This window comes from Microcaecilia unicolor, chromosome 4 (genome assembly GCF_901765095.1).
Source record: "Microcaecilia unicolor chromosome 4, aMicUni1.1, whole genome shotgun sequence".
Taxonomy (NCBI): Eukaryota; Metazoa; Chordata; class Amphibia; order Gymnophiona; family Siphonopidae; genus Microcaecilia; species Microcaecilia unicolor.
Window position 1 is genome coordinate 335,331,235 of NC_044034.1, and position 511,912 is coordinate 335,843,146.

General features: G+C 45.3%; 3 protein-coding genes across 4 annotated transcripts; 1 reads left to right on the plus strand and 2 right to left on the minus strand.

The window, feature by feature from the left end:
• Positions 1-299: 299 nt before the first annotated feature.
• Positions 300-291,167, minus strand: KAT6A (lysine acetyltransferase 6A). The gene is given in 18 exon segments (XM_030202065.1): positions 300-5,618; positions 7,893-8,184; positions 25,109-25,579; positions 25,972-26,176; positions 37,049-37,280; positions 62,803-62,896; positions 74,810-74,971; positions 107,785-107,926; positions 121,425-121,540; positions 143,208-143,326; positions 171,003-171,307; positions 175,008-175,143; positions 198,722-198,803; positions 198,946-199,061; positions 212,426-212,454; positions 212,456-212,532; positions 288,501-289,421; positions 291,080-291,167. Coding segments are annotated over 17 exon segments (5,763 nt in total). The 5' UTR covers positions 289,098-289,421; positions 291,080-291,167; the 3' UTR covers positions 300-3,030.
• Positions 291,168-319,732: 28,565 nt separating this feature from the next.
• Positions 319,733-387,824, plus strand: AP3M2 (adaptor related protein complex 3 subunit mu 2). Of its 2 annotated transcripts, XM_030199642.1 has the most exons (9): positions 319,733-319,890; positions 323,982-324,327; positions 336,156-336,327; positions 337,133-337,270; positions 369,619-369,704; positions 369,931-370,064; positions 377,429-377,636; positions 379,554-379,698; positions 387,244-387,824. In XM_030199642.1, exons 2-9 carry the CDS (start codon positions 324,055-324,057, stop codon positions 387,342-387,344), a joined length of 1,257 nt encoding a protein of 418 aa, XP_030055502.1. In that variant the 5' UTR covers positions 319,733-319,890; positions 323,982-324,054; the 3' UTR covers positions 387,345-387,824. The 2 variants fall into 2 exon arrangements, with proteins under 2 accessions (XP_030055502.1, XP_030055503.1); XM_030199643.1 differs by lacking the exon at positions 337,133-337,270.
• Positions 387,825-401,235: 13,411 nt separating this feature from the next.
• Positions 401,236-465,453, minus strand: PLAT (plasminogen activator, tissue type). Its single transcript, XM_030202067.1, has 14 exons — positions 465,329-465,453; positions 446,639-446,734; positions 438,101-438,143; positions 423,503-423,634; positions 423,259-423,369; positions 420,695-420,869; positions 419,623-419,714; positions 418,395-418,569; positions 415,686-415,771; positions 415,264-415,459; positions 412,397-412,533; positions 412,129-412,269; positions 404,207-404,355; positions 401,236-402,425 (listed from the first exon to the last, which is right to left on the minus strand). Exons 2-14 carry the CDS (start codon positions 446,699-446,701, stop codon positions 402,267-402,269), a joined length of 1,659 nt encoding a protein of 552 aa, XP_030057927.1. The 5' UTR covers positions 446,702-446,734; positions 465,329-465,453; the 3' UTR covers positions 401,236-402,266.
• Positions 465,454-511,912: the final 46,459 nt, after the last annotated feature.

Here is a 511,912-nt window from a genome sequence, read left to right on the forward strand (position 1 = left end):
TGTCCGTACAGCTTGGTGGAAAATCAAAGAATGAACAGCTTCCGCACGACAGCAGGTGAGAAGACACATGCAGTGAGGTGCAATGCTTCCAAAAGCTTCCAGAAAATGAGCTAAGGAGCATTCCCATGTGGGCTCCAAAGGACGATGTCACCCATATTTAAGAATATATCATCCTGCTTGTCCTTGGACAAATCTAATTCATCATAAAAGCTACTCTGAATACTACCTCTACAACAAACATGTCTCTGTTCCAAAAGAATTAAAAAAAAAAAATTACACATGTAAGACCAACATTCAAAATGGCTCAACATAATTTATTTTTATGTTAAAATGTACAGAGTTCTTTTGAAAGTACTTGCTAGAAAGGAAAAAAGTGATATTACATACAAGGAGAGGAAGGGAAATCCCTTGGCCCAGGAGCGTATGACACAAAGAAATACAAAGGCATCTAGGCACCCTTCCCCTTAGCTTACAAGTCACCAAGAGCAAAGTACAAAGAGCTTACAAAACAGGAAAAGCAAATATAAACAGACAGGAATAGACTGGCGTCATTTGTACATGCGGGTTTAGAGGCATTTGGAGCTCTAGTCACACACTCTAGAGATCTGTTTACAGAGAAGTTTTATCTTTCTTAAAATAGTTTTCAATATTCTACAACAAAGATAAAAAAATTTTAAAGATGGAATGAAATGAAAAAGCTCTTATTTAAAAGGCATCAAAGTCACTAAAAAGTGAGAGGTCTTTATTTTAGATTACCCAAGTTATCTGGCTAAAAATACATTTTTTAAAAATGTTTAAAACAGAACTGCAAAAATGAGATGTACATTACTGTTTGGGATAATTTTGTTACAGAAAAAAATATATATAGTTAAATACACATGGGTAATGTTGCTTTTGGAAAAGAGAGTTGCCCAACTGATTAAAAATAAAACAAATTAGGCCCAAATATGTTCATTATCCTGCAGTAAGCACCCCTCTTCACATGAAATATTTGAAGGGTCTCTCATCCCTAATAAGGAGACAGTTATGTTGCTAAATATCGTACCTCTCAGTACGATATGGCACACCACTATTCCTTTGGGAATGGCCTGAGAATTGAAGTTGTAGATTCACCTTCCCTCAGGCATGAAGAGATGAGAAGTACGAATGTGTGGGCACATCCCTTCCCACATGGCATGCGCAGAACAGAGGTGAACTGTATGTATATTGTCTTATTTTTTAAATAGTGTCAGAATTCAAGCACTCTTGGAAGAGACAGAGATCTGAGACAAGAATAAGGGAGGAAAATGCCAGAAACTGAGTAGAATCTGTAGCAACAGTGGGTGGGTCAAGTTGGCCTTACTTGCTGGCAATAATTTACCCTCCATAGTATCTATACAGAACTGGTGTGCAATTTGGATGTGTACCTCTTCACCTGCACAAAAATGTGCCTTTATAACTCCCTCACAAGTGTACACAAATTACATGTAGTTCGGATGTACTCTGCCAAATCCTCACACGCACTATCAGGCTATTTTAAAGTGAAATAGATGTCAGCATGCTCACAAAGGTGAAAAAAAGGTGTATTTTGGGAGGAACTGATTCTGCATCTCCCTCTTACACCCGGTATAATTAATTGTTTGTCAAGAGTCATCTCCAAGGAAGATGGGAAAGCCCATGAGACTCTTTGCTTACTTTGTGCGTGTGGTTTCTTTTTTTTTTAAATAGCTACTGGCTGTGGGGATACTAAAATGGACACTTCCAGGTAGAAAGAAGCAAAAATCAAAACACTGTTCTCCATCTTTTATATGTAAATTCAAACAAAAAAAGTAATACACCTCTGAAGAGAATCCTCAAAAGACCTGTAATATACATATGAAATCCTAGTACCTCAGCAGAAGAGAAAGATGAGAAGGGCCTCAGGGAAATATCTCTGTGTTGGCATAGAATGGAGTACAAGGTTGCTTTGAATTCAGAAGCACTCATTCCACAAAGTCAACAGTTAAATAAACATCAAGATGACTGTCAAGAAGAAAGGGGGCACTACAGGACAGGAGCAGATCACTGTCTTTCAGTAGGCCACTATAAGATAGAAATAGAGCACTGTCTCTCCCTGCAAAACATAAAGGGCTGAACAAGAAGGGAGTGGAGCACTGTCTCTCTTGAGAACATAATGGAAATAGATAACAGGGGTAGAGCACTGTATCTCTAGGAAGGACACAGGGGGCTGAGGATTGCATGACAATCTCTTCAGTGTGCAGAAGTGACATTCATTATACATCCAGGGCTTGCACAAGGCTTACAGCAGCCACAGAATATAACAAATGGTCTCTTCTGACCGTGAGAACACATACAACAATGTGGAATTATGCTTTTCCTGGGAGAAGAGACTTTCAAATTCAACCAAAAACACTGACAGAAAGAAAACATCTCATAACAGAGGCAAGAAAGGTGACCTTCTCCAACTAGTTTTAACAACACAAAGAGCTTGTTGTACCCCCTCTATTAGGTAAACAGAGAGAAATGTCAGATGATTACACTCCATCTGATGGATAAGTGCCTCCTGCTGGAGAAGAGAAACCTAAGAGAAGGATATGAGTTCAGGGCTCCTCCCCTCTGACAAGAGTAAAGAGATACACGCTGGGCGAAGCACACAGCAGGGTGTGCAGACAAAACATTCAAAATTAAATAAAATACACCTAATTCTTTTTCACACAATTCTGTCCATTTGTGGGGTTTTTGCTTTTTTGACATAAGGCTTTTTATTAAAGATTTTGTGCATGTCTTTTTTTCCATAAACTGTTTGAAAAGGAATTAGTTGAAACTGTTTTACCTCAGTGAAGACAACAAACAAAACCCCAAAAAATAAACAAAAAAATAAAACTAGGCTTTCTAAAAAATAAAATAAACCAAAGCCTGTCCTGGGAAAACCCTCTAAATCTACAATAATATTCGGACTGGAAAAAGATCTGTGTGGCTTGGGTATGTCAGTATAAAAGGTTCCATTATTTATATATATATGTCAGTTTATAGGTTATTAGTTTGCCTCACTCATCTCCTCATGTAAGGTCCATTGAGCGACTGCTTGGGCACCCCGGCAGGATTCATGTAGCTGTGATGGGGTGGGCCAGTGTACATCATGTTTCCATGAGGGTTTGGCTGCATAGGCTGCTGGGTATAGGCCTGACTTCCCATCATTCCCATTTGCATCTGCATAGGATACTGTGCTGTCTGGTTCATATAGGCAGGGTTGCTATGATAACTGCTGTTCATCATAGGCTGTGTCATTCGATAACTGTTCATGGCATTTAAGGTGTTCATATTCATGGAATTAACATTATAGGGAGTTGATGGCATTAGGTTTACCCCCATGTTCATGCCACGTTGTACAGCTAGTGTACGAGGACCTGTCTGCATTGCCACTGCTGGAGGACTGCGGCCATAGAGCTGCTGCTGGTGAGATGTCGCAGAGGGCAGTGGTGCTGATTTGGAGCGAATGGAAATATGCCCCTTGACCGGCATTTGCCCCTGCAACCTCTGAGTGTGGGGAATTCCAATATTGGTGGCAGACATGTTGCACTGGAGCAAGGGGGGTGTGAGGTTCATTGGAGTGGAAGCAAGATTTGGTGGGGGTGTCATGGTGGATTGTGCTTGGGGGCCCCCAGCTAACGGATGTGATGGAGCTAGCTGAGCCAGCCCTGTGTTGGACAAAGAAACATTGGTTGCATAGGAAGTCACTGCAGGAGAGTGACTGTAAGGCATGGCATGTGGGTCCATAATGGTGTTTGTCAGCTGCTGGAGCTTGGCTAAGCTAAATGTGGCTGATGGCTGGGAATAGCTGCCAGCACCAAAGTCTCCTGGATATATGCTTATATTGCCAGTACTTCCAGATTCTGGAATTTCCATGATCATGGGTGTTGGGGTGAAGCTATTGTTCATACTGCACTGTGACAAAGGTGGTTGTTGCTGGGGTGGGGGTGGAGGCTGAGGCTGCTGTGATGGAGGTGGTGGCTGCTGTTGTGGTTGCGGGGGTGGCTGCTGTTGCTGCTGGTTACTTGGAGGTCTTTCTACAACACAACTCTGAGGTGATTTAATATTGCAGTTTGCAGTAGATGTCACACTGTTCTGTTGCATCATGCTACAACTGTTGCTGATATTTGCCATTTGCTGGGTGACAACACAACTGTTCTGTGTAAGGCTGCTGGAGGAAGATAATCCCCCATAGGAACAGCTGCTTTGAGAAGAGCTGTTTCCACAAATGCTGCTTCCCATTGTGGAGTCATAACTGCTTGGATTCTCATAATTCTCAGTAGTGCTTTCAATGCTGCCCAGGTCACTGAAGCCACTATCTACCACCTGCTGCGAGTGGTCGGAAACAGAAGGCACATCCATCATGGGGCTGGTCTCCATGTTCTGCATAGAGGGTGCGGACAGGGATCCTTGATCTGGGCTTATCTGGGTATAACTACTTTCAAGGGGTGGCACACTTGGACTGTTGACAGAACGTACTGATTGGCTTGGGTGAGACTGAACAGAAGAGATTGGGCTGTTGTGTTCAGAAGTATGGCAGTCTTCCACCATTGATATTTGTGGGTCTTCTTCAGCTTGAGTATAACTCTGCAAGGTCTGACAAGCTGCCAGTGTTTCCTCACAGTCTTGATAAGCACCATCATGGTCACTGCTCTCTTCCTGGGTCAAGGACTGGACAGCTTGGACAGTTTCCAAATCCAGCTCACTATGACGAATCTCTTCCTCTTCTTTTAAGTTCACCAAACTTTCTTTAGTGTTCTGTTCTTCTTCAAGATCCTCTTCGGAACCTGCCACATGCTCTGATGAGACCACAGAAATATCATGAGAAGGCTGTTCCTCTTCAGAATCTGGCTCTACTCCATCTTTGCTTTTGATGTCATCCCTACTGCTCTGTGTGCTTGTGTCTAAAAAAGACTCCTGAACATCATGTTCCTCCTTGACCTCTTCACGGACTGATAATTCATCAGTATCATTCTTTGTATACTCAAGATTACCATCATCCTCATCATCAGCATCATGGTCCTCATGCTGGTTAACCACTGCTATTACTACCTCTTCTTCCTCATGGTCATGTTCTTGCTCTGCTTCTTGTGATTCCACTTCTTGTGGTTCCTCTTCAAATTTCCTGTGCTCTTCCACCAGTCTTGGTTTTTCCTCAGGTTCTTCTAGATCAGCCTCTTTCCCTTCTGCCATTGGTTTTCCGTTGCTGTCCACAGATGATGTAGTTTGGACTTCACTGCCACCTGCATCTTCCTCATCTTTTTCCTCTACGTCTTCTGCATGCAAGTTTTCAACTTTCCTACCCTCTGCTAGTACCATGTTATCCTTTGTCACCTCCAAAAGTTCTTCTTTTTCCTGTGCTTTACGCTCTGGTTTAGAAATAGCCATTACTTCTGCTCTGCTCATATAAGATGATGCTACTGGAACTTCTCTGTTTAGCTTAAAGCCTGCTTTACGTCCTGGTCTCTTCTTCCAGTGAACAGGTTTACGGCTTTTACCTTTTGGCCATCCCTTTTTCTTTTTTATAGGAGTGGAAGCATCTGGCTGAGGTGGGGCATCATTCAATTCTCGTGACCTCAATGCTGATATAGGCTTCAAAACAGGCGAACCTGAAAATAACAACGAAAATTACTAAAAAGTAAATCAAAAAAGAATCAAATTCAGGACTAAATTTCTCTTTCAGCATCTCTAAGGTTAATAGGGTGAGCCCATGCATTTCCATTCAGCTGATACTGTAAACACTAAAGTAGAAAAATACATTCTAATGCCTGTTTTTTATTGAATCTAAAGTCACTGTTTATAGTTTAAGCTTTCTATCTTCCTTGCTCTTAAGTAGGAATCATGAAGCAGAAAATTTGTACAAGAATATGCAATTAGTTCCTTTACTTAGCTACTGGTCTATGCTATTGCAAATAGGAACAGTACTGATATGTCTGAAAAGCCAAAGTATAATGGCTTTATACTGAGAACATGGCATAACAAATGTATTAAATCATATTTTTCTGTGAACACGCAAGTGGTATGCTGCTAAGGGTTAATGAATGACTACATTGCAAGTGTCAGAATCAAATCATCCTTCTCTAATACTAGTAAACATTTCCACTCTGGCTGAAATATGCTGTTAAAACAGATAGAGAGAGTGAAGGGGAAGGAGGAAGAATATGAGGATTACATAAAAGTCAGGTTACCATGCCTCAAAAGGTATAACACTGTACAAAGCTAAGGTACAGTGGTAAATGAAAAAAAAATGCTTTCACTTAAAACTTAAGGGTGTTCTTTTTGGTATCCCATAACCCACAGCAGGGCTCACTGAGAAAGCCCCCTTGGGCGCATGCAGGTTCCTAACAGGTGAGAGCATGAGAAGAAAATGAATGTTCTTTTGGTATACACAAAGTTCAGAATTAATTTTCTCTTTCAATCCTGATGTTTCAGAGAGGTTTATAAGATCTGGATTAAAGACCTGGGCCTGTGATAAGAACAAGAGTTCCAATTGGTAGGAAAAGAAAAATACCTTACCCTACCCAGATTTTTCAGAACATTTTGAAGACATGACCACACACAGGTCGATATGTAAAAGTATAATCAGGTATAGCTTGCTGGGTGAATTAATAAACTCTGGCCATACATTATATGGCCAAAATTTATCTAAGTATGAAGGGCCATAGGCATTCCGAGGAGTGGAGCCACAAGTTATGCAAACAGCAGCAATATTCAGTCTTTAAGGAGATGTCTGGGTTACAGTTAGAATTATTAAACGTTAATTTATTCATTTAAAGTTTAGGACTGCATATTCAGTGGTCATTTTAAATGGATAGGCTGAATGAAAATTCACTTAAAAGCTATCTAGAAATCTTATCCAGATACTTTTGAGCACCAGCCATCCTGATGAAAACTGACCCCACAGCATCTGATCAGGCCAAATCTGAAATTTGGAAGCAGTTATATCACATCACAACTTCAGTTCTTGTTATCATCCATTCATTTACTTCTCACAGACTCTCAAGGCCCAGTAGACAGCTCAAAAGATACAATCCTAAAGAGAAATACTCAACAGTGTAATAACTATGTGGCAACAAGATATAGAAACCAGAGAAGAGGGGCTAAAATAAACCCAATATACAAGTAGAAAACCATGCTGCCATGAAATCTACCACTATGGGTAAGCTGTTCAGTTTTCTCTCTCTCACTCACTCTATTCACCAATACCCACAGACAATTTTATCAGGCAGTTTTTCAATGAATTCATTAATATTTTGTGGAAGCTCTGTATTTATCAGCAGGTTTTAGGAGTCTGAATGAGAAGAGAATAGATTGTAGCATGATGCCACAATACAATATCTCACAAGTTTAAAATATTGGCTAATTCAATTTCTATTCTGCAATTTACAAAATAAAACTTATTTCAGCTCTAGTTCCTGAAGGCTACTAGTAAGGACTATAAATTATGTTGCAAATTGTAATTTGTGTGAATTCCAGTGCAGTAACATGCAAGGACATCATAAAAATGCATTTTATGAGGGTAATTTACTCAATACATTAAAATCAAAATAAAATAATTTATCTGGAGAATTTTATGGCTATTATACTAGCTTATTGAGTTTAGTTTCTAAATGAGCAACTAGGTTATGAGTTTAGATTCTAAACAAGCATATTAAAACACAGAGTAACAGAATAATCATGTAGTTTTTCTGTCCTGGTTTCATAAATTCTAAGAAACCAGGATACAAAGTGTTTCTTTTCTGACGAATAGGGTAAGAACAATAGTTCTTTTTTTTAACTAAATTAATATTGTTACAAAATAGGATAGAGAAGAAAATTTGACAGATCTCCTTTAAAATACACCTGAAAACAAAGAAAGGTGCAGAGAAGCAGAAGAGATGTACCATCAGCATTGTCAGATTCCTCATCCCCCCGGACCTTCCTCTCGCACGATCTATGCCTGAGAGAGGTCTGCAGGGATAAACAAGGGAGATAGCCTGGGGAGATGAGTTCACTATCCTCTTCCTCCTCCTCAATTTCAAACGTAGGCTCAAGTCGGGGCATCGGCCTTTCAGAGCCAGAGTCCTCAAATGGCTCATCCAGCACCTCTGTGGTCTCGGAGATGGTTTCTGTAACAACACTGCTATTGTGGTGCTTACGTTTTCGGACTCGTCTCTTCCTATGAAGGATGGGTTTCTGTAGAAGCAAGATGTTATTTAGGACAGGTCACTAAATGATAACATAAAATCTAGAAGCTTGGAAACCAAGTTGCACACTCATACACTTATTTACAGGGGTAATTCGTCTTAAATGTCCCTATCAACAAATGGAGTAATTTGAAGACTGGGAGCTGTACAATAACAAAATGAAAACCTAGATTATGAAAAGACGATACTCAACAGCAATGGTATTGATTGCATCGGGCATCAAAAAAAGCACTGGGGTAATCGCCAGGGAGCAGCAGTGACACCCTCATAAAATAGTTGATGCAACAGATTCAAGTTTCCAAAAAGGCTGGGATGGCCTGCATGGAAGAACTAAGGTTGCAATTTAAGCTTCAACGTGCATGGGGAGGTAGGATTTTTTTTAATTTTTTTACATCATCTTCACCTGCCTGGGAGATTCTGGATTACAAAACTTATAAGAAGCAAAGCTGAAAATGGAAAAGCCTGATTAGTTTACAACAGAGGTGGTGGTGATGACCATCATTGTAACAGATTTTGGGCATGCTTGGGACAAATACAGTATAGAACGAAAGGGTTGGAAGGTCAGATATCGCTGGGGAGAGTGCTGGTGTTGGGTGGCATATAGAAATATATAGGTGCATTTACTTAAAGTGAACAGATTTCAATTGGTCAGACTGGATGGGCCATTTTGAACTTTTACTATATTAATAAAAACCGACAACCGAGGTAAACATTATGTTGAATTTAGACAGCTGTGGATTACATCCATGACAGCCCAGCTTCAAGTGTGCTGGTCCTCTTATTAATTTTGCTTCTTGAGCTTCAGCATTTTAAAATCTATTTTCTGCCAACCTTATCAGCAGGCTCCATAAAGCAGGGATCCTTATTCATATCTTTAAGGCACTGCACACTTGTAGAAGTACTTGTTATCAGTAACATTTTAGACCACAATTTTATTGAAAGGGACATTTCAACATAACTTATTCTATCTCATTCAAGACATTTGGGAAGATGGAAATGAAGCTGTGCATAGAATTATCCCAGATCTCTCATATTCAAATCTTGACTCCATCAGAGATAGAGACACACTCATACGCTTATATTTCTACAAAATGTTTACAAACAGTGAAGATTTGAAGAGGCTGTAGATGAATAATTAGGGAATAAAGAACATCCATGTAAGAATTTTATCAGTGTCACAAATGGAAAGACAAATTTCTCACTTGTAACAGATGTCTGCCATAGATAGCAGGACTGATCAGGCACACAAATGGGTGATATCATCTGATTCCACCAGGACAATTCTCCCAGAACTTAGAACTTTAACTGTAAAGCTCTGAACATATATGACCCTCACAGTTATCTCCCTCAGTTAGTTCCATAGATCAAGAAGAAATGAAGCATTTGGGGAGGTGGAAGGAATTATAAGTCTGCTGTCCACAGAAAACACATGTTAACAGGTGATAAACAATGCTTTTTTTTTGTTGTTTTTTTTTTCAAGTAGGATTGAGTCAGGCACACAACTGGGTGATTCCCAAGCAGAATACTGCTCATCTGAAGGATACTCTATCTTACCACAGCAGCTAGATCACAGGTAAAGATGCAAGAACTGCTGATTCATAGACAGGCTGGTCACCCACAGCTTGACTGAATGTACAGTCTCTGACTGAAGAATGGTCCACGCTAGTAGTGGGAAATGAATATACGGAGTGAAGCTCAAGTAGCTACTTTGCATATCCTGTTCAGTGAAGCAGTTTCCTTGAGAGCTGTATTAGCTGCAGTGGCTACAATTTGGTGAAGTCTGACTTACTAGCCAGAGGAGCACCAGTTTGTAATAGAAATAAATACTACTACTACTACTACTATTAAACATTTCTATAGCGCTACTAGACTTACGCAGCGCTGTACAAATTAACATGAAAAGACAGTCCCTGCTCAACAGAGCTTACAATCTAAATTGGACAGATGAACAGACAGCTAGGGGTGGGGAAATTGCAGTGGTAGGGGTGATAAGTGAGGGTGTTGAGTAAGAGAGTCATGGTTAGGAGTTGAAAGCTGTAGCAAAGAGGTGGGCTTTAAGCCTAGACTTGAAGACAGCCAGAGACTGAGCCTGACGTACTGGCTCAGGGAGTCTATTCCAGGCATAGGGAGCAGTGAGATAGAAGGAACGGAGCCGGGAGTTAGCAGTGGGGGAGAAGGGGGACGACATGAGACATTTACCCAGCGAATGGAGTTCACGGGGAGAAGTGTAGGGAGAGATGAGAGCGGAAAGGTACTGAGGAGCTGCAGAGTGGATGCACTTGTAGGTCAAAAGTGGAGTGGAGGAGTGGCATAGTGGTGTAGGGTGGTGGACTTTGGTCCTGAGGAACTGCGGTTCGATTCCTGGCACCAGGCAGCTCCTTGTGACCTCTGGCAAGTCACTTAACCCTCCGTTGCCTGCCGCATTGAGCCTGCCATGAGTGGAAAGTGCGGGGTACAAATGTAACAAAAAAAAAAAAAAAGGAGAAGTTTGAACCGTATGCGGAAGAGGATAGGGAGCCAATGAAGCGACTTGAGGAGAGGGCTAACGTGAGTATAGCGACTCTGGCGGAATATAAGACGTGCAGCAGAGTTTGGACAGATTGAAGAGGAGATAGATGGCTGAGTGGGAGACCAGTGAGAAGCAAATTGCAGTAGTCTAGGCGAGAGGTGATAAGGGTGTGGGTAAGGGTTTTGGTAGCGTCCTCGGAGAGAAAGGGCGAATTTTGTTAATATTATAGAGAAAGAAACGACAGGTTTTGGCAATCTGCTGAATATGAGCAGAGAAGGAGAGAGCGGAGTCAAAGATGACTCCACGGTTGCGCGCAGACGGGACAGGGAGGATGAGAGTGTTATCTACCGAAATAGAGACCGGGGGCAGAGGAGAGGCAGGTTTAGGGGGAAAGAGGAGAAGCTCAGTTTTGGTCATGTTTAGTTTCAGGTGGTGGCGAGACATCCAGGCAGCGATGTCAGACAGGCAGGCCGATACTTTGGTCTGGATTTCAGCTGAGATATCCGGTGCGGAGAGGTAGATCTGGGTATCATCAGCATAAAGGTGGTATTGAAAGCTGTGGGATGAGATCAGAGCACCAAGGGAAGAGGTATAGATGGAGAAGAGGAGAGGTCCTAGGACAGATCCTTGGGGTACACCGACTGTTAGCGGGATAGATGTGGAGGAGGAACCACCAGAGTATACGCTAAGAGTACGTTGGGAGAGATAGGAAGAGAACCAGGAAAGAACAGGGCCCCAGAATCCAAGAGAGGATAATGTATCAAGATGTAAGGTGTGATCAACAGTATCAAAAGCAGCAGATAGGTCGAGGAGGATGAGAATAGAGTAGAGACCTTTAGATTTGGCCAGTAACAGGTCATTGGAGACTTTGGCAAGTGCCGTTTCAGTCGAGTGAAGAGAGCGAAAGCCAGATTGGAGCGGGTCAATTTGCTAATGTTCATTTGATTAAGGGAATACCAATTCTTTTGGGGTGGAAGGAGACAAAACAGCTTTATAGACTTTCTGATCAATTCAGATCTTTTGAGACAGTGAGCACTCACGGAGGAATTTCTCATGTTATTGCTTATGAAGGTTTAGGACAAAACAGAGGAAGCACTATTTCTTTGCTGACAGATGGGACCATCTTTGGTAAGAACTCAGGATGAGTATGTAGAATGATTTTGTTGTGATGAAATTTAATACATGATTCATAGATTACCAAAGCCTGAAAGTTCACTTTTCTAGTTAGACTAACTGTAACTAGAAAGAACACTTTCCAGAGTAAATGTCTGAGAAATGGAGATTCCATTGACTCAAAAAATGGTTTCATGAGAAATGAAAGGACAACACTAAGGTCCCACGGCACACGCAACCTCTGAAAAAAGCCCATCATGAATCTGGAAACAACTGAACATTGTGAAGGTGGAAGTTTATTAAGGGGGGGGGGCATGGATTTTATTGTTCTCAACTGATTGTTATGTTATTGGAATCCACCCAGAACAGTGGATTGGGGGGGAGGGGAATCAATTATTTTACATAAAGAGACTACAGCAATATAGGTGGTACAGGTAACAGAATATAGTGTATGATATTCTTTGCCTAACCCATACGGCCTATTATATAGGACTACCCCCTTTACCTCACATCTCTAACAATTCGCTACACTCCCTCTTGGGCCCTAAGATCTTTGGATTTCCATTGACTAGTGTTGCCAGGCCCCAAGTTTGCCTACTGTGAATCAACAAGACATTCAGCTTTTTACTATTTAGTCGCTAAACTCTGGAATGACCTGTCCTCTCATATCCATATGGAATAGTCTTTCCAAAGATTAAAAACTAACTTGAAAACTCATTTTTTTGTCTGGCCTTTGGCAAAGCTTAGATATGCCAGACTGGTATTGTCTTGTCCTTACCCGCATTTAGTTATGTGTCTGTGTCCTCTGATGCAAACGATTTAGCTCTCCTACCCTGAACTCTGGTGTTCCTTTCCTATATATTTTTAAACTTGTTAACCACCTTGACGTACTCATTGGAATTAGGTGGTACAATAAACCAAATACAATTTGGAAGACTTAGACACTGTGAATGTGTGTGAAATATCAGGTGGAGAATCTCTCCCTTTTAAAGGAATAAGCATGCCTTGTAGAAGATTTCCTTGCTGTGACCAAAAAACAAAGTTATTCACCTGTAGCAGATGTTCTCCAAGGACAGCAGGATGAGACTGAGTAGAGACACTACCCAGTGTTCCATTTTTAGAAGCATCCTACCGCACATGTAATCACGTCCCCACCTGCTGTTGTCATGTGGGACCAGGCAATCTAATATAAGGTAAAATTATGTATCATACCTGATAATTTTCTTTCCATTAATCATAGCTGATCAATCCATAGACTGGTGGGTTGTGTCCATCTACCAGCAGGTGGAGATAGAGAGCAAACTTTGCCTCCCTATATGTGGTCATGTGCTGCCGGAAAGACCTCAGTATGTCGATATCAAAGCTCCATCCGCAGGACTCAGCACTTAGAGAATTACACCCACAAAGGGACACTCTGCCCAGCTCACCACCGCCGAAACGGGGGAGGGGAATTAACCCCAGCTCATCCCCACACAAGTGGGGGAGGGGAATCCATCCAGCTCATCCCCGCGGAGCGGGGGAGGGACACCACCCCGCGATGCGGGGGGATCTGGCTTATCCTGCAACCGCAACCGCGGGAGGAGCTGACTGACCCTAACACCGCCGAAGCGGGAGGGGTACAAAGCTGCCCTACAGCCGCACGAAGCGGGAGGGAGTGCCGGGCAGAATTTAAGTCTCAATCAGCCCCGTAAAACGGAGGGGAGAGGAATGCAGCAGCTCACTGTAACACAAACTCGTCTCAACTCTTTGAAGAATCCAAGTGAAAAAAAAACTTGAACACGAAGTCCTCCTGAAGTAACTGAAGACTAAACTTGAACCTAAAGTCAACCCGAATATAACCAGTACAGATATCTGCTGGAGGGCTATGGATTGATCAGCGTATTGATTAATGGAAAGAAAATTATCTAGGTCTGATACATAATTTTACTCTTCCATTCATCATGCTGATCAATCCATAGACTGGTGGGATGTACCGAAGCAGTACTCACCCAGGGCGGGACCTTAGAAATCCCTGACCGCAACACTGAAGCTCCAAACCAGGCCTCCGCCCGAGCCGCCACAGTCAAGCGGTATTGTCTGGAGAAGGTATGGGCCGACGCCCAAGTTGCCGCCTTGCAAATCTCTACCAGGAGACGGACCCGGCCTCTGCGCATCGAGGCCGCCTGAGCTCTAGTGGAGTGGGCCTTCAACTGAATAGGCGGCACCTTCCCCGCGGCCACATAAGCCGCTGCAATGGCTTCCTTGACCCATCTTTGCCACTGGTAGGCTTAGCAGCCTGCAGACCCATACGAGGACCTGCAAACAGGACAAACAGATGATCCGACTTCCGGAAATCATTGGTCACTTCCAAGTATCTGATGATGACCCGTCTCACATCCAGATATTTGAGAGCAGAATACACTTCTGGGTAGTCCTCCCTACGAAAGGAAGGGAGGACAGAGCTGCTGACTCACATGGAAGCGAGAAACAATCTTGGGCAGGAAGGAAGGCACTGTGCGAATAGTCACTCCTGCCTCAGGAACTGCAGAAAAAGCTCTCGACAAAGAGAGTGCCTGGAGCTCGGAAACTCTTCTGGCTGAAGTGATAGCCACCAAAAGACTGCTTTCAACGTCAGGGTCTTCCGAGGATGCCCTCGACCAAGGGGTTCAAAAGGCGGCTTTGTAAGGCTCTTAGCACCAGGTTGAGATTCCACGCAGGCACCACTGAGTGCAGAGGAGGGCGCAGGTGATTAACTCCCTTTAGGAAACGCACCCCATCTGGCTGCAAAGCCAGGGAAGCACCCTTCAGGCGGCCCCTGAAGCATAGCCAGGGCCGCTACCTGACTTTCAGGGAATCTGAGCGACAGGCCTTTCTCCAGACCTTCTTGCAGGAACGCCGCCAGCACTGAAGAAATTGGAGCAGTAAATGGAGAAAGTGAACCTGCTTTCACACCACGCTGCAAAGGTACGCCAAACCCTGGCGTAAGCAGTAGAAGTAGAGCGCTTCCTCGCTCTCAGCAGAGTGGCGATGACCTTGTCTGAGAAGCCCTTCTTCCTCAGACTCTGCCGCTCAATAGCCAGGCCGTAAGACCAAAGGGGGAGGGATCCTCCATCACCACGGGACCCTGATGTAACAGGCCCTGCTCCACTGGCAGTCGCAGAGGTTCGTCCACTGAGAGCCTGATCAAGTCCGCATACCAGGGACGTCTGGGCCAATCCGCACCCACCAGGATTATCCGGCCCGGATGCTTTGCCACCCGGTCTAGCACCCTGCCCAACATGGGCCAGGGCGGGAACACATAGAGAAGCTCTTGTGTCGGCCACTGTTGGAGAAGAGCATCTACTCCCAGGGATCGAGGGTCCCGTCCTCTGCTGAAAAAGCGCGGCACTTGGCAATTGGCCGATGACGCCATCAGATCTAGGCTCGGCTGGCCCCAGCGCTTCGTGATGTCCAAGAATGCCTGAACAGATAGCTGCCACTCTCCAGGCTCCAAGGTATGGCGACTGAGAAAGTCCGCCTTGACATTCATGACTCCGGCAATGTGGGCCGCTGACAGCTGTTCCAGGTTCGCTTCCGCCCACTGGCATAGATTCATGGCCTCCTTGGCTAGAGGGGCGCTCTTGGTACCTCCCTGGCAGTTGACATAGGCTACAGCCGTGGCATTGTCCGACAGGACCCGTACAGGCTTCAACGCCAGTACCGGGATGAACTCCAAAAGCGCCAACCGAATGGCTCTGAGTTCCAGGAGGTTGATAGACCACTTTACCTCTGCAGGAGACCAGAGCCCCTGCGCTGTCCTTCCCAAGCAGTGGGCTCCCCAGCCCGACAAAGAGGCGTCCGTCGTGACGACAATCCACTCCGGGGTCACCAGAGGCATTCCTGCAGACAACTTGACTGTCTGCGTCCACCAGCTCAGCGCCTTGCGCACTGCTGGGTCCAAGGGAAGGCGCACAGCATAATCCTTCGACATCGGAGTCCAGCGCTGCAGCAGAGAGTGTTGTAGTGGTCTCATATGAGCCCTGGCCCAGGGCACTACTTCCATCGTGGCCGTCATAGAGCCCAACAGCTGCACATAGTCCCAAGCCCGAAGAGGAGAGGCTACTAGGAACTGGTCCATCTGAGCCTGAAGCTTGACAATCCGATTGTCTGGCAGGAACACTCTGCCCACTTGGGTGTCGAATCGAACTCCCAGATACTCCAGGGACTGAGTCGGGCGCAGCTGGCTTTACTCCCAGTTGATGATCCACCCCAGGGAGCTCAAAAGAGCAACCACCCGGTTCACAGCTTTGCCACACTCTGCATAAGAGGGGGCTCGGATCAACCAGTCATCCAGATAAGGATGGACTTGTACTTCCTCAGGAAGGCCGCGATGACCACCATTACTTTGGAGAAGGTCCGCGGAGCAGTAGCCAACCCGAACGGGAGGGCTCTGAACTGGAAGTGTCGGCCCAGTACTGCAAAACGCAGAAAGCGTTGATGAGGAGGCCAGATGGGAATATTCAAGTACGCTTCCTTGATGTCCAAGGATGCCAGGAACTCTCCTGCCTGCACTGCCGCTATAACAGAGCGGAGAGTCTCCATGCGAAAGAGCCTGATTGACCCCTTGAGGTCGAGGATAGGCCGTACAGAACCTCCTTTCTTTGGTACCACAAAGTAAATGGAGTAACGTCCCTTGCCAAGCTGATTTTCAGGCACCGGAACGACCGCACCCAGGCGGATCAGATTGTCCAAGGTCTGCTGCACTGCCACAGCTTTGACCGGAGACTTGCAGGGAGAGAGTTCAAACCCGTCTCTTAAGGGTCGGTAGAACTCTAGCTTGTAGCCGTCTCTGATGACTTCCAACACTCAAGTGTCTGAAGTTATAGTGATCCACTCGCCCAGAAACAAGGACAGCCGTCCTCCAATCTGCACTGGGGCGTGGACCAAGGCCCCGTCATTGGGTACGAGTCCCTAGGGGAGGACCGGAGGGAGCACCTCCGGGACGGCGGTCTCTGCGAAAGGAATGCTGCTTGGGGGAGAATTTCCTCTTGAAGGAAGAGGGGGCAGAGGAGCCCGACCTGCCCGGGCGGTACCGACGGGCTTCCTGAAACCGTCCTCTGGAGGTACCGGGGCGAGCACTAGCCCGAGCCCTGACCTCTGGTAACCTCTTGCCCTTAGACGTGCCGAGATCGGTCACGATTTTGTCCAGCTCGACCCCAAAGAGCAGCTTGCCTTTAAAAGGCAATCTAGCCAGGCGGGATTTAGAGGCGTGGTCAGCAGACCTATGCCTCAGCCAAAGCCACCGCCGCGCAGAGATTGTCTGAGCCATGCCTTTAGCTGAGGCCCTCAAGACATCATACAGCAAGTCTGCCAAATAGGCTAAGCCTGATTCCAGGGCCGGCCAATCAGCCCTCAAGGAAAGATCCGAGGGGGAAGCCCGCTGCACCATAGTCAGGCACGCCCTGGCCACATAGGAGCCGCACACTGAGGCCTGCAAACTTAAAGCAGCCGCCTCAAAGGACGACCTTAAGGCCGCCTCCAATCTTCTGTCTTGGGCGTCCTATAGGGCCGTGCCACCTTCCACCGGCAACGCCGTTTTCTTAGTCACCGCAGTGATTAAAGAAACCATGGTAGGCCACAGATAGGCCTCACGTTCACTTTCAGGCAAAGGATAGAGGCGGGACAAAGCCCTAACCACTTTAAGGCTCGCTTCCGGGGCATCCCACTGAGCCGAAATTAAGGTGTGCATGGCATCATGCACGTGGAAGGTTCTATGCGGGCGCTTCGTCCCCAGCATAATGGCAGAGCCAACAGGGGCTGAGGGAGAGACGTCCTCTGGAGAGGAAATCTTCAAAATGCCCATGGCCTGCATTAACAGGTTGGGCAAATCCTCTGAGCTAAAGAGCCGCGCTGCAGAGGGGTCATCCGCTCCATCCGAGCGGGGATCCGTCTCCTCCAAGGAATCCGCAAAGGACCGTTGGGAGAACTCAGATACGCTGCCCTCATCTACATCGGAGGAGACAAAGTCCTCCAAGGCCTGGGAATCAACCCGAGGGCGTTTACCTCCGGGGGCCTCAACCTCTTTACCAGACGAGGGAGCAGGGGCAGCGTTTTGCGTAAGGAAGGCCTGATGCAGCAGCAAAACAAACTCGGGGGAGAAACCCCGCATACTGTGCACTTCCGCAGCCTGGGCTACAGCCCTAGACGCACCCTCAACCGGCGCTCGCAAAAGCGGGGGAGAGACATGCTGCGCATCCAAGATGGCGTCCGGCGCGACACTCCGCGAAGGAGCCGCGCGGGAAGAACGGCGCTTAACTTTAGCCGCTTTTGTGCCGTCACCCAAATTAAGGGCGTTCATGGCATCAATGTCTCCCACCTCAAGGGCGGCCCAAGAAGAAGCCGTCCGAGCCGCGTGGCCGGCCAATATGGCGGAGGCGAGCCGCGGGGGATGGGCGTTTATGGCGGGAAAAACCGCCACACCGGAGGAAGGACCGGGACACTCATCGGTCACGAAACTGTCACCCAACAAGGGCGAATCAGACTTTAAGACCCCCGCATCCCCTCTGGAAGCGCACACGCGATCCGGGGAGCGACTCTTTGCGCCCTCGCCCTCCGACGCCATAGGCCACGTGGAGACCAATCGGGGAACCCCCTGCCCGCTATAAAAGGTAAAAATTACCTGCTGTCCGCTCCGAGCTGTAACGACCTGGTGTCCCAGTGAGTAGCTGCAATAAACGTTTAAATAAACGTCGAAATAAACGCCTTTAAGGACGTTCAAAAAATTTTTTTTTTTTTTTCAAACGGAGCCAGCGGGAGGGGGGAGAAAAGGAGGGACCTGGCGCCACCAGGTTTGCACTTGCTCAAGAAGAGCCCTCAACCCCAGGCACTCAACAAAACCTAAAAATTAGGCTTGGAGGCCTAGCCAGAGCTGCTGCTGTGTGTGACCACCACCTGCTGAGATAGAGAACATACTGAGGAGTTTCCGGCAGCACATGACCACATATAGGGAGGCAAAGTTTGCTCTCTATCTCCACCTGCTGGTAGATGGACACAACCCACCAGTCTATGGATTGATCAGCATGATGATATGGAATAGCTGATAGACTGCAACTCCAAGGGGAGGTAGGAGGGTCAGTCAGAATAAGCATCCTGTAGAACCTAGAGAACACCTACTATAGGTGAGTAACTTTGCTTTCTTCGAGGACAAGCAGAATGTGGTATTCTGACAGATGGGAGTCCCTATCAGGCTGTCTGAAAAGAAAAAAGGGGTAGATATGGCCTGAAACAGGCAAGGCTTAATGAACAATGTAGGAACTATAAACAATGGAGTTGGATTCTAGACTCTGAATAAATTCGGCAGGACTTGCTGACCAAACCAGCTGCTGCATTGGGAGTCCTGTTCTAGACAGTAATGAGGTATGAATGTGTGGACCGAGAACCACATTGTAGCTTTGCAAATCTCATCTACAGAGACTGATCTCAGGTACCAATGTTGTCACGGTTCTAATATCATGAGCCATGACATGACCCTCCAGTGTTAGCCCAGCCTGAACATAAGTGAAGGAGACACTGTCCGTTAGCCAATTGGATGTGGTGTATTTACCGATGGCAACTCCCATCCTGTTGGGGTCAAAAGAAAAAAATAAGTTGGGTGGTCCATGGGCTTCAGCCCATTCCATATAGAAGGCCAAGACTCTCTTGCAGTCCAAAGTGGGTCATGTGCTTTCACCAGGATGGGCACATGGTCTTGGGAAAAATGTTGGTTAGAACAATTGATTAGGATTGAATTACAACACTACTTTAGGACGAAACTTGGGATACGCACAGAGAACTATTCTATCATGATAACATTTTGTGTAAGGTGGATCATCTGTTAGAACTAGAGCCTGGCTCAATAACCCTGTGTGCAGAAGTGGCAGCTCCCAAAAACAGAACCTTCAAGGTGTCAAGTACCCAAAGGTGTCAAGTTGCTCAAAGAGAGCTTTCATCAGATGGGTGAGAATAAAGTTGAGATCCCTAGACAATGGTGAGGGGGGCTTGATAGGTGTTTTAGTAACAGCCCCTCATAAAGCAAACAACTAAAGGCTGAACAAAGATAGGCTTACTCTTTACAAAGTGATAATAAGCTCCAACTGCACTAAGTTAAACCCTCACAGTGCTGATTTTCAGACCAGACTTGTAAAGTTGTAGATGGTATTTAGGCGACTGTCAGTGTTGGTCTCTTTCTCCCTCCACGCCTTTTCCCTTTTATTTTCTTTACTCTGGTTGTTCTCCATTTGCTTTTCTTGTCCTGTTTTATTTTATTGTGATTTTATTATAATTACTTTTCTGATTTTGACAGGCTTCTCAAAAGTGGTATATCAAACGGCTAAATAAACTTGGTATTCAAGCAGTTTTCATTTAGGACATCAGAAAGAATCTATGAGTCTCTAGATGTTCTTGCAAGCTAGTTCTAGGAGCATGGGAAACCATATCTGTTCTGGCCAAAACAGGGCAATAAGAATCATGGTTCCTCTGTCTTGAGTTTCAGGAGAGCTTTTGCTATAAGATGTGTTGAAGGACACATGTAAAGATGGCCCTTCCCCCAACTGAGAAAAGCATCCAACGCTAGTCCACTGTGTGATCCCAGTCTGGAACAGTACTGGGGGAATGTGGTTCAGGCGACTGGAAAAGAAGTCTACTGAGGGGGTGTCCCACTATTAGATGATCTCACGGATTATGCCCATGTTCAGTGACCACTTCTGAGGTTGCATGACCTGACAGCCTGTCTGCCAGATAACTGTTATTCCACGTCAGATAACTGGCTTTGAGAATCATCCTGTGGGAAATGGCCCACCTACCATATTCTGACTGCTACCTTACACAGGAGGTATAACATGTGCCTTCTTGCTCGTTGACTGATTGCCTGTTTGAATGAGAATAATTTGATGTGGAAGTCAATCTCTGAAATCCTTCAGAGTATTCCATATGGCCCTTAATGCCAAGTGATTGATCTGTTGCTGTTTCTCCAGAACAGAGCATTGACCCTGGGTGTGGAGCCCATCCACATGAGTTCCCCAGCTTAGGCTGGATGCATCTAGAGGGCATGAAATGAGATTGAAGGGGGGCAGACTGAAGAAAAACGTCAGGAAGTATTTCTTCACGGAGAGAGTGGTGGATGCTTGGAATGCCCTCCCGTGGGAGGTGGTGGAAATGAAAATGGTAACTGAATTCAAACATGCGTGGGATAAACATAAAGGAATCCTGTTCAGAAGGAATGGTTCCTCAGGAGCTTAGCCGAGATTAGGTGGCAGAGCCAGTGGTGGGAGGCGGGGATAGTACTGGGCAGACTTATATGGTCTGTGCCAGGGCTGGTGGTGGGAGGCGGGGCTGGTGGTTGGGAGGCGGGGATAGTGCTGGGCAGACTTATACGGTCTGTGCCCTGAAGAGGACAGGTACAAATCAAGGTAGGGTATACACAAAAAGTAGCACATATGAGTTTATCCTGTTGGGCAGACTGGATGGACCATGCAGGTCTTTTTCTGCTGTTATCTACTATGTATCTGTCATCAGCATCTTGTGGGGTAGAGGAATGGCAATTCCTTGGTCAAATTTCTGCGAATTAGCCACCAAGACAGAAACCTCCTGAGGGAAAGTGTGACAATAATGACATCCATTAGATTCCCTGTGGCCTGGGACCACTGGGAAGCTAAAGTCCACTGGGCAGTCTTCAAATAAAGGCATGTCATGGGTGTGACATGGACAGTTACGGCCATGTGGCCTAGTAATCTCAACATTTGCAGAGCAGATACCTGCTGGCTCTGCCAAACCTGTAATGCCATGGAAATCAAGGTTTCTGTGCACTGGTCTGGGAGAAAGGCTCTGGCCTGAATTGTGTCTAGCAGGGCTCCTATGAATGCTAATTTTTTGCAGTGTTTAGATGGGGTAGTTGATAATCAACCCTAGTAGCTCCAGAATCCAATTAGTTTCTGCGCATGGATTCTTGTACCCCCTTCCACTGATGTGCTCTTTACCAGCCAATCATGCAGGTAGGAAAATGCGTGGACTCCCGGTATGCGAAGACACTGTGACTACTGCTAAACATTTTGTGAAGATCCTGGGAACTGAGGCCAAACAGCAGGACACAATACAGGCAATGGTGTTTCCCTACTCAAAATCTCAGATACTTCCTGTGACTGGGATGTATCTATAGGTGGGTGTAAGCGTCCTTCCCAAACAGCGCTGGAAGCATCTGTTGTGAAGACAGGTAGGGGAGGATGGAGGGTATAGTGTTCATTTTCAACTTCTCTTTGCATAGGACATCTCTCTTCTTAGTAATTCTGAAGTACTTGGAATAGAAGCTCCAATCCTTTTCCATTGTGATTGACTAGAAAACTGTGACCTTTTCCTAAAGCAGATGGTATGAGTTTGAGATATCCAAGACCAAGTCAGGGGTCAATTTGGTGGCAGAGAAACTCTGAGGTGGTAACCCATTTTGAAGATGTTGAGAACCAGAAATCAGTTGTGATTTGAACACTATCCCCTACAGGTATGGGAGGACAAATGGGAAAGCTGTTGTGGTTGCTGACTTAACTTTACTACTGAATAATGAGAAAGCTGGACTTTACTAAAACTAGGTGCTGGCTCAACTTAATGTATGAAGTTCATGTTTTTAGATTCAGGCTGAGTTTTTAGTGTGGACTGCCACAGTTCTGTAAGAGGCCATGGATCGGAATGGCCACTGTGGACTTTAGTGTTTTATATACTTCAAGAGGTTAAACACATTTAATGAGGATCTGCTGCCTGTTATAATAGAAAAGGAGCCTCTCTGGATATGAGCTGAATGAATTTCAGATAAGTCGAAGTTATTCAACTGTAGTAGATGCTCTCCAAGGACAACAGGCCTAGTATGTTCACATGTGGGCGACATCATCTGACAAAGCCCAGTACAGACGCTACCTAGCATGCATAGCTTTAAGAAACTTCTGACAGTGTTCCACCATACATGTGAAGGTGCCTTCCTGCCTGACACGCACCTACAAGAAACTTTTTGAACATCTTTTGACAGTACGAATGTGGTTGCTCAGGTAGAGGCAATGAAACAGATGCAGAATACTCAAGAACTACTACGGCAAGGACTTGTGTGGATGCCAGTGATGGTTGCCCTGTTGATCATTGCAAAGGAGATGTCTGTGTCACAATCTCACAGCAAGATGATGTCTGCACTGGTTCTGTGCTTTCAATGAACAGCGATTTTTGCACTACAACAATCTATATCTGTATGTGCTGGTGGAAATGAGTGGGTCAGGTTGGAGTCTCTTTGATGCAGACAGCACATAGGTGCATGGGGGTGAATGGGTTTTTGCTCTAAAAAATACCTAAGCTGAGGTGCATGTGCTTTTCCAGCACTTTAGCTGGGACCTTTGAGATTAACATGAAGACAACTGTGTTTTAAACCTGGAAAACTCTGACAAGGCTCAGGCAGTAACTAGTGAGGCAATTAAATTTGCTGATGACACAAAGTTATTAAATCACAAGAATATTGTGAAAAATTACAAGAGGACCATACGAGAACTGGGCTTCTAAATTGCAGATGACGTTTAATGTGAGCAAGTGTAAAGTGATACATGTGGGAAAGAGGAACCTGAATTATAGTTAAGTAATGCAAGGTTCCACATTAGGAGTCACCGACCAGGAAAGAGATCTAGGCATAGTTGATGATGATACATTGAAACCCTCTGCTCAGTGTGCGGCGGCCGCTCAGAATGCAAATAGAATGTTAGGTATTATTAGGAAAGGAATGGAAAACAAAAATGAGGACGTTATAATGCCTTTTTATCACTCCATGGTGCGACCACATCTCGAATAGTGTGTTCAATTCTGGTCACCAAATCTCAAAAAAGAATATAGTGGAATTAGAAAAGGTACAGAGAAGGGTGACAAAAATGATGAAGGGGCTGGGATGACTTCCCAATGAGGAAAGGCTAAAGCGGCTAGGGCTCTTCAGCTTGGAGAAAAGATAGCTAAGGGGAGATATGATAGAGGTCTATAAAATAATGAGTGGAGTGGAACGGGTAGATGTGAATCGCTTGTTTACTCTTTCTAAAAATACTAGCACTAGGGGGTACACAATGCAGCTACAAAGTATTAAATTTAAAACGAATCGGAGAAAATATGTCTTCACTCAACATGTAATTAAACTCTGGAATTCGTTGCCAGAGAATGTAATAAAAGCAGTTAGCTTAGTGGGGCTTAAAAAAGGTTTGGATGGTTTTCTACAGGAAAAGTCCATAGTCTATTTTGGAATTTTGTCAGGTACTTGTGACCTGGATTGGCCACTGTTGGAAACAAGATCCTGGGTTTGATGGACCTTTGGTCTGTCCCAGTATGGTAATACTTATGTACATCTTGAAAGATCTTTTGTTGATGGACCTTTAGAGTCACTGCACAGAGCGATATAGGCAACATCAACAGAGCAGAACCTACTAGAATGCTCAGAATTAGCCGCTCTCTCTGCAGTGATGCTCTCCTCTCTTCCTCCTGGGCCAGCAGAAGTCTGCTCTATCTTATAATGACTGCAGAAGCAATTCAGGGGGTCTTTTTGGCTTTGCAGAAACATCCTGCCCTCAGTGCTTGCAATAAGCCTGATTATATTCTGAGCCCAGATATATCGGGCATATTAAATGGGTGATTTTTGGATCTTCCTTAAATACTGAGGGCATCTCCAGCTTCATCTGTAACATTTTTGACAGGAACAAATCTAAAACAACAACCCCACCCCTTTTTCTTCTTAAAGACAACAAAAAGACATCAGAGACAAAAAGAAGTAAAATTTCTTCAAAGACAAGACAGCTGTGTTTCAACATTCATCTGACAGAGCAGAAAAGACAAAACTGAAGGGACTGAGGAGACCACAGCGGAAGCTTAGAACTTTAGATTTAGTTCTGAACTCTGGGAGTGCTGTTCTGTCCCAGAGCCACTGAAAGATGTCACCCACTTGTGTGCTGGACTCAATCCTGCTAGTAGGTAGAAAAACATCTTCACCTGAAAACCAAGCTCATTATAAGGTTCACTGAGAAAATTCAGCAAATTACAGGCAAACTTGAAGGACCTACTTTTTTTTTTTTTTTGCAGAAAATGAGATAAGAGTATCTAGATGAAGTTTGACCCTAACACCAACATGACACAAAACCTTCCACAAAGATTGAAATGGCAAGACTGTCCACTACAGAGATAGGAAAGTCAAAAACTGCAAGATGATATAAGAATGTTTTTAAGTATCATCATAAGTGTAGTACTAAAAATTATTCTGTGGAGAACTAGTCAATGTCTGAACATGAAACATTAAACATACCTTTCGTTTTAATGTTGGTTTGGTGAGTACAGGTGGAGAATCTGACAGAGGGCTATCGCCTTCTTCACTGCTCTCACTGAAACACCTGGGGAGAGTCCGGTCACCATTGCGGAACCGTCGAGGCAACCGCTTCTGCTCCTCCACAAACCTGTTCTTTAAGTCATTTGTGCTCCTATTCAGATGATCTTTGCAGATCTCCATTCCTTCACTATAACGTCTCTGCTGACCTGCTGCCTTCTCCTCCAACAGCCTCAGTAGCTTTGTTTCTTTTTCACTAAAACAGGATTCACTGCGCTTTTTTCCCTTTGGTGGTGACTGGCTGTTTGCAGGAAGACTATCCATAAGAATGCCTAGTTGCGGGTGGTGGGGATGTGCTGGATTGCTTGGAGGAATGCTGTCCACTTTCTTTTCATTCTCCATAGATGAACAGACACCCTGCTCCTTTCTCTCTCGAGAAACACACTTCAGTGGCTGAAACAGTACCATCCAAAACAAAAGTATTAAAATTCATTTATACCATAGTGTCTCCCCAGGATCAGTTATCATACATCCTTGCTTCCTATTATAACAGCACCTTGAAGACTTTAGATCAGTGCTTTCCAAACTGTGGGTTGGGACCCCAAATAAGGTCACAAAACCCGTGTTTGGGATTGCAGCCTGGGTAGTTTTTCCATAGGTGCATCACTATTCTGCACTTCCAGAGGAAGGAGAGGGTGCCCACAATATTATTTGGCCACAATAAGACTGATAAGCACTGCTTTAGATCTTGACCAAAACTCATAACCTGTTGGGTTTCTGCACTTAAAAGTGCTTCATAGAAAGACATGACTCCCAACTGCAAAGCACAAATATCTCATTCTTACACTGGTATCTTGCATATCCGTTTCCTGCTCCTCTTCATGTTCGCCCTCTCCCATCTCCTCTTCCTCTTCATCTGAGATGACAGAATTTGAGACAATAACAGGTGTCCAGCGAAGGCATTCAGGATCCATGTCAACGGGTCGTGGGTTTACCAGGAGCTTTGTCATATGCTCTTGTATCAGCTTCTCCCGGCGAATTATCACAAACCTGAAAACAGGAGGGCAAGATTACCAGAAAAGGAACAGTGGTGAGTAAACTCTTTCTATTCAGGGGCAGCAGTTCATGAAAGTAAATCACTGCCATGTTTCATAGAAAGTGCTATCTTTCTCTCTGGATTTTATCCGGGTGCAGAGACAAAGTTAACTTCCTCTATTCTCATTCAATGGGCAGACTCTTAAGGAATTTCCTTGGGAAAGGTAAGTATCTATTGGGGTAAGACATAGTTTATACCATTGATTTCCCTTACAAACCTGCCCCCCCCCTTGATATTTAAAATTTTCAAGGCAGCTCCTTAAGCACAGCCAGAATAGCCAGCCATTTCTGATCCAAGAATGAGGTAAGTTAACATACGATATATATTTACTTCAGACTTGAGGACTGACACTACAGCATACTGCCCTCAAGATAAGGAAAAAAACAAGAACACCTGCTACAGGTAAGTAATTTGGTTTTCTACAAGGACAGGTAGGATTGCAAACATAGAAAAATGTAAGCAGATAAAGCCCTATCCAGTCTACTCATCCATGCCATCTACTCTCCCTATAACTCTCTTAGAGATCCTACTGTCCTCACAATTCCCTAGCTATAGGGAAAACAAAAAGAGTAAAGGTACTGTCCTCGCTTCATCATCCACCTAACAGGAGATTTTACTGGTGTCCAGTGGGTGGAGAAAGAGTAATCCACAGTCGTTCCTGTGCTGTTAGGTAATTAGGTTCAAAATGGTGCCATTGACCTCTAGTGGTAGGATGCCATTTTGAACCCAACAGGTCAGGAGAAACTGGAAGTTGCTTCTAATCCACCTGATAGGGAACACATGGCAGGTTCCGAGGTGAGAGGGAGATGTTTTGAGAAACAATGATGCATGTGGGACTTGGGGGTCAAGGTGGAGGAAGATCCTAGAGGCAGGGAGGTTTGGAAGCGAGTTTTATTTTCTTGTCAACAGTCCCTATAAAATGCTCTGTTCCTTAGCATAGCACAGATCAATCCAGGACTTGTAGGTTAAGCCCGTCTACCAGCAGGTGGACATATAGGGCACTGAGTTTCACCATGCATTAAGAGCCAGCCCACAAAGAATCAACTCAGTACCCTCCAGCCCACAAAGAACCAACTCAGTACCCTCTATCCCCAGGAGGTGGAGGATGTGCTGCCCACATCTCCCGAGTCTTAGACTGTTTCCCCTGATTTGAGCCACTTCTTCTGCGCCAGATTCTGGTGTCAGTAAGGAAGGCCTCTCTGGAGTAGGGTCAGCTCAAGAATAACTGGTGGTGCTGGGTCCCAGCCGCCCATTCCCTCCCTGCCAGCAGGTGGACATAGAGGGCACTGAGTATCACTGTATATTAAGAGCCAGCCCACAGAGAACCAACTCAGTACCCTCTATCCCCAGGAGGTGGAAGATGTGCTGCCCACATCTCCCGAGTCTTGGACTGTTTTCCCTGATTTGAGCCGCTTCTTCTGCGGCAGATTCTGGTGTCAGTAAGGAGGGCCTCTCTGGAGTTGGGTCAGCTTAGGAATAACTGGTGGTGCTGAGTCCCTTCCCCCCATTTCCTCCCTGCTCCCTTTCTGGCTGGTCTCCTTCCTCTAATAATAAAAAAACCCAACAAATAAAAGAGTAAGCCCAAGGATTTCTTTTTGAGCCAGTTTGGCTGTATTGCCTGACAGCCCCTTCAGTGGGCTGCTTTGGGGAGGGGTCCTTCTCAGGTGAGTACCTGGTTCCCTTGTTCGGGCTTGGCAGATTGAGGCTCCCTCCGAGGCAGTGAAACTATGTCCTCGTGCCTTCATTGCAAGGTGCACAAATCCCTTTCGAGGCAATGTCCCACTTGCTCCTTGGCTCCACGTCGGCAAAAGGCCCCGGAGAGGGGTAGTGCTGCATCACCGCGAGCAGGGAGTGAGCAGGATCAGGAGCCGCGTGCTGGTGGGCAGTTTTTGTCAGCTGGCATGGGTCAGGCAGCCATCTTGTTTTCCCACGCAGAACTTCCTGTGTTGTATCAGGAGGCTGGACTGGAGTTGGGGCTTGATCAAACGGGGGCCGTTGGTGACTCTTCCTCCTCTTTGGCTGCCTCTGCTCCGGTGGGTTCTGAGCTGCACAGTCTTGAGGAGAGCCATTCTCCCCCAAGGTTGTTCTTTTGATACAAAAGTCTTCTCCTGCTCAAGAGGACTCAGCGAAACATGGGTGGTACCTGTCTGGTGGCCTGATGCATGCTCAGCAGCAAGTGTCCCTATCCTTTAAGTGGCAACAGGCTTTCGGGCTGCAGAATGGGACTCAAGAGTCCTTGGCGTCAGAAGCGCCTTCCGGACACCCTTCCTCTCTTTTCTGGGCAGCAGGATCAGGAGAAGCCCTTGAAGGAGGGTGAGCTTTCTCAGGATGCAGGAGATTATCCCTCTGTGGCCCGAATGTTCCAGAAGGAGGGGCTCACAGCCTTAATTACACAGTCCCTGGAAATCCTGGACATTTCTTCTCTGGTGTTCCAGTCTTCTGCAGCACCCTCGCATTTCATCATGTCTGGGTCCAAGAAGCCCTCCAAGACCTTTCATATTCATGAGGCCATGAAAAGATTATCTTGGCCCAATGAAATACCCCGGATTCAGGGTTGAAGGTGGCCTGTTGCTATGGCACAGCTCTACCAGCTCATTCCTGAGGAGCTGGAGAAGCTAAGCTGCCAGTGGTGCATTCATTGGTCATGGCAGTAACAAGGAAGGCTATAGTTCCTGTGCAGGGAGGAACAGCTCTCAAAGATGTGCAGGATAGGAAGATTGAGGTGGTGCTGAAGATGGTCTTTGAGGTGGCTGCCCTCTGTCTTCAGGCCATGGTGCCTGGTTCTTATTAGAGACCTGCATGGGAACGGGGTTTGCAAGAATCCTAAGGAATCCCCTCTAGGGCTACAGGGTTCCCAAGGGGATGGAAGCAGGCTCTGCCGGGTTCCAGTAGAAGTGTAAGCTGCACCTGCGCCAACCTCCCACCTACCAAGTACCAAGTTCTTAAGTGCCACCCTCCTCCTCCTCTTTGCTTTAACAGCGCAGATGTACATGTAAGTCTTCAAGTGTAACTTTCTTTAAATCAGTCCCTTTATTTTCTAACTCCTCTTACACTCTTACCTATCTACATGTTCCACCTTGCTTATACACTACATTGACTATTAAAATGTTTTACTACACATTCTGTGACATTGTAAGTAGTATACTATGCCATACTTTGTATTGTTATTTGAAAATTTTGACTGCTGTAACTGTCTATTGCTTATGTTTGATTTATTCTTACTGTACACTGTCTTGAGTGAATTCCTTCAAAATTGTGGTAAATAAATAATAAGTAATTAACCCTCTCTGCTCCTGGGCTGATGCACAGGCCTCAGCTCTGACACAGACATGAGCATCAGAGGTCACCTGACCTATTGACCTATTGATGCGTGCATGTGGTTATCTCTCAGCACACAAGCGCCAGCAAATCAGAGACAAACTTTACATGTGCACACCAGAGTGTTCCAACTTCCAATTATTTCTTGCCTGCAGTGCTGTGGTTCGAACCCAGAGACCGAGAGAGCCGACCAGAATTTTTTTTTTTTAAGGTACCATTAAATTCTTGTGGGGATGGGTAGAGGGATACATAAGATTCATGCGGAGACAGGTTAGATTTCTGTCCCTGTGCAACTCTCTAGTTTTTATGTAGCCAGGGCCTATCTTAAGCTGGTACAATGGGCAGTGGATGCCTCCGTGAAAGGGGACTTGGATTCACTGGATTTGCCTACTCTAGAAGCGGGTCTTGCCTGTCTTGCGGACAGTCTTTATGATCTGCTTAGGGACTCTCCAAAGCAGGTTGTGCTGTCTCTGCCCGTTGTTCTCTGTGGCTTTGAGACTGGGCAGCGGATGTCACATCTAAGTCCACTCGTACTAAGCTCCCCTTTTGGGGCAAGCTTTTGTTTGGGGAAGACTTGGAGCACTTGGTTAAGGATTTGGAAGAGTCTAAGTCCCATTGCTTGTCTGATGATCGCCCTAAGTCTGCTTTCCGTTCTTCCCAGGCGAGCTCCCGTTTTCAGGAATCCAGACGCTATAGGCCAGGTCATTCTTCGGCCTTCTCCAAGTCAGCAGCAGTAGACTTCCTTTCGTTCAGACAAGCAGTTCGGGGGTCAGGCACCCATCCAATACTACCCACTTCTCCCAATGAAAATGTCCAGGGTCCCTCCTCCAGAGTGTGGATAGGTGGACACCTGTCCAAGTTTTACAAGGAGTGGGCCTGCATCTCTACGCACCACTGGGTCCTAGAGATCATTTGGGAAGGCTACAAGCTGGAGTTTGCCTCTCCTCTCGCAGACTTTTTCTTGAGTCCCCGTACAGTGCTCTATCAAAGAAGCAGATGATTCGCGACACCCTAAGGGGTCTCTTGCATCTGACAGCTGTGGTCCCAGTGCTGCCTGAAAATGAGGGCCGGAACAGGTATTCGATCTATTTCATGGTTCTCAAGAAAGAAGGTTCCTTCCGTCCTATCCTGGACCTCAAGCGGGTGAACGAGGCTCTGTGAGTGTCATTTCTGGATGGAAACTGTTTGCACGGTAGTGGATGCCGTCCAGCCAGGGGAGTTTCTAACCACTCTGGACCTCAAGAAGGTGTACTTTCATATCCTCACTTGGCCTCTGCATCAGTGTTTTCTTAGTTTTGCGATTCTGGGGAAGCACTTTCAGTTCTGGACCTTACCTTTTGGTCTTTCCACAGCTCCTAGAACCTTCTTCCAAGGTGATGGTGGCAGTGTTCCTTCACCGTTAGGGAGTCCAATTATACCTGGACGACTGGTTGATCAGAGCATCCTCTTATCAGTGTCTTCCCTCCCCTCCATCTCTGTCCAACATGTCTCCTCTTCTCTGTCCTCCACTCTATCCATGTCCAGCATTTCTCCTGTCTCGCTTGCCCTCCCCTCCCATCCATGTCCAGTGATTCTCCTTTGCCCCTATCATCTCCTCCCATCCATGTCCACTGATTCTCCCCTGCCCTCCCCTCCCCTCCCAATCATATCCATTGATTCTCCTCTGCCCTCCCCTCCCAACCATGTCTAGTGATTCTCCTTTGCCCCCTATCTTCCCCTCCCAACCATATCTAACGATCCTCCCCTCCCCCTATACAGGGCTATCAACATGAACATTAAAGTCACCTAACATTAAGAGATTCAGGAATTTAACAGACGCATCTGCTAAAGTCTCTCAGACAGTTTTCCAAGCAAGAATAGTTAAAGGCGGCAGGCAGTAAAAGAACAAAAGCAAGAACAAATGGGAAGGCGGTAGAACTAGAGGACATGAATTGAGGTTGAAAGGGGGCATACACAAGAAAAATGTCATGAAGTATTTTTTTCACGGAGAGAGTGGTGGATACTTGGAATGCCCTCCCAGGGGAGGTGGTGGAGATGAAAACAGTAACGGAATTCAAAAATGAGTGGGATAAACACAAAGGAATCCTGTTCAGAAGAAATGGATCCACAGAAGCTTAGTAGAGATTGGGTGGCACCACTGTTAATTGGGAAGCAGTCTGTGCCCTGAAAATAGAAAGGATAAGTCAAGGTCAGGTACACATATGAAGTAGCACATACGAGTTTATCTTGTTGGGTAGACTGAATGGACTGTACAGGTCTTTATCTGCCGTCATCTACTATGTTACTATGTAACAGGGCGCTAGAAGCTAACTTAAAAGACAAGAACCTCAAGGTAAGATAGTATAGCCACTGGAAGTTCTGTGACCAGCAAATTCTGTGGGAAGATAGGAGCAACCCCATCTCTTTTTTTAGAGGATCTTGATAAAGAAAAGTATTGAGTATCTACGAGACAAACAATGGGAAAGGTGGGACTTCTCCAGTTTCCTCAACCAAGTCTGGTAAGGCACAAATGCTGAAAGTGAGAGGTATAAATGAAATCATAAATAAGAGAAGTCTCAGACCACAGAGATCTACAATTGATTAAACCAACTGTAGCAAAGACGTATCACTGGGAGTAATAGAACGTGTCATGCAATCAACCAGACATCTTAACCACCCAAAATTGAGAACTGCTGAGGCCAGTGTGCCTGAAATATACTGGAACAGGCAGATCTATAACAATCATCACACAATCAAAATAGTTCCATAATATCAAGAAGTAAAAAGGGAAAACCAAACCTATGCGAGAAAAGAAAGGCAAATGGAAAGTTTCATGGAAAGTAAACACTTTTTCGGAGTTCACCTCATGCTCAGTCACATTGTCAGTGGGTGTATGCTTTCTTTAGGTCCAGAGAAGATAACTAATCTTCTTTTAGAAGGAAGGAGCCCAAGGAAACCATCCTGAACTTTTCTCAAACCAGAAGCTTGTTCATAGCCATTATATGCAGGATGGAACAGAATCCATTTCCTTTGTAATGAAAAAAAATATTTGGAGTAGAATCCTACTCTCATTCTCCTAGTGGAATGAGTTTAACTGCACTGGTCTCTAAGAGTGAGGAGAGTTCCTTGATAAGTATTTCTCATACCAAGAATTTGACCAAGGTCCTCTTGGAGAGCAACTTGATAGTTATGTTGAATGGGAACAGTTTGTATTCATAAGGGACAATCTGTATGACCCAGTAGTTGGAGGTTATAAGGTGCCATTAGTTTAAATAAAATCTCAGCGTCCCCTCCTATTGGAAGGATACCTGGCATGGATATCAGAATTCTTATGTTTTCACAGAGCCATTTAAAACTCAGTCTTGGGTTTTGACTAAGGGGCATGATGAAGCTTTGGATCTCTGCTATCTGAGAGGAGAACAAGGTCCCTGCTAAGTATCACAAGAGCAGAAGAGTGGCGATAGGTAGCCTTGAGGTTAGTAAAGTCTCCTTAGCCCGCCCCCCCCCCCCCAAACAAAGATTGATATTGATGCTTCTCAGCCTCTGCTTAATGCATGTCAGTAAACTTCAGTGTTAATAAAGAAGCCAAATTCTTCTTCATCCAATGTAGCTCTTGAACCCTTTGGATAGTTTGTAATCAGGCCACAGGTACTGCAAGCACCAACTATGAGCACCCACACCAGATATATCCTGCAGCACAGCCTGCATTTTTTAAAGCTGTCTGGGACTTTCTTCTGGGCGATATCACCAAGAAAATAACTGCAGCAAACACCAAAAAGATACGACTGAAGGCAAATGTGGAAAAGAAAACTTGCTGAATAAATGTAAAAGGGCCATCATCACACAACAAAAAATATGCATGTAAAGAGCACTTATATGAGAAACACCTACTACTAATCACTATTGGAGCTATAGGCAGTCAAAAATAAACAATAATCTGAATCCAGACTCCTATATATATTCTTGCGTCAAATATACGTTTATATGTCTGCTAGGGGAAAAAGCCTCAATCCCGGCGTGTACTCCTTGTGTTGTGAGACAACGGATGGGAGCACCGCCCGATCATCACTGGCTAAAAAACCCCTGTTTTAAGTAACCCATTGGATTATGAAGAACTAGAAGAGGATCCCACAGAAAAGTTACAACAAGAGATCTTCTCGTTAACTGGGACAGGTTTTGCACGTAGCTATATCACACAAAAAGAATTTGCATTCTTAAACAAAAAAGCCCCACGTATTCCAGCTTTTTACACCTTACCTAAAATTCATAAAAGTCTACAAAACCCCCCCGGAAGACCAATAGTCTCGAGCCGTAACTCCATATTAGAGCCATTGTCAATATATGTAGATACTTTTCTACGTCCCTTTGTTCAAGAAACTAGATCTTATATCAAAGACACTACAGATTTTTTAAGCAGGATACAAATGCTGGGTGATCTTCAAGACGATTGGAGATTGGTGACAATGGATATAGTTAGCCTTTACACTGTTATTCCCCAGGAAGAAGCTTTAGAGGTAATAACACAATTCCTGGAAACACGAGTAACGAATTCTGTTCCCACAGAATTTATAACTGACCTAGCCGCTATGGCTTTAAAAAATAACTATTTCCAATTTGAAGGTCAGCTATTTAAACAGATAACTGGGGTAGCCATGGGGGTTACTATCGCCCCTTCGGTAGCCAATTTATTTGTTGCCAGATTTGAAGAAAAATTTGTATACACGTCCACGTGGTTCGCGAAAGTGAAAATCTGGTTAAGATTCATAGACGATATATTTTGCATTTGGACAGGAACTGAACAAGAACTGAAGGAGTCGCTTGATTATTTGAATGCTTGCCATCCTACACTACGCTTTACATACGAACAAGATTTATATAATATGTCCTTTCTGGATGTATTAATGACTAAGAATAACAAGAAATTGGAGACCACAGTGTTCCGAAAATCAACAGATAGAAACACATTTTTAGAATACAGCAGCTGTCATCCGCAGAAATTGAAAGACAGCTTACCGATATCCCAATTTCTACGTTATAGGCGCATATGTTCCAGTGAGACAGAATTCAAAGAAAAATCAAAAATTCTAAGAAATCGTTTACATGAAAGAGGTTATCCTATGAAGGTCATCAAAAGCGCATATAGAAGAGCGAAATATAACAATCGGGAATATCTTCTTCTCCCCAGACAAAAAGAGGCAGAAGAAGAAAAAGACAATGTCACGTGCGTACTAAAATATACGAGTGAAACACTCCAGTTCGCCAAATTAATGAAGAAAAATTGGCATATAGTTCAAACTTTGCCGGAATTGCAAGATATCAATTTAAGATTGGCGTACAGCCGAGGCAGGAATCTTAAAGAGATTTTGGCACCAGCCATCCCTAGAAAACCTTACATACCGGATTCCCAGACAGTGGGACATAGAAGCTGTGGACAATGTAACATGTGTGATATAATGATTAATACGAAGGAGTTCTTAGACCCAAGGACTAACAAACTACATGTTTTACATCACAACACCACATGCAGTTCGGAATGGGTTGTGTATGCCATTGTATGCCCCTGCCAGAAAATCTATGTGGGACAAACATCAAGGAAATTTACTACGAGACTTACTGAACACAAGAGTAACATAAATACACAAAAGAAGACCGCCCCTTTAGCTATACACTGTGTCCAATTCAATCACACTTTTGATATGCTTAGATGTATCATTCTACAACATATCAAGTGGGATATACAGGGAGGAGACAGAAAATTGGTCCTCCTACAACAAGAGCAAAGATGGATATATCGTTTACATTCTTTACAACCAGACGGTTTAAACATTCGAATTGAATGGAGTCAGTTTTTTTGATTGGTTCTGCTCTTCAGCAACTGTTATGAATAGACGAGATACCCTTGTTCCAACAGTAAGAAATTTGACGCAAGTTAGCCCCGCCCAACAGGCAGTTGGGCGGAGCTAAAACATAGCGTCTGATGTCATCTATTATAAATACGGGCGCCATCTTGAACAATTCACATGAATGAACGCAAAGAGCCGATTGAAGTAAGATTCATGGAGTTGGGGTTGGAGGTGAGACTGTATGTACAAATAAGCGCCAAATCTGATTTATATTTTACTAGATGCAGTAGATTGACCCACGGACCCTGAAGAAGTAGGCGAAACTTGGGCCGAGTCGGGCCGTGGATTGGGTTCAAATCACTGTGTTCCGGTTTACTGCCTAAGAAAAGTTACAGCAGTTAAGCTAAGTAACCGTCAATCTGACTTGTTTTGAAACATATTAAATAGAAGCGGGTTACTTAAAACAGGGGTTTTTTAGCCAGTGATGATCGGGCGGTGCTCCCATCCGTTGTCTCACAACACAAGGAGTACACGCCGGGATTGAGGCTTTTTCCCCTAGCAGACATATAAACGTATATTTGACGCAAGAATATATATAGGAGTCTGGATTCAGATTATTATCACTTATATGAGAAAACAGAAAATTTCTCTGAAATACAAAGGAGACGGGTGACATCATGCCAGCACATATGCAATGGATTGCCAAAAGGTAATAAAAACTATTTCACTGTTTCCAAAACTTGTATCCAGTATGACCCCATTTTAATGCTTAAAAATTCATGTGATCCCAGATGATGATGATGGACAAAAAACAGAACTCGTACTTCCTCCTCCTGCCACTCATTGAATCCATGAAGACAGCAGCAGGAAGAGCCAGCACAAAGCCCTGTGTGTCAATGTGCCCTCAGACCCCAGCACTCTGGACAGGTTAACAGTCTAACAGAAACTGGAAGGACAGGGCAGGGCCTGTGAACATTAACTGATTCATAAGCCTCATATTAATTGCCACTACTGGGCATAGATTACAGCAATGATCGGGAAACAGGGGCGGGGTGGGGGGGGGGGGGGAGCAGCCTTGTTTCAGTGACCCCATCTAATGATGTGACCCCCATTTGGGGTTTCAACCCACAGTGTGGGAACCACTGAGCTAGGTGTAACTTTTGTTTCTGCAACTGAAAAGCTTGTCCTGTGAGAATAATTTGAATTCTATTTCCATAATTAAAAGAACTAGTGCTGTGAAAAGAAAACTAGGAGAATAAGATAAGTATATACATCCCTTCATCTTTTTAGTTCTCCACCTTACTGCAGCCAACTTTAGGATTATTCCTGCATGGACATGAAAAAAAAAACCCCAAACAAAACAAACCAAACTAAAAACCTCAACAGAGAGCTTCTTAACAAACTTAACAATAAAGGCATTTTAACACACCACCTCTTTTAGGGGCATTTACTGCTTTGGAGTGCCCTCCTAAATTGATTGGCTCTTTGGTCCTCGCAGCAATAAATTCTCTACCACTTTTTTTTTTTTTAATGCTTCCCCAGCTGACAACTCTTTCTTCTATTTCTGCTTATTCTTTGCATACAAGCAGAGAAAATGGTTTTCTCTATCACATTACTAAACTGCTCTTTTGGAATAAGATCAGACTCAGCAATCACCCAGACCAAGGAAAAAGAAATTCCACATACCGGCCATTGCGGACATCAAGCATATGTAGATGGTGCAGTGTGGAAGTCATATCCTGTGGGCAAATTCCAGTAAGTTTGCTCAATTTTTTAATGCTGATTTGCTTGTCATGTTGGTGATAAAGGCACTCTAATATGACGCTTTTCCAGTAAGCCATGTAGGAAAGACGGCCCAAGTCAGACAGAGGCTTTTCAGGTGACCCTGCCTGGCCCTCCCGCTTCGACAGCAGATAACCTGAACAAGTAGTGAAAAACACAGATATATACAAAAGCCTTTACACTGAGTGACTATTTCATAAAATGATTTTATTATTTCTCATTTAATAGGTATGCACTTGCTGTCTCCCAAGACACAGCTGAGAAAAAGTCACTATGCAACAATGATACTACATATAGAATTTAAGGTACAGGAATACCATGTTCTGAAGACAGATGTGGTTTGTGGACCATACCAAAGGGACAATGTAATAATAATGTGATTTAAAAAAAAACCCAAAGTTTGAAAAAATATATAAATGTTAAAAACTATCATGTTAAAAAAAAGTTGCTTCCAATATAATAAAATAATGCAATGCACTGCATCTTGTAGTTAAAAGAAAAAAAAATCATCACTGAAAAAAGTTCAGAAAAGTTCAGATAGTAGCAATGTAAAAAAGTGAGAGAAAATGATTTGGGAGGTAAACCTTCATCCACCTGCGATCTATTAGGAATCCAATATATTGGAGATGTGACAGACTTCTCATAGTTTATGATTATCAATAGAAATCAAACAAAATAAAACATGGAAAAGAAAATAAGATGATACCTTTTTTATTGGACATAACTTAATACATTTTCTTGATTAGCTTTCGAAGGTTGCCCTTCTTCGTCAGATCGGAAATAAGCAAATGTGCTTAAGAGTGGACTAACACGGCTACCACACTCCTCTACATAGTTTATGATGAAACCCAGTGTCTTGGTGGTGAACTGTTATGTGGCTTCTTCAGGTTAAATTTTTTTCCCCTACCCTGTCCTCATAAAGAAAGATAAAGATTTCCTTTTTTGTGAAGATGCCCAAGGCTGCTGGCAGTACTCAATTTTTAATTCTTGCAAATGGGGTTAATCATTATGTGAGTATACATATCCTTGATATCCAGAGAGCATAATTAGTCTTAAATATCTAGGAGGGAAAGGATGGTGCAGAGTATGAATTCATTTTTTTGAAAAAGGAATCTGTTCAAGTTTCTCAGGACAAAGGTCAGCCTCAAACCTCCCAGTTTCTTTGGATTTGAGAGATATTTAAGTACTGTACTCTGTTGTCAAAACCTTTTCCTTATATGCTTCAGTTATAAACACTATTTAGTCTGTCGTGTACATCCTTATGAAGATCAGATGACCTGAGCCAAACAAGTCGTCTTACTCTGATCATGGACAATGTGCAGGCTGAAGTTTTGAAAGCCTCATATCCCAGCCTAATTAAATCCTTCAACAGTGTTCAGCATCAAACGGCTGGTCTTCGAATTTGTCCTTATTTTGCTTTGGAATGTACAGGTGCATACACTGCACCAAATAAAGCTAGTGAGCTGCAATCTGAGTTGAGCATAGCACCCTCACACACTTTCTTGCCAATGTAGAGTTCTCAGACCTAAAGGAGGCAGCTTTGGATTTCGAAAGCTAGTCAAAAAATGTATTATTAAGTCAGTCTAATAAATACCACCTTATTTTCCATTTTTGGTTTATTTTTATTTAATAAGCATTGAGAAGAGTAAAACTTTGGTTCCAAGCCAACATTCTGTATCCAGCATTGCTTTTTTCTTCCCTGACTGCACAGAATGCTTCAGTGCCAAGCACTCTTTCTCTAACACAGAACAGCTCCCTTCTGTGCTGAGTACATTTCCTTCTGTTCAGTGTAACCTTTCATAATCTCTGCACAGAACTTCTTCTCTGTGCAGATCTGGTCGCCGCGTCTCAAAAAAGATATAGTGGAAATTGAGAAGATTCAAAGAAAGGCACCAAAATGATTAAGGGGATGGAACTCCTCTGATATGAGGAAAGACTTAAGAGGTTAGGGCTCTTCAGCTTGGAAAAGAGACAGCTGAGGGGGGATATGACAGAGGTGTACAAAATCCTGCATGGAATATAACGGATAATTACACAGTAATACTTTTAAAACAAATACGAGAAAATATTTTATTTCATTCATTGACCAGTTAAGCTCTAACCCATTGCTGGAGGATGTGGCAAAATCTGTTAGTATACCTGGATTTTAAAGGTTTGGACAAGTTCCTGAAGGTAAAGTCCATAAACTGCTATTAAGACAGACATGGGGAGAGCCACTACTTATCCCTGGTGTTGGGTAGCTATCTATCCTATCCTGTCTACTCTCTTTTATCCTAGTCATATATTATCTAGCTCAACTTATCATACACTACTAAGCCCAACTTTACATTGCTTTACTACTGTTTTATTAAAATTCTATTAACTTTGTATTTCAAATTACTATGTAAGCCGCATTGAGCCTGCATTGTGTGGGAAAGCGCGGGGTACAAATGTAATAATAATAATAATTGGCCAATGTTGGAAGCAGGATGCTTCCAACATGCATCGGTGTGACCTAGTGTGGCACATTCTTAATGCTGTCTGCACTGTAGGTTATTGAAAGTTATATGTCAGCAAACAAACCGTTTAGCAGCTGATATCTGCACTAAGGATCACTGGATTCAGGATCTGGCTTCCTTGCTTTAAGGAACTATCATTCTTTAAAGGATTTTGACTTCTACTTCTCTCTCTTTCAATAAAAGGACTTAGGCCTGCGAGGTGTCTCATCTGTCTATCCTACTTGAGAGATGCAGAGAAGACGACACCCTGGTGCAATCAGAGCAGTGCAAGACATCACAGTCCAGTTCCAGGTAGTGGGAGCACTTCTGGTGGGTGTCTATGACCAACAGTTTCCAGTTGAAGAAGAGCAGCCTGAAGTTGCCCAGCATATTGAACAAGCAGTTTACAAAGCCACACTCAATTTTTAAGGGATTTTAATTTTTAAACAGTGTCTGGGGATTGCTGAATGAGGAGAAAAAAATGTGATAAGAAGAGAGAAAGAGAACACAAACTGTATCTGGATGATAGCTTAGACAATGAGACTGAGAGGTCTCATGATGCAGGAGCTCTCATACATGCACTTCTAGATTTTTCAGAGCATTGACAGAAGTATCCATGTTTGCACTGTCAGATTTCTGTGGCTGGTACATGCTGCTTGACAATTAGGAATTAAAAAGTGGAGGGGTAGCCTAGTGGTTAGGGTGGTGGACTTTGGTCCTCGGGAACTGAGGAACTGAGTTCGATTCCCACTTCAGGCACAGGCAGCTCCTTGTGACTCTGGGCAAGTCACTTAACCCTCCATTGCCCCAGGTACAAATAAGTACCTGCATACAATATGTAAGCCACATTGAGCCTGCCATGAGTGGGAAAGCGCAGGGTACAAATGTTAAAAAAAAAAAAAAACTACCACTTTAACTAAAAAAAAACCTCAACAAACCCACACCTTTAATATCAGGTCTGTGGAACAGCTGAGTTTTTGTAAATGAGTACCTAAAGTGTTCACAGGTACTTCTTTTTAAAGCATAACAGACATATGCAAAACAAAAATATTAATAAATTGATTCTGAGAGGAGGGACACAAATCTTATAATGAAAAGAAAAAAGGTCAATAAATTCCTGTCACATGACTGATGGAATTACAGGGCTTGGGTCATCACAGCTTGCCAAAAGGCTATTCACAAAATAAAACGTTCACTACTATGTATTACTATTTTGAATTTATGACACATATCTCATCTCCATATACATCACTTTTCTTAAATGTTAACAGTCCATAAAAAATGTTGCATGAAACAATTTGACCTTAAAATCTTAGTATTATTTTAAAAAAGTCTTTGCCTTGGGATTATTCTAACCATCTCAAATCATGAAGATACTATTTGTAAATAAGATGCATATCATAACAAATAAATGTTCACTTCTGATTAGGTCCATGGCTATATGCACATTGCCTTTTTCAAGGAGGAACTCTAAGAGAAAACTCATGTGTCTAAATACAAAAACTGAAAACTATGCTGTTGCCTGAAAGTAGAAATGTCAGGCAACTTTTGCATGAAATGAGACAGACATATTTCAGTATACTGGTTTAAGACCATCACCTTTAACAGTTGTGTTGTTTTGATACTTTACTATGTTACTGTTCAAAAATTAAAATTTGATATATTATTTCTGATTTATAACCATATTAAACTTCACTCCTCATTTTCTCTGTTTAAGCACATTGAAAATGTACTAAATCGGTTCCTTAAGGTACTACTGTACATCATAACCAAAAACCGTAAGTTTCCTTTCTGGAAGCACGTTGTCAGTGGGGTGATATAACCCACCTGATAGGTGAAGCAATGGCCTCTATTTCACATATCATCATGACATGGGTCCCAATCTCTCTCTCTCTCACATAACTCCCCACCCCAGGCTTTATCCAGTCTCTCTCTCATCCCCTCTAGCCTTCATCCAGCCTCTCTCTCATCCCCTCTAGCCTTCATCCAGTCTCTTGCTCACTCTCTCTGATTCTTCCACCAATTTCCTTCACCTTGCTAGCTTCAAATGAAACAATACATTTCCTACTTGCCAGCAGAGATTCAGCTTAATGTACGATTCAGCCGCACAGTACAGGAAGTTCAGGTACTCTCACGTTTTCAAGTCCCATAAGACTTGAAGCTGCCTGAGTACCTTAACTTCTGCACCACAAAGAACAGGCTTACAGTGAGCTGAACCGCTGTGGGCAAGTAGGAAACATTTTCTGCAGCAGCACACAAATAAATACTAATTTGGAAGCAAGAAATCTCAAGCACCAGGGTGTAATTTCTAGGCGCCATAGTGACCTGGTGTCTGTGATTTGTCGATCCTTGCATAAGATATACATTAAAGATTTGTAAGCATGTGAAAGCTATAGCATCTCGTTATTATGAAGCATATAAGGCTTTGGTCTTTTGTTACCTTGAGTGCTACCAAAGGGTCAGGTTTTCAGTATATACCTAATGCTGCTTACACGATGACTATGCACACGAGAGATTTGCATACAAAGAAGGTAGTAGGCATATGGATCTCTCTCATGTACCTTCATTAGCGATATTCTAAAAAAAAACTGATCCACTATTAACCCTTGAGAAAAGGAAGACATAAGTATTGCCATACTGGGACAGACTGAATGTCCATCAAGCCCAGCATCCTGTTTCCAACAGGGGCCAATCCAGGTCACTACTACCTAGCAAGATCCCAAAATGCTACAATACATTTTATGCTGCTTATTCTAGAATAAGCAGTGGATTTTCCCCAAGTCCATTTTAATAATGGTCTATGGACTTTTCCTTTAGGAAGCCATTCAAACCTTTTTTAAACTCCGCTAACTGCTTTACTACATTCTCTGGCAACGAATTTCACACTTTAATCACACGTTGAGTGAATAAATATTTTCTCAGATTCGTTTTAAATTTACTACTTTGTAACTTCATCATGTGCCCCTGTGTCCTAGTATTTTTGGAAAGATTAACAAGCGATTCACGTCTACCTATTCCAGTCCACTCATTTTATAGACCTCTATCATATCTCCCCCTCAGCTGTCTTTTCTCCAAGCTGAAGAGCCCTAGCCGCTTTAGCCTTTCCTCATAGGGAAGTCGTTCCATCCCCTTTATCGTTTTTGTCGCTCTTCTCTGTACCTTTTCTAATTCCACTATATCTTTTTTGAGATGCGGTGACCAGAATTGAACACAAGGTGTGGTCGCACCATACAGCAATACAAAGGCATTATAATGTCCTCATTTTTGTTTTCCATTCTTTTCCTAATAATACTTAACATTGTATTTGTTTTCTTACTCATCGCTGCACACTGAGCAGAGGGTTTCAACGTATCATCAACGACGATGCCTAGTTCCCTTTCCCGGTTGGTGACTCCTAACGTGTAGCCTTGCATTACGCAGCTATAATTCGGGTTCCTCTTTCCCACATGCATCACTTTGCACTTGCTCAGATTAAAAGTCATCTGGATATACGGCTTTCACATTGACAAAATGCAGCAGTCTTGTTTGTATAGTGGTGCTTCCAGACTCTACTTTTTAATTTATCAGCAGACCTATAGGTTGTCTAACTTATAAGCATATGGCAATACACCAATGTCCTGATATTCTATTTAAAAAAAATGTTTAACCTGATTTTAAATGTGATTAAAGATCAAATTTTCTTCAAAATATGTAAATTAAAGAAAAATCTGCAAATCATTTTCTGAATTCAATCCTTTTGGTGCCATATATAAATATGTTACTGCTCCATTTGTAAAAGAACTTTGGATATAGTCCCACTACTTCATCTTTGAAAGACAAAAAAATTTTAAATCTTCTAAAGGCATGAGGAGCCAATTGCCAATAAGTACATAAGTACATAAGTACATAAGTAGTGCCATACTGGGAAAGACCAAAGGTCCATCTAGCCCAGCATCCTGTCACCGACAGTGGCCAATCCAGGTCAAGGGCACCTGGCATGCTCCCCAAACGTAAAAACATTCCAGACAAGTTATACCTAAAAATGCGGAATTTTTCCAAGTCCATTTAATAGCGGTCTATGGACTTGTCCTTTAGGAATCTATCTAACCCCTTTTTAAACTCCGTCAAGCTAACCGCCCGTACCACGTTCTCCGGCAACGAATTCCAGAGTCTAATTACACGTTGGGTGAAGAAAAATTTTCTCAGATTCGTTTTAAATTTACCACACTGTAGCTTCAACTCATGCCCTCTAGTCCTAGTATTTTTGGATAGCGTGAACAGTCGCTTCACATCCACCCGATCCATTCCACTCATTATTTTATACACTTCTATCATATCTCCCCTCAGCCGTCTCTTCTCAAGCTAAAAAGCCCTAGCCTTCTCAGCCTCTCTTCATAGGAAAGTCGTCCCATCCCCACTATCATTTTCGTCGCCCTTCGCTGTACCTTTTCCAATTCTACTATATCTTTTTTGAGATACAGAGACCAGTACTGAACACAATACTCCAGGTGCGGTCGCACCATGGAGCGATACAACGGCATTATAACATCCGCACACCTGGACTCCATACCCTTCCTAATAACACCCAACATTCTATTCGCTTTCCTAGCCGCAGCAGCACACTGAGCAGAAGGTTTCAGCGTATCATCGACGACGACACCCAGATCCCTTTCTTGATCCGTAACTCCTAACGCGGAACCTTGCAAGACGTAGCTATAATTCGGGTTCCTCTTACCCACATGCATCACTTTGCACTTGTCAACATTGAACTTCATCTGCCACTTGCACGCCCAATCTCCCAGTCTCGCAAGGTCCTCCTGTAATCGTTCACATTCCTCCTGCGACTTGACGACCCTGAATAATTTTGTGTCATCGGCGAATTTAATTACCTCACTAGTTATTCCCATCTCTAGGTCATTTATAAATACATTAAAAAGCAACGGACCCAGCACAGACCCCTGCGGGACCCCACTAACTACCCTCCTCCACTGAGAATACTGGCCACGCAATCCTACTCTCTGCTTCCTATCTTTCAACCAGTTCTTAATCCATAATAATACCCTACCTCCGATTCCATGACTCTGCAATTTCTTCAGGAGTCTTTCGTGCGGCACTTTGTCAAACGCCTTCTGAAAATCCAGATATACAATATCAACCGGCTCCCCATTGTCCACATGTTTGCTTACCCCCTCAAAAAAATGCATTAGATTGGTGAGGCAAGACTTCCCTTCACTAAATCCGTGCTGACTTTGTCTCATCAGTCCATGTTTTTGTATATGCTCTGCAATTTTATTCTTAATAATAGCCTCCACCATCTTGCCCGGCACCGACGTCAGACTCACCGGTCTATAATTTCCCGGATCTCCTCTGGAACCCTTCTTAAAAATCGGAGTAACATTGGCTACCCTCCAGTCTTCCGGTACTACACTCGATTTTAGGGACAGATTGCATATTTCTAACAGTAGCTCCGCAAGTTCATTTTTTAGTTCTATTAATACTCTGGGATGAATACCATCATGTCCCGGTGATTTACTACTCTTCAGCTTGCTGAACTGACCCATTACATCCTCCAAGGTTACAGAGAATTCGTTTAGTTTCTCCGACTCCCCCGCTTCAAATATTCTTTCCGGCACCGGTGTCCCCCCCAAATCCTCCTCGGTGAAGACCGAAGCAAAGAATTCATTTAATTTCTCCGCTACGGCTTTGTCCTCCCTGATCGCCCCTTTAACACCATTTTCGTCCAGCGGCCCAACCGACTCTTTGGGGCGTTTTCTTTTATCTTGCCTATAGAGAAACAATACTCGATCATGAGTGTCTTACCTTTGTTGTCTTTTTCCTGTATAGATTAAATTGCAGTGAATGACAAAATTTGTGGATCTCTCCTATATGCTGATAGACAGTGACAGTGAAACCCCTTTTTGTTTGGTGGCGCTCAAGTTCTACCCCAGACCTTGCCTCTAGCTCTGCCCCTATGATATACTCAACCATGTCTAACAGTGGACCCGGCAGATATATACATTCCAGAAACTGACAATCTAATAACTAGATAAAAAAATAAAATTAATTTTATTCCCTAACTTTGCTGTCTGGCCATTTTATTGGCTACTATTGGAAGTGGAATATTAGGCTAGATGGATCATCGGTCTGAGCCAGTATGGCTATTCTTATGTTCTTAAGTTTATTTGCTGAAGTCTTTTCTGAGCAGACCATATACCCTTGATATGAAGCCCACTAAGTAGAGCTCTCCAGCCCAGTTTGGATGCATTTGTCAGGTTTTTATTTTTTTTAAACTGGAGGACTTTAGAAGATAAGGACTGATGACAGATTAGACTTCCTGGAGATTCTCTGTAAGGCCACTGGGTGAATAAGGTCCATTGAGCTTGTCTTAAATGGAGGCATGCCACTGGAGTGAGTGGACTGGTGATGTGGCCTAGCATCCTGAACATCTGCCTACCTGACACTTGCTGACTCCTTTATTTCCTTCATCAAAATCAAGTTGGTTATCCTTGGCTCTGGAAGAAAGGTCATAGGCTTGAGTTGTGTCTAGCAAGACTCCTATGAATTCCAATTTTTGTGTTGATTTTATATGTGATTTACATAATTTATGATGAACCCTAGTAGCACCAATACACAAATGGTTGAGCGAACAGATCTTTCTGCCCCGTTCTGAGCTGTGTGCTTGAGCAGCCAATCATTGAAATAAAGAAACACATACACCCCCAGTCTGTGCAGATGTGCTGTGATGACTGCTAAATATTTATAAACACTTGAGATGCTAACATGAGATCACATGAGACCAAATGGCAGTATGCAATACTGGCACTGATGTTTCTCTATAACAAATTGCAGGTACTTCCTGTGGCATGCATGTATCTGAATGTGAATGTAGGTGTCTTATAGTTCCAGAGAACACAGCCCCCTCCCCTTCTTGAAGAAATAAAAAAAGGGAACCTAAGGAAATAATCCTTAACTTTTGTTTTGTGAGATGTTTGCGCAGGGTCCTCAGATCTAGAATTGGGCAGTATCATGATCAGACAATACGTGGAATAAAATCCCTTCATGATCAGAAAATACTTGGAATAAAATCTCTTCCTTCTTTCCTGCAGTGGAACAGGTTCAATCACTTTGGCCTGAGAGAGAGAAGAGTTCCTTTTTAAGTATTTCCCAATACTGAGAGCTTAATCAGCCTCCCACCTATAGGAAAACTGTCTGGAACAGATATGGGAACTGAGGACATGCTCTTGTGGAGACAGTCAAACCCCCATCCCTGGTTTTGGCTATGATGCGGCCTGGAACTTTTGGGCCCTCTGCTGTTTGGTATGACAGTAAGAAACCTGCTGAGAGTAGGAGGAGCAGGAAGGTGAAGGATACCTATACTCATAGGACCTCAGTTGCCCTCTATACTGAAACCTCCTAGAGATGGAGACCAGTTTAGAAGTGGGCCTGGAGAGGGTTTTAAGCGTGTTCGTATTCTACTTGATGAGAGTAGCAACTTCAAGATTCTCTCCACAGCATAGAACATCAGCAAGCTTTTCCTGCACAACCATTCTAAGCCCCACAGTCAGGCAAGTTTGTTTATGCCAATCCAAATGGTAGAAGCTCTCCATGATATCTCAAAAATATCATAAGCAATTCGGGCTATGTATTTTCCACACTACTTTCCTTTGGTAGGCTTATATATAGTAAGAGTGTCTGCAAACTCCCCAACACTGTGCACTATGTTCTACAAATATATGCCCATGAAGAGCTGATGGACTGTTTTGTGGGATGAGAGCACAGAATTCTGAAACAATCTATTCCCAAAAGATTCCAAGTCCGGTCCGCCTTCTGAGGGTACACTAAGGAGTGAGTCTTGGAACTCTTGGCTTTTTTGACAGCAGATTCAACCACTATGGAATGGTGAAAAAGATGCTACTTTCTCAAATCCAGAAGCCTTCTGGACTCTATACATAGAATAGACCTTACTAATAAGAAATACACAGAGTAGGTGATCTCCCCATATTCTCATCCATATGTCCTTCAGGATTCTGTGAACAGGGTTGCACAATTCGTAACAGTCTCAAAAGGAAAAAACTAAATTACACCGTGAAGAAACTTGTGGCTCAAATGTAAGACGTGAATCAAGACTACCACCTAAATAACGGAAGATGGACATCAGATGGATCTGAACACTTGCCTTTCTCTTTTTCTTTTCTGTTACAAAATTAATGACACTAACCTTATAACCAAATCAATTGGCTAAAGTCATTAAAAATTGGGGAGGACCTCGGGTGATACCTACCTTACAGGACACACAGGGGAGACTAACTAACAGTAGAGAAGACATAGGGCATCTGTTCACCGAATATTTTTCTGGATTATATGCAGCCCAGCCACAGGTGACCAAACAGCAAATACACACATACTTAGAGGGGCTGGGTTTAGACAAATTAAAAGATGTGGAGGTGGAACGACTAAACGCCCCAATAACCACACTAGAGTTGCAACAGGCCATCAAAACCCAAAAACTCAGATCGGCACCTGGCCCGGACGGGTTTACAGGGGAGTATTATAAATTATTACCACCAAACGCATTACTGGCACTACTAGACTACTATGAAGACGTGATTAACCAGGGCCAGTTCCCTAAGTACGCTAACAAGGCATTGATTACACTGATCCCCAAGCCTGGGAAGGCGCCAGATAAAGTAGAGTCTTACCGGCCAATATCACTATTAAATGTAGACACCAAGTTGCTTGCTAAAGTACTAGCAGAACGTTTAGCAGATATTTTACCTAACTTGATAGGGCAAGAGCAAGTAGGATTTGTGCGACATAGACAGGCAACACAAAACGTACGGAGGTTATTAATGGCCATGGCAACCTGCTCAGAGAAAGCATATCCCGCTGTGGTGGTGGCCCTAGATGCACAAAAACCATTTGACCAGGTACGGTGGGATTACCTATTTGGTACATTAGAGCACGTGGGCTTTTCAGGATGGTATTTGCAAGCACTTAAAACACTATATTGTCGCCCCGTGGCAAGTGTACTAGTTAACGGAGTCCGAGAGAGAGGGTTCGAGATAGAGAGAGGCACAAGGCAGGGTTGCCCCCTCTCGCCTCTGCTTTTTGTATTATCCTTAGAGCCGTTGCTGCGAACGTTGAAGAAAGAGGACGAAATCAGTGGCATTCTCCTGGGGGCCCGAAGTATCAAGGTGCTGGCATACGCAGATGACCTCCTACTGATCCTGACAAATCCAGAGCGATCCATAAGGGTACTGATAGATAGAATTAAGGAATTTGGGCAGCTCTCGGGCTTTAAATTAAACTTGACTAAATCAACTGTGATGGAGATTGGCCCAGGCAAAGGGGGAAAATGGGGAGGAGGGTTCCCCTTTCAGAGAGCTGAGGAACATATCAGATATCTGGGAGTTGAGATCACAGCAGATCTCGATATCTTATATGACCTCAATGTTCAAAAACTTTTCTGGGAGACAAAAAATAATTTAGAAGCATGGGCCAGTCTCCCTCTTTCGTTGCTAGGCCATATTGCCTTATTTAATATGATTGTAGCTCCCAGATGGCTGTATGTTTTACAAATGCTCCCCTTATATTTGAAAAATAACACTGTACGAAAGTTGCAGTCCATGATACAGAAGTTCCTCTGGCTGGGTAAGAAAGCTCGCCTTGCATTTACTACACTCTGTATACCGGTGGAGTATGGTGGGCTGGGGCTGTTGAATATATGATACTTAAACATTGCAAGCGGGATGAGAGCCATTAGTGATTGGTTTCGAGGCACGCAAGATTTCACAGACACTCCAATGGAGTTGGAACTCACTGGGGGGGGGGGGGGGTACATTTTAGCAATTACTTGCATTCCGCAGGGACCCCGGTGCCTAGCATTTTGAAATCCACAAAAATCATGCCATGTGCAGTGTCGGTTTGGAAATGGATTTGCCATCTACACCACTTTTCTTCAAAGGTAACTCCATACCTTTCGATCTGTGATAACATAGCCTTTGCTCCAGGACAGATGTATGCAGTTTTCCACAGGTGGAAGAGACGAGGAATAGTATATTTATTACAAGTACTTAATAACAAGGGACATATAAAGTCCTTTAATGATTTGCAAGCAGAACATGGGATACCCCAAAAAGAGCGGTTCTTTTATGAACAATTGAAAAACTATGTGACCTCGTTGCCCTGGGAGTCCTTGACGGAAGATGTCCAGGAAGAGTTGTCTGCTGCATTCTCCCTGGGGTCCCAGCAAAAAGTGCCTTTATCCTATCATCACCGCCATATAAAAGACACGGTGGAGGAACCGGATTATGCACGTTTAATGGACAGCAGACTTGCACACGGAAGTTAGTGCAAGCCAGATCAAGACCCATGTGCTGACAATCAGGCGAATTACATATCAATCCAAGCATTGGGAATTACAATACAAATTTGCATTGCGCTTATATGTGCCCCCCAAAAGAGCATTTTACATGGGCCTTTCCCCCTGGGGAGAGTGCCCGAAGTGCAGAGCAGAAGGGGCAGACCTGGGACATATGTTCTGGCTATGCAAAGTAGTGGAGAAATTCTGGAAAGGAATAATCCAATACGTAAACTCAATCTGGAAGCAGGGCTGAACTTATCATCCGGCCCTCCTGTTTGGACAGCTAACAAATAGCCGACCCACAGTAAAAGGCTTTACAGCATTTACCCAGCGTGCTGCAATTGTGGGCAAGCAAGTTATATTGACAGAATGGTTGTCAATAGGGGGCCTGACACTGCAACAGTGGAGGACGCAAATGTTACAGATACTGCGCACAGAAAGGATGGGAGTAACAGACATCAACTCACAAACTGGAGAACAATTTCAGCAACGGTGGACCCCCTTTTGGAACACTCTAACTCCCCCGGCACGTAGCCATCTTCTAAACTTGTAATAAACATACAAAATCAGATGACAGACTATCAAGAAGGGAAAGGGTGTGGGGAGGAGGGGAGGGGAGTTGGGGGAGGGTTTTTGTTGAGGGGATAAAAAGAAAATGGATGGTGAACAGTTGTAAATGTTATAAAATTCTGTTTATAATTGCTTGTCACATCAATAAAAATGATTCAAAAATAAAATAACCAAATCAATTTTTTAAAACTGTTCTTTGCATAGGTCCTTTTGTAATTTTTCATAATCCTCTTGCGATTTAACAACTTTGAATAACTTTGGGTCATCAGCAAATTTAATTACCTCACTATTTACTCCTATCTCTAGAACCCCACTACCTACCCTTCTCCATTGGGAATACTGACCATTTAACCCTACTCTCTGTTTTCTATCTTTTAACCAGCTCCTTATCCAGAATAGAACATTATCTCCTATCCCATGATTTTCTAATTTCCTCAGGAGTCTTTCATGATGTATTTTGTCAAATGCCTTTTGAAAATCTAGGTATACAATATCAACTGGCTCACCTTTATCTACAGGAAGCAGGGGGGTAGAAGAGGATGGTAAGCAGCTCCCAGAAGATGGGCGCAAGAAACATAGGCAATATAATCAGGTATAGTTTATCAGGATGTCTTGCAGCATCTATCAGCAGGAATTTTTTTGTATAAAAACGTTTTCAACTTTTTCAAAAGCTGTCGTAGGCACTGTTGTGTCATGTGTCTTTGGGCAATGTGTTCCATCACCTGGCCGCATTGTATGATCAGCCTCCTTTAGGTTTGGTAGCGGTAGTTCTATTAGTGACGTGATAAAGCTTGGTGCAGCACCATATACAACCTAATATGCTCATATTGGTAGCCACTGGAGATACTGCAGCAATGGCATAGCACGGTCATATCTGGATACACCGCAGATCAGGCGAGCAGAGGTATTTTGAGCCATCTGTAGCTTTTTGAATATGTAATCTCTGCATCTCTCATATACCGCATTGCAATAGTCTATCTGGGACAGGACAAACTTTATATAGCACTGCGTATGCCTTGTAGCGCTATAGAAATGCTAAATAGTAGTAGTAGTAGTGGACTAAGATGCAGAAGGTGTTTTTTGAAAAGTAGGCTTTTAGTTTTTGCAGTTTGCAGAGCAATCTGAAAATGTTCTATTTCAGGTGGACACTTGTGGTTCTAGCGTTAGGTGCTGGTCAAGAAGTATTTCTAGCACTTTGATGTTAGTGCCTACAGAATATTCTGTTTGAACGATGTAGAATTTATTGCTTATTATTGGTTTGAAAGGGCTGGTTATCATCATGAACTTAGTTTTGTCTCTGTTAAGTTTCAGCTTGAAAGCCATGGCCCAGATATCCATCAGGTCAAGCACTCGTTTGATGTCTTGTAGTATAGCTGTGATGTCATCAGCAAAGGGGATGCATATAGTTACATCAGCTGCATAGATGTATGTTTTAAAGCTGTGTGTTTCTAGTTTGTGGCCTGGGTGGTGGGGATATGAATATTAAATAATGATGGAGAGAGGGGGAATCTTGAGGTACTCCACATTCTAGGATCCATTCTGCTGACAGGAATCATAACATCCTCACTGTGTATAATCTATGGCTCAGGAATCCCTCAAATCAGGATAGGACCCCTTTTCCTATGTTGTCTAGCATGTTTATAAACAATCCATGGTCTACCATGGATTATATCAAATCTGATTATGTTCTCATCACTGTTATTGTTTGATTTGATTACTTAATATACCACATAATACAGTTAAGTTTTAAAGTGGTTTACTATAAAACAGGAACAAGTTTTCTAACAAATAAAACTAAACAATAAAACAATATAAGTGGCCCTAACACATTACCTCCTGAACCAGATCATGTACTCCACTAGGTCTAGAATTGTTCCCCCTCTTGTTGGTTCCAGAACCAGCTGCTCCATAAAGAAATCCTTGATTTCATCAAGGAATTTTACCTCTCTAGCATGCCCTGATGCTACACTTACCCAGTCAATAGTGGGGTAATTGAAATCACTCATTATTATTGTGCTCCCCAGGTCGTTAGCTTCCCTAATTTCTGATAACATTTCTGCATCTGTCTGTTCATCCTGGCCAGGTGGATAGTATTTCCCCCCTTTACACATGGAATTTCTAGCCATAAGAATTCCAAGGTAAAATTATGTATCATACCTGATAATTTTCTTTCCATTAATCATAGCTGATCAATCCATAGACTGGTGGGTTGTGTCCATCTACCAGCAGGTGGAGATAGAGAGCAAACTTTTGCCTCCCTATATGTGGTCATGTGCTGCCGGAAACTCCTCAGTATGTCGATATCAAAGCTCCATCCGCAGGACTCAGCACTTAGAGAATTACACCCACGAAGGGACACTCTGCCCAGCTCACCACCGCCGAAACGGGGGAGGGGAATTAACCCAGCTCATCCCCACACAAGTGGGGGAGGGGAATCCGTCCAGCTCATCCCCGCGGAGCGGGGGAGGGACACCACACCCGCCGATGCGGGGGGATCTGGCTTATCCTGCAACCGCAACCGCGGGAGGAGCTGACTGACCCTAACACCGCCGAAGCGGGAGGGGTACAAAGCTGCCCTACAGCCGCACGAAGCGGGAGGGAGTACCGGCAGAATTTAAATCTCAATCCAGCCCCGTAAAACGGAGGGGAGAGGAATGCAGCAGCTCACTGTAACACAAACTCGTCTCAACTCTTGAAGAATCCAAGTGAAAGAAGAACTTGAACACGAAGTCCTCCTGAAGTAACTGAAGACTAAACTTGAACCTAAAATTCAACCAGAATATAAACAGTACAGATATCTGGGAGGGGCTATGGATTGATCAGCTATGATTAATGGAAAGAAAATTATCAGGTATGATACATAATTTTACCTTCCATATCATCAAGCTGATCAATCCATAGACTGGTGGGATGTACCGAAGCAGTACTCACCCAGGGCGGGACATAGAAATCCCTGACCGCAACACTGAAGCTCCAAACCGGGCCTCCGCCCGAGCAGCCACAGTCAAGCGGTAATGCCTGGCAAAGGTATGGGCCTTCCCTGCGGCCACCTAAGCCGCTGCAATGGCTTCCTTGCCCATCTTGCCACTGTAGGCCTAGAAGCCTGCAGACCCTTACGAGGACCTGTAAACAGGACAAACAGATGATCCGATTTCCGGAAATCATTGGTCACTTCCAAGTATCTGATGATGACTCGTCTCACATCCAGAAATTGAGAGCAGAGTATTCCTCTGGGTAGACCTCCCTACGAAAGGAAGGGAGACAGAGCTGCTGAATCACATGGAAGCGAAAAACAATCTTGGGCAGGAAGGAAGGCACTGTGCGAATAGTCACTCCTGCCTCAGTGAACTGCAGAAAAAGCTCTCGACATGAGAGTGTCTGGAGCTCGGAAACTCTTCTGGCTGAAGTGATAGCCACCAAAAAGACTGCTTTCAACGTCAGGTCTTTCAGAGATGCCCTCGACAAGGATTCAAAAGGCGGCTTCTGCAATGCTCTTAGCACCAGGTTGAGATTCCATGCAGGCACCACTGAGTGCAGAGGAGGGCGCAGGTGATTAACTCCCTTGAGAAAGCGCACCACATCTGGCTGCGAAGCCAGGGAAGCACCCTTCAGGCGGCCCCTGAAGCAAGCCAGAGCCGCTACCTGAACTTTCAGGGAACTGAGCGACAGGCCTTCGTCCAGACCTTCTTGCAGGAACGCCAACACTGAAGAAATTGGAGCAGTGAAGGGAGAAAGTGAGCCTGCTTCACACCACGCTGCAAAGATACGCCAAACCCTGGCGTAAGCAGTAGAAGTAGAGCGCTTCCTCGCTCTCAGCATAGTGGCGATGACCTTGTCTGAGAAGCCCTTCTTTCTCAGACGCTGCCGCTCAATAGCCAGGCCGTAAGACCAAAGGGGGAGGGATCCTCCATCACCACAGGACCCTGATGAAACATTCCCTGCTCCACTGGCAGCCGCAGAGGATCGCCGACTGAGAGCCTGATCAAGTCCGCATACCAGGGACGTCTGGGTCAATCCGGACCCACCAGGATTACCCTGCCGGGATGCTTTGCCACCCGGTCTAGCACCCTGCCCAACATGGGCCAGGGCGGGAACACATAGAGAAGCTCTTGTGTCGGCCACTGTTGGAGAAGAGCATCTACTCCCAGGGATCGAGGGTCCCGTCCTCTGCTGAAAAAGCGCGGCACTTGACAATTGGCCGATGACGCCATCAAATCTAGGCTCGGCTGGCCCCAGCGCTTCGTGATGCCCAAGAACGCCTGAGCAGATAGCTGCCACTCTCCGGGCTCCATGACCTTCATGACTCCGGCAATGTGGGCCGCTGACAGCTGTTCCAGGTTCGCTTCCGCCCACTGGCATAGATTCATGGCCTCCTTGGCTAGAGGGGCGCTCTTGGTACCTCCCTGGCGGTTGACATAGGCCACAGCCGTGGCATTGTCCGACAGGACCCGTACAGGCTTCAACACCAGTACCGGGATGAACTCCCAACAACACCAACCGAATGGCTCTGAGTTCCAGGAGATTGATAGACCACTTGCCTCTGCAGGAGACCAGAGCCCCTGCGCTGTCCTTCCCAAGCAGTGGGCTCCCCAGCCCATCAGAGGCGTCTGTCGTGACGACAATCCACTCCGGGGTCACCAGAGGCATTCCTGCAGACAACTTGTCTGTCTGCGTCCACCAGCTCAGCGCCTTGCGCACTGCTGGGTCCAAGGGAAGGCGCACAGCATAATCCTCCGACATCAGAGTCCAGCGCAGCAGCAGAGATTGTTGTAGTGGTCTCATATGAGCCCTGGCCCAGGGCACTACTTCCATCGTGGCCGTCATAGAGCCCAACAGCTGCACGTAGTCCCAAGCTCGAATAGGAGAGGCTACTAGGAACTAGTCCACCTGAGCCTGAAACTTGACAATCCGATTGTCTGGCAGGAACACTCTGCCCACTTGGGTGTCGAATCGAACTCCCAGATACTCCAGGGACTGAGTCGGGCGCAGCTGGCTTTCCTCCCAGTTGATGATCCACCCCAGGGAGCTCAAAAGAGCAACCACCCGGTTCACAGCTTTGCCGCACTCTGCATAAGATGGGGCTTGGATCAACCAGTCGTCCAGATAAGGATGGACTTGAACTCCTTCCTTCCTCAGGATGGCCGCGATGATCACCATTACTTTGGAGAAGGTCCGCGGAGCAGTAGCCAACCCGAACGGGAGGGCTCTGAACTGGAAGTGTCGGCCCAGTACTGCAAAACGCAGAAAGCGTTGATGAGGAGGCCAGATGGGAATATGCAAGTACGCTTCCTTGATGTCCAAGGATGCCAGGAACTCTCCTGCCTTCACTGCCGCTATAACAGAGCGGAGGGTCTCCATGCGAAAGTGCCGAACTTTCAAGGCCCAATTGACCCCTTTGAGGTCGAGGATAGGCCGTACAGAACCTCCTTTCTTTGGTATCACAAAGAAAAAGGAGTAACATCCCTTGCCAAGCTGATTTTCTGGCACCGGAACGACCGCCCCCAGGCGGATCAGATTGTTCAAGGTCTGCTGCACTACCACAGCTTTGACCGGAGACTTGCAGGGAGAGAGTACAAACCCGTCTTTTAAGGGTCGGCAGAACTCTAGCTTGTAGCCGTCTCTGATGACTTCCAGCACCCAAGCGTCTGAAGTTATTGTGGTCCACTCGCCCATAAACGAGGACAGCCGTCCTCCAATTTGCACTGGGGCGTGGACCAAGGCCCCGTCATTGGGTACGAGACCCTGGGGGAGGACCGGAGGGAGCACCTCCGGGACGGCGGTCTCTGCGAAAGGAATGCTGCTTGGGGGAGAAGTTCCTCTTGAAGGAAGAGGGGGCAGAGGAGCCCGACCTGCCCGGGCGGTACCGACGGGCTTCCTGAAACCGTCCTCTGGAGGTACCAGGGCGAGTACTAGCCCGAACCCTGACCTCTGGTAACTTCTTGCCCTTAGACGTGCCGAGATCGGTCACGATTTTGTCCAGCTCGACCCCAAAGAGCAGCTTGCCTTTAAAAGGCAATCTAGCCAGGCGGGATTTAGAGGCGTGGTCAGCAGACCAATGTTTCAGCCAAAGCCACCGCCGCGCAGAGATTGTCTGAGCCATGCCTTTCGCTGAGGCCCTCAAGACATCATACAGCAAGTCTGCCAAATAGGCTAAGCCCGATTCCAGGGCCGGCCAATCAGCCCTCAAGGAAAGATCCGAGGGGAAAGCCCGCTGCACCATAGTCAGGCACGCCCTGGCCACATAGGAGCCGCAAATTGAGGCCTGCAAACTTAAAGCAGCTGCCTCAAAGGACGACCTTAAGGCCGCCTCCAATCTTCTGTCTTGGGCGTCCTTTAGGGCCGTGCCACCTTCCACCGGCAACGCCGTTTTCTTAGTCACCGCAGTGATTAAAGAATCCACGGTAGGCCACAGATAGGCCTCACGTTCACTTTCAGTCAAAGGATAGAGGTGGGACATAGCCCTAGCCACTTTAAGGCTCGCTTCCGGGACATCCCATTGAGCCGAAATTAAGGTGTGCATGGCATCATGCACGTGGAAGGTTCTAGGCGGGCGCTTCGTCCCCAGCATAATGGCAGAGCCAACAGGGGCTGAGGGAGAGACGTCCTCCGGAGAGGAAATCTTCAAAGTGTCCATGGCCTGTACCAACAGGTTGGACAAATCCTCTGAGCTAAAAAGCCGCGCTGCAGAGGGGTCATCCGCTCCATCCGAGCGGGGATCCGTCTCCTCCAAGGAATCCGCAAAGGACCGTTGGGAGACCTCAGATACGCTGCCCTCATCTACATCGGAGGAGACAAAGTCCTCCAAGGCCTGGGAATCAACCTGAGGGCGTTTACCTCTGGGAACCTCAACCTCTTTACCAGACGAGGGAGCAGGGGCAGCGTTTTGCATAAGGAAGGCCTGATGCAGCAGCAAAACAAACTCGGGGGAGAAACCCCCCAGACTGTGTACTTCCGCAGCCTGGGCAACAGCCCTAGACGCACCCTCAACCGGCGCTCGCAAGAGCGGGGGAGAGACATGCTGCGCATCCAAAATGGCGTCCGGCGCGACACTCCGCGAAGGAGCCGCGCGGGAAGAACGGCGCTTAACTTTAGCCGCTTTTGTGCCGTCGCCCAAATTAAGGGCGTTCATGGCATTAATGTCTCCAACCTCAAGGGCGGCCCAAGAAGAAGCCGTCCGAGCCGCGTGGCCGGCCAAGATGGCGGAGGCGAGGAGCGGGGGATGGGCGTTTATGGCGGGAAAAATCGCCACGCCGGAGGAAGGACCGGGACATTCATCGGCCACGAAACTGTCACCCAACAAGGGCGAATCAGGCTTTAAGACCCCCGCATCCCCTCTAGAAGCGCCCAAGCGATCCGGGGAGCGACTCTTTACGCCCTCGCCCTCCGACGCCATATGCCACGTGGAGATAAATCGGGGAACCCCCTGCCCGCTATAAAAAGGTAAAAATTACCTGCTGTCCGCTCCGAGCTGTAACGACCTGGTGTCCCAGTGAGTAGCTGCAATAAACGTTTAAATAAACGTCGAAATAAACGCCTTTAAGGACGTTCAAAATTTTTTTTTTTTTTTTTTTAACGGAGCCAGCGGGAGGGGGGAGAAAAGGAGGGACCTGGCGCCACCAGGTTTGCACTTGCTCAAAAGAGCCCTCAACCCCAGGCACTCAACAAAACCTAAAAATTAGGCTTGGAGGCCTAGCCAGAGCTGCTGCTGTGTGTGACCACCACCTGCTGAGATAGAGAACATACTGAGGAGTTTCCGGCAGCACATGACCACATATAGGGAGGCAAAAGTTTGCTCTCTATCTCCACCTGCTGGTAGATGGACACAACCCACCAGTCTATGGATTGATCAGCTTGATGATATGGAAGATGTGTTTTATGTCTTGCAAAACATTTAGTCTATTCAAGGCTCTCTTTAATGTATAATGCTACTTCTCCACAAATTAGATCTACCCTATCACTGAGATATAATTTGCACCCTGGTATGACAGTGTCCCATTGGTTACCTTCTTTCCATCAGGACAGAGATGCCTATTATATCTATCTTTTCATTTAGTGCAATATATTCTAACTCTCCCATTTTATTTCTTAGGCTTCTGGCATTTGCATATAGACATGTGGGTTAGAAATTCCATGTAGAAAAGGATGGTGATAGGAGTGAACTACCGTCCGCCTCGCCAGGATGAGCAGGTAGACGCAGAAATGATAAAAGAAATCAGAGACGCAAACAAAATGGGTAATGTGATAATAATGGGTGACTTCAATTATCCAAATATAGACTGGGTAAATGTAACATCGGGACACGCTAGAGAGGTACAATTCCTTGATGAAATCAAGGACAGCTTTATGGAGCAGCTGGTGCAGGAGCCGACGAGAGAAGGAAAAATTTTAGACTTGGTCCTTAGTGGAGTGCATGATCTGGTGAGGGACGTTATGGTACTGGGGCCGCTTGATAACAGTGATCATAATATGATCAGTTTCGATATCAACCTTGAAGTAACTATACACAGGAAGTCAAATACGTTAGCGTTTAACTTTAAAAAAGGAGACTATGATAAAATGAGAAGAACGGTAGAAAAAAAAATTAAGGGGACAACTGAGAGGGTAAAAACTGTACAACAGGCATGGACGCTGTTCAAAAATACCATCCTGGAGGCCCAGGCCAAACATATTCCACAAATTAGAAAAGAAAGACGGAACTCCAAAAGACAGCCGGCATGGTTAAAAAGTGAGGTAAAGGAAGCTATTAGGGCTGAAAGAAATGCCTTCAGAAAATGGAAGAAGGACCCGTCTGAAAATAACAAGAAGCAGCATAAGGAGTGTCAAAGCAAATGCAAGGCGCAGATAAAGAAGGCCAAGAGGGATTACGAAAAAAAGATAGCATTAGAGGCAAAAAAGCATAGTAAAAAATATTTTCGGTATATTAAAAGCAGAAAGCCAGCAAAAGAATCGGTTGGACCGCTGGATGACTGAGGGGTAAAAGGGGCGATCAAGGAAGACAAAGACGTAGCGGAGAAATTGAATGAATTCTTTGCTTCGGTCTTCACCGAGGAAGATTTGGGTGGGATACCGGTGTCGGAAATGATATTTCAAGCGGACGAGTCGGAGAAACTTACTGACTTCACGGTAAACCTGGAGGACGTAATGGGGCAGTTCAGCAAACTGAAGAGTAGCAAATCTCCTGGACTGGATGGTATTCATCATAGAGTACCGATAGAACTGAAAAATGAGCTTGTGGAGCTACTGCTAGTGATATGCAATTTATCCTTAAAATTGAGCATGGTACCGGAAGATTGGAGGGTGGCCAATGTAACGCCCATTTTTTAAAAAGGTTCCAGGGGAGATCCGGGAAATTATAGACCGGTGAGTCTAACGTCGGTGCCGGGGAAAATGGTAGAGGCTATTATTAAAAACAAAATTACAGAGCACATCCAAGGACATGGATTACTGAGACCAAGTCAGCACAGCTTTTGTGAGGGGAAATCTTGCCTGACCAATTTACTTCAATTCTTTGAAGGAGTAAACAAACATGTGGACAAAGGGGAACCAGTTGATATTGTGTACCTGGATTTTCAAAAGGCGTTTGACAAGGTACCTCATGAAAGACTACAGAGGAAATTGGAGGGTCATGGGATAGGAGGAAAAGTCCTATTGTGGATTAAAAACTGGTTGAAGGATAGGAAACAGAGAGTGGGGTTAAATGGGCAGTATTCACAATGGAGAAGGGTAGTTAGTGGGTTTCCTCAGGGGTCTGTGCTAGGACCGCTGCTTTTTAATATATTTATAAATGATTTAGAGATGGGAGTAACTAGCAAGGTAATTAAATTTGCTGATGACACAAAGTTATTCAAAGCCGTTAGCTCGCGACAGGATTGTGAAAAATTACAGAAGGACCTTACGAGACTGGAAGACTGGGCAGCTAAATGGCAGAAGATGTTTAATGTGAGCAAGTGCAAGGTGATGCATGTGGGAAAAAAGAACCCGAATTATAGCTACGTCATGCAAGATTCCACGTTAGGAGTTACGGACCAAGAAAGGGATCTGGGTGTCGTCGTCGATAATACACTGAAACCTTCTGCGGCTCGGAAAGCGACTAGGATGTTGGGTATTAGGAAAGGTATGGAAAACAGGTGTGAGGATGTTATAATGCCGTTATATTGCTCCATGGTGCGACCGCACCTCGAGTATTGTGTTCAATTCTGGTCGCCGCATCTCAAGAAAGATATGGTGGAATTGGAAAAGGTGCAGCGAAGGGCGACTAAAATGATAGCGGGGATGGGACGACTTCCCTATGAAGAAAGACTGAGGCTAGGACTTTTCAGCTTGGAGAAGAGACAGCTGAGGGGAGACATGATAGAGGTATACAAAATAATGAGTGGAGTGGAAAACACACGTCAACGAAAAAAGGACGCGCGAGGTCGACTTTCCGGGGCTCGACACGGCGAAAACACGACCGTACCGAGTGCGGACAAAAGAAGACTGGCCGGCTCGAGCCGGTTTCGGGCAGGAAGACGGCCGCGCGGGCGCGCGAGGACTAGCAAAGGACTTTGCTAGTGAAGATTCCGATTGGAGGGGCTGCCGTGGACGTCACCCATCAGTGAGAACAAGCAGCCTGCTTGTCCTCGGAGAAGCGTCTGTTCACGCTTTCCAAAAATACTAGGACTAGGAGGCATGCGATGAAACTACAGTGTAGTAAATTTAAAACAAATCGGAGAAAATCTTTCTTCACCCAACGCATAATTAAACTCTGGAATTTGTTGCCGGAGAACGTGGTGAAGGCGGTTAGCTTGGTAGAGTTTAAAAAGGAGTTAGACGGTTTCCTAAAGGACAAGTCCATAAACCGCTACTAAATGGACTTGGGAAAAATCCACAATTCCGGGAATAACATGTATAGAATGTTTGTACGTTTGGGAAGCTTGCCAGGTGCCCTTGGCCTGGATTGGTTGCTGTCATGGACAGGATGCTGGGCTCGATGGACCCTTGGTCTTTTCCCAGTGTGGCATTTCTTATGTACTTACTTATGTACTTCTCTGTTTTGGTATTACCTTTTAAAGATACCATGTTCTGAACCATGCGCTTTTGCACAACTGTCGGTCTTCCCCCAGTTTCTAGTTTAAAAGCTGCTCTATCTCCTTTTTAAAAGTCGACACCAGCAGCTGGTTCCACCCTGGTTAAGGTGGAGCCCATCTTTCCAGAATAGGCTCCCCCTTCCCCAGAATGTTGTCTAGTTCCTAACAAATCTAAAACCCTCCTCTCTGCACCATCGCCTCCATCCGTGCATTAAGACTCCAGAGCTCTGCCTGTCCTGCGCATGGAACAGGGAGTACCTCTGAAAATGCTACCCTGGAGGTTCTAGATTTGATCTTTCTAAAGAGCCAGTAAATATGGAAAGGTGACGGCAAAATGGCAGCACCATGCCCAGTGCATCCCAAGAAGCACCAGGCAGGGGTGGGGGAGGGGCACCATTTTGAAGAGGGAGAGCCCAGACACAGGAGGGAGTAAGCATTCCTCCTGCCTCCTACCATGAGGTTATGTGGAGGGGTTTGGGGCTGGGATTCTACTAGATCATCAGGGCCAGTTGTGACTATGAAGGTCGGCCTCAGCTCAGCTTGGCATGGCCTGGTCTGGCTGGGGGTCTGCCAGGTCAGTGGGCTCGTTGGACCACCAGGCTATTTTTCTGTGAAGGTGGGGGAGTGGCGAGAGGTGTCCACTGGATCACCGGGAATTTTTTAGGTTGGGGTGGAGGCTTGAGCACATATTTTTAGGGAAGCCTGTCCGGGGCAGGGCAGTCAGGTTGGTGGGAGACAAGGGGTGCTGTTAGTTCCAGACCAGGCATTAGGTTTCCAGCCCTAATGAACACCCTTAAATGGATCTACATACATTTAAATGTGGTTTGCGACCATTTGAGCATCCAGGGAACACTAATGCCAGTGCTAGTCTGGTGCTAATCGCCTTTAGCGCAGCCGTCAGGTTTTGAGCATCAGCCCCTCAGTATGACAGAAAGTGAGTAAAACTGCAAAGTATAAAAGAGTGGGCTAGGACCAAGAAATTAATGTAAACAGAAGTTCCACCCATTTAATACAATGTCTTTCCTAGAGAAGGAAGAAAAAAGGTGTTCAGAAAGAGGGAAATAAAGCATCACTGCAGACTGGAGGCACTTCAAATTTCAGAATTCACCATAGAACACTAGCAACAATCAATTCACTCACCAGTGAAAATGCCATCAGAGCAGAAAAAGAAAACAACGGAGGTAAAAGTTTTAGGCTACTCACTGAAATCAATGAGGAATCTCCCATAGCCCTTACGCTGATACTGGGGAAGAATCATAATACAAGAGACATTGTATTTCTGCTGGCAGTGCTTTTCCTAAGGAAAGAAAATGCAGAAGGTTTAAGACAGCACTCTGTATGGAAAAAATAATCATGGTAATGGAGCTGGTAATTATCTAATTTATTTATTAATTTCTGTACTGCCTCTCTAAATCAAAACAATTTAACCAAAGCTGTTGACAAAAAGATGATCCACAATCAACATCGCATAAAGCATCAATGAACATACAATAGACTATATTGCTCCAACAACCCACATAGAGTGCTTTAAAAGCACCAGGGCCACCCATATGACAGAGTTAATGCTACCCTACACCATCACATCTGGTCTGGAGGGATGCTAAGGAATTATCTATTTATGCCGAGGACAGTCATTTAAGTGCTAATTTCACTACACTGTGTAAATGTTGGCCCTGGAGTGCTGGAACAGGCTCTATGGAGAAGTATGCCAGGAAATAAATTTCTTGGCTTTCCAGAAAACAAAAAAGGAAACTGAGATGTTTTCTTTTGCATAGTTTATGCAGCTCATTTATAAACCGAAGGTCAAAGGTTCAATGGTTTTGTGTTATTTTTGTTATGTTATTTATATGTATTGTGTTACTTTATGTTGTATATCACTTTGAACAGAGTTTGCTTGGGCTAGGGGAATTAGGGCTGCACCTAATATTTGCATTCTAAGTGATTCGGCCCCAAATAGTGCCCCAACTACATTATTTGTATTATCTAGTAATAAGCAAAACTGGAGAAAACAAATTAGCTTATATAAAAGACTAATAAAAACTACAAAGAGGTAATATTATTCCAAACTGATTGTTTTAAATTATCTGAATGCAAAAATGTTGTTCAACGTAGTGAATCAACTGTTAAACACAGGGAAGGCACTGCAATTAGGAAATGAGTGTGTGCCATCAGCTCAAGAGTTGGCAGATTCTTTAAAGCCAAAAACTGACAAGAAACACTTAATATTACCATCCACATCATTTGAGATGGTAACAAACTATCTGGATCAGCCAATGTCAACAGCGCGATGGTTTCCTGATAGGATTCTGGTCTTTTTTTTTGAGCCAGATAACCTTGTAGAGACTGAAAAGCTGTTGATCAAGTATTCCACTTCTCACTGTAGGCTAGATATTTGCCTCATGTCTCTCTTTAGATCCTTCATCTACAGTATTTTCAGGATGATTTATGACCTGGCTAAATTAGTGCTTGGAACAGGGTCATTATTCTGGCTATTTGGGCCATATTATTCTTACACCTATTCCAAAAAAAAAAACAGACTGGACCTATGGCTCAGGCCAGCAATTATAGACCAGTAGTGTCCATCACTCTTTTTGCAAAGATTTTGGAGGCAATAGCTACACAACAACTACTTATGGCGTATTTAGAGCATTATATTTTATATACTCCACAATCAGGTTTTAGAAAAGGTTTTAGCACGAAAACAGCTCTGGGTGCTCTAATATCGGAGATGAAATATTGGTTGGTAGAGGCTGTCAGGTTCTACTGATTCAATCTGACCTGGCTGCGGCGTTTGATGTGATTGATCAAAAGATACTTTTATGTATATTGGAAGAAGCTGGTATTGCAGGACAAGTTTTAAACTGGTTTAGGGGTTTTTAACCCTTAGAACATATCAGATTAGAACAAAGAATGAACTTTTACCATTGGGTTTGAAGGTAGGGTACCCCAGGGTTCTCCTTTATCGCTTACTTTTTCAATGTAGTGATAACATCTTTGGGTAAAGTATTGGACAGATATGCAATAAAGCGAAGATACTTACCTGTAGCAGATATTCTCCATGGACAGCAGGCTTCATATTCTGAAAAGTGGGTAATGCCCAGTCTGGCTTTTGCCATAGTAAAAAACAGACAGCTTTGTGGAGCGCAAGCCACACACCACTGCACATGCCTGAGTGCTTTCCCGCCCGTCGTGCAAACGCAGTCTCCTCGGTTTAATACTAAAGCAAAAAGTAAAAATAACCAAGGAGACTGTTCCAAGGGGAGGTGGGAAGGACTGTGAGAATATGAAGCCTGCTGTCCTCGGAGAATAACTGCTACAGGTAAGTATCTTCGCTTTTTCTGAGGACAAGCATGCTTCTATCAAACATATAAACGGCGAGTGACCGAACTCACTCGCAAATGCGCAGTAAAGACCCTCTCTGTCCCGCCCCCGCATCAATACGTGATGACGGGGGGGGGGGGGGGAGGGACAGAGAGGGTCTCTACTGCGCAAGGGGAGGGACGAAACCGCCGTCACTACCGCTTCCCCCCCCCCCAAGGTCGCTGCCACCACTCCCCCTCCACCCGGGCCAGGCTCTCGCTCCGCTATAGAAACAGCGTCAACGCAGCACACAGCTCAGATGAGCTGCCGTCTTTCTTCTCTGCCTGTGTCCCGCGACACAGGCAGGGAAGGAAGGCAGCTCATCTGAGCTGTGTGCTGCGTTCCCGCGCTGTTTCAATAGCGAAGCGAGGGTCCGGACCGGGTGGAGGGGTGGCAGTGACTCAGGTGGGGGGGGGGGGGCGTAGTGGTGACCTCGGAGGGGCAGCAGCGAGCTCGGCGGCGGGGGGGCCTTGCAGCGGCGAGGAGAAGGGGCCTTTCAACCCCCCCAGTCCTATACTAGCCCGTTTTTACGGGCTCAACGGCTAGTATTCTCATAAGTGGGGAATCCCTAGCATCCAGGAACACCAAAAACAACAAACATTGGTTAACTGGGCCATGCAGTGGCGAGGACATAACACAGATTAACCTGAAACTATATACAATTTGAATGAAAGTGCTGCCTGGAACAGAATAAGAACAGGCCTAGGAGGGTAGAGTTGGATTCTACACCCCAAACAGATTCTACAACACTGTCTGACCGAACCAACTGTCATGTCGGGCATCCTGCTCAAGGCAGTAGTGTGATGTGAATGTGTTGACTGAAGACCATGTTGCAGCTTTGCAAATTTCTTCAATTGAGATTGACCACAGGTGGGCTACCGACGCAGCCATGGCTCTGACATTATGAGTCATCACATGATCCTCTAGGTCCAGCTCAGCCTCGGCGTAAGTGAAGGAAATGCAATCTGCCAGACAAGCTGAAATGGTGCGTTTCCTGATGGCGACCCCCATCCTGCTGGGACCAAAAGAAACAAAAAAGTTGGGCAGAATGTCTGTGTGGCCTTGTCCACTCCATGTAGTAGCCAATGCTCTCTTGCAGCCCAAGGTGTGCAAGCTGCTTTCGCCAGGACGGGCATGCGGTTGGGGAAAGAATGTCGGCAAGACTACTGACTGGTTCAGATGGAACTCCAACACTACCTTCGGCAGGAAATTAGGGTGCATGCAGAGTACTACTCTGTTGTGATGAAATTTAGTATAAGGTGCATCCACTACTAAGGCCTGAAGCTCATTGACACTACGAGCTGAAGTAACAGCCACCAAGAAAGTGACCTTCCAGGTCAAGTACTTCAGATGGCAGGAACTCAGTGGCTCAAAAGGAGCTTTCATCAGCTGGGTGAGAATGACGTTGAGATCCCATCACACTGGTGGAGGTCTGACAGGGGGCTTTGACAAAAGCAAAACCTCTTATGAAGGGAACAACAAAAGGCTGTCCATAGTTGGGCTTACCTTCTACATGTTAATGATAAGCACTAATTGCACTAAGGTGAACCCTTACGGAGTTGGTCTTTAGACCAGACTCTAGCAAGTGTAAAAGGTATTCAAGCAGGGTCTGCGTAGGGCAAATAAGGGGATCTAGGGCCTTGCTCTCACACCAGATGGAAATCTCCTCCATTTAAAAGAGTAACACCTCTAAGTGGAATCTTTCCTGGAAGCCAGCAAGACCAGGGAGACACTCTCCGAAAGACCCAAGGAAGCGAATTCTAGGCTCTCAACATCCAAGCTGTGAGAGCCAGAGACTGGAGGCTGGGATTTAGAAGCGACCCCTTGTTCTGTTTGATGAGGGTTGAAAAATACTCCAATCTCCATGGTTCTTTGGAGGATAATTCCAGGAGAAGAGGGAACCAAATCTGCCACAGCCAGTACGGCGCGATCAGAATCATGGTTCCGTGGTCTTGCTTGAGTTTCAAATGTTTTGCCACTAGAGGTATCGGAGGATACACATACAGAAGACCTGTTCCCCAACAGAGGAGGAAGGCATCTGACGCTAGTTTGCCATAAGCCTGATGCCTGGAACAGAACTGAAGGACCTTGTGGTGATCTGAGTGGCAAAAAAGCTCTATCGCGGGAGTGCCCCAAGCTCGGAAGATGCCTGTATTAAGAGCACTCGTGCGGTTGCATTATCCTGCTCAGCCTGTTGGCCAGGGTATTGTTTACACTCTCCAGATAAGTGGGTTTAAGGAACATGCCGTGTTGGCAAGCCCACTGCCACATCCAGACAGCCTCCTGATACAGAGGGCATGATCCAGTGTCCCCCTACTTGTTGATGTAATACACTGTAACCTGACTGATATGAGCTCCCCATCCCAGGACAGATGTGTCTGTTGTCAGCACTTTTTGTGGCTGAGGAATTTGGAATTGAAGTCCTAGAGTCAAATTGGATTGAATTCTCCACCACTGAAGGGAGAGTACGAGCTCTAGGGACACCTGAATGACATCTTCTACACTCCCCGAGGCTTGATACCACTGAGAAGCCAGGGTCCACCGAGCTGATCTCGTGTGAAGACATGTCATGGGTGTAACGTACACTGTGGAAGCCATGTGGCCCAGCAATCTCAACATCTGTTGAGCTGTGACCTGCTGAGAGGCATGAACCTTGGATGCCAGCGAAACAAGATTGTCCGCTCTTCTCTCCGGGAGGTAGGCTTGAACCTTCTGTGTGTCGAGCAGGGTTCCTATGAACTCCAATTGCTGGACAGGGTGTAAATGGGACTTGGGGTAGTTTAAAACAAAACCTAGTAGCTCTAGCACCTGAATACTCATCCACATGGACTCCTAAGCACTGTCCTCTGAGGTGCTATTTACCAGCCAATCGTCGAGATACAGGAACACATGGAGTCCCAGTCTGTGTAGCGACACTGCAATTACCGCTAGACACTTGGTGAAGATCCTGGGAGCTGATGCGAGGCCAAAAGGCAATATGCGATACTGAAAGTGATGTGCTCCCAGCCAAAATCGATACTTCTGGTGGGCTGGAAGTATCGGAATGTGAGTATATGCATCCTTTAAGTCCAGAGAGCATAGCCAATTGTTTTTCTGAATCACTGGGAGAAGGGTGCCCAGGGAAACCAACCTGAGCTTTTCTCAGAATAGAAATTTGTTCAGGGCCCTTAGGTCTAGGATGGGAGGCATCCCCCCTGTCTTCTTCTGCACAAGGAAGTACCTGGAATAGAATCCCTGTCCTCCTTCCCTTCGTGGAACGGATTCGACTGCATGGGCCCTTAGAAGGGCAGAGAGTTCCTCTGCAAGTACCTGCCTGTGCTGAGAGCTGAATGAATGAGTTCTCGGCAAGGAATTTGGAGTTTTGAGATGGCAATTGAGGGCGTATCCAAGATGGACTATTTGAATAATCCACCGGTTGGAGGTTATAAGAGGCCACCTTAGGTGAAAAATTTTAGCCCCCCCCCCCCCCCCCCCGGCAAGTTGTCTGGGACGGACGCTTTTACTGCAGCTATGCTCTGCTGGAGCCAGTCAAAAGCTCATCCCTTGTGACTGGGGAGCAGCAGGGGACTTAGGCATACTCTGTTGACATGAATGAGCGTGCTGGGGCTGAGCCTGAGCAGGCTAGCGAGCCAAAGGTATGTACCCAGAATAGTAGTAGGGACAGCTCCTTGGCTTGTCAAAAACCCTCCTAGCTGAGGAGGTAGGTGCAGAAGGCGCCCAGGGGGAGAGAGAAGATATTGTATCAGTATGCTTCTTGATTTGGTCAGTGACCTCCTCAATCCGTTCTCCAAAAAGGTTATCCCCCTGGCAAGGAGCATCCGCCAACTGCTGCTGAACAGTGTTCCAAGTCAGAAAAACGCAACCATGAGAGTCTGCGTATTGCTATACTTTCAGCAGAGATCCTGGATGCTACATCAAAAGTGTTGTAAGTACCCCTGGCCAAGAACTTTAGACACGCCTTCTGCTGCTTGATCAACTGGCGAAAAGACTCTGCCTGCTCCATCAAGTTCGAACAGCTGTCGCACCGAGTTTCGCAAGTAGATGCCTTTGAAGAGCTGGTAGGATTGCACATAGGAGATGAACAGTTGTAAGCTCTTTGAGCAGGGACTGTCCTTCTATGTTGAATTGTACAGCGCTGCGTAACCCTAGTAGTGCTTTAGAAATGTTAAATAGTAGTAGTAGTAGTAGTAACTGGCGAAAAGACTCTGCCTGCTCCATCAAGTTCGACAGCTGTCACACCGAGTTTCACAAGTAGATGCTCTTGAAGAGCTGGTAGGATTGCACATAGGAGATGAACAGTGAAACCTGGAACATCTTCCTTCCAAAAGAATCCAGGGTTCTAGCTTCTCTGCCTGGGGGCGCCGAGATATAGTATCTAGTACTCCTGGCTCCTTTGAGAGCGGACACTACCATGGTTCACTGTGGAGCCGATACTGGGTGTCAATCTTCTTCGGCACGACATGGACCGACAGAGGGGACTCCCAGTTCCTGACCAGGACTTCCTTGAGTAACTCGTGGAGAGGGGAGCATCTTGGCCCTGAGCTCATCCTCCACTTTCAAAGGAAACGGAATGGCATCAGCCATTTCCTGAACAAAAGCTGAAAGGCTCTCCGGCGGAGACTATCTCCTTTTAGATGGAGGGAGGATTCCGAGGAGATCCATACGACTCATCTGAAGAGAAGTTTATGGGATCCTCCTCTGAATTGGACAGTATCTCCCTAAAGAGATCACCGAGAACGAATCTGCCTCAATGCTGAGAAACTGTGCCCTCAAGAGCGGCATCGAGAAGTCAGCTCCCGTCTCGACATCGGTGAAGCTTCCTTCATTGACATCGAGGGGGTAACAGTTTGGATGGCAATCAACACTGAGGCTGCACCGCAAGCTGAGGGCCAGGTGGGGCTGCAATGGGAGATATGATAGGTGCAAGCACCCCTGATACCGATGCACACTGCTGCATGAGGTCATCCAGCAGCTCTGGAAGCAAGGCTTGAATGCACTCATCTAGGGCTGGACACTGGGAAAAGCTGGGGTGCTTGTAGAGGCGCAGGTTGCAGAATCGCTGGGGTGAACGAGGGAGCAAGATCTCGGATGCTTGGAGACAGGTGAATTGGCACATCCTGTATGAAGGGAGAGCGATCCTTCTGGTGCTGATGCTTCTCAAGTGCCGAATCCTTTGACGCCCCAGAACTCCTGGCACCACGCAACGAGGGTGACTGATGACTATGCTTCTTGGCCTTCGCCCGAACCATGTCACCAAGGCTCCTCAGTGTCAATGTCGCCTTGGGATCGGGTCTGACGATGGACGGCACTCAGGGGCCTGCATAGCAGGAGGACTCAAGACAGGTGGAGTTCCATTCGACATCTCACTGCTCCCAGTGTCTAAGGGTCTAGAAGCAGCCATGCTTACTGATGCCAACATTGAGGAACTGGACTTTGCTCCAAAAATCCTCTTGGGAAACCTGCAGGGCTATGGTCAGGCCCAAGACACTGCAGACACCAAGAATGGATGTCCTTTCCCAAGATAGTCCAATTGCACACCAGGTACAGCGTGAAGCCACTGGGAATCTTCGACATGGACGGAAAAACTTTGCCGATGGTGCCTTGAAAAAGAAAGGGAAAGACATGACCAAAGTCAGTGCCTAAAAATGGCCTGATGATGATGGAAAATAAAGAAACTCTAAACTCGGCAAAATAATAACTAAGGAAAGATAAAGGATGGGTTTGTAAGGCCCACAGAAAAGAGCCACAAGAGAAGCAGAAAAAAATACCGAAAGCACTAACAGCTCTCAAAAAGAGAACTGAACAGACCTTGTTCGTGCGACGGGCAGGAAGGCACGCGCATGCTCAGTGGAGCGTGGCTTGCACTCCACAGAACTCTCTTTTTTACTATGGCAAAAGCTGGACCAGGCGTTGCGGATCGGCATCACCCACCTGAGAGAATATAGAAGCCTGTTTGTCCTCGGAGAAAAATGTTATATATGTAGATGATATTATTTTATAGATACTGTTTGAAGATTCGATGGTTGACATTGATTCTAAGGCCCAATTTTGTGTTAAGCTGGTGGAGGACTGGGATAACAACACACAAGCTAAAATTGAACTTAGAAAAGACCAAGTTTTTTTTTTTCAACCCTCAACAGGTTGCTTTAAGTCAGACTATGCATAAATGGCTTTTGTTTCCCAGTTGAATCTGAGCAAAAGATACTGGGAGTGGTTTTGGACACCAAACTTTTTTTGAGAACCATGTGGTCCTGTTAACTAAAAAGTCCCTCTTTGTTTGAGAAGACTGAGAAGTCAGACATTGTTTTAAACCAGTGCAGTTTAAACTGATTGTTCAAGCAATATTTTTAAGTCAACTAGATTATTTTAATGTACTTTTTCTGGGTTGCACGCTAACTCTGTTGAAAAGGCTGCAGATGCTACAAAATATGGTGAATAGGGTGGTCTACCCGATGGGAAAGTTTGATGCGGTAACACCATTGGCTACCAATTCAAGCCAGAGTTTATTTTAAAGCTTGTATGATTATTTTTAAGATACTACATGGCTTGGTGCCACAGTATAATGCTGTCATTGATAATTTTTCCTAACTCTTATAGTATTACAAGTAAAAAAGGCCTGTTTCTGACAGAAATGAAACGGGCGCTAGAAAGGTTTTCCTCGAAGTGTGTATGTTTGAGAGAGAAAGTGTGTGTAAGAGATGGAGTGTGTGTGTCAGAGAGAGAATGAGAGTCAGAGTGTGTTTGTGTGTGAGATAGAGAGAGAGAGAGAGAGTGTCTGTGTGTGTGAGACTCTGTGTGTGTGTGTGTGTGTGTGACAGAGAGATAGAGTGTGAAAGACAGGAGAGTGTGTCAGAGAGAGTGTATATGAGAGACAGTGAGTGTGTGCCCCCGCCTCTCGCAGGGCCCCCCTCCCCACCCCTGGTCTCAGGACCCCCTCCCCACCTCCCTCTCCCCTGCCCCCCTCCAGCCATCCATGTCCAGCGACCCTCCCCTCTTCCTCCCCCCTCCAGCCACCCATGTCCAGCGACCCACCTCTCCCCCTGTCCCCCCTGAAGCCACCCATGTCCAGCGACCCTCCCCTCCCCCTGCCCCCCCCTCCAGCCACCCATGTCCAGTGTCCCTCCCCTCCTCCTCCCCCCCGCCCCCCCCCCCCCAGCCACCATGTCCAGCGACCCTCCCCTCCCCCCGGTGCATCAAACCCCCTCGCCACCCACAGCTGCCACTGGTAACGCTGTCCGGCCACTACTGCTTCTCCTGCTGAGCAGCAGCGACCGCTACGAAAAGAAAAAAAAGCAATAAATGTTTTCAAACCTCAAACGCAGCACCGTAGACAGCCATCAGGCATTGGCTGTCGGCTCTGCAGCCGCTCCTCCTCTCACCTCCACATCACTGCCCCTGGAGTAAGACCCCGGAGGAGTGCAGCAACGTGAGAGGCAAGAGGAGAAGTGGCTGCAGAGCCGACAGCCAATGCCTGTCTACGGTGCCACGTTTGAGGTTTGAAAACATTAATTGCTTTTTTTCTTTTCGTAGCAGCCGCTGCTGCTCAACAGAAGCAGCAGCAGCGGCTGGACAGCGTTATCAGTGGCAGCTGCGGGTGGCAAGGGGGGTTGATGTGCTTTGGGGGGGGAGGGGTTTGATGTGCCGGGGGGGGGGGGGGCTTGGGTGATGAGCAGAGGGGGTGTTTGAGCGGCGCACTCATAGCTGATTCCCAGGCAGGGGGAGGAGTAGGGAAACACACGGAGCAAGTTGCTACACGTGTTTCCCTACTCCTCCCCCTGCCTGGGAATCAGCTGTCAGTGACGTCAGCCTGGCTACGGAGCCTAGCTCAACAACTCCAGGAGCCACAGACACAGGCACTGAAGGATTGCGGTTGCTCAATCTGAATATCCATCAATTTTGTGTTAAGGGGACCATAGGAGGTTGCAGTACATCGTTTTTTCACATTATTTTGTTCGTCATAATACTGCTGCATGTGGTCAGTTATTTCTTGCGACCCCTGACGCAGGTGCTGGGCGCCGAAACATGGACCGTGTTGGGTCCATTTAAGTATTGTTTCATCATCGTATACCATTAAAGACTTGATCCTTTTTCTTTGGAGGCCCTTGGTGCTTTTTGTTGTGTCTGTTACATCTGCTAACAATATGGCGTGAGTATGCCTAAATGTTGGCCTGCAAATGCTGACTTACCGAGTATGCCATAACAGATTTAGCTTGCAAATTTGTTGCTATAAAATACTAGCATAGCGCTCAGGTTTTTGGCATCTCATTTTAGTGCCCTTTACAGAATTGCCCTCAATGTGTAATCTTATTGGAATATTTTTTCTGCTGCTGAAATCATCTATTGCTTATGTCCATATTTTTCTTGCTGTACACTGCCTTAGATGAATTTCTTCAAAGAGGAAATAAAATAAATGTGTTTGTTGCCTTGCCTGTTTTTTTTTTTTTTTTTTTTTTTTGGGGGGGGGGGGGGGTTTAATCTTAACTTTGATATTGAATCACAAGTATTCTTCATGTTTTTATATCATTTTTGAATGTTGTTGCAATCTGCTCAGAATCATAGATGAGCTGAACATAAGTCACTTAAATAAAACCAATACCCTTTCTACATTCGCCAAACTCCTTTCAGTCAAACCCAATCAGCACCTCAGTTATCACTTTGTCCATTCAGTCCACATTATACTCACGTCCTTCTGAAGAATCACTATTCTCTCATACTTTTCACAACCCGAGGCCCCTTATACTTCTCCACATCCACTCATTCAACTCCCCCTCTGCCCAAGAACCAATTTATTCACCCTATCAACACTTTCCCCCAGTCTCCCTTATACATATTTCCTAATTCTGTCCCAGAAGCCACCAAACTGAAATTAAATTCCAATCAGGACAAGGTAAAAAAAACAAACAAACCCTGATGTTCAGTGAGAGGTACCATTATCAATCATCTGTATGTCAAAAAGAATTAGAATTATAAAATTTAGAGACAAATAAAACAGGATATAATATGAGAGCAGTTAGAGCACGTACTCTGCAACCTAAGTCTTTATTATAATAGCACTTGTCCCAGCATCCCAATATCTATCATGTCAGTACTTAGCTCTGCCTCGTTGCTCGCAGGTACAACACAGAAATTAGAGTGGCATACACCTTCCTAACACAATTAGAGATGTAGGCAGGGTTGGAAAAAAAGAAAACCTAATATATATCTATATTTATATATATCTATATATCTATCTCTCTCTATATATATCTATCTATCTATATATATATATCTATATCTATATATACACACACACACACATTCAATGCCCTGCTGGGACTGCAGAGGAGCAAGTGTACAACTGAGGAATAAAAAACTAACCCTGATGAAAAATGTGAATTATTATTTTGCTGTACTACCCGTTCAGATATTACAGGCTCTGGTTCAACTGTTCTTTTTACATGCAACTCAAGTTAGAACATGCAATAAGTTGCAATCAGCAGAAAATGGATCAGACAGAAAAGGTGGTATCATTGCTATGTCTCTGCAACCAGCTTTGATCCTGCAGGGCACTTAATGAGTGTGTTTACTCCAGAAGTCATGCTACCTAGTACTCTCAAGGGAACAGCAAGTCACATTTGCACATCTCTTGCCCTAGGCTTATAGCCAAAGTGTGATTCCCAAAGAAAACACACATTTAATACAGTTCAGCAACATTAAAAGTAAATGGGATACAGGTGCTAGTCAGAGTCTGTGAATGCTTCCTGAAAGCAAATCAAAATTGTTTCAAAGGGAAAAAATATTTACGTTTACAGACTGAAGGTAAGGAAAGTAGACAATTGATGACAGTTTGACAAAGCACTCACATGCTCACCTTAGAGAAGTAGCCAACAAGGTGGCATCCTTTCACATCATTGTGTGTTAAGACATAGAACAGAAATGGCTCCACATCGTAATATAGTGTTTTATGGTCCAGGAACAGCTTGGCTAAAAGACACAGATTCTGGCAGTAAATGGTACTGACGTTTCCGTCAACCTAAAGGCAATAAAGAACAGATCAATAGGTAGCATCTCATCTAATGCTAGATGGTCACCATTTCCATCCACTGACAGCATAACAATATCATTCTCTTTAAAAAAAAAGGGGTACTAGAGAACCTGTACCAAAAAACACTTCTAATGTAGGTAACCAAAGAAAAAGGTGCCTGCTTGTAACAGGTGCTCTGTGTGTGATATTCACTGCTGCTGACACAGAACACATTTCCAGGAAAACCTAAAGATCCCGTTATGCATGTGTGGCAGTCCTCACATTTCTTCAATTGCAGAGCATTTCTCAGTTCCGTTAAGCTAAAAAAACAACACTCAAAAAGGGAGAAGTTAGGTATGACAATCTGTCTGTGAAATGATTCATCAACTCAGACTGAAATCCTAACAAAGGATTTTCTTCAACAAATAGGGAAACAAGAATAAAAATATCACCAACAGGCTGGATCACCTTTTTTTTGGTGTATTAAAATTTCCATTTTTTAATTTTAAGACGACAATTCCAGGTAGAATACTGGGCCCTCCACTGCCTCACTTACAAAATTAGATTTATATGCCTGGTAGGGTACAGAACTAACAGCAACTTGAATGTAATTTGCCCTGAACTATCAATGAAAAGCGGCGAGTTAGACACAAATAAATAAAACAAAAAACTTAGAACAATGATAGTCACCATTTTTATAGCAGGGGTCATACTGGGGGGGAAAAAAACAAAAAATCTTCAGATGAGAGCCAAGCTTGTTGCTGGGCAAAGAGGGTGGTACATTGGGTGCGTGGGTGAGGAGTCCTTCTTTGAAGGGTTCCCCTTCTGATACAGCTGGTTTGGCTGCTTAGGCACATTCTAAAACTCTCTATTCCCTGTACTTGGAATTAAAATATGGAACTCTCTACCTATTGCATCAGAACAGAAAACAACTATCTTACCTTCAGGAAGAGGCTAAAAACCTCTCTCTTCCTCCAAAGACTGCTTCATAACAATCCACTGACTTCTACCTCCTAGTATCATCCATTATCCTTTCCTAAATTGTTTTTGTCTCATGCATTACACCAATGGTCTCTAATTGTTCTCATACCTCACACTAACATTATTGGCTTTTGTCTCAGCAAGAATGTAAACCGCAGTGAACCCTGGAAAGGCGATATTATCGGTATACAAGAATTGATTTGTGTAATTAAAATAAAGCACCCCCCCATGCACACACAATTTTCTTTTCTCCTAAGCTCTCTCTCCCTGCTCTCTATTTGTCGAAATTTGCTCAAAAATGTATTTAGTCTGATAAAAAAAGGTATCATCTTATTTTCTTTTATTTCTATTTATGACATTTAAAGTGGACTAACACGGCTAGCACACCATTCAATCACTTGAGTTAAACATGCTTAAGTTCTATCACATTGAAGTGGCTTCATAGGAGGTTTCAAATAAAGCCAACACCACATGAACCTTCCAACTACAGGCTATATAGAAATCTGTCTTCCTTCTATAATGATTGCACTAGTTAACTAAACTAGCATGTAGAGAGCTCTAAGATTCTGTTCTAGGAGAATAGCAGAGACCTCAAGTGGCTCTACAAAAATACTGGACTTAACTTTCTAGTACAAGGGCACAGCCGAAAACCTAGGAAGAGACCCCTACTGGAGAGAAATTAAGAACATAAAAATAGCTATACTGGGTCAGACCAATGGTCCATCTAGCCCAGTATCCTGTTTCCAACACTGGCTAATCCAGGTCACAAGTACCTGGCAGAAACCCAAAGAGTAGCAAGACCCCAGACCTCGCGAATTCTTTGTTTTTCGCTCCTGTTTCCTCAGACATCATACTACATGTTACTATGTATGTTACACAGTAAGCAAACAGTAGTCTTTGGCTAGCCTAGCCATTGAACCAGGAAAAAAAAAGGAGCGGAAAGCAGTGACAGGGGTATATAGGCCACTATACTTGCCTTCAGATGTACGCTGGAATGAAGAACCAACTTACCACCACTCCGGTGGAGGAAGGTACTGGAAGAAGCAGTAGGAGAAATTGGATGAGTTATAGATGAACTTGATCCTGAGAAGGAACAAAGGACAAGGAGGACTTTCTTGGGATCTACCAAGATCCCCATTTGGGGAAAAAATACAACTCAGAGAAGGTACAGCCTTAAAAGCATTGCATAGGAGCCTCTAACATGTGTAGAGTCTCTAAGAAACACAAAAAGAGCCTGTGTTATGATGCTATTTTGTTTTCCTGCCTCTGCCTGTAATTTTGCAATTGTGTGAATTCTTCTCTCATTGTGCTTAAAAACTAAGTAAATCCAGATGGTTCAGTGCCCAAATTCTGGCCTGGCCTGAATTACTAGATACCAGAGAGAAGTGGAACGAGTTGATTACTTTTGCCAACAGCCCCCCCAAAGAATGCTAACTATGATCTAAACCCATCGACAAACCTGCCTAAGACTTAACTTGGGTGAAATTACACTTGCACTGTTTAACGGAGTTGGTCCTAAAACCAGACTCTGAAATTTGTAGATGATGTTCACAAAGATTTTGTGTGGGACAGAAGAGATCTAGAGTCTTGTTTCATTCCAGACAGCAAACTTTCCCATATAGCTTGCATTTTAAGAAGGCATTTGACAAAGATCCTCATGAGAGACTTCATAAAAATTGAAGGAGTCACTGAATAGGAGGCAATGCGGTTTTATGGATTGCAAACTTTCAAAAAAGACAGAAAACAAGAGTAGGACAAAATGATCAGATATCCAATGGAAAAGGATCAGTCGTGGAGTTCTCCAAGGGTCTGCACTGGGATCATAACATATTCATAAATGATCTGGAGAAAGAAGTGACAAGTGAGGTGATCAATAGAAACGCTTTCTTAAAAAACTGCCTGGTCCTCCTATTCACTCTAAAGAGGGTACAAATACTAGCAGCTTGTGCCAGTTAATGAACCACGCCTGACCAAAATTATTGTATCTGGGACAGGACGAAAAGGCATACCCCAATTATCTCTGTCCACCCATACATTTAAAACACTGCATAGTTGGAGGCACTTTTGCTACATAAACCTGACACTGGGAGAAGAGGCGGCACATCCGGTCCTTCTACTGGAGCTCTTGTAGGGGCATGTTCATAGTTAAAAAGGGGATGTCTCTCACCAATGCCTCTAAAAGAAGGGCCAACAGACAGATTCCAATCTGCATTCCAATGTGCTGCCAATGCTGAAAAATCATACGGGTCTTGTAATCCTAAAAGACTAGCATAGTCTACCTACTCCTCAAGATAGAGGAGTTCCATTAGTGTTTCTTTTGTTTCCCCAGTTAAGGCCCCTGCATGGACTCTTTGGATATAATATCTAAGTTGCACATATGCAAAGAAATCACTGGCACCAAGTCCAAATTGAACTCTCAGATACTGGAAGGTTCAGACGATCCCTCTCCCGCCCCAGACACCTTTAAAGATATATTGTTTGTGACATAGCCTAGCAGCAGCTTCCCTATGTTTACTCCTGTCTTCCATGGGTCTTAAAGATTTTGCATCCCTATTTTCTGTTTCCACCCTTTTTTTATTTAAATAAAATACACTTTCTGCACCATTACTGAATGTATCTTTATCCCTTTGTTGTCCCACTCTATGTCCCTTTGTATTTTTCCTATCTTTCTTTTACTTATATTATAAACACTTGCATATTTTTTGGATTTTGTGGTATATCAAATAAAGATGATGATGATGATAAGCATTTAAATGTGTAATCCATTTTGCCCTCCAAACTTCAAAGGCTTTATACTGCAACCCTAAAGAAAAGCCCCTATGGCCCAAAATTGGGACCCAAGCAGAACCTTCTGGCTTAATTTTTCATCAACAACAGAGTAACTGCTAGATATTCTTTAAGGTGCGACCAATTGATGGGTGGATATCTACAGTGGCAATTTCATGGCTGAGACATGGAGTATATACCGTCAAGTTTACAAATACTATAACTGCTCTTTCCAACACCAAGGGCATATAATAGCTTTTGCCCTTAAACCAATCATTACAAGATGAAGAAGTTTAGCTATATTGTAAAGTTGAAGATCTGGCAGTTGGTACTGGAACATATGGGGGATGGAGCCATACTGGACCTAATGCTTACAAATGGTGAGAGTATTTTCGATGTTATAGTTGGTGATCATCAAGCATCCAGTAACTGCCACATGGTATGGTGCAATATTAAAACATATGCGAAAAGAGTTCATTCAAAACCAAGGTTCTAGACTTCAAAAAAAACCCTGACTTTATCAAGATGGTGGAATACAGTTGCCTCCATGTCTGACAACCCCTGTATCAAGGGGATGCTAGAACTATGGAGAAGGTCCCAAGCTACCTTGTTGCAGGACCAAGTGTTCTTTGAATCAACACATATAAGATTTGCTAAGGACACCCTAGGATGGAGGGTCCTGTTTTTAGGAGGTGGGAATCCATTGGGCTATTTACTTTAGGCCAGCTGAAGGCCAACTTGTAGAGTATAAAGAGCTGATGAAGAAATATGGTGTCCCTCAGAATGAAGTATTTCAATACCATCAGCTACAAGATTTTATACATCACAAGGCCAAGCTCGAGATAGCCCTAAGGAGGGGAGGGGGTGCAAGTGGGGAGGCATATCTAGCTATATAAAGCATTACTATTACAGGGTTCTCCATCAATAAAATACATAGCAGAGTGGGAACAAGATGTAGGGCAATGATATGAACAGAAAACATTGGGTAAGATGTTTACTCACTTGCTAAAGTTTCTGTACCTAGCAATATGATAGTAAATGGATACAAGATTCTATATAAGTGATGGTATACACTTGGTGCCTATGTTTGGGTCTGGAACTGGTCTATGTTGGTGTAACTGTGGTGATCAGGGAACCCTCCAGTATATTAGAAGGCACTGCCCCCAGGCACAATTTTTCTGGACACAGCTCCCATATTGCAGAGATGCTGAAGGGTAAGAGCAGAGCCACAGGGAGAGGTCATGAAGGCATCAGGAACTAGACGGGCAAACTCCATGGAGTACCCCTTCTTGACCACCTCCAGAACCCCCTGATATGAAGTGATGCAGACCCACTCCCTGTGGAAGAGAGACAGTTTGCTTCCCACCAGAAACAATGAGGGACCTGGCGCATCCTCATTAGGCAGGCCGAGCAGCTGTAGTCCCATTAGAGGGACTCTAGGGCCTGGCTTGCTTGGAGCCTCGAAAGGACCCCCACTTGAAGGATCTACTCTGCCCCCCCACCCCCCACCTGAGCTGGAGGGCACCAAGTGGATCTGAAGCAGCCAATCCTCTTGAAGACAAGGATCACTGTGCACCCTTGCTGCAGCCCAGGGAGATGGAGAGCCATGCTTCCCCCATATCCTTCACCAAAATCTTCAAGTCATCACCAAACAGCAAAGGGCATGCGACTCAAAAGCTTCTTGGAAGCTACATCCACACCCAGTGGCAAAGCCACAACCAACAGTGACCCTCGATGCCAATGGGCGGGAAGCTAGATGGACCAGATCGTATAGGACGTCCACCTATAAAGGCCTAACTGGATTCCAGGCAAGAATTCTCCGGGGTCTCTAGCAACTGCTGGAATGAAAGCAGAATTAAAAGCAGAATGGAGCTACCTACCTGCCACAAATAGCGACTGAATGCTGGGGCCATCACTGAAAAAGCCAAGCAGAGATGCTGCTCCACATTCTTTTCATGGAGCTCTCTGAGCCCCCTTGGACAGGTACATTGGTTGCCTTTGTGACCACTGTAACCAGGGCATTCACCTTTGGGAAAACCTAACATTTCTTCACCTGCTCAGCAAAAGTATAGAGAAAAGCAAGAGCCCTAGCGACCCTGAGGGGACTATTCAGGGACTCTCATTCCATCACTATCAAGAAGATGAGGGCCTTATGGTGCAGAAAATGCTCCATAACACCAAAGGGTCTGATGTGAGAGGCTTAAGCATAGCCAAGGTCCCTGCAACATCATGTAAGAAATAAGACAGCTTCTAATGACAAAAGGGCCAGAACACATGGAGTTATTCTGCCATAGCCTCCCGACAGGGAGGGACCTCGGAACCAGAGTCCACAGGGAACTGAAAGCCTGAGAGGACCTTTGAGTCCTCCTTCGCTCCCTCCGAAGAACTCAGAACCACACACAATGACCATATACTTTCTTCAGCGATGAGACCCCAAAATGGGGCCTCTACTGATCCCTTCGGGGCCCCACACGAAAAGGATGAGGAGGTTAGGGTAAGGGCTAGGATTAGTTCCAAGAGGGGAACTGTGCAGGGCCCACTTAACCATCTGGGTCAAGATCTGGAGCCAAAAAACCACCAGAACCCCTGCTGCAGGTAACTCGAGCTAATCTTTAGTAAAAGACCCTCCAAATTGTCAGGATTGCTGGATTAATATGAAACCAGCTTGACATACTTAGATTAATATTAAACCAGCTTCTGACTTCTGAGAACTCCCCCCCTTCCCTCAGGAATACCAAATGGTGCTCAGTTGCATGCTAGCCCTGTATTTTCTTAATTACTCCTGATTAGCATACCTTTTGTCCCTGTCAGGATTGCTGGATGTCAGGATTGCTGGATTAATATGAAACAAGCTTGACATACTTAGATTAATATTAAACCAGCAATCCTGACACAAGTGGGGGGTTTTTTTTAAAGCATTTTTGGCTCCATCAGTGATTTTGACCCTACATAAAGTCAAACTACCATTTTGGTGTGATTTTAACATTTTTAAGCAGGAGAGCTGTACCCAAACATATTTTTATGCTTTGAAATTATTTTTCAGCAAATGTTTGTTTTCTTTTATGCTTGCTTGTTCAGGTGCTGTTGGCTTTACTTTGGTTTTTAAAATGTGATGCCTACAGTTTCTGCTTTAAAATTGCAGTTTTAAAACACTTTTAAGCAATTTTCAAGTTGCATCTTAGTCACCCTCATGCTGGTAAATTGCTATCTTTAGTGAGACTGATATACCTTGGTCCTGCAATTTGTTTTACATTGGGTCTGTGTCTGGCTGCTGGTGTTTTGCTTATACTATGGCATGAGTATTAAGAACATAAGAGTTGCCCTTCTGGGTCAGTCCAATGGTCCATCTAATTCAGTACCCTGTTTCAAACAGTGGCCAGATTCCATGCTACTTAATCCCAGGGATTACTAGTGGCTTTCCACAGATGTACCTCAACAACGATTTATAGACTTTTACCCTAGGAATTTGTTCAAACCTTTTTTTAAACCCAGCTATATTAACTTTAGAAGTCACCAACCAGGAAAGGGATCTAGGAGTCATCGTTAGTGATACATTGAAACCCTCTGCTCAGCGTGCGGCAGCAGCTAAGAAACCAAATAGAATGTTAGGTATTATTAGGAAAGGAATGGAAAACAAAAATGAGGATGTTATAATGCCTTTATATCGCTCCATGGTGCAACCGCACCTCGAATATTGTATGCAATTCTGGTCGCCGCATCTCGAAAAAGATATAGTGGAATTAGAAAAGGTACAGAGAAGAGTAACGAAAATAATGGAGACAGGACGACTTCCCTATGAGAAAAGGCTAAAGTGGCTAGGGCTCTTCAGCTTGGAGAAAAGATGGCTGAGGGGAGATATTACAGAGGTCTATAAAATGAGTGGAGTGGAATGGGTAGATGTGAATTGCTTGTTTATTCTTTCCAAAAATACTAGGACCAGGGGGAACACAATGAAGCTACAACGTAGTAAATTTAAAATGATTCGTAAAAAATATTTCTTCACTCAACGTGTAATTAAACTCAACTCTTCATTGCCAGAGAATATAGTAAAAGCAGATAGCTTAACGGGGTTTAAAAAAGGTTTGGATAGCTTCCTAAAAGAAAAGTCCATAAGCAATTATTAAAATGGACTTGGGGAAAATCCACTGCTTATCTCTAGGATAAGTAGCATAAAATGTATTATACTATTTTGGAAACTTGCCAGGAACTTGTAACCTGGATTGGCCACTGTTGGAAACAGGATGCTGGGCTTGATGGATCTTCGGTCTGTCTCAGTATGGCAATACTTATGTAAGTGTTTTTACCACTTGCTCCAGCAAAGAGTTCCAGAGCTTAACTATATGCTTAGTGAAACAATAGTTTCTCCTATTTGTTTTAAATGTGCCACTATCTAATTTCATAGTGTCCCCTAATCTCTGCACTTTTTAAAAGAGTAAACAATTGATTCACATTTACCCGTTCCACTCTATTCAGGATTTTATAGATTCAATCACATCGCTCCTCAGCCGTCTCTTCACAAAACTGAAGAGCTGTAACCTCTTTAGCCTTACCTCATATGAGAGTCCTTCTATCTCCTTAATCATTTCAGTTGCCCTTCTCTCTACCTTTTCCAGTTCCCCACTATCTTTTTGAAATGCAGAGAACAGAATTGCACACAATACTCACTGTGTGGCTGCACTATAGAGCGATACAGAGGCATTATGATATTCTTTAATCTATTCTCTATTCCTTTCCTAGAATTCCTAACATTTTGTTTGCTTTTTTTGGCAGCCACCACACACTAAGCTAAAGATTTTAACATATTGTCTGTGATGACCCCTAATCCTTTCCTCAGTGGTGACTCCTAATGTGGAACCTAGCATCATGTAGCTACAATTTAGGTTATTCTTCCCAATGTGAATCACTTTGCACTTGTCCACATTAATTTGCCCTTTGGATGCCCAGTCTTTCAGCATCCTAAGGTCCTCCTGCAATTTCACAACTTTAAATAGTTTTGTGTCATCTGAAAGTCTCATCAACTCACAAATTGGCCCCATTTCCAGATCATTTATAAATACTGTATGTTAAAAAGCACCAGTCCCAGAATATATCCTTGTGGCACTCCACTATTCACCATCCTCCACTGAAAGAAAATGAAGTTACTCATCTGTAGCAGGTGTTCCCTGAGGACAGCAGGACATGTATTCTCGCACATGGGTGACATCATCCAAAACAGCTCCGGAGTGTGGCTTTAAGAAGCTTTTGGCAATATTGCACTGCACATGAACAAGTGCCTTCCTGCCTAGCATAAGCACATAGGACCAGCAGTACCTCCTAGGAGAGGTGAGAGGGGATGTGAAAATACACATTCTGCTGTCCTCGAAGTTACTCACCTGCCACAGGTGAGTAACTTCGCTTTCTCCAAAGATAAGCGGGATATTGTTTCTCATGTATGGGAATTCCAGCTACTAGGCTACCAAAAACAACAAACCAAGCACAATAGGGACTTGCAGTGGCAAGGCCAACCAGAAACCAATCAATCTTAGCTTATATAGTCTTGTTGTGAGCGTGCAGTTTGAAACAGAATAAAAATGGGCCTAGGAGGGTGGAGTTGGTTTTTAGACTCCAAACAAATTATGCAGAACTTTCTGACCAAACTGACTGTCGCAACAGGTATTCTGCTTAAGGCAATAATAAATTGTGAATGTGTGGACTGACAACCACTTTCCAACTTTTCAAATCTTTTCAATGGAGGCTGATCGCAAAGTGAGCTACTGATGCAGTCATGGCTCTGACATTGTGAGCCGTGACATGAACCTCAAGAATCAGCCAAGCCTGAGCATAAGTGAAGGAAATATAATCTGCCAAGCCAATAACACAGTGTGTTTACTGATGGCTGCCCCTATCCTGTTTGGGCTGAAAGACACAAAAAGCTGGGTGGACTATCTATGGGCATCAGTCTGCTCCAGATAGAAGGCTAAAGCTTGCTGGAAGTCCAAGGTATACAGTGCGCTTTTATCAGGATGGGCTTGAAGTTTTGGGAAAAGTGTTGGAAGAACTATTTATTTATGTTGACATTTATACCCCACGTTATTTATTTTTGTTACATTTGTACCCCGCGCTTTCCCACTCATGGCAGGCTCAATGCGGCTTACATGGGGCAATGGAGGGTTAAGTGACTTGTCCAGAGTCACAAGGAGCTGCCTGTGCCTGAAGTGGGAATTGAACTCAGTTCCTCAGGATCAAAGTCCACCACCCTAACCACTAGGCCACTCCTCCACTCAAGTTTAATGAGGCTAATAGTAAATAAACAACAGACAAGGTTTACAAAGCCATAAACAAAGTATCAAATATAGACCACTGATGGCCAGTTGCAATCTAAGATACTCTATCAATGGATATCGGTCTTTTACGAAATACCAAGAATCAGGCTGACCCTTGATTGCAACTGGCAGTGAATTCCACCACTTAGCACCCTGGTATCTAAAGTCTGCTGAGTGAACTGACTTATAACACACTCTCTTGCAATCTGGAAGATGAAGTCTAAGGTAGTCCCTAGAACCAGAGGTTATATATTGCATAGGGGAATAGTTATTAAGGGCTGCATATAATCCTGTGTCATGCCATATAATATTTGAAAGATAAAAACACATAACCTAAAAACAACCCTGGCTTTAATGGGCAACCAGTGCAGCTTACATAATAATGGAGTGGATCTATCAAAACGTGATACCTTGAGGTCAAGCCTAGCTGCAGAATGTTTGACCATTTGTAGCCTTTTTAGGATACCCTCCTTACATCCAGCATAGATGGAATTGCAGTAATCGAACTGAGTTAAAACCAAGGATTGAACTAGCAGTCTAAAGATGTCTGGAGAGAAATATGATCTGATTCTCCTCAGCTTCCAAAGAGATCTGAAGAACTTTTTCACTACTGAGGAAACCTAAGGCTCAAACGTGAAGTGACTTCAATTAATACATTCAGTACCCTAAGCGTAGAGTCTAGGGGGTATGACATGTTGTCAACAGTAAAACTATTATATGTGGTATGGTCAAAGGGATTGGTTACCACAAGAAATTTAGTCTTATCTCTATTTAGCTTACTTTAAATTCGGAAGCCCAGGATTCCAACAAATCCAGGCCAAGCCTAGTCTTAGGGACAATTTCTTGAAGACCAGTCTTGAAAGGGATAGAGATTGTGACATGGTCCACATATATAAAAGTGTAGAACTCCACTGCCTCTAGCCTTTCACCTAATGGAGCCATCATAACATTGAATAGGACTGGAGAAAGCGGCAAGCCCTGTGGCACCCCACAATCAGAAGACCAGGAAAGTGAGAGAGAACCTGACAACTTCACCTGATACTATCTAGATTTTAGGAACTGTGGAACCAATGGTGGACTTTCCCACACAATCCAAACTGATCCAACAAGCCTAAAAGTAACTCTAGTTCAACAAGGTTAAAGGAACTTGACATATCAAATTGATATTACATACTCATGTAGAGCCGATAAGCTTCAAAGAGGGACACAAGCAGAGAAGCTAGATAAACCTTCCTCCTACAAGACTCTAAAGGTCCTAGCATCTCGCCCAGGGGGCACTAAGGTGTTGGTTCTAGAACTCTTAGCTGTTTTGAGAGTGGATTCAACCATAACAGAATGGTGGGGCAGATGGGGCTTCTCAGATCTGGGAGCCTTACGACTGCACTGAGAAAGTGATCTCCCAATTCTTCATCTGTCCCTGTCATTTCCCTCAAAAAGCCAATGGAGAGTTCTTTTAGTTGGGACTTTCTTCTCTCCTGAGGTGGACAGGGATCTGAACAGACCGAGGGAGTCCTCCTCCAAGAACTCACGTAGCTCTACATCAGATACTCAGAAACAATTAGAATCAGATTCAGCATAGTACTCTGAGTCTGTGTCTGACTCAGGCAACTAGAATGATGTCTAGGCTCAGGGAATGAGCGCTGAGGGGCAGGTCCTGACCTGGACACTGAGGGAGCTTCCTTTCCTGACGAGATGGAGAACAGCACTGCCTCTTCCGAGGCCAATACTGGTGTCAACGAATGGGCAATGAATAAGGCATGAGTCCTCAGGATCAGCTGGGGTGGAGCCATGGCCAGTATCAATGACCTCGAAGCCTTGGCTCATGCAAGGCCAAGATCCACTCCAACTCCTCCAGCAGCATGGCTTGGAGCCATTCCTCTGACAGGGTCAGTGTCAGTTCAGTATAGTCTGTGAAGATGCCAGTGCCAAACTGAAAGTCTGCTCCCAGTGGTTAGGAGACTGGCGCATTGGTACAGACTCCACTGAGAGAGAGAGGGCCTTATCACACTGACACTTCTCAGGTAATGGAGGTGCCAATGACCCAGGGCTCAGGGCACTGTGCTTCAAAGGGGACCAACGTCATTGCTTCTTAGCTTTTACCCGATGCATGACATTGGGGTCCCTCAGTGCCAATGAGGATAGCAAATCTGGACGCGCCCTCTGTGTCGGGTGCAATGTACACTGGCTCGACAAGGTTCCACCAGTGCCCAGTGTCAAGGCAGGGGAGGACCTCCTTAACGCCGGTGCACCCCCAGTGTCTGATGCAGCTGTTCCCGCCATAGGGACTGATGCCTATGATGATAGTGATGTTCAGTTTCTCGTGCAGTGACTCCCTATTCTTTTGAGTCCATTTCTGCATTTTTAAACAGAGAACATAATTAGAGGCCTTGTGCTCATGACCTAGGCATGACAGAAATCAATTATGGGGGTCAGTCCCAGAAATGACTCTTTTGCACCTAGAGCACTGCTTAAAACAACTGGGAGTTTTCTGTTACTGAGGGAAAAATAGCTGATACGAAATCAAACAGCTCAATTATGTGAGATGAAGAAAAAAAAGAAAAAAAAACTACCCCAGCCAGAGCTTAGGCCTAAGTGGGTCTCAGGAGCTACAAAAAGAATGAGAACGCTTTAACTGGTTGAAAATTCTAAGAAATAAAGGGAGTAGGGAGAGAACATGAATAAAACATAATGAGGAAAACAAATCTCACTTACTGCGAAGGAAGGCACTCAAAAATGAACAAAGAGTTGATGCACTGAGTTCACTGAACATGACCTCTCTTGCTCCATGGAAAATCTAAGACCGTTGGTCCCGTATGCTCAAACTGGGCTGGGCCAGGTCAACATCGTGTCAGGTGAGAAGTCACACCAGCTCCTCCTGGAGCATGGCTCAGAACTGCTCCTCAGAGACAGGCACTGGTAAAGGCAGGGGTTCAGTTGGAGTAGTCATGTCTACAGAAAATATCAGGGCTGAATCAGAAGACTACTCCCAGCCCAGAGGAGGCTGGTACATCGATGCCAAAACCTTAGAGAGGTAGCTACCTTCTCAATGTGGATGCCCCTGTACTCCTGGTGCCATGCTTCGAAAAGGGACCAATGCTTTGAAAAGGGACTCTGCCCAAAGCATGGCACTGAGGTGCCTCAGCACCAACAAGGGTGACACTGAATCCTTGCATGTCCTCGGTATGGGAGTCCCAGTGGGCACTTCTGATGCTCTATGTAGAAGCAGAAACCTCCTCGATGCTGATGCATCCCCAGTGTCCAATGCAGCTCCAGGGGCATGAGAACCAATGCCTCTGTTACTGACATCCATGCTCCTCATTGTCTCTTAATGGTTCTTTTCCACATCTGGTGACAGAGTTTGCAAAAAGAGACATTATGGTCATGCCCCAAAGCATGATAAACAGCAATTATGAGTGTCTATAACAGATATAGGCTTGCTACACCAGGAACACTTTAAAAAACTACTGGGTGTTTTCTGGGACAAGTTGGGGAAGATAGCCAAAGGAAAATCAATGACTCAAAAAAATAAAACAAAGGGAAAAAAAACATACCCCGACTGGAGCGCTCACACCTAAAGGGGGCCGACAAGCTAACGAAAATAAGCAAAACTTAAAACGTACCATACAAACCTAAAGAAAATAAATGAGAGGTGAGAGAAAATATTGGGGCCACTCAGCGCTTACAAAAGAGAGGTCAAAAAAAGGGGCTCAGACAACACAGCCAACAAGCTCCATAGATGAGAGAAGACTGGCTCGTCTGGGGCGGTGGCGGCAGGTGGGAAGACGTGCGCCTGTGCAGTGTGCAGTTCCAAAAGCTTCTAGAAAGTTACTCTGTGTGGGCTGCCGGATGACATCACTCACATGTGATAATATGCTGTCCTGCTTTGTCCTCGGAGAAGCATCATCTCACACTCATTTTGAGCCAACAACAGAACTCAATTTGACCCTCTAGAGGGAGGTCATTGTTGAATTCTTGTACCTTTTTCACATGTTAGATAAGGAAAAATTAGCTCTCACCTGATAATTTTCTTTCCATTAGTCCCAAAGGATCAATCCAGAGACTTGTCGGTTATGTCCCTCTACCAGCAGGTGGAGATACAGAGAACTTCAGAGGTTTGCTATATGTGGTCCTATGAAGCCATCTCAACCTCAGTATCGATAGCAAAGCAGTGGAAAAAAGGAAATTCCCAGAAGTGAAACTCTCCTGCCTCTAGGAAACAACATAAAGAACTTCAACCGCCACAGCGGGAGAACCAGCGAAGCTATCACTTCACAACTCATAATGATGGATTTTTCTTTTCTTTCTTTCCTTTTTTTTTTTTAAACCACACGAAAGAACTTCCGCCCAACAGACGAAAACACCAAAACAGAAACCGAACAATCGCTGAAGCCAACAAAAGGGTGAGCCTCTGGATTGATCTGTTGGGACTAATAGAAAGAAAATTATCAGGTGAGAACAAATTTTTCCTTCCATAACGTCCCACAGATCAATCCAGAGACTTGTGGGATGTACCAAAGCAGTCCTCAAGTACGGCGGGACAACCCCAACCCCGCGGAGATAACCAAGGCACTGAATACAGCGTCCTGCCGAGCTGCTACATCCACTCTATAGTGCCTAGTAAAGGTATAGGCTGACACCCACGTAGCAGCCCTAAAGATGTCTTCCAAGGAGACCAAGCGTGACTCCACATGTGAGGAAGCTTGTGCATGTGTAGAGTGTGCCCGCACCTTTTAACGGAGGTGACCTCCCTGAAGACACATATGCTGAAATTATGGCCTCTCTAAGCCAGCGGGCTATCGTGGCTTTGAAGGCCATATCTCTTTTCTTGCATCCCAAAAAGCACAGAGATGGTCCGAACACCGAAAGTCATTCATAACCTCCAAATACCGAAGAAGAATGTGCCTAACCTCCAGAAAACGAAGGGCTCTGAAGGGCTCTGAAGTGCTCAGGAGTCTTCCCAGCGAAAAGCCGGCAAATGCAGCAACTGACCCAGGTGGAAACGAGATATCACTTTGGGCAGAAAAGAAGGAACTGTCCTATTGGACACATCTGCTTCCATGAACTGGAGAAACAGGTCTCTGCAAGATAGGGCCTGTAACTCCGAAATCCTCCGTGCTGAAACAATAGCCACCAGGAATACTGCTTTCAAAATGAGGTCCTTCAAAGCCACACTGGCCAAGGGCTCAAAAGGAGAACAAGGTTCAAGTTCCAGCCTGGCACCACTGGCGCATGGGGCGGTCACAGATGGTTTACTCCTCTAGAGAAATGAACTACATCAGGATGAAAGGGCTGTGGCCTCTGGGGAAAACGGGTCTTCTGAAAGGAGGATCCATAGCCAGGGCGGTAACGCCATGGGTCCCTAAACCGAGTCCGGGGTACTCCTGCCCTCGATGGTCTAGGCTTATCCTCTGGGAGGCGCTGGCCTCTGGAGTCACCCAGGGCTTTAACAATCTTCTCGAGATCCTCGCCGAAAAGCAGCCTCCCCCTGAAAGGCAACCTCGCCAGACGCGATTTCGATGCTACATCCACTGCCCAATGCCACAACCAAATCCACCGGCATGCTTTGACCGCAAGTGAAACCCCTTTTGCAGATGCTCTCAAAAGGTCATAAAGAAGGTCTGCAAGGTATGCCACACAGGACTCCAGCACCGGTAGAAAATTGACCAGTTCCTCCGAGGAGGAGGCCTTCTGAACTCATGAAAGACACACCCGCACCGCATACAACCGACAAACAGAAGCTTGAAGTCTGAGCGCTGCTACTTCAAAAGAAAGCTTAAGGGGGGACACTACCTTGCGATCCTGAGGATCCTTAAGTGCCGTGCTGCCCTCCACTGGGATAATGGTCTTTTTGTGACCACTGTAATCAACGAATCAATGGTGGGTAACTTAAGGGACTCCAAGTCTGTCACTGGGAGAGCACAAAGGTGACTCATCGTCCTAGCTACCTTCAGTCCACTGTTCGGTGTATCCCACAGAGCCAAAATAAGGACTTTCATTCTCTTATGAACGTAAAAATATCTAAGTGCACATTTAGTGCCAGACATAACTGAGGGAGAAGGAGCCAAACATGAAGAGGCCTCCGGGGGGGGGGAGGGGGGGGGATCTCTAAAATTTCTATTGCTCGCACAATAAATGAGGGAAGTTCCTCCCTATGGACAGGCACACCATGGTGGGGTCATCGCAGTCCTCTGGCGGCAGATTAACCTCCTTGTGAAGTCCACAGACTCCGAAGGAGAACCCTCAGACAAAATGGGTTCATCTACATCCGAGTTCTCTTCCAGGTCCAAATCACTGACCTGAGGACGCTTAGGCAGTAAGGACAGTGAAGCTGAAGGAGAAGGACCCTGCTGGGCAGAAGTAGAGGCTGTCTCCAGAGAACCCCCTTAGCAATTTAGAAGGAAGGCTTTATGAATGAGTAAAATAAATTCTGGAGAAAACAGTTCAGCCACCACTCCATAAACCTCAGCCGCAATGCCCCCCCCCGCCCACCTCCCTGCCACTGGGGTCAAGTTCCGCAGAAGAAAGATCCACTGTCGGCTGCTCGAGTGCCATGTGTGGGGCCGAATGTGACTGAAGATAAAAAATTATGCCTGCCGGTGCGCACAGTACAGCCTGTACTGAGGCTCCTGCAAAAAAATTCCCTGGCGCGACTTCCGGTGACGTCATGACCGTGAGAGGTTGAGCACTGCGATCTCTCCGGCTCCCAGCCTCCTCTGAAGCCGATAAACGGTGCAAATTACAAACTGGCTAGCAATATCTAGCGAACTGACGTCTCCTCAAACAGCTGATCAACTGTTTTAAATCTCCGGTGGCGAAATGACGGCGAAAAATGCCCCGAAAGATAGACTCCGCACGAGGGTGGGAGAAGAGAAAATGGCGCCGCCCGCGAGCCCGCCCGGCCAGACGATCTCGTCCGCATGGATCGCGGAAATTACAACGGAAATGACAGCGGTGCTGGACGATCTACTGAACCGCCGGTTGGCCCCGATTGATAACAAACTCGAAAGAGTGCAAACACAACTCACAGATCTGTCCAAGGACTGTGCTGCCTTTCAATCACGGGTCAGCGAGGTAGAGGACAGAGTCACGGTGGTTGAAAGCATGCAAAACCAGACGCAGGGAAAACTGCGGGTGCTGGAAGATAAGGTTGAAGACCTTGAAAATAGGTCCAGAAGGAATAATATCAGGATGGTTGGTCTCCCAGAGAGCATACAAGAACGGGGCCTGGAGACTTTTTTGGCGAGGTGGCTGGCTGAGGAACTACAACTCCCAGAAGCCCTGGGACCGATTCATATTGAGAGGGCTCATCGACTGGGGCAGAAGGCCACAGGAACTGGTAGGCCCAGAGTTATCATCATGAGATTCTTGGATTATGCACAGAAGCAAGATATCTTTCGGCGTCTTAGAGCGGGGAAATCGTTGCAATATGAGGGGCTGCAGGTTCGATGCTTCCAAGACTATTCTGCAGGCGTGGCAGCAAAAAGGCGCCAATTTTCGACAATATGCTCCAAGTTGTTCCAGAAGGAGATACGCTTTGCACTGCAATACCCGGCAAAGCTGCGAATAACTCATAATGGAACATCAAAAATCTATGAAACAGCGGGTGCAGCTCAGGAGTTCCTACAGCAGTTGGAAGCAGCTGCCCTAGAGGATCGCTGAGGGAGAAACCGAGATTGCATTTGCTGGCAGCAGACCGGAGTGAGGAGCGACGGTGAGACGAGGAGTTGAACTATGGATAGATTTTCCACAGGGCACAGATAGGAACATTGAGTTTTAAGAGTGGTTGGAAGCTCTGTGGGGACATTCTTTATATGCTTTGGTTCCAGGTTCATGATCTGCAGTTGGGTTTTTGTATGCACGAGTTAAATTGTTGGAAATCTGTTATGGCTGAAGGAGGGAGGGGGGATAGACGTAGGAAGTAATGGTCCAATTTATGGGGTCTGAATCCAGGGTACAGGGGGGGGATAGGGACGGGGGGAGGGGGAGTAAAGGGGAAAGGATAGAGGGAGGGAATGGGTTGGGAGGGGGGGCAGGGTGAGCCAATTCAAACTTAATTTGTGGGGAAATATCTACTAAGGGCTCGATCTCCCAGAACACGCAGATTGTGTGTTGTAAGAGAGAGTGGAGGGTGTCATTGAAGGGTAAAGTACAAGAGGAGCTACAAGATATGGTATATAACCATCAAGGTGATAGGAACACAAGTTTTGGGGGTGGGCAAAGGCTGGGATGCCCCCCCTTAACAACATCTCAGTTATATGATTTGGGGTACATTTCATTTCATCTGGCAGTATGGTACAGATTGTAAGCTGGAACGTGGGAGGGGTAACGTCGCCTATAAAAAGGTCCAAGATTCTGCAGCAGTTAAATAGACAACATGCTGATATCGCTCTCTTACAGGAGACGCATTTGTCGCGAGCGGAACATGCTAAACTATGTACTTGGTGGGTAGGTGACTGTGTAGCAGCGCATGCGCAGGGGAAAAAAGGAGGTGTTGCAATTTTGTTTCGTAAAAATATTGCTACAGCAATCAATCCACTTCTAGTGGACCCCGCGGGGAGGTATGTCATTTTGGAAGCCACAGTGGGTAAGCAAAAACTGTTAATATGTAACATCTATGCCCCCAATAATTATGACAAACGGTTCTTTCAGCCAGTGATAAATTTTCTCCTTAAACAATCACACTCAGAGATCATGGTAGGGGGTGACTTTAATGCGGTTTGGGATCCAGCAATAGATAAATCAATGCCTAGCGTCTCTGCGACCTACTACAACAACAAAGGTTTGTTGAAGTTGAGCCAGCTGTTAGATTTGATAGATGTTTGGAGGGTGCTTCACCCAGGTGTGAAAGATTATACCCATCTTTCGCGAGCTCATTCAACTCAATCCCGCATTGACTATGTCTTGGTCTCCCGAAAGATGTTTGGGGGAATTCTAACAGCGGAGATCGGACCCTATGCAGTGTCGGACCATGCGTGGGTCAGGGTGGAGTGGCATCCCCGGGGCCAGGTCAGACGGGCCAATAGGTGGCAGTTCCCCACAGAGTTGTATACTGACCCCATTTTAAAGGGACGCCTTCAAGTTAGATGGGAGGAATATGTCACATATAATCAGGCACATAGGCACGACCCGATTCTATTCTGGGAGGCAGCTAAGGCCGTGCTGCGCGGGGAAATCATTAGTCATACTCACCATGTTCGGGTAGCGAGAGATCGGGAAATACTACGTTTGAGTAAACAACTCTGTAGCGAGAGAAAACGGTTCGGGGAGACACATGCGGCAAACCATAAGCAACAAGTGCTCGAATTACAAACGGCACTGAACGAACTTTTGCAGAGACGCGCTTGGAAATCGCAGATTTACTATCGCTACATGCTTTATAAACATGGAAACAAAGCGGGCAAATTGATGGCCAAACTTCTTAAGCCAAAATGGGGAAACAGGAATATTCTCACCCTTCGGGGAAAGGGAGGGGGCCTCACAACCTCCGATAAAGATATTAGCAATATTTTTCAGTCATTCTATAAAGATCTATACGCACCCCCGGAGGATATGGGCCTTGACAATCAGATGTACTTGAATAATCTCCATCTCCCTAAGCTTACACAATTAGAACGAGAGGGCCTTAATCAATTAATCACGGAGGAGGAGGTGTCCCTGGTAGTGGCACAGAGCCCATTGTTAAAGGCCCCCGGACCGGATGGTCTGCGCGCAGAATTCTACAAATTGATGGGAGCGGATATCATATCAGACCTAACCAGATTTCTCAACCACATGATAAGCGTAAAGGCAATGCCCCCTGATCTAAATAAGGCCCAAATAATAGTGCTGCTTAAACCAGGGAGGGACCCGGTAGAACCGGCATCATACCGCCCCATATCGCTGCTCAATTACGACACCAAGTTGATGGCAAAAATCTTGGCCAATAGGTTGGCGAGGCTGTTGCCTCGCCTTATACATGACAGTCAAGTGGGCTTCGTAAGAGGCCGGACAGTAAGTAAAAATTTGAGGGCAATCCTGACATCCGTAGAACATAGCATGTGCAAGGGTATGGCGTCATTGCTAATTAGTTTTGACGCCGAAAAAGCCTTTGACAAGGTGCACTGGGCCTTTCTCTTTGATGTATTGGCAACCTATGGTTTCTCGGGCAGATTCGTAGAGGCGATTCAAACTTTATATGATAACCCTAGCGCCACGCTATGGGTTAATGGGGCAGAGTCAAGGAGTTTCCCCATTAAGAGAGGGACCAGACAGGGCTGCCCCTTATCCCCACTCCTCTTTGTTTTGGTGTTGGACCCCCTTATTAGAGACATTTTGGAGAATCCCTTGATCAAAGGAGTAAGATTGGGCACTCAGACATTTAAAATTGCAGCCTTTGCAGATGACCTTTTGGTACACCTCACATCCCCAAAAGAGTCGCTCGAAACGTTGTTAGAGTCTTTTCAAGAGTATGGAGATTACGCGGGCTTTAAAATTAATTTAGATAAATCCGAAGCTTTAGCATCCTCGGATGAGTGCAGAGAGACTTGGGGGAATGACTTCCCTTTACGGTGGGCTAACCACTCCTTTAAATATCTTGGTATTAAACTAACAATGAATACAGCAGAATTGCAGCAACTAAATGTCAAGGCCCTTTTAGACTACACCAGACACAAACTTGACTCTTGGAAGGGACTACCGTTGTCTTTGATGGGACGCATACATTTGATTCAGATGGTGATCTTCCCGCGCTGGCTATATGCTTTGCAGACACTGCCCGTCGCTTATCAAAAAAAGATTTGAAAGATATAAATAGCTTATGGTGCCGATTTTGCTGGGCTGGGAAGAGGGCAAGAGTACGACAGGCTCTGTTAATAGGCGGTTGGAAACAAGGGGGCATTGGCTTCCCAGATCTATTCTTATATAACCAAGCATGTCTTCTACGACACGTCAGAGATTGGCTTCTTGAGACGCACTGCTATACACCTACATTGTTTGAGAGAGCCTATTTCGCACCGCATGATATGATAGCCCTATTTCACCTTTCGTGGGATAAAATACCTCCCCACTTCAGACGCAGCATCTTGCTTCACCCTCTTCGAGCAACATGGCAGTGGTGGGTCGGGCAATTAGGGGGTCATTCAAATGTCTCTGATCAAATCCCGATTGTAGGGAATGCAGCATTTGTAGCTGGAATGGGTGGCTCGCTATTTGGAGGCTGGGGACAGAGAGGCCTTACAAAATTGGAACACTTGCTGCAAGATAATGGGGACCTATTGCCATATGAAGCTTTGCAAGTCAAGATAGGATTGGGCTGGGGGGCCAGATTTGCCTACATGCAACTTAAACATTATATGCAGACATTGAATCAGGCTGCCTTAAGGGGACAATTGGGAGAAAAGATTCGAGGGTTTTTTGAAGACCTGGCGGTTGAGAGACATACGATTTCAGATTTATATGGAGCCCTGGTCCGGGGGGGAATAAAAATACAATATGAAGCTATTAAATTAAAATGGGAACAGGATCTTGGGACGTCCTTGGCGTCATGGGATATAGCGGCTTCGTTGAAGGGAATCCGACAGTTAGTTAAGGATGAACGATTGAGAGAGTGTGGCTATCGAGTGATCCTGCGGGGTTACATGACCAAGACACAGCTGGCTCATATTCAGAGGTCAGAGAGTACAAATTGCTGTAAATGTGGTGGCGGCCCGGGTACATTCTACCATGCTCTCTGGCAATGTCCAAAAGTGCGGACATTTTGGCAATGAGTCCGTAGCTTTCTGATAAAGCTGGGCAATAAAATCCAGGGAACCGACAGACAATTTCTGCTGGATCAGTCGAGAGCCTTTGCCCCTCTGAGGGCGCCGGCGGCTCTTCTGTGCAGGAAGATGTGCTTGGTGGCTCGCAAGTGTATTATGCAATACTGGACTTCTGAGGAAGCTCCAGCTTATTGGCATTGGAGAAACCAGGTGCATCTTCTAGCCTCGTGGGAGTCCCGTGATGCTAGAACATCACCCAAGCGCAGAAAGCAATTCCTTCAAGTTTGGGCCCCTTATCTACAAATGCTGAGTCCGAGAGGGAGAAGCTTGCTTGTTAACTCCAGTTAAAGGCCCTAGAGGTTCGTTTGACACACCTGCCCAGTTTTGGAATACGGGAGGGAGGGTGGGGGGTTGAGCTGAGGGAGGGGGAGGGAGGGGAGGATAGGGAACATCAGGTTGGGTAATTAGTAGCTCGCTGGGCACAGTGCTGATATATCAGTTTGAGGGGACTACAAGTTATGTTTGTTTTATGCCATGGTTACATAGTGGGGGAACCATAGATTGGTGTATAAAGAAGATGGGAGGCAATTATTTTACTATGGGATAGTTTAAGTGCCTAAGGAGAGATCAGTAGTCCAATGTATCTGGGTGGGGTGGATGGGTTTGGGTGCACTGTGTACAGCTAATGAGGGATTGCACGGAGGAAGAGTGTATAGGCAGGGGGCTATCTGACACAAGGCCCTTTTGCCGTTTATGATGTACTCTTTTGACTAAATTGGTTATGGTGTTATAGGTCTTAATATGTAATGACTATTTCCTTTTGTGTATAATGTTATATAAACCTCAATAAACAAATTTAAACATAAAAATTCCCTGGCGCTTCTGCACCACTACCCACCTGAGGGGAGTCCCCATCACATTGTTTACTCATGGTGCTTTGCCGCCGACAGGCCTCGCAATCCCCCAATGCTGCTCTCTGGCTCCCACACCGGGAGCAGCATTTTGCGGTTTCTGAGGGGGCAGAATTAACAAGAACGGCAATCCTCCATTGCAAACAGGATACCCCCCCCTCCCCCCACTGCGTGGTACTACTCCATATGATAAATTTAAAGAGGCAAAGCTTACCTGGAGCCGCTTTCTTTCTTTCTTTTTTTAAAGCAGGAGAGAAACTGCCGGCTCAAACCCCTTTAGGGCCCCCAGCCCAGGGGAGATGGAGAAAATGTCAGGGGAAGACAGGGAGGACCTGGCACCACCAGGTGTACATCAGAGCTCCACAGTCGGAACCTCAACCCCTATCCAGGCTCAACCGGGCCAACTGGGACTCCAAGAGCCGGATCAATCCAGACTGCACAGGTATGACCCCCCCCCCCCCCCCCCCCCCCCCATCTGCTAATAGAGAGAATACTGAGGTTGAGATGGCTGCACAGGACCATATACAGCAAACCTCTAAAGTTCTATCTCCACCTGCTGGTAGAGGGACATAACCCACAAGTCTCTGGATTGATCTGTGGGACGCTGTGGAACTATAAATGAATGGGAAAAGACTAGACCATAGTGTGGAGAAAGTCCTTCTCCTCCACTGCAAACTCCAAACTCCATTCCTTTTATCTTGCTGCACAATACGCCTGGAACAGACTTCCTGAATCAGTACGTCAAGTTCCAGCTCTGGGTGTCTTCAAATACAGGCTAAGAGCCCACCTTTTTGAGGAAGCTTTTAACTTCTATTCACTTGCTCAGCACCCATCTCTGTTTTATAATTCCCGCCTTCCCTTACTTGTCCCGTTTGTCTGTCTTGATTAGATTGTAAGCTCTGTCGAGCAAGGACTGTCTCTTACATGTTCAATGTACAGCGCTGTGTATGTCTAGTAGCGCTATAGAAATGATAAGTAGTAGTTTTTGAGAAAAAGGTATCTTCAGATGGAGACCCTCTTGCCTGTTTGAAAAAGTATCCCAAGGGAGTTCAGATGAGAATTCTTATCTGGAGCATATCTCCTATGACTTATAAGAAACTAGCTAGGAATACTCAGAGCCATTCTCTATGTAAACTAAAGGTGACTACTGAGCTGACCACCTTTCAGTGCCAATAAACAAGTAAGAGGGGATCAGAGCCAACCACAAACAATGTTCTGGAAAGACTTCACACTTCCAACAAGAAATAGCCACGAACGGGACCTGCAAGGGACTGCGGGCCAAGCTTTTGTCCAGGTTCCACTACAGAAAGAACAGGATAGTGGGAATATCTGCCATAATGCAAAAGGGCCCTCTTCTTCCAAAAGGTTTCAAATAGCTTAAAGAAGCATGTGATGCCTAACAAAGGCTTTAAAAGCTTTCAGAAAATTAGAAGTTACCACTGGAGAATATCAAGTGCCAAACTGTAAGACAGAATGGAGCTGGATCCTCCATCAGGACTTGGAGTCAAGGGAAGGTGGAAAGGAACTCGGCATTTAATCAGTCTCCTAAGCTAATCCCAGGTTATGGCCGAGACCAGGGCATCCCAGTCTCGGGATGTGGTAGAAGGACTCATCATGACCCAGCAGCAGAAGATACAACTGGACTATCAAAATGCTGCCTTAGGACTGCCATCTGGAGATTCCCACTCACTGAAGATTATGGGCCTTATTCTATAAAGGTTATGCTCCTAATTTATGAACATAATTTACGCTCCTAAATTTATGCTCCTAAATTACAAGCATAACCTCTTTTGGAACACAGAGTATGCTCCTAATTTAGGAGCATAAATTAAGCTCGTAGATTTAGAAGCATAAATTTTAAGAGCATAAATTTAGGAGCATAACCTTTAAAGAATAAGGCCTTATCTCCCAGATTCTATATAGTGCGCCTAGAGATGAATGCAAGCTAGCAAGCTAATGAGCGCTGATAACAACACTTAACAAGCAATAATGAGCACTAATTGGCACCGATTAGAATTTATGTAAACAAGTCGCTAAGCGTATTCTGTAACGATATGCACCAAACTTCTAACGCGTGCAAGCAAGAAGGGGTGTGGTTTCGGGCATTTCATGGGTGTTCTGAAATTTACGCGCCTAGTTATAGAATATGCCCAGTGTGCCTAAATCTATGCGCTGGGACTTACGCCACATTTTCATTTGTGTAAATGAATGCACGTAGATTTAGGCGCAGAAATATCAACTAAACATATTTTATAATCGGTGCCTACATCTAGGCACTGATTATAGAACACGTTTACTCAGCACTGATTTCAGCGCCGATTTGTTAGACATCATATATTGAATGCCCCCTATATGCCTAACTGCTGAATGTAAGGGATATGGGTTCTCCTTGGGCGACACTTGAGTGGTGGACTCTAATACCCAAAGCAAGGGCACAACCAACATAAATAAACAAAAATAAGTCTTCCTTTCTGAAAAGACTAATTACTGTTGAGTCCTTGCCCTCCATGGAGGATAGTTTTCTTTTCTCCAGAGAGAACATGTGCTTTCTAGCTCATGCCCTTCCAAAGGGTGGATAGGGGACACACTGCCCAATTTACAACTGGTCAGGAAGGCCTAACCCACTTAGAAACAGATCCTACCTGACAGGTACATAAGTACATATGTAATGCCATACTGGGAAAAGACCAACGGCCCATCAAGCCCAGCATCCAGTACCTGACAGCGGCCAATCCAGGTCAAGGGCACCTGGCAGCTTCCCAAACGTACAAATATTCTATACATGTTATTCCCGAAATTGTGGATTTTTCCCAAGTCCATTTAGTAGCGGTCTATGGACAAAACAGTCCAGTTTCAATTTAAGTGCATGCCTAACAGTACTCAATGCGATATAATTCTCAGAGGATGGTGCCACAGGAACCACCTACCCTAGGTGACCTCAACAATGCCCTAATTCTGCTACTGAGACTGCTGCTGGAAGAGGCCCCCTCAAGTGGCTTTCCCCTTGATTGTGCTCTTGTAACTGCCTTTTGTTTTCTTTTTTCTTTATTTTTCATGCAGTTTAAATAAGGGCACTGAACCTCCATCAGCACATCAAGACTAGCCAGAAGGAAGAGAGGGTACGGACAATGATGGAGGGAGATCATAAGGGTGTTGTGGGAGGGGTGGGGAGAGGATGTCGGAAGAGAATTCTGCATCAGACCATAGGAACCCAATCTGGAAAGGACCATTAGGGCCAGCACACTCTCTGTGCTCAATCATACTATCACCACACTAGGGGTCTGTGAGCCAATCTATCATACCTGCTACATCAGCAGCCTTAAGCTACCTGGGAGCCTGTCCTAAGTAGCTCACTCAGTGAGGGAAATCAACTGGTACCCTTGGAGCTTAGGGTCCATTTCAACCAGGGGATGCAGTCTGAACAATGTTGCCCTGGGAGACTGCTAAGAACCCTGCTCCACCAGAAGTGAAGGCCAAAAGATATTGCTCTGGGAACCTGGAGAATTCTGCTGTACCAGTCCAGCACACAACCACTATCTTCTGGAGACAGAGAATACTGACAAGTGTCTCCTATGCATCTCTCCTATATTACAATATTGACATCACTGGAAAGGTGTGGTATTGTCTCTATTTGCTGGCAAAGTGGCATAAACCCACATATCTGTACTGGTCTAGCAGGATGACAAGGAATAAAATTTGATCACACCTAAAACATAAGAATATTAAGAGGTGTAGAAAACAAATGCTAATCCACCATCTCGCTTGAAAAGAATTGCTTTCAATAAGGAAGCAATAGGTGAGAAAAAAAATACGTTCATTGCTCTTGGCAGAAATTTACAAACTGATGTATGCTGCACAACCGTGGAGACACAGGGACTACTAAATGTACAGAGGGGTCTTCTGGCTTTTCCTGGAAACCATATGGACGTTCCATACTGGCAAAATCAATGACATCACCCATCAGTGTAACTGCTAAGTCACTGTCTTCTGAGAACACTCGGACCTCAAAAACAACAAAAATAAAAACTACCTCTCATGAAGATTCCATAGAATAAGGTAAAATTATGTATCATACCTGATAATTTTCTTTCCATTAATCATAGCTGATCAATCCATAGACTGGTGGGTTCTGTCCATCTACCAGCAGGTGGAGATAGAGAGTAAAGCTTTTGCCTCCCTATATGTGGTCATGTGCTGCCGGAAACTCCTCAGTATGTCGATATCAAAGCTCCATCCGCAGGACTCAGCACAGAGAATTACACCCACAAAGGGACACTCTGCCCAGCTCACCCACCGCCGAAACGGGGGAGGGGAATTAACCCAGCTCATCCCCACACAAGTGGGGGAGGGTAATCTGTCCAGCTCATCCCCGCGGAGCGGGGGAGGGACACCACCCCGCCGATGCGGGGGGATCTGGCTTATCCTGCAACCGCAACTGCGGGAGGAGCTGACTGACCCTAACCCCGCCGAAGCGGGAGGGGTACAAAGCTGCCCTACAGCCGCACGAAGCGGGAGGGAGCGTCGACAGAATTTAGGTCTCAATCCAGCCCCGTAAAACGGAGGGGAGAGGAATGCAGCAGCTCACTGTAACACAAACTCGTCTCAACTCTTGAAGAATCCAATTGAAAAAACTTGAACACGAAGTCCTCCTGAACAGGAACTGAAGACTAAACTTGAACCTGAAATGCAACCAGAATATAAACAGTACAGATATCTGGGAGGGGCTATGGATTGATCAGCTATGATTAATGGAAAGAAAATTATCAGGTATGATACATAATTTTACCTTCCATATCATCATGCTGATCAATCCATAGACTGGTGGGATGTACCGAAGCAGTACTCACCCAGGGTGGGACAATGACATCCCTGACCGCAACACTGAAGCTCCAAACCGGGCCTCCGCCCGAGCAGCCACAGTCAAGCGGTAATGCCTGGAGAAGGTATGGGCCGATGCCCAAGTTGCCGCCTTGCAAATCTCTTCCAAGGAGACGGACCCGGCCTCTGCCATCGAGGCCGCCTGAGCTCTAGTGGAGAGTGAGCCTTCAGCCGGATAGGCGGCACCTTACCCCGCGGCCACATAAGCCGCTGCAATGGCTTCCTTGACCCATCTTGCCACTGTAGGCTTAGCAGCCTGCAGACCCTTTCAAGGACCTGCAAACAGGACAAACAGATGATCCGACTTCCGGAAATCATTGGTCACTTCCAAGTATCTGATGATGACTCGTCTCACATCCAGATATTGAGAGCAGAGTACTCTTCTGGGTAGTCCTCCCTACGAAAGGATGGGAGACAGAGCTGCTGATCACATGGAAGCGGAGAAACAATCTTGGGCAGGAAGGAAGGCACTGTGCGAATAGACACTCCTGCCTCAGTGAACTGCAGAAAAGGCTCTCGACATGATAGGGCCTGGAGCTCGGAAACTCTTCTGGCTGAAGTGATAGCCACCAAAAAGACTGCTTTCAACGTCAGGTCTTTCAGAGATGCCCTCGACAAGGGTTCAAAAGGCGGCTTCTGCAAGGCTCTTAGCACCAGGTTGAGATTCCACGCAGGCACCACTGAGTGCAGAGGAGGGCGCAGGTGATTAACTCCCTTGAGAAAACGTACCACATCTGGCTGCGAAGCCAGGGATGCACCCTTCAGGCGGCCCCTGAAGCAAGCCAGAGCCGCTACCTGGATTTTAAGGGAACTGAGCGACAGGCCTTTCTCCAGACCTTCTTGCAGGAACGCCAACACTAAAGAGATTGGAGCAGTGAAGGGAGAAAGTGAGCCTGCTTCACACCACGCTGCAAAGGTACGCCAAACCCTGGCGTAAGCAGTAGAAGTAGAGCGCTTCCTCGCTCTCAGCATAGTGGCGATGATCATGTCTGAGAAGCCCTTCTTCCTCAGACGCCGCCGCTCAATAGCCAGGCCGTAAGACCAAAGGGGGAGGGATCCTCCATCACCACGGGACCCTGATGCAACAGGCCCTGCTCCACTGGCAGTCACAGAGGGTCGTCCACTGAGAGCCTGATCAAGTCCGCATATCAGGGACGTCTGGGCCAGTCCGGACCCACCAGGATTATCCGGCCCGGATGCTTTGCCACCCGGTCTAGCACCCTGCCCAACATGGGCCAGGGCGGGAACACATAGAGAAGCTCCTGTGTCGGCCACTGTTGGAGAAGAGCATCTACTCCCAGAGATCGAGGGTCCCGTCCTCTGCTGAAAAAGCGCGGCACTTGGCAATTGGCCGATGACGCCATCAGATCTAGACTCGGCTGGCCCCAGCGCTTCATGATGTCCAAGAACGCCTGAGCCGATAACTGCCACTCTCCGGGATCCAAGGTATGGCGACTGAGAAAGTCCGCCTTCCAGGTTCGCTTCCGCCCACTGGCATAGACTCATGGCCTTCTTGGCTAGAGGGGCGCTCTTGGTACCTCCCTGGCAGTTGACATAGGCCACAGCCGTGGCATTGTCCGACAGGACCTATACTGGCTTCAACGCCAGTACCGGGAGGAACTCCAAAAGCGCCAACCGAATGGCTCTGAGTTCCAGGAGGTTGATAGACCACTTTGCCTCTGCAGGAGACCAGAGCCCCTGCGCTGTCCTTCCCAAGCAGTGGGCTCCCCAGCCCGTCAAAGAGGCGTCCGTCGTGACGACAATCCACTCCGGGGTCACAAGAGGCATTCCTGCAGACAACTTGTCTGTCTTCAGCCACCAGCTCAGCGCCTTGCGCACTGCTGCGGTCCAAGGAAGGCGCACAACCTAATTCCTCCGACACTGGAGTCCAGCGCTGCAGCAGAGAGTGTTGTAGTGGTCTCATATGAGCCCTGGCCCAGGGCACTACTTCCATTGTGGCCGTCATAGAGCCCAACAGCTGCACATAGTTCCAAGCCCGAAGAGGAGAGGCTACTAGGAACTGGTCCACCTAAGCCTGAAGCTTGACAATCCAATTGTCTGGTAGGAACACTCTGCCCACTTGGGTGTCGAATCGAACTCCCAGATACTCCAGGGACTGAGTCGGGCGCAGCTGGCTTTTCTCCCAGTTGATGATCCACCCCAGGGAGCTCAAAAGAGCAATCACCCGGTCCAAAGCTTTGCCGCACTCTGCATAAGAGGGGGCTCGGATCAACCAGTCATCCAGATAAGGATGGACTTGTACTCCTTCCTTTCGCAGGAAGGCCGCGATGTCCACCATTACTTTGGAGAAGGTCCGCGGAGCAGTAGCCAACCCGAACGGGAGGGCTCTGAACTGGAAGTGTCGCCCAGGACTGCAAAACGCAGAAAGCGTTGATGAGGAGGCCAGATGGGAATATGCAAATACGCTTCCTTGATGTCCAAGGATGCCAGGAACTCCCCTGCCTCACTGCCGCTATAACAGAGCGGAGAGTCTCCATGCGAAAGTGCCGAACTTCAAGGCCCGATTGACCCCTTGAGGTCGAGGATAGGCCGTACAGAACCTCCTTTCTTTGGTACCACAAAGTAACTGGAGTAACCGTCCCTTGCCAAGCTGATTTTTCTGGCACCGGAACGACCGCACCCAGGCGGATCAGATTGTCCAAAGTCTGCTGCACTGCCACAGCTTTGACCGGAGACTTGCAGGGAGAGAGTACAAACCCGTCTCTTAAGGGTCGGCAGAACTCTAGCTTGTAGCCGTCTCTGATGACTTCCAGCACCCAAGCGTCTGAAGTTACCCTGGTCCACTCGCCCAGAAACGAGGACAGGCGTCCTCCAATCTGCACTGGGCCATGGACCAGGGCCCCGTCATTGGGTACGAGACCCTGGGGGAGGACCGGAGGGCGCACCTCCGGGACGGCGGTCTCTGCGAAAGGAATGCTGCTTGGGGGAGAAGTTCCTTTTGAAGGAAGAGGGGGCAGAGGAGCCCGACTTGCCCGGGCCTGGGTTACCGACGGCTTCCTGAAACGTCCTCTGGAGTTACCGGGGCGAGCACTGGCCCGAGCCCTGACCTCTGGTAACCTCTTGACTTAGACGTGCGAGATCGGTCACAATTTTGTCCAGCTCGACCCCAAAGAGCAGCTTGCCTTTAAAAGGCAACTTAGCCAGGCGGGACTTAGAGGCGTGGTCAGCAGACCAATGCTTCAGCCAAAGCCACCGCCGCGCAGAGACTGTCTGAGCCATACCTTTAGCCGAGGCTCTCAAGACATCATACAGCAAGTCTGCCAAATAAGCCAAGCCCGATTCCAGGGCCGGCCAATCAGCCCTCAAGGAAGGATCCGAGGGGGAAGCCCGCTGCACAATCGTCAGGCACGCCCTGGCCACATAGGAGCTGCAAACTGAGGCCTGCAAACTTAAAGCAGCCGCCTCGAAGGACGACCTTAAAGCCGCCTCCAATCTTCTGTCTTGGGCGTCCTTTAGGGCCGTGTCACCTTCCACCGGCAACGCCGTTTTCTTAGTCACCGCAGTGATTAAAGAATCCACAGTAGGCCAAAGAAGGCCTCCCGTTCACTTTCAGGCAAAGGAATAGAGGCGGGACATAGCCCTAGCCACTTTGAGGCTCGCTTCCGGGACATCCCATTGAGCCGAAATCAAGGTGTGCATTGGCATCATGCACGTGGAAGGTTCTAGGGCGGGCGCTTCGTCCCCAGCATAATGGCGGAGCCAAACAGGGGCTGAGGGACAGACGTCCTCCGGAGAGGAAATCTTTCAAAGTGCTCATGGCCTGCACTAACAGGTTGGGCAAGTCCTCTGAGCGAAAAATCCGCGCTGCAGAGGGGTCATCCGCTCCATCCGAGCGGGAATCCGTCTCCTCCAAGGAATCCCCAAAGGACCGTTGGGAGAACCCAGATACGCTGCCCTCATCTACATCAGAGGAGACAGAGTCCTCTAAGGCCTGGAAATCCACCCGAGGGCGTTTACTTCCGGGGGCCTCAACCCCTTTATCGGACAAGGGAGCCGGGGCAGCGTTTTGCATAAGGAAGGCCTGATGCAGCAGCAAAATGAACTCGGGGGAGAAACCCCCCAGACCGTGCACTTCAGCAGCCTGGGCCACAGCCCTAGATGCACCCTCAACCGGCGCTCGCAAGAGCGGGGGAGAAACATGCTGCGCATCCAAAATGGAGTCCGGCGTGACACTCCGCGAGGGAGCCGCGCGGGAAGAACGGCGCTTAACTTTGGCCGCTTTTTTGCCGTCGCCCAAATCAAGGGTGGCCATAGAATTAACGTCTCCCACCTCAAGGGCGGCCCAAGAAGAAGCCGTCCGAGCAGAGTGGCCGGCCAAGATGGCGGAGGCGAGCAGCGGGGGATGGGCATTTATGGCGGGAAAAACCGCCGCACCGGAGGAAGAACCGGGACACTGATCGGCCTCCAAACTGACACCCAACAAGGGCGAATCAGACTTTAAGACCCCCGCATCCCCGCTAGAAGCGCACACACGGTCCGGGGAGCGATTCTTTGCGCCCTCGCCCTCCGACGCCATAGGCCACGTGGAGACCGATCGGGGAACCCCCTGCCCACTACAAAAAGGTAAAAATTACATGCTTCTCGCTCCGAGCTGTAACGAACTGGTGTCCCAGTGAGTAGCTGCAATAAACGTTGAAATAAACGCCCTTAAGGACGTCCAAAATTATTATTATTTTTTTTTCAATGGATCCAGCGGGAGGGGGGAGAAAAGGAGGGACCTGGCACCACCAGGTTTGCACTTGCTCAAGAAGAGCCCTCAACCCCAGGTACTCAACAAAACCTAAAAATTAGGCTTGGAGACCTAGCCAGAGCTGCTGCTGTGTGTGACCACCACCTGCTGAGATAGAGAACATACTGGGGAGTTTCCGGCAGCACATGACCACATATAGGGAGGCAAAAGCTTTGCTCTCTATCTCCACCTGCTGGTAGATGGACACAACCCACCAGTCTATGGATTGATCAGCATGATGATATGGAAACATGGGAAATAGAGGTACCATAAAATATTTTGCCTCAATAAACACCAGCCTTTCATGCAGGAACAAAAACAGTCTGCTGTAATAAACACCAATCACTGATGCAGGAATTACAGAATGCCTTGCTCATCGTCTTGGAAAATGTTCTGTACAAATAAATGCTAGGTTCTCTGAATGGGGTACAGCATAAGGTACAGAAGACAGTCTGGGCTATACATTTAAAAGATATTATATAAATATAGTTTGTGATACCTCAAAAACAGAGGTACTGTCCTTTCTGTAAATCTCATTGGCTGGAGGATGGAACCAGCCACACTTCTTCATGTGTTGCTTCAGGATAGTTCTGCTTTTCATGTATTTTAGACAAAATTCACAGAGGTACAACTTTGGTAACCTGCAAGTTTAATTACAGAGAAACAAGAATGGTTCACAAAATACAAAGAGTTGTAAATGTTGAGTAAAATGACAATTCAGGACTTTAATTCACTATTAAAAGAACAGCCACTATAAAACTAGATGATCTGACTCTTTTTTCGAATCCTTGGACAAGAGAACCAGAGACAAATGAAATTGAGAAATACTATAGGACTTTTTAATAAATGTACCCCAAATCATCATCTAATGGCATTCTCTGTCCCTCTTCCCGCCAAAGTATCCCCAAAACATTCACCAATTAGAAGCAGTGCAGCTTTGCAGAAGAAAGGTGAGTGCACTCCTACCAGTACAAGACAGAAAATAAGGACCAAACAAATAAATTATGAGAGATACCTTCTTACTGGACTAATGCAATACATATCTTGTGACTTGCGTTTGAGAGCTATGCTTTCTTTACTGGGCCAGTGAAGGAGGCATAAATCTCAAAAGATAGTCACAGATGTATTGAGTTATCCCTGTAAGAAGGTATTATCTACAACTCAAGGACCTGTATTTCTACATTATCAAGAGGAATCACACACCAACCACAATAATTTTACTCATTAAAAGACTAAATACATTATGTTTATTATCAAAATTCTTGAATTTTGCTGACATCTCTGTCCATAGCATCTTATAAATCATACAAGACAGTACAAGAGAATGTTCAATTTTTGAAGAGTACAAAAGCTGTATGAATCATGGGCCAAAAATCAGGTGCAGGGTGCAGCTTGCAAAAGAAAATTGGCCAATGTGAGAAAGACGAGAGTTTGAACAAGAAGATGTTGTGTATGAAGTAGTGCGGATGAAATACAATGTGTATGATGAGAGAGAGAAAGAAGGGCGAAGGGGTAAAAGTCACAAAAAGCAAGGAACATTTGCAGAAGGAATTTACAGTAAATGTTAATGGATAAGGAGAAAGTGAATGGATCTGAGTAAAATGTAGTATCCATGAGCTGACGAATAATGTGCTACATAAGTTGAAGACTAGTGAAGGATAAATTGAAGAAAGTCAAGTCTATATTGTGGAATGAAAGCTTGATTTGCTTGCTGTTGGACAAAAGTAAAAGCTGAAAACAGACTATTCAGTGAGGAAAATTCCACTTAACAAAATACTTATCCACTTAGCTGTATGCGGTTTTCCAGCTGGCTTGCCACTGTAAAGTTAGGCACTGTAGGCTATTTACACAATCCTGCTTAAAAAGGATAAAGTTATCTGGATAGAGCTGAATATTGATGCTATCCAGATAATTTTTTGGTGCCCTCTGCATGTCCCTCATTCCACCAAGAATGCTTTTCCAGTCATCCTAGTCCTAAATGCATAACTTTTGATTGTACATCTGAAGCCACTGAATTTTCAGCCCAAATGATTCACACAGTTAAAGTCAATTTAACTGCATAAATCACTATCAACAATTTGGAAACATAAATCAGATAGAAAATGACAACGGAAGATGGAAGGCGGATGTAACCATCTGGACTGGCTGCCTAATTGGCTAGCTCCAGGCAACCCCGCAGGAATTTCAACCGCGTGAATGGTGCCAGCAATACGGACTTACCAGACTTGCAACCATTGGCAGAGGAGTCACAGGAAGATCTTTCAAATGCAGACTCTCCAACAGATCCCGGCACCAAACCCTTAGAAGAAATTTGATCTTGGACGCATGCGATAAAATCGGATTTGAAAGCAGCACGCACTGAGATTGCCACTCAGAGGACCGACTTACAAGGAGAAATTAGGATCTTGGCCATAGAGCAGAAGAGGTGGTCATGGCTCGATGAGCAATCTGATGCACTGAAAAACTTGGATAAACAGCTACAGGACACTAAGAATATCCATCAACAAATTTTTTGACAAGTTAAAAGATCTTGGGAATAGGACCTGTAGGTGCAATCTACTCTTCTGGGGCATCCCAGAAACTCCAAACTATGGAGACTGAGTCAGCAGTTAAAAAAACTGTCAGCGCTCTGCTTTCAGAGAATCAATCTGGTATGGACTCAGACTCAATACATATTGAAAGGGCACACAGGGCACTGGGTGCACTAAGAAACAACAAACCCAAGGATATTATAGCCTGCTTTGGCGATTATAAATTACAGAAAAGATATTGCATAAAGCCAAGGCTACTAAGCATTTTTTCTGGGATTCTTATTTGATCAAGATATATCAGGACTTAGCTACAGCTACTCTGAAGTGGAGATCAGAGTTGACGCCACTTACACAACAACTGAGACCTCAAGGAATTAAATACAAATGGCAATATACCTTTGCCCTGCCCTTTTATAAGGATGGTAAATTACACTGCACCCATACACTTTCTGAAGCACAAGAGATACTTCCAGAGTCAGACCTCTCGGTGCCGGAGGACCCCCCCCCCCCCAACCACAGAGGGCCACTTTGAGCATAAGAGGGGAATCCAAATGGCAATGAGCAGCCACTGGAAAAGGACGCCTGAAACGTCAGAAATAGTATGTCTAGTTACAGAATGCAGTGGCAACATGAGACATTGCTAATTTGATTTGCATTCTTGGTGGATTTGTCCTGGTGGGGCTACATTCACTGCATGAGATGTTTTCCAAATATCTTCTTGTGAGGCCTACTGCAGCCCCATCAGCGATGTTATTGCTTCCAGATATTTGCCTATAAAGTTGAAGGTTTGAATGTGTTTGTAAAATAAGTTACTAATAGGCTCTCTTATGTTTTATATTTTATAATTGATATTAGTTGGGAGTTAGCTTCTTCAATCTGGCACCTCACTGGTGGAAGGGGTTTGGCCAGAAATGGTGACGGTAGAGAGTGGGGGAGTGGTTGCTTCGGAATCCTAGGGGGCAGAACAGGTACTATGTAGAGTTTTTCTCACATAGGCAGAGTGGTAGTAATGTGACACAAACACAGAAAATGGGGCAGGCCTGCATTTTAGGGTTATGTTGATGGGCCTTTGAACTTTTTTTATCCTTGAATATCAAGGGTTTAACTTTATCAAAAAAGCACCAACTTCTGTTTAAGGCGTTGGTGTGCTTGAGGACTGATGTGTGTTTTGCTCAGGAGACACATCTTTTACCTTCCTATGAACAGTTATGTCAACATGGAAAATACGTTGACATATTCTTTGTTTCCAATCATTTGCAGAAAAAAATCCAAGGTGATCCTAATTGCATTGCCCTCTTCTCAACCTTGGTGGGTTAAAAGGGTAATTAGAGATAAGGTAGGGAGAAAAATAATTTCTTTAGGCACCGAGGTATTTACCCTGGTCAATATCTATTCACGTTGGGGTACTTTTACCAAGTTGAGGTAAAAAGGGCCCTGCGGTAGTGGCGGGTGCCGTTTTTGCCATGTGCCATGGTCCTTTTTTTACTGTAGCAGGTAAAAAGCCCCTAAAAAAGACCTGGCCATGCGGTGATTATTCTTACTGCGTGGCCATGGGGGGGGGGGCACTTAACGCCACCCATTGAGGTGGCAGTAAAGGCTCCCACTGTAACCTGGTAGTAATGGGACAGCGATTACTGTTAGGTTAGTGCCGCAGTAGAAATTACGGAATTATTTTCTGTAGCAATAGAAATGGCGTACACTTGAGGTGGAACTACCGCCGGAGGCCGCATTGGGCTGGCGCCAACCCTTTAGTAAAAGGGCCCCCTAATGAGGAACAGGGGTTTTTCTTTGAGAGGTTTAGCTCTCCCTTGCTCCAGTATATGAAAGATGGTCTATTGCTGGGTAGGGATTCTAATTTGATATTACAATCCAGTTTAGGTAATACTACTACTACTACTACTACTTAACATTTCTAGAGCGCTACTAGGGTTACGCAGCGCTGTACAATTTAACAAAGAGAGACAGTCCCTGCTCAAAGAGCTTACAATCTAATAGACAAGTGAACGGTCGGTCCGATAGGGGCAGTCAAATTGGGGCAGTTTGGATTCACTGAACGGTAAGGGTTAGGTGCCGAACGCAGCATTGAAGAGGTGGGCTTTAAGCAAAGACTTGAAGACGGGCAGGGAGGGGGCTTGGCGTAAGGGTTCAGGAAGGTTGTTCCAAGCATAGGGTGAGGCGAGGCAGAATGAGCGGAGCCTGGAGTTGGCGGTGGTGGAGAAGGGTACTGAGAGGAGGGATTTATCCTGTGAACGGAGGTTACGGGCGGGAACGTAAGGGGAGATGAGGGTAGAGAGGTAGTGAGGGGCAGCAGACTGAGTGCATTTGTAGGTAAGAAGGAGAAGCTTGAATTGAATGCGGTATCTGATCAGAAGCCAGTGAAGTGACCTGAGGAGAGGGGTGATATGAGTATATCGGTTCTGGCGGAATATGAGACGGCAGCAGAGTTCTGAACAGACTGAAGGGGGGATAGATGGCTAAGTGGGAGGCCGGTGAGGAGTAAGTTGCAGTAGTCCAGGCGAGAGGTAATGAGAGCGTGGACGAGAGTTCGGGTGGTGTGTTCAGAGAGGAAAGGGCGAATTTTGCTGATGTTAAAGAGGAAGAAGCGACAGGTCTTGGCTATCTGCTGGATATGCGCAGAGAAGGAGAGAGAGGAGTCAAAGATGACTCCGAGGTTGCGGGCAGATGAGACGGGGAGGATGAGGGTGTTATCAACTGAGATAGAAAGTGGAGGAAGAGGAGAAGTGGGTTTTGGTGGAAAGACGATAAGCTCGGTCTTGGACATGTTCAGTTTCAGGTGGCGGTTGGACATCCAGGCAGCAATGTCGGATAAGCAGGCCGATACCTTTGCCTGGGTCTCCGCGGTGATGTCTGGTGTGGAGAGATACAGTTGGGTGTCATCAGCATAGAGATGATACTGGAAACCATGAGATGAGATCAGGGAGCCCAGGGAAGAGGTGTAGATTGAGAAGAGAAGGGGTCCAAGGACCGATCCCTGGGGAACACCAACAGATAAGGGGATGGGGGTGGAGGAAGATCCATGAGAGTGAACTTTGAAGGTGCGGTGGGAGAGATAGGAGGAGAACCAGGAGAGGACAGAGCCCTGGAACCCAAATGAGGACAGTGTGGCAAGAAGTAAGTCATGATTGACAGTGTCAAAAGCGGCGGATAGATCCAGGAGGATGAGGATGGAGTAGTGGCCTCTGGATTTGGCAAGGAACAGGTCATTACAGACTTTAGAAAGTGCTGTTTCTGTCGAGTGAAGAGGGCGAAAACCGGATTGAAGCGGATCAAGGATGGCATGAGAGGAGAGAAAATCAAGGCAGCGGCTGTGGACTGCGCGCTCAAGTGTCTTGGAGAGGAAGGGTAGGAGGGAGATGGGGCGGGTAGTTGGAGGGACAGGTAGGGTCTAGTGATGGTTTTTTGAGGAGTGGCGTGACTACAGCATGCTTGAAGGTGTCGGGGACAGTTGCAGTGGAGAGAGAGAGGTTGAGGATATGACAGATGGAGGGGGTGATAGTAGGAGAGATGGTGTTAAGTAAGTTGGTGGGGATGGGATCAGAGGAACAAGTGGTGCATTTTGAGGAGGAAAGAAGGCGGGCGGTTTCCTCCTCGGAGATATCAGGAAAGGAGGAGAAGGAGGTCTGGGTTGGTTGGTTGAGGGAGAGGGTTGAAGGGTGAAGAGGAGGAGGTGGCTTGGTAGTGAACTCAAGGTTGATCTTTTGCACCTTGTCGCGGAAGTAGTCAGCCAGTGATTGAGGAGAGAGTGACGGGGGGGTGGGAGCGGAGGGCACTTTGAGGAGGGAGTTAAGGGTGGCGAAGAGACGACGAGGGTTAGAGCTGAGAGAATTAGTCAATTGGGTGTAATAGTCCTGTTTGGCAAGGAATAGTGAGGACTGGAAGGAGGATAGCATGAATTTGTAGTGAAGGAAATCTGAATGGGTGCGAGATTTCCTCCAGAGGCGTTCAGCAGATCGGGCGCAGGAGCGAAGGTAACGGATGCAAGGGGTCAGCCAGGGCTGGGGATTAGTACGCCTTGTGGGACGGGAGGTGGATGGTGCAAGGGTGTCCAGAGCAGAGGAGAGAGTGGCATTGTAAGCGGAGACAGCCTCGTCAACAGACTCGGAGGACATGATGGAGGGGAGGAGATTAGAAATACTAGATGATAAGGTGGGAGGGTCAATAATCTGGAGATTCCTGGAAGTAGTGGTTAATGTTGGGCGGAGCTGAGGGGGAGGGTGAAGAAGTGTGAAGGTGATCAGGTGATGATCAGAGACAGGAAGAGCTGAGGTGTGGAAATTGGAGGGTGAGCCGGAAGAGGAGAGGACGAGGTCAAGGCAATGGCCATCACGGTGAGTAGGGGTGGTGGAACATAGCTGGAGGTTGAAGGAGGATGTTAGAGTGAGGAACTGAGAAGCGTGAGAGTTGGACAGGTCATCAACGTGTATGTTGAAGTCTCCGAGAATGAGGGATGGAGATGAGGGTTCAAGAAAAACAGAAAGCCAGGCATCGAAGTCGGTGAGGAAGGAAGGAGGGATTTATCAGGGGGGGCGGTAAATGACTGCCACTCTGAGTGGCAACGGGTAGAATAGACGGATGGAGTGGACTTCAAAGGATGAGAAGCAGTGAGACTGTGGTAGGAGGAGGGGTTGGAAGCTACAGGAGGGCGAGAGTAGTAACCCGACGCCTCCTCCACGGCCAACTAGGCGGGGAGTATGGGAGAAGAGATAGCCTCCATGGCATAGAGCCGCAACTGAGGCAGAGTCGTCAGGGGAGAGCCAGGTTTCAGTTAGGGCAAGCAGGTGAAGGGAATGAGAGATGAAGAGATCGTGGGTGAAGGGAAGTTTGTTGCAGACCGAGTGGGCATTCCACAGTGCACATGAGAAGGGGAGGGAAGAGGGGGGGAGGAGGGGAATAGATATGAGATTGGAGACATCCCGGAAACGTTTGCATGGATAGGACGAGGACAGGTGTGGGGGACCTGGATTGGGATTGATGTCTCCTGCGGATAGCAGGAGGAGGAGCAAGAGAGTGCGGAGGAGGGTGGGGGAGGTAGGGCGACGAAGGCGACGAAGACGGGATGCGCTTAGGAGGAATGGGGATGGGTTAATGGCAGGAAGGAAGTGTTGAAGGTTGAGAGCTAGGAAGGAGGAGGGGGACAGGAGAGATGGTGAGGTGGTGAGGGACGGGGGTGAGTAGGGTATTGCAGTAGTGAGCAAGATGGGAGAGGACATGGGTGGGCAGTGAGTTCCAGTGGTAGACAGCGGTAGGGGGAGGGGAAAAAGATTAGGAAGGGACAGGGCAAGGAAGAGAATGTGTAAAGGGGCCATAAGTAGTAACTGAGGTGTTACGGGTATATATGTAGTGACTGAGGTGTTAAGCGATAGATAGAACGGCAGAGCTGGATTAGAGGCTTAAAACTGGAATGGTAGGCAGCAGGCAGGTAGGCACTGCCCAGTAAGAACAAGTCACACCCACTATGTTTGAAAAATGTGGGAGGAAAGGAGGTGAAGAGCCTGACACAGAGACAGAGCAGTTATCTGCAGGCAGATTAGGTTGCTTGGGGGGTTATAAGAACTATCACCCTAGGGTGTGGTGGGTAAGGGGTGGGTGGGAGGGATCTAAGTCTAAATGTACAGACAGAGCTGCAGCACAGCCAGTTAATCTGTAAAAAAGGTGGATTTCTCAGAAAAACTGGTATAGAAGGCTGCCCCTCTAACAGAGAATCAGTCACACCCACTAAGTTTGAATTTGTGGGGAGATTCAGAGACAGAGCTGCTAAGTCTAAAATGTACAGACAGAGCTGCAGCACAGCCAGTTAATCTGTAAAAAAGGTGGATTTCTCAAGAAAACTGGTATAGAAGGCTGCCCCTCTAACAGAGAATCAGGTCACACCCACTAAGTTTGAATTTGTGGGGGAGATCAGAGACAGAGCTGCTAAGTCTAAAAGTACAGACAGAGCTGCAGCACAGCCAGTTTCTGTAAAAAAGGTGGATTTCTCAAGAAAAACTGGTATAGAAGGCTGCCCCTCTAACAGAGAATCAGGTCACACCCACTAAGTTTGAATTTGTGGGGGAGATTCAGAGACAGAGCTGCTAAGTCTAAAATGTACAGACAGAGCTGCAGCACAGCCAGTTAATCTGTAAAAAAGGTGGATTTCTCAAGAAAAACTGGTATAGAAGGCTGCCCCTCTAACAGAGAATCAGGTCACACCTCCCAAGTGGTGCAATGTGCTCATAAAGATCGAGCTCAGTTTCAGAGTTTTCTTTTTTTTTAATTATTTATTTTTAACTTTTACAATTATAATCAAGCAAAGCTTGTTTGAAAAGCAATACATTTTCACATATAGTTTAGTCAGGAATACAATATTATTAAAGCAACGGTTTTTGAAATTTCTCGCTCAAGTCCACATATTTGGAGCAAGATATTAAGAAATGGAATATATATTAGGCAAAAATTTCAAGATTAAAGCAAACAAAAAGCTAACAGGTAACATTGCTCAGTGTTAAATTTCTCAATTAAAGGGAGAATAACATTTTAAGCACCCCTATTTTGCCTTGATGCTAGAAACACTGTTAACTGAGCTGGGTCAAAGAAAATATATTTATTCGATTGGTATCTCACTATGCATTTACACGGATATCTCAAGTAAAATGTAGCACCCAGCTGTATGACCCCTGGTTTCATTAGAAGAAATTGTTTTCGACGCTTTTGCGTTTCTCTAGAGATATCAGGGAATAATTGTATCTTTTGACCAAGAAACAATTTGTCTTTGTTTTTAAAGTACATAGTCATTAACCAGGACTTAACCAGTGTTAATGCAACTGTTGCAATTAGGGTAGTTGAGGTAACAGGTTCAAGATCTGTATTTTCAAGTAAATCTGTGACATTCAAAACTTGTTCTTCTTGTTCTGGTTTCTTCTGATCCGCCTGCTCTCTTAATGGTAATAAACCTGGGTGAAAGGAGGAATAATTTCTTCCTTAACACCAAAGATCTCAATTAAGTATTATTTTAACATTTCCCTAGGAGATTTAGTAAGTTGCTTTGGAAAATTTAGGAAGCGAAGATTATTACTTCTAACAGAGTTCTCAAGAAATTCAGTTTTTCTTCTTAAAGAAGTCAAATCTTTTACCATAATCTCCTGCTGGGTCTGCATTATTTTCATTTCCAAATCCTTTTTAAGTTCTAGTTGCTCCAGTTTTTCAATTTTTAAATCCAAAGATTTTATATTTTGTACTTGTGTTATCATTTCTTGATTTAATTTCTGAATTTGAGGTGATAGAGATTTCCCTAGGTCCACTATTAGAGTTCATAAGGAATCTAGGGTAACTTCAGCTGGTTTTTTTGTTTCAAAAGAAAAATGCAAAGGTGGTACCTCTTTCTCAATCGTTGTCCCCTGGCTCGTGATAGCAGCGTCTCCCACCTTTGTTGTATCTGGTGTTGTCGTGCCCATCAAGGCTTCCAGATTACCAGCAGGCTGATTTAACTCCTCCTGGCTCCGTTCACACCACACTTAGGAGGGACGCTCGGAGTCACCTCTGCTGGTGTACTGCTGCTCACAGGTTGAGGGGGCGGTTCCCTTGTGTCGGGGCTGAGCGTCAGCTCTAGCCCTAGAGACGCTTCAGTGCCTCCATTAGCACCAGAGCGTGTCAACGAGCCACCTTCTGACATTACTAACACTGGAGTAGATGGATTTACAGCAGTCTGCAACAATGTGCGAATATCCTGTGAAGAAGGAGCCTGACGGGAGGGGGCATTGGAGGCTGATTTGCCCCGTCTCTTCGGCATCTCAGTAAGTCAAATCTTTCAGAGAGCTGTAAGAGAAAATGCTGCCTGCTAGCAGTTTTGCTCAGCGGCCATCTTGCCTTTCAGAGTTTTCTTACACATTGGGACTTTACTCCCAGGTACACACTCTTGTATCGACTATTAGTTTGGGGACTCATCCATATTACGCAGAGTTCATGGTGCTCAGATCCAAACATGCCCCATACTATTGGCTTTAACTAAGCCCCCCCCCCCCCCCCCCAATTCAGGAAAAATCCGCTACTGGTGCTTAGATGACACTATTGTGCAGGATCCTAATAACGTCACCCCAATAGAAGAAGATCTTATAGAATATATTCAGCTGAATGACACTGGATATGTATCCTCAGAGGTCCTATGGGAAGGGCTTAAAGCGGTAATGCGTGTTAAGATAATTGCCTTGCAGGCCTGTTGACGGAAAACCTGCTAAGCAAGAGAGGGGCAGTTACAAGATCAAATTGAAAATTTAGCCCAGCAACTGAAGAGGTACTCTAAATCCCCAATCCTGGAGGAGTGACTTCATAGAGTGAGATTAGAGCTCCATCATGTTCAATTAGTACAGATTTCTGAAAACTTGCAGAGTGCGACAACTACAATCTGAATTTGAGAATAAGGTTAGTTGCCTCTTAGTTAATAAGTTTAAAAGTTGGCATGCGGTAATCATATCTATTCAATTTAAGAAGAGACCTGGCACCCACGCACCACCACCAAAGATATATAAGATATATTTAGGCAGTATTACACTTATTTGTATCAACCAGATATATCGCCTAGAGATGCAGATATCTGTCATTATCTTGATAAAGTAGTGCTGCCAGCTATCCCTCAAGTTGAGCTACAGGCCCTGTTCAAACCTATTGCCATAGATGAGATTCAGTGGGCCATTCAAGACCTTCCTAATGGAAAGGCTCTAGGCCCAGATGGATCTACAAATAGGTTCTATTAATGTTACAGCAAGTATTTTGCAGCATTGTTGCTCAGGGTCTAGAGGGTTTCAATGAACTACCATACTCTTGGAACTCAGCGGCAATTTCAAGGATACAAACAGTCATTCGCAGAACCCTTCACTTGTTACACTAGTCTAGGTCCAAGGGTATCCCCATGCTTTTGCTCTACCTCAATGCAGAAAAAGCATTTGATTGCATAAATTGGCAGTTTATGTTTTTGGTTCTGGAACGGGTAGGGATTTCCGGGTATTATTTAGCATTTCTAAAAGTTAACGGCACCCATAGAGCTCCATTAGCATTACACAGGGGCACAAGACAAGGCTATGCCTTATCCCTGCTGCTTTTTGCTATCACGACTGAGCTTCTGGCACAGCTTATTAGGACCCACAGGACCCATTTGACTGCTGGTCAAATGGAGCATAAAATTATGTTATTTGCTGATGATATTCTTCTCACCTTATCGAACCCATGAAAATCCTTGATGCAGGTACAATTGGAATTACAAGAGTATGGCAATGTCTCAGGCTTTAAAATCAATGGGGCTGATATTCAGACTGCACCAGGCAGTCTGTCTAACTCCTGCGGACGGCGGTGAATCTGAATATTCAGTGTTGGGTTGTTTCTCGTGACCGGCACTGAATATTTGGTTTATTTTTGGCCAGTTTAAACTTAACTGGCCAAGCCAACATTCGGCACTGGGTGGTTCAGTTTATAGGAGCCAAAGAAAGATCTATTTGGGTAGCCCAATTTGGCCACAAAACTTAAGCTGGCAATGAGCTGAATATTTGTGGATAGCCAGTTATCATGTGATATAAATGGTTAGCCACTGAGTGCTGACTGTGAATATTCAGCAGGAGATAACTGGCTAGCTCCCACTGAATATTCGCAGATAGCCGGTTATGTGCTATTTAACCCGAACAGGAGGGGATGGGAGTTCCAGCTTTCCAGCTCTATTAAGGGAGCCCAGCTTCACAGTGGCTTCACAGCCTGACAAATATATGGGTTAAATTAAAACAAGAATGGCTAACGCTGTACCACTTTAGGCTTTATGACTTGGTATAAAATTCAAGCTAATTCTTTTCCAGACATAACTTATTGTCTACATATGGCAATAAACTATGCACCGGGTTTTGCTCCAGGGATTCTAAACCCTGTCTTTGGCATATGAGATTCACAAAAACTCGGCACATTAGCCCATATCTGGGAATAAAGGGAAATATTACCTTTTTCTGAGCTACTGGGAGAATATAGGTGCTTATCACATCATGTTTTCCACTACAGACAAATGCGGGATTACCCCCAGCACAGGGCCAGGGGGGTGGGACTTTGGGTTAGCAGAGACATTATTGGAGCGGGCACTGAGGTGGAGCAGTGGCAGAGGCTGTATAACCTGCTTGTATGGTGAATGCTCTCCTTTGGCACACTGCTAGTATACTGTATTAATTGAAAGAAGACAGTGGAAATAAGCATCCAATATTTCTATAGCTACCTACTTAGTAGAAAACGAACATAAAATCTTGTATAGGTGGTATTACACTCCCCAAAGGCTTCTTAAAATGTTTAAGCATGGCTCTGGACTGTGCTGGAGAGAATGTGGAACACCTGGGGATATGTACCATATCTGGTGGTCTTGCCCTAAAGTGAAACATTATTGGGCTGAGGTATTGACTTTGGTTTACCAGATACTCAGGATAAAGTATCCAGCCAGGGCGGAATATTCTTCGCTGCATTTCAAGCCTTTTGGAGTAGAGAGAGAACACCACAAAGTAGCAAACCAGCATTTTTTACTTTAAGCAAAATAGGCCTGGCAGCAGCTTGAAAACAGCCTAACACACTTTCTTTGCAGGCAGTGCTTCGTAAGATGGACTATGTTTGTCAAATGACTAAACTGACAGCACTCCAGACCGGTTAATTAATAACTTACATAAACATATCTAGGCTCTAGGCTAGATGAATCGGGGTAACAGTCAGCGTGGTAGTTCTTGCTGCTTGTTTTTGAATGTGTATTTGAGAAACATTAGCTGGTCCTGCTGTTTCATGACCGTATATCTCTTGGGGCTTCATGCTGCTTCTGTGTGTTTGGGGGGGAGGGAGAGATTTGTTGTGAGGGTGGGGAGTACATGGTTTCTGTTTTAATGTTATGTTTGGGGTTATGTGGCTCTTAGAATGGGCAAATGTATGGTTGGCAATCAACGGAAATGACAATGGAAGAACCCATAAGATAACTAAGCTCTGGGAAAGAGGAGGACCAATAAATGAAGGCAGTAATGCTTAAAGAAGGAAGAGGAAAAAAGGTTTTCAAGAGGAGACCACTACTTCAATCAAATTCGGCTTAAGAGGTAACAAAAATGAGAAATACTAGACACACTGTAAAAGTAGCACTTGCAGCCTGTGGGGACTAAATACAGGGGGAGGGATCTTCAGCTACTAAACATCAGCAACACACAGAGGTAGGATTTAGAGTGCACATGCACCAGGCTCCTAAGGGAGCTGTGGTTTATGGTCTTATATCAAGCACTATTGACTGCTGGATTACAGAGGAAAGTAGCTGAGAAAAAAGAATGGCAGAAAAGCTTAAGAAGCTAAAGACAATTCATTGTAGCAGGTTCAGAGTAAGTGGGAAATCAAAATGAGCAGTAAGCAACTGACAGACCCCCCCCCCCCCCCCCCAATAAATAAAATCAAGAGACAGGGAAGGATGAATAGTATCAGAAAAGTAATATTATTAGGATTTCACTGCAAAATTCATGAACAGGTCTGATTTTTGGAACATCAACAATGCTATTCCTCAGAACTATCTGAATACTACGGCTCCAGGACAGGCTCTATACTAGATATATTTATATATAACCTTTATTACCGTGCATATTCCTGTGGGTATGGGGATGAGTACCACGTCTGTATTTCATACTTTCCAAACTCGATAACAGATGGACAGCGGACATGTGGATCAGGTGGACCTATGACCCCAACTTTCTGCATAACATTAAACAAAATAAAAATGAATTATTAGCATAAACTTGATTATCATTTTTAGCACACAGGAGAGAGAACATAAGCCAGAAAAATTCATCTCATTCCCTGATTTAAGTCTCAGGAAAGGCTTTAATAAGATGATAATCTTAAACAACAGTTTAAAGTCAGCAGGGACACAGCTGACTCTCTGGGAGGGGCAGAGATGCAGCAAATAGTTTCCTACTGCTACCAGGTTTGTTATAGCCACAAATACTTGCCATAAAAGGAACAACTTCTCCCTGGGAGGCCACAAAATCCTACTAAATACAAATGCTATCTACTAAATTACATTCAACATTATCTTCTATTATCAATAATCTGATGCTTTCTTCTCTCTTGTACTGACCTCCAGGCCATACACTTCTAGATGGGCTGCCCCTCACGCTTATTTTTGCTTAGATGCCTAGAGCCTTGTAAATCTATCATGCTGCAAAACTGATGTATAATGATAGCATTTTCAAATTAAAAAAAAATAATAATCACTGTATGGTTGACCTTCCCTTTCAAATGATATAGTGATTGAAGGCCGGTTTCTCTTTTTTTCTTTTTCTTTTAAGTGTCATTTTGTTGAATTCAGGCCTGGAAAGGGAGAGAACATGGCTGCAGCTACTGTGGTAGGCCCCTACAGTGAACAAGCAGCACAGGAGAGGCATCTCAGAGGAATCACCTCTCTTGGGCTGTAAGACTGTCTTAAGCTATTCCCAGGCATGCTCTCTGGGGTGCGGCTAAAACATAAGCATAAAAGGAAATAAAAAACTAAAAAAAAAAAAGACAGTCCAGTGTACTTACCACTAGGCTACTACATTCTTGTTAATTGTTTGTATATTTTGTTGTAAGTATGGTCATCAATAAAGGGAAAGGGGAATGGGACTTAATATACCACCTTTCTGAGGTCTTTGCAACTACATTCAAAGTGGTTTACATATATTCAGGTACTTATTTTGTACCAGGTGCAATGGAGGGTTAAGTGACTTGCCCAGAGTCACAAGGAGCTGCAGTGGGAATCGATTCAGTTCCCCAGGATCAAAGTTGAAACATAGAAAAAAACAAAGAAAAACATAATATCCTAAATTCTGTATAGCTTGCAGGTAGGATTAAGTTCCGAGAGGATGCCATCAGCTAGAGAATCAACAACTCTAACCACTTATCTTGACATATATGAAAAATTCACAGGTGCTTTCTATTAAAATCCTTATCATACACAGTTCCTCCAGCAGACAGGAGTGCTCCTAGAACAGAATCCTATAACCATTACTTGTTTCAAAAATGTGGTAGGAATTGATTATTAGTTTTATCTTATTGTGTGATTGTTTTTAAACGTAATTCCTGGCTTGTCCAGCTTCTTTGTACGGAACCCATATCAAACTGCAACGTACTGTGGGCTACAAAAACAAAATGTTATAACCTTAGATATGATTGGGACTAGAGGATAGACACTCATAAAACAGCAATACACTGCTGAAACAGCAGGAAGGAGAAACACCTCTCACTGAGCAGTAATACCCTGTTTTAACAGCAGATAGGAGGAACTCACAGAGCAGCAGTATCTAGCCATAACAGCAGAGGTGAAGGGGAGAGACATTTAAGCGCTATAACAGAAGACAGGACGGAGGCCCATTATCCAACCTTAACAGCAAAGGGAGCACTTACAGAAAACAAGAAGAGTATTCATTTCAGTGTACAGATTTCTTTTGGATATTTACATGGAATTCATGGTTAACTATTAGGCAGACTAGGCAGTTGCCTAAGATGATAGCTGAAGTCAAAGCAAAATAGATTCCTAAAAACCTGAAACTTAAAGAACCTTTAGCACTGTCCTCATATAAAAACAAAGTATTAAAAGCATGATGTCCAATTATGTATAGTTACAGGATTGCACTGGCAGAGGTGGTGTTGGGGCTGATAATTGTTCAATTTAAATATTAAAACCTTTACATTGATACTGATCAAATTAATTTCTATAGTTTTTACTTTTCACATTTTTCAACTAACCAAGTGACATCCTCTAAACAGTCCTAAAAGCATGGCATGCAGCTTCCTCTGTATCTACTGAGGGGGTATATACAATGGACTCAAATTAATGGGTCTATCAGAAGGTACCCCATTTAATAAAAATTACCTCACATATAAAAGGGTAAAACGAATGGTAAGAAAACTGTATTTGGGTTCTGTTTACCAAACCTGTGGAGAACTAACACAATTATACAAATAAGAGGTACCTTCTGTTAGACATTCACGTAAACTCCTATGACTCATCCCATGTACATTTTATACTATTCTATATTGTCTGATGTAATGACTAGGTAATCCAAAGGTTATGAAGTACATACACAAAAGAAATCATGTAATTTCAATCTGCTTTCATCAAATAACAGGGTTCACAGATGCCTGCCATAGCCACACGTTTAATTCTTGTAGACGAATGTAATAGACAACTCAGGAATACAATATTTAGAAACAGTAAGTCATATCAGCTGCCTCCAGAAAGCAGTCCTAGTAACTGTCCTGAACCTCTCCCCATAGGAAAAGGCCCATGCTCTTCTTAGCAGTAGCATAAAAGACTTAGATTTTCTGCTGTACAGCTCCTCATTTGTATTATTGAAAAACAGCCTAGTAGGAAGTCAGCCAGTTCTATTTGGCTTGCACTAGAGGACAGGTACACGACTAAAATTACACTTGCTAGATAAAAACGAGTTTCAAATTTTCTAGATTGCTGGCTGTGTTTCATCATGATGAAATATACAAAACAACCATCTTGATGTAGGAGCATAATTGTTGTAAACAGATTATGTTAACTTTTTAAGCTACATTATTCTTCAAAAAGGAATGTTAATGCTGTTATACAAAGATAAGAGATTTGTCACCTATACATCATAGCATAAAACTAAGTTCTAAGCAAGCCAGAAGCTGTCATGCAAACTGGAGCTCATACAATTAGCAAATAAAGATACAAAAAACCAGCACAATCAATGGATTAAATATGCACCTGCAGTGGTGGTGGAAAGAGATTCTTCCTGCTGTATCAGGATCTTGGCCTTTCACCCTCCCCACCTCTCCTCTAGGTGAATCCCCAGGGTGAATGTGGAGACCCAGCTCCAATATAATTGTTTGCACATGGCAGCGGCAGAGAGAGGGGCACAAAAGGAGAGGTGCGACAGACCTTGAGCTGCCTGCTAGCGTTTCCTACATTGTTTGCACTCCAAGCTTGTTGTTTCCTCTGCTCTGCTCTACCCCTCCCGACCACATGTTCCCTGGCTCACACACTCCCACGGCCTTCCACACTCTACATTCCGTTTGCTCAGGTGCAAGGCTCAGAGTCTCAGCGGCAAGTCTTCTGTGGGTTTAACTCAATCCCTGGCAAAAACAATAGAGCAATTCTGCTTTGTAGACAGACTTTAACCTTGAAATCCCCCACCCCTTTAACTATACACTATATACTCTAACAATTTACATTCTATTCAACAGCATACCAGATGTTGTTTAAGGTCTAAGTATAGGATTAGCCAAAATTAGTACGATAGATCTTCTACTCTGACCGCTATCTAGTTTCACACCACCTGTTGAATTAAGCACCTGTGAAACAAAACTCTGCTGCGCGACTCATTTTCCACCAAAGTCAGCTATGCCCACATTAGCCCTCTGCCTTAAGTCACTTCACTGGCTCCCTATCCGTTTCCATATGCTATTCAACTTCTCCTATTGACCTATAAGTGCATTCACTCTGCCGCTCCCCAGTACCTCTCCACTCGTCTCCTCCTAGTTCCCCCTCAAGTACTTCGTTCTGTTGATAAATCTCTCTATTCCGTCCCTTTCCTCCTCTACTGCTAATTCGAGACTCCGTTCCTTTTATCTCACTGCACCTCAAGCCTGGAATTAGACTTCCCAAGCCTGTACATCTAGCCCGTCTTTAGCCGTTTTCAAGGTCCAAACTCAAAACCCACCTCTTTATCACTGCTTTTGACTCCTAATTCACTTACCCTGTCCTTTATCCTCATCTCTCTTTATTCACTTACCCTTAATTGTTCTGTTTACCTGTCTTATCTAGATTGTAAGCTCTTTGAGCAGGGACTGTCTTCTGTGTATGGTGTGCAGCACTGCGTATGCCTTGTAGCGCTATAGAAATGTTAAGCAGATAGATATTTGGCACAGGGAGTGCTAAGCCAAGTGAATGGAACTGGAGGCAAGCCTAAAAATCATAGCAAAGATGTTATAGTAGGAAGTTGGAGGCTCGGTGGAGGGAAGTTGGGGAGAATAGGGAGGGGATAACAGAAGCTGGAAGCATGAGAGAAATTACAGTGGGGGGAAAAACAATGAAGCATGAGAACTGAGAGCAGAAAGGGAAACCAGACAGCTCATGGAAAGAGTCACCGACAGCATAATTGGCACTATGAGGAGGGGTGTTCAAAAAGCTCAGAAAATGAGGAAATGTAGAAAGCAGGCAGACAGATAAGAAGTGCAAATGCTTGATCAAGTAGAAATGACGTAGAACTGGGGGAGCCTGGCCAATAGCCTGCTGTGGGAGACATTTCAGAGTACTGGGTCTATAGCCCAGATGGCAATGTTAAGAGATTCTAGAGCCTCAGAAGCTTTGGCAGTGGTGGTATCTCAGTTAATCTTTTGTAACAAAAGATGAACATGTCACATGTTTGGTTTAGTTGGAACTTATTACTTTCCATTATTTATTAACTCGTTTGTATGTCACTGCTATTTTTACATTAGTTTCATTCCATCTATTATTGAGGAGCTAGAGGGTAAACAAGAAAAAACATGGATCAGTAAGAGATTTAGTTAAAAGAAAAGATAGACTGTTCTGAATCATGGAATGTTCAACCCAAAGACTTATCTGCAACACAGATAAAGGTAAAATTTGGTCTTCCCTGCTATTTCTTTTTCTTGAGTCCTCCTAGACCAGTCCAGACTGCTGAGTTATATTCCTCTACCTACAGATGGAGACAGAGAACATTTTTGGTGACATCACCAATAAAAGAAGAGGTGCAGACTGGAACATGTCAGTATGCTAATACCAACACTGATCTAAAGAGGCAAAAACTCACAACAAACCACAAAGATTAAACTACCCCCCCTCCAATCGAATCCTCCACAAGGATAACTAAAATCCATACTGTCAGAAGCTAAATACAAGGCAGATGTGAGGAGAGCTGCCTCAAAAACCCCAGTCGTCCCAGGTAGGACCCAGACTGGTCTAGCAGGAATCAAGGAAAGGAAATAGCAGGTAAGAAGAAATTTCACCTTCCTCATCATCTTGCTAGACTAGATTGCTGGGATATACCAAAACTTTATCCTTCATAAGGGAGCTTGACAAGACTATCTCAAGAGCCGCCATGCAAAGCCTCCACCATGCCTGGACCTGCCATCAGTTCTGTAATCCTTGACAAAGAGTGCAGTGAAGACCAAGTTGCCACTCTACAAATGTATTTACGAGCTTCCAGCCCAAGCCTCTGCCCACAAGGTTGACTGAGACTCCATAGAATGTGTTTGAAGACCTCCCAGAATCACCTTCTGATTCAGAATGTATGCCCACTCAATCACTCCCTTCATCCACTGTGCAGTGGATGATTTTGAAACCAAATCACCCTTGCACTGTCCACTAAACACAAACAGCTTGTCAAACACTCAAAATGGATGTGACCTCCAAATAGTGCAAGGACACTGTGAGAACATCTAGATTGTGCAGTCTTTGCACTGACCCGACCCCCCTCTGTCCTGGAATAGGCAGCAGAAGGATTGGTTGGGATAGAAGGGCAAAACCACTTTAGGAAAGAAGGATGGAACTGTTCAGAGACACAGTCCACAGTGAAAAAGGAATATGGATCCCTGCAGAAGCAAACCTGCACGTCAGAATTTCACTTGGTGAAAATACAGCAAACCTACAGCCACCAGTAAAACCGTTTTCAAGTTTAAATCCTTTTCTTGATTAGCTTTCGAAGGTTGCCCTTCTTCGTCAGATCGGAAATAAGCAAATGTTGGTAGATGACAGTATATATAAGTGAAACATCAAAGCATTCCAGTGACAGTCTAACAGGATGGGGGTGGATAGGTGAGAGACAGAAAGAGTCGGGTGGATGAGGGACAGGGAGATATGCATGGAGACAGGAGGGTGACAAAGCAGTACAATTAGAAGTAAGCTCCCAATACAGACTCAAAAAGAAAAAAAATGGCACACATCCTTGCAATATATCCAGCTGCAAAGTATGCCAAAACATTTCACAGGACCCCACGGTCATTCACAAAGGAAAAATATTCAACATTAAGGAATCTTTCACGTGCTCATCTTCCAATGTGGTATATATCATTCAGTGTAAAAAATGCAGAAGGCTGCTACATCAGAGAAACAAGTCAAATGCTTAAGAAGAGATTTAATTTACATAGATACCATATGAAAAATGCTAGTACCAATAAAGATGTCACATCTGTGGGGCAGCACTTTACAAAACCAGAACACTGTACTAGTGATTTCATGGTAAGAATCCTTAAAGGGAACTTTAAAACAATACAGGAACGTTAAGACCTTTGAAGTCAGAATGATTAACTATTTTGACACCCACCAGACAGGACTTAACAAAGATCTGGGTTTTCTAGCCCATTATAAACCATAAAATTGTACTGCTTTGTCATCTTAGCCAGGAGTTTCACGTCTATGTTTAAAAAACAGATGGGTCTACAAGAAGCAGCTTCCTCCCAGGGCTTATTAGGCTTTGGAATAAGTGTGATTAAGGTGACATCATCATCTAAAAGAAAAGGACCCTGTCTGCACTACTTCCTGATAATAATCTAAAAGGGGCCCTACTAATTGAAGTTGTAAGCCTTTATGAAACTCACTTGTATAACCATCCGCCCCTGGCGAGGTATGAGTACGCAACAACTTAATCGCTGCCTGAAGGTCCTTGGCCTGTAATGGCACATTCAAGACATCCACTGCTTCTGGGAACAAAGTAGGCAGACCCGCCCCAATCGAGTAACTGCCGGGACCCATCAGAAGGTTGAGTACTCTCCACAATATACAATTGATGGAAGTGGTCTAAAAATATCTCTGCTATTTGATCAGTACGATTGGTGATGGACCCCAATCCACCAAGAACCACCCCAATTCTGAACCAGCCGAGACATAGTAACCTATGGAACTTTGTAAGTCCAAGTGCTTTGAAAATAAGCCCCATGGCGTCCAGCCTTGTTCCAGAATTTATAAAATTTATATTTCCGATAAAGAAGGTCACGTGTAGTTTTTTCATGAATGAGGGTATTTAAGGCTATCTGTGTGTAAATCAATGTGTCCTTCAAGGTTTACGCCCTCTTAACTTGATGTAATTTTTTTCCTACATTAACTATACTAGCAGCCAGTTTCTTGTTTCTCAAGCTGACAAATGCAGTTATATCACCAAGCAGAACCACCTAGGCAGTATCCCAGCAAAATGTTGGCTGCATATGGTGCTGCCCATCTCTCTCACAAGTATTTCAGAAAATCAGGATTCTTTGCCAAGTAGGCAGGAAAATGCCATCCCCTATTTATCTGATGAAAAACAGGCACCTCAAGATCAACTCACACCATGGAGCGACCTGATATGATCTCAGGGACAATGACCTCCGCCCCCACAGATGAAAACAGTGCCTGACTCGTTAAAATATAGTCTAGGTGGGAGTATGAGCCAAGGCCCTGGAACAACAAGTACATTTGTGCTCCATGGGATGGAGAAACTGCCAGGTATCTAGCAAGCCCAGGAAAGTAGCGAAAGAACAGAGTGCTTCTTTTCTAGTAAAGCCTTATCCATCAAACAATCCATATCTGCATGCATTACAGTATTCATGTCCCCCAAAACTACAAGTTCTGCATCCGCATAGGAAGAAGATGGTGAAGCAGTGAAGAATACAAGAAACATTAAAAGGCGTAGGGCCATATATCACTAAAAGATAAAATATCCTGCTGTGTGCCCACAGTTTCAAAAAGAGATACCTCCCCGCCTGATCTTTGAAAAATACTTCCACCTGATAAGGGAGGGAGCATCTCAATAACACTGCCATTCCCCCCACCCGTGACGCCCCCCTAATGAACTATAAAAAAACATTCCCCACCCAAAGCCGTTTAAGCTTTCATGTTCCACATCACCAAGTCTGGTCTCCTGGACACATGCTATATTTATTTATTTGTGGCATTTATACCCGCGCTCTTTCCCGCTCAATACAGGGATAGAAACAATGTATCAATGTATCAAAGAGATGACAAGGTATCATATAGATAATACAGAGATGGAAACAATATATCAGAGAAATGACATAATTACTTAGATTAGGTTCCGTATGGTACGATGTATCACAGCAATGATACAAAGTATAGAACAAAGTGTCGCAGGGATGGTATAATTTCATAGAGTAGGATAATTACATTGAGTGGTACATTGGTAAGGGATGTGAGGAGGGATTGGAGTGTGGGTGATATATAGGAATGGAGTTGTGTTTGAAGTTATGACGGGTCGTAGGCTTGTTTGAAGAGGTAAGTCTTCAGCAGTTTTCGGAAGGGTAAATGCTCAGTGGTTTTTCGGATGTGTCGAGGTATGGCGTTCCAGAGTTGGCTGCCAATTACAGAGAAGTTGGATGCGTAGTAGGTTTTGTATTTAAGGCCTTTGCAGTTAGGGAGATGAAGATTGAGATATGTTCTAGAAGTACTGGTCCAGTTTCTGGCTGGTAGATCGATCAGATTGGACATATAGTTCGGGGATTCGCCATTGAGGATCTTGTGGATCATTGTGTGGACTATCTATCTCCTTCCAATTTAAGGCTGTTAATATCTTTGCTCTCTTAATGGGAGAGGTGATTCCACAAATGTTCCAGGTAGCTACTGTAAGCACCAGAACGATCAGGGCAGCTGCCCCAAGGAACAGTAGTAGGAAATGCCATTCCAAATATAAAGAACCCGGGACGCCCATCCCAGTGTTCTACCAAAACACACAACGCCAAGAAGTACATTTCAGAGGCTGCACCCTTATTGAAAAATAAAAACTGCTGTGCACAGGTTTGGAGCCATTCACCCACCCTAACCCCAATCCCCTCCCCTAATCCCTCTCATTCTCCTATCCCCTCTAAACACGCCATTCAAACTATCTTTCTCACACTAAACTTCCCCCAACCCCCCCCCCCCTCCATTCTCCCCCAACTCACCGCATAATCATTCAACAAGACACAGAAAGACCACTTGGTGTGCCAGGAGTCCCGCACCCTCCAAAACACCCATTCAGTAAACAATAATCATATAATAGAGTTGTAAATATCAACAAGTAAATTTCATAGCAGTATTGTACTGAAGAATACAGAAAACAATATTGCCCAACAGTATTTATACAGACAATAGTCGAACAGGAATATTCAGGAGCCAGCTGACTCAGAGGTCGGCTGCTGTCATATACTTGCCCGAACCACTTCAGGAGAAGCATAGGTACGCCATTGACCATTAATATAAACTTTTAGGGCTGCAGGATAGAGCAGCATGAAACACTGCGCATGTAAGGCAGCACAAATGGATGAAACTTTCCGGTGGCGGTCTTGAAGCGAAATGGAGTAGTCCTGATAAATATGAATAGGCGCTCTGTCATATCGCAGCGTTGCTCTCTTCTGCCAATATCCTTGTAAGATTTCTACTTTGTGTAGATAATGATGCACCTTAATTACAACCACTCTGGGCCTTTGTCTGCCTTCCTGCAGATGACCCATGCAGTAGGCTCGTTCCAGACTGAAGGGCCCTGTGCTATTGGACAATGAAAATTCCGATGCCAGCCAGAGATCTAAGATCGAGGGGAGTGCACTATCCAAAACCTGTTCTGGGAAATCAATTATCTGCAAATTCTCCCTCCTCAATCTATTCTCCAAGTCGTCTATTTGAGCTGCTTGGTGCTGGAGTTGGCTCTCGATTGCTGATAGCCTCTCCGTCTCATGTACCGCTTCATCCTCCATATTCGAAACACACTGCTCCAACTCCTCAGTCCTTCGCATGGTCTCGGCCAAAAGTGATTCAAGGTTAGTTAATTGTCCTGATAACTGGCCCAAGCGAGGTTCCAACACCCGCTCAGTTAATTGGAGTAACTGAACCTCAGTGAAAACTAGTGCCATCGAAGGCAGCGGCCCCGACATCTTGTCTTCACACATATAGGTTTTACCGTTCTCAGTTTTAAGACCCTTAGGAGACATTGCATTTACAGATTTCTTCAAGTATTTGTCCATGTAACTAAAAGAAGTCAAGCTGTCAATAGAAGCACAAAGAGATAGCTCGGAAGCAGTCAATTATGGTGCTGAGAAGGTGAGGGACCCGAGAGGCAGAAGACACGTCCTCTCCCCTCACTATATCACGTGGTTTCCACCATGCTTGATTTTAAAGATAATTACATATTACTAATAGTTCTGCAAGTTCATTTGTCAATTCTATCAGTACTCTGGGATGCATACCATCCAGTCCAGACGATTTGCTACTCTTCAATTTGTCAAACTGCGCCATTACATCTTACAGGTTTATAGAGATTTCATTCAGTTTCTCTGACTCATCAGCTTTGAATATCTTTTCTGGCACCAGTATCTCTACCAAATCTTCCTCGGTAAAGACTGAAACAAAGAATTCATTTCATCTTTCCACTATGGTGTTGTTTTCCCTGAGTGCCCCTTTTACCCCTGGTTAAAAGATAGAAAACAGAGAGTAGGGTTGAACGATCAATATTCTCAATGGAGAAGGGTTGAAAGAGGGGTTCCTTAGGGATCTGTGCTGAAACCGCAGCTATAAATGATCTAGAGATGGGAGTAACTAGCGAGGTAATTAAATTTGCTGATGACACTATGAGGCATATATTCAAAGCACTTAGCCTTCCAAAGTTCTATAGAAATCAATGGAACTTTGGAAGGCTAAGTACTTTGAAAATATGCCTCAAAGTTATTCAAAGTTGTTAAACCACAAGAGGATTGTGGAAAAATTGCAAGAGGACCTTATAGTTTCTATGGAACTTTGGAAGGCTAAGTGCTTTGAAAATATGTCTCACTGTAACATAGTAAATGAGACTGGGCATCCAAATGGCAGATGACATTTAATGTGAGCAAGTGCAAAGTGATGCACGTGGGAAAGAGGAACCCAAACCAAAGCTATGTGATGCAAGGTTCCACATTAGGAGTTACCGTCCAGGAAAAGTACCTAGTTGTCATCATTGATGATATGTTGAAATCCTCTGCTCAATGTGCAACGGCGGCTAAGAAAGCAAATAATATGTTAGGAATTATTAGGAAAGGTATGGAAAACAAAACTGAGAATGTTATCATGCCTTTGTATCGCTCCATAGTACAACTGTACCTCGAATATTGTGTGCAGAGATTGGTTATGCTACATCTCAAAAAAGATATAGTGGAATTAAAAAAGGTAGAGGAGGGAGACGAAAATGATAAAGGGGATGGGACGACTTCCCTTATAAGGAAAAGCTAAAGCAGCTAGGGATCATCAGCTTGGAGAAGAAATGGCTGAGGGGAGATATGATAGAGGTATACAAAATACTGAGTGGGCTGGAACAAGTAGATGTGAATCAATTGTTTACTCTTTCCAAAAATCCACTGCATATTCTAAGATAAGCAGCATAAAATCTGTTTTCCTGTTCTGGGATCTTGCCAGGTACTTGCAACCTGGATTGGTCACTGTTGGAAACAGGATACTGGGCTTGATGGACCTCCGGTCTGTCCCAGTATGGCAATGCTTATGTTCTTATGAACTGCTGAGATTCTGGTGACCACCAAGATTGAGGGCATGCTGAAGGGGATATATGCATCTGTACTCAAGAAACCACTTCCAAGTTTTCCACCATTGTGCTCAGGAAGGTAAAATTATGTATCATACCTCATAATTTTCTTTCCATTAATCATAGCTGATCAATCCATAGACTGGTGGGTTGTGTCCATCCACCAGCAGGTGGAGATAGAGAGCAATCCTTTTGCCTCCCTATATGTGGTCATGTGCTGCCGGAAACTCCTCAGTATGTCGATATCCAAGCTCCATCCGCAGGACTCAGCACTTAGAGAATTACACCCACAAAGGGACACTCTGCCCAGCTCACCACCGCCGAAACGGGGGAGGGGAATTAACCCAGCTCATCCCCACACAAGTGGGGGAGGGGAATCCGTCCAGCTCATCCCCACGGAGCGGGAGAGGGACACCACACCCGCCGATGCGGGGGGATCTGGCTTATCCTGCAACCGCAACCGCGGGAGGAGCTGACTGACCCTAACACCGCCGAAGCGGGAGGGGTACAAAGCTGCCCTACTGCCGCACGAAGCAGGAGGGAGCGCCGGCAGAATTTAAGTCTCAATCCAGCCCCGTAAAACGGAGGGGAGAGGAATGCAGCAGCTCACTGTAACACAAATTCGTCTCAACTCTTGAAGAATCCATTGAAAAAACTTGAACACAAAGTCCTCCTGAACAGGAACTGAAGACTAAACTTGAAGCTGAAATGCAACCAGAATATAAAGAATACAGATATCTGGGAGGGGCTATGGATTGATCAGCTATGATTAATGGAAAGAAAATTATGAGGTATGATACATAATTTTACCTTCCATATCATCATGCTGATCAATCCATAGACTGGTGGGATGTACCGAAGCAGTACTCACCCAGGGTGGGACATAGAAATCCCTGACCGCAACACTGAAGCTCCAAACCGGGCCTCCGCCCGAGCAGCCACAGTCAAGCGGTAAAGCCTGGAGAAGGTATGGGCCGATGCCCAAGTTGCCGCCTTGCAAATCTCTTCCAAGGAGACGGACCCGGCCTCTGCCATCGAGGCCGCCTGAGCTCTAGTGGAGTGAGCCTTCAGCTGGATAGGCGGCACCTTCCCCGCGGCCACATAAGCCGCTGCAATGGCTTCCTTGACCCATCTTGCCACTGTAGGCTTAGCAGCCTGCAGACCCTTACGAGGACCTGCAAACAGGACAAACAGATGATCCGACTTCCAGAAATCATTGGTCACTTCCAAGTATCTGATGATGACTCGTCTCACATCCAGATATTTGACAGCAGAGTATTCCTCTGGGTAGTCCTCCCTACGAAAGGATGGGAGACAGAGCTGCTGATTCACATGGAAGCGAGAAACAATCTTGGGCAGGAAGGAAGGCACTGTGCGAATAGACACTCCTGCCTCAGTGAACTGCAGAAAGGGCTCTCGACATGAGAGTGCCTGGAGCTCGGAAACTCTTCTGGCTGAAGTGATAGCCACCAAAAAGACTGCTTTCAACGTCAGGTCTTTCAGAGATGCCCTCGACAAGGGTTCAAAAGGCGGCTTCTGCAAGGCTCTTAGCACCAGGTTGAGATTCCACGCAGGCACCACTGAGTGCAGAGGAGGGCGCAGGTGATTAACTCCCTTGAGAAAGCGCACCACATCTGGCTGTGAAGCCAGGGAAGCACCCTTCAGGCGGCCCCTGAAGCAAGCCAGAGCCGCTACCTGGACTTTAAGGGAACTGAGCGACAGGCCTTTCTCCAGACCTTCTTGCAGGAACGCCAAAACTGAAGAAATTGGAGCAGTGAAGGGAGAAAGTGAGCCTGCTACACACCACGCTGCAAAGGTACGCCAAACCCTGGCGTAAGCAGTAGAAGTAGAGCGCTTCCTCGCTCTCAGCATAGTGGCGATGACCTTGTCTGAGAAGCCCTTCTTTCTCAGACGCTGCCGCTCAATAGCCAGGCCGTAAGACCAAAGGGGGAGGGATCCTCCATCACCACGGGACCCTGATGTAACAAGCCCTGCTCCAATGGCAGCCGCAGAGGATCGTCGACTGAGAGCCTGATCAAGTCCGCATACCAGGGATGTCTGGGCCAGTCCGGACCCACCAGGATTATCCGGCCCGGATGCTTTGCCACCCGGTCTAGCACCCTGCCCAACATGGGCCAGGGCGGGAACACATAGAGAAGCTCTTGTGTCGGCCACTGTTGGAGAAGAGCATCTACTCCCAGGGATCGAGGGTCCCGTCCTCTGCTGAAAAAGCGCGGAACTTGGCAATTGGCCGATGACGCCATCAGATCTAGGCTCGGCTGGCCCCAGCGCTTCGTGATGTCCAAGAACGCCTGAGCAGATAGCTGCCACTCTCCGGGATCCAAGGTATGGCGACTGAGAAAGTCCGCCTTGACATTCATGACTCCGGCAATGTGGGCCGCTGACAGCTGTTCCAGGTTCGCTTCCGCCCACTGGCATAGATTCATGGCCTCCTTGGCTAGAGGAGCGCTCTTGGTACCTCCCTGGTGGTTGACATAGGCCACAGCCGTGGCATTGTCCGACAGGACCCGTACTGGCTTCAACGCTAGTACCGGGAGGAACTCCAAAAGCGCCAACCGAATGGCTCTGAGTTCCAGGAGGTTGATAGACCACTTTGCCTCTGCAGGAGACCAGAGCCCCTGCGCTGTCCTTCCCAAGCAGTGGGCTCCCCAGCCCGACAAAGAGGCGTCCGTCGTGACGACAATCCACTCCGGGGTCACCAGAGGCATTCCTGCAGACAACTTGTCTGTCTGCAGCCACCAGCTCAGCGCCTTGCGCACTGCTGGGTCCAAGGGAAGGCGCACAGCATAATCCTCCGACACCGGAGTCCAGCGCTGCAGCAGAGAGTGTTGTAGTGGTCTCATATGAGCCCTGGCCCAGGGCACTACTTCCATCGTGGCCGTCATAGAGCCCAACAGCTGCACACAGTCCCAAGCCCGAAGAGGAGAGGCTACTAGGAACTGGTCCACCTGAGCCTGAAGTTTGACAATCCGATTGTCCGGCAGGAACACTCTGCCCACTTGGGTGTCGAATCGAACTCCCAGATACTCCAGGGACTGAGTCGGGCGCAGCTGGCTCTTCTCCCAGTTGATGATCCACCCCAGGGAGCTCAAAAGAGCAATCACCCGGTCCACAGCTTTGCCGCACTCTGCATAAGAGGGGGCTCGGATCAACCAGTCGTCCAGATAAGGATGGACTTGTACTCCTTCCTTTCGCAGGAAGGCCGCGATGACCATTACTTTGGAGAAGGTCCGCGGAGCAGTAGCCAACCCGAAAGGGAGGGCTCTGAATTGGAAGTGTCGGCCCAGGACTGCAAAACGCAGAAAGCGTTGATGAGGAGGCCAGATGGGAATATGCAGGTACGCTTCCTTGATGTCCAAGGAAGCCAAGAACTCCCCTGCCTTCACTGCCGCTATAACAGAGCGGAGAGTCTCCATGCGAAAGTGCCGCACTTTCAAGGCCCGATTGACCCCTTTGAGGTCAAGGATAGGCCGGACAGAACCTCCTTTCTTTGGTACCACAAAGTAAATGGAGTAACGTCCCTTGCCAATCTGATTTTCTGGCACAGGAACGACCGCACCCAGGCGTATCAGGTTGTCCAAGGTCTGCTGCACTGCCACAGCTTGACCGTAGACTTGCAGGGAGAGAGTACAAACCCGTCTCTTAAGGGTCGGCAGAACTCTAGCTTGTAGCCGTCTCTGATGACTTCCAGAACCCAAGCGTCTGAAGTTACCCTGGTCCACTCGCCCAGAAACGAGGACAGGCGTCCTCCAATCTGCACTGGGCCATGGACCAGGGCCCCGTCATTGGATACGAGACCCTGGGGGAGGACCGGAGAGCGCACCTCCGGGACGGCGGTCTCTGCGAAAGGAATGCTGCTTGGGGGAGAAGTTCCTTTTGAAGGAAGAGGGGGCAGAGGAGCCCGACTTGCCCGGGCGGTACCGGACGGGCTTCCTGAAACCGTCCTCTGGAGTTACCAGGGCGAGCACCACTGGCCCGAGCCCTGACCTCTGGTAACCTCTTGCCCTTAGACGTGCCGAGATCGGTCACAATTTTGTCCAGCTCGACCCCAAAAAGCAGCTTGCCTTTAAAAGGCAACTTAGCCAGGCGGGACTTAGATGCGTGGTCAGCAGACCAATGCTTCAGCCAAAGCCACCGCCGCGCAGAGACTGTCTGAGCCATACCTTTAGCCGAGGCTCTCAAGACATCATACAGTAAGTCTGCCAAATAAGCCAGGCCCGATTCCAGGGCCGGCCAGTCAGCCCTCAAGGAAGGATCCGAGGGGGAAGCCCGCTGCACAATCGTCAGGCACGCCCTGGCCACGTAGGAGCCGCAAACTGAGGCCTGCAAACTTAAGGCAGCCGCCTCACAAGACGACCTTAAGGCCGCCTCCAATCTTCTGTCTTGGGCGTCCTTTAGGGCCGTGCCACCTTCCACCGGCAACGCCGTTTTCTTAGTCACCGCAGTGATTAAAGAATCCACGGTAGGCCAAAGAAAGGTCTCTCGTTCACTTTCAGGCAAAGGATAGAGGCGGGACATAGCCCTAGCCACTTTAAGGCTGCTTCCGGGACATCCCATTGAGCCGAAATTAAGGTGTGCATGGCATCATGCACGTGGAAGGTTCTAGGCGGGCGCTTCGTCCCCAGCATAATGGCGGAGCCAACAGGGGCTGAGGGAGAGACGTCCTCTGGAGAGGAAATCTTCAAAATGCTCATGGCCTGCACTAACAGGTTGGGCAAATCCTCTGAGCGAAAGATCCGTGCTGCAGAGGGGTCATCCGCTCCATCCGAGCGGGAATCCGTCTCCTCCAAGGAATCCCCAAAGGACCGTTGGGAGAACTCAGATACGCTGCCCTCATCTACATCAGAGGAAACAGAGTTCTCTAAGGCCTGGGAATCCACCCGAGGGCGTTTACTTCCGGGGGCCTCAACCCCTTTATCGGACAAGGGAGAAGGGGCAGCGTTTGCATAAGAAAGGCCTGATGCAGCAGCAAAATAAACTCGGGGGAGAAACCCCCCAGACTGTGCACTTCAGCAGCCTGGGCCACAGCCCTAGACGCACCCTCAACCGGCGCTCGCAAGAGCGGGGGAGAAACATGCTGCGCATCCAAGATGGCGTCCGGCGCGACACTCCGAGAAGGAGCCGCGCGGGAAGAACGGCGCTTAACTTTAGCCGCTTTTCTGCCGTCGCCCAAATGAAGGGCGGCCATGGCATTAACGTCTCCCACCTCAAGGGCGGCCCAAGAAGAAGCCGTCCGAGCAGCGTGGCCGGCCAAGATGGCGGAGGCGAGCAGCGGGGGATGGGCGTTTATGGCGGGAAAAACCGGGACACTGACCGGCCTCCAAACTGACACCCAACAAGGGCGAATCAGACTTTAAAACCCCCCGCATCCCCGCTAGACGCGCACACGCGGTCCGGGGAGCGATTCTTTGCGCCCTCGCCCTCCGACACGTGGAGATCAATCGGGGAACCCCCTGCCCACTTCAAAAAGGTAAAATTACCTGCTTTCCGCTCCGAGCTGTAACGACCTGGTGTCCCAGTGAGTAGCTGCAATAAACGTCGAAATAAACGCCCTTAAGGACGTCCAAAAAATACTTGCTTACTTATTTCAATAAGTGATACTTTAGCAGCGTTTACCCAATCATGGATAAACACTATTAAATAATAATACAGTGCTCAGCTGTGCATATTATCAATCACTCCGAATGATTGACCATATAGTATAATTTTACATACATCATTGCACTGAGTCCCTTCCTACCTCCAGTATATAACATAAAGTACTTAGTAATGATGGTTAACATTCATTTTAGTGACCATGTAGTACTTATCTGGAGATGGTGTATTGGGTCTCCGTGTTCCACAACGAGACGTGATTTCTTCAATCGGAGTGAATAATAAACGTGACTGTGTGCTCGTGCTCTCTTAAAACAATCCCACAAGTTTCCCAAACTTGTTTTTCATCTGGTCGTAGGTACTCCCTTCCTATTATAGATCTTTTATTATTGCTTTGGTTTCCAGGGTATTCAAGTATGTAAGAGTGTAAATTCATTCAAATTTCTATCAAACCCATGTCACGGGCTACTCAGACTGGCCAGGGACGATTCAAAGGCAGGGATAACAGTTACAGAAAGGGATAAATGCTCATCCAGTCCAGAAAATTAAGGCATACTAGCTGGCTAAAGAGGGTACTTGCATTGCATTTTAGATGGAGCCGTGAATACGGTCTCTCGGTCAGTCAGTCGTTATTAATGGAGAAAGATTAAACAAAAAGAAGGAAAATCCACAGACTGTCATGAATAAAGACCAATGGAACAAGAAGCTTTGAATACCCTGGAAACCAAAGCAATAATAAAAGTAAGTAACAAAGAAATTCAACTGCAAAAACTAGACATCAATCAATCACAATTACAGGAGAAAAAGACCTCAAAATGAACACCATCAGATTTGTTTGTGTATCGCAGTAAGAACTAATTATCTCCAACATAGGTCAGAAATACCTCCTATAGTAATAATTATTTTTAACTCACTTGAAATTGTGCAGCTTCCAATGTTTATACTTTAACTAGTAAAAGAGGCCCGTTTCTGATAGAAATGAAACGGGCGCTAGCAAGGTTACATGCCCCCCTCCCTACCTCTCTCTCCTCCGAGTTGCAACCCCCCTTCCCTCCGAGTTCCATGCCACTACCTCCCCCTCCCTCCCTCTCCTCTGAGTTCCAGGAACCCCTCCCCCTCGAGTTCCAGGAACCCCTCCCCTTCAAGTTCCAGGAACCCCTCCCCCTCCCCTTCGAGTTCCAGGACCACCCTCCCCTTCGAGTTCCAGGACCCCCTCCTCCTCCCTCCCTCCCCGTTCCATGCCCCCCCTCTCGTCCGAGTTCCAAACCCCGCACCTCCCTCCCTCTCTCTCCCCTCCGAGAGCAGGCACGACCTGTCCGCCTGCCCCTCGCCTTCCTAAGTGCCGGCTGTAATTTAAAACTTGTTACAGATCCCCGCGCCTCTCTCCCTCCCTCTCTCTCAATGGCAGCCCGACCTGCATTGGCCGCTCCCTCCCCCTTCGAGTTCCATGCCCCCCTGTCTTCGGAGTGCCACACCCCCGCGCCTCCCTCCCTCTCTCTCAGTGGCAGCCTGACCTGCGTTGGCCGCCCTGTTCTCGCATTCCTGCACCTGCCCCTCGCCTTCCTGCATGCCGGCTGTAATTTAAAAGTTCTTACCTCGGTGTACGCCGGCAGCAGTCAAAGTACAGCACACATGGCGCTTCAGCGTGCCTTCTCTTCTCTCTCAGCTCTGCCTCGGGTCCCACCCTCATTTCCTGTTTGCAGAAGGGCGGGACCAGAGGCAGAGGAGAGAGAAGAGAAGGCACGCTGAAGCGCCATTGAATGCTATACTTTCACTGCTGCCGGCGTACACCAAGGTAAGAGCTTTTAAATTACAGTTGGCATGCAGGAAGGCGAGGGGCAAGCGCAGGAGTGCGAGAACAGGGTGGCCAACGCAGGTCGAGCTGCCACTGAGACAGAGGGAGGGAGGCGCGGGGGTGTGGAACTCCGAAGATGGGGGCATGGAGCTCGCAGGGGAGGGAGGGAGCGGCCAACGCAGGTCGGGCTGCCACTGAGAGAGGGAGGGAGGCGGGCGGCCCTGGAACTCGGAGGAGAAGGGGGGGCCTGAAATTCGGAGGAGGACGGGGGGGGGGGGGGGGGGGAGGGAGAGGGCGATTCTCCGTCGATTTAATCCTCGCCTCCAACGTTCTTTTGCTGGCTGGTGCTGGTTTCGCTTTCCTCTCATTGATCCGCCCTCTGACGTCATGACGTTCCAACGCGAGGATGGACCAATGGGAATTGTGTTACGAACCCAGGCATTCAGACAGAACGTTGGAGGTGCAAATTATTATACAGGATACTGAGAATCGATATGTAAGTCTAACTTGGTACATGAATGAAGGTTAGTTTTTATTTTCTGAGCACAGCTTAACTTTCACTTTGAAATTGTTGTAAGTTCTGCTTTTGGGAAATTTTTTGAAAAGGAGTCTATTAGAATAATGGAGCACTCTGAACTGCACAACATAATACAAATTAAAAGAATCATAATTTCAAGTGTTTAAAAGAGTACATTTAATTAGGTTATTAATACAGGTTTTTCTGATCTAAAATGGAGAAAATTATCCCTTAAAAAGATACAGAAGCAAATTTGAGAGCATTAATCTCAAGGTATTTTCCTTTTATAAAGATACCGATGTCTTCTTTCTATGGCTGAATTTTAGGCTGGTGTTATTTTTCAGCTGAGTCCCTTTGGTTTGTTTTATTAGTAATAAAAGGAAGCCATGACCCCACTATCGACACATAACCCCATCACACTTGAAGAAAACTTTCTACAAGATTTTACATAGAGAAAATAAGACTGGAATTTTTAAGCTATGTCACAAAGGGGCCCTTTTACAAAGCGTGGTAAGCCCAACGCGGGCTTACCGCACGCTAATCTAGAGCTACAGATGCCAGCGGTAGCTCCAGCCCCAGCACGTGCCATTTCTCGTGCTAAGGAAAATCGGCCCATATTGTTAGTGTAGCATTAACCCAGCAGTAATCGGGCAGCACCACACACTATCCAGTTACCGCTGGGTTAGCACAGGAGCCCTTACAGACACTCAATGGATGGTAGTAAGTGCTTCCCCTGCATGGCCACATGGTAAAAGCAATCTTACCGCATGGCCATGACCATTTTCAGCCTTTTTTTTTTTTACCCGCTGCAGGTAAAAACCAGCCCTGTAGCTTGGTAAAAGGACCCCAAAGATCTTCCCCACAAAACACATCTCTCTCTCATTTTCAGAGAACAAAGACCTCCCTAAAAAGAATGAAATATACACAGAACAGATCTTCCCTGAAGGTTCACCACAAAGGAATAAAACACACACATTCACAAACATGAGATGTTTCACTGCAAGATCCTTGAAAGACCTGTCTCATACTTGCAGAAAAAAGGGGGACTTTCCTTGCAAGGTATACAGATAAAAGGAGAGAATTCCCCAAAAGGTCTCTCTCTCACACACACAAAGAGGATGCTCTCTAGAAGGCCCTTTTCACAAATACAGGGGAGGATCTCTCACACACACACACACACACACACACACAAAGAAAAAGGGTACATTATTCAGAAAGGTTTCTCTCACAAGTGAACATTTCACATACACAAAGACAACATTTCCCAATAGGTCAATCACACACACAAGGAAAATCATAAAGCAGTCAATTCCCAGAAAGACCTGTTTCATACATGTAGACACATGCAAAATACATTCACTGAAAGATCCATCTCCTACTCCTGCCAGAATTCTGCTCCAAAAAAATAAAAATTTTGCGCACAAAAATTTGCAAATTCTGCAAGTTTGTCATAATTTAACCGATATTATAGCCCCCCATACACAGATACCATCCATATTTTTCCCAGCTCCCTCCCTGCAGCCATAACATCCATATTTTTCCAGACCTCTCCCTCCACCCACCCACAGCACTCACCTGCGACAGTTTCATGAGGTTACCACTTGAAGTCTCGGCAGCCATTTTGAAAAAAGCAGAGGCACGAACCAGAGAGCAGTGGCAGTGGGCAGGAAAGAGTGGGTCTCTTTACTGCCCTTGAAGAGGCCACTAGACCACCAGGGTGTACTCAGATAGGCACGGGAAGGTAGCGGGGAAGCCAGCCAGCCAGCACCGTGGGCTTGGGAGGGGGGGCACCAAGGCTCAGGGGATGGCAGGGAGGCCAGCCAGCCAGCCAGCCTTGAAGAGCAGATTCTGCACAGCTGAGGAATTCTGCGCTCTGCAGATTCACAGAATTCCCACAGGAGTAATCTCCACATAGGAAAAGTTTGCTACCTGTAGAGCCTGCTCCTGAATATCTTGAAACAACTCGACTTCTTTTTCTGTCACAACATCGTGGCTTCCAAGTATCGGTTCATCAACATCCTCTTTTAGATCCCAACCATCTTGATTGTCTGAAAAACACAGAAAGTATTATACTATTCAATAATACTGGCCACAAGTACTGTGTATTCCATAGGCCCCATCATTCCTCATCCTGTTATCAGTATACTCCACATGTTTGGATCGGGATTTGAAACGTAACTACTTGACTTTTCCAAATCTGAATGCAAGGCAAGTTACAAGCAGTACACAAGGTATTTCCCTGTCCAAGCAGACTTACAATCTAAGCTGCACCTAAAGAAATGGAGAGTTAAGTGATTTGCCCAATGTTACAAGGAGCACTGGTGGGAGAAGCAGGATTTGTCCCCTGCTTTCCTAATTCTTAGTCTGCTATCTTAACCCACTATGTTACCACTTCACTCTCTTTCCCACTTTAAAATTACAACTTTATTTACTAAAAGCCACAGTACATAGGTTAGACAGAAGATGTAAGGTGTAAATGTCACACTGCACAGTCCACAGGCAATGAGGGTACCTGTGGTTAGTTTTAGGTGAATTCTTTATGTCAAATATATGAGGACTGGATCAGAAGTGAACTGCTATTCAACTTTTTGAAACCTGCAGTTGAAAATACTTTATTGAGGGCCAAGACGGCATTTGGAGAAGACACACTGAATGAACTCCTCGTGTTTGGCTGTTTGGGAGGCAAGCTGATCCTTTCTGAGCTCTGATGAGGAAAAGGAAAGGGAAGACCTGAATTCACTCTCCAACTTCAGGCCATTTTGTTGGACAGTCACTGCCCTGCAAGCTTAAAAAAAAAAAAAAAGAAATAAAACTTGAAATCAAAAAATGTCACACATGAGCCACCCTCAAACTTGTGACTTTCAAAGGCAAACATCCTCAAGGAAGAGATACTCTGTTTTTTGACAGCACAAGTTGTGCTTCAAAAATCATGTATTTCTGAATTTTTAAAATGGACCTAATAAAAACATGGTCTGAGAAATATTGTACAATTATAAAGCCACATCGCACTATTAAGAGTACCATTCTAGGTGATCCACTCAAAATTAAAGGAAAACTTGTTAATCTACCTTTTGGTTCAAGTTTTTATTTTTTTTTTTAACTTGCAGGGCAATGACTAAATAAGCTTATGTTTTTAATATTTTATGTAGGGCTGTACATTTAACACAGTCAACGCAATCCTCTGTCTCCCCGTCTTGTCTCTCAGTCCTCTCCCCCTCCCACTGGCTTACTCATTTTAGATGGTCTGGAACTTGTGCACCGATCCTGTTTCTCTCTTCACCGTGGCTGTAGTGGCAGCAAGCAAAAGACAGGTACAGGGACGTTCCCCTCTGCATGCTGCATGGTCTGGAGCTTGTGCGCCGATCCCCATTCCTGTTTCTGGGTCCAGCAGAGCCAGCGACAGCAAGCAAAGGGGAACGTCCCTGTGTCAGTCTTTTGCTTGCTACAGCCACAGTGAAGAGAGAAGCAAGGGATCGGCACACAAGTTCCAGATCATCTAAAATTAGTAAGCCAGTGGGAAGGGGAGAGGGCAGGGAGACAAGTGGAGACATGGCAACACAGGATATGGAGGATGAGGAAAGACAGGGCAGTGCACACTATGGAGGAGTGAAGAGAAACAGAGTAGTGCACACTATGGGGATGGGAAAAGATGGGGCAATGCAGGATATAGAGGAGACAAGGCAATAATAGATGGTTGGGGAGGGGAGAGAGGAAGAGGGAGCTGGGGAGTAGGGATGATGTTTTGTTTTTTTGATAGTGGTGGTGGGGAAAAGAAAAGAAACGGAATGATGGCAGATGGTTGGGGGGTAGGACCAAGTGACAAAGTAATGTTGGATGGTGATGGGTGATATTGAACAGTGGTGGGGAGAGAGACAGAGAGATGATGGTGAATGGTTAGAGAAAAGAGAGAGATCGGTCGATGGCGGATGATGGAGAGAGAAGAGCAATGCTGGATGGTTGGGGAAAGAGGGAAAAGAGAAAGAGAAAAGGGTGATGATGGATGGCAGGAGATCGATGCGGAAATGGGAGAAGAAAGAAAGAAAGAAAGAAAGAAAGAAAGAAAGAAAGAAAGAAAGAAAGAAAGAAAGAAAGAAAGAAAGAAAGAAAGAAAGAAAGAAAGAAAGAAAGAAAGAAAGAAAGAAAGAAAGAAAGAAAGAAAGGAGGGAGGGAGGGAGATGGTGGACATGAACAAAAGGTAGGCGAAGGGAAGAGAGGGGAAATGCACATAGATGGCAGGGAAAGGAAGATGAGAGAAGGAAGGATTTGCAGCCCATGGAAGGAGGGAAAGGGAAGAGTTGGAAACTAGGTAGATATGAGGAGGATGCAGAAAAATGGAAGAAAGTTGGACATGAAAGATGGATATAGGGAGGGAGTGAAGGAGAAAGGAGGAGAGAACAGGTATAGTGAATGGACAGGAGATTGTGACTCTGGGCAAGTCACTTAACCACTCCATTGCCCCAGGTACAAATAAGTACCTGTATACAATATGTAAGCCGCAATGAGCCTGCCATGAGTGGGAAAGCGCGGGGTACAAATGTAACAAAAATAAATAAATAAATATAAATCTTGGAAACTGAACTCTAAGTAGAGACAGGGAAGCAGAACCAGTGACAGGGAACAAGGTGATTAGAAAAATAAAATCACCAGACCACAAAAGTAAGAAAAATTCACACGATCATACATTTTAATCACAGCCGATCGTGCGATTAAACCCTTTAATCGATGGGCAGCCCTAGTTTTTATGTAATAGTCCAACTCCATCTGTTGTCTACCAAATGTATTTTTATGGTAGATCATGACATCAGTCATTTCTGACAGGTCTTCTGTTTTGGCAAGATTTTTCCTTTAAATGGCCATAGAACAATGAAGGTTTCTTTGGAAGAAGCAACTTGGGACCTCTGCTGGTGAACTTTATTTATGCTTCCTAGAGAGGTAATTAGTAATTTTAACAAGAGCTGTTTGCTTTTAGGTAACTGTTAATAGATAACTTATATTTTAGAAAGCCTGATTTACAAAGGTTATACTGTGATGTAGAATCTTATAGTTTTTATTTCTCTAATATAGAAATATTTTTTAATTAAGCATTTTGAATATATTTTAAGCATGACCAAATCAGTGATGTGCCAATGAAAAGTTGTAACATCAACTTGCTATTATGGGTTTTCTTAAAATTGTGGTAATTGCTGTGGTTGATTTTGATTTTCAGGTTTTGTTGGGAGGATATGATCTATTTTATATGTTACTAAGGGATAAAGAGGCAACTGTTTCCTCAGGTTTTGTGTTGAAAGTAGTATGTACGGCAGCAGTCTTCACTAATTTTTAAGTTGGAGCCACTTTGGATTCAATGAGTTGAAGGAGAGACACCAAATACCTTCCCAGACAAGGTCATGACACTGCTGACCAATGTACCATAAGTACATAAGTAATGCCATACAGGGAAAAGACCAAAGGCCCATCAAGCCCAGCATCCTGTCCCCGACAGCGGCCAATCCAGGTCAAGGGCACCTGTCTATGGATTTGTCCTTTAGGAAACCGTCCAAACCCTTTTTAAACTCTGCCAAGCTAACCGCCTTCACCACATTCTCCGGCAACGAATTCCAGAGTCTAATTACGCGTTGGGTGAAGAAATTTTTTCTCCTATTTGTTTTAAATGTACTACACTGTAGTTTCATCGCTTGCCCCCTAGTCCTACTAGTTTTGGAAAGTGTAAACAGACGCTTCACATCCACTCCACTCATTATTTTATATACCTCTATCCTATCTCCCCTCAGCTGAAAAGCCCTAGCCTCCTTGGTCTTTTTCATAGGGAAGTCGTCCCATCCCTGCTATCATTTTCGTTACCCTTCGCTGCACCTTTTCCAATTCCACTATATCTTTCTTGGGATGCGGTGACCTGAATTGGACACAATACTCAAGGTGCGGTCGCACCATGGAATGATACAATGGCATTACAACATTCTCACACCTGTTTTCTATACCTTTCCTAATAATACCCAACATTCTATTCGCTTTCCGAGCCGCAGCAGCACACTGAGCAGAAGGTTTCAGTGTATTATCAACGATGACACCCAGATCCCTTTCTTGTTCCGTAACTCCTAACGTGGAACCTTGCATGACGTAACTATAATTTGCGTTCTTTTTTCCCACATGCATCACCTTACACTTGCTCACATTAAACGTCATCTGCCGTTTAGCCACCCAGTCTCCCAGTCTCGTAAGGTCCTTCTGTAATTTTTCACAATCCTCTCACGAATTAATGACTTTGAATAACTTTGTGTCATCAGCAAATTTAATTACCTCGCTAGTTACTCCCATCTCTAAATCATTTATAAGTATGTTAAAGAGCTGCGGTCCTAGCACTGACCCCTGAGGAACCCCACTAACTACTTTTCTCCATTGTGAATACTGCCCATTTAACCCCACTGTTTCCTATCCTTCAACCAGTTTTTAATCCACAATAGGACATTTCCTCCTATCCCATGACCCTCCAATTTCCTCTGCAGCCCTTCATGAGGCACCTTGTCAAACGCCTTTTGAAAATCCAGATACACAATATCAACCGGCTCCCCTTTGTCCACATGTTTGTTTACTCCTTCAAAGAATTGAAGTAAATTAGTCAGGCAAGATTTTCCCACACTAAAGCCGTGCTGACTTGGTCTCAGTAATCCATGTCCTCGGATGTGCTCTGTAATTTTGTTTTTGATAATAGTCTCTCCCATTTTCCCCGGCATCGACATCAGACTCACCGGTCTATAATTTTCAGGATCTCCCATGGAACCTTTTTAAAAAATTGGCGTTACATTGGCCACCCTCCAATCTTCTGGTACCATGCTCGATTTTTAATTTGCATGAAGTCTTTATTATCAATTAAAACAAACCATACAAAATACAAAATATTAAGTATATAAACAGAATCCAAGGCGCAAGAAAATACACCACTTGGCAATGTTCTAATTTGCAAAAATCATCAAAACAGAACTTCAATTGTTTATGTATTTCTCCCCCTCCCCTCCCGAATCCACAGATCTCCAACCCCCCCCCCCTCCTTCCTACCCCCCACCCCCCGAAACTAAACAACTCCCATCCCAAGCCCCAACCATAACCGTTATATACTATGCATATGTGAGAAAAGGCTCCCAAATCTTTTTCCATTTGTGTGGTTGATTACGCTGCACAGCTAGAAGCCGCTCCATCTCACAAACATATCTCATTTTATATAGCCATCGCATTAGCGGAGGAGTCTTAGACAGCTTCCAACAGAAGGCTATTACTATTCTACCCGTACTTGTGCATAGCGTGTCAGCACCTGTTGTTCATATGTAAGGCTTGCCTCTTTGGCTGAGAACAGAAAAAAGGCAGGTTTCCAAGGGATCGAACATCCCAACCATTTTTGCAACCTACTCTGGATCGATTTCCAGAAGGCCCTAATCTTTACACAGGTCCACCAGACATGTCCCATAGTGCCCTTAACGCCGCAACCTCTCCAGCATAAACCCGAAGATGCAGGGTATATACGCTGGAGGCGATCAGGCGTCAAATTCCACCTGTACAAAACCTTTATGGCATTTTCCCTAAATGGTACATACGTGGACACACCTACGGCCGCTCTTTCCAGCCTCTCCCACTCAGCCTCTGTCAGCGTCAGGCCCAGCTCCCTCTGCCAGCTCCTTCTGTGCAATGTATACCGTGTGTTGCTTGCAATCGTAGACAGCTATATAGGCGAGAAATTAACTCACTCGTCGTGTTAAGAGTCCACACAAAGTGCTTCCATAGGTGATTTTTCCCTAGCAACCACCTCCCGAACAGCTCTGGTATTGAGAAAATGAGACACCTGTCTGTAAGCGAACTCGTCCCTGTCTAACCCCGGGAACCTAGCCACCGCTTCACTAAAAGGGAGCAATACGTCACCCTCAAACAACTATCCCCATGTTTTCAACCCCTCTGCATACCATCGGGTAAATACTCCCTTTTCTGTCCCAGGGTAAAACACCACGCTCGATTTTAAGGATAAATTGCATATCACTTCCAGTAGCTCCGCAAGCTCATTTTTCAGTTCTATCAGTAGTCTAGGATGAATACCATCCAGTCCAGGTGATTTGCTACTCTTCAGTTTGCCTAACTGCCCCATTACGTCCTCCAGGTTTACCGTGAAGTTAGTAAGTTTCTCCGACTCATCCGCTTGAGATACCATTTCCGACACCGGTATCCCACCCAAATCTTCCTCAGTGAAGACCGAAGCAAAGAATTCATTTAATCTCTCCGCTACGTCTTTGTCTTCCTTGATCGCCCCCTTTTATCCCTTGGTCATCCAGCGGCCCAACCAATTCTTTTGCCAGCTTCCTGCTTTTAATATATCGAAAAAAAATTTTACTATGTTTTTTGCCTCTACTGCTATCTTTTCTTCGTAATCCCTCTTGGTCTTCTTTATCTGCACCTTTCATTTGCTTTGACACTCCTTATGCTGCTTCTTGTTATTTTCAAACGGTTCCTTCTTCCATTTTCTGAAGGCGTTTCTTTTAGCCCTAATAGCTTCCTTCACCTCACTTTTTAACCACGCCGGCTGTCTTTTGGACTTCCGTCTTTCTTTTCTAATTAGTGGAATATGTTTGGCCTGGGCCTCCAGGATGGTATTTTTGAATAGCATCCATGCCTGTTGTACAGTTTTTACCCTCTCAGTTGCCCCTCTAAGTTTTTTCTTAACCGTTCTTCTCATTTTATCATAGTCTCCTTTTTTTAAAGTTAAACGCTAATGTATTTGACTTCCTATGTATAATTACTTCAAGGTTGATATCAAAACTGATCATATTATGATCACTGTTATCAAGCGGCCCCAGTACCATAATGTTCCCCACCAGATCATGCACTCCACTAAGGACCAAGTCTAGAATTTTTCCTTCTCTCGTCGGCTCCTGCACCAGCTGCTCCATAAAGCTGTCCTTGATTTTATCAAGGAATTGTACCTCTCTAGCGTGTCCCGATGTCACATTTGCCCAGTCTATATTTGGGTAATTGAAATCACCCATTATTATCGCATTGCCCATTTTGTTTGCGTCTCTGATTCCTTTTATCATTTCTGCGTCATCCCGCTCATCCTGGCGAGGCGGACGGTAGTACACTCCTATCACCGTCCTTTTCCCTTTTCTACATGGAATTTCAACCCACAGTGATTCAAAGGTGTGATTTGTGTCCTGCTGAATTTGTAATTTATCTGAGTCAAGGCTCTCATTAATATACAATGCTACCCCTCCACCAGTCCGGTCCACCCTATCACTACTATATACTTTGTACCCCGGTATGACAGTGTCCCCGCTGGTTATCCTCCTTCCACCAGGTCTCAGTAATGCCTATTATATCCAATTTTTCATTTAGTGCAATATATTCCAACTGTCCCATCTTATTTCTTAGACTCCTAGCATTTGCATATAGACATTTCAGAGTATGTTTGTTGTTCCTATTTGCATGATGCTTAGTGCTTGATACTATTGATTTCCCATCTTTTGTCTGATCTTTAGTTGTATTTAAAGGCACCTGGCCTACCACTGTCTCCTGTGCAACCTCACTATCCAGAAACCCTACCTTCCCTGTTTGTGATGTATCCTTGCAAGATACCTTTATCCCGAACCATGTGCTGTTGTGCGACTGTCGGCCTTTCCCCCATATCTAGTTTAAAAGCTGCTCTTTTTTGAATGCTGACGCCAGCAGCCTGGTCCCACCCTGGTTAAGATGGAGCCCGTCATTTCGGAATAGGCTCCCCCTTCCCCAGAATGTTGCCCAGCTCCTAACAAATCTAAAACCCTCCTCCCTGCACCGTCTCATCCACGCATTGAGACTCTGGAGCTCTGCCTGCCTCTTGGGCACCTGCGCATGGAACGGGTAGTATTTCAGAAAATGCCACCCTAGAGGATCTGGATTTGAGCTTTCTTCCTAAAAACTTAAATTTAGCTTCCAGAACCTCTCTCCCACATTTTCCTATGTCATTGGTACCCACATGTACCAAGACAGCCGGCTCCTCCCCAGCACTATCTAAAATCCACCCCACTAGCCCGCTTTCAAACTTTTTATTGGGTGTATCCTAAAGGAGGTGGGCATTTCCAAATGTGTACTTTTCATCTATTGAGGAATGCCTTGTATTTCAAGCATGTGGCTCTTCTTCCCATCCATTTCCCTCTTTCTGTCATAAACTTGGTAAAAGAAGCAGAGAATAGCAGATTTAAAAAAGCCAGAATGATGATGAGGGTCGCCCCAGAGGTCTCCAAGGGACACCAATGGGGCTCGGGCATTGCACTGAAGAACACTAATTTATGGGAGTGATCCAAGATATCGTGTGTCTTTATTGCTTGAACACACAGTTATTTCAATGTTTTTATCAGCTATTTTTTGAGTACATGACTTAAAAACAGCGCGGGATACAAATGTAACAAAAAACAAACAAACCTCTTTTCCAAGAAACTTTTTAATCATTTGATTTTATATTTTTATACTTTTAGTACTTCCTGGCAGAGCTGATCTGGTGGAGTATCTCATTAATCAATCTTTCTGATATTTCACCTGCTTGGAAACTTGACTGTTTTTTTTCCTGTTATTTTAATGTTATTTACATTTAAAGTACTCATTTCTTGTTTTTAATTTGTTTTATATATACCTTTCTAATGCTTGACTATGGAAAAAATTATTCTTACCTGTTAATTTTCTTTCCTTTAGTCATACTAGACCAATCCAGGGCCTGTGGGTTGTGCCCATCAATCAGCAGATGGAGGCAGACTAAAGACTTGTGGGCTCTGCCCTATAAGAACACCATGCAACCTGAGATTTTCAATACTTCAAATGACAAAACAATAGAAAGATTATTCTCTTTCATAGAAGTGTCCAATGAACAATATTCCTAAACCTAAAATACTAAACTTTAAAACAGTAGAAGAAACTTTCAAAATTAAAAGACAACTCTTTGGGAAGAACCAACCAACAACAATCTTCAAGCAGTTGCATAGAAGATAAAAACTGAGTGTTTGCAGAAGATGTGTGAGGGTTCCTGGACTGGCCTGGTAGGACTAAAGGAAATAAAATTAACAGGTAAGAAAAATTTCTCCTTCCTTAGCGTCCTTACCCGACCTGTAGGATACAGCAAAGCAATCCTTAAAAAGGGTGGGATTTTGAAATCCCTGCTCAGAGAACCTGGGCATCAAAAATGGCATCTGCTCCAACTCCTACATTAAGCCTATAATGCTTTGAAAAGGTATGAAAGAGCAACCATATCTCTACTTTACAAATGTATCCAACTAGCCTCAACCCAAGACGCTAATATCCCTCTTGTGGAATGTGCCTTCAAACCATGTGAAGACTGTTTTTCCCCTGTAGAATATAGGCCAAAGAATTAATTGGCTTCTGGTTCACAAGAGAATATTGTTTAAGTTTTTTGTATGATTCTTCTATTTATGGCCATACATCAGAACTGATGACCAATTTAATCTGTGCACCTCTCTCTAGATCTTCCTCCAGTTTAAGGTAACATAGTAACGTAGTATGACAGCAGATAAAGACCTGTATGGTCCATCCAGTCTGCCCTATAAGATAAACTCATTACATATGGTATGAAGTGATACATCATATGTATATCTGATCTTAATTTATCCTTTCCATTTTTAGGGCATAGACCGTAGAAGTCTGCCCAGCACTGGCCTTGTTCTAAAATTCTGAAGTTGTCGTCAAAGCCTCTCAATAGCTCCACTCCAGCCCATCCAAATCTATTCAGCCTCGATCAGGGCACAGAATGTACTGTCAAGCAGGGACTATCACTTCATGTTCAAGTGTACAACGCTGCGTACGTCTAGTAGCGCTTTAGAAATGATAAGTAGTAGTAGAAGTCTGCCCAAACCTGGCTTTCCTACCTAATCTCCGCTAAGCTTCTTTGGATCCTATCCTTTTAAACATGATTCCTTTGTGTTTGTCCCATGAATTTTTAAATTCTGTTATTACTACTACTTCTTATAATTTCTATAGTGCTACTAGTTGCATGCAGCAATGTACATGAAGAGACATCTCTACCACCTCCAACGAGAGCACATTCCAGGTATCTACCACCCTCTCCATGAAAAAATACTTCCTTAGATTATTACTGAGTCAGCCCCCTTTCAACCTCAATTCATGCCCTCTGGTTCTACCCCCCCATCCCGTCTCTGGAAAAGGTTTGTTTGCAGATTAATACCTTTCAAATATTTGAACGTCTGTATTATATCACCCCTGCTTTTCTTTTCCTCCAGGGTATACATGTTTAGGTTAGTAAGTCTCTCCACAAACATCTTGCCATGTAAACCCCATACCATTTTCGTCAGTTTTCTCTGAACTACTTCAAGTCTTTTTACATCCTTAGTGAGATAAGGCCTCCAAAACTAAACACAATACTCCAAGTGGGCCCTCACCAACGACTTGTACAGTTGCATCAAATCCTCCTTGCTTCTGCTGGTTCTGCCTCTCTATGCAGCCTAGCATCCTTTTGTCTGCAGTCACCGCCTTGTCACACTGTTTTGAGATCTTCAGACACCATCACCCCAAGGTCCCTTTCCTGAGCCGAACTTAACTCTGCACTTCTTGGCATTAAATTTTAACTCATTAAAATGCTAACATGGGGATCACATATAGAAATACTGGAGTAAAAATATTGCAAAGAAATACATGCAGTTAATCGGAGCATGCACTTAACCGTTGTAACCCAAAGAAGCTTGACATCTGATAAACATATGTACAGTACTGTTTATTATATGTACAGTAAACAGTCTCCGTTAACTGACGTTAGGCTTACTTGAAGTAATCAGTCATAGTCCTCTGTAGACTGTGTCTGTGAGTTCCATAGATAACGTCTGCCAGATGGTAAAAACTGTCATAGCACTGACATCCAGTGGCCTCCAGATAGGCCCGCACGGTGTTGAGACTCTCCAGCGCTCCTGCAAAAGTGACAGGAGGTTGTTGAATTTCGTCAGCATGTGCCTCGCTGCTCATTTCATCATCTGTTTCATCATCAGCCGTTGCCTGTGTGTAGGCGCATATCACGACATCAGTGCTGTCATCAGCTGTTTATAGATTGTAATCAACAGCTACGTAGTGATGAAACTCCTCTTCAGTAACACCGGCTGGGATGTCAATAGCCTGTTCATCTGACGCGTTTGCAACAGCTGCATCTGTTTCATCCCTCTCCACATCCCTAACAAAGCTTGCCCGCTTGTAGCAGTTCACAATGGTTGCCTGTGTAACATGATTCCAGGCTTCTTTCTGCATATGTAGGGAATCCAACAGTGATAGATTACGAGCCAGTTAAACAGCACATTTATCCTTGCCAGTCTGGTCATCCATAACGCTCAACAGACGATGTAGCATAAGAGCTCGATAATGTTGTTTGAAATTGGCTATAATGCCCTGATCCAAAGGTTGGATCAGAGAGGTAGTGTTTGGTGGCAGGAATACCACCTTGACGTTAGACAGCCTGACATCATCACTGTGACATCATCACAATTATCACAAAGCAACAAAATCTGATGCTTTTGTGCCCGCATTCTAGTGTCTAACTTCTTCAGCCGCTGCTTCCAAATTTCCCCAGTCATCCATGAATTTGCATTAGCCTCATATGACACAGAAGTCGTTTAACATTCTTGAAGCAACGGGGCTGTTTGCTCTTTCCAATGACGAGTGATTCCAACTTCTCAGTCCCATCCATACTGCAGCAAAGGAGGATCGTCAGTCGGTCCTTCGATGTTTCACCTCCTGTAGTTTCGGATTGTTTGAATGCAAGTGTTCCATCAGGAATCGCTCGCCAGTAGAGACCGTTTTCGTAAGCACTGAAAATGTCACAAGGTGCAAACTCGTTCAGGATGGTAGGAAGAACGGAAACAACCCAATTTTCAGCACCAAAGTCATCAGCGTCTTGTTTTTCACCATGTTGTTTCTTGAATTTTTTTTTTTTAATTTATAGAAGTCTTTATTGAACTTATGTTGATACAAGACAGATTATAAGAAAACAGAAGTCTTAGTACAAAAATGAACAGTAACAATAAGTCGTATCAATCTACCATAAATCCCAAGGTAACTTCGACGTTTTTTGCCGTTTTTATACACTAGTGAAATCCCCTCCCACCCAAAACAAAAACCCCCGTCCCTTCAACCCCCCTCTCGACGCCCCCCCTCCCTAAACCCAACTCTATTACTCCCTCCTGTCATTCAGACTAGTAACATTCTCCCCTACGCCACACCTAAGAAAGGCTTCCATATCCTCTCCCACCTAGGCAAGGTCTTACATTTAACTGCTGTCAATCTCTCCATTTCACACATATAGCGTAACTTAGTAAGCCAGCGGTGGCACTAGAGGTGATTTCCAACTCTGCGCCAGGTTCATTCTCGCTGTCTGCAAGGCCCCCTTCACCAAAAGCCACTCATGCCCTTCAAGGCCTTCTGGTCGCTGCCCCAGCAGGAAGACTAAGGAATGCCACCGTACAGGTTTGCCCAGCCACTTCTGAAGCCGCGCCTGCACATCCTTCCAATAGGCTTGGGCCTTTGGACATATCTACCATAAATGTCCCATAGTACCTACATCCCCACATTTCCTCCAGCAACCATCAGTCACCTGCGCAAACATATGGTGTAAACGCGCTGGTGTAAGGTACCACCGGAAAAGCACTTTAACTGCATTCTCTTTCATAGACACAGACCTCGTGGAGCGCATAGTCCCCTTCTCCAGCTGCAGCCATTTTTCGTCAGCTAAGGTGAAGTCTAGCTCCTGTTCCCACCGTCTCCTATGTAATAATGAAGGCTTTTGGAGCGCCACCAGGGATGCGTATAAAAAGGTGATCATACCCCGCATACTCTAAAACCGCACACAAATCTCCTCCATCGGGTGTGCCTCCCTCCTAAGACAAGTAACATATTTAGGTCCTTTTAAAAAATGCACAAGCTGCAGGTTGGCGTAATAGTCACTTTGCCGTAGCTGAAAGTCTTCCTTCAAAGTATCGAAGGGAATCAAATCCTCCCCCACATGCAACTGCCCCAATATATCTAAGCCGGACTCCGCCCAACGTGCAAAGGTAGGGTTCCCCACTCCCGGCCCGAAGAGAGGGTTGTCTGCCATAGGCACCAATCCCGAAACAGGAGGCCGATGCTCAGCATACATGTGGTCCCAATAGTAAAAGGTAACTTGTACAGTCGGGGGGAACCGAACCACCTGTCCTCTATATTTATTGGGTAGTCACATCAGATGTCCCAACCTACGAGTCCCCACCATAGCTTGCTCAAGGTGTACCCAGAGTTTATGGTCCTCCCCCCTAAACCACTCAATCGTCGATCTAGCCTGGGCAGCACAGTAGTGCCAGTAAAGGTTTGGCACTGACAGACCTCCAAGTTGCTTGTTCCTATATAGAACAGCCCGTGGCAGGCGGGGTCTCTTCTGGTTCCATACAAAGCGTAACAAACGGTCTTGTAGAACGGACAAGAAAGACCGTGACAGTCTTAAAGGAAGAACCTGAAAAAAATACAATAGCCTAAGTAGGATAGTCATTTTAATAGCCGCAATCCGACCTAACCAAGACAGCCCCGTGTGAGTCCATCTGTCGAGATCATTATATATCGCTTTCTGAAGTGCCGGGTAGTTAACCGCGAACAGCTCAGATGGTTCCGCAGGTATCTGTACCCCCAAGTATTGTATGGACCTAGTTTTCCATTTAAAGACATACGAGGCTTTCAACGCCTCACACGTCCTCGGTGACACCCCCACAGCCATACCCACCGACTTGTTCGCATTAAGCTTGTAGCCCGAAACACTCGAGTATCCCTCTATCTCCTGCATCAGGTTAGGGAGTGAAATTAATGGATTGGTCAATGACAGTACCACATCATCTGCGAATAACGCAACCTTATGCTCTTGCCCCCTCACCTTAACCCCAGAGATGTCTACGTTCTCTCGGACAGCAGCTGCCAGTGGCTCCATCGCCAAAGCAAACAGCAGTGGAGACAACGGGCAGCCCTGCCTGGTACCCCTCCCCAACAGGAACGCACCCGAATTCCCACCATTCACCCTAACACACGCCTGCGGGTGAGTATAAAGCGATTGGATCCAGGTTCTAAATAAAGACCCTATTCCAAATCTATGCAGAACCTTATCCAGAAACCCCCAATGCACTCGGTCGAAGGCCTTCTCCGCATCCAAACCCAACAACACCAACGGACAGGCCCGCGACCGAGCCACATGTATCAGATCTAAGGTTCGACTTATATTATCCATTGCCTGCCTCTTCGGCACAAAGCCCACTTGATCCGGGTGGACCAAGGTAGGGAGCATCTCACCCTAACGATTCGCAAGCACCTTAGCCAGGATTTTTACATCAGTATTTAGGATTGAAATTGGGCGATAAGAGGCACATTCCTTACTATCCTTGTCAGGCTTAGGTATGACTGCCATCCAGGCTTCCAGCATAGTTCTAGGGAGTGCCTTCCCGTCTCTCACCGAGTTGATAACCAATGTGAGGCACGGTGCCAGTTCTCGGGCAAAGGTCTTGAAAAACTCATTAGTGAAGCCATCCAAACCAGGCGCCTTACCCGTCGGCAAGGCCTTAATAACCTGCGATTCCGATAGTACAGCCAATCCTCGAGCTTCCAGGTATCTGTCCACCTCCCCCACCTGCACGGCAGCATCCTCCCTATAAAGGGACTCGTAAAATTGAGCAAAGCGCTCCCTGATCTTGACAGATTTATATAACATAACCCCACTTGCATCCTTCACACGCACAATATGTCTATCCGCTCTCATCCTTCTTAATTTCATAGCCAACAACCTCCCAGGCTTATTAGATCTTTCATAGTAGATCTGTTTCAATCGAGCGTGGACAAACTGCAAACTCTCCTCATGCAGAGCAGCCAACTCCAATCGCACATCCTGCAGCTTGCGGTAATCAGACACCCGACCAGAAGCTCTATACCTTGTCTCTAACTCACCAATTTTCTCCATGCATTTCATCAATCATTCTTTATGAACCCTGTTTCTTCGACTAGTGCACTTAATAAAGTGTCCTCTCGACACTGCTTTGAAAGCATCCCATACAATACTCAAGTCTGGACCCGATCCCATGTTTGTCTCAAAGTACTCCCTTAGGACTGGAAGGAACTCCTCAACTATCTGAGGGTCCTGTAACAAGCAATTGTTGAATGTCCATCTCCTGTCCCGCCGTTCCCCCTCTAACGAGGGTATGACCAACCAGGCCGGAGCATGGTCTGAGATTGTAATATGGCCTATGTCGGAATTCCCCCCTCCCTCAGACAGGGTCCTGTCAAGAAAAATGTAATCTAATCTGGAGTAGGAATGGTGTGCTGATGAATAAAAGGTATAATCCCTGCCTCCAGGGTGACACAGTCGCCACCAGTCACACAGGCCCATGTCTTCCACTAAGTTTCTTAGAGCCCGGGAAATGTTTCGATCAGCTGGAGCAGGAGGTGCAGACCTATCAAGCCCCGGTTGCATCGTGGCATTAAAATCGCCAGCCACGATCACCTTACCTTGTGCAAACTGCTGCAACACCTTATGAAGGTACCTAAAAAAACCTTCCTGGTGGTCATTAGGTGCATACACACTAGCCAAGATATATTCCTCCCGCTCCAGCTGCACGTGCATAAACAGGAAGCGACCCTCAGTATCTCTCCTAACGTGGAGTACTTGTACATGAACATCTTTATTAAACAATATAGCAACCCCTCGCTTCTTATTCCCCTTGACATCTGAGGCACAATACACACTTGGGTATAGATTAGAAATCAGTAACCCCTCATGTTTTCTTATCAAGTGCGTTTCCTGTAGGAAGACCACCTTCGAGCCCAGTAAGCGTAATTCACACTGGAGGGCGTGACGCTTATATGGTGAGTTGAGCCCTTTTACATTATAGGTGAGTACCTTAAAGTCAGACATTATGTCACTTTTATATAGCCATCGTGTGTGGCAAAGGGAGAATGACACTCAAACCCACAATCACCCTTTATCCCAACCACCCCTCTCCAAAAAAAGGAACCCCCCCCTATCTCCACCCTCCTATAACCCCTATTACACCATCCCAAAACTTGCCCAATACCCTTTCCCAACCCTCTCATCCCCCCCTGATGACCACTAGGAAGGAACATGAACCCTTACCTAGGAATGACAGAGGATGCACTCACTCTCCCGTTCTGGCTCCCAGGACCTACCCCTCCCACCCCCCTCCCGTGCTACCCAAACCTCTGCTAGACACTCAATACTCCCGCCCAACAAGTAGTTAAACTAAACACACTCCTAACCCCCTGCTTCCACTCTCCCTTCCAACCCAGCATATCCCAAACATCAAAAACCTTAACTTTACTATAGAAATAAATCTAACCAACAGCCAGAAAGCTCCACTTTGCCTCAGTGGAGACCACCTGAACAGAAAAGGCAGGTAAAACATAAGTACATAAGTACATAAGTAGTGCCATACTGGGAAAGACCAAAGGTCCATCTAGCCCAGCATCCTGTCACCGACAGTGGCCAATCCAGGTCAAGGGCACCTGGCACGCTCCCCAAACGTAAAAACATTCCAGACAAGTTATACCTAAAAATGCGGAATTTTTCCAAGTCCATTTAATAGCGGTCTATGGACTTGTCCTTTAGGAATCTATCTAACCCCTTTTTAAACTCCTTCAAGCTAACCGCCCGTACCACGTTCTCCGGCAACGAATTCCAGAGTCTAATTACACGTTGGGTGAAGAAAAATTTTCTCCGATTCGTTTTAAATTTACCACACTGTAGCTTCAACTCATGCCCTCTAGTCCTAGTATTTTTGGATAGCGTGAACAGTCGCTTCACATCCACCCGATCCATTCCACTCATTATTTTATACACTTCTATCATATCTCCCCTCAGCCGTCTCTTCTCCAAGCTGAAAAACCCTAGCCTTCTCAGCCTCTCTTCATAGGAAAGTCGTCCCATCCCCACTATCATTTTCGTCGCCCTTCGCTGTACCTTTTCCAATTCTACTATATCTTTTTTGAGATACGGAGACCAGTACTGAACACAATACTCCAGGTGCGGTCGCACCATGGAGCGATACAACGGCATTATAACATCCGCACACCTGGACTCCATACCCTTCCTAATAACACCCAACATTCTATTCGCTTTCCTAGCCCTCAGGCATAGTCGCTCAGTCCTGTCAAGTATCAGTCCGTGCCTTCTTCGCCTTGTCCTGGACTCGCTGCCACTTCTGGAGCTTAGCACGTGTAACAGGGGCCAACTCCGCTGATGGACCTTCTGTGGTCACCAGACCCTCGCGGCGCAGAATCTTCCAGACTTCTTCAATGGAACGGGTCCGGTGCAAAGTACCCCCAGCAGTGAAGCAAAGGGCAAATGGAAACGCCCAGCGATAGGGGATTTCTTTCCCCCATCAATACCTCTAAAACAGGTTTCATCTCTCACCTCAAAGACAACGTGTGCGCTAATAGATCTTGGAAAACCCGGATTTGTGCATTGTTATAGTCAATATATGGCAGTTGTCTCGCCTTCTGTAGCACCAGCTCCTTAGTAGTAAATGTGGTAAAGCAGACCACTATATCTCGCGGTCTGTTGTCCTGCCGTCTGCCCAGCGCTCTGTGTGCACGTTCAATCGAGATGTCCACATTGTCCACCAGTTTACCAAATAGCAACTTTACAATGGCACCAACATCTTCACGGTTCTCAACCTCCGGGACGCCCCGAAACCGCAAATTGTTTCAGCGCCCGCGATTTTCCAGACCGTCTACTTTAAGTTGCAATTCCGCATTTAAAGTGAGCGCTTTAGAGAGGCGCGTCTCAGTCTCATTCAGTTTTTCCGCGGTTTCATCAACTCTCACCTCAAGGTCTTCCACGCGGCCTCCGAGCTCTCGAAGATCGACGCTCAGCCCATCCATCTTTTCCAAGATCTCCTCCTTGGAGGCCTTAATCTCGGCACGGATCTCCGAGAGAAACTTCGCTAGTTCTTTGGAAAGCCCTCTCTTGGAAGCCACTTTGCCCGTTCCGAGCACTGATGACGCAGAGTCCGAGTCCGATTGCGAAGGAGGTGCAGAAGAAAGCACATGGCGCCGCAATGCTCGGCCTGCCTGCTTATCCGGGAGACGATCACTCTCCTTACGCGCCGCAGCCATTGTCGCCAGCAGGAAAGAACCCCCTTCGGTTGTTTCTTCTCAGTTCAGGAACAGTGGCGGAGTATACACAAGTTCAATGCTACAGCAGAAGATCGCTATTTTTAGCTAAATGAAGGAAGGTTGTGTCGGAGCTATGGACCTAAGCCGCCATTCAGGTTCGTGACGTCACTTCCTCCTTGTTTCTTGAATTTTATGTTGTTCCTCTTCTTCCAGCCATCCAACAGTGACTTTGAATTCAGTTAGTCCAAGACTTTCAGCTAGCTGATTAGCTTTCACCATAGCAGTGGACCACTGACAAGAAACTGTCTGCTCATGACTTGAGAAAACCACCGAAGAGCATCTTCTACATCCTCATCTTTTCCCGCCCGTTTTCGTTTCTGGTGTGGATTTGTATTGTTTTGCCAGTCTTCCAGAAGCTGGTCTTTCTGCTTCAAGATATGTGAAATTTGACTGGAATTGACACCATATTCTTTAGCAACAGATGCTTGACTTTGTTTATTGTCCAATTTTTTAAAGAACTTCTATTCATTCAGCCAATATTAAAGTCTTACAGTTGCGCGACGACGACTCCATTGTACACTCTAAACAACATTCTTTCGCTTATTCTGCCTGTGGCAGTTAACCAATGAAATTTCAAATTTACCACCCCTTTGTCAAGCGCCAATCGGCTTCCATATTCCGTGCGTGCGCTTATGAAGAGTCTTTCCTGCAGAGGACGGTCTTAAACCATGCATATAAGAGAATCTTGCACTTGTCAGTGGTGCACTAAACCGAAGTTTGTCCCCATAGAAACTGATGGCGCCAAAAACGGGGCCGAAGTACGACATGCAGTTAAACAGAGCATGCGCTTATCCGATGTGCACTTAAATGGAGTGCACTGTGTGTGTGTGTGTGTATACATATATATATATATATATATATATATATATATATATCAATACTCTAGTCTAATATAGTAACAGTATCAAAATATTTATTAACAAAATACACATAATCACACTCCTATCACATTCACATCTTTCACTCATGCCACTGACAGCAGGATATAATTATTGCTGAAGGTAACAATAACACATATACACTTTCAACTAAATGTCAATAAATATAATCAATGGGTAAATATATACCAAATCTACCCAATTAAAAGTCACCAAAAAACACCAAAGTTGCAGAAATCCCAGAATCATTTATCTGCATTTGTCCGGTAGACCTTCATGATGATAAATCAAACTTTGGTCTTGGTGACCTTCACTACCGATGTCTCCTTTGATGTGTTGAAATCACAAAACTCAATTCCAAAAATGGGCAGGTGAACAAATGGTTGAAATTGCCGAAATCTTCAAATCAGTTGAAATAAACTCTTAACAGCAACCCACCATCTTTCAGCTGTCATTAAACCTGTTGTCAAATTTCAATTGCTCCTCTGCTTCCCAATGTGAGACTGCATTTCGTGTATCTTCATCAGGAGTCCCTCGACAATTCTTCTAATGTTTGGAGATCCCTTCTCATGGTTTCTACTCCCTCCAGGGTATCCACTCTATTGGCTATCTTCATGTCATCTGCAAAAAGGCAAATTTTTCCTTCTAACCCTTCAGCAATGTTTCTCACAAATATATTAAACAGAATTGGCCCCAGCACTGATCCCTGAGGCACTCCACTACTCACCTTCCTTTCCTCTGAGCCGATTCCATTTACCACCACTCTCTGCCCCCTGTCTTGACTTGGGGAAAATCCACTGCTTATTTCTGGGATAAGCAGCATAAAATGTATTGAAATTTTTTTGGATCTTGCCAGGTATTTGTGACCTGGATTGACCACTGTTGGAAACAGGATGCTGGGCTTGATGGATCTTTGGTCTGTCCCAGTGTGGCAATACTTATGTACTTATATCTCTATATATAAAAGGCACCACCACCAACGTTCTAAATGAAGCCTCCAGCCGGAAGTGTGAAGGGGGAGAGATATCTGGTTTCCCCATGAGTGTCTGCCCCGCCCTCGCTCTCTCTGTAACACAAACAGTGAAGGAAAACACAGCAAAGCACGAAATCAAATCGCTCTCTCTGTAACAGTGACGGACTCAGATGGGGGAGGGGAGAGAGGGCAGAAGCCCTCACTATCGCTGTAACACAAACACAGCACAGCAAGAAACTTAACACTGAAGGACTCGACTCCGAGGGGGGAGGGACAGACAGCACAGGGGAAGGGAGAGAGGGCAGAGGGCAGGGACACACACACTCCCACATGCACACAGAAGAAAACCTTGCTAGCCCCCGTTTCATTTGCATCAGAAACGGGGCTTTTTTACTAGTGTACTTATAAGTTTCCAATCCAGTTCACCACTTTGGGTCCTAAGTTCAGCCCTCTCAGTTTATTCATGAATCTTCTGTGAGGGACTGCATCAAAGGCTTTGCTGAAGTATACAGTGGGGGAAATAAGTATTTGATCCCTTGCTGATTTTGTAAGTTTGCCCACTGACAAAGACATGAGCAGCCCATAATTGAAGGGTAGGTTATTGGTAACAGTGAGAGATAGCACATCACAAATTAAATCCGGAAAATCACATTGTGGAAAGTATATGAATTTATTTGCATTCTGCAGAGGGAAATAAGTATTTGATCCCCCACCAACCAGTAAGAGATCTAGGCCCCTACAGACCAGGTAGATGCTCCAAATCAACTCGTTACCTGCATGACAGACAGCTGTCGGCAATGGTCACCTGTATGAAAGACACCTGTCCACAGACTCAGTGAATCAGTCAGACTCTAACCTCTACAAAATGGCCAAGAGCAAGGAGCTGTCTAAGGATGTCAGGGACAAGATCATACACCTGCACAAGGCTGGAATGGGCTACAAAACCATCAGTAAGACGCTGGGCGAGAAGGAGACAACTGTTGGTGCCATAGTAAGAAAATGGAAGAAGTACAAAATGACTGTCAATTGACAAAGATCTGGGGCTCCACGCAAAATCTCACCTCGTGGGGTATCCTTGATCATGAGGAAGGTTAGAAATCAGCCTACAACTACAAGGGGGGAACTTGTCAATGATCTCAAGGCAGCTGGGACCACTGTCACCACGAAAACCATTGGTAACACATTACGACATAACGGATTGCAATCCTGCAGTGCCCGCAAGGTCCCCCTGCTCCGGAAGGCACATGTGACGGCCCGTCTGAAGTTTGCCAGTGAACACCTGGATGATGCCGAGAGTGATTGGGAGAAGGTGCTGTGGTCAGATGAGACAAAATTGAGCTCTTTGGCATGAACTCAACTCGCCGTGTTTGGAGGAAGAGAAATGCTGCCTATGACCCAAAGAACACCGTCCCCACTGTCAAGCATGGAGGTGGAAATGTTATGTTTTGGGGGTGTTTCTCTGCTAAGGGCACAGGACTACTTCACCGCATCAATGGGAGAATGGATGGGGCCATGTACCGTACAATTCTGAGTGACAACCTCCTTCCCTCCGCCAGGGCCTTAAAAATGGGTCGTGGCTGGGTCTTCCAGCACGACAATGACCCAAAACATACAGCCAAGGCAACAAAGGAGTGGCTCAGGAAGAAGCACATTAGGGTCATGGAGTGGCCTAGCCAGTCACCAGACCTTAATCCCATTGAAAACTTATGGAGGGAGCTGAAGCTGCGAGTTGCCAAGCGACAGCCCAGAACTCTTAATGATTTAGAGATGATCTGCAAAGAGGAGTGGACCAAAATTCCTCCTGACATGTGTGCAAACCTCATCATCAACTACAGAAGACGTCTGACCGCTGTGCTTGCCAACAAGGGTTTTGCCACCAAGTATTAGGTCTTGTTTGCCAGAGGGATTAAATACTTATTTCCCTCTGCAGAATGCAAATAAATTCATATACTTTCCACAATGTGATTTTCCGGATTTAATTTGTGATGTGCTATCTCTCACTGTTACCAATAACCTACCCTTCAATTATGGGCTGCTCATGTCTTTGTCAGTGGGCAAACTTACAAAATCAGCAAGGGATCAAATACTTATTTCCCCCACTGTAAGTAGATCACATCTATCGCACATTCTTCATCCAGTTCTTTGATCACCCAGTTGAAGAAGGCAATAAGATTCATTTGACAGGATTTTCCTTTGGTAAAGTCATGTTGCCTTGGATCCTGTAACCCGCTGGCTTTTAGTAAGGCAACTATCCTTTCCTTCAGCAGCGATTCCATTACTTTTCCTACCACTGATGGTAGCTGTAATGCCAGCTGTAATTTCCCACTTCTCCCCTGTCTCTTTTTTTTTTTTTTTTTGAAGAGAGACATCAGCTCATCTCCAATCCCGCAGAACCTCTCCAATCTCTAAAGATCTATTAAACCAATCCTTAAGTGGTCCTGCCAGGACTTCTATGAGCTCCCTCAATATCCTGGGATGTATTCCATCCGGTCCCATAACTTTATCCACGTTCAGATTATCAAGCTGTTTATAAACGCTTTCTTCTGTGAACTGCACTATATCTACTCCATTCACAGACATATCCTCGGCAGCCAATCGGGGATCCTCCTCCAGGATTTTCTTCCATGAACATCAAAGTGAAGTATTTGCTTAGCACGTTCGCTTTATACTCATCACTCCCAACATAGCTATTCTCAGTATTTTTCAGTCTTGCAATTCCATTCCTATTTTTCTCCTTTCCCCAACATATCTAAAAAGGGTTTTATCAGCTCTCTTTACATCTTTAGCTATTTTTTCTTCTACCTGCGCTTTCGCTAGTCGTATTTCCCTCTTTGATTCTTTGAGTTTAATCCGGTAATCTTTTCCGTGATTCTCTCACTGCATTCTTCTGTATTTTTTTTTTTGTTACATTTGTACCCCGCGCTTTCCCACTCATGGCAGCCTCTTTTGCCCTTATTTTTTCAGCCACTTGTTTAAAGAACCATATAGACCTCCTGTTTCTCTTGTTTTTGTTTACTTTCCTTGCGTAAAGAACAGCAGTCTTCAGCTTGAACTACTGCACTTCTACTTCTCCGATTCCTACCCCTGCCATCAGCTCCTTCTTCAAGTATTCCCCCATTTTACTAAAATCAGTATGTTTGAAATCCAGTACTTTGTGTTTTGTGCATCTGCACTCAGCTTTTGCTCTTACCTCAAACTATATCATGTGATGATCACTATTACTCAGGTAGGCACCCACATGGACACTAGAAACACTTCCTCCATTTGTGAGCACTAGATTCAACATCGACCTTTCCCTCGTGAGTTGTCACCAGTTGTCTGAGCAAGGCACTTTGACAGGCATCCACAATCTCTCTACTTCTTTCCGATTCTGCCAACAGGACGTTCCAATCCACATCAGGCAAGTGGACTGAAGGTTCTTTGTCCTCTAAGTATTAAAGGGGTGAGGTTTTCTAAGATGGCTTTATCTTTTCTTCCTTTGCAATTTCCAAATGGAATCCTTTAACTTTGCTCATTAGATTAGAATCGAGATATTTTGCTTTTTGTAAAAAGCTTAAGACTTTTTTATTTAATAATTATTTTTAAATGAGGTTTTTTTAATTTTATGAGAAATTGGTGCAAACATGTTAATTCTGTGATGTTGTACTTCTGTGCCATTGTTGTGAACCGCTTTGCACCCAGGTATGGGGATATAGCAGTATTGAAGAAATATATTAGTATTTCTTGATTCAACAGGCAATAGCAGCGTTGAAAGCTGCCTCACCTTTTCATGTGGTGATATGACATCTATTGTCACTCCAAATGTTGCGCGAAGTCAGCAACTGTAAAAGCACTCCTTTTAGTTTCAGCTTTCATTAGCTGAGATCCATGTATGCTGAGAATATTTTACTTTCATTATTTAAATTATTATTATTTATATATATATATATATATATATGCTGGCTAGGATGCTATTCAGGTGATTCTAAACAATTTCCAGGCTCTGTTGGGTATAATGAAGATACAGCGTTTTAATCAAATTTGTGACATGCAGAAGCTAGATTCTATGAGACAGGAACCTGCAGTGATTGTTTGCAAGCATAAGTACTGGTCAGCTTACAATGTTAGTAGGGAAATATTACAATGAACTGAAGTTTATATATTAGAAAATAATTTGAGAAATGTACTGCTCTTGATTGTAATTTTTCAGAGCATATACGCCTTACATGTAGAAACATCGATGTGCTTTTCTTTATTCTGAATTGTGCATCAGGCTGATATAATGTCCATAGTGTAGACCAGTGTTTGGACTCCTTTACCCTATTTTAATAAGAATCTATACCATGCCTGCCCTTTAACTAAATACAAAATGGGAAATATCTCAATGCTACTTTCATCTCAATGCTACTTTCTCTTGTTATCTGTGTACGTTTGGGTCAGGGCCACTGAGAGACAAAGCCGTGCCCAGGACAAACAATCTTAAAGGCCCTGCCCCCACCCGCCACACCATCCGTCAAAAGTAGTTATTGGCTGGCAGGCAGCAGCAGCAGCAGCAGCAGCAAATAAGAGAGACTGCTCTGCCAGTCACAGGTCCTTCTTACTGTCATGTCCTGCTTCCTGTGAAAAAACTTCCTGTTTCCACAAAGGTGGGACGCAGTGGGAAGAAGGACCCATGGCCAGCAGAGCAGTCTCTCTCAACTACTGCTGTCTGCCAGCCAATGCCAGCCGAGGCATGAAGAGGATAGGGGGGAGATGGTTAGAAGGGAGGGAAAGATTCTGGGATCTCACTGATCCAGGCCAGGGGAATCTTCCCCTCCCTCTCTCTGTGACCCTAATTTGAGTAAGCATAAAAGGCTGGTAATCAAGATTTTTTTTTTTTTAACATGTTCTCACAAAGGTCCTGTCTCGGAGGATATTTAACTACATCTGAATTGACTTGGGAACCTAAATGTGCCAGGCTTGTTTGAGAAGTGCTTGTTAAAATGTCTCTCCTAGTTGTCAGCCTTTGCTTGCAGTTCCTGGGACTAGAGAGTAATGATCTTCTGTGGGTTTTAGCAGAGAGCTGCCAACTGCAAGCTCTGACAATCCCCAGTGGGCCTCACTGGTTCACATTTACACAATCAAACTTTAGTTTTCAATTTCGGTTTCGGCCAAAAGTGGTTAGGCAGTTTTGAAACTGAAAAAAGCCATTTCGGTTAGCCTCTATTCGTAATCCTGTGATAGCTGGGACCATCAAGTTAGTAATGAGGCTTATAATGATCTCATGTGAGCCTGAGCCCATAGCATCATATCTATGGTTGCTGTCATTGACCCAACAATTTGCATAGAGTCACTTTTTAAATCATGAGAGAAGAAATCTGAGACTGCAGCTTCAACACTCTGTCTTTTGGAAGCAAAACCATTCCCAGCCTAGCATCAAACTTCAATACTCCAGAACTTGAGAGGGAACCAGACTGCTCTTGGGACAACTGATTATCCAACTTAATGACTGCAAAGATCAAAGAACTCTGGATGTTATCTCTTCGCTCTCTCACAAAGAGCTAGCTCAAATCAGTCAACTGTCTAGGAAAGGATGGATTCTGATTCCTTCTGGCCAAAGAACAGCTGCTACAACTATCCTCACCTTAGAAAAGACCCTGGATGCTACTGCCAGACCAAAAGGCTTTTGCCCAAAATCACAAATCTCAAGGATTTTTGATGCTGTGGCCAAACTGGAATATATACATAAGCCTCTAAGACCTAAATATGTCAAAAATTCTCCTCGTTATATTGCTGCTATGACAGATCTTTAAAGTCTCCAAAAAAAACCAAACAGGATGCTAGGAATTACTAGGAAAGGGATGCAAAATAAGACCAAGAATATTATAATGCCTCTGTGTTACTCCATGGTGTGATCTCATCTTGACTATTATATTCAGTTCTGGTCGCTGTATCTTAAAAAAAAAAAGATATAGCGGAATTAGAAAAGGTTCAAACAAGAGTGACCAACATGATAAAGGGGATGGAACTCTGCTCATGAGTAAAGGCTAAAAAGGTTAGGGCTCTTCAGCTTGGAAGAGAGACAACAGAGGGTTGGGAGCTATGATTGAGATCTACACAATCCTGAGTGGTGTAAAACAGGTAAAAGTGAATTGATTTTTTCACTCTTTCAAAAAGTATAAAGACTAGGGGACACTCAAAGTTACATGGAAATACTTTTTAAAACAAATAGAAGGAAATATTTTTTCACTCAAAGAATAGTTAATCTCTGGAACTCGTTGCCAGAAGATGTGGTAACGGTTAGCATATCTGGGTTTTAAAATATTTGGACAAGTTCCTGGAGGAAAAGTCCTTAGTCTGCTATTGAAATAGACATGGGAAGCCACTGCTTGGCCTGGGATTGGCAACAATGAATTTTGCTACTATTTGGGTTTCTGCCAGGTACTTGCGACTCGGATTGGCCACTGTTGGAAGCAGGATACTGGGCTAGATGGACCACTGGTCTGACCCAGTAAGGCTTTTCTTATCATGATTCCTAGCCTTACAAAGGCAAAAAGTCTTATACATAGCCAACACAAAGTCGGGAGGAAAATCCACTTTGGAGCGTCCCTGCAACACGTCGGCACTTTGCTGAGACAAGGAGAGGGACACTGGCTCTAACTGTGAAGGCTGTTCTGCCCAGATGTGACTTCTATATGGCAGAGGTGTGCCTCAGCATCGCTAATTCCTGCCAGGTTCCTGCCTAAAGAACTTCCTGTAGGCACATTCCCAGCTGCAGAATCTGAAGCCCCAGATTCTTCTCAGCCGGCACAATACTCGCAGCGAGCATAGTGCTTGAGGCGTTCCATACTCATGGCTGCCGAACCATGTGGCATGTTCCAGACCGCAGGAGCCCAGGGAACCCCATCGAAGAACAGACTGCCAGGAATTCCTGCAGAGACCAGGAACAGAAGGCACTGTAAGGAGAAAGCTGCCTGGGACCAAACAAGACACTGCCTCTGAGGGTTGTTTTTTTTTTCTATTCAGCAGACCCCTCAGGCCATCAAGGCTGTCTGTCGGGGGAGGGGTGTGAACCCAACCATCTGGGTGTAACACTCCCTGAGGCAAAAGAGATCCCCATGGGCCTCAGCCCCAGTCCAGCAGCACAAGGGCTAAAGAACACCAAGAGTTTTGTTTTTGTATTTCAATTTAACTTTCATTATATTCCTCTTCTTTTTCCCCCAAGGAAAGGGAAATGGAAATCCCCTAGGGCCTAACCATCCAGGAGTACACTGGCTTACTATTTCCACCATCTGCTGTAGACTGAGAAACTGACTGGCTTTCACCAGACTGCACAGTTCACTTATAGGCTTACTTGAAAGTCAGTGAGTTTCCATCTGCTGGTGGAATTGAATAACCATCTCTGGAGGGCCCCTATAGATTGTATTTTGATAACCATGGGGAACACAAAAATCCTAGGGCTTTAATGTCATTCAATTACCTTAGCTGATCTACTTCCTGTGACAGAACAGCCTTATATCAGATTGTCTCACCTCGCCAGGCAGGATACCACAGCCATAGATGAAGGATGTGAAGCAGTACACCTACTGACATATCACACAGAAATCTCATAGCATTTGCTATCCCATCTATCTCACCCCCTCTTCCGAAGATAACCTGTCGTTATTAAAGAGACACTTCTTATATCACTAATATGATTCTAACCTGTTGGCCAATCTGAAGAACTGCATTTCCGCACTCCTTTTCTTCGGATCCTGTATTGCTCCGAATAGTCCACCACTTCCCCTCGAGGTTTCCGCCCATCGGGTGAGGGAGTGAAGAACTTTGTGAGGCCATCAATTAGCCCTTTGGTTTTCTTGTTAAATTTCAATGTATTGCCATCTCTGCTTGTGTGTGAGGCTTCTGGTGGCTCGTGATATCCATCCTCTGATGACGCTGACTGAATAGAGATTTTACGTTTCCGGCCCCGACCTGGACCAGTCTGAATTTTGCTGAAGGGTGCTTTTGATCTAAGAATTAAAAAAAGAAAGTAGATTGACAGAGTCTCTTTTCACAAAGCTTAGCTGCCTCAAATTCAGCTTTCACATAGAATAAATGACTGGTGCTATTGCTCTCAAGTTTTACACATTTTCTAATTCAATCCTTTGTTTGCATCTGCTATCACTTGTCCAATATATGTTCACGTACATACAATGCAGCTACAGTTTTATGTGCAATCTGCACATTTACCAAAGATACTCTTTTAGAGAGTAAAGAAAATTGTCCCTTCTATTGACAAAGGTTATCACATTGCTGTAAAAATTTCTGGAAATGTAGGGACAATCTAAATTCCTAAACAGTCTAAATGTATATATGCAGGAGGTGGGGACTGAGACAGTATGGGTGGCAATGGTGAATGTATTTCTTTACTTACTTCTTTAGCACTATTAGACAGAAGTGGAACTCCCTTTTCCAAGTTGATTTCTAGTTACTGGAAACACACACTTTCCCCATTCCTCTCTTCCACCTGGATTATAACCTTCCTTGCCAATTCTCTTCCCTACAGATTCATACATTCTTTAAGTGCACTCCTTAAACATCCTCTCCCTTTTTTCACAAAACCAAGCACCTGTTGTAAGCATGAGATGAGTGAATACAATGAGTTTTGTTCCTTTTTAAAAGGTGACTACACTATAAAACCTGCTAAAGTTGAAGCCTTGACAATAGACGCTACTCCTCAAACCTTTCAAACTTGTGTTAATTCAACTGTATGCATATCATCTGGACCACACCCTCACACACACATGATTTCACTTAGAAATTTTTTACTCTGTATTCACATCTTTGATGTTATAATTGAAATCCAACCTCTTTTATCCAAAAATGGTAAAGTGCAGAATGTGAAATTTGCTCTTACCTATTAATTTTCTTTCCTTGAAAGACCTGCTAAACCAGTCTAAACCTATTGGCAACGTCCACCTACCAGCAGATGTAGGCAGAGGCTTGAAGATTCCAATAACATAATCGATATAACAGACAGTGCAGGCAGAAATATTCCAATGTCAAAGCCACCCAACAGAGGGGACCAAAACAAAAGGAAAAAACAAAAGAACCAAACTGCACCCAGAACAGAAGCCCCATAGGGATAACTTTGCAGAACTGACTATATACAGGTAGGGTCCGGTACTCTACAAAATCCCTCAGTCTTCACGGGTGGTTCTGGATTGGTCTAGCTAGACTTAAGGAAATGAACAGGTAAGAACAAATTTCACCCTCCTTATCATCCTGTTAGACTAGTCCAGACCTATGGACCAAAGCATTTATCACATAGGGTGGGAGGAAGACCGCACCTACTAGGACTGCCCTACCAAAGGCATTGTCCCACCTAGCCCAAATATCAAACTGTGCCCCTGCAAATGTCTTCCATGAAAACGGCCCCCGTTTCAACCCAGGACACAGCCTGCGACCTGGTAAAGTGAGCCCAAGGAACTTTATTTTTTCTGTAGGCTGATTCAACAATCAACCTAATCCAGCGCACAACTGAAGACCGAGTCTGCATGTACTTTCAAGTAAAATAAGAGGCCAAAAAAAGAAGATCCAACACTCAAAAAGGATTTGAGACATCCAAGTAGCATAGAAGCATCCTGCAAACTTCCAGCTTATGGAGTGTCTGTGACAGTCCCAACAGCAAGGACTTTTGAAAGACATGGAGAGAAACTGTATGGTTCAAATGAAAAGGAGAAACCATTTTCAGCAGAAAATAGGGAACAGTACAAGCGAAACATTAGAAAGACAAACAAGCTTAACAGATGGCCATAAGGAAAACTTGCCCCTTGCCTGCCAATGTGGAGCTGGCAAGGGACAACAGCACCACACTGAGATCCCTAAGGTGCACCACAGGCCAAGTGGGGCCAAATCAACTTAACAGGATGCAAAAAATGTACAACATCCTTCTGATCTGCAATACAGGAACCACCAGCTTTCCCTCTGAAGCAGGCAAATGCTGCCAACTAGACCCTTAGTGAATTAAGCATCAGGCTATATATGTCTGCCCACTACGAAGGGCACTCCTCAGCCAGAGAGCCAGGTCTCAAAAACCCTCCAGACCCTGACAAAGACCATAGAAATGAAGGATTTCCATGCTTTCCGCACTGTGGCAATGACTAAGGATGAAAACCCCACCTTTCTCAAGACACTGCCTTTCAAGGGCCAATTCAAAAGCCAGAAGAGAATTAGATCTTCCATGAAAAGCAGCCTTAGGAAAAGAAGCGGAAAACAAAGAGATGGATCAGGTCCACTTACAATGGAAACGAGAACAATCTGGCATGATCAAAATGACCAGAAATGGGTGCATAGCAATCCTGCATATTATCTAAACTATCAGAGGCATTAGGGGCTGAAGCTCAGGCCACAGCTCCACAAGACCACCTAGCCTCATTGACTCAGACTCTCTCCTCCAGCTAAAGAACCAAGGGCATTTGGAATTCTGGCACATTGCAATCAGGTCAGATATGAACTCTGGGTCCAACAACAGCAGGCATGCCACCTGTCTGAGCAAGGTTGGGCAAGACTGCTGTGCCTCAGTCTGCTATTCTGTTCCTTTCCTTTTTTTTTTTTTTTTAAACTATTCTTGTCAGGGAAGAAACAGCACTAGCCTCCAATACTCTCTCCCCCCCCCCCCCCCCCCAGAGAACGGGGGAGCAGGGAATTACCCTTAGTGCACGGTCCTGTGGGCCCTGACACAGCCTGCCATACAGAGTGAATGTCCTAAATCAAGGTTCTGGGCTGTCAAAGAAGAAATAACAGTCCTCCTCTACCTCAACCACTGGTCTGGTTGTGGCTCAGGCCTGGGAGAGTCCCCAGTTGAGCCTTCAAACACAGATCCATAGACTGTAGCCCGAGGCTCAGGAAGTCTTACCCAGAAGTTGAGGAAAAAAAACAAAACAAACTACTGCACCAGTCCATATGCCCCATCTGCTGGAAGTAGAGAAATACTGAAAAGCTTTTGGCTGCACCATCTGTTATACTGTTCATATCACTGGAATCTTCAAGTCTCTGCCTTTATATGCTGATAGCAGGACATAACCCATAGGTCTGGACTGGTCTGGCAGGATGATGAGGAATAAACATTTTATAACTTAAATATAATACACAGTTGCCTTATACACAAGTATAAAATATACATTCACACATTTATGTCAGCTCATATATTCATCCAAACGTTCAAACATTCCTAAAAAGACTTTCCATGTGCATGCAAACCATACCAAACACATTACTGAACACAACTCTTCCCATACACCTAAACCTTCAACAATGAACTCCCCATATATTTACTTTCTCCAACCACAAACTTCCCACATGCATATGAACAGGCTAATCCCACTATTCCTCTCCACCACAAACAATGGCATTCCCACGCAGTCTATTACTGCCTATAAATATCACCCATTGCCAGCATGTGATAGGCAAATTGGACATTTTCCAAGTTATGGTGGCAACACAAGGACAGTTAAGTAAATTGCAGGTATGTATATCTATTTAAACTTAGGACAGAGTATAATGGGTACAATATTTTTAAAATGTACATACTAGAACCTTATTCAACTCTGAATGAAGCTTAGACAATTTCTACAATTTTAAAACCAACCCCACCCCCCCCCCCCCCCCCCCCCCCACTCTAGCTTAAACATATGTCTTCTTTTCACTAAGCTCCTGGGTGCTACTTACACTGTAGTTTGTTTCTTTAACCTGTTCTGTGGTCGTCCAATGGGATTAGCATAGCGTTTTTTAATCTGTGCTGCCTTTTTGTGCAGAAGTTTTCTTCCTTTTTTCCGCGGTCGACATATCTGACATATCCACATTCCTTAAATTAAAAAAGTACCACAGTACTATTAAAAAGGGATAGAATGACAGGATGAGAGCTACATGAATGAATGAGACAGTGCATAACAGGATTAAAACAGATAACCAGAAAGAAAATGTGACAAAATTAGAAGGTCCACAGCATGACTGAGATAGAAGAATGGATTACAGAAGGTTAACAGCTTTAAAGAATATGACAGAATGTGAACAATATGCAGACTAAGTAACAGACCCACAGAGCAAGTGTGCAAGTTGAATGATTGAGTTCAGAGAGTACGAAAAAGTTCACACATGTGTGTGATAGGGTACTGGAGAACAGAGTCAGTAATAACTCAAAGTAATCTGGCCGGTACTGCAAAGCAAAGTTACTCACCTCTAACAGATGTTCTCCAAGGACAGCAAGCTAGGTATTCTCACATGTGGGTGATATCATCTAATGGAGCTCAGTGCAGACGCTGGTTAGCATAGATGTTTCAAGGAAATTCTAGCAGTGTTTCACCATGCATATGTGGGTGACTTCCCATCCAACACACAAGCGTGGGTCCCTCAGTCAGGTAATATAGCTAAAGGAATACAATTTCTAGGAGACGTGGGAGGGTATGTGAGAATTCCTGGCTGGTTGTCCTTGGAAAACACCTGTTGCAGGTGAGTAACTTCACTTTAAGAAGCTCAGTTGTATTCTTATATGTGGGAATCCCTAGCTATCAGGTAAACGAAAACAACAATGCTAGGACAATAGACACTCGAAACATTAGAACATAAAAATATACATACTGGGTCAGGTATCATGTCTGTCCAGCCCAGTATCCTTCATCCAACAGTGGCCAATCCAGGTCACAAGTACCTGGCAGAAACCCAAATAGCAGCAACTTTCCATGCTACCAATCCCAGGGCAAGCAATGGTTCCCCAGTGTTTATCTCAATAGCAGGCTATGGACTTCTCCTTCAGGAACCTGTCCAAACCTTTTTAAACCCAGATACGCTGATATTACCATATCCTCCAGCAACAAGTTCCAGAGCTTAACTATTCTTTAAGTGAAAAATATTTCCTCCTCTTTGTTTTAAAAGTTGTGTAAAAAGCTGCAATATCAGGTAAAAAAAAAAAAAAAAAAGCTGTCAAATGGCACATTTAATACATGCATTGAGAGAACAGTATGGAAGAGTCTTCATGATTTTCTACATGAAGCATGATTTTAGTGGGGTACTATGCCATTTGCTTTTTTTTTACTTGATATTGCAGCTTGATACACTTCTCTTATTTTATTCAGTCTTGTTCAGGGCATGACCTCTGACCCCTACACACACAGTCAATACATGTACTCATGCAGCTGGGGCAGATTCACCACAAGCTGCTAGCACATTGGAGAAAGTTATCTGTGTAATATACTACTTATTTCTATAGCGATACTAGACGTACACAGCGCTGTACACTTGAACATGAAGAGAGAGTCCCTGCTCACCATGCTTTGGGGCAGGTTTATCAAATCTGTGCCTTAAAGGCTGACCTTTAGATTTGCTTTGGGGCAGGTTTATCAAATCTGTGCCTTAAAGGGTGACCTTTAAATTAATTTATTATAAAATTTTATAAGGGAATTATTTTATGAGAAACTAATTAATTGTATGATTATCCCTTATTTGTCTTTTAGCTTTCTTATCAATGGGTGACACAATTGGATCACATCTCTTGGGTATGTGAATGTTTTATTCCAACTCTTTTTACAATCTATGCGAGGAGTTGGTCTTTTATCTGATAGTATCATTTTGGATAGTACTGTTCTTGTTTGTGGTTTTATGATTTGACTATTTATGTATTTATTTAATATGTTTATAGTTTTCACTAATTCATTTTCATGTATATGAACAGTTTTATGAAGCCGTTGATGTAGCCCTTAAGAAGGCGAAACATGGCCATGTTGGGCGTTTGAGTTTTATATGTGTCAGCTTTTATGTGGTGAATAAAACTGGATCCTTTTTACTATTAATCTGCTAGTTTACTGCATATTCTAGCATTTCTATATAGACAGTTCTGTGTTTTCTCCTTGAATCTACAAGATGCTTAGAAGTTAAAAACGATAATTTGCATCCTTTACTCTGTTCTCCCGTTAGATACTTCTAGCTTTCTTTCACCATTAATAAAAAGCTCACTATTCAGATTCCCTGAATATCCTGTTTCAACAGTACCCTTCAAGGATACCATGCACTCCTGCATAAGGAATGTCAAGTCAAATGCAAAGCGCTGATAAGGAAAGCTAAAAGGGACTTCGAAAAAAAGATTGCGTTGGAGGCAAAAACACATAGTAAAAATTTTTTTTAAGTATATTAAAAGCAGGAAGACGGCAAAAGAATCGGTTGGACCGCTAGATGACCGAGGAGTAAAAGGGACAATCAGGGAAGACAAAGCCATAGCGGAGAGATTAAATGATTCTTTGCTTCGGTCTTCACCGAGGAAGATTGGGTGGAATACCGGTGCCGGAAATGGTATTCGAAGCTGACGAGTCGGAGAAACTTATGAATTCTCTGTAAACCTGGAGGATGTAATGGGGCAGTTCTACAAACTGAAGAGTAGCAAATCTCCTGGGCTGGATGGTATTCATCCAGAGTACTAACAGAACTGAAAAATGAGCTAGAGATGGGAGTAACTAGTGAGGTAATTAAATTTGCTGATGACACAAAGTTATGCAAAGTTGTTAAATCGCGGGAGGATTGTGAAAAATTGCAAGAGGACCTTACGAGACTGGGAGACTGGGCGTCTAAATGGCAGATGACGTTTAATGTGAGCAAGTGCAAAGTGATGCATGTGGGAAAGAGGAACCAGAATTATAGCTATGTCATGCAAAGTTCCACATTAGGAGTCACGGACCAAGAAAGGGATCTAGGTGTCGTCGTTGATACGTTGAAACCTTCTGCTCAGTGTTCTGCTGCAGCTAAGAAAGCAATTAGAATGTTAGGTATTATTAGGAAAGGAATGGAAAACAAAAATGAGGATGTTATAATACCTTAGTATTGCTCCATGATGCGACCGCACCTCGAATATTGTGTTCAATTCTGGTCGCCGCACCTCAAAAAAGATATAGTGGAATTAGCAAAGGTGCAGAGAAGGGCGACGAAAATGATAAGAGGGAATGGGACGACTTCCCTATGAGGAAAGGCTAAAGCGGCTAGGGCTCTTCAGCTTGGAGAAAAAGCAGCTGAGGGGAGATATGATAGAGGTCTATAAAATAATAAGTGGAGTTGAATGGGTAGATGTGAAGCGTCTATTTACACTTTCCAAAAATACTAGGACTAGGGGGCATGCAATGAAGCTACAATGTAGTAAATTTAAAATGAATCAGAGAAAAGTTTTCTTCACTCAACGTGTAATTAAACTTTGGAATTCACTGCCAGAGAATGTGGCAAAGGCGGTTAGCTTAGCGAGGTTTATAAAAGGTTTTGGACGATTTCCTAAAGGAAAAGTCCATAGACCATTATTAAATGGACTTGGGGAAAATCCACTATTTCTGGGATAAGCAGTACAAAATATTTTGTACTTTTTTGGGATCTTGCCAGGTATTTGTGACCTGGATTGGCCACTGTTGGAAACAGCATGCTGGGCTTGATGGACTTTTGGTCTCTCAGTATGGCATGTACATATGGTAAAATTATGTATCATACCTGATAATTTTCTTTCCATTAATCATAGCTGATCAATCCATAGACTGGTGGGTTGTGTCCATCTACCAGCAGGTGGAGATAGAGAGCAATCCTTTTGCCTCCCTATATGTGGTCATGTGCTGCCGGAAAGACCTCAGTATGTCGATATCCAAGCTCCATCCGCAGGACTCAGCACTTAGAGAATTACACCCACAAAGGGACACTCTGCCCAGCTGACCACCGCCGAAACGGGGGAGGGGAATTAACCCAGCTCATCCCCACACAAGTGGGGGAGGGGAATCCGTCCAGCTCATCCCCGCGGAGCGGGGGAGGGACACCACCCCGCCGATGCGGGGGGATCTGGCTTATCCTGCAACCGCAACCGCGGGAGGAGCTGACTGACCCTAACACCGCCGAAGCGGGAGGGGTACAAAGCTGCCCTACTGCCGCACAAAGCGGGAGGGAGCGCCGGCAGAATTTAAGTCTCAATCCAGCCCCGTAAAATGGAGGGGAGAGGAATGCAGCAGCTCACTGTAACACAAATTCGTCTCAACTCTTGAAGAATTCATTGAAAAACTTGAACACGAAGTCCTCCTGAACAGGAACTGAAGACTAAACTTGAACCTGAAATGCAACCAGAATATAAACAGTACAGATATCTGGGAGGGGCTATGGATTGATCAGCTATGATTAATGGAAAGAAAATTATCAGGTATGATACATAATTTTACCTTCCATATCATCATGCTGATCAATCCATAGACTGGTGGGATGTACCGAAGCAGTACTCACCCAGGGCGGGACATTGAAATCCCTGACCGCAACACTGAAGCTCCAAACCGGGCCTCCGCCCGAGCAGCCACAGTCAAGCGGTAATGCCTGGAGAAGGTATGGGCCGAAGCCCAAGTTGCCGCCTTGCAAATCTCTTCCAAGGAGACAGACCCGGCCTCTGCCATCGAGGCCGCCTGAGCTCTAGTGGAGTGAGCCTTCAGCTGGATAGGCGGCACCTTCCCCGCGGCCACATAAGCCGCTGCAATGGCTTCCTTGACCCATCTTGCCACTGTAGGCTTAGTAGCCTGCAGACCCTTACGAGGACCTGCAAACAGGACAAACAGATGATCCGATTTCCGGAAATCATTGGTCACTTCCAAGTATCTGATAATGACACGTCTCACATCCAGATATTTGAGAGCAGAGTATTCCTCTGGGTAGTCCTCCCTACGAAAGGAAGGGAGACAGAGCTGCTGATTCACATGTAAGCGAAAAACAATCTTGGGCAGGAAGGAAGGCACTGTACGAATAGTCACTCCTGCCTCAGTGAACTGCAGAAAAGGCTCTCTACATGAGAGCACCTGGAGCTCGGAAACCCTTCTGGCTGAAGTGATAGCCACCAAAAAGACTGCTTTCAACGTCAGGTCTTTCAGAGATGCCCTCAACAAGGGTTCAAAAGGCGGCTTCTGCAAGGCTCTTAGCACCAGGTTGAGATTCCACGCAGGCACCACTGAGTGCAGAGGAAGGCGCAGGTGATTAACTCCCTTGAGAAAGCGCACCACATCTGGCTGCGAAGCCAGGGAAACACCCTTCAGGCGGCCCCTGAAGCAAGCCAGAGCCGCTACCTGGACTTTAAGGGAACTGAGCGACAGGCCTTTCTCCAGACCTTCTTGCAGGAACGCCAACACTGAAGAAATTGGAGCAGTGAAGGGAGAAAGTGAGCCTGCTTCACACCACACTGCAAAGATACGCCAAACCCTGGCGTAAGCAGTAGAAGTAGAGCGCTTCCTTGCTCTCAGCATAGTGGCGATGACCTTGTCTGAGAAGCCCTTCTTTCTCAGACGCTGCCGCTCAATAGCCAGGCCGTAAGCCCAAAGGGGGAGGGATCCTCCATCACCACGGGACCCTGATGTAACAAGCCCTGCTCCACTGGCAGCCGCAGAGGATCGTCGACTGAGAGCCTGATCAAGTCCGCATACCAGGGACGTCTGGGCCAGTCCGGACCCACCAGGATTATCCGGCCCGGATGCTTTGCCACCCGGTCTAGCACCCTGCCCAACATGGGCCAGGGCGGGAACACATACAGAAGCTCTTGTGTCGGCCACTGTTGGAGAAGAACATCTACTCCCAGGGATCGAGGGTCCCGTCCTCTGCTGAAAAAGTGCGGCACTTGGCAATTGGCCGATGACGCCATCAGATCTAGGCTCGGCTGGCCCCAGCGCTTCGTGATGTCCAAGAACGCCTGAGCAGATAGCTGCCACTCTCCGGGATCCAAGGTATGGCGACTGAGAAAGTCCGCCTTGACATTCATGACTCCGGCAATGTGGGCCGCTGACAGCTGTTCCAGGTTCGCTTCCGCCCACTGGCATAGATTCATGGCCTCCTTGGCTAGAGGGGCGCTCTTGGTACCTCCCTGGTGGTTGACATAGGCCACAGCCGTGGCATTGTCCGACAGGACCCATACTGGCTTCAACGCTAGTACCGGGAGGAACTCCAACAGCGCCAACCGAATGGCTCTGAGTTCCAGGAGGTTGATAGACCACTTTGCCTCTGCAGGAGACCAGAGCCCCTGCGCTGTCCTTCCCAAGCAGTGGGCTCCCCAGCCCGACAAAGAGGCGTCCGTCGTGACGACAATCCACTCCGGGGTCACCAGAGGCATTCCTGCCGACAACTTGTCTGTCTGCATCCACCAGCTCAGCGCCTTACGCACTGCTGGGTCCAAGGGAAGGCGCACAGCATAATCCTCCAACATCGGAGTCCAGCGCTGCAGCAGAGAGTGTTGGTAGTGTCTCATATGAGCCCTGGCCCAGGGCACTACTTCCATCGTGGCCGTCATAGAGCCCAACAGCTGCACATAGTCCCATGCCCGAAGAGGAGAGGCTACTAGGAACTGGTCCACCTGAGCCTGAAGCTTGACAATCCGATTGTCTGGCAGGAACACTCTGCCCACTTGGGTGTCGAATCGAACTCCCAGATACTCCAGGGACTGAGTCGGGCGCAGCTGGCTTTTCTCCCAGTTGATGATCCATCCCAGGGAGCTCAAAAGAGCAACCACCCGGTCCACAGCTTTGCCGCACTCTGCATAAGAGGGGGCTCGGATCAACCAGTCGTCCAGATAAGGATGGACTTGTACTCCTTCCTTTCGCAGGAAGGCCGCGATGACCACCATTACTTTGGAGAAGGTCCGCGGAGCAGTAGCCAACCCGAAAGGGAGGCTCTGAACTGGAAGTGTAGGCCCAGGACTGCAAAACGCAGAAAGCGTTGATGAGGAGGCCAGATGGGAATATGCAGGTACGCTTCCTTGATGTCCAAGGAAGCCAAGAACTCTCCTGCCTTCACTGCCGCTATAACAGAGCGGAGAGTCTCCATGCGAAAGTGCCGCACTTTCAAGGCCGATTGACCCCTTTGAGGTCGAGGATAGGCCGGACAGAACCTCCTTTCTTTGGTACCACAAAGTAAATGGAGTAACGTCCCTTGCCAGTCTGATTTTCTGGTACCGGAACGACCGCACCCAGGCGGATCAGGTTGTCCAGGTCTGCTGCACTGCCACAGCTTTGACCGGAGACTTGCAGGGAGAGAGTACAAACCCGTCTCTTAAGGGTCGGCAGAACTCTAACTTGTAGCCGTCTCTGATGACTTCCAGCACCCAAGCGTCTGAAGTTACTTTGGTCCACTCGCCCAGAAACGAGGACAGGCGTCCTCCAATCTGCACTGGGCCATGGACCAAGACCCCGTCATTGGGTACGAGACCCTGGGGAGGACCGGAGGGCGTACCTCCGGGACGGCGGTCTCTGCGAAAGGAATAATGCTTGGGGGAGAAGTTCCTTTTGAAGGAAGAGGGGGCAGAGGAGCCCGACTTGCCCGGGCGGTACCGACGGGCTTCTTGAAAACCGTCCTCTGGAGATACCGGGGCGAGCACTGGCCCGAGCCCTGACCTCTGGTAACCTCTTGCCCTTAGACGTGCCGAGATCGGTCACAATTTGTCCAGCTTGACCCCAAAGAGCAGCTTGCCTTTAAAAGGCAACTTAGCCAGGCGGAACTTAGATGCGTGGTCAGCAGACCAATGCTTCAGCCAAAGCCACTGCCGCGCAGAGACTGTCTGAGCCATACCTTTAGCCGAGGCTCTCAAGACATCATACAGTAAGTCTGCCAAATAGCCAAGCCCGATTCCAGGGCCGGCCAGTCAGCCCTCAAGGAAGGATCCGAGGGGGAAGCCCGCTGCACCAACGTCAGGCATGCCCTGGCCACATAGGAGCCGCAAACTGAGGCCTGCAAACTTAAGGCAGCCGCCTCGAAGGACGACCTTAAAGCCGCTTCCAATCTTCTGTCTTGGGCGTCCTTTAGTGCCGTGCCACCTTCCACCGGCAACGCCGTTTTCTTAGTCACCGCAGTGATTAAAGAATCCATGGTAGGCCAAACAAAGGCCTCACTCTCACTTTCAGGCAAGGATAGAGGCGGGACATAGCCCTAGCCACTTGAGGCTCGCTTCCGGGACATCCCATTGAGCCGAAATTAAGGTGTGCATGGCATCATGCACGTGGAAGGTTCTAGGCGGGCGCTTCATCCCAGCATAACGGCGGAGCCAACAGGGGCTGAGGGAGAGACGTCCTCCGGAGAGGAAATCTTCAAAATGCTCATGGCCTGCATTAACAGGTTGGGCAAATCCTCTGAGCGAAAGATCCGTGCTGCAGAGGGGTCATCCGCTCCATCCGAGCGGGAATCCGTCTCCTCCAAGGAATCCCCAAAGGACCGTTGGGAGAACTCAGATACGCTGCCCTCATCTACATCAGAGGAAACAGCGTCCTCTAAGGCCTGGGCATCCACCCGAGGGCGTTTACTTCCGGGGGCCTCAACCCCTTTATCGGACAAGGGAGAAGGGGCAGCGTTCTGCATAAGGAAGGCCTGATGCAGCAGCAAAATAACTCGGGGGAGAAACCCCCAAACTGTGCAATTCAGCAGCCTGGGCCACAGCCCTAGACGCACCCTCAACCGGCGCTCGCAAGAGCGGGGGAGAACCATGCTGCGCATCCAAGATGGCGTCCGGTGTGACACTCCGCGAAGGAGCCGCGCGGGAAGAACGGCGCTTAACTTAGCCGCTTTTTTGCCGTCGCCCAAATCAAGGGCGGCCATGGCATGAACGTCTCCCATCTCAAGGGCGGCCCAAGAAGAAGCCGTCCGAGCAGAGTGGCCGGCCCAAGATGGTGGAGGCGAGCAGCGGGGGATGGGCGTTTATGGCGGGAAAAACCGCCGCGCCGGAGGAAGACCCGGGACACTGACCGGCCTTCCAAACTGACACCCAACAAGGGCGAATCAGACTTTAAAACCCCCGCATCCCCGCTAGAAGCGCACACGCGGTCCGGGGAGCGATTCTTCGTGCCCTCGCCCTCCGACGCCATAGGCCACGTGGAGATCAATCGGGGAACCCCCTGCCCGCTATAAAAAGGTAAAAATTACCGCTCTTCTCGCTCCGAGCTGTAACGACCTGGTGTCCCAATGAGTAGCTGCAATAAACTTTAAATAAACGTCGAAATAAACGCCCTTAATGACGTTCAAAATTTTTTTTTTTTTTTACGGAGCCAGCGGGAGGGGGGAGAAAAGGAGGGACCTGGCGCCACCAGGTTTGCACTTGCTCAGAAGAGCCCTCAACCCCAGGCACTCAACAAAAACCTAAAAATTAGGCTTGGAGGCCTAGCCAGAGCTGCTGCTGTGTGTGACCACCACCTGCTGAGATAGAGAACATACTGAGGACTTTCCGGCAGCACATGACCACATGTAGGGAGGCAAAAGGATTGCTCTCATCTCCACCTGCTGGTAGATGGACACAACCCACCAGTCCTATGGATGGATCAGCATGATGATATGGAAGTACTTATGACTGTCAGCTTCCCCCTCCACCCCCCCCCCCCCCCCATTTAGTTTACAAGGAGGCTCATTTCAAAGCACATAGACTTACAAAGTTCCATAGGTTTCTATGCAACTTTGTAAGTCTAAATGCTTTGAAAATGAGCACCAGCTACCCTATCTCTTTTTTAAATGTTAGCGTCAGCAGCATGAGTCCATCCTTTCGGAACAGGCTCCCCCTTTCCCGGAATGTTGCCCCATTATATGTATGTGTTCAATGCAAAGAGTTCCTATATGTCAGAGAATAAGTTTGTTCTCTTGAGACTAGAGTAGCAGGGGCACGGAAGAATCCCTCATCCCTACACCATCATCTCAATCATGCATTGAAATTTCGGAGCTCTGTCTGCCTCTTGGGTCAAGCACATGGAACAGGAAGCATTACAGAAAATGCTACCCTGGGGGATCTGAATTCAGTTTCTACCTAACAGCCTAAATTTTGCTTTCAGAACCTCCCTCCCATATTTTCCTGTCATTGGTACCCACATGTAGCTGGCTCCTCACCAGCACTATCTAAAATCCTATCTAGGTTATGCGTGAGGTCCACCACCTTCGCACTAGGCGGGTAAGTGACCAGGTGATCCTCAATCCAGCAGACACCCAGATGTCTACATGGCTAATGATCGAATCACCAACAACAGCTGTCTTAACCCTCACATGAGCAGAAGCCCCTAGAGAGACATCCTTGGTGCGAGAGGATATTGCATCCCCTGGTGAGCAGGTCCTGGCTACAGGATTATATCCTACTTCACCAGGGTGATGCTCTCCTTTTAGGAGAGCTCCCTCCTCCAAGGCAGCACAGAGGCTGCCAGACTAGAGGTGGGACTTTTCTATACATCCCTGTAGATCTCCTGTATGTATCTCTCTGCTCCCTCAACCACCTCCAATTCTGCTACTCTAGTCTCAAGACAACGAACTCATTCTCTGACAGCTAGGAGCTCTTTGCATGAGCATATGACACTGGATTAGCAACCCCTCTTGCTGCTGGACTGCTGTCTATATCTTAGTATTATTGAGTCATTTAATTAAAACTTATTAAGGTACTAGGGAAATTAAAATAATACAAGAGCCTTAAGATTATATGGTATATTATGCTCTTTATTAGTGTTTGCTTCTCAGCAAGTAATGAAATGTACTTAAAACTCTGTAATGAAAACTCACCTCTTGTTATCCTACAATAATTGACTATAAATTAAGACTATTTATTTATTTATTTATTTAGATTTGCTCACACCTTTGTCAGTAGTAGCTCAAGGTGAGTTACATTCAGGTACACTGGAGGGCTCACAATCTAATTTGTACCTGAGGCAATGGGAGGGTTAAGTGACTTGCCCAAGATCACAAGGAGCAGAAGCAGGATTTGAACCGGCCACCTCTGGATTGCAAGACCGGTGCTCTAACCACTAGGCCACTCCTCCAGATGTGCTAGGGGTGGGCAGAAAGATGTTGGGGAGGGTGGGCGGGAATGAAGACTGAACTAGGCCCTGTTGGGCCTTCATATTAATCGTAGCGCTTAAAAATTTGATCTCGATCAATTGTGTGATTGAAACTTTTATTCAATGTGTAGCCCTAATGTATATAGTTTAAAGTTAATTGACTTTGAGGCCTTGACATTAATTAAGGTACTGTCAGGAATGTAGAATAACTGCAGAGTTCACTAGGGCAATGTGATTTCTGTGCTAACTTTCAAAGGGTCTTTTTGAAGCAGTCCCCTTAGAATCTAAACTATATATTAATATGAAGACTTCTCCTCCCTGCTGTACAAAATTGTGAAAGACTGAAGGACCCACGCTCACATGTCAGGCAAGAAGGCACTCGCACATTTGTGGTGGAATGCTGTCAGAATTTTTTGAAACATCTATACCTAGCCAGCGTCTACAATGAGCTCCATCGGATGACATCGCCCCACATGTGAGAATACAACTGGGCTGCTTGTCCTTGAAAAAGATATTATTAAAAGAATCCGACAACCATAGACAGAATATGAAAGGGCTGATGTTACAGAACTGGAGATTTTATGAGAAATGATGTACAGAATCAAACACGGGCGTTTGTCACTATCATAGTTTTTTGGCCCTGCAGTTTTCCTCCTACATTTTTAGGTATGCAGCTCAATTGTAACTTGCCGTGGTTAGTCTGTAGAAAGGTGCAAAAAACATATGATTTAGTCATAGTCTATTAGGCTATGGCATTCGGGCCTTCATTCACAACTACCCAGAGGTTTCCCTATTTCAGAACTCTTCTCCCCTTCCCAAAAATCTAGCTCAAAGAATGCAGAGAATCTTCGGGCAGGGGTTCAAAGACTGTAGCTCCCTCTTGAACCCAGTAATCATGCACAATGAGCATGGCCACCAGGTATCATTACTGCGTCATGACTGGTCTTTCTTATCCCAGGAGCTCTAAACACTGCCTCATCAGCATCCCCAGATATCAGCTGGTATGAGAAGCAGAAGATATACTCAAGAATCAAAATCCAGTTCTCCACAAGCCATCCTAAAAAAATGTTCAATAAAAATGTGGTACTCAGACTGTCTCCTTAAGAATTAAATTTGTTTCAGGGATCATATTTATTCATTCTACTATATTAGTAGTGATATCTGGAATCTTAATCAGTGGAATACAAAATCCAACATTGAAAATGTGTGAAGGACAATGTAGATCATCTTAAAGTTCAAATGAAATTTCTGTACTTGATGCTGATGCCCTACTTTTTCCACTCCCCCCATTCCATTATATCTGTATTTATGATTTATTGATATGTGTGAAATTATGGATGTATTTTATATTTTGTGTGTCCTTGTAAGCTTATTAGCCACACTGAAATTAAAATTGTGCTGGAAAATACGGGGCACAAATGTCATTAAATCAGATTTTCAGTGAGCTATTCTTGCTGCTTCTGCTTAATGTCAGTAAACTGATTTTAATATACAAACTAAACAGAAAACATATTTTTATTTAGATTAAAGAGAGAGAGAGAGCAATTGGAGCTATGGCTGAACACTGTGTACAGGTTTGAATCTTATTTTGTTTAAAATCAGGGTACAATTAGTGTGTACTGGTTTGAATCTTGTTTTGAATAATGAGGTACAATTGGTGCAAAGTGAGAGAATGCAACATGGAGCTACCTAAAGGCAGGTTTCCTCAGGGATCTTCCCTGTCACCAGCGTTGCTCAACATATGACTGCATTCCACTGGCTAAGTAATTAAGGAGTTTTAATGGAGTACATGACATACCAAATTACATTCACTTTATTTGCCTTTATGGTCCTGAAGTTTCAAGTCATGGGGAGCTGATTACATAACAAGCTTATGCTGAATTGAAAAAATACAGGGGTGCTTTTAGTAAGGAGAAATTAGGCCTTACCTGCTAATTTGCTTTCCTTTAGTCCCTCCGGACCGGCCCAATTGTGACTGATGGGTTTGTGCACGCCTTCCAGCAGGTGGAGACTGAGATTCTGACTGAACAGTGATTCAGTAAGAACCCTCGCTAGGTACAGAAAGATCAAGTATATCATACCAAGCATGAGAAAAACAGAGACATATTCTGTGCACCTGGGAACCTGAGCAGCCACCAGCACCAGACTACCACAGAGCCTGTGCCACAAACTGATCGTGCCCCTCCTCAGAAAGGGACTAACAGCACTGCAGGAACCTGTCCAGGAAACCAGTGTTCCTCTCATTTGACTTAAAAAAAATATATATTATTAAAGAACAGTGAACGGACAACACGACTCTCCTTAGCAAGATAGCCCAAAACTCATCAAAACCGCAACAACCGCAGAAAGGAATGGGAAGGTTCTGGGCTGGTTCGGAGGGACTAAAGGAATGCAAATTAGCAGGTAAGGCCTAATTTCTCCTTCCTTAGCGTACCTCCGGACCGGCCCAGATTGTGACTGATGGGAAGTCCAGCTGTGAAACCTGCGCCCCAAACACGCATCTTGACGACTCTGAACATCCAAACAGTATGCGTAGAGTAGGACTGCAAAGAGGACCAGGTTGCCGCCCTGCATATTCCAACGGCAGAACCAGACAACGTTCGGCCCAAGAAGCCGCCTGACCCCTAGTACAGTGAGCTTTCACACCGTCGGAAACCAACCTGCCTGCCAGGAGGTAAGCAGAGGCAATCATCTCCTTAATTCATCTTGACAGAGTAGGTTTAGAAGCCACTAACCCCTTACAAGCTCCCCCAATCAACACAAACAAATGATCTGTCTGACAGAACTCATCTGTAACCTTCAAGTAATGCTTGAGGACTTTCTTATATCCAAACACTTCAGACGAAGCTGCTCCTCTGACCCGGAAGAGCCTAGAACCGGCAAAACCACAAACTGAGAGACATGAAATCATGACACAACTTTAGGAGAAAGGAACGGACCAGCCGCAAGACTACTCTATCTTCAGCAAACTCCAAAATGACGAATGACACAAAGAGCCTGCACTTCGACACCCTCCTAGCTGAGGCTATGAACACTAGAAAAACTACTTGCAAAGTCAAATCCTTCAAAGTACAGGAAGCCAAAGGCTCAAAGAGAGGATGAGAAAGAACGGAGAGAACCAACTTAAGGTCTCACAAAGGAAAAATCATCCGTGAGGGAGGAAGTACCAAACCTGCTCTCCTTAAAAAACGGACTACATCTGGATGAGATGCTAGGGACTTTCCCCCTGAAAACGCCCCTGAAACAGGATAAGGCCACCACCGGACTTAAGGGAAGAGAGCGCCAAACCTTTCTCCAAACCCCGCTGCAAGAACACTTCAGGATCTGAGCCACTATAGCCCGAGATATATCCAAATCGGCACACCACGCCTCAAACAGTCACCACGTCCTAATATAGTTAAGAGAACTGGAACAACGTCTCAAGCAAAGCATCGTGGAGACGACACTCACGGAATAACCTCTCTTAGCTAGCCGCACCCGCTTAAGAGCCAAGCCGTAAGACAAAATCGAGCCAGGTCTGGATAAAGCACCGGACCCTGGACCAAGAGGTCAGAATCCCCTGGAAGCTTGAGAGGAGCCTCGAGCAGACGCCGGAGGTTGACATACCAGGGCCTGCGTGACCAATCTGGCGCTAACAAGATCACGTGACCCGGATGCGACTCTACCCTCTGAAGCAGGCGACCTATAAGGGGCCATGGAGGAAAAGCATAGAGAACAGCCAACAGCCAGGACTGTAGAAGTGCATCGACTCCCTGCGCTTTAGGCTTCCTTTGGCAGCTGAAGAACTTTTGGACTTTCACGTTGGATGCCAAGGCAAAGAGGTCTGTGACCGAAAGCACCCAGCGATCCACCACTAACCGAAACGCGCTGTCGCTGAGGGTCGACCTCCCGGGATCCAGAGTGGTGTGACTGAGAAAATCTGCCAGAACAGTCTCTACACCCGCTACATGAGCTGCCTAGCTAATGAGCTGCACCATTTCCTGCTTGTCAATTGACATAGGCCACCGTTTAGTAGAGGGAGAACACTTAGAGAGGCAGACGTATTGCTCTGATCTCCAAGAGATTTATCAAGCAGGATGTCTCCTCCCGTGACCAAAGACCCTGGGCAAACTGCCCGACAATGAGCTCTCCAGCCCAAAGGGCTGACATCTGTCGTGACCACTATCACCTGCGGAGGATCCACAAACTGGACAAACTGGATGTCTGGAGACACAAGCGAAGACTGCCTCGTTCTTGCGCTGGTGGAGACAACTTTTGAAGGGAGAATCCCTCTGTGGCAACCACCTGGAGAGAAGAGACCGTTGAAGAGATCTCATATGTGCCCTGGCCCACAGCACCACCTCTATTGTCGCCACCATGGAGCCCAAAATCTGCAGATAATCCCACGCACACGAGAGCACAGACTGAAGAAATCGACAAATCAGTATCTGCAACTTAAGAATTCTGTCCTCGGTAAGAAACACTCAACCTCTCTGAGTGTCGAAACACACTCCCAGATAATCCAAGGACTGAGATGGCTATAGCCGACTCTTCTGCGCATTGACCATTCAAACGTGGGACTGGAGGAAACTGACCACCCTCTCTATGACCTGTAGACTCTTGTGGTACAATTTCACTCTGATCAGCCAATCATCCAGATAAGGATGAACTAGAATCCCATCCCTCCTGAGGGCTGCTGCAACTACCACCATTACTTTGGTGAAAATGTGCGGAGCCATCGTCAGACCAAAGGGCAATACTTGAAACTGAAAGTGCTGGCCGACAATTGCAAAGCGCAGGAACCACTGGTGCAATGGGCGAATTGGAATGTGGAGATATGCTTCAGTAAGATCTAAGGCTGTGAAAAACCTCTCTGGAACGTACGCCACTATGACCAACCGCAAAGCTTCTATCCAAAAGGAGGAGACCTTCAGCGCCCAGTTGACTTCCTTGAGGTCTAAATGGGCTTGAAAGAGCATTTCATTTTGGGGATGACAAAATAAATGGAATAGCGTCCCTGTCTGAGCTCCACTGAGGGAGCTGAACAAATAGTCTGGAGGTTGAGAAGCCTTTCTAGAGTGTCCCAGATGATGCCTGCTTGAGACTAGACCGACAAGGAGACTCCAGAAATGCGTCTGATAGAGGACGTGCAAATTCTAAGGTGTACCCTTCTCGAATAACCTCCAGAACCCACTGGTGGGAGGTGATTTGGGCCCACCTCCAGTAAAACTGCACCAAATGCGCCCCCCCACAGGTACATTGGGAGGGTCGAGCAGAGGATTGGAAGAATTCCTCGAGTCTCTGCCCCCTCTGCGAGCTCCCCAAAGGATACTGGAAACTCTGGAAAAAAACAGGATCTTTGAGTCTAAGTCTTTTTATTCGCCCAAAGTGATGAAATTCATGACCCCGACAGGACAACAAGCCATGCCCTATGGACTTAGGCCTATCTTCGGGAAGCCTCGGGACCTTAGTTTCCCCCAAACTATGAACCCGCTATCCAGGTCCTACCCAAATAACAAGGAGCCCCAAAAAAGAAACTTACGAGCTTAGAGTTCGAGGCTGCATCCACCGCACAGCCTCGAAGCCAAGAGATCTCCTTGCAGCTACTCCCACAGCCATAGACTTGGCCGAAGCCCACCAAGAGATCATACAAAGCATCAGCTAAGAAAGCTGAACCCATCTCGAGTTTAGCCATCTTAGCATCAATGGCCGATAAATCATCCGAAGACCTATCAAGGATCCTTTCTGACCACGAAAGCACACTCTGGCTACTAGGGAACCGCAGACGGCTGCATGCACAGCTAAGGCCGACACATCGAAGCTACTCTTTAGCAACGCCTCCATACAGCGGTCTTGCATGTCCTTCAGCGCTGTGCCCCCATCAACAGGCACAGTAACACCACTGCATCCACTACAAACGTTTTTAAGAGAGATTTGTCTGCCTCAGGAACCGGATAGAGACGTACATAGATCTGGCCAGTTTGAAGGCCGCATGAGGAACATCCCACTGCGCTGTGAATGACACCGTTGATGTCCTGATGCATAGGAATGGTCCTGCCTGGCTTACGGACCCCTTTGATTAACAAGTCCACCTTGTGTGGCTCCGAAGCAGGGGCATCTTCCTCCTCAAAATGCAATGTACAGGAAACCAAAGAAATTTATTCCTGTAAGTCCTCTTTGTGAAAATTTTAAGAACCGAAGGGTTCTCACCAGGAATAAAGGAATCAGCTTCTGAATCCCCCGGATCAGGCTCCCTCATCCAAACTGCCTGCCAGAGAGCAATCATGGTCCTCTAACGCTGGCATGTCCAAGTCTGGGTTAGACCGTAGGTCATCCTCCAGAGCCCTTGCAGCTCTGGACCATTTAGAAGCTACCAATTGACCCTCTGCAGGCTTTTGTACATTTATAAGACAAATTCCAGGTGAAAGCCCCCTCTAACCCCGTTGAAACATGGGAATTATCCTCCAAAGCCACTCAGGGAGCAAGGACTGGCACAGAAACGGGCTGAGATTACTGGGCTCTTATTGGCTCACTCTGTTCAGTCAGAATTCTGTCTCCACCTGCTGGAAGGCGTGCACAACCCATCAGTTACAATCTGGTCCGGTCCAGAGGGATGCTAAGGAAGTTTCTTCTTATCCTGTGCCACTAATTAATTATCCAAAGCTTGACAACGTCACTGTCCCTCTCTCTAAGATTCAAACACTGGCTGAGGCAGATTTCTATATGCTTAGGTCAGTGCTGAGATTACAGGCATTAATTTCAGGGCAATAATGCAGGCATTAGCAAGGTCTGGGGCTGCCTAATTCTTTATGCATGTTCTACAGATCACCTGGACAGGTTAACTGGTAAAAAGACAGAAAAGAGAACATGGGGTTAAATGGTCAATGGAGAAAGGTAATTTATGCCTGCTCCAAAGCTGGTGTAAATGTCAGCAGCTTCATTCTAGACCTGATCTCTGCTGCTTCTGCTGAAGTATTTTATAAAATACAGAGACGTATTTCAACGCACTTAGACTTACAAAGTTCCATAGTAACCTATGCAAGACTAAGTGCTTTGAAAATGAGCACCTATTTCTTTATAAACTAGGCTTGAAATAGGAACCTTCTGGCCTTCACACACAGGCAGCTGCTATAAAATTATCCTCAAAATTGTTCAATACAGTTAGATCACTTGCAGACTATAAGGAAATGCAGGGGTCCTTTTTGTCATTATCACTTTTTACTGAAGTGCACTGAAATCTGCACGTGCTAAGCCCAGATTTACTGCGGCATCCTTTTAGTACATTTTCTATTTTTTTAATTTTCGGGGTCCCATGCTAATGTTCGCATTAGCTTATAGTAAGTGAAAAAAGTTAATGCAGAAAGCCCTTAACACCTCCTATTTAGGAGGCACTAATTGCTGTTGTGTTAAACTATTAGAACATGCTAATGTGAACGCACTAGCTGGATAACACTTGTGATATTTTGCCTGCTAGCTATTTTTTTGATGGGACATACCACAGGTGGAGAATGGGTGTGAACACTTCTAGGTATATTAAAGCAGGAAGCCGGCAAAAGAATCAGTTGGACTGCTAAGATGACCAAGGAATAAAAGGGACAATCAGGGAAGACAAAGCCATAGCAGAGAGATTAAATAGATTCTTTGCTTCAGTCTTCACCGAGGAAGATTTGGGTGGGATACTGTTGCCGGAAATGGTATTCGAAGCTGACGAGTCGGGAAAACTTAATGAATTCTCTGTAAACCTGGAGGAATGTTAATGTGGACAGTTCTACAAACTGAAGAGTAGCAAATCTCCTGGCCCGGATGTTATTTATCCCAGAGTACTGATAGAAGTGAAAAATGAGCTTGCGGAGCTACTGTTAGAAATATGTAATTTATCCTTAAAATCGGGCATGGTACCGGAAGATTGGAGGGTGGCCAATGTAACGCCAATTTTTAAAAAGGATCCAGAGGAGATCTGGGAAATTATAGACCGGTGAGTCTGACGTCGGTGGCTGGGCAAAATGGTAGAGACTTAAGAACAAAATTACAGAGCATATTCAAAAGCATGGATTAATGAGACAAAGTCAACATGGATTTAGTGAAGGGAAATCTTGCCTCACCCAATCTACTACATTTCTTTGAAGGGTGTGAACAAACATGTGGATAAAGGGGAGCCGGTTGATATTGTGTATCTGGATTTTCAGAAGGCGTTTGATAAAGTACCTCATGAAAGACTCAGAGGAAACTGGAGAGTCATGGGATAGGAGGTAGTGTTCTATTGTGGATTAAAAACTGGTTAAAAGATAGAAAACAGAGAGTGGGGTTAAATGGTCAGTATTCTCAATGGAGAAGGGTAGTTAGTGGGGTTCACCAGGGGTCAGTGCCGGGACCATGCTTTTTAACATATTTATAAATGACCTAGAGATGGGAGTAATAGTGAGGTAATTAAATTTGCTGATGACACAAAGTTATTCAGTCATAAATCACGGGAGGATTGCTAAAAGTTACAAGATGACCGAAGAGATCCAAGATGGTGAACGAAACGGTGTGAGTGTCGGAGCTCCTGAATACCTAGGATGGAAAGACGCCAGAATCCCGATTAAACATCATGGGGAAAGAGGAAGGGGGAAAGCAAAAGCTCTTACCTCCCTGAGCCAAGCTGTAAACCCCGCCAGTGCGACAGACAGTCCTGGAGTCTATCAGAGTAAGGACGCTCAGAGAACGGCTTCCTGCATCTACAGGATCTGCCTCTTTGGAAGCGGATCACAGCACCGGAGTCCTCGTTGAGTCCTCTTCTACTATAGCTCCCCCATGACCAGGAAGTGATATGGTGCGGACGGAGGGACAGAGGACTGGGGCAACTGATGGTGTGTCACCCTGTCAGCTGAATTGGGAGGACCCGCAAGCACCTCAACACCGGCAAAGATCACATCGCAGGAACAAATTTCCTCGCTTTTGGCTCAGCTTTCACTCCTGAAGGAAGTCGAGGAGTATGACTAGCAATAGTAACGTTAGAAACGCTCTGGGACGCCATTCAAGGCATTCATACTTCCTTACAAACAGCTACAAATCCCTTAATGGAGAGATTACTGAATTGAAACATAAACATCAAGAATTTGTTGGAAACGTCCAAGAATACACAGATAAGGTAACAAATTTGGAAAGAGAACTTACTAAATCACAAATGTAACAGCCACATTAATCAAGGAGAGGGAACACTCAAACACGTAAATTAGAATTTCTTGAAAATCAAGTCGAAGGAATAACTTAAGGTTTATAAATTTCCCGAAATCTCCATTAATTCCAGCAGTGGACATGTGAGAAAATACTTTGGTCAAGTTTTTGGGTATACCGGCAGAAGGTTATCCACCTATTGCTAGGGCACAATACATAACAGGAACAAAAAAAACAACAACTGATGATCAACCGTAAGTGCACCAGACTTAAATCTAACTGAATTCCTAGAAAGCTCCTTGGAGACTGTGAGCCGAAGAGGACTACATAATTGTTACCTTTGCCTTAGAATGGATAGAAACAATATTTTCCGGACTTATTTTCGTCATGCAAATGTCTTTTTTATGGGATCAAGGATCCAAATTTTTCCTGATTTAGCCAGGGAAACGCAGAAGAGAAGAAGAGAATTCTTGTCTTATAAACAAGAGCTCTCAATTTAGGAGCTGTTTTTCAGTTAAAATTCCTTGTACTTATTTATTACATTTGTACCCCGCGCTTTCCCACCACAATTGTAGATGTCTGCTATCCCTAAATGCACACCATTATGTTTCTTGACCCAAAATAATTTTTACAATTTATTCAATCACAAGAAAGTGTTGATAAGCCTTTAGTTGTACCCCAGTGAGAAATGCTGTAAGTAGGCTAGCAGGATTAAGTTAGCTCTCCAAGTTTCTTTATTAATTTTTCCTTTTTCTTTATTTTTCTTAGTACTTGGATCATTGTTTAGTGGACAAAGATTATAGAGAACAATATTCCCTTTGTAAGTTAAATGTTATAGTTTATTGATTTCCTGAATATTTCCATTACATTTATGTGGGAATATAAATGTAAAATGATATAAATAAGGTATAAAAAAAATTACAAGAGGACCTTACGAGACTGGGAGACTGGGCGTCTAAATGGCAGATGATGTTTAATGGGAGCAAGTGCAAAGTGATGCATGTAGGAAAGAGGAACCCGAATTATAGCTATGTCATGCAAGGTTCCACGTTAGGAGTCACGGACCAAGAAAGGGATCTAGATGTCGTTGTTCATGATACGTTGAAACCTTCTGCTCATGTGCTGCTGCAGCTAAGAAAGCAAATAGAATGTTAGGTATATTAGGAAAGGAATGGAAACAAAAATGAGGATGTTATAATGTCTTTGTATCGCTCCATGGTGCGACCGCACCTCGAATATTGTGTTCAATTCTGGTCGCCACATCTCAAAAAAGATATAGTGGAATTAGAAAAGGTGCAGAGAAGGGCGACAAAAATGATAGAGGGGATGGGACGACTTCCCTATGAGGAAAGGCTAAAGCGGCTAGGGCTCTTCAGCTTGGAGAAAAGGTGGCTTAGGGGAGATATGATAGAGGTCTATAAAATGAGTGGAGTTGAACGGGTAGATGTGAAGCGCCTGTTTCCGCTTTCCAAAAATACTAGGATTAGGGGGCATGCGATGAAGCTACAATGTAGTAAATTTAAAACAAATCGGAAAAAAGTTTTCTTCACTCAACGTGTAATTAAACTCTAGAATTCATTGCCAAGAGAATGTGGTAAAGGCGGTTAGCTTAGCGGAGTTTTTAAAAGGTTTGGACGGCTTCCTAAAGGAAAAGCCCAAAGACCATTATTAAATGGACTTGGGGAAAATCCACTATTTCTGGGGTAAGCAGTATAAAATGTTTTGTACTTTTTGGGATCTTGCAGGTATTTGTGACCTGGATTGGCCACTGTTGGAAACAGCATGCTGGGCTTGATGGACCTTTGGTCTTTCCCAGTATGGCAATACTTATGTACTTATGAATGATTCATCTTGGAGAAAAAACAACTGAGGGGAAATTTGATAGGAGGTCTATAATGCCATGAGTAATGGCTGAATGCAAATCAGTTGTTTACTTTTGCATAAACAGATAAGGGGACACAACTCATTTAAAATCGGAGAAAATATTTATTCACCCAACATTAAATTAAATTTTAGAATTGCTACCAGAGTATGTGGTAAAGGCAGTTAGTACAGTGAGTTTAAAAAGAAATTTGGACAAGTTCTTGTGCACAACGGTGGAGCTGACACTAAGAAAACTGTTATTAAAAAGGCAGACTTGGGGAAAGACATTGCATATCCATGGAGGAAAGCAGAATGAAGCTATCTATTTTTTTGGGATCCTACCAGATACCTGCAATCTGGTCTGGCCAGAGTTAGAAACAGGATACTCGACTTGAAGGACCACGAATCTAACCCAGTATGGCCATTCTTATGTTCACCATACATTAATATTGGGTGCAAGTTCTGGACCGGATTTCTGTTGCTGAAGGAAATCCACAGGCTTCCCAATGCAAGAATGATTAAATTTAAAGTAGTTTTGCTGGTACTTAAATTGCTTTGGGATGAGTTTACTTCTTATTTGAGTTGAGCTCCTTCTTTTTAACAGCCAAGTTATTTGATTTTTTTATTGTAGATTTACCTGCCTTTCTAAATCTGAGCTTGAGATGAGTTACCTGGACATAATATACAGTAAGTATTTCCCTGACCAAAAAGACTTACAATTTTATTTTTGTTATTTTTATTTTTGTTACATTTGTACCCCGCGCTTTCCCACTCATGGCAGGCTCAATGCAGCAGGCAATGGAGGGTTAAGTGACTTGCCCAGAGTCACAAGGAGCTGCCTGTGCCGGGAATCGAACTCAGTTCCTCAGTTCCCCAGGTCCAAAGTCCCCCACCCTAACCACTAGGCCACTCCTCCACTCCAATCTAAGTTTATGTTGTGGGCGCACCCCCTCCCCCCCAAGTAAGAGAACTGCTCTTTGCCAAAATCCAACGAGTAGCAGCCAAATGATTAGAGCAGCATGCTTAGAACTAGGGAAGCCAGGGGTCAATCCCAAGTACACTTGTAGTGGACTTAGGCAAGTCACTTAATTCTTCATTGCCTCAGGTACATACTTAGATTATAAACTCTCTCTGAGGACATGAAAATATCTATAGTACCTGAATGTAACTCACCTTCAACTACTACTGATAAATGTGTAGGGCCTGTTCATGCATGAGGCCAATTCTTTGGAAAGGGATGCCTTTATAAATTCTCCAAGAAAAATATCTTAAGCTTTTTATTTTAAGCAAGCCTTTGACAGCAACTTAGATTTTTAATGTCTGTAGAAACTTTGGACATTCAGTTAGGTGTACGGGGGCAGGTGTTATTTTTACCTTTATCATTTCTGTCAGTTCACTTGTACAAACACACACACACATATATATATATATTATACATACACATACATATACGCATACACATATATACCACACATACATACATATACGCATACACATATATACACACATACATACATACACATAACCTGAAAAGTTCAAAACGCCATACAGAAATGAGAAGATCCAAAACATATATTTCTCTTGGGAAACATTACTTTCCCAAACCCAAACATGTAAAATGCTTACCTTTCGGCATTCTAGTAAGAGGAGGATCACAGCACTCCATGTGAAAACCTCGGTCACAAGAGTCACAGAACAACATGTTATCCTACAAAAGACAGACAGCAGATCATCACAGTGCCCACAGCATAGTATAATTATCAGTAATGATGCCCAGAACGTCACACTTGAACTGAATACCATTCATGACATGCATTCATCTTACAGACGACCCAGTCAGTAAAACTTACTGCATTTTTTCCTTGGTCTCGACACGAGCTGCATGTTTTGCACTCAATACACTGCCACCGCAAGGCTTTCACTCGAACTGTTAACTCTGGGGAGAACTTTAAACAGGATGGATGACCTGAAAAAGAAGATACCATTATGCCATGAGGATCATTGAGGGTTCTATAAACTACCACTGATTACTGAAGAAAGGCAGAATTAAACCAGTGAATGGTGAAATGAAATTACAAAATCTATAAATATCAAATAATTTTCAACAGAGAAAGGTGACATTTGAACTTACCTGTCAACTTTCTTTTCTTGAGTCCCAGTCCAGATGAGAGGGTTATGTCCCCTTGCCAGCATATGAGTCATGAAAAAAAAAAAAAGCTCAGCGCTGACCACGCCCCTCAAAAAGACATCCACCAGGAAGTTCACCCTGATTCCAGCCGTGCTACTTCCAGGTTCTTGGAGATCTTGCAGACCCATCTGCATATTCCTCCAGCATTCCCCAGGGTGACTCCCAGGTCTACCCCGATCCACTCAGGACCTCCGCTCCAAGTGCCTAGTGCTTACTGCAGCCTCCTACCAGATGCGGTGAAGGTCTTGCAGCTCATCTGCATGTTCCTCCCAGTGTTCTCTGGGGTGACTTCAAGGTCCACCCAATCTCCTCAGGGCTCCCGCTCCAAGGTACCGCATATGCCTGACTCGCAAAACATTTTATCTCTTCAGATTTTTATTTTCTTTTTTCCTATTTTTTAATGGCACCAGTACAATTTCTCTTCTGATACTATCCCTTCCCAATCTCTTTCTCCATCTGAAACCACTGCATACCTCAGGACTGCATTGCCCATCATCCCTTTTGTCTTCTCCCTTCCTCTCAGCTCTAAGCTTCAACATTTTCTTCCTTTCATTCAACCATCTCTAGTGCATCTCATCTTCACCGCTGCCATGCCTCTCCTACTCTTCTCTTCACTCTTGCTCTCTGCTGCAGATATCAACACCAATCCAGGTCCTCCAAATCAGCTCTCACCCTACTTGTCTCCAATCTTATTTCTGTTCCTCTCCTTTCCCCTACTCTGCCTTTTTCATGTGGCCTGTGGAATGCAAGCTCTGACTCCAACAAGCTTTCCTACATTACCTCTTTATCTCTCGTACTCTCCATCTGCTTGCACTAACTGAGATTTGGCTTTGCCCTGAAGACTCTGCTTTAGCTGCTGCCCTGTGTCATGGAGGCTACCTCTTCTATCATACACCTCGCCTGGTTGGCCACAGAGGTGGTGTCGGGCTGCTTTCACCCTTTTGCAGATTTCAACCTCTTCTTCTACCTCAGTGTCACTGCTTTTCTTCCATCTATTCACTCCTCTACCTCTCCAAGTAAAAGTCATCTACAGAACCCCTAATAAGTCTATTTCCTCCTTCTCACTGACTGATTCCTGGCTTTCCTTCTTTCTCGAACCTTCATCTCCTTCCCTCATTCTTGAGGATTTTAACCATTCATGATGAGGATCCCTCTAACTCTTTTGTCTCTCAGTTTTTCCCTGTAACATCCTCTTTCAATCTTCAGCTGTGCTTTACTACTTCTAGTCACCAGAATGGCCACTGTCTTGATCTTGTCTTCTTCTCCAACTGCTCACTTTCCAATCTCTACACCTCGGTTCTTCCCCTTTCTGACCATCATCTGGTAACTTTCACACAAACACCCTCCACTCCCCAGTCCCGTCCAATCTCCACAAAATATTTAGGAATCTTCAGGCTATTGGTCCTTGCACTCACTCCACCAGTGTTTTATCCCTCTTCTCAACCACTATGTTATCCAAGTCTGTCAATGATGCCTGTCTCTTCCTATAATACTATTCTCTCCTCTGCTAGGGATAATCTTGTTCTTCCCACTCCCATTCTGTAAGCCTCGGCTTACCTCTAGAATCCACTACCAAGTTCCTGTACCTGATCTGCTGAACATATCTGGCTAAAATCCCGTGTCCATGCTGACGTCATACATTTCAAATTCTCAAGACCTTCTTCCAGTCTGCTCTTTCACTTGCCAAACAAGACTACTACATCCATTTGACAAACTCTCTTGGCTCAAACCCTTGATGTCTCTTTGCCACACTGAACTGTCTCTTCGAAGTGCGTTTACATCTAATCCCCCGCCTTCACTTTCTCCATAGACTATGGCCGATACTTCCATGACAAGGTTCAAAAGATTAACCCTGAGTTCTCAACCAAGTCACCTCCTTCTCTCCTTCCTCCAGTCCATCCTGTCAACCCCTGCCACCTTTTCTCCCTTTTCTGAAATCGCTGAGGAAGCCGCTATTTTCTTTCCTCCTCCAACTGACTACCTGTTCCTCTAATCCTATTCCCACCCATGTACTTAGCACTCTCTCTCCTACTGCCATCCCTTCTATCTGTCATATCCTCAATCTTTCACTTTCCACTACCACTGTTTCTGATCCTTTAAATATGCTGTAGTTACTCCATTCCTCCAAAAAACCTTTACTGAACCCTACCTGCCCTTCAACTATTGCCCCATCTCCCTCCTCCCTTTTTTATCCAAGCTACTTGATCGTGCTGTTCACCACCGTTGTCTTGACTTTCTTTCATCTCAAGCTATTCTTGAATAACTTCCATCTGGCTTTCAACCTCTACATTCACTTAAACAGCCCTTGCTAAATCTCCAATGACTGGTTCCTGGAGAGATTCAAAGGTCTCTTATCTTCATCCTTCTTGATCTGCTGCTTTTGACACTGTTGATCACACCTACTCCTTGATATGTTGTCCTCACTTGGATTTTGCGGCGTTCTTTCTTGGTTTTTCCCTCCTCAACCTCTCCATCATACTTTTAGTGTATGCTCTGGTGGATCCTCCTCCACTTCTATCCCAGAATCAGTTCGGGTACCCTCAGGGGCTCTGTCTTGGGACCTCTTCTTTTCTCAATCTATACTTCCTCCCTTAGTTTTCAGTATCACCTTATACTGATGACTCCCAGGTCTACCTCTCCACACCAGAATTTCAGCAGGATTTCAGACCCATGTCTCAGCTTGCTTGTCTGACATTACTGCCTGAATGCCTCGCCACCATCCTGAAAATAAACATGGCCAAGACTGAGCTTCTTATCTTTCCCTCTAAACCCACCTCTCCTCTTTCCATCAGCTCGTAACCTTGGGGTCACCAAAATTCGTCCCTTCCTTTCTAAGAACACAACCAACACCTTTGTCCACACTCATCACCTCACACTTAGACTACTGCAACTTGCTTCTCACAGGTCTCCCACTAAGCAATCTCTCTCCCCCCCTTCAATCCATTCAAATTCTGCTGCACAACTTATATTCTGCTAGTGTGTTATGCTCATATTAGCCCTCACCCTCGTTTCATTGGCTCCTTATCCGTTTCCGCAGACAGTTTAAACTCCACTTACTGACTTGCATGTGCATTCACTCTGCTCTACCTCTTCACTCTTACCTCTCCCACACTCCTCCCAGGAGCTCTGCTCATTGGGTAAATCTCTCTTAGCTGTACCCTTCTCTTCCCCTGCCAACTCCAGACTCCGTTCCTTTTATCTTACTGCACGTATGCCTGGAATAGCTTCCTGAGTCAGTATTATTATTAGGATTTATTTAGTGCCTTTTTGAAAGACTTCACTCAAGGAGTGTACAGTAAGAGTAAATCAAAACATAAGCAATAGACAAAGCAGTAAAAATATTCAAATAACAACACAAAGTATGGCAAAGTATACTACTTACAATGTCAACACAATTGTGTAATAGAACATTTTAATAGACAGCAGCGTAGGGAATAAGCAAAGACGGAACCTAAGATAGATAAGAGAATAAGAGGAGCTAGAAAATAAGGTGACTAATTTAAAGAAAGTTGCACACAAAATCAGGGTGATAATTAAATGTTATCTCAGCTAGGGTAGGAGTGGGTAACGATCCTGCTGCAGTATGTGCAGCCCTGTGTGTGTTGTGTGTGTGTGTTACTTCTTCCATTAAAGGCCTGGTTGAAGAGCCAAGGCTCTCACCTGCTTTCTAGAGTAGAGATTACTTTGTATTAAGCGGAGCCTTTCAGGGAGAGTTATTCGAGAGCGTGGGGGCTACTCTGGAGAAGGCTCGCTTGCGGCTATCACATCATCTAATGTCTTTGGAGAGGATGTGTTAGGGACACTCCTTGGGAGGACCTTAGTGTCCTTGGAGGTGTGTAGAGGGTCATCCTGTCTTCAAGTATTCTGGCCCATTTCCTTTAAGGGCCTTGAAGATCAGACATATAGTTTTAAATTTAGCCCTGTATTGTACTGGTAGCCAATGAAGGTTTTGTAAAAATGGTGTGATGTGGTCACGTCGCTTGCAACCTTTATGAGTCTTGCTGCAGCATTCTGAATCAACTGGAGCTGGTGCAGAACCCTTTGTAGTCAGACCATTGTACAGTGCATTACAGTAATCCAGTCTTGATGTTATCATGGCATGCACAACTGGGATAAGATTTTACTTCTCGATGTAAGGAGAGAGGTGGCATAGCTGTCATAAATACTAGCAGCAGCTCTTGAAGGTTGCTTGGATTTGGAAAATCGGAGTAAGTGTTGAATCTAACTGTAGTCCAAGGTTCCTGACTTGTGATTTGAGGGGGAGTTCGTACTTCCAAAAGAAATTTTGATATCAGGTTACGTGTCCACTTGTGACAGGGTCCCAGAGAAGCTCGGTTTTACTTGGGTTCAGGCAAAGTTTTCTTGTGCTTAACCCATTCTTGAATTGATGTTAGACAGGTAATCAGTTTATTCAGGGCTGTAGGGTAAATCAGGTTCTAGGGGTATAAGTAGCTGCATAGATGTAGAACTGAGTGTCCGTTGAACTAATCAGCTCGGCTAGTGGTTTAAGGTAGATACTGAACAGAATAGTTCAGTATTGATCCTTGTGGTATCCCACAGGTCAGTGCCCATGGTGGCGATGAGGTGCTTGGTTGACCTGGCAGGCTGTGCAATGCATTGAGAGAAGTATTGTTTTTTGGTGCTGTTAAGGCTTGGAAGTACTTTGTCATGTGCTTCCTACAGTTTAGCCTGTTTTCATCCAGGTGATATTTCCACCATCTCCTTTCCAGTTTCCGTCCTTCGCGTTAAGGAGCTGAAGTTCTGGAGAAAACCAAGGTGAGCGTTTGTGAGTGGGGCATAAGAACTTTTTTAGTGGTGCTGTTTTCTCTAAGGTCTTGGTTAAGTGTGTATTCCCAAACATCAATTGTTCTGACACTGTATTGTCTTTTCATCCACATGGGGATAGTCAAGACCTCTAGGAAATTCTCAGCTGCCAGCTTTTTCTTTTTTCTCTGATCTCTTTCCAAACTCTGGGAGGTGCCATTTGTTTCAGGTGGTCACTTACAGAAAATTTAATTAGAAAATGGTCTGACCATGATAGAGGTGTTATTTCAATACTGCTATCCAGAATTCTGGGATGTCAAACCCTTTTCAGAACACCCCTGACACACCATGACCCTCCAAGTTACATACTATGGAATTTGGGTGCCTGGCGTTATAGGATGGATCAACTTTAACGGGCACACTTTAAAAATTCATCTCATTTCCAAAATGAGGGCAATTATATGTCCAACAATCAAAACACTTGTCCCAGCCGTCTTATGATTTATAACAAATTCTTTGTTTTCCACAGTTGCTTGAAGAATTCTATATAAAACATTTTTTTTCGCTAAAATTAGCTTGTGAAATCAATTGAATGACTCTATGTAAGGACCATTGGCTGGCAAGCAGCATGTTTCACTACCGCTGCATCAGGGTTCGGTCCACGCATTGAGTGCCATAACCAAAATACTGCTTACACAGCGACCACAAAATGCATTGGGCATGGGGGGGGGGGGGGGGGGCTTATTTCTCTGGAGCCTCCAGTCCTATCTGGCCCATTTTCAAACGCGATGCGTCTTTTTTTATCAAGTTTTCCATTTGCTCCCAGATAGACATTCTAGACCCTTTGTATAATTCTTTCCAACTTCCATTAGGTTGGAAAGAATACAAGTATGGAACGCCTCAAGGAACTTTTTCCAACCTACTTCATGTAAATGTGTGTTTGTGCAAATGTATGCTTTCTGTAATCAGGAGAAGAGATGAGAGGAGAAAGGCAGTTGGAAGTGTAATTCTTAATCACAATATTATAGTGAATCAGTGTATGTATACTGCAGCCATTGGAACTGTATTAGGACATTTTTTGGAGAATCTTAGTTCTCTTCCACCTCCCACCAGATGCAGAATTTCACTTCTACAGCACAGAAAACTTCCTTCAGATCATCTCCTCCCTTCATATAACTAGAGTTGTCTTCCAGTCCTCTGCTCCACTGCCTTCCTATTGTACTAAAGTAATGTGATTAAGTTTTTACATCCCCTCCCCGTTATCGCATATATGTCACACTGAATGGTTTCTGATCTTTAAACCAAAATGTAATATTGACAAAGGGTACCTGAGTAAACAAAACACAGTTTGTTTTTTTAATTATAAGTTCACTAATTTAAGGAACAAAGTTGTTCAACACCTGTATCACCCCTGTGAAAACTAACTGTCCCCTCCTAATCAACCAATTGACTAAATTTAATTGCCAATTAGATTCAGCAGATTCAACACAGCCAGCCCTGCTGAATCAAAACCTCACTATAAATTGAACCTTACTGTGAAAGTGAAGAATCACCACAAAGTTTTTACAATATATTAAGCCATGATCAAAGGAAATTTCAGAAGACATGTAGAAAAAAAAAAAAGGAGCTGAAATATATCAGTCTGGAAAGGGTCATTTTCCAAGCGCTGGGACTCTATTGAGCCATAGTGACAGCCATTATCTCCAAATGGAGAAGATTTGGACAATGGTGAACTTTCCCCAGGAGTGTCCAGCCTGACAAAATTACTCCACAGGCACAGCAACAACTCATCCAGGTGATCACAAAACATCTTAGATATTCATCCCTAGAACTGCAGACCTCTCTGTAGCCTCAGCTAAGGTCAGTGTTCATGACTCCACAATAAGAGACTGGGCAACAATGGATTCATGGGAGCATAGCAAGGTGGAAACCACTGCTATCCAAGAGTACATCAATGCTTGTCTCATATTCGCAAACATACAGCTGGATAATCCTAAAGCCTTTTGGACAAAGTTCTATGGACAGATAAGTCAAAAGTGGAACTTCTGACAACACAGATCCTATTACATCTGGCAGAAAGCAATACAGCATTCCACATTAAGATCATCACATGAAAGGTCAAACATGATGGTGTGGAGACTCTTTGCTGCCTCAGGACCTGGAAACTAGCCATTATTGAAGGAACCATGAATTCTGCACTGTATAAGAAAATTATTAGGGAGAATGTCCAGCTATAGCTGAAGTGTAACTGGACTAGGCAGCAAGACAATGATCCAAAACACAAAAGCAAGTCTAATGACTGAGGAGAAACAGAATTAAAGTTCTGGATTGGACTAGTCAAGTCCTGACTTGAACTCAATGGAGATGCTGTGGCAGGATCTGAACTGAGCAGGTCATACACAAAAGCCTACTAATGTGTCTGAATTAAAGCAGTTTCTGCAAAGAAGAGTGGGCTAAGATTCCTCAATGGTACAGTAAAATTCTGATATCACATTATAGGATGTGTTTCCTATATTGTTTGGATTATTATTCCCGATAATTGTGATGTAACTAGTTATTAAGTTTATGGGGCAGTAACTTTCACATGGATATGGATGTTGGATAACTTTGTTCCTTTGAGCCTGCAAATAGGTGGGAAAATGTGGGGTACAAATGTAACAAATAAATAAAATAAATAAATATCAAATTATTTTTTTTTTAAACTCTGTTATGTGTTTACTCAGCTTCCCTTTATCTAATATTACATTTTGCTTAAAGATCAGCATTAAAAGGTTCCAATCAAGTCAAAAGCTAGCCATTAGAATAACAAGTGCTAAACGATTTGATAGGGTCTCTCCTCTCTTACACGAAGCTCACTGGCTTCCATGTGAATTTCAGAGAAAATTTAAACTTTTGGTTCTAATATTAAACACACTTTCTTTAGGGTGACCACAATACTTATTTAATCTTCTAACCCCCTATTATGCTACTTGTTCCTAGAGAACTTTGAACCAAAATCAATTGGTTATACCACATCTTTCATGGGCAAGACTGGACTCAACCAGGAATTCTGCCTTCTTTATTTTAGCCCAAAAAACAGGTAGGCAAGCGGTCTGCTAAATCTCGAAGGAAGGAAATTGTGGAGGTAGACATGATGAGAGGTAGATGGAATCTTAAAAATCTTTATTAGTTGTAGAATTAAACGAACACCCAACACGGCCGTGTTTCACCCTACATGGGCTGTTTCGGAGCATAAACAACTGTAAAACACAATATGATACACAATAAAAAAAACTGGCAAATCTCAAAAACACCAACATTTGATATTCAAAATAAACCATAACCCAAAAGTTTTATATTCAAAATGATGCAAAAACTATACATTAAATTAATAATCCAACAATATGCATGATAAATTAAATCATAAGACACAAAAGATGTGCAGACTCCCTGCTTTCATTGTATATTATATTGTGTTTTATAGTTAAGTTTATGCCCCTGAAGTAGCCCATGTAGGGTGAAATACAGCCATGTCGGGTGTCATTTAATTCTACTACCTATCAAGATTTTTAAGATTTTATCTCCCTCTCAGGCCCTGATGATCAAAGGTAAATGCAGGCCCTAGAGGCCACTAATGTCGGACTAGCGCCCACATTTGCCTGTGTCCCCTTGATCATCGGGTAAACAGCACCTGAGTGAAGCAATAGCACAGAGCTCATTTAAATTAGATTTCTGTTTGTATTCTGCCCCTATGATTTTCTGTCGTTAACAGTGCTCTGGTTGTAGAGGCAGAATAGCGCCTTAACCCTACGCCAGCTCAGAGCTAGAATTAGGGTTAAGGCTCTGTTCCTGCCACCCCCCCCCCCCCCCCAATCAGAATCCTAGCCCAAGCTACCACCATGTCCTGGAGGGGGCGGAGGGTCCTTTGGACCTCCGGACCCTCTCCAAAAGCAAGGCCCTGGTGGCCTAGTGCCTCCCCCAAGCTCCCAGACCCCCCTGGAAGGCAACACGGGGGGGGGGGGGGGGGGCTGGAGTTTCTCCCTTATATGGCTGTGAAGCCCCGGGCAGGGCACTGACATCTGGAAGTGCTACTCCCTCCTCCAATGCGGAGGTACTGGGTGGGGGGGCGAGTTGGTCACTAGACCACCAGGGAGGATAGGAGGGTTGGGTCGGGACACCAGGTATGTTTCATTGGGGTGTTGGGGGGTTAGGGGAGCTAGAGATCCACCAGACCTCCAGTCCCCAAGTACCACTGTCCCGGGGAGCAGTATGTGGGAGACTGGGGGGGGGGGGGGGCACTAGGCCACCAGGACCTTGCTTTTGGAGGGGAGTCCAGGGTGTTTGACAGGTCTGGGCTAGGCACAATCCTCCCACACTTTCCTAGGATGATCAACGCTAATAATGTGCTTAATTTGAATGTTGTTAGCGTTGATCATTGGGGAGTTAATTCCCCGCACTGTTTTAGGGCGCTGTTTGAAACAGCACAGGGTATTGATCATCAGGGCATCATTGTATCTACCTCCACAATTTCCTTTTTTTTTTTTTTAGGGCCTGCAATATGGAATTCTCTCCCAAATTATCTCCAGTTAGAAACAGATTAGAATTCATTTAAGAAAAGGTTAAAGACTTATTTTTTTTCTCCTAGCTTTACAGGTCTTTAGTCTCCCTAGGTACAATGGGCCCGATATTCAAAAGGGTTTAACTGGGCAACAGAGGCTCCTACCCAGTTAAATCCTGCTAAGCAACCCATCACCCAATATTCAGCAGCACTTAACTGGTTTGTGTCACTGAATATCACCACTAACTGACCATCTCCTAACCAGTTAGGTTAAGGGCGGGCCAGGGGCAGAGTAAGGGTGCAGCATCCTTAGCCAGTTAAGCAGCGATTTTCTGTCCGTTAACTGGCTAAGTATATCGGCCGGCTACCCGGTTTAACTTCCAGGTGACCACTGATATTCAGATATTCAATACCGGAGCCACGCATGGCCCAGCATTGAATATCCAGGTTCAGATTTGCCCACAGCTGTGAGCAACTCCGACGCCAATACTTCAGCAGACTAAATACGGGCAGAATGATTATATGTGATGACTTCAATATTTTGATTGTTGGCAATGTAAACAATATTTATTTTTATCTATATTTTTGTTCCTTGGAACTGAACCACTTTAAACCTTCCGATTAATTTTACTAGAATGCTGCTATATCAAAAACTGTATATAAATAAATAAATAAATAAATAAGAAAACTGTTCCGTTTGATATATGCAATAACAGGAAAAGGGATAAAACTGTTTCACAACATTGTACAACTACATATATACACAGAGTCTCTGCTACTAGTTACAACAAAGCAGGCAAGGTAGGATCACTCACCCGGTGGGTAGCGAGAGGCAGTGGGGGTATACCAGAGAAATGCAGATAGAGGTTTTTTTTTACTCTGAAAATGCCCAGACGTTCACCCAGCCTTCTATCTTCTGGACATTAATGCAAAATGTTGCTGACTTCTGAAAAAAGCCAGATAGTTGGCAATTCTAACAACCCAGGCCCCCCTCCCCCCCCCAACCAAGTACACACAAAGTATGTGCAAAATTTGCCAAGGACTTATTCTGGCCCTGACCACGGCACATAGGGATAATTGTGGAGAACAGTGTTGCAAGTGGGACAATTTGAGGGCTGGTGGGGCAGTACAGTACAGTGGTTTGGGGTTTAGGGCAGATTGGGGGGTATTGTGTCAGTTGTGGGTATGGCAGTTCTTGGGAGCAGAGTAGAGTGCAGGATGATGGGTCATTTGGGTGAATAGCTTTTTGCAGTGCGTAATTTTAGCAGGTGGGGCAGTTTGGTGGTGTGCAATGCAGGGGATTTTGGGGGGTTGAAAGCAGTTGCATGGGGTTAGATTTTGGAGATGGAGTGATTGTGGGAACAATTTGGGAGTGGGACAGTTGGAAGGGGTAAGCTTTGGGGTTATAGGGGCAGTTTGGGTGACTGGGAAGGAGTAGGGAATACCACCTTTTAAAATGCCTTTCCCTGTTCTCTCACCACTACATTTTACTTTATCTAAATTCTATGCTGCAAAAGATGAAACTTATTGTTTCCATAGAACGTACTGGGCCATATTTTGGAAACCCTGTTCCAATTTGATCCATTTTCAAGCTCAATGTGTCGTTTTACTGTTTTTTCCAACATGCCAGTTTCAACCCATTCCACCAATTTTTCTACGCTACTGAAGCGCACCCTCCTCTTGCTATAGAAGATGAACTGGGACATTTTTTCAGATCTTATTTTTCTGGAACACCCAGTCAATTTGGCCCATTTTTAAACTTGTGTGTTATCATTTATTCCCTCATGCCAAGTTTCATTCCCTTCTGTTACATTTTCAGAGACCAATTTGCCCCTAGGCAGACATTCCAACTCATTCCATTTCTTTCCACTTACATCAGATTGGGAAGAATAAAAAAGTCAAAATGAGAGCAAGTGAAAAGATACTCTGAAGCCAATCACTGCCAGGGAAACCCGTTCAAATCCCACTGAAGCTCCTTGTGATCTTGGTTAAGTCATCTAAACTTCCATTACCTCAGGTACAAATTTAGACTGTAAGCCCTCCCAGGGACAGAAAAATACCTACTGTACCCGATTATATACTGCTTTGATGGCCTGAAGGTAACAGTTGGAAGTAGAACCAGTGAAGGGCAGACTTCTACAGTGTGTGGCCTCAAAATTTGCAGGGAGAAATAGGATATACACATTCTTGGCCTGTGCTTTGAATGTGAGAAATTATGATTGCAGGTGCTCCTTAATCTCTATGGGAAAGGGGTAGAATAAATTTGACACTACTGAAATAATGATGCTAGGTAGTGGTGGAGGAAAGGAAGACAGTCTTATGGTTGAAATCAACAATATTGTGGGGTCATTCCATGCCAAATGGTCCTAAACCTTCCCACCATCATGTCTCCAATTTTGTTCAAATGTTATCTGTTGCGCGAGTCAGGTTTAAACGAAGTTTCCCAAATTTGAGGTCTCTAACTGCAATAGGTTGCAGATCTAGACCCCTTTTCTGAAAGGTTGTCAGTCCATGAGCACGTTGATATTTACCAAGATGTCATTTTAGGGTCTATAAAATCCAAACACATTTATAGAATGGCTAAAAAAAATTCAAATCCTGTACAGTTTTTGATGCTAATTCCGATGAAATACATTTTAACATTATGGATGCAAAATCCAGTCAAATAAGTTGACTCAAAGTATGCATCAAAATTGGTTGCGACTCATCGGAACATATTTGGAACAATATTCAGACCGCAACAACTTCCATGCAAACAAAGATACGGACTTGAAATTTTGAACAAGGATTATGCTTGTGCTGGACATAATACTGCCAGATTTGCAACTAACCAGCATCTATAACCGCCCTGCAGGATCTCTTCAAAGTTGGCACCCAAGTACCCAAGTTCAAAGCCAATTATTAATAAAGAGTCTGCCTGAATCAGCTTGAGAACAGTATCATCTGAAAGAGAAAATTGTGCTCTACAACACTGGTTTTTTGTTTTGCAATGCCACCATTAAGTAGGCATTGCATCTTTGTTTGCATGGAAGTTGTTGCGGTCTGAATATTGGTCCAAATATGTTCCGATGAGTCGCAACCAATTTTGGTCTTTCTGTACATCTTCCGTTCTTGTTGTTTTTGGATTTTATTAGACCCCAAAAATGGCATTTTGGTAAACGTCGCGCGCTCATGGACTGACAACCTTTCAGAAAAGGGGGTCTAGATCTGCAACTATTGCAGTTAGAGACCTCAAATTTTGGGAAACTTCGTTTAACACCTGACCCGCGCAACAGATAAATCTGAACAAAACTGGAGACCACTTGGCATGGAATGACCCTGTGGTATTAGGTTTCTAAGACCACTGCACCATATAACTGCCCATAATGCGCTTGGCAAGGGCAAGTTGCCCCACTGCCCTGTTTTTGATGCTAGTGTTTAATCCGTAAGTTTGGGAACTCACACAATGTGCCAGATACAACTCTGGACATCTTGGGTAGACCTGGATGAACCATGCAGGTCTTATCCTGCTGACATTTACAATTTACTACACAAGAAATAAATTAGATAAAATTAAATATCAGCAACAACAAGGGACCAAATATAAGCGTGTTACTGGGAGTGAAACTACTGCTCAAAATATGAGTGTCAGCCTTCTTACTATGACAATCTCATACCATTTTCTCTCTCATACCAGCATGTCAGATGTTATTCTTGAAGGATCTGTGAAGGTCAGACCTAACAGGGCTTCTATCCACCTGGTACAATTAACTTACAAAAATCCCAGTTTAAATTATCTGTCAAACTATGCAACACTGCATTTCTCTAAACATCATCACAGCAAATGGACAACAGGGCTTACCACTATTGCCACAGTCAGCACAGGATAAAGTCTTCAGGCTTCCTTTCTCGGTTCTGTTCTTTTGTAACCAAGACAGAACTGCAAATTGGGATGGGCTCAGCAACCAGCTATGAGGAAGAAGTTAAAAAAAAAAAAAAAAAAGGAACAGCTCCCAATTAATAAATACTCATTGAGTGCTACAGAACTCTTGTTTATTAAATTAGCCACATGGCAATCAACAAGGCCCATTTCCTTACCCTAGGATCGTAACATAAATAGCATCATAGAAAGAGCAGTGTGTTTGTAAAGTTCTATGTATTTCTGCAGAATGTTCTTTTCAGGCCCATAGGTTGGTACAGTCACCAGCTGATGTTGGGACCAGTGAGTGATATGCTTGACTGTTTGGGGGGGGGGGGGGGGGGGGAGATTAAAGCATTTTATTTTGCTCAGGCTGTTTTAATGTTCTAATAATCATAATAATAATATAAAAGACCAAGTGCCATGATGACATTCCCACTGTGTGATCTGTCCTATGAAAAAGCAAAGAACTAGAACGGTGGAAAATCTCCTAAATTTGCAACAGTTAAGAAAATAATGCATTATTCATAGGATAATTTAAAAAAAAACTTTAAACTGCACTCTGCATTATTTATAGGACTTTAAAAAACAAAAAAATGATGTCTTACCTGATAATTTGTCTTTCCCTTAGTTGAAGAAGATGAATCAGAGACGTGTGGGTTGTGTCCATTTACCACAAGTGGAGATAGAGAGTGCTGACTGCACTCCCATATAGGATGGAATCTCTTTGGTCACTCAGTATTTCTCATAACAAAGCAAATGGAACAGAATTACCATATATCCTCCTTCCCCACAGGGAAATGTGCTAAACCAAGAACTGCAAACAAGGGACCATCCATCTAAAATGTAAAAACATAAAAAAGGTAGCAACAAAGTCCAACAGAAAAAAACAACCGATAAGAACCACCGCCAAAAACAGGGTGGGCTTCTGGATTCATCTACTGAGACTAAAGGAAAGAAAATTATCAGGTAAGACATAATTTTTCATTCTGTAACGTCAGCAGCAGGTGAATCCAGAGACTTGTGGGATATAGGAAAGCCAACCTTAAATAGAGTGGGAACTGGAATCTCCAGAGGATAGCACAGATACACCAAAAAATGCACTGAAAGGAGTAGAGTATCCAAAAGGGAACGACTGGAGAAGGCACACAAGGAACACCCTGCCACTATCTAATATGTGTTCTCCATTGAAAACAGATGGGCTTCTGACCAGGAAGGTACCACAGTCCAGAAAAGAAGGCACCTGAAACACGGCTCAAAGAGGCTAACTCACTAGAAGACCCGTGGATGTGGTAGCTCCCTTGACCGAGCAAGGTAGCGAGGCTGAGAAAGTCATCTTACCTCTAGAGGTCCCCAGGAAAGCATGAACTAAAGATCAGAGCTTGTTGTCATGTCCCAAAAGTGTAGAAGTACATGTTGAATGCCTAGCAAGCAGGAAAAAGCAAAGATTAACAGAGATTAAAGAAAGAAACCCCCCAAACAAGGAAGAGGAGATTGGGAGCACCACCACCATAACAGGAGAACTATGGTGGAGCTCGACAGGATGAAGACCAGAGTTCTGAAAACCTGCTTGGTCTGAGATTGTGATCTATGAAACCACCCAAGCCATGCCAGACGACAGCACGTGTATCTCAAAAAAACAAGAGTGAGTGAGAACCCCAATGGAAAGAACAGCGAGATATGCCCTCAGGAAGATGTCGCGCCATGAGTCACCGAGATCTACCACCAACTTTGTAATCTGTACCAAACAAGCCTGCCCATAAAGGGAGTTTAAGCAACCATTATGTTATGCTGCAACAGCGCATAACAGAATGGCGCAAGCAGAGGAAATGATGGGCTGTGACCATCGAAGACATCTTGTCAATTGAAACCCGAACCAAAACAATACAAGGAACTGGAAAAGACACCAGCCCCAACTCCTCCCCCACCCCCCTCCCCCCCCCCCCCCCCCCCCACCCCCCACCCCACCCCCCGGAAACTCAGGCAAAGGTTGATCGTTGGACTCCTGGAAGAATTTGAAATCTGGTGCAGCTAGCTAAGGCATGCCTTAGCAACATAAGAGCTGCCGATAGGCACTTGCCGAGAAAGAAAGAACTTCAAACTGGTCTGAGAAAGAAGCACTGGGAACCCCTAGCTGTGTTCGAGTTTGGCTGAGGGACCGAGAAGAGAGAAACAACAGCTGAGAAGGAGACAAAGAAGTGTGGCATCTGGCCCATGGAAGAACAAAGATAGAGGCTCTTGCCCTCAAACCTTGAACATAGTCTTAGACCCAAAGACTAGGTAGGGGAAGTAGACCCTGACCTGGGCGTGAATCACTGGAGATACACCACTAGCCTCTACTCTCCCAGCCCAGATCCCGGGGACATCAGCAGCTCTCCAAGAACCATGCGTAGGCTTTCTTTCTTTTTTTTTTGTAACAGACTCAGTTGTTGTGAGGAAAGAAACAAGAGAGGGGCTAGAGAGGGTAGAAGGGTGGGGGAGGGACCTGAGCTGACCAGGTGTACCCCCCTAAAAGCAGCACTGCTCAGTTGCACACCCCTAGCTCAAGTGAACTAAGAAACCCAGAATAGAAGCTGTGTACAGGTGAAAACCAGGAGCTCATGAGAGACCATCCATCTGCCTGCTGGAGATAGAGAACTAATGACAGACCAAGGCAGTGCAGTTTCAGTTCAGCGCTCTATCTCACCTGCAGGTAGATGGTCACAACCCACAAGTCTCTGGATTCATCTGCTGATGACACTAAGGAAAACATTTTAAACAGCACTTTGAAAATATTTATATCCACTTCTAAAGAGGGAATACAAACCGGATATCAAGTTTCTGCCATGTATTTGTACTGCAACATTTATATAGTTCTTAATACCCAAGAAAGAATGTTTTAGTGACAGCGGGGAGAGTGGAAGTATATGGATGCACATTTTGTGCCCTATTCCTCTGCTTTGATTTCTAGTCAGTACAAATATGCTGGAAACGGGCAATGCAAGTGAAGGACAGGTTTTAGTGCTCTGCACAGAAGCAGGAAGACAAGTGTATATTGTGGGAGGGAGGGGGTGGTAACAACACAGAGAGATGTGCTCCCCTGCTCTCCAAACCTTCTAGGTGCTGAATCCCCCTACAACCCTCACATCTCCCTACTTCCTATCCTATCAAACCAGGTGGCAAACTACACCCATTACAGGCTTTGGGTGGGGTTTGAGTGTTTGGTCAGCATAGCACTGGTAGGGCTAACACAGTTATTCAATGCCCAAACAGGAGACAGGCTACTGGTAAGACTACAAAGCATGTACTCCTGGAGGAATTACGTGTATATGTACAAAGTGAATTTATTATTACCTGATAATTTTCTTTCCTTGTTTCCTGTTAGATCAGTCCAACCTATTGGTTGTGCTTCCTATCAGTAGATGGAGGCAGAGAATCTGGAAGTTCCCAATGACATCAGCAACAACATAAGGGCTGATAAAACCCTGGAAACTTCCCATTATATTACCGATGAAACTGATACACAAAACTAACATAGGCCAAACTACAACAATGTTAAGATTCTCATGGAGCATTTCTCTGCAAAGATAAAACAACTCACAAATGAGATCCCCAACAACAAAAGCAGACACTCTAACAAGCAAGGAAAGTCTTCAACAACCGCAGTATTCCTGGGCAAGAAACGGACTAGTCTAGCAGAAATCAAGAAAAGAAAACTAACAGGTAAGAATAATTTATTTATTTCAAATTTATATTATTTTCAAAATTTATATCCCGCTTAAAATCAAAGCACTTTACAGTATGAAACATTCACAATATCAAACTCAACAACTTCATCTTCCTATCGTGCTGGACCAGTCCATGCCAATGGAATGTACCAAAACACTAGGAACTTTGGGAGGAAGACAACAAACAACCTACTGAAGGCACCATCCTCTCTTGCAAGTACATTCAATCTGTAGTGCTTAACAAAAAATGCAAAGACAAATACCCTGCGCATATCTTCTGGAGCAATTGCCCTATTTTGAGCCCAGTACATAAGTACATAAGTACATAAGTAGTGCCATACTGGGAAAGACCAAAGGTCCATCTAGCCCAGCATCCTGTCACCGACAGTGGCCAATCCAGGTCAAGGGCACCTGGCACGCTCCCCAAACGTAACAACATTCCAGACAAGTTATACCTAAAAATGCGGAATTTTTCCAAGTCCATTTAATAGCGGTCTATGGACTTGTCCTTTAGGAATCTATCTAACCCCTTTTTAAACTCCGTCAAGCTAACCGCCCGTACCACGTTCTCCGGCAACGAATTCCAGAGTCTAATTACACGTTGGGTGAAGAAAAATTTTCTCCGATTCGTTTTAAATTTACCACACTGTAGCTTCAACTCATGCCCTCTAGTCCTAGTATTTTTGGATAGCGTGAACAGTCGCTTCACATCCACCCGATCCATTCCACTCATTATTTTATACACTTCTATCATATCTCCCCTCAGCCGTCTCTTCTCCAAGCTGAAAAGCCCTAGCCTTGGTCTCATTTAGTAAGACCCTCTGCAGGGCCTGCTGAAGAGCCTGAAGAAACAGAACAATTTACAAAAGCTATTTGTGACTTTAAAATAACATAGAAGTATCAGGCGAACATTCAACTTGTACAAGGTCCACAGTATACTCAACTTCTACTTACAGGAGAAGACAAGTAGACAGACAGTCTGGTTAATGTGGAAGGAGGACACCACGTCTGATTTAAAAAAAAAAAAAAAACCACCACCATATGCAACAAAACCAACTTTGTTGCAAAAAGACAAATAAAACATCCTACTGAAAATACCTGCAATTCAGAAATTCATCTGGCAGAGCAAATGGCTATCAGAAAGACAGATTTCAATGATAAGTCTTCCAAGAACACTTGCTTTAATGGTTCAAAAGGTGGACCCACTAGTACATTAAAAACAGATTGAGATCCCACTGTGGCCCATCTGTCAATGGGGGAAACCTAATAAGACAAACCCCACAAAAACTGAGGACTATCTGGTAGGGACACCAGGAAACATCCTTAACTCAACCCCTAAGCAGCTAGCGCAGCTACCTGAACCATGATAGAATGTAAGGCCAAACTTTGATCAAGATTTCCCTTAGGAAGGCCAAAAAAGATGGGCTCCCCAAAGACCAGACAGAGAGACCCTGCAACTCAAAGCCATGATTAAATAGACGTCAAACCCAAATGTAGGCCAACAAAGTTGAAGCCTTACAAGCTTGAGCAAGGCTGAAATCACTGACAACCTTGTCCTTTCAATGGCTACACCATAAGTCAAAAGGGATCCATGATGGGACCTTGATGCAGGAGCCCTCAACCCTGAGATAATATCAGAGCGATTTCCACTAGAAGCCAGACTAGGTCACATACCAATGCCTTTGAGATCAGTCGGAAGCAACTAAGATGACTACGTAAGTGTCTTGCTATCCTGCACAATACAACTACTACAGTAAAGGGGAAAACAGCCAAGATCACCTGCACGTTGATTTCTACAAAACTGAACAAGAAGACCAACCTCCTGAGCTACAGTTCCATTCCAAGTTCCCGAGGGGAGATTTCATTCGAATACTGTGTACAATTCTGGAGACCACACCTTCAAAAGATATAAACAGGATGGAGTCAGTCCAGAGAGCGGTTATTAAAATGGTCAGTGGTCTTCGTCATAAAGCATACGGGGACAGGCTTAAAAAATCTCAACATGTATACTTTGGAAGAAAGGGCCGGAGATATGATAGAGACATTTAAATACCTATGCAGCATAAGCGCACAGGAGGCGAGCCACTTTCAACTGAATTTGAAAGGATGAAGGTTGAAACGGGATAGACTCAGAAGTACCTGAGGGAATACTTCTTCATGGAAAGGGTGGTCAATTTGTTAAATGGTCTCCTGGTGGATAACAGTTTCTGCATTCAAGAGAGCTTGGGACAAGTACATAGGATCTTTAAGAGAGTGACTGGGAGAGTAGATGACATGGATGGGCAGACTGGAAAGGCCATATGGGTCTTTATATGTCTATGCTTTTCTATGTTTCTATTTGTTGATAAATGTCACCACCACGGCACTGTCAGAGAAAACCTTGGCCGCCAACCAGCTGCTGCTCCATGTCACCTCCAAATGTGACCAGAGACCCTAGGCTACCTGACCCTGGCAGTGACCTCTTCAAACAGACAGAATGATGTCAGAGGTCATCACCATTCAAGCAGGGGGTCTTTATTTCCATTCCCTGTAGCACACTTTGCAGAGAAATCTATCAACAGGGCTCCTTCTTCACTAAACCTGTCACAATAGACACACTTCTAAGTCTTGCAACTTCATTGACAATTAGCAAAAGAGAGCATGTTGAAGAGAACACATGAGAGCTACCACCCAGAGAACCACCTCCAAGACAGCAGTATTTGGAATACATGGACCCCAGTATTTGGAAAAAAAATCCCAAGTTTGAGGAACCTCCCAAGAACAGAATATCCACATATGCATCTAAAAGTTGGTCAACTTCTTCTGAGTCAAGAAAACGTTCCCTAAAGCAGTGTTGAACCTGGCTCCTAAGTATGTGAGTGACTGTGAAGGAACAAGATGACTCAGGGTAATTGACCACCCAATCCTGAATCTTGAGAATCTGCACTACTTCCTGTAGAATGCCTCCTTCAAGTTGGCCTGAATCAGCCAGTTGAACAGATATGAATGAACTAGGATACCTTCATTTCAAAGAAATGCCACTACCACCACCATTACCTTGAAAATGTCCTGGGGGTCACTGCTAATCCACAGGGGAACACTCTGAATTGAAAGTACTGACTGAAAATGTGGAATTGAAGGAACCTCCTGTGAGGATCCAAAATAGGAAATGTGAAATATGTTTCAGGGGTTCAGAAATAGGAAATCTGAAAATATGTTTCAGAGGTTCAGGGACATCAGACACGCCTTCAGCTTGACCACAATGTGGAACTGAGAGATGAAAAAGAAAAACATTTACACAATTGAGATCCAATATGAAAGAAATAGAGAGATGCATGGGATGGGGTTTGCAGGGATCCTCTCTAGGGCCACAGGACTCCCAAGGGGATCACTTCGAGGTCCGTAGGTATGGGCGCAGGTCCTGCGGGGTTCCCACGGTAGTGCAGTGCCACATAAGCCTACCTCCCTATACTTACTACTACTACTACTATTTAGTACTATTTGCTTCAACCAAATTGTACTCATTCAAAATTGTACTCATTCAAATGGACAATCAGGTTGTGATATATTACACCAATAAGCAGGGGATACCAGATCATACCCTATGTGTCAGGAGGCCATCCGGTTGTGGCAATGAGCTGTCCAGAACAAGAATATTTTCAAAGCCACATATCTGGAGGGCAAATCCAACAGCATGGCCAACAGACTGAGCAGCGCAGTACTGCCCGAGTGATCACTTAGCATGGGTGTTGCCCGCGAGATTTTCTGCGTGTGGGGCACCCTCTCGGTGGATCTCTTTGTACTATCACACAGTCCCTCAGTACTGTTTCAGGCTAAGAGCACATGACAGACTAGCATCGGGTGCATATCTCCTCCATTGAGGGAACAGCTTTCCATATGCATATCCACTCGTGAGGAAGACTGCTGAAACTCAATCAAGACCAGGGAACCAAGATTCTGATATCCCCACATTGTCCCAGGCAAATCTGGTTCCCTCTTCTTCTGGAACTATCCTCCAAAGAACCTTGGAGATTGGAGTATTTTCCAACCTAGTTACACTGAATATGTCTGGAATAGGTAGAATGTATTATCAGCAAAATTCAGAAATTCTCTCTCATATACAACCTGTTTGAGGGCAACTGTGGCAGGCACATGAAAAAAGTGGAGGAAAAAAGACTTCAGAAAATTCAGAAACTCCTCGTTCTCAAAGGACACGTCTTTGGTATAATGAGGGAACCGTTCCAATCATATGTCTTCACAAGAAAACTCCACTATATAGACTTTCATATAAGCACTGCTATGCGCCACAACAAACACTTGTAACGGAGACTCAAAACTCACATTTTTCAAACTTGGAAAGAGTACTTAACTCAATTAATGATGTCTTCACCAGTCGTAGTCCAGTCTCATATATCGTACTCTTAAAGTCCATCAAATCCCGACAGGGAAGCCCTGTTTCGCTATTAGTTAGTTGCTTCAATTAGATAATTTGGCAACATCAGTACAATATGCCAAAAAAGACCAGGAGCTGTTGCATCTTTTTCTTACTCGCTGGCATAGATCTATGGAGGCATGTTTATCCTGTGGCAAGAATTATACTTATTAATCCTCAGTCACAAAAACTTTCTCTCGTATTGATTTTTGGCTAGAGGCAGGTTTATCCTGTGGCAAGGGATTATACTTATTACTCCTTGGTCAACAAAACTTTCTCTCATATTGATTTTGCTCAATCCCATCAAATAGTGACTCGTACTCGGTCGGACCATGCCACAGAATTGTTGCTTACATCAATGCAGCAAGCCCCCCTCCCCTGAGATGGTATCTAGATGAAAACTTTGCTATCGGATGAAAATAATATTACTAAAGCTTGAGCGCCACCTCCGTGATTACCTTCAGCTTAACAATGGGGAGGCTTCCCCGGGAATATTAAGGGAGGGCCTTAAAGCTGTCATGCAGTGTCATTTATAGCTTTCTGAGCTCACCTGAAGAAAACACGTTGTGTGGCAGAGGAGACCCTTTGGACATGCTTGGTAAGTCTGGAACGTCAAATTAGGAGGTGGGAAGGTCCATCACAGCTAGAGGATCAGGCACATAAGCTTCAGCTTGAGCTGCATGATCTACAATTGGCGAATATCTCAGAGCAATTGCTGCAGGTCCACCAGGCTCACGTTGAACTTGGTAAAGCCAGTAGGCTTCTAGCCCATAAACTTAAACAACAAATAGTTCATACTCATATTCCTTGTCTTTCGTGACGACCAGGGGGCTCTACATACTGATCCCAATATCTTATAGAGCAAGTTTGTTCAGTTCTATGATAGCCTTTATCCCTCGGATATTAATCCCTCATAGACAGTATCTCCTGTTATTTAGCAGGGTGGTGTTACCACAGCTTACAGAAGGAGAGCACCAACGCTTTCTAATCCATTGACATAGAAGAAATCCATCAGGCGATTCGAGATCTACCTACTCACCCACCGTTCCTATTTTCTCTGGTGTCCCACATGGTTCAATTTTAGCCCCTACATTGTTTAAATGTTTCCTGGCCCCTCTTCTCACTTGATCCAGTCCAACAACTGTTTGCCTTTCTGCTATGCGGATGATATTCAGATTCTTTATCACCTTCCTTCTTCATCCACTGATCTCACTGAACTCAATCACTGTTTGCACACAGTCTCCCTATAGCTTTCTAAAATCACACTTATTCCTTAAGCCCAAGAATTGTGAATCCGTTCACTTTCCAACCTCCATACACTCAAAGACCCTTTCACCTCCTCTGTTACAGTTCCCTCTTTTCCTATGGTTGATAATCATTTACTTCATTTCAAGGATTCAGTAAAAATCCTCAGTGTTCACACGTCCGATACCCCACCTCACCTTTAAGAAGAAAATTAATACAGTCATGAAAACTTCTCTCTTGCCTTTATAGAATCCAATGTATTCGTTCCATCTTCACTCTCTCTGCCATTCGAGCGCTGTTACTCAGCTTAGTCATTACTCACGTGACTATTGTGACTCTCTCTACACAGGTCTTCCTCTGTCCTCCCTTACACGGCTCCACTTATCAATCCACTGCGTTTGACTACTCTTATCAGTCAAAATCTTTTGATCAAATCACACCTCAACTCTGTAGGAACACTGGCTACTACTCTCGCTCCTCGTATTCAATAAATCTTGCTACCCCCCTTGTCTTAAATCTCGACCTTCTGCATCCCCAGACTACTTATCACACCTCTTCATACCCTATGAACACTCGATCTCGTCACTCTTCTAAACTGGTACACTTGGTTGCCTCCTCCATCTGTCATTTGCCGTGACATTTACCTGTTCTACTGCTATGACATAAGTACATAATACATAAGTAGTGCCATACTGGGAAGACCAAAGGTCCATCTAGCCCAGCATCCTGTCACCCGACAGTGCCAATCCAGGTCAGGGCACCTGGCACGCTCCCCAAAACGTAACAACATTCAGACAGTTATACCTAAAAATGCGGAATTTTTCCAAGTCCATTTAATAGCGGTCTATGGACTTGTCCTTTAGGAATCTATCTACCCCTTTTTAAACTCCGTCAAGCTAACCGCCCGTACCACGTTCTCCGGCAAACGAATTCCAGAGTCTAATTACACGTTGGGTGAAGAAAAATTTTCTCCGATTCGTTTTAAATTTACCACAGCTGTAGCTTCAACTCATGCCCTCTAGTCCTAGTATTTTGGATAGCGTGAACAGTCGCTTCACATCCACCCGATCCATTCCACTCATTATTTTATACACTTCTATCATATCTCCCCTCAGCCGTCTCTTCTCCAAGCTGAAAAGCCCTAGCCTTCTCAGCCTCTCTTCATAGGAAAGTCGTCCCATCCCCACTATCATTTTTTCGTCGCCCTTCGCTGTACCTTTTCCAATTCTACTATATCTTTTTGAGATACGAGACCAGTACTGACACAATACTCCAGGTGCGGGTCGCACCATGGAGCGATACACGGCATTATAGACATCCGCACACCTGGACTCCATACCCTTCCTATAACACCCAACATTCTATTCGCTTTCCTAGCCGCAGCAGCACACTGAGCAGAAGTTTTCAGCGTATCATCGCCGATGACACCCAGATCCCTTTCTTGATCCGTACTCCTAACGCGGAACCTTGCAAGACGTAGCTATAATTCGGTTCCCTCTTACCCACATGCATCACTTTGCACTTGTCAACATTGAACTTCATCTGCCACTTGCACGCCCATTCTCCCAGTCTCGCAAGGTCCTCCTGTAATCGTTCACATTCCTCCTGCGACTTGACGACCTTGAATAATTTTGTGTCATCGGCGAATTTAATTACCTCACTAGTTATTCCCATCTCTAGGTCATTTATAAATACATTAAAAAGCAACGGACCCAGCACAGACCCCTGCGGGACCCCACTAACTACCCTCCTCCACTGAGAATACTGGCCATGCAATCCTACTCTCTGCTTCCTATCTTTCAACCAGTTCTTAATCCATAATAATACCCTACCTCCGATTCCATGACTCTGAAATTTCTTCAGGAGTCTTTCGTGCGGCACTTTGTCAAACGCCTTCTGAAAATCCAGATATACAATATCAACCGGCTCCCATTGTCCACATGTTTGCTTACCCCCTCAAAAAAATGCATTAGATTGGTGAGGCAAGACTTCCCTTCACTAAATCCGTGCTGACTTTGTCTCATCAGTCCATGTTTTTGTATATGCTCTGCAATTTTATTCTTAATAATAGCCTCCACCATCTTGCCCGGCACCGACGTCAGACTCACCGGTCTATAATTTCCCGGATCTCCTCTGGAACCCTTCTTAAAAATCGGAGTAACATTGGCTACCCTCCAGTCTTCCGGTACTACACTCGATTTTAGGGACAGATTGCATATTTCTAACAGTAGCTCCGCAAGTTCATTTTTTAGTTCTATTAATACTCTGGGATGAATACCATCAGGTCCCGGTGATTTACTACTCTTCAGCTTGCTGAACTGACCCATTACATCCTCCAAGACTCTGGAGCTCACTTCCTGTTCACCTCTGTCTGGAATCCACCTTTGCAAAGTTTAAGGCAGAACTGAAGACCCACCTGTTTGCACTTGCATACCTTGCTATCCATTCACTGTTATGCTCTTTATGTACATTTCTTTTCTTTATTAGGCAGTTTTAAGACTTTGCTGTAAACCGCATAGAAGCCACCTTGGCCGTTTGTGGTATATCAAGTTACTGTAAATAAATAAAAATTTTAAAAGTACTGGTAAGACACCAGGGACTGATGGCTTTACTAATCGGTTTTATAAGACCTTCAGGGGCCTGGTGGTTCCTGTGCTTTTGCAAGTGCTCCCCAAGCCTCGATCAGTGTAAATGGCCAATATTCTCCCTCTTTTGAATTATATCGGGGTACTTGGCAGGGGTGTACTCTGTCACCTCTTCTTTTCGCTTTATCAATTGAACCCATGGTTAGTACGATCTATGCGCATTCAAACATTCAGGGCTTACATCAGGGCCCTGTTGAATCTAAGATTTTGCTTTTTGCTGACGCTGTTCTTCTGGCTTTGACTGACCCGGTTTCCCTTCCAGCTGTGGTGACAGAATTGCAGAGATATGGCTGCATGTCGGGGTTTAAAATTAACACGAACAAGTCTAAGATTTTGAATATCACCCTCCCAGATCACCAGGTGACTAGTTTAAAATCTTGCTTTCCCTCTTGGTGGGCACCCGATATATCCGTTATCTAGGGGTCAATTTGACCAATAGTCTGGATGGTCTGTATGTGGCAAATTTTCCCTTTAAGGTTCGGGACCTGCTTTTTGAGCTGAAGTGCTGGGAAAGCTTAAACTTATCCTGGATAGGCTGTATCCATGCAATTATTTATTTGTTACATTTGTTTCCCACATTTTCCCACCTATTTGCAGGCTCAATGTGGCTCAATGATGCTGCTTTACTTATTTATGGCCCTTCCTATCTTACTTCTGCAGAAGTTTCTTCGGGATCTGCAGTGTAAGGGTTTTGTATTTATCTAGTGGAGAAGGCCGCCTCGGGTTTGCCAGGATGTATTATACAAGCTACAGGCTGAGGAGTGTATGGGAGTGCCCCCCTTTTTTTCACTATTACCAAGTGGCACACCTTAGGATATTGGCAGACTGGTTCCGGGGTCCTAGTAAAACATAGAAAGACCCTGAGCAAATCTGACTGGGCCCGTTCCCCCTGTGGGCGATTCCATGGCTTCCACATCAGAAGCTCTTGGAAATTACTAAGGGGGCCCCACCCCTGCTTCACTGGCCCCTTTCGTTGTGGAGCCAGATCTGAGCCCAATTTTACCCAGATAGAACCTTTATCCTCCATATGGACATTTGATCTGCCCAAAATCAATATATAGACTTTTATTTCAGCAAAATCCAATGTCGATGACACAAGCTGAAAAACAACCTAATGTTCATAACCCTGTCCCTCAATATCGAAAACAATATTATTCACTTCTAATTAAATGGAGGAAAAGACTTCAAATGTTCTGGCGTGCCCCTTTTACTTCTCGATGATCTAATGGTCCCATGGATTCCCACGCAGGCTTTCTGATTATGATATACCTGAAAAAAGTTATTACTATGAGTTTTTGCTTCTGTGGCAAGTCTCTCTTCATATTCGCTTTTAGCCATCTTTATCAATGCTTTGCAGACAGTGCTTATGTTGCTTCTTGTTTTCTTCAATCAGATCATTTTTCCATATTTTCAAAGATGTTCTTTTAGCTCTAATAGCCTTTTATATCACTTTTTAACCATGCTGGCTGTTGTTTGCTCTTCTTTCCACCGTTATTAATATGTGGAATACATCTGATCTGAGCTTCCAAGAACGTATTTTTAAACCACACCTATGCCTGGTTTAAAGTCCTAACCTTTGTGGCTGCTCCTTTTAGTTTTTTGGGTTTTTTTGCTTTTTTTAAAACTATTTTCATCATTTTATTATAGTTGCCATTTTTAAAGGAGATTTCCTTAGTGACTCACTCCAGTTAACTCAAATTGGACCATATTATGATCACTGTTTCCCAGCAGAACCAACACCGTTGCCTCTCATACTAAGTCCTACATTCCACTAAGGACCAGATCTAAAATAGCTTTCCCTCTTGGGTTCTTGGAGCAAATGGTCTAGGAACCAATATCATTAGTGTAAGGTCCTTAAGAGATGTTGTTTGCAAGGATTCAAACAGAGGAATGTTAACATCCAGAACATCAGTTTAAAGTTCCAAATGAAATTAATCAATGGCCAGGTGGCCAAAGATGCATTGCTCCTTTAAGGAAACGGACCACGTCTGAGTGACGTAAAAACCATGCAACATGCATGCAGGTCAGGGCAGCTACCCATACTTTCAGCAAGCTGACCATCAGCCCCTTCTTTAGACCTCCATGAAGAAAAAGACAGAATACAAGGTGATGTATGTTAAGAATGCTGTTATTGATAAATGGCAGGAGACAAAGATTGATTTGATCTAACAACCAATTCTGCCCCCCCCCCCCCCCCACCACTCATGTGCTTGCTTGTTCAAATTGTCCGCTGTTAGTAACATAGTAAATGACGACAGATAAAGACCTGTACGGTCCATCCAGTCTGCCCAACAAGATAAACTCATTTTGCATGGTATGTGATACTTTATATGTATACCCGAGTTTGATTTGTCCTTGCCTTTCTCAGGGCACAGACCATAGAAGTCTGCCCAGTGTTATTCTTGTACTAAGTTCTAAAGCTAACATCAAAGCTCCTTAAAATTTACACTCCAGCCCATCCCTATCTGTTCAGTCACAATAAGGGTGTAGACCATTAACAACATGATGATGATGACGGCAGATAAAGAACGGTCCATCCCGTCTGCCCAACAAGATAAAGCTTTGCTTCCCAATTACCAGTGTTGCCACCCAATCTCCGATAAGCTTCTGTGGATCCATTCCTTCTGAACAGGATTCCTTCGTGTTTATCTCACTCATTTTTTAATTCCATTACCGTTTTCATCTCCACCATCTCCCGCGGGAGGCCATTCCAAATATTCACCACCCTCTCTGTGAAAAAATACTTCCTGACATTTTTCCCCGAGTCTGCCCCCCCTTCAACCTCAATTCATGTCCTCTACTTCTACCATCTTCCCGTCTCTGGAAAAGGTTTGTTTGCGGATTAATACCTTTCAAATATTTGAATATCTGTGATTTAAAGAGATCTAAAGAGCATCTTGAAACAGTTTCATTCCATAATGTTAAGCAATCCGGGTCATCCAAGACATGTGGCTCCTTATTCAATCGAAGTCCTCTGGGAATCCTTTGCACATGACAATACTCTACTAGAGCAGCAAAGTGTATTTTTCAGCTCTTATAAGCAATTTATTTAACGTCTGAATCTCCGGACAACATAGCCTGAATGGCCAGTCTTTTAACCTGGAGCTCGACAGTGAGACCACAAGAGCATCTGTCAGGTAGTTGAAAAATTCAAGGGCATCGCTCTGCTTAATGACATTGAGGACCCACTGGTCTATTATGATCTGGGTCCACTCCTTAAAGAACTGCAACAACCAACCCTCTATTTGCTCTTTTAAGGAGTGGACCCCCTGCCCATCACTGGGCACCTCTGGAACCTCCAGAAACTTTAGGACCCCCTCTAGCTCCACCTTTCAATCTGCCCGAAAAGGCTGACCCCCTAGACTGTAATAAGTTACATTGAAAAAAGGTCCCCTTGCATGGGCAAAATCACCTTGCATCTTGAAAGACTTTAGGGTTTCATCTCCACCAGATCCTTCACTAACTTCTCTGAATCCTTTCCAAACAGAAGCTTTACCTGAAACATAAGCCTGCTCAAACAAGTCTTAGTGGCTAATTACTACTCAGTTTCACAACCACAACAAACATCTGGCAGAGACTGACACTGTCATATCTCTCACAGAAATCCTTGTTAAATATATGGCATCCATTATACAAGCTAAACCTGACTCCAACTGAGTGGCTTCCTTAGAGACTAAAAGTCCATCCTCTGCCAACCCTATATGGCGCCACAGAGTCTGCTGATCATGCATGTCTACTACTTCTACTTATCATTTCTATAGCGCTACTAGACGTACGCAGCGCTGTTAGAAGAGGTACAACCCTCTACAGGAATGGTGGTCTTCTTGGTCACTATCATGACCAGAGCATCAATCTTGGGCGTCTTCAGCTATTCTTTCTTTTCCAGACTAAAAGGTACAATTTCTCTATCACCCTTCCTACACTCAGCCTGGTTTCTGGAGTATCCCACTCTGCCACAACAAGTGTCTTGATTGCCTAATACAAAGGACTTTGTGGGCATTCGCAAGCCCTCCAAGATCAAACTCAGCCGAGAACTCCTTCAGCAGCTCCTCCATTATACTAACTGCCTCCAATGCCTGAATAATCATGGATGATAGTTCCTCCCTCTGGAAAGACTGATCAGCCATAGAACCTCCCATCCTATCCAAGACCACAAGAGCAGATGATATACAGACCTCCTTCACAAAGAGAAATAGATTTAATTGAAGATATTCAAAATATAGCTATGAAAGGGAAAGTACTACTAAAAAGTGATTTTAATATGCTGGACGTTGATTAGGGTATCCCTTTTGCAGGGCTGTCTAGAAATAGCAAGATCCTGGGCTTTTCTACAGGGAGAACTATTCCAGCAGTTGGAAATGAAACCCATGTGGGATAGGGCCATACTGGCCTTGCTGCTTATGAATGGGGATAGTGTTTCTGATGTTATAGTGGGTGATCGATCATCAGGCATCCAGTGATCACCAGATTGTGTGGTTCAATTTTAAGGAAGCGAGGAGAGGGTTCATTCAAAAGGAGAAATGAAGACTTGCATGATCATTTTCTTTCCATTAGTTCTTCACACTATTCCAGGACTTGTAGGATAGTTATGTCCATCGACCAGCAGGTAGAGATAGAGAACCCTGAACTGAGGTGCTCTATATATACCCAGTCATCCAACCCAGTGCTCCAGTATTTACGTAGATAAGCAGTAGAAACAAGACCAAGAAGCTCTACAACAACTTTAACAAATACAACCAAACCAAGTGCAGCTCTCCGGAACCCCTGTAGAGAGATGAGAGCATCGCAGCCCCGTACTATTCTTCATCGCCTAACCACAGACCCACAGGTGGGCTCATGGAAGAGTGTGAAGAACTAATGGAAAGAAAATTATCAGGTAAGTCCTAATTTCTCCTTCCATTACTTCCCACAATTCCAGGACTTGTGGGATGTTCAAAAGCAATCCCTAACCAGGGTGGGGCTCTGGCCCTGCCACCCAGAGAACTGATGCCTCAAACACTGCCTCCATACAGGCCGCAATATCTACCCGATAATGCTTTGTGAATATGTGCAGTGTTGACCACACCACCACCCTGCAAATGTCCACGGGGACAAAGAGGCGGATTCCGCCCAAGAAGTTACTGTCCATCTCATAGAATGAGCCTTCACCATCAGAGAGGCTTGTTTACCCTTCAACATATATGTTGAAATGATAGAATCCTTCAGCCACCTGGCACCGGTAGATTTAGATGCCATCAGACCCAGTTTCTGCTTGCCAAAAAGGACAAAAAGGCGATCTCTGGAATTCATTTGAGACCTCGAAATATCGAAGCAGAACTTGGCGGATGTCCAGGAACTTCAGAGAGGAAAATTAAGCCTCCTCCTCTTTCTTGTGGAACGCCAGAAGCTCTACCGATTTGATTAACACGGAACAATACCATCTTAGGCAGAAAAGAAGGCACCATCCTAATTGAGCCCTCGCCTCCTAAAGTGGAGGAAGGGAACCCAACAACAGCGTCTGGAGCTTCAAAACTCGATGCACCAAAGCAATAGCCATCAGGAATACAGTCTTGAGCATGAGATCCTATAAGATGGCTTTCCGGAGAAATTCAAAGAGCAGCTTCTGAAGAGCTTGCAAGAACTAGGTTGAGATTCTATTCTGGACACAAAGCATGAAAGGGTGGCCGAAGGCATCCAGATAAGCTGCCAATAAGAGTGTCTGCAGACAGCTTCTGAAATAAGTCAGGCTGCCACCTGCACCTTCAAGGAGCCAAGGTCAAGCTTCCTGCACCCCTGACTGAAGGAATGCCAAGATATAGTGAGCGCAGCCAGCCATTCAAACATTCACCACATCCAGACATATGCAAAGGAGGCTGAGCACTTACAAGCCTGCAACAGAAAGCAATGACTGACTCCGAGTAACCCTTCCTCCTCAACCTCTTTCAATGGCCAAGCTATAAGACCAAAGGGGAAGGGATCCTCCACAAGCACCGGACCCTGCCGCGGCAGGCCCCAAGTCTGAATAAGGTGAAGCGGGTCCCCATTCAGCAGTCTCACCATGGCCTGTATGGCCAATCCTGAGTGATCAAGATCACCAGGCCCCAGTGCTGAGCCACTCTCAACAGCCTGCCAACCATCGGCCACAGCAGGAAGACAGTGGTGCCCAGAATCTGGCCACCATTGAAGATGCATGTCTAGGACCAGAGCCCACAGCTCCCTTAGACAACTGAAAAACCGTGGCACTTTGTCATTCGCCCTCATTACCATCAGATCTAGAGAGGGGACCCCTCCAGAGCTCACCATGAACTGAAATGCCTCTCCGGACAGCTCCCACTCCCCCGGATCAAGAGAGTTCCTGCTGAGGAATTTGGCCCATCCTTGGCCACCTTTAAATCTGGACTGAAAGCCCACCTCTTTAACATTGCTTTTGACTCGTAACCACTTGTAACCACTCGCCTCTACCTACCCTCCTCTCTTCCTTCCCGTTCGCATTAATTGATTTGATTTGCTTACTTTATTTATTTTTTTGTCTATTAGATTGTAAGCTCTTTGAGCAGGGACTGTCTTTCTTCTATGTTTGTGCAGCGCTGCGTATGCCTTGTAGCGCTATAGAAATGCTAAATAGTAGTAGTAGTAGTAGCCTCCACATTTAGAAACCCCGTAATGTGAACTGCCAATAGGCAAAAAAGATTCTTTCCCACCCAGACCATGAGTAGATCAGCCTTCAATGGCAGCTGCTTGCTGCATGTCCTCTCCTTGCTTGTTGATGTAGGTCATCGTTATTGCGCTGTTGGAGAACACCCCGCAGAGTGAGCCAAGGGTTTTGGTTTATCCTCAGGCAACCGTTGAGACTTAGACTCTCCCAGCTCTTTCACCAATTTACTAGGGTCCTCCCTAAACAGCCACTTGCCCCTGAAGGGCAATTTCACCAGGTGGGCCTTAGAAGCTGCATCCACTGCCCAGTTTATCAACCAGATTTGCCACCTGGCAGCCACCGCCAACAACATACTCTTGATGAATGTCCACAACATTTCATACACGGCGTCTGCCAGATAGGCCATGCCAGCTTCCACCTGTGTGGCCTGGGCAGCATCCTGCAAGCCAGTCCACTGGTGCCAATGCAGACAGATTCTCGCCACAAAGCAGGAGCAAACCGCAACCTGAAGCCCCAAGACCGAAGTCTCAAACTCCTGCTTCAAGGCATGATCCAGCTTCCTGTCCTGCAGATCCTTAATGGCAATGCCTCCTTCAACCAGACAGGTAGTTTCCTAGGTGATTTGTCACCAAAGTGTCCACCTTGGGCAGGCTCAGTTTGTCTTTCTCTTCAGGCACCGGGGGTAAAGGCATGCCACGGCCCTCCCCAACCTGAGGCTAGTGTCCGGAGCGATCCATTCCACTGTCATGAAGTCCTGAATATCCAGATGCATGGGGAACACACTGGATGGCCCCCTAAGCCCCTGAATAACGACCGAGGACTGACTCCCAGGGGGCACTAGTGGGGGCTCCTCAATCAAGAGGGCCACCAGACCCTCAGAAATAAGAGAGCTCAATCCCATCCTTATGAAATAAGCAAAGAACTCTCGGATCTTCCCCTTGCTCAGGAGGGAGCTCGCCCTCCTCCAAGAGTTCTCATAGAGAGGGCCCCTGTGAATACAGCAAGGCCACCTCTGACAACAGGGACCCCTGGGAGAACACCTCCTCCTCAGGATTTCTCTGAAACTCCAAACATGACTGCTGAAGGAGCATCCAGACCCCCACCAGCAATGGCCTGCTGTCCTCCCTGGTAAAAAAGCCTGGTGTAAGAGCAAAACAAACTCCGGAGAAAACAAAAAGAGTTCTCTGCACCAGAAGTAAGCCTGAAGCCCCATTCTGAGAGGCCCCCTGAGACAGACCTCGTGCCACTCTCCCCTGCCACATGCGCCAACATGACCACTGTTCCCACCTCAACCTGAGGGGAACCACACTGCCCAGATGCCAGGGAGCCCGACACTATCAAACTGGCCTGCTGCTGACTCAGCTCACTTGCACCAGCCCCAGGTTCTGGCTCTTCCATGCCCCTCAGGAACGCCAGCCTGCACACTATGCAGCAGCTCGAGGATGACTTGCAGCCTCCACAAGAGCAACGTTTGAATCCCTCCCCCAGAGCTGCCATGCTGCCCAGTGCATCCCGGACTCTTGCGCTACTCCATTTCTTTTCTTTTTTTACTGGCACCAAGACTGAGAAGCACTTACTTGCTCCAACGCAGCCCAGTCCAGACCGCGGCTCTGAGACAGGGACACTCTGGGCAGTTTCAGCGCCTTCTCTCCACAAGGGTCCCCCCCCCCCCCCCCCCCCCCCCAACCACTGAGCTCCTTTCAGTTTTGCCCTCAGCTTTTCTGGTTATCCAGACAAAAATTCCTTGAAGTAATCTCCCATTTGAACAAAGTTAGTCTTTTTTGAAGTGTAGAACCTTCACTCCCCTTTTACCTCGAGGCACCACCTCAAGGGCTGCACCACAATTCCAAGCCAGTGCTGCTCAGCTCTCCCCTACTCCTCTAATAAAAGCACTAGATCCAAACTGCTTTTTGTTTTTGTCAGTAAGTTCTTGTACAGGCCTCGCAACCAGCTAGAGAGCAGGAAGGGGAAGACAAGAGAAAACAGTCTCCGTGGGGACCTGAGTCAGGGATCCAGCCCCACCAGATATGACTCTTCAAGGAACGCCACCCACCAGGCTCGACTGGGAAACCAGTTGACCCATTGGGCCAGGAGCCAAATAGTTAGCCCATCCACCTGCTGGAGATAGAAAATACTGGGAGAACTGGGCTGGCTGACTAGGTATATATGAAGCAGCTCAGTTCTAGGTTCTCTATCTCAACCTGCTGGTCAATGGACATGACTAATCTCATAAGACCAGGAATAGTGGGAAGTAACATAATGGAAGTGAAGGTTCTACACTTCAAAAAAGACTAACTTTGTTCAAATGGGAGATTACTTCAAGGAATTTTTGTCTGGATAACCAGAAAAGCTGAGGGCAAAACTGAAAGGAGCTATTTTAAGGACAACAAAACATTTTGTAAGAAAAATAAATAAAAGAGAAAATGAAAGCCGCTTTGGTTCTCAAAATATAATCTTTAATATATCCAGAAATGTCTTATAATGTCTTTTGCTTTAACACTATCATGTATTTCACCACCATGTAACCCAAAACCCTCTGTAAAACCAAATGTATATTCTCTTCTATTTCCAGTATCCATGATGAACTGTAAGCCACATTGAGCCTGCAAAAAGGTGGGATAATGTGGGATACAAATGCAATAAATAAATAAACAGCTGAAAAGGTAAGGAAAACAAGGTTAGCCTACATAAACTACAAGAAATCGCAAAAAGAGGAAGAAACTCGACAATACCTGGAAAAGCTAAGAGAAGCTGGTAAAGTAGAAGGAAAGCAAATATATAAATGGAAGAAGAAAATGGCCAATACGGTCAAATAAAGGGACAAGACATTTTTTAAATATGTTAGTAATAGAAAGAAGTGCATAACTGGCATTGTGAGATTCAAGTCTGAAGGGAAGGAATATTACATTACATTAGAATTTATAGCTCACTTGGGAGGAAGTGATGTCACCAGACAGCATGGTCGCATGAGAGCTGAGCTCCCGCTTCCCCGCAATAAATAAAGGCGACTAAACCAAATCAAAGTAAAAAAGAGAATTAGCTTACCCGAAAAAGAGACCCCGGAATCATTTGAGCTTGGAAGACTCATGAGCCAGAGGCCCTTGGGAGTGGACCTAGCGCGCTTTGCCTTCTTGAAAAGAGCGGAGAAACGAGGAGACAAAATGGCGGAAGCAGGGAAATCGCCAGAACCGCCGGGTGCAGCAGAGTCCCGCCAAACGGACACTGCTTTAAAACAACATGAAACAGCTAACTTAACATCGGAGATCCCTCTGGAGCTGAAAAACAGGCTACAAGAAATCAGCTCAAGTCTGCATTCGCCGAGGTCCGAAGTAGCAACGTTGGGGACCGACCCTCAGAAGTTAAATCCGCGAGCTGGGCACAAGACTTGAGGAAATGGAAACTCAGTAGAGAGCCATAGTGAAGCACTGGGGGCAGTGGACCAACAGCTGATAGATATGCGAACGGAGCAACAGCAACAGATGGAAAAGCTGGAGGACCTAGAAAATAGAGGCCGCCGGAACAATCTAAGGTTCCGGGGCCTGCCAGAGACACCCACACACCAAAATTCTGAAGAGGTGGTCCAGAAGATGGTAGTGGAGCTGCTAGGGCCGAACGGCGCATCTATAAAGGAGGCGGACGTCCAGCTGGAAAGAGCACATAGAGCATTGGGCTCTGCGCGGAACAATGCCCCTAAGGATATTATAGCATGCTTCTCCAGCTATAAGCTTAAAGAGCAGGTGCTGAAAGCGTCGCGCCAAGCCCAAGAGTTTACATGGGTCACCTATAAGATTGAGATTATCAAGATCTGGCAGCGGCGACCCTAAAGCGAAGAAGTGAGCTAAGACCTTTCACAAGGTTGCTGCAAGAACTGAACATCCAATATCGCTGGCGGCATCCATTTGCCCTGGTCTTTTATAAAGAGGGTAAGATGCATCAGGTGAAATCGCTGGAGGAGGCAAGGGCGGCATGCCCAGAAGCTGAGATGGATAAAGATCTAGCAGACCCACGCAGAACTCAGCGGCGTAAGACACACACTGCCCCTCCAAAATGGAGAAGAGTCGGTAAGCAGCCAAAACGCCTGCAGCGACAGCAATCAGCTACAAGAGTAACCTGAAGGCCTGAATAAACGTGAGGGGCAAGCGCGCGGGTAATGGACACCTACAATGGCATAAAAGCCGAATGCACATTTGAGACTGAAAAGAATGGTTTGGTTATGTATATTGAAAGTTAACCATTGGGGTATGCGGTAAACGACTTATTTCTCACTTTCTCTCTCATTAGGTGCCTAGTGGTATACCATGAGGCGCCATAAAGGCAAGGGGTTATGTTGGGAATGGGGGAGGGGGTTGTATGGGGATGTCCTAGAGAAGAAGGGAACAGAGGGAGGGAAGGAGGCTCTAGGTAGGAATAGGGGAATGAAAGGGCTTATTATGGGGACAGTAAAAGGGAGAAGGAGCTGGGAGTCTGGAAACCAGAGCCAATGGCTGACAAAGTGGGTAACACTGAATGTTAAAGGATTAAATATCCCCAGGAACAGGCAACTGCTGTTTCGGGAGCTGTGCCGCCTACGGGTGGACATAGCACTGATCCAGGAGACCCACCTTAAGCACAAATATGAGCATCTATGTTCTCACTGGCAATACCCATCGATATATTTTGCCTCAAGCTCTGATGAGACCAACAGTAAAGGAGTGTTAATAGTTCTACGAAACTCCAAACCGTGGGAAATCAAGAGGATAGTCAGGGGCAAGGAGGGAAGATACCTGATACTACTTCTGTCTTTAGCAGGGAAAACCTACACTGTAGTCAATATCTATGGGCTCAACACTAGTCAAGGGGAATTTTACCAAGAGGTTGACCGACAGATCACCCAACATGTGGAGGGAACCCTTATAACAGGTGGAGACTTTAATATTACATTACAACCTCATAAAGACAATTCTTCAACTAAGGTGAAATACGCTAAACACAGTAGGCAACAATTGCCAGACCTGATAAAGCGCTGGCAACTCACTGATCTTTGGTGCAGGGACCACCCCACTCAGCGTCAGTACACACACTTCTCAGCGGTCCATCAAACGTCCTTGAGGATAGACATGTGGCTTGGTGATGCGACAGTTTTAGGGCTGATAGACTCACAAGAGATTCACATGGATTAGACCATGAATTAGACAATACACCATTCTTTTTAACTCTGTAGCATCTACTTTGCAGAAACCATAATAAGGCTCAACCAGAGACCCCCATCGCATCTAACGTACGTAAGAGACCAATATGATCTACCAGATCGAAGGTGCTCGACAAGTCAAATTGGAGGACAAGCATTTGTTTACCTTCACTTAAAGCTAGCCAGGCTGAACCAGTAATGAGCCCATCATGGTTTCAGTACTAAAAGCAGAGTGAAAACCAGATTGCGATGGATGAGTAAATTATAGCTATCTTAATACTCAGATGGCCTGTAACCAAACCTTCCATCAACTTTACAAATAAAAGAATCAATGCAACAGTCTATAGTTGGATAAAAAGTAGAAGCAGATGAGGATAAAGCAGAATCACTTAACAAATATTTCTATTCTGTGTTCAGAGGGTCAGGAGCAGCACTGCAGAAGACAAATGAAAATAGGAATAGAAGTACAGTAGACCCTGAATGATTTTAAGAGGACTGTGTTCATGAGGAGCCAGCTCAACTAAAATTGGACAAAGTAATGGGGTTAGAAGGCATACATCCAATGGTACAGAAGGAAATTATGAACATCTAGTGGCTCTACTGTCAGACCTTTTCAATGCTTCTCTAGAGTTGTGAGTGCTCCTGGACTGGAAAAGGGCAGCTGTGGTCCATCTCCACAAAAGCAGAAGTAAGGAGGAGGATGGGAATTATAGGCCAGCTAGTCTCACTTCTGTATTTGTGGTTAATATGGTAAAATAGCGAATGCTACATACCTGTAGAAGGTATTCTCCGAGGACAGCAGGCTGATTGTTCTCACTGATGGGTGACGTCCACGGCAGCCCCTCCAATCGGAATCTTCACTAGCAAAGTCCTTTGCTAGCCCTCGCGCGGCCCGCGCGCACCGCGCATGCGCGGCCGTCTTCCCGCCCGAAACCGCTCGAGCCGGCCAGTCCAGTATGTAGCAAGACAAAACTCTGAAGGGAAGACACAACTCCAAAGGGGAGGCGGGCGGGTTTGTGAGAACAATCAGCCTGCTGTCCTCGGAGAATACCTTCTACAGGTATGTAGCATTCGCTTTCTCCGAGGACAAGCAGGCTGCTTGTTTCTCACTGATGGGGTATCCCTAGCCCCAGGCTCACTCAAAACAACAACCAAGGTCAATTGGGCCTCGCAACGGCGAGGACATAACTGAGATTGACCTAAAAAATTTACCAACTAACTGAGAGTGCAGCCGGAACAGAACAAACAGGGCCCTCGGGGGGTGGAGTTGGATCCTAAAGCCCAAAACAGGTTCTGAAGAACTGACTGCCCGAACCGACTGTCGCGTCGGGTATCCTGCTGCAGGCAGTAATGGGATGTGAATGTGTGGACAGAAGCCCACGTCGCAGCTTTGCAAATTTCTTCAATGGAGGCTGACTTCAAGTGGGCTACCGACGCAGCCATGGCTCGAACATTATGAGCCGTGACATGACCCTCAAGAGCCAGCCCCGCCTGGGCGTAAGTGAAGGAAATGCAATCTGCTAGCCAATTGGTATGGTGCGTTTCCCTATAGCCACTCCCCTCCTATTGGGGTCAAAAGAAACAAACAATTGGGCGGACTGTCTGTGGGGCTGTGTCCGCTCCAAGTAGAAGGCCAATGCTCTCCTTGCAGTCAAAGTGTGCAGCTGACGTTCAGCAGGCAGGAATGAGGACGGGGAAAGAATGTTGGCAAGACCATTGACGTGGTTCAGATGGAACTCCGACACGACCTTTGGCAGAAACTTGGGTGAGTACGGAGGACTACTCTGTTGTGATGAAATTTGGTGTAAGGGGCCTGGGCTACCAGGGCCTGAAGCTCACTGACTCTACGAGCTGAAGTAACTGCCACCAAGAAAAGACCTTCCAGGTCAAGTACTTCAGATGGCAAGGAATTCAGTGGCTCAAAAGGAGGTTTCATCAGCTGGGTGAGAACGACATTGAGATCCCATGACACTGTAGGAGGCTTGACAGTGGGCTTTGACAAAAGCAAACCTCTCATAAAGCGAACAACTAAGGCTGCCTGAGATCGGCTTACCTTCCACATGGTAATGTATGCACTGATTGCACTAAGGTGAACTCTTACAGAGTTGGTCTTGAGACCAGACTCAGACAAGTGCAGAGGTATTCAAGCAGGGTCTGTGTAGGACAAGAGCGAGGATCTAGGGCCTTGCTGTCACACCAGACGGCAAACCTCCTCCAATGAAAGAAGTAACTTCTCTTAGTGGAGTCTTTCCTGGAAGGAAGCAAGATGCGGGAGACACCCTCTGGCAGACCCAAAGAGGCAAAGTCTACGCCCTCAACATCCAGGCCGTGAGAGCCAGGGACCGGAGGTTGGGATGCAGAAGAGCCCCTTCGTCCTGCGTGATGAGGGTCGGAAAAACACTCCAATCTCCACGGTTCTTCGGAGGATAACTCCAGAAGAAGAGGGAACCAGATCTGACGCGGCCAAAAAGGAGCAATCAGGATCATGGTGCCTCGGTCTTGCTTGAGTTTCAACAAAGTCTTCCCCACCAGAGGAATGGGAGGATAAGCATACAGCAGGCCCTCCCCCCAATCGAGGAGGAAGGCATCCGATGCCAGTCTGCCGGTGGCCTGAAGCCTGGAACAGAACTGAGGGACTTTGTGGTTTGCTCGAGATGCGAAGAGATCCACCAAGGGGGTGCCCCACGCTTGAAGATCTGGCGCACCACTCGGGAGTTGAGCGAACCCACTCGTGAGGTTGCATAATCCTGCTCAACCTGTCGGCCAGACTGTTGTTTACGCCTGCCAGATATGTGGCTTGGAGCACCATGCCGTTCCGGCGAAGCCCAGGTCCACATGCTGACGGCTCCTGACACAGGGGGCGAGATCCGGTGGCCCCCCTGCTTGTTTACATAATACATGGCAACCTGGTTGTCTGTCTGAATTTGAATAATTTGGTGGGACAAGCCGATCTCTGAAAGCCTTCAGAGCGTTCCAGATCGCTCGTAACTCCAGAAGATTGATCTGTAGATCGCGTTCCTGGAGGGACCAGCTTCCTGAGTGTGGAGCCCATCGACATGAGCTCCCCCATCCCAGAGAGACGCATCCGTGGTCAGCACTTTTTGTGGCTGAGGAATTTGGAAGGGACGTCCCAGAGTCAAATTGGTCCAAATCGTCCACCAATACAGGGATTCGAGAAAACTCGTGGACAGGTGGATCACGTCCTCTAGACCCCCAGCGGCCTGATACCACTGGGAGGCTAGGGTCCATTGAGCAGATCTCATGTGAAGGCGGGCCATGGGAGTCACATGAACTGTGGAGGCCATGTGGCCCAGCAATCTCAACATCTGCCGAGCTGTGATCTGCTGGGACGCTCGCACCCGGGAGACGAGGGACAACAAGTTGTTGGCTCTCGTCTCTGGGAGATAGGCGCGAGCCGTCCGAGAATCCAGCAGAGCTCCTATGAATTCGAGGTTCTGCACTGGAAGAAGATGGGACTTTGGGTAATTTATCACAAACCCCAGTAGCTCCAGAAGGCGAATAGTCATCTGCATGGACTGCAGGGCTCCTGCCTCGGACTTGCTCTTTACCAGCCAATCGTCGAGATATGGGAACACGTGTACTCCCAGCCTGCGAAGTGCCGCTGCTACCACAGCTAGGCACTTTGTGAACACCCTGGGCGCGGAGGCGAGCCCAAAGGGTAGCACACAGTACTGGAAGTGGCGTGTGCCCAACTGAAATCGCAGATACTGTCTGTGAGCTGGCAGTATCGGGATATGTGTGTAGGCATCCTTCAAGTCCAGAGAGCATAGCCAATCGTTTTGCTGAATCATGGGGAGAAGGGTGCCCAGGGAAAGCATCCTGAACTTTTCTTTACGAGATATTTGTTCAGGGCCCTTAGGTCTAGGATGGGACGCATCCCCCCTGTTTTCTTTTCCACAAGGAAGTACCTGGAATAGAATCCCAGCCCTTCTTGCCCGGATGGCACGGGCTCGACCGCATTGGCGCTGAGAAGGGCGGAGAGTTCCTCTGCAAGTACCCTCTTGTGTTGGAAGCTGTAAGACTGAGCTCCCGGTGGACAATTTGGAGGTTTTGAGGTCAAATTGAGGGTGTACCCCTGCCGGACTATTTGCAGAACCCACTGATCGGAGGTTATGAGAGGCCACCTTTGGTGAAAAGCTTTCAACCTCCCTCCGACTGGCAGGTCGCCCGGCACGGACACTTGGATGTCGGCTATGCTCTGCTGGAGCCAGTCAAAAGCTCGCCCCTTGCTTTTGCTGGGGAGCCGCGGGGCCTTGCTGAGTCGCACGCTGCTGACGAGAGCGAGCGCGCTGGGGCTTAGCCTGGGCCGCAGGCTGTCGGGAAGGGGGATTGTACCTACGCTTGCCAGAAGAGTAGGGAACAGTCTTCCTTCCCCCGAAAAATCGTCTACCTGTAGAGGTAGAAGCTGAAGGCTGCCGGCGGGCGAATTTGTCGAATGCGGTGTCCCGCTGGTGGAGAGACTCTACCACCTGTTCGACTTTTTCGCCAAAAATGTTGTCCGCACGGCAAGGCGAGTCCGCAATCCGCTGCTGGATTCTATTCTCCAGGTCGGCGGCACGCAGCCATGAGAGCCTGCGCATCACCACACCTTGAGCAGCGGCCCTGGACGCAACATCAAAAGTGTCATAAACTCCTCTGGCCAGGAATTTTCTGCACGCCTTCAGCTGCCTGACCACCTCCTGAAAAGGCTTGGCTTGCTCAGGGGGAAGAGCATCAACCAAGCCCGCCAACTGCCGCACATTGTTCCGCATGTGTATGCTCGTGTAGAGCTGGTAAGACTGGATCTTGGACACGAGCATAGAGGAATGGTAGGCCTTCCTCCCAAAGGAGTCTAAGGTTCTAGCGTCCTTGCCCGGGGGCGCCGAAGCATGTTCCCTAGAACTCTTAGCCTTCTTTAGGGCCAAATCCACAACTCCAGAGTCGTGAGGCAACTGAGTGCGCATCAGCTCTGGGTCCCCATGGATCCGGTACTGGGACTCGATCTTCTTGGGAATGTGGGGATTAGTTAAGGGTTTCGTCCAGTTCGCAAGCAATGTCTTTTTTAGGACATGGTGCAAGGGAACGGTGGACGCTTCCTTAGGTGGAGAAGGATAGTCCAGGAGCTCAAACATTTCAGCCCTGGGCTCGTCCTCCACAACCACCGGGAAGGGGATGGCCGTAGACATCTCCCGGACAAAGGAAGCAAAAGACAGACTCTCGGGAGAAGAAAGCTGTCTTTCAGGAGAGGGAGTGGGATCAGAAGGAAGACCCTCAGACTCCTCGTCAGAGAAATATCTAGGATCTTCCTCTTCCTCCCACGAGGCCTCACCCTCGGTGTCAGACACAAGTTCACGAACCTGTGTCTGCAACCTCGCCCTGCTCGACTCAGTGGAGCCACGTCCACGATGGGGGTGTCGAGAGGTAGACTCCCTCGCCCGCATCGGCGAAGCTCCCTCCGCCGACGTAGTCGGGGGAGCCTTCCTGGGAGGTGGCCGCTGCCGGCACCGCACGCGGTACCGACGTCGGGGACCTCAACCTGGGCGATGGGCCAGCCGGCGCCACGCTCGACGGTACCGGAGGCGCAAGCACCGCCGGTACCGGAGGGGTAGGGCGCAACAGCTCTCCCAGAATCTCTGGGAGAACGGCCCGGAGGCTCTCGTTTAGAGCGGCTGCAGAGAAAGGCTGTGAGGTCGATGCAGGCGTCGACGTCAGGACCTGTTCCGGGCGAGGAGGCTGTTCCGGGCTGTCCAGAGTGGAGCGCATCGACACCTCTTGGACAGAGGGTGAGCGGTCCTCTCGGTGCCGATGCCTGCTGGGTGCCGAATCCCTCGGCGACCCAGAGCTCTCGGTGCCGACGCGGGGAGGAGACCGGGGTCGATGCTTCTTCGACTTCTTCCGAAGCATGTCACCGGAGCTCCCCGGCACCGACGAGGAGGACGTAGAATCCATCCGTCGCTTCCTCGGGGCCGAGGCCGAAGAAGGTCGGTCTCGGGGGGGCTGTACCGCAGGAGCCCTCAGGGTGGGAGGAGACCCACCCGAAGGCTCACCGCCACCAGCAGGGGAATGGACAGCCCTCACCTGCACTCCTGACGATGCACCACCGTCCGACGACATCAGCAGACGAGGTCCCGGTACCACCGGCGTCGATGCAGCTATCCGATGTCTCGGCGCCGATGCAGAGGCCCGATGCCTCGATGCACTCGATGCAAGGGCGGCCGAGGAAGATGGTCTCGACGCTGACGACATCGATGCACTCGAAGATCCCGGTGCCGATGCCGACGAAGAGCCCGAGAACAAAACGTTCCACTGGGCTAGTCTCGCTACCTGAGTCCGCCTTTGAAGCAGGGAACACAGACTACAGTTCTGAGGGCGGTGCTCGGCCCCAGACACTGAAGACACGACGAGTGTCGATCAGTGAGCGAGATAACCCGGGCGCACTGGGTGCACTTCTTGAAGCCGCTGGAAGGCTTCGATGTCATGGGCGGAAAAATCACGCCGGCGAAATCAAAGTCCGAAATGACGGAAAAAGAGCACCAAAAACTTTAGAGAGAGAAAATCTCGACCGAGGCCGAAAAGAGGCCTACCCCGACGACGAAAGAAAACTTATCGGGGCCAAAAGCTGGAAATACGGGGAGGATTGAAACGGAACCCGGTGGAGGGGTTCCGGAGCACTTCCCGAGTAGAAGAAAAGCTTTTCCGAAGAAAAAAACACGTTCAACAATATGGACGCGCGAGGTCGACTCTCCGGGGCTCGACACGGCGAAAAATACGACCGTACCGAGTGCGGACAAAAGAAGACTGGCCGGCTCGAGCCGGTTTCGGGCGGGAAGACGGCCGCGCATGCGCGGTGCGCGCGGGCGCGCGAGGGCTAGCAAAGGACTTTGCTAGTGAAGATTCCGATTGGAGGGGCTGCCGTGGACGTCACCCATCAGTGAGAACAAGCAGCCTGCTTGTCCTCGGAGAATAGGTTCTTACCATGATAATTTTCTTTCCTTTAGTCACAGCAGATGAAGCCATTACGTATGGGTTGTGTCCATCAACCAGCAGGAGGAGATAGAGAGCACTCAACTTTTCACAGTGTCTCATGGCCAGCTAGCTCCACTGCCTCTTCGGTATTTGAAGCTTCCAAAGCAGTATGGCAAACCACAATGGGAATAACATGAACTTTCCTCATAGCGAACAATGGCCCCTTAACAAGGGCATGAACTCAAAAAAGGAGGGAATGAACTCATCCTCCTGAAGGGAATAAACTCATCCTCCACTTTGTATAAACAGAGGGAATACTTGCATCCTCCTGGAGGGAATAAACTCATCCTCCCAAAACATGAACTGGAGGGCATGAACTCATCCTCTATAACTGTAACAAGAATCCTGAAGACTGTTTTCCGACTCCCCAAGGAAGGAATATAACTTCAGGAAACAAGAACAGCACCTAAAATCAGAATCACTGAAATACAGACAATCATACAGGGAGGGCTCATGGATTCATCTGCTATGACTAAAGGAAAGAAAATTATCATGGTAAGAACCTAATTTTCCCTTCCTTGTCATCAAGCAGATGAAGCCATTACATATGGGATGTAACAAAGCAATCCCTAAATAGGGTGGGAACAAGCCACACCACGCGCTAGCACCTGTGCTCCAAAACGCGCATCCCTCCTGGCAGCCACATCCAGCCTGTAATGTCGGGCGAAAGAGAGCTTAGAAGCCCATGTTGCAGCACTGCAAATCTCATGAAGAGAGAGTGCTCCAGTTTCCGCCCAGGAAGAGGAAATCGCTCTTGTGGAATGTGCCTTAAAGGCTTCTGGCGGAGCCCGGCCAGACAGCAGATATGCTGACAAGATAGCTTCTTTGAGCCAACGGGCAATAGTGGCTTTAGACGCTGAAGACCCTCTGCGAGGTCCTGCAAACAGCACAAAAAGATGATCAGAGGTCCTGAAAGAATGTGTAATTCGCAGATACTGCAACAGAGTCCTGCGCACATCCAAAAGGTGCAACTGCCCAAATGAATCTGGAAACTCCTCCTCAACAAAGGAGGGAAGAAAAACAGGCTGGTTTAGGTGAAACGCTGAAACCACCTTAGGCATGAAGGAAGGCACGGTCCGAACCGTGACCCCTGACTGAGAATTGCAGAAAAGGGTCTCTACAGGACAGTGCCTGGAGCTCTGACACCCGTCTCGCCAAGGTAATGGCCACTAAAAAGAAGGCCTTCAGTGTCAAATCTTTCTCTGAAGCACGTCGAAGCGGTTCAAAGGAAGCCTCCTGAAGGGCCTTCAATACTAACCCCAGGTTCCAAGCTGGACAAGGTACCCACACGGGAGGACGGAGCCGAAGCACCCCTCTAAGAAACCGTGTCACATCTGGATGAGCAGCTAAGGACACGCCTTCAACCTTGCCACGCAGGGAGACCAATGCTGCCTCTTGCACCCACAGGTAATTATAGGCCAAGCCTTTGTGTACACCATCCTGCAAAAAGTCCAGAATCGGCGAGACAGGAGCCCGCAACAGAGAAAGCGCTCTTGAAACACACCAGACTTCAAACTGGCGCCAAATCCTGGCATAAGCCACGGAAGTGGAGCGCTTACGGACCTGGAGGAGAGTGGAAATTACCTTATTTGAGTAGCCTTTATCTCTCAATTGCGCCCTCTCAATCACCATGCCATAAGACCAAAGCGGCAGGCGTCCTCCATGGCCACCGGACCCTGTGACAACAGGTGCGGAACCAGAGCTAAAGGAAAGGGAGCCTCCAACAGCATCTGTCGGAGGTCCGCATACCAAGGCCTCCTGGGCCAATCTGGGGCGATGAGCACCACTTCTCCTGGATGCAGCCGAATCCGCAGGAGCACTCGCCCTATCAAGGGCCACGGAGGGAAGACATACAGCAAGGCCAGGGGGTAGGGTTGAGCCAAGGCATCCAACCTGGCACAGCGAGGATCCCTCCATCTGCTGAAGAAGCACGGGACTTTGGCATTGGAACTGGTTGCCATAAGATCCATCACTGGCTTGCCCCATTTGGCACATATCTGCAGGAATACATCGTCTGCTAGTTCCCACTCCGCTGGATCAATCTGATGCCTGCTTAGATAGTCGGCTTGCACGTTGCTCTGACCTGCAATGTGAGCTGCTGACAGGGACTGTAGATGCAGCTCGGCCCAGTGGCAAATTTGTTCGGCCTGCGCGGCTAGAGCTCTGCACTGAGTGCTGCCTTGTCGATTTATGTAGGCCACTACTGTCGTGTTGTCCGACATCACTCGGACAGCCAATCCTTCCAGGGTCATGTGAAAGGCAAGAAGAGCCAGAAACACCGCTTTCAACTCCAGGTGGTTGAAAGACCACTCCGACTCATTGGGCGTCCACAGACCCTGGGCATGCTTCTCCTGGCAATGTGCGCCCCAGCCCTTCAGGCTGGCATTTGTCACCACTAGGCACCAATCGGGAAGCACCAGCGGCATTCCCCGTCGCAACATGCTGTCCCAGAGCCACCACTCCATACTGAGGCGGGCCACAGGGAGCCAAGAAAGTCTGCACTGATAATCCTGAGATACTGGAGACCATCGCTGAAGTAGAGAATACTGTAGAGGTCTCAGGTGGCCCACTCCTCGAAAAAGAGGGAAAGTCTTCCTCCGATGACAGGAAACGAGGAGGGGGCCAGCGCACCATCATTGAGAGGGTCGCACCTGAACTCCAGGCCTTGAACCGGCAGCTGCGGAACGTTTGTCAGAGGGAAAAGAGTTTCACTGCTGAAAGCAGGCACGAGAAGTGAACCCAGCAGCACGCCCCGGGCGGTACCTTCTAGCTTCACGGAAGCAAGGTCTGTAAGAGGAGCGGACCGCCTGACCCTTAGAGGAAGGCTTCGGCCTATCTTCGGGCAAGCGCTGAGGTTTGGAATCCCCCAGGCCTTTAACAATGTTTTCCAGCTCCTCACCAAACAGAAGGCCTTGAAAGGGCAACTTCACCAACCTTTGCTTAGAGGCCATGTCCGCCGCCCAATGTCGTAGCCAAAGAGTGCGGCGAGCCGCCACTGCTACAGCCATTTGATTAGCCGAAGCTCTGATCATATCATAAAGGGCGTCAGCCAAAAGGACAAGGCCAACTCCATCCACGGAGCCACTTCAGATAAGGGTCTCTGCTCCATCACCGGGCTGTTCCACTGCCTGCTGTAACCAAGCCAGGCAGGCTCTAGCAGCATAACAACTGCATGCAGACGCCCGAACAGTGAGACCTGCCAAATCAAAGGACCGCTTCAGAGCTGAATCAAGCCTGCGGTCTTGAATATCCTTCAGGGCAACACCTCCTTCAACAGGGAGGGTAGTTCTCTTTGTCACAGCCGTGACCAGGGCATCCACTAGGCATTGCAAAGCGAGCCAAATGTTCCTCACTCAGAGGGTATAATTGCCCCATAGCCCTGGCAACCTTCAAAGGTCCCTCGGTGTCAGCCCATTTAGACGAAATAAGCTCTTGGATGGAGTCATGCAAAGGAAAGGCTCGAGCAGGCTTTCTGGTACTAGCCATCCTTGGATTAACAGAGGAGGCTGTGCCACTCCCAGGATCTTCAATCGAGAGGGCTTGTAAGGCATCTGAAATAAGCGCTGGCAGCTCCTCGCACAGATCTGAAGGAACACTTCGTCTCCCAGTTCCCACTCCGCAGGGTCGATTTGATACCTGCTTAGAAAATCGGCTTGCACGTTGCTCTAACCTGCTATGTGAGCTGCTGACAGAAGCTGCAGATATAGCTCAGCCCAGTGGCATATCTGAGCAGCCTCTGCGGCCCGTGCTTGACAATGAGTGCCGCCTTGTCGATTTATGTAGGCCACTCCTGTCGTGTTGTCCGACAGAACTCTGAAAGCCAGTCCCTCCAGAGTCTTGTGAAAGGCCAGAAGAGCCTGGAATATCACTCTCCGTTCCAAACGATTGATGGACCACCCCGTTTCCTCAGGTGTCCACAGACCCTGGGCATAGCTTCTCTGGCAATGTGCTCCCCAGCCCCTCAGGCTGCCATCCGCTACCACCAGGCACCAATCGGGAAGCGCTAGCGGCATTCCTCGCCGCAGCATGCTGTCTGAGAGCCACCACTCCATACTGAGTCGGGCCGCAGGGAGCCACGTGAGTCTGCATTGATAATCCTGGGACATAGGAGACCATTGTTGAAGCAGGGCAATCTGCAGAGGTTTCATGTGTGCTCTCGCCCATGGCACCACTTCCAATGTGGCCGTCATCGACCCCAAAAGCTGGACAAAGTCCCAAGCTCACGGGCGAGGCATCCTCAGGAGCAGACGGACCTGATTCTGAAGCTTGCACCACCTTAGGTCAGGAATATTGATGACCCAGCCCAAAGATTGCAGTACTGAGACCACTCTGGCTGTTACATGACGACTCTCTTCTGCAGAGTCCGCTCTGATGAGCCAGTCGTCAAGGTATGGGTGAACCCGCATACCCTCTCGCCTGAGAAAGGCAGCTTCTACCACCATTACCTGGGAAAAGGTTCATGGAGCTGTGGCGAGGCCAAAAGGCAAGGCCTGAAACTGGAAATGTTTTCCCAACACCACAAAACGGAGGACCGTGGTGCGGGGGCCATATAGGAATGTGCAAGTAAGCTTCTTTTAGGTCCAGAGATGTGAGGAACTCTCCTGGCTGTACCACCGCAATGACGGAGACTCTCCATGTGAAAATGCCGCACTCTTAGTGGCTCGTTGACTTTCTTTAAGTCGAGAATGGGCCAAAAGACCCGCCTTTTCACGGCACCACAGAATAAATGGAGTAACGACCGCAGCCGTGTTCGGCGGGAGGCACAGGGATCACCGCTCCAAGGTGCAACAAGACTTGTAAAGTCTCCTCTACCACCGCCCGTTTGACGGCAGTGCCGCATCGAGACTCCACAAACACATCTTTCACTGGGGCACCGAAATCCAATCGGTAACCTTCTCTGATCAGGTCCAGGACCCACTGAACTGAGGTATTCTTGGTCCACTCCTCGAGAAAGAGGGAAAGGCGTCCTCATACAGCTGCAAAGGAGGAGTGGACCGGCGTCCCATCATTATGGAGGACGGCCCTGAACTCCTGGCCTTGAGCCTGCCGCTGCGGAGCGTTTGTTCGAGCGAAAGGAGTTCCTCTGCTGAAAGCGGGCACGTTGAGTAAACCCAGCAAAGCGACCCGGGCGATACCTTCTACCTTCATGGAAGAGAGGTTTGGAGGAGGAGGGAACCAACTGACCCTTGGAAGAAGGCCGCGGCCTATCCTCAGGTAACCTCTGGGGTTTAGCATCCCCCAGGTCTTTAACAATCTTCTCCAACTCCTCTACATAACAGAAGGCACCGAAAGAGCAACTTCGCCAGCCTTTGCTTAGAGGCCATGTCAGCCACCCAATGCCATAGCCATAGAAGGCGGTGGGCGGACACCGCCATAGACATCTGTTTAGCCGAAGCTCTAACCAGATCATAGAGGGCGTCAGCTAAAAATGACAAAGCAGACTCCATGGGCGGTGCAACCTCAGCGAGGGACTCCGGACCATCCACGGGCTGTTCCACTGCCTGTTGTAACCAAGAGAGGCAGGCTCGAGCAGCATAAGAACTGCAAACAGACGCCCTTAAGGCTAGGCCGAAAAATCTCAAAGGACCGTTTTAGCGCTGATTCCAGCCACCTGTCCTGAATGTCCTTCAGGGCGACCCCTCCCTCTACTGGGAGGGAGGTCTTTCTTGTCACTGCCGTGACTAAGGCATCCACTTTAGGCATCCCAAAATGGACCAAGTGCTCCTCCTCCAAGTGCCCAATCACCCTGGCACTTTCAAGGGCCCCTAGGGGTCAGCTCATTGAGCAGAAATAAGATCTTGGATGGAGTCATGCAAAGGAAAGGCACGAGCAGGCATCTTAGTACTCGCCATCCTTGGATTACCAGAGGAGGCCTCGCCTTGAACAGGGTCATCAATAGAGAGGGCATGTAAGGCATCAGAGATAAGTGCTGGCAACTCATCGCAGTGGGATCATCCAGATCCAGTGGCAAACCGGCACCTTCCTCTGGCTCCTCAGACCACGAAGGCCTGCCAGATCCCTCAGAGTCCCCACAGCCCGACCATGGGGGGGGGGGGGGGGGGGGGGGGGGGGGAAGGGGGGTGCGCCACCCTTCGAAGGGGAATTTACCCGTCTATGCTTAGCGTGCATCCAACGCTCAGGGGTATCTACGTCTGATATCAGCCCCAAGCCATCATCAGTCGGAGGGGGACCAGGTAGCAACGCAGTGTCAGACACCTGCGGCAGAGCTCTTTTCAGCATGAAGGCTTTATGTAAAATAAGCACAAACTTGGGGGAGAAAAACTCGCCCTGACCTCCCGTCTCCGAATTAGGAGCTACGGGGAACGGAGCTCCTCTGGTAGCCTCGGCCCGAGGCGCCCCTCTGCTCTCAGACTCCTCCGCAACCGCGGGGGTCGAGCCATGCGGAGCTTCCAAGATGGCACCCGCTGCCAGCTCCATCGAGCGGGAAGAATCATTGCTCGCCATGCTCGTACTGGCTCTACCGTCTAAACAGCACGTTTTACAGAGTCCCGCTGCTGATCTGCGCTTGCCACAACGGGAACAGCGCTTAACTCCCTCAGCAGCCATTGCCAAAAAATGGCAGAATAAAATTCAAAATGGCAGCTTCGCACCAAAATCACCCCAATCGGAACGCCGTCCACAGGCCCTCCCGGGAGGAGCTGAGTACCACTCTTACCTGAAAGGACCGAGTCCATGAGCTCCGGTCACGCTGCACGGTCAGGAAAAGCCTCAGAAATAGCAGCGCTGAAAAGTGCGGGGGTTTTTTTCTTTTTAACGCTGTGAGGAAAGTTGGAGGCAAACAGCTACAGAGGCACTCAGGAGGCAGAAGAGTGTGGGAAAGGCAGGGAAAGGGCGAACCTATATGCCTGCATCCACACAGGGGCGGTGGGAAAGGCAGGGAAAGGGCGAACCTATAAGCCTGCATCCACACAGGGTAGGTGGGAAAGGCAGGGAAAGGGCGAACTTATATGCCTGCATCCACCCCGGGGAGAAGGGTAAGGCAGGGAAAGGGCGAACCTGTGTGCCTTTAAAGTGGGCTCCACTTAGCCACAACACCCCTGCTACAACTGGCAAAAGCACAGGAGCCACCCCAGGCAGAAACTTGAAGAAGCTGAACAAGCTGCGTCCAACCCTACTGGGAGATAGAGAAATACTGAGAGGCAGATGGTGCTAGCCGTCCTAGAGGCACTATGGTTTTCAGTGTTCTCTATCTCCCCCTGCTGGTAGGTGGACACAACCCATTCGTAATGGATTCATCTGCTGCTGATGACAAGGAAGCATTGTTTGGTGCCTCTGATGGGGGGGCCACAGGGCCCCCCGTGCAAGATTCCAGAAACCAAGGAGGAGGCTTCTAAAACCTGCTGCTTCACTGCCTCCACAACAGTCTGCAAACATGTGGCCCTAGGGGACCCCACCAACACCCTGACTGGAGATTTGAGTGAGTGAAGGCACACCCCCCCCTTTGAAGAGGCCACGCATAAACAAACAGTAGGAGTCCTGCATCTTTTCAGCTTTATTGAATACTTTCACATAAATAGGTGAACTCACACTGCAATCACAATACTTTGATCAACAGCATTAAGAAATTGCAATGCTTATAGAATCATGGAAAGAGAAGAGACGAAAAGGACTCTGACAAGTCATCCATGGGTAGTCATCTAATAGAAAGTTGCAAGCGACGTGATCACATCACAACATTTTTGCAAAACTTCACTGGCAACCAGTACAATACAGGGCTAAATTTAAAACTATGTCTGATCTTCTAAGGTAAAATTAGGTTTCATACCTGATAATTTTCTTTCCATTAATCATAGCTGATCAATCCATAGACTGGTGGGTTGTGTCCATCTACCAGCAGGTGGAGATAGAGAGCAAACTTTTGCCTCCCTATATGTGGTCATGTGCTGCCGGAAACTCCTCAGTATGTCGATATCAAAGCTCCATCCGCAGGACTCAGCACTTAGAGAATTACACCCACGAAGGGACACTCTGCCCAGCTCACCACCGCCGAAACGGGGGAGGGGAATTAACCCAGCTCATCCCCACACAAGTGGGGGAGGGGAATCCGTCCAGCTCATCCCCGCGGAGCGGGGGAGGGACACCACACCCGCCGATGCGGGGGGATCTGGCTTATCCTGCAACCGCAACCGCGGGAGGAGCTGACTGACCCTAACACCGCCGAAGCGGGAAGGGTACAAAGCTGCCCTACAACCGCACGAAGCGGGAGGGAGTGCAGGCAGAATTTAAATCTCAATCCAGCCCCGTAAAACGGAGGGGAGAGGAATGCAGCAGCTCACTGTAACACAAACTCGTCTCAACTCTTGAAGAATCCAAGTGAAAAAACTTGAACACGAAGTCTTTCTGAAGTAACTGAAGACTAAACTTGAACCTGAAATGCAACCAGAATAAAAAACAGTACAGATATCTGGGAGGGGCTATGGATTGATCAGCTATGATTAATGGAAAGAAAATTATCAGGTATGAAACCTAATTTTACCTTCCATTTCATCATGCTGATCAATCCATAGACTGGTGGGATGTACCGAAGCAGTACTCACCCAGGGCGGGACATAGCAATCCCTGATCGCAACACTGAAGCTCCAAACCGGGCCTCCGCCCGAGCAGCCACAGTCAAGCGGTAATGTCTGGAGAAGGTATGGGCCGACGCCCAAGTTGCCGCCTTGCAAATCTCTTCCAAGGAGACGGACCCGGCCTCTGCCATCGAGGCCGCCTGAGCTCTAGTGGAGTGAGCCTTCAGCTGGATAGGCGGCACCTTCCCCGCGGCCACATAAGCCGCTGCAATGGCTTCCTTGACCCATCTTGCCACTGTAGGCTTAGTAGCCTGCAGACCCTTACGAGGACCTGCAAACAGGGCAAACAGATGATCCGATTTCCGGAAATCATTGGTCACTTCCAAGTATCTGATGATGACCCGTCTCACATCCAGATATTTGAGAGCAGAATACTCTTCTGGGTAGTCCTCCCTACGAAAGGAAGGGAGACAGAGCCGCTGACTCACATGGAAGCGAGAAACAATCTTGGGTAGGAAGGAAGGCACTGTGCGAATAGTCACTCCTGCCTCAGTGAACTGCAGAAAAGGCTCTCGACAAGAGAGTGCCTGGAGCTCGGAAACTCTTCTGGCTGAAGTGATAGCCACCAAAAAGACTGCTTTCAACGTCAGGTCTTTCAGAGATGCCCTCGACAAGGGTTCAAAAGGCGGCTTTTGCAAGGCTCTTAGCACCAGGTTGAGATTCCACGCAGGCACCACTGAGTGCAGAGGAGGGCGCAGGTGATTAACTCCCTTGAGGAACCGCACCACATCTGGCTGCGAAGCCAGGGAAGCACCCTTCAGGCGGCCCCTGAAGCAAGCCAGGGCCGCTACCTGGACTTTCAGGGAACTGAGCGACAGGCCTTTCTCCAGACCTTCTTGCAGGAACGCCAGCACTGAAGAAATTGGAGCAGTAAATGGAGAAAGTGAACCTGCTTCACACCACGCTGCAAAGGTACGCCAAACCCTGGCGTAAGCAGTAGAAGTAGAGCGCTTCCTCGCTCTCAGCAGAGTGGCGATGACCTTGTCTGAGAAGCCCTTCTTCCTCAGACTCTGCCGCTCAATAGCCAGGCCGTAAGACCAAAGGGGGAGGGATCCTCCATCACCACGGGACCCTGATGTAACAGGCCCTGCTCCACTGGCAGTCGCAGAGGTTCGTCCACTGAGAGCCTGACCAAGTCCGCATACCAGGGACGTCTGGGCCAATCCGGACCCATCAGGATTATCCGGCCCGGATGCTTTGCCACCCGGTCTAGCACCCTGCCCAACATGGGCCAGGGCGGGAACACATAGAGAAGCTCTTGTGTCGGCCACTGTTGGAGAAGAGCATCTACTCCCAGGGATCGAGGGTCCCGTCCTCTGCTGAAAAAGCGCGGCACTTGGCAATTGGCCGATGACGCCATCAGATCTAGGCTCGGCTGGCCCCAGCGCTTCGTGATGCCCAAGAACGCCTGAGCAGATAGCTGCCACTCTCCGGGCTCCAAGGTATGGCGACTGAGAAAGTCCGCCTTGACATTCAAGACTCCGGCAATGTGGGCCGCTGACAGCTGTTCCAGGTTCGCTTCCGCCCACTGGCATAGATTCATGGCCTCCTTGGCTAGAGGGGCGCTCTTGGTACCTCCCTGGCGGTTGACATAGGCCACAGCCGTGGCATTGTCCGACAGGACCCGTACTGGCTTCAACGCCAGTACCGGGATGAACTCCAAAAGCGCCAACCGAATGGCTCTGAGTTCCAGGAAGTTGATAGACCACTTTGCCTCTGCAGGAGACCAGAGCCCCTGCGCTGTCCTTCCCAAGCAGTGGGCTCCCCAGCCCGACAAAGAGGCATCCGTCGTGACGACAATCCACTCCGGGGTCACCAGAGGCATTCCTGCAGACAACTGTCTGTCTGCGTCCACCAGCTCAGCGCCTTGCGCACTGCTGGGTCCAAGGGAAGGCGCACAGCATAATCCTCCGACATCGGAGTCCAGCGCTGCAGCAGAGAGTGTTGGAGTGGTCTCATATGAGCCCTGGCCCAGGGCACTACTTCCATCGTGGCTGTCATAGAGCCCAACAGCTGCACATAGTCCCAAGCCCGAAGAGGAGAGGCTACTAGGAACTGGTCCACCTGAGCCTGAAGCTTGACAATCCGATTGTCTGGCAGGAACACTCTGCCCACTTGGGTGTCGAATCGAACTCCCAGATACTCCAGGGACTGAGTTGGGCGCAGCTGGCTTTTCTCCCAGTTGATGATCCACCCCAGGGAGCTCAAAAGAGCAACCACCCGGTTCACAGCTTTGCCGCACTGCATAAGAGGGGGCTCGGATCAACCAGTCGTCCAGATAAGGATGGACTTGTACTCCTTCCTTCCTCAGGAAGGCCGCGATGACCACCATTACTTTGGAGAAGGTCCGCGGAGCAGTAGCCAACCAGAACGGGAGGGCTCTGAACTGGAAGTGTCGGCCCAGGACTGCAAAACGCAGAAAGCGTTGATGAGGAGGCCAGATGGGAATATGCAAGTACGCTTCCTTGATGTCCAAGGATGCCAGGTACTCCCCTGCCTTCACTGCCGCTATAAAAGAGCGGAGAGTCTCCATGCGAAAGTGCCGAACTTTCAAGGCCCGAATGACCCCTTTGAGGTCGAGGATAGGCCGTACAGAACCTCCTTTCTTTGGCACCACAAAGTAAATGGAGTAACGTCCCTTGCCAAGCTGATTTTTTGGCACCGGAACGACCGCACCCAGGCGGATTAGATTGTTCAAGGTCTGCTGCACTGCCACAGCTTTGACCGGAGACTTGCAGGGAGAGAGAACGAACCCGTCTCTTAAGGGTCGGCAGAACTCTAGCTTGTAGCCGTCTCTGATGACTTCCAGCACCCAAGCGTCTGAAGTTATTGTGGTCCACTCGCCCAGAAACGAGGACAGCCGTCCTCCAATCTGCACTGGGGCGTGGACCAAGGCCCCGTCATTGGGTACGAGACCCTGGGGGAGGACCGGAGGGAGCACCTCCGGGACGGCGGTCTCTGCGAAAGGAATGCTGCTTGGGGGAGAAGTTCCTCTTGAAGGAAGAGGAGGCAGAAGAGCCCGACCTGCCCGGGCGGTACCGACGGGCTTCCTGAAACCGTCCTCTGGAGGTACCGGGGCGAGTAATAGCCCGAGCCCTGACCTCTGGTAACTTCTTGCCCTTAGACGTGCCTAGATCGGTCACGATTTTGTCCAGCTCGACCCCAAAGAGCAGCTTGCCTTTAAAAGGCAACTTAGCCAGGCGGGACTTAGAGGCGTGGTCCGCAGACCAATGTTTCAGCCAAAGCCAGCGCCGCGCAGAGACTGTCTGAGCCATGCCTTTAGCTGAGGCTCTCAAGACATCATACAGCAAGTCTGCCAAATAGGCTAAGCCCGATTCCAGGGCCGGCCAATCAGCCCTCAAGGAAAGATCCGAGGGGGAAGCCCGCTGCACCATAGTCAGGCATGCCCTGGCCACATAGGAGCCGCAAATTGAGGCCTGCAAATTTAAAGCAGCCGCCTCAAAGGACGACCTTAAAGCTGCCTCCAATCTTCTGTCTTGGGCGTCCTTTAGGGCCGTGCCACCTTCCACTGGCAACGCCGTTTTCTTAGTCACCGCAGTGATTAAAGAATCCACGGTAGGCCACAGAAAGGCCTCACGTTCGCCTTCAGGCAAAGGATATAGGCGGGACATAGCCCTAGCCACTTTAAGGCTCGCTTCCAGGACATCCCATTGAGCCGAAATTAAGGTGTGCATGGCATCATGCACGTGGAAGGTTCTGGGCGGGCGTTTCGTCCCCAGCATAATGGCAGAGCCAACAGGGGCTGAGGGAGAGACGTCCTCCGGAGAGGAAATCTTCAAAATGCCCATGGCCTGCACTAACAGGTTGGGCAAATCCTCTGAGCTAAAGAGCCGCGCTGCAGAGGGGTCATCCGCTCCATCCGAGCGGGGATCCGTCTCCTCCAAGGAATCCGCAAAGGACCGTTGGGAGAACTCAGATACGCTGCCCTCATCTACATCGGAGGAGACAAAGTCCTCCACGGCCTGGGAATCAACCCGAGGGCGTTTACTTCTGTGAACCTCAACCTCTTTACCAGACGAGGGAGTAGGGGCAGCGTTTTGCATAAGGAAGGCCTGATGCAGCAGCAAAATAAACTCGGGGGAGAAACCCCCCAGATTGTGCACTTCCGCAGCCTGGGCAACAGCCCTAGACGCACCCTCAACCGGCGCTCGCAAGAGCGGGGGGAGAAACATGCTGCGCATCCAAAATGGCGTCCGGCGCGACACTCCGCGAAGGAGCCGCGCGGGAAGAGCGGCGCTTAACTTTAGCCGCTTTGGTGCCGTCGCCCAAATTAAGGGCGTTCATGGCATTAATGTCTCCAACCTCAAGGGCGGCCCAAGAAGAAGCCGTCCGAGCCGCGTGGCCGGCCAAGATGGCGGAGGCGAGGAGCGGGGGATGGGCGTTTATGGCAGGAAAAACCGCCACGCTGGATGAAGGACCGGGACATTCATCGGCCACGAAACTGTCACCCAACAAGGGCGAATCAGGCTTTAAGACCCCCGCATCCCCTCTAGAAGCGCTCAAGCGATCCGGGGAGCGACTCCTTACGCCCTCGCCCTCCGACGCCATAAGCCACGTGGAGATAAATCGGGGATCCCCTGCCCGCTATAAAAAGGTAAAAATTACCTGCTTTCCGCTCCGAGCTGTAACGACCTGGTGTCCCAGTGAGTAGCTGCAATGAACGTTTAAATAAACGTCGAAATAAACGCCTTTAAAGACGTTCAAAATTTTTTCTTTTTTTTTTTTTTTTAACGGAGCCAGCGGGAGGGGGGAGAAAAGGAGGGACCTGGCACCACCACGTTTGCACTTGCTCAAAAGAGCCCTCAACCCCAGGCACTCAACAAAACCTAAAAATTAGGCTTGGAGGCCTAGCCAGAGCTGCTGCTGTGTGTGACCACCACCTGCTGAGATAGAGAACATACTGAGGAGTTTCCGGCAGCACATGACCACATATAGGGAGGCAAAAGTTTGCTCTCTATCTCCACCTGCTGGTAGATGGACACAACCCTCCAGTCTATGGATTGATCAGCATGATGAAATGGAAAGTACATACCGTATTTTTCGGACTATAAGACGCACTTTTTTCCCCCAAAATTTGGGAGGAAAATGGGGGGTGCGTCTTATAGTCCGAAGGTAGCGTTTTCGGACCTCCGTTCCAGTACTTACATGATTCCATGTGCCCTGGTGGTCTAGTGACGTCGGGGCAGGAAAGAGCCCCCTCTTTCCTGCCCATCGCGCTGCTCTCCGTGCTCCTCAATGCTTTCTGACGGTCTCGGCGAGATTCAAAATGGCCGCCGAGAATCTCGGCGGCCATTTGAATATCGCCGAGACCATCAGAAAGCATTGAGAAGCACGGAGAGCAGCGCGATGGGCAGGAAAGAGGGGGCTCTTTCCTGCCCCGACGTCACTAGACCACCAGGGCACATGGAATCATGTAAGTACTGGAACGGAGGTCCGAAACCCGGACAAGACGCACCGGAGCAGAGCACCTAGGTTTTAGAGGAGGGAAAGAGGAAAATTTTTTTTTTCCTGTTTCCCTCCTCTAAAACCTAGGTGCGTCTTATGGTCCGGTGCGTCTTATAGTCTGAAAAATACGGTAAGCGTTGCCATACTGGGACGGACAGAAGGTCCATCAAGCCCAGCATTCTATTTCCAAAAGTGGTCAATCTAGATCACAAGTACCTGGCAAGATCCTAAAACAATACATTTTATGCTGCATATCCTAGAAATAAGCAGTGGGGTTTCCCCAGTCAATGTTAATAATGGCTTATGGACTTCACGTTTAGGAAGCTATCCAAACCTTTATTAAATCCTGCTAAACTAACTGCTTTTACCACATTCTCTGGCAACGAATTCCAGAATTTAATTACATGTTGATCAAAGAAATATTTTCTCTGATTTGTTTCAAATTTACTACCTTGTAGCCTTACTGCATGCCCCCCCCCCCCCCCCCCCAGTCTCAGCATTCTTGGGAAAGAGTAAACAAGCCACTCAAGTCTACCTGCTCCGCTCCACTCGCTACTCTATAGACCTCTACCACATCTCCCCTCAGACGCCTTTAAAGGAAATGGCCCAGAGTATTGAAGAACAAGATCACCCTCTACACATCTCCAAGGACACTAAGGTCCTCCCAAAGAGTATCCCTAACAACACCCTCTCCAAAAGACATTACACGATGTGATAACCACAAGCGAGCCTTCACCGGAGTAGACCCCACAATCTGGAAAGCACTCCTTGAACGGCTCAGCTTAACACAAGACTATTTCTACTTCAGGAAGCAGGTGAAAACTTGGTTCTTCAACCAGGCCCTTCAATGGAAGACGTAACTTGTTAGTCTCATACACACATGAGGAGTGACACGGGCTGTATATACTGCAGTAGGACATGTTTATCCACTCTTACCCTAGCAACATTTAATCACTTCTCTGACCTCATGTTCAACTTTTTTTAAATTAGTCCCGTTATTTTCTAACTCCTCTTACCCTACCTATCTATATGTTCCATCTTTGCTTATACCCTACGCTGTCTATGAAAATGTTTTATTACATGTTGTGTTCACATTGTTAAGTAGTATACTATGCCATACTTTGTATTATTTGAATATTTTTACTGTTGTAATTGTCTACTGCTTTTGTTTGATTTATTCTTGTTGTTCACGGCCTTGAGTGAATTCCTTCAAAAAGGCGGAAAATAAATCCAAATAAATAAAATAAATCTAAAGCACCACTTAACACCCTCTGGTAGGTTCACTGTTCCTAAACCACTCCAGATAAATGATTTATCTAACAAACTCAATATCTAGGACTCTGTAGCAAATCAAGGGTTCGGATATTGCTTTAAAGATTGTTTATTCACACATCAATAGGCACCCACATATTACATAACACTCTTATGCAGTTCACACATCAATAGGCACCCACATATTACATAACACTCTTATGCAGTATACATACATCACCACAGGATTGTAGCCTTAATCTGAGCTGCAACATCAATCGGGGAAGCACCGATGACCGCCCAGAGATCTGCGGGAAAATTCCAGCACTAGCGAAGCGTCCCTCAACCAGGTACAGAGCCTTCTGTTTCAGCCAGGGCCTCCCCTCTTTTTATAACAGCTCACAAACAAGTGTACCTAGAACAGAACAATGAGTGGCCAATCTGCGTTCCTCTCTCCCAGGCACCCTCTGATGAAAACACCAGCCTTTGGACTTGTTTCTCAGCACAGTCCTGTAGTGAGTTACCCACCGCAACGGAGCGTTGTGGTAGCAACCTGTCAAACAAATATTCTGGTAGCAACAGGTCAAAACAAACATTCTGCATGTCAGAAAACAAATATTCTGGGTCAGCATAAGTATCATATCATAAGTATTATACTCCAACACATTCCACCTCTTGATACCTGTGCTGACACAGAAGTATACATGGTATTATGGACCGCTCCTGCTGGAGGGTGCCAAATTTTACATGTAAGAATACAATTCCATACCACCAAAGCAATACTAAGTAATAAAACTATTAGTAATGGATGTGCAAGCCATTGGAGAAATTTATCTGCTCCAGGAGAATGACCAGTTAACGAATCCCACCAATGGGGTGGCTAGGAGAGAGGAATGCAAATTGGCCACTCATTGTTCTGTTCCAGGCACACTTGTTTGTGAGCTGTTATAAAAAGAGGGGAGGCCCTGGCTGAAACAGAAGCTCTGTACCTGGTTTGAGGGACGCCTCTATCCAGTGTGGAATTGTCCCACAGAATCTCTGGGCAGTCATCGGTGCTTCCCCGATTGCTGTTACGGCTCAGATGAAGGCTACAATCCTGTGGTGATGTATGTATACTGCATAAGAGTGTTATGTAATATGTGTGTGCATATTGATGTGTGAATAAACAATCTTTAAAGCAATATCTGAACCCTTGACTTGCTACAGACTCCCTTCTCTATACTTTTTTTTTTACCCAGTAGAACTCTGAAAGGAAAGTATGATTTAATAGGGACTCTTCTGAAACTTTTAGACCTAGTATTTTTAACCCAAAAAATATTAGAAATTCTTTAGCAAAGCCGGCCCTTCATGTGCTTTCTAAAAACCACTATCATTTCCAAAGTTGCTTGAGCCATGGTGGCTATGATCTTCAAGATTGCTCCAGTTCTTTATTAATGGGTAGAATTTTTTTTCTCACTACTGGAGAGACCTTTATTTTCCATACTTCTTGCAGCTGATTGGGCCCGAACCTCCGGTCCCAAAAACAGCTGAGATACGACCGGAAGTTCAGGACCAGTCAGATGCAAGCCAGCGTCTGATATCTCCATAGCATCCACCGTTCCCTCCCTTCCCCAAGGTGTCCTGCTGTGGCGGCTCTGCCCCAGCACCCCCCCCCCCCCCCAAGCTAGAAACTCCCCCTCATTCCCTCTGTTATACAGAGGAAACCCTCCCTACCGGGCCTACCTTACAGCCCTGGTGGTCCAGTGGTGAGTTGGGGCAGGAGCAATCCTCCTAAAGCTCCTTCCCACGTGGTCTCCGTACTGAAAATGGCTGCTGCAAGTTTCAGCGGCAGACTTGCAAGATTGCCATGGGAACTTGGGGCAGCCATTTTCGATATGGAGACCACATGGATAGGAGTGTAGGAGGATTGCTCCTGCTCACCACTGGACCACCAGAGCTGTAAGGTAAGCCCAGGGATAGGTCTACGGTGGGTCTGGGAGGGTGGGTTTCCTCTTTACAACAGAAGGCGTGACTGAATGGGAGTTTCCAGTTGGGGGGTGTGCTGGAGGCAGAGCCGGCCACAGCAGAACATCTTGGGAAAGGGAGGGAACGAAGGAGAAAGTCCAAGTATTCCTCTATCTTGTGCTCATATTTGGCACGTTACATTTATTTTGATTTTGCTTACACCTTTTTGTCAAACCTGTGATGTCTAGATGTGCTTCAGTGCAGAAAATTCAAATAAGAAACAAGCCCTGAAATGGTGTCTTGGTAGATACCCTAATAGTCTCAATTTAAAGAGAGAGGAATGTGTGAGCCTCACATCTTCGGATTTTGAAAGCAGAGGTTCATTAAACTGGCCAGAGAAATAGGAATAGAACAGAGGATTCCCACTGTGGATTTGGGATTTTTTGGAGGTTTTTATTTTTTCCCTATTTGCTGTTCTCAGTTTCTGGATCGTAAGTTACACGGTCACTTCTTACGTAGAAACATACCTTTAAGGAGACTACAGTTTATTTATTTAAAACTTACATTCCACACAATCCAATTGTTCTAGACGGATAACAATGTATACATTAATATCTAAATCCAACCACATATAATTACACATACAAAAACCCTACACACACTCTTCACATAAATCAAACAATGTATCTGAACATTTCAGCACATTAAATATCCTGATAACGCAGTTCCTACCCACTTAATTCTCACACCTCTCCATATGCGTGTATGAAAAGATAAATGTCTTTTCACTTGCAGTTAATTTTTAAAGGGGAACTACAGTAGGACGCCGAATATCTGACCTCAGATTATCCAGATTGCTTCTGTTCTTTATCTTTTACATTTTTATCATACTCATCACATTATGCCTGATGTAGTTTGATATTTTTCCCCATTTATTATTGAAAACAAAAATAATGCTTAACACGTAACTCTCAAAGTGAGTGTTCTTTAAAAAAAAAAAATGTCCATTTATCCGTATTTTCAATTACTTGGACTGCTCTCTGCCGAGGTTAGTCCAGATAATCGGCATCCTATTGTACTCAGGTGGATAAGGGGGGGGGGGGAGAGAGAAAGGCTATGGGCTGGAGAGAGTGAGTGAAATTGGGCAAGACTGGATAGGTGGGGACATAGAAGTCAACTTTTCAAAATGATTGGGGATGCTAAACCCAATAGAAATTACCCCTCCATTGACACAGTCAAAAGCTTTGCTCAATATTGGGAGTGCTCAAGCAATTGGTATACGTAAGTTTTTGAAATTTATATCTGCCACTCTTAGTTTTTTTGGTTTTGCACTGTATGCAGAGAATGGCTTCTTGAGGATTCAGTTTAATTTTTGTCTACATATTTCTATTTTTTGTTTGTGGTTACTTTGTCTATACTTTAAGAGGGGCATCATTATGTTAGCATCAAATGTAGGACTGATCTGTACTATGGGAAAATTAGGTTCTTACCTTGGTAATTTTCTTTCCTTTAGTCATAGCAGATGAATCCATTACAAATGAACTTTCCTCACAGCGAATGAGCGCCCCAGAACAGGAGCAGTAATTCAAAGGAGGGACGAACTCAACCTCCTGTAACAGAACAGAAATCCTGAAGACTGTTTTCCAACTTCTCCCAATGAGGGAACGTATCTACAGGAAAAACTGAACCCAAAACAGCATCAATCAATCAGGGCGGGCTCATGGATTCATCTGCTATGACTAAAGGAAAGAAAATTACCAAGGTAAGAACCTAATTTTCCCTTCCTTGTCATCAAGCAGATGACTCCATTATGAATGGGATGTATCAAAGCAATCCCTAGATAGGGTGGGAACAGGCCACACCACGCGCAAGCACTTGTGCTCCAAAATGCGCATCCCTCCTGACAGCCACATCCAGCCTGTAATGTCGGGCAAATGAGAGCTTAGAAGCCCATGTCGCTGCACTGCATATCTCTTGAAGAGAGAGTGCTCCAGTTTCAGCCCAAGAACAGGAAATCGCTCTTGTGGAATGTGTCTTAAAGGCTTCAGGCGGAGGCCAGCCAGATAGCAGATATGCAGAAAAAAATGGCTTCCTTAAGCCAACGGGCTATAGTGGCTTTAGACGCTGGAGACCCTCTGCGAGGACCTGACAACAAAACAAAAAGGTGATCAGAGGTCCTGAAAGCATTTGACATGCGCAGATACTGCAACAGAGCCCTTCGCACATCTAGAAGGTGCAATTGCAGAAATGGGTCTCGACAGGACAGCACCTGGAGCTCAGACACCCATCTCGCCGATGTAATGGCCACCAAAAAGACAGTCTTTAGGGTCACATCCTTCTCTGAAACTCACCTAAGCGGATCGAAGGGCGAACACTGAAGAGCCTTTAAAACTAACCCCAGGTTCCAGACCAGACACGGAGCCCGCACGGGAGGACAGAGCCGAAGCACCCCTCTAAGAAACTGTGCCACCTCCGGATAAGCAGCCAGGGAGAGGCCAGCCACCTTCTCCCGAAACATGCTAAGGCTGCAACTTGAACACACAGGGAATTATAGGCCAAGCCTTTTTGTAAACCATCCTGCAAAAAGTCAAGTATCGGCGAGACAGAAGCCCGCATGGGTGTAATCGCTTTAGAAACACACCAAGTCTCAAACTGGTGCCAAATCCGAGCATAGGCAACAGAAGTGGAATGCTTGCGGGCCTGAAGGAGAGTGGAGATGACCTTGTTGTAATAGCCCTTGTCTCTCAATTGCGCCCTCTCAATAGCCATGCCATAAGACCAAAGTGGCAGGCGTCCTCCATGGTTACCTGCCCCTGTGACAACAGATTCGGTATCAGAGGCAAAGGAAGGGGAGCCTCCACCAGCATCCGCCGGAGGTCCACATACCACGACCGCCTGGGCAAATCCGGGGCAATGAGAACCACCTCTCCTTGATGTAGCCGAATCCGCAGGAGTACTCGCCCTATCAAGGGCCCAGGAGGGAACACATACAGGAGGCCCTGAGGCCAGGGTTGAGCCAAGGCATCCAACCCGCCAAGCGAGGATCTCTCCATCTGCTGTAAAGCATGGGACTTTGGCATTTGTGCTTGACGCCATAAGATCCGCTACGGGCGTCCCCCATTTGGCACAGACCTGAAGGAACACTTCGTCTGCCAGTTCCCACTCCGCTGGGTCGATTTGATGCCTGCTTAGATAATCGGCTTGCACGTTGCTCTGACCTGCAATGTGAGCTGCTGACAAAAACTGCAGATGTAGCTCAGCCCAGTGGCAAATCTGCGCGACCTGCGCAGTCAGTGCCCTGCACTGAGTGCCACCTTGTTGATTTATGTAGACCACTGCTGTCGTATTGTCCGACAGAACTCTGACAGCCAGTCCCTCCAGGGTCATGTGAAAGGCCAGAAGTGCCTGGAATATCGCTTTCAACTCCAAGCGATTGATGGACCACTCAGACTCCTCGGGTGTCCAGGGACCCTGGGCATGCCTTCCCTGGCAATGTGCCCCCAGTTCTGCAAGCTGGCATCTGTTACCACCAGGCACCAATCGGGAAGCGCTAGCGGCATTCCTCACCGCAGCATGCTGTCTGAGAGCCACCACTCCATACTGAGCTGGGCCGCAGGGAGCCACGTGAGTCTGCACTGGTAATCCTGAGATATTGGAAACCATCGTTGAAGCAGATAACACTGAAGGTCTCAGGTGCGCTCTTGCCCATGGCACCACTTCCAAGGTGGCCGTCATCGACCCCAACAGCTGGACTATGTCCCAAGCTCACGGGCGAGGCATCCTCAGGAGCAGACGGACCTGTTTTTTGGGGGTTTTTTTTACATTTGTACCCTGCACTTTCCCACTCATGGCAGGCTCAATGCGGCAGGCAATGGAGGGTTAAGTGACTTGCCCAGAGTCACAAGGAGCTGCCTGTGCCAGGAATCGAACTCAGTTCCTCAGTTCCCCAGGACCAAAGTCCACCACCCTAACCACTAGGCCACTCCTCCACTCCGCCTTTGCTCGGGTAGAAAGACAAACCCCGAGGCTGTGTCGAACCTGGCCCCCCAAATATTCTAGAGATTGAGGGGGGGGGTCAGGTGATTTTGGGGTATATTGATGACCCAGCCCAGAGATTGAAGTACTGAGACCACTCTGGCTGTTACATGATGACTCTCTTCTGCAGAGTCCGCTCTGATGAGCCAGTCGTCGAAGTACGGGTGAACCCGGATACCCTCTTGCCTGAGAAAGGAAGCTACTACCACCATTACCTTGGAAAAGGTTCGGGGAGCTGTGGCAAGGCCAAAAGGCAAGGCCCGAAACTGGAAATGTTTTCCCAACATCGCAAACCAGAGAAACCGGTGGTGCGGGGGCCAAATAGGAATGTGCAAGTAAGCTTCTTTCATTTCCAGAGACGTGAGAAACTCTCCTGGCTGTACCGCCGCAATGACAGAGCGCAGGGTTCCATGCAAAAATGCCGCACTCTTAGTGACTTGTTGACTTCCTTTAAGTCGAGTATGGGCCGAAAAGACCCTCCTTTTCCTGGCACCACAAAGTAAATGGAGTAACGACCATAGCCGATCTAGGCGGGAGGCACAGGGACCACCGCCCCGAGGTGCAACAAGCCTTACAAGGACTCCTCTACCGCCGCCCGTTTGACGGCAGTGCCGCATCGGGACCCCACAAACACGTCTCTCACCGGGGCATTGAATTCTAATCTGTAGCCATCTCTGATCAGGTTCAAAACCCACTGATCTGAGGTAATCTTGACCCATTCCTCGAGAAAGTGGGAAAGACGTCCTCCAACTGCAGGAATCGAGGAGTGGGCCGGCGCACCATCATTGAGAGGGTCGCCCATGAACTCCAGGCCTTGAGCCGACCGCTGCGGAACATTTGTCCGAGCGAAAGGAGTTCCTCTGCTGAAAGCGGGCACGCAAAGTAAATCCAGCAGAACGCCCCAGGCGGTACCTTCTAGCTTCATGGAAGCGAGGTCTGGAAGAGGAGGGAATCGCCTGACCCTTGGAAGAAGGCCGTGGCCTATCCTCGGGTAAGCGCTGGGGTTTAGTTTTCCCCAGGCCTTTAACAATTTTCTCCAATTCCTCACCAAATAGGAGAAGGCCCGAGAAGGGCAACTTCACCAACCTTGCTTAGAGGCCATGTCAGCCGCCCAATGCCGTAGCCAAAGAAGGCGGCGAGCGGCCACAGCCATCTGTTTAGCCGAAGCTCTGACCAGATCATAGAGGGCAGACGACAAAAATGACAAGACAAACTCCATCCGCAGTGCCACCTCCGCAAAGGGGCTCCGCTCCATCCCCGGGCTGTTCCACTGCCTGTTGCAACCAAGCGAGGCAGGCTCGAGCAGCATAACAACTGCACACAGATGCCCGTAAGGCTAGGCCTAAAATCTCAAAGGACCGTTTGATTGCTGATTCCAGACGTCGGTCCTGCATGTCCTTCAGGGCGACCCCTCCCTCTACTGGGAGGGTAGTCTTTTTCGTCACAGCCGTGACTAGGGCATCCACTTTAGGCACGGCCAAGCGTGCCAAGTGCTCCTCACTGAGAAGGTATAAGTGCCCCAGTGCCCTGGCAATTTTCAAAGGCCCCTCAGGGTCAGCCCATTGAGCCAAAATAAGCTCTTGGATGGAGTAATGCAAAGGAGAGGCTTGAGCAGGCTTCTTAGTACTTGCCATCCTCGGATTACCAGAGGAGGCTTTGCCCATCACAGGATCTTCAATAGAGAGAGCCTATAAGGCATCAGAAATAAGCGCTGGCAGCTCCTCGCGGTGGAAAATCCTAATCACAGTGGGATCATCTTGATCCAGTGGCAATCCTACACCTTTCTCTGGCTCTTCGGACCACGAAGCCTGCCAGACTCCTCAGAATCCCCACAGCCCGACCACGGGGGGAAAAGAGGGGTGCTTCACTCTCTGAAGGGGAATTTACCCTTCTGCGCTTGTCTTACAGCCAACTGTCTGGGGAAAAAATGCCTGATGGCAATCCCGAGCCAGTCTCCACCGGAGGGGAACCAGGTAGCAACGCAGAGTCAGACATCTGCGGCAGAGCTCTTTTTAACATGAACGCTTTATGTAAAAGCAACAAAAACTCAGGGGGGAAAGGCTCATCCTGGCCTCCCGGTTCCAATCTGGGGTAAGCAGCTCCTCTGGTAGCCTCCATCCAAGGCTCCCCTCCGGCCTCAGACCCCCCCTCCGCTCCTGTGGGGGTCGAGCCATGCGGCACATCCAAGATGGCGCCCGCTGCCAGCTCCACCGAGCGGAAAGAAACCTTGCTCGCCATGCTCGGCCCGGCCCTGACGTCTGAAGAGCACGATTTACAGAGCCCCGCTGCGGATCTGCGCTTGCCACAACGTGAACAGCGCTTAACAACCTACACAGCCATCGCCGAAAACGGCGGAAAATTTCAAAATGGTGGATTCACGCCAAAACGTCCCGATCGTGGGCCCTCCCCAGAGGAGCTACAAAACTCTCTTACCTCACCAGACCGAGTCACAGAGCTCTGGTCACACTGCACAGACAGAAGGAAGCCTCAGAATCGCAGCCTTAATAAGCGCATCGCGTTTTTCGTTTTTTTTTTTACGCTGTGAGGAAAGTTAGAGGCAACAGCTACAGAGGCACTCCGGAGGTCCAGGAGAGTGGGAAAGGCAGGGAAAGGACATACCAATGTGCCTGCATCCACATAGAATAGTGTGGGAAAGGCAGAGACAGGGCAAACCTATATGCCTGCATCCACATAGGAGGAAGGGTAAGGCAGGGAAAGGGCTAACCTATGTGCCTTTAAAGTGAAGCTGCAATAGCCACAACACCCCTGCTACAACTGGCAAAAGCAACGAAAAAGAGTCCAATTCTCCCGTCAAAAACAACAGAAAAAACAAAAGAACGGAAGAAATCAAAAGGACCAGACTCAAGGATATAAAAATGCCAAATTTATTGCACAAGACCCTACACGGTCCGTGTTTCGGCCAAAAAGGCCTTCCTCAGGGGTCTAAAAACAAAACATACAACATAAATATCATAAAACACAATAAATACATATATGTTTGAAAAATAAATTTGAGATAATATTATTTTCAAACATATATGTATTTATTGTGTTTTATGATATTTATGTTGTATGTTTTGTTTTTAGACCCCTGAGGAAGGCTTTTTGGCCGAAACACGGACCGTGTAGGGTCTTGTGCAATAAATTTGGCTTTTTTATATCCTTGAGTCTGGTCCTTTTGATTTCTTCCGTTCTTTTGTTTTTTCTGTTTTTTCTTTTTCTTACAACTGGCAAAAGCCCAGGAGCCACCCCAGGCAGATTTTTGAAGGAGCTGAATAAGCTGCGTCCAACCCTGCTGGGGAGATAGAGAATACTGAGAGGCAGATGGAGCTAGCTGGCCAAGAGGCACTATGGTTTTCAGTGCTCTCTACCTCCCCCTGCTGGTAGGTGGACACAACCCATTCGTAAGGGATTCATCTGCTTGATGACAAGGAATCAGCTTGTTTTGTTTTCCAATAGGTGCGGGGCTTTTTTTGTGCCGGTACACACCGGTACAGCGTACCGGCACCTTTTTTTCCCCAGCGAGTCGTTGGCCTGCACCCTTCCTCTCGCTCCCCTCTTCCCTGTGACCCTCATTACCCTCGACAGTGCGGTGCAGCGATTAAGAGAGGCTGCCAGCATCAAGGCCTTCCCTCTAAGAGTCCTGCCTATGAAGAAACAGGAAGTTGAAACAAAGTAGGCAGGACTCGCAGAGGGAAGGCCCCAATGCCAGCAGCCTCTCAATCGCTGCACTGGCTGAGGCTGGGGGCCCAGACTCTCACGCAGGCAGCGGGCGAAGAAGGATGAGCAGGGGGGGAGGGAGAATCGCTGGATATGGATAGTAGGAGATGACAGAGGGGAGAGAAGAATCACTGGACATGGATGGCAGGGAAAGAAAGGGGGAAGGAGAATCATAGACATGGATGAGAGGAGAGGAGAGAGGAGAATCGCTGGACATGGATAGTAGGGAAAGACAGGGGCAGAGGAGAATCGCTGGACATGGAGGGGAGGGGAGAAAGGAGACATGCTGGACATGGATGGGAGGGGAAGAAAGGGAAGAGAAAATCGCTGGATATGGATGGGAGGGCAGGGAAGAGAAGATAAATGCTGGAAATAGACGGAGAGGAGAGCAGGAGAGAGAGGAGAATTGCTGGACAACGATGGAGGGCAGAGAAGAGACATGCTCAACATGGATGGGAGGGCAGGGAAGAGAGAATCACTGGACATGGAGGGAGGGCAGGGAACAGAAGAGAAATGCTGGAAATGGATGGAGAGGAGAGCAGGAGAGAGAGGAGAATTGCTGGACATGGATGGGAGGGGAGGTCAGGGAAGAGAGAATCGCTGGACATGGATGGGAGGGGAGGGGAGGGGAAGAGAGGAGAAATCCTGGAAATGGATGGAGAGGAGAGAGAGGAGAATTGCTGGAAATGGATGGAGGGGAGGGCAAGGGAGAGAGGAGAAATGCTGGACTTGGGAGGAGGAGAGGGGAGAGAGAATTATTGCTGGATATGGATACAGGGGAGGTGAAGAGAGAGAAGAAATGCTGGACATGGATGGAAAGGAAGAGAGGGGAGAAATGCTGGACATGGATGGAGGGGAGGAAAGAGAAAAGAAGATGCACATGAATGGAGATGAGGGAAAAAGAAGAGAGGAGAATAACTGCACATGGATGGAGAAAATAGGCAAAAGCTGGATCCACGTTATACCTCCTCCAGTCAATTCCACAGAGGACCCAGCTTTCACTTATGGATGTAGGGCAAGAAATGAAGAAGGAAGGAGGAAAGTAAAGAAATAAATGGAAAGGAACCCCTGGAAACTGAGTTAAGAACACAGATAGAGAGCTGCAGAATCAGAAACTAGGACCAACATGATCAGAAAAACAAAGTCACCAGACAACAAAGGTAGAAAAAATAATTTCATTTTCATTTTAGTGTTTGGAATATGTCCAATTTGAGAATTTAGATCTTCTATATTATTTTGCACTGGGTATACTGGAGCTGTAACAACTTACAAAAATTATTTATAATGAAAAAAAAATCACAAGTTATTTTTTTCTCCTATACTAGTATAATATGTTCAATAATGCCTGTTTATATGCGCCATGGCTGGTATAAGGGGTGTGGTTAATATAGGTGTGGCTATCTTAGGGGCAGAGCCATAGGTGGTGACCCCACCCATAATGAGAACCAGTACCTTTTTCCTACAAAAAAAGCACTGAATAGATGTATTCATGTTCTTCTGCCCACTGCAATGTACAGGGTGTTTGTATGACCCCCTGGAAATTAGCTTGTAAACATACCAGATTCTGTGGTCCAACTTGTTAAGAATACTTTTTACTTTGTAGTAAAAAAGTAATTTAAAAGCTGTACTTTTTTACTTGAGTATTTTTTTTTTGGATTAGATTTCTATGTTTACTTCACTACTTTTGAAGACAGTACTTTTATTTTTTACTTAAGTAACGACCCCCATCTCTGTGGGCACTAGGCCATACATAGCTTTAAAAAGAAAACAAGCCAGCTTAAAAATGACTCTGGCCTCAATTGGTAACCAGTGCAATTTAATAAAACTGGGAGAAATATTGCTAGATGTTCTTTTAAGTGAAGGGAAATATGCAGAGCTGCTTGCAATTTGATCCTTCAGCAACATTTGACCTGGTGGATCATCATATCTTTTATAGTTATTCGAGGATATAGATATTACTGGGAATGTGTTGAAGTGGTTTAGTGACTTTTTGATTCATTCTTATTCAGTTAAGGTAAAGGATTTCTTCAACATGGAAGAATATATGTGGAGTCCCACAGGGATCACCCCTGTCGCCTTTGCTCTTTCATGGTTTTTTTTCTTTTTTTTACGGTTATTAGGCTACTTGTTGCAAAATAACTGCACTACATTTATGCAGATGACATTTCTGTTTTAATTCCATTTAATTCTATATCTGATATATATTTTTCAAAAGTTCAACATTACATAACATTATTAGATGATTGAATGTTTTGTCATAAATTAAAATTCAATACAGAAAAACTAAATTCCTATGCTTCGATTCTAAACCGGAGAACATTCCTAAGACATCAGGTCACATGAATTTTCCCCCATTAAGATCCTAGTTGATAGCTCAATATCATGGAAAATCAAGTTCCTCTTTAGTCAAGAAATGCTTTCTTTTAATGAGGAAACTATGACATGTTCAATGTTATTTTGAAATGGATCAATTTAAACTTTTAGTACAGGCACTAGGATGTAACAGGGGTCTAATTAGGAAAATTCAGACTATACAAAACACTGCAGTTCGTTTGATTTTTGGTTTCACTAAATTTGACATTATCTAACAAAGAACCAACCCACTGTTTCTATACTAAAAGAGGGACAAAATCCTGATTGAGAATAATGTAATATCAATACAATAATAGTGGTTACAGATGACAGAGTGGCAATGAACAGCTACCTGATTAAAGACAAGAGGGTCACCATAAGTCAACATTGATTCAATGTCACTTAAACGACAACAACAAAGGTGCTAAGGAGTGGTCAACAGTCAAAAGCAGCTGATAGGTCAAAGGAGGTGGACAGAGTAAGGTCAAAGGAGGTGGACAGAGTAAAATCAAAGACATTCTGTAATTAACTCATGCTTCTTCAAATTGAAGGTGCCTAAGAAATTACAAGATATGGTATCTCTGGAGAACCATGGTCGCACTATGGAGAAGAACTGATCTGAGCTACAGGAGACAATTTTGCCCTGGAGCTGCTTGCAAAAATTAGCTATAGCGGCACATGGTTCTCCAAAGTGTTGGAATTGTTTTCCATAAAACTCTTTCAGGTAAGAGTGGATTTTTTAGTTAACTAAAACAAAACAAAAAAAAGACTCTTAAAAAGTTTTCTGCAATCAAAGTTATAGGAAGAATATAGGATAAAAAATTTTAAAAAAGGACTGATGAGGAAGCTGAGTGGCTTGAAATGCCAATTAGGCATCTACTGAATTTGGGAGCCGCTTCTGATGGTCTCTATAAGTTAACAAAAATAAGTTATGAATATTTACAGTGATTGTGTTTGAATTGCTTTTGGTGTGGGGTTTTCCCTATGTTGCATGTATTTATATGCAGAGTGAAGGTATCTTACTGGTATAAAGAGTTTCTCTTTGTGACTAATAACAGATGATTTATTGCTTAAATTTTTTCCTTTCAGTCTGTGTTGTATACTGTGTCATTATTTGTTGATTTTATCATTTATGCTTTATTGTTACCTGCCTAGCATGCAGGATAGTGCATCTACAATTTTTTAGATAAATGGGTAATAGGTAAGGCATTTGACATCCCTTGGCCATGAGGTCACTGAAGGCATTGGTAAGGGCTATCTCTTTAGAATGCAGAGCATAAAACTCAGGGCTCGTGGGATGCTTGCAACCTCAGAGGACTGCTCCACTTTAACTGCGTGCAACTGTAGAATCACCAAGGGAAGCCGACGGAACCAGAGAGAGGAGAAGGTGCACAGTGAGGACATCACACACCTTCATTAAATTGCTTAGGGCCCTGAGTCACTTCATGAGCAACCTCAGCAGCAAAGAGGAAGCATAGAAGAACTCAACCCAAACAACATTCCATATGAAGAACAAACAACATTTGGAAATCCAACATGGTGACCACCTACTTCTATTATCTACTGCAGATTTCATAGTTAACTAAAGTCTTCACCTGGTCTCAAGGACCACAACTCCAAATTTCTACCCTTCTATCCTCTGGCTATCAACTATGATTTCTGACCAGTATATGGAAACGTAGATCCCGAGGCAAGAGGTTCCCTCCTCTCTCATTACTTAACCAGAGGTAGGCCCCCAAAACGGCACTACAAAAGCCTGCACATCATCAAATGCCCCAGCTAAGTGTCAACTGCATTGATTATAGCCCACAATCTTATTTACTGATCCCGATAGCCTATATAAATGCACGATCCATGGTAAACAAGCTGGAACTCATAAAGGCATGGGTGAAAGAAAATCTAGGGATAGCCCTGATCACTGAGACCTGGATTCGCTCAAACGAGGACCCTATAATAAATGATCTATGCGAGGAGACAAGATGGCGACCAAGAGAGGAGCTGAGGCGGTATTAGAGCTCCTGAATCCTCCTGAGTAGGTCTGAAGGAGAAGTGCCTTTCCCCTAATTTTTTAATGGGGGAAGGAAAGGGAAAACCGGGGCGAAAGCCTTCCCCTAACCTCAGTGGAAGTCCCGCTCTTCGGCAGACGACGTTAGAGGTGCTCGGAGTTCAAACACTGGGAGCGCATGATTGGATCCCCTGTTTCAAAGGAGGATCACAGCATAGAGGCGGCCTCGTTAAGTCTGCCTATGCACACAGCTCCCCCGCGACCAGGCAGAAGAACAGCGGAGTGACTCACCCGAAGCGGGAATGATCACACTCAGGCAGCTAGAGGAGGTCCTGCCGGTTCCTCAACCCCAGAAGTGGTAATATCTGGGAATATGAGGGTCAACAACTCTACATTTTCCCCTACTATGGGAGCTGCTTCCATGGGAATCGGAGGAAAACAAAGACCAGCTGTGGTAACTCGAAGTCCTGTGGGACGCTATTCAAGGATTGAATACATCATTACTCCAGGTAACGAATTCATTTAAAGAAGAAATTGCTGATTTGAAACAATCTCAACAATCTTTGTCTGAGAGAGTCCAAGAGCAAGAAGGAAAAACTGAATTGCTGGGAGGAGAAATAAAAACATTACAAAGTTCAATAGGAACAGTTATTCATGACAGAGATATTCTGGTTAGGAAACTGGAATATCTAGATTATCAAACGAGAAGAAATAACTTAAGATTTCTAAATTTTCCAAAATCACCTTTGATTCCTGCAGTTGATATGTTGAAAAAATATTTTGCTGAAGTACTGGGAGTTCCGAAGGACAGGTTTCCACCTATTGTAAAAGCTCAATATATTTCCAGAATTAGAACCTTGCCCACGAAACCTCAGTCGGAATTAAATCTAACTGAACTTTTGAAAAGTTCTTTAGAAGTAATAACTGAATGAACAACCCTCCTAGTAACTTTTGCATTTGAAACAGACAGAAATAATATATTAAGATTGTACTTTAGATATATGACTGCACAATTTCTTGGTGCTAAGATACAAATATTTCCTGATTTAAATAAGGATACGCAAAAAAAGAAGACTGGAATTCATGGGATTGAAACCAAGAATCATCGCTTTGGGTGGAACTTTTGTATTAAAATTTGAATGTAGATGTCTAGTATCTTTAAATTTAATTATGTTTTTTTTTTGATCCGAAGAAAATGCAGGAATTCATAATATCTAAAGAAGGGAGTGGTGGGTTTACCTTGAATGCTCAAACAGGTTAACTATGCTGAAAATCGTTTGCAGGTGTTTAGCGTTCCCCCTCTCTGATTGATTTCTGAAGTTCCTTAATTTTATTTCCTTGTATCTTCTCTCAGTAATGTGGACAAATTTAGAAATTTATTTTCCTCACCTTGGTTAAAGGGAACAATTATCTTATTTAATTTTTATCATTATTTCAAAGCATTTATGTAATGTGAATGTAACAATTGCACTTATAAATAAATAATTTTTTAAAAATGATCTATGCCCTCCCGGGCTACAAAATCATCCACTTGACTCAGCCCACAAAAAAACAGTGGGGGTCTAGTTGTCATATACAAATCATTCCTCAAAGTAGCCATGATCTCAAACCTCAATCTCATTACACCATCATTTGAAATACTTGAATGCACTATAAATGACTCTACCCTCTCGGGAAATCTCTGATGTACACTTTTCTACACCAGGAAGTTGGGCCAAAGTCAGAGACAACTTTACCATAAACATATGTGCTTCTCACTCTAACATTTTGTTATTAGGCGATATCAATATCCATCTGGAAGATGCGAAAAAAACATTATACACGAGAGGTTCGAGACTACCTGGCATCCTGGGATCTCACCCTACAATACCTCAACTCACTGCAAAGGTCACCTCTTTGACCAGTCCACATACAAATTTACAAACCACGAAGACTTACATATATCCAACACTACATGGACACCTGTCCCATGATCAGACCACAGCAAACTCACCTTTACCCTTAACTGGAGAGAGGAAGATACACACCAGAAATCAAAACCATGGCCCTCCAAGTTCCCCTCTAGGGGAAAAATAACAGCCACATACTTCTGGACCAAAATCTCGGCATGTCACCCAACACTAGAACTCAACTCGATATACTTCCTCAAAATGTGGGACCAAATAAGTAAAGACACTTTAGACGACATAGCACTTGTGAGAATGAAAAACAAATGTCCAAAGAGAATCTCTCCATGGTTCAACAACGACGTACGCACCATCAAAAGACAATGCTGGCAACTTGAAAGACAATGGTGCAAAGGACCAACACTAGAAAACAAAACCATGTGGAAACAAACAACTAGAATCTACAAAAAGGCTATCAAACAGATGAAATCAAAATTCTACAAAAGCCTATTTTGGATCATGTCAACCTAACCTAAACAACTATATGGATTAGTTGACAACCTTCTGGACATACAGAACGTGACAACCACAAATTAAGGCCCACTAAGTGCGACTGACTTAGCCACTTTTTGTTTGAAATAAGTGGCTAACATCAGAACTGGCCTCCCTACACTCCTAACCCCTATGGAAAGCTACCTGGGCACCATAGTGATCCACAGCAAATCAGCACAGACAGATAGAACTTGGACCTCATTTACCATACCTACAACTGCAGAGGTCCCCACCTCCTTAACGAAATATGCCAAATCTCACTACATATTAGACAAATGCCCCACCACCCTACTGCGAAACACCCCAGAATGGTTCTTCCTGGACAGAGATATCTTGCAGCCACACAAGTGAAGTGACTCCCTGGTGACGTTACATACAACTTTTGAAGCACGTATGCATATATCCCACCTTAGTAAAGTATTATAATATCCAAGAGTCATCACCCATTTCAGTTTTATTCTTTCCGCCGTGACAGCCAAACCTTTACGACTCAGTATCCTGTCCGATTTTTTCCCCATCATTAAATTTTTCTTTATTTTATTTCCTTTCATCATTACTCATTTTATTTCCTTAACGGAGTTTGACTTACCTTCGGCTTTATTTCCAACTATGTCCTCTAAAAAGCAGGGTTTTAAATGCAGTTCAAACTGTAACAACAAAATGTCAAACTCTGACCCTATGAGCAGTGTATTCGCTGTCTTGGTACCACACATTTGGATTCAAATTGTATTCTGTGTGCCAAAATGCTTTCAAGAACAAGAAAAATACGAGATTTAAAAATGAGGTCAGTAACATCTGAACCTCTATAAATTAACAAGTCAGCTGGTAAAAAAGCTCCAGCAAAACACAAACATCTTGACACAGCAGAATTATTGGTACCTGCTATAACCACAGAGATTCAGAGTGGTTTTCAGGAATCTCAACCTCCTCTGCTTTCGGAGCATTCAGCATGTCCTGCCACTTCAACTGTTGGCATCGAGACACAGACTGACAACGTCACACTGCATCATCCAATCTCGGAGCTGATGCAGTCTTCTGCAAAACAGGCACGTCATCTAGACGCCTCATCAAAGGATTTTTGGCACTGACTGGCTTGTGCTAGACAGCATCGGCACCAAGAGCCTCACAGACAACAGAACCATTCCTCTTCTCACCGGCACCATCACAGTCAAAGTCACTCTCCTGCATATCGGCACTGTCACAGATATTCAGTTCCACATCGGCACCATTCTCATTCTGCCTCAACTTGGTACAGAGAGTACACATCTTCATCTCATTCCACGAATCACTCTGTTGTTCAAGCAAATCAATCTCAATTTAACTTCAGCAATTCAGCTGATTCTCTCCATCAACAAGAAATATCTCACTCTGAACCATCAGTTCCTTCTCTTACAGGGGTACCCTCTCCATAATTAGTACATAATGAAAACTCTCAGGACCTTTTTCAAATGCTACAACAATTTTTAATACAACATCAACCTCAGCAAAATCCAGGTCAACCACAACAATCTGTAGTTTCTCAGGCTTCAATGTCCAACTCTAGAGGACCTCCTCTCTCCAAACCTCTGACCTTACATAGGAACCCACTCTCAATCATGGTCCATATCAACATTAGATTCTATAGCAGGTGAACTTATTTCTGACTATGAATCTTCTCCAGAGGTTTCCAACCCTCCTTCCAGGGTTTTCCCTCACTCCCCAATAGATCACAGTGACAATACTCCTGGTCAACCTTCAGATCCATCTCCACCACAACCTACAAAATCCTCACAACTGGAGAATACTTCGTATCCAAAATTTTTAATAAAACTAGCATCAGATTTAAACATCCAGTCCACAGCTCAGCCTGATCCTAGATCAAAAAAACTACAAGACGTACGCTATAAGGATGCCCCAAAGGAAATCACAGCTTTGCCTTTACATGAAATACTTGTAGATCAGCCCAAGCTTCTCTGGAAAACCCCCTTTCACAGACACAAACCTAAAAAAAGTTTAGACACTAAGGGCCAGATGACTTTAATGACCACTTTAACAAACAACTTTTTAACTGTGGCACACATTAAGGCCATTTCCGACAACTGTAGCAGCAACGAAACGGAATAGAGATGAGCAAATTGTGTAGAAACCCTGAATGAATGAGATGCACTAAAGTTTTACACTTGCCCTAACGCTGGAAACCTACCGGAAAGCTAACGAGAGGTCTGTACCTCTCATTAGCTTAAATGTCAAAAAACTTAAATGTCAAAACAAAAAAAAAAATTGTGAAGGGGGCAAAAACGACGCCCAAGGTCGCCGCTGCTCCCCGCTCCCCCCTGCATTAAAAAAAAAAAAAAAGGGAAAAAAAAATGATCGGGACGGGGTAAAGGAGCTCGTCAGGAGCATCCTTTATGGACGGCCTTGCCCACCCCCACACCCGTCCGAGGTCGCCGCTGCCTCCCTCCCCTCGTTTCCCCCTGACAAAATCAAAACTTTAGCAGCCCTGGCCCCCCTCCCTTCCTCTCTCTCGGTTCTCCTCCTCAGCTCCGCCTCCCGCCATCCGTCGCCCCTCCCCCCGAGGTTGTCGCCATCGCTCCCCCGGTAAGACGGATGGGGGCGGGGCGACGGGGGCGGAGGATTGGCGGGAGGGCGGAGCTGGGGAGGAAAGAGAGAAGGAAGAGAGACAGGGAGGGGGCCCGGGGCTGCTATAAGTTTTGATTTTTATGCACGGGGAAGTGGGGAGCTAGCGCAACCTCGGGTGGGGGGGGGGGGACAAGGCCGTCCCATAAAGGACGTGTTTGTTTTGGGGGGGGGGGGGGTTGTTTTTACGTTTGTGGCATGCGCAGAGCAGCCAGCATAACGCTTGGCTGCTCTGCGCATGCTTTACGGGCCGATGTAGCTCCCTGAGCAGGGACTGTCCTTCTATGTTAAATTGTACAGCGCTGCGTAACCCTAGTAGCGCTTTACAAATGTTAAGTAGTAGTAGTACTACCGACGTTTTTAACGAAGGGTTAGTGAATGCAAGTGAGCTGCAACCAACAGCTCATTTGCATTCCCTATCCTTCGTGCATAGCCGTTCCGTACCGATTCGTTATGGAATTCGGTACGGAACGGCTCTAACGAGGACTTTGTGCATCTTGGCCTAAGAACAAGGTACAAAATACTCTAGGTATTGATAAACCCAACTGTCTCATCAGTCTATTGTAGTCTACTCAGCTATGAGAAAGCATAGCCAATTTTCCTCCTAACTAAGGATATGAAACTGTTGGGCCTTGCTTGGAAAGAGAATGTACCAAAACACCATGTAAATGCTCGCATTGACCTTCACGTATTTCACTATACGATACCAATTACTATTCTGGACACATTACTAAAGTTAGCTGATAATCTACACAAACTTCACAGTCTCCTATAAGCTTGCCTCTTCAGAATCTTGAAGAAACTGCAACTCATTTAATTCGGGCAGCTCACGACTCATATACCTCAATTACAGGAGCTGCTGTAGGGATTTCCACTAGACCTTCAGCCTGGTTGAAAAGTGTCGGCTCTCTGTGAGGATGTGCACAATAGGGTTGCAGACACGCCGTGCAGAGGAGACAATTTATTTGGAGATCAAGTCAAAGAAATCATCGACAATATTAAACAACACAACACTTGGCATGTTTGAGGATTGACACCATATCACAATAGATCTTCTTACACCAAATCTACCTATTACACACCTACGAGAAGATATAATTCTCACAATATCCTTGTAAAGATATAACTCCAATTACAAAAACACTAAACAGAACAGACCTCAACAACAAAAAAGGTCATACAGGGAAAGAAATCAAACAAACCAATGACCTCTTTGCCACCAAAACCAGCTCCTACTTTGTGACCCTATACCCACAACGCAAACATCAGTGGGGTGGGGGGAGGGGGAAATCCAGTTTTTCGCGCAGGCTTGGTCTCTCATAACAGACATCTGGGTACTTTCCATTGTCAAGAAGGGATATGAAATTTCATTTCTCCTGCCTTCCACCGCTCAATCATCTCTTACAGGACAAAATCACTCGACTTCTAGCCGTCCATGCAATCAAACCGGTTCACAAAGATCTCAGGAATACCGGTTTATTCAAGATTTTTTCTCAAATCAAAGAAGAAAGGAGGTCTCTGAACCATTCTTGATCTCAGACCCCTAAACAAATTTGTCAAATAAAAAAAAGTTCCATATGACCACCACTCCAATGATTTTACCACTATTGGATAAGAACTCATGGATATAGTGTCTCTCGACCTACAAGATGCTTACTTACACATATCGATACATCCATACATCATCAAGGCATTATCTATACTTCCAGTTGTGATCAACATTTTCAACATCGGGTGCTACCTTTTGGTCTCTCCTCGTCCCCAAGAGTCTTCACCAAAAATGTATCTCAGTGGTAGCACATCTCTGGCAACCAAAGTTTTAACGGTATTTCATGACCCTATTGATAATCTGACTATTATGCAACATCCAATCTCCAAAAGATTCTTGAAGGGATTGCTACATCTTCATCCCCTAGTATGTCCTCCAACGCCTGCTTCGGACCTCAATTTAGTACTGAATACTCTCACTTAGTCACCTTTTGAACCGCTTGATACAACAGAAATCAAATTCCTTACGTGGAAAACATTATTTCTCATCATGTTAACTTCTGCTCGGCATATAGGAGAGATACAAGCTCTAATCCACTACTCACCTTTCACGCAGATACTACATGATAAGATGTTACTTCGGACCCATTCAAAATTTTTACCAAAGGTGGTTTCTCCAGGGCACCTCAACCAGCTGATTACTCTTCCAGTCTTTTATCCCCCTCCACATGTAGACGAGGATCAACAACTTCACATTTTAGATTGCCGACAAGCTTTGTCAATTTACCTAACCATAACAGCATCACCAAGTAGACCTTCACAGTTATTTTTGTTGCTTTGTTCAACTACACAGCCACAACCAATCACCCAAGGGGACACTTTCACTGGATTGCGGCTTGCATTTCTTTTTGCTACAAGACGACGAGTACTTCTCCTTCTACAGTGATTCCATGGATTATGACTCATTGTCTCAGAGCCATGGCAGCTACAGGAGCTCATTTACAGAAAACTATATTGACAAGCATTTGCAGAGCAGAGCTACTTGGTCCACACCTCACAATTTTACAAAGCTCTACTGCAGCATTTCCCAAACTGTGCGCCATCGAGAACTCACAGGGGTGCCACGGGATATTTGGGAGTTCACATACCGAGTGCTGGAACATCAACTGAACGATACCGCACCCACTTTCCTCTCTGCACCACCTACCCACTCGAGGCTGCCAGCAGTGATGTAAGAGCTGCCTTTGGCCAGTCCCCGAAGCCTTCTTTGTACAGCATCCCGCCTACAAGGGATTAGGAAGTGGCTCTACAAAGAAGGCTTTCAGGGCAGGCTGAAGGCAGCGCTTACACATTGCTGCCGATGCCGACAGCCTGGAAGTTTGAATGCCTGCTCCCGCCCTGGGACCCTGGCTGCTCACTACTCAGCTGTTAGGGAGGAGGACAGGGATGCAGGACATTATGTTGCCGCCCTCCTGTGCTCAGGTCTGGGCTCTTCTTCATCCTCCTCTCCCCAGTAACAAGGTAAACAATGGATTATAAGGGGGCATGGGTTGGGGGGGAGGGAGAGATGGTATATGGAGGGGAGAGGGAGAAATACTGGACGTGATGTGGGGCAGGGGGGTGGAGACCTGTGTGGCTGGGGGGGGGGGGGGTGCCACAAAAAATTACTCAGACACTATGGGTGCCGCAAACCGAAAAGATTTGGGAACCACTGCTCTACTATATTGATAACGCATCACTCGCACATTCTGCTTCTGGGCAAGCAATTTTATCATCTATAATCTGAGGCATCAACATACTACCTCCTCCTTACACAGGTACCAGACTGTATTTCTTACTTGAATGGCATAAGTATATATACTGTATATTTTTCATAGCACACTGTTGTTTTTTCATTCATATCAATATTTCAGGTCTCTGTATGGTCTGCTACCTGTGCAACTAGGGAGTCTTCACTTGTGTGACTGAAAGATTATCTCTGTCCATGGAGACATAAAAGTTGCTTATCTGTAATGGTAGTTCTCCTTGGATAGATAGTCTTAGAGCCACACAATCCTTCCCACTCTCCCTTAGTTGCCGCCAGCTATTACAAGAAACTGAAAGGGGATGCTGACTGTTGGATATTATAATACCGTACTAAGGTGGGAATATACACACACACACATGCTTCAAAAGTTGTATGTAAAGCCTTTTAGCTTGGATACTGGTCTGGGTCAGCAATGTCACCAGGGAGTCACTTCACTTGTGTGGCTAGCAAGATTATCTGTCCAAAGAGAACTACCACTACAGGTAAACAACTTTTATTTCTTATATCTATTAACCAAAGTATCTCCTTCTCCCTGCAAACAGGAAGTTTCCTAGTGACCAAAGGTAGTATAATACTGACCTCTATCCCAAAAACACCTTGGTCAAGTTAAACAAATGTCACAAACTACAGACTGGTTGCCCCTATTCAACTCCTAATCAAAGTCATGGTAGGACTACTCACCTTACAACTGATGGAAACCTGTCAGCTCACTCGATACTACAACCCCCTCCTAATCAGGCTTTCAGACCACACCACTGAATCAGCACTCATCTGACTGTAAACAATATCAAATTGGAAACGGCAAAGGAAAAAAGTTCTGGTACTCCAGTTCGACATGTCCAGCGCCTTTAACTTAGTGGACCATGATGCTCTCCTTTACCTTCTGGACAACATCGGACTCGGAGCACCTGTGCTGAGCTGATTTACCGTTTCCTCAAATCCAGATCATAGCAAGTCAAGACAGCTAACCACATATCCCCACCATGGTCCCCAGACTGCGATGCAACACAAGGTTCACCATTATCCCCAACATTGTTCATCATGGCGGCACCCCTCGGCAGCAAACTTGAAAAGAATGGTTTAAAAACACAAATATATGCAGATGACGTCATGATTTATATCCACTTCATGGGAGACCTAACAGACATTACGAAAATGATTCAGACCAGTCTAGAAAGAGGGAACCCGAACTATAACTAGTTAATGCAAGGTTCCACATTAGGAGTCACCGACCAGGAAAGGGATTTAGGTGTCATCATTCATGGTACGTTGAAACCCTCTGCTTAGTGTGTGGCGGCGGCGGCTAAGAAAGCAAATAGAATGTTAGGAATTATTAGGAAAGGAATGGAAAACAAAAATGAGGACATTATAATGCCTTTGTATCACTCCATGGTGCAACCTAACCTAAAATATTGTGTGCAATTCTCGTCACCACATCTCAAAAAAGATATAGTGGAATTAGAAAAGGTACAGAAAAGGGCAATGAAAAAGACGATGGGACAACTTCCCTATGAGGAAAGGCTAAAGCAGCTGGGGCTCTTCAGTTGGAGAAGAGAAGACTGAGGGGAGATATGATAGAGGTCTATAAAATAATGAGTGGAATGGAACAGGTAGATATGAATCACTTGTTTACTCTTTCCAAAATACTAGGACTAGGGGGGCATGCAATGAATCTACAAAGTAGTAAATTTAAAACCAAATTGAATAAACTATTCTTCACTCAACGTGTAATTAAACTCTGGAATTCACTGCCAGAGAATGTAGTAAAAGAAGTTAGTTTAGCAGGGTTTGAAAAAGGTTTGGATAGCCTCCTAAAAAGAACAGTTCATATGCCATTATTAAAATGACTTGGGGAAAATCCACTGCTTATTTCTAAGATAAGCAGCATAAAATGTATTGTACTGTTTTGGGATCTTGCCAGGTACTTCTAAACTGGATTGACCACCGTTGGAAACAGGATGCTGGGCTTGATGGACCTTTGGTCTGTCCCCGTATGGCAATACTTATGTACTTAGACATTATGGAGACATTGGCCACGGCCTTTAAACTAAAATTAAATATAGAGAAGACCAAATTCTTAGTAATGACAAGCTCAAGCCGTCCAATATCCTGCAACCATTTCAAAATTGACCAAACTAGTTTCCCACTAGAACGAAGCCTCAAAGTACTAGGAGTTACATGACGAAAACCTAACATTTGATGACCAAACAGAAACAAGTCACTAAAAAGGCTTTCAGGACTCTCTGGAAACAAAGAAGAATCAGGAACTTCTTCCCAATCTCAACCTTCCATCTTCGGGTCCAATCTCTAACACTATCCCAGTTAGATTACTGAGACGGGCTATATAAAGAATGCATGGATCTGAGCCTAAAAACACTACAAACTATACAAAACATGGTGGCGCACCTAATTTTCAGGTCCCCAAGCTAAAACAAAGCTTCTCCCCTATTACAAGTACTCCACTGGCTCCCCATAAAAGCCAGGATTAGCTTCAAGATCTCGATTCTTGTTTTCACTATTCTTCAAGGCCTATTCCCAGAGTATCTAATCACATTAATTCAGTGGTTCCCAAACCTGGTCCTGGAGGCATCCCAGCCAGCCAGATTTTCAGGACACCCATAATGAATATTCATGAGACAGATTTGCATGAAGTGCAGGCAGTGCATGCAAATCTCCCTCATGAATATTAATTGTGGGTATCCTGAAAACCTGACTGGCTGAGATGCCTCCAGGATCAGGTTTGGGATCCACTGAATTAATTGATCTCCCCCTGAGGGATGTCTTAGCGGGCACTCGAAGCTTTCTGACTGTCTACCACCCATAACACAAAGGAATACGCTACAAATCTATACACACAATATATTTCTCTTATCTCTCAACCAAGCTATGGAACACCCTATATTAGACATTAGAAGAATCACTAACTACCTAATATTTCGTAAACTGTTAAAATCATATCTACTCAAAAACTCTCACTGATGCAGGATAATTATGTTAACACCACACAGTCTTCCTAATCCTCATCACTAGACAACAAGGAAATGCACTCACACCCAATCACTGTCAGGTCACTCCTAACATCCTAACAGCCATAAAACACGGTTCATACATATTAAACTTTAGCATATGTTTTTAGATTAACACCTCTTAACTTGCTCATTTGTCAATACATTTGTCAGTGTTTATCACACATACTATTGCTACTTATTGTTTACTGCTGTATTGCTGGTTACTGTTTGTTGCTAACTGTAAGCTTATTGTTACAATGTAAGATAGACATGTTACTGTTTATTGTTAACTGTAAGCCTATTGTTATAATATAAGTTACACATGTTGATACTGTTAATTTTGTTATGATGTAAACCACATTGAATCAAACATGCTTTGGACAATATGGGATATAAGAACAAATAAATGAAAAAAAAAATTAAATGAAAAGGCAGTAATCGTTCAAGTAATTTTTTCTTTTTTTTAATTTGTACCCCGCGCTTTTCCCACTCATGGCAGGCTCAATGCGGCTTAGGTACTTACTTGTACCTGGGGCAATGGATGGTTAAGTGACTTGCCCAGAGTCACAAGGAGCTGCCTGTGCCGGGAATTGAACTCAGTTCCTCAGTTCCCCAGGACCAAAGTCCACCACCCTAATCACTAGGCCACTCCATGGGTTCTCTGCTTTCTATTGTTCTTACTCAGAGTTTGAAAAGATCTGTAGAACAAGTAGATTTACTGAGATTTTCATTAGCTTAGCTGATTTGAAAACAGAACGATAACTGTAGATAAAGACCAAACGAGTCTGCTTATTTTCGTTTCCAGAGTACCCCAAACTTTTATCTTCACTTGCCTGCAGCCAAGGATCTCCCCCCCCCCCCCCCCCCCCCCCATTCAGATGCTTTTAATTCAGATGCTGTTTTTGCCCCCACTGCTTTCACTTCAAAGCAATTCCGTGTATCAACTACTTTTTCTATGGGACAATTATTATTGTTTTGATGATCAAGTTACCCTTTTGGAGTCTAAACTTTGTGATGTTTTGTCCTAGGACTTCCTTTTGCTTAACAAATTGGAAATATTCCAGTCCCAGAGACAGACTACATGGAGAGACATCAGTGTTCGTACTGTGTGGGCTGTGGTCCATTCCAGCCCTTGTAGAGAAAAGACTGTGTCACATTTTATATCTCTGAAGTATGTCTCTTCTTTAAGAGCATACTTTAGAGATATATGCTCTCTCATTGCTTCTTGCTTAAGCTATTGACCAAAGATCTTTTGCTGAATGCTCTCTGTCCATTGCAGTCTGTTCAAAATTCAGCTGTGTAAACCTCTATATTTGTTCCTCATCTGCTTCCACATAAAATTCAGACTTCTACTTGCTGCAGAGTGAATAAGCTTGTAAGGAACTTGGCGTACATCCGTGGGTACTGAAGAGACTTAGGGAAGATCTAGTGACTCTGCTGGCTGATCTTTGCAATGCTTCTCTAGAGTTGGGAGCACTCCCAGAGGACTGGAAAAGAACAGATGTGGCCCCTCTCTACAAAAGTGGAAGTAAAGAAGATGTTGGGAACTGCAGGCTAGTAAGTCTGACTTCTATGGTAAGTAAATTAATGGAAACGTTTTTAAAACAGAGAATAGTAAAGTTTTTGGAATTCAATGGATTACAGAACCTGAGGCAACATGGTTTCTCTAGAGGCAGGTCTTGTCAGGCAAATCTGGTTACTTTCTTTGATGGGGTGACCAGAGAGTTGTCTCAAGGGAGAGAGTGATAGTTGTAGTGTACTTAGATTTTAGCAAAGCCTTTGACACGGTTCCGCACAGATGATTAATAAGTAAACTGAGTGCCCTCGGTATGGGTCCAAAAGTGACTGGCTGGGTTAGGAACTGGTTGAGTGGAAGACGACAGAAGGTAAATGGAGCTCATTCTAAGGAAAAGGATGTTACCAGTGGTGTGCAGTAAGGTTCAGTTCTTGAGCTGGTTCTTTTTAATATTGTTGTAAGCAATATTGCTGAAGGGCTCTCTCGTGAGGTTTGCCTTTTTGCGGATGATAACAAAATCTGCAATAGGATACAGACACCCCTGATAGTCTGGATAACATGAAGAAGGACTTAGCAAAGCAAGAGGAATGGTCTGGAATTTGACAGCTAAGATTTAATGCTAAAAAATGCAGGGTTATACATTTGACCTGCAAAAACCCGAGAAAAAGGTACAGTTTAGTTGGTGAGGAACTTTTATGTATGAAAGAGGAGAGGGACTTGGGTATGATCATGTGTGATATTAAGATGGCCAAACAGGTAGAAAAGGCAACAGCAAAAAGGATGCTTGGATGCATAGAGAGAGGAATGGCCAGTAGGAAAAAGGAGGTGGTGATGCCCCTGCATAAGACTCTGGCGAGACCTTATTTAGAATATTATGTACAATTCTGAAGACCACACCTTCAAAAAGATATAAACAGGATGGAGTGGGTCCATAGGGTGGCTACTAAAGTGGTCCGTGGTCTCTCATAAAGCAACTTTGGAACAAAGGCAGGAAAGGGGAGATATGATAGAGACATTTAAATACCTATGTAATGGAGGAGTAGCCTAGTGGTTAGTGCAGTGGACTTTGATCCTGGGGAACTGAGTTCGATTCCCACTGCAGCTCCTTGTGACTCTGGGCAAGTCACTTAACCCTCCATTGCCCCTGGTACAAAATAAGTACCTGAATATATGGAAACCGCTTTGAATGTAGTTGCAAAAACCTCAGAAAGGCGGTATATCAAGTCCCATTTCCCTTTCCCTTCCCTATGTGAAATAAATGCACAGGAGGAGAATCTCTTTCAACTGAAAGGAAACTCTGGAACGAGGGGGCACAGGATGAAGGTGAAAGGGGATAGACTCAGAAGTAACCTGAGGAAATACTTCTCCACGGAATGGATAGTACATTCGTGGAACAGCTTAAGTGGTGGAGCCGAAAACAATTTCTGAATTTAAGAGAGCTTGGGACAAATATGTAAGATCTTTAAGAGTGACAGGGAGAGTAAATAGCATGGATGGGCAGACTGGATAGGCCATATAGTCTATCTGCCTACACTTTTCTTTGTTTCTATGTTTTCTACGTCATATCGCCTTTCTTCCAAACTTCTTTTGGCTGCCAGACTGCACCCTACTGCGACTGCCTTCTTGCACAGAAGTAATATGCTCCCTCCCTTACCAGGTTTGAATCCACCCTAAACTTTAAAAAAACAAACAAATTTTAAAAAGCCATCAACTCTGAAGGCCTTTTAAACTTAACTGAAAGGTGTGAGCTAAATCCAAATTCCACTCCACCACCTTAATTCTGTGAAACATGGCCCTCTCGACTAACCATTTTTAGTTTAACAATACTCTCATCACAGTGGGTGAGATGGGTTACCTGAATGCAGTCCTCTCCTTACCCTCCCAGCTCACGAGAGGCTGCCCCTTCTCAGGCACAATGTGGCAGAGGAAGACCCTAGCCCTACAATAGCCTGGGGCAACATTTCAACCTGGAACAGTCCTGCTCCTTGAACACCTTAAAGAAAGCCTTTAAGGAAACAAGAAAGGGCAATAACTAATAGAGAAGGCTCCTACTCTCTGGCAGTTTACCTTGGATTAAAAACTTTTCGCTCTTACATGAGAAACAGTAGAAGCAAGATTCTGTGGCTGCCTCTAAACTTACCCTCAAACACCAATCTGCTTTTCTCATATAGATGATTAAAAGCACAGAAACTAGACTCCTGCAGCTTTAAATCAATTAAACAAACATTTTTGGAAGCATTTAAAAGTCCCAACCTAAAACGCATCATTTCCTGCAGATTTCCTCAATTGGCGTTACCTCTTCCTCAAAAATTCCTATCTATAGCGCACCAATCATGGCCTCCATTTAACTCAAAACCTCTTATCTGTTTTTGTCTATATACCTTATCTGTATTGCCAAAAGATTGTAAGCTCCAAGGAGAAGATACTGTCTTTTCTGTCTTTCTGTAAAGCACTGAATATATCTGGTTGTGCCAAAAAAAAAAAAAAAACAACCATAAAATTTGAAAAGCAATTTGTCTCCAAAGTTCTTACACACTGTCCATCTCAAACTGGAACATAGAGAAGTTCTATCACTAATAGCAAGAAGACAGCAGAAATGACCTGTCACACTGCAAAGACTGAAAGCAGAAACACATTGCACAGGTGGATGATGTGGATGTGTCCTCGATCTCTCATGCCTCAATAAACTGCTTGGTCTATAAGGCATCACTAGCCTCTCAGTATATTACTGCACAGGTTGTTTTTCAGACAGGGCCTGAGTAAGTTCTTTATACCTGCAGCTTGCTCAAATTATGCATTTTGATGAGCACACTTCATTTTCAAAAGAATTTTCTAATTTTTAATGCACTAGAAAATTCTTTAAAACATAGGACTTGAGTAATGTGAAGTGGAGTATGTATGTTAATATTTCAATACTATTAACATACCACTTATGCAACAACCTACCTTATCCTTCTCATGAGGGAGAAGAGACACTGGGGGTAGACAGGAGAGAGATTCAAAACCTTGTCTCCCATCTGTAGCCCCTTTAGTGTTCAGTCGATACAGAGGTCCTTCTTTCAGAATTCTGCCATGCCCTACAGCACGTTTGATGGCTAATCGCAGTTGTTGATGAAAGGCAGAGGAAGCACTACCTCCAAAATACACAGCCACATCCTTCTGCCTTTTCAAAAAGAGTTCAATATTTTTAAGCGTGGAGCCACTGGGACTTGCAAGGCCCTCAAGTGCCCGCTTAATCAGTTTATTCCAGTCAACATTTTGTTTACTGTCCAGCTTCCCATGGTTTTGTGGTTTAGGAAGAGATAACCTCCCTGGGTTATCAGGATCTTTATAGGAGTTGAGTCCCTTATTTGAGACTTTCAAAATTGTTCCATCTTTAACACTCAGCTCTAATTGTTCTAGAGCTGTTTTACGGTCCAGGCCATGGGATGAAGAGACAGCATTGCATATCCTCTCCTCAGAAGGGCGTTGCTTTTGCTTCTTCACCTTTTTTATCGCCTCTAAAATCCACTCTGTATATAGCGGGTTTGCGAGTTTAACCATGGTGAAGGACTCTGTAAATCCATAGAGTTTTAGCCCTTATCCCAATGCTGTACTAACGTCACATGATGGGAAAATGGATTATCGGATGGTAGGAAACAGTAAATCATAGCATAACTTGATCAATACCAGTCACTTCCTCTGTAAATACAAAAATTTTCTGAATGAACTGAAAAATGTTTCGGAAAATTCTTCAGGCTTCCCAATAAATTCCTGAATGGCTATCAATTCATTTTAAAATGTAAAAATTCCACACATCTCACAGCCCTAGTTCCAAGTACTGTGTCCAGTTTCTTGTCTCACATCCAATAAATATGGGTATCAAACCTGAAAGAAAACAAGAAGTGTTAATTCCAACAAACTAGGAACAAATCTAATGTATAGATCTGATACAAGAGGTGCTGTAAACATAAAGAGGGCTATGCTCTGCTGTCATGCAACTTTAGCAAACATCTCTACAGTACCAGAACAGTCACTTTTGAACATCTAATATATGATCCAATTATATACATTTCCAGCTTTACAACAGGTAATTATATATGATGAAATAATCAGATATAGATTACAAAGGCAGGTAACTACACAGTTTATTCTGTCAGACCAATTTCCTCCTGTTGCCATACTGCAGACTCATCCAATTTCCAGCTTTACCCTCCTTTTCTCCCACCAATCATGTGCTCATTCATCTTTTCTTGAATTCTGAACTGTTTTAAGTTCACCGTCTGCAATGAGAGACTACATTAAAATTGAGGTGACAATCTTATTAACTTGTTTACAGAATATGACAGCATATTATTGTAAAATATAAAACATTTTATACTGTATTTCAACCCACTAAAGCCACACAGATTAAGTGCATGTATTTTGATGGTACTACCAAACTGTAATTGGGTAAACTAGAGTACATGAAGCTGTGAGAGAGTAAATGTAAAAACAGAAATTGAACTTAAGATACTAGCTTCTCTATCATGCCTAACCAAAGCAAAAGTTAACACCATTATTGATACTACTTACTGGTGGCTTTGGATAAAATGCTTACCACAGTTCAATATGTCCCTTTAAACTCAAGGACTGCTTTCTATCTTCATTGATGCTTCAGATAAACAACCAAATAGAGGATCCTACAAAACACTTTCTCCATTTACATAAAAATGGGAAAACACTTCACCAGATCTGGCCCACAGTAACCTAAATTCAATCATACAAAAGTGTCCATTTTCAAAGCACATACACTTACAAAGTTACATAGTAACTCCATAACTTTGGTAAGTCTATGTGCTTTGAAAATGAGCCTCTTAATCTCACACCACTACTCAAGTATTTGGATGAATGGCAGCATGGATAGAAAATCTACAACAAGAGACCAAAATAATGCCCAATCAGTGCAACGTTATCAAAATTCTCCCAATACGTTAAGAGTTTTATATACTCTTGCCTCAACTCTGCCTACAAACTTTGACTAAGTGTATGGCTAAAAACATGCCCAGGCCCGAATGACAACAAAACCAAAAGAAAAACTTCTGAACAAACCAGACTTTTAAAAAAAGCTCCGACCCTACCTACCGGTCAACACCCAATAAGCATATGACACCATTATTTATCTTGTTGCCAAGGCCCTGTCAGTTACTTCCGAGATGCCCCTGCCAGAAAAACACCCAACTATCCAAGACATCAGGACACAGCCCGAGAACTGCAAAACTTCCATCAATTCAGCAGGAGGGAACATGGTCGAATGGGCTGAACCCAAAACCGTGGGGGGGGGGCAACAGGACCCCCACCGCCTGGGACACAGCGGTGGCGGGCGCGGCCTGCTCTGCGTCTCCGGAGCCCAAGGCCTGGCGCAGGACAGCGGCAGGAGATGCAGGCCGCTGGGCCTGGTGCCTGAAGCGGCGAAGGACAGGCGGCGAGAGCGCACTGGGCCCCCGGGGCCCGCTCCCCGCAGCGCCGGAAACGGCAGCGGAGGATGACCGCCTCGGCTCACTCACCGAGAGACGAAGGACTCGGTGCCAGCGAGCGAAGAATCGCCGAGGCGCGGACAACCCCAGACTGACGCGGCGGCCATCTTGCGCAGAGTGAGTCGACGAGGCGGGAGGAGGACGGACAGGACGGAACAGCTGGTTGGGGGAGGGCGCGCAGAGATGGAACAGCCATTAGGTTGCTGAGCAGAAGTGAAGAGGGAAGGTGAGGTAATGGGAGAGATCCTAACTAGGGGGGGCGGAGAAGAAGGAACAGGGCACGCAAACAAGGGGAGAGAGGAGTAAAGAAAAAGACGGTTTCTCAAACAAGCAACGAAGAGAGAGAGAACATTTGACAGGGGATAAGCTAAAAGGGAGGGTTGAGGAGGAAGGAGAGCAGAAAGGAAAGAGGGACTCAGCTTAAACAAGGAAGAAGAAAGGAGGCAGAAAATCCAAACAAGGGAAGGGAGAAGGTTAAATGGGATAGGGATAGGTGTAAAGGGACCCAAACAAGTGGGCAAAGATTGGAAGAGAAAAGAACAGGGGCACAAAAGGAGCAAGAGTTGAGATCAAGAATTCAAACAAGGAAGGAAGGTGAAGAAAGGGATCCCAACAGGGATGAAGAAAAGTGATGAGACATGGGAACCAAACAACTGAGAGAAGAAAGAAAACAAAGGGCCCAAATGAGATGGAGAAGGAGAGGACAGAGGCCTAAACAGAAAGACGGAGAGGAGAAGGAACAGGGAACCTGAAAATAGGGGATAGTAAGTGATGAGGAGCCAAAGCAATGGGGGAAATCAAGAAGGAATAGAGAACAGGGTTTCAAAGAAAAGATGGAGAAGAGTGGAGTAGGCACCCTTAATTGGGTGGGCAAAATAAGGAACCTTGACAAGTGAAGTGCTTGCCAGTTAAGATTCATTGCCAAAAGTTCTGGTGTCTTGCATTTGAGTAGCGAAATACAAGGAAGCAGCATGCATTGAAAGGGGGCTGAGATACTGATGTTACCAAACAGGAAAGAGATCTCAGGGTGATCAAATCCGATGGTCTTAAGGTTGCACAACAGTGAGTGCAACATGACAGTGACCAAAACTGGGGGAGGGGTTATCAGTATGCATACACACTGAATGACTACTACTACTTAACATTTCTAGAGCGCTACTAGGGTTACACAGCACTGTACAATTTAACAAAGAGAGACAGTCCCTGCTCAAAGAGCTTACAATCTAATAGACAAGTAGGTGTCATTATTGGTTAGTAGCTAAAATTTATTTTCCTCTGCTGCCTTTACAACATTCCCAGCATCATTCAGCTCAAGCTTCAGAAGCCAGGTTCTTGGCACTTAATCCAGATCTCCCTTATGGCAATTTGCCACACTGCTTTTAGACCAGCCTTTTTGTGCATCTCTCAGTATGTGCAAGTGAAGGTTATGTATATGCTGTGTTTTCCGCATGTGAAATAAGCAAGTAATTGTACCCAGGAGGTTTTCTTTGTATGTATGTGTGTAGCATATATGTGAGTGTACTGTGGCGAATGTGTTATATCTATGTGCATAAAAAGGGGGATATGTCTGTGTGTACAGTGGGATTGTGCATATGTGGCTGTGTATACTGGGGATTTGTTATGTGACATATTCTAGAAAAGGGTTGACATCCCAGAATTCTGGGATAGCAGTATTGAAATAACACCCCTATCATGGTCAGACCATTTTCTAATTAAATTTTCCCCATCTGACCACCTGAAACAAATGGCACCTCCCAGAGTTTGGAAGGAGATCATAGACAAAAAAAAGCTGGCCATTGACAATTTCCTAGAGACCTTGCACTATCCACATGTGGATGAAAAGACAACTACAGTGTCAAAACAGGTTAACATTTGGAATACACACTTAGCCAAGACCTTAGAGAAAATGGCACCACTAAAAAGGTCTAATGCCCCACTCACAAACACCTTGGTTTTCTCCAGAACTTTGGATCCTTAAACACGAAGTACAGAGACTGGAAAGGAAATGGTGGAACTCTCGCCTGGATGAAGACAGGCTAAACTATAGGAAACACATGACAAAGTATCGCCAAGCCTTAACAGCAACCAAAAAACAATATTTCTCTCACTGCATTGCACAGGCTGCCAATTCACCCAAGCAGCTGTTTAGTATAGTAAATAGCCTACTGCAGCCCCCACAACAGAACCAGCCTGCCCAGTCAAAACTGAACTGCAATGATTTTGCTGCATACTTTGCCAACAAAATTAAAAGTCTCCTCCAAGATTTATAGGCAATCCTACCCAGCCTCCAATCAGTTAACCAGGAGTGCACAAACTCGCCCCCTCCTGACAGAGACATATGGGACACTTTTAACCTAATAACAGAGGAAAGCCTTGTCAAAATCCTAAGAGACCTTCAACCAACTACCTGCTCCCTCAACCCCTGCCCATCAAAGATAGTGCAGCAAGCAAGTATGGGCTTCATAGAAGGTGCCACTTAAATTGTAATCTCCTCTCTTTCTAATGGGCAACTAGCCGAGCTGATACTGAATAGAATAGGTGACTGTATCGATCCTTGTGGTACCGCGCAGGTCAGTGTCCATGGGGGTGATGAGTTGCTGCCAATCATTATGGAATGTTGCCTGTCTGATAGGATCTGAACCAGGCAAGTACTGTTCCATTGATACCTGTTTCTGTCAGTTGTGCTAGCAAGATATCATGATCCACAGTGTCAAAAGCTGCTGAGAAATCTAGCAGTACTAATACTGAGACAAAATCCCTGTCTCGGTTTCTATTAAGATCATCTAGTAGGGATATGAGGACTGCTTCTGTTCCATAATCAGGCCTGAATCCAGATTGGCATGGATCTAGCCAGTTTCTCTGTTCTAGCTGAACACAAACTGTTTGTCCTATAAGTTTCCCTAGAAATGGGATGTTGGATACTGGCCGGTAACTTTCAAGTTTGTCATGGTCAAGGTTGTTTTTCTTTAGCAAAGAGTGAACCACTGCTCTTTTCAATGCTGTTGGTAGTTGCCCATTAGAAAGAGAGGAGATTACAATTTAAGTGGCACCTTCTATGAAGCCCATATTCCACTCCTACCCTAGCTGAGATAACATTTAATCATCTCTCTGACCTCATGTGCAACTTTCTTTAAATTAGTCACCTTATTTTTTAACTCCTCTTACTCTATTACCTATCTATATGTTCCATCTTTGCTTGTACCCTATGCTGTCTATTAAAATGTTCTATTATGTATTGTTTCGACATTGTAAGTATTATACTATACCAACCTACCTAGAGGAGTTTGATTAATATGAATAATGGTAGTATGGGGTGTCCCTTCAAATTGGTGAAAAACAAATTTTATCACCCCTTATATCACTTAAGTCTTAACAAATAGAACCTCAAACCTCCTAGCAAGGAACAATACCAAAGTATTACCAATCCTTTGCATAAACAGGAGTAGGTTAATATCATAGGTTCTGTTTAAGGGAGAAAAAAGAGAAAAAAACCCCAACGCAAAAACTCATGCTACATGAGAAAACCGTATGGGATAAAAAACTCTCTTCCCCTCTTAAAGACTATATGTAAATTGTAAATTTAAACGGACACCAAAAAACCCAAACTACCCCAAAACTGACCCCAGCCAGTAAAGGACTACCTAGAAAAGCCCCCTAGGAGGAAGAAAACCTGAAGTTCAATTAGAGATAACATAAAGCCTCAAGTAGATATACAAAGAAACCTTCTCTATCCTGCCGTAATATGTAGTGAATAAGGTTTACTTAACTTAATCCAGGCATGGCAACTTCAGGAAAACTTTCAATCAAAAAAATCCCCCCTAAAGGGACTCCGGAGCCCTATAAAATTTCTGCAGCGGCGAAAAAAACTGCCAACCCTTCAACAAGAGCGCCTTGTTTCGCCAACCTCGTGGCTGCTTCAGGAAGGGCGCTTCACATCCATCTGGAAAAACAAAGCCAAATTTACACTGAGAACTAAAGCGTCAGTCGTGTGGATCCCAAAGATGGTGACCTGAGGAAAGAGGTTTTAGCCTCTGATAGCTAATTGGAAAATATATTTAGTTCAATAAATTGGTAGCATCATATTTTCCATTTTTTGTTTTATTTGTATTTGTTAACCTATAGTATAGTGATTTAAATATGTCACTTTTTGAAATTTGCATCTGCAGGCTGGGAATAGCAGCAGCGCAGCGGGCAGGAAAGAACCAGGATGGTGGGGACATCGGCTGTGGCGGTAGGGGGCATCGGGCTGCTCCTGCACCATCTTTGGGATCCACACGACTGACGCTTTAGTTCTCAGTGTAAATTTGGCTTTGTTTTTCCAGATGGATGTGAAGCGCCTTTCCTGAAGCAGCCACGAGGTTGGCGAAACAAGGCGCTCTTGTTGAAGGGTTGGCGGTTTTTTTCGCCGCTGCAGAAATTTTATAGGGCTCCGGAGTCCCTTTAGGGGGGATTTTTTGATTGAAAGTTTTCCTGAAGTTGCCATGCCTGGATTAAGTTAAGTAAACCTTATTCACTACATATTACGGCAGGATAGAGAAGGTTTCTTTGTATATCTACTTGAGGCTTTATGTTATCTCTAATTGAACTTCAGGTTTTCTTCCTCCTAGGGGGCTTTTCTAGGTAGTCCTTTACTGGCTGGGGTCAGTTTTGGGGTAGTTTGGGTTTTTTGGTGTCCGTTTAAATTTACAATTTACATATAGTCTTTAAGAGGGGAAGAGAGTTTTTTATCCCATACGGTTTTCTCATGTAGCATGAGTTTTTGCGTTGGGGTTTTTTTCTCTTTTTTCTCCCTTAAACAGAACCTATGATATTAACCTACTCCTGTTTATGCAAAGGATTGGTAATACTTTGGTATTGTTCCTTGCTAGGAGGTTTGAGGTTCTATTTGTTAAGACTTAAGTGATATAAGGGGTGATAAAATTTGTTTTTCACCAATTTGAAGGGACACCCCATACTACCATTATTCATATTAATCAAACTCCTCTAGGTAGGTTGGTATATTTTCTATCGAGTTTGTTTTCTCCTATAGAAGTATTATACTATGCCATACTTTGTATTGTTATTTTAATATTTTTACTGCTGTAATTGTCTATTGCTTATGTTTGATTTATTCTTACTGTACACTGCTTTGAGTGAATTCTTTCAAAAAGATGGTAAATAAATCCTAATAAAATAATAAATAAATAATAACATATTGGATGGTGGCAAATAGAGATCATCCAGTCTGCTCAGTTGTCTTCCTGTCTGGCTTTATAAGTCTCTGGATAAATAAGCATATAACTTCCTATACTTTATAACACCTTCCTTCCAAGTGGCTTTTATTCTGTTTCTACTACTTTTAAGAGGTAGATTATTGTAGAAGAAGCCCAGAGCCTCTTGCAAAATAGGTTTGCATGTTGATGTCTCCCCACATCCAGAGGGAACAGGTAGTTTAAAAAGCTGCACGTTATGAAACTAAGCATGTAAAACTTGCCTACATGTGCATGGGAGCAGCATTTTAAAATCATTGCTTCCTAGCTGCCCTCGCACCTCAATCCTGTAGAGCCTTAGTCTCCCTGATACCTCAAGGTATTGTTCCCCTTGACCCTCCTCCTAAGGCATCAGATCCTTCGACCACCCCTCACACACACACACTGGATCATACAAAACACCCCTCCCCTGAAAAGGCAACCCCTTCCATTCAAGCCCTCCCTAAAGGCAGACCCCTTCCATCCAATCCCCCTTCAAAGAAATCCTCATTTGATACCCTCTGGCCCTAGAAGACACCCCTGCAAAATCCCTCCTTACCTCCATGATCCACCCACCAATCTGAACCCCAGCCTTCCTGAGGATCCCTATCAGGGGTGGACTGAGAGTGGTCTGGGCCCCCGGGCACTGAGAGTGGCCTGGGTTCCCCGCCCGGCCGCTGCCCGATGCCCCCTACCGCCACAGCCGATGCCCCCACCATCCTGGTTCTTTCCTGCCCGCTGCGCTGCTGCTATTCCCAGCCTGCAGATGCAAATTTCAAAAAGTGACATATTTAAATCACTATACTATAGGTTAACAAATACAAATAAAACAAAAAATGGAAAATATGATGCTACCAATTTATTGAACTAAATATATTTTCCAATTAGCTATCAGAGGCTAAAACCTCTTTCCTCAGGTCAGGACAGTACACTGCTCTTATGATATTCTGTTCTGGATATAACAAAAGATAGGGAACGAAGTACAAACTAAAGTCCAAACAAAAAAACAGCACCACGGGCCTTTAAAAATGGAACACAGTTCTTTAATGAATGAGCCTTGACAAAGCAACAAGGCACTTTCACTTTCTGTATCCAACGTTTGGATACAGAAAGTGAAAGTCCCTTGTTGCTTTGTAGCTTTTACTATATGAGACTTGGGGGATTAATATATTGTAGAGGAATATATTCGAGTTATTCCCCAAGTTTTCCACGTCATCACTGTGACCCCTGATGCAGGTGCTAGTCACCGAAACACAGCCCGTGTCGGGTCTTTTTGTCAAGGCTCATTCATTAAAGAACTGTGTTCCATTTTTAAAGGCCCGTGGTGCTGTTTTTTTGTTAAGATATTCTGTTCTGACATGAGAAAGGAGGGTTGGGTCTCCAAACATTAGTCAAAAATGTATTCAAATAAGTCCAATAAAGATATCACCTTATTTCCATTTTCTGTATTAACACAGCTACCACACTACTTTATCCTACACTAAAAATAAAATTAATTTTTTCCTATCTTTGTTGTCTGGCCCTTTACTTTTTTTCTAATTGTGTTGGTCAGTCTCTTGTTTCTTCTTTCCTCAATCTCTTCTTAACTCTCACCAGCGTCTACACCTCTCTCTCCCCCTCCCCTTGCTATCCAGCATCTACTCCCTCTCTCTCTCTCCGTCTCTCTCCCCTTTCCATCCAGCATCTGCCCGCTGAGCCGCTCTCTCCCCCCTTTCCATCCAGCATCTGCCCCCTCTCTTAACCCTTTCCATCCAGCGTCTGACCCTTCTCTCTCCTCACTTCCATCCAGTCTCTCCTCTTTTTCTCCCTCCATCCAACATCTGGGCCTTGTCTCTCCTCACTTCCATCCACTCAGGCCCCTCTCTCTCCCCAGTTCCATTCAACATCTGCATCCTCCTCCCCCTTCCATCCAGCTTCTATCCCCTCTCTCCATCCAGTGTCTGTCCCTCCTCTTCCTATTTCCATCTGACATATGTCCCTTCTCTCCCCCTTATCCAGTGTCTGTCCCTCCTCTCCCTCTTTCCATCTGATATCTGTCCCCTCTCTCCTCATCCAGCATCTGTCCTCCATTCAGCATCTGTCCCATCTCTTCTCCCTTCCATCCGGCATCTGTTCCCCCTCCCCACTCCATGCAGTTTTTGTCTTTTTTTAAATCCCCCTAAAACCCAAACCCTCTCTTCCCCCCCCCACCAGACACCCCCACTACCAATGGTACACCAGGCTCCCCCCAAAGCCACACTGCCACAGTCATCACTGCTGCTGCCCTGGTGCTGTTTCAGCAGTGGCTGCAAAAATAGGAAAAAAAATCGTGGGGCCACACTGTTCCCGCTCGCGGCTGGCCGGCTCTGCCCCGGAACAGGAATTTGTCAGAGGAAGGCAGGACCAGCACCCACGAGTAGGAACAGTGCAGCTCCGCAATCTTTTTTTTTTCTGTTTTTGCCGCCACTGCTGTAACAGCAGCAGCAGTGGTGGTGGCCACGGCAGGAAGGTATTGTGTGGGAGTGCGGAGAGTGGTGGGCATCCGGGCAGATCCTCTGGGCCCCCAGCCACTGCCCGGTTGCCCAAATGGTCAGTCCACCCTGGTCCCTGGTGTCAATGATGAGCAAGCACAATCCTCAGTCGTTCCTGCTCTCAGTAGCCCTGAGTTCAGAATTCCATGAGCTCTAGCTATGCTATGCTATATGATTCTTATATTCCGCTAAGTTCAAAAGAGATTCTAAGTGGATTACAAACAATAAGTCCTTTTTCGGGAGAGTTTACAATTACACATCTAATTCATTGAAACTAAAGAAAAACATCTTTCTCATCAAATGCATATCTAATGCATTTAAACTAAAAAAGATTTTTCTCATCAGATACATTGAAACTAAAAAACATCTTTCTTATCAAACAAAAAAAAAGACTTTAACACTTTCCTGAAGGAATAACATTGTGTTGTTTTCCAAATTTCTAAAGGCAATTTGTTCCAAAGCCTAAGTTCCTGATGTAAAAAGGAAGGCTCTAGCATGGATTTATTCCAAATACCCTTAAAGGACAGATAATTTAATTTCAAGCAGCGTTCCATTCTACCTGAGGAGAAAGATGATGGGAAATCCAAACAATCAGTCTACCAGATCCATCACTATACAACATTTTGTACATCACACATGTTTGCTTAACTTCAGTCTTGAAGATACAGGAAGCCAATGTAGCTCCTTGAACAGTGGGGATGCTTTTTCATACCTTCCCAGGCTGTAAATCAGTCTTGCTGCTGTATTCTGTAGAAATTTAAGTTTTTGTAACATTTTTTTCATAAGATCCCCAAATAGCGAGTTACAATAAATAAGTATGGTATCAGGATTGCCTGTGTCACTGTTCTAAAGTTATCTGGGTGTAATTCCAAAAGTGAAGCCTGAATCAATTATGACTCCCAACACTTTTGAGTTGACAGTGGTCCTCAATCATTAGCTTCTCACCTATACCCAATTCCAAACCCAATTAGCTGTCAGCTTCTCATAATCTCCAAACCGAACAACCTTAGTCTTCAGTCTGTTCAATTTCAGAAAATTAGTTTTAGCCCATTTATCAGTTTTGATGACAATCTCCCTCAAGAAAGTCATGGAGGGGCATAATCGAACGCGAACGCTCATCTCCATGGGCGTCTATGTCCGAGAACGGGTACGTGAAGGGGCGGGACAGACCGTATTTTTTAAAAAAATGGGCCGCCATCTTTTTTTTCGATAATATGGTTTGTGCCGGGCAGATGCATCGGATGTGTGCGGATTTGAGCTGGGCGGTTTCGTTTTTCAGCGATATTGGAAACCGAAGGCACCCAGCTCAAAAATGAACAAATCCAAGGCATTGGGTCGTGGGAGGGGCCAGGATTCATAGTGCAGTGGTCCCCCTCACATGCCAGGACACCAACCGGGCACCCTAGGGGGCACTTGTAACAATTTAAAATAAAAAGTTAAATACCTCCCAAGTCCATAGCTCCCTTCCTTTGGGTGCTGAGCCCCTCAAATCCCCCCCCCCAAAACCCACTGCCCACATCTCTACACCATAGCACTTATGGCTGAAGGGGGGCACCTAGATGTGGGTACAGTGGGTTTTGGGGGTGGTTTGGAGGGCTCCCATTTACCACCACAAGTGTAACAGGTGGGAGGGGGATGGGCCTGGGTCCACCTGGGTGAAGTCCACTGCACCCACTAACAACTGCTCCATGGACCTGCATACTGCTGTGATGGAGCTGGGTATGACATTTGAGGGTGGCATACAGGCTGGAAAAAAAGGTTTAGACAGTTCTTTTTTTTTGGTGGGAGAGGGTTAGTAGTCGGAAGGTGATCCCCGATTCCCTCCGGTGGTCATCTGGGCAGTTGGAGCACTTTTTGGGGGCTTGTTCATGAGAAAAAATGGTCCAGAAAAAGTGACCCAACTTCTCGCTAAAAACGTTTTTCTTTTTTCCATTATCGGCCGAGGGCGCCCATCTCTGCTTGGCCGAAAAACACGCCCCAGTCCCGCCTCCGACACGCCCCCATCAACTTTGTTCGTTCCCGCTACAGTTTGCAGTTGAAGGCACCCAAAATCGGCTTTCGATTATACCGATTTGGGCGCCCACGGGAGAAAGATGCCCATCTCCCGATTTGGGTCGAAATATGGGTGTCTTTTTCTTTCGAAAATAAGGCTGATAGTATCTTCACACTTTTCTTGAGCTTCACACAGAAGGACAATATCATCAGCATATGAGTAGACCAATACTCCCAAGTTGGACAGCACTGTTCCCATTGTACTTAAATAGATGTTGAACAAGGAAGGTGACAACGGTGACCCTTGAGGAACTCTAAAATCTGCATTCCATTGCAAGAATACATTAGAATCCTTTCTTATACTATATATTCTCCTCTGTAAAAACTCACTAAACCATTTCAAAACAGTACCACTCACTCCAATCTGACTAAGCCTATTCAACAGTTGATCATGGTTCATCGCATTAAAGGCAGCTGATATATCAATTTGTATCAAAATCATTTGCTTTCCCTTACTAAGAGCCAGTCTGATTTCAGTTACCATTTCCAGCAACAAAGTTTTAGTACTATGTAGGGTCTGAAATTGTGTTATGAAATATGAAGAATGTCAAATTTGTTATCAATGAGTTGAAAGTTTGGAAAAGCTGTTTTGATTAATTTTCTGATTCAGCTATCATTTTCCCATAATATTCCCTTTTTTACACAACAGAATTTTGATATATTTTAATCTCTTTTTCCACTGTCTATAAATACCAGGATCCTTAGTTTTACTCCAGGATCTCTCTAGCGTCCTACAGCCCCTCTTAAGATTTGCCAACTCTGGTGTAAACCAGTGATTCCGTTTTAAACAACCCTTCCTTTTTTTCAGAGGTGCTAATTCGTCTATTGATAAAGATACTGCATTATTCCAAACCTGTAGCTATTGTTCTGGTTGTAGCAGGAAATTCATGGAATTACCTCTAGGATCAGGCTGCCAAATAAAGGCATGGGGGTGGGGGATATGTACAAAGCTGCAGTTACAGTCCTAACCATGGGCCATATTGGTGTTTATCTGCTATTATTTTGTTACAATTGTCTGTAAACCCTCAAAAACCCCGAAAGGTCCAATCTATCAGATCCAAAACAGGAACCCACAGGTAAGGGTGCAGAAATCCCCACGTATATAATCACAGTCAACACCTACTTCTTGGGTTTGACTGTGGTTATATACTGTGAGGGTTTCTGCACCCTTTCCTGTGGGTTCCAAGCTATCAGATGACATTTCTTCTGCTCCATCCACTTAAGCTTGCCTACCTAGCTGAACTTAAATGCCCTATTTAGGAGTGGGAGGTGATAGACTCCTTAGGAATACTTCTTTACCATATCCACTAATGTCAATAGTGGAGACTTAGGAAAGTTCATAAAATTAAGGTTCATCCGTCATTTAAATTTCTCCAGTGCTACAAGTTTCTGATGCATCATGTGTTTGTCCTTGACCAATACAGTCTGACAATCTTGCAATTCTGTCAAGTATTATTCTAATATATCATGCTTTTTCCCTTGCTCTCCCAAATTTTTCATGGACATTAACTTGAGCTTGGAGCAGATTAGAACCTTTCTTAAATATATATATACAAGCCAGGAACATGTGTGGGATAAACATAAAGGAATCCTGTTAAGAAGGAATGGATCCTCAGAAGCTTAGCCGAGATTGGGTGGCAGGGCTGGTGGTTGGGAGGCGGGGCTAGTGCTGGGCAAGACTTCTACGATCTGTGTCCTGAAAATGGCAGATACAAATCAAGGTAAGGTATACACAAAAGTAGCACGTGAATTTATCTTGTTGGGCAGACTGGATGGACCATGCAGGTCTTTTCTGCCGTCATCTACTATGTTACTATGTTAGGAACGACTATGCGAAATCCCTAATAGCATTCCACAGTTCTGAAGTAACCTTCTCAGGCCTGACTTACCCCCTAGTGCATTCTTCGACAACCTGCTGCTCTAAGTTGGACTTACCACCAGATACCAATGCCACAGGTATTCCTTTAATACCTCCTCCATCCTCAAAGTCCTCACCCTTTTAGAGCCTCAAACAAGGCTGATCATATTGCTGAGGCTGCACCATGTATGGAAGCCAGAGTAGGAGTGTCCTTCACCCCCACCATCACTAGTCCTTTCACACTTCTGGTCTAGGAGGACTCTCACAATGTTTGGGGCTTAGAAAAGCCTCACTCATGCTGAGAGTAGGCCTTCTAATGCCAAACTCTGCCTCCCAAACCTCCAGTAGCAGGAACAACAAAGTCAGCAAGAGTTTGCTGAACTAGGATCTGAGAAAATGATAACTCAGGAGCTATAGGTGTCACTATGGGTGGGGGGGGGGGGGGCAAGTTCCATCCATAAAAAAATGGCTTTCCACCCCAACCAGAACCAGACAGTACCTGTAAGCTGGTCTGGCTGAGGCTGCAGCCCTGTTGCCAGTTGTGGGTCACATGAGCCTATAGATGCTAGATCAAGTGATTGAAGCCTGTGTTTGAACCAATGATTCTGTGTCTATGGTGCCCTATCCACCTTATAATTGAAAGAGAAAAACGCCTAGATTTCGACCCAAATCGGGAGATAGATGTTTATCTCACAAAAACGAATAAATCGGTATAATGGAAAGCCGATTTTGGACATTTTCAACTGCACTCCATCGCGGAAGCGTACAAAGTTGACGGGGGCGTGTCGGGGCATGGCGAAGGTGGAACTGGGGCGTGGTTATTGGCCGAGGAGAGATGGACGCCTTTCGCTGATAATGAAAAAAAAGTATGCGTTTGTAGCTAGAATTTAGGGCACTTTTCCTGGACCCTGTTTTTTCCACGAATAAGGCCTCAAAAAGTGCCCTAAATGACCAGATTACCCCCAGAGGGAATCGGGGATGACCTCCCCTGACTCCCCCAGTGGTCACTAACCCCCTCCCACCACAAAAAATGATGTTTCACAACTTTTTATTTTCACCATCAAATGTCATACCCACCTCCCTGGCAGCAGTATGCAGGTCCCTGGAGCAGTTGTTAGGGGGTGCAGTGGACTTCAGGCAGGTGGACCCAGGCCCATCCCCCCCCTACCTGTTACAATTGTGCTGCTTAATGCTTAGTCGTCCAACCCCTCCAAACCCACTGTACCCACATGTAGGTGCCCCCCCTTCACCCCTTAGGGCTATAGTAATGGTGTAGACTTGTGGGCAGTGGGTTTTGAGGGGGATTTGGGGGGCTCAACACACAAGGGAAGGGTGCTATGCACCTGGGAGCTCTTTTACCTTTTTTTTTGTTTTTGTAAAAGTGCCCCCTAGGGTGCCCGGTTGGTGTCCTGGCATGTGAGGGGGACCAGTGCACTACGAATCCTGGCCCCTCCCACGAACAAATGCCTTGGATTTATTCGTTTTATAGCTGGGCGCTTTCATTTTCCATTATCACTGAAAAACAAAAACGCCCAGCTCACAAATTGTCGAATAAAACATGGATGTCTATTTTTTTCGAAAATACGGTTCAGTCCGCCCCTTCACAGACCCGTTCTCGGAGATAAACGCCCATGGAGATAGACGTTTTCGTTCAATTATGCCCCTCCACGTGATTCAGTCATTATCAGTTTGAACCATGTGGTTTAAATAGGTGGCAACTGAACTGCGTAGGGCTCCGTAGACACAGATTTCACTCAGACAGCTGGCAGCTGTAGGAAGGATGGAGGCGGGGCCCATGAGACCCATGATTGGCATCATGCCTGCAGTTCCAGCTTGACCAGCTGCTGGGCCAAGGGCATAATCACAATTCAGCCTCAGGTCCCCCTCAGCCAGAAGACAACAAGAGGAGACCATGGGGCCATATCACGTGTGTTCATTGAACGCATGCCACTTCCTGCCTATTCCATAATATTAAGTCTGCCTTGGAGTTGGCAGGAATGCAGCAGGCCTTTAGTGCAAACCCATGCTGAGGCCCCACACTTCCTTGTTTTAGATGCTGGTCTTCTTACTGAGTTGTAGCTCTTTCTTTTTCCTTCGGCCTGTTCCCTTCTAGCATGGTGAATGAAAATGAAGATGCAGGACCACAGGAAAGGGGAGAAAGACAGAGTGGGAGACTGCCATGGAGGAGGGGAAGGAAAGAGGGGGAGATGCTGATATGTAATTGAAAAAGAGAATGGGGAGATGCTGGACTGTGGGGACAGAGGTAAGGAGATGGTGGACCATGGGAAGAATGGACAGGAAGATTCTGGACTACTGGAAAGGGATGCTGGACTTTGGGGGGAAGAGAGCATAAGGAATGTCAAGTCAAATGCAAAGCGCTGATAAGGAAGGCAAAGAGGGACTTTGAAAAAAAAGATTGTGTTGGAGGCAAAAACACATAATAAAAATTGTTTTAGGTATATTAAAAGCAGGAAGCCGGCAAAAGAATCGGTTGGACCGCTAGATGACCGAGGAGTAAAAGGGGCGATCAGGGAAGACAAAGCCATAGCAGAGAGATTAAATTAATTATTTGCTTCGGTCTTTACCAAGGAAGATTTGGGAGAGATACCAGTGCCAGAAAAGGTATTCAAAGCTGACGAGTTGGAGAAATTGAATGAAATCTCTATAGACGTAGAGGAAGTAATGGGGCAATTTGACACATTGAAGAGTAGCAAATCTCCTGTACCAGATGGCATTCATCCCATAGTACTGATAGAACTGAAAAATTAACTTGCAGAACTATTGTTAGTAATATGTAATTTATCCTTAAAATCGAGCATGGTCCGGAAGATTGAAGGGTGGCCAATGCAACGCCAATTTTTTAAATAGGTTCCAGGGCAAAATGGTAGAGACTATTATAAAGAACAAAATTACATCGGAGGTTGATACTATTACACTTTATTATGTAAATGATGTTAATTCCTTCTTTTGACAATAATATCACAATAATATATCAGCTTGTTGGAGGGGAGGAGGGGGGGAAGGGTGGGAGGGGAGAAAGGGGAACATGGGGGGGGGGGGAAATTATTACAAACATGTTGTTGATGATATATTTAGATGACTGCGTTGTATATATACTCATTTTGGTGTTGTATAATGGTCTGTTATTTCGATAATACAATAATAAAAAAAGTTGAAACATAAAGAACAAAATTACAGAGCATATTCAAAAGCATGGATTAATGAAACTAAGCCATCATGGATTTAGTGAAGGGAAATCTTGCCTCACCAATCTATTACATTTCTTTGAAGGGGTGAACAAACATGCGGATAAAGGTGAGACGGTTGATATTGTGTATCTGGATATTCAGAAGGTGTTTGACAAAGAGCTACTACTGGAAAAGGTGTGAGCAAATCTAATTAAATAAAGTACCTCATGAACGACTCCAGAGGAAATTGGAGAGTCAAGGGATAGGAGGTAGTGTCCTAGTGTGGATTAAAAGCTGGTTAAAAGATAGAAAACAGAGAGTAGGGTTAAATGGTCAGTATTTTCAATGGAGAAGGGTAGATAGTGGGGTTCACCACGGGTCTGTGCTGGGACCGCTGCTTTTTAACATATTTATAAATGACCTAGAGATGGGGGTAACTAGTGAGGTGATTACATTTGCTGACAACACAAAGTTATTCAAAGTAGTTAAATTGTGGGAGGATTGTGAAAAATTACAAGAGGACCTTACAAGACTGGGAGACTGGGCGTCTAAATGGCAGATGATGTTTAATTATCCCAATATTGACTGGATAAATGACTGCTTCTTGAAGCAACTGGTCCAGGAACTGACAAGAGGGGGAGCCATTTTAGATCTAATCCTTGGTGGAGTGCAGGGCATAGTACGAGATGTAACGGTATTCGGTCTGCTGGGAAACAGTGGCGTACCAAGGGGGGGGGCGGTGGGGGCGGTCCGCCCCGGGTGCACACCGCTGGGGGGGTGCCACGGCGCGCGCCTGCTCAGCGTTGGCTGAGTTCGCGCGTTCGCTGCAGCCTGCAGCTCCCTCTCTGCCCCGGAACAGGAACCTGTTCCGGGGCAGAGGGAGCTGCAGGCTGCAGCGAACGCGCGAACTCAGCCAACGCTGAGCAGGCGCGCGCTGTGGCACCCCCCACAGCGGCGTGCACCCGGGGGGGGGGTTTCTTTCGCCGGGGGGGTACTTTGGCGGGGGGGGCGTCCACGCTGCATCGGGGGGGGGTGCTGCACCCGGGGGGCAGGGCGCCGCCCCGGGTGTCCGCCCCCCTAGGAACGCCACTGCTGGGAAACAATGATCATTAACATGATCAAGTATGAGCTACTATCTGGAATGAAGTCACAAAGGAAATCTACGGTAGCAGCACTTAATTTTCAAAAGGGTGACTATGATAAAATGAGGAAAATGGTTAAAAAGAAGCTAAAAGGATTGGCTACAAAGGTTAGGACATTAACCTGCTTATAATCGAAATAGAAAAACGCCTATATTGTGACCCAAATCGGGAGATAGATGTTTATCTCACAAAAACGAATAAAGCGGTATAATCGAAAGCCGAATTTGGACGTTTTCAACTGCACTCCGTCGTGGATGCGGACAAAGTTGATGGGGGCATGTCGAAGGTGTGGTGAAGGCGGAACTGGGGCGTGGTTATTGGCTGATCAGAGATGGGTGCCTTTCGCCAATAATGGAAAAAAAATATGCGTTTTTAGTGAGAATTTAGGGCACTTTTCCTGGACCCTGTTTTTCCACGAATAAGTTCCCCAAAAAGTGCCCTAAATGACCAGATGACCACTGGAGGGAATCGGGGATGACCTCCCCTGACTCCCCCAGTGGTCACAAACCCCCTCCCACCACAAAATATGCTGTTTCACAACTTTTTATTTTCACCCTCAAATGTCATACCCACCTCCCTGGCAGCAGTATGCAGGTCACTGGAGCAGTTATTAGGGGGTGCAGTGGACTTCAGGCAGGTGGACCCAGCCCATCCCCCCCCACCTGTTACACTTGTGCTGGTAAATGGAAGCCCTCCAAACCGCCCCCCAAACCCACTGTACCCACATGTAGGTGCCCCCCTTCACCCCTTAGGGCTATAGTAATAGTGTAGACTTGTGGGCAGTGGGTTTTGAGGGGGATTTGGGGGGCTCAACACCCAAGGGAAGGGTGCTATGCACTTGGGAGCTGTTTTCCCTTTTTTTGTTTTGTAAAAGTGCCCCCTAGGGTGCCCGGTTGGTGTCCTGGCATGTGAGGGGGACCAGTGCACTACGAATCCTGGCCCCTCCCACAAATAAATGTCTTGGAGTTATTCGTTTTTGAGCTGGGCGCTTTCGGTTTCCATTATCGCTGAAAAACAAAAACGCCCAGCTCAAAAAAAGATAAACGTCCATGTTTTTCGAAAATACGGTTCGGTCCGCCCCTTCACGGACCCGTTCTCGGAGATAAACGCCCATGGAGATAGACGTTTCCGTTCGATTATGCCCCTCTAAGGGGGTCTTTTACTAAGCTGCGGTTAACATTTTTAGCTCGTAGTAGAAATCAGCTGACGGTAAATGCCAAGACACCCATAGGAATATAATGGGCGTCTTGGCATTTACTACTACTACTACTACTACTATAAATAATTTCTATAGCGCTACCAGTCGTACGCAGCACTTCACAATTGAACATGAAGAAAAGACAGTCCCTGCTCAAAAGAGCTTACAATCTAAATCAGGACAGACAGGACCAATGAGGGATAAGGGTAGGACAGACAGAAGGACACATAGGGAAAAGGGACTATTGAAGAGAGGAAGACAAGATAAAGGTTACGAGCAAGTGACAAGTTAGGAGTCAAAAGCAGCATCAAACAGGTAGGTCTTTAGCCCGGATTTGAAGGTGGCCAGGGATGGAGCTAGATAGAAAGCTTGTTACTTTCCACAGCCGCCACAGAGCTGCCCATATGTTAAGGCTGCAGAACCTAGGTGCCAAGTCTGATTTGAAAGAACTGCACCTTTTTGTAATAGATTGTATTCAAGACCAGAAGAAAGTGTCCAAAAAGCACAGCACTGGATATTCAAGTTGAGGTCAATGGAACCTTTAGTTGTAAATTCATGTACCGAGTGGCAAAGCTACCACTGGCTACAGCGTGTCCTTAACCAGCAGTTTTCTTGCTCATTAATGGCTGCTGTATGCTGAAAGGTCTTCTGTGCTGCCATGGTAGACATTAGGGCACAGCATATTGAAATGGATACTAAATAGCTGATTAAGCTACCCCACAGCATACAGAGAGCTGTGCACTGATGTCTACCATGAGAGCTCCTGTGGTCAGCTCAGCCCCATCTCCTTCCTTGGCCCCATTCTAACACTGACCCCTCCCCCCCCCCCCCCCCCAAATCACCAGACCCCGTTCCTTCCCACTTCCACAATGTATAATAAAATGTAAAAAAAAATTGTGGTACACCCTCTCCCTTGGGAAGAAACTGTTTCCTTGGTATCTGGTGACCCAAGTGGGACAGCCCCACCCACCTGAAATCTTAAAAAAAAAAAAATCTCCGATGTCTAGTGGCACTCACCTGACTCTCACCTAGGCCCCATACCTCTTATTGGCAGGAGTGATGTCCTTACATAGCAGACTGGCCCTACCCAGTCCATCCCAGAATGCTCAGGGTAGGGCAGGAGCTGCAATTCAAAATGACTGTGCCAGACGTAGGAGCCAGTGGGCATGGCCCCTGCCACTAAGAGGTACCAGGACGGGGGGGGGGGGGGGGGATGACAGACACCAGGGACTTTAAAATTCTGGCCAGATAGGATGCCACTAGACACTAGGGATGGGCACTGTTCAAGCTGAAGCAGAAAATGCCCCAGGCATGCTTGCCTTTATTTTTATTTTATTACTGTCACCCTTTCTGTCAGTGCCTGAGCATCAATCACTGCTCAGGCAACAACAGGAAAGGGGGACACCAATCAATAGGCTGTGCACTAGTGCCATGATTTTAATGCAGCAGTAATCTGCATGCTCATGCTGTTTTCTACCATGAGCTAAAAACTCTACTGCAGCTTAGTAAAAGACCCCCTAAATCAGGCATGGATGTTGTTTAAAAATACTCTCTTGGAAGCCCAGACCAGATGCATTCCACATATTTACAAAGGTGGAAAGAAGACAAAATGACAGCCAGCATGGTTGAAAGGTAAAGTGAAAGAGGCTATTAGAGTCATAAGAATGTCCTTCAAAGAATGGAAATAGGACCCAAATGAAGAAAATAAAAAGTAACATAAGCAAAGCATTGTTAAAGAAGGCTAAAAGAGAATATGAACAGAAACTTGCCACAGAGGTAAAAACTCACAGTAACAACTTTTTCAGGTATATCAGAAGCAGAAAGCCTGCGATAGAATCCGTGGGACCATTACATCATGAAGGAGCAAAAGTGGAACTCAGGGAGGACAAGGCCATAGCAGAGAAACTGAATTAGTTCCTTGCTTTGGTCTTTGTGGAAAAAGATGTAAGAGTTCTACTTGTACCAGAAATGGTTTTCAAGGGTGATGAGGAGGAGGAACTGAAAGAAATCTTGGTGAACCTGGAAGATGTACCGAGTGAAATCAACAAATTAAAGAGTAGTAAATCACCTGGACTGGATGGCATACATCCAAGGGTACTAAAAGAACTCAAACATGAAATTGCTGATCTAATGTAATATGCAATCTGTCATTAAAGTTGTCTGTAGTACCTGAAGACTGGAGGGTGGCCAATGTGATGCCAATTTTTAAAAAAAGGGTATTGGGGTGATCTGGGAAATTACAGACCAGTAAGCCTGATGTCAGTGCCGGGTAAAATAGTGGAAACTATTATAAAGAATAAAGTCACAGAACACATCAATAAATATGATTTAATTGGACAGTCAGCATGATTTCAGCCAAGGGAAGTCTTGTCTCATCAATTTTCTTAATTTCTTTGAAAGTGTGAATAAACATGTGGATAAAGGTTAGCTGGTTGATGTAATGTATCTAGATTTTCAGAAAGCTTTTGACAAAGTTCCTCACGAGAGACTCCTGAGTAAATTAAAGAGTCATGGAATAGGAGGCAATGCTCTGTTGTGGATTAGGTTATTGGACAGAAAGCAGAGGGTAGGGTTAAATGAGGGTGAATAGTGGAGTGCTGCTGAGATCTGTACTGGGATCAGTGCTATTTAACATATTTATATATGATCTGGAAATCAGAATGACAAGTGAGGTGATTACATTTGCAGATGACACAAAAATATTCAAGGTTGTTAAAATACATGAAGACTGTGAAAAATTGCAGGAAGACTAGGCATCCAAATGGCAGATGAAATTTAATGTTGACAAATGGAAAGTGATGCATATTGGGAAGAGTAATCCAACTCATAATTACCTGATGCTAGGGTCTATCTTGAGGGTCAGCACCCAAGAAAACGATCTAGGTGGTGTTGTAGACAATACACTGTATTGCTCCATGGTGCGATCTTACCTTGAGTATTGCATTCAGTTCTGGTTGCTTTATTTCAAAAAAGATATAGTGGAATTAGAAAAGGTTCAAAGAAGAGTGACCAGAATGATAAAGGGGATGAAACTCCTCTCATATGAGAAAAGACTAAAGAAGTTAGGGCTCTTCAGCTTGGAAAAGAGATGGTTGAGGGGAGATATGATTGAGGTCTACAAAATCCTGAGTGGTGTAAGACAAGTAGAAGTGAATCAATTTTTTACTCTTTCAAAAAGTACAAAGAGTAGGGGGTCACTCAATGAAGTTACATGGAAATACTAGTAGGAAATATTTTTCTCTGTACGAATAGTTAAGCTCTGGAACTCTTTGCCGGCAGTGACAGCGGTTAGTGTATCTAGGTTTTAAAATGTTTTGGGCAAGTTCCTGGAGGAAAAGTCTATAGTCTGCTATTGAGACAGACACGGGGAAACCTCTGCTTGCCCTGGAATTGGTAGCATGGAATGTTGCTACTATCTGGGTTTCTGCCAGGTACTTCTGACCTGGATTGGCCACTGTTGGAAACAGGATACTGGGCTAGATGGACCATTAGTCTGACCCAGTATGGCTATTCTAATGTTCTTATGAGGGCTGGGATAAGTGCATGTGCAGAAGTTGAAAATGTGGTAATTCAGAAAGAATGAAAGAAAGGACTAAGAGGGTGGGGAAAGAGTGAGACAGGGGTAATAGGAAGGCAAGAATGGGGACATGGGCTAGAAAGGAGGTGAGGGAAGGAGATGTAAAGCGGATAAGTAGCTGAAAAGTAAAAAAAAAAAAGAGGGGGATTTAGGGTGACAGGGTGAGAAGAAGGGTGAATTCTGAGTATATAAAGAGACTAGAAAGAAAGAAATGTAGGATAAAGCTGAAAGAAAAAGATCAGCGTCTATTAGATTGTAAGCTCTTTGAGCAGGGACTGTCTTTCTTCTATGTTTGTGCAGCGCTGCGTATGCCTTGTAGCGCTATAGAAATGCTAAATAGTAGTAGTAGTAGTAGACATGGGGGAGGAATGGAAGAAGACAGAAAGAGAGAGGAGAACTAGCAAATGGCCAGTGTACAAAGTACTAGGTCAAAATACTTAAGTACAAGTCAAAATAAATGTATATTTTAATATGTAAGAAAAAGTAAAAAGTGTGGAAGCTCATTTTGATATCACACAGACTTACAAAATTACATATGGTACTATGGGGCCCATTTTCAAAAGAGAAAACCATCCAAAAAGTGGCATAAATCTGCATTGGGACGTTGTTCTCACAAAAAAAGTCCAAATCAGTGTTTTCAAAACCTATTTTTCAGACGTTTTTTTAATGCTGTTCTGCACTGTGTCCAAATCTCAAGGGGGCATGTTGGGGGCCTGTTAAGAGTGGGATATGGGTGTTCCTAAGACTTAGATGTTTTTCAGCCATAGTTCCCTGATTAGCCTGCAAGTTCTGCACACTTTGAATTTGCATCTCATTAACTTACTGCATTGCTGTGGATTTCTAAATTATCCCCCGAGTCCTTTAAATATTTCATTGGCAATGCATACAAATTGTCATAGGCAGAAAGAGAGGACCACAGAAAATAACAAGCAAACCCAGTAACAGAGTGAAGCAGGGTACAAGAATGGAGATAATAAGTCCAGGAGTTTTGATTGTATAATATTATTAAAAGACCAGACACGTGGAGGGGCATTTTCGAACGGGGACGCCCATCTCTAAGGGCGCCCATCTCTGAGGATGTCCCCGCGAAGGGGCGGGGCATCTCGTATTATCAAAACAAGATGGGCGTCCATCTTTCGTTTCGATAATACGGTCGGGGAAGCCCAAATCTCAACATTTAGGTCGATCTAAGAGATGGTCGACTTAAATGTTGAGATGGTCGACCTTAGAGATGGACTACCTCGGTTTTCGCCGATAATGGAAACCGAGGACGCCCATCTCAAAAACAACTAAATGCAAGCCCTTTGGTCGTGGGAGGAGCCAGCATTCGTAGTGCACTGGTCACATGCCAGGACACCAACTGGGCACCCTAGGGAGCACTGCAGTGGACTTCACAAATTGCTCCCAGGTGCATAGCTCCCTTACCTTTGGTACTGAGCCCCCCAACCCCCCCCCCCCAAAACCTACTTCCCACAACTGTACACCACTATCATAGCCCTAAGGGGTGAAGGGGGGGGCACCTACATGTGGGTACAGTGGGTTTTGGGTGGGTTTTGGAGGGCTCACATTTACCACCACAAGTGTAACAGGTAGGGGGGGATGGGCCTGGGTCCGCCTGCCTGAAGTGCACTGCACCCACTAAAAACTACTCCAGGGACCTGCATACTGCTGTGATGGAACTGGGTATGACATTTGAGGCTGGCATAGAGGCTAGAAAAGAATGTTTTTTAAATTTGTTATGGGTGGGAGGGGGTTGGTGACCACTGGGGGAGTAAGGGGAGGTCATCCCCATTCCCTCCGGTGGTCATCTGGTCAGTTCGGGCACCTTTTCGAGGCTTGTCGTGAAAAAAATTGGTCCAAGTAAAGTCGGCCAAATGCTCGTCAGGGATGCCCTTCTTTTTTCCATTATCGGCCGAGGACGCCTATCTCTTAACCACGCCCCCATCCCGCCTTCGGTACACTGCCGACATGCCCCCGTGAACTTTGGTCATCCCCCACGACGGAAAGCAGTTGAGGACGCCCAAAATCGGCTTTCGATTATGCCGATTTGGGCGACCCTGAGAGAAGGACGCCCATCTCCCGATTTGTGTCGAAAGATGGGCGTCCTTCTCTTTCGATTATGCCGCTGATATTGTGGAAATTTGAGGAAATAGCTAAGATGGCCAACATTGCAGCAGTCTACCATGACTTTGTATGAAAAATTGTGGGCACCATATGAGGAGTGGAAGAAATCTAAGGGGAAGTAGTAATATGGAGACTAACACCCCTACCAAAAAATGGAAAGATTCAGGCCTATGGGGGGGGGGGGGGGGGGGGGGGGGGGGGGAGGAGGCATGTTGGAGTGGGCTGGTACTGGTTGGATGGGGGTTGGGATGGAGGGGACGTGGGAAAGTAGCTTAATATTCACTGACTTCCAGGAGTGATGGTGCATTGGGTGGTCTAACCAACAACACAACCCACCTGGGGGCTATGCAATAAGCAGTGTACTAAGCTATACTACAGGTGTCTAAGGGTTTTTGTAGGTATTGTAATGTTGGATTATAGGGGGCAAAGGGGCTGGGAGGGGGAGGTGGTGGGGAAATAAAGGGATTTATTGTAAGTTTTGTAAATAGTTTGGAGCAGTTTATGTAATAAGAACAGTGTAATGGTTGATGTTGGAAAAATCAATAAAAACTTTAATAAAAAGATACAGACATTTTCGGCGATCAGGCTGTATCAGGGGTAATTTGTATATAATAAAAGACTATATCCGATATCGCAATGAGACAGTACCACAATCTCACAACATTTGCAACCAGTTGCTGAAGTGCTTTATGTATTATCAGCCCCACTGTTGAAATCAGAATTGAGACATCAAGGTCAGAACATGTCTAATTCTGATAGTATTTCAGAAAAGGATCTACCAGTGTTGAACCTTTTCTAAAATACATAGAGGAACACATGTGTATGCACTGACTATCTGTGGCAAGAACAGCCATTTTTACATTTATGTGCCAACACTTCAGGACCTTCAAGATGTACTGAGACAAACTGACAAATTAAAGAGAAGTAAATCACCTGGACTGGATGGCAGCATCCAAAGGTACTGTAAGAACTCAAACATGAAATTGCTATTCTGCTGTTAGTAATCTGTAACCTGCCATTAAAGTTGTTCATAGTACCTGAAGATTGGAGGGTGGCCAATCTGACAACGATTTTTAAAAAGGGTTTCAGAGGTGATCTGGGAAATTACGGACAAGTAAGCGCTGGGTAAAATAGTGGAAACTATTATAACGAATACAATTACGGAACACATAAATAAATATGGTTTAATGGGACAGAGTCAGCATGGTTTCAGCTAAGGGAAGTCTTGTCTCATCAATTTACTTAATTTCTTTGAAGGCATGAATAAACATGTGGATAAAGGTGATGTAATGTATCTAGATTTTGAGAAACCTTTCGACAAAGTTCCTCATGAGAAACTCCTGTGAAAATTAGTCATGGGATAGGAGGCAATGTTCTTTTCTGGATTAGGAATTGGTTTTTGGACAGAAAACAGAGGGTAGGGTTAAATGGCCATTTCTCTCAATGGAGGAGGGTGAATAGTGGAGTGCTGTAAAGACCCATACTGGTATATTTATAAATGATCTGGAAATTGGAATGACGAGTGAGGTGATTAAATTTGCAGATGACACAAAACTATTCAAGATTGTTAAAACACATGCGGACTGTAAAAAATTGCAGAAAGACCTTAAGAAATTGGAAGACTGGGTATCCAAATGGCAGATAAAATTTAACGCAAACAAATGCAAAGTGATGCAAATTGAGAAGAATAATCCAAATCATATTTTCCTGATGCTAGAGTCCATCTTGGGGGTCAGCCCCCAAGAAAAAGATCTAGGTGTCGTTGTAGCCAATGTACTGAAATCTTCTGCTCAGTGTGAGGCGGCAGCGGGCAAAAAAGTAAACAGGATGCTAGGAAGTATTAGGAAAGGGATTGTAAATAAGACTGATAATACTATAATGCCTCTGTATTGCTCCATGGTGCAACCTCATCTTGAGTGTTGTGTGCAGTTCTGGTCACCATATCTCAAAAAAAAGATATAGCGGAATTAGAAAATGTTCAAAGAAGATATGATAAAGGGGATGGAACTCCTCTCATATAAGGAAAGGCTAAAGATGTTTTTGTTTATCGTTTATTACATTTGATATACCATTTCTCTTGTGAACAAACCAACACAGTTTACAATACAGAATAAAAGCAAATTAAAACATAAAAACATAAAGACAAAAAGAAGTACATAATCTGATAGTAAAGCTCATACACTCAAGACCAGACAATCATTAGCACAGACTTTCTCCAAATTCAGATCAATCACAAACACTGTCTGTCATGAAATGCCTAGCCACTCACCTGGGAGTACCCCGTGGCCACTTGGAGGGTCCATCCCCAGTACAGCTCAGGTCTACCTGCACCTATCGCTTGTGCCCTACATTAGTACCCTTCTCCCACCAACTGGGTTCCAACCACCTCTGAGCAAGTCTCCTGCTCTCAAATTATCCCCAGTGATTTCTAGGTTACTGGGGCCATACTCCCAGTGGTCCCACAGTTCCCACAAAGCACTCACAGACCCAACAAACAAACCACCAGTATTTTGTATAAGTTCAAACAAAGGCAATAAAGTGAATTGTGTTTATTGTCTTAAAAAATATTGAACAATGAACCAAAAAAGTGCAATTAGCAAATAACAGCTAACTGAAATATGGATCAATTATAACTATCTAAACATTTGTATACTAGCTAAGTAGTACCTGGGATGATCAGGACATATAATTGTTCACAGATCCTACTCTCTTTTCTTCCTGGCTAAGACTGGTTAAAAAGCCAGTAAAATCCAAATGAAATGAGCTCCTGGGCCAATCAGAGACCAAAACAACAATCTTTGAAAGTATACTGCAGACTGCCTTTCCAAACGGCTTAAACCAAGAAAACAGCCTTAGTTCTACAGCAGCTTCAAAACATAAACATGCACCACCTACTGGCCAAACAAAGAAAAGAGAGTAGGACGAAATATGGAGATTGCGGGTCGGACCTCGGCTGGCGGGGGTTGGGTCCCCCGCCAGCAAAAGTAAGCAGCGGGGGAGGGTTGACGGCGGGGAGGGGGTGGAGAGAGGCGGCGGCGGGGGGGGGGGGGGAGGCAAAAATGTGCCCCCCCCTCTCTGGCTCTGGCCCCCCCTACCGCCAGATTCCAGATACGCCCCTGGTACAAATAGAGACAGGAACACAGAGTAATGCTGGAAAAGGGGTGAAGTAGGAACATAGAGGGGGGTTGTTGATCACAGGGGGATGGACAGGGACACAGAGAGGCAATATAATATAAGGGGAGGATAGGGACACTAAAAGGGCAGATACTGAACATGAGGGGAAGCCAGGGAACAGGGACACAAGAAAGGTGCTGAACAGGACAGATAGGGACACAGGGAAGATGGATGGCAGGCATGGAGAAAGAAGAAATGCCAAATAGAAGACCTTGGAAAAGTAGGGGGGAAATGGAGAAAAGCAGAATACATGGACAAAATTGAATGGAAAAATAAAATGCTCTGACTACAAAGGTAGAAAAAATAATTGTATTTTATTTATCAATTGGACCATGTCAGCTTTGGGAAATGTATATAGGTTTTACCACAAGTTGGGTTAATTTAGTACAGGGGACCAGTGGGGATGGAGGAGATTTCTTGCAGGGATGGGTTAGATTCCAGTGGGGATGGGTTGGATTCCGGCGGGGACGGGCGAGGGCGGGTGAAATTTCTTTCCTCATGCAACTCTAGTGCTGAGGCTGCACTTTCTGTACTGTCAGTTTTGAGGGGTAAAAAAAACAAATCGGGTTAAGTAGGAGACCTCCCTTAATCCTTCCTGTAAAGGCCTACCCAAAATGAGCATTTAAAATAAAACCTATATGTGCCAGGGAGCAGCTGTAAATCCTGATGTTGATCTATTTAAGCATATACATGTATTCACCTTCTGAAGTGTGGAATACAAATGTAGATTTGGCTTCTGTCCCTGTCCCACCAAAGTCCTGCCCAAACCACACCTCCTCACCATCTGTGCATAGTGCAGATTTACACATGTAAATCTCGGCTTCTAAAATTGGGTTTTCTATGGGTAGCTGACATTTACCAGTGAAAACTGCAATTAGGGCTTCTGTGTGTATGAATAAATATCTTAAGGTATGTTATCCCCCAATTTCTATAAAAAGTGCTAAAAATTGTGCATGCAAATTTGGGTGCATGCCCAATTTGCATGTGCAATTTAATTGAATAAAGAGCTGATTAGCGCTGATAATTAAGATTGTAACAAACAATTATTGGTGCTAATTGGATTTAACTAAAATTTACGCATGGGTCTAAAAAGGGGGTGCAGGTCATGGGCGGATCAGGGGCATTCCTGTAATTTACTTGCATTATTATAGAATAAAGGGGATCAGCGCCTAATTTAGGTGTGGGGATTTACACAAACGTTTCATTGGTGTGAATGGTTGCACCTAAATGTAGTAACTGTTCCTGTTCTATTAATGGCATCTAAGCGCTGTTTATAGAATAGCGCTTAGTGCTATGTTTATTGGCACTAATTTTTACGCGCCATTTATAGATTTCAGTCCTATGTATGTGTTCATAGAGGGAGATATACATGTGAGTATGCATAAGAAGATGTGTTATGTCTCTGTATATGTGAATGCATATATCGGAGGTGTTATGTATAGTATAGATGTTTGTGCATAAAAGGGAACTATGTCTATGAGTATAAGCTCCAGTAACTGGGGACTATATAAAGAGAGAGAGAGAGAGAGAATGTATACAATGGTTTGTACATAATATTTATGAATGAATGAATGTCTTAGTTTTATACAATCATTAATTTCATTAGTGCAGTGCAGTGCAGATTACTCTGTGCCCTTTCTCCTGTTAGAATCATATTTTGAGATTAGCTCACTGCTTTCTACCTTTATAGATCCATATTAATTCCCACAAACCCATCTATTCATCACACATCCAGGAGACAATGACAACGATCTAGACTACATCTCCCGCCTCATTTTCCTCTGCTTATCCCCTTTTGCCTCATCGACCCCTCCCCCAATGCTCACCTACCCTTACTCACACCTCTCCTACTCCCTTCACTCTTGCCCATTCTCCTCCTCCACCTCATCTACCCTCCAATTGCTCACTTCCCCTTGCTCATACTTCTCCTACTCCCCTCATCCCTGCATTTCTACATTCCTATTTCTTTTATTACTCCGATAATACTCAACTTATTTCTCTCCACCAATACTTTGCAATCTCAATTACCATGTAAGCCGCATTGAGCCTGCTTTGAGTGGGAAAGCGCGGGTACAAATGTAATAAATAAAATAAATAAATAAATAGGAACGATGTGGTTGAGGCAAACACGAGTTGGGTAATATTAGTAGAACAATGAGTCCTTTAAGATTGTCCTACCACCCACTTCATTATTAAGAGGATATCCAGTTACTGTTTCCACCGTTCACATTACAATCCCTTTCCTCTCTTCGTCTGCCCCTCCTAGCCTTCCCTCATCAAGTCAAGTGTATGAAAGACGGCAGAAAGAGAGAGGCCGGTTTGTCAAGCAAATAAATTCGGTCACCAAGGGGGAAAATAAACCTATTAGCAGCAGCCAGATTCTACAAGAACCAATAGCATTTTACTGTAAGAATAAAGAACCAATGCCGAGAGTGGGTTGATAAAGGAACTGCTGCACCGTCCAATCATCTCTTTTTCTGGGTCTGTAAACAGGGTGTTGTTTAATAAGTGCATCACGAGTGTGTGTGTATGATATTTCCTTCGTGTATTCTTTTGGCTACATGTACAGATTTGTCATTCTAATAAAGTTTCTTTAAATCATTGGAGGGGGGAGGGAGGGGAAGTAGGGGACAGTATGCGAGAGTGAAGTAAGGGTGCATCAGCCGCAGAGGCAGGGAGGGTAGGATTCTGTGTATGAGCATCAGCTGAGGAGGAAAGAAGGGAGGGGACCTGCTGAATTGCTGCCGAGCAAGGACACTGAGAGGAAGAAGCGTCGGAGAGGCCTGTGAGGTAGGACAATACAGGCATGTAACACCAGGAGCTAGTGAGCGGTTTTGTACCAAAGGGAACAAGGGCAAGGGGGGAAAATTACGGAGCAACAAAACGATGCCTTTCTGATCAGAAATGGAGACACAGTGACTGAGATGGGGGAGAACAAACAAGGGACTTGAAACGTGATCCAGAAATAAAATTAAAATAGGTTGAGGAGAGAGAGAGAGAGAGAGAGAGAGAGAGAGGCGTATGGTGCTGTCACAGTGTCACTTAATGCGTGCAATTGACAGAATACTGTAAGTTTTGCGAGCCCTTGCCCCTTTTAAGCTCCTGCAGTTATATAGCAAAATTTTAGAGGCTACACTAGTGTTCTATAATGGACTCGGGGCACCAAGATGTCATTATACAATAGGCTGTCTGTCACTGCATGGCATCAAGGCACCTAAAAGAAGATGCTCACTTTTGCCCCCTTCTTCGCTAGCTTTTGGGCACTAATACACCCTTTCTTTACTTCTCTGCATTCAAGTGGACTAAGATGATAACCACACACACACACATTATACCCAAATGAAGGGCAGTTCTATAAACTGGGTGCCCGCATTTACATACTACTACTACTTATCACTTCTATATCACTACAAGGCATATGCAGCGCTGTACACCATACACATAGTAACATAGTAGATGACGGCAGAAAAAGACTTGCATGGTCCATCCAGTCTGCCCATTATTATAATTGCCACTAAATTATTATAATTATTATTATAATTATTATAATTGCCACTAAAGAATTCTTTTGCTCCATTACAGCACTGTAATGCTCCTGAAAATAGAACTGAGGCAGAGGAAAAAGCAATAGAGTTGGAACAAAAAGACATGAAGGTACCCAAAGTGAAAAGACACCCCCAAATCACTAATGTTGAAACACATACCAAGAAATATAGATGGAAAGCGATGGCCACAAATGCTCGTAGTCTAAGCAATAAAGTTCATGACCTTCAAGCCCTGATGTTGGAGGCAGACTTAGATGTTGTTGCAATCACAGAGACATGGCTCAACGGTTCCCACAAATGGGATACAAGCATACCAGGCTATAATCTATTTAGGAAGGATAGAGAGGGTCGTAAAGGTGGAGGAGTAGCTCTGTATGTGAAGAATGATATCATGGCGACTGAAATGACAGGGACCTGGGGAAAAGAAGAAGCGATATGGATCACCTTAAAAAGAGAGGATAGAACCTCGGTCCAAGTGGGTGTTGTCTACAGACCCCCGACACAATTAGAGGAACTAGATAAAGATCTGATCACGGATATTCAAAAATTAGGAAAGAAAAAAGAGGTTCTGTTGATGGGAGATTTCAATCTGCCGGATGTAGATTGGAAGGTTCCGTCTGCCAAATCGGAAAGAAGTAGAGAGATCGTGGATGCTTTCCAAAGTGCTCTGCTCAGACAGATGGTGACGGAACCCACGAGGGAGGACAGTCCCAGCTCAAAGAACTGTCAATCTAAATAAGACAGGTAACAGACAGAACAATTAAGAGGTAAGGAGAATTAAAGAGGAGGGGATAAAAGGTACAGGCAAGTGAGCAGTGGTTAGGACTCAAAAACAGCGTCAAAGAGGTGGGCTTTTAGCTTGGACTTGAAGAAGGCCAAAGACAGGGCTAGATGTACATGCTCAGGAACTCTATTCCAGGCGTGTACTGCTTGAATATGTAAATGTATAGAATATACACACCCATGAAAGGACCAGCAGGGCACTGAAGCACTATAAGTAACAATGCATATAAGTCACATAGTGCTAGGGGACATATATATGGGCGGAGCATGGGCAGAGCATTAGTGGATCATGGGCAGGGTTCCCACTTACGCATGTAATTTACAAAATACTGAAAGTTATGTGCATTCCTATCACATTTACACACCTGCAGCTATGCCATGTCTATGGCTGGTTTAATTGTGGGTATGTAAACGTAAGGCACGCCATTACTGGGTTATGCTAGTATTCTGTACAGAATCTGAGTGCTCAGATGCTATTAGAAACATGACAGCAGATAAGGGCCAAATGGCTCATCCAGTCTGCTCTCTTTTCTCCTCCCCCTGTATCCCTCAAACTTTATTGGAACCAAGCCTTTTGGGAGTTCCTCCGAAACAAAGGGGTCAGAGCAGAGATACTTTAATGACGAACACAGAAACAAGCCAGTTCTGCTTGGGAATTGGCCAAGGCAGTATTAAAGGGTGAGATAATTGTTGACCTGTGTTTTTTAAGAAGAAGGCTTGAGATAGAGAGATCTTGAGACTGGAACGACAAGTATGAAAAGAGCAAAAGGCATTTGGGGTTTCCCACTCAGCAGAGCTGCTGCACAATAGGTCACTAACAGGTTTATTTTCGAAAGAGAAGGGTGCCCATCTTTCAACACAAATCAGGAGATGGGTGTCCTTCTCCCAGGGTCGCCCAAATCGGCATAATCGAAAGCCGATTTTGGGCGTCCTCAACTGCTTTCCGTCGCGGGGACAACCAAAGTTCACGGGGGTGTGTCAGAAGCGTAGCAAAGATGGGACTGGGGCGTGCCTAACACATGAGTGTCCTCGACCGATAATGGAAAAAAGAAGGGTGTCCATGACAAACACTTGGGCGACTTTACTTGGTCCATTTTTTTTTACGACCAAGCCTTGAAAAGGTGCCCGAACTGACCACATGACCACTGGAGGGAATCGGGGATGACCTCCCCTTACTCCCCCAGTGGTCACCAACCCCCTCCCACCCTAAAAAAACCTTTTTAAATATTTTTTCCAGCCTCTATGTCAGCCTCAAATGTCATACCCAGCTCCATGACAGCAGTATGCAGGTCCCTGGAGCAGTTTTAGTGGGTGCAGTGCACTTCAGGCAGGTGGACCCAGGCCCATCCCCCCCCCCCCCCCCCACCTTACACTTGTGGTGGTAAATGTGAGCCCTTCAAAACTCACCAGAAACCCGCTGTACCCACATGTAGGTGCCCCCCTTCACCCCTTAGGGCTATGGTAGTGGTGTACAGTTGTGGGGAGTGGGTTTGTGGGGCTCAGCACACAAGATAAGGGAGCTATGCACCTGGGAGCACTTTGTGAAGTCCACTGCAGTGCCCCCTAGGGTGCCCAGTTGGTGTCCTGGCATGTGAGGTGTGTAACAGGCAGAGTGTAAAAACAAAAAAATCAAGCCCAGTATTCTTTCTTGAAGTGTCTAGTTCAAGTGACTAGGAAGATCCAGAAGATCCTAATGAGGAGATTCATTTCTTGGTGTTCACTTCTAGCCTAAGGGGTGGCAACCTCTAAGTCTGTTGGCTAATGATTGTTAATGGACCTCCAGAAACTTGTCCAACATTTGATCCAGCAATATTGCTGGCCTGGATCACATCATGTGGTACCAAATTTCACAGTATTTCATGCAGGATTCAGCTAAGGCTAGAGCTTCATTGAATGGGAGTTTCAGATATCAGAAGGGCAGTATAGTCAAATGCTATGGAGAATGCTGCAGAAAGAAAAGCCACTGGTTCTGTAGGGGGTAAAGAGGCAACAGAGTGAAGGGAGGGTAGATGAATAAGGGCATCAGTAGAAAGCACACATTGAGAGCAGTTCTGAGTTTCTGTCCTTGGTTAGCTGTTGATGGAAAGGACGTAGTGGTAGAGGAAGATAGAGACTGAGAATGAGAAAGGCATAGAGAAAAAAAAGAAACCGTAGACTCTTCCCTGATCCTTGAAAAAAATCATATCTAGGTAATGAGCAGGAGGCGAGGAGAATGTGAAAAGCTGCTGAGAAATACTGCCTCCCATTTTCAGCTTGAATGCACTTTGAGAAATAAAACATGCTTTCTAGAATGAGACACACAGGCATTGTTCTTGATGTGACGGTGTGGTTAATGCTGGACTATTGGGTAGAATGTTAAGGGACTGCTTACTCTCAGAACTAATGCATTGTTCTAGGCCCTGTAAAATACTATAAATTGCCAGAAACTGTATCAGAGATCACCTGGATTGGTAATTCCTTGGATCATTATCCATCAAAGCTATTCATTCCACATGAGTTCCTCTCATTTTTCTTTTCAGCTTGAACTCTGACTGCACTCTTTCTGTTTCCCAGGTCTGAATTCTTTCCTAAGTCGCAATTGAAGGAAAGGTTGTTCTCATCTTCCAGGACTTGTTTTGGCTCAGCGATGATTCACAGCCTCTTCCTGATCAACTCCTCAGGAGACATCTTCCTGGAGAAGCACTGGAAAAGCATTGTCAGCCGTTCTGTTTGTGACTATTTTTTTGAGGCACAAGAGAGAGCCACAGAAGCTGAGAATGTCCCACCTGTGATCTCCACCCCACACCACTACTTACTGAGTGTTTACCGGCACAAAATATTTTTTGTAGCTGTGATCCAGACAGAAGTGCCCCCACTTTTTGCCATTGAGTTCCTGCACCGTGTGGTGGACACCTTTCAGGTGTGTGGATATTTGTGAGAAGTACCTTCCAGGATTTGTTATGTCTTATGCTTAGGGAGACATTTTTTTCTGCAAAATGACACAGGAAGTAATTCTATACAAGTATTTTTCCATGTGTAAAGCCTGTTTTACACACAGAAAAGTCCATTATAAAACTGTATGACAGTATACATCCATATAAATATATGCACTGACAAGAAGGCAAGTCCTTATATGCACACTGCATGTAGCTGTTCCTGAGGTCATGGTTTGGGAGGAGCAGGGGTGGAATTGCAAAATAAATTAGTATTTTATAAACTACTAGTAAAACATGCCCGTTTCTGGAGCAAATGAAACGGGCGCTAGCAAGGTTTTCCTCCCGAACCCCCCCCCCCCTCCCTACCCACCCCTTCGGCGTTGTGAAGCCACTGACCGCCATTGCTCCGTACCTCGTCAACGCATGCCACCTTCATCTCCTGAGTTGTGAAGCCACTGACACCATTGCTCCGCCCTCGGTCTGTGACGCTATTTCTCCGCCCTCGACGTCATCACGTTTGACGCGAGGGCGGGGCCCAGAGACTGATTTCGGTGGCTTCACCACCACAAACCCTTCGAACCCGAAGGAAGTGACACTGACGTCAGTGTCCTCAGAACATTGAGGGTGAGTTTTATTATATAGGATGTGAGTCTTTGTGTAGAGTACATACTCATGGCCTGAGAACCAGAGTAATCGATTTCGAATCCCACTGCAGCTCCTTATGGCTCTGGGCAAGTCATTTAACCCTCCATTGCCCCAGGTATAAAATAAGTACCTGTATATAGCATGTAACATAGTAGATGACAGCAGATAAAAAGACCTGAATGGTCTATCCAGTCTATCCAAAAAGATAAACTAATAACATGTTATGATGCAATACTACATATGCATACTTGATCTTGATTTGTCCTTGCCATTTTCAGAGCACAGATCGTAGAAGTCTGCCCGGCACTGATCTTGTCCCTCACTACTGAAGATCAGGGCGCAGTGACTGGAGTTGCCATCTAAGCACCGCTAAGTTTGTTCGGTTCCATTCTCTCTCCACACAGGATTCCTTTGTGTTTATGCCACACGTTTCTGAATTTCGTTACTTTTTTCATCTCCACCACCTTTCATGGGAGGATATTCGAGGTATCTACCACCCTCTCTGTGAAAAAGTACTTCCCGACATTTTTCCTGAGTCGACCCCCCTGCAACCTCAATTCATGTCCTCTAGTTCTACTGCCTTCCTGTCTCTGGAAAAGATTTTTTTTGTATATTTATACCTTTCAAATATTTGAATGCTTGTATCATACTTCTTGTGGCACAAATCCCATCCATTTTCATCACTTTTCTCTGAACCACTTTGAGTCTTTTTACGTCCTTAGCAAGATATGGCCTCCAAGACTGAACACAGTACGCCAAGTGGGGCCTCACCAATGACTTGTACAGGGGCATTAACACCTCCTTTCTTCTGCTGGTCATACCTCTCTCCACCGCCTTGTCACATTGTTTGTTGCGTCGAGATCCTCAGACAGAATCACCCCAAGGTCCCTTTTCTGAGCTGTGCTTTTCAATCTCTAACCTCCTATCTCGTATTTCTCCTTTCAAGTTCTGCACCCCAAATACTTCTTTTTTTTTTAAATTGAAAATTTCCAATTATACATCAAATCAAAACAATTTGAATGGCAATTGGTAACCAAGCAATATTCGATCAATAAAGAATCACAAGCATAATTTCTCCGGTTACCATTATAGAACTGAAATCTAATTGGATTCAATAAGGAAAAGAGGAGAATTGGATCAAAAACTTAACAATACTATAAGAAAAACTGCCTATCTTTCCCATTACATAGTTCAAGAAAACAATGAATTCTCATCTGAAAAAACCCTCGGCAGTCCTTATGAGATCCCCGGTACAGTCTGGGCTTGACTAGAAAATGTAGAAATTGTACAGGATGAAATAAAATATATCTATGAGATTCACAAGTCACAATACATTTACAAGGAAACCTAACAAAAACCTGCATCCCAAGATTATGAGCCTCCTTTGTGGCAGACAGAAATTTATTTCTTCTATCTTCTATAAAGCACCCACACTTTCTGACCAGGAAATAAAGCACTATGATAATGACAATACATAGTAAGTATTCTTTCTTTATCTTGCTCAAATACAAAGGTTACTAACAAATTATCCCTTGTCGTTTCTTCATCCACTGATCTCTCTAGGATGGCTGCTACATTGAGACTATCATTGGAAATGTCAGTTCTCTGGGAGGAAGTGACGTCAGCGCCTGAGATGGTTACCTGAGCTAAATGCTCCACATGGCCTTAGATTATTTTAAAGCCTAACCCTCTCCATAAGCTCCACCTATGTGATTACCTTACCTATCCGCCGAGAGGACACTGTTCTGAGCATCTTGGAAAAAATATGTTGGTGGCAAGACGCATAAATCTGCAGGAGTTTGCCTATCAAGCTACTGAGACCACGACCACGAGTGTGGCCAAGATGGCGTCTATGGGGCCTACTTCAGTAGCCCGGGAGTTGCCTGTTGATTTTGCAGACCCAATATCCCAGTCTCCTGCTGAGCAGCCCGCCTCTTCTTTGAGAGAAATGCGTGAATGGGTGCTAGAAATTAAATCTAACCTGGTGGCCCTTCACACAGAGCTGGCAGCCTTAGCCACGAATGGGGGAGAGATCTCTGAGTTGGGACATCACGTGGAAGATATGGAGGTGGGCCTGGATGAGCATGTGGAAGCCATTGCGGCTCTGGAGACCAAAATACAAGTTCAGCCCACTCAGCTTATTCATGAGTCTTCTATGAGGAACCGTATCAAAGGCTTTTCTGATGTAAACAGCTTTGATTGTAACCACAGAAAGATGGTATATCAAATCCCATCCTCTTTCCCTTATGTGCCTTTCAGCAAGTGTAAATTTGTGCAGTAGCATTTGCATGCTATTGGGGCTGGAAATAGGGGCCTATTTTATAAACACACAAAGGCATCTATGTTGCTGTTAAGAAAATAGGCTTAAAATAGGTATCTTTGTAGACTTCTCAGCTAGGTGTCCTGTTGTAAAATCAGGCCTATAAAGGGTCAGTTTTCAAGCTAAAAGTTTTGGGATGAAGTCCACAGGTATAAAGTATCAGCAGACTTTGTACAGAGCTTAGAAACTGTGAAGAAAGACCCCCCAAAGCCAATTATTTGTCTATAGTATCTTCATTAGTTACAAATAGTCTGCTTGAGAGAAGGTCTCACAAAGTTTTGAGATAGTTCTTTGCCCCACCCTAGAGCCCAGTATAGAGTCCATTTCATTCATATGCATGACATATATATATATATATATATATATATATATATATATATATATATATATATATACATGTATACTCTGGAAGAAAGGAGAAACAGGGGTGATATGATACAGACGTTCAAATATTTGAAAAGTATTAATCCGCAAATGAACCTTTTCCGGAGATGTGAAGGCGGTAGAACGAGAGGACATGAAATGAGATTGAAGGGGGGCAGACTCAAGAAAAATGTGAGGAAGTATTTTTTCACGGAAAGAGTAGTGGATGCTTGGAATGCCCTCCCGCGGGAGGTGGTGGAAATGAAAACGGTAACAGAATTCAAACACGTGTGGGATAAACATAAAAGAATCCTGTTCAGAAGGAATGGATCCTAAGGAGCTTAGCCGAGATTGGGTGGCAGAGCTGGTGGCGGGAGGCGGGGATAGTGCTGGGCAGACTTATACGGTTTGTGCCAGAGCCGGTGGTGGGAGGCGGGGCTGGTGGTTAGAAGGCGGGGATAGTGCTGGGCAGACTTATACGGTCTATGCCCTGAAGAGGACAGGTACAAATCAAAGTAGGGTATACACAAAAAGTAGCACATATGAGTTTATCTTGTTTGGCAGACTGGATGGACCATGCAGGTCTTTTTCTGCCGTCATTTACTATGTTACTATGTTACTATATACTCTTCTTTTCTTATGAGACAGCTATATGGGGCCTATAAACATGGATTCTCAGCTACCCAGGCTTCCTCATGCTTATTATCTATCTTTCTATTTTTATCCAACTTAAGGGCCTCTTATACTAAGCCGCGCTAGTGATTCCCATCATGGCAAATGAGAGGAAGCCCATTTAATTCTTTTTTTTTTTTTTTTTTTTTTAATTTATAAATTTTTATTGAACATCAATCAATATAACAACAGTCTGGAGCCCATGACTCCCACAACTTTCCAACAAATCAAAATTCAATCAAGTTCCACAACAGTTCCCCCCCCCCCCCCCCTCCAACCCCCTCCCCCTACCCCCCTATCCCTCCCCCCCTACCCTTCCCCCCCTTCAGAACTGTAGCTTAACCAGCCCCATTTAATTCTTATGCTTGGCAGACTTCTACAGTCTGTGCCCTGAGAAAGGCAAGGACAAATCAAACTCGGGTATACGTATAAAGTATCTTGTTGGGCAGACTGGATGGACTGTACAGGTCTTTATCTGCCGTCATGTACTATGTTACTATGAGCTTCCTCTCATTTTCTGCACAGGAATTGCTAGCAAGGCTGAGTAAGAGAAGCCCTAAATGTTTATTTTTCTTTTGTGTCAATTTCACATCTATAGCAACTTTAACACTATACAGATAATCTCTTGAATAGTTCAAAAACAACATCCGTAGATACTCTACCCAGTAATACAAGTGAAACGTCCTGGCTTAGACAAATAACTTTTCAACATGTACAAATAACTTCTTAGTCTCCCATATTCCCCCTCCCCTAACTAAATATTAGTTCTTCCTCAGTTTCCCCTATCATAAAGCAGTTAACTTTTCCATTAGTACTACAAACTGTAGTCTTTGATACCATTGTTATATGTCAGGTGGCTTTCTGAGTTTCCATTTGTATTTTCTTTACTATTCTATTGTTCTTTGTGATATTATAATTAATTTAACATGTTCAAAAATAAAGATGATATTTTTATAGCCGGTCACTTCGATGTGAAAGCCAAGTAGGTGCTTATTTCCAACCTATTTTATCAAGGTACTTCTTTGTCGTCAGGCTGCACTGTTCTGAACAAACGGGCTTTATTTCCTCCTACCAGCAGATGGAGGTAGAGAAAAAACTTCTTTTCCAGTGAGTTCACTTGTATACTTGCTGGCGCTCAGTGGAAATCTCCAGTATTTTTCTCTACCTCTAGCAGATGGTAGGTTGTTGAGGCTGGTGTTCCTGGTCCTTGGCCTACTCCCCCACTCGGCTTGCTGTGACTGCACAGCATGGTTGAGCCTAACAGTTCTCACAGGTTACCCGGTCCATTGACCAGACCTGGTTGAGCATAAAGTATGGCCACATGGCCAGGCATGTCTACCAAAGCAAAACACAAAACGGGTAGAAATCTCTTCGTGTAGTCCAAAGTCCAAAGCAGAGCACACTGGTTGACTTTTGCATTAACAACATTTAGATTTTTTCACTGAACATTATTTGGGTCCCAGCATCAAGTGTTTGCAATATTTGCGGCAGCTGTCTGGATTTACTGTAGTAACAACAGATACGTGGACTACTTTGTTTTGTTAATAATTTTTGCAGAATTTAGACTATATGCTGCCTAAGACTGTGTTGTTATTTCAGTTTATTTCATAAACTGACTAATGTGACTGCAGTTGATCTTGTAGCCGTTAACTGTGAGCCATCAGAGATTCTGACTCCAGATTTGCAGCATAGGTATATTCCGAGGGCTGCCTTTATTTTACTTCATTTGATGATTTACATGGAACACTTGATGTGCGATGATGATTCCCAATCCCATATTTACTTATTTAAAATATATGTGATCACACTGGTGAACTGAGCATATCACATTTTACAATATTATATTGATTTTTTAGTTTTCTTATTTTCATTAATTTTGTATTTTTTGTGTGTAATTTTTGTTTGTAGTTATAATTTATTTTTGACATGTTGCTTTAGTTTTAAGCTTCCTGGTGAATTGTATGGTATTTAGAGCCCTGTTTACTAAGGCACACAAACCTTTTAGCGCACGCTAACGCTAGAGACACCCATAGGAATATAATGGGTGTCTCTATCGTTAGTTTGCGCTAATTTTTAGGGCACACTAAAAAGTTAGCCTGCCTACAGTGCGGCTTAGTAAACAGGGCCCTTAGTGTTTTGATTAGCCCTAAAATTTGTAATTGTGAGTGAAGCTACAGGTCCAGAAATGCAGGCAGTGTGAGCTTCCAACTCCCAAGGTTTGGGACTACCTACCACTTTTGGGTGCCATAGTGGCAACCCTGGAGGTGGTGCCTTGGGCACAAGCACACATGCAGCCTCTATAGTCAGCTCTCATGTTCAGGTGGGCCCCAGTGTTAGAGGACTTCAAGCGCCTATTGCCTCTCTCTGCTAAGGCAAGATCCAGTCTGGACTGGTGAGACAGTCCTGTTCTCTTCTTTCTAGGGTTTTCACTGGACTCTTTGCAGTAGGTGATGGTTACTGCTGATGCGAATCTTGGGCAGAATGACCCAGGGGACCTGGTCCCCACTTGAGGTGTCATGGTCAATTAGTTGCCTGGAGACTTGGGGGGTACACCTGACCTTGGTGGAATTCTTTCCTCTGCTTCAAGGGAAGGTGGTCTGAGTGATGACAGACAATGTTATAGCAGTAGCCTACATAAACAAACAAGGTGGCACTAGGTGCCAGGCAGTGGCGTTGGAAGCTGCAAGCGCCTGCCACTGTACGGAGAGGCATCTACAGGCCCTGTCAGCAGTGCATACAGCAGCAAGGACAATGTCCAGGCAGACTTTTTCAATTGCTTCCAGTTGGATCCCAGAGAGTGGGAGCTGGGGCCGCAGGCCTTTCAACTCATGCAGAATTGGTGGGGTCTGCCAGTGTTCGATCTGATGGATATGCATTCCAGTGCCAAGGCAGACCACTTTATCAGCCGCTAGAAGGAGATATCCTCACAGGGGATAGATGCCCTGGTCCAATCATAGCCAGGCCCATATGTCTTCCTTCCCTAGCCTCTGATAGGCCAGTGCTAGTGCAGAATAGTGCAGCATCTTCATCTTGTTCTCCTAATGGTTCTGGATCAGCATTGTCGGCCATGGTATGTGGGCCTTCTGCAGATCTTGATAGCTGAGCTGCTTCCCCTACTCAGTGAACACTATCTTCTATTTATTTTATTTATTTATTTATTTATTTTTATTTTTATTACATTTGTACCCCGCGCTTTCCCACTCATGGCAGGCTCAATGCGGCTTACATGGGGCAATGGAGGGTTAAGTGACTTGCCTGGGGTCACAAGGAGCTGCCTGTGCCTGAAGTGGGAATTGAACTCAGTTCCTCAGGACTAAAGTCCACCACCCGAACCACTAGGCCACTCCGCCACTATATCAGGGGCTGGTAGAAATGGAGGATCCGGATACCTTGTGGCTTATGGTTTGGCCCTTGGTAGGAGGCATGTAGTGAGGCATAGGTTTTCACCCACAATTTTCTCTACCTTGCTTAAGTCTCAGAAGTCTTCCACTTCACTGACTAGTGTGTGAGTCTGGAAGGTTCTCAAGGTCTGGTGTGCCGAGCAGGCAGTATTGCCCTGGAAGGCACAGATTCCTGATGTCTTGGGGGTTTTGCAGTAGGGTCTGGCCCTGATTTCCTTAAAAGTCCAGGTGGCTGCCCTTTCTACCTTTTCGGGGCAGGGGGTTGCTTTTCTGAAGGGGGTTGCTCATTTGCTACCTCCAGTGTGCCCTGCCTTTCCTTCGTAGAACCTGAATTTGGTCCTCTGTGTGCTCTCCAGGGCTCCTTTTGAGCCCTTTTGGTGCGCCTCAGTTAAGGACCTTTCACTCAAGGCACTTTTTCTTGTGTGATCACCTTGGATTGGAGAGTCTCAGAGTTGCAGGTTTTGTCTTGTTGGGATCTGTTCCTCTCCTTTTCAGGACATCCAGTGTCCATTTACACGGTTCTCTCCTTTCTACTCAAGGTGGTTTCATGATTCCGTGTGAACCAGGAGGTCTGCCCTCTTTTCTGGATGAAGTTTCTGATCCTTCAGTTCAGAGACTACATAAGTTACACATCCAGAGGACATGCTTCATTACTTGGAGCAGACAAAATGAATTTCGCCTTTTTGATTATCTCTTCATTCTGTTCAGTCACCCTTATAAGGGTCAGGCAGCCTCCATGGCCACTATTGTGCATTGGATCAAGGCAGCCATAGGGTCAGTCTATGTTTGTAGAAATTGGCCGGTGCCTCTGGATTTGAAAGCCTACTCAACAAGGGCTCAGGTGACCTCATGGGCCGAGGCCTGGAAGGTCACCACAGAGGAGATCTGTAGGGCAGCGATATCATTGCTTCATTCTTTTGTGAAGCATTACAGGTTGGATGTGCTTGTCAGGTCCCACTTGGACTTTGGCAGAGCTGTTCTTAGGGGGACTTTGTTTTCTCCCACCCAGTAGTTCCGCATAGGTACATCCCATTTGTTCAGAACGTTGCAATCAGATGACAAGGAAGGTGAAATAATGTCTTACCTGATCATTTCCTTTCCTTTAGTCAGCTGTACTGTTCTGAAGCCCACCTTTGGAAGACAAAGGCCTGGTGTTCTTAGAGTGCTCTCCGCTCTGTTTCTCACAATGCCAATAATGTCAATAAAATAAAAAAAGAGGAAATAAAAGAGGCATTCCTTGGAAATGCAGGGTAGTGAGTACCTGTATGTGGTGTTATCCTCACTTGATGATCATTACAGCTACAGTGGTTGATGGGGCATGGGTGTGCATTACACAGGAACCTACTTTGGCAGATACATACTGGAGGTTTTCACTGAGCACCAGCAAGTATGCCGATGAGTTCACTGGAAAAGACCATTTTTTTTCTGCCTCATCTGCTGATAGGAGAGGATAACACCTGTTTGTTCAGAACGGTTCAGCCAACTAAAGGAAAGGAAATTATCAGGTAAGACATAATTTTACCCTAAGCCATATGTGTCTTTATAAAATACAAAATGGCAGAAATTGCAGCTAGATTTAAACTGAAGGCATGTATGCCTGCTTGAGAACAGGCATAAATGTTTGCATGTAAAGTACGTACATACACATGTATTTTATAAACAATGGGGTACATATTTGCTGGCGGCGGGGTTTTTGTTCAAAGCCAGCGTTATGCCTGGATATTTAATGCCTGACCATGTCTGGGCACCGGTATTGAATATCTGGGTTTAGTGTTTGGCTATCTCTTATTTTGTTAAGTGCTATATTAAGCACTTATTTGTCTAAACGAAAATAGCCTCTCCTGGACGGTTAAATCGCTTTGAATATCGACTTCTTTGTGCATGAATTGCGACTTTGCCTGCACTCCACCCAAACCCTGCCCCTGAATACACCTAGACACAGGTCATGTAAAAAAGTATGTGCATTCTCGTCACTGCATACACTTTTCCATGCATAATCCCTAGGGTAATTTATGAAAGCCCTTTTACATTTGTAGAAAGACCTTTAATTATGAAAAATCTCTTAAAAATTAGACCCAAAATGTGTGAAAGTAGGAAATAATGAAAAACTTTATGGGTAATACATTTTTTTTCTGGACTAACATACCTACTTTAGTCATGTTTTTATAAAAAATTTTTTTAACATTAAATGCAAGATCATAGTTAAAATTAACAAATTGTTACAGACAGAGCTTTGAGCTTGCAGTTTTATGTCTATGTGGTTAGGCATATTTGTTTAATTCAGTTTATTTGTTTCTATATTTTTAGGCTTATATACCACATTTCTCCTGAAAAAGAAGACCCAAATGTTTTACTGTTTAAGCGAAAAAACCCCAAAATGATACATAATAAAACAAATGTATAAACAAATGCAAAGTATAACTAGAATCCAATGAACAATGCAGATCACAACATCTGCTCTCACTGAGGGAGTGAAAGACACTGTAGAGCTAGACACAGGGACGGAGAGTAGGCACAAGTTTCTTTAGTCACTTTACCCAGAAGCAGGAATACCTTTTCAGCTGGTAGTAAAACAGCTTTCTTCATGTGGATAAGTGATCAGGTTTCTCAGTGTGAATAAGAGACAATAAGCCAGGTCACAGCATTCAAACCCCAAACCCACCATCCATATTCTAGGCAAATCATTCAGTTCCAAGTCAATTCATCCAGATCCCTGGAATATAACCCAACCTTTAGCACCTCACATAGCTAGCTTCTGCTCTGCTTGTAGCTCTGGAGGTCAGATCAGCAGAATAGCCTGTACACAGCTGTATATTATATGCTGTCCTAGCACTGGAATAGAGAGTTGCACGGGGACAGAAATTTCACCCATCCTCACTGGAATCTCCTCCATCCCCGCCCTGTGCTAAAATAATCTGACTTGTGGTAAAATAACTCAACAGTAGCCCATGTTGATAACGTCCCCTCTCAGTGCTTATGGGGATTTCAGTGCCATCAACCATATCCATTAATTTGTTTTAGTGCTATTATAATTGCCATGACACAGGGAAAGGATAGCTAGGCTGGCCTGGCACTACACTTCTGTGGGAACTCCTCAGGACCTGCATCCATCCCTCGGGATCCCTGCAGGACCTGCATCCATCCCCATGGGAGTCCTGTGGACCTGGAAGGGATCCCCACAGGAGTCCCACAGGAACTGGGGGATTCCCGCTATCCCTGTTCCTGTGCAGTTCGGTACACTAGCAGTATTAGCCATAGACAATAGTATTCAAAAGGATTCTCCTGGGTTGAGCAGATAAGCTAAGGGCTGAAAGGGAAACTGGACGTTAGCAGGGCAATTCTATAAAGGGGCACCCAATAGGAACCTATTCTATAAAGGAAAGTAGGCACCTACTTCTCTTTATATAATACCAGCATAACCAGATATATATATGCATATGCGGTTAGGCATGAGCATTTATGCTAGCCATAGAACTAGTGTAAATGCTCATGTCTAGCTGGACATACACATTTAACTATAAGGTACATGCATAACTGTGCACCAGCCTGTAAAGTACACATTATAGAAGACTAGTTGAACCATGCCCGTTTCCTCAACAATGAAACGGGCCCTAGGAAGGCTGTCATGTAAGCTTTTTTTTCTCTCTCCCCTGCCCTCCCCTCCATGTCCAGCAATTCTTCCCTGCCCTCCCCTCCATGTCCAGCGATTCTCCTCTTCCCTGCCCTCCCACCCGTGTCCCGCGATTCTCTCCTCTACTGAACTCCCATCCCATCCATGTCCATCAATTCTCCTCTGCCCTGTCCTTCCCCTCCCCTCCTCCCCTCTCCTCCCCTTCCCTCGATGTCCCGTGATTCTCTCCTCCCCTCGATTTGTACCTGAACGTTCTCTGGCGCTGGCTTCCGTTCCGTTCGTAACATCCCTCCTGACGTCAGCTCGCCTCCAACATTCCCTTCCCTCTCACTGTTCCGCCCTCTGACGTCATTACGTTTTGACATGAGGGCGGGGCAATGAGTGGGAATGGATGTTACGAACCCAGGCATCAAGACGTAGAATGTTGGAGGTGCAAATTATTATATAGGATACGCGCTTATTTATAGAAAAGTACTGTATGTAGCCAGATTTTGGGCATTTTGGTATTTACGTGCACACATATGCATGCGTTTACTAGTATTTTAGTCATTTATACACATAATAGCTGTGTAAATGTTAGCACTTTTTCATAGAATTAACCCTAGGCATCTTTGAGAATGAGAAGAGTCATGGGGTGATCTGTGATTCTTGGAAGGGGGAAAGGTGGCATTATTCTTCAAGGAGAATGAGAAGCTACCTCAGTAGTTTTAGGGTGTCTGTGTGGGACACAAAGTTAGGTAAAAGTGGACTAATATATATTTTTCTATCTGCACTCTACAGGATTATTTTGGTGTGTGCTCCGAAATGGTAATTAAAGATAATGTGGTGGTGGTGTATGAAGTTTTGGAAGAAATGCTGGACAATGGATTCCCTCTAGCTACAGAATCCAACATTTTAAAAGAACTAATCAAACCTCCCACCATCCTTCGAACTGTCGTCAACACCATTACAGGTACATGTCTAGGAGGAGCAGTCCTCATAGGCAGCAGAATGGGGTGGACTATTCTGGGCCCTTGTCCAGGCCAATATTTTATCCAGCACAGTATTCATCAAATATTATTTATTTAGATTTCACTCACCTTTTTTAGTAGTTGCTGAAGGTGAGTAACATTCAGGTACACTAGTTACTTCTCTGTCCTTCAAGGGCTGATAATCTAAGTTTGTACCTGAGGCAATGGAAGATTGTGACTTGCCCAAGATCACAAGGAGCAGCAGTGGGATTTGAACCAGCTGCCTCTGGATGTCAAGACTGATGCTCTAACCACTAGGCTACTCCTCCACTCCCAATAGAAACCTTTGAGGTCTGAGTTGGAGATTGGTTTGTTTACCCCTCCAACCAGGTTATAGGGAGATGCCTCAGGCCTAGAATTTGGAGGCACAGCTGTTTCTTGGGCTGGGAGAGATAACTGTGGCTCAGTACTGGGAAGGACACCTGTGTCCTGGGACTGAGAGAAGCAGCTGTCCTCTGAGGGTCAGATTTGGGAGGGGTGATCTGGTTCAACCTGGGAGGTACAACTGTATCCTGTTGCTGGAAGGGATGACTCATGTCCACTATCTGGAGCAAGGGAAGATAATTGTTGCCTGGGGTTGGCAAGGATAGCTGTAGTCCAGAACTTAGATGGGTAATTCTGGCCTAGTACTGAGAAGAACAGTTCTAGTGTGTCTGTGCCAGGGCTGGGAGGGATTCTGTTCTGGGCTGCTTGAATCCATGACTTACATTCAGAAATTAAACTCTACCAGTTGCTTCCTGCTTACAGGAAGCACCAATGTGGGTGATCAGCTCCCTACTGGACAGCTCTCTGTGGTACCCTGGCGACGGACAGGTGTTAAGTACACGAATAATGAAGCATATTTTGATGTGATTGAAGAGATTGATGCTATCATTGACAAATCAGGTACTTGCTTGCTGCAAAATTCAATAATTAGAAATCAAAGTTATGGTTCATTTAAGATAGTTAGCTTGTAGTTTATCTGTTGTGCAAAGTTCTAGTAGTTCTGTTAGTCCTGGAGAAATTTGGATATTTTGCAGTTTGTGATACATTGGCTTAGACTAGTGAAATTATCCAAAGATGATGCTAAAATGAGTTTCCAAGACATATGTGGTCTTAAGGCACATGCATACTGATATCTTTAGCTGATTCTTATGTTGCCAGCAAAAAATATTATTACCTGTAAAACAAATCTAGAATTTATGTGATCCAGCCAATCGGCATGTAGAGTTTCTGCTGTATAAAAACTGCCCATTGAAAGATAGCTTAGGCTTTGATCTTCCCAAATGCTGGCTGTTTTTATCCTTGTTCTATCTTATTTATTTAATGTTTTAATATGTTTATTAGATAAAAACAGAAAAAAAACTCCGAGTGCAATAAACAATACACTTCAGATATCAGTTGGAACCAACCAGTTGTATGAAATCCTGTACCCTCCCAAAGCAAACCAAAACAATCCCCCCTCAGATCGTACCATCCCTCCACTCTCTCCTCCCCCCATTTGTCTCCCCTTCACAACTGTGATACTGCCTCTCCTTCTTAATCCACAGAACAGATAAACTAATACAATCAGACTCTCAAATAGTAACCATAATGCAGTCAACGTTCCAAAGTATTTAAGAAAGTGAACTGCACTCCCATCGGAAGAGTGTCAAGATAGGGGGTTCATATTTTAAGGAACCGCTTCTTTGTCTTCCATCCTTTAGTGTCCACTGAGAATCTCTCCATGGTCAATAGTTCATGCATCTGGTTCGTCTATTGCATCAGAGATGGAGGAGTATCCTTTATCCATTGGAGTAGAATGCACCGTTTGGCAATCAGCTTTGTGTAGAAACAAAGTTGAGATGGAAGAGACCTCCATAATTCCCTCCATCGATCTTATTTATTTTATTTGGAATGTAAACTAGTTTGAATGGAATTTCCGTAAAAGTGGTATAAGGCATGATGATGATGAATAGCTGATACAAAATGCAAGGGTATAATAAGCAGAGCTACCATACACACATAGACATATACAGAATGCCCCAGTGCAAATAATGATACTTATACAACAAAGGGATGATAAGATTTACTTTTTTTTTAAATAAACTTTATTTTTCTTTGCAAGTCGAACAACAGACCTTAATGAACAGTAACATAGAACCAACTTTGAATGGTCAGCCAACTATGTAATATGAAATAAATTAAAAAAAACATCTGTAACAGTGGATGAGAGATATTTGTTAGCCCGATATTCATTCTGTGTCTAAACACCTTGCAACACTAGCCATCTAACATAGTTCAAGAAAGATAATCATATCTAGATTATTTATGGTTTATCTCCAGTTTTCCATGCATAGAATATGTGGTTGACCATCTGACACAAAATGGAGGATGGACTAGATGTAGACCCACCCCCCATCTGAATCTCTAGGTCCCCTGAAGTAATAACAGTAAGCTAGGAAAAAAAGCAGTTCAGCAACTAAAAACATTTATGCACAATATCATTAATATAAAACAGAATGACTCCCAGTTGGGGGGGGGGGGGGTGATGAAAGCACAATCAGACATTACAGATAAAATTTTAAAAAGGGTTGCCATACCTCTACAAAGTGGCAAAACTTCCCTTTCAATGACCAGGTTAGCTTTTTATAATTCATAATTCACCCACTTTCAAGGTGGGGTCCCAACTATCTCTCCATCGCCTGGTACACTGTCTAAAGGAGGTGAGATCCAAGTTATTCTCCTTACTTGCTCTTTAATTCCCAGCCAAAAATTATGAATTTTAGAGCACTTTCACCACATATGATTAAAATATCCCTCTGTCTCCAACAATTTGGAGAGATGCTCAGCTTCATACCAGAATGTTTTGCAGGAGTTCTATAGATTCTGGTATCAATTTAGTACTGAGTCAGGCAAACATTAATAGCAAATGAACACATGTGACAGTAATTATACATTTCTTTCCATTCAGCCACTTCTAAAGGTGAGCATAACCAGGCATGGACACTAGGGATTATCATCTCCAGCACACGAGGGAGGACCTGTTCAGTTGAGGTTGGTGCTCTGGCAACAGTTCGGAGCTGAAAATAATGAAAGAAGGGCATTCTTCACTAAGTTCTCTCCTCTAACTGACCCATACCAAAAAGGAGATCCTCAAATTTCTCAAATCCCTGGCTTTCTAGGACATTTGAGTACTCTTAAACATAAGAACGTAAGAATAGCCATACTGGGTCAGACCAATGATCCATCTAGCCCACCAGTATCCTGCTTCCAGCAGTGGCCAATCCAGGTCACATTTACCTGGCAGAAAACCCAATTAGTGGCTACATTCCATGCTTCCAATCCCAGGGCAAACGGTTGCTTCCTTCAAGTCCATCTCAATAACAGACTATAGACTTGTCCTCCAGAAGCTTGTCCAAATCTTTTTTAGCCCAGTTACATAACCACATCCTCCGGCAATGTGTTCCACAGCTTAACTATTCTTTGAGTGAAAAAAATATTTCCTCCTATTTGTTTTAAAAGTACTTCCATATAATTTCATTGCGTGTCCCCTGGTCTTTGTACTATTCACCATGTTTGTCTGCGTGTTCTGTAATTTTATTCTTTATAATAGTTTCCACTATTTTGCCAGGTACTGAAGTCAGGCTTACCAGTTTGTAATTTCCTGGTTCACCCCTGGAACCCTTTTTAAAAATCAGCGTTACATTGGCCACCTTCCAGTTTTCAGGCACTACAGATGATTTTAGTGACAGGTTACAGATCACTAGCAGCTGCTAAGCAATTTCATGTTTGAGTTCTTTCAGTAGGAGAAGAGAAGGGACTATAATGTCTTATTTTGCTGTAGGAGGATTGTTAAAGATTGGACTATCTAATCACTTCCTGCCAACCCCTTACTAATGAGTAGATGGACGAGTGTTCTCCCAAATTCCCTCTCCCCATGCATGAGGCTCAAGACCTCAAGGGTGAATAGGAAGAGAAAAACTCCTCCATCTTTACTGATCTCACATCCTCAGGGTCATCATATACCTTTAAAATAACAGCTTTATAGTACCGAGTCATACATGGGCAGCCCAAGGTACTCCCTTCTTTACAGAGTGTAAGTCTGCTGCAACTAATACAAGCTTTCTTCCTTCCCTCAACAAACTTGCTTAGTATCTTATCCCATTTTCTAACCAGATTAACCGGGAGATATGTATATCTTATTGCTGTACTTCGATCTAGAAATATAACTACTACTACTACTACTAACTAACATTTCTAAAGTGCTACTAGGGTTACGCAGCGCTGTACAATTTAAACATAGGACAGTTCCTGCTCAAAGAGCTTACAATCTAAAAGACAAGAGAACAATCTAAAGACAAGTGTACAATCTAGAGGACGAGTGAACAGTTAATCTGATAGGGTGGATAGATTGGGGCATTCTATATTTCTCAAGCGGTTAGGCGCCGAAGGCAGCATTGAAGAAGTGAGTTTTAAGCAGAGATTTGAAGATGGGTAGGGAGGGGGCATGGCGTATGGGTAAAGGAAGATTGTTCCAGGCATAGGGTGAGGCAAGGCAGAATGAGCGGAGCCTGGAGTTGGCAGTGGTGGAGAAGGGTACTGAGAGAAGGGCTTTGTCCTGTGCCCCCATGATTAACTGCGATTAAAATTTGTGATCGTGTGAATGATCACATAAAGTGTCTTCCCTCACATTTCCTCCTGTACAGTGCAATATATTCATAGCAGATGTAAATTCTCAAAACTGACTTATTTCAATGACTAAACTAAAAATAAAATCATTTATCTTACCCTTGCTGTCTGGTGATTTTATCTTTTCAGTCATTTTATTCCCTGACTCTGGTTCTTCTTCCCTGTGCTCTGAACTCTGCTTCCAGGGTCTCCTGTCTATTCACTATTTTTCTTTTTTTTCTCCTCTTTCGCATCCTGCCCTATATCCATTTTTCACATTCAACTTTCATCCATTTTTTTCCTTCTTTTAAAATCTGTCTAGTTTTCATCTCTTCCCTTTCCCTCCATTCATGTACACCATCTCCTCCGTTCTCTCTTCTCTTACCTTTCCTGGGCACCATCTCCTCCTGTCTGTCTTCTCTCCCCTTCCCCTGCATGGGCCCAGTTTCCTCCTGTCTGTCTTCTCTCCCCTTTCTTCCCCTCCATAAGCACTCTCTTTTCTTCTCTCCCTTTCCCTCCCCCTCCATAGGCACCATCTCCTCCTATCTCTCTTCTCTCCCATTCCCTTCCTCACCATGGACTCTGTCTCTCCCCTCCCCTCTCCTCCATGAGCACCATTTCTCCCCTCCCCTCCCCTCCATGATCACCGTCTCCTCCCGTTGCTGTTCTCTCCCCTTCCCTTCTCCTCCTCTCTCCTCCATGTTCACTATCTCTTCCTGTTTCTCTTCCCTTCTCCTCTCCTCCATGATCTCCGTCTCCTCTTGTTTTTCTTCTCTCCCCTTTCCTTCCTCTCCATGGGCACCGTCTCTCCCCTGCCCTTCATGATCACCATTTCTCCTATCCACTCCATGATTACCATCGCCCTTGTTTTTTCCATCCCCTATTTCCAGCATCTGTCCCTCTCAAACACATGTCTCTCGCTCGCTCTGCCCTCTTTCTCCCAGCAAATCTTCCTGTGCTCCTGAACCCCTCCCCCCGCAGTCCCCATTCTCTCTCTCTCTCCCCCAAATGTTTCTGCACTCTGAAACCCTCTCCCCCCCCATGGTCTGCATGCTCTCTCTCCTTATACCTGCTCCTCTTAGCCCTCCAACTTTGCTTTTAGCACTGCTTCATCCACTGGGACTTTGGTGAAGAGGGGATCCACAACAAAACTGACCAGAATGTCACAAGGCCATTAATGATCTCTATGAGATGGGTAGAATTTCTGATGTTCAAAGCTATGTCATCAGTTAAAGTTATTAATTTTCAGGCCAGATAGCATGCTAGGAGATAGGTTGGGAGGTTGGGGAGTTGATTGCACTTACAGTGGATCACAGTGGAGCACCCTGTTTGTGGATCTTGGATAGGCCATAGAATCTGTATTGCCAAGTTCCCCTATAAAGGTTAAAGTCATCAGAGTGAACACATTTAACCACAATACATACCTGCAGTCTGTGATAAAGGGCCTGAGCCCAATCCAAAAACAGTCCTCTACCTCCAAGTGTCTCAGTCAAACAAATAGAGAGGGCCGTTCTACCCAGCCAAAAGCTTTTTCTGTGTCTAAAGCCGCACAGGTCACACTCTCCCCTACTTTGCAGCGAGTGAAAAATGTTAAGCACTCTTCTAACATTGCCAGCAATTTGGTACCCCTTGATAAATCCAGGTGAACCAATCAGCCTCCTTACCAGAATGTTGGTGAAAATTTGCATGTCTATATTACAAGAAGCCTATTACTACTGCATTGATCAGTGGGTTTGCCGGCGAATAACTGCTATGCTCACCTTATATGAGGTACCCAGAAGCCGCTTACTAATTAAAATGTCATTAGAAAGCTCACACATCATGGAGGCAATTTATCTATTCTTTACTTAGTAGTATTCAATTGGAATTCTGTCTTTTCTGGCAGCTTTCACATTGTAAAGTGCCCTAATTGTTTTACTAATCACTTTTGAAGAGATGGGGCTGTTCAGAACCTGTCTGTCTGCTTCAAGCACCTTTGGCGTATGTGCCTCCAGTATATAAAAGTCTAAATATCTCTCTTGGCCAAGCCCAACTCAGAGCTATAAAGGGATTGGTAATAATCCCTGAAAGCACAACGAGTATCAGCATTATTTCTACATTTTGTACTATTCTCTTGATGGATCTCATTATACACTTAGGGGGTCTTTTCTAAAGCTTAGCTAGAGTTATCTTCAGCAGGGCCCAAATTGGGCCCTGCTGAAGATAACTCGAGCTAAGCTTTAGTAAAAGACTCCCTTACCCTTTCTTTTCTTACCCAGTTGCCAAGTCAAGATCTAACTAGTTTTGTTCCTTTGCTATAAATAATTGCATTTGGCAAGGTACTGCAAAAACTCCATTTTCTCAACCTCAAAGGCATTTATCTGAGAATGTACCATAATCAGCATCTTATAGTCTGTTTCTCTCACCTTTTTTATGCAGATCCTGGATTATCCATAGTTGCTCATAAAGCAAATGAAATATTTTCCCTCCTTTTTCCTTTGTGAGGCAGCTGAATGAACTTGCCTGCATTAATGTTTTTCCGATGTCCCACAGTGTCTCAGTAGAAACATCTTCCTTGTCATTATCCTGGAAAGATCTCTAGGCTGTGATCATATGTTTCTGGAATGCCTCCTGATGTAGCAATGCTATGTTGGCCTTCCAGGACCTATTGGCATCTGGGTCCACTCCATTGTCCAGCCCTAATTCCATAGATACCAAAATATGATCTGAAGTAACAGCTGGGCCAATCTACTGCACCACTACCAAGTGAAGTTGAGAGGACCTCATAAAAAAGATCCAGCCTAGAATACATTATTATTATTATTATTTTATGTGAAAATACATGTAGTTCCTGACTTTAGGGCCAGCCTCCTCCAGAAATTATTTAATCCGAGTTCTCTCATACTTTCCCAGAGTGCTTGCCCTTTGCATTCATCATGAAACTTATTTTCCCGGGGCCTACTGAACTCTGTCATGCCCCCCTCCCCAATGACTTTCACTCCTTTTCTTTTGCATCAACCTCCAGAAACTGCATTCTGAAAGTGGAGCCCTTATAACCATTAGCCGGAATCTGAGGACAGGCATGAGGCCTGTCAAGCAACAGACTTACTAGCTACAACTGCAGGAAAGGAGGTTGAGGAGTATGGATATGTAGAACAGGAGATGCTAGAAGTTGCTTGGGAATGTGGAAAAGGCGGTTAGTTTAGCGGGGTTAAAAAAAAAGGTCCATCAAGCCCAGCATCCTGTTTCCAACAGTGGCCAATCCAGGTCACAAATACCTGGTAAGATCCTGAAAAAGTTCAGTACATTTTATGCTGCTTATCCCAGAAATAAGCAGTGGATTTTCCCAGGTCAATTTAATAATGGTCTATGGACTTTTCCTTTAGGAAGCTGTTCAGACCTTTTTTTAACCCCGCTAAGCTAACCGACTTTGAAAAAAAGATTGCGTTGGAGGTAGAAACACATATTAAAAATGTTTTTTAGGTATATTAAAAGCAGGAAGCCTGCAAAAGAATCAGTTGGACCGCTAGATGACTGAGGAGTAAAAGGGGCGATCAGGGAAGACAAAGCCATAGCGGAGAGATTAAATGAATTCTTTGCTTCGGTCTTCACTGAGGACGATTTGAGAGAGATACCGGTGCCAGAAATGGTATTTGAAGCTTACGAGTCAGAGAAACGGAATGAAATCTCTATAGACCTAGAGGATGTAATGGGGAAATTTGACAATTTGAAGAGTAGCAGATCTCCTGGACCGGATGGTATTCATCCCAGAGTACTGATAGAAATGAAAAATGAACTTGCGGAACTATTGGTAGTAATATGTAATTTATCCCCAAAATCGAGCGTGGTAACGGAAGATTGGAGGGTGGCCAATGTAACGCCAAATTTTTAAAAAGGTTCCAGGGTAGATCCAGGAAATTATAGACCGGTGAGTCTTAAGTCGGTGCCAGGCAAAATGATAGAGACTATTGTTAAGAACAAAATTACAGAGCACATTCAAAAGCATAGATTAATGAGACAAAGCCAACATGGATTAAGTGAAGGGAAATCTTGCCTCACCAATCTATTACATTTCTTTGAAGGGGTGAACAAATGTGGATAAAGGTGAGCCAGTTGATGTTGTGTATCTGGATTTTCAGAAGGCGTTTGATAAAGTACCTCATGAAAGACTCCAGAGGAAATTGGAGAGTCATGGGATAGGAGGTAGTGTCCTATTGTGGATTAAAAACTGGTTAAAAGTTAGAAAACAGAGAGTAGGGTTAAATGGTCAGTATTCTCAATGGAGAAGGGTAGTTAGTGGAGCTCCCCAGGGGTCTGTGCTGGGCAGGGGCGTATCTGCGTGGGGCCTCAGGGGCCTGGGCCCCCGCAGATTTCGCCCTGGACCCCCCTACCGCTGCCAACCCTCCCCCTCCGTTGCTCGCCTACCTTCGCTGGCGGGGGACCCCAACCCCCGCCAGCCGAGGTCCGCGTCCTCCTGCCGCTGCCGGCTGCCTTTGGTCCTTTAATTCTTCCATTGAAGCTGGCGCCGACGAAAGTTTCTTTTGAGTCTGACGTCGCTGCACGTTGTACGTGCAGGACGTCAGACTCAGAAATTGTTTCTGAGTCTGACGTCCTGCACGTACAACGTGCAACGTGCAGCGACGTCAGATTCAAAAGAAACTTTTTCGTCGGCGCCAGCTTCAATGGAAGAATGAAAGGACCAAAGGCAGCCGGCAGCGGCAGGAGGACGCGGACCTCGGCTGGCGGGGGTTGGGGTCCCCCGCCAGCGAAGGTAGGCGAGCAGCGGAGGGGGAGGGTTAGCAATGGCAGCGGCTGGGGGGAGGGGGATCGGCAATGGCGGCGGCGGCGGGGGGGGGGGGCTATAATGTGCCCCCCCTCTCTGGCCCTGGCCCCCCCTACCGCCGCAGTTCAGATACGCCCCTGGTGCTGGGACCACTTCTTTCTAACATATTTATAAATGACCTAGAGATGGGGGTAACTAGTGAGGTAATAAAATTTGCTGATGACACAAAGTTATTCGAAGTTGTTAAATCGCGGGAGGATTGTGAAAAATTACAAGAGGACCTTACGAGACTGGGAGACTGGGCATCTAAATGGCAGATGACGTTTAATGTGAGCAAGTGCAAAGTGATGCACGTGGGAAAGAGGAACTCAAATTATAGCTACGTCATGCAAGTTTCCACGTTAGGAGCAGTGGTGTACCAAGGGGAGGCGGTGGGGGCGGTCCGCCCCGGGTACACGCCGCTGAGGGGGTGCCGCGCGCCTGTCGGCTCTTCGTTTTCATGTTCCCTTTGCCCCGGAACAGGTTACTTCCTGTTCCGGGGCAGAGGGAGCATGAAAACGAAGAGCCGGCAAGCGCGTGGCACCCCCCCCCCCCAGCGGCGTGCACCCGGGGGGGGTTCTTTCGCCGGGGGATCGGGGGTTCTTTCGCTGGGGGGGGGGGGGGCGCTGCACCCGTGGGGCAGGGCGCATCGACGATCCGCCCCGGGTGTCAGCCCCCCTAGGAACGCCACTGGTTAGGAGTCACCGACCAAGAAAGGGATCTAGGTGTCGTTGATGATACGTTGAAACCTTCTGCTCAGTGTGCTGCGGCAGCTAAGAAAGCAATTAGAATGTTAGGTATTATTAGGAAAGGAATGGAAAACAAAAATGAGGACGTTATAATGCCTTTGTATCGCTCCATGGTGCGACCGCACCTCGAATATTGTGTTCAATTCTGGTCACCACATCTCAAAAAAGATATAGTGGAATTAGAAAAGGTGCAGAGAAGGGCGACAAAAATGATAAAGGGGATGGGATAACTTCCCTATGAGGAAAGGCTAAAGTGGCTGGGGCTCTTTATCTTGGAGAAAAGACGGCTGAGGGGAGATATGATAGAGGTCTATAAGATAACGAGTGGAGTGGAACAGGTAGATGTGAATCGTCTGTTTACACTTTCTAAAAATACTAGGACTAGGGGGCATACAATGAAGCTACGAAGTAGTACATTTAAAACGAATCGGAGAAAATGTTTCTTCACTCAACGTGTAATTCAACTCTGGAATTCTTTGCCAGAAAATGTGGTAAAGGTGGTTAGCTTAACAGAGTTTTAAAAAGGTTTGGACGGCTTCCTAAAGGGAAAGTCCATAGACCATTATTAAATTGGACTTGGGGAAAATCCACTATTTCTGGGATAAGCAGCATAAAATGTTTTGTACTTTTTTGGGGATCTTGCCAGGTATTTGTGACCTGGATTGGCCACTGTTGGAAACAGGATGCTAGGCTTGATGGACCTTTGGTCTGTCCCAGTATGGCAATACTTATGTACTTATGATCATGCATGCTGCAGTCCATGCTCAAGTGCTCATGCTGCATTAATTATTCAAAAAGTTTTTTTTTTTTCAAAAAAGTACATCTTCAAACCCATTTTAAACCTTTGATACAAGCTCTCTAATCCTAAATATTGCAGCAGGTTATTCCATAAAGTAGGCCCTATAATTAAGAATAGGGTTGAAAATACTGGTAAGGTGAATCTTATGGAATGATGGCATCACCGGCAAATTCTGGTGAGAAGATCATAGAATGCAACCTGGGGTATGGGGATTAAGTAGAGGGAAACCAGTGACATGTACACTATGGACTAATGACATAGTATAGTGGAGCTTTACTGATACTGGGAGGCAATGTTCAGATTTTAAAAGAGGAGTTATATGGTCCCATCAGCTCACTCCAGAAATCATTTTGACTGTGGTGTCCTGTACTTAATGAAGGACTTATTTCCAAAGCCTGTATTGGACTTAGTGGGTTTTGAAACAGAGAAACAGAGAAAAATGTAGGCAGATAAAGACCATATGGCCTATCCAGTCTGCCCATCCTTGTCATCTACTCTCTCTGTCATTTCCTTAGAGATCCTATGTACCTGTCCAAAGCTCTCTTGAATTCAGATACTGTTTTCATCTCCATCACTTCCACCAGGAGGCCGATCCACAAATTCACCACTCTTACTGTGAAGAAGTATTTCCTCAGGTTACTTCTGAGTCTGTCCCCTTTCACCTTCATCCAATGCCTCCTCGTTCCAGAGCTTCCTTTCGGTTGAAAGAGACTCGTCTCCTGAGCACTTATGCCACATCAGGCTCATTTTCGAAAGAGAAGGACGCCCATCTTTCGACACAAATCGGAAGATGGGCGTCCTTCTCCCAGGGTCGTCCAAATCAGTATAATCGAAAGCCGATTTTGGACGTCCCCAACTGCTTTCCATTGCATGGATGGCCAAAGTTCAAGGGGGCGTATCGGAGGCGTAGCGAAGGCAGGACTTGGGCGTGCCTAACACATGGATGTCCTCGACCCATAATGGAAAAAAAGGGCATCCCTGACGAGCACTTGGACGACTTTACCTGGTCGTGTTTTTCTTACGACCAAGGCACTAAACAGTGGCCAAAATGACCAGATGACCACCAGAGAAAATCAGGGATGACCTTCCCTTACTCCCCCAGTGGTCACTAACCCCCTCCCACCCTCAAAAAACATCTTTAAAAATATTTTTTGCCAGCCTCTATGCCAGCCTCAGATGTCATACTCAGGTCCATCACAGCAGTATGCAGGTCCCTGGAGCAGTTTTAGTGGGTGCAGTACACTTCAGGCAGGCGGACCCAGGTCCATCCCCCTCCCTACCTGTTATGTTTGTGGAGGAAACAGCGAACCCTCCAAAACCCACCAAAAACCCACTGTACCCACATCTAGGTGCCCCCCTTCACCACTTAGGGCTATGGTAGTGGCGTACAGTTGTGGATAGTGGGTTTTAGGGGGGTTTGGGGAGGCTCAGCAGACAAGGTAAGGCAGCTATGTTCCTGGGAGCATTTTATGAAGTCCACTGCAGTACCCCCTAGGGTGCCTGGTTGGTGTCTTGGCATGTAAGGGGGACCAGTGCACTACAAATGGTGGCTCATCCCATGACCAAAGGGCTTGCATTTGGTCGTTTTTGAGATGGGGGTCCTCGGTTTCCATTATTGCCGAAAATCAGAAACGACCAAGTCTAGGGACGACCATCTCTAAGGACGACCAAAATTTAAAGATTTGGGCGTCCCCTACCGTATTATCGAAATGAAAGATGTACATCCATCTTGTTTCGATAATACGGGTTTCCCTGCCCCTCCATTGGGACGTTTTGCGAGGAAGTCCTCAATAAAACTTTGGCGTCCCTTTCGATTATGCCTATTTAAATGTCTCTATCATATCGTCCCCTCCCCTGCCTTTCTTCCAAAGAATACATATTCAGATCTTTCAGTCTGTCCTGATATGCTTTATGACAAGTACCACTGACCATTTTAGTAGCTGCCCGCTGGACCTGCTCCATTCTGTTTATATCTTTTTGAAGGTGCGGTCTCCAGAATTGTACACAATATTCTAAATGAGTTCTCACATTGGTCTTATACAGGAGCATCATCACCTCCTTTTTCTTACTAGCTATTCCTCTCCTTATGCACCTAAGCATCCTTCTAGCTTTCATTATCGCCTTTTCTATCTGTTTGGTGACCTTAAGATAATCACATACGATCACACCCAAGTCCCGCTCCTCTTTCATGCACAAAAGTTTGTCACCCCATAAACTATACCATTCCCTCGGGTTTTTGCAGCCGAAATGCATAACCCTGCATTTTTTAGCAGTAAATCTTAGTTGCCAAATTCCAGAACATTCCTGTAGCTTTGCTAAGTTCATCCTCATGTTATCCACACCATCAGGGGTGTCTACCGTATTGCAAATTTTGGTATTATCCACAAAGAGGCAAACCTTATCAGCCCTTCAGCAATATCGCTAACAAAAATGTTAAAAAGAAGCAGCCCAAGAACCAAACCTTGTGGCACACCACCAGTAACATATTTTTTCTCAGAATGAACTCCATTTACCACTACCCTCTGTTGCCTTCCACTCAACCAGTTCCTAACCCAGTCATTCACTTTAGGACCCATTCCAATGGCACTCAGTTTATTTATTAGTTGTCTACGTTTTGCTAAAATCCAACTCTCTGGTCACCTAGTCAAAGAAATTATGTCTGACCAGACCTGCCTCTAGTGAAACCATGTTGCCTCAGGTCCTGTAATCCATTGGATTCCAAAAACTTTACTATTCCCTGTTTTAAAAGCGTTTCTATGTCACAGCTGTCAGGAATGGTGAGCCCTTGGACCAAAGCCGGAGCGTTGACAGACAAATCACTGGGGCTGACACAGGCCAGAACAGACTGGACTAGGATAAACAGACTCAACAAGGCAGGACAGAGGTAACTAAACACAATGGATAACACAAGAATCGGATCCAGACGAGGCAAGGAAAACAATGCAAAGGGCCAGAACTGGAACCCAGACAGGACAAGGAAAGACTCGGAACTGGATTAAAACTGGGACTGGGACCCAGAAATGCTAGACAAGGCAAAACACGGAAGTAGACTAAAACTGGGTCCAGAAAAGGGCAAGGCAAGGACTGGATCCGGACAGGATAGACTGAAAGAGACAAGACAAAGCACAACTAGACAGGCAAGACAGGGTAGGAGCTAGGCAACAAGAATAACAGAAGCAGACAATAAACAAGGCAGGGACAGGGTTCAGGATTCTCAAACAGGATTCAGGATTTTCGAACAGGCTTGGCTGGAACAGGATTCAGGATTCTCAAACAGGATTCAGGATTCTCGAACAGGCTTGACTGGAACAGGATTCAGGATTCTCAAACAGGCTTGACTGGAACCAGATTCTAGAATGGGCTTGGCTTGGCTAGAACAGGAATCTGGAACCGGTTTCTGGAACGGGCTTGGCTTGGCTAGCCTGGAACAGGATTCTGTAATGGGCTTGGCTGGACTGGAACAGGATTCTGAGACTGGCTTGGCTTGGCTGGAGCAGGATTCTGAGACTGGTTTGGCTTGGTTGGAGCAGGATTCTGAAACTGGCTATTCTGGATCCGGATTCTGGAACAGACTTGGCTGGAACAGGATTCTGGAATCAGTTTCTGGAATGGGCTTGGCTTGGCTAGACTGGAACAGGATTCTGGAACGGGCTTGGCTGGACTGGAACAGGATTCTGAAACTGGCTTGACTTGGCTGGAACAGGATTCTGAGACTGGCTTGGCTGGAACAGGATTCTCAAACTGGCTTGGCTTGACTGGAACGGACTTGGCTTGATGGGGAACAGGAACAGAAGTAGCTGAAACCCAGAACAAGGGCAGAACCTGGCTCAAACAGACAACAGGAACAGAACTTGGCAGAAACAGAGCTAGGAAGCAAACATAGCAGGCAAAGGATTAAACAGACTAAGGGGAAAGAAAGAAAGGAAGGAAGGAAGGAAGGAAGGAAGGAAGGAAGGAAGGAAGGGAGGAAGGGAGGGAGGGAGGGAGGGAAAGGCCATTTCAGGATCAAGGTTCAAAAGCAAACACACAGAAACAAAGCAAAGCATTGAAACACAAGACTCAAAGAAACACAGAACAGACCTTCAGGAGCCAGATTCTCAGGAACAAAGCCAAGCAGGAAAATGATCTAAACAGGTAACACAAGATTAAGAGACCTCTTGCAAAGGCAACATAGGAAAGATCCCTGGGTCCTTATAAAGGAGTAGGCTGATGATGTCACAAGTAGGAAATGAAGCAGAAGCAGGGAGACCAAGCGAGGCTTGGCTAACAGGAAGAACAACAACAGGAAATGAAGCAGAAGCAGGGAGACCAAAGCGAGGCTTGGCTTACAGGAAGAACAACAACAGGAAATGAAGCAGAAGCGGGGAGACCAAAGCGAGGCTTGACTTACAGGAAGAACAACAATAGGGAAATAGGCAGACTGGAGAGGTCACAGAGCTAGATACAGAGAAACAGTAGGTTTGAACATAAGGGCATGGCCAAAACCATGACATTCTATTAATTTACTTACCACAGAAGTCAGAATTACTGGCCTGCAGTTCCCAATCTCTTCCTTTTCTGGAGAGGGATCACATCTGCTGTTCTCCAGTCCTCTGAGACCACTCCCAACTCTAGAGAGACATTGAAAAGGTCAGCCAGCAGAACCGTTAGAACTTCCCTAAGTTCCTTCAGTACCATCGGATATATACCATCCAGCCCTATCACTTTGTCCACCTTTAGTTTAGCCAGCTCCTCATGAACACAGTCCTCTGAAAATTGTTCAGGGACTACCACTCCTCCATTCCTATTTGTGTTTGTCTTCTGTGGTCCTTCTCCTAGCCCTTCAGCTTTGAACACAGAGCAGAAGTATTTGTTAAGCAATTCTTCCTTATTTTATCAGCTTCTACATATTCCTCCCTTTCACCTTTGAGCTTCACAATGCTACTTTTATACTTCCTCCTATCACTAACTTATCTAAAAATGTCTTGCCCCCTATATTTATTATATCTTTGTACCATAATTTTACCATATTGACTATTTTTTTCTTCCATTTGCTTCTTTGCTTTCCTGACTATTCTACCAGATTCTCTTAGCTTTTCCAGATTTTGTCGCCTGCCTTCCTCTTTCTGCGATCTCTTGTAGTTTATAAAGGCTAATCTGATTTTCTTTACCTTTTCAGCTACTACTTCTGAGAACCAAAGCAGCCTCCTTTTCCTCTTACTTTTATTTACTTTCCTTATAAAAAGGTTTGTTGCACTTACAATAGCTCCTTTCAGTTTTGCCCACTGCTTTCCAACTTCCTCCAGATATTCCCATCCAGACAGCAATTCCTTGAGGTAATCCCCCCATCTAAATAAAGTTAGTTTTGTGAAGTCTAGAACCTTCACCTTTGAATGAACCCTCTTGTGATACTGTGAGCAAAAGTTGAGGGTAGACCTCCAAATAACATAGCCAGCCAAGGTTGGGGAAATAAGGTAAATTTATGTCAACAGGCCTTGCTTCACTATGTTTGGATATGGATTTGGATCTGGACCTTTTCCAAATCCAGTGTTGTGGGATAATGACAGTAATTTGTGTCTGGATATTTTTTGTTCACAGAGAAAGATGTGTGTGGGTATAGTCTGGGCCTGGGTATGGCCTACTGTCTATTTTTCCTCTGGAAAACATGTCTGCACATAGGACATCTTACCACAAGTTGTACTGTCTGAATTTAAGATTATTTGACACTGTAAAGTATTTTTACCCATAACCTCATAAACTAGGTTTGCTTCCGCTCATGAGGGCTTGTTGGTAAGAAAGTTTGGCAAGAAGTGATGAATTGCAATCCCTGAAATCCTCTTGTGTACAGTTTGAGAAACTGGAGATTGTGGCAGGATCTCTTATTGTCCAGTTATGATGTTTACAGGAAGAGAGTAGAGGGCTGGGTCCCAAATAGCCAGCAGTGACTTACAGACCACAAAAAGCAGCCTTAGGGCCTGCCCCTTGTTTTTCTATAAAAACAGTGTGTATCACATGTTATATTTCTTGAACTTAGGCAAAAATGAATTCCAAAAATGGATGACAAGATTTTGTGTTCAAAAGATTTTTTTGAAATCTATAATCCCCTTAGAGCTAAAGGACTACTACTGAAAATTCCAGCAAGCGAGTAAGAAAAAATGAAGTCACTTATTTGTAACATCTACACTGTGTGGGGCTTATTTACTAAAAGATAGTAAAGATTTTTACTTACCACATTATCCAGCTTATAATCGAAAGAGAAAAACGCCTATATTGCGACCCAAATCGGGAGATGGGCGTCTTTCTCCCATGGGCGCAAATCTGTATAATCGAAAGCCGATTTTGGGCGTTTCCAACTGCAATCCGTTGCCGAAACGGGTAAAGTTGATGGGGGCGTGTTGGAGGCACAGTGGCGTAGCCAGACTGCCAGTTTTGGATGGGCCTGAACCCAAAGTGGGTGGGCACAAAATTTTCTCTCTACCCCCCTCCCCCAGCAAACTTTAGTCACGCTAATCAGATGCATTTGTCACACAGGGTAAAGTGCTGCTTTTCAGTGCATCAGATTTCAGAAAATTTATTTAATAGCCTAACACCCTTTTCAGTGAGCTTTCAGAGGCCAAAACCTCCTGCCTCAGGTCAGTATAATGCTGTTACTGTATCCTCGCCTGACCTAAGGAAGGAAGTATTGGTCTCTGAAACTTCATTAACACAGGTACCATATTACTTTATCCTAAATTAAAAATAAAATTATTTTCTTTACCTTTCTTGTATGGCCATTTACTTTTTCTCATTGTGTCGCTCCCAGTCTATAGATTCTGCTTTCCTTCGTATTCGCTTAACTCTTCTGCCAGGTTTTCCTGGCCATTTGTCATTTTTCTCTCCTTTTTCTTTGCTTTCTTCAATATTTTTCTGCCTCTCTCTCTCTCTGTCCTGATTTAATTAATTCTTACTATCCATTCTTTAATTTCCTTCATCTACTTACAGTGGGGGAAATAAGTATTTGATCCCTTGCTGATTTTGTAAGTTTGCCCACTGACAAAGACATGAGCAGCCCATAATTGAAGGGTAGGTTATTGGTAACAGTGAGAGATAGCACATCACAAATTAAATCCGGAAAATCACATTGTGGAAAGTATATGAATTTATTTGCATTCTGCAGAGGGAAATAAGTATTTGATCCCCCACCAACCAGTAAGAGATCTGGCCCCTACAGACCAGGTAGATGCTCCAAATCAACTCGTTACCTGCATGACAGACAGCTGTCGGCAATGGTCACCTGTATGAAAGACACCTGTCCACAGACTCAGTGAATCAGTCAGACTCTAACCTCTACAAAATGGCCAAGAGCAAGGAGCTGTCTAAGGATGTCAGGGACAAGATCATACACCTGCACAAGGCTGGAATGGGCTACAAAACCATCAGTAAGACGCTGGGCAAGAAGGAGACAACTGTTGGTGCCATAGTAAGAAAATGGAAGAAGTACAAAATGACTGTCAATCGACAAAGATCTGGGGCTCCACGCAAAATCTCACCTCGTGGGGTATCCTTGATCATGAGGAAGGTTAGAAATCAGCCTACAACTACAAGGGGGGAACTTGTCAATGATCTCAAGGCAGCTGGGACCACTGTCACCACGAAAACCATTGGTAACACATTACGACATATCGGATTGCAATCCTGCAGTGCCCGCAAGGTCCCCCTGCTCCGGAAGGCACATGTGACGGCCCGTCTGAAGTTTGCCAGTGAACACCTGGATGATGCCGAGAGTGATTGGGAGAAGGTGCTGTGGTCAGATGAGACAAAAATTGAGCTCTTTGGCATGAACTCAACTCGCCGTGTTTGGAGGAAGAGAAATGCTGCCTATGACCCAAAGAACACCGTCCCCACTGTCAAGCATGGAGGCGGAAATGTTATGTTTTGGGGGTGTTTCTCTGCTAAGGGCACAGGACTACTTCACCGCATCAATGGGAGAATGGATGGGGCCATGTACCGTACAATTCTGAGTGACAACCTCCTTCCCTCCGCCAGGGCCTTAAAAATGGGTCATGGCTGGGTCTTCCAGCACGACAATGACCCAAAACATACAGCCAAGGCAACAAAGGAGTGGCTCAGGAAGAAGCACATTAGGGTCATGGAGTGGCCTAGCCAGTCACCAGACCTTAATCCCATTGAAAACTTATGGAGGGAGCTGAAGCTGCGAGTTGCCAAGCGACAGCCCAGAACTCTTAATGATTTAGAGATGATCTGCAAAGAGGAGTGGACCAAAATTCCTCCTGACATGTGTGCAAACCTCATCATCAACTACAGAAGACGTATGACCGCTGTGCTTGCCAACAAGGGTTTTGCCACCAAGTATTAGGTCTTGTTTGCCAGAGGGATCAAATACTTATTTCCCTCTGCAGAATGCAAATAAATTCATATACTTTCCACAATGTGATTTTCCGGATTTAATTTGTGATGTGCTATCTCTCACTGTTACCAATAACCTACCCTTCAATTATGGGCTGCTCATGTCTTTGTCAGTGGGCAAACTTACAAAATCAGCAAGGGATCAAATACTTATTTCCCCCACTGTATGGCTTTTCATCTTTTTCTCACCCTTGTTCACCCCATGCCCCTTCCTCTTATTCTCCAGTCTTTCACTACTCCCCTTTTCCATCCAGCAGCTCTCCTCTTTCTCTCCCCATCCTTCCAGTCTCCCCTCTCTCTCCCCATCCTTCCAGTAGTCTCCCCTCTTTCTTTCTGCATCCTTCCGTCCAGTGTCAACTCTTTCTCCCTACCCTTCCATCCAGCGTCTTCCCTCTTTCTCTCCCCATCCTTCCATCCATCTACCCTCTCTTCTGATCCTTCCATCTAATGTCTCTCTCTCCCTCTTTCTAACCAGTGTCTCTGTATCTCTGTACCCTTTTCTGTTCAGTGTCCCTTCTCTCTCCACATCCTTCCAGTCTCCCCTTTCTCTCTGCATCCTTTCATCCATGTCCCCTCTTTCTCTCCCCATCCTTCCATCCAGAGTCTCTCTCCCCATCCATCCGTTTTCCCTCTTTCTCTCCCCATCCTTCCATCTGTTTTCCCTCTTTCTCTGCCATCCTTCCATCTGTTTTCCCTCTTTTCTCCCCATCCTTCCATGTTTTCCCTCTTTCTCCCCATCCTTCCATGTTTTCCCTCATTCTCTGCCATCCTTCCATCTGTTTCCCCTCTTTTTGCCCCATCCTTCCATCTGTTTTCCCTCTTTCTCCCCATCCTTCCATGTTTTCCCTCATTCTCTGCCATCCTTCCATCTGTTTTCCCTCTTTCTCCCCATCCTTCCATGTTTTCCCTCATTCTCTGCCATCCTTCCATCTGTTTCCCCTCTTTTCTCCCCATCTTTCCATCTGTTTTCCCTCTTTCTCCCCATCCTCACTTTCCACTGCGACTGTCCCTGCTGCCTTTAAACATGCTGTGGTCACACCTCTCCTTAAGAAGCCTTCACTTGACCCTACTTGTCCCTCTAATTACCGACCCATCTCCCTCCTTCCTTTTCTCTCCAAATTACTTGAGCGTGCTGTTCACCGCCGCTGCCTTGATTTTCTCTCCTCACATGCTATTCTTGACCCATTACAATCTGGTTTTCGCCCTCTCCACTCAACCGAAACTGCGCTTACTAAAGTCTCCAATGACCTATTACTGGCTAAATCCAGAGGTCAATATTCCATCCTCATTCTTCTTGATCTTTCCGCTGCTTTTGACACTGTCGATCACAGCATACTTCTCGATACCCTGTCCTCACTTGGATTCCAGGGCTCTGTCCTTTCCTGGTTCTCTTCCTACCTCTCCCTCCGCACCTTTAGTGTTCACTCTGGTGGATCCTCTTCTACTTCTATCCCTCTGCCTGTCGGCGTACCTCAGGGTTCTGTTCTTGGTCCCCTCCTCTTTTCTATCTACACTTCTTCCCTTGGTTCATTAATCTCATCCCATGGCTTTTCCTACCACCTCTATGCTCCCAAATCTACCTTTCTACCCCTGATATCTCACCTTGCATCCAAACCAAAGTTTCAGCGTGCTTGTCTGACATTGCTGCCTGGATGTCTCAACGCCACCTGAAATTAAATATGACCAAAACCGAGCTTCTCATTTTCCCCCCCAAACCCACCTCCCCGCTCCCCCCGTTTTCTATTTCTGTTGATGGCTCTCTCATTCTCCCTGTCTCCTCAGCTCGAAACCTTGGGGTCATCTTTGACTCTTCTCTCTCCTTCTCTGCTCATATCCAGCAGACCGCCAAGACCTGTCGTTTCTTTCTTTACAACATCCGTAAAATCCGCCCCTTTCTTTCCGAGCACTCTACCAAAACCCTCATCCACACCCTTGTCACCTCTCGTTTAGACTACTGCAATCTGCTTCTTGCTGGCCTCCCACTTAGTCACCTCTCCCCTCTCCAGTCGGTTCAAAACTCTGCTGCCCGTCTCATCTTCCGCCAGGGTCGCTTTACTCATACTACCCCTCTCCTCAAGACCCTTCACTGGCTCCCTATCCGTTTTCGCATCCTGTTCAAACTTCTTCTACTAACCTATAAATGTATTCACTCTGCTGCTCCCCAGTATCTCTCCACACTCGTCCTTCCCTACACCCCTTCCCGTGCACTCCGCTCCATGGATAAATCCTTCTTATCTGTTCCCTTCTCCACTACTGCCAACTCCAGACTTCACGCCTTCTGTCTCGCTGCACCCTACGCCTGGAATAAACTTCCTGAGCCCCTACGTCTTGCCCCATCCTTGGCCACCTTTAAATCTAGACTGAAAACCCACCTCTTTAACATTGCTTTTGACTCGTAACCACTCGCCTCCACCTACCCTCCTCTCTTCCTTCCCGCTCACATTAATTGATTTGATTTGCTTACTTTATTTATTTTTTTCTATTAGATTGTAAGCTCTTTGAGCAGGGACTGTCTTTCTTCTATGTTTGTACAGCGCTGCGTATGCCTTGTAGCGCTATAGAAATGCTAAATAGTAGTAGTAGTAGTAGTAATCCTTCCATGTTTTCCCTCATTCTCTGCCATCCTTCCATCTGTTTTCCCTCTTTTCTCCCCATCCTTCCATCTGTTTTCCCTCTTTCTCCCCATCCTTCCATGTTTTCCCTCTTTCTTCCCATCCTTCCATGTTTTCCCTCATTCTCTGCCATCCTTCCATCTGTTTTCCCTTTCTCTGCCATCCTTCTGTTTTCCCTCTTTTCTCCCCATCCTTCCATCTGTTTTCTCTCTTTCTCCCCATCCTTCCATGTTTTCCCTCTTTCTCCCCATCCTTCCATGTTTTCCCTCTTTCTCTGCCACCCTTCCATCTGTTTTCCCTCTTTTCTCCCCATCCTTCCATCTGTTTTCCCTCTTTCTCCCCATCCTTCCATGTTTTCCCTCTTTTCCTCGAGGCCCGCCCTGCATGCCAGCCCCAGCTCCCATTGCCGGCCACTGCTGCTTTTCCTGTTGAGCAGCAGGGCCGGCGCTACAAAAAGAAGCGCTAACGCTAAGGCCAAAAAATGTTTAAAAAAAAAAAAAAGTGCGGCACCGGCAGGCACTGTCTAGGCAGCCTTGAGGCATTGGCTGCTGGCTCGCAGGCTCCTCCCGTCTCTTACGTTACTGCCCCTGCGTCGCTCCAGGGGCAGTGACGTAGGAGACGGGAGGAGCCTGCGAGCCAGCAGCCAATGCCTCAAGGCTGCCTAGACAGTGCCTGCCGGTGCCGCGCTTTTTTTTTTTTTAAACATTTTTTGTCCTTAGCATTAGCGCTTCTTCTTTTTGTAGCGCCAGCCCTGCTGCTCAACAGGAAAAGCAGCAGTGGCCGGCAATGGGAGCTGGGGCTGGCGCTGGCGCTGGGCGGGCCTGGGCTGAAATTGGGTGGGCCTGGGCCCAGCCAGGCCCACCCGTAGCTACGCCCCTGTGGAGGCATGGTGAAGGTGGAACTGGGGCGTGGTTATTGGCTGAGGAGAGATAGGCGTCTTTAGCTGATAATCGAAAAAAAAAAAAGGCGTTTTTACCGCGATTTTGGGTCACTTTTTTTGGACCCTTTTTTTTCACGAACAGGTCCCAAAAAAGTGCCCCAACTGACCAGATGACCACTGGAGGGAATCGGGGATCACCTCCCCGGACTCCCCCAGTGGTCACTAACCCCCTCCCACCAAAAAAACCCCACTTGAAAAACTTTTTTTCCAGCCTCTATGCCAGCCTCAAATGCCGTACCCACCTCTATGACTGCAGAATGTGTTCTATCCTGTGACAGCCTTTCCCTGGTTCTGATGTGGCTCTCGGGTGAGTGTGACACCTTTTCTGTTATGCGCACTGCAGAGTCACATCAGCAATGCATTGTGGTGGGTGTAGGGTATTGGGCTCCGTGATTCCACTAGCTTGTGGCAAATGCTCACGATGTTGGTAGTTGGTAGGCTCTACTCCCATGGTGCTTTTCCCCCTGCTTACTGGGTCAGAGTGTGCCCTGTTTTGTTTCCGGTAGTCCATGAGGTAGTGGCCATTTTTGTAAGCCAGTTTTAGATCCCTTTCACGTGTTAGCCATGTTACAGAACTTAGTTCTTCCCTTGAATGTGGCTGAAAGAGGGCATTGTACACCATTCTGCCAGCTCTGACCTACTGCTCATCTCAGTACCAGGGAGACTCGTTGCCAGTGGGGCACAACCTCTGATCTGCAGTTAACTGTGAGTAAGCGTGCTTATTCCAATAAAGGACGTTTTCGGAGAGATTAGTCTTCAGGTGTCAACTGGTGTGCCAATGTTATATAGCAGCAACCAGTCCTAGAGGCCTGCGTGTATGCAGATCCCTGGAGCACTTTTAGTGGGTACCGCAGTGCACTTCAGCCATGCGGACCCAGGCCCACCCCCCTCACACCTGTAACACTTGTGCTGGTAAATGGGAGGCCTGCAAAACCCACCGTACCCACATGTAGGTGCCCCCTTCACCTCTAAGAGCTATGGTAGCGTTGTACATTTGTGGGTAGTAGGTTTTGGGGGAGAGGGGTTGGGTAAGGGAGCTATGCATGTGGGAGCGTTGTCTGAAGTCCACCGCACTGACCTCTAGGGTGCCCAGTTGGTGTCCTGGCATGTCAGGGGGGCGAGTGCACTACAAATTGTGGCCCCTCCCACGACCAAATGGCTCGGATTAGGACGTTTTTGAGCTGGGCATTTTTAGTTTCCATTATCGCTAAAAAAAACAAATGCCCAGCTGAAAAACGTCCATTTTTTCGAAAATACGGTCTGGCCCGCCTCTTCACGTACCCGTTTTCGGACATAGACGCCCATGGAGATAGGTGTTCGCGTTTGATTATGCCCCTCCACATCTGCAAAAGTTAATGCATGAAAACTGATGGTGGCATGCCCAGGATGCAGGGCAGGCTTGGGGGCGGGGTACAAGCAAGGCAGTTGCCCTGGGCCCCCATACTACAGGGTCCTAAACCTCCATAAATCTGAAGGAGTTACGCCCTGTGGTGGTTTTAGGGCTGCTTTCTAAATCGTGTCCCAGTCCCTTCCATTACTGCACATTAATTTTATTTGACGTGTGCACAGATGCATAAGTACATAAGTACATAAGTACATAAGTAGTGCCATACTGGGAAAGACCAAAGGTCCATCTAGCCCAGCATCCTGTCACCGACAGTGGCCAATCCAGGTCAAGGGCACCTGGCACGCTCCCCAAACGTAAAAACATTCCAGACAAGTTATACCTAAAAATGAGGAATTTTTCCAGTCCATTTAATAGCGGTCTATGGACTTGTCCTTTAGGAATCTATCTAACCCCTTTTTAAACTCCGTCAAGCTAACCGCCCGTACCACGTTCTCCGGCAATGAATTCCAGAGTCTAATTACACGTTGGGTGAAGAAAAATTTTCTCCGATTCGTTTTAAATTTACCACACTGTAGCTTCAACTCATGCCCTCTAGTCCTAGTATTTTTGGATAGCGTGAACAGTCGCTTCACATCCACCCGATCCATTCCACTCATTATTTTATACACTTCTATCATATCTCCCCTCAGCCGTCTCTTCTCCAAGCTGAAAAGCCCTAGCCTTCTCAGCCTCTCTTCATAGGAAAGTCGTCCCATCCCCACTATCATTTTCGTCGCCCTTCGCTGTACCTTTTCCAATTCTACTATATCTTTTTTGAGATACGGAGACCAGTACTGAACACAATACTCCAGGTGCGGTCGCACCATGGAGCGATACAACGGCATTATAACATCCGCACACCTGGACTCCATACCCTTCTTAATAACACCCAACATTCTATTCGCTTTCCTAGCCGCAGCAGCACACTGAGCAGAAGGTTTCAGCGTATCATCGACGACGACACCCAGATCCCTTTCTTGATCCGTAACTCCTAACGCGGAACCTTGCAAGACGTAGCTATAATTCGGGTTCCTCTTACCCACATGCATCACTTTGCACTTGTCAACATTGAACTTCATCTGCCACTTGCACGCCCATTCTCCCAGTCTCGCAAGGTCCTCCTGTAATCGTTCACATTCCTCCTGCGACTTGACGACCCTGAATAATTTTGTGTCATCGGCGAATTTAATTACCTCACTAGTTATTCCCATCTCTAGGTCATTTATAAATACATTAAAAAGCAACGGACCCAGCACAGACCCCTGCGGGACCCCACTAACTACCCTCCTCCACTGAGAATACTGGCCACGCAATCCTACTCTTTGCTTCCTATCTTTCAACCAGTTCTTAATCCATAATAATACCCTACCTCCGATTCCATGACTCTGCAATTTCTTCAGGAGTCTTTCGTGCGGCACTTTGTCAAACGCCTTCTGAAAATCCAGATATACAATATCAACCGGCTCCCCATTGTCCACATGTTTGCTTACCCCCTCAAAAAAATGCATTAGATTGGTGAGGCAAGACTTCCCTTCACTAAATCCGTGCTGACTTTGTCTCATCAGTCCATGTTTTTGTATATGCTCTGCAATTTTATTCTTAATAATAGCCTCCACCATCTTGCCCGGCACCGACGTCAGACTCACCGGTCTATAATTTCCCGGATCTCCTCTGGAACCTTTCTTAAAAATCGGAGTAACATTGGCTACCCTCCAGTCTTCCGGTATTACACTCGATTTTAGGGACAGATTGCATATTTCTAACAGTAGCTCCGCAAGTTCATTTTTTAGTTCTATTAATACTCTGGGATGAATACCATCAGGTCCCGGTGATTTACTACTCTTCAGCTTGCTGAACTGACCCATTACATCCTCCAAGGTTACAGAGAATTTGTTTAGTTTCTCCGACTCCCCCGCTTCAAATATTCTTTCCGGCACCGGTGTCCCCCCCAAATCCTCCTCGGTGAAGACCGAAGCAAAGAATTCATTTAATTTCTCCGCTACGGCTTTGTCCTCCTTGATCGCCCCTTTAACACCATTTTCGTCCAGCGGCCCAACCGACTCTTTGGCCGGTTTCCTGCTTTTAATGTATCTAAAAAAGTTTTACTATGTATTTTTGCTTCCAACGCTAATTTCTTCTCAAAGTCCTTTTTTGCCCTCCTTATCTCCGCTTTGCATTTGGCTTGGCATTCCTTATGATCTATCCTGTTACTTTCAGTTGGTTCTCTTCTCCACTTTCTGAAGGATTGTTTTTTGACTCTAATGATTTCCTTTATCTTACTGTTTAGCCACGCCGGCTGACGTTTAGTCTTTTTTCCCTTTTTTCTAATACGTGGAATATATTTGTCCTGAACCTCCAGGATGGTGTTTTTAAACAGCATCCACGCCTGATGCAAGTTTTTTACTCTGCGAGCTGCTCCTTTCAGTCTTTTTTTCGCCATTTTTCTCATTTTGTCGTAATCACCTTTTCTATAGTTAAACGCTAGCGTACTTGCACTTACTGTCTGTTCTTGAGTAAAATACTGTGTGTTCACTCAATGTGCAGTACATGCCTATTCTCCATCCATAACCTATCCAGTCCCTGCAAGTAATCTCCTCCATCACCGCCCGTCCCCTGTTGTAAAATAACCCAACTTGTGGTAAACTCAGCAGTAGCCCATGTTGATAATTTCCCCTCTCAGTTCTTATGGGATTTCAATGCTATCAACCATATCCATTAAATTTTTAGTGCTATTATAATTGTCATGACTCTTGACAAAACCAATACTCTTTTCAGAGACAATATAATGAAACTAACAACAAAATCTCTATGATCGATTTCTCAACCACTTTGAAGGACATCCTGGGGCAAGATACAGCAATTTTTTGCCCTGAAATTATTTTTATATATAATATAGAATCACTAAGGGGTCCTTTTACTAAGCCGTGGTAAAAAGTGGTCTGCGGTAGTGTAGGCGCGTGTATTGGGTGCGTGCCAGGCCGGTTTTTACCGGGCTTGCATAAAAGGGCTTTTTTTTAATGAGGTGGGAAAAGTGCCTGCGGTAAAAATGAAACCAGCGCGCACCCAAAACCGGCCTGAGCCCTTAACGCCACCCATTGATCTAGTGGTAAAGGCTCACGCGCTATGCGTGCGGTGACCGATTGGCGCATGCCAAGTGCCGATTAGGCACTCGTAGGAGGAAATAAAATTAATTCACGCGTTATGGCCGCATGCCAAATCTGAAATTACTGCCAGGAGGACGCGCTAGCCTGGCGGTAGTTTCATTTGGGCGCGCGCTGCACACGCATAGAGCCTACTACTCTTAGTAAAAGGTCCCCTAAGTGCTTCACTACTTACATGTACTAACCAGTAAGTCAAACGAGCAAAATAGAGCTTAAATAGCTACTTTTGCTTAGATTAGTGACCAGGTTCACACATCCACGTAATCCTACTTGTGAACATATAAACCAAAATAATGTAGTATCCTGACCTGAAAACGTTTTTGTCCATAAAGCAAAAGCTGTGCTTTATAATGTTCCCAGATGAAAGCATCCACTAATGTCCCAAATTATCACTCACAGAGTACGATATAATGAGCCACTTAGCTGTGGCAAACTGGACAGACTGCAGCTCTACAAGGTGCCCCGTTTCGTATCACTTCTTCAGGAGCTGTAATTGCAGCTGAAATGCCTCTTATTCACTAAACGCCACCAAACTCCATGATGTCAAAAGAACACGGGCTTAATCCACACCCACTTCAGCTCCCTTCTTGAACTTCCGTGAAATGATGTTGTACATCTGCATTTCCCATGGCTGTTCAACAAGAAAAGTAAACACATCCTCGTTTCAAAGAACTCACACAACCTGTCTGTATCCAAAGTAATAACACTGTCCAGTAAAAGGTTCAAATGATAGTATTCCACTCAACTGCGTTTTACTGGACAGTGTTATTACTTTGTCTCATGCTAACTCAAAAGGGTGCGGAGGGACACTTCGGTCGTTGACAGATAACAGACTTGTATTTCCTTATCCATCCAAAGCTAGATGGGAATCAACACGAACATCGGCATTCTTATTTTTAGCTCCGTCTCTTTGGAATTGTCTTCCTAAAGAACTTAGGCTTGAGGATTCTTATACTCATTTTCATAAAGTTTTAAAAACATATCTTTTTCGAGAGTCCGTTTAAACAAACATTTAAAACAGAAATAAAGGATAAACTAAAAAAAAAACTTTTTAGTTTTGTGTTCTTACTAATGTTTTTATAATTACAGTCTGTGAAATCTGTATGTATGTTGTCTTTTTGTAGTGCTTTCCTATCACAAATGGATTTCAAAGTATGTTTTAATATTATTTTTAATGTTATTTTATATTGTAAACCGTTCTGATTTACCTTTGTAATAAGTGACGGTCTAGTAAATGAAACAACGATAAATGATGAGTGGGTCAAAGGCATTCCCAAAATTTGGGTGCAGTATTATAGAGTACCAGAGTTACACGCCTAGCTTGCTTGCCAGGATTTACACCAGGTTTCAGCAGGCATAAGTTTTGCTTGTGACCAAGGTGCAGTTTTCTGTTTGCATGTTCTTTGTATAGAGGTCTATGGCAGTCCCACTCATCATAGGAGCCGACTCTGTGGGTGCTGTGGGTGCTTGAGCACCCCCAATATTGAGAAAATTCCTTGTATGGGTCCAGGGAGGGGTGATTTCCATTGGGTTTAGCACCCCCAATAATTTTGAAAAGTTGGCTCCTATGCCACCCATTCTGTTTTACCAGTAGTGGGTGTATTGGTGTTCTAGGACCCAGTGTACTATTTGTAGTGCTGCCTATTCATAGGTGAGGTTCTAGCTGTTCGAATCATAGGAATTAGTGCTACTGTTGTGTGTCAGGTTTGCTACATGTATGTTGTTGGAATTGTTTTCAGGTTTTGCATTTCACAGTTTTCCTGGTAGTGGAGAGATTTATGTTCCTCTTGCTCAGATGACACGAGAATATTTTTTTTATGGTGACTTCCAAGGAGAAATGTCCTCCCTGTTTACATTTAACTCATAAGAACTGCTATACAGTGTCAAACCAAAGGTCCTTGAAACACTTATGTTTCCAGTATAAAAAATATTTCTTGTTGTGTTCATTTTTCATGATGTAGATATCATTATCATTAAATCAGTTAGGGGCCCTTTTACTAAGCCATGTAGGTGCCTACTCGTGCCGAATGTGTGCCAGATTAGAGTTACCGCCCGGTTACCACGTGGCCCTTGCGGTTAATTTCAAATTTGGTGCATGTTCGCGAAAAATATTTTTTTATTTTCTGGCACATAACGGACACACGCCAAGTGGCATTTGACGCATGTAGGTCATTACTGTCCCGATTCTTTATCGCTAGGTCAATGGCTGGCGGTAACGTCTCAGACCCAAAATGGACGTGCGGCAATTTTGATTTTGCTTCTGCTTCACGTCCATTTTTGGCAAAAAAAACAAAAGAGGCCTTTTTTACAGGCAAGCTAAAAAATGGATTGGCGCGCACCCAAAACCCATGCCTACACTGCCGCAAGCCATTTTTCAGCGCGCCTTTGTAAAAGGACCCCTTAATGTTCAATTATACAATTTTTGCCCAGGGTTATGCATTTACTTGAAATGTATATGTGTTTGCAGAAAGTGTGTTTGCATTTATAAATTACAGAAAATGTTATAATATTGTGCAGTATACCTCTGCTCCCACCCAGCTTACTCCTTTATGCCACCTGGCTGCCAAAACTTTCTGGGAAGAACACTGTGATATCACATGTGTAAATGTTGAGAAAAACATTGATTAGTCCAAGATTGTGTTCATAATGTTGCAAAATTATACAACTGTTGGTGATATACATATATATATATATATATATATATATATATATATATATATATATATATATTGTATTAAATATGAGTTTTTCAAGTTTATGTACATACCAGCTTCTTTTCTATCCACAAATGAAGTATTGTGTGTGTAGGAGTAAATTAACATCTGGTTCTGGTCCCACCTCACTTCCTGTTCTGGTCCTGCCCACAGTTCCACTTCCTTTTTGTCTACAAATTAAGCCCTGAAATATGTTATTGTGGTTTTAACATTTTATTGCAAAAAGAAACATAATTCCCAAGGTTGTATAGCTAAAAAAAAAACACATTGACAGTGAAGGGATTATATTGGATTTCTGTGTTAGTCTTCTGTATTGTGGCAGAATCTTGACAGATCCAACAATATGCACCCACAGCCAGTGGCATAGCCAAGGGTGGGCCTGGGTGGGCCCAGGCCAGTGGTGTGCTGGTAAATGTTTAACAACAGGCTGTCTCCCCGGTCCACCTCTGCACCCCCCCCCCGTCCACCTCTGCGCCTCCCCCCGTCCACCTCTGCGGCCCCCTGTCCACCTCTGCGCCTCCCGCCCCCCAAATTGCAGAGCTGGCTATAGCTGGGGAGAGAGCCGGGGGGGGGGGGGGGGCAATGCATTACTCCAGGAAAAAAAAAATTAAATGATCCCAGGTTCCAATCTAATTCATGTTTAATGTGGGATAAAATGCCATAAATAAATATAAACTTTTAATATTGAGCACCTGATTCTCAAAGTGGACATATTCCAAACACTATAATGAAAATAAAATGATTTTTTCTACCTTTGTTGTCTGGTGACTTTGTTTTTCTGATCATGCTGGCCCAGTATCCGATTCTGCTTCTATCTGTCCTCTTAACTCCATTTCCAGGGCTTCCTTTCCATTTATTTCTTTACTTTCCGCCTTTCTTCTTCATTTCTTGCCTTACATCCATAAGTAAAAGCTGGGTCCTCTGCAGACTTGACTGTCCAGTGGATCCAGCTTCTGCCTATTTTCTTCATCCATGTGCAGTTTTTCTCCTCTCTTCCTTTTCTCTCATCTCATCTCCTTCCTCACTCTTCCCTCCCGTCCCGTCCATCAATGTCCAGCATTTCTTCTCTCCCTTTCCTCTCCTCCATCCACCCATGTCCAGCAACCCTCCTGTCCCCCTGCCCTCCCCTCCAGCCACCCATACCCAGCAATTCTCTTCTCTCCCCTGCCCCCCTCCAACCACCCATACCCAGCGATTGTCTTCTCCGCTGTCCCCCCATCCAGCCACCCATACCCAGTGATTGCCCTCTCTCCCATGCCCCCCCTCCAGCCATCCATGCCAGCGATTGTCCTCTCTCCCCTGCCCTCCCTCCAACCACCCATACCCAGCGACTGTCCTCTCTCCCCTGCCCCCCTCCAGCCACCCATGTCAGCGATTGTCCTCTTTCCTCTGCCCCCCCTCCAGCCACCCATGCCCAGCGATTGTCCTCTCTCCCCTGCCCCCCCCTCCAGCTACCCATACCCAGTGATTGTCGGTTGTTGAGTGGATTCTTCGGGGCAGGCAGGAAAGATCTCCAGTCTTTCCTGCCCACTGCCGGCGCTGAGTCTCCCGCTGCGCTACTGCATCGCTCTTCAAAATGGCTGCCGAGACTTAGAAGGGCGGACTCCTTCAGCAGAAGTCTTGCGAGGCCGCCGCTGGAAGTTTCGGCTGCCATTTTTAAACAGTGATCTGGCAGCAGGGGAGGGTCAGCGCCGGCAGCGGGCAGGCAAGACTGGGGATCTTTCCTGCCTGCCCAGAATCCATACACTGGGAGGGACCCTGTAGCTCGAGGGAAGGAGGGAGGAGAGCCGGCTCACCCTAAACAACAACCGGCTTGCAAGATGGTAAAAAATGTAACAACCGTGCGAGCCGGCTCCAGCACACCACTGGCCCAGGCCCACCCACTTTGGGCGCAGACCCACCCAGTAGCAGCATACCTATGATGTGGCTGGCAGGGCCAAGCCCCTCCAGCTGAAAACTCCCAACAACTGTCTCTCTTGCATACCTTGTAAATAGCAGATTTTTGCCTGCAGTGAGCAGCGATTGATACATACTGCTTGCACCAGCCCCACAGCCTTCCCCCCTGCCCACAACCATCCACCTTTGTTCCCAGCCCCCCCTCTCCCTGCACCCACACTTCATCCATCTTACCTCCCCCCTCCCTATACAGATACCATCCATATTTATTTTTTCCAGCCCTCCCTCCCCCCCAATTCCCACACTTCACCCATCTTACTGCCCCCTCCCTGTACAGATACCATCCATTTATTTTTTTAGCCCTCCCTCCCCCTGCACCCACACTTCACATACTTTACAGCCCCCCTCCTCTCTCCCTCACTGTACACAGATACCAATTATCTTTTTCCAGTGCCCCCACCCCCGCACTCACCAATCCAGCATGGGAGGAGCTGCAGAGGCGCACATCAGGAGTTCCTCTTAGGGCAGGAAAGAACCCCACTCTTTCCTGCCCACTGCCGCTGCTTTTGCAAGTACCACTGCTTCTTCAAAATGGCCACTGAAACGTTCTGTGGCAGCCTCAGGATATTGCCGCTTGAAGTCTCGGCGGCCATTTTGAAGAAGCGGTGGTACCGGCAAGAGCGGTGACAGTGGGCAGGAAAGAGTAAGGTTCTTTCCTGCCCCCAAAGAGGTCACTAGACCACCAGGGTGTGTTAAGGTAGGCCCAGGGAGTGCCCACCGAGGCTTGGGGGATAGGGCAGCTAGCCATCCATGAATGTGGTCCCCGTCCCTGTGGTACTGCAATGCAGGAACGGAGACCATGGTAAGGATTCTACATGAAAAAGTAAATTTTGTGCAACTGACAAATTCTGCTCTGCACAGTCGCACAGAATTCTGACAGGAGTAATAAGTGAGAGAGAGCGAAAGAGCATTTGTAGCAAGAGGCTAGTTAATCAAAAGACAGCTATTATTCTGTTTCAAAAGCCATCTCTGTCCAGCCTAATTAGGCTACAGTGCTTTGTAGATTTTGGAAGGTTGGTGAAACATTGTCTATTCTCAGTTCATCGTCCTTGATTACTGCTCATGCCGGCTGTTCTTTCTTTTGACTTTGTTCTCTACAGGTTCTACGGTTACTGCAGAAATACAAGGTGTGATTGATGCTTGTGTGAAGCTGACAGGGATGCCTGACCTCACCCTTTCCTTCATGGTAAAACTGAGACCCATTGGGAAGATGGCACAGGGTTCTACAAGGACCCAAATATGGTGGCACTGGGATTTACTCACAGAGCGTTGGGATGCCAAAAGCTGATTAATGATTGGAAATAAAGAAAACCTAACTTAATAACTTTCAATAACAATGAGACGCAGATGCAAGGATGGATGGAACTGTTGATTGCCAAGCCAGGCAATAATCTTCTGTCTCTTTTTTTTAGAACCCCCGCCTGCTTGATGATGTTAGCTTCCATCCGTGTGTCCGTTTCAAGCGCTGGGAATCAGAGAGAATTCTGTCCTTCATTCCACCTGATGGGAACTTCCGTCTACTGTCATATCATGTCAGTGCTCAGAAGTACGTAAGGGGGGAAAGGGAAAGGGAAATTGGACTTGATATACCGCCTTTCTGAGGTTTTCTGCAACTACATTCAAAGTGGTCTACATATATTCAGGTACTTATTTTGTACCAGGGGCAATGGAGGGTTAAGTGACTTGCCCAGTCACAAGGAGCTGCAGTGGGAATTGAACTCAGTTCCCCAGGATCAAAGTCCACTGCACTAGCGACTAGGCTACTACTCCACCTTATCATGGACTCTTATTTCTAAACATATCCTCATACAAGGGAAAAGTGTTTCTGTGATCAGAATCCATCTTCAGTTTCCTTTACACCCAGGGAGAGAGTCTCTGTTACTGGTTCCTAGTACCAGTCTCTCATATACACCAGTGGCGTAGCTACGTGGGTCCTGGGGGGCCTGAGCCCCTGTAGATTTGGCCCTGGACCCCCCTGCCGACGACCCTCTGGACCCCCCCTCCCGCCGTCGCCTGCCTTTGCTGGCGGGGGACCCCAACCCCCAGCAGCTGAGGTCCTCTTCTTTCCGCAAAAGGCTTCCTTCTGTTTCTGACGTCCTGCACGTACAGGACGCCAGAAACAGAAGGAAGCCTTTTGCGGAAAGAAGAGGACCTCGGCTGGCGGGGGTTGGGGTCCCTCGCCAGCAAAGGTAGGCGATGGCGGGTTGGTGGCGGGAGAGGGGGTCCAGAGGGTTGTCGGTAGGGGGGGGGGGGCAAGTTGGTGGTGGAGGTGGCGGCGGGGTCGGCAATGGCGGGGGGGGGGGGTCGGCGGCGCTGGAGGGGGGCTAAAATGTGCCACCTCACCTCGGGCTCTGGACCCCCCTCCTGCCGAAGTCTGGCTACGCCCCTGATATACACATAGATCATGTCCCTGTGGCTGGATTCTCACTCTCACATACAAGGAAAGACTCTATGTAACTGGAAGTTAACCCTGCTTTCTCTAAAACAAAGAGACCAAGTTTTTGTCACTGGATCTCAGCCTCAGATTTCCTCATGTGTAAGGAGCAGATCTTTGTGTTTGGATCCCAGCACCAGTCAGGGCCGTCGAGACCAGGTGGGGGGGGGGGGCAAAATTCCCCAGGCCCGGCCTCCAAGGGGGGGCCTGGGCCTGGCGCAGACATGCTTCTTCCTGCCTGCCTGCTTCCGGGATGGGTCTGTCTCAAGGAGGTTGGTCTGTCTCCTACTCCTGCTGCATGCTGCCCAGGACCCGGATGATTGCTTTAATGCGATGTCACGTTAATGCAGTCATCCGGGTCGTGGGCAGCACACAGGAGGAGCAGGAGAGGACAGCAGCAGTCACAGGAAGGTAAAGGAGTCGGTGGTGCAAATTGGTGGGGTGGCATGGCTGTGGCAGCGGCCTGAGTATGTGTGGGGGGGGGGAGTGGCACAAGTGTGGGGGGAGCTCAGTGGTCCGGTCCTTTCCCAGGACTGGCTGGGTCTCTCACACACAGGGAGCAAGTTTCTATAACTAATAACAATAAGAATATAAGTACACAAGAGTAGCCTTATTGGGTTAGACCAGTGGTCCATTTATCCCAGTATCCTGTTTTCCAAACAGTGGCCAAGCCAGGTCACAAAGTACCTGGCAGAAACCCACATTCCATGCTACCAATCCGGGGCAAGTAGTTGCTTCCCCATGTCTGTTTCAATAGCAGACTATGGACTTTTCCTCCAGGAATGTGTCCACACCTTTTTTAAACCCAGATACGCTAACCTCTGTTACCAATTTCTCTGGCTCTTCCAGAGCTTAACTATTCATTGAATGAAAAAATATTTCCTATTTGTTTTAAAAGTATTTCCATGTAACTTCCTTAAGTGTCCCCTAGTCTTTGTACTTTTGGAACGAGTAAAAAATCAATTTACTTCTACTCGTTCTACACCACTCAGGATTCTGTAGAACTCAATCATATCTCCCCTGTTCCATCTCTTTTCCAAGCTGAAGAGCCCTAACCTCTTTAGCATTTCCTCATACATGAGGAGTTCCATCCCCTTTATCATTTTGGTCGCTCTTCTTTGAACCTTTTCTAATTCCGCTATATCTTTTTTGAGATACGTGGACCAGAACTGAACGCAATACTCAAGGTGCGGTCACACCATGGAGTGATACAAAGGCACTGTAGTATTTTCGGTCTTATTCACCATCCCTTTCGTAATAATTCCTAGCATCCTGTTTGCTTTTTTGGCTGCTGCCACACACTGAGCAGAAAGTTTCATCGTATTATCTACAACGACACTTAGATCTTTTTCTTGAGCGCTGACCCCCAAGGTGGACCCTAGCATCAGGTAACTATGATTCAGATTATTCTTCCCAATGTGCATCATCTTGCATTTGTCCACATTAAATTTCATTTGCCATTTGGATACCCGGTCTTCCAGTTTCCTAAGGTCTTCCTGCAATATTTCACAGTCCGCTTGTGTTTTAACAACCTTGAATAGTTTTGTATCATCTGCATATTTAATCACCTCACACATCGTTCCGATTTCCATATCATCGATAAATATGTTAAATAGCACTGGACCCAATACAGATCCCTGTGGCACTCCACTGTTCACCCTCCTCCATTGAGAGAAGTGACCATTTAACCCTACCCTCTGTTTTCTTGCCAATAACCAAATCCTAATCCACACCAGAACTTTGCATCCTATCCCATGACTCTTTTTAGTCTTCATTATCATAAAATTCTAAGCAAGGAATACAATTTACATACATAATGAAATAATACATTAAAAGCAACGCACCATGAGATATGTCATTAAAACAATCAGCAGTGTAAACACATAACAAAATAAACTGAAAAATAAAGATTCTTAAGACATAGCAAAAGCGTCCTCATTGCTCCAGTAATCCATATACCTGAGTAAAGAAATGAGTGTCCAGTTCTTTCTTAAACTGAGCAATGTTCTGTATGGATTGAAGCCCAGCAGGTAGAGCATTCCATATTTGTGGGTCAATGATGTAAATTAGGTAAAAAATAGAGGATCTGTACAGTGGCGTTCCTAGGGGGGCTGGCACCCGGGGCGGATTGCCGATGCGCCCCGCCCCCCGGGTGCAGCGCCCCCCCGATACAGCGCGGCCCCCCCACGGCGAAAGGACACCCCTGCAAAGGAAGCCCCTCCCCCGCCGGGTGCATGCCGCCGGGGGGGGGGGGGGGGGTGCCGCGCGCGCCTGTCCTCCGTTGTTCCATGCTTCTTCTCTGCCCCGGAACAGGAAGTAACCTGTTCCAGGGCAGAGAAGAAGCAGGAACAACGGAGGACAGGCGCGCGCGGCACCCCCCTGGCGGCGTGCACCCGGGGCGGACCGCACCCACCGCCCCCCCCCCCCCAGGAACGCCACTGGATCTGTATTCTTCCATACACTTGCCGAAAGGATAGAACATCAAGCAAATTCTTTTGAGAAGATCTCAGGCAACGTGATGGCTGGTGAAGTCTCAAAACAGCAGAACTACCAAGGTGGAAAAGAACGACAGTCTCAAAACAGAGCATAACAATGGAGAAACACAATTAAACTTTAACAACTAGTAACTACATTTTAAATTCAATGTGATATTTCATGGGAAGCCAATGCAAGGATTTTAGAATAAGAGAGATGTGATCAATGCGTAATGTACCTGCTTTACGTGGCAAAAAGCGGGGTACAAATGATCAAAATAAATAAATAAATTACTCTAGCTATATAATTTTGAGTCACCCGTGATTGCTCTCTCTTCCACACAAGTCAGATGTCTGCATCTAGATGCCAGCCCCAGTACCTCTCTCACACAGGGAATGTTTGCAACCAGTAACTAGCTTCAGGCAATGTCATGTGCAGGGAGAGAGAGAATCTGTGACCAAAACCAAGCCCCAGTCCTTCTTACACAAAGGCAGCAGGTATCTGTGAGTGGATCCCACCCCTAGTCCCTCCCACACATAGGGAGCAGGTCTTTTGTGACTAAATCATAGAAGCATAGAATAATGAAGGCAGATAAAGACCAAATGACCTATCCATGGCATCTACTATCCCTTTCTCTCCCTTGAATATCCTATATACTTGTCCCAAGCTTGCTTGAATTCAGATACAGTCCTCATCTCTACCACCTCCTCCACGAATTCACCACCCTTTCCATGAAGAAATATTTCCTCAGGTTATTCCTGAGTCTGTGCCCTTTCACCTGCATCCTATGCCCCTTCATTCCAGAGCTTCCTATCAATTGAAAGAAACTTGCTTCCTGTGGATTTATGCCACAGAAGTATTCCTTCTCCACCTTTCTTACAAAATGTACATATTTATTTATTTATTTATTTAAGCATTTATATCCCACACTTTCCCGCCCATGGGCAGGCTCAATGTGGCTTACATTAGTTCAAAAGGCTAACAGCAGTATAGAAGGACACTTCAATCTAGTAATAGACAAACAGACACATTAAAGGCGAGGTAGTTGGTGGGGAGAGACAGAGGGAGAGAAGTGAGAGAGGAGGTAAGGAATGCAGTATGGTCGCATAACATAATATTGAGAGTCTGTCCCAGTGGCGTTCCTAGGGGGGCCCCACCCCCCCGGGTGCGGCGCCCCCCCCCGGTGCAGCGTGACCCCCCACCCCGGCGAAAGACCCCCCCCCCCCGGGTTCACGCCGCTGGGGGGGTGCCGCGCGCCGGTCAGCTTCGTTCGTTTTCATGCTCCCTCTGCCCCGGTACAGGTTACTTCCTGTTCCGGGGCAGAGGGAGCATGGAAACGAACGAAGCTGACCGGCGCTTGGCACCCCCCCCAGCGGCGTGCACCCGGGGCGGACCGCCCCCCCCCCCCCCCCCCCCCCCTTGGTACGCCACTGGTCTGTCCCCATATGCTTTATGATGAAGACCACTGACCATTTTAGTAGCCACCCTCTGGACCAACTCCATCCTGTTTATATCTTTTTGAAGGTCCGGTCTCCAGAATTGTACACAGTACTCTAATGAGGTCTTACCAGAGACTTACACAGATGCATTATCTGGCCATTCCTCTCCTTATATGCCGAAGCATCCTGCCTTTAGCCATTGCCTTTTCTACCTGTTTGGCCACCTTAAGTTCATCATATATGATCATGCCCAAGTCCTGCTCTCTCACAAACATGGAGAAGGTCTCTGTGACTGGAACTCAGCCCCAGTCCCTCCTACATACAGAGAGCAAATCTCTGTGATCAGAATCCAGCCCCAGCTTTTCTCACACATATGGAGTGCCTCTGTGACTGGATTCCAGCTTCAGTTTGTCTCACACACAGAGAGTGTCTGTTTAACAGATCCAAGCTTCGGTGTCCTCAAACATAGAGTGATGGTCCCTGTGATTAGATCTCAGCCCTGGTCTCTTTCATACAGAGGGTTCCATTTCTAGTCTTGTTTTTACAGTCTCACAGTCTTTCTCACAGCAATCTGCACAGTCCAGTAATTTGTCTCTCTCAATCTTTGTTTCTTGCCTTTTGTTTTTCTCTGTGCAGATACACAGATGTCTCAGCCAATGTTGTAGCTAGGACTGAATGAGCCCCCTATAACACCATCTGTCCCAAGGTAGTAGGGATCGGGGTGGGGGAGGAGGGGAGGAAGAATCCCTTCAGGACTCTGGTAAACAAACCCAGCAAAAGGAAACAAATTCCAGGCCTATATAGAAAATTTATCATAGAAATAGAAAGATATCAGAGATGCACATTTCCCAAAGCTGACATATTACAATTAATAAAGTCAGAAAAATAATACTTTTTTCAACCATTGTTGTCTGAGCTTTGCTTTGGTCCTAGTGTATCTTTTCTGCTTTTCTATGATCAAGTGTATATCATCACGTTCATTGTTGATTTAATCTTGAATTGATAAGTGGCAGACTGAATGGACCATTCAGGTCTTTATCTGCCGTCACTTACTATGTTACTATGGTTTTTCTTATTTCTCTTTCTAGGGTCTCCTGCCATTTTGACATTTCTTCTTTCTCTATGTCCACCATCCATCTTCCTCTATGGCCCTATCCTGTCCAGTATCTTCCCTCTGTTTCCTTGTTCCTGTCCTCCCCCCCATGTTTAGCATCTCTCTTCTTAGACTCCCTATCCTCTCTCCATATTCTACATCTCTCCTTTATTTCTGTATGTTACTCTGTCCAGTATCCGCCTCTGTGTCCCAATCCCTCCCTTCTGTCCAGGATTGCCCCTATGCTCTGTCCTTGCCCAGCATTTCTTCTCTGTGTCCCTGTCCCTCTTCATGTTCAGCGTCTCCCCTCTATCTTCCCTTCCTCCTGCACCCCCACCCCTCATGGTCTGGCATCTCTATCTCCCTCCCTCTGTTGGTCTAGCATCTCTTCTTTTCCCCAGTCCAGTCTCTCCCTCTCCTCTTCTCCTTACCTCTGTCCAGCATCCATCCCCCTCTCTTCCCCTTCCTCTTTGCTCCAGATTTCTGGATTGGCCACTGTTGGAAACAGAATGCTGGGCTTGATGGGCCTTTGGTCTGTACCACAACACTTATGTACTTTCTTCTGCTTCCCCCCAGGTCCAGCATCTCTTCCCCCACCTCCCCCCACCGAATAGGTCTGGTATCTCTTCCCCTCTCTCCTCTTAACCTCTTCCCCTTACTCCTGGTCTTTCTCTCTCTCTCTGTTTCATCCCACTCCAGATCCAGCATCTCTGTTTGCTCTGGGTCTCTCTGTCTCTTTTTTTTCCTCTGCTCCCCACCTTGTCCAGCATCACCCCCTCCCCCGTGTGGGCTCAGTGTCTCTCTATCACCCTCCCTCAGTCCTCCAAATGCATGGTAAGTCTCTAGCAGTGGTGTCCTTCCCACAGGAAGTTGCATCAGAGAGGTAGGACACAGCAGAGGAAAGACCCTAGCAGGGCTGGAGACTGTCTAGTTACACTACTGCCTCTGCTGGCAGCCCACCGCATGTTTGGAGGACTGGGTGGGGGGGGGGGGGCAGTGATAGAGAGATGCTGAACTTGTGGGGGGAGGGCTGGAGCAACTACAGGTGGCCCCTACCATTGGGTGGCCCTGGCCCTTTTGCCAAGTTCATTCAGTGGTAGTTACACTTCTGGTCTTGGCATGGGGTTTTCCAGGGAACACCAGCTCTCTCTCTCTTTCCTTTCTCTTTATTCTGTCAATTGATTGTAATTATTTTTTTTTGCTTTGTTTATCTTCTTCATTTTAAATTAAAAATTGCTTTATTATGTCCTTAGCCAAGGCTGAAAAGTAGTGTATTAAAACTTAAAGTAAACTAAACTAGACTAAACCCAGTTAACAGTCACCATGCATTTTATTGCCCATCTCTATTAAATAGCTAGAAGGTGGGAGTGAGATTTCTGATCAATGAGCTGTTTAGTGGGGGAAGCTGTACTATATATTTTTTCTGTGTTCGGATGCCTTGTACTAGATTTCTCATGGTTTTATTTCAGCCTGGTGGCAATTCCCGTTTATGTGAAGCACGTGATCAATTTCCGTGACAGCAGTTCCACTGCCCGCTTTGAAATCACGGTGGGACCCAAACAAACCATGGGGAAAATTGTGGAAGCTGTGACAGTCACCAGCCAAATGCCAAAAGGAGTCTTAAATATGACTCTCAGCCCTTCACAGGGGACCTACACGTTTGACCCTGTTACCAAGGTAAGAAGCATGGAACAGTGGTAAGGTTGCTGCTGGGATTGCATGGAATATGCACGCTGCAGATACTACTACTACTACTTAACATTTCTAGAGTGCTACTAGGGTTACGCAGCGCTGTACAAATTAACGAATAAGGATGGTCCCTGCTCAGAAGAGCTTACAATCTAAAGGACGAAATGTCAAGTTGGGGTAGTTGAGATTTCCTGAGAAGAGGTGTAGTGATTAGGTGCCTAAGGCGACATTGAAGAGGTGGGCTTTGAGCAATGATTTGAAGATGGGTAGGGAGGGGGCCCGGCGTATGGGCTCAGGGAGTTTGTTCCAAGCATAGGGTGAGGCGAGGCAGAAAGGGCGAAGCCTAGAGTTGGCGGTGGTGGAGAAGGGTACTGAAAGGAGGGATTTGTCTTGAGAGCGGAGGTTACGGGTAGGGACGTAAGGGGAGATGAGGGTAGAGAGGTAAGGAGGGGCTGCAGATCGAGTGCATTTGTAGGTGAGTAGGAGAAGCTTGAACTGTATGCAGTATCTGATCGGAAGCCAGTGAAGTGACTTGAGGAGAGGGGTGATATGAGTATATCGGTTAAGGCGTAAGATAAGACGTGCGGCAGAGTTCTGAATGGACTGAAGGGGGGATAGATGGCTAAGTGGGAGGCCGGTGAGGAGTAGGTTGCAGTAGTCAAGGCGAGAGGTAATGAGAGAGTGGATGAGAGTTCGGGTGGTGTGCTCGGAGAGGAAGGGGCGAATTTTGCTAATGTTATAGAGGAAGAAGCAACAGGTCTTGGCTATCTGCTGGATATGCGCAGAGAAGGAGAGGGAGGAGTCGATGATGACACTGAGGTTGCGGGCAGATGAGACGGGGACAATGAGGGTGTTATCAACTGAGATAGAGAGTGAAGGGAGAGGAGAAGTGGGTTTAGGTGGGAAAACAATAAGTTCAGTCTTGGCCATGTTCAGTTTCAGGTGGCGATAGAGAAGGGATTAAGAAGGTTAGCTGATCATATCTGATATTATGAGTTCCATTGGAAAGAAACCCTAGAAGAGGACCTTCAAGGATGGTACAAGTATGGCTAGTAGGGATTGTGTGTGTGGGGGGGAGTTAAAACAGACACAGTTGGGTAAGGGGAACAAAATATGTAAAGATGCCTTAGCTAGATGATAAATCTTCAAATGTGTAAGAACGCCCAGTTCCGACATGACTCATGTTTCTTCCTCAGTCTATCTCAAGGAATGTCCCCTTTAGTCAACCAGACTCACCTCTTTGACCTTGAGACAGCCTGAGACAGCATGATGAGTCATGTCGGAACTGGTCCCGACTTATTTGACTTAAACATTTTTCAGATGAATACTATTTTTTAGAATTATAAAAATTACAAAATTACAAAAATGTTTGAATATTTGAACTATTGATATTTTGATATAACAAATGCTTTTGAGTGCAGGAGTAGCCTAGTGGTTAGAACACCAGTCTTGCTATCTAGAGGTGCTTGGTTCAAATCCCACTGCTGTGCCTTGTGAGTTTGGGCAAGTCATTTAACCTTCCATTGTCTCAGGTACAAAATTAGATTGTGAGCCCTCCATGGACAGGGAAATACCCTGTGTACCTAAATGCAACTCACCTTGAGCTACTACTGAAAAAGGTGTGAGCAAAATCTAAATAAATAAATTATATAAGCTTATTGGATCATTGAGGAGGTGGGTGCATAAATCTTGAAGGTTTGAAAATGCTATACCTTTAAGTGGCACCACTGAGGTCTGATGAATCTGGAATATGTAATATAAAATGGGCATTCTTATATATTTGAAGATTTGATATATAAGAAAGCGCCTGAATTGTTTTGAATTTGGTCTTATTTTAGAAGGTTATCTAGATAAAAGTCATCTGTTGATTTGACTCTTTATTTCTGCCTTTTCACACCTCTGCAGTTACTTTCATGGGATGTGGGGAAGATAAACCCCCAAAAGTTACCAAGCCTGAAGGGAACAATGAGTCTTCAGACAGGAGCTTCTAAACCCGATGAAAACCCAACCATTAACCTCCACTTCAAAATCCAGCAGTTGGCCATCTCAGGTAAACGTTTATAGGCCAGATTGCTGATTCTTGCACAGTCTAATCCCTGACTCAGCACTTGAGAAATCTGCCCCGTATGCTTTATTGTGTACAAATCCACCACTGTATATGAGAAGCCTCATTCTATATTCTGGACGTAGTTGCAGCATCGAGAACAATAATAAAGGACGATTAATTAAAGTTCTGTTTCTGGACAAAAGTTGTTCCATAGCTGTAGTGTAGCCAGAAGTCCATTTCTGGGTAGGCCCATGCGTTTCATCTCTGCTCTCCCCTCCCTGCTGTGTTAAAATTAATATCTTGGCTGGTGGGAATGCCCAAGCCCCACCAGCTGAAAATGTCCTCTGTCTGAGCCCCTTGTGTTGCCTGAGCAGCGAGGAAGACAGCGGCACGATTTCACCTCTGACACTGGCACTCTCCGTGTATGCTCAGTTCATGGTGGCCATGTCAATGGCAGGTGTGAATAGGCATGCCCTTCATGGGCCAAGTGATGCATGCGACTGAGAGCATTCTTTGTTACGCGTGTCACTTGAAGATACACCCACGGTCCACCCTTTCTCCACCCACGTAGACGCCCCCTGAGGTTACACATTATAGCATGTAGATGCTATAATGAAGAAAAGCGCCTGTTGCACATTCGCACATAAACACCAAATATTGACACCTGTGACGTGCGTAAGTGGCACATACGTCTAGTTGCCGGTTCTCTCTCCATATTACACTCCTTCCCGTTCTATATCACTGTCTCTCTTGCTGGGAAGGACACACTCTCTCTCTCTTTGTCACACTCCCTCCCATTTTGTGTCTCTGTTTCTCCTGCTTGGTAGATCATTACATAAGTATTGCCACACTGGGACAGACCGAATGTCCATCAAGCCCAGCATCCTGTTTCCAATAGTGGCCAATCCAGGTCACAAACACCTGGCAAGATCCCAAAAAAGCTCAATACATTTTATGCTGCTTATTCCAGAAATAAGCAGTGGATATTCCACAAGTCAATTTAATAATGGTCTATGGACTTTTCCTTTAGGATGCCGTCCAGACTCTTTTTAAACCCCGCTAAGCTAACTGCCTTCACCACATTCTCTGGCAGTGAATTCCAGAGTTTAATTACATGTTGAGTGAAGAAACATTTTCTCCGATTTGTATTAAATTTACTACTTTGTAGCATCATCGCATGCCCCCTAGTCCTAGTATTTTTGGAAAGAGTAAACAAACAATTCACATATGCCCATTCTACTCCACTCATTATTTTATAGACCTCTGTCATATCTTGCCTCAGCCGTCTCTTCTCCAAGCTGAAGAGCCCTAGACACTTCAGCCTTTCCTCATAGGGACATGCTCTCTCTCTCTGTCACACTCCCCATTCTATATCACTGTCTCTCTTGTTTGGTAGGTCACACTCTTTATGTGTGTCACACTCCCTGCCATTCTATTTCACTGTTTCTCGTTCTTTTTAGGACTCTCTCTTTCTCTCTCTGTAGCACACTCCCTTCCATTCTCTATCACAGTCTGCTCTGTAGGACACACTCCTTCTCATTCTATATCTCTGTCTGTCCTGCTCTGTAGGACACATTCTCTCTCTGTATCACACTCCCTTCCATTCTACATCTCTGTCTCTCCTGCTTGGTAGGACACATTTTGCCTCTCTCTTTCTCTCTGTCACACTCCCTCCCATTCTATATGTATTGTATTTTATTTATTTATTCATTCTTGTATCCCACTATTATCCAAAAACACATTTCTGTTCAAAGTGGCTTACAATTTACATTTTGGTGGAGTTACAATAGTGCTGTGCAGTGTGGAGAGGACATCTTTAGTTTGTGTGGTTATTCATAGAGTTTTTGACGAGATAGATTGAAGAGGAAAAGGTAGTGGTAGCTTTTGTGTTCAGCTGTAGAGTTTTGGTAATGTTTATTCACATAGTTTTTGAAAAGGTACATTTGAAAGGAAAGCGGCGATATCTTTGTGATTATGTGTAGAAGTTTTTGAAGAGGTAGGTTTCCATTTCTCTTCTGAATTGGAGGAGATTTGTGATGCTTCTTATGGTTTTTGGTATTGAGTTCCACCATTTGGAACCCTGGTAGCAAAATTCTGCTGTGTAGATAGTTTTGTAGATGGTGTTTTTGCAGTTGGGTAGATGTAGGAGTAGGTAGTTTCTGTTTATTGGGCTGGCATTTCTTGAGGATAGTTCAGTCATGTTAAGCATATACCGTATTTTTCGGACTATAAGACGCACCGGACCATAAGACGCACCTAGGTTTTAGAGGAGGGAAATAGGAAAAAAATTTTTTTTTCCTTTTTCCCTCCTCTAAAACCTAGGTGCTCCGGTGCGTCTTGTCCGAGTTCGGGATCGCCCTCCCCTACTCACGTCACGCGATGTTCCCTGGTGGTCTAGTGACGTCGGGGCAGGAAAGAGCCCCCTCTTTCCTGCCCAGCGCGCTGCTCTCCGCCCTCCTGTATGCTGCCTGACGGTCTCGGCGAGATTCAAAATGACCGCCGAGAATTGAAGTCTCGGCAGCCATTTTGAATCTCGCCGAGACCGTCAGGCAGCATACAGGAGGACGGAGAGCAGTGCGCTGGGCAGGAAAGAGGGGGCTCTTTCCTGCCCCGACGTCACTAGACCACCAGGGAACATCGCGTGACGTGAGTAGAGGAGGGCGATCCCGAACTCGGAACTCGCTACCTTCGGACTATAAGACGCACCCCCCATTTTCCTCCCAAATTTGGGGGGAAAAAGTGCGTCTTATAGTCCGAAAAATACGGTACTCAAGTGCTATTCCAAACAGTATCTTGAAGATTAGGATGCTCGCTTTGAAAAATATTCTTGCCTTGACTGGTAGCCAATGTAGTGTTTCAAGCAATGGGGTTGCTGTTTCATATTTTGATTTCTTGAAAATCAGTCTTGCTACCGTGTTTTGGACAGTTTGCAGTAATTTTAGTGTATTTTAGAATTTCAACATAACATTCAAGGATACACTTGAAAAAGAAATCAGAAAAAGACTGAGATAGAGAAAGCCTGCTTAATAGAGGAAATAAATGTCATTCATTAGTCACAATATTGCTGGAGTCAAGCAGGAAATATAAATATAGAAAAAGAAATAAAACCCTAACCAACAAGGCAGAGGAATCCTATACACTGACAGCCAGATTGCGTGCTAACCAAAGGGAACTACCATCGTAGTCGGATCGTTCTCCCAAGCCACCAAAAATGCCAACAATTGTTTAGGTTCAAGAAATAAATCACCACCATTAAATGTTTACTTGATAAGTCCCTTTCATCCTTTCTCAGTGACTTTGATGCGTGGCTTGCCTTCTTCCATGATCCTTCCTCCCCCTGTCTCATCCTTGGTGACTTTAATATTCCTGCTAATGATCCTTCCAACTCTTATATTTCCAAGTTACTCGCTTTAACGTCCTCCTTTAATGTCCAACTATGCTCCACCTCCCCCACTCATCAAAATGGTCACTGTCTTGATCTCATCTTACTACTACTTAACATTTCTAGAGCGCTACTAGGGTTACGCAGTGCTGTACAATTTAACAAAGAGAGACAGTCCCTGCTCAAAGAGCTTACAATCTAATAGACAAGTGAACGGTCGGTCTGATAGGGGCAGTCAAATTGGGGCAGTCTGGATTCACTGAACAGTAAGGGTTAGGTGCTGAACGCAGCACCTTCTCCTCCAACTGTTCATCCTCTAGTTTCCTTGCCTCTGATCTTCCCCTCTCTGATCACCATCTTATAACTTTCACACTTAAATCTCCTCCCTCCCAGTCCCGTCCTATCTTATCTAATTTATCTAGGAATCTTCACGATATTGACCCTTCATCTCTATCCTCCCATGTTTCAAACCTCCTCTCTACTGTGGCACCATCCACGTCTGTCAATGAGGCTGTTTCTTTTTACAACAATACTCTATCCTCTACCTTAGACACTCTTGCACCTTTGATGACCTGCCCTATAAGGCATACAAAACCCCAACCTTGGCTGACTTCTAATATCCGCTACCTATGTTCCTGTACCCACTCCACCGAACGCCTCTGGTGGAAATCTCATGCCCTTGCTGATTTCTTACACTTTAAGTTCATGCTGACCTCCTTCCAATCTGCTCTTTTACATGCCAAACAGGATTATTATATCCAACTGACCAACTCTCTTGGCTCTAATCCTCGACTTCTCTTCACCACATTGAACTCTCTCCTCAAGGTGCCCCCTCCCCCAACTCCCCCTTCATTATCTTCTCAGACCCTTGCTGAATTCTTTCACGACAAGGTTCAAAAGATAAACCTTGAATTCTCTACCTTGCCACCTCTCCCTCCACTAGTTCGTTCCCCTCTCTCTCCTTCCCCTCATTCCTTTTCCTCCTTTCCTGAAGTTACTATAGAGGAAACTACACTTCTCCTTTCGTCCTCAAAATGTACCACCTGTTCCTCTGATCCCATTCCCACCCACCTTCTTAATGCCATCTCATCTGTTCTTATTCCTTTTATCTGTCACATTCTCAACCTCTCACTTTCCACTGCAACTGTCCCTACTGCCTTTAAACATGCTGTGGTCACACCTCTCCTTAAGAAGCCTTCACTCGACCCTACTTGTCTCTCTAATTACCGACCCATCTCCCTCCTCCCTTTTCTCTCCAAATTACTTGAGCGTGCTGTTCACCACCGCTGCCTTGATTTTCTCTCCTCACATGCTATTCTTGACCCACTACAATCTGGTTTTCGCCCTCTCCACTCAACCGAAACTGCTCTTACTAAAGTCTCCAATGACCTATTTCTGGCTAAATCCAGAGGTCTCTATTCCATCCTCATTCTTCTTGATCTTTCCGCTGCTTTTGACACTGTCGATCACAGCATACTCCTCGATACCCTGTCCTCACTTGGATTCCAGGGCTCTGTCCTTTCTTGGTTCTCTTCCTACCTCTCCTTCCGCACCTTCAGTGTTCACTCTGGTGGATCCTCTTCTACTTCTATCCCTCTGCCTGTCGGCGTACCTCAGGGTTCTGTTCTTGGTCCCCTCCTCTTTTCTATCTACACTTCTTCCCTTGGTTCATTAATCTCATCCCATGGCTTTTTCTACCATCTCTATGCTGATGACTCCCAAATCTACCTTTCTACCCCTGATATCTCACCTTGCATCCAAACCAAAGTTTCAGCGTGCTTGTCTGACATTGCTGTCTGGATGTCTCAACACCACCTGAAATTAAACATGACCAAAACCGAGCTTCTCATTTTCCCCCCAAACCCACCTCCCCACTCCCCCCGTTTTCTATTTCTGTTGATGGCTCTCTCATTCTCCCTGTCTCCTCAGCTCGAAACCTTGGGGTCATCTTTGATTCTTCTCTCTCCTTCTCTGCTCATATCCAGCAGATCGCAAAGACCTGTCGTTTCTTTCTTTACAACATCCGTAAAATCTGCCCCTTTCTTTCCGAGCACTCTACCGAAACCCTCATCCACACCCTTGTCACCTCTCGTTTAGACTACTGCAATCTGCTTCTTGCTGGCCTCCCACTTAGTCACCTCTCCCCTCTCCAATCGGTTCAAAACTCTGCTGCCCGTCTCGTCTTCCGCCAGGGTTGCTTTACTCATACTACCCCTCTCCTCAAGTCGCTTCACTGGCTCCCTATCCGTTTTCGCATCCTGTTCAAACTTCTTCTACTAACCTATAAATGTACTCACTCTGCTGCGCCCCAGTATCTCTCCACACTCGTCCTTCCCTGCACCCCTTCCCGTGCACTCCGCTCCATGGATAAATCCTTCTTATCTGTTCCCTTCTCCACTACTGCCAACTCCAGACCGCGCCTTCTGTCTCGCTGCACCCTACGCCTGGAATAAACTTCCGGAGCCCCTATGTCTTGCCCCATCCTTGGCCACCTTTAAATCTAGACTGAAAGCTCACCTCTTTAACATTGCTTTTGACTCGTAACCACTTGTAACCACTTGCCTCCACTTACCCTCCTCTCCTCCTTCCTGTACACATTAATTGATTTGATTTGCTTACTTTATTTTTTGTCTATTAGATTGTAAGCTCTTTGAGCAGGGACTGTCTTTCTTCTATGTTTGTGCAGCGCTGCATATGCCTTGTAGCGCTATAGAAATGCTAAATAGTAGTAGTAGTAGTACTGAGTGGAGTGGAACAGGTAGACGTGATTTGCTGTTTACCGTTTCCAAAAATACAAGAACGGGGGGGGGGACACTCAATGAAGCTACTAAGTAGTACATTTAAAACAATTTGGAGAAAGTATTTCTTCACACAGCATGTAATTAAACTCTTAAATTCGTTGCTGGAGAATGTGGTAAAAGCATTTAGTTTAGTAGGATTTAAAAAGGGTTTGAGTAATTTCCTAAAAGTCCATAAGCCATTATTAAGATGGACTTGGGAAAATCCACTGCAAATTCTAGGATAAGCAGCATAAAATCTGTTTCACTGTTCTGGGATCTTGCCAGGTACTTGTGACCTGGATTGGCCACTGTTGGGGAAACAGGATACTGGGCTTGATGGATGTTCTGTCTGTCCCAGTATGGCAACACTTATGTTCTTTATACACTTTCCCTATCTGTATGTCTAACCTTTCTTTTATTGTTTAATTTTAATTTGTAAACTGCTTAGATGTTTTTACTGGTTTTGCAGTATGTCAAATAAAGTTGATGATGATGATAATAATGATTATTTAAACCCTATGCAAATGCATTGTTTCTTCACTAACCCGATGAAGACGGGATAACTCTTGAAAGCTTGTCAAGAATAAATTTGGTGTAATAAAAAGGTGTCCTCTATAACAGGGGTGGGCAACCTTAATACACAGAGGGCTGCATGAATGCCAGTACTATCCCTAGCAGTCTGCAGCATTATGTAATATTGTAACTGGCAATGTGCAAAAGCTCAAAAACGACGAAGAGTCCAGTTCTTCCGTACAAAACAACAGAAAAAACAACAAAACGGAAGAATGCAAGAGAACCAGGCTCGAAAAATATATGAAAAACCGAATTTATTGCACAGGACCCTGTGCAATAAATTCGGTTTTTCATATATTTTTCGAGCCTGGTTCTCTTGCATTCTTCCGTTTTGTTGTTTTTTCTAATGTGCAAAAGCTCTACAGACCTTCTGTGATAAATAAATAAGTAAAACTTTAACAGAAAATGATTGAAACAAGGTGCTAGAGTGGCTATTCTGAAAATATTTGTGAAATACAGTATTTAAAATTACCAAAACTTGATGATGTTTTCTGTATATCCTTCTCGTGGTCTTGTGGGACGCAGGCTGCTTACCCCTGCCCTGTAACTTGGCTGTTGACCCTTATTTCCACATATCCAAGTGGACTACGATGGCAGCAACAACTCTCAGCATGCAAAGAAAACCTTAAAGTGCCGTATGCAATGTGAGGGCATTGAGATCATACTGTTTGCACTGCCTATGTTTTCATAGCCAGAGAAATGATTGGCGCTAAAGTTTAAATCAGCACTTCTGTCTCTGCTGTGATCCATTCACAGTTGCCACTGGATTTCTTACCACTGAAACCTTTATCCCTTTGTACCCTTGTATTACAGGGCTGAAGGTGAATAGGCTGGATATGTATGGAGAGAAGTATAAACCGTTCAAAGGCATCAAGTACATGACCAAGGCTGGGAAATTCCAGGTCCGGACATAGACCCAGGAGTGCAGGATCAGAAACTTTCCATCTTCCCCTGTTCTACCAGCTGCTGGAGGAATTTCCTCTCCTTCCCGCCTTCCAGAATTTCTTATTACCAGCTTTTCATTTCGTCATCTTCTTCTTCTGCAGGAGGGTTAATCCTCCTAGTGTGGCCGGGATCCAAACAATTTCCTGTCCCCAATAGGGTTGGATATTAGAGTGTTAACCTCTCCCCCGACCCCCCCAACACTCCATATTATACCGGATCTCGATCTCGATCTCAGCCTGAAGGCAAGGAAGGCTTTATTTTCTGCTCATGATTCAAACCTTACTAAGAGGCAGTCTTGGCATTTAGGACCAGATTCAACATATGGTGTCTAAAAATAGGCACAAAAAACCGCACTTAGTGCACTTCTATAAACTTTGCTTAAAGTTAGGCGTGGTTTATAGAATGCACGTAGCCCCCATCCCAGGGGCGTAGCCAGACAACAGATTTTGGGTGGGCCTAGGGAAGAAGTGGGTGGGCACCAATTGTCCCCCCCCCCCCCCCCCCCCCCACAACCACCACCCAAAAAAAATATCTCAGCTAATGGGAAAACGCTTCTTTCCACCTTGGCAGTCTGCAGCAGGCATGTGCTGAAAACTGAACATACGCAGGTGCCGGTATTATGGAGAGTAGCGTTTTCGTTACCGTCTTCAGCTGGAAGTCTTCAGCTGGCCGAGCTTGGGATCCCACAGCTACCACTAAACGTGTGCTACTGTTGGGTGGGCCCCGGCCCACCCAGGCCCACCTGTGGCTATGCCACTGCCCCATCCCCGTGACTAAAATGTAGGCACAACCATTTGTGCCAATTAAAACCTGGTGTAAATGCCTGCGCCTAACTTAGGTGCGGATCATGCATATTCTATAACAGTGTGTGTAATTGGGCTTCCAGTGCTGCAATCATGACTGCCCTCTGCTAAGCTTTTGTATGCAGCTCCATAAAGATTTTTTCCCCATATTGAACTCCAGTAGTAATATAGAAGCCTAGTTCCACTACCACACACTCCATTAGAACTGTAAGAAAGATTAGTGTTTAGAAAAGAGTCTCTTTCCGAGACCATAGCCTCCTGTGGTAAGCAACAGTAGTGTTCATTTGCAGTAACATTAAAAGATGTAATCTGTGGCAGTCTTGTAAGTCTTCAGTTCTGCCTTTTGAAGATTTCTTTTCAGTTCTCTCCGGATCATCTTTACTGAAAGATTTGGCAGATTCATTGAGTTTTGCAGTCCTGTCATTCAACCCCATAAGGGACTTTCAGCCATTCCAAGGAACTTATATCCCAGTGTGTTCTGTTTCTTGTGTTTAAAACCTTTGTTACTTTTACAAAATGCATTAGGCAGGGGCATCAGAAAACTTGAACTTGGTGACTGGTAATTCTGAAAAACAGATCCAGTAATAGATTCTGGGGTCTCATACAGCTGGCACAGATTTCTGAAGAATTTGAATGGCTGTAAAATTATTGACTTTGGCAGGAATCTTCCCTTGTAATTTCTAAAGTAGGAAAGAGACATAGGACTTTGTGTCCCTGTAGGTTCTGTTGTGCAGAAGGAGCTAAAAGTTGGAAGAAAAATGAAAAGCGCAACAAAGGACCTGGGAAGGGAGGGGGCAGATGAGAGCGAACTTTTCTGCTGGGCACTGAAAACCCTGCAGAGGTTGCAGCCCCTGAATTCTGAGAGGCTCTGGGTGAATACTGTGTTCTGACAGGCTTTGGCTGGTCCCTCCATGCTGAGAGGCTGTGGATGGCTTTGCATGCTAAAATGGTTTGAGTGACTTCTGCATCCTGAGGCTGTAGTATGCTCTTTCCCCCATATTATGAGAAGCTATGGGGTGACTTGCAAATGCCAAGCCAGATCTATGGAAAGTTCTTGGCACAGAGCTCTGCATGCAGTGGCCTCCAGTCACTCTTCTTAGTGACCTAGTAAGAGTGGAAGCTGTAAGCTATCCATGGTCTGACCATCTTTCTTTTGTTTTGCTTGTGACATATGTGCAGTGGCTTAGTTTGGGCTTTTAACCCCTTCTTGTACAGAATGTTTTTCCTGTGGCTGTTCCAAATCAAGCTGTTAATAAGAAGAGGATATATATAGAATCCTATATAATAATTCTCACCTCCAACGTTCTATGCTTGGGACCGTGGCTCCCTGGCTCCAAGTGGTCTGCGAGGCAGACACGCACGGACGTCACTGACGTCAACACAGCTGATTCCAAGGCAAGGGGAGGAGAAGGGAAACACGCACAGCGTGTTTCCCTACTCCTCCTACTGCCTCGGAATCAGCTGTCACCCCCCCCCCCCGCGCTATGGCCCCCTCGAAACCCACCCCCTCCCGCGAACCTGTCGATCCCCCCCCGGAACGCCAAAAACTGCCGCCACCGCCGCTGCCGTGCTACCTTCCCTTGCCGTAGGTTCTTCAATCATCTTCTTAGAAAGTTTAACTCCGTGCGTCTGCGCACGGAGTTAAACTTTCTAAGAAGATGATTGAAGAACCTACGGGAAGGGAAGGTAGCACAACGGCGGCGGTGGCGGCAGTTTTCGCTGGCACGGGGGGGGGGAACGACAGGTTCGCAGAAGGGGGGTTCAAGGGGGCCGTAGCACGGGGGGGGGGGGGGAAATTGCCTGCCTAAGGCCCGTTTCCTTGCCTACAGAAACGAGCCTTTTTTACTAGTGTAAAGATAAAATATAATACAAAGTTCAGAAGAACAATAACTTCATTTGATGTCAATCATTCTCCATGTCTTTTTTTTTCCAATCTAGTAGAGATTTTTATTGTCCAGCAGCTTTAGAAATGTATTCTGGGGTATCTGTAAGTAGCCACCCGGACAGTTCCCATCCACCAATTCCTCCCTGGACAATTCCCACCTAGAGCACTTCCCACCTAGGACTTTCCCTCCCTCAATCATTTCCCACCCTCCATATCCTTTTTTTTTTTTTAAACCAGAGCTGCTTCTTCCTTGCGGTGAAGTCCTGGCAGTGCAGATACGGATGTATACAGAGGAAGTATACCAATCCCATAATTCACTCTGTGTGCATCGCATTGTGTTGTGGTACTGTTTTTTAATAAAAAAGTGAAGTCCTGGCGGTGCGGATACGGATGTACACAGAGGAAGTTTAATAACGGAATAACTTTTCATAGGTAGAGTAGGAATTTGCTATAAATCATAATCAGTATCCAGCTTATTTTCGAAAGAGAAAGATGCCGATATTTCGACCCAAATCGGGAGATGGGCGTCCGTTTCCCCGTGGGCGCCCAAATCAGTATAATCGAAACCCGATTTTTGGCGTCCTCAACTGCAGTCCGTCACGGAGACGAACAAAGATCGCGGGGGCGTGTCGGAGGCTATCGCCCGAGGAGAGATGGGCGTCTTTAGCTGATAATCGAAACAAGAAGGGCGTTTTTGATGAGAATTTGGTCCGCTTTATTTGGACCCTTTTTTTTCAGGTCCAAGTCCCAAAAAAGTGCCCCAACTGACCAGATGACCACCGGAGGGAATCGGGGATGACCTCCCCTGACTCCCCCAGTGGTCACTAACCCCCTCCCACCCAAAAAAAACCACTTTACAAACTTTTTTTCCCAGCCTGTATGCCAGCCTCAAATGCCGTACCCACCTCCATGACAGCAGAATGTGTTCTATCCTCTGACAGCCTTTCCCTGGTTCTGATGTGGGTCTTGGGTGAGTGTGATACCTTTTCTGTTAAGGGCACTGCAGAGTCACATCAGCAATGCATTGTGGTGGGTGTAGGGTATTGGGCTCCGGGATTCCACTGGCTTGTGTTAAATGCTCACGATGCTGGTAGTTGGTAGGCTCTACTCCCATGGTGCTTTTCCCCCTGCTTACTGGGTCAGAGTGTGCCCTGTTTTGTTTCCGGTAGTCCATGAGGTAGTGGCCATTTGTGTAAGACACTTTTAGATCCCTTTCATGTGTTAGCCACGTTACAGCACTTAGTTCTTACCTTGAATGTTGCTGAAAGAGTGCATTGTACACCATTCTGCCAGCTCGGACCTACTGCTAATCTCAGTACCAGCGAGACTTGTTGCCAGTGGGGCACAACCTCTGATCTGCAGTTAACTGTGAGTAAAGGTGCTTATTCAAATAAAGGACGTTTTCAGCGAGATTAGTCTTCAGGTGTGAACTGCTGTGCCAAGGTTATACACCAGCAACAAGTCCTGTCCCTGGAGCACTTTTAGTGGGTAGTGCAGTGCACTTCAGGCAGGCAGACCCAGGCCCCCCCCCCACCCGTAACACTTGTGGTGGTAAATGGGAGGCCTCTAAAACCCACTGTACCTACATGTAGTTGCCCCCTTCACCCCTAAGAGCTATGGTAGTGTTGTACATTTGTCCCTCCCACGACTAAATGGCTTGGATTGGGACGTTTCTGAGCTGGGCGTTTTTAGTTTCCATTATCACTAAAAAAAAAAAATGCCCATCTCAGAAGGGACCAAATCCATGGCATTTGGTCTGTCCAAACCGTATTTTCGAAACGAAAGATGGACACCCATCTTTTTCGATAATACGGTTTGTCCTGCCTCTTCACATACCCGTTTTCAGACATAGACGCCCATGGAGATGGGCGTTCATGTTCGATTATGCCCCTCCATGTCATTTTAAGGGGCTGATTATAGGGACACCCTAGCATGTGTTATATTAGTGCAGAGATTTTTTTTTTCTCCTGGTGCTCAGCATTCAGAATTTCTATGTATTCATTAACTTATTTATGAATTAGGTTAAAACCTGGAAGCATTTAAAAAAAAATTCTCTGTGCCTAGGGGGCTTAGGCTACATTTTTCATGTAGTGGCAGGCAGGCCAGTAAAGCTATATTAAAACAAATCGGAGAAAATGTTTCTTCACCCAACGTGTAATTAAACTCTGGAATTCGTTGCCGGAGAAAGTGGTGAAGGCGGTTAGCTTAGCAGAGTTTAAAAGGGGGTTGGACGATTTCCTAAAGGACAAGTTCATAAACCGCTACTAAATGGACTTGGGAAAAATCCACAATCCCGGGAATAACATGTATAGAATGTTTGTACGTTTGGGAAGCTTGCCAGGTGCCCTTGGCCTGGATTGGCCGCTGTCGTGGACAGGATGCTGGGCTTGATGGACCCTTGGTCTTTTCCCAGTATGGCATTACTTATGTACTTATGATTATTTAAGCCTTTTCTTTTTGGATGGGTGTAGTTTGGCAGGCATTTCCCTCCCAAATGAACTGCTTGTCTGGAAGGGGAAAGGGATCTGTAAAAGGTAATGTTTGGGGGGGGGGGGGGGGTACTGCCCTCCCCCAAATGACCTGGAATGGGAAAGGGAAGGAGATTAATTGTCCTAGTGTGTTTTGCATTTTTTTTTTTAAATTATGGGTGAGAATTGTCCTCCCTGGTGTGGTGGGAATTGGTTCGGTGGGAACTGACCTAGAACCGTGTTCCGGTATTCTACTGTATTAGTGTTTAACAGAAACTGCCTGGTTATTTGCTGCAATAAAAGGAATCGGGCTATGTATTGCTCTGTCACACACTGCCTGTTGTGAGGAAACACCTCAGTATGAGTAGTAGAACCAACAATCGCAGCTCTTCTAATAACCAGCAAAAATAGAAACTAGCTGGTGACCTGATGGTAGGAGCTATGTTTTTTTTTCCTCAGCTGTACTTCTTGCTTTTCTCCACTTGAGGGAGCCCATCACAGTGAAGACTATGGAGGATGGCACTTATGGCTGCATGGATTCTTTTCCAGTTGCTTCAGGTCACCAAGAGAGGGCCCTGGTTTCTCCACAGAAAGCAATTGATTTAGATATTTGTATCCAGTAGGTACTGTCCCCTAACATCTTCTCTATATAAAAGGCAACACCAACGTTCTATGAAGCCTCCAGCCGGAAGTGTGAAGGGGGCGAGATATCTGGTTTCCCTATGAGTGACTGCCTCGCCCTCTCTGTAACACAGTCAGTGAAAGAAAACAGCAGAGCACGAAATCAAATCGCTGGCTCTGTAACAGTGAAGGACTCAGAGGGGGGAGGGGAGAGAGGCCAGAGGGCAGGGACACACACACTCCCACATGCACACAGAAGAAAACATTGCTAGCCCCCTGTTTCATTTGCATCAGAAACAGGGCTTTTTTACTAGTTGTTTATTTAAAAAGCATTTATGATGTAGGGTTGCCAACTTTTTGAAAGAGAGAGGAAAAAAAAAACACCACCTGCTGCTTACTAATGCTCCTTCACTGCCTCACCTCCTGATCTGCCCTGAACAAATAACTGCAGTGGTGGTCGTGCAGGCTTCAGCCCCAGCGCCATATTGATGAGATGGGCAGTAACAGAGCTGCCAAGTTACCCAGTTCCAGGAAGGAGAATTTATGGCTGGCTCTGGTTTTGAACTCACATCCTAGAGTAGTGCGGTGTGTCTATGATGCTACTCGTTGAAATCAGTGTTGCAGATCTCATAATGCACTAGGATAGAGTTATCAGAAATCTTGGAACTGGGGAATTTAGAATCTCTGGAATACAAGAGGGTGAATTCTTCGGCCCCTATTGAGCAGCATCCCTTTTCTCAGTCCCAGCACATGTATGCTTCCCCAGACACATGATGATCCCAATGGCATACTGAGGGCGGTCCGTCCTGACTGCACACTGCAGGGAGCAGCCATGCATGCGTGTGTCGGCTCCACCGGTTCCCTGCTCTCTCTGCTGTTACTTCCTGTTCCGGGGCAGAGGGAGCAGGGAACCGGAGCAGCCGACAGCTGCGCCCAACACCCCAGCAGGCAAGAAGAATGCACCAGAGGGGGGCCTTGGAAGTAATGCACTGGGGGGGGGGGGAATGATGCTGCACCTGGGGAGGTGCACAGCAGCAATCCACCCCAGTAGGCAGATGGTCAAGGAACGCCACCGATCCATTCCCTAGATTCCTTCATTCTGTATACCGTATATACTCAAATATAAACCAAGATAAAATGCCTAAAAAAGGTGGTGGTGGTGGGGAAATGTTTAACTCAAATATAAATTGATGGTTTATATTCAAGTATTGGTAATCCCCCCCCCCCCCTCTTTCCTTCCCTCCCTTCCCTGAGGTGTCCTGCAGTGGTCAGCTGTGCCCTCACCCTCTCCCCACTGGAAACGCTCAGTAGGAGGATCGCTCCTGCCCCAGCTCACCAGTGGACCACCAGGGCTGTAAGGTAGGCCCGGGAAGGGGGACTACGGCGGGTCCAGAAGGGGGATGTTCGCTTTACAAGGAGGGACTGAGCATTTCCAGTTGGGTCTGTGGGCAGAGCTAGCTGTGGCAGGGCAGCAGGACACCTCAGGGAAGGGAGGGGACTCAAATATAAACCAAGACCCCCATTTTTTTGGCCCCCAAATCTCATTTTATATTCAAAGTACTTTTGCAGTACAGAATGTACACACACACTGTGCAATGTGCAGACTAAAGAACCATCAACAGTCCTCCTCTCTCCCTCACCCCCCCCCCCCCCCCATCTCCAAAGTTTATTCCAGTCAATGTTTTTTGATCAGTTGTTCAGAATGCAAACATTAGTAGACTGGATTACTGTAATTCGTTGTACCTCAGCCTACAGGCAGCAATCATAAAGCCATTACAAACTATTCAAATGCCACAGCATGTCATACCTTTCCTTAGACATTACATTGGCTACCAGAAGAAGGGATTAATTTTAACATCTTCCTTTTGATACATAAAGCCTTGAAAAGAAGTCTGTGCTTTACCTTTCAACAGTGCTTAAAATTTATACACCGAATCAAGCCTTAAGATCTGAAGGAACATGTCATTCGAGCATCCCCACTCTAAGCAAAATACACTTTGAAGAAACTAGAAAGGGCACTTTATCACAGGACTAAGTGCATGGAACCAGCTTCTGTTGCAAACCAAGCTGACATCATTTACAGCAGCCTTTAACAAAAACTGTTGGAATGGTTTTTTAATTTACTAACTAAAGAATTTGAAAATCTAGTGTAGGTTCTTGGGTCAAAGTATGAATTTGGGACAATTAAGATTTCATCTCAGGATACTGCAAGACAGTTGTAGTTGAACATTATGGAGGGCACCATTAACTCTTTTGTTTGTGTTTGTGTTTGTGTTACTGCTAATCTATAACAAGTTGTAGTTTTTATTGGGGTTTTTTTTTCCTATTTTTATGATTATGTTCGTACAAAGTGTGATCTGCCTTGGTTCAGGTGGAATACAAATTCATAAACCATAAATCATAATCCAGTTCTGGTTTTGCTACATGGATTTCTACCTTTGATTAAAAAGAAGTGAGAGAGACAATTAAAACTGCAACTACATGTATACAATAGGGCAAATGCAGAACGATATAAAGACTATGGGATCCAACTTTCTACTCATATATTTCTTTCAAACAATAGCTTCAACGTCACACATTCCCTCTTCTTCAATCAACATTCATTTCTTAGGGTTGAAGCTATTGTTTGAAAGAAATATACGAGTAGAAAGTTGGATCCCATAATCTTTATATCGTTCTGCATTTGTATGACAGTGGGACTGTTGAAGATTTGATTTTTGATATAGCCATTGAACAGGTGTACAATAGGGCAAAAACACCTGTTCATCAAAAATACCTGCATAATACAATCTCTCCAGTGGTCCTTGAGATCCCCACTCCAGTGATCACCAATTCAAAGCTCCTCCAGCAGACAATTATGATCCAGCTGTATTCACTTTCCAGCAACAGTCCTTCTAGCCTCCCTGGCCTTGTTTCAGCCTCCTAGGGGCAAGGATGAAAGGAAGTGGCCACGCCTGCTGCCTCTCCTCCTCCTCCTTGTGCCTCTGCTAATCACTGTAGCTGTCTACTACTGCGTCAGTCATGTGGACTTGGTGAGATTATCCTACCTTGTGCTGTTCTCCTCTCACACATTTGAGCCTCCCAGCACTCATCCTTCCTCACCTCTCACATACTACTTTCCACCTGTTTCTATAACGCATCCCTCATCTATCTCTTTTCTCCATTACTACTACTTATTTCTAAAGCGCTACTAGACATACGCAGCACTGTACATTTGAACATGAAGAGACGGTCCCTGCTCGACAGAGCTTACAATCTTCTTCACCTCCCATTCAGTAACTACCCCATCCAGTGTCTTCCTAACCATTCGTCAGGGCAGAGGCAAGTCATGGAAGAGTAGTGAGTTGCATGGACCACAGACCCTGACAAAGTGGGTGAAACTTTGGCCATTGTCGGCCGTGGAGAGAGTGAAGACGCTGTGCACCAATAAAAGATAAGTTGTTGTTTCACAAACTTTTAAGAATGTACAAGCTTTAAACATCAGAGATTTCAACAACTTGTGGAGGTCTTTTTTAAGCCAATGATGACAGCAAGTACTCCGTATATTTAAGGACTTGTGAGCCTATTGAAGAGGTGTCTGTTGAGGTTTTTTCCTCCACCAGTATGATATACCCAGTATTTGCAAAGCATTGAGCTTTTTGTCATTCCAATATTAGTGAGGATTTTTGGTACACTGTGCATTGTTATTTAATCCTCTTTAGCTCCTATGTTTGATTATAGATTTTCCTAAGCCACCTATGCTCTAACATTCAATGGCACCTATCTGGATAGTGTGCTGCAGAATATCAGACTGCTCTGCACTGTCTGGTTAGTGCAGGGGTTTTCAACCCAGTCCTCGGGTTATAAATAATAACCCCCCCCCCCTTGTTTAGTAAGCTGCACTGCAATGCCAACACAGCCCATTCAAAGTGAATGGACTGTCAGCATTAGCACACAGATCGTAAACAGGGGGGAAAGATCAAATGGAGTTTTTTTTGTTTTAATGATTGATGATTGTATTGCAGTCCAGTTAACCGGACACTGAATGCTGTTATTTTGGAGACTACTGAGGTCTTTTTCCTCTTATCTTTTTATATTACCAATTTGTTGGACTAATTGTTTAGACTGAATACAATAGGTTGGTTGAGAGTCCTTCAGCTTTATAGTAATTGTTTTTCATCAATGTTGCTGAAAGGTTTTTTCCTTATATATATTGTGAGATGGCCACCCTTCCAGGACCTGCCCAGGGCTGACCCTGCTTAGCTTCCTTCACACACAGTCACAGTTGGGCTCTACACTTCTCGGTAATCACCAGGACTCTGCCTCAAACACAGGGGAGTTCTCTGCCTCCTCTTCACCTTTCACAAATGTTCACCAACACCAGGCTTCTTATAACCAAAGGTTTTATTAGTTGCCATTTAACATAATCTTCATGGCTTATTCCTTCTTTAACTTAACCATTTCTTCTTCAATTCAAACATTTAAAGCAGTTCCTCAAACTTTCACAGTTCAAACAGCCAAACAAAAGCATTTACTTTTCTTTCTCAGAGAGTAGTGCAGCTATCACCTTTTCAGCAGAGAGCTTCAAAAGTCCACAGAGTTCAGCCAGTACCTTCAAGGGGATCTTCTTCATCCAGCTGCCAGGTCTCCAGCTCCTCTCTCTTCTCTTTTCACCATTCAGGCAGGTATAAGGTGGTTAATTAGCTTCTCCACCCCTTTAAGCTCTTCCCCCTAATTCCAGGCAAGACCCAGCCCACAACCACCTACATCTGTTTCCAGCCCAGGAATCTCCTTGGTCCTAGCAACCTCCACCTGGACATTCCCCTACTGGCTCCCTCTAGTGACTCATCCAGGACATTTCCCCCCCATTTCTATGGGAACAGCGCCACCTAGTGGCCTACCCAGGATAGGACAGCCCCTTCTTCACAATATTATATATATATATTTTTTTCTCTTACCCAGGGGCCCTTTTACTAAGCCGCATAGGTACCTACGCACGCCCAATGCGTGTCAATTTTGAGTTACCGTCCAGCTACCATGTAGCCTTTGCGGTAATTTCATTTTTGACACTTGTCCGCTACGTGCGCCGGAAAATAATTTTTATTTTCTGGCACTTGGCAAAAACCGGGTGGTAATCATCATTCTATGTGCGTAGACTATTAGGATTAACGTGTGAGACCTTACCGCTAAGTCAATGGCTGGCAGTAAGGTCTCAGACCCAGAATGGATGCGCGGCAATTTTCATTTTGCCGCACGTCCATTTTTGGCAAAAAATTTTTTAAAGGCATTTTTTACAGGTTAATTGAAAAATTATTCTGCATGCGCCAAAAACACGCATCTACACTACCACAGGCCATTTTTCAGCGCACCTTAGTAAAAGGACCTCCCACCCCAGTTAGCAGTGATAGTTGCTAATAGTAATGTATACACGCAACCCGCATATGACAAGGCGACGGCTGTGGCCAGAAGGATGCTAGGCTGCATAGAAAGGGGCATAACCAGCATAAGAAAGGAGGTGTTGATGCCTCTCTACAAGTCGTTGGTGAGGCCCCATTTGGAGTATTGTGTTCAGTTTTGGAGGCCGTATCTTGCTAAAGATGTAAAAAGAATGGAAGTGGTGCAAAAAAAAGCTACAAAAATGGTATTGGATTTGCGTTGTAAACCATACGAGGAGAGACTTGCTGACCTGAACATGTATATCTTGGAGGAAAGGAGAAACGGGTGACATGATACAGACGTTCAAATATTTGAAAGGTATTAATCCGGTGGTAGAACTAGAGGACATGAATTGAGGTTGAAGGGGGGCAGACTCAGGAGTAATGTCAGAAAGTATTTTTTCATATGTGGAATGCCCTCCCGCAGGAGGTGGTGGAGATGAAAATGGTAATGGAATTCAAATGTGTGTGGGATAAACACAAAAGAATCCTGTTTAGAAGGAATGGTTCCGCGGAATCTTAGCGGAGATTGGGTGGCGACAACGATAATTGGGAAACAAAACGGGAGCTGGGCAGACTTCTATAGTCTACGCCCTGAGAATAGATAGGGATGGACTGGAGTGTACATTTTAAGGGGCTTCTGCGTTAGCTTTAGAACTTAGTACAAGAACAGTACTGGGCAGACTTCTACGGTCTGTGCCCTGAGAATGGCAAGGAGAAATCAAACTCGGGTATACATATAAAATATCACATACCATGTAAAATGAGTTTATCTTGTTGGGCAGACTGGATGGACCATACAGGTCTTTATCTGTCGTCATTTACTATGTTACTATGTTAGTACAGCATGGTTAGGCTTGTGGTAGTTTCTCTGCATCTGCCCCTGATCGTGTCCCCCGATAACATGGAGTCTTATAATCTAACATTTGATCTGAATAATGTGCAAGGTTGATTTCAGCAGTTGTAGGAGGGCACCCTCCTTCCCCAGTGGAAAAACAGGTAAACATCAAGGTAGAGGAAGTGGGAACTTGATCCAAGGATTCTCTCGCCTTCTAGTCTAGATTTACTGAAATGAACCATTGGGTTGGCAAACAGTTCCTTTGAATATAATAGGACCTGCAGTTAGTAACATTTTGATGAGTGCTAATATACAGTAACATCTTTTAGAAAATCTAGCCCACTTTTCTTATAAGGATAAAATCCTTAATAATCTCAGACACCATATAAACACCAGATTAAGTAGCCAGGGCACTGGGAACACACACTGGAAGCTAAGAAAAATATATCATTGTCTTTATTGTGTAAAAAAAGAATCCCAATATATTTTAAAATAAAGTATAGATACATTCCCCAGACTAATATTGTTATCAATATTTTATATGACTGTTCTCAGTCACATATCACAGAATTGTACCTTTCATACACTGCTAGAAACAAGAGACTCTCAGATTTGGAAAATTAAAATATATTCACCATTAAAAAACATAAACAACAAGAAAGTCTCCCAAGTGGTTCTACAAATGCAACACCCCCCCCCCCAAAAAAAAAAAACAACAACAAAAAAACCCCCAAATAAATAGAAAGCCAGCAGGGACAAACAATGTAAAAAAGTTGGGTCTCAGACCAAGCTAATGAGTGGAGCTATCTTTCGGGCCTCAAGGTACTCATGCCTAGAGATGCTTCTATTGGGTCAATAGCAGGAGCAGGGCCGCCGAGAGCCAGAGCCGGGCCCGGGACAAGGCTGCCCCCGGGCCCCCCTCCCACCCGAAGTCGCCTGGCCCGGAACTAACCTTAAACGCCTCCTTTCACCACCTTCGCAGCAAGCAGCAGCAGGGCAGACCTCTCCTTCCTTCTGTGCTCCGCCCTCGCGGACGTTACATCAGGCGAGGGTGGGACACGGAAGGAAGGAGTGGCCTGCCCTGCTGCTGCTTGCTGCGAAGGTGGTGAAAGGAGGCGTTTAAAGTTAGTTCTGGGAGCGATGGAGGGTGGGCGGGCCGGGCCCCCTCCGGAGGCCCGGGCCCGGGGACTTTTGTCCCCCCCTCTCGGCGGCCCTGAGCAGGAGAGCTAGTGTGGAGGGGGGAGGGAAGAGGAGAGGAGAGGGATCACTGAGGTACCTGAAGATCCTTTCACATGCCTCCCCTGCTTTCTCCCTAATTTCCTAAGCCTGTTGCTGAAGCCTGCTTTAGGTGCAGCAGTCTAGGGCCTGCACTGGGCCGCCAAGGGGGGGAGGGTGGGGGGACAAAATTCACCAGGCCTGGCCTCCAAGGGGGGGCCCAGCACCGGGGTCTGGATGATTGTGTTAACACAATCATCCAGTCCTGGCACAAAGGAGCAGGAGAGAGACAGGCCCTGTCGCCGGGCCCCCCTTGGAGGCCGGGGAGGAGCAGATGCACTGACGCAGGAAGGTAGGGGGTGGTGGTGGTGGCGGCAGTGGGTTGGGGGGGGCAGCAACTGTGGCGACCCTGCTTAGGGCCTTGGTCTGTCTCATGGCGGCCCTGGGCCTGCAAGCAGAGCTGCCAAGTTACTCATTTCAACAGGAAGACTTTTTGGCCAGTCCTGTTTGTAACTTACATCCCAAAAGCAATGTAGTATATGTAGTCCATGATTCTACCCATTGAAATCAGTGCTGCAGGTCCCACAATGCACCAGGATGAGGTTGGCAGAAATCCAGGACCCGCCAAAACGTCTCCCTCCTGGAATGAGTAATTTATAGAAGTGATTTATAGTAGTAGTAGTAGTAGTAATCTCATCTCCCACATGTACAGGCTTCCTGTTTGTAAAGGAAACCTGTCTGGAGGTGTAGCCACTTCCAGAATGCACAGGAAATTCAAGTCCTGCTCAGAATCTGACTACTGCCACTTTTACTAACGTCATTGCAGGGCGCAACAGCTTTCTTGGTTTAAAAGCTGAGGCAGGTTAGAGTAAAGGGAAGGGGAGGAACATGTCAGGGGGAGGAGTGGCAATCCATGTGGAAGGAAGGAGTACATATTCATAGGAGATGTGGGGAGAGGGCAAAGGCCTGCACAGGACAGAGAAGGGAGGGAGGAAATGAAGATCCATACAGTAAGAGGAAGGTTGGGAGTAGGACAAGTTGACTATTTTTTTAGGCATGGGATAGGAAAAGAAGAGCGGGCTGAGGTAGCAACCCTAGAGCAAGAGGAGAGAGTCAAATTAGATGCATATGGCAGTTGGGAGCGGAATGGAGAGAGACAGATGGAAGGGGAGGGAAAGGAGAGGAAGAGAGGTGAGAGAGGTGAAGGGGTACACATGTATACATTTTATGTAGTGTAGCAATGGCCTCAGATTTCATCACCGTATACGTTACATATAAATTATACATAGGATATGTGGGAACATATTTGTATTCCCCTGAACCAGCGTAGCGACAGTGCATATCCTGAAAAAAGTGGTTTCCATGTTAGACTCAGTCTTTCCACGCACACCGCCAAACTTATCTTCTGTTGCAAGAAATAAAGATTTTCCATTCAAATGTGTTTATGTTGGGGGTAATAAGGCCAAATAGTTTTGCTTTTGTCTGTATCATTCAGCTCAGAATGAAAGAAATGGGTCTCTCCCGTTCTCTGCTTCAGTCTTCCAAGGGTGTTATCAGTCCTCCATGTTACCCAGCTGTATTTTTCCCAAACTCTGGGAATGGGAAGAGACCATGCAGAAGAGGGCCGGTCAGTTTCTTCCATTTCACTTACATCTTCATGATGTCCTCAATCCAGCTGAGGTAACGAGTCACATTTGTATAAACGCCAGGTGTGTCCTTCTGCCCACAGCCGATGCCCCAGCTGATTATACCCATTAGGTGCATCCTACCATTGTTCAGACATGTCAGTGGCCCTCCGGAGTCACCCTACAGCAAAAGACACAGAAGACAGTGTAGAATTGGAAAAAAAAAAGACTCCATTTTTATTACAAAATTACCCTTTTCTGCTTCATAACAAGCCCATCATTCTCATTCTGTGTTCCCAAACATCCAACAGAAACTCTTCTGAAAACTGGTCATCCAGGGAGGGACTACGGGGCAGGATCTTCTTACTCTGCAAGGAGGGGACAGGAGGAGTCAGGCCAGTGGCGTACCAAGGGCAGGGCAGCCCGCCCCGGGTGCACACTTAAAGAGGGGTGCTGGGATCAGCCTGGCGGCTGTTGGCTTTGCCAGTTCCCTGCTCCCTCTGCCCCAGAACAGGAAGTAACAGCAGAGGGAGAAGGGAACCGGCGGAGCCGACAGCAGCGCAGCTGTTCCCTGCACCTCAGCAGGCAAGAAGAATGCAGCCCGGGGGGGGGGGGGGGGGGGGGGTGTTGTGCGCAGCGGCGACCACCCTGGGTGGCAGCCAACCAAGGAACGCCACTGAGTCAGGCTGACCCTAGAAGGATGGGGCACAGATAGCCCATTTGTATTGCAGGGAGGCAAGGGCAGGAAACAAGATAGTACAGTGAGCCCCCCCCAGTTGTACCCCGGCAAAACCAAACTTCCAACTAAGTATAGCACATATCAAGCAGAATTTTCAAATGCCTTGATGCAGGTAAACATGGCATTACCCATAAAATGCCTTTTGAAAACCGCCATCCCTCGGTGCCATTAAATGCACAAGTTGCTTCATGATGTGTGTGCTTTCAGCCACGGAGAGAAAGGAGACACAACTGGGTTGGGGAAGGAAAACATACTTTCTGGCATGTACTTTACCCTGGAGTCTATGTAGTGCGCCTAGCATTTCGTGCCAAAATCCAGGCAATTTCAATAATATTGCGCGTAACTTAATTGGCTTAACAATTAACCACACCAATTGGCAATAATTAGAATTTACATGCACAACTCCCTAAGCGTACTCAGAACACATTGCTCCTGGACAGTTTTCTAACCGGACGATATTGAGCTATATTCCTGGATATTTAATACCGGGTAATGTCCGAGGACTGGCGTTGAATATCTGGTTGTATGTCGGCCACTAAAGATGAGGTGAAGTGCAATATTCAGCCCTTAACCGCAAAAGATGAATTACATAAAAACAGGGCTGCATTTTACGTGGTTAAGAGATATCCTGAATCAGTACATCAAGCTCCATCTCTGGCCATCATAGGCAAATATAGGCTAAAAGCCCACCTTTTTGATGCTGCTTTTAACTCCTAACTCCTATTCGCTTGTTCAGCACCCATGTCTGTTGTATCATTCCCACCTTAAGTAATTCCCGTACCCCTTGTTTGTCTGTCCCGATTAGATTGTAAGCTCTGTCGAGCAGGGACTGTCTCTTACCTATTCACGTGTACAGCGCTGTATACATCTAGTAGCGCTATAGAAATGATTAGTAGTAGTAGGAACGAGAAACACTACTGGCGTAGAAGGGTAGTCAGGGGAGTAGTGTAGGCAACACGACACTTTCAGAAGAACACAAGGGAGTCGAAGAGTCATACACAGGATTTAACTGATCGACTCAACGTGGCACTGTGTTTCAGCAAAAGTGCCTGCCTCAGGAGTCTTATTGTAACACAAATTTATGAAATAGTGATGGAGCAGTCTTGAGAAAGACAGGAACACACCTCAGGAGCAATGTTAAGTCAGACGATGACTGACGATACCAAAAACTGCAGTTATTGCCAAAAGAAACAGAGCTGGTGTTGAAGCGGTGTCTGATTTACCTTGCAGGCGTCATCTAGATTGCGAGTGTCCCAAGCACAGAGCATGTTTTCGGTCACCGTCTTATTGTTCAGCTGTGCCGGAGTGCACCTGCTCGAAGGAACCAATCGGACATGACCTTCCTTCAGCGTCTCTGAGTAATAATAGGAAGCTGTAAGGGAGAAAAAGAGATGACCAAGAGGCATGCTAGGAAGAGGTCTCACAATAGCCACAAATATTTCAGTCCATGTGTGGTTATTCATAGAGAGAGCTCAGAAAATATTGTTCATAAATTACAATCCAAGGGCTTACAGGATATTTCATGCTGGGTTGGGTTAAGCAGATTGCAATCTGATATTGGATAAGCAAGCCTCGATTAAATCTGGGTCTTAATTAATTTCCTTACATGGTATATAATTAAGGATCTCTATGACCATTAACAAATACAGATACCTAACATAATCCCACATTTTTACAATAATATCAAAATGTACAAATACTTTGCATCCAAAAATGATCCCTATTAAGAATAAAAACATACAGAGAAACAAAAGTTTAAAAGTATTATTTAAATAAAGAAAAGGCACAGGCAGTAAAAATCATAATGTTTCTTTACAAAGCAACGTGGAGAGACATAATCGAAAGGGGCGCCCAAGTTTTCCTGAGGACGTCCTCGCAGGACGTCCCGGTGAAGGGGTGGGGAAACCCGTATTATTGAAACAAGATGGGTGTCCATCTTTCGTTTCGATAATACGGTCAGGGACGCCCAAATCACGAAATTTAGGTTGACCTTAGAGATGGTCCTCCCCGATTTTCGGCGATAATGGAAACTGAGGACGTCCATCTCAGAAACCTTGATTGTATTTACCATTTTCAGGGCACAGCCCGTATTAGCCCTGCCTCCCAACCACTAGTCCCACCTCCCAACCACGGGTGCTGCCACCCAATCTCCGCTAAGCTTCTGAGGATCCATTCCTTCTGAACAGGATTCCTTTATGTTTATCCCACGCATTTTTGAATTCCGTTACCGTTTTCATCTCCACCACCTCCCGTGGGAGGGCATTCCATGGTGTGACTGGTGCAATTCTGGTCATCACATATCTAAAAAGATATCATGGAATTGGAAAAGCTACAGAGAAGACAGGAAATTACATCACCGAGCGGTATGGCAGCTTAAGCACTGAGCTCCGTACCACCCCAGGCAAATACATAGATTTTCTGAGGCATTTCAGAATTCCCGCTGCATTCTTTTATCTCCCCGACTGGGTTCAACGCCATGACCCGTGGATTTGGCGGCATTTGCTTATGCAGGGAAACCTGCAGAGCGCCGCGTGGAGGGCTTCAATATGGCAGATTCCAACCCAGCGCCTTCACAGACCAAGCCATCTCCACCAGCTCTGTACTTTCTAGGCATCCCGATGGTAGACACGGATCAAAACCCACTGGGAGAATTGTGCTTGTGGATGCAAGAAATAAAAAACGATTTAAAAGCAGTGCACATGGAGCTCAGTACTTTAGGGGCTGATTTACGAGGAGAAATTAGTGAGCTTGGACACAGACTAGAGGATGCTGAGGCGCATCTAGAGGAGCATGCGGATGCGCTGGGAACACTGGATACACAGCTACACGAGGTCCGAGACGGGGCGCAGCAGCTTTCTAACAAACGAGAAGATCTTGAAAACCGGAGCCGCCGCCAAAATCTTCGGTTTCAGGAGTCCCCGAAACTCCAACATATGCAGACTGTGAATCTATGGTCCAGCAAACTGTAAGTGCTCTGCTGTCGACAGGAACGCCAACAGGAGTACCCGGCTACTGTACTGCTTGAGAGGGCCCATACAACCTTGGGCAGTCCCTGCAATAATACACCTAAACATATTATAGCTTGTTTTTGTGACTACAAATTAAAAGAGAAAGCGCTCCAGGCAGCCAGAGGCACGGAGAACTTCCAATCGAGGTATACCAAGATCGAGAAGCAGTGACTTTGAAGTGCCGCTCTGACCTGAGACCCTTCACCACTTTTTGAGCCCAGAGAGTAAAGTATAAATGGTGACACCCCTTTGCCTTGCTTTTTTTTTTTTTTCAAAGGGTGAGAAATTATATCAGGTTCACACCTTGGCAGAGGCTCGGGAGGTGTTCCCGGAGACGGAGGGCATGATGCCTAACTCACAACTAACGTGGCCTTCTTCTTCCTCCTCCTTGGGGCTGCGGGAGAGGCCTAAATGGCAGCAGGTGGCAGAAGGACATAAGAGGCTACAGTCACGACAATCAGACACACTCCTTACGCGAGCCTTGTTTTGACCCATCTTTACTGGACCCCAGTGGCTGTTGGTTCCGCAGAGGTGCTCATCCCACCATAGATTTGCAGTGGCAACTATATCTTGACTTTTTCATTTATACTACATAGTACTCTGTTTTGTTACTGAAGGTGGGCATGTGCATGCTTGTGACAGGTTGACAGTGGAGGAGAAGCCTAGTGGTTAGTGCAGTGGACTTTGATCCTGGGGAACTGAGTTCAATTCCCACTGCAGCTCCTTGTGACTCTGGGCAAGTCACTTAACCCTCCATTGCTCCTGGTGCAAAATAAGTACCTGAATATATGTAAACCGCTTTGAATGTAGTTGCAAAATCTCAGAAAGGTGGTATATTCAAGTCCCATTTCCCTTTCCCTATTTGAGATTCTACATGGAATGTTGCTACTATTGGAGAATCTAGATAGAATGTTGCTATTCCACTTAGCAACATTCCATGTAGAAGCCTGCCCTTGCAGATCAGCAACGCTGCACAGGCTTCTGTTTCTGTGTGTCTGATGTCCTGCACATACGTGCAGGACGTCAGGCTCACAGAAACAGAAGCCTGCGCAGCCGCGTTGCTGGAATGTTGCTAGTGGAGTAGTAGCCTAGTGGTTAGTGCAGTGGACCTTGATCCTGGGGAACTGAGTTTGATTCCCACTGCAGCTCCTTGTGACTCTTGGCAAGTCACTTAACCCTCCATTGCCCCTGGTACAAAATAAGTACCTGAATATATGTAAACCGCTTTGAATGTAGTTGCAAAAACCTCAGAAAGGCGGTATATCAAGTCCCATTTATAGCCTGAGAGTATATTTAGCATCCTTTAGCTGCCTGGGACATTATTGTCAAGGTAACCAACATAAAGGGATTCAAAAGAGGACTGGACAATTTCCTGGAGGAAAGGTCCATAAAAACAAAATTATTAGCCAGGTAGATTCGGGACAGACAGTGCTCAGTTCTGGAAACGAGCTCAGAGAAACAGATCTACTTTATGGGTATTTGTGACTCAGCCTGGCCACTGCTGGACACAGGATGCTGTGGTCTGACTCAGTCTGACTTTTCTGAAGTTCTTATGTTCCCGGCAACTCCAGGCTTATCCCAAGCTTTCCTTATCTAAACTGTTGAGTCTACCCACTTTTTAGCCTCATGCCACAACCTTGTTCTAGAGATCCCTTACAAATGGTGACGTCCTCTTTTTAATTATTTATCATTGTTGAGGTCTCTGAGTACCTCTGTCCTCTCCCCCTCCTCTCCCTATTCTAGGGGATATGGCTTTAGGTTGCTTTTTAAATTTTATGTTATTTATTGAAGTTTACAATTTCAACATAAAAAAATGACCATGCATTACGAAATTAAAGGGGCCCTTTCACTAAGCTGCAGTAAAAGGGGACCCTGTGCTAACGGCGGTGGCTGTTTTTACCGCGAGGGCCCCTTTTACTGCAGTGGGTAAAAAGGCCAAAAAGAAATGGGCACGAGGCAGGGGCGTAGCTAGGTGGGGCCACGGGGGCATGGGCCCCCACAGATTTAGCCCTGGCCCCCTCTACTTTTGACCCCCCCCCGCCACCGCCCCTCCCCCCGCCGCCAGGTACCTTTGCTTGCGGTGGTGCCCAACCCCCGCCAGCCGAACTCCTCTTCAGCGCTGGTCTCCGGCACATTCGCTGATCTGTTTCTGTGAGTCGTGACTCCTGACGTCCTGCACTTAGGAACGTGCAGGACATCAGGAGTCAGGACTCACAGAAACAGATCAGCGAAGGCGCTGAAGAGGACTTTGGCTGGTGGGGGTTGGGGACCCCCGCCAGCAAAGGTACCTGGCGGCGGAAGGGGAGGATTGGTGGCAGCAGCAGAGGAGGAGGGGGGGGGGGGGGTGAAAGTGGTGGGGGAGGGGCAGCGCCGTGTGGGGGTCAAAAGTAGCAGGGGGGTTGTCGGCACCGGGGGGGGGGGGCTAAAATATGCCCCCTCACCTTGGGCTCTGGACCCCCCTCCAGCCAAGGTCTGGCTACGCCCCTGGCATGAGGTACATTTGCACTTGCTGAGCGGCCGTTTCGAGGGAAGCTCTTACCGCCACCTATTGAGGTGGCGGTAAGGGCTCCCACATTAACCTGGCAGTAACCAGGTAGTGATTACCACCGGGTAACCCCCTGCAGTATTAATTTTATAAAAATTCTGGTGGCGCCAGAAATGCAGCACGCTGGGGGCTGAACTACCGTCGGCAGCTGCATTGGGCCAGTGGTAGTTCTGGCTTGCCGTGCTTTAGTAAAGAGGCCCCTAAACCACGATTCATCACATAATCAAAGAAAAAAAATAAAAGAGGATATTTAAACAAAACAAAAAAAAATTAAGATGAAATGTAGTTAAAAACAAGACCTCAAAGAGAGACCAAGAAACTAAATTAGCATTATGAAAGAAACGAAAAAAAGAACCATAGTTCTTCATCAATGGAGCGGCAATTTGGGTTACCCATACACTGCACGTTATTTTGCATACTACAAATCGCAACAGGTAGAAGTAGAGGCTGACCAAAGACGATTCACCACTGAAGACTTGAATTCAACAGTCTTTAAAGACTGTTGAATTCAAGTCTCCAGTGGTGGATCGCCTTTGGTCAGCCTCTACTTCTACCTGTTGTGATTTGTCATCGTAGAGAATTCCCCATTTTGTTCTTTGTACTACAAATCGCACCCATTACTGCAACAATATTCTTATTAAAAAGAGAACATTTAAGTATAAATCTAAAGCTAGAATTGGGCTAATCTATTTTGTAGAAACTGCTTCAGCTGTTTACAAGATTGTCGCCTTACCACACATCAACATAGAAAGGGGCCCTTTTACTAAGCCATGTAGGTGTCTATGCATGCCCAACGTGCATCAGTTTTGACTTACCGCCCGGCTACCGCGTGGCCCTTGCGTTAATTTCATTTTTGACGCGTGTCTGCTACGTGCGCTGGAAAATATTTTTATTTTCTGGTGCACGGGTGGTAATCGGCACTTCAAGTGCATAGACTACTACTGCCCAGTTACCGCGTGAGACTTTACCGCTAGGCCAATGGCTGGTGGTAAGGTCTCAGACCCAAAATGGACGTGCGGCAATTTTCATTTTGCCGCATGTCCATTTTCAGCAAAAAAAAAGGCATTTTTTTTTTTACAGGTGCACTGAAAAATGATTCTGCGCATGCCCAAAACACACGTCTACACTACCACTGGTTATTTTTCAGCGTGCCTTTGTAAAAGGGCCCCGAAGTGCAATACAAAAGTAGTGTCTTTAGAAATTACCGATTGCCTCAAGACCAGAAAGCCTTTACACTATTCTCGGGAAGGCCAAAAAATGTCAGGAAAAACATCAGTTCCTGGAGTAAAATGTTTCTGAGTCCAAATCTTGTCTGGTTCCAAAGCAAAAATCGCCAGCAATGTTCCACGAGAGATAGAGCCAAGATTCCTTCTAATTAAAGCTATGACATCCGAACTGTCTGCCAATATGGCTGCCACACTAGGGGCCTTGTTATCTCTCTCTGGTGTACGACTCGAGGCAGAAAGTATATAAAACAGTCTCATAATGGGTGGTATAGACTCAGCCTTGAGCATCTCTCTATAATATTTCTAAAACAACTTCAGAGGAGAAATAAGATCACTCTTGGGGGAAATTAAAACATTTCAAATTCAATCGCTTAGTGAAATTCTCAAAGGTCTCTTATTTCTTCTAAATAGAAGACCCATCTATAGCAGCATTCACCTTTTGGAGCTCAACAACCTGGAGCTCCAAACTGGCTACTTTAGACTTCACGTCCACATTCTTCTGCTCCACCTCTTTAAGACGCGGAGAAACTACAATACATTGACTCAGTACCAGGGGCGTAGCCAGACTTCGGTGGGAGCGGGGTCCAGAGCCCGAGGTGAGGGGGCACATTTTAGCCCCCCCTCCCGGTGCCGCCGACCCCCCCTGCCATTTTTGACCTCCCTGCCGCCACCACCACCTTTGACCCCCCCAGCACCAACCCTTTTGACCCCCTCTTCCTGCCGCCGCTGGCGGGTACCTTTGCTGGCGGGGGTCCCCAACCCCCACCAGCTAAAGTCCTCTTCTCTGGCACAGCCGCGTTGCTGATCTGCAAGGGCAGGCTTCTGTTTCTGTGAGTCTGACGTCCTGCACGACGTCAGACTCACAGAAACAACATCCTGCACGACGTCAGACTCACAGAAACAGAAGCCTACGCAGCCACGTTGCTGACCTACAAGGGCAGGTTTCTGTTTCTGTGAGTCTGACGTCCTGCACGATGTCAGACTCACAAAACAGAAACCTGCCCTTGCAGATCAGCAACACGGCCGCGCCGGAGAACTTCAGCTGGTGGGGGTTGGGGACCCCCGCCAGCAAAGGTACCAGATGGCGGCGGGGGGGCCAGGGCCAAATCTACGGGGGCCCATGCCCCCGTGGCCCCACATAGCTACGCCCCTGCTCAGTACCAAATCAATACATGAGGCCAAAGATGTCTCTATTTTAGTAAGTGCAGCCCAAATTGATACATCTAAAATCACAGATTCAGGTTAATTCTCTATTGGTTGCCTAAAGTCAGGCAGCGGAATGATGCTCTCTAAGGGCTAAATTCTATATATGGCACCTGAAAAATCCACATGCAAAAAAATTATGCCGAGGCGTATTCTCTAAAGTACGCCTAAATTTTATAGAATAGACTTAAATTTCTACGTGGTATATAGAATACACTGAGCAGCTCGCCATGCGACTAGATTTGGTTGCGTTCCTTTAGGCCACGTTTTACTTGGTGTAAATCCCAATGCCTAAATTAAGCACAGATCAGGTGTATTCTATAATAATATGCATAGATTTTAGAAATGCCCATGCCCCACCCATAGCCACACCCCCTTTGCAACTACGCGACTTAGAATTTAGATGCACCATGTTATAGAATACACTTAGCAAGTTGTGAGCATAAATCTCAATTAATGCCAATTAGTGCTGATAACTGCTCGAGTTGAATCCCCAGCATTAGGGTGATCATACGTCCGGTTTTACCCGGACATGTCCTCTTTTTGAGGACATGGCCGGGCAGGTTTTGCCAGCCTGCCCGTTTGTCTGCATTTGCGGACGGACGGGCAGGTGAGCCTCAGGGTGTCCTATCTTCCCCTCCCCGCCTTTACCTTAGTGTGGTGCCCTGGTGGTCTAGTGACCTCTTTGGGGCAGGAAAGAGCACCCCCTTCATTTTGAATCAGTGCCAGGAGCAAGAGAGGTCTACAGCTGTGCCGGGCAGGAAAGAGGGGGCTCTTTACTGCCCTGAAGAGGCCACTAGGCCACCAGAGCTCTACAATAAGGTGCAGGAGGGGAGGGGAGGAGTAGGGAGTATAGTCATGTGGGTAGAGGGAGGCTGTAAAATTGGGGAAGGAATATACATGGGGGGAGAGAGAGGGAATCTGGCTTTCTTTGGGGGGGAGTCAAAGCGGCAGGGGGCCTAAGGATTCCTTTGAATAAATACTTATTTTTGGTTTCATCCCTTTGTCCGGCTGTGTTATTTACCATCCCACTCCCCAACCCTCGCTCCAGGATTGCAGTTGGACGTCCCTAGTATAGAGTGGGGTTAGCACAGGAGAAGCTACAGCTCTCTTCATCAGAGGTGCTTGAATAGATAGCAGAGGGCCTGTCATTAGCTTCTTACATTCCTCAGGCTTTCCGTAGCCAGAGATCTCACACTCCGTCCAATCAGGAAGCTGCAGGTTTGGTTTTGGGAGGCAAGCAGTACGAGTGGTCTCCGTGTCCACAGCACACTGGTCCTTCTCCGACTTCAGTTTCAGCAAAACTAAAAGAACAAGAATGGACATAATAAATTCATGGGGGGGGGGGGGGGAGTAAGGATCAGAAAGATGGCAAGGGGAATGAAGGTGAAGGGGCAAGGATCGGGAAACAGGAGTAGGGACTTCTCTTACCAATGTCATTGTCAAAGGTTTCTGAATCAAAATCTTTGTGAAGGAAATAATTCTCTATTCTGAACTGCTGTTCATTCTCAGAAGGTTTCGCTCTGTAAGTCCTTCCTAGTACCACCTTCAGACGGTTCAAATTAAACCTGGGGGAGGTAGCAATAGAGGTCACATATTAATTTAATTCATTCCTGCTGGCCTGAGGTAAGGATGGACTGAAAGAACCTCGCCTGGCTTTTAACAGAACAGAAGCTCAGACTTTCTACAAAGCTGAGGAATGGTAAGATCCTGTCCACCTCAGTATTTGATATTTCTGTGCAATATCCCCCTCATTTTGGGGTCCTTTTACTAAGCTGCGGTAAAAGGGGTTTTTGATGTGCGCTGAGGCCCCCTTTGGCCGCAGTGGTTAAAAGGCCATTTTTTTTCCTGGAAAAGAAATGGCCGTGTGGTAAGTGAACCACGCCGCGTGGCCATTACGGGGGGGGGGGGGGAGCACTTACCGCCACCCATTGAGGTGGCGGTAAGGGCTCCCACGCTAACCCGGTGTTAACTAGGCAGGACATGGTGCTGCCTGATTACCACCAGGTAAGTACTTGCCCTTACAAAAATATAAAATATTTTTCTAGTTCTGGAAATAGTGTGTGCAGGGAGTAGGCACTGCCGCCGGGCTCTTGCAGTAGTTCCGGACTGGCATGCGGCAAGCCTGTTGCTGTGCTCCAAGCCTTTAGTAAAAGGGCCCCCTTTTTAACTTGGTACCTAAATTAAAGTACCATTTGCAGGTTTAACTTTATAGAATACCAACATTTATGTGGGTAAATGTATACATTTGAGGTGTGCGCTTAGGGCTGTTCTATACATCATGTGTGCAACTCGCTTTGGGCCAGATTCTGTATATGGCGACTAAGGTTGCACGCACAAATCAGCGCATGCAGCTGATTTCCGAGCGCAACTTAATTGCTTAACAAGCCATTGGCATTAATTGTCCTCAATTAGGATTTATGCACAGTTTGTGTTCTATAACGATTTTGCATGTAAAATTTCAGGAGGTTCCACGAGTGTTCCAGGCTTTTATACAGGCTAAAGCGGCTAGGGCTCTTCAGCTTGGAGAAAAGGTGGCTGAGGGGACATATGATAGAGGTCTATAAAATAATGAGTGGAGTTGAACGGGTAGATGTGAAGCATCTGTTCACACTTTCCAAAAATACTAGGACTAGGGGGGGGGCATGCGATGAAGCTACAATGTAGTAAATTTAAAACGAATCGGAGAAAATTTTTCTTCACTCAACGTATAATTAAACTCTGGAATTCGTTGCCAGAGAATGTGGTAAAGGCTGTTAGCTTAGCGGCGTTTAAAAAAGGTTTGGACAGCTTCCTAAAGGTAAAGTCCATAGACCGTCATTAAATGGACTTGGGGAAAATCCACTATTTCTGGGATAAGCAGTATAAAATGTTTTGTACATTTTTGGGGATCTTGCCGGGTATTTGTGACCTGGATTGGCCACTGTTGGAAACAGGATGCTGGGCTCAATGGACCTTTGGTCTTTCCCAGTATGACAATACTTTTGTACTTATGTAATACAGAATTTGGCTGACCTGTACCTAATTTGGGCGCTGGCATTTCGACCTGCCTTTGGCAGCCGTACTTACTGGCACCTAAAGTTAGGTACACTTTATGCACTATGCGCTATTCTATAAAGGACGTGTAGCCTTTATAGAATAGCTCTTAGCGTATAAACGTTTTGGCGCTGATTTTTAGGCGCCACTTATAGAATAGTGCAAAAATGCAAGGGGGTGTTCACAGGGGGGGGGACATGGGTAGGACCAACTTTATACACCTGACTACTGAGAAGCACATTAATCTTACTAGTAGAGGTTTTGAAGTTACATGAAAATACTTTTAAAACAAATAGGAGGAAATATTTTTTCAGTCAACGAATAGTTATATTCTGGAACTTGTTGCTAGAGGATGTGGTAACAGCAGTTAGCGTATCCAGGTTTAAAAAAAAGGTTTGGACAAGTTCCTGGAGGAAAAGTCCATAGCCTGCTATTGAGGCAGACATGGGGAAGCCACTGCTTGCCCTGGGATTGGTAGCATGGAATGTTGCTACTATTTGGGTTTCTGCCAGGTACTTGTGACCTGGACTGGAATGGGTAGGACAGAGAAAGCTTTTTAATTAAGTTTTTCTCTGAGATTAACATTAGTTTTCTTGTATCTATTTATTTATTTGTTACATTTGTATCCCACATTTTCCCACCTATTTGTAGGCTCAATGTGGATTACATAGTACCGGAGAAGCGTTTGCAGACTCCGGGGTTAACAAATACAAAGTGATGTTGTGGTAAGATAAAGTTCATGTGACACAGCCACATTAGGGAATCGTACAACGGAAGAGTTGTGTTATGTCCATTACGTACTTCAGTTTTGTTGTGTTGTAGAGATCAGGCATTTATGATGGATTGGTAGGGTATGCCTTTTTAAACAAGTTAGTTTTTAGTTTTTTCCGGAAGTTTAGGTGGTCAAACATGGTTTTCAAGGCTTTTGGTAATGCGTTCCACAGTTGTGTGCTTATGTAGGAGAAATTGGATGCGTGAGTTACAAGAATTTCTGTGGCAAGAATTTCTCTTGGAGTGGCATGTTGAAAACTGAACTGAAAACAAAACCAGAAGACCTTGAAGCTGCACAGAAGCTGACCTTGTACTCCGTGGCAATTCCCCCACATCATTTCACAGCAACTTTCCACACGTGATGGGAGGAGCTTCTGTGCCCTCTGCTGCCTGTGATTAGTGGTGCCTAGTACCACGAACCCGTTATCCGGGTATTGTTTTTAAAGCTCAATGAATCTAATCACAGGAATATCTGAAATTGAATTTCTCACCTCTCTTGAAAGCAATGTGCTGCAGAAAGCACCCAACAGGAGCTGATCAGGGTGCCTCCACACAAGAAGTAATCTTCTGGCATTCCCCGATGTTTGATATAAATAGCTGCTTGCCAGGGATGGGAGCTGATGTCTGTGAGAAAGCCCCCTTGCATTCGGTAGAGAGCTTGTCTGGGCTGTCTGAGGCCACATGTAGCTGTGGATGGGAAAGAGACACATGAAATTACAGCTACGAGTGACTATTTTATTAAAATATTAAAACATCCCACAAGAATATGTGAAATAGACCTGGTACCATGCAAAAGCCAAGGGGCGCAGACAGTAGAGCTAAGCAGGAGCAGGAGAGAGGACAGCCCTCCTTATGGGGAAAGATGAGGATAGTACAAAGGGATGAAAGGATTGGAATGGAGGGGGATTCTTACAACACTTAGGCACAGAGCAGAATTCCCAAATTGCTTCTCTGCCCTCAAGGACATGGCACCAGGGTTGTGTGTCATTGTCAGGATTCCTATAGGATGAAAAAAAAAATCATTTGTTTTCCTTATGCCTACACAAACTGGATCCATATTACAGTAAAATTCTGGTGAATGCAGTGCCGTAGCGAGGGCAGCTGACACCCGGGGCGGGTCACCGCTGTGCACCCCCCCCCCCCGGGTGGGTACTTACATGGGAAAGCGGCGAGGGATGGGCGGGAGGCCCAAACCGCCCCGAGTGCATGTCGCTGGGAGCTGCGTCAACTCCGCTGGTTCCCTGCTCTCTCTGCCCCGGAACAGGAAGTAACCTGTTCCAGGGCAGAGGGAGCAGGGAACCAGCGGAGCCGACACCCCCCCCCCCCAGCGGCGTGCACCCGGGGTGGACCGCCCCACTGCCCCCCCCCTTCCTACGCCACTAGGTGAATGACAGTAAGGTGTTTATGCACATGGAAATACAGATATGCAGTATTAAAATGTATGTAGTCACTCACTAGAGCAGTTGCAGTTCAAGGTCTAAAAGTCAAAAGGAATTTACACTGTACGCGCGAGACTGCTCTGGACGGCACCATAAATGAAACAACTCAGGAGATTATACTAAATTTCCAATTACTATCAGATCAATGTAATGAGGTCACTGGCTACGGATGTAGCTAAGCTGAGAGTCCTTTTACTAAATCACATTGAGCACTAATGCGCGCTTTAACGTGGGAAACAACGAGCAAGACGCAGTAAAGTGTTTTGCAGTAGTTTACCTCTTAGCGGGCACTAATTGTGTGCTTTTTTCTTTTTGTGAGTTGCAAGTTATGAAAATTAGGCGCATGTATTGTAGAATAGGGCAAAGGGCAGATCTGCGCTTAATTCCCAATAATCCAACACCACGAATAATTCAAAATCACAAGGAACCTCAGCACGACTCTTTTCACACAAGCCGTACACTTGTGGCTCGCTTCTGCTGTTCACTGGTTTCAAACTTATAGTGGTTGCAAATACAGGGGTGGCACGACCATTAGGCCACCTGAGGCAGGGGCCTCAGGCAGCACTCTTTCGGGAGCGGCATCTTCGCCTTCCTTCCTGCACCCCGTTCCCTGAGTTTACCTTTTTTCTTTATGTTCCATAAACCAGCAGCAGGAGGTGCGATTCTCATAGGCTGCCATGCCGCCGGCACCCGCCTCTTCTCTTTACTGTGGTCTGCCTCTCTGATGTAACTTCCTGTTTCCTCAGAGGCAGCCGCAGTAGAGAAGAGGCCGGTGTCGGTGGTACGCAGAGTATGGGAATCGCTGTCGCCATCGGCTTTTGTAACAAAGAAAAGAGGTAAACTTGGGGAACGGGGTGGAGGAAGGAAGGAGGATATGCCTGAACTTGGCGGGGCATCTCGGCTCTGCCTCAGGCGACATCTTGCCTTGGGCTGCCCCTGTATAAATACATTTTTTTGCTCTTATTTTATTTAATTTTAGCTTAGGAAAAGTGGCCCTGCACTAGTGGGGGCAGCCGTTTTTGCCACGTGCTAGGGTCCCTTTTGCTGCAGCGGGTAAAAGTGGCCAAGGATGAAATGGCCGTGCTGTAAGTTTGCACTTGAAGTGGCAGTAAGGGCTCCCGAGCTAACCTGGCACTAACCTGCCTGTCTCTAGCAACTGAGAAAATAATATAGAAACACTGCCCCCACTGGCAGCAATGTAGTTGGAGGACTTCTGCTCAGAGGGAACAGTTGTCCCCCCCTGTGTATGCCCCCTTTACAAATCTGCACTATGTAAATTACACGGGCATTTGCAGAATAGCACTTAGGTGTCATCCTGTCATCTACTCATGTAAGTGGGCACATATACATGTATATGTTAGTTTTTTAAACATTGGCATGCAAAATGCATGTGTAGATTCGAGTGCCTGGGTGACAGAATTGACTTCTAATGTCTTCCATACATTATTCCAAAATGTCTCAATTTTCGTCTGTTGCTATACCGTGTGGTAAAAGGTTTCTTCTCACCAAAGCCATCTATACAACTTCCTATTTGTGGAGGTGTCAGGAGTTCGATATATTCTAGGATTTCTTGTTTACATGGAAATAGTTCCCCATTTCCACGTTTCCTTGATGTTTTAATTGGAGATGACAGGTGCAGGTTGCTCACAAGTTAGAGCCAGCCTGGACTTACTGATCACCTTCCCCACATACAGTATCCAAGCAGTACCTTAAACCTTCCTGTGTTATTAAAATCAGTTCACGGTATCGTGAGTCATCTTCCTTCTTTTGGTCATGTCTGCCAAGCTGTCTTTCGTTCAGTGAAAGGCAGTTTGTCAAATTTGGGTTGTTTTTTTTTTTTTTATCTTTAGTTACAGAACCTTGAACAGACCTCAGCCCTTCAGCACAGGGCAATGCTATCAAGTTCCTGTCCTCCGATGACTTTCAATCCTATGCTGGTAGTATTTGTGCTTAGAATGAGTTCCTCTGAGTCAGCGTACGTGAACTCAGCATTTCATCAGCAGCAACCATTGATAGCTGTACACTCAGCACACTAATTACAGTATTAGTAAGGATGACGCTGGGACCACAGGAAGGAATATTGTAAAAGCTGAGAAGGGAAAGCGTCCTTCCCGATGTCACTGTTTTCATCTTATCCCAAGTGAGCAATTTCTGACTCCTGCCTGAAGAATTCATTACTGTACCGGCAGTGGTTGTGACTTCCAAGGCCCAGCTGTCGTGCATTCAGCCTCCAAGCTGTATAGACTTTATTACGGACCCGTTGGGAATCCCACCGTAGACAGGTTCTGCCTGAGAGGGTGACACTGTGGCTGCCTCTGTATTCAGCGCCCTGCTCCGTATAGCAATCATCAGCTGGAACTGGAAAAAGATGACATGGAATGACATTGACATCACAAGCGCCGGCTCCTGCCAGCCCCGACTTTTGCTTTAAGTTGAAAGGAAGGCAGCGTGTACCCACTTTGTGGATCCCTGTTTTTGATGAAGGACAGAGGCCGAACAAAACTAAATTTTTTGGTTTCAGCAGAAACCAAATCTGCGGCCAAAATCTGCTGTTTGGTTTTGACCTAAACCAAAGCCAAAACCTGCACCCCTTCCCCTCTCTCCATCCCTCCCCCCCCCCCCCCCCCCCCCGGTGACCAGACAGACTTTTCCTCCCAGACCCACCTGTCAGCTCCCCCTGAGCCTACCTTAAACCCTAGTGGTCTAGTGGCCTAACCAGGGCACCAGCTATCCTCAGCCACTCCTACCCCTGACACCTTCATTGTCAAAATGACTGTTGAGATCTTCAGTGGCATTATTGCAAGACTGCTGCTAAAAATCACGGCAGCCATTTTGACAGTGGAGCCGGAATAGGCAGGAGAGACTGCAGATCACTCCTGCCTCAGTTAGGCCACTAGACCACCAGGGCTCCCAAGGTAGGCTCAGGGAGAGCTTAGTGATTGTAGGCAGTGGCCTTCTGTGGTTCACTGCCACCCGGGGCGGATCGCTGCTGCACACCCCCCCGCCCAGCTGCAGGGCAACATGACACCCCCCCCCCCGACCCAGTCCCCACCTGTCTACCAGCTCCGTCCACCCGGCGCCTCGCGTGACTCTGCACTGCTGTAAAAGAAGAAAATCGCCTCGTCGGCCCTTCCCTCACTGTTTCCCGCCCTCTGATGTAACGTCCTATTTCCTCGAGGGCGGGACAGAGTGAGGGAAGGGCCGACGAGGCGATTTTCTTCTTTTACAGCAGTGCAGAGTCCCCCGCCCTTGGTACGCCACTGATTGTAGGAGAGTGCCAGTGGTTTTGGTCGGGGGATGGGGTGTTTCAGTTTCAGCTGAAAATGCACAGGCATTTTTGTCTAAAACCGAAACCAAAACATAGCTGAATTCGAATTTTGGGCCAGTTTCAGCCTCTAATGAAGGACATACCTTTAGAGCATGTTGGGATGTTGCAGTATTCCCAGGTATACTGATTTCCTTTGAAGACATGGCACCAGGGCTTTGAGTCCTTGTCTGGATTTCTGAAAGATAAATAGTAAATCTGTAATCCAAATTCCAGGACACAACACATTACACACAGCATCTGCTTAGGGTTACCATACGTCCGGATTTACCCGGACATGTCCTCTTTTTGAGGGCATGTCCGGGGCAACCGGGCGGGTTTTGCCAATCTGCCCATTTGTCCGGATTTCTGGACAAACGGGCAGGCTGGTGGACGGACAGATGGCCCGCCAGCCTGCCCACTTGTCCAGAAATCTGGACAAATGGGCAGATTGCTAGCCTCCCCTCCCCTTACTTACTAGTGCCCTGGTCGTCTAGTGACCTCTTCTGCCTTCGGGGCAGGAAAGAGCCCCCTCTTTCCTGCCCGGAGCGCTGCCCTGTATGCATCCTTCCTGTTGGTGATCCTTGGCGCTGATTCAAAATGGCCGCCAAGAGTTGAAGTGACCTCGTGAGACTTCAACTCTCGGCGACCATTTTGAATCAGCGCTGAGGATCACCAACAGGAAGGATGCATGCAGGGCAGCACTCCGGGCAGGAAAGAGGGGGCTCTTTCCTGCCCCGAAGAGGTCACTAGACCACCAGGGCAGTAGTAAGGTAAGGGGAGGGGGGTGACGGGGTATGTGACAGGGGGAGGGGAAAATGTGACAGGGGCGGAGCAAGGTGTGAAAGGGGGTGGGCAGGATGTGTGGTTGGGGCGGGGCATGTGTCCTCCTTTTTGGGGGACAAAATATGGTAACCCTACATCTGCTAATCTTGTTTTCTTGCAGCACATCTCTCTCCTCAAAAGTCAGTTCGTTTAAGGGGTCATTAATAACAGATAATTGTTATTTACTACAGGACCCTGTGCTGAATTACATGTATTAGAGGTGTTAGCATGAGTTGGCCGTTAGCAAATGAGCCTCTCCTTTAGTAAATCTAGATCAACCTGCAGCACTTTTGAGCTTCAAACTTTCATTCCTCCCTCCCTCTCCAAACCTGGTGACCCCTAGGCCCGCTTTACCTGCAGTAATTGTGATTTCCTAGTCCCAGCAGGGCTGCATCTCGCCTCCTGGCATTGTACCGTTTCTGGGCCAGGGCCTTCAGGTTCCAGTTTAAACATGTGGCTCCACTTTCACCAACATTCCAGGTTCCCCTGTATGTTTCCCCAGAGTTCTGGTAACAGGTCTTCAGTGTATCTGTGGGAAAAAAAATAAGGAATTCAAACCTGAGTCAAACCCTATTCAGGGCTGGCCCAACCACTAGGTGGACGAGGCATCCACCTAGGATGGAACCATTTGGGGGCAGCACACTTGTGACCAGGGGCGTATCTGCGTGGGGCCACAGGGGCCTGGGCCCCCGCAGATTTTGCCCCGGACCCCCCTACCGCCGTTAACCCTCCCTCCCCCGCCTACCGCCGTCACCTACCCCGAGGTCCGCTTCCTCCGGCTTTTTAAAATATTGCTTCAGCTGGCGGGGGACCCCAACCCCCCGCCAGCCCAGCCGCGATCTTTAACTTTTTCATCCTCGTCGTGCAGCGCGCTGTGAAAGCTGCATGCATCTTTAGTTCCAGTTGGATGGAGTCTGACGTCACAGCACGTTGACGTTACAACGTGCTGCGACGTCAGACTCCATCCAACTGGATCTAAAGATGCATGCAGCTTTCACAGCGCGCTGCACGACGAGGATGAAAAAGTTAAAGATCGCGGCTGGGCTGGCGGGGAGTTGGGGTCCCCCGCCAGCTGAAGCAATATTTTAAAAAGCCGGAGGAAGCGGACCTCGGGGTAGGTGACAGCGGTAGGCGGGGGAGGGAGGGAGTGTTAACGGTGGTAGGGGGGGGTTAACGGCGGTGGGGGGCTATAATGTGCCCCCTCACTCTAGCCCCTGCCCCCCCTACCGCCGAACCTCAGATACGCCCCTGCTTGCGACAATCAACGTGTCTATGTTTAGCATCTCCCCATCCTCTCCCCAGGCTGTTCATTGGCTTCCCTTTCTTGCCGTACCACCCAGTGGCGTAGCCAGACCTGACATTTTGGGTGGGCCCAGGGCTAATATGGGTGGGCACTGTGTATATAGGTATGAGTAGTGTTTCTTGGGATACTACAAAATAATGCCTTAGAATGCACTTGATGATGAATTTCTAAGTAATCTGCCCAACAGCTGCCCTGCATCAATATAAACCATACACATTCTTAATGGAAAAAATAAATATTTTTAAATATAGCTACATTAAGTCTACTATAATGGCAAACATCTCAACGCACATGACAGGATTCTGCAATATAATTACAAACACTCTATCAAAAAACAGGGAAAATCAAACTAGATAAATCAAAATTCTACCTTACTAAGAAGTTTGAAAATAAACAATTAGTTTGCGGGTGTCTCCCAGAAGTGAAAAAAAGACTCCGGCACGGGAATCTTTAATAATCAATTAATCCAAATGGAACCTCAAAGCTCCTAACAGGGAAAACGCAATGTATTAAAACAATCCCTGTGATTTCAGGAGTCCATTACTATCACTGGTTCCCATAAGGAGGAAAAGGGGAAAAAACATCAGACATAAAAAAATCATTATAAATAAAACAAATGAATTGAAAAACTCCTTTCCTCCTTAGTAATCACCTGGTAAGAGACCCCAACCACCAAACTAACACAGACTAAACCTAGCCCGTCTAGGTATAACAGACTATATGAATAACCCCAACTACACAAAAAGCAGCCCAAAATAGAAACCCCGGCGGAACCAGCTCAATAACTAAATAACTAAACAGGCCAGTCAATGGAGGCGTGGCCTAGTGGTTAGGGTGGTGGACTTTGGTCCTGGGGAACTGAGTTCAATTCCCGGCACAGGCAGCTCCTTGTGACTCTGGGCAAGTCACTTAAACCTCCATTGCCTGCCGCATTGAGCCTGCCATGAGTGGGAAAGCGCGGGGTACAAATGTAACAAAAATAAAATAGATACTATTGGAGATTCTAGATGGAATGTTGCTACTATTGGAGATTCTACATGGAATGTTGCTAGCAACATTCCATGTAGAAGGCTGCGCAGGCTTCTGTTTCTGTGAGTCTGACGTCCTGCACGTACGTGCAGGACGTCAGACTCGCAGAAGCCTGCGCGGCCACATTGGTGATCTGCAAGGGCCAACTTCTACATGGAATGTTGCTAGTGGAATAGCAACATTCCATGTAGAATCTCAAATAGTAGCAACAGTGGAGGAGTGGCCTAGTGGTTAGGATGGTGGACTTTGGTCCTGGGGAACTGAGTTCAATACCTACTTCAGGCACAGGCAGCTCCTTGTGACTCTGGGCAAGTCACTTAACCCTCCATTGCCCCATGTAAGCCGCACTGAGCCTGCCATGAGTGGGAAAGTGCGGGGTACAAATGTAACAAAAATAAAAAATAAATGTTCCGGGCCTTACCAAATCTCTATATACCAGAATAAGTCTGGGTACATCACATTGAACTGAAATGAATTTTTTTGATAATGTGGGGTATTAGAACAAATAAATAAATATGTAAAGACCACAGGAAATCTGTGCAGAGCAGTCCAGCTTGAAAAGCTCCAAAAATCTAAGCACACTTACCTATTTCACACTGCTTCCCAGTAAAGCCTCTTTGACAACGGCAATAAAAATCAGGGAAGTAAAGGCCCTGTTTGCAGCGTCCCCCATTGTAACACATCTTTTCTGTACAATCTATAGAAGAGAAAGAAAGCGGTAGAATGGTTCCAACAACAGCAGAACATATTTCATCCTTATCTGGGCCAACTGAAATACTAGCTTTACTGCCGCTCACAGATAACCCAGTAAGACTTCTCACTCTACCTACCTGTGACGGGTACAGTGTGGCACTGCGGCTGACTATTTTCACACCGGCAGTACTCCATGCGACGACCAGCAGGACGTAGCCATGTCTCCCCTTGCTGGTAAATCTCAGAAGAAGAGGCTTCTCTACAAGTGACTGTAATCAAACAGGAAGACACTCTTTAGAAAGAATGGATCCACAAAGGCTTAGCAACAGCGGTAATTGGGAAGCAAAGTCAGTGCTGGGCAGACATCTACGGTCTGCGCCCTGAAAATGGCAAGGACAAATCAAGGTCAGGTGTACATATACAGAATCACATACAATGAGTTTATCTTGTTGGGCAGACTGGATGGGTCGTACAGGTCTTTATCTGCCATCATCTACTATGCTACCATGTAGAGCTGAAGCAATGAGGCCACGGCCACCCTATTCCTCTGTCCACCATGAAGACTGGGCGTTACCCAGTCCCTTTCACTATAAGGCAGAGGCCTATTGATCCCTACTTCATCCCTCTTTTCTATGAGGCCAGGCCCACACCCACAATAACGTATTCCTTCCACACACACTATAATGCAGTAATTCTCCCTTTAGAGAACCTCTCCCTGTGGTATGGGGGGGTTTCCATGAAACATAGATTCTCTGTCAACAAGCAGGATAATTAGACACACTAGTGGATGATGTCATCTGAGGGCAGAAGACTTTTATACAGAAAGGCACAACAAACTGGAACGTCTCATCCACTGTAAACTTTGCAAACATAGCATCGCTGTACCAGAAAAGCACTGGGGATCATGATCCTAAGAGACTTATGCAAAATGAAGAGGTTATGATCACCTGAGACATCCCCATTCCGACCGACAAAAAGCTGCATGCAAGGAATCTGGACAACGTGCTAAAAGAGAAATATCATTTATCATAGGAGGTGTCAGTCCCAAGCCATTGCTCTGTGAATCATGTGGAGAGAGAAAAGACCCTCAGCTACCAAGAAAACGTGGCAGAAGGATACAGACAGGCCTGATTAAAAGGAATTTTCAACACATTTGGTTACGTTGCCAATCCTGCTTATAATCGAACGAGAAAAACGCCCAAGTTCCGACCTAACTCGGGAGATGGACGTTTATCTCAGAAAAACGAATAACGTGGTATAATCGAAAGCCGAACTTGGACGTTTTCAACTGCACTCCATCGCGGAAGCGTACAAAGTTGACGGGGGCGTGTCAGAGGCGTGGCGAAGGTGGAACTGGGGCGTGGTTATCGGCCGAGGAGAGATGGGCGCCTTTCGCCGATAATGGAAAAAAGTATGCGTTTGTAGCTAGAATTTAGGGCACTTTTCCTGGACCCTGTTTTTTCACAAATAAGGCCCCAAAAAGTGCCCTAAATGACCAGATTACCACCGGAGGGAATCGGGGATGACCTCCCCTGACTCCCCCAGTGGTCACTAACCCCCTCCCACCACAAAAAAATGATGTTTCACAACTTTTTATTTTCACCCTCAAATGTCATACCCACCTCCCTGGCAGCAGTATGCAGGTCACTGGAGCAGTTATTAGGGGGTGCAGTGGACTTCAGGCAGGTGGACCCAGGTCCATCCCCCCTCCTACCTGTTACAATTGTGCTGCTTAATGCTTAGTCGTCCAACCCCCCCCCCCAAACCCACTGTACCCACATGTAGGTGCCCCCCTTCACCCCTTAGGGCTATAGTAATGGTGTAGACTTGTGGGCAGTGGGTTTTGAGGGGGATTTGGGGGGCTCAACACACAAAGGAAGGGTGCTATGCACCTGGGAGCTCTTTTACCTTTTTTTTTGGTTTTGTCAAAGTGCCCCCTAGGGTGCTCGGTTGGTGTCCTGGCATGTGAGGGGGACCAGTGCACTACAAATCCTGGCCCCTCCCACAAACAAATGCCTTGGATTTATTCGTTTTTGAGCTAGGCGCTTTCATTTTCCATTATCGCTGAAAAACAAAAACGCCCAGCTCACAAATTGTCGAATAAAACATGGACGTCTATTTTTTTCGAAAATACGGTTCGGTCCGCCCCTTCACGGACCCGTTCTCGGAGATAAACGCCCATGGAGATAGACGTTTTCGTTCGATTATGCCCCTCTATATATGTATCATCTTATGAACTCCAGGAGGAAGTTCTCTTTGGCATGATGCAAGTACTACGGTGAACAACAGTTTGAAAGACTACGGTAATACTCCATATCACCTAGCTTAGTGTACGCGCAGAAAAATGAACGATTTGGAGACAGAACCCTCGGAATTAGCATAATGGGGCTTTCAGATCACATGTGAGTATTCCCACATGTTGCTGCCCCTAATCTGGTACCTCAGTTTCTTTCTAGCATTCAAATTGCTGGACACGAAAAGCCCTTTCGCCCTGGAGCCTTCTGATTGACATCTTTTTCCTCATTTTAGTTTACAGTAATTTTTCTTAGTTTACAGTTCATTTTTCTTTTATCTTTTTAAGTTTAAGAGGCCAATTTACAAAGCTGCTGCAATGGGTAAAAAGGTCGAAAAAAAGAGAAATGGCTGTGCGGTAAATTCATACTTGCCACATAGCTATTTCGGGGTCAGCATTTACCACCAGCCACTGAGGTGGCGGTAAGGGTTCCCGCGGTAACCCGGCAATAACCGGGCAGCACACAACGTTGCCTGATTACTGCTGGGCAACACCCTACGGAAATATTTTTTCAATATTTCTACTAGTGCCAGAAATGACACGCACTGGGGGTAGAACTACCTCCGGCATCCACGTTGGGCCGGCAGTTGTTCCGGGTTGCCACATGGCAACCCTTTAGCAAAAGGACCCCTAAATGCCCCAAGTGCTTTAAAAATAATCCTGAATTTGAATTAGCTTCCTTCCATAGACGATCGGTAGCCAACTGTTCTGGGGAGGCTAAAGGGGGCGGAGCTTACCTCTGTCTCCGTGGAAGCGACGTCAAGTCGCTGCCATGGGCAGAACTTACCTCCGTACTCTCCATGGAAGCGACATCAAGTCGCTGCCATGGAAGTAAAAAAGATAACACACACACGCACGCGCGGAGGGTGGGAGGGCGGGCTGGGGGGGTCACAAAACGGAAGTCCACGATTGGGCTGGGGAGGCTTAGCCTCCCCAAGCCTCTTATACAGGGCGCCTATGCTTCCTTCCTCTTCAGGATAGCTACAAAGAAGCTGTGCGTCAGGAAATGGCCGACATATAACAAGAAAAAGGGATTCTCTGATAGACACAAAATTTATATCCTCTGCTTAGGTCCCACACTTAATGAAGAAAAACTGAGTAGAAACACAGACTAGCAGAGCTTTTGGCAACAGCAGCTTCTCAGCAAGAAATGAAATCCTCCACACCAAAAAAACAGAACACCAGACAAAAGGATCTGAACCCTGGCTGGGCCAAACAGATTCCTCCAAACCAGTTGCTTGAGCAGCCCAGCAGCCCCTCGAAGACAATGCACTCCAACAAAGAAACAAGACCAGAAGGAGACAAAGGCTCTCGGGCCTGATCTGCAAACACAACAATGCCAACACAAAGAGAATGGCTTTGAAAAACACCACAAGAAAGCATCAGTACCAAGATCTAGGTACAGTTCTTCAACCAAGCCTTTAATTGAAGAAGTAACTAACTTGTTAGTCTCACTCACACACACAAGGATTGACTCGGGCTGCACATACTGCAGCAGGACATGTTTATCCACTCCTACCCTAGCTGAGATGATATTTAACCATCTCTCTGACCTCATGTGCAACTTTCTTCAAATCAATTACCTTACTTTCTAATTCTTCCTACTTTCTTACTCATCTATATGTCACAACTTTGTCTTACCCTTCACTACCAATTATAATATTCTAGTACATAATTGTGTTGTCATTGCAAGTAGTATACCATGCCATACTTTGTATTGTTGTTCGAAAATTTTTCTGCTCTAATTGCCCCCTGCTCATGTTTGATCTATTTTTACAGTACACCGCCTTGAGTGAATTCCTTCAAAAAAGGCGGTAAATAAATCCTAATAATAATAATAACAGAAAGATGAAACTGTGCAGATGCAGTGCCAAAGCAGGTACACCCATGACTGACACCATGACTCAGTGCAGTGAAACAGATTATTGGTGCTAAGAGAAGACAGCATGTTTCCAGTGTCAGAAATGCAGCGCCAAAGAACAAGGTTCAGTAGGAACATCAATGGCAATTCATCGATTCCCAAACTATGTCATCAAGAAATACAGAACAACTCTGGCACAACCCAGGCGGTTAGCTTGGCAGAGTTTAAAAAGGGGTTAGACGGTTTCCTAAAGGACAAGTCCATAAACCACTAGTAAATGGACTTGGGAAAAATCTACAATTCCAGGAATAACATGTATAGAATGTTTGTACGTTTGGGAAGCTCGCCAGGTGCCCTTGGCCTGGATTGGCCGCTGTCGTGGACAGGATGCTGGGCTCGATGGACCCTTGGTCTTTTCCCAGTGTGGCATTACTTATGTACTTATGTCCTCTACTTGGCTCACTTTTATTACATAGAGCAGTGATTTAACCTATTGTGATGTCATAGTGGCTCATTCCACCAATAAGAGCCAACCTCATTAGTGATGTCACAATGGCTTGATTGTATAGAACGTTTGTACGTTTGGGAAGCTCGCCAGGTGCCCTTGGCCTGGATTGGCCGCTGTCGTGGACAGGATGCTGGGCTCGATGGACCCTTGGTCTTTTCCCAGTGTGGCATTACTTATGTACTTATGTACTTAACCCACATCTCTACCTACAATATTAGTACCAGAGAGAGAGAGACAATATCATTAATTTTAGGTACATCCAATTGCCCCCACCATGAAATATTCAAAAGGGGATCATCCACAGTTTCCATTACTGCAGCCCTATTCAACTCCTTGGTATTTTCAGCTTATAGAATACGCTTAGTCGGCACTGATTTCCACATCGATTTTTTAGGTGTCACATACAGAATCTCCCCCTTAACCACCAGGCCATTAGAAGTGGTTTGTACACCCCAGAGGAACAAAGGATTTCATTCAAGATATTGTCTCATAATGAAAAGTCATGAGACCGGTGCCTGATCCTTGACTTCAAGGGACCAGAAAAAAATTCCTCCTTAAACAGAAATTTAAAATGCATTCCCTAAGACAAAGATTAGCCATGCTCATTGGATCTCAAAAATGTGCTTACACATATACCCATCCACACAAGTCACAGAAAGATTCTGCATTTTACAGTACACAGTCAGTATAGGATATTACTGTTTGGTCTTTCCTCTGTGCCACGAGTCTTCATGAAATGCCTAAAAGGGCAAGTCTATAACTTGGTGTCTACACTTAAACATATCACTTACGCACATCTCAGGTGCCATAATTAGTAGTTAAACACATAAGAGGAGCTTTGCTAACTGCATTTTGAACTGAATCAGACTTAGAAAGAGAGAGAGATTCTCTGTGTCTGAGAGCTGTTCCTTGCCTAAGCAATTATCATTGAACTAAAGAGTGAATAAATAAACTGAGGCTCATTCTTCACAGCATAACCACAGAGGATTTATATATATATATATAATTTTTTTTATATTTGTTACATTTGTACCACGCGCTTTCCCACTCATGGCAGGCTCAATGCAGCTTACCTATTATATACAGGTACTTATATTTGTACCTGGGGCAATGGAGGGTTAAGTGACTTGTCCAGAGTCACAAGGAGCTGCCTGTGCCTGAAGTGGGAATTGAACCCAGTTCCCCAGGACCAAAGTCCACCACACTAACCACTAGGCCACTCCTCCACTAGCAACATTCCATGTAGAAGCCTGCCCTTGCAACCGCGCAGGCTTCTGTTTCAGTGAGTCTGACGTCCTGCACGTATGCACGTATACATCGAGGTGGTGGAGATGAAAACGGTAGCGGAATTCAAGCATGCGTGGGATAAACATAAAGGAATCCTGTGCAGAAGGAATGGATCCTCAGAAGCTTAGCCGAGATTGGGAGGCGGGGCTGGTGTTTGGGTGGTGGGGCTAGTTCTGGGCAAGACTTCTATGGTCTGTGTCCTGAAAATGGGGCTAGTTCTGGGTAAGACTTCTACGGTCTGTGTCCTGAAAATGACAGATACAAATCAAGGTAAGGTATACACAAGAAGTAGCACATGAGTTTATCTTGTTGGGCAGACTAGATGGACCATGCAGGTCTTTTTCTGCCATCATCTACTATGTTAATATGTTATTCCATGTAGAATCTCAAATAGTAGCAACAGAATCTCAATAGTAGCAACATTCCATCTAGAATCTCCAATAGTAGCAACATTCCATGTAGAATCTCAAATAGGGAAAAGGGAATGGGACTTGATATGCTGCCTTTCTGTGGGGTTTACATAGTATATACAGGTACTTATTTGTACCTGGGGCAATGGAGGGTTAAGTGACTTGTCCAGAGTCACAAGGAGCTGCCTGTGCCTGAAGTGGGAATTGAACTCAGTTCCTCAGGACCAAAGTCCACCATTTGGTACATTGGCCGGGAATCCACTCAACTCCATTGCCTCAGAAGACAACTTGCACTGACTGCTGTCTTTGTTTGAGGCTCCTTGGATCAAGGTAGGCACTTGCTTGTGCTTTGCTTGTACCCAGGAGGCAGTGAAGTGCAGTTGCTCTGCAGCTTGTGATACGTGGATAGAACATAATTTTATTGTTGCTGTACTGAATCAGTCTGTAATTTGCTCTTTGGTTTAATGAGAGGATTACCCATTTTGTTCTGTGTAACTGTTAACTCTTTGGACTTCTTTAACTGCTCGCTATCTTTCTGTCTTTTGTCTTCTCTTACGTTCTGAATCAGTCTCTATCACGTTTGTCTCTGCGTAACTAAAGTCTATGCTGCTCATTGATGTTTTATGCAACACAGTCATCTTGTGACTAATTTGAAAATTGCAGTTTCCTTTTTCCCCTTACTGTAAAAGTTTTATAGTATCTGAACACCAATTGGACAGGTTCCATATCAGTCTGTTGAAATCTAGTATTGCCTTTCTCCTGTTATTATCTTGATCGCTGAGGTTGTTGATTCTGAGAAGCATTGATTGTGATTTTATCCAGTTACAGTGCCTTTGTAGTATTCCTTTCTCAGTGCAAGGACATGCTTTTAATTTTGTTTCTGGTATTACTGCACAGTCAGTTTGGCAGTAATCCTATGAAGAGATTTTGCGGGGTTTCATTTGCTTTGTCTACTGCCTGTTTGGGTGCAGCTAATCTTGGGGTATTGAGACCGATAGCTTGGGGTGCCACAAAGGAGTTCTAGATTAGACCCCTGCACTTGACTTGAGATTCTGTGGTGAGAGAATCAAGGGTATGGAGTCAAGTGGTGGATTCTGGTCTGCTCTTCTGGGGTAGGAGAGCATAGGAAGACTAGAATCTGACAAGAGCGAGTTTCTGTGACTCGCCCTGTGTTGATTCCATACATTGTGAAATCAGGAGTAGGTTGTAGAATCAGGTGTAGCTTTCTGGGGTGGAAGGCTAGGTGACAAGTCCCTGAGGTAAGGGCACAGTGGCACACGGTATCTGAGATCTCACCCCAATAACAATTCACCATGGGTAGTATTAAAAGTGAATCCCTAACCCTGTTGTCAGGGCTAGCTACTTATATGAGCATTAAGTATTACTGAGTTTGGCCCACAAACCTGTAATAATCTGGAGAAATGGCTCTGAGGATAGGGCACTTCTTTAAACACAGTATTTCAGGTGATATGAGGTGACTTCTAAAAGGAACCAAGCACCTGCTTTATTCAAGTGGTACCATGAATAAACAAGTGACTGCAGTTAAGTGAGAAATGGAGAAAACCGATGGCAGGAATTACAACTGCAGCAATTTGTCCTGGAAAAAAAATTACACTGCCTCTGTACCCGGCTCTCTCTCCCTCCAGAGTACAACGAGGAGAGGAGGCCGAAGATGGAACTATGGGCCTCCTTTACATCGTATTCAAAATTAAATGAGACAGTCCAGACAGCTGAATCACAGCTTGCGACACTTTCTGTTAACAGACTGAAATCTGAGTTGCAGAATTTAGTAGAACAAAGATATAGTTCATTCTCTTGCAGCGAAAGACAGAATGGCTACTAAAACTGTGTTTGAGATCTTTTCTAGAGGCAACGAGAAACAGAATCAGAAGAGGGCCAGCCTATACCCTCAGAGGTGGCTGTGGATGGAAATTTGGGAAAGCAGCCCAGCTCAGAGTCTGTTGCAGATGTCAACAACTAGGCCACTGGAAGTTATAATGTTCTTGCCGTGTTCTTCCCCAAGGACCAATAAAAATTGTCTCCTGGCAAATTCATTTCTCACACTCAGCAGTTTGAGCAGGGAGGATTCAGCCCAGCTAATGAAAGCATTGGCTGAGAGGCAGGAGAAAGAACAAATCGGGGATGAATTCAGTGAATGAGTATGTTACGTTTCCACTGGGCCCAAATTATAAAATGGAAATAAAAACCCTCTGAACTGTATAGTAGATACCGGTTCTGAAATGTCTCCTGTGTAAGCTCAGGAGGCCACACGATGGTCCAAGCAACTTGGAACCCTTGTGATGAAGAGTATTGAGGGGAACCCCCCCCCCACTTTTCTATGAACTGACTGAATTTCTCTCTGTACAGATTGGTGACTGATTACTACCTGCTGTCTTTTCATTAAGCTCCACTGCTGTTGTGATCTTGATAGGAAGAGATATCTTGCTGCAGTTGAACTGTCACATCCACTGTCCTCAGCCAGGATTTTATTTCTATGTGCCCGAGAAGGCAGGCCAAAGCTGATTTCTGCTCCTAAGAGAATAATTTTTATATGGATATATATATATATGTGTGCATATATCTATATCCATATATATATATATATATATATATATATATATATATATATATATATATATATATATATATATATTTATAATTTGATAGATGGCTTTTATCTTTGCCAAAGGAGGGGAATGGTTGTTTGAATAGCATTTTTCTAATCTGTAGATGAATTTGTATGTACATAATGATTGTTCTTAATGGGTTGCTTAAAGTTATGCTTTGACTTTTATGGAGTGGAGCTATAAAGGGGCTGAAGGAATTGGAAAGTAAACTTTTATTAATGTTAAGGGTTCAAATTGCAATCTAGCAATTGTTTGTTAGATAATTTAAAGAGATTGTACAAGTATCATCTGAACTTTTACCGCCGTTAGTAAAAGTTTATTATTTGTCTCCAGTCAAATGAGCCGATGATGGGACTCAGTTGGAACAAATACAACTCATGGAACCCTTAGATGTTTCAGCTTTACTTGAAACTTAAGATTCAGAGGTGGCTCAACCGGCTAGTGGCCTTCCAAGGCTGGCAGGCACCCGGGGCAGATCGCTGATGCGCCCCCCTCCCGGTGAAATTACACCCCCCCCTGGGTGCAGCACGACCCTCCCCCAGCAAAATTACACCCCCCCCCCGGTGCATTTTTACCTGCTGGGGGGGGGGGGGGGGTGCCGCGCGCCTGTCGGCTCCGAGTCCGCTCATTCCCTGCTGTTCCCTCTGCCCCGGAACAGGAAGTAACCTGTTCTGCGCAGAGGGAGCAGCAGGGAGGGAACGAGCAGACTCGGCCAACAGGCGCGCGGCACCATCTTCCAGTGGTGTGCACCCGGGGCGGACCGCCCCCCCCCCCCCTGGTACGCCACTGCAACCGGCCACTCTTCTAGATACTTTTGCTTTGTCTTCAGATAAAGACTAGGTTCTACATCTGTATTTTAAAAACAGAGATAAAAATTTCTTGAACTTTAAAATCTGTATGTTTCCAGATGTCTCACGTGAAACACAAAGGAAGAGGAAGCAATTTCTTCTATTGAGACATGCAGATTTACAGTTGGGAGTGTTGTTCTTTCTTAAATTTCCCTGTAAACGTGCGATTAAGTATAGATCATACAAATATGTTGTTGTTTTTTTTTAATTCTACTCAGCTCTCTGCTTTTGTTTCATCTAGAAGAATAATGGAAGGAAGTGCTAGGACCTCTTCTCCCATACATTGACATTTTCTTCTGTATTAGAGCGTGACGTTGTTAAGTACATAAGTTTTGCCACACTGGGAAAGACCAAAGGTCCATCAAGCCCAGCATCCTGTTTCCAACAGTGGCCAATCCAGGTCACAAGTACCTGGCAAGATCCCGAAAAAGTTCAATACATTTTATGCTGCTTATCCCAGAAATAAGCGGTGGATTTTCCCCAAGTCAATTTAATAATGGTCTATGGACTTTATCTTTAGGAAGCCGTTAGTAGCTTTTTCTTCTATTTTCTTTTGCATTTACTCTTTTATTTTATATCCTTGGCGTGCCCTTTATATGGAGAACTGGAGTTAAGAGATGTTTATTTCTTATATACTGGATTCTATTCCTTTTTCTTATTAAAAATGTATTCTGTACAAGTGGTTGTTTGGTTCATAATGTAAATTTTCAATTAAAAAAAATAAAAAATTGCAATCTAGCTGCCATTGTGAATTGTGTTACCACCCACATAACAGGGATAGGATAGATGTTAGCAGAAGATGAATGATGCTAGAATAGGCAGTATATATATTGTGAGAGTGCCGGTGAAAGGGGATCCGAGAAGGCACGAAGAAAGGGGGTGCAGGGAGCCGGGGAATCCCAACGGGGCAGATTTCATGTGCACAACACCCACATTCAGAAAGCGGGGCTACCGGAGGCAGAGAGGTTGGCTGGGTTAAGGAAGAAGGGGAGGAACTACCAGTCCCAGAATCCTTCTCTTCCCCACCCAGCTGTGCAAGAGTTAGGGGAGGAGATAGAAGATTGGGAAATGGTCTCTGAGGAAGGTGATGAGGGCCAGCTGGAGAGGTTGGGGGCGGGGGAAGTTGAAGAGGAGGATAAAATGGAGATTACTGAAGGGCTAGAGGAGGAACAGATGGAGATTGGAGCTCTGGCTCAAACCCGAAAAGCTGCTGTAAGAGGGTGGCTAGCTGTGCCTTGGAGAGACTGGTGGAAGACCAGAGGAGAGAGGCTGAGGCGCTGGGGGAGATCTCTATTGAAGAGGAAACAGGTGCAGCCCCTGGGAGAGAAAGAGGGCTGGGCACAATTGAAACCCCAGCCTGAACCAGGTGGGAACGAAGCTGTGTAACTGTGCTGTAAGGAGGTGCAAGAAAGACTGTGTAAACTGTTTCATACTGAAAAGGTCTGGGCTGCAACCTACCAAGCTACTGTGTTTTCTTTCTGATAATGTACTGTTCCCTAAGAGAAGTAATCTTAGGTAAAGTGAAATGAAGTTATATGGACTGTTTTGAACCTGACTTGTGCTTTGGGCAGCAAGCCCTAAACAACCTGGAGTTAAGGTGTGCCTGAGCGTTTATGTTGACTTGAAGCAAGAAAATAAAAGCTTTTACTTATAAACGTTGTGCTTTGAATGTGCCTCTGTGAAAGGAAGGGAGGGAGGAAGGAGTCCTGGAAGTTCTCAGGGCATGGAGCTGAGGCTCAGAGCAGCCAGATTGCTGTGGAGCGAGGCAGCAGCCGTGTGAAGGAGAAAGCAGCTAAGCAGCGTCAAGCCGGGCTGGGTCCTGGAAGGGCGACCCAGCTACAATATGCAGAAAAGGAAAACATAGTCTGAAGAAGGTCTGTGTAAAAGAACATATGACGGTAAATGAAGAGAGGATAGTGGTCCTTTCCTGAAAGTGAAGGCTTTGCCTGACTTGTTCAATATTAGTTATTAATTAATGGTTAACTGTGAAACACATTCAGATGTCTAACTGAAGATCTTTTGGGAATCAAACAGCACAGACTGCTGTTTCTGTACACGAGATTAGGTATTTGGTGTTCCCTTTTCTCAATTATGACGTCTGTATGGCCTTTCCTCCAGTAAGTTATGTAAGCCCAGGAAAAGGTCCTGTAATTGGCAATTTAATTTTGGGAGACAGGCTGGGTGCGCCTTGCATCCATTAGAGTGCTGGAAAATCCATACTGGCCATATGGTGCTTCCAGATATCTCATTCTCTTAATGATACCTCTGGATGTTGTGGCCAAACATGCAGAGGTACAAGGGGGGGGGGGGGGGGGGGGGGGGGGGGAGGGGCCATGCTATATTCTCCCAGAGATTGGTAAAGTTCTAAATTTTGAAAGTTACAGAAGAATTCTCTGTTACTTGCCTTTGTCTGGTCTGTAAGCAAACAAATGTTGCTAGATATGTGAAGGTCAGCCAAGGGCATAAATGCACAAGATTATAAGCTTTCTTGAGTAGGCAGGTGAATCTTGAGTTATTGCTGGAGGAAAAGAAACACTATTGAGGTTTTGAATACTATTTAGTGATTGTGTATCTATATTCTAGGATGGAATGAGGTTTATTTTGCTATTTCTGGGGAGTTTCTATATGCTTTGGTGATAAAAGTCATGCTTTTTTTTTTTTTTTAAAGCAAAGGTTATATAGCAAGGAATGAAAATCGCATGTATAAGGCATTCACCTTCAAAGCACAGAACGGATGTAATTACGGATAAAGTGCACCAGGAAATCGGACCAAAATTGGATTCAGAGCCTATCATTATCTTTATAAATGGAAGAAACAAGCTAAATGGGGAGGCAGGGTTAACATTAAGTGAGACAGTTATTGGAAAGTCTAGGAAAAAAAACTTATTTTTGTGTGTCACCAGAGTTAAATTTAATGAAAAATGACTTCTGTGCTTTATTGCAAAGGCCTAATCCACACATTACAGTCTTGTCATTTACAGGTGATTGCTGTCTGTCTTTATCAAATGAGGCTAAGAAACTATGCCATCAGATGCAGCCTTGCAGGGCCGGTGCTAGGGTTTCTGGTGGCCCCCCCACCCCCTGCGGCTTATTAGTCGACGCCCCTTACTCACCCAGCATTTCCTCTGTCTAGCAGAAATAGGAAGTTACATCAGAGGAGGGTGGAACACAGTGAGGAAAGGCCTGAGGCAAGCTCCTTCTTTCACAGACGCTGGCGCTGTGCTGCCGGTTCAAAACATAGTAACATAGTAGATGACGGCAGAAAAAGACCTGCACGGTCCATCCAGTCTGCCCAACAAGACAACTCATATGTGCTACTTTTTGTGTATACCCTACTTTGATTTGTACCTGTGCTCTTCAGGGCACAGACTGTATAAGTCTGCCCAGCACTATCCCTGCCTCCCACCACCGGCTCTGGCACAGACCATATAAGTCTGCCCAGCACTATCCCCGCCTCCCACCACCGGCTCTGGCACAGACCGTATAAGTCTGCCCAGCACTATCCCTGCCTCCCACCACCGGCTCTGGCATAGATTTTAAATGCAGGGTACCGGGCAGCAGAAATGAGGAGGGGGCAGTCGAGGGAGCTGAGGATGTCCAGGTGGAGACTGGGGGCTGTGAATGGGGGATGAACTAGCAGCTGAGAAGAGAGCTGGGACAGGGAGTTGAGGCTGCAGGTAAGCATGGCTTGTGACGCCCTTCAGAGGTCGATGCCCTCTTGCCATGCTTACCGCATTGTGCCGGACTTGCAGCCTTGAGACTGGGACTATGTGACAGTCTTCCAGGGAAAGAAATGCATTAAGCCAAAGTTGAGAGGACCCTATCAAGTGTGCCCAACCACCTAGACATTGATCATGTGCAAAGGGGTACCTTCCTGATCATACATCTTTTACTGCTAGAGAGGGGAAAGGGAAGGGGGGAAAGGGAATGGGACTTGATATACCGCCTTTCTGTGGTTTTTGTAACTACATTCAAAGCGGTTTACATAGTATATTCAGGTACTTATTTGTACGTGGGGCAATGGAGGGTTAAGTGACTTGCCCAGAGTCACAAGGAGCTGCAGTGGGAATTGAACCCAGTTCCTCAGGATCAGAGTCCGCTGCACTAACCACTAGGCTACTCCTCCAGAAGAAAACAGCACCATTATCACCACTGAACAATACCTGTGGTGAATGTAGAAAGCAGCATCTTCCCAGAGAATTTAAGAGATACAGTGGCGTACCAAGGGGGGGGGCGGTCCGCGCGCCAGCCAGCGTCATTTGTTTCCATGCTCCCTCTGCCCCGGAACAGAAAGTAACCTGTTCCGGGGCAGAGGGAGCATGGAAACGAATGACGCTGACCGTCGCGCAGCACCCCCCCCCCCCAGCGGCGTGCACCTGGGGGGGAAGGGGTTCTTTCGCCAGGGTGGGGGGGGTGTCCTTTCGCCGGGGGTGGGGTGTCGCGCTGCACCCGGGGGGACGGGGCGCATCGGTGATCCGCCCCGGGTGTCAGCGCCCCTAGGAACGCCACTGAAGAGATGGGTGAAAAAAAATTGACGGAGGCCCAGAAAAAAACCCCAAAACAAAACTGCAGTCAGGTGCAGGACAAAATCCTGATGGACTCTTATCACCAAGGACTGGAAGGAGGCATTGCCTTATTTGTTTTTGAGCATTATCTAATCATTTACTGGTTGACTGACAGCCAGACTCTTCAATGGCTGAACTTAATTTGATGCTTTCCCACTCTTCTTAGTTTTTCTGTCTGTGGTACCTTGCGGTGGTGGCAGGGGAGGGTCGGCGGCGGGGGGGGGGGGGGGAGGTGGGCTAAAATGTGCCCCCCCCCCCACCTTGGGCTCTGGACCCCCCTCCCACCGAGGTCTGGCTACGCCCCTGATTGTATGTAGGCTGATATTGAAAGCTTACCTTCGTGAGACCTTGTTCCACGTTTCTGACGAAGATGAAAAGTCTGAAATAAGAAATCAGATTATTAGATGTTCCATAACTTACAGGCTAAAACAAAGACAGAAAGGGTGGAATTCAGTACATGGCGCCGGAAAATCCACGCTAAGACAGTATTCTGTACAGGGCGTGTCACACAGAGCGCTCTTTGAGGAATACTGTCTTAACGCAATCTCACACCTAACTTTGGGCACAGCACTTACGCCTGCTGAAACATGGTCTAAATGCTGGCACCTAATTTATGGCAGTTGAGCGCCAACATGACCCTATTGTATAACATTGTGCCTAATTTCTGGGTACGACCCTGACCCATCCATGCTCCTCCCATGGCCATGGCCCTTATGAGTTTCTTGCTATAAAATTTAGGTGCACATTTTATAGAATAGGGCATAGGACAGAGCCAGCATAAACCCAAATGAGTTTCAATTAACACCAATTACTGATAATGGCTCATTAATTAATTCATTTACATACGGATCTAGGATCTGCATCCATAGCTGTGTGCCCAACTTTGGGCGCCCTATATAAAATTCAGGTGAGAAATAACTTCTGTGTTTGGCGGCAGCCTCTGCTTGACATAAATTTGTTGCCCTGAGAGGAAGGAGTTATGTATAAAATATTTATTTATTTCCAGTTGATATACCGCTATCCCCCAGATTCTATATAATGCGCCTAGAGATCCGCGCTGAAATTCAGGCATATTGTATAACAACACGTGTAACTTAGCATTGATAACAGCACTTAACGAGCAATAATGAGCACTAATTGGCAATAATCATAATTTACACGCACAACTCGCTCAGCGTATTCTGTAACACAGTGCGCCTAACTTCTAATGCGTGCAAGCAAAAAGGGGCATGGTTATGGGTGGGGAAATGGGTGTTTCATGGGCATTTCAAAATTTACACATGTAGTTATAGAATATAGCCCAGTATGCGTAAATCAATGCGCCATGATTTACGCCACACTTTTGTTGGTGTAAATGGAGGAGTGTGGTTTTAGGCGCTGGGATATCAACTATGCTTATTCTATATAACGTACCTAAATCTAGGCACTGTTTATAGAATACACTTAGTCGGCAATGTTTTCTGCGCAGATTTTTTTTAGACACCATATATAGAATAGCCCCCTATATGGCCTGTACTAGGCTTCAAAATGATTTACAATGCAATAAAAGAAAAGGGGAGAAATGAAGGAGAAGAGCAAAAAAAAAAACCCCCACAACTAGTTATTATCTGGACTAAATAATTGAGTAAACAGATGAGATTTGAGCAATATCTTAAATGCTGAGTTGGTTAGTTTCTAATGTGAAGTGGGAGGTCAGACTAGTAAATACTCAAGGATCTCTGGCATAGAAGTAGCATTCTTCAGGCATGACATGACATGAAAGAGGAGGACGCACAACCAAGGGACACTGCTGATCGCTGCCCTACTAACCCGGGGAACTGGATGAGACACAGGCAAAGCTGTCAACGACTGACTAGTGCTCAAAGCCCTATGGAACAGGGAGCTCATTGGAGTGACCCAACAGCTGAAGCACCAATTTCTCCTGCCCCACAGACACCACTTCCTTCAGGAGTTCTGTCATTGAGACTGGCGTTGCATGGTGGACCACGGCTGGAATGTCAGCAGGAGAGCGGAAATCAAGCTCCGGATCACTGTAGCACCCCAACAGCTGAAGCAGAGACTTCTCCCACCTCCTAGCCCGCCCACCTGCCTCACAGCCTTTCCTGAAGAAGCCCCATCGTAGTGGCCGGCACCATGTGGTGGAATGTGGCCGGGCCGTTGGAACCAGATTAAGTACCAAACCCGTGGATAATACCCATGCACTCAGATTGAGGAGAGGCCAGGGAGTCGACTCAGGGAGGAGCCCATGCATGGGAGACTGAGGCAGTGAACCCCTGGCACCGGTCCCAACATGGATCCCCATCCGTGATGGGCATCATCGCTTCCTGATGTGAATGAAGCCTGCACAGGGGCAACTCCTGGCATGGTGAATCAACAACCTAGACTGAAACCCCATCCCTGCTCATATGTGAATATCTCTGGAAGAAGGTGACTAAATACCTACACATGAGATAACTCCTTACTAGGGAGTCACTAGCCTAAGTAAAGCAAAAGAAATCGTGAGCTATCTCAAACTCACACACACTCATACATTCATGCGCAAAAAAATAAAAAAAATTAACAGAAACCACGCATCACACCAACCTCCCCCTCACTCCAAAGAGGAAACATGCACATTATGAAAATTCTAATAGGTTATCAACTCTCACACTAATATCACCAACAGTTACCCTGACTCCAAAAATAACCAACAGCATACCAATACTATGCAACCTGCTTCACACAGCGGGGAAAAATGACTTCTTCACAGGAATAATCCTTACAGCTGGATGAAGCACTCCTAAAAATGAAAAACACTCAATCGACACCCAAGCACACCAAAGAACCAAAAGGGAAACCAAGAAACACAGAACCATAAGGGAAACCAAGAAACCCACATAAACGTCATCTAATGAAAATAACCACAATCATGCTACCAGAAGACGACTACCTACCAATACCAGTGGGTTACATCAGCACCAGATCAGCAGTAATCAAAACAGGAACAATAAAAGACTGGATAACCAGCGGGGGGGGGGGGGGGGGGGGGGGGGGCGTGTCAAGATGGCGGCATGCTGCCAATTGTGGTTAGACTCTCTTGTTGGCTGCTCTGAATTAAAACTTTTCCTTAAATCCGATGCCTCATACTAAATGCAAGGGGACGGTTAAGGCTGGTTCCTCAATGGCCAGAACCTCTTCACCTCAACAGTAGTCTATCAAAAGGTTTGCCACGAGAGCCCCTACCCAGAGTGCCCTGCTGTTGCTCCAGGTGGAGGAGACCCCAGAGACTTGGGGCTAGATGTTACTCTCTCTCCCCAGCTCTCAACCTCCCCGAAGGACGTTTGTCTTAATGGAGGCCTCCAGAACTTGAGGGAAGACCTCCGGATCGAGGTATTGAGAAAACGGGATCACAGGGAAGTTTTAGGCCTGTTTGTGCTTCGACTGAGCAAGTAGCACCATTAAAACAGCCCGAGTCAGTAATGCTGGACAGCATTTGGGAAGCTCTCCAACAGTTGGATAATACAGTGGCCAGATCTACAACTGAAGTTTCAACTTTAGTGAGTACTGTTGATACCTTATCTAATTCGTTAGAAGGCATAAAGATGGAATTTAATACTCAACTGAATAAAATCAAAGATGATGTAAAGAACTTACACGATTGCTCCTCTATGGTGGTAAAAGATAAAATGATAATACATTGAAAGATTGAACATTACAATCGTAGATTAAATCTTCATTTCCTGAACTTTCCAAAATCTCCGGGTATTACTCCTTTGGATGAGTTTAAGAAATATTTGTTTGAAGTTTTGAAATTTACCCCGGAAACTATTCCGCCGATAAATCGGATATATTATACATCTAATAACAGAATCTCGGAGAATTCTTTGGAAATCATTGGTCAAGAAAAGAAAGATTCATTAAATATATCTGAACTTTTAGAAACATCATTATCAGCAGATTCAGAAAGGATGACCTTATTGGTTTCATTTGTGTTCGAGCAAGACTTGGAAGCGGTGAAAAGGCTATCCCTCTGAAATTTGCAAACTTTGTTTTATGGTAAAAAGGGTTGGATATTTCCAGACATCACAAAGCAAACACAAGATAGGAGGAAAGCGTTTCTGGCTTTAAGAATGGACACTTTGGTATTGGGGGCTTCTTTTTATCTTAATTATCCATGCAAATGTGTTGTTAATTATACTGGGATAAAATATGTCTTTTTTCTTCCAGAACAATTACGTGCCTTCATAGATTTAAAAAAGGTCCACACAGTATTACCCACAGTTGAGAATAAATAATAAGGGGAGGGTAATAGCGTGTTTATTTGTGAAATAATATTTTGAAGCTTATCTCCTGAGTTATATGTTACACAGGCCCCCTTAAATTGTGGTCTAAAGAAGATTAACCATTTGCCTTTTTGATGTAATTTTTACCTCTCTGATTTTCTTGTTCAAGTGTTATGACTTGTAAATTGATTATATACTAATAAACAGAAATAAAAAAATAAAAAAAAGACTAGATAACCGATGACCTTGGCTTTGCCTTCATAAACGAAACTTGGATCCATGACAAGGAAGACCCCATTATTCTGAACCTATATCCACCAGGCTATAAAATCCTACACTGGTCCAGACACGAGAAAAGAGGTGGGGGAATTGCACTGCTTTACAGATCCTGTCTGAAGGTAGAAGCCATAGCAGAATCCATAACACCACAACTGGAAATCACCTCAATTAGAATCAAGGATCAAACTCTGCTCAACCAATTATGCTGCATCCTATTCAACAGACCCCCAGGAAATTTGAAAATAACTCAAACCAACTTCATGGAATTCATATCAAAACACAAGTGTAGCAAACTGCAACACCATATTAGTAGGGGATATCAACCTCCACCTAGATGACCAGAAAACAGAAAGCTCCAAAGACCGCGACCAAATCCTCAAACTATGGGACTTCCAACAATCACCAGTGAACACTACCCATGTCAAAGGACATGCCACAGACCTGCTAACCTATAGATTCTCACAGGAAAAATGACTTCAAAATATAGAACCTGAGATGGACACAAACCCCATGGTCTGACCACTTCAAACTAAACCCAACCCTCTATTGGAAGGAACACAAAACCCCACCACCACAAACACTGACACCATACAAAACTCTAGGAAAGATCGAAGCAACCAAATTTTGGTCTACTATATATATATATATATATATATATATATATATATATATATATATATATATATATATATATATATATAAAGACCAATAGTCATCAACAACTAACACAGAAGAATTCCTAGAGGAATGGGACAAAAGAAGCACTAACATACTGGATGAAATAGCCCCAGTGAAAACAAAAATTGGACAGAAGCTGGACAAAAAACAAAAGTGAAACCAACAAAACAGCATGGAGAGATGCGCGAAACAAATACAAGATCAAATTGAGAAAGGCTACAAAGAAATACTACAAAGAACATATAGGCGCAGACTACAAGGACACGAAAAAATATATACAAAATTATAAATAAGCTAATAAACACCAAGCCTTTGATGATAGCGAATGATGACACCTCCCGTCAGCAAATGAACGCACTAGATTCTTCGAAGAGAAGATCCTCAACCTAAGGAGCAATCTAACACAAAACGACACAAACCTCGAAGCTCTCCTAGATGAACTTGACCACCCTCACAAAGAAGCCCCAGTGGACAGGTCATGGACTACCTTCACACAACCCACAAATGAGATAGTAGCACAAACATTAAGAAAATTCTCCTCCTCCTACTGCATGCTAGATATCTATCCCAAGCACATAATAAAAGTAACCCTAATCAATTCATAGATCATCTCACCTCTCATCTGACATACATGTTTCAGGAAGGCTGTTTCCCTCAGAAAAAAGGCAACATACTGCTTACGCCAATACCAAGAAAAACATCAACAACACCTCGAACTATAGGCAAGTGGCATCCATACCTCTAACAACCAAAATAATGGAAGGCATAGCAGCCAACCAGCTAACTGACTACATCAACAAATTCTCCATACTACATGAATCTCAATCAGGCTTTAGATCTCACCACTGCACTGAAACAGTGCTGATCACACTATTAGCTAACTTCAAAAAAGAAATAGCATATGAAAGAAACATTCTCCTACTACAGTTCAACATGTCAAGCGCATTTGACATGGCTGGCCATGAAATCCTCAGAAGAATCCTCAACAAAACTGACATAGGAGGGAAGGTGTTCAAATGGCTCCTAGGATTCCTAAATACCAGACCCTACCAAGTAAAGATGAATTCTTCTCTCTTCCATACATGGAAAGCTGTATGCGGAGTCTCACAGGGCTTGCTGCTCTCACCAATACTATTCAATTTAATGATGCCCCCCCTCCTTGCCCAAACACTATCCAAACAAGGATTCAACCCACTCATATACACCAATGATGGGTCAATCTACATCCCTTTTAAAAAGAATCTACACGAAATCACAGGATTACAGATAGCATAAACATAATGGAATCCTGGGCATCAACATTCAAGCTTAATCTGAACAAGGACAAAACACAATGCTTGATAATCACATCACCACACTACACCACCCACTTCCCAAATATCTCCATCATGGGCACATCCCTCCCGATATCTGACATTAAAAAATCCTAGGAGTCACCACAGACTGCAACCTGACCCTCAACACATAAATCTCAAACACTACAAAGAAAATGTTCCACACCATGTGGAAACAAACACATTAAAAACTACTTCCCAAGAGATTTATTCTGCACATTAGTACAATCCATGGTACTCACCCATGTCGACTACTGTAACGGAATTTATGCCGGATGCAGGGAACAATCACTAAAAAACTGCAAACAGCACAAAACACCGCAGCAAGATGAATCTTCTGAAAAAATTGATTCAAAAGTGCATGACCATTACTCCAAAACCCATATTGGCTACCAGTCAAAGCACGGATATCCTTCAAGATATGCTCTCTCGTCTGCAGAATAATCTTTGGACTTTGCACCGGAATATATGACAAACCTAACAGAACTACCTATACGCAAAGCAATCTCGCCCTTCACTTCCCCAAACGTCAAGGTATAATATACAAATCTTTGTACTCAACCAACTTCACATACATTTGTCTCAAGATATGGAACTCATTACCAAAAGCCCTCAAATGCATGAACAACTACTTAACTCTCTGAAAACACAAGAAAGTCCACTTCTTTAAACAATCCTTCTTCGATGAACCCACATAATCAAAAACTGACTCACAATTGACACATGATAATACCAGATCAGGAAGAGAAACTGAACCTGACAAGTGCCAACTTATGACGACTTTCTAACATGTATAACTGAAGTAACTAGTAAGCCACATTGAACTGACTACCTAATTGGAAAATGTGGGGTACAAACACAGAAATAAATAATTAGGCAAATCAAATAATGCAAGCTGTTTTATTCATGGAAAAATAATACCAGCTGGTAGCACCAGCTGAAAGAAAGATAGAAGGCACCGTGGTGCATGGTGAAACACTTTGGGGCTGATATTTAGACCATGGGAGGTAGCCAGGCTGCCTCCCATGGTCGGCACTCAGCCCCAGATATTCAATGTCGGGCCATTTCTGGTGACCAGCACTGAATATCTAGGTGTTTTTTTCGGCCAGTTTCGACTTAACCAATATTCGGCGCTGGCTGATTAAGTTGGGTCGCTGGCCGTGACAAACCCTACGCCAGGGGGTTTGCAGATCATTGGGGAGGAATGGTGAGCCCTGTCCAGCATGCATTTACATGCTGTCAGGCCCCCATTCCCCCCTACAGCAAACCTGCTAGCGAGGGCAGTTGAGGACATCCAACATTTGGACGTTTCTGTGACGGGGCAGTTGAGGATGTCCAAATTTTGGACGTTTCTGCAATGGGCAGTTAAGGACGACCAAAATTGGATGTTTCTATGAGAAAGACGTCTTTCTCATAGAAACATCCAATTTTGGATGTCCTCAACTGCCCCGTCGCTATACCTCCGACACCCCCTTGAAATTTGGCCATCCCTGCAACAGGGCAGGACGTCCATCTTCCGATTTAAAGATGGGCGTCTCTTTCTCTTTTCATTGGTCTCCAGCCCAGACCTGTCAAACAAGTGCGGGAGGACTGTGCTGAGCGCATGCTCAGGCACAATTCTCCCGCACTTCTACCCCATGATCAGAGATAATTGCGCTGCTTCAATTTGCATGCATTATCTCTGATCATAGGTCTAATAGCACCCCGCGCTGTTCCAGCGCTATTTTAGAGCGCTGTTTAGAACAGCGCGGGGCTTCTGATCATCTGCCTGTTAGTGCTTTAACATAACCAGAGTTGCCAACTAGCTCCATCTATCCAGGTCCGGTTGATCCAGTTCTGGTGTTTCATCATTGCTGCCCTTGTAGTTATGATTTCTGTAGGTTAATCAAGTATATAAACCCAGCAAATCCATGAGTGGCCTCAGCCTGTCCTGGGTAAATGGAACCAGTTGGCTGTCCCAGCTTTTGGACTCCCTCCGCCACATCCTAGCCCAGGGGTAGGCAACTCCGGTCCTCGAGAGCCGCAGGCAGGTCAGGTTTTCAGGATATCCACAATGAATATGCAGGAGATAGATTTGCATACCAAGGAGACAGTGCTTGCAAATCTATCTCCTGCATATTCATTGTGGATATCCTGAAAACCTGACCTGCCTGCGGCTCTCGAGGACCGGAGTTGCCTACCCCTGTCCTAGCCACTTCATACTATAGCGGTGTGCTGCCAAGTTACCCAGTTGCAGGAGGAGGGACACTTTTTGGCCAGTCCTGGTTTCGAATTTGCATCCTAAAACAGGGTGCTAAGTTTTTTTTTTTTACCACACTTACCTTATAGGCAGAAGAAGAAACAGCTCCCAGGAGCAGGAGATAATAAAGGATTCTGATCGCCATTTGCTTTCTGACACACACCTTTAAAACGTTCTCCTGAAAGACAGAAGTATTTCTGATATTACCAAGTGAAGCATCCCATTATAACCATGTTCCTTTACTGAGATGTTACCCCAAAACCTACAGACAAGATCAGGGCCGGTCCAAGGGTATATAACGCCCTAGGCAAACCACACTTTTAAGGACCTGACAGACTACTACTACTTAACATTTCTAAAGCGCTACTAGGGTTACGCAGCGCTGTACAATTTAACATAGAAGGACAGTCCCTGCTCAAAGAGCTTACAATCTAAAGGACATGTGAGCAGTCAGTCTGATAGGGGCAGTCAAATTGGGGCAGTCTGGATTTCCTGAAAGAGTTAGGTGCCGAACGCAGCATTGAAGAGGTGGGCTTTAAGCAGAGACTTGAAGATGGGCAGGGAGGGGGCTTGGCGTAAGGGCTCGGGAAGGTTGTTCCAAGTATAGGGTGAGGCGAGGCAGAATGAGCGGAGCCTGGAGTTGGCGGTGGTGGAGAAGGGTAATGAGAGGAGGGATTTGTCCTGTGAACGGAGGTTTTGGGCGGGAAAGTAAGGGGAGATGAGGGTAGAAAGGTAGTGAGGGGCAGCAGACCTGGAACGCATGTGTCTGCTCAAGGCCTCGTGCCAGCTGTTCTCATGCTGCTTTAGAGCTGCCCAGTTGCTGATGTCTGCCATGCTGGCACCAACACCATCAGATTTCTGCTGCCCTAGGCAAATTGCCTAGTTTGCCTGGTGGTAGGGCTGACCTTGGTCAAGATTCAGTTCTCTCTTAAACAGTGTGTGTTTTCTAGCAAAAAAGGTGCCGGTACTCAAATGCCAGGCCACCCTTCAGGGGTGGGGTGATCACTGAGGGACCCACCCCACAATAGCCAGGCCCCCTGCAACCAGTCACAGAATCTATGAAAAGGCAGAATTGGTGTGTAGAGTCTGAGCTCTTTCATTATAACTTGGGGACCATGAGTCAATTTTAGCAGACAATGAAAAAGGTGCCAGTACTCAGTACCCCCTCAAAAAAAAGCCCTGCTCTTAAAACAGTTCTAGATGGGGATTGTTGAAGCCAGATAGCAGAAAAAGAGGCTGATCTGGATACTATCCAAAGACCGTCTGAAAATCAGTGAAGAGACAATAATGGGTCTTTTTATATGAAGGGAAGCCCAGAATATTTCAGTGTTGCTATGTGCTATATTGTATTCTTTTGGAATTAGGTCAATGAACCGCAGTATAAGCCCTGAGTCTAGCTATTTATTATCTCTTTCTCGCTCCCCTTCTGAGCCAAGTCTGGTGAGTGACTGACACGTTCCTTTGTGGTCTGAAACTGCGGCTTACTTCATCTAATTAAATCAAAACCCATTATGCCTCCTTCCCTGCAGTCACACAGTGCCTTTGTACAAATCCTCCCCTTCCAGACAAAGCCAGGCACCAGCGTCCAGCGTGAGTAACACAATTCATCTGGCACTTAATAAACTAGCACAGTCTTTAGACTCCCTTTCCATCCTGGTGTTATTAAAATTTGTTTCTCGCATACATTTAGCTGTGTGTGGTGTTTTTAAAAGTGTAAAGAGCTTTTGATGTGCAGTTCCCACTACAGACCAAGCAGGAGTCACAGTGGTACATGGAATGTAGGTCTGACTAGAGCACTGAAAACTAAAGCAGAGAAATTTTAAATGCTGGGGGTGGGGGACAAACATAATCAAATGTGTAAAAACTGGAAATACACTTGCAGGCCAAAAAAGGTCAGGAATTTGAAAAAAAAAGGATTTAAATAAAAATGCAATTTTCTAGGAGGTCAATATTCAGAGTAATTTAACTAGGCAGAGGAGGTTCCTGTCTAGTTAAATGGCCTGTGCAGGACTATCCACTTATATTCAGCAGCTGTTAACTGAATAGTGCAGCTGATAATCAGTGTTAACTGCCTAAGCTGAAACTGGCTATTCAGTGGGCAGTCTGGGGGCAGAGCCCAGGGGGAGTCAGCAGATATGCAGCCTTTAACCAGTTAGCTGGTCCAATAGGAGTGTATAAATAACCAACTTAACTTAACCACTTATGTGCTGGCCAGTGGCACATACCCAGATATTCAGTGGTGGTTTCTGGACATGGACTGGCATGAATATCCAGGCATAAACCCCACAATAGCAATAAAAATTGCTGACCACCTCCAGCTGAATATTTACCCCAGGTATTTCTTTTTTTTTTTTTTTTGGCTTAGTGCAGTAGTTCCCAAACCTGATCCTGGAGGCATCTCAGCCAGTCAGGTTTTTCGGATATCCACGATGAATATTCATGAGAGAGATTTGCATGCCGTGGAGGCAATGCATGCAAAATCTCTCTCATGAATATTCATTGTGACTATCCCCAAAACCTGACTGGCTGGGCTGCCTCCAGGACCAGGTTTGGGAACCACTGGCTTAGCGTTTTCCTTCTGCTCCTTTGGACTTCCAGGTCACTCAAAGCTGACCTTTATTGAAGTTACAGCACTGTAGGCTGCGCTGACATAAGCATTAGGGAGACTAGATGATCACTAGGGTGACAGCGAGCAGCTGAACTCAAAGCAAAACAAAAGCTCCCGACAGAAACGTAAAGAACATCAACATGTATTTTTGCCTAAAGGAAGTGGGGAGGGGTCATTTTCAAATAGCCCATTCACAGAGGTAAATGGCTATTGGAAATTGAGGAGGGTAAAGGTAATATATAAAAGTGTCATGTACGATTAACAGGATCATTCTGGGAAGATCATAATTGTTCGGTTTAAAGGATCAAAATTTCAGAGGGCAGTGGTTCTAGGAGCACGATAGTGAGGAGGGCACTAGGCTGAAGATTTAATCTAGGACACCCAATACCCTTGCACCAGTGGCGTAGCCAAGGGTGGGCCTGGGTGGGCCTAGGCCCACCCACTTTGGACTCAGGCCCACCCAGTAGTAGCACATCTATGATGTGGTGGGCAGGGATTCTGAAGCCCCACTAGCTGAAAACTCCCAACAACTGTCCCTCCTGTATACCTTGTAAATAACAGATCTTCACCTGCAGCAACAAGCGACTGATACATACTGCTCACACCGGCCCCATAGCCTTCCTTCTGACGTATTCCTGCCTATGTGGAAACATGAAATTGCAGCAGTGGGAAGGCTGTAGGGCCAACATGACCAGTGTGTATTAGTTGCTTCTCACTGCCAGTGAAAATCTGCTATTTAAAAAGGTATGCGGGAGAGGGGGGATGTTTGAGACCATATGGCATGCAGGCGAGAGAAGGAGAGACCAAATCACCTGTAGGACTGGGTGGGGTTCTTCTTAGGGTTACCATATGGCTCCAGAAAAAGGAGGACGGATTGAGCCAGCCGGGTTTTACTTCCATTGCTTTCCATTGAAAGCAATGGAAGTAAAACCCGGGTGGCTCAATTACTTCCATTGAAAGCAATGGAAGTAAAACCCGGCTGGCTCAATCCGTCCTCCTTTTTCTGGAGCCATATGGTAACCCTAGTTCTGCCCACCCATCTTGGGCCCAGGCCCACCCAAAATTGGGTGTCTGGCTACGCCCCTGCCTTGCACAGGCTCTTGCAACTATTTAGAGCAGTGGTTTCCAACCCAGGGACCAGCTGGCCAGTTGGGTTTTCAGGATATCTCAAATGAATATACATAGAGGGGGTCTTTTACTAAAGATTAGCTTGAGTTATCTGCAGCAGGGCCCGTTTTATTCCTATGGGCCCTGCTGCAGATAACTCGAGCTAAGCTTTAATAAAAGACCCCCCCCCCCCAAGAGAAATCTGCATACCAAGAAGGCAGTGCATGCAAATCTATCTCATGCACATTCATTATGGGTACCCTGAACACCCGAGTGGCCAGGTGGTCCCTGAGGACTGGGTTGAAAACTACTGCTCTAGTAGCCCCTCCTGACTCCCTCAGCCCAGTCATTGCAGTCACCGTAAAATTAAGAACATATTGTTGCTGCTATACATTTCCTTTCAGTTTAGCTGGTTTTAAGTATTTGTTTGGTTAAGAAATTTCAGAGCCAACCTAAGAAAAACAGTCTGGCTGCTTCTTTTCAATTCCATACATCATCAACAGTAAGCATTGGGCAATCAAGTGACTTGTTCTCTCTTAGGGGCTGATGATCAAAAAACTCCGGTGCTATTCTGAATAGTGCCATAAAAATACCGCCGGAACAGAGTAGAAAAACAACGCTCTAATGCTTAAAGCTAATGAGATGCAAATATGGGCACGCTCATAGCTTTTAGCATTAGGGAGTTTGGCGAGAGAATTGTGCTTGGCGCATGGGCAGAAGTGTTCAGCGGTAAGCTCAGCTCTTGTGCCCATGTGCCTGGTAAAACCCGAACGTGAAGCCACATCTGTTTTCTGCAGCCTAAATGTAAGTGTTAAAAATTTTTTTTTAATGGATGCTTATATTTAGGTGCAAGTAACAGATGCCAATGTGTGTGTATTTTTTTTTTTTTTTTTTTTAAGCGTGGCCACTTTAAATTTAAACGCAGGCCAAGAATGCCAATCTGTGCTTCATGTTCAGGTCTGCTGTTTCTCACAACCAACACTCAAGGGCTTGCACGGGCTTCCTTCTGCTTCCAAAAGCAATCAAAACCAGTAAAGGTTGCAGAAAGAATCATGAGAAAAGCATGAGAATCATGGGAAATCCTCTCTTCTGACACCCTGCTCGGACCTGGCGTTATTTTACAGAGCAGAAAGGCACCTTTGTTTCGGGTGCTCTTTTCTGATGATTGGTGAGGAATACAAAATGACCTCATTTAAATGAGCTTGACTATATTTGCATGCTATCTGCGCTAACGCCTGTCGCGCTCATTGTATGCTGCACTAGACCCCTCTGATCATTCTGTGCTGGTAAATGTGGGCGCTAGTACAGCACTATTCTGATCATCAGCACTTCAGACAGTGAGAGGATGCAGCTGGATCTTCCTCAGCTAGACCACCTCTGCAGACATCTAAGAGGAAGAAACTCTTACTCAAGTGGGTTTGCTAAGCAGACAGCACACGGAGAAAGTGTGCTTGTGATCTTACAGAAGAAAATAAGGAATGCCATGTTAGGTCAGCGCAGTGGTCCAGCATCCTGTATCTGACAATGGCCAGTCCAGGTCTCTTGCACATAACTGGCAAATCCTAATTGGAGGATCCCTACCATGTTGCTCTTTCCCAGAAGTAAGACTTGACAGCAGCTGGTTCTACTTGGCTAATTGTTTATGAACTTGTTCTCCAGAAGCTTAGCCACATCTTTTTAGTGAGTTATTGTATTGTATTTATTTTATGATTTTATTGTATTTATGTTATTGATTTTATGTTGTAATTGTTTTATGATAATAAAGTTTGTTGCTTCAAAACTTTTTTTTGATAAATGTGACTAAGCAAGTGAGCTAAGTACAAATAAATAAGCTATTCTATTGGCCTTGAACACATAATCCAACAAAATGTTCTATAGCTTAGTTGTATGAGGCTGAAAAATCTTAAATTAGTTTTAAATCTGTTAGCAATTACTTTCATGGCATGTCCCCTAGTCCTAGTACTATTGGAAAGAATAAATAAGCCTTACATTTGAACTTGTTCCACAGCACTTGTAATTGTGGAAATGTCTGCTCTATCCCCTCTCAGCTGTTTCTTCTCCAAGCTGAAGAGCCCTAAGTCTCTTAAGCCTTCCTCATAAAGGTCCATTCAGTTTCAGCCCCTTTAATTGATTCCAGAGTTTCAGGACAGGTGGGCTAGTCCTGGTTTTACCCTGTGGTACTGCTCTTCAGAGAAATTGCAGCTTGGTTAAGACATAGGGTCTAAGTATTAGAGAATATTTTACTTCCTAATTCTATAAACTTGCACGCTCATATTTCCGACTAGTGAGCATAATTTATAGAATAAGGTCAGTTGAATGTGTAGCTTAATTCAATGTCTGCTAATTGAAGTTTAGCAGTCAATTATTGGCTACAATTGGCCATACTTGGTGCTAATTGGCACCAATTAGCAGTTGCACATATAACTATCCTTAGTCGCTATTCTATAAATTGTGCGCATAAATGTTAAAGTGCGCAACTTCAAGGGGGTGGACGTGGACCTGGGAAAGACCTGGGTAGGCCAGGCAGTTACATGTATAGGTCAGGGCCGCCGAGAGGGGGGAATGGGGGGACAAAATTCCCCGGGCCTCCAGGGGGGGGGGAGCCGGCGCCGCCGCCGCAATCCGGCCCGCCCGCCTTCCGTCGCTCCCTGGCATTGAACTTAAGCGCCTCACCTTCAAAAGTGCAGAAAGCAGCGGCAGACCACTCCTTCCTTCTGTGTCCCGCCCTCGCCTGACGTAACTTCTGCGAGGACGGGACACGGAAGAAAGGAGTGGTCTGTCGCTGCTTGCTGCGCTTTCGAAGGTGAGGCACTTAAGGTCAGTGCAGAGGGCCCGGGTGTGGAGAGAGGGCCCGGTGGCGGCCTTGTCCCGGGCCTGGCCCAGTCTCTCGGCGGCCCTGGTATAGGTTATACTATAATTTCCGTATTTAACTGCATTTACACCAGCCATTGAGCTAGTGTAAATGTTTGTGCTTAAAGAGGTCCTTTTACCAAGTGTGGTAAAAAGGGCCCTGTGGTAGCAGCAGGGGTCGTTTTTACCGCATGCCAGGGCCCTTTTTACCTCAGCGGGTAAAAAGCCCCTAAAATAGACATGGCCATAAGGTAAGATTATTCTTATCGCGTGGTCGTGTGTGTGTGTGTGGGGGGGTGTAGCGCCACGCTAGAAATTACAGAATTATTTTCTGTAGCGACAGAAATGGTGCGCGCTTGAAGCAGAACTACCGTCGGCGGCCACTTTGGGCCAGTGGTAGTTCCGGGTTGCTGTGTGGCAAGCCTGTTGCCATGCAGTAACCCTTTAATAAAAGTTAGGAGAGCAAATGCAGACTTAACTAGTATTCTATAAGGGTAACTGCGCACACAACTGCTGTTATAGAACTTGTGATTAACACACATGATCCCGACACCTAAAGTTCATTGAGCTTTTGAGAATTTTACCCCTTATTGGATGGATAATGGATAGGTTCTCTCACCTCTTTGCTATTAACTCTCAGGTTCTCTGAAGTTTCTTTTTTTTTTTTTTTTTTTTAGAGGTACAATAGATGCTGTGGGAGGGGGCCAGTTAGCGATAAATAGAGAAGAAATATAATAAAGCATATGGAAATCTTCCCCTGCGCCACTGACAGCGACTGTGAAACAAAAAGCAGTCTGTCTTGCTGCCTTCAGTTTCCAATGATTTTGACAAGAGAAACAAACAAATCTCTTTTGTAACTATTTTCTTTAATATAAGCCTCAGCTGCCAAGTTTAGGACGGAGACTTTTTGGCCAGTCCAGTTTTTACATTACATTACAAATATTCTTGTATTCCACAAACACCTTGTAAGTTTTATACCCTGGAGGAAAGGAGGAACAGGGGTGATATGGTACAGACGTTCAAATATTTGAAAGGTATTAATCCGCAAACAAATCTTTTCCGGAGATGGGTAGGCGGTAGAACGAGAGGACATGAAATGAGATTGAAGGGGGGCAGACTCAGGAAAGATGTCAGGAAGTATGGTGGATGCTTGGAATGCCCTCCCGCGGGAGCTGGTGGAGATGAAAACGGTAACGGAATTCAAACATGCGTGGGATATGCATAAAGGAATCCTGTGCAGAAGAAATGGATCCTCAGAAGCTTAGCCGAAATTGGGTGGCGGAGCAGGTGGGGGGAAGAGGGGTTGGTGGTTGGGAGGCGAGGATAGTGGAGGGTAGACTTATACGGTCTGTGCCAGAGCCGGTGATGGGAGGCGGGACTGGTGGTTGGGAGGCGGGGAATCCTTCTGGGCAGACTTATACGGTCTATGCCCTGAAAAAGGCAGTTACAAATCAAGGTAAGGTATACACATATGAATTTATCTTGTTGGGCAGACTGGATGGACCATGCAGGTCTTTTTCTGCCGTCATCTACTACGTTACTATGTTTTACGTGGATTACATTTTAGAAAGAAACCAGACAATCACCGGAAACAACAAATCAGTATAACCAACAAAATACAAAAACTCTACAAAACAGGCTACTTAAGAAAATATTTCCTAAACAAATAGGCTTTCAAAAAAAGCCTAATTCCATATAATTCTAATTTGTCTAGGAATAGAATTCCAAATGTTAGGTGCCTGAAACCAAAAGCTAGAATTAAAGGAGGATTTGTATTTGATCCCCTTTGGTATTTTGTAGTCTCTGCTTTTAACCCATTGCAATCAGTGCTGCAGGTCCCCTGGAGGCAATTCTATAACGCCGTGCCTGTTCTGAAAAAGAAAGTAGGTGACTATTTTCTTTTATAGAATTCTAGTGGAACAGGTTAGTTGCAAGTGTAAAAATCAGGCGCAAGCACTTATGTCAGCCGTACAGCTGCTGTAAACCAGCGCCTAGACTGCGAGAAAACATGCATGAATGATAGAATGCTGTAATTTACACATGTAACTGTGCACTCTGCTCATGCACCACCAGACTGCCCACAGGGCCACTGAGGGGAGGGGGGGGGGGGGCAAGATTCCAGGGCCAGTGCCAGCAAGACTTTCGGAGGCAGGCAGAAGGTTCTGCTTCCTTGGTCTGTCTCTCTCCTGCTCCAGTGTGTCGGGATCCAGGCAATTGCATTAATGCGATAACCCGGGTCCCAGCACACAGCAGCAGGAGAGTGACAGGCTAAGGGAGGAGTAGACGCAGGAAGGTAAGGGGGCAGGGGACAGCGGCCCAAGTGGAGGGGGGCAGTGGCTGCATTCTGAGTTGGGAGGCGGGGGTGGCTCTGCCCCGGGCCTGGCTCTGTCCCTCAGCGGCCTTGTATGCCCGTGTGTACATCCACCTTCAAACTACTCACTACTGCATTTGGCGCCTTTTTATATAACAGCGAATAGCCAGCATTTTGGCATTTACATTCATATATACATATACATTCATGTCAGTATTTTGGTCATTTACACATGCATTTGGCACCTAAATGTGAACACCCACTTCATAGAATTGCCCCCATAGTTCATTGATAGCCAGGACTGGTCTATATGATCCCTCCTGGAGCTGGGTAACTTTTAAGCTCCGACTTGCTTCTGAGATGCACTGCCAGCTTCATCAGTAATAGCTTTCAATTGTAAGTTTTCCCCCTGCCCCTTCCCTTTACCAGGAGGATGGCATGTAGCTTCTAACGCAGAGGAAGGAAACAACTATCTATATTAGTGGTTCTCAAACCTGTCCTGGGAGACCACCAGCCAGGACTCCACCAACCAGTCGGGTTTTCAGGATATCCCTGATGAATACGCATGAGAGAGATTTGCATATGATGGAGGTGACAGCTATTCAAATCCATCTCATGCATATTCACTGTGGATATCCTGAAAACCTGACTAGCTGGTGGTCCTTCAGGACAGGTTTGAGAACCACAGGTCTATATGAGTGGTTCTTTATCCAGTCCTCAGGGAACACCCAGCCAGGCAGGTTTTGTTATATCCACAATGAATATGCATGAGACAAGTTTGCATGCCTGTCATCTCCATACATCTCATGCATATTCACTGTGTATATCCTGATAACCTAACTGGCTGTGTGTGTGTACCAAGGACTAAGTTGGGAACCGCTGGTCTGCAGAAGTAGCAGTTCGGCACTGAGGTAACTCATACTCGAAGTTCTTACAGTGGCCTGCTCCATGGGCTTCCTGTTTAAAGCAGAAACCTTCACACCTGGAGAAGGAAGGCTCACTAGTGGAACAATGAGTATTCATTGAGAAAGATCCGGCAACATTTTCCCAGCAATTGTGCTGAAGGCAGTCTCCTTGAAGGAGAACCTGCCAGCTGCTTGGCAATCCTTATAGTGCGAGTATCACTTACCAAAAGCTCAGCGCTGCTAAATGAGCTTTAATTCCACTCGTCTGTCTAGAACATTTGGGCAAAGCTGTTAAAAAGTCACATTTTCTCTTTCCTGTTGTCAAATTCCTCTGCCTATCGAGTCAGTGCAAGAGTCTGGCTCATAACAGGGCCAAGCCACAAAGCGGAGGGATGTAGTGAGCACTCCCTGAAGGCTGGGACTCACTCAGTCTCTGCTCTTTAAGACAACAGCTGCACAGAGACTTAAGTGGGGCAGGAGGATGACTGAAATATTAGTCAGCAGTCCAGGAACCCAAGACAGTGAGGCAACAAAGATGGAGGAGGGGGGGGGGAGGGGGGTCTCTCACTGCCTCTAAAAGTTTGTGTTCTGTAAAGGATTAACAAAGATAACCAAAAGGTCAGCTACAAAGAATCAGAGCAGCAGAGACAAAACATCTCCTCCTCCCTCCATCTCTTCTGTAGCACCAGTGCACTGTTCCTGCTGTGTCCCACATTACTGGGACATGCAATAATTTCTTCTCAGTCTCGTTGATTAGCTGGACTGTAAAATAAAGGTAAGTGAACCCTTGAGACATGCTGAGACTCGCTTCTATAGCTGGTGCTACAGTTTATCACGAGATTGGACGGAGTCTCACCAAAGTTTCAGCCCCTTAGCCATGTTTTGTGAAAGCACATGGACAGAAGGCTAGGAAAGCGATCATGCAGGGAGATGATCAAAAGCAAACGCCGGCGCTAGAGGCTGTTAGCGCCATACTAGCACCGGCGTTTGCTACCGCCCCATGATCAGAGCCCTCGAGCAGGGCTCAGCGCAAGTAGCATGCAAATGCATGCTAAACAGGGCTCTTAGCGCACTTAGCCTGCAAATGCATGCTAATCAGCACTTAACACATTCATCCCCAATGATCAGCCAAAGATTGGGTCGCTGGCCGCGACAAACCCTACGGCAGCTCCGAGCTGGCGTTAGGTTTTGCAGATCATTGGGGAGGAATGGTGAGCCCTGTCCAGCATGCATTTGCCAGCGAGGGCAGTTGAGGACATCCAACATTTGGACGTTTCTGTGACGGGGCAGTTGAGGACGTCCAAATTTTGGACGTTTTGGCAATGGGCAGTTAAGTACGTTCAAAATTGGATGTTTCTATGAGAAAGGCATCTTTCTCATAGAAACATCCAATTTTGGACGTCCTCAACTGCCCCGTCGCTATACCTTCGACACCCCCTTGAAATCTGGCCATCCCTGCTACAGGGCAGGACGTCCATCTTCCGATTTAAAGATGGGCGTCTCCTTCTCTTTTCATTGGTCTCCAGCCCAGACCTGTCAAACAAATGCGGGAGGATTGTGCTGAGCGCATGCTCAGGCACAATTCTCCCGCACTTCTACTCCATGATCAGAGATAATTATGATGCTTAAATTTGCATGCATTATCTCTGATCATAGGTCTAATAGCGCCCCGCGCTGTTCCAGCGCTATGGAACAGCACGGGGCTTTTGATCTTCTGCCTGTCAGTGAGTAAACATATATGCCTCAGAGCTTGGGTATTAGGGTGCTCTTGATGAACCTTCAGCTCTTTCCCTCTCTTAATTAGTTTTCAGTCTCTTCCTCTCCTGTCCACCCCCAACCCACTGAGATTTGGATAATTAAACTCAATGGTCATGAACACCCCAACACAATGCCTCTCAAAACACTCCTGTAAAAATGCATAATTGGAATTAATGGGCTCAGTATTCAAAAGGACCTATACGTTTAGGGACATGCACTAAAACATATGAATCCCCTATACATGAATCTTCAGTGGCACTATATTGTCACTGCAGCTGAAACTTCCTCCAACTGGTTTGGTACTATGTGAATAGGAGTGGCCTAGCAAGGGTGGGGCAGTGGGTGTGTTCCACCCCTGGTGCAGGCAGTAAGGGGGTGCATTGAGCAGTCATGGAACTGCAGTCTATATGTCCATGGCTGTCAGCTCTGCTGGTTCACGCCCCCTCTGACCCTCCAGTTCCGGGGCAGGGGACTGGCAAAGCTGACAGCTGCATGTATGTAGACTTCTGCTCTGCAATTGCTTGATGCACCCCTTTACTGCTTGGAGGGGGGGGGGCTGATGTGCCTGGAGGAGGGGGGTGCTCCGCCCTGGCTGGCAACAAAGCTAGGTATGCCACTGCTGAATAGGCAGCAGTTCTGTAAGTTGATGCCTCCTTTGTGACCCAATGCCGAACGGTGAGAGCTTACACCGTACCAGATTCCATTATAAATACTAGCGCAACCCAGTGTCGGCACATCTTAGATGGAGGCAGCTGAAGTAGAGAAGAGGTTGGTGTCGGCAGCAAGGCAGCATATGGGAACTGCTGTCGTCGCTGGCTTTTAAATAATGGAAAAAGAAGGTGCACTTGGGAAACAGGGTGGAGGAAGGAACCGAGGGGGGGGGGGGGGGGGGGGGGGGGGGGGATGCCAGACCCAGGCCTGGAGGAGAGTGGCATCTCAGCTCTGCCTCAGGCAGTATCTCACCTTGGGCCACCCCTCCTTCAGCCTTAGTCTACTACTAATCATTTCTATAGTGCTACTAGATGTACACAACACTGTACGCATTATATACAGGTACTTTCTCTGTGCCTAGAGGGCTCACAATCTACATTTTTTTTGTACCTGAGGCAATGGAGGGTTAAGTGACTTGCCCAAGGTCACAAGGAGCTGTGGGAACCGAACCCCAGTTGCCAGGATCAAAGCCCACTGCACTAACCATTAAGCTACACCTCCCACCCCTCTCTCACTCCGTGCGTGCAAGTGGTAAATGTGCCCACAACTTAAAGTATCCTGTAAGCTGCATCTGGAACTGGCAGCCCCACCCATGCTCCTCCATTGCCCACACTTCTAAATGCCCCCTTGTATTTAAGCACTATCCCCCAGATTCTAAATATGGTGCCTAAATTTGGGGGTGTGGCCAAGATGTGCGCACAAATTAACCAGTTAATGAGCTCAACCATCAATAATTGGGTGCTAACAACCAATTATCGATGTTAATTAGCACGCATTAAAATCTGTGTAAACATCTGGCTGCACGCTATTCTATCAGGCAAGGCGCCTAGCTTCCATAGCTTGTATCCCATAAGGGGGTGTGGCCATGGGAGGGGCATGGGCGTTTAGAGACGTTCTGAAAAGTTACGCGTGTAGTTATAGAATACGAGGCAAGCGAACCTAACCTGAGTGCCAGCATGTACTCCAGGATTCAGCATGTGTAAATCTGGTGCCCCAAGTTAGCTGAGGGGAATTGGCGCTATGCCCTGTTTGAAAAGAGGTGCACACCCTTTATCGCATAGCGCTTTGCAGTCACTTTTTCGGTGACCATTTTTGAGAGCTATTTACAGAATGCTCCCCTTGGCCCTTGCAGAATACATAGTAACATAGTAGATGATGGCAGAAAAAGACCTGCACGGTCCATCTAGTCTACCCAACAAGATCAACTCATATGTGCTACTTTTTGTATATACCCTACTTTGATTTGTACCTGTCCTCTTCAGGGCACAGACCGTATAAGTCTGCCCAGCACTATCCCCGCCTCCCAACCACCGGCTCTGCCACCCAATCTCAGCTAAGTTCCTGAGGATCCATTCCTTCTGAACAGGATTCCTTTATGTTTATCCCACGCATGCTTGAATTCCGTTACAGTTGTTGCTGGCACTTATGCACAATACATTTATGCACGCATGTGGCGTGTAAGCATAAGCATTGCTCTTATAGTGCTGGAATAAAAGATAAGGGGCAGACCTTGATGAAGAAGATGCAGTCTTTAAGAAACTGTATTAATTTATTTGTTGCATTTGTATCCCACATTTTCCCACCTATTTGCAGGCTCAATGTGGCTTACATTATTCCGTAACAGCGATCGCCATTTCCGGGATGAGAAATACAAAGTGGTATTGCATTAAAGTTCATAAGTGACAGATTAAATAAGGAATCAAGTATAGAGAATTCATTTCCGGAATGAGAAATAAAGTGGTATTGCGCTAAAGTTCATTATTGACAAAGTAAATGAAGCAGTCAGGTATAGAGAGTTTGTTTTTGTCCAGTTCTGATGTAAGTTTCGTTGTCTGGTATTTAGGATGGATCATTATGGTATGCCTTAATGAAGAGGTTGGTTTTTAGTGATTTTCGGAAGTTTGTTAGGTCGTGCATTGTTTTTATGGCGTATGGTAGTGTATTAATGCTCCCAGTGGCGTTCTTAGGGGGGCTGACACCCGGGGCGGATTGCCGATGCGCCCCCCCCCGGATGCAGCGCGGCCCCCCCCCCCCGGCGAAAGGACACCCCCCCGTGAAGGAACCCCCCCCCCGGTGCACGCCGCTGGGGGGGTGCCGCGCGCACCTGTCCTCCGTTCGTTCCATGCTTCTTCTCTGCCCCAGAACAGGAAGTAACCTGTTTCCGGGGCAGAGAAGAAGCATGGAATGAACGGAGGACAGGCGCGCGCGGCACCCCCCCAGCATCGTGCACCCGGGGTGGACCGCACCCACCGCCCCCCCCCTAGGAACACCACTGAATGCTCCCAGGATTCACACTCGCAAGTGCCCGACATGGCCATGCTTCGCCTAAAACACAGGCTGGGTCAGGGGCAAGAAGTGGGTCAATATGTATCTTCCTGGGCCCGTTTGGAACAGTAAAAACCTTATAGTCCTGGAGCAGAATGTAGGAATGTCACTCAGTTACTCATTCAGCTGCTCTCCGTACAGTTAAGCAAGTTAATATAGAATAGAATAAAAACTGTCCTTAGTTAAACTATAGCGTCTGAATAATGCCACTGTCCGTAAAGCGGCTGGCCGTGCTTTCTCCACATATATTCAGCACTGCCCCTTATCTGGATAGCAGTGCTTGATATGCTACCATTGAGAAGGCTCTGCCAGCACTTAAAACACACTCACCGCCAGGGCTGAATATTGAACTGAATGCTTTTAAAGGCTAAACGTTTCTCATGCAGACAATAGGGGTAGATATTCAAAGCCATTTCACTAGCCAGCTCCTAAGCCGGTTAAATCGTCTGTTCAGGGCTAACCACTAACTTTCAGCTGCACTTAACCGGTTAGTACTGCTGAAAAATAACTGATTAACGCCAAACTGAAAACTGGCTATTTTGGGGGCGTTCCGGGGGCAGAGTCAGCACTTGGCAGTTAAGTGCCGATATTCATCACTTAACCAGCAAGGTTCAACGCATAAATAGGACTGCATAAACGTCATAGCTGCTTAACTGCTTAATATCGCACCTAACCAGCTATGCATTGGCCGGGAAATTCAATGCCGGTTCCTGGACAAGGCCCAGCACTGAATTTCTGGGTTTAATGCTGCTGGCTGAATATCAGGCCCCATATTTATTTATTTATTTGTTACATTTGTACCCCACATTTTCCCACCTATTTATTATTATTATAATTATTTATTGCACTTGCATCCCACATTTTCCCACCTCTTTGCAGGCGCAATGTGGCTTACAAAACATCATGGATAATGGAAATGAAAAGAGAATAGACATTTGGTGTTACAGAGTAATTTTGGGTTACATGGTAATGAAATACATGATAGTGATATAACAGAAGGCATTATTAACATTTCTAGAAATATATAAGAGTATTTACAGGCTCAATGTGGCTTACATAATACCGTGAGGCGGTATCTACCTCCGGTGATGAAACAAATCCAGAGTAATGTTTACAGTCAGTGAAATAAATATGTTACAAACACAGTAGGGAATCATAGAGCAGAGGGGTTATAATCTATCTATCTACTTATCATTTCTATAGCGCCACAAGGCATAAGCAGCGCTGTACTGTGTTCATTATAAGTGTGTAGATATAAATATCTACACACATACAAGTTTCTCGGGAGAAATAGTTTATCCAATATAAATAAAACCAGAATCAGTTCAGTGCTGGGTGGAGTGACCAGGGGTGAGCGAGGGCAGCAGCTGTAGCACAGGGAAGGGTTTCCACTTTCTACAAACACTTTACTGGGAGTAGTCAGGAAAACATCTAGGGCCCAGCATCCTCACGCTAGAAATCAGCAGGCGCTGAATGCTGAAACGTCCATAGGAATATAATGGGCATCTCAGCGTTTAGCGCCAGCTGATTTTTTAACTAAAAATGCTAATGCACCTTAGCAAAAGACCCCCTAAGTGTTAGGCTCTTCAATTTGTGCACCACTATCAGCCAAATTTAGGAGCTCAGGTTTTCAGCTGAAAAGTCATCTGAATTTAGGAATTTAAAAGTTATGCTTGTAAATTTAGGACTGCCATTCATTTGCCTAGAAACAGATAGGGGGCTTAGGCTGGAAGTGGAGAGAAAGGGAGGGCAGAGGCTGGATGAAAGTGGGGAGACAGGGAGGGCAGAGGCTGGATGGAAGAAGCTGGATGGATGTGGAGAGAGAGAGAGGGGGGGAAGAGACTGGATGGAAGTGGGGAGAGAGAGAGGGCAGAGGTTGGATAGAAGTGGGGAGAGAGAGAGGGCAGAGGCTGGATAGAAGTGGGGAGAGATGGAGGGAAGAAGCTGGATGGATGTGGAGAGAGGGCGGGGAAGAGGCTGGATGGAAGTGAGGAGAGAGAGAGAGGGCAGAGGCTGGATGGAAGTGAGGAGAGAGAGAGAGGGCAGAGGCTGGATGGAAAGGGGGAAGAGAAGGCGGCCATGCATAGGAATGCAGACATCAGTGGCTGAAGCATGCCACTGATTTGCTCATGGAGCTCGGGCAGTGGATCTCTTCGGCTGGTGGGGCTTAGGCATCCCCCCCCCCCCCCGCACCAAAGGTAGGATTCAACATTGTTGTATTGGGGTGGGAGAGGGGGAAGAGGAAATGTCTAGCCTAGGAGCGCTGTGACCCGAGAAACTTTGGAAACCACTGGCCTAATATATGAGCCTCTTGTGAAAATCAGTGCTAAGCTCCTAAATTTCTTTCCCTACCCTAAATCTGCCCCATTGCCACCCACTTTCTCTGCTCCTAAGTTTAGGAGTTCAGTGAAATTTGACTATGCATTTAGGCACTCATTCTTAGTAAATTCTCAAAGAGGACAAAGTACGAGCATAACTCTCAAAGTTAAGAGCATAAATCCTTGGAATATTTGGCTCCTACTGTACAAAAAAGCCTGTGCTATCGCTTTGACTGACATCATGAAAGGGCAGTCAAAGCACAGTCAAACCACAATCCCAAAGAGAATTGCTTCCTAATCTACAGGAGTCAAATTATTGTCCCCATAAGAGGCTTATGTGAAAGTTGCAAGAAGAAAGACCCAACTGTAGGCCTCAAGAAAGACTTTTACGCCTAAAAGAGAATCAGCCCCCAGACCCCATGGCAAACTTCTCCTGCACCACTCTATGATAATGATACCCAGTCAACTTGTAAATATCCAGGTTTATAATAACAGATATTATGAAGCCACTTAAATACTCATAGTTGATTCTCTGGTGACCTCAGTGGGGCTCATTGCTAATGCATGGAATTAGTAATGTGTCTAGCACCCACCTCTTCATCGGTTCGCCTGATTAACATGTATTAATTTATGTTTGAAACTGCTTTTAATACTTATATGTATTTAAATAATAAGCACTCATCTTTATGTACGTCAGACTGAGGGGTTTAAGTGTCCGACACGCATGTTTTGCCCATAGACGAGCTGTCTCAAGGACAATCCCCTAGAGAAACTTCTCTTGCAGCCGCAAGAGAAGCAACAAACACAGTCCCCACCGCAAACTCCTATAGCCAGGAGAGAAGCATCAAACCATAGTCACCACAACAACTTCCCCTGCAGCCATGGGAGAAGCTGCAGAAGAATCAACCTGCAGCCCCCAAGGCAAATGTCTGCAGTCACGAGAGAAACATCAACCCACAATCTGCAAAGACATTTCTCTTGCAGCCATGGGACAGGCATCAATATATAGTACCCAATTTAAACATCTCCTGTAGCCACAAGAGAAGCATCAGCTTGCAGCCCCCAAGGCAAACTTCTGCAGCCAATGGATTGGCCACTGTTGGAAACAGGATATTGGGCTAGACAGACCATTGGTCTGACCCAGTGTGGCTATTCTTCTGTTCTTATGAGAAGCATCAACTAGCAGTCCACAAAGATATTTCTCCTGCAGCCACCCCACAAAAGAGACTTCTCCTGATAGTCAATTGAGGAGGGGTGAATTGCTTTAAGCTATGATCCTCAAAGCCCTACCACAATCCCCACAAGAAACTTCTAACAATTGTGACAAAAATCCATTTTTATTCAATTAAAATTTTTGAAAACTAGGTCTGCACAAGCCTGCAATTAGGTTATGCTTATTAAAATCTGACAAATTTCTATTTGTGATAACTTTGGACCAATTTCATTTTTTTTCCCAAGATGGGTTTGTTTTCCTCTTTTCCTTGCCGATCCAGGTGTTTTGCATCTCTTCACTAGCTGAAGGGAAGTTTCCTTTCATAATTAATTCTCAGTATTGCTCATGCTGTATCAGCAATGGCTCCCCTCACAGGTCTCTGCTTTCCTCATCCCCATAAAGCAGCCACGCTGTACCGGACTCACAGTCCTGCAGGGTTGCATCCTATAATTGAGTGTTATCAGTAGGTAACTAATAACATTAGTCGAGCAGGGACTGTCTCTTCATAAGCTCCCTAGAAATGATAACTAGTAGTATTAGTTCTTGGTCTTCCATCTACAATTCTCTTTCTCTAGAACACTACAGTAAGAAATTAAGATCTCCCTCTGGAATAAAAGATTTCCAAGTAGAAAAAAAGTGGAAAGTCAAGTCAAGCATGTTATGTACCTTTTTCCAGTTCGTGCCCCTTCAGAATGTTTTTCTCCTTTCCTTCCAATCACAGACGACCTGCAGCTCTGAATTTCTCTCTTTGCTCTGCATTCCGCTAACTGCTTCACTTCAAGATAAATAAAATCCCCATTGCTGGAGGAGGGGCTGTGGTGCAGGGGGCGGAATTCATGCCTGTGGAGGAAGGATACGCACACACCAGTGGGCAGGCTGGAGCAGTGAGATAAAGAGGGCTGGATCCTGTTTCTTTGGAAGCAGGGATATGTTGGGTGACGTCAGCAAAGAAATCTTGGCTCCCACTGAGTCCTTCAGTATTATTCAGAGATCTGACCCAAGCTGCAGAGGGCCAGTGACCTCAGAGCTGCGTGAGGTGATGCTAATTATGTTAGTACCTCATCCTGACTACCAGGAAACTGATTAAATCAAAATAAAATATTGGTTTAAATAGAAAATGCTCGTGATATTTCCAAAAGGAAGCTACCCAAAGAAGGAACTGCCTCTTTGCTTACTGATATTTCCCCAGTCACTCTCGATAGGTCTGATTGTATTTTATGCTTTCCAACCTCACTGTCAACTCTTTAAACGCAGAAGAGGAAGTATTACTCCTTGAAAATCTATTAAAAGATTTTAGAAACACCTCTTCCTTCTCTGTCCCGTCCCATCCCATCTGGTTCTTACTTTTAATTCTTCTTCCACAGCTTCAGGAAATTGAAGATGGTATTCTGTTAAAACATGGGGCTATCCAATATTCAGTAGGGGGCCCTTTTACTAAGTGGCATAGGCGCCAATGCACACCCAACGTGCGTCAATTTGGAATTACCACCCAGCTACCACGTGGCCCGGGCGATAATTTCATTTTTTTTACGCGTGGGCGGTAATCTGAATTTGAACACACGTTGACCATTACTGCCCGGTTAACGCACGAGACCTTACCGCAAAGGGAATGGGTGGCAGTAAGGTCTCGGACCCAAAATGGATGCGCGCCAATTTTCATTTTGCCATACGTCCATTTGTGGCCCTCCCCCCCAAAAAGGCATTTTTTTACAGGTGCACTGAAAAATGGGTCTGCACCAGTGGCGTAGCTACTTGGGGCCAGGGGGCCTGGGCCCCCGTAGATTTGGCCCTGGACCCCCCTGACGACGACCCACCAGACCCCCCTCCTGCCACCAACACGCCGTCGCCTGCCTTTGCTTGCAGGGGACCCCAACCCCCGCCAGCCGAGGTCCTTCTCGCAAAAGGCTTCCTTCTGTTTCTGATGTCCTGCACAGGTAGGCGATGGTGGGTTGGTGGCGGGAGGGGGGGTCGAGAGGGTCAGCAGCAGGTGGGGGCAAAGTCGGCAATAGCGGGGGGGGTCAGCGGCACCGGGGGGGCTAAAATGTGGCCCCTCGCCTCGGGCTCTGGACCCCCCTCCCGCCGAAGCCTGGCTATGCCCCTGGTCTGCGCGCATCCAAACACACGCCTACAGTAGCGCAGGCCACTTTTCAGCGATCCTTAGTAAAAGGACCCATTGGTCTCTTCCATCAAAAGCCTCTTGGGGGACTAGAAAAGTTTTAGGGTGAGAAGTTACCAGTCAAATTTGATTTGGAGTTTGACAATAATTGATCTGGAATCCCAGTTTGATATTTGGGATTTAATTTAATCTAACAATTTATAGGCTGTTTTTCCCCAGAAAAGATCGGCCAGAACAGAGTACAGTAACATAAAAGCAAACCAAGTAAATAGACAATAGGAAACAATTTGTAAAATAAACAGGAAACCATAAAAATAGTCTAGGTATAATAAAATAGACTTTATCATAAAATGGGAATCATATACAAGATAAAATAAATAAGAACGTAAGCATTATCATACTGGGACAGACTGAAGGTCCATCAAGCCCAGTATCCAGCAGTGGCCAATACTACTACTACTACTACTTAGCATTTCTATAGCGCTACAAAGCGTACGCAGCGCTGCACAAACATAGAAGATAGACAGTCCCTGCTCAAAGAGCTTACAATCTAGTAGACAAAAAATAAAGCAAACAAATCAATTAATGTGTAGAGGAAAGCGGAGAGGAGGGTAGGTGGAGGTGAGTGGATACAAGTTGTTACGAGTCAAAAGCAATGTTAAAGAGGTGGGCTTTCAATCTAGATTTAAAGATGGTCAAGGATGGGGCAAGACGTAGGGGCTCAGGAAGTCTATTCCAGGCGTAGGGCGCAGCAAAACAGAAGGAGCGAAGTCTGGAGTTGGCAGTAGCGGAGAAGGGAACAGATAAGAAGGATTTATCCAGGGAACAGAGTGCACGGGAAGGGGTGTAGGGAAGGACGAGTGTGGAGAGAGATACTGCGGAGCAGCAGAGTGAGTACATTTATAGGTTAGTAGAAGAAGTTTGAACAGGATGCGAAAACGGATAGGGAGCCAGTGAAGCGACTTGAGGAGAGGGGTAGTATGAGTAAAGCGACCCTGGCGGAAGACCAATCCAGGTCACAAGTACCTGGCAAGATCCCATCACAATAAAACAGATTTTATGCTGCTTATCCTAGAAATAAGGAGTAGATTTTCCCAAATCCATCTTAATAATGGCTTGTGGTCTTTTCTTTTAGGAAATCATCCAAACCTTTTTCAAATCCTACTAAGCTAACTGCTTTTACCACTGGTATTACATTGCAGACAAAAAGAATCGGTATCAATAGAAACCCTCCATTGCCTCGGGTACAAATTTAGATTGTGAGCCCTCTAGGAACAGGGAAATACCCAGTGTACCTGAATGTAACTCAACTTCAGCTACTACTGAACTAGGTGTGAGCAAAATCCAAATTAATAAAATAAATGCTGAAAAACAAATTAGCTCATTCATAAAATCAAAAAAACAATGATTAGGCTGGCATCATTCCAATCCATTGTGTAATGGCCAGATAATCTTAATTGTAACCTAACATCCCCAGAAAAAGTGTTCCAAAGACATGGCAGAAAATATCCTGTCCTTTTATTGTTTTGTTACATTTGTACCCTGCACTTTCCCACTCATGGCAGGCTCAATGTGGCTTACATAGGGCAATGGAGGGTTAAGTGACTTGTCCAGAGTCACAAGGAGCTGCAGTAGAAATTGAACTCAGTTCCCCAGGATCAAAGTCCACTGCACTAACCACTAGGCTACTCCTCCACTAGCAACATTCCATGTAGAAGTCGGCCCTTGCAGATCACCAATGTGACCGTGCAGGCTTCTGCTTCTGTGAGTCTGACGTCCTGCATGTATGTAGAATCCATGTAGAATCTCCAATAGTATCTATTTTATTTTTGTTACATTTGTACCCTGTGCTTTCCCACTCATGGCAGGCTCAATGCGGCTTACTTATTATATACAGGTACTTATTTGTACCTGGGCATTGGAGGGTTAAGTGACTTGCCCAGAGTCACAAGGAGCTGCCTGTGCCTGAAGTGGGAATCGAACTCAGTTCCTCAGGACCAAAGTCCACCACCCTAACCACTAGGCCACTCCTCCACTGTTGCTACTATTTGAGATTCTACATGGAATGTTGCTATTTCACCAATGTGGCCGCGCAGGCTTCTGCTTCTGTGAGTCTGACGTCCTGCACGTACGTGCAGGACATCAGACTCACAGAGACAGAAGCCTGCGCAGCCTTCTACTTGGAATGTTGCTAGTGGAATAGCATCATTCCATGTAGAATCTCCAATAGTAGCAACATTCCATGTAGAATCTCCAATAGTAGCAACATTCCATGTAGAATCTCCAATAGTAGCAACAGTCCATGTAGAATCTCCAATAGTATCTATTTTATTTTTGTTACATTTGTACCCTGCGCTTTCCCACTCATGGCAGGCTCAATGCGGCTTACATGGGGCAATGGGAGGGTTAAGTGACTTGCCCAGAGTCACCAAGGAGCTGCCTGAGCCTGAAATGGGAATCAAACTCAGTTCCTCAGTTCCCCAGGACCAAAGTCCACCACCCTAACCACTAGGCCACTCCTCCACTCCTTATAAAAAGGCGCACTTCCTGCAAAAAAAAGGGGTTCATACATCCTGCTTCCCTGCCTCGAACTGCCTCTATGATGCTTTTTTGCAGTCTGCTATAGAATCTCACACATATTTTTAACTGCATACTCTTTATTTATTTATTTGTTGCATTTGTATCCCACATTTTCCCACCTATTTGCAGGCTCAATGTGGCTTACATAGTATCGTAAAGGCATTCGCCAATTCCGGTATGATCAGTTTCACAGTGATGTTAGGGTAGAATAAGGTTCATGTGGAACAGCACGTTAGGGAATCGTATAGAGGAAGAATTACGTTATGTCCATTACGTTCTTTGGTTTCGTAGTGTTGCAGGGTTCTGATATTTAAGTAGGGTCGGTAGGGTATGCCTTTTTGAACAGGTAAGTTTTTAGCGATTTCCGGAAGTTTAGGTGGTTATACGTTGTTTTCATGGCTTTTGGTAGTGCGTTCCATAGTTATGTGCTTATGTAGGAAAAGCTGGATGCATAAATTGATTTGTATTTAAGTCCTTTGCAGCTTGGGTAGTGGAGGTTTAGGTATGTTCTTGTTGATCTGGATGTATTTCTTATTGGGAGGTTGATGAGGTCTGTCATGTATCCTGGGGTCTCGCCGTAGATAATCTTATGAACCAGGGTGCAGATTTTGAAAGCAACACGTTCTTTGATTGGGAGCCAGTGCAATTTTTCGTGTAGGGGCTTTGCGCTGTCGAATCGCGTTTGTCCTAGTATAAGTCTGGCTGCCGTGTTTTGAGCGGTCTGAAGTTTCTTTATGAGTAGTTCTTTGCATCCCGCATAAATTCCGCATAATACCTGAAATGTGGGAAAAAGAACCCGAATTATAGCTACATCATGCAAGGTTCCACGTTAGGAGTTATGGACCAAGAAAGGAATCTGGGTGTTGTCGTCGATAATACACTGAAACCTTCTGCTCAGTGTGCTGCTGCAGCTAGGAAAGCGAATAGAATGTTGGGTATTATTAGGAAAGGTATGGAAAACAGGTGTGAGGATGTTATAATGACGTTGTATCGCTCCATGGTGTGACCGCCCCTTGAGTATTGTGTTCAATTCTGGTCGCCGCATCTCAAGAAAGATATAGTGGAATTGGAAAAGGTGCAGTGAAGGGCGACTAAAATGATAGCGGGGATGGGACGACTTCCCTATGAAGAAAGACTAAGGAGGCTAGGGCTTTTCAGCTTGGAGAAGAGACGGCTGAGGGGAGACATGATAGAGGTATATAAAATAATGAGTGGAGTGGAACAGGTGGATGTGGAGCGTCTGTTCACGCTCTCCAAAAATACTAGGACTAGGGGGCATGCGATGAAACTACAGTGTAGTAAATTTAAAACAAATCGGAGAAAAGTTTTGTTCACCCAACGCATAATTAAACTCTGGAATTCGTTGCGGAGAACGTGGTGAAGGCAGTTAGCTTGGCAGAATTTAAAAAGGGGTTAGACGGTTTCCTAAAGGACAAGTCCATAAACCACTACTAAATGAACTTGGGGAAAATCCACAATTCCAGGAATAACATGTATAGAATGTTTGTACATTTGGGAAGCTTGCCAGGTGCCCTTGGCCTGGATTGGCCGCTGTCGTGGACAGGATGCTGGGCTCGATGGACCCTTGGTCTTTTCCCAGTGTGGCTTTACTTATGTACAAGTAACTTGCTTTGAGCTACAACTGAAAAAAACATGAGCCAAATTTAAATAAACACATACCCATAAATAAATAAATAAATAAATAAATAAATAAATAAATAAATAAACCAGCTTGAGAGCATTTTTCAAACAGGTCAGTTTACCTGGGCAGGTTGATTACAAATTATGGGGCCCTTTTTCTGAAGGACGTTAAACCACTGTTCTCTCTAAGCTCAGCGGGAGCCCTCCAACTGCACTGCTATCAGTACGGGGTGGTGCTTCAATATTGTAATTTCAATTGCTAGGGACAGGCAGGTTCCCAGGAGTCCTGCAGAGTTTCCTTGTCCCTCACTATTGAGAATGTGATAGTGAAACAGCACCCCCCACTGGCAGGACTATAGATGTAGGACTCCTGCTCAGCTTAGTATGAACAGTGGAGTGGAGGAGTGGCCTAGTGGTTAGGGTGGTGGACTTTGGTCCTGAGGAACTGACTTCAATTCCCACTTCAGGCACAGGCAGCTCCTTGTGACTCTGGGCAAGTCACTTAACCCTCCATTGCCCCATGTAAGCTGCATTGAGCCTGCCATGAGTGGGAAAGCATGGGGTACCAATGTAACATAAAAAAAACAGTGGCATTAAGGTCTAATGCACACATGGTGAGCAAAAGACAGGCTACCATAGAACATGTTTAAAATATTTTGCAGTATTTTGCCTATTAGTGCATGCTAAGTGCATGTGAACTATGTTTTTAAAATATGTTTTTAGGGCTGCAAGTTAATCGCAGTTAACTCTGCAATTAATGCATTCAATTAAGACTTTTAAAAAATAATCATAATTAAAAAATTTATCACATTTCTGCATCTCCTGAATCCTCCAAACATCTGTTCTGCTCTAACCCCTGTCCTTGGCGTAATCCAGCATTTTCCCCACCCATGATTCAACATCAGCCCCTCCCCTCTGACGGTCTATCTTTAAGGTGGTCTTCTGTTGGTCTCCAGCAGCGGCAGCATTTCACATACACTGCCTGCAGCCTGGTCCAAAGCTTTCCCTCTAACCCATCCCACTCATGCAGAAACAGGAAGTGATGTCAGAGGAGGTAGGATGGGCCAAAAGGAAAGTTTCGTACCAGACTGCAAGCAGTGTATGTGCAATGCTGCTGCTACCAGAGACCAACAGAAAACCACCTTTAAGGTAGACTGGCGGGGTGATTGAGGGGGTACAGATGCCAAACCCTGGATGGAGGAAGAGGAGTGAGCTGCAGACCCACAAGCAGAACTGGAGAAGCCAGTAGAAGCTAGGCAGAGGCAGGGCTGCTGAGAAACGCAGCCAGGCCCGGGTTAAGACTGGACCACTGTGCGTGGGCCCCCTCCGGTCCGCCGCCACACCCCCCACTGCTGCCTCCGCACCCACGCCTTTTTCTGTCTCTGAGTCACTGCTGCGCTGCTCCCTCGCTCTATCCTCTCCTGCTCCAGTGCTCCTGTGTGCCTGGAGGAGACTGGGAAACCCGGATAATTGCATTAACGTGATATCGCGTTAATGTAATCATCCGGGTCCTGGGCAGCATGTAGGAGCAGGAGAGGACAGACCCAGAAGCAGGCAGGAAGAAGCTCGCCGGCACCGGGCTTGGAGAATTTTGCCCCCGCACCCCCCTCTCAGCAGCCCTGCGCCGAGGTGGTGAGCTTCAGCAGCCATGAGAAAAACTTAGTGCTGCTCACCACAAAGTTTGTGTCATTGCTTATGGGGATGGAGGGGAGGGAGAGAGAGACTCTGGACAATGGGAGGAAGGGAAGGAAGAGAGAGAGAAAGAGAAAGAGAGAGAGAGAGAGAGAGAGAGATAATGGATTCCAAAGACAGCTAGTAGACATGGGGGAAGAGGAAAGGGATGGAAGGAAAAGGAAGAGATGTTGGATCTTGGGGTGGGTGGGAGGGAGGGAGATTATTTATTTATTTAAAATCTTCTATTCCACACAACCCAACAGTTCTAGACAGATCACAGATTATATATACACTAGTAAAAGAGGCCCGTTTCTGAGCAAATGAAACGGGCGCTAGCAAGGTTTTCGTCGGCAACACCCCCCCCCCAACCCCTTCATTGTTGTGGCATTGCTCCGCCCTCAACGTCATGACGTTTGATGCGAGGGCGGGGCCCGTAGCGATTTCCCACCCCCCCTGTCTCCCTGCCTCCCTCCCTCCCTTCCAACCCATTGGTTGTTCTGCCATTGCTCCGCCCTCGAGGGCGGGGCCCGTAGCGATTTCCCACCCCCTCCCTGCCTCCCTGCCTCCCTCCCTGCCAACCCCTTCGTTGTTCTGCCATAGCTCCGCCCTCAAGGGCGGGGCCCAGAGCGATTTTGGTGGCTTCACCACCACGAACCTTCGAACCGTTTTGAAGGAAGTCAGGGCTTGGCGTCACTGACGTCACTGTCTTCAGAACGTTGAGGGTGAGTTTTATATATAGAGATAATATATATTTCACAATATACCACTGACACCTCACAACATATATGAAAATATCTCATAGGAGATAAAAATACAGATAATCTGCTTCTTAGTTAGCTCAATCATCAACCCTCTCATATGCCTGTTTCAAGTCCTGTATTTTTTTTCAGCCTGAAAGGCAGCATATTTCGTAATGAAGAATCAAGAATATATAATTTCTAAACTCATTTGACTTTGTAACATGATGTGAAGGAACTTCCAATAAAGATCTGTTTGCTGATCTCAGCAACCATGAAGGTTGATATATGTGGAGTTTTGCCGCTAGGACCTTAGAGACCTGCCTCATTAATATTTTAAAAACCATACAAATGATCTTAAATTGCATTCTATATTCAATCAGGAGCCAGTGCAGTCTTTTTAAGATCGAAGAGCTGTGCTCAAAGTGATTGCAGCTAGTTAATATCCTGGCAACTGAAATGTGGGCTAGCTGTAGGACTCTAAGTTGATTTTTTTGAATCCCTAAACATAATACATTGCAATAATCAAAGCAGGGGGAAATAATACTTTGTACTACCGTCATAAAGTTACATGTTTTTAGCAATTCTTTCAAATGCCTTATCAGTCCCAATTTAAAGAACATATGCCTAACCATTTTCTGAATGTGGAGTCTCATAGTTGAACCCCTAGGTTTCGCAGACTATTCACAACAGGAATGTTTTCACCTCCAAATGCAAGAACATACAGCATATCAGGGGAAATGTAGCTAGATAACACCACAATCTGTGTTTTATTGCCATTCAGTTTTAAATGATTTGCTTTCAGCCAATAATGGACTGACTGCATGACCAAACCTAAATCATAATGGAACGAAAAGCAGGAAAAGATTTCCACGAATGGAACAAACCAATGGACAGTCAGAAAGTGGAGTCAGTCAATATAAGTTGGAACCAGATGATTCTTTATATTACTCAATAGAAATCAAACAAAATAAAACATGGAAAAGAAAATAAGATGATACCTTTTTTATTGGACATAACTTAATACATTTCTTGATTAGCTTTCGAAGGTTGCCCTTCTTCCTCAGATCGGAAATAAGCAAAATATTTCCGATCTGAGGAAGAAGGGCAACCTTCGAAAGCTAATCAAGAAATGTATTAAGTTATGTCCAATAAAAAAGGTATCATCTTATTTTCTTTTCCATGTTTTATTTTGTTTGATTTCTATAGATTCTACATGGAATGTTGCTATTCCACTAGCAACATTCCATGTAGAAGTCGGCCCTTGCAGATCACCAATGTGGCCGCGCAGGCTTCTGCTTCTGTGAGTCTGACGTCCTGCAGGACGTCAGACTCACAGAAACAGATGCCTGCGCAGCCTTCTACATGGAATGTTGCTAGTGGAATAGCAACATTCCATGTAGAATCTCCAATAGTAGCAACATTCCATGTAGAATCTCCAATGGTATCTATTTTACTGTCATAGTAATGCTTGAATGTTTTCACTTATATACACTGTCAGCTAGCACATTTGCTTATTTCTGATCTGACGAAGAAGGGCAACCTTCGAAAGCTAATCAAGAAATGTATTAAGTTATGTCCAATAAAAAAGGTATCATCTTATTTTCTTTTCCATGTTTTATTTTGTTTGATTTCTATAGATTCTACATGGAATGTTGCTATTCCACTAGCAACATTCCATGTAGAAGTCGGCCCTTGCAGATCACCAATGTGGCCGCGCAGGCTTCTGCTTCTGTGAGTCTGACGTCCTGCACGTACGTGCAGGACGTCAGACTCACAGAAACAGAAGCCTGCGCAGCCTTCTACATGGAATGTTGCTAGTGGAATAGCAACATTCCATGTAGAATCTCCAATGGTATCTATTTTACTGTCATAGTAATGCTTGAATGTTTTCACTTATATACACTGTCAGCTAGCACATTTGCTTATTTCCGATCTGACGAAGAAGGGCAACCTTCGAAAGCTAATCAAGAAATGTATTAAGTTATGTCCAATAAAAAAGGTATCATCTTATTTTCTTTTCCATGTTTTATTTTGTTTGATTTCTATTGATAACCTTAAGAGTGGACTAACACGGCTACCACACTCCTCTACTTTATATTACTCAGTAACTGTAAGTGATGGAGAGCCCGACACAGCTTTGTTTCGGTATAAATACATGCCTGCGTCAGGGGTAAATTCTCTGGTACAACGATTTCAGGTATAAGAAAGTCAAAAGCTGGTTCAATGTTCAATTTTATCCTTAGAAGCAACTTCAAACTAGCTCAGCAAGTGAGAGTACAATAAAAGCCAGCCCAAAGTCACAAGGAGATGCAGTGGGAAATCATCAATCAATCAATAAAACATCTTAAATTCTGTGATTAATCCTGATTAAAAATGTTAATCAAAATGCATCCCTAATTTTTTTTAGAGGGAGCATATCATGGGTGGAGAATGGGTGTGAAAGCTTGCATTAGCTCATGCCAGCTGGCTAACATTGAGTTAACACAGGACTTAAGCACCTCCTAAAGAGACAGTAAGTGCTCTTGCATTAATTTTTTGGAAGTCCTGTGCAGTAGTGGAAAAATTAGCATGGGACCTGCAAAATAATAAAAATTGAAAAGCCCTAAATACTACCCCATTGAATCTGGGCTTGTGCAGGAAAGTCCCACATTAAGATGTGCTAAGCCCAGGTTTTAGCACTCTTTAGTAAAAGGGCCACTAACTTCATAGGCATCCTGTTATAATATTACCCTCTATGAAGAAGTCCAAAAGACACCTATTTTAAGCCTATCTTATAAAGGCCATATAGACCTTATCACCCTTAATGGAATAATAAGTCAATTAGCACTGATAATTGGCATCCTTAACAAGCAATTATTAGTGCTACTTGGTCTTAATTCAAGTGTACATGTATAAATTTAGGCACAGGATCCATGCCTAAATTTTACGCACGAGTTTGAAACGAGGGCATGGAAATGGGAGGGTCATGGGCGGTTTGGGGAATTTCTGAGAATTTAACATGCATAATTTATAGAATAAGGGGGAAGCACTCCTAATTTAGGCATGGGGATTTTCACAATGTTTTAGTGGATGCAAATGGTGCGCCCAAAGTTAGGCACGATTCCCCGCCATAAGCTCTAGCTTTAGGCGCAATTTATAGCTTACCTGTATGTGCTAGTTTTTCTTTACCCTGTATTGAATCTAGTCTTATACGCTTTTATAAAATAGAATCCTAGAACTAGCCCCAATTTATTTATTTATTTTTATTTATTTATTTATTTATTTATTTATTGCATTTGTATCCCACATTTTCCCACCTCTTTGCAGGCTCAATGTGGCTTACTATACATCATGAAAAGTGGAATGTATATAAGAGACTATACATTTAGTCTTCCAAATACTCATGCAAATATTTACCCCTGCTCTGTAAAAGTCATAAATGTGTGTATGCATTCTATATATGTATGTGCATATTTTATAGAATAATCCTAGTTGGCAAACCTCTCACTGTGGATTATTTTAACACCATAAATCCAACTCCACAGGTCTTAAAGAATTAATCTGTTGACCTCAGCGGTGAAATTTGCTGCTGCAAGAATTACACACCCACCTCCTCATTGGCCATACAGATAATATCTTTTTATTTTATCTAATTCCAAATTTAATCTAAATCTTCACGCTAATAATACTTGCAAAATTTCACTTATCATTATAATAATAAAATCTGAATAAAGCTTTTGGAATAATGCCAGGTTAGGGACAGATTATCTGTTTAAACCCTGAGCCTCTGCTGACAGGGATAATCCCCATCCGGAATCAAGCAGCTTACAAAACCATACAAAATAATAAAAAGACAAAACTGTCACGCGAACTTTTTTCTAATGAAACCCACCCGTTTTTGACTGATAGATTTAAAAATCTATCAGTCAAAAACTAAAAATACCACATCTGAGAGTACCTGTACAATCTAATTGTCCAAGACCAAATATGTTAAAGAGGGAATTGAGTCAAACAAAATAAACATTTTACATAAAACAGATAGCTGATAAGGAAGGCAAAGAGGGACTTTGAAAAAAAGATTGCGTTGGAGGCAAAAACACATACCCCCTGATATTCAGTGCTATTTAACCGGCCAGAACGGCTGCTGACCAGTTAAATAGCACTTAACCAGTTATCCGCCAATATTCAGTGGGGGATAACCAGTTATTCCCCGCTAAATATCCCTGGTTAGCAGTTAGTAAAAACTTTTTTAGGTATATTAGAAGCAAGAAGCCAGCAAAAGAATCAGTTGGACTGAAAGATGGAAACCGGACCCGGCCATATCAAACCCAGCAAAATGCAAGGCATTTGGTTGTGGGAGGAGCCAGCATTTGTAGTGCACTGGCCCCCCCTGACATGCCAGGACACCAACCGGGCACCCTAGGGGGCACTTTAAAAAATAGCTTCCAGGTGCATAGCACCCTTACCTTGGGTGTTGAGCCCCCAAATCCCCCCCAAAACCCACTCCGCTCAACTCTACACCATTACCATAGCCCTAAGGGGTGAAGGGGGGCACCTACATGTGGGTACAGTGGGTTTTGGGTTTTTTTGGAGGGCTCAGCATTAACCACCACAAGTGTAACAGGTAGGGGGGGATGGGCCTGGGTCCACCTGCCTGAAGTGCACTGCACCCACTAAAAACTGCTCCAGGGACCTGTATACTGCTGTCAAGGAGCTGGGTATGACATGTCAGGCTGGCATACAGGCTGGCAAAAAAAGTTTTAGTTTTTTTTTTGGGTGGGAGGGGGTTGGTGACCACTGGGGGAGTATCGGGAGGTGATCCCCGCTTCCCTCTGGTGGTCATCTGGTCAGTTGGGGCACTTTTTCAGACTTGGTCCTAAAAATAAACGGACCAAGTCCGGCTGGCGAAATGCTCGTTCGAGCCAGCCAATTGTTTTTCATGATAAGGTGAAGCCGGCCATCCCGTAACCACGCCCCGCCCTGCCCCCATCCCGCCTTCGCTACCCTACCAACACGCCCCCTTGAAGGCTGGCTGGCGCAGCAACGAAACAGCAGTTGGGGCCAGCCAAAATCGGCTTTCGATAATACTGATTTGGCCGGGATCAGGAGATCGCTGGCGATCTCCAGATTTGTGTCAGGAGATCACCGGCGATCCCTTTCGAAAATGAGCTGGAAAGTCAACATGGATTTAGTGAAGAGAAATCTTGCCTCACCAAGAGGTGAACAAACATGTGGATAAAGGTGATCCAGTTCATATTGTGTATCTAGATTTTCAAAAGGTATTTGACTAAAGTATCTCATGAAAGACTCCAGAGGAAACTGTAGTGTCTCATAGGATAGGAAGTAGTGTTCTACTGTGGATTAAAAACTGGTTAAAAGATAGAAAACAGAGAGTAGAGTTAAATGGTCTGTATTCTCAAGGGAGAAGGGTAGATAGTGGGGTTACCCAGGTGTCTGTGCTGGGACCACTGCTTTTTAACATATTTATAAGTAGAGGAGTGTGGTAGCCGTGTTAGTCCACTCTTAAGGTTATCAATAGAAATCAAACAAAATAAAACATGGAAAAGAAAATAAGATGATACCTTTTTTATTGGACATAACTTAATACATTTCTTGATTAGCTTTCGAAATTCCCATCCCCACCAGTACTGGCCTTCCGACAGCCACCCAATTTAAAACACAAGCTAATCAGAAGTAAACTTCCATCACAGACTGAAAAGGAACAGAAGGGCACACTTCCCTGTAATTTATCCAGTTGCAAACTATGCCAAAATATTTCACAGGACCCCCAAAGTCATCCACAAAGGAAAGATATTCAACATAAAGGGATCTTTCACTTGCTCATCTTCCAATGTGGTATATATCATTCAGTGTAAAAAATGTAACGAAGGATGCTATATTGGAGAAACAGGCCAGATGCTTAAGACAAGATTCAATTTACATAGACATCATATGAACAATACTGGTGCCAGCAGGGTTCCCACGCCTGTTGGTCAACATTTTACAGGACCAGGACACTGTACCAGTGACTTCACAGTGAGAATCCTGAAAGGTAACTTTAAAACCATACAAGAACGTAAGACCTTTGAAGTCAGAATGATTGAATATTTTAACACCCAACAGAAAGGACTTAACAAGGATCTGGGGTTCCTAGCCCATTATAAACCATAAAGCTGTATGTCTCTGTTGATCACCCTCCCCTCACCTATCCACACCCATCCTGTTAGAATATCAATGATATGCTTTGATGTCCCCATGCATACTTCCTACCCACCCCCCTCCTCCCACCCTGTCAGACTGTCATAGTAATGCTTGAATGTTTTCACTTATATACACTGTCAGCTAGCACATTTGCTTATTTCCGATCTGAGGAAGAAGGGCAACCTTTGAACGCTAATCAAGAAATGTATTAAGTTATGTCCAATAAAAAAGGTATCATCTTATTTTCTTTTCCATGTTTATTTTGTTTGATTTCTATTGATAACATATTTATAAATGATCTAGAGATGGGAGTAGCTAGTGATCCTCAAGCACACCATAAGATCACCTCTGCGAATGATTTGGACTGTTCCACCAAAATGGTGGTATATATTATACAATGTCCTTGCGAAAAGATCTACTTGGGACGTAGTATGAGACCAGAAAAAGTCAGGCTTAACGAACATAAATCGCGGATCCTCAATAAAAAATTGGAGGCTCCACTGGTACAGCATTGGATAGATTGTCATCATTCCATAGTAGATCTACAGTGGTGAATTATTGATCATATAAAAGAAAGGTGGGAGGGCGGTGACATTGAAAAAAACGTTAAATTTTAAAGAACAATTCTGGATTTTCACACTTAATACAATAGAACCAGACGGACTTAATCGAGAAATTGAATGGCAAACATTGATTTGACGATATCATGATCTTCATTTGTTAAAATTATTCAATCCCAGTCAGCTGTTCAGTTTCTGCATTGTGATTGGTGCTCTTTGTTTAAAGTGATTTGATTGGTTATAAAACCTGAGTGAAATGTACTGACGGCCATCTTAGACGCCGTCCGTCAGATATACTTGCGGTTAGTTAAGATCAAGTCATGTACTGGGACATAGTAGTACTGCCAGGTATTAAGAATTGTTATTTTTTATACAGGAGACTACCTTGAAACAGCGTGGAAACGCGAAACATGGATCTATGTCGGTGACATCCTGTCTCCAATACTTGAGAGCTTTGCAAAAGCTAAGTACTATTTCTAAATCTTTATATAGATATAGAAGAAAGAATTTGAAGTAATTATATACATAATGGCTTCGGCTTGATGTTATATTGCTAAAAAATGGCTTTAGCCTAAAAAAAGCAGAGGAGTGTGGTAGCCGTGTTAGTCCACTCTTAAGGTTAGCAATAGAAATCAAACAAAATAAAACATGGAAAAGAAAATAAGATGATACCTTTTTTAATTGGACATAACTTAATACATTTCTTGATTAGCTTTTGAAGGTTGCCCTTCTTCGTCAGATCGGAAATAAGCAAATGTGCTAGCTGACAGTGTATATAAGTGAAAACATTCAAGCATTACTATGACAGTCTGACAGGGTGGGAGGATGGGGGTGGGTAGGAGGTATGCATAGGGACATCAAAGCATATCATTGATATTCTAACAGGATGGGTGTGGCTAGGTGAGGGGAGGGTGATCAACAGAGACATACAGAGAAAAAAAGAAAATAAAGAAAATAATTTGAAAAGAAGCACTTATGAACAAAGTAATTGTAAATATAATAAGGATTGATGAGGATTGCGATACCACCCTTGAAAAGTATGCTTGGCTCATTGAATGATTTAGCCAAATAAGGGCAGGTACGCTGATCTGACAGATCCTATTATGATTCCCTGGTTCTATTGATCCTTAGGGCCTAATTGATTGATATATAGAAGCTAAGCGTATCTTGAATTACATAGCAATATATGGGCATCTCTAAGTTTAGCACACTGTTATTTTTAACGCGTGCTAAAAACGCTAACACACCTTTGTAAAAGGTCCCCCTATATTAGTTGGAAAGATCGAGTTTTTTAAGAGGCAGTGTTTTTTCAACATTCTTCAGTATGGTTTTAGGTATTCTACTCCCCCCCCTGTTTAGGTATTTGATTGATATTGCAAGGTTTTAAATCATGTTTTATATAGTCTTTTTTGGGAAAGCACTTTTACTTTAGCTTTCATGTACTGTGACCCCTGACCCCCTATGGGTGGGAATAAAGCTGTTAGCTGGTTTCAGCTTGGCAGATTCGTTGTCACCGCCTGTGTGGAGAAGATGCTGAGGAGAGATTGTTGTTTTGTGAGTAAGCCTTGCCGGCTGTGATGGCTTTTTAAAAATTAGTTATTTTTATATCTGATTTCAGCAAGAGTTGCTTTAAATCTTTTAGGCTATTGAACTGAATTGGCTATTATGGTAAAAATGTAATTCCCCTATAGGTATGTTTTCCTCTTTGGTTTTCTCTTATTTATATGTATACTGCCTGTCACACCATTTTTTTTTTGTTACATTTGTACCCTGTGCTTTCCCACTCATGGCAGGCTCTATGCAGTGGGCAATGGAGGGTAAAGTGACTTGCCCAGAATCACAAGGAGCTGCCTGTGCTGGGAATTGAACTCAGTTCCTCAGAACCAAAGTCCACCACCCTAACCGCTAGGCCACTCCTCCTTCATTTTTATATAACACATGCACATACTGTGTTTACATTGATAGATGCATCACTTTTTTAAATATGTTATGCATATATTTGATTGGTCACCCCTCTCACATATTTCGTTATCTATGTCTTTTATGAACACAGTATTGCTGCCTGATGGATGTATTAATATAGCATGCATGTAAAGTAATTTTTTATGTGCACTGCTGAGCTGTCTTATTGATGTAATGATATGCTTGATGGTATTGTTCTATGTATCCTTCTGATTGCATGACACTGTGTCTATTTTTAAGTTGTCTATTATGTTTTAACCTTTTTGAATTATATGTATGATTTGGTTAAAATATTATCATGATTTTAATTAATTTATCTTTTTGAATTACATCTATGACTTTCAATTTGGTTCTGATTTATTATTATTATTATTTTAATTTATTTATGTGTTTGTATTGTAGTTTTATCCCTGACGCAGCCTTCGGACAAAATGTGGCCATGTCAAGTGCTTGTCTTTTAATAAACCACATTGTTCTTCAGACTGTTGGTCTACTCTTTGCTTGCCATTTTGTTAACTTGCAGACTGCTGCCTCTTCTTGGTTTCATTAGTTTACTTAACTGCACTACTTTGTCCCTGGCAATCTGATAACCATTTGCACCGAATCAATTTCAGTGCCCAAGAAGGTGATGACTGTAAGAGCACCCTCCGTCTTATCTTCTGCTAAAGGTATACCAAAAGTCCTAGCCCTCTCCATGAAGACAGACATAAGTTGGGCACATCCATTGCTATTCACGGGACCAACAAACAGTAAGTCATCCAAGTGGTGTACCATGGTGCCAGTGTCCGTGTTCTGAGCTGTCACCCAATAAACAAAAGAGCTGAACAGTTAAAAGTAAGCGCAGGAAATTGAACAGCCCATGGTCATGCACTTGTCAAAGTAGAAGGCACCATTGAAAGAGAAACCCAATAACGGGAAGGAGGAAGGGTAAACCGTCAGTAACCAAAATGCGGATTTGACATCAACCTTCGCTAGCAGGGCCCCTATCCTGCACCTATGCACTAATCCCAGGGTGCAATTGAATGAAGCATACTGCATCATACACAGTTTTTTTGGTGTGCCATTATTAACCTACTGCTCAAGCGAGTGAGAGAGTTTATGAATCAATCTATACTTCCCAGGCTTCTTCTTGGGGATCACTGCCAAAGGTGACAGCACTCGATTATGCCAATTTGGGCGACCCTGAGAGAAGGATGCCCATCTCCTGATTTGTGTTGAAAGATGGGCGCCCTTCTCTTTCAAAATAAGCCTGATAGTCTGGGAATATTTTAGAATGTACTATTAGTGTATTTAGTGCTTCTTATATTATAGTTTTGTGATGTTTATGAGGTGTGGGGGGCTTATATTCTAACTGTGTATTGATTCTGTTTTGTATTTATTTTATCTGCTATAAGCCATTATGGGCATTCTGGATTTGTACGGACAGGACATAAGAAACAGAATGGAATGGAAAAGCATCCCAAGATTAGATTTTCAAGTTCTACTTGATCAATACCACCCAAAGACAGACTTTTAGCTATTGTGGGCCTACACCCACAATTGCCATAAAAGCTAAGATAGAAGTTTAAATTTTACCTGTGAAACCAGTGCAATTCTTTGAGTAGCAGTTTAGCCTTCACTCTGCACTTACTCCCCAATTCCACCCTAGCTGTGGCCTTCTAAACAATTTATAATTTATAGAACAATTTCTTAGGTAGTCCTATGAAAAGTTCACTGCATTAATCTAGGCATGAGTGACCAATGCATGCATAACTGCCTTAAAATATAGAAGCCAAGGTGATCTTTGGGGGAGTAAGTTGGAAGAAGGCTACACCATATTTAGAATGCATGCACTGATTGCTGATTCAGGTGAAGGTTTTGTTGGAACTACTAAGCCTAAGTTTTGAAATCATTTGTGGAATGGAACCTGCATATCCGAATGGATTATTAAGGGTTGCATACTGCACAGGTGCATTGTTGAATGAAGTTGAAGTTGTCATCTGTCCATGAGTTCAGGCCAAGGAGGTTTTATGACAGTAGTCAACATGACGTTAAAAAGTTGAAGCTGTCTCCCCTATGCAGACACCATATTGTGTGACCCCCAAACATTCATAGATGCTATTGAAAGCAATAGCAAACTTGTGAGGTTTATGACTGCCTATATGTGGGTTTTGTTTTGTTTTTTCACATTTTTTAGCTTTTTTATTTATTTGAAAACTTCCCATATGTAACCCAAAGGTTTTGTTTTCTAAACCTCGGGGTGGCGGGGTCCCCACAACTAGGCCCTGAAGCTGAGGCAGAGCCAAGGCCTTTCTTAAAGCAGCCCCCTACAAAAAGCAAGCCTCCCGCAGCTCCAAAAACAAGTCTGCCGCTCTGGAGTACCCACACCCATGGACTGTGGCTCTCACCCCAGGACCCCCAGAGGTTAAAAAACCCCTTCCAGTTATGTATGGGAAGCTTTCAAATAAAGAAACCAACACATAGGCAGCCATAAACCTCACAAGTTTGCTATTGTTCTTAATAGCGTCTGCAAATGTTTGGGGGTGTCACACAATATGGCGGCAAGCTCCGCCCACTGCCTTCAGCCCACAGAATGGGCCAGATAGGCTCATGCTAACTCCTGTCATAAAACCTCCTTGGTGCAGGCTGACTATAAAATGGAAATAATCTTTGAGTGTGTGTGTGTGGGGGGGGGGGGGCATGGGCGGCATGAGGGTTCACATGTAGAAGAAAGCTAAAATGTAATTAATTGGAGCATGTTTAATCATTAAGCTTTTAATGATAGATGTAATAGTGCCTGGAAACTGCTTTATTCTGATATTTTATTGTATATTTTTTGTATAATGTAAACAATCATTGTGTTACCAACCATGAACTATATTGGCTGGGCAGGTTAATGCCAATATTAAATCAAATTAAAATTTTAATCATTAAAAAAAAAAAAAAGGATAACCGATTAGTTGATAGGCTAACTTTTTCCAGATGTGGATAGACTGAGAATGTGATATCAGCGTCTGGAAGGGAAGAGGGAATTTCAGGCCCAGACTAAAGTGTCAAACACAATTAGCCAGGAAAGGCAAGAACCAGAGCGTACAAACTACTTCACAGAGTCTCCCTGAACTCTGGAGAGACAGCAGAGTCTGGTTTTGATAGTTAAAAGAGAAAAATAGAGAGCATAGTAGCGAATCTGCATAATAAAGAAAGGAAAAGATCAGTGATTCCAGAACCAAGAAGGAAATGTCCTGTTTGCGGTCCTGACTGGAAGCTCCATGGTTCAGTCAGTACTTTTGGCTCCTGAAGGAGCACTGAGTGCATCATGATAGTGAATACCAGATACTCCCCTCCCCTCCCCCTCCAGAAACGATGGGTCAGGAAAGGATGACTTATTTGAAAGCAGATGTTTAGTTTGTATTAATGCGCACACCCTGTTTGTTTAGTAATGCCACAACAGCCTCGATGAAATCCCACAGCATCTCTGGGGCTGGGTTCTCAACCTCCGTGAGAGCATCTGTGTGGTATGTTTCCGGAAATCCTCTGTCTCAGGAATAGTGAGTGACATATCCTGTGTCCCTGGTTCCAGGTGAGGAGCTGTCTTTGCTAAGTGACCAAAAGGATATCCATTGCCACTCTCAATAGCAGATAACAGCATAAGGACACACTTACTAGCAATATGAACAAACACTAGCCCATAAGGGCAGAATTAGCAGCACACAGTCTCTGTATGATAGGCACAGTACCTTCTCCCCCCATTAAAAGCACAAAACTAGCAATGAGAGAGCAGGCTGCATTTATAATGCCTTTCAGAAAAGCGTGGGATGGGTTGAGAATGAAACTGGGTGGGTACAGGTAGAGTGGACATTTCAGAAATTAAGTGAACAACTCTGATTTTGAACCGGGAGTGGGTGCCTCCATTTTCCAAAATTGGGAACAGGCCAGAGTGAAGTACCTGGGTCAAATTAAGGAGGTGGGAGGGGGAGAGGTTCCTAACCTTCGATTGTGCAAAATCACAGTGGAAAACAGCAAACCACCACTTGTATGCATACCTGTAAGTGCAACATTATTATCAAACTAAAAAGCACCAGATGTCTCAAGGAGGCATTCTAACAAGGTTAAACTATTTCTCCGATTGTCAACCTCTCTGGACAAAGGCTTGCTGTGGTACCAGTTGGGGAGGGAGGAAAGAGCCGCTCCCCGCTTAAGGCCCTAGTGAGTATTTGGACAGTGGATTTGAGGATGACTATTACAGAGACTGATATGAGAAGGTGCTTTGAGGGTGTAGCTAAGACTTCCGAGGGGACTCAATCTACTACATTTCTTTGAAGGTGTGAATAAATATGTGGATAAAGGTGATCCAGTCGATATTGTGTATCTGGATTTTCAAAAGTCATTTGACAAAGTACCTCATGAAAGACTCTGAGGAAATTAGAAAGTCATGGGATAGGAGATAATGTCCTATTGTGGATTAAAAACTGGTTAAAAGATAGAAACAGAGAGTAGGGTTAAGTGGTTGGTATTCTCGATGGAGAAGGGTAGATAGTGGGACTCCCCAGGGGTCTGTGCTGGGACCGCTGCTTTTTAACATATTTATAAATGATCTAGAGATGAGAATATCTAGTGAGGTAATTCAATTTGCTGATGACACAAAGGGGCCCTATTACTAAGCCATGTAGGCACCTACACACACCCCCAATGTGCGTCAATTCGGAGTTACCTACACACACCCAATGTGCGTCAATTCGGAATTACCTCTCGGCGGTAATTTCATTTTTGACGCACCTATTTCTACACTGATTGGTTTAGTGGATTGATAGATTTGTTAAGTTATATTGGCATCCACAGTTTCTTTTGGTTTGTGAATCCTTTGTATTTAGGTCACAGTGTTTATCTGGTACCATATAAAGCTTTCCCGATAGTTGTCTACAGCCAGACACAAGTACCATGGTAAATTCCACATCGTGAGTTGCTAGCTCGTAGACCACCGTGATATGTCACAGCAGTGTCGGCTCCAGATGAAGCTATTTCCATAGAGCCTTGGAGCACACTTCAATTTAATTGTTCTAAGATAAGTTCCACCGTTATTTAATATTGTGAGTAGGTAGCCATTAAAAAGATTGCGGCACCTAGCAGTGGGTTCTTTTAGTAACACATTACAAGTGAAAGCAGGCATTTATATATTATGTGTTATGACACGGTGTAATAATTATCATAAAAAATACTGAGAGGGTTTTTATGACCAATGATGGTTGGTAACCTCATAAGATTTTTTCCATATTCTCCATATAGGAGATATGAGATCCACTGAGGTCTTTTCCCGCTTGATAAAATATGATCAATTTTGATACATATTTATAGTGGTTATTCTCTCCAATTTCAGCTCTTTTTAATAGCATTGATCCTCTGTATTTATCCCATGCCTTTCAAAATTCTGTCACTGTTTTTGACCCAACACCTCTACTGGGAAAGTGTTTCAGCCATTCACCACCTTTTTGGTGCTAAAGTGTTTCCTGAAGTTTCTTTTGAATATGACACATAAGGAGGAAATGTGATTCCTGACCTCAACCTGGTGATGAAGAGAAAGTTACCACACTGACACACTGCCCTGACTTACAGGAAGTCACATCAGGGAACACGTTTTGGCCAGCATCCATGGACAGAAGTGGCAGTATTATCACCATCCCAATAACCACCCACCCCGCCTGTTCCTGGAGTCAACTCATTTCCATTTTCCACATTCTTCCCATACCTCATATGGGTCTATTTGAAGTCATTTATAGGGCTCAGCTCAGATAATGATCAGCACCCCGGAGCCCAGTAAACACAGATTCCTAATGTTGGGATCAGTTTAGTAAAAGATTTGTTTTTAGATTAAGAATTAATATCACCACAAGAATGAAATTAAAAGGCAGAAGTAAATAAAAGGATGTTAATGGTTTTCTGTTTTTAAACTGTGACGTTAAAAATGCAGCTATCTAATCTCTACCCACCCCTCCCCTGGAGTATGACTTATTCTGTAAAATCTAGGAAAAGAATTCTCAGAGATGTGATCCAAAAGCCTGTGTTGAAACCATTGAGAGCGAGATGAAATGGCCGCCTTACTCTGAGAACATCAACAAAAGAAAACAGAATTATTTTTAATCTGCTGTGTAAAAATGGTCAGAAAGCAACCAGGCTTTTTGAGCAGAGAAGTTATGTTTAATCCTCACCTGGTGGGATGCAGACACTTTGCAGAGATGCTCAACTCTGGGGGTGGCATGCAGGTGGGCAATTATGATTCTTTTCTAAGAGCAACCCTTGATAGCAAAGTGGACATTTATAGACAAATACATAAAAAAAATAAGCACATTTACAGGCAAAAGCAACATAATAGGAGCAATATTTAGAACCACTGAGTGCACGACTTGGGGGGAGGGGGTAATTACTAAGTGGTGACAAAATGTTGCAGTTTACTTCAGCTTAATTAGTTCAAAGAAATTAACCTGCTGTGACTCAGTATCACAGGTCAGCAACTCCTATGGTATGTGAATAACACAACTTGTGATTAACCTCACACAAGCTGCATTATTTTTGCCTTCTGGGATTGTCAGGACACTAATACATGCTCCCAGGACGTCATAAAGGGGCCAGTGCAAAAACGTCCTTCGCAGACCCGCATTCCCTCCAAGACAAGCCCCCCATCCGCCCCATCAAGCACCCTCACCCCTTGGGATCTACCAGGGGTTTTCCTGGGGTCTATGACTGGGGCAGGAGTAAGAGTCCTCGCAAAACAGGAATACATGTCTATGAAATGTCCAGGGAAGGTAGTAGAGTAGAAAGCATGACACGAGTTCCAACACAGGAAGTGCCTATCTAAATAACTTTATTGCACCAAAGACCTGACACTGGGCCATGTTTCAGCGGGAAACATCGCCTGCCTCAGGGGTCAAAGTTTACACACTCTGCTGCTGAAGCCTGAAAGCAATAGCAGTGGCGGTTTTGGCGCCAAGGCGGTTTTTTTCTGTTAGCATTTTTGGATCTGTGTAATCCTATTTTACACAATTGGACAAAGACATTTCCAACTCAGGCACCATTTGCTTTCAGGCTTCAGCAGCAGAGTGTGTAAAGTTTGACCTCTGGCTTGAGGCAGGCGGTTCTTCCACTGAAACACGACCTTGTGTTGGGTCTTTGCTTGGTGCAATAAAGGTATTTAGATAGATGCTTCCTGTGTTGGAGCTCATGTCACATTTTCTTAGGGCTTTTTTTGAGGGGGTACTTGGGGATACTGAGTACCGGCACCTTTTCCACTGTCTGCTAAACTTGACCCATGGTTCTCGTATTTTAATGAAAGAGCTCAGGTTCTACATACAAATTGTGCCTTGTCATAGATTCTATGACTGGTTGCAGGGGTCCTGGCTATTGTGGGGTGGGTCCCTCAATGATCACTCCACCCCTGAAGGGTGGCCTGGCATTTGAGTATCGGCACCTTTTTTGCTAGACAAAATGCACTGCATTTTCTACTCTACTACCTTCCTCCTGGGGCAGGGGTAATTCATAGTCCCTCCTGCTCTATCAGGTTCCCGGTCCAAAATGGTATTGGCTGACCCTAGAATTAGTCCCGTTGCACTAATGCTAGGGTCAAGCTGCCCAATACCTGTGACTATCCTTATTTTGATGTACTTGTCTATAGAAATGTGTTGCCTAATTCCACCTCCAGAGTTGAGCACAATACCTTTTCAAGGTGCCTGCACCCTATTAGTCGAGGGTAATTGTATTTGTAGTGTCACAGTACTAGTGATATATTTATAGGTAATTTGGTCCACAATTTAAAAATAGAAAGCTATTAACATCGCTGTATTAAAAGCGCTTGTTTGGCAGTGATATCACAAGACTACCACTGGGAGAGATACCATTTTGCAACCAGAGCCCAACAGAGCAGGAATGACTAGGGATTACTCCTGCCCTAATCACTAGACACCAGAGAACACCCCCCCCCCCCCACTAGGTCCCAAGTGGACTCTTGGGGAGATGGGGAGGGAGGTTGATTAGAGGTCTGGGGGGGACTTGGAGGGTTGGGGGCTCATTCAGGATTTTCCTTTACATCAGCCCTTTTAGGATAGTGTCTGGGAGCTTCAGGCCATATATTACTGGCCCAGTGCTCTCGGGAGTAAACCTAAACTGGGATTATTTTTCCACAAATAATGCAACTTGCATGAGAATGAGGTGCTGCATTTGCATGCTTTGCATCTCATTATTTGCTGACACATGTTAAGTGGCAAATATCTTGCGAATTTCCTTAACACATATTAGTAACTAATCTCTATAGCTGGCTTAATTTTGTCCTGCCAATTTTAGGAAACTTTTTGCTACAACCTAGTTTGCTAGATTGCGGCTGAAAATTCATCCATTTGTAACATAGCTGGATAGACTATGGGGAAAGTTATCAGTGTGGGCTCCCGTTAAGACAAGTTGTCTTACTGTTAACCCCAGTTTTTAGTAACTAGGGCTTCTTTTACAAAGCCGCACTAGCAGTTCCTGTGTGCCAAATGAGAGGAAGCCCATTCAGTTCCTATGGGCTTCCTCTCAATTGCTGCATGGGAATTGCTAGCATGGTTTTGTAAAAGAAGCCCTAAGTCTCATTGCATAAAATGGGATCGGTGCTAAAACAGCATGAGTTAGTGGTAGAATAGCACATCTTAAGGGTAGCCCATGTTGATAACTATACACCTAAATCAGATGCCCAATAGCATCTGAAGACATAATGGATTCCTCCACCTCCTCCCCCTCCCCCTCCTCCCCCTCTCCCTCCCCCCCCCCCCCCCCCCCCCAGTTTGACAGTAACTCTTTTGCCCTGAACTACATGGCTTTTCCCCCCTTTTGATCTATGAAATAGAGCCTCCACCAGCTCCCTCAGCCCCCACAAGATCTCCCACCCCTCTTGAATCTCTGCTGACAGTAAGTCTTCTGTATTTTCTAGTAGGAGGAATGTGATTTTCCCCCTGGCACTGCTGAATTAAGCAGCATGGTGCCAGCTAGCAGATTTGTAAGTTCAGATTTCAGAGGAGTGGGAAGGTCTCAGGGGGCCAACTTCTTGAATATGCTTTCTGCCTTCTCTTCACTTTTAGTAACAAAGGCTCCTCTGCTTCCATTTATCAAATGTCCTTTTACATTCTGTTTTTATTTCAGATGCCAGCACCTACTCCAAAAACATGTGCCACGTTTCTGCTACTCTTCCTGATAAAAATACTTCTTGATGTTGTGTCTAAATCTACCCTTCAGATCCTCATATCATGACTTTCTTGTTATTGAGAAACTTTGCTTCTTATACTTTATTAGAACACTAGTAAAAAAGGCCCGTTTCTGGAACGAATGAAACGGGCGCTAGCAAGGTTTTCCTGGGAGTGTGTATGTTTGAGAGAGAGAGCCAGAGTGAATGTGCGGGTGTGTGACAGAGTGAGACTGTCTGTGTGACAGTGTGTGTGTGAGAATGAGAGTGTGTGACAGGGCCCCCTCCCCTGTTCCTAATGTCCCTCACCCCGTTCCCTCCCCTCCTTTTCCTCCTCCTTCCCACACTTTGGGTTCCTTAAGGCTTTCAAAAGTCTATGTACCCCCGTGGCCTTAACGCCCAGTATCCGGATACCCCACCGCTTTCCTCCTCACCCCTCCCCCAAGATGTAATATTTTCACGTCCTTCATTTTTTTAAAAAAGTGTCCTATCTACCCTGTGTACAAATGCTGGGCATTCAGATTGTGTTCCTCTCGTAAATTTTCATTTCTTTCATTCATTCAGAACTTGCCCCCCCCCCCCCCCCCCCCCCGAACACTTTTGCTTCCTTCAGTCTTTTAAAACTCTCCTATGTACCCTGTGTGCTAATGGCCAGCATTGAGATTGTTTTCCTGTCCCAAATTTGCATGTCTTTCAGTCATTCACAACTCCCCCCCCCCCCCCTTCTCCAGTTTAACACTTTCGTTTCCTTCAGTCTTTTAAAACTCTCCTATCTACCCTGTGTCCTAATGGCCAGCATTCAGATTGTTTTCCTTTCCCAAATGTTCATGTCTTTCAGTCCTTCAGAACTCCCCCCCTCCCCCCATTTAACACTTTCGGTTCATTCAGTCTTTTAAAACTCTCCAATCAACCCTGTGTCCTAATGGCCAGCACTCAGATTGTTTTGCTTTGCCAAATTGTCTGTCACTGATGTCACTGAGGTCAGTGCGTGCCTGCCTAGCAGACCACTTCCGGCAGGCACGGTCCCAAGCACATCCTGTTGGAGGTGAGAATTATTATATAGGATTTCAGGTATTTCAACGTCTCAATCAAACCCCCCTGTCTCATTTCTCTTCTAGTACATACATATCCCTTCATTTCACTTCATAGAACTTTTGATGCAGATGGTAGAAGACAAGAAATGGGGATCTAAACATATGTACTGTGGAGGAGCTGTGAGACTGGGAATTTATTTATTTGGAATTTGCTCACACATTTTCAGTAGTAGCTCAAGGGGAGTTCCATTCAGGTACACTGGGTAGCTCCCTGTCCCTGGAGGGCTCATAATCAAGATCACAAGGAGCAGTAGAGGGATTTGAACCAGCCACCTCTGGATGTCAAGACTGATGTTCTAGCCACTAGGCTACTCCTCTACTAAAACTGAGATGTGCATTTGCCTCCACAGTACTACACCATAATGAGATCTATGTAATAAGGGCCAAATTCAGTAAATGGCGCCAAAATTTGGATGCTGTAAAAAATTTCACACTAAACGTGATTTTTTAAAGGGCACTTGCTCTTTACATTATCGTGCTTAGCTCAGATTCCCATGCCCAACTTTGAGCATGAGGACTTACAGCAACTGAAACCTGGTGTAAATCCTGGCACACAATTGTATAGTATTGTGCGCATTTTGTGAGAGCATCCCTGACTGGCCCATGTAGCTCCCAAGGCCACGTCCCTTTTGAGTTGCACACTATTGGGCTCATTTTTGAAAGAGAAGGACGCCCATCTTTCAACATAAATCGGAAGATGGACGTCCTTCTCCCAGGGACGTCCAAATCGGTATAATCGAAACCCGATTTAGGACGTCTCCAACTGCACTCTGTCGCAAGGACGGCCAAAGTTCAAGGGGGCGTGTTGGAGGCGTAGCGAAGGCGGGACTTGGGAGTGCCTAACACTTGGATGTCCTTGACCCATAATCGAAAAAAACAAGGATGTCCCTGACGAACACTTGGACGTTTTCACCCGGTCGTGTTTTTCTTACGACTAAGGCACAAAAATGTGCCCGAAATGACCAGATGACCACTGGAGGGAATTGGGGATGACCTCCATTTACTCCCCCAGTGGTCACTAACCCCCTCCTACCCTCAAAAAACATCTTTAAAAATATTACGTGCCAGCCTCTATGCCAGCCTCAGATGTCATACTCAGGTCCATCATAGCAGTATGCAGGTCCCTGGAGCAGTTTTATTGGGTACTGCAGTGCACTTCAGACAGGCGGACCCATCCCCATCCCCCCCTACCTGTTATGTTTGTGGAGGAAACAGCGAGCTCTTCAAAACCCACCACAAACCCACGGTACCCACATCTAGGTGCCCGCTTTCATCCATAAGGGCTATAGTAGTGGTGTACAGTTGGGAGTAGTGGGTTTTGCGGGGCTCAGCACACAAGGTAAGGGAGCTATGTTCCTGGGAGCAATTTATGAAGCCCACTGCAGTGCCTCCTAGGGTGCCTGGTTGGTGTCCTGGCATGTCAGGGGGACCAGTGCACTAGAAATGCTGGCTCCTCCCACGACCAAATGGCTTGCATTTGGTCGTTTCTGACATGGACGTCTTTGGTTTCAAAAATCGCTGAAAATCAGAAACGTCCATGTCTAGGGACGTCCAAATCTAGGGACGATGAAATGTAAGGATTTGGATGCCCCTGATGGTATTTTTGAAACGAAAGATGGATGTCCATCTTGTTTCAAAAATACGGGTTTCCCTGCCCCTAGATTTTGCCATTTTGCAAGGACGTCCAAATCAAAACTTGGACGTCCCTTTTGAAAATGCCCCTCCACGTGTTTTGGATGTGCAGTGTTATAGAACAGCCAGATGTGCATGCAAATCCCAATTGATGCCAATAATTGATTGTTAGTTTTCAGTTATTGGCATTAATTGGCTCTTTAATCAATTGAGATGCATACACATGTCGGCATATGGGTGCAGAAAATTGATCATTCTATATCTGGGGGTAAATGGACAATAAAAGGTTTTTCATGTGCAACTAAGCAAACATTTTTCCATATATGATAAAATGGAACCTAACATACAATGCAACAACTTTTACCAAGGGTATAGTAAGTTTTGCCCTCAATAGACCATGGTGCTAACATGGACATTGGCAGGGAAATTTAATGGTCAGATTAGCCATGGCATGAAATCCTTCCCCCCCCCCCCCCCCCCCGAAAACTGGCCCAAAATGAAATGGTTGATTAGCAGTAGGAATATCATACCTCCAGCCCCTGAGACACATGCTATAGCATCTCTCTTCTGCCGCTCATGGATAGAGTTAGTTAGTGTAAAGTACAAAGATACATTTGTCCCGGATTTCTATATAGCATGCCAAAATCCAAGCAGATTCTGTGACAATGTGCATAACTTAATTAGCTTAACAAGCTAATCAGCATTGATAACAGCACTTAACAAGCAATGATGATGAGCACTAATTGGAAATAATTAGAATTTACATGCACAACTCGCTAAGTGTATTCTGTAACGCACTGTGTCTAACTTCTAATGTGAGCAGACAAAAAGGGGCATAGTTATGGGCGGGGAAATGGGCATTTTGTGGGCATTCCAAAATTTATGTGCGTAGTTATAGAATATGGCACTCTGCACCTAAATCTACATTCTGGGATTTACACCATGTTTTTGTTGGTGTAAATGGAGGCGCGTAGTTTTAGGCGCTGGGATATCTCGCTTCTATCTCGCTGCTCCCTATGCCTGGAATAGACTCCCTGAGCCAGTACGTCAGGCTCAGTCTCTGGCTGTCTTCAAGTCTAGGCTTAAAGCCCACCTCTTTGCTACTGCTTTCGACTCCTAACCATGACTCTCTTACTCAACACCCTCACTTATCACCCCTACCACTGCAATTTCCCCACCCCTAGCTGTCTGTTCGTCTGTCCAATTTAGATTGTAAGCTCTGTTGAGCAGGGACTGTCTTTTTCATGTTAATTTGTACAGCGCTGCGTAAGTTTAGTAGCGCTATAGAAATGTTTAATAGTAGTAGTAGTAGTAGATATCAATTAAGCATATTCTATATACTGTGCCTAAATCCAGGTGCCGTTTATAGAATACTCTTGGGTGAAAATGTTTTCCATGCGGAGTTTTTAGGCACCATATATAGAATCCCCCCCTTGATGCTTATACTTTGTCCTTACTTATTCAAAACAATGCAGGTAGTATCTCTTAGATAAGCACATTAGATGTGCCTATATGGTTTGCAACTATTTAGGCTACATGAAAATTGACCCCTTATAGACCCATTGGTTGGCCTGGAGAGAAATGATTGTCAGACAACTATTCTCTGGGCCGACTGCCAGCTTTCCCATGATCCTTTTGTGAGGCCATGAAAGCTCTTAGGCATTCATTAGAGTATGGTTTCTTTCAGTTCAATAAAAGATATCATTGCCTCCTAAGTAAACCTTTCAGCAAATACTGAAAAGCAGCTTGATTCCCAGAAATGAGTGTGTGAAAATGAAAATTTGCATGCTGTGGTCACAGAGATTCCTCTAGCTCTTCATCTTTCCCATTACCAATTATTCCTCCTCTGACTGGTGGCAGCTCCCAGAAATGTACAGGAGATTATGCACTTCTGCCCTACTGTCCCTCTCTCCCCTCGCCATTAAAGAACATGGTGTCTTTGCATTCCCTCTAGCCGAGTGAGGTTTAATCTTTAATAGCTCATAGACTAGGATGACGTCCAAAATAGTTTTGCTGAAGAGGATGCAGGTTCCAACATGTTGCCATTGTATCTCATAACCAGGAAATTAAAAAGAAAACCCCAAGGAATTAGGTATCGAAAGTTAACGGTTGAAAAGTCACAGGAATTTAACCCTTTGTGCTGCCCTCTGTCCTGTTTGAGAAGGGTAATATTTTCAGTAAGTTTCCCACATACCCCCCATGCAGAGCTATGTACAATTCATGATGACGAAGCTGTTTTCTTTTCGTGTAATATTTATTTATGTTTTCCAAGTTTACGTTGGTTGGGTGACTATTCTTGTTTTCATAGCTTTCTGATGCTATCCAAAACCCTACCATCGGGGATCCCCTTGCACAAGAAGGAGCACGAGGATATTTGGGAAGGTTTCCTAATTTAGGGGAAATAGGAAGATGTCCTAATCTAGGATTTAATCAGATTCTTAATTACATAGAGGCTTATTTTCAAAGCATATAGACTTACAAGATTACATAGGTTACTATGGAGCTCATTTTTGAAAGAGAAACATGTCTGAAAACCGGCATATAGCAGCATCTGGATGTTTTTCTCACCAAAACATCCAACTCGGTATTTTCAAAAAACATTTTCCAGATGTTTTTCTATGCAGTTTGTCTGTAATGTGTCACAATCTCAAGGGGGCCTGTTGGGAGCATATTAAGGGCGGGATTTGGGCATTCCTAAGACCTGGATGTTTTTCAGCCATAGTGGAACAAAACAAAAATGTCCAGGACAACATCTAAGATGTTTTGAGATAGACCTGTTTTGCCTGCTGCTCATGTTTGATCTATTCTTACTGTACACCGCCTTGAGTGAATTCCTTCAAAAAGGCGGTAAATAAATCCTAATAAATAATAAATAAATAAATAATGACTAAGCCACAAAAAAGTGCCCCGAAGGACCAGATGACCACTGGAGGAATAAAGGAATGACCCCCCCTTACTCCCCCAGTGGTCACTGACCCCCTCCCACCCACCCCCAAAGATGTAAAAGAAACAGTACATACCAGCCTTTATGACAGCCTCAGATATTATAGCCAGTCCTATTAGAGCAGCAAGCAGGCCCCTGGAGCAGCCTAGTAGTCGGTGCAGTGCATTATGGAGAAGGGGACCCAGGCCCATAATCCTCTCTATTACACTTGTTGTGGAAAGTGAGAACCCTCCAAAACCCACCAAAAACCTACTGCACCCACAGATAGGTGACACCTGCAGCCATAAGAGCTATTATAGTGGTGTACAGTAGGGGATAGTAAGTTTTTGGTGGATTTTGGAGGGCTCACTCTACAATATAATGGAGCAACAGTGAGATGTGTACCTGGGAGCTTTTAGGTGAAGTCCACTGCAGTATCCCCTAGGGCATCTCACTGCTCTGCTGGGATGGCTGTGTGACCAATCTACTAAAAATTCTGGCTTCTCCTACAACCCAATGGCTTGATTTTGTGCGGTTTGCACTTAGATTAAAAACAAACACACAGAGCACAAACACATCTAGCAAGTGGCCATTTTCGGGGGAGGGGGGAGACGTTTTGCTGTTTCAAAAATGGCTATATTTGCTATTCGGAATCTGGACATTTTGAGCAAAACATCCAAAGTAGGACTTAGATGTCACATCCAAAATGCCCTTCCACGTAACTTTGTAAGTCTTTGAAAATGAGCACCATAGAGGGGCATAATCGAACAGTGCCGGCCAAATAGATGGCCGGCCATCTATTTGGCCGGCGCCACAAAGAGCAGTCCCGAACCGTATTATTGAAAAAGATGGCCGGCCATCTTTTGTTTTGATAATACGGTTTAGGCTGGCCAAATGTCAGAGATGGCCGGGTGGGTTTGAGATGGCCGGCATCAGTTTTTGCCGATAATGGAAACTAATGCCGGCCATCTCAAACCCGGCCAAATCCAAGGCATTTCGTTGTGGGAGGAGCCAGCATTTGTAGTGCACTGGTCCCCCTGACATGCCAGGACACCAACCGAGCAACCCTAGGGGGCACTTCAAAAAATTAAAAAAAAAAAAAAAAAAAATTGCTCCCAGGTGCATAGCTCCCTTACCTTGGGTGCTGAGCCTCCCAAATCCCCCCCAAAACCCACTCCCCACAACTGTACACCACTACCATAGCCCTTAGGGATGAAGGGGTGCACCTACATGTGGGTACAGTGGGTTTGGGTTTTGGAGGGCTTAACATTTACCACCACAAGTGTAACAGGTAGGAGGGAGATGGGCCTGGGTCCACCTGCCTGAAGTGCACTGCACCCACTAAATACTGCTCCAGGGACCTGGGTATGACATTTGAGGCTGGCATAGAGGCTGGCAAAAAAAATATTTATTTATTTATTTTAGGGTGGGAGGGGGTTGGTGACCACTGGGGGAGTAAGGGGAGGTCATCCCCGATTCCCTCCAGCGGTCATTTGCTCAGTTGTGGCACCTTTTTGAAGCTTGGTCCTAAAAAAAAAGGGACCAAGTGAAGCCGGCGAAATGCTCGTCAAGGCTGGCTTTCTTTTTTCCATTATCGGGTGGTCGGCCATCTCAAAGCACGCTCCTGTCCCACCCCCATCCCGCCTTCGCTACCCTACCGACACGCCCCCTTGAAGTTTAGCCGGCTCCACGATGGAAAGCAGTTGGCGCCGGCCAAAATTGGCTTTCCATTATACCGATTTGGCTGGGTTCAGGAGATCGCCGGCCATCTCCCGATTTGTGTCGGAAGATGGCCGGCGATCTCCTTCGAAAATGAGCCGGATAGTAACATAGAAGATGAGGGCAGATATAGACACATACTGTCTATCCAGTATGCCCAACAAGAGAAACTCATAGCATAAGGTAAGGGTAAAGAATCATGGATTTGATATACTGCATTTTTGTGGCTACAACCAAGGCAGTTTACATATATTATATACAGGTACTTTCTCTGTCCCTTGTGGGCTCACAGTCAAGGTTTTTGTAACTGAAGCAATGGAGGGTTAGGGACTTGCCCAGGGTCACAAGGAGCTGTAGTGGGAATTGAACCCAGTTACCCAGATTCTCAATCTGCTACACATGATTCTCCTCAACTCCAAATGTGATACTACATATGCATATCTGATCTTGATTGTCCTTGCTATTTTCAGGTCATAGACTGTAGAAGTCTTTTGAGCACTGGCCTTGCTCTCCAATTACTGAAGCTGAATCTGTCCGGACCATAGAAGTCTGCCTAACATTAGCCTTGTTTCTCAATTACTGGTGTTGCCATATAATCACCACTAAGTTTGTTTCCATATAAGATTCCTTTGCGTTTATCCCAAGCAGTTTTGCATTCTGTTACTGTTTTCATCTCCACCACCATCTGCAGGAGGCCATTCCAGGCACCTACCACCCTCTCTGAGGAAAAGTACTTCCTGATGTTATTCGTGAGTTGGCGCCCCTGCAATCTAAATTCATTCCATCTAGTTCTACCATTTTCTCGTCACTGGAAAAGATTAGTTTGTATATTATTATTATTATTTATTGCACTTGTATCCCACATTTTCCCACCTGTTTGCAGGCTCAATGTGGCATAAAAAGTCCTGTCATGGCATGACCATTTCAGGGTACAGAGTTACAATTGGTGTTACAAAGATATCAGTAATAACAAGGCTAACAGTTTGTATCATATTTTTACCCTGTGAAGAAACTTTGTGTTTTAAGCCTGTAAAATGTATTATATATTTTCCTGTTTTAATTATGTCCTGAAGTATATTTCTCCTATTTGGCCAGCAGGTGGTGTTTCTTTGCTGTAAAGCTGTTACAGGGAACAGAATGCTCTTTTCCTTTAACATAAGCAGTAAGCAAGCAGCAGTATACTTTAAAAACTTGTTGACTGTGCTCTAATTGGCCTGGAGTTTGAAATTACACAGCAGTTGTTGCTGGCTGTTGCTCCAGTCTTAGCCCGGGAAGAGAGAGAGAAAGATATATTTGCTAAGCAATGTGAACAGTTACATATCCTGATCTTCCCAGGTACTGTTTAGACAGTATACATTTAGTTAATGTTATAATTGATACATACTGCAGTTACTTGTTTTTGTTTGCTATTTGCATTATTTTGTTCCACTGTTCGATTTTTAAAAGACAATAAACAGTATTTAGTTAATTTATTACCTCTCTGTATGGACTGATAAAGAATCCTGGTGGTTTGTGTGTGGGGTCTATGAGTGCTTTCTGGGAATTGTAGGATCACTGGGAGAGTGACTCCAGTAACCTAGAAATCACTAGGGATAATTTGTGAATGGGAGACTCACCCATAGGCGGTTGTGACCCAGTGGGAGGAGGGTGCTAGAATAGAGCACAAGCGGCAGGTACAGGCCAACCTGAGCTGTGCTGGGGATAGACCCTCTAAGTGGTCGCAAGATAATCCTAGGCGGGTGGCTAGGCATTTTGTGACACACCCCTGTCTTTCCTTTCCTCCAAGGTATACATCTTTAGGTCTCTCCTCATACATCTTGTGGTGCAGACCCCATACCATTTTCATCACTTTTCTATGAACTGTTTAAAGTCTTTTTACATCATTAGCAAGATACAGCCTCCAAAACTGAACACAATACTCCAAGGTGGCCAGTTCAAATCCCACTGCTGCTACTTGTGATACAAAATCCAAATAAACAAAGGGGGTGTCAGAGGCATAGCAAAGGCATGGACATCCTTCTCACAGAAACATCCACATTTTGGACATCCTCAACTGCCATCGCAGGGACGGAGGCATAGCAAAGGACGTCCTTCACCCATACTCTTTAAAAAAAAAAAAAGACATCCCTGACGAGCACTTGGACGTTTTCACCTGGACTTACGTTTTTCTAAGGTTGTAGAAAGCTATTATATACACAGCTTGTGTGCGTGTATGAAGCCATCTTTGGCATGTGCAGAGCAGCCACGCATAACACCTGGCTGCTCTGCACTGGCTTCCCCTTCCTAGGAAGGAAATCATGTGCAAATTAGCTAATAGCGAGCAGCTCATTTGCATGCGATTTCCTTCATGCATGCCCGTTCCTTTCCGAATCGCTACGGGATCGGTAAGGGAATGGCTTTTTCTGTTCAGTTAGTGGGACCAGTGCACTATGAATGCTGGCTCCTCTCACGACCAAATGGCTTGGATTTGGTCGTTTCTGAGATAGACATCCTCACTTTCCATTATCGCTGAAAATCAGAAACGACCAAGTCCTGGGGACGACCATCTCTAAGGTTGACCTAAATTTGCTGATTTGGGCGTACCCGACCGTATTAATGAAATGAAAGATGGCCACCCATCTTGTTTGAATAATACGGGTTTTCCGCCCCTTGCTTGAGCCATCCTGCGAGGATGGGCCCAGGAAAACGTGGGCATCCCTTTCGATTATGCCCCTCCACGCCATACTTTGTATTGTTATTTGAATATTTTTACTGCTGTAATTGCCTATTGCTCATGTTTGATTTGTTCTTACTGTACACCACCTTGAGTGAATTCCTTCAAAAAGGCAGTAAATAAATCCTAATAAATCTCTATATATAAAAGGCAACACCAACGTTCTATGAAGCCTCCAACCGGAAGTGTGAAGGGGGAGAGATATCCGGTTTCCCCATGAGTGTCTGCCCCGCCCTCGCTCTCTCTCTAACACAAACAGTGAAGGAAAACAGCAAAGCAGGAAATCAAATCGCTCTCTCTGTAACAATGAAGGACTCAGAGGGGGGAGGGCAGAGAGGGCAGGAACACACACACTCCCACATGCACACAGAAGAAAACCTTGCTAGCCCCCGTTTCATTTGCATCAGAAACGGGGCTTTTTTACTAGTAATTAAATAAAAGTGAAAGGTCAATATCAGGGGCATAATCGAAAGAGAAGGGCACCCATCTTTCGACACAAATCGGGAGATGGGAGTCCTTCTCTCAGGGTTGCTCAAATCGGCATAATCGAAAGCCGATTTTGGGCGTACTCAACTGCTTTCCGTCGCGGGGATGACCAAAGTTCATGGGGGTATGTCGGCAGTGTAGCGAAGGCGGGATGGAGGTGTGGTTAAGAGATGGGCGTCCTCGGCCGATAATGGAAAAAAGAAGGGCCTCCCTGATGAGCACTTGGCAGACTTTACTTGGTCCCTTTTTTTTTCATGACCAAGCCTCGAAAAGGTGCCCGAACTGACCAGATGACCACCGGAGGGAATTGGGGATGACCTCCTCTTACTCCCCCAATGGTCACCAACCCCCTCCCAGTCAAAAAATCCATTAAAAACACTTTTCCAGCCTCTATGCCAGCCTCAAATGTCATACCCAGCTCCATCACAGCAATATGCAGGTCCCTAGAGTATATTTAGTGGGTGCAGTGCACTTCAGCCAGGCGGACCCTGGCCCACCCCCCCCCCCTGCAACCTGTTACACTTGTGGTGGTAAATGTGAGCCCTCCAAAACCCACCCGAAACCCACTGTACCCACATGTAGGTGCCCCCCTTCATTCCTAAGGGCTATGGTAGTGGTGTACAGTTGTGGGGAGTGGGTTTTGGGGGGGTTTGGGGGGCTCAGCACTGAAGGTAAGGGAGCTATGCACCTGGGAGCAATTTCTGAAGTCCACAGCAGTGCCCCCTAGGGTGCCCGGTTGGTGTCCTGGCTTGTGAGGGAGACCAGTGCACTACGAATGCTGGCTCCTCCCACGACCAAATGCCATGGATTTGATCATTTTTAAGATGGGCGTCCTCGGTTTCCATTATTGGCGAAAACCGAGGTCATCCATCTCTAAGGTCAACCTTTAGGTCGACCTAAATGTCGAGATTTGGGTGTCCCCGACTGTATTATTGAAACGAAAGATGGACGTCCATCTTGTTTCGATAATACGGGATACTCCGCCCATTCACAGAGATGTCCTCAGAGATGGACGTCCTTAGAGATGTCATCCTTGTTCGATTATGCCCCTCTATATTAGAAACAGGTGTAATGAGGGAATGGAATAAGACAGGAGAGAGAAGAAATGGCAAATAGCAATCACTAGAGGGGGACCAGTGCACTACGACTCCTGGCCCCTCCCACGAATAAATGTCTTGGAGTTATTCGTTTTTGAGCTGGGCGCTTTCATTTTCCGTTATTGCTGAAAAACAAAAACGCCCACCTCACAAATTGTCGAATAAAACATGGACGTCTATTTTTTTGCGAAAATACAGTTCGGTCCGCCCCTTCACGGACCCGTTCTCGGAGATAAACGCCCATGGAGATAGATGTTTCCGTTCGATTATGCCCCTTCACGTCATCCTAGTCTCTATGTAACACCAACTATATCTTTTAATCTGGTATGGCGAAGGCCATAATGGAACATTGTAAGCCACATTGAGCCTGCAAATAGGTGGGATAATGTGGGATACAAATGCAACAAACAAACAAACAAACAAATAAATAAATAAATAGCAGTCTAATCCAAATTTTAGAGCAAGGATGGTGGGGAAAAAAGCAGACCAGCAATGAAGAAGGGAAAAAGTGCAGAAGTTGCCAAAAAAGCAAGACCAGGATATTAAAAATCCAACAGCAGTGAAACACAGTAAAGAATTACCAGTAAACTGCAGATGGACCTCCAACAGCAGCAAGACACAGAAGACCTCAAGTAGCAGATGCAAAGTCTATGAAGTCTGAGACATTTAATATCTGGGCATAACTCCGCCAGCGGCCAAAAAAAACACTGCTTCCTTTAAGCCTTTAGCTCTTCCTTCCTCCCATCTTCCTTCTTTTCATTCCCATTAACTTAACCTTCAGTACGTCCTCCCTTACTTCTATCAACCTTTGATCATCATCCACTTGGCCTTCAGTTATTCAAATAACTTACAAACTGGTGCAACTTATCAGTAGTGCCCGCCCACAGACAAAAAATGTTGTCAATAATTCAGCAAATCTACCGGACTTGCGGTAGGAGTCCCGCCGCGGTTATTGGAAGCACTACAGCAGTCCTTCCCCTTTAAGTGGGAGGGAAGGTCACTAAAATATCTAGGGGTTCAGCTGTCTGGAAATCTGTCTGAGTTGTTTGCTCTTAACTATCAGCCTCTTCAGAGGGAGATACAGAGAGACTTGGATAGATGGATGGACACAGGACTATCCTGGTTTGGAAGAATCACTGCATTTAAAATGAATATCTTGCCGCAGATTCTGTACTTGTTTCAAGTGCTCCCTATTAAGGTGTCTAGATCTTTTCTGTCTGGCATGCAGGATAAGTTTATTCGATTTATATGGAATCAGAAACGGCCACGATTGCCTCGAGCTCTACTCTACAAAAGTAGGAAGATGGGAGGGCTGGGGGTGCCAAATTTGTTTTGGTACTACACTGCGGCTCAGTCCAGAGCAGCAGTGGATTGGTTCCGGAGGGAGGAGCATAAACTATGGGTCGACCTTGAACAGACTTTGGTGGGCTCTCGGAGGCTTGGGCACCTAATGTGGATAACGAATAAATATAGGGGAGGGTGGATAGATTTCCTCCCACGTTCCAGGCCACTTTTCACTACTGGGACCTTATGTTTCCAACGAGGCAGCCTTTGGTCTCAGGTTTAGCGCCGATAGTAAATAACCCTTTGTTCGAACCTGGGATAGGGAGTAGCACGTATGGTAGATGGGCGGACTCTGGACTTCACATGTTAGGGCAGTTACATGTGGGAGATACTATAGTTCCATTTGAAACTTTGAGGGTTGATTACCACCTTAGACCTGAGGACAACTATGCCTATTTACAGCTGGTGCACTATTTGAAAAGTCCTTCCTATGTAGATTGTTTGAGACGGGAGGTGCATCAGCTGGAGGGGGTATGTGTTGAATCTAGTGACATGCGAGGTATGATATCCCGATTGTATGAATACCTGGTGACTTGTGCCAAACCATCCCTCCTACATAGGACGAGATGGGAACGGGAGCTACACTTCACAATGCCAGAGTCTGGTTGGCTGGCCTTGGAGAAACAGCTCCTGCGTTCATCTGGGGCGGTGGCCATGCAGGAAAGTGCTATAAAGGTCTTCTACCGATGGTACTTGACACCGGTGAGATTCCACCATATGTTTGCCCGGGTATCTAGACTTTGTTGGAGACAGTGTGGAGGGGTGGGAACTGCTGGACACATCTGGTGGCTCTGCCCTAAGGCACAGGCCTACTGGAGGGGTGTGAAGGCGCGAATCCAGGTGTGGACAGGCAGGTCTGTACAGTGGCATCCTTTGATTTTTCTGCTGGGGCAGAGGCCAGTAGGACTTACGACAGATCAATGGTTCCTAGTACGAGCCTCTCTCACTGCTGCCAGAGTAAACTTAGCCCAGCACTGGAAATCACAAGGGGTACCGTCCAGGGTGCAATGGATAACTAAAGTTAGACGTATGTGTGAGATGGAGAGACTGACTGCAGTTAAAAGCAGAACCTTGCCCAAATGGAAGAAAATTTGGGAACCCTTTTTGCAAAAATGCTCTGGATGATAAGGCAACTAGGTTGATTGTCTGGGAGGACATGGGGGTAGGATAGGAGGATGATAGGGGATGATAGGGGAGGGGGGTGGGGAATGGAGTAGATTTAGGGGGGATTATTGTGTTAAAAAAATAAATAAGTAAAAAAAGTTGGAAGTATAATGAGATAATGTTATAGCAATGGTGTGGTACTTGAAGGTTTTGTTTGTGCCAAAAGTATTTTAAGTTTGTATTAATATGAGACTGATATAGGGTAATATTTGGATCTCAGATGCTTTAATTTGTATTTTGTTACCAATGTTCAATAAAGACTTCTTATAAATTAAAAAAAAAATGTTGTCAATAAAACGCACCCAACAGCTGTGCCCACCCAGAGACAAAATATGTTGTCAATAAAATGCACTCAACAGCACATATAGGCAGCATATCCAATGTTCCTCGAAGGTTGCCATGAAAAGATTTGCCACCATAAGAGCAAAAGAAGCCCCCATGGCTACTCCAGACCTTTGTCGATAAAACTGATCATTAAAGATTGAAAAATTAGAACTCAAACTACTTCACTTAAACTTAACAAAAATTCAGAGGGTACTAAATGCGGATATGTTGCACCAGTTTGTCAGTTATTTGAATAATTGTCATCCTTCGATTAAGTTTGAAGTTTGAATTTTGATGAGACAAAAATTGTGTTTCTAGACGTATTGGTAACGAAACAGCCAAATGGCTTTTCTACAACAGTTGTAGAAAAGCCATTTGGCCGTTTCAAAGACTACAGATAGAAACTCCATATTGCATTTTTCCAGTATGCATCCTCCCCATATGAAGAAAAATATTCCATTTGCTCAGTTCTTAAGATATCAGCGGATATGCTCTTCAGATGTAGACTTTAAACAAAAAATTAAAGAGTTGACTATGAAATTTGCGTAGCAAGGTTATCCAAGAGATATAATGAAACAAGCAGCAAGAGCAGCTCTACACAATCCAAGAGATACATTATTACAATATAAGGCAATACAGCAGGAAGAGAATATTATTCCATTTGTGACTACATTTAATGCACTTTGTAAGGCAGTAAAAAAACATTTTGAGATATTCAAGTCCATCAGGTATTTGAAAGAACGAGACTGCACTTTTCGCATTAGCGTAGATGTAACCTTGGAGATCTATTGAGTCTGAATGACATATGGTCTTAGAGACAGCTTCGATACCTACAACAAGGAAAACATAGAAAATGTGGTCACTGTTCAGTTTGCAATATAAAGTTGGAGGCAAGTGAATTTATTCATTCATCAACTGAAAAGAAGTGCATTTTGAGAACTGACACTTCTTGTGAATCAATGGGTGTTATTTATTTGATACGCTGTCCATGTGACCCAGTATATATTAGACAAACATCCAGAACTTTGAAAGCATGACTTATGGAGCATAGGTCTTGTATAACGTTAGGCAAGCGGGAAGCTCCTCTTGTTATGCACTGTGAACAGAAGAACCTCAATTTGATATGTTACAATGCATTGTCTTGGAACAATTGTATAGCTCTAAACGTAGGGGTAATTTTTCGCACATGCTTCATCAATCTGAACAACGCTGGATTTTTTTCTTCAATTCAGTAGAACCAAATAGTTTAAATGTTAGGGTGGAGCGGTCTGCATTTTTTTTGATGACACTCCTTCTTTTGATTTGATTGGTTTTCACTCTGTTAGAGCAGGCGGAGCTCTGCCTTTAAATTCTCACTAGCATTTGTGGTCAGTTACCCTGCCTCCTTGTTTGGAAGCATTGACTACGGCACAGGATTACTGCCCCTGATGCAGCTTTGGTGAAAAGGGTATTGGGGATCTGCTGGCATCTGATTTACTCATGCTGATGTTTGAAAGGCAGCGGGGTTGTGGAACTTTAAAGCATGTAGACGCAGTTTGTGATATACTCCTGCATTGGATGAAGACATAGAAACATGGAAACACAGAAACATGATGGCAGATAAAGGCCATACGGCCCATCCAGTCTGCCCATCCTCTGTAACCCCTAATTCTTCCTGTTCCTAAGTGATCCCACATGCTTATCCCATGCCTTTTTAAATTCTGGAACAGTCCTCGACTCCACCACCTCCACCGGGAGGCCATTCCACGCCTCCACCACCCTTTCTGTGAAATAATACTTCCTCAGGTTACTCCTAAGCCTATTCCCTCTTAATTTTGTCATATGCCCCCTCATTCCAGAGCTCCCTTCATTTGGAAAAGGCTCTCTTCCTGTACATAAATGCCCTTGAGATATTTAAATATTTCTATCATGTCTCCTCTCTCCCTCCTCTCTTCCAGCGTATACATGTTGAGGTTCATAAGCTTGTCCCTATAATTTTTGCATTCAAGACCGCTTACTAATTTCATAGCCGCCCTCTGGACCGACTCCATCCTGTTTATATCTTTCCGTAGGTGCGGTCTCCAGAACTGCACGCAGTACTCCAAATGAGGCCTCACCAGAGACTTATACAACGGCACTATCACCTCCTTTTTCCTGCTGGTCATGCCTCTCTTTATGCACCCAAGCATCCTTCTGGCTTTGGCCATTGCTTTTTCTACCTGTTTGAAAGCTTTAAGGTCATCAGACACAATCACCCCCAAGTCCCGCTCTTCCTTCGCACACTGAAGCACTACACCCCCTATACTGACAGCGTGAGCTAAGTGGGTTATCATTTGATATGTATTTCTTTTACCTGTGGATATACATGTGGTGTTATACTCTGATTGAAAATTGTGGACATTTAATATTGAGTGGAGTTTTTTTTTTTCCTTAGACCTGTGATGGTGTGCAAGCTTGAGTCTTAAGCCTAATATTGACTGGCTGGAGCGGCGGTACTGGGGTCTTTTTTTCTCCACATTTATAAAGTCTGTGAACTGTTATCTTCTCTCTCTGAGCATTACCATATGGGTTTAAGGTTAGTTGGATTCTCAAATTAAATAATAAGATATTTTGTGTCATATATCAGAGATGCCAAGTTACCTAGTTTCAAGCTGGAGCTCTTAGGACAGTCCTGGATTTCTGACCACCCCAGGGGTGGCTCAATGCTTTACCCTTCCTCCACATAGTCCAGCATTTCTTCCTCCATACAACTCCCCCCCCCCCCCCATAGTCCAGGATCTCATCTCCTCCCTATACCCACCAATAGTCCTCCATGTGGTCAGCATCTCTCCTTCGCTAACACCACCCCATGTCCACTCTCAGCTTTATCCTCTCTTTCATTCCTCCTGCCAGGCCTGAGGCCTGAGCTACTGCCTACTGTCCTCCCTCTTTCAGGGCTGAAGGGACAAATGGATTATGTGCCAAAGTGGGGTCTTAACCACATGTCTGCTCCCCCCCAAACCCACCTCCCCGCTCCCCCCGTTTTCTATTTCTGTTGATGGCTCTGTCATTCTCCCTATCTCCTCAGCTCGAAACCTTGGGGTCATCTTTGACTCTTCTCTCTCCTTCTCTGCTCATATCCAGCAGACCGCCAAGACCTGTCGTTTCTTTCTTTACAACATCCGTAAAATCCGCCCCTTTCTTTCCGAGCACTCTACCAAAACCCTCATCCACACCCTTGTCACCTCTCGTTTAGACTACTGCAATCTGCTTCTTGCTGGCCTCCCACTTAGTCACTTCTCCCCTCTCCAGTCGGTTCAAAACTCTGCTGCCCGTCTTGTCTTCCGCCAGGGTCGCTTTACTCATACTACCCCTCTCCTCAAGACCCTTCACTGGCTCCCTATCCGTTTTCGCATCCTGTTCAAACTTCTTCTACTAACCTATAAATGTACTCACTCTGCTGCTCCCCAGTATCTCTCCACACTTGTCCTTCCCTACACCCCTTCCCGTGCACTCCGCTCCATGGATAAATCCTTCTTATCTGTTCCCTTCTCTACTACTGCCAACTCCAGACTTCGCGCCTTCTGTCTCTCTGCACCCTACGCCTGGAATAAACTTCCTGAGCCCCTACGTCTTGCCCCATCCTTGGTCACCTTTAAATCTAGACTGAAAGCCCACCTCTTTAACATTGCTTTTGACTCGTAACCACGTGTAACCACTCGCTTCCACCTACTCTCCTCTCCTCCTTCCTGTACACATTAATTGATTTGATTTGCTTACTTTTTGTCTATTAGATTGTAAGCTCTTTGAGCAGGGACTGTCTTTCTTCTATGTTTGTACAGCGCTGCGTACGCCTTGTAGCGCTATAGAAATGCTAAATAATAGTAGTAGTAGTAGTAGTAATCTCAAGGAGTATCAACATTCCATGTAGAACCCCAAAGAACTGCAAGATTCTGGAATCCTAAAGAGTGACAAGATTCCATGCAAGATTCGTAACCACTTGTAACCACTCGCCTCCTCCTACCCTCCTCTCTTCCTTCCCGTTCACATTAATTGATTTGATTTGCTTACTTTATTTATTTTTTGTCTATTAGATTATAAGCTCTTTGAGCAGGGACTGTCTTTCTTCTATGTTTGTGCAGCGCTGCGTACGCCTTGTAGCGCTATAGAAGTGCTAAATAGTAGTAGTAGTAGTAGTAGACTTCCTTTGGGGGTGGGGGGTGGGACACAGCAGTGCTCAAGTGCAGGACTGTGGAATGAGGGAGGGCAGCAACAGCAGCAGGGGAAGGGAATAGGGGGACAACATGCTGTACTTCTGCTGTTCTACTGGCTTTCAAATGCTGAAATCTGAAGTGGCAGGACCGGCGCTCTCTTGACCCTCCATTACCTCGCCAACTCTAGGGTCAGGAGCAGAGACTCCAAAATGCTCCTTTGTTTAACTGTAGAGGGCACATTGGGATGTCCTGCTACACTATAAGACTTACATAGATGACATGGAGGGGCATAATTGAACAAAAACGTCTATCTCCATGGGCGTTTATCTCCGAGAACGGGTCCGTGAAGGGGCGGACCGAACCGTATTTTCTCTAAAAATAGACGTCCATGTTTTATTCGACAATTTGTGAGCTGGGCGTTTTTGTTTTTCAGCGATAATGGAAAATGAAAGCACCCAGCTCAAAAACGAATAAATCCAAGGCATTTGTTCATGGGAGGGGCCAGGATTCGTAGTGCACTGTCCCCCCTCACATGCCAGGACATCAACCGGGCACCCAAGGGGGCACTTTTACAAAAAACAAAAAAAAAGGTAAAAGAGCTCCCAGGTGCATAGCACCCTTCCCTTGTGTGTTGAGCCCCCCAAATCCCCCTCAAACCTACTGCCCACAAGTCTACATTATCATTACTATAGCCCTAAGGGGTGAAGGGGGGTACCTACATGTGGGTACAGTGGGTTTGGGGGGGTTGGACGACTAAGCATTAAGCAGCACAATTGTAACAGGTAGGGGGGGATGGGCCTGGGTCCACCTGCCTGAAGTCCACTGCACCCCCTAACAACTGCTCCAGTGACCTGCATACTGCTGCCAGGGAGGTGGGTATGACATTTGAGGGTGAAAATAAAAAGTTGTCAAACATCATTTTTTGTGGTGGGAGGGGGTTAGTGACCACTGGGGGAGTCAGGAGAGGTCATCCCCGATTCCCTCCGATGGTAATCTGGTCATTTAGGGCACTTTTTGGGGCCTTATTCGTAAAAAAACAGGGTCCAGGAAAAGTGCCCTAAATTCTAGCTACAAACGCATACTTTTTTTCCATTATCGGCGAAAGGCGCCCATCTCTCCTCGGCCGATAACCACGCCCCAGTTCCACCTTCGCCACGCCTCCGACACGCCCCCGTCAACTTTGTACGCTTCCGCGATGGAGTGCAGTTGAAAACGTCCAAGTTCGGCTTTCGATTATACCGCGTTATTCGTTTTTGGGAGATAAACGCCTATCTCCCGATTTAGGTCGCAATATAAGCGTTTTTGTCTTTCAATTATAAGCTGGATAGTAACATAGTAAATGATGGTAGATAAAGACCTGTACGGTCCATCCAGGCTGCCCAACAAGATAAACTCATTTTACATGGTATGTGATACTTTATATCCCGAGTATGATTTGTCCTTGCCTTACTCAGGGCACAGACCATAGAAGTCTGCCCAGCACTGTTCTTGTACTAAGTTCTGAAGTTAACGTTGAAGCCCCTTAAAATACTCCAGCCCATCCCTATCTATTCAGTCACGATCAGGGCGTAGACCGTAGAAGTCTGCCCAGCACTGGCTTTGCTTCCTAATTACCAGCGTTACCACCCAATCTCCGCTAAGATTCCGTCGATCCATTCCTTCTAAACAGGATTCCTTTCTGTTTATCCCACGCACGTTTGAATTCCGTTGTCATCTCCACCACCTCCCGCGGGAGGGCATTCCACATATCCACCACCCTCAGTTAGTCAAAGACCCATGCATTGCCTTCTCCTCCTCTGTTGTGGCTTCATTCTTTCTGAATGTCTTGAATCCCTCCCTCCAATACATTTGCCACTACCTTCCTTTATCATTCCCCTATTCAGGTTTGATACCAATGGAAGAGGAGTACAAGAAAAAATTGTACCTTGTTCTGCCATTGTATTACATTTCC

What these genes read in the sequence shown, in the direction of transcription:
- AP3M2 (XM_030199642.1), top strand. Translation starts at nt 324,055, where the DNA reads ATGATTCACAGCCTCTTCCTGATCAACTCCTCAGGAGACATCTTCCTG. An exon ending in TGCTATCATTGACAAATCAG is followed by an intron (nt 337,271 to 369,618) that starts GTACTTGCTTGC and finishes TGTTCTCTACAG; the next exon opens with GTTCTACGGTTACTGCAGAA. An exon ending in TATCATGTCAGTGCTCAGAA is followed by an intron (nt 370,065 to 377,428) that starts GTACGTAAGGGG and finishes GTTTTATTTCAG; the next exon opens with CCTGGTGGCAATTCCCGTTT.
- PLAT (XM_030202067.1), bottom strand. Translation starts at nt 446,701, where the DNA reads ATGGCGATCAGAATCCTTTATTATCTCCTGCTCCTGGGAGCTGTTTCT. An exon ending in TTTCTTCTTCTGCCTATAAG is followed by an intron (nt 438,144 to 446,638) that starts GTAAGTGTGGTA and finishes TTCTTATTTCAG; the next exon opens with ACTTTTCATCTTCGTCAGAA. An exon ending in TGGGAAGCAGTGTGAAATAG is followed by an intron (nt 420,870 to 423,258) that starts GTAAGTGTGCTT and finishes TTTTTCCCACAG; the next exon opens with ATACACTGAAGACCTGTTAC.